Consider the following 576,716-nt stretch of genomic DNA (forward strand, 5'->3'; position numbering starts at 1 on the left):
CTACTCTGGTAAATGGCATATTGCTGACTGTTGCTACCAAGTGCAGCCCTAATATCTGTATTATGCTTTCTATTCATCACGTGTTGCAGTTGAATAAATTTTAGCGCTATAATAAACATCCCATGGAGTTAATGGACCAGCAGAGGCTGCTGAGCTCCAAGTCCCACCAGCAGCGCCAAGGGCTCAGTGGAATTGTTTGCAGGTGCAGGCACTTGGCAATGCCCAGGCTTTGTCAAATGCATGCAGCAAAGACTGAAATAAAAAGTTTGGCGGGCGCTTTGGTCCTCACAGGATTGGCTAAATGCATTTTCTCTCCACTATTTCAGAGTATAACCATGGATGAGAGTAAATACTGCCAGCTGAAGGACAGCTGGGCTGGAAGTTCTATGGAGCTAGTAGGACACGCATGGCTTTTGAGGATGGCTGCACAGGTATGGTAAGCATGGGGGAATTGTTCTTTCCTGGCACAGCCAGCACTTGTATCTGAGTTCCCAGTCCCACAGATTCAGACCTTATCCAAGTCATCTTTGAATTTGATCTTGTTCAAGGTCTTTTTCGTTTCAGTGCGTGATGCCTAATTTGAAGGTAGAATTTGGGCCTTTGGGCTAATTTTATTTAATCTTACAAGATCTCCTGAGAGATTTCTAATGGGATCTCTGTATTAACTCTCCCCACAGCAGCAATTCCAATGATTATTTAATCTTGAATATCTTTTCAGTCTTTTTCATTGAAAATCACAAGCCACTCTTTCTATCCTTTTCACCAAGCTCTCCATCCATATGCTGCTGTGGTGCTTCGTCTTGAAGCTCCTACAGTTTGACAGTGAGACTTCCTAGAGCAAGACATGTATGTCAATCCTTTCCTCATCAGATGGGATAGCACATCAGCAGAATCAATATTTATTTGCCCAGAGGCCTCAACCAAGTTTTAAACATATAAAAAGGGATCCATAACTGAAGTCCTGATAGCGGATATCAATGGAGGGGCACAACCCAAGAGGAATAAAGGCACAGAGGCTGTATGACTTAAGCAAGTATATACAGAAAGTAGCTGCCCTAGAAATAACAAGGCTCCTGAGAGCTTGATTGGTGTTGTGTGTGGATATAGGACAGGATGGCATTGCAAGCTTGTAGTTTTCAAGCCCTGCTTAGCTATTTTATTACCCAACAGCACAGAGACATATGATGGGCTTCTTGAGGCTGGCTGGAGTGCTGCTGAGTAAGAAATTCATTTGTTTCTTCTTTTTCATTTTTCTCCCCATAATAATGGGTATTACCAGCTATAGGACCTGAGCTCTTTTTAGTTCTTAGTGTTGACCCATTCTATTCCTCCGGAACGCTATATAAAATGTGGAATGTTATATTTGAAAGGTTATTAGTTAAATATCTTATTTATATGTTTTGTCATATAGTAAGACAATGAAACAAATTGAAAGGCAAAAATAATGGGGAGATTCTCAACAATATGAATTTTCTGATGTTTTTATCACATATGTAATGCCATGTGCCATTAACAGTTACTTCGTCATAGTCATCAGCACTCAGAACTAAAAGTAACTGATATATAAAATGTTACTATGCAGTCCTAACTTTTCTTTCTCATATCTTAGTTGAAATTTGGGTTAAGATCATATACAGTCATAATAATAAGGAGATGATTACATAGAACTGATTTGTTTCCTTTCATTACGTGTCTGAATTCTTTTTTAATTGATTTTGAATTTCAAATATTTCCAGAGTAATTGCTTGGCCATCTGGGCCAACTGTTTTCTCCAGAAAAGTTCAGCTATTCCAAATGCTACAAATGTATGCAACAGTAAGCAATATCTGAATTTTTCATCATGGTACTTTCTGGCTTGACAGCTGTCAGTCCATCTAGGAGGTATGTAAATGATACAATGTGCAGGTTTGTAAGGCCATAAAGAACCTTGGAGTGCTGCCGCTGGTGGTCCAGCAGCCAAGATTATTATTGACTTGGTTTTTTTCAATTAATTCCTATGGTATGTGAAAGATGATCCAAGAAAGAATTTGTTCTTAATGTGATGGAATAGGTTTTCTCCTCTTAGGTACATTTCCATAGTGTTGAAATCAGTAGGGTAGTGCAGGTGTGGGCTGCACAGACGTAAATAAAAACAATTTTGGTCCACTGTATTTTCCAGCCATGTTGACAAAATACACGAAGGTTTCTCAGCACAGCTCCGTTGCTGAAGCACTTCAAAGAAATACACTTTTCCCTGCGTGCTGCCGAGCTCTGGGCTGATATGTTGTTCCAGACTCTGCACTTTTTCCTGTTTCAACCTCTGTTGACCAGCCAGTTATGCCATAATACTGCTGACTGTGAAATAAGGACCTAATCTGAATCTCAGTGATGCTAATGAACACTTTTACATTGACTTCAAAAGGTGCTGTTGGATCAAGCAGCCAATTATTTTCCTCCAGTGTATTTAAATCTTGGTTGCCCCTCACAAAACTAGATCTTTCAGATGAGCAATGAGCAGCATGTAACTTTTGCCCCATTCCAAGGGAAATGTGGAGGCTAATACTGATGAAACAAGGTGGTTCTTTCCTTCTGCTGACTATCTGACAGTTGCAATCAATTGTCTTCTGTCATGAGTTCCTACTAGCAACTCAGCTGTCAGCACACAGGGCAGGGTCAGCAGTAAAAACTTTCATAGCTTAAAAAAAATAAAAATCCACAAGGTGTTTCTGTAAAGCACACATTTCTGGCCTACTTGAATCCAGCTGTGTGACTTTCAGGTCAGGAATTACAATACAATCTTCACTAACTTTTGATTCTCCACAAAAGGTCTTAACAAAATTGGATGAGTTTTATGTGAATGTGTTAGCAGGGTGTAGAATAACTCTTTGCTTGCCTTCTTCTCACTGAACTGGTAGGTAGCCTTTCTAGTGTGAATAGACCTTCTATTTTTTTTCCCCTCAATGAAAGACTTAAAAATATAATAAATGAATGGAAAGAGAAGCACAGTAAGTTCTGCATCTTTTCATTGATCTGTTATTTTTAGCAAATCACATCTAATCATAACACAAAATCCTTGAAAAATGTTGTGACAAAAATAATCAGAAATCAAGCCCAACTTGAAAATTAAAAGTACCAGCTCACACAGTTTGTGAAGGCTTGAATCTAGTTTATATGTTCTAGTTAGCATAGTGCAATCTATTTTGCAATGAAGTTACCATACCATTGCATCTGGTGCAGTGCTGGAGTCTTTATTAATTTTCAGTGCATCTGTTTGCTTGTTTTTTTACTTCTTATCTTCTGTGTGCCACCAGATGTGCTATGCCATTTCCTTGGATTGAAGTCAGCATTTAACACCTACTTACTTGCCACTGCAACTCTTGCAACACCTGTGCCTGCCAACGTAGAGGTATAAGAGGTGAATGTTAGGAGGGCAGTTCAACATTCAGTGTGAACACGTGTAGTGAAAATTAATTATAGCACGCACTAGATGTGGTAGAAATGAAGTACTGCCTAATCATGTATCCCGTTTCCATTCAGATAAATTAAAGTTTGTTGAGAGCCCTTGGGAAACAAGACACGCTTTAGAGTGCTACTGTTATTGCTTTTGACAGTCACAGAAGCATAATTATCTGATCGTTTATTTAAAAAAATCAAAACTTGTTATATATGAGTTCTGAGCTGGCAAACTATGGAACAGTCACCTTAGAAGTACAATTGCTCCGCTGTTTTCTGTAGTGGCACTGCCATCTTCTGGAAAAACAGAAGTTGTGCATTAAAATCTTTCACCTTGAGATGAAAGAAACTTTTCAAGAGCAAGAAGTACAAAAGCCAACAACCCCTTAAATGTAGGGAGTTAAGTGTTGCTGAAATATCTGGTTCTGATGTTAGAAATGGCTGCATTAGTGTTTTCCAAGGATTTTGCTAAGGAACAAAAACGGCTGTGACGTTCAGAGTGCTGTGTGCTATTCTCATCAAATGGTGATGATGAGAACAGCTAGGTGCTCCCATGGTCTGGAGTGTCTTTGAAAAACCCAAGTTGCTAAACACGTGATGAATTGCACACCAAGAACTGGTGCAGTATTACTAGCTTAGCAGTCCATAACCGAGACAGAGCTGTTTTTTGATTATGGGGTTTTAGCAGTAAAGAAGTTTCCACTTGGATTTTTCTTCTGAAAAGGGAGTCTGTATTGTATTTTTGCCTTCTTCCTTGGCCTATCCAGAGCAGCCCTGTGATAATTAGCATCGACTGTCCACCAGCTTACTAAAGCAGTGCTACTGGAGGACCTTCCCACTGCCAAGTACAACTCCCCTGAGTTAACTTCAGTTCTGGTACTCAGCTTTTACATTTCCCAGACTCTCCACCCTCACATGACCCACTAACAGCTTTTCCATCAGTCCTCTTGGCCCGCTGGCTGCTCTGCGTCCTCTTCAGCTGGTTTCCAGGCCCAACTTCTGAATCCAGACCTGAGACAAAGCTGTGGCTGTGTCCATGGCAGAGGGGGACATTTCTCACTGCCTAGTTTCTACTGCATCATTTTTACATTATACTCAACCAAAGCTTTTTCATAGACTTGCTAACAACTTTTATTACTTCAGACTGTCCTTCCTTTTTGAAATCATGAAGCAGCCTCAGGACTCTATTTTCTTTTTTAAAAGCACAGTATAACCAGTTCACAGGATTTTTTCCCAGCCTATAATAACTCTTCTTTAATTTTCAAGATTTCTCTTTGACAAGAAAACTTTTCCTGTGATACATACCAAGGTCAGTTTCTTTGCAGTCTCTGCAACTTGAACCACGGAACAGTATGTCTGCAAAGAGAAGATGCAACAGACTTTTTTCTTTTCCCCCAGAACACATTTGCTCCCCTCAACAGTCAATGCTTTTCTTACATGCTCAGGACAACGTTTGATATCAGCTTCCCCATAAGTCTGTCTGCTGCACACATCAGCAATGCAGAGTTCTTACCCAAGACTGATAGCAAAACCAAATTGTTTCCATTTTTCTAAGCTTTCAGATCTGCCAAGATTCCTCAGTTATGTGAGGAAGAGTAGTTTCAACAAACCTTGTAAATAGAACCAGGAATTTTTACAACAGTCCAAAAACTCATTTCTAAGGAGCTCAAATTTTTATAGCAAGCAAGTCATTATCCCCTCATTTCTTCTGTATTCAAAGCCACCGGTAGCCCCACATCATAAACACTAACTGCAAGAGTCTTCAGCTCTGGAACTATGACAGTTCATACTGCTGATCATTACAACAGCTTCCTTTTCTCTGCCCAAAATATTTCTGAACTACTGCCGTCACTAGAAATGTGTTCAGTATCTGTAACTGCACCAGAATCTCACCAAATTCAAATTGTGCATTGCAGGTACAGACTGCTTACCTATCATTTTCTTTTCACTAGAAATTCTCCCTGTTGGAGATCCTGAATGGATCATTGCTGCCTTTCCAATTAATTCCAGTCTGGGAGCTTTAAACTTAGTGAAGGCTATCAGATGATATAATTTCTTGATTCAGTGGTTTCTTACCCAAAGATAACACTTTATGATAAAACAGATGGGAAATTGCATGTTTTTTCCAAATTCTCAACATCAGCAAACTTTTTAAAGAAGCTGAAGTCTTCAGTTCTAGAGTACCAGTAGTTTCAAACAAAGCTAGAAGCTCTCCTTCATACTTCTGATGGTGTTTTGAGCCTGTGCATTCCTGATACCTGTCTTAAAGTGAAATGCTTCTGTTCATTAGTGCTAATCTCACCCCAAATTAATGATTTTTCTCAATATGTAAATCTCATGAACTGACTTAGAAGCCTCTTTACTATCACTTACACTGTGTATAGATTGTTGCTGAAACATACTGTAGATAATTATCCTTCTTGTAAACAGTGACTGGTTCCTCAGTCATATGTCTCAGTCTCAGTCATGAAGACACATCAGCCTATGAGGAACACACAGCAGGAAAGCTGAGCCTACAAAATAGTTGATTGATTTTCTTAGAAGCTTTTTCTCTTTCTTGGCTTCCAGTAATGCCTTTTCCTGGAAGCAAAGACCCTGAAAGGTGCAGTGGCTTTAAAAAGGATCTGCTTCCAGATACTGCAGTCTGAAGCTGTGTTCTCCATGTAACAGTAGTCATTGTGCTCGGTTAGCTCAGCCTGGTGACTGGATCAAGCTGTACATGAAAAGCTCACGAGACAGGTGACAAAGTACCTCTGGTGTTAGTGCCATCCCTATAACCTCACCAGAGATGGGTAACCCATATTTACTCACAGGAATTACCTTTTCTGCTATTTTGCCAGATTTGCATTTGTTGAGTTTATCAGGGGAGCTATTCCCCAGTTTTGAGCTATGTCACAAGGACACTTCAAAACCAACAAGCTCATCAAGGACTTTCCATTTTCACTCTTTCTAAAGGCAATTTAAAAAAATTTTTTTTTAGCTCTTTCAACTTAATTTTCACTTGGGTTTCTAGATCTTCAGAGATCCAGAAAGCAAAATTTTGAATCTCCCTTGGCTTCTAATACTGGCACTGCCTTTTCTGCTTTCTGAGTGAATTGATGTGCTCCAGCAACAGGGTTTTATGTTTCTTCTCAGTTGGTGGCATTCATCTGACTCAACACCAACATCTGCAGAATTCCTATCTATTTCTGGACAAGGTACCCTGGGTATCCTATCATCAAGGGGAGAAAATATGGTGTGATCTATCAGTAGACCAATGATCAGATGAATTACACCTTAAGAGTACCCACTACTAAATAAAAATGTCTCAGATATAAAAATTTATGTCATCGATATCTAGCATGGAAACTAGCACCATTAATCAACCTCTCCAGTCTTATCCTTACACAGCCCCTAGCTCTTCTATTGTTTCATTCTCTTTGATTTTCCATTCAACAGCATCAGAAAATTTTTCAATTTACATACATCCCAATGTAGAGGGAAGACAGAGGAACTCATCACATATGTGACTGCCTACAGCCACCTAAAGAGACATGCTTAGTGAGGTACGCACCATCACCTATATTGCATCTTTCTCAAGGTAAGCTTTGCATAGTAGTCAGCACTGCAGATAATTCTTAAATTAACCATATCTGAACAACGATGAAATCAATACTCAGGATGCAGAAATTTTGTTTACGAGGAAAGTGAAAGTTTTGCCTGGTAATGGATACGATTATCATTTAACTGGTTCTTAAGGTGGCAAGCATGTAGTAAAGAGGCCATGTTCTCTAGTTTCTACTGTATGTACTAAATGCATCCTCTAGATGAAAGAAAACAGTGATTATCAGAAAGTCAATTGTCATTCTGCCTCTTTAGAAAAATTTCCATTAAAGATAAAGCCAATTTTAATTAGATTAAGTATCCAATTACTGTAATTACATTTTTAAAAAATTCACATCATGAGGATGACCCTTTTAAAAAGGGTTACAAGAATAATTAGTGTATTCATATTAACCAAAATGTATTGGATAATATTTATACCCAGAAGGCAAAGTACATTACACATATTTCACCTTTGGGGAAAGCTTGCAAATGTTTTGGCATTGGTATGAATATTTATAGGCAAGAGCGTGCTTTAGCAAGATTATATGAGAAAGCATTTATATGCTCACAAATTTTTACCCAAGGGTAAAGTATACATAAAATGTAGTGCAGAGATTATGGATATGCAAAGTACAATTTAAGAAGGGAATTTATATCAGTTTGTTTAATTAATTGGAGCAGAGGACTACCTCCCTTATTTTTATTTTGTGTGTGTGTGTGTGTGACAGAATGGCCCAAAGAATTCAAACTTGAGATTTCTTTCTGCTGATTAATGTCAGCAAGAAGGATGTGGGGAAAGGGTCTTCCCTCTGCAAGGCACCGCCTGGACCACAGTTAAGTCCATCCCCTTTAACGTGTTGCTCATCACCAGGACTGACAGTTAAGGTATGAGCCATCCCACCTGTCAGCTTATGTGATCATAAATGCATCATGGAACTGGCAAACATGCAGCCAGTCTCTAGTCAACACTCCTCATTTAGGGAAAACCCTGCAATTCTCAGCATGGGGAAGGCTTTGGAGGTATGTTATTTACTCATGCAATGAAGACAAGAAACCACATGCTTGCTCCAAGTTACTCATGAAGCCCCAACACTACCACAGAAGGCACACAGAATGTGGCCCATTTTTACCACTTAGGGATAGCACTGACTTAGCAACTGCAAGAGTCTACCAGCTAGGCTCTTGAGCTGTGCACTAAAATCCCCTGGAGGCTAGCGAGCACAGCATTCCATGGAAGTCTTCCCAGTAATTAGCATGGGTCTCATGTAACCATTGATTTCTTCTTGCTATACAGTGAATCTACATGTTTGGGAATTGCCAGGGCCTCAAACTTTTCCTCAGAAAACAAAACAAAACAAAACAAAAAGACTTTCTGCTGGTGTTTGAATTTATCTAAGACTGCAGCATTTGGGCTTTATTACTAAGAAACTCTGCAATGTAACATTCATAGATATCTTCCAAAGCTAAGAGAGAGAACCAGTGATGACAAGTATTTTGGCAAGGGCTAGACATATGAGGAGGCTCTTAAATAACTTGTTTGTTGGATTAACTTGTTCCTAACTTACATTCGCTTCAAGAGTTGTTCATTATTGTAGTAATTTGTATGTGGCCAGTCAAGAATGAGCAGACAAAAAGAAGACAGGCTTAAAATGATTAATTCATCTTCTTTCGCATTAATTTTCTCTTCACTAAAGTATTAACAATCATACTTGAGCTTTCATGCCTTTCCAGTTTTTCAGAATTGTTGAGTATTGTTTATCATCCATAGTTTAGTATTCATGTATTAAGCTGCAGATTGTGGCTCCAAGTAGCATCTCTTTGTGCATACTTTAACTACACATATTAAACTGGCTCTAGCTTCTGAAAATGACCCCTTTACAACAACAAAAGTTGCAAATATTTGTGCAAACGCATGGTCGTGTTAGTGCTGATACACTCAGTATGGATATTAGCAAGAATGTGTGCAATTTCTCTATTGCTCACTGCTATTTCCTATTGGTTATGACTTTTCTTGCAAAATAAAGTAGCACAAAAAAAATTTTAGAAAAAGCAGAAAAGCAATAAACAAAGAAATATATATTCCTGATACATACTGGATAAATTGTATTTATTTTTTTTAACAGTATTTCCCCATCATAAGGAGAAACTCAGGGAGTTGGTAAGGATGGGACAGCAAAGAGATAGGTAGCTGGGAAAATATCAGGGTAAAATAGATGAGAAGAAAATGAATTTCCTTTCTAAAGTTCCTTTGCAGAAATTCAAAACAAATCACTTGGTGGAGATTGTTATCAATACCGGATGAATACCTATTATACTACTTGACAAGTATTTTGCTATGAAAGCATTGTTTCTGAATATTGTTAAGACTGCATTTATACATTTCTTTGGAAAGACAAATCAAACAATGTATTTATGAACACTAACATTTAGAAGGATGTCATTCTGTGACAACGTCCCTTTTGATGTGATGGCAAATAAAATTCAAAGCAATCCAAATCCAGAAAAGTCCACGAGGCTGACTTTTTTGAGGACTGTGTGCACAGTTGTGCATTATATTTAGGTCCGTACATATTTATGGTATTTTACCTTACCAGAAAATTACCCAAAACATCCTCTTGATTTTCTTTGTTAGGATTCTGTTTCTGTAAGATTGATTTTTTTGTTGTTCTTTTTTTCTTTTTTTTTGGTGGATGTGTGCGTGTGTGATTACATCTGACTTCCACAGTAACGTGAATCAGAAGAATTTTACCCGTGAATTCTACAAAGGACTGGACCTGTGCTTTTTGTGAAGACTAAGACCCATGACCTTAGCTTTCTCTGCAAGAGCTTTGTATTTGGCTATGGAAAAAAAATTGGATTTATGAAGTCTTCCTTTTTGTTTTCTGTTTTTAGCATAACTCGATGACTTAATACTTCACAAGGAGTCTCTATGTACAGTCCCAATATTAAATTCCTTGCTCTAGCTTTGGGCTGTTGTTGGCTTCTTGAGAGGGCCACGGGCCAACTGCCACGTTGGGCTTAGAAAGCCAGTGATTTCATGTGAAAAGTAAATTTCAGACCATCAGTTTCTCTATTCCTCCTTGATTTGAATGGCATAGTAAAAAATACTGGGAAAACAGCCAGCAACGTTTGTTTTTTTCTTCCATCGACCCTTCTAGGAACAAGATGAGAGCAGAAAGTCAATGTATTTCATCCAAACCTCATGACTGAAAGAAGGAAGCCCCCAGATATCTTTGTTTTGAATCAATTGCCCTGACAACACCTGGCACTTCTAATGGTGAAACCATTCTTTAGCAGCTGCAGTTAACACCTGAAAGGCTCAGGTTATGGTGCTGGTCTCTCAGTACTTGTTGTCATTTCTGTGCATTCCAGGAGTTAAAGTGGAATGAAAAGAGACCCACAAGAGTGCTGCAGTAGCATATGTTCACCTTGTGGTAATGGAAGTTTGTTTATGCTCAAGGACCAATACTTTGGGTAACTTTAGCATCTGATCATGCCGATGACTGCATGATTACCAAGAAAGCTTTTGTCTCAGTGAAGAGATCAAAGTTGCTGCTTGTGCTAATAATGAGAGAACAACAGTGCACTTTTACCGCAGATTTAATTATTTGTTGTTATTGGATTCACACATGTATTGGATATCACATGTTTATGATCAGGGTGAGTTTTCTTTCAATGCCCCTACCCACTGACTTTGCCACTTTAAGCACCAACAGCTGGTGGCAAGGTTAAGAAATGAGCACAGTGAGGCACTGAACTGATAGTACCAACAACTTTTATTTCCAAGAGCAGTAGGGAGTGCCAGAAGTTCTCTTGTGAAGAATGTGAGAGCTGGTGAGTGAGTGACTGCAGAGCTGTGGAAGGAGATGGTTCAGCCAGGTTAATCCAATAATGGTGAGTGGGAACCTGTCCAGGGGCTGCTGTGTCCCCAGGGCCAAGGTGTTCAATAAGAACAATTACTGGAATCATCAGTCCAGTCCCAGTTGTCCAGACAATGGATATGTCTTCTGTAGTAATTTAAGACTGTGGTATTCTGCTGCTGTAGTGGTCTGCAGTGCCAGTCAGAGCAATTCTTCTCTCAGCTCAAGCCTAATTAAAGGGAACTCTTGCGTAAAGTGAGTTAAATTCAGTAGTCACAGCCCAGACCCCACGGAAAATAGTCTAATTCAGCTACAGTAATATAGTGTAATATAAATAGAATGGAAATACAAACCCGTATAATTTAATTTGATGTGACTGGCAGTTTTTTGCTTAAACCGGTGAAAATGAACGAGTGCAAGCAACGCTCTGCATTGATGTGTTATTCCCAATGCAGCGGGAAGGCAGCTTCAGGATAGACCCATACATTTATAATGACTACATTTTGCAAGGTCATCGTAGCGCGTTGAATTAGTTTTAAACGCGCTCTGGACCATCCCTCATCTGCCCTGCGTACTGCAAGGCCGGGGATGATTCCATATGAGGACGCAGCTGGTGGGTCAGAGCCTAAAGCAGCCTTTTCTGCCGGCTTTTTTTTTCTAGCTGAAAGCACTGAAGCCCTGACGAGGGTGACAGCCCCACCCTAAGGCAGCGCGCAGCCCATCCCCGCGGCCTCGCCCCCTCAGCTTCCCGCCCGACGCACGCGCGCGCCGCTCGCGCCTGCGCAGCGCCCGGCGGCCGCCTAACGGTCCGTAACGGCTGCCCGGCGGCCGCCATGCCGCCGTCGACGTGCCGCAGGGTGGCCGCGGTCTCTTGCTTGGTGCTCTGCGTCTCCCTTCTCCTGCCGCGGACCTTCTTGTCTCGGGGAGGCGGCGGCAGGCAGGAGCCCGGCGCCGCGCCGATCGCAGCGCCCGCTCCTCCAGAGGGTAAGAGGCCGCCGCCTAGCCGCGCTGAGGCGTAGGCGTCCGCTCCGGGTCTTACCGCCGCCGGGCACGCGGCTCTGCGCTCCCCGCGGCGCTGCGCGTCGGGAGGTGAGCCGCCGCCCGCTGTGGAGGCGTGGCGCGGCCGTCCTTCCCTTCGCCCGCCGCCTCTGGGCCGCGTCCATCAGGGCTGATAATGCTGCTGAATAGGTCTCTGTGTTGAGAGCCGTTGTGTGAGTGCTGTGCTGTGGCTACCCATCAGTGGTTGCTGTGTGTTCTCGTTCTGAAGGAATTGAATATAGGCTCAGGCACACTGCAGATCTACAGGTCTGTAGTTTCATTCCGTAATCTCAAACGTGAGAAACCTAAATCATAGCTAGTTTTTTTTTTTTTTGGTAGCACATCAAATACATCATTCTTAGGTGCTGGCACCCACAAGTGCCCATGGTGCAGCACATAGGCTTGGTGAGGAGTGTTGAGTCAAAAACAACCCCAAACCTTCCCAATCAAAAACCAATAACCAACTGAAAGCAAATGCCCCAAGTTATTTTACAGTGGCAATTGCCACTGTAAATAATGTCACCTGTTCTGGCATGGCCTGCTTTAATCACTGCTGTTGTATTATGTCTGATCAGCCATAGCTAAAAGCTTGAAGTAGATAGCATAAATGCTCTCTCCATCATCAGAAGAGAGCTCAAATAGTTTCCTGCATGGTGTCAGTGGTATCCATGCCTCCCAGGTTACTGTGTCCCCGGATTAGAAGAGCACTAGGCTCATCCCTTGGTTGGCTCCAGCCCTTGACTTCGGTTGAGGATGTAATACCTCATCTCATCTCATCTGGCCAGCTTCAGACTAGAATTTATTGTCTGTATTTTCAATTTGATAGCAAGAAGGTCATTACACCTTCTCTGCAGACCAAACTTTGTTTCACCTGAAGTTGGTTTTGAGAGGAAGAATAAATCTTGATTGAGCAGTTCATATCTCTTTTCATTAACTGTTCCCTTGAGCGACCTGCTAACTGTGGCTACCTGCCAAAAGATTCAGCTTCAGAGATTTGAATAGTGTAACTTCTGAAGTTAATAAAATACTTAGTGCAGTCTTGGGGGAAAAATGCTTCCAAATAAGGCAATCTTAAAGTTACTGCCACTTGTTGGAAATGCGTGCTATCATAGGGCTTTTCATTAAAATGACTTGGAAGTAGTCTATTCATAGAGAATGTTAGGCATGGTGCTCTACAAATTGATATTCCAAGAAGAAAGCTGTTCTTTTTCCCTATAATAGTTTAACACATATTACAGTAATTAATATGTTCATTTACTGTGAACGTGCTGTGTTGTGCTGGAGTACCAGGAGAACACAAGATTGGTCAGACAACTTATTTGCCCACTTGGAATTTTGTGTAGTGCATACCAGATTTCTTTTGGATGGTCTGAGTATTATCAGCTGTTTGGTTGTTGTGGTAGGTTTACGTTAGTTGTGTTTAAGCTTTTCTGTGTTCAGCTGAGGCTTAATATTGTTGAAAGATGAAGAACTAAGAAGTTCTGACATTATACTGCTTAATAGCACCTAGCACTGTGTTAGAGCATTAGGATCCTGTAATAGCATGCGTTAGGTTGTGTAATTGACAGTGGCATCCACGTCTGCATATTCTCATTTATATACCACATATTTGGCAGCTCTTTTCACACATGGCAACTTGCATGTGCCGTTGATTTCCTATATGGTTTGTATGGGTTCTTCACAATAGAGGACATTTTACAAAGGAGATCATTATAAAAGTTCAAAATCAACAAGAAGAACCTAACGCTAGAAGCCATTAAGCTTCCTTGAGAATTATTTTGATAATCAAATGCCCAGTGTGTATGCTTTTGGCCTAACATTAATCCATTTAAGTACAGATTCACCCTTGCCAATTATTTTCTGTTCTTTTTTTTTAATGAATAAAGAATATTTACATGAACGTAAAACGTTTTACAAAGGTTAAATTTCTGCTGTAGCAATGAGAATTCTTGTGAATAAGATGCTTTGGTTTCCGTGGTATACTTTGAATAAATTCACTGCAATTGAGATGCACTGTAACAGCTTCCTCATAATGAAGGCTGAGTTAGTCTGAGAGCATTCTGGTCAGTGGGGCACGCCGGTGTGGTTTCATTAAAGCCTAAGTAGTCAAAAAATCCATGTCATCACCTAGAAGAAAAATGTTTTAATAGTGGGATTTCACAGATTATTGATATCACTTCCTAATATGTTTATTGCAATTTTCTGTGCTTTGGGAATTTAGCTATGGCAGTGTTTTCTAGCAAGAACAAATGTTAACACAATGTAATTTTGTTGTCTCACTTTCAAAGAATAACTGCAGGTGGGTACTTGCATGAGTTAAGCTAGTTAGACTGAAGATTGAGTCTGCAGATATTACTTATGGTCTTGCAGGCTATGTTTTCATAATTGGTGATGCATTTATAAGAGATCAGCTGCGCCTGTTTGAGTTTTGGACTGCATGTAAAAAGGTGGAAAGTAACAGAAGAAAAATAAATGTTTGGTGTGTTTTATTGCAGGGAAACTCGGTCGCTTTCCACCAAGGATGCATTACCAGGCAACTCCCGACAGCCGAGCTGCCCCTCCTTTCCCAAGGTCTCACCTTGCTGAAGCAGTCGCCAAGGCCAAGGCTGGAGGAAGTGGTGGAAGCGCTGGTGGAGCTGGGAGAGGTCTTGTGGGGCAAATCATCCCTATATATGGATTTGGCATCTTCTTGTACATCTTGTATATTTTATTTAAGGTAAGAAAATTGAAAATAATTGAAAAGTCAAGAATATAACACTCCAGAGAGGAGGAAAATCCCAGGGTAAAGGCAAGTTGAATTGGGTGAGCTGATCAAACATGGAGAAGAGGAAAGAAATAGGGAGCTTGCAGCTGCAGAGCCAGGTGGTATTGTTGCTGCACATACAAAGTTGGTAAGGAGTAAGTGGCAGAAAACACGAGGGAGTCAAGTGGGGTCACTTATAACTCCTTCAGAACGTTTCACTTTTCACATTTCAAAACAATAATTTCTTCCCTCGGATAAGCAAAATAACTGTAGAATCAGGCCCTTTCCTGCAACAGATAAATATTCTAAAATTAAGTTATGCTTTCTTTATGCTTCAAAATAAAATTTGTTCCAAATGTCTTTTAGGAATTTTCAGCTGAGAAGATCTCCTAGGCATCTTCCATGGTTGTCTGTTTTTGCTGCTGGGGATGTTTTTCTGTGATTAGTTCCTAGCATAATTTTAGTTTTCTGTCCTCTACTTGCTTGCCTTTGGGCCTCATATATTGCTATTGCTGTAACTCACCCAGGGGTTGGCTTTTTTCACTTATCAGCTGGCTTCCAAGGGAAAAACTACCCCTGGAGAACGGAAATGCCTTCCTGCTGCACCTGGAAATATGAAGAGGAAAATCAGTAAGTGCTTTTTATTTTTAAGTTGCGTGTGAGAAGCCATTGACTCTGTACAGTCACAGTCTCACTGAGTTCTTCAGGTTCTGGGCATGCTGTAAAGCTGTTCCACTGTGTGAGGAACAAGCCAGAAGAGTCTGTGTTAAAGTGAATTATTGCCCCATTGCTTTCTAATCTGATCTGGCTGATGAGAATATATAATAGTGGCCTTGGAGCTATTATAATATATATATATATAAAACCAATAATTAGCAAATAGATAAGAGGATGCTCATCTATAATATCCTAGTAATAACATATAGCATATTCTTAAAAGCTACCTTCGTATTTTCTTTTTTGAATTTATGAATTCTTAGCCATTAGCAGCCTCTTCCCTACTTTTTCCATTCCCTGTTTGCACTGCTTAACTTACTAGAGACTTCAATATAAAGAAGGCAGACAGGATTCTGAAATATTTCTGTGATTGTAGCTAAACATCAGTGAGTTAACAGTCAACTATTTGTAGACATTTATTAGCTATTAGTTACCCTATCAGTATTTAAATGTGTTATGTTTAGCTGGCTAAATTGTAATATGAAAGAAAAGTGAGAGTTTATAGAAAATGCTGACAGTAAGCTAATGCTCTTCACGTAACTGTAATTAACTTATACAAAATCTGGCAATGCTTAACACACTCAGTAATGCAGACCATTTTCTGTGCACTTGTACTGCGTCGTGCTTGGAGATTTAGTGCAAATTATTAACAATGGTAACTTAATTTTTTTCTCTTAATGCATGAGTGTCCAACCTTTTGGTTTGCCTGGGCTGAGTGAGAAAATTGTCCTGGAGAAGTTGCTCTGAAAGTAATGCCACCTATTTATTTCCACGGAAGATGCAGGATTTACAAAGAGTACAATAACACTGGCTGACAGAACAAATTCTCAGCTACTAAACACCATCTTTACTCTTATCTTGACTAAATTAGAGACAGTATGGATGTTCCCAGACGTGTGTGTCTGTTATTGTACTGTGGACATTTTTTTTCAGTGGTTATACCTTCTTCTAAAACACTGCTTTGTTCTCCAGACATCATGTGGTTAGCTGATGTGCATCCTGAGGAGCCTGATGGATGGATAGCTTTCCCAGCCTCTCCTCCCACACCTGTGCAGGGTCACATGCCGCCAATCCCATGGTGGTTATTCTGTTTGCCTCCATCACTCTGCTTATTGGGAGGAGCCATTGAAAGAAGGTGCTTTCTGTATGTCCCGTTATCATTGGCACTGTTGCACCAGGAAAAATCTGTTGAACTCTTTAAGCTGTGTGTTTTGGTTTCCTTACAGTCAGTTTGCTACCTGTGAGAAAGAGACAACGGTTTTAAAAGCTCTCACTCACAGATCTTGGGATTTTGTTTCTTTTACAGCTGACTATGAGCTCACCCAACTTCAGGAAAAGCTGAGAGAGACTGAAGAAGCTATGGAAAAGTTAATCAACAGAGTAGGCCCTAACTGTGACAGGTATGTTTCAAACTACAGCATTTTAAGGACCAGTTATTTTCTGACTAGGAATTGAATTTTCTTACATTGGCTATGTAAAAATAGCATTATAAATTCTACTTCAAAGTGTAGAAATTTAATTTTAAGCATGGTGCTTTTTGTTCTGCAGTCTTTTCTTTTCAAGGCCTGTATTTATATAATAATTAATTCTTTCCAACTTCACATTCCTTAAACAGAACAACAACCAATCCTTATTCGTCCCATTTTGAATAGTGCATTATTTGGAGGATAACTTGTTACTATTTGGAGGAGTTTAGACAGCTATGTCTAAACTGAAAATGTCTGCATTTAAAGTATATAAAATAACCTATATTATGTCACTGAATAATTTTCTGAGTGATTCTCAAGAGAAACATTTGTTTTATGGTGTTTTCTAGTGCTATGGCTTTTTTTAATAGAAATGCTTTGATAATCTGTGTATGGAAATTCTAACAGACATTTAAATTACATGTTTAAAGGCAGAATTGATAATAACATGTGTGATAATTTGGTTCCACTCCATAACCAGTAAATGCATGCATTTGCTTAGAAGTACAAGAGAAAAGAGTGGTAAAATCAGGGTTTAAACATACATTATGTTTATTAATGTTTTAAACTTGAGAGGAATAGTCTGAGTTAGAAGGAAATGTTGCTAACAAGTTTAAACTTCTTGTAAGACGTGTAACAAGACATCAGCTTGGTAATGCATAACTGCGGTGTCTGAAAAATGAAATACCGGGAGTATCAAAGCAGTCTGCAAGCAAAAAAGATAGCTTGTAACACCTTAACTTCTCCTGGATTGTCCGTGCTTCTATTTTAAACCATTCTGTAGAAACAATTCTGTGTTGAACTTGCCTGTTACATTCATTTGGCTGCAAATCCTCTCTTCTATGAGTAATTTTATCTGCTTTGCACCAGGGCCTCTGCTGCAGCTGCAGTGTTCTCAGCAAGGCAAGATGCTAAGATACCTGAATTAGGCTGAGTGTCAGTGGAAGTCCCTAAGCTAACAGGATGCTGTTTTCACCATCTGACTCACCTGTTTGGAGAACTTAGCAGTGTTTTATACTTGCCTTTAGGCTACCAGAATTAGGCTTGTATGCCTCTCAAACACTCAGGATAAAATATTTTTTACTGATAAAATGAGTTTAGGATCCAATGCAATATTTGTTCCATTCAATGCAATTGGCTGAGAGCCTTTATTTAGTAATGCTTCCCTTCTTTGATCACCCAAACTATTTATATACATGAATCTAAGGACCTCAGGGGAAATCAGAAATGGAATCAGGGGAATCAGAAATGGAATGCAATCATAGTGCATTTTGAATGTAGTCTCTCTTTAAATGGGAGAGGAAGGCACCTCTAGATGGAGCAAATAGCTGTTTTTTTCAAATACACCCAAGCTTTGAAGCTTTTGAGGGAAAGAGATGGTACTCTGTGAGATACAGTTTGGAGGCTATAGTGCATTTTATGTAGTGATTATTTCATTGTACCCTGCTAAATCTCCTATATACAGGCAGCCAGACATCTCATACACTGCAAGCATCCTACGGCTAAATCTTCCTGGAGACCTTAAATTAAGTAGAAGAAATGCATGGATTTTGATTTCTCCCTGTTTAAGGAAAACCTGTGTTTTAAATAAGATATCTAGAGTGGGAATGGATCTCTGAAATGCTCGTGAAGCCCTTGTGTTGCAGTAAGAAAGTAGTGCTTTCTATTGGGAATATCCAGCATATTAAGAATTCTGATATGAAATGCCACTGCTTTTTAGCTGCAGTGATCAATCCTATTATTTGTGCTGGCATATCTGCACTGTGCTAAATGGACAGATCTGTCTGTCTTTATCCAGGTGATATATATTCAAATTACATACACTTCTGTCTAGAAAAGGAGGATCAGTTTGGCAGTTCTATTACAGCTTCTGTCAAAGGCAGCTAGCTGATGAAAGCATTTATTTTCATGTGCCAGTTAATTCGCATTTTGAATTGTACATCCCCATAACCCAGGCTTTTGAGAAGATGCTGTCTCATACCTTCATTTGTTCTGTGCAGCAAACTGCCACACAACTTGATGGAACTCAGTGTAACCTCCCTGTAGGGTTGGGACTGTATCAGCCCTACAAATGGAGGGCAAAGTACCTCTTAGGGGAAGCACAGAGAAGTGGCAAAGACAAGATTCCTGACACTTCAATCTTTGTCAGCAAGGCAGTTCCTATCTGGATAGCTGCTGGTGATAGCAGTGGCTCCTGAGCTCCATTCTGTTAGCATGCAGTGGTGAGTGTAACCGTGCACAAAACAAACTAGCAACGTGATGCTGATCTTTGTCTTTACACCAGTGTGGCACTGCTTCCTTAGTGGAGTAGCTATCATGTCATCATTGTTCCTCTGTGTGTAGCACAAGGCATCCGTTAAGGTGCTGATCTATTCACGAAGGTTAATAAGAAAAACTGAGGAGTGGATGCTGCAAGCTTTTGAGAATTTTGGCACTTATTAAAAGGTTGATGTAGATATTTAGCATCTAAATCTGGGATCGTTACTCAGGTGAGATGGAGAGAGCACTGATTCACTGAGCAGCTGTTGGAGATGATCTGTCTGATGGTGTGGAGATCATCTGTCTGACCTCAGATATGTCTGCAGTTCAACATTCTGAGCACGATGAGAGCCAACTCTCTCTGAACAACTAGAGGCAGTAGATCCTATTTAAAACACAGCAGGATTCAAAAGTAAGGCAGAGTAATGCCTCTGTTTCCTGAGGGCTTGGATTGGTCGTTACAGAGAGATCAAACATCCTCTCAAGAACAACATGAAACACAACATGAAACAAAACCAGCCAGAACCATTTTCACCTGAAGTACAGCCGGTGATCTTCCTTGCTGTAACCCACTGAGTGACTTGCTAGAGCTCAGGTCACCACTCTCCAAATACTAGCTTTTTGCAATAAGATTTTCATGAGCTTATTATTATTATTATTTTTAGAGAAAATAGCATGTAACAACTACATAATCTTATCTGTTGGAATCGCTTTGTTGTAACAGTAATTGCTTCACCTGAGGAGTAGTAATCATTTTGGAATAATTCTGTTATCACTAGTGGTAATCACAAGAATCAGCCATGTAGAACCAGTGAGAGTTACAGTTTGCTTTTAATCTGATAAAAATCTGTCTTCTCCCTCTCTGATTCTAAAGGGCAAGTTAAAGTTAAATGTAACAACTTCTTAGCAGTTTTAAACCTTCCTGCTCCTCCGCTTGTGCTCAACCAGCATCACTGTTGGATTTGTTCAATATCAGTCCAACTGGCTTACTTCTCATTGAGGCCTTGCAAATCTAGAATCTTTAAGAGTCATAGGACAGCATTAGACTATTGAGACTAGTGCCTGTGTGAGACATTTTGATCAGACCCACATTTTATTTAAATATAGCTTAGATTCTGAATTGCATTTTCTTACAGTGCTTCAAACAGGGTACAGTTCTGTAATTCTCACTTAACACTTTTTTAAAAAAAGAGTTTTTGTAGTGTCTTCTGTGCCATAGAATGCTGTCTACATCTGCCTGCCTTGACCTGTTTGTTTGCAGGCTTTCTGGATAAATGGATAAACCTTTTTACTGAGTTGAAGTGCAGACTACAAGAATGGTGATCACACTGCATTTAGGTTTCCTCTGACTGTCCTACTCAGTGTGACAGTTGTGCCCAAATTCTGTAAGCAATTGGCAATAATTGTGGACTGAATTCTCTTGTCTGATGTTTTCTACCAGGGCTCAAAATGTTACAACAGACCAGGAAAAAAGGTTACTTCAGCAACTCCGTGAAATTACTAGAGTTATGAAGGAAGGCAAATTCATAGATGGCATCTCTCCTGAGAAAGAAGCTGAAGAAGCTCCTTACATGGAGGACTGGGAAGGTAAGCAAGAGCCTTTCTTACCGTTACCCTGATGAGGAAAGTTGGGCAAGGCTTACTTGTAGTCTGAATTCCTTTCAAAATCTAACTTCATCTTTTTTTTTTTTTTTTTTTTTTCAGAAAGCAATGTTCAAAGCTTTGCAAGAGGTGCTTTGTTTTCCCAACCATAACAGGAAAAAAAAAATTCTAGGGCAGCCAGCATTTCCTTTAGCATAAAGTCTACGCTGTCTGCTGCCAGAGTGGCATATGAATATTCACATATACTGCTAGGTCTTGGCTACTGTAGGGTTCATCTTTCCCTTTCTTTGCTGGGCTGAATTTCATAGAAAATTGTAGATCCCTTAGAAATCAGAATCAATTTGGAAAACTTACAGTTTTTACTTTTAATTTGTTTGCTCCAATACTGTAAAAGACGACTCCAGGAAGTCTGTTAAAGATCCTTAATTATAATGTCCTTTCTATTTCTTATTGTTTACTTGTTTCAGAAACGTATTTTCAAGACATCCTAGTTGAGCTGTTTGCTTTCAGAATTCTAAATGCATCTTTATGCAGATCTAATTCCTTGCTCCTTGGAAGCAATGTTTCCTAATATAAAGCATAAACAGCTGCCTCAAGCTCTGTTTTCTGAAGTCAGGCTCATGATGCGTGTTTGGCACACAGCCACTGACTCATATCTGTTTTCCAGCTTTATAAATAATGCTTTTTGTCAAAAAAAATCTGTAAAGCACAAGTCATGCTATGGACAGGAACAAAAGTGGGTATATTTAAAGACACCCAGTTTTCACCTATTAGCTCCCATAGCTTTCAGCAGAGCTTAAATACTGGCTTCTGGAAGTCTGGGTTGAAATCGTGGCTCCCTAAAAATCAGGGGAGTTTTGTCATCATCTTCCAAGAAGTCATGGTTTGCATGTTCTTGCTGTAACATTAAATGCTGTCATAAATACATAGCCTTAAGTAGATGCCAATTATGCTGTCAGTGCCAAGAACAGTTGTTCTAACACTTCTGCATCCATCACTGAAATTAGTGCTACTTTTATGTGCTGTTAACATTTCAAGCTGCTTGTCACTTTATTCCGAAGGTTACCCAGAAGAGACGTATCCCATCTATGATAATTCCGATTGCTTTAAGCGCAAACAAGACACAATCCTTGTAGATTATCCCGATCTGAGCCAGCCCTCTGCAGAAGAACTGGCAGAAAGAATGGAGGGCATGGAAGACAACGAGTACCTGTGCAGTGAAGCTCTGCTCTCTGATCTCACCATGGGAAGGGACAGTTATGATTCAAGGCAGAAAAAAGATGAGGTAGCTGGCATCAGTGAAGGGGAGAAGGACCTTCAACACAGCCAAAGCACTGAGGAGTGCTGTTATTGTTACGAGGAGGAGGATGATCCTGCTATAATAGCAGAAAATGCTGTATTTCATTCTGAGAGCTGCAGCGAAGCGGAAGAGGCAACCCCAGAGGACCTGTTCACAGAGTTTGAAAATGAAAATGCAGCACTGAAAAATCAAAAAGCCAGTGATTCAGATGAAACAGGCACGCTGAGAAAGCGCAACACAAAAGGACTTGAGTAATAGTGACAATATGTGGATGCCATCTAAGTGGTGACAGTAAAGGTCAGAAACCGTCAATTTGTGTTTTTTGTCCCTAAAGAACAGTAATCCTTTATTCTCCTTGTACTAACTTCATTCCCACAGTAACAGTCACACTCTCTACCTGAACTGGAAGCCATTGCCCTCTTTCATGCAGCTCTTCTCAGTTCATTGCTGCTTTGCAGAGAGCACTTTGTCATTGCTTTTAGGGACTGATACACTGAAGCAGGTCATTCCATTCACGTATTTGTGTTTTTATTTCTTTCCAATTTTGAACAAGCAGTTCTTATTTTTTTTTCTTGTTCAAGAGTAAACAAATTATCTCTTTTATCAAAAAAAAAAAAAAAAAAGATCAGTGTGTTATCAGTTATAAAAATTAATCAAATTCAGATACATTGAAGAGATTATTAGGAAGCGGGAGGAGAATCCCAGATCACCAGGATGTATCTTGAGTTTGGGGAAAGAAGAGCAACAACAACAGAAAGGCATCTTTCACTACACGATTGTATCTGGTTTGTTGTGCAGTGGGTGTCTGCCATTGAGGCATCTCTTTTGCTTTTGTTTTCGTTGATTGGTTTTCCAGGTTACAACTGCAGTCTGATGTTTACAGTGTGTATGTTATTCATAAAGAATTCCTACTGTAGGAATTAAAGAATAAATAACAAGAATAAATTAATGATGGTGGAAGAGAGAAAATGATAGAGAAAACATATTTGATACTCTTTGTTACTGGAAGTGTTTATCTTTTAAAATAATTTTGTAGACTTGATTGTAGTTATTTATTTATTTATTTATTTATTTATCTGGACTTTCAACACTCATTCTCTCTTCACTGTGGCAGTAGTTTGACCTCTGTCCCTGAGCAGGGCTTGTGTTCTCTTTGCTGGGAATCCTGGCTGCACAGCTACAGCACGCAGGATCTGATACACGGTGTTTCTGTCTAAGCCAGACTCTTTGCAGGTGAGAATACCAGATCATATTTGTTCTGCTTTAGTCACTGTCCTTGAGCTGGAGCACATCAGCTGGTATCAGTCACTCACAGGGAAGGCTGTTTTCACTGTGGGTGTTTCTGGTTCTTCTGTAGACATAGTCAAGCTAGACTAATACGGCTGGATGACTTGCTAATCACAGCCTTTATTTATTGACTTTCCAGTGTTGAGAGACAGATGAAGGCTGCAAAGGATGTAACAGTAACCCAACCTGTTGCCAGGAGAAATAAGAATACTTAGGTTTGCTGCACCTTTTAGAGATAGAGATAGATTTTACCTGTCTATATAAATAATGTGCTTATGTTGTACTTGAGATTCCAGCTGCTTATAATGGTATGTGAAATTTTAGAAGTTCAGTTTCATTTACATTCATGCAAATTTGTGTGTTTAATTGTGCGCAGTGTATGGAAAAGTGGCACTATGCATGAAGTACAAGGTAGAGTTTTTAGCTATGTACTCTGAGAAGCTAAAATGTAGTAAGTTGTTATGCATAAGGAACTCCATGCTCCAGAATGTGTTAGTTGTAAATATACTGCAGACTGCAGTGAAACACTCTTGCTGCTGCCAGCTCTACCCATTACAATATTCAGAAGTCACTGTTTGCATGTGTTGCACTGGATGGTTCATACATCTGTGGGATAAAAGTTCTCAGTGACCTTTTAGTGGTCTCTACTGAGTAGGCTGACCTGGCCTTGAGACAGCACTGAGAATGAAGGCACAAAAACGTAGATTCTATCTTTTAACTTGTGAGCACTACATTAGTAATGCCCCAAATACTGCAGTAGTAAACCCAAGAGCCAGAGCCAGGCATGTAACATGGAAACCTCTTGAAAAACAGAAAGGGAGACACACCCCTAATGCCATAAATTTGCTAACAGCATATTTTGCCATGATGTTTTCTGGAAGGAGAATAAGTGATTGATAGTAAACTAAGAACTAGATCCACATGGCTAAGGAATAGCCAGCATTTTAGGTGTCCATTGGCCTAGCAGTTCTGTTTTCTAAGCACAGCAGAAGAAGCGTAAGGTTCCTGCTATCAGACATGACCCAGCAAAGTTGAGAGTTGTTTCAGCTGGAAAGCAGAAATGCCAGAGGGAAGACTTACGCCTAAAAAGATGATTTTTGGACTCAGAGGTTGCTGTGTCAGCTTATAAATCTCAGTAAGGAATTTGTCAAGCGCTGAAGGGCTGTCTCAGCCTTTTCTCATGGAAACTGGGGGCAGAGGCAGCTCACCACAGTAGTGGGAGGCACTTGTAAATCCTAGCACTGTGATCTGAAGCAAGGTCCTCAGCTGTCCCCCAGGGGTGGCCTACCACCAGGCCATAAGCTTCTCAGCATGTCCTTTGGAACTGTTTGACTTTGTGTTGGCAGTTAAATTCTTGTATCAGCAGGAGAAATACCAAAAAATTGATGAGTGTGACAAAATGTGCTTCTAGTTTAAGAGCAAAAATTTAATCCCTAAATCAAGTTTGGATTTTGACCTTGGTCTCTTCCAACCTCCCAATAAAAAAAAAGTTCCTTCCTAACACAGAGACCAGTTGTTAGGACTGCTTGTGGTACCTGTGACACACAGCTAACAGCTTCATGTTCCTTTGCAGTGCCAGTAGGAGAAAATGATACTAATGCAGGGTGACAGAGGGGTGCCAAAGACTCTAAACAGCACTGGCTTGAGGTTTTGATCTCCTTGGCAGCATCCAGGGTACCAGGAAGTGCTCTTAGGACATAGCCTGCGATACCTCATGCAGCAGCTTAACAGCAGCCTTCAAACTAATACTCATCTTGTTCATATGACACTGCTTTACTTTCCTTCAGCTTTCCACCCTCTCTGAAACAAAAATGTGTATTTATTTGTTTTAGAAAATCACCTCAGAGGTTTGTCCAGCATTCTTAATTATAAATAGCTTGTTTTTAGTGAGGATGAGTTGTAATTTGAAGAAGAGCTTGTTATAAAATTGGGATTCTGCAAGAACCTCTATTAGACAATAAAATGAAAATCATAGGTCAGAACATCAGCAAACTCTGGACTTGGGGAAAAATGCAGAAGCTCTGGTCTCCCAATGAAAGCAGTCAGGCTTAGTAGAAGTGTTTGCTCTTCTACTTCAAATGTTTCTCAAAAAGATGGGTATAACTTTTATTAAAGTTAAATGAACAAGATGTGTTCTTTAACTTAGATATTCTGATAAAACTATTGCCAACACAGAAGTGCTAAATATTCCTGGGTATCTGTTAATGGTTACAGATAATTACAGAAATTAGATGAGATCAGAAAATAAGGCATTGAAATATGAGTGTTGGTCCCCAAAATGCAGTAAAAAGGATTACTAACTAATGTTTGTAGAGCAGGCAGACATGTAGGAAGTTTATGATCTGACTAATTGAACCAGAAATTAAGGTTTTTATGTTGGTTTCTTTTTTTCCGACTAACTGAGAATATGAAAATTACGATTAATTTTGAGGTCACATAACAATCTAGTGCAATAATCATAAAGTGTTTTTACCTGCATATCAAAATATTGTTTATAACTTACATATCACAAGCACTGGACAAGATAACCAGTTAAGAGTTACTGAGTATTCTGTGTTTCAGTCTTTTTGTACAACCACATATGCCAATGGAAATGTATGACATGTAAGTCACGCAGCCTGAGTATCCCATGTACTGGGAAGGTTATTCTAGCCAAGTGATTTTATTCAGCTTGGGAGCTTCACCAGTTTTAGGGAGGGGCAGGTTCCTAGAAAACAAACGGACAGCTGACATGAGGCTCACTTTTCTCAGTTATCTTTCCAGGATGTGTTAAGTACAGCTCAGCCCCTCCTCTCTGCTGCTAACTGCTGTTGCTTAATGCAGAGATTACTCAAATGTGCATTATTCCCAACAGAAGAAATTGTGACTCTCCCATTAATGAAAGCTGCTAAGATTCTAAAATTGTTCACTTCTAAAATGATCTGTGCCAAGGGCCACTAAAGCTGTAGTCAGGAACTTTTGACTCCAGTTTGAATTATGTGTGTCCATTGGAGAGATGGGGGATGTGTCTTTTCTCTTTTCCCATAGTCACTTGAAGCCTGGGGGGGCCATTGGGATTGTGTAATGGATTATTCCTGCCTAAGCTGTTCTTTGCTCGTCTTTAACGCTTTTCAGACTAATATTTATATAAATGAGTATGCCAAAAATGTAGTCCTTAACAGATAGTGGAACCTCTAACAGTATTGAGGTAGCAGGAACTTGAGCGTGTTACTCCAGCAGTAGGGACCTAAGACAGCAAATACCTGGGTCTCTGCTTGGCCATTGTTCACTAAGGATCTCATGGTCCTCTTCATTTTCCTGCTATGTGTCCAGATTGCAAAGCATTGAGCATGCAGTTCAACAAAAGCTGGCAGGCTGAAAAGGTTACAGAGCTGGTGAAGCTGGGACTGATACAATAGCTTTTTGAAGGTTATACATCGTGATTGAAATTCATAGCATCATTAAAGGTAAAAATTTAGGTAAAGGTAAAAATTTAAACGGCACCGTAAGGAGTTTAAATTCCTAATCTAGAAAACCTCTGTATTCTGTGTAGGTAATTTGTTAAGGCATTTCTGACCTTAGGTATGATAAGACATAGTTGTTTCCAACAAATGAAGTTTAATATTTCTATACAATGTTCTGTATTAACAAACAGTGAAACCTCTATGACATAAATAATGTAAATAATGTAAAAAAGAAAAAAAGAAATCAGTCATTGTATATAAAGGTATATATATACATGCAGTAAATAAACACATTACTCCAGAATTCCGAAGAGTTTCTTTAAAAAAAAATTTACTTCAAAAAAGCACATTTCTGCAATTTTACCTGAAACTTCACATAGGTCCAAACCAAAGGGAGATGCTTAACTATTCCAAACAAGACATCTTGTGCAAACAACTGTAACATAGTGGAGGCTTTATGAAGAAAACATGACTGGTTCTCAGTATTAAGACAATTTTTGTCCATTTTGACATTTTCCATTTTTAAAATTCCATCTAATTTGAAGGAAATCTAGACTATAATGTACTCACATTTTCTTGTATATCATTGGTTTATTTAAAGAAAGGCAAAGAGATGCATTAGAAAATGTTTACGGTCGGAATAAAAAAAGAAATCACAGAACTGCTTTCTCAGTGTACAGGTACAGAAACATCCATGTAGAAGTTACATTTTCTACAAGTCAGAAACAAAGGTGTGTTTCTCTTCACAGGCAGATACAGTCCCAACAAATGCTAAAATGTTCATTTCTGCAGCTGCTCTCGAACAGTGGATGTTTCAGCCCCTCGCTTGCTGGATGAGAACAGTGTTGGGAAGCTCAGTGTCTGCCGGGAACTTTCAGAAATGTACCATGTCAGAAGTATGGGCTTTCTGAGATACTGCTAAAGGTAAATCATAGAAGGGCTGGGTTGAAAAGGTCCTCAAAGATCATCGAGTTTCAACCCCCCCTGCTGTGTGCAGGGTGCCAACCACCAGACCAGGCTGTCCAGAGCCACATCCAGCCTGGCCTTGAATGCATCCATGTGTATCAATTGCAAAATGTCCCCCACAGGTACTTCTTCCCTTGTTACCCTAAATAGTGTAAGAAACTGTTCAAAAAGGAGACACAGGAGCCCCGGTCTTGTAATGATGTTGGTACAGATGGACTGACTGCCAAAAGGAGATGCACACAGTTGGCCACCTTAAGTGCAGACACTTGTATGAAGACCATTTAAGAGAGTTTCTTTTTTAAGCTGCTCCACATAAAGATTTCACTTGTTCAGAATGGTTTTAGAAGAGGAATCAAATGATAGTCTTTTATGGGTATCTTGCGATAATTTTCTTGAAAACAAATTAATAAATTATTTCATTGTGCAGACGGTGGAAAGGAAGATCAATTAATCCGTACCAAAGACTAATAGAATTTTAAGACTATGTAATGTGTGTGTGTGTAGAACACATAGACTAGCATTACATACCTTTGGAAAATGTTGAGTAAATCATAAATTAAACCTACTCCTAATAATGAGAATCCTGCCATGCAGAGCAGGTCTCTGTGCCTTCTTTATACTATGCATCTCATCAGGGTGACCTTATTTTCATGTCACTGAGTACAAGATTTTTTAATTTGAAATAGTTTCAATCACAAGTAGAGAATTGTACACTTTATAGATTCTAAGATTAACAAAGCTCCAGCATTTATCTTTCTCAATACATGTTTTCTAGTAATTCACTGAATAAGGTTTGCTTCTTACAGACCTTGTTTCTTAGTGAAACTCTGTATGTGATTCGGAATTCTTGTGCATTCTTCAGTATTATTCCTTAAAACATGGACAGCTATTAACAATGTTTTGTTTTTCTAAGTGTCTCAATCACAATAGTAACATCAAATAATTTTATGGCATGTTTAATAGAAAAGGGCAACTTCCTCCCTGACTGACATTTTAGATACTCCTTTTAGTGAACAAGGTATAGGCAAAATCCTTGCTTCCTGCTAAGCCCCTGTGCAGAAGTCTTTATGCCAATAATGCCTGATTTCTGAGAAGCCTATCAAGAAGAAAACGTAAGGACTCTTGAGGTGACGTGTACCTATGGCATGATGGAGGGACACAAAGGGACAACAGAAGCTAGATGGAAACTTCCAGTTACACGAGGCTTTGGATTAATCCCTAACGTGAAATAAATGGGTGAAAATGTCATCGTAATGAAATAAGTAAAGCTGCACAAGAGAAAAACAGTTGCTACGGACAGACATAATGCAACAAAAGCAATGACCACCACAGTCTACCATCAAGTACTGAAATGCATTACTCACTCTGAGGGATGCCAAGCAGGATGTTAATTCTCTGCCCAGAAATCACCCTGTTGTCACAGAACCACTGCCCTGCTTGGGTGCTGGTGCATCTCCAGACCTGTAAAGGCAGCTTGTTTTCACTTCTGGTTTGTTTCCTATTTCTGTGCTCCTTTGACTTAATGTTCCTTTGTTTGGGCTGTGGGCTGAAGATAGTGCAAGAAGTATAATGAAGAAGTGTTATCTTCTTACGTGCAACGCAAAGGCCTGGAAAGTTCTACAAAGTTAACCGAACCACAGGTCCCAATCTCTGCCTTCGGAAGGCGCTATTTCTTCAGGATCAGGAGAGCTGTATCTCTGCGGCTTCAGTCCTGCAGGTTCTTTTCTAAGCTTCCATGCACAGCTGTGCAGCAATGTCCTCTGACTGGCGACAACACACAGGGTGGGAAAGAGCACACAGGGAAAACATGCACAGTTACATGGCAGAATGACAGTAAGCATGTAACGGTGGCACTGCTTAGTGATAAACCCATCCATAACAAATATGCTGTGTGCATGTTTCTGTACATGGTGGCTGCTTGCATGAGTGCTAAAATGGGTGCTTGTCCTCCAGATCCAGGCAGATAGAAATGAAGAAGAAAAAGAGAAAGGATGATTATTTTCTTACTAAAGAACAGGCACACCTGTGATGGGCACTGTAAAAATAAACCTGATCATGCTGGTGTGCTTACATCATGCTCTTAACATCTTGCTCTGTTATACCACTAAAGCACCACTTTTACATACAGTCCCAGGCATCTACAACAATCCCAGGAAGCTTAAATTAATTATGCAGCTGTCAGTTATTCATAGAGGGCTGAAAACCACTATGGTAAAAAAGAGGACTGCTTCAGAAATGAGGCCTGTAGTGCGTAGGTACTGAGCTTTGTGACTACAGCTCAAGGAGGCAGCTATTAGAGGTGCTGCACTGTATGCTGTAACCACCACCCTGAGAATACAGAAAGGAGAATCCTTTTGCAGATATTCTCCAGTGCCTCGGCCAGAAACACACTCAGTGCCTTACATTCACCAACAACCTTGAACCGTGCAACGCGATGAATCCTCCCGCTGAGGATTATGCAACCCGAATTAAAGGCCACCCTACTTTGAAAGGAGAACATACACACAGGGATTTAACGCGCTTTAATTCACTGACATAGGTTTTACCAACTTTCTTGAGAGTCCCCATATGGAAAAACCTGTATAAACTTGAAACGAGAAAATTACAGATGGATAAATGTCAGCGATCTTAAGTGAAAATGATGAAATCCCAGTAACACATATTGCTAAGATGTTAAAAAGTATCTACAAGCTGCAAGAAGGGATTTGCAGTGATGCCAAAGAGGAATTCACCCTCACAGACACATGCTACGTAATCAAAAAAGCAGAATAACCAGTGCTGTTGTCACAGAGCCTCAGGCTGATGGGCCAAACCTGTCATAGTGTCACTGAATGCAATGGCTAACAAAATCCATTGTAGCTGCAGAGCCATGTTCCACACTCAGCTTTTGAAGACAACCCTGTTACAGTGCTTGTAACAGTAAGCATCACTGCTGTAGCCCTACTTTGAACTGTATGTCTGTTACAATACATTTGTTCATATTCAGCCTACGCAACAGCACACCAAATTTTCCTATAAATACAGTGAGAAGTGAAACAGAACCTCACTGATTTTTGCTAAGTGAAAGTAAAATCTCTATGGCCCAATTTAATTGAGTTGCTGAGCAACTTTCCTGTTCCTGACACTTACACAGCCCTCATCTTTGTTCTTAGACTCCATCCTAACGTCTAATATGCATGAAACTTGATTTTAGTGTAATTATTTCAATTGCCTGACGAGAATTTTCTGGATATTTTTTTTAAGGCTGACACTTACTGACCTAATAACAGACTGGTGCCAAGATGTATTGAAAGATAGTGCAGTAAGAAAAGCTGTCAACAGAAAGCTCCCTAAAAGCAAAGTGGTGCCACCTGAGCGGGGAGGTCTGTATGGTCAGACCTAACGCCGAGTCCCTGATGCAGTATGGAATGGGGTCAGGAGCTGACTACTTATGTGAGAGCCCAACATTCAAGACAAGCTTAAGGAAAGAAAATCCTGCAGAAATGCTATCCAAACCGTAAGCTTTAAAATTAGCTTGATTTTAATGCTAAAATCTATAAGCGGGTTTATAGCCAACATTATTAGTTTCAGTAAGTTCACTCTATAAATTACTGATACTTCTAATGGCATTGTGCCAGCTGGGATAACCTCAGTAGAAAACACAGAGTTATAGGGACAAATGTGGGGAACAGACTGCTCTGTAAGCATCCCATGAGACTATAAAGGTAGCCTGAAGTTATGAGACTTGTTTTTTATCAGCTGTGCACGATGATGGAATCAAAGTCTGCCCTAACCACTCAGGTTTGAGCAGCTGAGTCACATCTAAGGGGGGGAAAAAACATAGAGAGTAATTTTCAAATTGCTGGTATAGATGTAACCAATTTATAAAGTGAACTTTTTTTTTCCCCTCAAGAACGTAAGCATATTTTTTCTGAATTATGTCCTCTTCCTAAAGCAATTTAGCACACCAGCGTACTGCACTCATTAAACGGTTTCAGGATGCTAATTCAAGTCTTTTCATTGCCAGTATGGGTAAACATGCCCTTACTGAAAAGGAGGAATCTAAAATTTCGAGGCAGTTAAATGAAAACAACATAGAAATGCATTATCATCCAATACACAGGCATCGTTACTGGGCCATCATTCAATGCAAAACACCAACAGAGTGAGAGAGCTGTGCAAATCCTTTGCTTAGTTCCCTGGCAAGAACAGAAAGAATATTCACACAATTAACTTTGAACACTTACAGAGCAGAACCCCAGAAGGTATATTTCATATGAAGAACAGAAGCAACACAGGTTCACAAAGTAGCACATTATCTGTAGTAAGATTAGTTCAAGCCTTATATGTGTAATTCTTGTCGTCTAGTAATAAAAATAAGAGCATTTGAAATACCTGAGAGCTGTCAGCACCTAATTCTAGTAAAGGTGACTGCTGTTCTGTGCCATCCTTATTTGCCAAATAAAGATATTTTACTGGTGAGGATGTGCTTCTCTAAAAAAAGGAAAAGCTTGCAAATACAGGTGTAGGAGAGCAATGTGATAGCTGGGGGAAGCAGTTAGAATTCCACAGGATCAAATATTTAGAGGTAAAAATGGAGGTCTGACACTCAGAACTTATAGAGACCTCAGTGATGCCTGGGCTTGTTGAAAGTAAGTCCCCCTTACTTCTTTGTTTATCCAAAGGGAGCAAAAAAACAGAAAGTCTGGCACTGGTTCCCCACAATGTCATCTAAGTCCACAGTAACATTTTTCAGTCGTGCAGCTACCAGATTTTGTGAACAGCTCTTTCCACCAGATCTCTTTCACTTTCATTCCCTCGTAAGGATACGGTCTGTGGCACTATGGTAAGGCAGCAAGAATAGTGAGATCTGCCCAGTCATAGCAAAACCATTCTTACAGCCTTCTTAGCATCAGAATCTCTAACAGTGTGCTACAACATCCCTGTTTTATGGGATGAGTGCACCTTTATGTGCCACATATCCTACAAAAGGAACAGAGTGGTGTTTAGCTTCTAGAAAACGAACTGTTTTAGGGCACTGGCACATTTCAGTTCACAGAATGGCTTTAAGCCTTTTGAAAAGAAAAATAAGGCAGCACTACAAAGGGAATTTGTATAACAGTCTGCCTCCAGGCTTGTGGACAGCTCTGCTCATTGATTTGCAACCAATGATTTGGAAACTCTGGTTTACCCAATGTTTACTGAGAGAAATTGCGATTACATTTTAGGCAAGCTTTTCTATCTGCTCCTTTTTAATGTGTTAATTTACTCCACTCAAAAGCCAAAGGGCCAAATTCCCCCCTGTGATAAGGCTTTTATTGTGGGAGCATCACTGGATGTGCACCAAAGGCATTATTCATCTGTGGAGAGATCACTGAGGAATATTGTCAAAATAAACACTTTTGAGTTGCACGTCCCTGAAGAAAAGATAAAGGGATTGTGAACAGAATGAGAAGGAACAGAACATCAGAGATGAAGAAAATTAGATAAAGGGCCAGGAAGAAACTGTTTGATGTACACAGAGTGACAAGTTAGATTAAGAACTTCATTAAAGCGTGCAGTATTTGCCTATAAGCAATTCAGGCAAGGAATTTGTTTACAGCTCTCTGTCAAAATCAACAGCAGATGCAAAAAATATCAATAGCAGGAGTTTAATATTAAATTTACTGTATCCAAACACTCACTAGGACTGTGGGAAGGAAATACACAGCTCGGTACCATTCTACTCTTTGTCACACTGAGTAAACAAGATTATGTTCTGTTGCACATTAATGTGCAGCCCCTCCAGAAGCTACAGCCAATATGAGTATGCCACTAAATACTCCTGTGTTACTTTCAGATGCACATATGTCTGAAAATACATACTGATTCCAAGATATATTGCTGCTATGGAGGACAGTCTAACTGTGGGGACTGTGCAGTCTCAGGCACGACTCAGACAGAACCTGCTGTGACTTTACTAAGTTAGCAAAACAAGATCTGCAGATGTGCTGGAAAACTTGTAATATCAGCTGGCATTGCTAAGCAGCAGGGCCCTTCATCAGAAAGTGCCCACCAGAAATTAAACAGGTACTAGTCCAAATTATGAGCAACTGCTTCTGGAGCGGAGGGCAACAGTCAAGTGAAGGAAAGGAGCACTGCACTCAACAACCATGAGGAGTCAGGGGTTTGGCAAAGGCCACACAGCACAAATATTGCTGTTGGTCTCAGGTCAACACCTCTCTGTAGTGACCTAAATTTACGTGGGGCACTTCTTTCTCAGCAGCTTGTTGGCTGATGTCCCTGTGTGACTGATTCTGTTACGATGATGGGAGTTTGAGGCACCACCTTCCTCCTGGCATTACAGATTAAAAAAATTCCTGGCCTGGAAAGAATACACAGTGAGAGTGAGGTTACACAATGTGCTGGCAGCAAAGCTATCCCAAGATGCTGAACTCTGCCCTTCCCCTGCCCCTTATTCTCACTCTTGTGCACAAGCTTCCGTGCCAGTTCCCTCTGGGTCAGGGTACAAGTGAGACCACTGTTAAGATCTGGATTAAAAATAACCTCTCCTTAACCAACTCTGCTCTCAAAGCCAACACACTGTATATTTGCACCACAAGACGCTTAGTTACTTTAACAGAGTTTTGTGCACAGAGTGGCAGAAAACTATGTCAGATGTCACTTTCCCAGGCTATAAAGGCAACACGGGAGTGGTGATCCACAGAATTAAAGTCACACGTTCAACCATCCACATGCTGCAGAGTTCTTGAAACCCAGAACGGGCCTACATACCAGCACCAAGAATTCCTGTCTGTCTCTTTTTACAGTAGTTCAAGCAAAAATTCTGCTTTTCACTGGAGCTCATTTTTGAAGACTGATGGAAAGTAACCAAAGGCATAAGGGCCCCCTCTGTTAAAAGCCAAAGTGAGATCATGGATGAGGATGTGAGGCAGTGGGAAACCACAGAATATAGAGAAAAAGAAAGCATCCATGTCCAAAGTGCTCACTATCAGACATCAGCTCATGACTCATCATTTTGAATGTTCTTTGAGGGAACGGACTGCTCTTTTCTCTCAAACAAAAGGTGCCTTTCCACTTCATACCACTGCCTGGAAAAGCTTCTTGTAAAGAGATCTGAAAAAATGACAGAGCCTCCTGTTATTTAAAGATGACATTTGACAGGCTGAGTCCATCAACAACACACTGCTCAAAGCCAGCAGAGTTTTCTCATAGAAAAGAAATATTAGACAAAAATGACAGCATTACTTATTTCCATCCCTTATCTATCTGAAATTTTCTTGCCCGTATACTGGGAAGGAGACCTGAAGGCAAAACGTGAAGAAGACAGCATATTTCTTTTATTAGTTGAAATTATACAGTCCAGATGGCACAACCACTCCTTATGGCCTGCCTCTATCGTATAAAAGGAGCTGACAGCTACGAGACAAGCAGATTTGATCTCATTTTCTCCTTATGTAATCTTTGGTTGTGCAACCAAGTAAAGGCCGTAAAGAGTAAAAAGGTGGATCTGAGTACACACAGTATAAAATACAACTGCTTTTGCTCTTTACTCACATTTCAATACCTTTCTGGTGAACGACATATAGATCCTGTTACTTCACATGTCATTGGCAATTACATTATATGGAACAATGGCAAAAAGATTTTTTTTTTTTTTTAAAGGTGCTTTATGCTGTGCTTTCAGTTGCAGCTCTTGGCTTCTAAGACATTTAGGAAAGAAGAGAAGCTCATTCTTCGCTTGTGTTTTGAAATGGTATTTCTTTATATATCCCATTGAAATCAGAAAAAATGAGACAAAAACCTCAGACTATTTTAAGCTACTCGGTGTCCTTCCAACATCTGATTTGTATGCAGCGTACGCTACATTCGCCTAGAGGGCTTTAGCTCAGTAGCTGGCACGTTTACATCACAGAACAGCATACACAGTTTCAACTGGTTTCAGGTGTAATTACAGTGGGAAATAAATATGAAAAGTGGTTGTTGCTGAAAGTTCAAAAAATGCAGTCAACAAATAGTGAAATCGCAAAAGGCCAGACAAATTTAATAAAATTTTTCCATTTACCTTCCTCAGCTTTACACAGCCTCCTTCAAATAAGAAGATTCTCTGCAGAGAGCCTTTACCCAACTGTTTGTATCACTTCATACAAAATATGTTTGAATCACCACAGCAATACAAGGCTATAAATTCCCAACACGCAACATGCCAAATTCAACTTACGTTTTGATTTCTCGGCATCTAGAGCTTTCCCTTTTCTGTACTCCCCCATACATTTTCATTTGAAACAAATTAAAAAGCATATAGATGTTAAAACATAAAGACAGCTTTGATTTTAAGTGACTTGTGCAACATTATTTTGTGCTTTCTACTTCTCCTTTTCCTCCTACTGTGATTAAAATTCATCGTGCCCTTCTCTACATGTATAATAGTGATGCATCAAGTTCAGTCCAGATAGGATTTCAACCCTCAGACTTGGCCGTAAGCTACATGAGATCCTTACAAATGCAAAAAAAGTGCATTATTTTTTTTTGTGATCTTTCTTTCATGATGGATGAAGTGAAGTTCTGATTATTCGATGTAGGAATGCAACCTTGAGATTGCAGCCTCGGAATAATTCTTAAAATGTAAAAAGAAATTTGTTGAGAGCGCGCTTTCTGGATTTAGAAAAGACACACCGTTATAATGGTGCTACTGGAGCCACGGTACAGTATATCATGGCACATCTCCAGAACATAATCAAGGACATGAGATAGAACTTCTATTTACACAAACTCGATGCCGCTTCCAGAAAAAAATATGACAGAAAAAGAAAAAAAAGGAAAGCATTATTTCCTGAATGTCCTGAATTTTTAGAAGGTTCCTTTTAAATTTCTCTCCAGCAATCCAGTGGTCCTCCACAACTGCATTCTCCCTGACCTTAGTATGGACCATAAGTGACACCGGCAGGAATTGGGAATCATATGGCAAACCGATTCCTCTGAGAGGATGCTCTCCCATGCCCCTTTACTCACAAGCCAGCTTGCTGTCAAAACTTGAAAGGGCAATAGCAAAGGCTTGTAGAGCGCACATGGGGTAGTTGTAGTCCATGGTGAACACGTCCTCAGCCACGCGGCCAAACTGCATCACTATATACTCAGCTGCAAAAAGGTCACAAGAAGCGACAAAACATTAGTTTTGCTTGCAGCTCTCATTAAATAAGCATACATGCAACATCCTCCTCTGGCCCAGCTAAACAAAACACAAACTTGCTCCCATCAAACTTCACAACACTTAACTCATGAGAGTGGGTGTGGTGATATCACAGGGAGAAGCAAGGGTAGGCTGAGTGAGGAATATCTGAGTGATTAAGGATTGTGAGCCTTGATAGAAAATTACAGATTTGGGTATTTCTGCAAATACAGAAGGAAAACTGTTTCTCCATAAAATGTTCAAGTGCATTACGTGTGCTGAGTTTCACACATATCACGAATGAATTAACTCTATTCCTACTTAATTGCGGGCAAGTGGACAAGTAAGGATAAGGAGGGAAGAAAATATATGATAGTGATCTAGATGTTGTCATATCATTCTCAAAAAATACTCCATATTTTTTCTTTTTTGTACTCTTTGTCCTCTGTCTCAAGAATGAGGCAGAGGAGCAGTAAGTTGGACCCAAGCAACTAAAATAAACTCGCTCAGGTAACAGTAAGGGCAGAATCACTCTTAGGTTGGGTTTCTACACATTACAGATAAGGAATGATACTTACGATCATTATCATGAATAATTTGGAAGTTTTTCACTGAGGCCTGTGTGACTCGACCATGGAAATTTAAAACATAGGACTGGGTGTCATCGTTCCAGACGGGAGTTTTGTTATGCAGCTCAATGACACTCTCTGTGTTTTTGTTCTGCCATCTTGCAAGCAGCGTCTCGTGTTCCTGCACACACCACAGGTGAATGCTTCAGTTTAACAGCCTCACAAGATGAAAAAACATATTCACGTAAAAAAACCCCACACAACTTCATTAATCAATCCCAAAGATTTAACTGTCATTCTCAATTCTCAGCACAGCATCATAGAATGAAATAGAGATTTCTGAGTATCTTAATGAGACTGTGCACTCAAGTTCTTTCCACACTTTGGAAAAGGTTAGCTGTATCTTTTGTTATCAAAGTACACTGTTATTTGTAGTGCTGTTATGAGTCACGGAACTAGTCACACATCCCATAGTTATTCATCTGTTTAAAATACTTGTTTAGTCTCTAACTCTCTAGAAATGAAGAATAACAGCTGAAAAAAAACAAACTCTAACTGAAGGAGAATTCAAGTAGTTTTTTATGACTGACCAATGGTATGACTTACATTTCTCGGTCTGATGGAAACTCTTTCATGGTCCATATTCATTCCTGGTATGATCACACTCATCTTACGAGGTCCTTTAAAGCCCAGGACATTTGTTTCCTAAAAATATTTAGAAAAGAGTTCATCATATTCTGTATTTTTAAAGTCCACTTCTTCAACAGAAGAACAGTAGAGCAGCAGCCCATGGGCCTTAAATCAATCCATTAAAAAATATTCTGAGCTCCCACATTTACTTGGATGCCAAACATTCCAGCTTTGTCTGAGAAGCTCTGACAATAGGAAAAATAGAAGCAGACATGTTTCCAAAGACATTCTCAGCACTGGGCACCAGCAACCTTAATACAATTTAAAAAAAAAAAAAATTCCTTTGTTAAATATAAGGATATGGACTAACCAGACTGTTTGGATACTGCTAAAACTGAAAACAAAGTAGTTGTTATTTAGAAAACATAAAATGCAGTCACACATTTTGATGGGAGACCAAATTAAATACATTTATTCGAGTCAGCACAAGAATGAACAAGAAGAAGCTGCCGGTAAGTGTCTGTTGCCAGTGCTGTGGCTTTCAAATTCTTTAGATATGTTATGCTTAGAGATGAGCATGGTAAAAAAAAAAACAACAACACAATACATTAACATGAATGCAAATTTTTGAGCTACGAAAGCAGAGAAATAAAAGGAATATCATGGGCACCAACATGAAATACAAGTTCCTCCATTAAGTACGTGTGATTTGATGCATTTCTGACCAGCTTTTCACAAAAGCATCCAGTACTGTACTGTCCTCTCAAAACACCACCACACGAAATAGCGATACCTCTGAAAGATCCAGTTCATCCCTTAGTTTGTGGTATTTTTTGGGGGGGGAGGGAGATGTCAGGGGTGTCACATGTAACTTGCCCTTTCATCTTTCCCATGTGCAGGGGTCAGTGCAACATTTACTAGTTATGGAACACGTTTTTCCATCCATCAGACCTTGAAATCCCTTTGGTTATCTCAGCAAACCATCTGGAGATTCTAAACAACTCACTGAAGTTTTTAATGCACACAAAGAAAATTCCACAGAGACATTTTAATGAATACTCTTGAAGCAATCCAGGTATATTTATACATCTCCATGACTATACACATTAATTGGAAAAATTGAACCTCTTTTCTGAACCACTTACATCATGGCCCTTGGCAAAGTAAACCAATGTTTAGTTTAGCTGGAGGCATCTGCTTGGTTTTGTATAGTGACAAAACTCAAACTAAAAAGGCTGTCAGCAGATTTTATATGTAGGATGAGAGATTCAGCAGAGCAGAATACATCTTCTAAGATGCATGCTTATGCTTACTTTCCACTAGATACTGACAATATTGCTCTTCTCTGCAATGCTTTACAAGCTTACTGCTCAATAAGCTGCAGTTAGGCTATATACAATTCATTTAGATGCTGACTGGTGGAAAACATTGTTCAAGGTAAAATTAAATAATAGTGCTGAATCACTTTCCTCCCAATAAGAAGCATTATCACTCTGAAACTATATGACCATACAACAATCCACAGATTTTCACTACTTAAATGCTACAAATCAGCATTTCTGCCAAATGTTAAGAGCATCGTTTCTATTCTCACACTGTATCAATTAAAAATTACATCAAAGATTTCTTGGCAAACACGACCCTTTTGCTAAGCTCAAGGTACAATATTAAAATTCTAAAGGTGTATAACATATGAAGAAAACAGTAGGGACAAAAGAAGAGCTTCAAGAAAGAGCAGACCTTTCCAATACCTTGCATCCAAACACAATTAGTTCCTTTGTCCTTTTCCCTTACCTGCTTCTCTACTATGTCCCTGTTCCACTACACTGTGTATACATTCAAGACTACAAATAGCATTCATAGGGGAACATAGGAAATAACAATTTAGTCACTCCAAATACACCTTCAGCAACTTCACTCTCTGGACTTGATTTACACAGGTGTGCCTTGTCCTTCCTATATTCTGTAGATTCATTCCAGAGAGAGCCCAGAGCCACAAAACTCACTACATTTGAGCACAAAGAAAGTGATCACAGTTTGAGCAGAAAGATGTATTTTTCCAGTATTTGAAGGGAGTATATAAACAGGAGGGGCAAAGGCTGTTTACAAGGGTAGACAGTGATAGGACAAGGGGGAATGGTTTTAAACTCAGACAGGGGAGGTTTAGGCTAGATATTAGGAGGAAGTTTTTCACACAGATGGTGGTGATCGCTTTTTGCTGATCCAAATGGGGCAGGAAACAGGAGAAAGCTCATGCTCCAATCCAGAGTTTTTGTAACACATTGATCTTCCCTTTGGTCATCCAGTGAGCCAGAATTTGTTCTGTTCTCTCCAACATCAGAGCAAAATGATCACGCTTTCTTCCAAATAATGGCAAATGGATAGCAATAATTTCCACGTCTACTATCTACATAAATATGGCTTTCAGTGTGATGGAAACTCTCTGCCTGGCACATTCCTGGTCTTTTTCCTTTCAGCTTCTGCATGTGATTGCCTCTTGTGAGGCCTCATCTGGAGTACTGCATCAAGGCCTGGAGTCCCCCAGTACAAGAAAGACTCAGAGCTCCTGGAACAAATCCAGGGGAGGACCACAAAGATCAGAGGGCTGGAGCACCTCCACTATGAAGAAAGACTGAGGGAACTGGGCTTGTTTAGCTTAGAGAAGAGAAGGCTCCGGGGAGACCTCATTGTGGCCTTCCACTACTTGATGGGAGTGTGTAAACAGGAGGGGCAATGGCTATTTACAAGGGTAGATAGTGATAGGACAAGGGGGAATGGTTTTAAACGGAGACAGGGAGCTTTAGGTTAGATATTAGGAGGAAGTGGTGATGCACTGGAACAGGTTGCCCAAGGAGTTGTGGATGCCACATCCCTGAGGCATTCAAGGCCAGGCTGGATGTGGCTCTGGGCAGCCTGGGCTGCTGGTTGGCGACCCTGCACACAGCAGGGGGGTTGGAACTGGATGATCATCGTGGTCCTTTTCAACCCAGGCCATTCTATCATTCTATGATTCCTTCCACTCTTTCTATATGTAGTTTTATTACTGCTTTATTTAAAGTAGAGCCATACCTTGCAGTACCAGCTGAGCTCCCTGCCTGCAGAATCTGAATTGTGAGATGCTAAGGATGTAAAGGAATCTGCAGCTGAATATACTGGTACAAACAGTACGGTTACGCCTCCCTGCTTCTTGATAATTTTGCCAAGCGATTCTGCAATCAGCCATTAGGTGCTGCTCTAGGTTTATTAATATGCCAGCCTGCCATCATCAAGAAGAGTAAATATGGCTAAGAGCACTTGATAAAACTCCGTTATTGCACTAACTTTATTAAATATTACTTGAAACTTCCTAAAGTGAGCTCTGCAATCACAGAATCTCCCAAGTTGGAAGGGACCCACAAGGATCATGAAGTTCAGCTCCCGGTTCCACCCAAAATTCAAACCCTATGTGTGAGAGCGCAGTCCAAATGCTCCCTGAACTCTGGCACTTGAGGCTATGACCATTACTGTGGGCAGTCTGTCATGGGGCCTGTCCAACCTCTGGTGCAGAACTGTCCCTAATTCCCAGCTGCCCCTCCCCTGACACACTCCATGCCATTCCCTTGGGCCCTATTGTTCTCACCAGAGAGCAGAGCTCATTTCCGTCCCACGAGGAGCTGCAGCCACAATGCGGCCTCCTCTCAGCCTCCTCTGCTCTGGGCTCAACAAACTAAGGGACCTCAGCTGCTCCCTCATACATCCTACCCTCTAGATCCTTCACTATCTTTGTTGCTTTCCTTTGGACACTCTCTAATAATTCTACGTCCTTCTTCTGTTGCCACAAACTGCACAGAACTGGAGTGGTCCCAGCCAACCAGCAAACATTTTCCCAATTTTCATGAGAGGCAAGAAAGAAGACCCTGGAGTTGATCCCAGAGCCCATCATCAGTGTTGATGACATAGGTGAAGAAGGCATTAAACATCTTTGTTTTGTCTGCATCTCCATTTACATGGCAACCATCCTCATAAAGTAACCAAGCGTTGTTATTTCTGTTACCAAACAGAACAGAAATTTTTTGTTGTCATCCACACTTCTGGTGTGTTTCAACTCTAATTGTGCTTTAGCCACACAAATTTTCTATCTATAATGGTGAACAGCATCTCTCTAAGTCTTCCCACATCACCCAAACTTACTTCCAGTGGCCATGAGGAATTGTAGGGGTTGGAAGGGACCTCTAGAACACATTATTTTTCCACCTAAGCTCTAAAAGAAGATCAGTGAGAGCTCTCAACACTTTTATCCCACAATTAACAACAGATGCATCAACACTTTCTGACTGTATAAACTAAAATGCTGAATCATCAGCAGGTCAGGTGCAGTAAGTTGGTGGAAGCAGGTACAGCTTGCTCTCCTGATGGGTACCTGACTGCATGAGCTGAAAGATAGCAAACTGCATAGTGGTGCTTTCAACCTGTTATTTATTACAGCTTTTGCTGCAGGAAAAATCTCAAGGCAGGATTTAAAAGAATACTTTAGGACAAGGGTGTTTCAGGAGTGCTCTTTATAGCATTTTTTACTCTGGTTCTGCTGCAGCCAGCAACAATAATCTTATCTTAGCAAACCTATCTATTAATGAAACATCATTCAGATTTCTTTTTGTCCTCTAGCCATAGCACACCTGCAAGCCTTCTGCCTTTCTCCACGACATCAAGTGGAATGAGTCATCTTCTTATACAAATGCAGAAGTTTTATACTACTGATCTGAAAGCAGGCATATAAAAACAGCTTTAGTGTTAACCACATTCTCTCAGCAGAAGCCGTGCTTCTGTTCTTTCCAATATCTGCTCTGCACTTCCAAATACTTCTACTGGCTGCAGCGGAGTTGTTGATTTGGTAATGTTAATGGTTCGAATATCAGTGTTATTCACTCTTACAAGAAGTGCCTTAACTTTTCAATGCATAACCTTTTTTGAACTATTATTGTGTTCTCTTGTGTTTCCAGTTTGCACCAAACAATTAGTTACCTGGATCCAGTGAATGCTCTCCTACGTAAACCAGTAAAATTACCTTTATTAAAAATGCAAGTTACTCTAGTTTCTTACTGATGATTTAGTTGATGATATAAACTCACATCAAATCCTGAGCTCTAATGTTAAATCCTGCTAACTGGATTGCTCTTTGCTTTCCTTTTCCTTCCCTGCTTAAAGCTTTCAGGCTCCCCACACTGCTTCCCACATCCTAAAGCTATATCTTTCCAGAAACACATTCTGTGCATATACAGGGACATGCTGTGATGGCTAGATTTCAAACTGAAAGAGCTCCAGGCATTCCTGATTAGATCTGGACAGCAACTTTTCAGAAAAAAAGTGTTGGGTATTTTTTGTCAGTTATTGAACTGGGAAAACAGAAAACCTTTTGTAGAACTGCACTTACCAATTCTGACTGGAAGAATTCTTTGGGCCCAGAGATTTCTGGACCCAAAGAAAGAATACTCTCTCTGTATTCTGAATACTCTCAGAGAGTATTCTGAGTACTCTGGAAAGAATACTCTCATCATAACAGTCATCCAGGAATCATTCTAAAACAACAACTGTGCTTTAAGTCCTGATTGTCTGCACTGCCCTAACAAACACTATTTAGTCTCCTCTAACAGGCTGGTTTCTCGTTCAGTTGCATTTTAGATTTCATTTTGTCTTTCTATTAAAAAGGAGTTTAATGGCTTTGATTAGCCACTTATCCATCTACCTGTGTTTTGCATCACAGAGGCCTCCTCTAAACCATCATTAGAAATGATCAAGCTCTAGTGCAGTAATTCCATGTGTGCAGCTCCTCCCAGTTCTGGAGGCTCTCTCAGATGATGTCTGCAGGCTGTGAAGCATCCTACCCCTTCAAGAAGGTTATGTAAAACCTCTAACAGCTTTTGACCAAAAGTGAGAACTGGGCAACCTGGTTCTGTGCACAATGTTTTTTTAACTCTTACTTTCCACCGAATTTCCTGGTTTCTCTACTGAAGATCAGATGTTTCACTATGTGAAAGCGCAAATGTTGATTTACATAACCTTAAGTGAGAAGGAAATTCAGTGTGCTGTTTCAGAAACTGAACTGCCCTTTCTTGCATATTTTGCCTATGAGCAGTACTTACATAACAAATAGCAGCTAGCTCCTGACGCAGGACACTCGCCTCCAGGCTTGATGTTGTTTTCATTGGATTTACTCCATTGTCATAAACTGTAAACTTAGTTCCCATAAGATTTGATCTATCAAAAAAATGGAAAATCCAATCACCATTTGTCAATAACACTGCCTCAAATATCTATCCTTTACTGCATTGTGGTTCCAAAGGAAGGACAAAGAATATGAAGTACAAATAGTTAACTCTAATCCCAACTGAATGGTAACTTCTAGATTAAAGGCCATAACAAAAATGTAAAGGTAGAGCAGAGCACAGTAAAGGTCCCTAACTGAAGACTTCTCGTGGCATCTCATAAACTAGTAAATTCAAGAAGGCAATTAAGAAACATCTGAGTGAGATTGGGGTTATCTTGTCTGATTGTTTTTTTGTTTTTTTTTTTTTTACAAAATGCTTACCATCTAAAATATCATTGGCTTTCTCACCTGACTGCTACTCTGTTGGACTACAGTGATTTTCATAAGGTTATAAATAAGATTGGTTTTTATTACTCAAATGGAAATCATATCAAGGACTGCAAAATACAACTTAGAGCACACTAACACTGCATAATCCTCATTCTGTGTTTGCACTGCAGTAGCACATGAAGTTCTGAGATCCATACAGGCAAACAGCAACTAGTAGTATAGTTCCTTTCTTCAGGCACAGACAATCCAAAGACATATTGAGAGGCACCACATATGTCCCAACAACAGATGGATGTATGATGAGATGACAGACAGAAAAGAAGCAAGTGGTTCTGAGTAGAGTCCACTACGTGCAAATATCTCTAATTAGGATCTCAAGAAATGGGCAAAACCCAAGAGATTTTCAGATTATCTAAGAGACAGAACTTCCAAAGTGTTTATATCAATAGTGGGTAGACACAATCTGCTCATGCACTTCTCAAAATCTCATTAAGATAAGCTGTCTGCATCTTCAGATGCCCATAACTCTTGAGAATCTGGCCTTTGAGTGTTTAAGAGTCTCAGTCTGCTGACTTTTAATCAATTATTTATTGATATTTACTTGAGACATTTTGAAACCATGTCTTGGATACTGCTTAACTGCATTAACATTACAATCTGATTTACCCAAACCTCCAAAGAAGTTACAATGATTAAAGGCTTCCTAATTTTATATGAACTATATTGAAAAAAAATAATCTGATATGCTTCAATCTTTACCTCAGTTTTCCAATAAAACTCTCTCCACCTCGAGACAGGTCAGTTGGGTCTATGGAGATGAGGTAATTAGAGGTTTTACTCTTCTTTCGTTTCCTTCCAGCTAACAGAAACACCTGAGCAGTGCAAAAAAACCATCATATATTAGAATGCCAAAGGGGTTAGAGCACACCACATTCTGCTTTGATATAAGGAAACCGTAGGCAATTTTTCTGTCTTCTAGCAAAGTAAAAGAAGGTCTCCTGGGACTTAGCAAAACCAGATAAAAATCAGGACGGGAAAGTGACTTCTCAACCACTCAGTCCATTATTTATGGTTTAAATAATTAAATCCAATCTATTTTGTTAAATGTTTAATTCTAGGTTGCATTGTCTCTTCTGCTGGAATTGAAAATAGATGTTTTTCAGGCCACGGAATGCAGAAAGCCCCAGTTGCTCTCACAAAAAGGTGCCATGCCTGGATTACTTAAAGCCAGTGATTAAACATATGGAGAAAGGCAGCAGAACAAAGTGATACTGTTGTTCTGCTTTTGGAGGACTAGGGCAGGTCTCAGTGATAAGGCATATAAAATACAAGATTACATTTTCCTTGTAAGACTTCTTCAGATTTTTTATTATTTTTTTTAATATTCAGATGCAACTGTTATGCTATTCAAGTTATTTTATGACCTTTTTACCATGCTCCCTTTCCAAGTGGAGGTAATAGGTAGGGTACATCCCTCGATCCATTCCTTTCTTGTCTCTTGTGATTCTGCATTTGACGGTGGCACCCTGTGGAGCAGGTCTTACAGCAAATTCCTCCAGATCATCAACATCTATGAGAGGCTCATTTGTGGAAGGACTAGGGGCTGAGGCCACTTCCTAAAACAGCAAGCAAAACTCAGATAAATTGAGATACCAAGTTATAAATATGAAGGAATGACATTTGCTAACAGCTGCGCTTAAAAAAAAACACACAAAACAAAAGGGACACCCAGTTTCCTCCATTCTAGTTCCACAGAGGCCTTCAAGGCAACATCAAACTAAGGACATCTCCCTATTCAGCTGGTTGAGCTCTTGCTTAACAAAAGCCCACAAAGCAGTTCTCTGTCCTGCTGATGCTGAGCATACAGACACATCTGGCAAAGAAAAACCAGCAGCTGCACAGAGTGCTGTAACGTTAGAAAATCAAACTCTGGCTCACACTTTCCCATCTCAAAACTTTCCTCTTTTGAGAAGGTTCATACCTTCACAACAGTGTTCTTTGATGAAAAGAAGATATTGGATGGCTGAGAGACAGTTTAAGGTCACAGAAAACTCTAAAAGGGAGGAGAAGTCAGTTGAAGTACACAAAGGAGGGAGCCATCATCAACTGGTTTAACAAGAGCTGGATATTCGAACCTCTGAAGCTTTGTTTTATCTTCAGATAGCAGCAACAAGAGCAGAGTGAAAAAATGCTTAGAAAAAAAGATAATAGAAAGAAAAGAACCTTCTGAGATCCTGCAAGAGGCAGAAAGGTAAATATTTACAGTTTACCTTTCTCTTCATTCAAGTTTGCTGTTCGTTTCTCCAAGTCATTATTTTCATTACTTCTGTGAACTGAAAGCTTTCACAGTAAATTAGCTGAGAGATGCTGTAGTACATATTGAAAACAAAACAGAAAAACAGGCCTATCCTGACTGTGCTCTGAACTGATGCAGTACACAGTGACCCACATGCTCCTTCTTCAGCACTGACCCCTTACTTACCTTACTGGATTTCTTGCTTGTGGCAGAACCAGGCCGGGTGTTACTGTTTAGCTGGGAAGAGCTAGAGCTGTCTGCATCTTCCTCATCCTCTTCCTCATCAAAATTCATGCTGCTTGAAATGCCTGAGGAGAAAGCAGAGCACTATGATATACTAATACTTGATATAAAAATATCATTTCTTATGTTGTTGCACCCTTAGGCTTACAGGTGAGAGAAGGAATGTGTGTGAGGGGCTTCATTATGTGAGGCACCATATAAATGAGTGGTGAGACAGCACCTGCATGGAGAAACCAAAACATGAGGTAGGAAATAGCATGGTCTCCATTCCACAGAGAAGACTGTTAAGCAGTGATGCAAGAAAAATACAGAGTGAGAAATTAAATATAAATTTCAACCCCATCAAGTACTTCAAACACAACATGTCTGAGTAGACAACCTATCACAGCCATTTGGAAACCTTAACAATTAAAATATGAACAATTCTAACAGCACACTTCTAACAGTTCCTATGAGATCCAATAAAAAGCAAATCTTACACTGCTTTCAATGAGGAAATGTTCCTATGCATATTTATTTCATGTAAAAAACAGTACCAGCCTAGGCCAAAGGTACTGCCTTAGTGTGCTTAAAAATCTGACTTTAAAAGAATTCAAAGCCTCAGACATTTCAAAGGGGAACAAAACTTTGAACATCAAACAGGGCTGGGCAGCAAAAAGTATCCAACGATGGGACATTTGCCAGGTCTAGTTTTTCAGATGAAGCTACCTTGTACTCAAGTTTCTCATATCAGAGGCAGACTATGCAGTATTTCTCACCTGTTTTCTTCCCCTCAACCCCCCAAAAATCATGAAACAAAATAAACCTACAACCATCTGGTCCAGAATCTCTGCTATTGTTAAGCCTGACACAGAAGGATAAATTAAACTCAATGATTTCCAGGGCTAAACAGCATGGGCATAATTAACTTTTTTCTTTCTGACTTACCAGGAGCATGATCCAAGGCGACAAGACTGGACTGGGAGGTGGAAGAGGACCAGGATGTATTTGCATGGGGATCTGGGAAAGGAAAACTTCTATGAATGATTCTGCAAACTCAAGTAACTCATCAACAGCATTCTTTACAGGACTAAAGGCTTACCACATGGGGCTAAAACACTGCTGCCACAACTTTCAATTAGGAACATCATGCCCTTCTGCACAACCAAATTCACTTTCCATTTACTACGCCCACTGTCACTTTTTGGGGATTTAGAATAAAGCCTATAGCCCTGATTCATAGAGCTCAAGCTTCAGAAAGCATCATCCATGCTAAAAGGCTGTGCCACAGACACTTTTGTGAACAACATGCCCTTCATGGTAAGTTTTAGGCCTAATTCTAACACACATACACCAAAAAAAAAAACCCCTTCCAGAACACAGATTCTATACTAATATTTATTCAGTAACATTGAAAAAGAATATTCAGATATTTGGATGGTCTAAATTCTACCTAAAACCTTGTGCCAAATGTGTGTGCATTATCTATCTTAGACTATCTAAATGGTGCTTCTGAACTCCCACAGGTACACACAGAGATTTTCAGGCAACTTAGTCACTGGAGCATGAGCTTGGTCTGCAATAAGCAGAGACTCAACTACCATAAAAATATAAATACTAGAGTCTGTACCAGTAATGGTTTGCTTCACTTCCAATTTTGGAAATGAATGAGGAAAATAGACACCAAAAAGCTCTTAAATATTTTTTATGTTATTGCTCTTTCCAGTTACTTCAATGCATGCCCTTTAAAACAGCTTTTGACACAGATGCATACCTGACAATAAAACAACACCAAAGCAGTAAGAGCAAATAAAAATGAAACAGAAGCATACTGCAATTTTTATATTTCATTCAGCTGTACCATGAGTGGTCTCACAATCTATTTGTTCAGTTGCTCCAGTGTGGACATACAGCACCCAGCACGACAGCAGGAAGTTTTAGGAGAACGTGGGATGCAGGGGAGCCTGAATTCATGGGTCAACTGGTATTTTTAAAGCAGAACTCACTCATTATTAATCATGCACATTAATCACAAACATTAGTTGTTAATGATGACAACCAATGTTCTAGTCAAATATGCACCATTAGGAGAAGGAATTCATCTCTTCAGCTGGCATCCATGCAGAAAAGCCATACTTGCCTATGTCAGTATAATTTGCTTCTACATTCCTGTAGAATGTTGGTGGGGAAAATTCTCTGCCTGTTATAGAAAAGCCTGCAGTGAAGACCTATGGGAAAGAATGCTTCAAAGAGTTCCTGTGTTGTTCTTGAATCCAGAAATCAAACCTCTTCCTTCTCCAAATGTCAAAAGAGCTGTAACTTTAGGTGGAAAGAACTAAGACTGGGGGGTTGGAGATTCATCATCCTTGAGGTCCCTTCCAACCCTGGCCATTCTGTGATTCAGTGATCTGAACAAGTTGTTCATCCCAAGTCTTTACAGAAACATACAAGAAATTGATAAACATGAAGACTGAAATTTAATTATTGAGTGGTGAAGCCTAAAGAAGTCTGGCTCTGTCCAAGTGACTCATTTGCCAGCAAGGACCTATACATATTAAAACTTCTGAAATTAAAAGGACAGATATTTCCTGCAGGAACTAAATGATTCTAGCTATGGCAATTTCCAACAGATGGAGAAATCAAATAAAACATTTGGCATTTTCTTGCAAACAGCATATTCTCTTCACACTCAGCTACCCTATGCCCTCTTGTCTTGTCACTGAGCTTGACTTGCTGAGTGATCCTCAAAGAGGAGAAATGCATATGCTGAGAGAGGTTTCTCTCCACAAAGTTAAAGTCACAGAGCAGAATTGGCACAAATCAGGGTAAGCAAATCTAATGGGACTTGACCTGCCCCTTCCCATTAGGCCGGCTAGCATTCAGCTCAGTGATTTTCTCCTCTTGCTCCTGTTACATGCAAGAGGTGGACTAATGGGAAAAAGCCATTCTAAATGCTTTGCAGACCAATGGGGACACATCAAAAAGGACGTGCCACAAGCAGTGAAGCAGCAGTGGGAATCCATATAAAAAGCCCTGGCTCTACATAAATGTTTCCAGGACTACCGGGATACTATCAAGTCTCCTTTACTGGTATCAAGTGCAAAACCACATAGGCAGAGTAAACATATTTTTTGGAGATACTACTAGTTGCAGTCCTGTCTTAATACTGTCTTAATACTTTTCTTTGTGTCCCACAGATGACAGTTCTGTTGTTAATAAAAATTCTCCCCAGCATTCCCAAAAACAAAGCTCCTACACAGACTTGAAGCATACCAGTCAAACAGCCTCAGCAGTGTCTGCTCTGATCAGGAGTATGATCAGTGCTGGATAAAAAAAAAAGGTCATGCCATATATTGCTTCTACTGAGAAAACAAACAAAAGAATTGAGAGAATAACATCAAAAATAGAAATGTCCCCCAGAGTAAAAATCTGAGTGCTCTGACCTAATTTGAGAAGTCTGCTGATAATTTTTAAGTCCACAAGCTTTAGTAAGTAGTGTGTCCAACTATTACATATTCTGAGCCATAGTCGAAGTCAACACAATCATCACACAGATCAGAACTTGTTAGTCATGCCAACATTCCTTTGACTCAAATGCCCAGGAAGTGCCCCACTTGGATAAAATATGCCCGTTTCAGTTGAAGTTGCTCACATCTGCAGAGTAATGTCCCAGGAAAAATGAATCTTAGTGAGAACTGTGCTGCAGACAAGAAGCGTGCATTTAGATATGAATAGCCTATTCTAGATGAGTCAAGTTTGCACTTACATTTTGCTCTTTATACACAAGGAGTTTATTCTTAAAGCATCAGAGTACGCTTGGCTCAAGCCATCTTAGCCTCAAAAGCCATGCAATGAAGAAGAACTCCTCCTAAATAAGTGCTTTCAGAAAAAGCTCTGTGAAGATTTTAGGATTTTTTCCTTCCTACGGATAATGTTTAACAAAAGATAGTAACACTGCAGGAAGGAAAGCACAGTTGCATGAATGCGTACATACACAGTCTATCTCCTAAATCATGTGTGCCTTTAGGAAAAAAAAAAACCAACCGAGAGCATTTCAGGACAACGTGGGACAAATGTTGCAGAATGCAGTATTGTAATTTTCACCTCTCCAAGCATGAACACACATTGTGAAACCATGAACACAGTTTAACCAACAGCAAAACTAAAACTAATATTCTAGTTCAAATATTGTTATTCCATACTCTTCATCAGCTGTCACATAAGTGATTTCCGGAGTCATAAAATATCAAAATGTAACAGATGGATATGAGCATTAGCATCTGCTTGGTGCTTTAATAGCCACACTGTACTGCAGATGGGAATATCACAGTTCTGAGAGCCTGGGGAACATTTGTTCCTTGGGACAAGAGAGAACTTCATTATTTTTAGAGACAGAATAGAAGAGAGCCTGAAAGGAAGAATATCAATCTCTGCTAGGGCTGAGCATGAGAACAAGAAAAGGAATCAGCATTAATAAAGCTAGCAATGAGAATCTGAAGTGGCTTTAACTACTTACCCTTTTTCTGCATTGCTGTTTTAAGATCCTGCTTGCTTTGCTGTTGTTGGCCAGTAGCCATTTTCTCTCCATCATCTTCATCATGGCTAGACTGCCCAACAGTGAGAATCTGCACTTGACTTCCTGCTTTCTGAACATCATCTTGAAAAGCAGCTGGGCCATCAATTCCTGTCAGACAACAGCAACAGCCTTAGTTGTCATTGTGTCAGAAGTTACTGAAAAGAGAATCACTCTCTTATAAAAAGCATGCTTCTAGGAAACAAAGAGGTCATACTTAATAATACTTTCTAGACTTAAGCAAGACTAAAATAGTGCCAGAGGCAAAAGCCTTACTTCCCATATGCTGTGCTTTAGAATGTCCAAGAGGTGATCAGAATTTCACTGTTGCCCTCCTCATGCTGAAGGCAATGTACCCATTCACGGAAAACTGATCAGAAATCAAATGGAGAAGAAAGACAAATAACAAACGCAGTTCTCCTAGGGGGACACAACTGGTTTGGAAATAAACCTGAGTCCCAGATTCTGCCATATTCCCTATAAAACATGGAGACTCCCACTAAGAACCAAGAAACCTAGAAAATTCACCTGCAGGAACTAGCAGCATATACTACAGGAGCATCAGACTAACAAGCCCAAATATGCCTACCAATTCAGTAAACTGTCATACAGCTAGAAAACCAGAATGAAACTATACAGAGATAATAAATATCCCTTGCAATCTCCATCCTCGGAGACACTTGAAATCAGACTGGACACCTGGGCAACCTGCAAGGATGGAGGTCAAGACAGTACATGAGGCACCTTCCAGTCTCAGCCAGGCTGTCATTCTGGGTTCTGGCTTTATTTACCTCCTGATTGCTGTATTTTGCCTCTGAAGATATAAGAATGAAAAAATGGAGTGAGGGGAGTGTTTTTATCATAAGCTAACTTCTTTCTTCAGGACAGTAGGTTGAAACATCAGACTGCAAACATACTTCAGCTCTTAGTGAAGATTTAGTGCTGGAATATATAACTAAACTAGCTATATAAAAAAGCATTTCTGCACCAATAAAAAAGCACTATTATCATTTACAGACGTGGTAAATAACATAACCCTTTGCACTGCAGCTGTTTTACAGGCTATGTTTTAAAAGCTTTACAAAGAGCTAGCTCAGTATGAGAATATGCTGCTCCTCAGACCAAACAGAGCTGAATGAATCCTCTAAGAATGAACTGTTAGGGCCTGGGGTATTTGCAGACTGTCATCTGTAACAGAAGTCTCCACGATTACCATTACAACCTTCCTTGCCAGTAGCTGTCAACTTGTGTTACAAGGCAACTGGATGATACACTAGCATGCTTAACTGTATGTTGCCATACCTGATGTCACTGTCATCCTGGTGCAAAGCATAAGTGGAAAAAAAACTGGCCCACCCCCTCAGTAACAGCGCTGACTGTGCTACCACATAAGATGCAGTCCAACACCACAGAAGTATTTAAAAACTTTCAGGTTAGATGGAAAAAGAGAGAGACAAAACAAGAGGAGGTGTGACTGACATTTCCCACAGTCAGATTTCAAGGTCAGAAGGAATTATTGACTCTGCTGCATCATGCAGAACCTTATGGCAAATTCTGCACCAATCTGTAAGTTCCGGCCTACTTACAGTAAAACTAACAACAAATAAACAATCTGTTTGTCTAACCTAGGAAGTCTAAATGAAGCTGAAGGAAATGTTTCTATCACCTTGGCAAGATAAGAGTTTCAGGTGCTCTGTGTGACAGTGAGTGCACTGCAACCCCATGGCCACTGCTCTGCTGGTGCTGTATACTCCATGCCCAACATGCGTGACTCATTCTGAACAGGCCTAACGAGTTCCTGCTACTTGATTATTTTTACACCATCTGTTAAGCAACACACATTCTACACCATAAAGTACCTTGTCCCTTCAGAAGTCAGTCCCCAATGCATCTCTCAACCTTACCTTTGATCAGTGGAAGGAACTAAACTTTCTAGGTCCCTGCATGTTTTTCTGTCCTCCACTTTTCAAATCAATTCCAAATTCTTTGAAAGTTTTCTCTTTGAAGCCTGGAGAGCCATTAGTTTAGTTGTGGTCTCCAGTGCCATTTCCTGCATAACAACAGAGCTCCTCTCACCTTGGTTTTCATCTTTCAGGAGGTGTTGTTTCCCAGGACAGTCTGCCAAACCACAAGTGCTCCCCAAGTGCTTTGTTACTAAAATACTGCATTATTGAAAACTGAACATAAATCCTGCATCCAGCTTTACAAAAATGCATGCTGCCTAAATGAATTCTAGTTCACTGGACGAACAGATTGCTGTCTCACAAGTCTTATAATTCACAACACAAAGCTGTTTATTCAGCAAGCTTTGCCAGCCGTGATTTAAATTCTAAAAGTTTTGACTGGAAGGCATCAGTCCCAAAACAGAGAAGACCTCTTTTCAACATATTTACTGTTGACACTTCTCTTAGGGAACGGCATAAGTCTAACTTACACAGTGTGATATGGATGTTGCAGATACCCGCACTTTAATCTCATGCAGCCTCAGTCAAATCAAACAAAGAAGAGGTCAAAAACAAACATATAAAAATAACGAAAGCTACAAAAAAAGTAAATTTAACTTTCTACTTGCCACCACTCACAAAAGCACAAGGATTTTCATCAGGTCGTCGATATACTGAAAGGCAGCAAATGCAAAACAATGGCTGCAGTGAACTGAGAAAAGCACTGAACCTGAGAAAAGCAGTAACAGAGGAAACTTTAAAAAGTTTATGGCATCCAAATATGCTCATACCAACTTGGGCAACAGAAACATTTTTAGCTACCTAAGTACACTAGCAGGGACAAATTTTATGTTGAACAGTGTAATTCCCAATGCTGTAGGCATAATGTAGGCAGTGAGCAGACTAGCAGGTTTGCTGACTGAGTTATTTCAGGATAAGTACTACAGCAAAGGTATTCTAGAATAGAGAATTGCTTGGATCCACTGCAGTACTTGAAACGATTCTAATCATATTAACCATCATTTTTAAAGTGACCAAAGGCTAATTCTTACCATACCATTCACAGTGTCAAGCATTAAGCACCCACGAAATGAACAAGATGCTCATCCCTTGTGCACATCTAGACCTTATTAAGTTTTGGATACTCGAAACCTAACTTTGTGAACCCATTTCAAAAGGAACAAAACACCCTAATTATTCTTCTTCCAAGCAGATCAATATCTGCAGCAAAAGAACTGACTGACAGCAGTAGAGACAGCACTGAGGCTGCTGCTTTCTGATGCCTGCAGAACATCTATGCTCGCATCCCGTGCTGTCAGGAACATCACGTATTATTAGGCAGTAGGACAAAGGCTACCCTGGCAGGGCACGCTTTTAGAAAAGAAAAATCAATTCCAGCATTCTAAAGCATGCATCACTGGTAGAGGGTGTTATTAAGCATTACAAATGGTTCTGCTGGTGACTCCATTGGTGTCAACTGCAAACATCCAGGTCTGGAATCCCCAGTACAAGAAAGACAGGGAGCTGTTAGAAAGGGTCCAGAGGAGAGCCACAAAGATGATCAGGCGACTGGAGCACCTCTCCTACAAAGACAGGCTGAGGGAGCTGGGCTTGTTCAGCCTGGAGAAAAGAAGGCTGCGGGGTGACCTCATTGCAGCCTTTATTACCTAAAAGGAGCCTACAGACAGGAGGGAATCAACTCTTTGAAAGGGTTGATAACAGCAGGACAAGGGGAAATGGTTTTAAGTTGAGGGAGGGAAGATTTAGGTTGGATGTCAGGGGGTTCTTTACAGAGAGAGTGGTGAGGTGCTGGAACAGGCTGCCCAGAGAGGCTGTGGATGCCCCATCCCTGGAGGTGTTCACAGCCAGGTTGGATGGGGCCTGGGCAGCCTGGTCTAGTATTAAATGGGGAGGTTGGTGGCAGGGGGGTTGGAGATTGATGATCCTTGAGGTCCCTTCCAACCCTGGCCATTCTGTGATTCTGTAATTCCATTGAAGGGAAGGGAAGATCTAGCTGGGCAGAGAGAGAAAAAATGAAAATAACCTCTGTAGTATCATAATATTGTGGTGAGGGTGGGAGGAGGGGGGGAAAGCAGCAAATAAATTTGATGCCACAGATGGTTCACGGCAAACACAGGATTAACTATAATATTTGTGTCTGCGCATGCATTATTGCAGTTACATGTATATGTGCAACGTAGTTATATGCAATGGTACTAAATGCAAGCACACACATTTCTTTATATATGTCATGTGATGTCTGTGTATTTTGTTCAGTCATAGTTCAAGAGGCTGCTTCATCATCACCTGCCTAATGTCTGAAAGCACTTTCAAGCCTGCACAATTGTGATATTTGAGGTGAATCTCTCCCTTTCTTCTCATTCTTTGCCTCACTGCCTCCTTGTCCTTCCACCCACCTACTGGAAGGATGGTTCACAGAGCAATAAAAGTAATAAAAGCAAACAACTCATGTCTGCAGGTTCAAGTTTCCAGTTTAAGAAGAGTGTCAGGAAAGACAAGCTGAGTGGGCTGTGCCAAAAATAAAGTGCTTATAGCTAGATGCAGGCTTTCTACATTTTTCTTCCCAAGGGTAACGTAGAGAAAAACGGATGGACATGTCCTTGAATATCTGTTAAGAAGAAAAGGAACTCTTTATATTACCCTCTAGGCAACTACAAAGGAGGGCAGGGAGGAAAGAGGGAGACTGAAACAACCCTGTTACAGAAGCAACTCCCTTCAGTTATGACCTTCTGGAAAACTTTGACACTGTCGTGTCTCAGAGAAAACGTGGAACAACCAGAAATAAAAAGCAGGGAAAAAAAACCAACCAGCTGGCATTCACTGGCATTTCCATCCTACATCTCCAACTTGTATTCTGTTTTCAATACCTGTATTGAAAACTGTATCTCAGCACTTCAAATCTTATAGACAGAACTGATAATAAACAGAACATTTTGTTGCTCAAGAGATAATCAAGAAAGAATAACACCTTTCTTTTTTTACAGAGAGAGTGGTGAGGTGCTGGAACAGGCTGCCCAGAGAGGCTGTGGATGCCCCATCCATGGAGGTGTTCAAGGCCAGGTTGGATGGGGCCTGGGCAGCCTGGTCTGGTATTAAATGGGGAGGTTGGTGGCCCTGCATGTGGCAGGGGGGCTGGAGATTCATAATCCTTGAGGTCCCTTCCAACCCTGGCCATTCTGTGATTCTATGATTCTTTCACTTGGAGGGGGGTGTGGGTTCAAAGAGGAGGAATAAACTACATCCCATCCAACTGTGTAAGACCAGGGAAAGCTCAGAGAGGCAGCTGGTGAAAGTGACCACTGCTTACAGATGAGGACCAGAACAGACACAAGGAGAGATACTGCTATGTGACAATAGCAGACAATGCACAATGTTAGTCTTATATAAATCAGTTCAAGCTTCAAAAAGTGGCAAACTACCCAGCAATATTTCCTATTGGTACTTTTACATGGACTTGTAAGCATAGGAAAGAATGATTAACTGATTAACACACTAAGTTTTAAGAATATGCTTAAGCTGTTTGTGTATCAGACTCAAGAACAAGCCCAAGTTATGTCCTTCCTCTGCAAATGCAAATGCCATTGACACACTAGAAACTTTCCTTCATTTCTTCTTTAAACGTGCCTTAAAAGGAAAGACACCAGGTTAGACAAGCCACTGGTCAAACACAGAAGGTACATCCAAGTGGACAAGGCAAGGCTGCAACCAGCAGCAAGGCTGCTATTACAAACTGCAGAGCAACTCTTCTGCCAGCTTAAGATTGTAGCTTCAAAAGCCTACTCCAATTTCAGAGACGGAAAAATCCATTTTTATTATACCAACACAGAAGTGATCTAGCCTAAATTTCAGCTGAAGGAAGGTCTACTGCTAACATTACATCAAGTCAATATAGCAAGCACTCGAGCAGCAAGCTCTACATTCACCTTCATGAAATCTAGAAAACCATAGCTGGATTTCATCACTATTAAGTCTGTGTGTTCCTAATTTGTAACTTGGAAGGGCTGTAACAGCAGGGTTTTTCTTGCTGGAAACTCATTTGCTCCTCCTACAACCCTTTCTCTTTAATGCACAGGAAACCAAGATAAATCCACTCTACATAAAGTCTTTTATTCCTGTAAGAGTAAGTACTGTGATGAGAAATAATGCTTCGTGTCCAACAAATGGTGCTACTTTCTAAGTTGGCCAGCACTAATGTAGTTTCTTGTTACATAAAAAATGGGACAGGATACACAAATCAAAACAGACAGACAGGCATGAAAGAGAGGAAATAAACATGGAAGAAGTAAATAAAATCAAAACACGAAACAGTTATCCTGGCAGAAAAAGTGCTGTGTGTCAGAGCTTCTCATCTGCTTTCTGGCTTTCATATGTGCAGTAAGGGAAAATGTTTCCTAGAGCATGCTAACATAGTATATCTATAGAGGATTCAGTAAGAAACAAACCCTCATGGAATGACTTATAAATTTTCATATCAGATTTCACTTTGAATTATGTTCTGGCTTTGCATGTTTGTTTGTCTGTTTTTTTATATTGATAAAGGTCCTTTTTATCTTCCTGATTTGCTTCTGCATGATTTACTGCAAAAAGCTAAAAAAAAAAAAAGCACTTTACTTCACAAACCTACACTGAGAAAAAAGAAAACAAATTAAAAAAACAACAACCAACTACTTCATACCACAATGTACAACCTCAATTCTGAACAAATAATCTAGGTATTTGGGATTTAAAGATGTTCTGGTCTTGTATTTGTATCCCATGCTGGGTGCATGTTTTTCATAGGTACTTGTTACAATTGTTTTCACTTGTTTGGACTATTTTTCTGTGGTTCACTAATATTCTTATGCAACACTTCTTTGCATCACAAAGTTTAAAATCAAGTCACTGTTCAATCCATTATTTCCACTATTTTATGTATTCATTTGCTTCATTTTTTGCCTTTTTCCCAATATCAAATATTATGTCCAACAGTAAACTTGGAAACCTGGCCTTTCAGAAATACCTCTATGAAATGCAATCAATTTACTGCATTTACAGGCTTTTTCCAATAAAAACGATGTTTCTTTTTAAAAACAGACACAGTGTATTTGGGATACATCATTAAGAGAGTAGTAAAACAAATTTAGAGGAAGTTGCTAAATGCTACACTACCCATCACAGAATTACAAAATGCAGTGAACCCTGGCTCAGGAGCAACCACCAGCTCTATGTGAGCAATTAGCCACATCCTTCTCTTGCCCCGTGTCAGTGTAACCTCATTAAACCTACTACTTCCCTCATGTTTATCTTTGGACATTGTTCTGATCATAGTTTCATCTTCTTTGAGCCACTTGAAAAGGCATTACACATCTAAGATCAGAGTAGGATCATTACATTACAGCTGCAAGAGCTATTCATGTATAATTCAATGATTCTTGGTCTGAATTAGCTTATTATTCATAGGATCTAGTCCAAAGGCTTTTTTTTTTTTTTCTTCAAGCACAAAGAACTCAGCTGCACTCAGAAAAGTAATAGTATAACTAAACACTAACAGAAACCTTTAAAATGTTATCTTACCAAGTATTGTGCATTCACCCCTCAGCAACCATCCTGTTCACTTACGGGACATGTAGAAGTTACAGCATGGCACAGATCTGGACTGCTCAAACATTAACAAGTGGACAAGCTGCACATCCATCCCTCAAATATTACACAAAACTCCTTTCAAGCTGCTGAGAACAATGGCAGAGATTCTGAAGATTCTGCTAACTACACAACCATCAATAACTCAGAGAAAACTGATTAGAAAACATGCAAATTTAAACACTTACACATACATTGGTGTTACACAATGCAGATTACCCAAATTAAGCCTACTGAATCTGACCAGAACAATATTTTAAGTTCTATACATATACAGACAGCTCAAGCAGGCATTATGAGATGAAACAGAGCTTCAAGGCTATGCAGTAGGAATAATTTAAGTATTACTCCACACAGTGCTCAATTGCAGCCTCAGGAAGGTTTTCTTTTAAACTAGTAAAAGGAATTTTATTCTCCAGTAAAACCCACTTCAGAATAAAACTTGGCATCTGTATTACTATGCTGGAGTGGAATTACTTTTTATGTTAAATTCATAAATATTAGCTTTCCATTAAATAATTTTGCAAGTTTTTGCACAGAGTTAATTTTACCCTCATCTTTTATTTATTATTTTAAGCTTAAGTATTGACGAGACAAACATCATCTTTCTTTCAGATAAATAAATGAATAACTCTTTACCTCAGGGCCAGCCTCTGAAACCTGACTAACCCAGTCTCAGGGGGGCTACAGATATAGAGAAGCTGAAGATTCACACTTCAAGAATTAGGCTGCAATGTGGTTTAATGGATTTTGATAAGGTAGGCTCAGGTCCTGAAAAATCCCTGTAGATAAGCCTTTATACACTGACCTCAATAATTACCTTTGCTTGTCATTATTACCATTAAGTAGACTTATCAACAACAGACACTACACTCTACCTAGGAAATAATAGAAAGACTTCAGGAAAACATCAGATGGGAATACACTACGGCCTAGACCCAACAGTTTTATCCAAGAACTGCAAACTAGTGGAAAGGTATTCATTAATTTCATTAGTCACCAGCCATCAAATAAAACATCTTGCATATTATGATACAAAAATCTCTCTTTTGCGTATGTGTGCACACACAAAAAATCTTATATATATATTTATTATATTACCTACACTTCTGTCACTATCAATAGCTTTTTATGCTTAACCAGTATTACCCAAAATCATTGCAGACATTTTTTTCAAACACCCCACATAATTTTACCAGTTAGGACAGATTAATCCTAAAGTAACAACATGAAGAATCCCTCTGAAGATATTATCTTAGATCCGTCAAACTTAATTTTCAAAATTCTCACTGAACCTCAAATTTGTGTAGTGTTTAAGCCTCAGTGAGAGTCTTAGAATGAAGGCTGTTCCTCCAAATTACACTGCATGCAGACAGACAAAGAAAAATCATACTGGTGTGAGATGGTTGTCATTTCTTTAACACTGCAGGAAAGCATCTGTTTCATCTGTTTCATCAGGGCGTTTTACTCATCTAGAATTTGAATAAACGTTCTCCTTTGGAACAGACGTGGTTTACACATTCAGCCCTCCTTCACACACACAGGTCCAAGTCATCCGCATTTTCCAATCCAATAAAAACTGCAATAAATCACTTTCAGATAATTCTCAGAAAGCCACTGATTTTCATAGAAACGAAACAAAAATAAAGAAGAAGAAGAAAGGTATTGGTGCAGTCAATTCAACATCTGACATTCAGCAGCATGCAGCTAACCTTTGTGTTTCCCTTTTTTCTCCTTTCTGGCACTGCCAGTCTGACAGCTTGCAGATGCTGCCTTGGCTTTTTTAGTTGATTTCGGACCTTGGGCATCCACTACCACCTTTACATCTTCCTGTTCGGCCTCCTGTACTGCTTGAGAGATTCAGGGTACCCCATGAAAAAGAAAAAGAGAGAGAAACAAGAGAGAAACAAATTGAGAGAGAGAAGAGAGAATTCTGAGAAGGCACAAAGATGTAAGCAGACATAGCAGAATTTGGTATTTCAGATAATTCATGCAAAGAGGAGATTCAAATAAATGAGAAATTGCAAAGTTACAGTAAAAAATTGGAAGCGTTAAGTTAACTGGGATGTAGTTCTTAACCTTTTCCCTCTTTCCAGTAACATGCTAGCTGCTAGCTTTCAGGCCAAAAATAACATCAGAATATTAATGTGCTGCTGAGCTATTGTAGGAAGCACATTTCTTCATCCTAAAGTCTGCCAGATTGATCACAGTGGCAGCATGAAGGCAAAAGAGCTTCATTTGGACTCTGTAGTGTCTATGTTTAAAACTATCCTAAAACCATAAACAAGGAATTACTGGTTTTCTTCTCAGAGAAACACACCTTGTACAACTGTCAGGACCACAGTATGATGAGTAGGACAGCCAGGCACTTCAAGGAGAAACTATAGACAAAGCTAAAATTACAGACTCCCCCCAGTTTGTACCATACAAATTAATTTTTTGAAGTCTCAGCATATTATGCGTGGCACGAACTATGAATGTCAGCATAATTCACATTCTGCTAGATGCTTTCAAAGTAAAAAGAGGCTTTATCACTTTCTACAAGCATGACACACTTTGAGGTCAATATTTCAACCAGTGCAAAGCAACATACGCAGTAACTCCTTTTGGCCAGGCCAAGCCTTGAATTCAAGTAACACTAAGGTAGAGAGGCATAAAAACAATCATCTTTGTGAAATACATAAAGAAATCATCAAACTTCACACCCCAAGCAAAATAACCTGTAGGTGGGCACTAAAAAATGTTGGCACCAGCTGCTGGTTGCTGTTAATTGCCAAGTGCCAGCTTTATGAGGTGACTGATTTATCCCACAGGAATATGACCATGGCTCTCAGGGCCTCCCACCATTTCTTACTCCCAAAACTAAATTGTTCCTTAAAAATAAATGAACGAATAAAAAAACCTCAAAGGAATCTCACTGAAAAAACTGGCTACCTATAAATTTAGGTAAAAACATATCTGGCAAACTTCCGAAGGCCCCAGAAGGGCTAGTGATGACACGTGGACAGCCAGTTGTCCCTTTGAAAAGCAAAATTCTCCCCAAGTTTCTGGTCTCTGAGGCAACTTTTCTGTTTCACCAAATCCTCCATGCACACAAAGAGCAACACAAGGAGACACCAAGGAGATTCTCAGAGGAGTAAGATGGAGTCAGCCATGTCTGTGTGAATGCACCTTACAACCCCAGAGCTGCTCTCCTCAGTACAGCAATCCAGTATGAAGAGCATTACATTCATTGCACAAGGAGCATCTGGAGCACTCACTAAATACACACTCCCTTTTCATTACACAGAGGGAGAGTCCAAGTTTTACAGAGTATGTAGGTGAAACAGGCAGAGGTGTGAGTGATTAATAGCTCAAATAAACAGCTTGGCATTGCCCAGGTCCTCACTCCTGTCTTTTATCAAACAAATCCCAAGACTGCGGTCTCCTTGCTGAGCATCACAGAGCACTGCAGAAATGAACAAGACAGAACTGGAGAGAGAGTGCACAGCGTGTCAGGGAAAGTGGCACATACACAGCAGCATGGCATCCTATTTCCACAGGAATGGCAGCCTTGGACTAGGCAGGGAACCAAAGTGTCCCTGCTGCACGGTCTTTAAATAGGCAGGATTGGTCAGCCCAGCAATCTGTCCTGTTCTTGTAACTCAGTCAATCTATAAAAATGAGGGTATGCTCTTTCCATTGTTACAAAGATGATAATCCTCCGTTTAATTGAACTTCACTATTTTATAAATGACCAACATTCAATGACCAGTCAGTTCCCTTTTAAATATGACCACATTCATTCTTTCAGATGAAGTATCATCTACTTGGCCCAAAGCAATGATTAATAAGCAAGGGATGAAACATTCTGACATTGTACATTGAAAAGTTAAAGACTTATCCTCACTATCTGGTCAGCTGTCCTTCAATTAAACAAGAAAAAGCCCAGAGCTTTTTGAATTCGTTTGTCCCATGACTTCCAGTGAAAGATATCTGATTATAAGTACAGTGATGGGTGCTTCAAAGGCCAGAGAAGAAAATACCTCCATTACATTAATCTATAATGCAAAATTTCCAAATGACAGCCATTTTGAACTTACACCGTCACTGTTGTATATGGTAAACAGAACTTTCAAACATAAGTGATGGAGGATGAAAAACAAAACTTAAATCATAAATGTGCCAGTATTTACAGATGGGTTTGTGAAAGGAGTTTGCACAGAATCTCATAATTCTAAAGGAACTTTTAATGACCTGTAACATTTCATTTAAAGCACTAGCTCTAAACTAAATTCAAATCAAATCCCAAAATATCATCTTCATCACAAAACCCCACCACATTATCCTTAGCTATTGATTACCTAGAAAACAGCAGACTATCACTAGGGCTCATCCACTTGATAATGTCTTCTCTGGCCTCCCTGCATAATAGAAACTGCTATAACGATATGATCATGTGCTCAGTTGGATGTTAAAAAGTTAAATGATAAACAATGATACCTGTAGCACAGGACAAATAAAGACTTACATGCAGCTACAGGGATGAAGTTTCAACGAATGACACTCAAAAATGTATTCATTTCAAAACAAAAAAAAGATCAATTTAAAAATCCCACTTCTCTTAACTGTCAGGTGACTACATTCAAAAGTACAGCCCAATACCTCATATTTCCAGCTCTACATTATTAAAATCTTCATTAAAAAAATTAAGGATGATTTTTCCTTTTCAATTAGATTTGCATGCATTAGAATTTTCATTTAGACAAGACAGAAACGTGAGCAGAATGTCGTACATTGAGACATAATTCCAAAGAGCAAACGACACTGGACCATCGTGCCTCATTCTCTTTTGGACTCATAAACTGTAAGAAATTGCTTTGAGATAAATGGCAAGATATCAAGTAATATGATTTTAATTCTAATGTTATTCATCTTTTTGTTAAAGCGACTGCTCATTACTAACCCCAACACAGTATTACAAAACATGCTTTTTGGGAGACAGAAAATAGCAGAGGTTACTTTACCAATTGAAAATCAGAGCTAAGAGGGAAAGGTGACAAGCAAGTGAACTGGTAACACAGTACACGGTCTTGACATCAAAGTGGAAAAGGGCCCTGAGCTGGCTTTGCTTTCTACCGTCAGGAGTCCAACAGCCAAAAGTGTGGAAAGAAGTATTTCATGAACCAGTTCTGTGCTGGACAACACCACGGTAGGGCTACAACTCATAATCAATGGGAAGGATGCAATTTCTACATTATTGAATTATCTGTGATGCAGACAATAAGGAACTGAAAAAAAATAAATTGAAAAACATCAAGTGAATGACAATGAAAAGCATGTTTTTTCTGTCTGGCCTTCATGACTGTAAGTTCACACAGGAAATTCGATTCAAAGTGCCTTGCAATAAAAATATTTTTCTTATTCATTTGCATGCCTATTTTTCTTGAATACTTGCATACTCTCATGTTCTTAAATGAAAAAAGGGAAACTAACATAACATACCAAACCTTCTCACATAACAATGCCATGTGATAGGAGAAAAAATATTTTTGATCAGTATATTATGTGAAGAATGAAGAAAGTAAAAAACTGCACAAGCACACAAAGAAATGGACAGATTAAAAAATTTCACAGTAGTGGAGAGAACACCTCATGTAGAAAGATGGATAAATTATGTGATGCAAACCATTAGCTCAACTCTATAAAGCTATTCACTCTATTTATCACAGTATTTATTTGTTCTCTCACAGTAAAAGTGAAATCCAGAAAGATTACCACGCAAAGAAAGCTAAACTACAGTTCAGTCAAGGGTGTATCTTAACAAATTGGGGCAAATTAGTTGTTCTTTTCCTAGTGTTGCCTGAATTGTTCTTGTGTTTCACAACATAAACAGCTCACCGCTTTGCTTTGTAATATATAAATCTTAGTGAACAGTGTTATTAGTGTGAATTAGTGTTACTTATTCTGGCTTCTTTTTTTTTTTTTTTTTGTCAATTTAAGATTATGAAGTGACCTAGCACTTTCACAATCCTAAAACAGACAACAGATTCCAGAAGAAATATCCAGAAGAAAGGCAAAACCACTGTATTGTAGAACCAAATATTTTGTGTACAGAAGGCCTACAAAAAAGAACATATTGAAGAAAAAAAGTTGTTACATGCAAGGGGCTGGATTAGGGCAAAGATGCTGGCATGTAAGGTAATATTTAGTCACTTAGGACTATTTGATGTTCACATTAAAATGCTTATAATCAAAGGCACTGTTCCTGCAGCTAGCAACTTACAGACAGATTCCAGTCTCCCAAAAAATTATGCTGCCTGTAAAATCACTTGTGGTTCTGTGCAGCTTCTGCCCATAACACTGGTGCATTATCAGGATAATTTTACAAAGGTGAAAATACTTGTAATTGAAGCTCAATGTGACAGGGCTGAGAGAAAGAACAAGGGTACATGAGGACTTGTTGGTGCTTGAGGGACCCCAGTTCCTTCCTTGCCGCATCTGGGACTGCAGAGGATGCTGCTGGCAGCAGCCAGCTCTGCCTGCTGCATTCAGAGCCTGTGGGATGAGTTCCCATTTGTGAGGGCACTGCCGGTGCTGGGCTCACTTTCACAAGCAGACTCCTTGTTCCTTTGGGAGCTGCTGGCTGCTGCTGCTTCCCAACATCAAACTGCAACAAGGAAATGTATTTCAAGTAGAAAGAGAAGGGCGCTTTTCAAGAAGTTTCTCTCAGCTGCCTCGAAACCTTCTCAAAACTTCTAGTACCAAGAAACACAAAGAGACCTCTAAACGACTTGCTACCTGCTGTTCTCTGCAGCTACAGGGTTAGTTCGTCTATTTTGGGAATGTACTAGAATGCTAATGACTGATAATAAATCAAGAAGATGCTTTAAAGGATGAAGGGTAAAGAGACTGCGGCTGTAAGGGAGATTTCAGAATATATGCTTATTGGAAGTTAGGTGTTTTGCCCACATGATACTTGGAGTGCTGCCGGATCTCTCAATATTAATAGTCTTGTCCATAGGACATTCCTGGCTGCCTTCAAAAAAATAAACTAACACCTCATTTCAAGGTTAGTGAAATACAAGGATGCAACACACAGTTCTGATGAATGCTTAAATAGGGCTTTTTTTCTGTTTGTTTGTCTTTTGTTTTAAATGGTTAATTGACATTCACTTATAAGTTGACAGCTTGGTAGTCATCAAAAACCTGTCTCTCACCCTTTATGACACAACACCAAAATGTCATGTCAAACTTAGCAGTCCAAACCAGTGCCTTTTACTTCAAATCTGCTGTTCAACACGATACAGAACCATTTTTCTAGATGTGCTGGCAAATGTCAAAAATGGAAAATAAGGAAGCAACTTTGCTTTTTAGCACATGGTTAATCAAAATCTCTAAATTGGAAATTGACATGAAAATTGTTCAGAGAGTTTCTAATGGAAAACAATTTTAATTCCAAGTCTTTAAAAAAAAAGCCACAGCTGCAACAAAATATGGTAATATTAATGAAAGCATAACTGGCACGAATTCAAATCACTGCCTTCCTTACTGCTGTGAAAAGAAAAATCTCTCCCTGGTGGAAATTCACCATTTCTATAGATATAAAATTACTCTTCCCTGTAAAAATGGGCTTTCATCATTTGCATGAAATGTGATTAAACAGTGTAATTAAATTGTTGCAGTAAGCAGTGTATCTCTGCATGTTACTTGGTTTGTGTATGTATTTGCAATCCAGACTGAGAAGAGCTGCAGTCATAGCAGAATTTTGCAGTGCCATATCAGGCTAAAATGTTTGTTCAAGTTTTGAACAAGCACTTCAAAATAAGGAGTGTAGAGATACATGAAACCAAACAAGTGATGTGACTGCAAGGCATCACAGAATGGCAAGCAGCATTTAATAAAAACTTTAAACAAGCAGGTAGCAATATGCTTTCTGAAGGACACTGAACTGAAAATAAACAAGGTCACAAGAAAGAGAAAGTAATGAAGGATTAAGCTTATCCCACTGAATAAATGATTGTCATCTTCTATATACAATCTATGCTTAATTTCAACACATGTTCTTATTCAGCTATTTTTAATGATGAAGCAATGAAGAAGTTGTATTTAATGCTACAAGAAAAACAGGCTTCGTTTGTAATAAACTGGAGCCAAACATCATGGAAATTAATGGAAGGAGACTTATTGCTTGAAATGGCAGGCAGATAATTAAGGATCTAACTTACAGACGTGGCCCCAAAATAATATCAATACATTCATTTCAGTGCCAAGAAAAAGGCCACTATGCTCATTTTACATGCATAATTCCTTCTCCCTCCACACAGTCAGTTTTGTCCTGGACTTAATCTAGAAATACTGCTATTGAAGTACTTTTCCTGCTAGTATGCTTAAATTTGCTCAGGGACATGATTTAGCAGAAGTTTGTTAGAGTAGTATGGTTAGGTTGTGGTTGAACTCGATGATCCTCAAGGTCTTTTCCAACTGGAGTGATTTTATGATTCTACGATTCCTAGGGGCAAAGATTATAAAACAAGAGATTTTGTTCCCATTAAATATCTCTCTGCAACCTCTTCCAAATAATGAAAATAATTTCTGGTCCTACTTGATCCACAGATGCTGTCTGGCAAGTAGTGGGAACTGTAGCAAACTGGCTCGTACCCCAGCTCAGACTAACTGGACTAACTCCACTCATGGACTAGAATGTCAAGGATTCATTTGATCTCAGGTTGGCCTGTTCAATCAAATTCATCTCAGTTCTTGCAGATAACTCAAATAATTTTGCTGTTATTAGTATTTTATAATATATTAGTTATTAATATTAGTTATTATTAATAAGCCAGTATGACAGTAACCAAAAGGATTTAGAGAGATATACTTCAACATGGAAGTTATTTATAAGCTGCAGGATCTGAAAATTCTTACCTAATGGCAAAGGGTGCTTATGCAGAAAGAAATCAGCTTAAGCAGTAAAATATGTAATTCCATGCTATCTACCTACAAAGAGCTTCCCAGGCTTCCAGAACAAAAATGATCTTGACCTTTTTTACTCTACTCTCTGACAATTATTCTGGAATTAAATCAGTTTTTATTCCAGAACAGAGTTGCCCAGAGAACCACTGCAGCAAAGATAACTGCAACAGAATAAGCTATGGCAGTGTTTGAATTTCTCAGTGCAGAAAGCCTGACATTTCAGCAATTCTGAGATGTTATCTCTGACCTACTTTGAGCAAAGTACCACAGAGATATCTCCAAATAGGCATCCAATTATTTTTCGAAATCAACCAGTGCTTTTGTGCTGCATAGAATTAATACAAGGAAAGAAGAGTAGAGGAGGATGGTAGGTGTAAAGTGTTCTTTTTGCAGTATTTGCTGTACAGGAATTGACTTAACAAACGTGTTCATCCGAGCAATGTAGTTCATTCAGCAGACCTTCAACTCCCATCAAAGAGTCATTCTTAACTAAAAATCTGCATGCCTAGAACAGAAACAAATGAACGGAAAAGAGCAGAATAGTTCTTTAGAAACAGCCCAGCTGTCTCATGCATCCGACATTCCCACATACAAATGTATTCATTGAAGGGGAAAAAAAAAAGCACCAACCCTGAAGTTGAATACTGTAGTGAAAACCGGTCATCAGAACTAACTATGTATCGTGCAAACGCTAAGAACACTCCCAGAGAAGACCACACCAAAAAAGGATGCTTTCAGAGTTCTTGTAATATTTTCAAGAGTAATGTTCCCAACAAAAGATTTTAAAAGGCAATAAAGCACTTTACTAAGTAACTAAATTCTCCTAAGTTGGCTTTTGCTAACGGCATGGCTTATTACAAAGACAGCTGACCCCCAAAGGCTGACAAACTCTTAGGATGAATATGAGAAAGGTTATCTTTTGCTTCTCTGAAACCGTGTTAAATATTGAAAGGGTTTGAGAGAAAATCAGGAGATTTAAGGAGAAGAGATTAGTAAATATTCCAGTAAATGGTACAGTACAACATAACAGGAAGGGTCACACTTTACCTTAAGAGCACAGTTAATCTCACTTAAGTCAGAAAGTCCACTATGGTGCAAACTGTTGCAAAATTCACTTCAATTAACATAGATAAGAAATATGCTACCTTTTATAGGATTATAGTGCCTTTTTTTCTGAGCTATGAAAATTTAAACTTGATTCTACCTACAGTACAAAAGTTCAGTATATAATGGCACCTGATGAGCAAGAAGAGGAAATATGTTTTCTGTTTAAACAACATAAAAAACCTAAAAGTAAAAAAGTGACAATCATTTGTAAATCTACACTTCTCACAATATGATCTGTTACTCCAGCAAATGTCTGCTACAACCCTGTTAAAAGGTGTGACCACTAGCTGAAAATGACATTACACAAAAGACAAAAAGTAGAGCACACGCAGTGCACTTGAGAGAAATCTGAAACGACTGATAATTATGCTTTTGTTTGTCCTAAAACTAAGATTCTGTTTTGGCCTTTTTTGTTCCGGTGTAGATTCACATAGACATCTTAGGCTTTGGTTTTTCAGACATTGAACCCTAACTACTCTGCCACCTAATAGAATTCTCAATCTGAAAACAGCCACTGCACTCCCAGTACCCTTCTATTTCAGCTCACGTCCCACAAACTCATCAACACTAACAGAAGAAAGCCTTTGGCTATGGAGTTGAATTCAACATATGCAAAGCAAGAAAGACTGAAGATCACTGTTCTTTATACCTCTCGGATGTACTATCAGCCTGGAACGAGACCTATAAGAGACACAATATTAAAAATGTGTTACCCAAGTTTTCTCTAGGATATCCTGAGGGAAAGTAAGCACCTAAGCATCATCAGGGGCAACTAGCATGGGCTACCTGAATACAGAACTAAATAACGACTGGTTTCCTTAGGATTTATTGCTGATGACAAAATTCTCTGAACAGTACAGAAATGGCTTTACAATTTTTCACCTGAAGTGTCTCTGTCCCATTTGGAAATTGTCATCTTTAATAAGAAACCGCAGACCACAGTTTACAACTTTTGGATATTCTTCTCTACCTACTCACCTACTTTAATGAAACTTGCAGAAATGTAATATCTTTGAGGTTGTGATATACAAACTTAGTTGAAATTAGTTAAGAAGTTTCAAATTTATCATTAACACTGATAAGAGATCCATAGACTAGTACAGTATGAGCTTTACTTCAGAGGAAGCAAAGGCTGATGACACTTACGTATTGCCAACTGCACTGAAAGGGAAGCTTGTTACCTTCCTCTGTTCCCTATCCTTCTATGGTCCGATGGTTTTTATTCCCAAACACAAATGAAGGTTATCAATTATTCAGTAGAAAATAACACCTTTCTTCTCACAGCATGAACTTAGCATTGACAGCATCATACTACGACTTGCAGTAAACATGCATGCAATAGACCATATTCATATACCATGGTATATGGTGCTGCTGTTGCTGTTAAGATATGATTCAACCAATGGTGCTTGTTCTTCCGAATGTTTCGTTCTACGCGCTCTTGTGCGACTGTCCACATTGGACTGAACCATTAATGGCTCCTGGCGCTTTTTTTTCTGCTTCTGTTCTAGCAATGCTCGCTGAGGAAAATACAAAGAAAATCAGGTTACTGGACTCCAAACAATAGCAATCTACGATGAAAAACAATAGATCATCTTTAGATCTTCTACGTTTTCTAGTGGTGGGAATTGGCAAGTAGGATCTTGGGTTATTTTGGGTAATAGGAAATCTTTCGGGGAAAAAAAAACACCAACCCACTGCTAAAACACCTTCTGCTGAAAACAGCAAATAATTAAAATAGATCCTTCTGAGCACTCTATCAGCTGTCAGAGCTTACTTGGAAATAACCTTTGGAAAAACAACAGTGAGAGAAGCTGTGAAGCAATGGGAGGGTAAGTAAGGGCATGAGACACAGAGATGCCAATTTAAATTTCCATAAATCAAAAGCAGATCATCTGCAAATTAGAAACAAATGATAATGCTGGACGTGAGCTTAATCTAATTATACAAGACAAACTTTAACTAAACATTTGAATTTCTCAGCTACACCTGCAGAAAACCAAAGCAATACTGATGGAATGCAAGGAATTATCCTGGCAGTCTCACAGATTTCTTCTCCCAGTTGCTTTGTTGCAGTTTCCATTGATACCTCTCTGTTTGAGACATCTTCCACAGTCTCAGAGAACAGAAATGTTAATATTACTTATCCATTCCCTTACCACCTCTGTGCACATATATAATGATATCCTGCTTTTAAAAGGGAGATATGCTAGAAATTAAGAACAAGAATGGAGACTGGAGCCTTACAGCTCCTTAAGGTGTCTGTAACATTCCAAGATAACTTCAGAATGGTCAGCATAACAATAAGCAGAAAGTGTTCTCACTTGAAAATGAAATGCTAGTAGACATGCAAAAAAAAAAAAAAAAAAAAAAAAAAGAAAGAAAAAGGGAGAAGAAATGGATGTAACAACAAAAAATTAAACTTACAAGGTTTAATTATAAACACAAAGGTTTACGGAAGAGGCATCACACACAAAAAAAAGGTGAAATGGAAACCTCAAACCCCATTAAAATTTAATGGCAAAATTTCCTGAGATTTCATCAGAGAGATTTTGAATCATTTTCTTGTATGAATCATGCAGGATAACAGTAGCAAAACAGGTAATATAGAACATAATGCCACTGGTTTGTAGCCACAAGGTTAAACACAAGGAATGAAAAGGAAAAGATGTAAAAACCTTGTGGTAAATATCTGTTGGCCAACAATTTTGCAAAAACCTCTTGTCCTTTCCAGTCCACTGGGTGATAAACACATTGTAAGCAAACTTAAAACAAGTTCAGGGCAGTAGAGATGTTAATCTCATAAGAAAAATTTCCATAGAAGTTAGAATTTTACTTAAGCTGCAACCTCCACAGACTTCTCATTTGCATTCCCTAATCAGAGATGCAATTTTCTTGCATGATATATTTACCATTACCAGACATGCGTGTTGTAAATTTCACTGCTCCAAGATCTAGACTTCAGAAAGCAATAAGATACTCCTCCAAATCTTACCTGTCTGTCAAGCTTCTGCTGACGCAGGTTGCTCCCCTCATCATCCAGAACACTGTAAAGACAAGTACATAATTAGAACAGATTTATCACTCAAAATAAACACCAAACAGCAATCACTGAAGCCAACTGCCACAAAAACTACTTATGTAAAACTTCTACTGTGCTCCATGGAAGTTTGCCTGTCTCAACTCGCAAAAGCTGGCTTAAGAGTTGAAATGCAGTCTGTGTAAAACTGGAAAACTCTGGTTCACATAAACTTTAATAAAAAGTTTATATCAATCAGATCACAAAGAAATGCAAACTCTACAGTCTACAGCTTGTTTTCTTCTCCACCATCTTTTAATGGAAATGTCAACGTATACAGCAACGGGATTTGACTGAAAATTTGCATATAAATCATATACAAAGTAATGGGCATTAGCAACTCAGCAGTATTTAAAATCATCTTAGAAAAATTAACCATCCAGACTTTGCACACTGAACACCAGAATTTATTTCCGAATACCTGAAGTCACACTTATTGACATGCTGCTCAATCCTCAGAGACTGGCAAGACAAACAGTATGGTGCCACTGATGTATTTCTTTCTGCTAATTGTTAGTAGTTGGGAGATTAGCTCAGCACTTCCAATTGTTTTCATTAATTAGATGTTAAGACTAATGGTATTGCAATCAGAAAACTTATGAGGTATTTTATCAAATGACCGACTATACTTCTTTTCTAGAGAATAAAGGTCTCCACTGTAAGAACATTATGGTTAAACTTTGAATGCAGATCATTAAGTCTTTTAAATTGTAATATATCACCTACAAGGAATACTCTGTAACAGAAATAGCCTCTTACAAGCAGAATCCATTTCCTCTTACAGCACTTAAAAAAAAATAATAAAGAGATTAGCCCCATTTCTATAATCACTCTTAACTATTTAAGAGATAAAAAGGAATCCTGGACAAATGAACCTGCATTCTGACATATATAAAGCCAAATTATATTACAATGGAAATAATAAAGGGGACTTTCCATGTATTAATACATCCTCCTTAGGAGAAAAATCAATCTAGTAGTAGAGCTTAAAAAGACATAAAGATGGTCATCTTACCAGCTTCATCAAGATCTGCAATTAAGTACTACTGGTAGTATCAGCCTTTAAAGTTCATACAATTCTTATTTCTTACTAAGACTGGCATTCCAAGAACTGAAACTGTGTTGTACAAGAACCTGAGGAAGGAAATAATGCAGTCTCTTGTAGACACAATGCATTATTCATAATAAAAAAAAAACCAAATTCTTCTGCTTTATACCAAGCATTCTTAATGAGATAAATTACAGAAACAAGTTACAAGAAGGCACATATTCCTCCACGGTACACAATATCTGCTTATCCAGGGGTGTTTTAGTACAACCACAATACATATTAGCTGCACTAATACCCAGTCAGATACCTTCCAACTGACAATTGAGTAAGAGATACCAAGAAGAAACTTTTGGGCTTAATGGACTGAACAAATCCTTCTCATTTAAGATAATGCTAGAGAAAAAAACAAAACCATGTAATGATGATAGCACAGATCCTAAGAACTGCAGAGGCAGCAATGCATGTGCAGCTGTAATAGTTAGAGAGTTCAAGAGCCAATATTGCTCCACTTCAGCAGCCATTTACAGAACTAAGGAGAAAACTCTGATCTCTTCTTTCATATTCTGCTTTATAAAGCAGACTGTGCTGACACCCTCAGATTTGTTCAATGAGCTATTTATATACTTCTCAGACATTCCATAAAGCATCAGTTCAGTAGTCATCTTTACGTGCATATAATGTTTTCAGTACTATGCTGGATCAGCTTTAATTCCAAATTCTCTATCACAGACGAGGTGTATGGGCACTCAGGATGTCTGTAGCTTCCTCTGCTTTCCTATATCACATCCTGATGTACCACACTGTGTAGAACAAGGGAGAAGGGAAATCTCCTCAGACTTGCTTTAAACCTCACCTGGGTTTCCAGGTTTGCAAGACTACAACAAGCTAACCTCAGGTCCAACTAAACAAGCACAGATCTCCTTACTCTCAAGCCTTACCACAGTAAACACAGCTGTTTCAGTAACACCACAGCAAAAATCAGGCAGAGGAAGGTGTGATTTGCATTGATTCAACATTCCAGGAATGCAAAGCAACTGTATCAGACATGCTGAAGGACTGCCAAGAAAACGAATTTCCATCTAAAAGCTCTGGATACCATAACACGAAAACACCCTTCCATATAGCCCTTTTACTGTAAGACATTGGTAAGGGAATAAATATAATCAAAGCTGACAGCAAGAGCATCATGCCTTGATACCCACCTGCAAATACCTTCTGCAGCTTCCAAGTCTTTCTTTCTGTGACTTCATATTTTATCAAGGGCTGGGTCGTTTCCCACAATCCTTTTGTAAATGTGCACTTTACTACAAGCCTTGCCCTTGCTGCAGTATTTAAGCTGCAATGCTCAATACTAAAACTGAACTCCAGCTTTCTTCACAGACACCAAGGTTCAGCAGAATACAGTTCATCAATTCTCTCGCATTTCAGATGGACGGAATTGTATTAGAATGCTTTACTGCCATCACACAGCCACACCACTCTTCTAAGTCCATCACAGTGTAGACAGGGCCTTAAAAGTAATCCAATTACTACCAGTTATATTTTAACAATTACTAAATTCATAATCACTGAAAAGCTGTGATTTTGTCCTTTCTTGATGCTTATGCAAGCCTAGAGTAGCTAGAAAGAACTCTTTCTAGAAAAGGATCCAATGCAGCCTGTATATTCTTCTGATATAATTGCAAAATCTCTGGTCTGAGACTGTACTCTTTGTTGTTATTTTCTATGAGACCTTGGAACTGTTGATTAACAGCCAGTAATTCACATACCCTGAATTTCAATGGAAGAACTCTCCTCAGACTGGGTGACTTCCAAGATTTACCATAAAGGAACATTAGGCTTTGGTTAAAAAAAAAAAAAAAAAAAAAGAAACAACAACAAAAGATCTGTTTCTGGAGCAATGCCATCAAGCCCTCACTTTTGCTGCAGACTCTAAGATGCAAGTGTGTCTGCATCTGTTACTTCTTGCACTGGTAGGTTTCAGGCTCCAAGAGCTGACATACATAGTCAAAATAAGTGAGATGGACACAGACTGAAGTCCCAGAACAGTAGGAAAACCATAGCTGTAACATGGCAGGATCACTGCAGGAAATAATCTCATAGAGTGAGCATATGAGCAATCTGCTGGGTGAGCTGAAGCATCCTGAAGATCCAGTAAGCTGCATTCTCCCTTCTATTTGACCAAGTATCATGTATTCACCCATCAAATTGGCCATCGCTTTGACACTGTTTGTAAGGAAGAGCAATTTTACACTGTGTATTATATTACAAACAGTATTCCAGGTTTGCAGCAATATATTCTAATCCAAAGTCAGTTAACAAATCATAGCTTGTATATATTTCCTTGTAGATAACGATTCAGAGAAGACTCATCCATCTATATTCAAACTCAAGCAACTTACCCTTGAGAGCTTACTGGATGTTGGGCTTAAGAAGTTTGCAAGACTACAGCTATATATTATAGAGATTCAAGTTGGTAGTGTGGTCCAAGATCCATAGGACTCAAATAATAAAACAGATAGCAATATTTTCACATTTTATACATGGCATTTGATTCAAATATCCCCCATCCTGTTTTCTAAAGGGAACTATAAATGAAATATCACCTTGTCAAAGATTACTTTTTAAACCACTTTTTAAACCAAAATCTATTTTACTGAGACAGTTACAACATCAAATTCAATTTACACAAAAATAAACAGGCTTTCTAAAGCACTGCATATCATAACAAAGACAAAAATATAAGAACTTAATTTATCTTAGTATCCCAAGCTCTTCATAATCTGTTTTCCTTAAAAATCTTTTGGAAAGAAGCTCCAGAAGTTTTAAGGACAAAAGCTAAAAACCACTATGTGAAGCTCCTTGATTTGCTTATATTTTCCTTTAAGTTCACAATGCTTGATTTCAATTTAAGTAAAATAGAAGTCTTAATCCAAATACATTTAACAGTGAACGACTCAATTTCTTCCACTGAATGTGAAACTGCTCACATTTCAGTAAGCCACTGCAAGTAAAAAGAACAAACAAGAAATGTTTTTAATTAAAATGTGCAAGATGCATGTAGTCATTAATTGATTAACTTATTTTTTTAGAAAAAGTCTGACACTGCAAAGCAGATGTTTCTGCCAAAGGAAGCAATGTTTTCTTTCTTCCTGACACTGCCTTACAGAGAAGGATTTTCCAAGACAATAAAGTTTTACTAGGACAGAGGTCTGAAATCATATCTATCACATCTCTGCAGTTCAGCACTTAATTGTAATGAGAAAAGTTCCTGTATTAACAAATATTCACACGACTACTAAACTTTCATACACTGTTTAAAAGTGTCACCCATGCATTTTCTTTTACTGCTTGTTTATGACAATACATTGCTAACAGCAGCACTCCAAAACTCCATGTGGAATCAGGGACCTTTGTACAAGCAAGATATACATACATAGTCAGGGAGAACTCCTGAAACAAACAGTTGAGCTTATAAAAAGTTAAGAGTTTGGATAATGGGGTAATAGTACCCCATTTACAATACTATACTGCAGCCTTGCAGTGAAGAAACCCAATGTGTTGCTGTGTTAAGTGAAGTAGGTTATGGGATCTTATAGAATAAGGCTGACTCAGAAATACATGAATGGGTGTAACGTGCCTTTTGAACATTACATAGTCTCCGCAGACATGAGGTTAAAACATGCAAAGAGACAGCACTTGGCTTACAAGATACCATCTGTCACGTTCAGCTAATTACACTTCTCTGTAATCTCCATGCTTCCATAAAATCACAGTAGTTCAATAAAATCCAACTACTCTGGATAATGTTACTGTCAGTCCTCTAGGAGCGAGCTTTCCAGAAGCACTGAAGAAATGCTCCTGTACGTGTCCACAGCATGGCCAAGGAACCTGCAGACACAAGTCATGCTGCGGAGGGAATGGCATACAGGTTCTTCAAACCACTGACATTCCACGAGTTCTCCACCAGCAAGCCAGCAAACTATGAAACCCCAACACCTGCAAGCGCCCACATAAAATGAGATCTGTTCTCCCATGTATGCCATATGTTGAGTTCTCCAGATATCTTTTACTGCACATTAAATACTTGGAATAGAACTAGATATGTGCTACAGAACAATATTATAACAGGTATACATCCTAATCAAAGACTTATTGAATACAAAAACAACACCACCCTGAAGCTCTGCAAGGCTTCCTCTAGCTAGGAATAATAAAGGTTTTCTGACCCCAAAGTGGCTGCTCAATCATCTGATCTGGGATGGAACCTTCAGCTACTGCCACTGTGATAAAATAAGCCCCTTCTTTCTTGGGCCATATAAGCATGCAAAAGAGAAAAAGGGACAGGAGTATGGACACATGTTTTTTATTAGAATTACCAGCACTGAATCAGTCACAAAATACAAGAAGATGCAGAGTGGCAGTGTTTCAAATGATAGCAAAAGTAATGCCTGCAGGGCAGATGGCTGAAAGCAGAAATTGAATTTGTAGTTGCACAAATAATTACAGAACCAAATGCTTTATTTTCTCTTCTAATCCTGTCTAGCACACTAATTTCCTAATTAAAAATCAGTAAATGAATGAGACCTTTCTGAACTGTTGGTCCTGTTAGGGTTATCTAAATGTTCATGGTACATTAAGATCTACAGCACTTAATTCTTTTTATCCAGCAGTTCTGTTTTGGGGATTTAAAAAGAACAACAAAGAACTTTTTAGCATCCTTTTTTTTTTTTTTTTTTTTTCTTCCCAGTAAATCAATGTAGAACACACAAGAAATAACATCTGTGTCAAAGTCCTAGATCTGGGAAGGAACAACCACTGAAACAACACAAGCTGGGGACTGTCTGTCTGAATGGGGGCTGAGGGTCTTCGTAGACAGCAAGCTGGACACAACCAGAAAATTAATTATCTAAACATTTCATTCAGGAGGAAAAAAAAAAAATCATCAGTCAGATAAATACATATTGGAAGATGAGTATATTACAGGATATATATATATTATATATATATATCACCAAGCATTGGCCAAAGGCAACACAGCCCAACAGAATCTGAGCGCTGCAGAAAACAGCAAGAGATCTACAATGCTGAAGATATTGCTTTGTATTAATGGGATCTGATTTGGGATCAATCAGAAAAGTATTAAACTTCCAAGAGCAAAACTGCAGTCCCTGGGAAAAAAGCAGCTACAGCTTAGCGTTTAAAATGACTAGTCTGACAGCCTTCACTAAGGATGCTAAGAAGCCAGGAACTGATCTAACAAGAGTAAAGCCATAAATACTCCCTAAAGCACACTGTATGTTTTAAATAACACAAACTACAGGGTTGCCTCTATTGTCCTGGAAAGATCAGTTGAAATAGTATTTGTACACTCATTCTCTGCAATTCTGAAGACATGATAGGATAGCACACAGCTGTAAATTGCTGGTAATGGAAAGAATACCTAAGGGAAGAGTGGATGTCCAGGTTACTTTACAATAATACTAGTTCCTGGATTGTTTGATGAAGAAAACAATAATCCCAACCATGTTCTGCAGGGCGCAGTAAGATCTTTGTGCAGTAGCAAGTAAACATGGGTACAAATATGCAGAATGAGGTATCTGAGGCAATTCATTAATGCAGAAGCTCCCTAACATCTCCCACTGCCTACCTACGCATATAGGACAAAAAAAAGATACAGATGTATTTATCAGATTTCTAAAGGAACAGTAAAAATAAATTGTCAAGTGTAAAGGGGAAAGAGATCAGCTAGCTGCTCCTAGCTGCTCTAACAATCAAACTAAAGAAAAATGCAGCAAGAATTACAGCTCTGATATATGCTTAGTGGAGAGAAACGCCAGGCTCCTTTTTCCTTGTTACAGGTGTGTAACAGTTTCTATGGAATAGAGTTTCTAAGGAAATACATGCAATCTGAAGATAAAACAACTAGCCCCCAGACAAAATATTTTGTCACTTTTCCCCCACACACTGCTATCTTTATAGTCCAATCCAGGATTTCTCTTGCTGGAACTGTAGAAAGCAGGGTTGGTTTTTTTTTGTTTGTTTGTTGTTTGTTTGTTTGTTTCCCATTTAGGTTTGAGTTCATTCTCTGTAGTTAATCTCAGCAAAAATAGAAAAGCCTGCCAAAACTGGACCATTTTTCCAGTGGAAGAATGAGCTAATCAGATCCTGGTGCCTGAGCACATACAGATCCCAAGATCTGTAAGATATCATTGGCTGGCAAAAGTACTAAGCACCACGTGGTTTAGGTTTTATACTCAATAGTGAATCAAACTCATCATTTCTAACAGCAGTCTATGCAGATGAGGGTATTGAGTACAGCCTGAGCCACATATTTGAGCCCTGACCCTGAACCATGTTAATTCAGTCTCATGAAAGTGCTCCCATTAATTTCTCCTAGCATGAAAAGCTGCATGTGTATAAACCCTACATAGACTGGGATTTTGATTTATAATGAAGAACTACTGGAGACAGAAAACTGTTTTGCACTGTGTGCATATATACAGTGTTCTCACAAAGGAAGACTCTTTTCTGATGATCTTTCAGGTATTAATGCAATCACAGAAAAGAAAAACAACATATAGTAATAAGATTGTGAGTATTGACTATTCCCCCCCTCACTTCTAAAATATTATCACATCAATAGCATTCAGAGATAATTTCAAAAGAAGTGAAACATGTAATCTTTTCTAATTTTTATACATGAACCAGCGTGCTGGAAACCATTCAAAGATTCTCATGCATAGAAGAGGCTCATCAGTGCAGCAGATATGAATTAAACTCCTGAGTCGACCCATTTTTTTGCCCTCCACTCAGGAATTCTAATACTTGGAGAACTGGAAGGGGTTCACAAAAACACCCTGCCTGAAAGATAACCAGATAGAAAGTGGAATTAAATGTAAAACAGAAAGCTGTAGAACTACAGTACAGTCAACAAAATAAGTGTCCCTTATTAGATTTTTTGGGTCTATAAGATAATTAAGAAATTGAGTTCCACAACTTTAGCCAACAGGCACCAGATATGCCTTTCACCTTGGAAATCATGCATCAAAGAATAGTCTCAGCATTTCCATCCAGCGTATCCCTCTTTGCCATAGACTAGCTCAGGCTACCACTCTGGCCTCCAGAGATCCACTGCCCCCCTGGGCAGCCTGTTCCAGTGTCTCATCACCTTCTAAGTTAAGAATTTCCTACTCATCTAAATCTCTCCTCTTTTAATTTAAAACCATCTCCTCCCTGTCTTTTAACTGTTGTGCTAAAGAGTCACTTTTTTAATAAGCCCCCTGTAAGTTATAGAAGGCTGCAATGAGTTCTTGCCTGAGGTTTCTCTTCCCCAGACTGAACAACCCCAGCTCCCTTAGCCTGTCTTCATAGGAGAGGTGCTCCAGCCCTTTGATCATCTTTGTGGCCTCCTCTGGATCCACTCCAACAGCTCCATGTCTTTCTTGTACTGGGAGCCCCAGGCCTGGCTTCAGGAGGGAAGAGCAGAGGGGGACAATCTCCTCCTTCTCCCTGCTGGTCATCCCTCTTCTGATGCAGCCCATGATATAATTGGTCTTCCAGACTGCAAGCACACTGGTGGCCCACATCAAGTTTTTCATCCACCAGAGCCCCTAAGTCTTTCTTCACCATCCTGTACTCAGTGAGTTCTTCTCCCAGACTGCACTCACGCCTGGGATTGCCCCAACCCAAGTGCAGCACATTGGGTTTGGTACTGTTGAGCCTCATTTAGTTCATGTGGGCTCACTCTGCACAGGTCCCTCTGGATGGCATCTCTTCCTTCTATCATATCAACTGCAACAACTCAGCTTTGTGTCCTCAGCAAACTTGCTGAAAGTGCACTCAAACCTGTTATCTAGATGGCTGACAGATGTTAAAGAGCACTAGCCCCAGGATGGAACCCTGGGGGACACCACTTGTCACTGACCTTCACCTGGACAGAGAGCCACTGAGCACAACCCTCTGGCTGCAGCCATCCTGCCAATTCAATATCCACTGAATAGTCCAATCTTCAAATCAAACTCTGTCCACTTCAGAGATGCAATGTGGGACCAAGTCAAAGGTCTGAAAGAAGTCCAGGTAGGTGCTATCAGTCATTCTTCTCCTGCTGATCGATGCCATCACTCCAAAACAGAAGGCCACTGGATTAGTCAAGCATGATCTGCACTTGGTCAAGTTGTGATCTCAGATCACCTCCTTGTCTTGCACGTGTGCAACGTTGCTTCCAGAAGGATCAGTTCCACGATCTCCTGAGACATTACCTTTGATTTTCATAAATTTTAACTGCGCTCACTGAAGTGAATTCAGATACCTAATTTGGTAGACTACTTCAAAGTAATCAAACAAATTTTAAATAGATCAAATGTTTGCTAGTTGGACTAATGTTTTCTTTATTTATATCTTTATTATGATAATCAGAAGAGTACTGACTGTACTTTGTGACCATTTTTGTTAATAGAATGCTGAGGCACCTAAGAAACTGTACTGAAGAGAACAAAATTAGGAAGAAAAAGCAGTCCTGAGTTCTTCTTGTTCAACTCTACAGGATGATAATAGGTCTCAACAAGACCATTTAAGTTTCCCACTCCTATCATCAAAACTTTGTGACAAAAAATACAACCTAAAAAGTATTTGTTCATTCAGAAAATTGCAATAGTTAATGGAAATATAAACGATATGCATAAAATCTAGAAAACTACTACTGCCTTTTTAAGACAGTTTGGAAAACTACCATCATTCACTGGTATGACTCAAATATTGCATTCTTTCACAGCTGGGCAGTTAATTGATACAGCAATCTTTCAAGACAAAACGTAGCACTGCAACACAAATGACACATGCAAGAATATGTTCTACCAGCAGAAAATGAGAACTGTGGGACAGACTGTGTTAGGAAGTTAGTCTGAGTGATACTGTATGAGGCTTTCCAGGTCCCCCTAAGCAATGTATTTCAGACTCCAGAACATTATTTTCACTCTCTGATACATGCACATTGCTTAACTTCAGAGCTCTGATACTGCATGGACTGAGAACACTCGTTACTGCTGGGCATTAATATTGCTGTAGGAGTCAGGGGGCTGTACAAATGGCTAAGTGTGCTCCTATTTACAAAAGAAATGCTCCCTTGTAGTATGTAAAATTCTGATCACCAAAAACTGGCTGATAAGAAATTGTTCACTTTTATCTTTCTTTTGTAAACTATGCGTCAAATATTCCATCACTTACAAACCAAGGAGGAGGGGAAAAAAAGAGAAAATGAGCAAGATGCTTTTTTTGATCATTTCCAAGATTTGCACATGTACTCATACACAAAAAGAGTAAGCATTTCCTCAAAATAAGACATTACAAAATAATTTCATTTAAAATGGTGTTTATTTATTTAGTTGTTTGTTGTTTTTTTTTTTTAATAAATGAAGAAAGAGCTATCACACAAACTACCAGCACACTTTGTCAGTCCTTTAACACTACAGATTTTCAGAGAGATTTCACCTGCCAAAAAACATAAAGGAAACAATATCAGCATGATATCCAAGGAATCAAGCAGCATAATTGTCATTAAGGTTGTGCCATTAATCCCCATACACAGTATACTGAAAACTCACGCTCATATGATATATTTCTAGATACTGGTAGAAATTACAGTTCTCCAGAATCAGATTATAATTACATAGGACTGCAAATTGTACATTTGTCAGTTCCTAGAAACAAAGTGGAGAGCAAAATCTGCAGTTTCAATGCGTGTTTTCATGCTAAATACAGATACTGAAAGCACTGCAGTTTATTTACCAGTTTGACAAAAATTGTTCCCCTTGTCCTTTTCTTCTCTTGCCAGTGAGATGGGGGCATATTATGAAACCACAGAAAGACAGCTAAGTTTATTAGTCAGAAATAACATAGGAAAATCTACTGATATTTTTCTTAATGCAGGGAACAAAGAAATTCTCCTTTTTAAAGCCTAGTTCAGACATGCAGAAGATGGGGTGTAGCTGCGTTTGGGTTTCCTTGTTTCTTATTCCCTTTCATGTTGTTTGGGTTTTTGTTTTGTTTTTTTTTTTTTAATAAATAATAGTCCTACACTGAACTTCAACCTGTGGATTCAGAAAACAGACCTTAAGCAAATCATCAGTACTCAATTATGCCGTGAGAAGTACTGTTTCTTAAATGTTTACATCTTGCTTCAAGATAAAAGAATAATCAGAAGCAAGTTGTTTTGCAAATGGCACTTTCTACACATTTAGAATAAAGTGCAAAGTGTTTCCCAGCCCAAATATTTTAATTAAAAAGAAATTCATATAGAACCATCTCTACTTCTAATCTTAGAAACAGCGTAGCTGTAGAGAGAGATCAGGTCTACAAGCCTTGCTCTTTGAAGCAGATTTGTTTAAGCGTGACAGAAACAGGTCCTGAGGTAATTCAAGATAGGACAGGTATTGGATATTGTGTTTTCCATTTTTCAACAAAGGAAACCAGCGTAATTGCATTTGCTCTAGTGTGTCATTTAAAAAGCCTAGAGATAAACCATCTTTTTGTTTTGTGTAACTGAACAGATCGCAGCCAGAGCAGATCAGATTAACTGATTAAGAAAGATGATGTTGACAAACAGAACAGCAAAGTCTCACGGTATTTTTTTGTGGACACCAAAACGACAATAAAACATACACATCCAGGCTGTTTTAAGCTTGTCTTTAACCAGTTGAAAGCAAGCAGTGGAAGAATAAGACAAAGAGTTTTTGGTGAACAAAGATGCTCCAGTGCTATGAAATCAGCTGCAAAGCATTGCAGGCAAGGGCTTTTCACTGTCCTTTCCATATATATATTTATTAATATGTGACCAAAGTTGCCGTTTTAATTACTCCACCCGCTATAATGTTTCTTGGCAACAATTATAACAAAAGCAGTCTTCCCTGGGGACTGAAGCACTTGCAGAGCCTTGTAAGCAAACACTGCTCAGCTTGGGCAACACGTTAAATTCAGTTGTGTGCAAAATGCAGACAGAAATATGTGATTATCAGATTTGTTGCTGATTTCTTCAACAGGAAGCAAATCACGTCATGCAAGCAGAATTACATTCAAAACATTCAGTTGTTTGAGCAGCATTCAGGTTTTCTCCTGTTTCCTGTGAAAAATGGATCTTCCTCACACAGCAGGAGGGTTGAAACTAGATTATCATTGCGGTCCCTTTTAACCCAGGTCATTCTATAATTCTATGATTTGGCATAAAGGCAGAAAGCAGTGAGCAAGTGCATCTCTGGAAGATTTAGGAAGAACTCTCATTCCACAGTGGTTCTGCAATACAATTTGACCAGAGCTCTTTCACTGACAGTTCTCCATCTGTCCATCAGGATTTATCTCTCTTTCCATAGGGAAGTAAGGCATGCACTCATCATATGTATTTTTTTTTTCTCCAGCTGATTAATGAAAGAGGGGCATAGCCTACAAAAGCACTGTGTCCAACAGGTCTCATGAAAAGAATGGTGGTTAAGCAGAGCCAGAGACTTCCAATAGCCTCAACTCAACAGTATTAGTAATGAGAACTCACACAGAGGGACATTATGAACAACAGCTGGAGTAATCCTGTCTTCAGAAGTTGTGTTGATCCTTGGACTACCTGATATATGCCGAAGACTCCTTCCAACACAAACACATGATGAAAACATCCTGCATTTCATTTGTTCCTGTCTACACATGCATAATCCTCATAATCCTCACTTGGACAGAAACAAAAGCAATAAAAAAGATAATCCGCTTTAGAAGCAAGAAGGAAGGAGAAGATAAATGAAATATAATTCCTTTCCTGATCTTGCTGCTGATCTCTCATCCTGGAAAAGCCACACTTCTGCTCTGTGTGCAGGATCCCCATCCATAACACAGGTAACATGCCTCTGCTTTTGCACCATGTTCCAGAACAACACCCAAAATGCAGCCTGTGAAGGTCGACAAGGGACAGGGGGATTAGTGCAGCACCCGTCACAACGCACCCGGGTTGCTGAGGCACTGCCACACTGAGCTCATAAGCCACAGTCACACCAAAATCCACCGGGTGCAGGCCAGCAAGAGATGGCAACTGTGGGAAAAATAAGCAAGCAATGTACTCTGAGACAGGGGAAGCTCTACCTGGTGTAGCTGGAGAGGCCCTTTTAACTATATCAGATGTAATTAAACCACTTCTGGCACTGTGGGCAGATATTTCTAAATGCATTTCAGTAAGGCAGAAGGGATCATTTTAAATATCAGACCATAAATAAATAAATAACAAAAACAAAAGGCCTGATCAGTACTTTTCAGCTCCTCTCACATACATATAAAGGCCTATCTCCTAGTTTCTTGATGGAACACGACTTACCCACTGTACAAAAACGTTTAAATCAACATAGCATGTGATTACCCTTACTTGCACATTTTTCATTCATAACCAGAGTTTGTATTTTTTTGAGGATTGAAGGTTGTAAGGTGAGCTATTTCAGCTTGCAGGATCACCCATCCAACATCATTCAGCTTTGTTGTGTCAGATGCAGAGGGCTGTATCTCCTCCAGTTTTCAGCATCTTGCCCAAACCAGCACAGGATGATGCACAGTTCAGCCCAGGAGTTACGGAAAGAAAGCTGGCTGGCACAAGCAAGCCAGCAATGCGTAGGCAGCAACAGCTTCCTCTGTGTGATCCCTCAGAAGTGTTTGCCATCCTGGAGTAGCACTGTACTGCTACCAGCACATGTGCTGCTAGCTTTACCTGCAGCAAAGGTGGGAGAACACTGTGTGTACAAGCCCTACAACAACAGCGACCGGGTTGGTGATCAGTGACTGCCTGTTTGCATGGTTGAAGCCATGCACGTCTGCAAACCATGCAGCTCCCCAGGGAACATCTGCTCTCCCCTGTGTCCATGTGCTGACAGAAGGACCTCCGTTTGAACCTAAAATCTATTTCAGAAATGAGTACGGTAAGAGTTCCTGAACGCGAGAACAGACCTGAAATATTTATCTGCTTTATGATTATTAAAAGGTTATTAGAAGATTATTAAAATATAATTGTAAAAGATATGGAAGATCATAAGGAAATACCACCATTGAATTTCTGACTCAACCCATACTACGTCCAGACACTATTCCAGAGGCACATACATGGCCCTCCCCAAAAACAGTGCCAGATATTTGACAGTCCAGGCTACATACCCAATTTCCAGGTACAAAAGGGGAAGAAAAAAAAAAAAGGAAAACGGAAACAAGATGAATAAATTTCCTCATTGAGTATCACTAGAATACAGGGGTAGACATATTGTCATGTAAAAAGAAAACAAATGCTTTTCATTTAACAAAGTAATCAACTTGGAGGATGACTCATAGTAAATCAATCATTGTTCATTGTAGACCTACTTTAACGGAGTGAAAATAGAAAGAATAAGGAAACAGTATCACATCCATTTTGATGGAAAAATAGATAGGAGTCATCAAGTACAAAGTGAAAAGTAAAATCCTACACAACTTACTCTTTCTAATTACTATTTAGTGTAATATGTACTGATGTTTAGCATCATTAATCCAAGCACTTGACCATAGCAAATGCAATACCTCAGAGCTGGCTGTACACTAAAATCCTTGGGCTGAATTTTCATTCCAACGCACAGAGAATTAAGTTTGAGAGCTCCTAGCACTGTTCATTGGGTTTATTTGTGTTTCACTGTGTAATGCAGTAAAAACTTCCATGTCTCTAATGCATCTTAAGTTTTTCAGATGGGAATGAGTTATTCTAGCCAAACAGCACAAAGTCTGCAACGTGCTCTAAGCTGTTTTTTGACTTTTTGACTATGCATCTCAGTAGCCATTCTCCTCTCTTCTCTATCCACCACATTAAGCATTTTCAACAGAAGCTTCAGACTGGCAAAGAGGCTAGTGAGCAGGAAATGAAAGGAGCAGAGAATCAGAGTGACCTCAGCACTCGTGAAAATCCACTCATAAACTCTTCAGCACTTACCATGCATTACTACTCTCCATCCCTCGTAAGCCTACAACAGCCTGACGCTAAAACATAACTCTTCTATTTCAAAAGGTTTATAGTTTAGCAGAATTCAGTAGTTGCTGAACCAGAGTCCTGCAACTGAGCAGTCATTCCCAATGAATGTTTAGTTGCCTTAGTAGGTTCTTGGATTTTCGTTAATGTTTATATTAGTTCAGTGCAATTATGGCTTTCAGAGATTATAACTTATTAATTTTATTTCCAGTTTTCTAAGCAATAAAACCTTTTGTGGCAACTCCAGAATTCAGTAAGTTTTTCTCCAGAAGTCTTTGAAAGATGAATGTCAGTTCACCAAACCTATATCTTGTAAACTCCATGACCTCCAGAGTTGTGGGTAAAATTTCTGAGGCAAAAAATGAAAGGACAGGCTAAGCCTACATCAAGAAGTAACCTGAAAGTCCAGGCCCTCATCCAGACCATTAGAAATACCTTCCTAATGAAGGAAACACCTCAGGCAGGGGCTTGAACTTGCACATCCCACCCTCCAGGCAATGCAAACATCGATATCACATGTTTCCAATACAGTAATATTGGAAATCACTCTGACACTGGATGCACAGAATGGGAGAATTCTTTTTCCCTTCCAGTACTATTTAGCACAACCTCTATTTTGCAAAGCCTCACAAACAGACCTTTAAATGAACAAACAGCAAAAAGCGAAGCAAAATCAGAATCAAAACCAGAAGGAAAAAGGGAAAGAAGGGAGAAAGGAAGAACCATTCACCTCATTTTAATCTTTTCTTTTTTTTTTTTTTTTTTTAAATGATCTTCAGATCTATGAAGTATATTTAAGCCAAAGTAAGCAAGCCTATTTTTCCTATCTGTGTCAATAGTGCCAGAGTACTTCTCTATATCATTTAGTAGTCAAGATTTAAAAAGTATCTTCCAGGATGTCTCAAACAAGAAGCAATGCCATGATATTAGACTTTTTTTGCACTGATTTGATGGCTCAGTTTCTCTAAGCACAAACATGGCATTCTGTAATAAATATAGCTATTGCTGATATATCCAAGAATTAACTTCATAATTTAGAAAGCCAGAGCTAGAGTAGATAGGGAATGATAAGTTGACTAGAGCTCTTAAAGTCAAAAATTAACATTTTAACATGAAAACAGCCGATCAATTTTAAATTAACAGTCACATCTACATTGTAAACTCTGTTGTAGTAGATACTGAACTAGCTGTAAACAACCTAACACACATGCTGGAAACAGTTTACAGTAATCCATAGCTCGTCACAGATGGAACTGCCTCGTTCCTCAAAGGAGTAAATCCCTTCTGCATGTTTGACATCGTATGGCTTTCAATATCCGTGTCAGCTCACATGCAGCTTGCCCAAGTGCCTCTCTACTGCACTGCAGTATGCAGCATGGACATACCACAGAGATCAAACATGGAAGGAAAGAATTTAACCAGTTCTCCACCGACCAAAGCAACAGAGTTCTCCACGTCTAAATTTGCACAGATTTAATGATGTGCAGATGGATCCGAGCTCTACTTTAAGGACAAGCAATAAAACAAAACCAGTGTTATTCAAGGGCAAGCTCAACTACTCTCTCTTGTACTTCACTTTTAAATCTGCAGCCACAGCCAGTAAAGAGACTTAAAATTCAGGATCTTTGAATAATCGCTGTCAGCTTCTGACTCACTGGTGTGCACAGACACCTTTAATGTTATCTAACACTGCTCTACAGATGCAGTGCCCCAAAAGATGTATTATTTCTCCACATACCTAACCTAAAATTTGAGACAGGGATGTGAGAGTTCACACTATCCCTAGTTCTGGAAAAGCTTATTTAAAGGAAATTCATTCTCCTGGCTTGAGTCTTGGCATTTATACCAGCCAGAATTGGTGGGATGCTTTCCAAGGTACACTGAGAGTCTTAGTTTCTCACTTGCTACTAAACTCAACCTAAGAAGTTAGTTCAAGTCATCATCCAGACAAGTTATCTGTTACATTCTACAGTGCATGCAACACTTTCCCCAAATTTGTGGAAGAGAGAATTGTAACACCTTGAAGTACATTTTTTGTTCCTGTAGCCAATTGAAAATGCTGCTTGCTACTAGTATGAATTAGCAACGAATTACTCTAGAAGTAACTGAGATCAATTTTCCTTACGCTTCTTGACATAACACAGATACCATTAGTGGAAACACTTATCCTTCAGCTTCATTCATTTTGCTTTCAAACTGATAGTGTATCTGAAGACAAACCTGTTTTATTTCTTTCCCTAAACATGGATCAAATACTGTATTTCATTTGCAGACACAGTTTCCAACCTAGTCATCGTTTGAAGTTAATCAAGGTATTTCCTCACCTCGTAATTTCTCACCTGCAGGTAATTAGAACTGTGATTACAATTAAAATCACCACTAAAATCTTCATGCTGTGGTTTCATTAGCTATGTCAAACGAGTTATACTAATTATGAATTAAAATATTCAGTTGCATCTCAAAAGGAACCAGGAGATATCTACCAAAATCTGCAGTTCAAGATTAAATTTTGGTAAACATCTCAGAACTCAAGATAAAACTCAACTTCATGAAAGAACAACTTGGTCACTTGAATTGTCAGAGTCAGCATCCAAGATCTGCACAGTTCTTGTGCTGGTAGAAGCAGTGACCTTTGCATGCTCTATATAGCCTTCTCTGGGAGAGCTTTATCTACTTAAGTCACTATTCCCTTCTTTCTTATTTTCTCAAGATCAGAACAGACAAAAGTAGCTGATGATCATACATCTGTATGAAAAATGAAAGCAGTAATTACGCCAATGGTGACCCTAATCTTTTTGCACATACATCATGTCCTTCCCTTGCACCTGTCTTCTACATTGACAATTCTTCAGACTCAAGACTCACTTGCTGTACATCTGCATTATGTTACCGAGATACACAAGATAACAGAGCCTGGAGAGATGCCATATTCTCAGCTGAGAGCCCTCTGGACTTGCTGGCATTATCCTGCTACTTTGTCATAGAATAGGCTGCAAAAGGTGAGAGAACAATTCTTCAGCTCCCCACGGCCACCTGTTTGTGTGAGACAGACCATCATATACCACACAAATTAAAGGGAAGATATTTAGAGAGAAGATCTTCTGCAGGTACCATATAGCTGACAAGACAGAATTCTATCATCATGAATAAGCTGAAACAAGAAAAAAAGGAAACAAAAAAAGAAGTGAGCACAACAAGGTGTAGGGAAAAAATGGCAAAAAGAGGTCTGTTCATGGAGAGAAACAACAGAAAGAAGAAAATGAATTGGAAAATAAGCCATCAGTATGAGGGGATGAGCAATGAGGAGGAAGTGTGAAAAGAATCCAGCTCTCTGGAACAGCAATTTTTAGTTACTAATAAAAAGTGCCGTCTTCCAGAAAAGCTGCTGCTTACATGTCTAAATGCAAGCAGCTTTAAGGGAAGTCCAAAAAGCCTCAGGCATGAGAGTCTAAATCGTCTGACTCGGGGAGCTGCAAGAGGAGATATAACATTTCATAGCCATTTTCCGTCTGCAATCCAAATCTGGCACAGATGGCTCGCAAGTGATTGTCACTGCCAGAAATCTGCAAATGATTGTCACTACCAGAGGCCCATTGGCCTGTTATGAAATGAGTTTTACCCTCAGTCTGGATATCAATACTGTAAATGTAGCCAGAGGTCAAAATATTATAGGACAGCTGGGGAGCCACTGTCTATCACACAGTGCAAAGCTCACCCTGTGAGAGATGGAAAAGCCCCCTCAGCCTCACCCTCCAACTGAAATCCACCTTTGGCACACTGATAGGATGACTGTTTTGCTCCCAGCTCAGTCGCTGATCTCCCTTGAGCCTCGTCCCATTTCCACTTCAGCCAACTCCCTACAACTTCCACTGGTCTTTTTATTTCCCTCACTGGCAAAACCAAAGTGATACTTATCCTCTCCTCTCTTTTCCACCCAGTTGATTTCAGCTATCAGAATCAGGGTAGCAATTGCTGCTGACGACATGCTTGTACAGCTCCTTGCCTTGACACTGGGCCTAACAGGGCTTTGATCTCAACTGGAGGCTCTGTGCAGTATAATGGCTATATCCTATACAAGAGCACAGACCCCCAGCTCTGTCTTAAATGCCTTAACAGCACACAACTAGGCTACTTTTACACAGTTCAAAAACTTGAGACAAGACAGCCTAATTCAGAGCAGAGAAGACACGTGCTCTCTGTACCCTTTTCTTTAGAAAAAACAGCTCTCATAAATTATCGATGCCATTCCCCATGGGAGGCAGCTGAGAGTGAACTCACCTGCATTGCGATGCACTTGCAATCACAAACTGCACCTTGCAGAGAGGGTGAGCACCTAAACTGTGCTGCTGCCCTCACAGTACTGATGCTTTAAGATAGATATTATAGCAAATAAACACATAGCAACAAGCGTGGGGCACCCTTCATCTTCAAGCACATCCCTGTTCCAGAACTTGTTTAAACATCACGCTTTCAGAAGCCTTCTAAGCTGCTTTAATTGCCATGATTCATGAATTTACAGCACAGCTCTGCTCCAACACAATTCTCATCCAACTGTAATCCTTCACCTTGCAAATAAATAAGTAGCGACTGTTTATAGCTTCAATTTCTAAGCACAAGCTTAAAACTTCAAAGCGAATTCATAAAAGCTACAAAGAAAATGAGCATAATAAAAAAAAGTCACGAGTGAAATCATGTACATTACTACTATCATGTTGTAAACTCAAATCTCCTCAACCTATGACTACTAGTGTTTCAAAAGCAGAATACAGAAAAGAAGGAGAAGGCATACAGGGCAAAATATCCAAACCACAACCTCTGTTCCATAAATAAAATGAACCTTTCATTCACTTCAGCTTGAAAAAGCCGGCACTAACACAGAAGGAATTGGTTAACATTTTTTATTAATTCACCTAAAATGTTCTCAGCATCTTCAGGATGGAAATGCAATCTGCTCTGAGTTCCCAACATGCAGGTGGATTGCAAGAATGAAGCATTCCAAGAGGCATACACTCGGCTGCTCCCTCACATTGCACATTTCACTTCCACAAAATGGTATTCTGACCTAATTTACTAATTAAACTTTCTCAGACGTGATGCCAGCCATATACGCACTCAGATTCCCGTTTCCCAGATGAATGCATTTCGGAGATCCTGGAAGATATTTTAAATGAGCACATTCCACAAGATTTGCAAAGACCTACTTTGAACTCTGGAGTTAGCTCCCTGTAAACCAAAAAAAATGAGTCAACTCCTTTGGGAGAGAGCAAATCACGGCAGAAGTTTAAAGCAGGCCGTTTCAGAACAGGGTGGCTTCTTTGCCCTACGATTTGGGAGGCTTTTAGCAGTTACTAACCATAAGTGTACGGTCAACATTTGTGAAGAACATTACATTAGAAAAGATGTGAGTGTCGTCACACCAGTGTTTCTCTGAATATCCACTGCATCTTCTCTGCTGGCTTCTTTAACTGCACAGTGTGCAGTGAAAACAAGACGCTTTATTTCCTTCTTCAAAGCCATCGCTACAAAACCCCTGAGTGAACTTTCGGCCTCAGCCTCTGCAGAACCTTGAGTATGGTGGGAGAACAGGGGCACAGTTACAGGAAGAGTCATGAGCAGCTGTTCTTGTGGTATTTTTCCCTTTGTTACATCGGCTTCAAATTGCATCAGAAATCACCATCTAGTCATTTTTTGAAGCTTATTGACAATTCCTTACATCTTTTTAAAACACAGGCTCTGAAAAAGCCATGGGAGCAAGCGGCAATACTCTTGGGTTCGCTGCAGTTTTCCTTCTTTCCCAATCCTCTGTTGATCAGAAGGATCACGAGCATAGGTTAAACCAACAGACCTCCACTTTGGCACCCACTGTTCTCTTTTTCCTCTCCATCTCAAGGAGTGATTTACGTGTGTCACATTGCATCAGCAGTCGCACACCTTCACCAGAAAAACTGCCACTTAGTGTGGGGCTGATGGACCCACAGAACAGCTGCCTTTAGCATGAAGTGCACAGTAATTGTTTTTGAACTTAGGATTCTCTAAAACAACTAACTAAATCGCTGTCTCTTCCCGCACCCACACGGACAACGTGAAAATTCCGTTTTACAAAGAAATGAATGAAGCAAGCACGCCGTGCTGCGTTACGCAGGACACCTTTTGAAGGCGCGCACGATTCCTTTTGCGATAGTTTGAGAAGAAGATTCCAACTCTAACAACGAAGCCGCAACGTGGTCAGCCCGAAAAAAAAAAAACACTCGGGGTTTTACCACACAGATCCCAGCCCCGAGCTCGGCACCCCCGGCCCAGGACCGAGCCATACCCCCTACTCCAGCAACGACTGGAGCGCTGGGGCGATGCGGGCGGCGATAGCGCTCCTCCCGCCCGGCTCGGCTCCCGCTGACGCACGGGGCTCCCGGGCAGCGGCCGCGGCGGCTCCGGTAGCTTATGGCAACGACGGAGCCAATGGCGGCCGCCCGCCGGGCGCTGCCATGGCGATCCCGCCGCTCGCCACGGCAGCTCCGAGGGACGGAGGGGGACCGTACGGCCACGGAACGAGCGCGGAGCGGCCGGCGGCGGGGTGCTGCCCGCCCGCTTCGGGCGGCTCTCTCCCCCGGGAGCGGCCCCGAACTTGGCGGCGTGGGACCGGACCCGAGTTCGGAGGCGGGACAGGGCCCGCCCTCCCCCTCGCGGCCGTCCCGGAGCGGCCGTCCCGCGGGACCCTCCCGGCCGCGGGGGCCGCCCCTACCTGTAGGGGATCCAGTCCGCCTGGTGCCTTGAAGTCATCTCTCGCTGGCGACGCTGCCCGGAGCCGAGGAGGGATTGGCGGCCGCCGCTGCCCGAGTCGGAGCAAGCCGCGGCGCGGGCAGCATCCTCCGTCCGAGACGGGGGCGGACGGGCGCCGCTTATCCCGGCGGCGGCCGCGGAAACATCCCCCCGGGGAGGGCTCCCCGCGGCGGGCCGGGCTGCATGGGGAGGGGGCGGCCGGGGGCAGCGGGAGGCGGCTCCCGGCCCTTCCTCCCCGCCCGGAGCGCCGGCTGAGACGGGCGCCGGAGCGGGGGGGGAGGGAGGAAGGCGAGGGAAGGGGCGGAGGAAGGGCCGGCGGCGGGCAGGGAAAGGCAGGGCGGCCGCGCCGCGTCCCTGCTGCCGCTATCCGCCCGCCCCCCCGCTGCCGCCGCGCTGAGGCATCGCCCGGCCGAGGCGGGCCGCCCTCCGCGCCGGGCCCGCCCCTGCCCCGTCAGCCGCGCCGCCACTGACTCACGGCCGGCGCCCGCCACGACACTGGGCATGTGCGGGCGGCGGCGTGAGGCACGGGGGCGTGAATGGGGCGCGCGGAACCCGGCCTGAGCTCGGCATCTCTCGGCCGAGCCCTGCCGGCAGCGCCTGCCAGCCCGGCGCATCGGCCCAAAATGGCTGAGGAGCCGCGGTCCGAGCGGCTGAGCGCTGCCGCTGAGGAGGGAACCGGGTGTGCGGGCCGGGCGCCTCGCGGCTGCTCTCCTCCCCTCGCTCCGCTGCTGGCTGTGCCCTTACAGAAACAGCGCCCGAGTTTGGTGCGGCTCCCGGGGTGCCTCTGAAAGGCAAAGAGAGGAGAACCTCAGTGTGACCACGGCCCGAAAACCAAGAGGCATCAAAGGATGCTTAGCAGGCACCAGAAGTGGTATTTCGTCATTTGGTCTCCTGAGCATTTGGAAAGTTATTTTGTCTAAAAGTTAGAGACAGGAATTAAACGTTTCCCGGAGGTCTAAATGAGATCTGCCATTAAGAAAGAATTCTCGCGCATCCATGTGGTTAAGATGATTCACTACTTCTTGACCAGTGCTGAACACTGGCTTTGACAGATCTCAGCTCCCATCGGGCACAGCCTGCCAATGTAAAACAACGGCCTTCAGTGCTACCAACTGAAGTGCCCATCTCTCAGTGCTACGCTGTGTGCTTTTTAAGCGTGCCCATTGACTAGGGCTCCTGTAGAAAAGAAAGAAAAGAGGGAAGGAGAAACTCTCCTAGAAAGGAACAGTTTCCTGTTTTCAGTCTCAAAAGCTCTCAAGACTGATGATTAGATTATCCACATTCAAAAAGCTCTAAGTGCAAAATCTGATAAATGAGCTAGTGCATCTATCACATATCAAAAGCTCCCTCTGAACCTTTGAGCTGTATGAATCATAGAAGCGCTTACTGTAATTCAAATAGCCTGAATCCACATTTGTATTAACAAATACAAAATGCACAAGGTTTCTAGATGTTCAAAAATGCAGGCCCATCAGGGTGTCCTAGAGGATGGGGGTGAGCAGGAGATAGCTTCCCTCCAGTGAGAGCTGATACAGAGAAGAGATATCAGGAAAACTGTGCAAACAGAACCAGAAGGAAAGATAATTTGCTTTCTTGTCTCCTTTTGTAGTGTCATCTTATGTTCTCAGTCTTCCTCTTAATCCTCCCCCACAGTGATTCTCCCTCACCTTGCCATCTCAGGCCACTTGCTTTTTTGCTGCCTATCTATCTAGCAGCTCTGGCTCTTTCTTACCAGCAGTACTCTGCCCCTGTGGATGCAGCAGGTGAGCTGAGCAGAAAGCCCTCTGCATCTGGCAGAAACACTGCACATTTCTACCTCCGAGCAAGGTCCCAGCTCACCAGGCTCCATTGGATGTCCCTCTGCTTTGAATACACGGTGCACAGAGCGAACTGGGTGACAGTGCAAGAGTTAAACGACGGGAGAATGACTGAGGCATTCATTTTGCTGTCCCACAAGCCTCAGAACTGCCCTTGGAAGGCAGACCTGATCACTCACATTTGTGATAACTCAGCAGCTCAGCAAAGAGCTGGCCTTTGCAGGGGACTGTTTCCTTCATGCTAGAACAAAAATTAGGAAAAAATACCAGCATGCAAAAAATATTCTTTTTAAGCAGTGATGATTTCCAGATGCTATCTGTAAAGAAAACTGTACTTCTCAAAAGCCATACTTAGTTGCATACACCAACATGATGGGCAATGTAATCTCTTGGAAAAACAGTGCTTTAAATGTTGAATTCTGAATATACAAAAACATGGAAAGCAGTAATATAGATGGAAACTTCTGCCATCCACTGCAAAATGCATCTCACCATCTTCATGTATCTTGTGGTACCTCGCCAATTATTCTTATTTTGTCCCCTATGTAAATTAAGTGTCCTACTAATACCTTTTTTGATTTACTTGATGAATAATATGCCACATCTAACATTTGGAAACACCTGCATTTGCAACTGAAAGCCTTCTGGCAATCTGGGTAGAGAGCAGGACATCAAAGCAAGAGGACTCCTTTGAAATGTAGTAGGCAGAGCCTAAGCAAGGTCTAAAATAAGAAACCAATGCAAGCTCTTTCCTAAAAGTACAGGTTAATAACATAAAAAGTTCTGATTTCACTGTGAGGAGTAATTTAGGTATTATCATTTAAGCTGTGAAAAAAAAGAGGAATGGTGAATGTACACACTAATCTGAAATAAAGCACAGAGTATCTTCTGTGGGGAGATCCTTATTTATCTATATTCTCTTCTTTCAGCATGTGCAGTTGCTTCTGCAGCAGTGAGCACAGCACTGTTCAGAACTTATGTGCTGCAGACAGAGTCTGTATGTGGCACACCTCATGGCAGGCTCAGAATAAGTACTGAATTATGTTCCAGTTTCATTTGTCCTTTTAGCTGGCCTCGAGGAAGGCTGATTTCAGCAAAAGGAAAAGTGCAGCAATGAGCAGCGTGAGTTTTATTTGTGAGCCCATCCTGGTTCTATGCTGTGGTGTAACGTGTACCCAGACTCACAGACCCCAATTCATTCGTAAGATATCCATGAGACCCACTTGAACTTTGCTTTTTGGGTCTTATTAAGAAGATATCTTACCGGCTGTTGTCTCTGGATCAGGTCCATAGCATAACACAGAAAACACTTCTATTCAGAATTTTAAAGCATATGATATCACAAACAGGACAGAAACCTTCTTGGTTTTCCCTTATTGGCTTGGATGTTTCTGATTTAAGCCCCAAGTGACAAAGAATAGCTTTGTGCTTATGCTGGCATAGCTACAGAAGTGGCTGTGTGTAGATTTTTCCATTCCAATATATCTAAAATCAAGCCACAGTATTTGAAGTAAAACCAAGCCAAATAGAACTTAGCTGCATTCGTTACAAAGTTAGAGCTCCTAACAAAGTTCATGAACTTTTCTGCACAAAGCTCAGATCAGTTGTGAGTGTAAGTGTACCCAGGGTATTTTGTTTGTTTGCTTATTTTAAAATGAAACTGCACCTAACCAGGACCAGATGCAAAATACGAGGTTTTATAATAATGAGGTGAAATTCAGCAAGTTCAGTGGATTTTTTCCCAAGCAGTGAGATTTGGAATGTGTTGAAACAAATTCAGAATAGACTCCAGAGGTAAGATAAAGAGCATTTAAACTTTCACAGATCAAAAAGAAGCAAATTCTCACATAAAATAAATAGAATCAAGGAATTCAGTGGTAATTTTAGCCACAAACACTTCAGCTAAACCAAAGACATGATAAAGATAATTCTGCTCATTTTTCTGGGCTTTAGAGAAGGCTTATACTAAGTTCACACTCCTTGTGATTTCAACAGAAAGAAGTCCAATTTAAATATCCTTGTTTCCCTGATATTATTAAAATGCTTTATTTTAATATACCAATTTCAACTATTGCAAGAAAATTTTTGTGGTATATGGAGATGAAACTCTGCAAAGGAGATGAATTTTTGTATGAAGGATTTGTCAAAGCCTTTGCATGGTAGATCCTCTCTCTTTCTCTCTCCATGAAATCTCACTTTGCCTTACTGTATTTCATCTATTCTCATTCTAGTAACTACATTTCTGTTTCTTTATTGTGAGGCTGTGAAGCATAAATACCAATCAGTAACACATTGAAATAAAATGTATTCTGTGATATCAGAATAGGGTTCCCCAGCCACCCAAACAGTAAGTTTTCACTTTAGTCACTTCAGTTTGAACTTGCCTAGTTCCACTGTGATCCTATTACTTTTTTTTTTTTTTTTTTTTTTGCAACTAGTATCAAACTAACACCTACCTCTAACATATTCCTATGAAGAAAGTGAATATTGAAAATTGTAACTTCCGAGGAGTGAAGACTTCCGAGCTGTTTCCCAGCTCTAGAAATCAAACCACATCCACCACTGTCCTGGTATTTGCTACTGGTGGCCTGCTTCTAACACATGCTAACTTTTGAGTTTGGTTTGATGGCAGATCCTGTAGCAACAGTTAGAAACTCTCTCTTGCACTGCATATAGCCAATACTCTGGTTCTCTGCTGTAACTCTAGTACTACGGTGGAAAAAATCCACCTCTTGCACAGAGACAAACATGTGATTGGTATGCGTATAGTCACTGACACTTGAGCAAGAAACTAGTATTATCATAATCTGAGCTTCTGTCATGTTTGGAATTGCTGTCCCATTGAACACTCATCCAAAACCAGTGGGACCACTAGAAGTGGATTCTTCTGTGTGTCCCTTCAGCCTCCCATTTTTACTGCCCTCTAGCATTACTCCTACATGCTTATACAAACAAATGATTGCGTAGGATGAATTTTCCTGTGACAGTGCTTAAATCCAAAATTGGATAATGTCATCCAATTTCAGCTTAGTATTTTCAGACATTTATAGAGGAGACTCCTAGTGGCTGTAAGACAGCAAGCTAAATAGCATTTGTTGCCCATGAAAATTGTCTCACTTTTTTCTTTTTTTTCCTCCTAAAATCAATGAAATTTTTTAGTTCTGATGTTTTTGCTTGCTTTTTTTTTTATTATTTGTTTTTTCCTTCACAAAATATCGGTTGTGCTTTTTACTCATTTAATTGCTTTGAGCTAACTTGCAGTTTTTTGCTCACAGCCTGCAAGAGGGGAGCCTATCTGTATGGGGCTGCTGAATCACGGCCTGAACCTTTGATTGATCACCTGAGGTGAGCAATGAGTCAGTCACGGGAGCACAGGTGAAGGCAATTCACCTGTGCTGCAGGAAGGGCTGGAGCCTGGCTCCACCTCTCCTAGACACATTTAAGAGCTGACTGCCAGTAGGGAAGGATCTCTTCTGGAGATCCACTTCACTGGAGTTTCCTATGTGAGCCTAGGATAGCGTGAGTGTCCTTTTCTGCTCTAGTATAGTTACTTAAGCCAAGCTCTTGAATATACTGTATCATCTGTATATCCATTGATCGTACACTATCCTATCTCCCTTTGTTATCATGGCAAGTCTAGAGGACCCTGCAGTTCCTTTCAGTACAAAAACAGGCTCCTTCTTGCAACTGAATGGGACAACCATCCTGAAAGCCCTGTAAGCTATTAGCAAACAGTAACAGGCCTATAGCAGTATAGCAGGGGGGTTGGAACTACATGATCTTAAAGGTCCCTTCCTACCCAAACCATTCTGATTCTAGGTTTTAGCCTGCTGAAATGATAAAACCTAAAATATATATTCATATTAGTCTTTCCTTTCCTTCAAGTAGTCTTTCAGACATGATTTATATGCCTTTAAAAGCCATAATAACCCAGAAAACTGAAATGCTCCTAGTAGAACCAGAAATGCTTTGCCATAGGGGTTTGTACATCATGATAAGATCTCATAATTTTATAGTCTAGATTTTGTACTCTAGATTTCTTTAAGCATGACTACTGAAAGAAGTTGGTTTATTTAGAGAACAAAAAATGACCTACAGAGTCTGAGAGAATTAATGCTTTGTTGCAATTAAAATGAAGTCAAGCTCATTGTACAAGGAAAAAAGATTCAAATTAGTCTCTTCGGAGCTAAAGCAGCTAGGAAAATACAAAACTAACTATAGAATATTTGAGCATTTTTGTAATTAGAAAAAGTGCTAGAGTCCTTGAAGTCTTCAGATGATATGTAAGATTAAATAGTATTGAGTTATTCTTTTCATTTGCTTTCTTTAAAAAGATAAAGCCAGTGTAACTTTCCATAAGGAGCAGGAATAAGTACCTCAATAATTGCTTTGCTACTCTCTTTCTGCTGTAGTGGTTTAAGAACATTTGAGCTTGCAATGGAAATAACTTGGTCGTCATACAGAATTAATACTACTTATTAGCTTGACTTACCACATTTGCCTACACTTCAGCAAATATGGCACTAGTTATAATATAACTTCTTTACATCATCTTTGTAGTACAATAAATTGTTGCATTCAAATGAGAGATGATAACCTGAGGCAAGAGCCAAAATGTAGATCTTCTACAGCTATATAGAAAGTCTCTAGGTAAGCTAGGAATTGATCCATCCATCTTTACTGAAACATCTATCTGCAGTGCATACAAAGCATATTCTGTGTATTGTGTGCCAAGTGCTGAATCCTTCGTATTTACTAACACAAGGACAGGCTGAGAGTGCATTGCTTACTCAGTGTTTCTCTGAATTGTGATCTAATGCACCTTACCTGATGATAATTTCAAATATACGCATGCACTAAATGTAACATACAGAGCTGGATGAAAATTTGTTTGCAAGAGTTAGAAATGTTATTGATTTTTACCACACCATTTAATCACTTTACCTCAATAGATGACAGAAGCTGTGGCCAAATATCTCAACAGAAGCATTTATCGAGCCACCATGTTCAATAACTTGGTCCAACTTAAAGACATCTTTTTTTGTTGTTGTGTTTTAACATTCTTATAAAGGTTTTAGTTCACTATTTGCCAGGTTCTCAGTGCTATAGCTGTCACAGAGTCCAACAGAAACTGCCTGAGCAGCTTCCTCTGGAGGATTCTGGAGCAGTTTCTCTTTGGCAAGGAGGTAGCTCCATGCATGAATACGTGGGGAGTGCTCCCTGCCTATCCCTGGAAGTCTCCATGGGTTCATCGTGCAATTCAGAATTCCCTCCAGCAAAATGTCCCTCCAGCACTTCACATCCACCCTTGGCACCCACCTGCAGAGGCGTCCCAGGAGTTCCAGGCAGCGTTATTGACCATATGTTTGTCAGCCCCTCTGAAATGGAAACCCCAAAGGTAAAGCATGAAGTAGACAAGGTGCCACCCTCTCAGAAATAAGGGGCATCTGTATCAGGACAGACAGGGCCACACTACACTCCTCAGTCCAACACTTTTTATGCAGCAGAGAAGAGCCCAATGCTGAGTTATTAACAGTTCTGTGAGACCTGTATCAGCCACATCTGGCAGACCACATTGTCCTCATTAACTTCATCAGTGATTTGTGCAGACTTGCCTCACAAATCAAAGCTATTTTATCTGTTGTTTTTTTTTTTCTGTAAAAAAAAAAATCTGGAACAACTGTTGCTCTCAAAATAACTTTCCTGGCAGCCAGACACAAAGATAAGGTTCTAAAATTTTCCTTCTGGACATAAAATTGTAAGTATTTAAGCAGCAATTAATTACAAACATATACCTCCAAATAACAGAAAGAAAAGTAAAGAAAATAAAAAGGATGCATTAATAAGAGATTCCCATATAAAAAATAAAATTTAAAAAAAAAAAAAGTTCTTCAAAGAGAGTTTTCTTGTGTGACAAAAGGTAAAGCAACATTTTTCAAGTCACTTTGGGCTGAGAACTGAAAGAGAAATTGAATAGTGGAAGTGAGTTTGAATCTCTGTATTAAAAATTTTATAGAAATTAAATGGATGCGAAGTTATCTGAGCCTGTGCAGATTTTCATAAAGGGAGATACCTAGGTGAAATCTATCTTATTTTTGCTTCATTTTGCTTTGCAGAAATCACTATTCTTACTTGGCTTCTCAGACCATTTTCAGACATATAATTTATCCTAAATTACTGTAGGTGTGTTGTGTTGTATATGGATGTTCTTCTCTCTAATCTCTGAATTTGAGGTTTTCTTCACACCTCCTTATTAATGACAATTCTGAGCTCTTCTTCTCCATGTTCCTTGCATGGAACTTTCCTCTCCATTACTCCAACTTCGGAACCCAACAGTGTTCCAGTGTCCTTGAGAATCCACTTTGCAAAAAGCACAGCCTCTTCCTCAGGAACTGTTGAGTATTTTCCTCACTCTGACGTTTGCTATTTGTTGATCCTTGTCTACAGCATCTTGCTGTACGGTAAGAAGGTGGTAATGTAACAGCCTGTTAACTACCAGTGTAGTATTGTATTGTAGTAGCAAAGAGATGTGGTGAGACACTGACTCAAAGACGTAGAGAAACTCCCTCTTGTGCTTCTCAGCATGTTTTCCAATTAAAGTCTCAAGCAGGTCCAGTTAACAATAAGACCTGGCCTTTATATAGAAATCTCACAGTGAAACCAAGACTCACAGAAGAAAATGAAATCAAAGAGAAACAGAAAAACATAGCCAATCTAGAAAACATGTTCACTAAGGGTAACAGGTAAATTGATGTGGAAAAGGAGAGAAAAGACGGAAGGGAAAAATATATATATTGAAAATAGCAGCCAACCCAAAGTACAGGAAAGTTGGGTCTACAGGTCTAGAAAAGCAGAGTTGGAGTTGATGAACAAAATGCAGTCAGATAAACTACACAGGAAAAGTTTATATGTCAGCAGGCTGAAAAAAAAAAAAAAACAACCCACAATCCTACAACAATGAAAAGCCTCCAAAATATCACGTAGTGTAATAGGATACTGTAGTAAGTCAGTCAATTAGACATGAGTCATACGAGAAATATGCAAAGTTATGCATCACCTGAAGTGGCAGCAGGTGGTTATTGATATTTTTCTTCTGTTTGCCAACTTCTTGCCACTTGGTGACAATGAATTTTGTTCTACAAAACATGCCAGCTGTACAATAAATGAACAACACTTGAAAGGAAATACATACAGTGTATTTTTTTTTTTTTTTTTTGAATAGCAGTGTTGTCTACAAATAGTCTTGTAAAAACAAATCAGTCTCTAGAAAAAGATACTATGGTCCTAAAAAGTACTTAAAAATCCCAGCATCGCAGAGCTCTTTTCTCAGAGGTTCTGCATTTCTCTGCCATATGCCCCAGCTATGAGGTACTAGTTAAAGAGTGATTTTTTTTTTTTTCCTTTTTACTACTCACTTTGTGCATAGACTCACCAAGAGATCTGGATGTATTATTAGCCTGAGATAAGATATTATAGGACAGTCAGTCTGCGGCTCAGCAGCAAGTTTTGTTCTGGAAGGAAATAACTGGTAATAAATAGATATTTTCAGAAATCCGTTGAAATTGATCAAATCATTCATGCATGTTTATTCTACAGTCAGCCTAATATGATCAAGTTGGGCCTTCTGAGAAGAGGAAAACACAATTATACCAGCCTACTTTTATCATTTTATCTTTATATCAATAAGGGCTAACTGTCCTTAATATAATTTTTGATTATTTGTAATTAAATCTAACTCTACATGGTTAAAGAAAATTGTAGATTAATTTGAATACTTGGAAGAATCGGTTAATATTACTTCCTTCAAAACCACACCTGTAATTTAACTGTAATTCAGAAAAGAATACTGGAAAAAAAAAAAAGTTTTTTGTACCAGCATGCTGCTTAACAAACTACTGGAGAGTTTAGAGTGGCAGTAAAACAGAAGTTCCTCTGAGCATATTTCCTCCATCTGGAGATAAGTCTAGTTCTGGATAGCAGTAAAAAATTACTAGGGAGTATGAATAGTCTTGCCTTGACATGAGCATATGTTGACCAAACACAAAATGGAGACTCTGGGCTGTTTTAGCACCTACCTCTCAATGACTTATGCCAGTATATATAAGTATTTTCATTCCCCACTGACATGAAATGAATTCTAAGCAAATGCAAAAGAAGACGCACGTCTGTCCCACTTGCAATCTCAAACGAATTGATTAAATATATTTATCTTGAAAATTGTCAGGTTTCCGGCATCACAAAGTTATTTCCAGAGATGCTAGAAGTTACATCTCCTGCTCTGACATCAGCTGCATCCCTGAAGCAATTTATCACCCCTTTACTTGAAAGAAAATAATCACAAACAAAGGTAGTTCTGTGAACACCTGTAGCCCCTGAAGAACAAGAAAACTCCAGGCAACAAAGTAGAGCATCAAAAGAGGTTGCAAAGCAGGAAAACAGCACATGAGAATGAGTATCAACAGAATAAAATTCTCAGTTCAGGGCCTGATTATTCAATTTTGATCAAGTCACTTCACCCTTGGGTCTCTTTTTCCTTATGCGATGTTTACAGTGTAAGCACACAAAGCAGTCAAATTGTGGTGCAGCACAGAGCCATGATGCATTTGTTTGCTCTAGCAGTGCTATTATCTAGATGAAGAGCACTGCATTGTAAACCTGAAAACCAAATAGCTAACATGGAAAAAAACCTGACATCACTTTAACTAATCTGAATTTGCAAGCCAAATACTTTGCTGTCATAATATAAATTAAAATCTATTGGGTTTTTAAGAAGGTCAGGTCACCAAAGTGCCTCATGAGGCTTGAAGTATTAAGCATACGATTGCCGATCGCTGTGACATTTGTGCCTTAACCAGCCATCCCTTAGGGGACAGGGAATTTCTCTCACAATAACACAAAACATCTTCAGCAGAGAATTCCAAGAAAACAGTACAGAAGTTCTGAACCAAATTTTTCTACCCCAAATGAGAATCATTTAATCAAGCTACAACAGATTGTGCACTCTGAGATAGGAGAATGAAACTTACTTGATTAAATCCAAGAAAGTGCAATGGTTTTAATGATATCCCCAAAGAAAAAGCAGGTCGATACTGTTACAATAGTTTACCAGTGTTGAACTGAAGGTAAGTTAAGATTTAGACTCCTTCCATAATTCATTTCAGTAATACACTGAAAATTCCTCTAGATGAAAGATAAGTGCATGCAATCTTCCACTGCACTGCATATATATTACAGGTTATGTGCATCAAAATAATTGAGAATACAAAGATGAAGATTTAACCTCTATGAAGTTGAAAATCGTATTTTACTGCCAATATTTGCTAACTCATCTGAAAAGAATGACCTTCTCCTGTATCATTACATAAAGGCATGTGGAAGTTCTATGGCTCTCTCAGTTCCTAACATTTCTTCAGAAAAAACATTGATACTATCATCTGATGCCTGCCATGGATAACAGTTGTCCTGAATACTGGCAAAAATGGAAAGTGCAGAGGGAACAAAATCTTGTGTTGACAGAATGCATCCTACATGCCATGCCTAAGTGTATTGAAGGAAAAGACCTGCCAGTGTGTGAGGAGCTGTCTTGTCAGGATGACTGGCCATCTCTGTTCTTTTATTTACTGCCCTCTCTGTTGCAGTGTACCTGTCATTGGCAAAGGCATTGGCAAAGATATATCTGGACATACAGAAAGGCAAGGACTTACTGAACTCTTATAAATTGTATCTGTATCACTGGGTGACAATTCCATGTGGGTACCACCCAGCCTACATAACAATGTAACACAGAGGTAATGTCACACAATTTTAGTTGGTCCATCCTTATCTTGTATTTAAAACTATTTTTCTTTTGTTTTGTTTTCTAGAAAGTATTTCCATATCATACATGCACAGAGAAAGAGTGGCCTAACTTTTGCACAAGCAGAAACATTCCATTTCCAGATCATCATTAATTCATTGGTTTCAGTCTGAATAGCTTCATCTGAACGAATAATTCTTCTAATTTTGTTCTGTGATTTATTCTGGCAGACAAATTCCTACTGTAAAGAGATAGACAGATAAAGCAGCCAAAGTCTTTTCAATTTCACTTCCAAGGGAGTATAGCTGCTTCATGGTAGCAAAACATCAAATAAGAGAATAAAAGTTCAAAGCAAAATAATTGAAAACTTGGTTGGGTAAAGCTGTCTCTTTTGCTAACCAACCCTACATAAGTATTCGATGAAAAATACAGAGTCAGGCTCAGTTCCTGGGTGAAACCTGTAATTATTTTATAAAGACATATTGTAATTGGGATGATTCAGAGATAGCTGAAGAATTAGCAGCTGTATCAGTCTTCAGGGAAACAGTTCACAGAACTACATTTTTAGAGACTCCTCAAGGGCAACTGCTAGCTGCAGTCCATCTGTTCATAAAATCAAAATGAGAAAAAAAAATCATTATGATTTAAATTTAAATCGGATTTCAATCCCAAAGCATTATTTTTTTTTCCTAGGGTTGCAAGCGCAGAGGCTTTGGATTTAAGAGCTGCATGATCTACCTGAAAGAATGGCTGGCAGTTCACACTGTTATGTGTTCAGGTCTCTCCTTAAGGCCTTTACTGATTTTTTCCCCTTTACTTCCAGTTAAAATGATATCCTATATTTCAGTTTCCTTAGCCAACTTTAGCAGTCCATTGCCCCTTTTTCTCCAGATCCCCTCAGCACTGCAGTTCAGTTTGCTCCTGGCCCCGGGGAGACCAAGCAGATGCTCTCCGGCTGTGTTTTTCTGTCCCCTCCTGAAAATCAAGATCCACATTCCTAGCTCAGATTAATGAACTGTGGGAAGAGGCTGAATGCAAAGACAATGAGAGAAGTGAAATGCAGGTCCCACTAAACAGCATTTTGGAAATGAATAGATTGCTACAATGTCTCTCAGATCACAACACACTGCATGGATATTAGTGTGAAACAGAACTCAAAAGGACAAATTTATGGGTATTCACCATTATCCTATTGCAAGGGATGCAACTTGGGAATTAATGGAGTTGAACTTGCTGTCAGTGCTGTTTATGTTGCAGCATAAACATCAAATGATGTTTTCGTTCGGAAAATGCAATGCTAAAAGCTAACAAGATCTCCTCAGAACTTTTAATTGCATTACCAATGAGAGGCCACATATCTGTTTTTCTGTGAGATCAACTTTTTTTTATTAATCAGAAGAGAAAGCTCTGCATTCTGCAGGATTTATTAACATAGTCGATTGAAATTCATACTGCCAAATGTATGGAAAAATGTAGGGAAAAATATTGCCTGTAACAATAAGAACTGCAAATCAACCTCAGAATTTCCATAGGGACGAGTAGAACTTCATTCACGAGTGAGTGGTGAAGATTTATGACAGCTAAAGGCTTGGTCCACTATTTCTGTAAAGCTACATGAATCATCGTAAAACCCGACAAATGCAGTGTTAATGACAAGCTCTTAAAACTTAACCAGGGTTCCCATTAAACTTTGCTGCCTCAATCAGTGCTATATATGACCCTTCTGGAATAGACCACTCTTTCATTCTAAGTCAATCAGATTTTATATTTGCCCTTTGCTTGAAGGGATGGGATTTTGGCTGGGACAAATTTTGCGTTGGGTCTTTGCTTGTCCTGGGCAAGCTTTGAGAATACTTGAGTATTCTCAATACCTGAGTTCACTTTGAGAATATAACCTTCCTCCACTTCTGAAAAGGCGTGAAATTTGTGTGAGAGGTAGGTAATCTGATGAGCAAACAAATTCCCTCTCCCTGAGCCCAGAGGGTGAGCAAGCTGACACTAGGTGAGGATGAAGGGGAAATCCAGGATAACCATGGAAGTAACTCCCAGAACAAGCCTTCCTACCCTTCTCCCTCCAGGCAGTGAGAAAGATGTGCAGAGAGCATAGGAATGGTCTTTCACGTGATTCAGAGATAGCAGCTCTACCTGCTATACTGCCAAAGAAAGGATGGATGCCTATCAATGCAGGAAGAAACAGAGCACTTGCTTTTGCAAGAGGCTGCTGTTAATTAAGCAGCAACATCTTAGGGTGGAAAAAAAAATATTCTTACTACCTTGAAGTAGAACTGCAACACCTCCCCTCAGATATAGCACATTTCTCTCCCTCTCCCACCGCTCTCCATGAAGCCAAACAATGTGCTCTGAGAGTGGGTGACAAGACTAACCTTTGAGGCAGACTTGTAACTTCCCATGCATTCATATGTGGGGGGGAAATTAGAGAGTATTTTACCAGCACCCTGCAGCCTTCTGGGGCAGGAGCTCAGCCCATCTCTCTCCTATGCTTAGCCAGAGCCTTCTCAAGACTTTTGGTCTGCAATTGGCCCAACAGGCTATCAGACAGAAGTGGCTGCCTTTTTCAGAGATGTTTTTGAGGTATATGAGAAGACCAATTGTTTTCAGTAGAAGTATTTAGCATGCAGTGGTAAGAGCGTAAGTTACCCTGAAATAATATATATTATAGCTGTAGGTATGCAGCATTAGCACTAGTTCTAATATGGTCTTTAGTTATTTATTGATTGCTAAATAATTAACTTTTGCCACAATATACTTCTGATTAATTATTTTTTCCATAGCAGTTGTTGAAAGTGAATCAGGCCACAAATCATCAATATAGCAACTTTTTCCCTCGCTTTGCATTTTCTTCTGAGGTGAAGAAGATAAATTAACTAGCCCCTTCTCAGCTGTGCTATTCATTATTTGGATGAATAGGTGTCATTTAAATTGGCAACATTCTCCATTCTAATAGTTTATGTGAAAAAGAAAATTGAAATTAAATCATTTTTTCAAGCTTGTGAACTGCATTGGCACTGGAGCTGAAGAATGCTGACCCAACAACACTTTAATAAATGAGAATTTCTATAAAGAAAAGAAGGAAAACCATGGGAGACGGAAGAAAAAGAATATAAACGTACAGCCAAATCCTGGCCCACAAGAAAGCTCTTCCAGGAAAATGCTGGTGATAAAGAGCTGGTATACGAGCACCGTGCAAATGACATTACCTCTGATTCACACCAGTGCCAACATCTGAAGATGATTTAACATGATGCTTCCAATCCAGAGGCTAAGTCAGCTGTTCAGACGTTGTCATCAATGCTCTGTTTGGTAAAAGGCTGCTCACTGCACCAGCATTCACTGCTGGTTCCAGTAGCAGTGGTACAGACCTATGCCAGATGTAGAATGTGTCCTGCTGCATGTTGCAAGGGATTAGAGTTCGGGTGCAGTAGGCAGGCAGATCAATTAGCAATTATACTGATGCCCTTCCAAAGGAGCAAGATGCTGTCTTGCTCCTCTGGCACAAGATGATAATTTGATCAGTGACTTGGAGAAATAAAGCTTCTCCTAAGAACCATTTCCAGCAGCAGTGTCCATGTCTCATCAATTGTTGCTTATATGGCTCATCAACAAAGAACCAAAATGGTTGCAGACGGAATAGATGTTGCATTTTGATTTGGTCTCTCTTACGATTTTGTAAGAGAAATATTAATAGCACACTAATGGTAGCAATTACTATAATGAATGTAACAGCTGGTACAAGCTGCTGAGGATACGTTTCAGTTTGATACTTTTCATGTATGGTGTGAGGTGCCTCTGTGCACTTGCAATCACTATCTCACTTTTCCTGTCTGAGGATTCTATTTTCAGTAAGTCTGTGTTTGTGGAGAAAAGATGGAGAGCTGCTGTTGTAAATATGTCACCTCTCAGGAAGTTATTCACACTCTAAGAAAAAGGTAACAGTCAAAGTAGAGCTGGTTTGGTCAGTCTCTCAATCTGATCTGCTTTTCTCTGTTGCTGTAGTTCCATCACCAAAGAAAGCATCCTTCAGTTGGGTGTCAAGTAGTTTGTTCCTCCTTTTCCTAATGAGACAATGAGCAGAGCGAGTCCTGCCGTAGAAGGACAAAGCTAGAAAATTCTGCTTGCTTGGAAACATCTACAAACAAAATAGGTGTCTGGGTTGCACAGGCTGCTACCTACCCGCTCTGCCTCTGAACAGACACCATGGAAGTCAGTGAAAAGGGAAAGTAGTGCAGACAACAAAAAGGAAGTAAGACAGTAAAAAGGAAGTAAGAAAATTGTTCTGGCCCACCTCCTCTGCGCTTAAAGCCAGAATTTTAATTAGGAATTGGTTAGGCTCCTGCTCTGCAGGAACTGGGCATCTAGTGGCTGTTTGAATGCTGAGTTTCAGTCAAACACGTATAATAATACTACCCCAAGGGCTGTTAAGTTCAGAGCTTTCCCTCCAAATTCCCAGATGCTGCCAAATTTGGCATTCAGCATTCCTGTTTTAAACTGGGAATTCAAGCCTATTCAAATGCTTTGCAGCATCCATATTTTCATGCTAACACAATCTGGGTACTAAGGAGCCTGAGGCACTCCCGGGCTTCAGTAAAAACATGCAGGAGCTGAAAGCAGGAAACAAAGGGAGCACCAAAGGTGGTCAACATCTCTGGTATTCTATGATTCTATGATTCCATTCACTTCACACTCTGTGAAAACTATGATGGCTGTGTCTATCATTTGTTCATGTACTGAACGTTCAAAAGTAATATTTATTGAATCAGTGAAGTCCTTCTTGCCCTAAGAGAAGAAATTGCAGATTCTTCTTTAAATCAAACCTCAGACTGCCAATCAATCAAAATACATAGAAGTACTTGAATTTGTTTCTTCCGAAGGGTTACACATTTTAAAGTTACCTTGCATCTTTCTATGTATAAAACACTTCAGAACTCATCAAGTGCCTAGACTAGACTGCAAATATTACAAGGTTTGGGGTCATCCTCTTGGAAACACAAGTGAGAGGTTATTCTCACGGACCCATCTTTTAAATCTAAACCAACAGTACTGAGTGCCTCACACTCTTGTTCTGAAGGACTGTTCCAGCTTACACTGCCATTATGGCAAGTAATGAGTTCATATTTATAGCTCCTCATTTAGAAATCGCATAGGGCGTGAACAGAATGTAAGTTTTACATTTAAACCTTATATATTTTTTTCAGCAGGACATTATGCAGCAAGCCTCAATGTCAAAAGAGGGAAAAGAGTATAAAAGGCAGAGCGTAGAGAAAATACACCAAGGCAGCTGTTGAAGGAAAAATAATTTCCAAGAAGGCACAAATATATATATATTTTTTCTCCTGCTAGCATACAGCTTTAGCATCTTTACTGTTCTGAGATTTCTGGAATACAAATCTCAAAGTACAAGGCTCAGAGAAAAACAAAGACACGTAGCATATCCAGTAAGGTCTGCAAAAAACAAAGGGACAACCTCAAGGCAATCTGTCAGTGTAACAGCAAAACAGACACAGTTGCTGACTTCAGCGAAGAAGCAGACAGCTGCATTTCAAATGAATGAGAAGCCCTGGAGAAGCACTGCTGGCAGCTGTGTTAGGAGGGCATTAAAATAATAAAATCTTGTGGTCACAAGGGCTCATGCTGCAGATACAGGTGAGTAATAGACTTTTCCAGGACACAGATTTGAAATCTCAGAACTGATGGACAACTGCAGCGTGGCCTCACATACCTGGCAAACACATGATCAGAAAGAGATATCCTCAGATGACTTCATTTGCCACAGTATCATTTTCAGACACCTTTGTCTGGCTTGTTTAAATCCCAAACAAATCTCAACGCAAAGCAACAAAATGCTATATTTCTGCTAGAATTGATGAGTGGTGGGTGGCCCTAGAAAACTTGGTCTAAATGTCTCCATTGCTGTATTAAATTCTGTTTTGTTTTCTTTAAAGATGCAGAATAAAGACTGTGTTCTTGTTCAGATTCTGGAATATCATCCAAAATCATTAAGGGTGGTATAACACCACTACAAAATTGTGGCAAAAGCTGAACAGTGACAGTAGGTATTTTGATAAACCTTACATCTTTGGGAAAGTATAAAAAACAAATCAATACATACACAATGTATTGTAAAATGTGGAGAAAAAAAAAAACACACACACAAAAAACAAAAACAAAAAGCAAACCAAAACAGTGCCCTTGACTTACTGGAAAATTAATATGTACATCAAGATGATTCTGCATGGCCTTCTCTTGTATATTAAACGTACCAGCCATATCACACACATATACCACAGAGGCAACTGTCTCACTGCGTTGTTATGGGATTTCAATATTCATTTAATGCTGAAAAGGAGCTGGCTTGCAGACAACATATTCTTTTTGCCATTTTGTTTGTTTTACTCCACTATGTGCACACAGCAGTGATGCCATGGCCTAGTAGAAAGGCCAAACCATGCATTAGGACACCTGGATTCTTCTCGTGGCTCAGCCACCAGCTGACCTTGAGCAAGTTTTTCATCCTTATTTTGTTTATTCAGGACCAGGTTGGTCTCTACCACTATTTGTGTGGTGCCTAGCACTTATGCAACCCAGCCTTTATATAACACATTAAGACAAGCTGTAAATATGCAAGAGGAGCAATACCACACATATTACAAACAGAGAGAAATGTCCATAGAAGCTCTGGAGGCTGAATATTTCTCTCCTTCTCAAGCTGCTGCAGCAGCATAGAACCCCAAACCTCCCACGATGCTATGCCTCACATTTACTGCTAGGACAAGTTATCAACTCACATACTGTATTCTGGCCAGATTACAGTGTTCAAGCTTCAGACCAAATGGGAGAGGAGTTTGGTGGCAAAGATACAACGTGGAAGGTCATATTCAAAACTATACTATTTCCTCTTTATCCATGGCCTTACCAACGTGTTCTCCTGGTCTTTAAGAGCTAAGGACACCTCTAGACATGTATGTAGAGGTGGCACAGCATTCTACACATTAGAGAGGAAAGAATTACTATGCATAATAATGGCATAAAGAAGATCATTAATTGCAATGTTTTGTTAAAGTAGTAATTCAAGAATAGCATTAATACACTTGGTAGGAGTTTTAGCTCTTTTTAAACAACTTAATGTCATAAACTGGAGACAAAAGAACAAAAAAGCTTGGAAGAGGGAGTAGGAAAGAGGGGGAGAGAGTGAGGAAGAAAAGGGAAAAAAGTGAGAGCTGCAAATACCAGAGACTTCAGCGCTGATACTGTTTTCCCAACTAAACCATCAATATTTCAGACACTCCCCATTTACTCATATTCTATTCCAGGTTCACTCCTACCCTGAGTGATGTCTCTGCTGAAACAAAATCTCAAGGGATTGCCTGTGGGCTAAATGCAAAGGCATGCTCTTTTTAAATCTTTTATTTTATTCTGCTCCCTAAGAGCAAGAAAGCAACACACCAAATGCAATATATTTTTCATAGCAGTTCCTATGATCAGGATTATGCTACCTCACAAATCTACCACTGAGTAAATGGTAAGTGGGAGGATACATTCTGGTATCTTAATACAGCCACAGACCATATCTGTGCGACTGGGCACAGGTAGGAGTTTTCTCACATGCTTTTTAGGGCCAAAAACATTTACTGTACTGTAGCCTCCATTTAGTTATCTCATTTAATAGAAGTTGCAGTTTGAAAGTATGGATTTTGGTTACATTTGGTTGCTCTCCACATCCTACCACATCTGCTGCTTTGTGCAACACCGTCAAACTTTGCCTTCTTGAAAGATACCGTCCAGAAGAAGCAAACAAAATAGACCTCACCCAAGATAAAATCACCTGGTCTTTAAGTTTCAATGTAAGAAACTGCTGTGTTGCACATATAGTCTTCCAGTTTCACTTTTCTGTATTCCTGACAAGTATTTGTTCTTTACAGCATTGTCAGACAAACCTCACAAAAAGAGCCTTTCAGACCTTGCTATAAGGTGACCTTGCTTTTTTCCTCAAAATTTTATTCTCTTACTTGCACATAAATTTTTCCATTTATTTTTGTCAGTGAGCTCTCATATCCTCTTCCATCAGCTCCACCATTTTTGCTAGAGCCTAAAAGACAAAAACTGAGACTGAGAAATGCTTATTTAAATCACTAAAGCTCGATTCCAGATTGCCTGAAAGTGGAAAGTGGTTCTCTAATGAATTGAAAAAAGAAACGGGAGCAAAACCCCAAGCAGCACGTCTTTTTCCATTCTCTCTCCACTCTTGTGCATTATGTATTAAAGATTAGGTCCCTAATATCGCGTCGAGTATTTTTAAGCACCGTGCCTTGCTTCAGACTCTTAAGAAAAAATCTGAGCACCAGGTAATAGGCTCCTTAGTGCGAAGACAGTTTTCCTACACATTTTCGCAAAGAACCTCCTTATTTCTGCAGTCGAAATGAATGGCATTTATATGATTGAAGAAATAACGTTAATGCCTGCAGGCAGTGCTATCTGAACTACCCCCGGTGACCCTCTGGCTGCACTGACCCTCAGACAGTACTCTAACACTGACACGTAAGTATCTAGCAGTACATCTGCACAATCACTCAAGATAAAGACAACTTTGTGCTACCTACAGAACTAATGCCGGCTACTGAAGGGAATTGATTTGAAGCTATTTTCAGTGCATGTTTCTTCTGGATATACAGCTGTTCCAGCCTTTGCTGACAGCTGTGCCTTGACACACCACTCAGAGGTGTCTGGATTACATATTCTCATTGGGGTGAAGGCTGTGTCCAGTGTCACAGAGCTATTTAAGAACAGGGTGATTTGGCAAGGTTACACCAAAGGGTAGCTGAGTTTCACAACTATCCTGCAAGAGCCAAAGATCTTGAGCATATTTCACAGAGAAAGGAGCACAGCAGCTTTGCTTGCGTACCATTTCAGGAGGGATGGAGTTGAAGCCCAGCTGATACTCTGCATTTTCATCACGCCATTTACCCAATCCCCTCAAATCTCCAATGAAAAACATCCTAGTGTTGTTTCTAAATGAAGGGACTTATTGATGTCTTAGCAACTAGTCTATTTTTATAACGCACGACTGTTCATAGTCAGCCTGCAGAAGCTGAGAGGAGGGAGGCAGTAAAAACACAAGGCAGTAAAAACTCCAAAGCTCAAATGTCAAGGAGCACTTCTGCTTTCACAACACTCTTATCTGAGCTGTGCCGTGCCTTTCTGGCAGGCAGCATGGAACAGTGCAGATGTCCACAGCAGCACTCATCTTGGAAATGAAAACATAACCCAAACTCTGCCTTGCTGCACAAGAATAAATCCCACCAGAAAGCCTACTGAAATCAATAAACTCTTTCCAGGTTTACACAGAGATAACAGGGATTAAAATTTGCCCTCCCATAGCGTACACTTTCAGCAATGACCGGATGATTTGTGTCACATATAAATATCTAACTCTCTAAACTGAAGCTCTGCCATGCCAGGTGTGAAATTTTTGTATTTAAGTGCATTAGAAGCAGAATAGCTTAGTCATACAATCACAGAATCATAGAATGGCTTGGGTTGGGAGGGATCCAAAGGATCATGAATCTCCAACCCCCCTGCCACATGCAGGGTCACCAACCTCCCCATTTAATACCAGACCAGGCTGCCCAGGGCCCCATCCAACCTGGCCTTGAACACCTCCAGGGATGGGGCATCCACAGCCTCTCTGGGCAGCTGTTCCAGCACCTCACCACTCTCAGTAAAGAACTTCCCCCTGACATCCAACCTAAACCTTCCCTCCTTGAGCTTAAAACCATTCCCCCTTGCCCTATCATGTCTGTTCACCAATGAACTCAGAAAGGTGCAGAGATCTTTGTGAGACAGCAAGTACAGAACTATAAGTTCAGTCCCACAAGTACAGAACCACAACATCACTGGAGCAAAATACAGCTTTTCCTACATGTTGTGCTAATGGCTGTAATTAAGGCATTAACATAAATATTTTATTTTTGTCTTTACTTGCATTTTTAAATGGATATTGTTAAATACTATGTACAATTCTACAGCTAAACAGAAAATACTAAGTACAATATTACAGCAAAAGTGAAGGGGGTAACTTTTGTGGATTTTTTTGAATATCAATTTAATTTAAACAAGAAATCTAGCTTGCATGATATGGCTTTTCTAGAGGCACATAGATTTTCTGTCATGAATTGGCAGAATCCAATTGCACGAAGACCTTCCTCTGAATGCCACCATTTCACTTGTGTTCCAGGGACTTTAGTATTTACGCACTTAGAAAGTAACTACTGTGGCATTCTAAAAAGTTCTTGTGAATGGCAAGCTGGCAAGTGCTTGCATATCACTTGATATAAAAGTGCTTCATATTGTTCTGCTGACTGTAACAGCTATAATTACTCTTTATTCAAAATGCTCAACATTTCAAGAACTAATACAAAATCTTCTCCCAGTGCTCTAACGAGCCCATTTTCCACTGAGAACAGAACCTTAAGCAGTAGAGCATGTAAATTAACAGTATGCCATGAGATGCCCCAAATAAATATCACCCCATCATTTGGAATTAATTTGACTCAATCTGACAGCACTGAGCCCCTTTTTGTATGCAGAGCTTACAGAGCACAGGATAGCAGCGTGATAAGCTGTTGGCTGTACTTTGGCAAACAAGATTATCTATCATACCTGAGTGTTTAGTCGCACCATTAGCTGTTTCTTTGTTCAAAAGTTGCACTTGATGAAAGCCAATGGTCTAAAACCTATTCAGTATTTTTAAATTACTCAGAAGCTCACAGGGAATACATCCCTGAAACCAATGGAAATATTACTGCTTGCTTCACAGAGCCAAGAATTTCATTTCTGGTCTGTTAATTTCCTGAGCCAAACTTGTTACAAGTTTCTGCTACCTGATTAGCATTATAAAAATATTTAATTGTTTCTGCTAAAAAACAGTCCCTTCTTGTCAGTCAAGCATAGAAACACTAATTTTATGGATTAAGTAACATTTTCAGAAATAAATAAATGTATAACCACGCTTTTACATCCATTTGACATAGAATAAAAATCTCATGCAAACACAAATATGGAACAGTCTCTTCAGTGTTGGAAGAACCTATTCAGGCCACAGCCGTGAGCGTTATTGGAAATTCATTTTTGAAAAATATTCCATTACATAAATTAACAGTTAAACTTTTATGATTATATGCTAGAAAGTTTCAAAGAAACCTTGTGTTGGACGGAGCCAATCGATCATCTGAACTTAAAAGAAATGCCTTTTCCTCAACAATTCAATATATGCTGCACCCAAATTTCAAATACTGTGCACGGACCTTGTCGTTCCATTTCCAAAAAAGCATCATCATTAGGGGCTGACCTGCTGGAGAGGAGCTCTGCAGAGAAGGACCTGGGTGTTTCTGTGGACAACAGGTGGCCATGAGCCAGCAGTGGGCCCTTTTGGCCAAGAAAGACAATGATAGCTGGGAGTGTATTAAAAGGAGCATGTCCAATAGGTCAAAGGAAATTATCCTCACTCTCTACCGCATCCTGGTGAGGCCATATTTAGAATATTATGTGCAGTTTTGGGCTCTCCAGTACAAAAAAGATGGGAGTCTCCTAGAAGGAGTCCATCGGAGGGCCACAAAGACGATTAGGAGCCTGGCAGATCTCCCATATAAGGAAAGGCTGAAAAACCTGGGGCTGCTCAGCCTGGAGAAAAGAAGACTGAGGTAGGATCTAATAAATGTTTATAAATATGTAAAAGGAGATGGAAGGCAAATGGATGAGGCCAGGCTCTTCTCGGTGGTGCATATCGATAGGACAGAGAGTAATGGCCTGAAACTTGAACACAGAAAGTCCCATACTAACATGCAGAAGAACTTCTTTATGATAAGAGTGATGGAGCACTGGAGCAGATTGCCCAAAGAGGTTGTAGAGTCTCCTTCCACAGAAAAAACTCAAGTTTCATTAATTTCTCTGCTCCCCTTTTATCAGTACTAAAGTACAGAGAGGAACAGGAGCAAAAGAAGAAGTGTTTCACATAGGAGATTTAAGAGTAGCTTGCAAGTTTTTTTTCGCCTCCTCCCTAAAATCTACTACAACTATTAAAGTGAATTATTGAGTGACCTGATTACCTTTGAGAGCTAAAGTAATCTAATTAGTAAATCAAAATGATACATGCATGATAAAAATAATATGTATAGAAAGATCAATGTTACAGAAGGTTGTCATACAAAAACTCTCCCTCAAGACAAAAATTGAAATAAAAATACTTTCTCTCTTCCCAGCAATGCTTCATTTAATTTTCTCGCAGGTCAAGGTAGCCTAATTAGCTCTAAATAAGGAATACCCAGAAGAGTTTGTTCTATCATACATTTTTAAAGTCTTTAAGCATGTGATTCTCTTAACTGAAGTCAGAGTTGTTTGAAATTCAGACTATTTTGGTGTCCAGATATTGCCCTTTGGAAAGGGTGTACCAGCTCCCATAACACTCCAGCTCCCAGATCATGTTTCTCTTTAAATCTCTGTCTTGGTTTAAGGCCAATCAATAAATATGTCTGTGATGTGTTTTAATAAAAATATAATTTCTGTATTCCAATGTATGTGAATAAAAACAAGGCACCAGAATGACAGAACTATTATTTCACATTTATAAAATACATCCAGAGGCGTGATCCAAGAGCCAATAAAACGGTGGTGGTTAAATTGATATCTTCTAGCTCAGGCTCAAAGCAAATAATCATGCAAATAAGCAAATGCTGTATTTTAGTACTTGTGAAATGCTGACATGCATATATAAATCAGGAATCACTTTGCAAAGCTGTTCTCATGCTCTTTCAGTTTAAAGAGGCAAAAGACTCTTCTAGATAATCTTACAGGCTCATAAAGAGACACAAATCAGAAACAGTCATCATTGAGAACCTTCTGGGGCTTTCTTCACATACTTTCTTTTAAGCATTACTCAATAAATTCATTGTTTAAAAATTGGTTGCTAATTTTCCCAATTTAGAGTAGTGAAAAGAAACACCCCCAAAGGCATTCAAGGCCAGGATGGATGGGGCCCTGGACATCCTGATCTGGTGTGGGGCAACCAAGGTCCCCTCCAACTGAAGTCATTCCATGAACCTATGAAAACAAGTGTCTACATCCTTTGGTTATAATTCATTTGATACTGACCTGTAAATCTGGATATTCTTTGAGATAAAGTGCTGTAATTTTCTGCACAGTCACAGCTTTCAGCAGGAGGATTGTAGTTTGCCTGTTCCATTACAGGCAAGAATCAAACTCAGAAATAAAAGGTAATAATTGCCAGTTAATAAATATCACACATTTGTTTTTCTGTAATCAATATAGGAAAAAAATTAAAGCAGCAATAATCCCCAGTCTGCATTCCTATTCCCTTCCAAACATCTGGAGGTGACCTTTTTAGATGTTGCTGGAAGCTGCCTAAACAAAGTTAAAGAATGTCTTTTTTTTTCTGTTCTACAGCACAGAACCATTTCATGACATATTCTTAGATGAAGAAAATTATAGAAGCTATATAGCTTGATTTTCTCAAGTACAGCATGTATTAGAATGTCCCAGATAAGGGTTTTCTCTCCCAGTACTTCAGTGCTGGCAGACTACGCAGTTTGCAACCCAGCATACAAAACTTGTATTTCACTAACCGCTTCTAACCACACTGCACTTCAAAAAGCTTTTACTGCTCTATTTTATAGGAGGCTTCTGCATTTTCCTAATTTCTTTGAATGAATACGTTCTCACCTGATGGATTTCCATTTAAGATTGCTTTGGGATTACTTAGTAAAGGTCATGCTTTCGAAAATGCTAAGAGCTGTCACCAGATCCAAACGAAGAGTACTTACAAAAAACAACTTTAATACACTTCATAAAATAGGCACAACTCAGGAGAGATGCACAGAAACTGAATAGGAATGGATCTTTTGAATCCAGACAAGATTGAATAAAATCTGCATTTTTTGACTTTGTGTGTCTACTTCAAGTCCCTGGTAACAAAAATACATAACCAAGAGAGTCATTCATTTCCAGTATTTTCTAGTTCATGCAACATGAACATGAAAGGCAGATTAGGGCTTTTAAAACATTCCTTCAGAACTCATCTGAGAGATGCCATTAGCAGATTAAGTTGTACATTTAGCATTTGGGGCAGCCAGCAAGTTGTTTAAGCAGGAGTCAATTAAAGTTCTCAAAGGAAGACCCATCCTCTTGCCAGTGTATTCTTCCACAGACTTCAGTGCCCTTTGGCCCTGATCTCAGGTTTAAAGTTTGCTAATGGAACATTTTGAAAGACCCTTGCACATCCCATTGTGTGCATCCCACCTGCTAACATACCAGCACAATGCTCAGCACAGAACCAGCTCCTTTCCAATGATGCTACTGAAAGGCTCAAAAACATGTTCATGGACTTTGCCACTGCAGGAGCTGTGATAGTCCATCCTCATCCAGGCTAACAGAGAGAGAGAAAGAGAGAGAGCCATTGCTGCTAGGCCAGTGCCAAGAATAAAGTGGGTTAACGGCTGCAGAAGGCCACGTGGCACAGCATGCCCACTGCCCTGCTGCTTCTCTGCTTCTGCCTGAAGCTTAAAGATGAGGGGGTGGGAGCACAGCCAGCATCATGTCCTTTCACCCATGTCCTTTCCATGTACCAGCCACCTGCTTCCTTTGCTGTTTTTTTTATTTTTTTATTTATTTAATAAAAATGAGAATTTTTTACATAATTCAACACTACGCCCCCTTCAACTGTACTAGAGAGCTAACCTCCCTTCTGCTCCACCACTATTCCCCAACCATCAGCTTTCCACCTGGCAGGTACTTACTTACCTAATGTCAACTCCCACAATCAATCTTGCTGTATCTCACTCCAAGCTTTTCCCTCAGACAGTTCATTAAAAAGCCCATTCAATAACCTGACATAAAGCATTTGCTTTATCTTTAAAGATATTCTTAGGCAGCATGAAGGCCTCATCCTATTCTCCACATTAAAACTAAGTATGCTTTGATAGCAGAGGTGAGGAGAAAAATTTTGCAATGGAGAAAGGAAACAATTTTCTAATCAACTGAAAACAGACGACATATTTGAAGGATGTTATATCATTCAGGCAGCATATTCAGGTGATGGATAATGGAGTTTCTGTTGCAGAAGAGCTGTCATCACACTTCTCTTTGAAACAAATTGTACGTGATTGACAGTTTGCTAACAGTCCTGTTATCACAGAAGCAAATTCTGACTGCACTATTTTCCCATGCTGACCATAATTCAGCTACACTGATTACAATACTGGACATAAACTGTGGTGGATTTATTTAATTCTTTTAATTTATTTATTTTGCAGGAAGTCAGTTTAGGGCACAGACAAGTTTTGAATTACAAGCAGCTGACAATTGTCCTATGGCTACAACACATCCTGATAGTTCATCCTCAGTGTTAAATCTGCAGTTATGACTAGGAAGAGACCAGGCTTATGCACTGAAATGGTTTGACACCCATCATAGCATGAGCTGACCACACATTTGGACATAGCACTGCATGGTACATTCAGCACTCTCACTGACTGCCCATCTCTTCATTTCAGCTGGACCAGAATCCCATTAATAAGCCACTATGCAAACTAGTCTGAATTTTCTGGGCAATCTCGGTGTCTCCTGCTGATGGAAGAGGTTTGAGGTAAAAACTATTCTTTCAGCCAGCGAGAAATATTTCTGTCTTCTGTTTATGTTTCTCCTTCACATCTATGAGACACAGTGTGAAAATCACATCTTCTCATAGGAATGGGGCTCAGTGTCTCTTTTACCACTTTTCCGACGTGGAGGCCTGATGGCTGGCAGGAAGGAAGGCAGAGCTCTAAAGGAAAAGCGAAGCTTATGGCTTTGTGATAGCTAGGGAACCTTTCCCATTAGACATAATCAGACATAGTCCTACATATGGGCCACTGAACCAGTAGGATGCAAAAGGGAAAACAGAAGTAAGACTGTAATCTCCTAAGAATCACATGAGAGATAGTGGCTAATGTGGTTGAAAGAGGTACCCTCAGGAAAAGGAGTGAGTATCAGAACTTCCTAGCAGTCACAATACCAATAACAGAGAAAGAGAAGAAAACTTTCCCCTTTCAAAGCTTTCATGACAACAACGTGGGAATAAAATAAACTTAGATTCAGCTCTATTTTTTTCCTTATTCATAGTGCTTAGGCACTTGAGCTGTCAAAATGATATTGGTCCTGTACCACAAGGTCCTTCAGACTAAATAACTGTTGCTCATCAGAACAAATGAGTCCAGGCACAAAAATTACAAATATCATTACCCTGTAGAATATTTTATTATTACTTCCTTCAGTGCTATAGGAGTCTCACAGAGTTGTAGGGTCACAACCTTAGCAGGTTCTTTCTTTGCCCGTGGAAGGGCACTTTCATTCTTCTATTATTATAGCAGGAGATAGGACCCTCCATGTAAGACAAAAAGCTGATGGAGGTGGTGGGGGGGTGGGTGGGGGAGGGTTGACAAAAGAATATAAATAATCCTAGGGCTTCTGGAGCTACCTGACAGGTCTGCTTAGTAGCCCTTGACAATACCATTACTGCTATAGGGTGCAATGCGTGCATGTTGACTTCTCTGCTCAGTACTTGCTACTGTACCATTCACTCCTTTCCACGAGCACATACTCCAATGCCTTCTGGCCGCCACCATGCAGTGGAGGCCTGTCTTCTGTGGAATCATTATGGTTGGAAAAGACTACTAACATTATCTAGTCCAACCATCAACCCGTCCCCACCGTGCCCACTAACACATCTGCCACATCTGCCCTTTTCTTGAAAACCTCCAGAAATGGTGACTCAAATAAATAATTAGCTTGCCTAAAGTTATCAAGTTTAAAGTATTTTTGCCACCAGTGACTAAAGAAGTGCTACCTTCTTTGTTAACTGCTGGCATTTCAATTTTGTCTCTTCTCAAGGAGTGGCCAGATGAAAAATAAAAAAGGTGCTTGGATTTGGTTCCCATCTTTCACAGCCCTCTAAAACCAAAGTACATCCACTGAAGTGCCTGATAAGCTTTGTGCATGCCTTACCAATCTGAGATTTCATCTTATCTCGCTGACAGAATAGCAGAACTCTCAGAACGACAAATGCTATCTAGCTTCTGGAAGTTGGCATTCAAGGTGACTGACTGAGACACAAGGAGAATTAATTTTCTCCAGCATTGCTAAGGCCGATTTCAAACTCAGCACTGGCACACGGATACATAAGACATATGAATTTCTGATAAAGAAAATCAAGTTCTTGCCTCAAAGTCTGAGACACTTCTGAAGATGGCCATAAGAGGATGGATGGAAGACATCAATAGAAATATCTGAGTAAATGAAATAATTAACAGATAAAACAGCACATTGTCTAATCTTCACAGTAAGAGTGTGTACCATGTATTCTTTTTTATCTTTTGAGAAAGCTATTCTTAAATAGCATAATAAAGGAATTGTTCCAAATAACTCCACAAAAACCAACTTATATACAAAAAGTTCAATATTCTCCATTAAACTGGACTGGCTTTTCACTGGGCTTTGCTCTGTTTCAGATTTGCTACATTTAATGATGTGCTAATGTTCATTTTGTAACACAGATTGCTGCAATATTGTGACTTGGACTTCTGAGTTTTCCAAAAGATCAATATGGCAGCAATACGTAAACAAACATATCAAAAGCAAGCCTACCATTTACAGCCAGCTCCTCTTCACAGAGACAAATGCAGCTTCTGAAGCTACTAATCAACACGTTCTCCTCATTATAGCTGTTGTGAGTTGCTGACAGCTTAATAAACCAAAATTTCAGGTCAATCTGAATAGAAAGTAGTTCTGATAAGATAGGTACACTCTGTACTGTATTTTCACACAGCAAGAACTTTGAAGCGTATTATTAATTACTGTGCACCTGACACTTCATTATAGTCAAAGAGCATGTTTCACAACAGTTAACTGAATGGCTTTGGAAGTACTGTTTTTAAATGGCACGGTGACATTGGAAAGCACAGGTCAGTCCCCAGGGTGTTAAGTAAAACCACAGCTGGTGTTTTTCTGGAGACTTGGGGCTGAGTGTGATTTCCAGAATCAATGGCATGAAGATTATTTGTTTTGCTGTTTGCCTGAGAGCCACTTAGGTGAGTCACAGCGCCTCTTCTCTGCTAAGAATCAGCATCTGCAGAAAACAGCTGCTAGGCTGCTTCAAACAAAAAGGAGCAGCAGGAGGATTTGGGGGCGCAGTGAGGACGTGTGGCTTTAAGAGTTCCTCCTTTGACGCTGTGATCTGATAGCAGGTTTCCCTCAGGATGCAAGAAATCCAATTTGTCTTGCAGAAACACCTTCAGCACTCCCTCCCTACTTGTCTTTTCTCTAGGATAAGCTAAAATTAAAAGCCCAAGCCTGATGGTAAGAGGTGAAAAGAAGGTGGTTCTGGCACTTGTAAGTAATGTGAACTGGCATATGATTGATAACACTAATTTGATAAATTCTCTTGTGCTGAGCTGTACACTCTATGTGAGTGATATGGAGATGCCAGAGTGTTGGGAAAGAAGACAAGCGTTTGTGACAGATGGGTGGATGTTTTGCAGTGTTGAAGAAGAAATGACATCCTTCTCAAAATGTCATTTTCCTTCTTACGATGGCATCCCCAGGCGCTGTGCAGCTGCTGGCAGAACGATCTTGGTAATGAATGACACCCTGATGGAAGGGAACCACAGAATGCAAATAGATGCTGCAAAGCACACAGCCAGGTAGGTCAGGGCTGATTGGGATGATGATAACTGCTGCCAATTACAGACATTATTTGTTACTCCACTGCAGCTTCCTAATCCGGACAGTATTTACAGGCTCCCTGACACGCCAAGAGGAGGTAAGTTTCCCTCCCTGAGCTGGTATTAGACTTCTGTAATAACCCATCAAGGCAGAACTTCTTTCTGCTCCACCATGCTGATGCTTGGGGCTCTGTACAGACACTAGACCAGGTTGCCAGGCTACCATAGAAAACCATGCCGCCTTATTTCAGCCTTTTTCCAAAGGAATGACATCAATGTCTATGCCCACGAGTGAAGCCTTCCAGGTAGTAGGGGGATAACATGGCACAGCCAGTGCACACTCTCTGTGAGAGCTTGTTAGCTCTGTGGTGTTTTTCTTTCTTCCTCCTCACTAAGCTGGGTGTGTAAACCAGAACTCTGTTAATACCTTGTCAAATGCCTTCCCCGCACAGTGACGGGAGCTAGAACAGATACCAGGTGGCAGCTGGCTCAGCGACAGGCCTTGCTGCAAGAGAGCTTAACTGTTTTCTGTGTGAATTAAAGGCCATGGGCAGACGCACAGTGGCTCCTTACCTCTCACACAAGCTCTGCCTGCAAGGAACTCTCAGAGGCGCAAACACTTCAGCAAAAAGAATACAAAGCAACCAACAGGGAAAGCAATATGTATGTTGCAACATGAGCTACATCTTCCCAGAAACGTGCTAGCTCTTTCAGTTCAGAAGGATTTTCCATCTGCTCTCTACTGCCTCTGCTCAGCTGAAAAGGAAATGGACACTGGAAGCCATTCAGAAAGCAAATTCCAGCCTTTACCGAAATAAGACAATTAATCTTAGTCTTATGCAGCTCTTATCACAGCCTTCCTTGTTGCTCCTAAGTCATATTTGGCATCTTTTCCCCTCCAAGTAAAGAAGCTGAAGCAGTGGCACTACAGCAGACTAACAGGGATAACATCCAGATTATTCTGCCTTTTGTAGAGGCATAATGCAAAGCATGCTTCATAAGTAAAACAGATTTTTCAAGTAACTCTCCAACCTGCCAAAATTACCTGCATTAATTTCTATACTATGTTTTTTAACCATTCAGAAAACCATGCTGATGCAAAGAAGCCAATCACTGCATATTCCACATGGTGAACCAGAGACAGCTGTTGGTATAGCCATATACTTCAGAACATCTGCCCCCTGCTGCAGACAAGGGGCTATTCTAAAGCACAAGTGATGCAACAGGCCTTCTGAGAACACAGAACCAAGGCAATTTAGTATCCATGAAAACAGATTGAGGATCTGCTTGCCCAAGTGCTTAATGCCACGTACAGCTAAGTGCTTAAAAAATGCAATATTAAAACAAACAAACAAAAAAAAAAAACAAAACAAACAAACACACAGAAACCTAAGTTTTACCACATTTGAAAGCTGTGAAGTTCCATTCTGACCTGCTGAGAGAGAAGCCCCAGGCAACTGCCCAGCAAGTGCTGCACCAAACCCAATGGTTTGGGGTTTTATCTGTCTTTCAGAAGGACAGCCAGCTCTTGATCTCAGGCATGTAGTAGCATGCTAGCCGTTACACAATAGAAGATGATATGCTACTTCTTATGGCTAAGATAGTTCACTTTGATAGTGGCATTAAAAATGCAATAATTAACTCTAATGAAATCGACAATTACGTCTTAATGAAATAACGGGCTGTAACATAATTAAGTAGAAGTTATCTAGTGCTTTTTCCTAATGTGCACATTCAGGCCTGTACTTTCATCTACAATTTGGTAGGGTAAACAAAAATGCAAAACCGGTGGCTTGGAAAGAGTCTCAGTAGCACTGCACACTCAGCTCTCTTCCTCCCCTCATACGCTGGTTTCACAACTGATGCTCCCATGAGCTGTTTCTAACTTTTGTAAGTAAGCCATATTTCCATCTAGCTTCCGTCAGGAGGGAAACAACCCCACACTCAAAGTCTTTCCAAACGTGAAAGGAAAGCTGAGTGCTACCTGGTTTACCAGAAGTACAAGACAGGAGTCTCAGACCAAGGCACAAGCTGTGGAGGCTCAAAAACAGCTTCAGAAAAACCTCATTGCTCATTAGCAAAATTATTTGTTGTTCCCTACTGAGCCCAGACCAAATGTTTAAAGGATTGCACCAAGCTGGTCCTGAAGTTCGATGCAGAGCACAAACTTAAGCCCAATCTCTGATCAGCTCCATATGATCCCACATTTAGAAGCACAATCAGCTTCGATTGGAGGAAGGCTGGTCTGACACATGGGGAGCATGTTTTCCTTCCTTTAAAGGGTAAAGAATAGGCTAAAAAGTAGCAACTGTGAGTAATAACATATTAAGATTCTCAGGACACTTTATCTCTTTTACTGAAGAAGAGTTTCTGGTTAAGAAGATCCACTTTCCTACACAGGCCTGCTGCTGCCAGGTTTGCAGAAGAAAGATGGAAACCCATTACCTCTGAAATGCTTGAAAGTCATGGAAAAAAAGGTAAATACTCAGATTAATTTTTAATTTCAGGTTTTTATAAAAGCTCTACTGGTGATGTATTTATAATTGTAAATACTGCAGCTTAGCAATAAATCACAACATTTTCCATGTAGAGGGCCCAGTCCATGGACATTCCTCATGACTTCCTTTGAAAGCAAATAAAGCAAGTACATGGATGTAACAAAAGGGTCACATTCTTCTTTTCATTTAGTTTATTTTCTTACAAATTAAAATAGACTTCTACGGTGTCATTCCCAGAAGATGGTTGTCTTTCACTCTGGTTTCTAGGAAGGAAAAATGAGTCCCATCTGCACAGACTTGGCTGTAATCTTAGATATGCATCTTCTCAGACAGTCACACAGCTGTCATCGTATCTGGGGTGACAATCTCAAAAGACATCTCTCTCTGAAGTGGCTCCATTCTGTCTTTAGATGCTCACATCAAGTACTTTGAAATAATGAGAACTCCACACAGGATGATGGGCAATTCCCAGTGCACCATGGAACCACACCAGTCAGCAACCTTCAGCTGGAAGGTGGATATTCTCATGCCATAAAGTCACCTGCCATAAAGTATCTGCCAGGTGCCATGGCTAGCATGTGACCAACAATGCTGGAGAGGAGCAGATCCATGGTTTCTTTATTTCCCTTGTCAGGCTTGGTCACATTTTAAGAGCTTATTACCTTCCCTTCTTGGCTCATAACAGCTCCAGTTATGAGGATGGGTGTTCCATTGGTATAGTTGAAGACTGTTTTTTCTGTGCTTGTGCTGCCATATATTTTTTCTTTGAATTATCTGCCAGGAGGTTGATTCTTGGCATGGCTGAGCTTTTTCTTTAACCCAACATCAAAGTCTTGTATGTATGAATATAGATAAATATATAAACAACGCTCTTTTATTAATAGACTTGCCATAACTGGTTCACTGAGTAGAAAAATGGGTGATAAAATATTCTTGGCCACTTCTTTAACTGCTCCCTTTGCATCTGCTACGGACTGCAGAAACATAGAAATAAGTCTACTAAGTGGGATAGTGAAAAAATCTGAGGGAGCAGGGTTATTTTGTTGGTTTATTTGGTTGGTAGGTTTTCCTTTTTTTTTGGTTGGTCCTGATGTAGTAGAATTTACACATAGTCCCAATCAAAATAGAATCGTCTTGTACAGTCAAAACACACAAAATCACACATTAAGGACCATTAAGTACTTGAACCTCCTGTAGTGTTATACTTCAAGTACTAATGCAGAATTCAAATACATTCCATAGTTCTTTTTTTTTTCTTCTTTAGAAGAAGAAACGGGCACATCATGGTCAAGTTCTCTCTGTTGCAATACACTGATCTTTTTGTGTTCAATCAAAACCTTCCAAGCAGAGCTGAAGACTTTATTTTTCATTAGTTGTAGCTGAACTCTTTTCTCATTACATGTCAACATAGAGAACAGCAACCTCAAGATGGCGATGTTTCTCTCCTTTTGGAGGCTGCACTGGCAGCTGATGACTACTGAAACGTCACCCCGCATTCTGAAGGCAGCAAACTGGAATTTCTTTATCGCTGAGGAAGTTTTGCTGCAGCTTCCCAGAGAAATTTCTGCACCCTTCTCTGAAAAATTTGCTTAGCTGCCATTGTAAGTCTTTCACCTTACAATAAAACTGAGCCTCAACTAGAAAAGCACATTATTTCCAATTACTCACAGCTTTCTGAAGTGTTTTCATAACCTGAAGTCTAAGAGCTTTTTTTTTCTTCTTCAACATCATGCAAAGGTTTCTGTTTATCATACTGTAAACCATTCACAGAACAAAAACAAAAAACGTGGCAGACATACTTCACTGCAAGGAAAAGTACGTATAGCAAAACCCCCAAAATTCTGGGTTGTGCCTGCAAAATAGAAGTCCTGTTCAAATTTAAGAAAAAAAGGTATATCTAAATATTAAGAGACCATTTCAGACCACGGGACAACTACTACTAATGCCCATTTAAATTTACTTTTGAATAAACACAGCATCAGAGGTGGTTTATGTCCACACATGGACAATACGTACACTTAGCAACAGCTCATTTTCTTTTCTCCATCATGCTGTTCAAGACTTTTCTCAGATTTTGTACTTTCATCTAGCATTAGGATTTAAGTCCACCAAAACAAATATATATTACATCTCTTTAAAAGCCAGAGATGAAAGCTGGGAAGTCTTTGCATTTTACTATGCTTTAACAGCACAGTGCACACAGAAACTCCACTTACAAATAATTACTGCCCCATTACTAAATTTTCACTAGATAAAAGTGAAAGCAAATGAATCCATGAATGCTCTATAATGTAACATGATGTGTCCGCAGCTTTTGTACAGGTTTTTTCTATCACCTGTGGCCCCTTGTACCATCATGAAGGGTGGTAGACCTCAGTAACCTCACTACTGAGCAACAAATCACTTTTTTTCTGATTCTGTAGGAAAGAGACCTTCCTACTAGTCCAGTATTGCTGTAACACTGAGCCCTTCAGAAAAAATATTGGATATTTGGGAGAAAGATAAATATTAGATCTGGGAGAAGAGAGAACTGTTCCTGTGAAACCCAAAGAGGCACAGGCAAGCCAGGCTTAACGAGTTCTGCAGGGAAGAAGAGTTTGAAATTAATTTGTTAAAGCTTCCACTAAATAATATACATGTATATACACATACATACATATACATATATATCAGTTTAGGCATAAAACAGAAGTCTTCACATCTGAGCTGCAAGAGACTTGCTGATGGTATTAAAAAGCACAAGAAGATTGCACAAGAGCAGAGTGAAGTCTCAGGTCAAGAACAGTTCACTTACTTCCCCCAGTTATATGTTTTTAATCCACTCCCTTATTTCCAGTAATAGGGCAAACATGTGGTATTTGGCCTGAAGGGAAGAGATTGGACAGCTTGAGATATATGAACCGGTCATTACAGATAGCCCCTCAAAAAAGCTTTTATCTGCTGAGGAAAGGCACCAAAAGCATTATTAATGGTGAGATGGGTTTTATTATAAAGGAAATATCCATATAAAACGTTTGTTTATCAAGGCTGCTTTTCTCGGCTCTGCTGTAACGGAAGGCTCCCAGTTACCCCTGTATTGTTTCAGCATCCCTCAGGAACTGGCTAGCCTACATCTGATCCAGCACCCTGACCATACTTAAAATGCTCAACTTCCTACACACTTGCAGTAGTTTCTCATAGCTTCTTTGTTTGCTGGGGGAAGGCAGACCTGGAGCTCAATTTGCCCCGCTCATACAAACTCTTGAAAGACCACCCTATGGATGGTAAGCATATGTCAAATCCTGTTTGCTCTTTACTGCAAGGCACTTCTCTCCTCTCTTGGCCAAATGCTCTTTCCTTCTTCCATCCCCTTCACGTCAGGCCTCAGCTGACTGTCATCTCCTGGAAACCAAACAATCACTACATGAAAAAACTCAACACATTGCATCTAACCATTCTCAGTGATCCTGTCAAGGCAACTGCTGCCTTTCAAGGTGATCTTACTGGCTAATTAAGCAAGGAGAAACACCATATTGTCAGCAATATAGGGTGGTTGCAGCATCCATCACTACAGCAGGATTTAATCTAATGGGCTAAAAGCTACGCCTTGAGAGCCCAGAACAGCTTGCTTACTGGAAGAGAAAACCCATTGTTTACCATGTTCTAAAATTCCCCAAGCTATAAAGAGAAAAACAAAACAAAGCCTACCTTCTACTGCCTTGAAAATGATAATTAAGAATTACCAAGAGAGAAAAAACACCTGTTCCCCTTCCATCATGAACATGTTATGTATCGCACCTTTCAGTTTCTTTCCAGGCATTGTTCCCAAGGTTCTTCAGAGTTAAAAAGTACACAGCCAGCCTAAGTTCCATTTGCCTAAATAAACATTTCATCTGTTGTGCCCATCAGGGAGAAAGTTTCTTTTCTTCTCTCAAATAATCTTGGCTTCCTCGTGCATGTGCACTTGTATTTTGTATAAAGTAGCTTCCCTATGTGTCTGGCATTCTTTTTCCTGTTGACTGCATAATTCACAGAGAAACTTATGCAGAAAATGATTGGGAATTGTAAGATGTTACTTGTATGGTTTCTTCCCTTCTGCAGTGACTTAGACCACTAAGAAGGCCACGAGACACATGACAGAATCTAAATGGTGTGATCTCACACACTGCATCTGGTTACACATAGTGTAAAGCAAATAGACTACTCTCTAACTTCCAACTAGATCTTAATTTCAAAATATTTTTTTCTCTCACTGTTAGAAAATAAGGTCTTCTAAACATCCCTACAGATAGCACCAGTTACATTTACTGAGGACATGAAGATTGTAATTGGCCATGCTTACCCTGATCAAATCAATACCCCTAAACATGTTTGTGATAACAATCTTAACAGACCACGCACTTGTTCTAATGAAAATGTATTCAGACCAAAGGAGGAAGGAAGAATTTCAATTACCTTATTTGGCATAGGAGGATGAGAACACCAATTACTGTAAGTACACTGAACTTGCAACTCTATTTAAAGAAAAACCACCAGTGCTTACAGAACAGAAAGCAGAGAAGTTGTTAAGTACTGAAATCTAAGATGAAGACATAATTTCCAATCCTTTGAGATATGTATAATACTACAAATCCAAATAAGCTCACAACCTAGGTTGCATTTGTATCCCAAATGAAACAACCAAGATAAAAAGAATTTTAACCTCTTGAGCTAGTAGTATTGGGTTGAGCTGAAATTTTATTCTAATATCAAGAAATCAATGAATTCGGATTTTTAAGAGAATAAATTAGAAAACTTTATCAAAAAATACCCCTCCTATTTATAAGGGTTTATATCTAAGAAGATAGCTAAAGAACACTGAAATCTGTACTGGACAGCTCTTTGCTATGAAATGATTTTCAAAGATAGATAGAAAGCAAACAAACAAACAACTCAAAGAAGATACACAAAGCCGAAGGCAATTTTGAACATCTCATCCAATGGATTACATTCTTTGTTACAAGAATTTTAAGTAACATTTGAATAGTACTGTTTCAGAGGGATCTAATTCCCACCTACAATTTTGCAGCAAGAGAGTTTAACCAGTGGCAGAGGTGGTTTAACAGGCAGTGCAACAGGCTGCTGCACTGGAACAAAACCAAAACAAAACACATAACACATTACTAAGGTGATGCCAAAGAATACCTGAAAGAAAGCAGTTTTTAATGACTCTGCCTGTGTGAATGCTTGCTCCAGACCCTCCAAACCTGTTTCATTACACCTCAGGTCGGTCCTCCTGCCTGTCTTCATCCATCTTCCTCTTCTTCCTGTTCTCTTTACTTCCATTCCTACCCATTCCTCTGCACAGTCCACTGGAACTTTAATGCCAGAAAAGCTCAGGTAGGAAATACCGAATCCCATTTTCTCCTCAGTTGGCAATACATTCTCTTTTGTCTTGTTCTGCACCTATCCTCTCTGTTCAATTAGCAATAAGGACAAAGCAGCATCCACTTCATTCTTTCTACTAGGTGCAGTGAAGATGGATCTGCAGACAAATTTTTGGGCAGGTAAATGAAGACAGGACCCTGTAAGAGAGTCACCAGGTGCCACATAACGACACCACAGCTAAACAAAGGTATTCTTATGGGAGACATGTTTCTCTGGTAAACAAATAGAAAACAAACAAAAACAAAAAAGGAGTAAAACACTGAAGTACTGCCTAAATACACAATTGGAGTTTTCCAAGTCACAGACTGTAACAGATTACATTTAATTTAAATATATATTCTCTCTCCTCTTGATCTAAAGAATGACTACTTCCTAACAAATAGCCAGAATTCTCCATGGCTACTTTAGCTGTGACCAGTTTAAGGAGTATGATGAAGCACAGTCTATTCTAAGAGCATCTGATCACAGAATAGCCCTGCAAAAAATATCTATGCTTCTGCAAACAATATGAAGAGACACGCTCAGCTGCTATATATTGTCACTTATCTAGAAAACATTGAAACCAGAGCCACAATGTATTAGAAAACTAATTGCTGTTTGCTTAACCAAGATCAATAACATTTAGGCATCTTGTATCTTTCGATTCTTATTTACAAGCTCTCAAAATCACATGCTTTAGGGCCTCCCAGGTTAGGACACATGCAATTGCTGTGGTGAGTTAGGCTGATATCTTTACTTGCTACAACACTGAAGCCTATTTCAATCACATGCCTGGTGATATCAGCTGTATTTCAGAAATTGTGGTATCTGTATTGATCCCCCCGTTTGAGCACAAACAGATAAGTTTCAGTTCCTCATGCTTCAATCCACTAGAGAATGCCTAGTGCACATAAGATTTATAGCTAAGAAAACAAAACAAAAACCAGATAACTTTACTGTTGAATTTGTATTATTCTCATTACTATCAAACTCAAGTAAATGATGCCTTTATCAGACCAGATTTGTTGAATGTGACTAAAAAATAGACTAAAAATAGTAATTTCCATAGATGTCCACAACACTCTATGTAAATGAAGTAGCTCACACTGTTCCCTCTATGAAGAAAGTGAGCTATATTTCACCAATGATAGACAATAACCACTCATCCGTTGGTAGGCAAAAACACTGCACAGTCACAAACAAAACTCAGCAGTGATGCTTTACTCACGAAATTGTCCAAGTGCTTGTTTAAGCTTTCTGAGCTGATGGAAAAATGCAAATATACAGTTTGCTATTTCATATGGGTATTATTTGAACTAAACACTACAAGACACAAAGGGTTATTACCATCAGAAAAGAAGCAGGGATGGCCATTCAAGAGGCAGTCTTCTTCATAACAATGTCCATGCCTCTTTGTGTTGTTGGGACACACTAGTCTTGGGTACCTCCCCATTTTTCCATTATGGAAACATTGCATTTATTACATTTAATTGTCACGTTCCACATATTTCACTGATTTCCCATCAGACAGAAGAGCCTTCCCAGTCCCCTCTGCCTGCTCACTTGGTGAAAGGCTCTCAGCTGCCAGAAATAACACGTGAGAATCAGAGCTTTGCTCTCAGGTGGCTGAGAACTTTACCTAAATTGTACATCAAGAATCATCATATGACATCAAAACAGTAGGTCACTTCTGTGAGAATACACATACATATCTACATCACTAAATAAAAAAAACTTTAACTTTTGTTGTATCCTTTAAAATGACTCTCAGTTCCATTGTGATGTAATGAATATTCTCAACTTTTTTATTTCAAAGTCTGGTTTTGGATAACAAAATCTTAAAAAAAAAATCCTCAGATCTTTAGAATCAATAATATCACTTTGCACAAATGTAAATTGAATACAAATGTAATGTAGATGTATAATTTATATTCAAAATACAGATTTATAGTCATTCTCATATTGTGGGGAAGATATACTTAGTTCTAATTGTGTTTCTAAAAATATGAACAACAGAGTGATTACTCTTTTTTTTCCCCTCTCTTTTCCAACACAAAATGTGTTCCCAAAAAAGTGAAGTGTTAATAATGCTAATTTCATCATTCCTTCCTAAATTTGAGAGACACTTTAACATGAATTTAATTAAAATTCTCATCATACTGGCTCTCTGAAGAGATGGTTATTTCAATTCAGACTCATCACTACACTATAGCTTTTACTTTTTTCCAGCAAAAATATCTGATACATTTATACTTGTCAAGTCACTGAAAAAATTACTTCATCTTCATCTTACTTTATCTTTTATCATACTTGATCCCATGGTTGTCATCAGCACTATCAACCTTGACATGTTTGTGGTCTTGGCTTCCATTACTGTTTTTGTTTCTAAACACTCCCGTATGACACCTTTCAGAGGATGACTCAGATCCTTTCCCACCATCTGCCTCTAGGTAGCAATCCTTCAGACTTCTGCTCATCTTTCCCCTGGACTCCTCTATCAGCTATCTAGCCATAGATCTGTACCACCACCAGCCTACAGATGTTGGTCTTCTGTTATGGACTTGCCTCTGGTATATGCCCCACGAGTTGAGAAAGTCCCTCCCTTTCCTATATCTATTTGTTACATAGCACACTAAGGTTCTGTTTCAAACCCAATTAAGGTTATAATATAAATAGGATTATCCACAGATAAAACATGCATGAAAGTGGGCCACAGTACCCCTTCTGAAGTCAGCATAGCACATATCTTTTGATACATGGATGGGAAACAGCACTGACAATTTCCTTTCAATAGTATTGTTCCAAGACCCTAACATCTGCTCATGTGGTATCATCCACCAAGAAAAGGAGCCTAAGTTTCTATCAGGTGAATTTGTCTGACTTTTCAGTAGTTTAAACAGATTACAGGCAAGACAAAATTTGCTCAACACAAAAACAAGCATTGGATTTGGTTCCAGTATTCTGCATGGACATAACTGCTTTCATATTACTTTGGCCAAGTTATAAAAACTCCTTCAGACTACATCTTGGAACGTACACGTTTTTTGTAAGAGATTCAAACTCCGTAACAGAAGTAGGGAAGGAACACGAGAGGAGTAAGAAAGATGGCACATGCTAAACTATAGAAGACTTTCTTTACAACGAGAAAAACTGTCATCTAGTATCTTCTCATGTTCACGTTCTGAAGTACAGGAGCTCTGTTGTGGTATGATATGTAAAAAGCTCTTTCAGGAAAATACTGGAGTACAGCTCCTCTTGCTTCATTTTATGACTCATTGCAGCTATCCATTCATCCTGCCCTCCTCATTCAGATCAAGACTTCAAGTAGTTAGTTGTGCCTACAGAAGAAGGTGGGGAAGACAGCAACAGGGAAAGATATAATAGAAAATCTTACAAATAACATTCACCTTGCCCAGCCTTGTCCTTAATTCCAGTCCTTGTTTTAGTATACACAATGCATTTCTGCACAGCAGCAAGCTCTGCCATGCTCCTCTGGTCCCTAGGAGGGTTTGTTCATCCTCCGATAGGCCTGATTAGCCCCTCACTCTTCTCTGCCTCGGTGCAGCATGCTGCCAACTCCCTGTTCTAAATTTCTCACTTGCTGTACCCCACAGCCCAGCAGCTTTTCTTGCTATGCAAATATGGTACCTCAATAGGGTAAAAGAAAACTTAGCTTATTTTTTTCCAAAGGATCTATTTTCAAAGCACCCAGATTGTAAGCCTAAACTCAGCAGTGGAAAAACATTAAACTAAAATAAAAGCTAACAGCAAAGAAACAAGTGGTAAAACCAAATTCAAGAACCTGATGGTCCTGGATGATGCAGGGGATGTCAGCATCTGGGCTGATTTTGGAGGCAACCCCATGGGAAAGGTTGGAGAGCCTCTTGAATTTTTTCTTTTACTGGCACCATATCAACACTATAAAGCTATTGCCAGACACGGTTACAGCACTCAAATTCTGTACCAACATGGGTTTACTTTGGAGCAAACATATGCTATTGTCTCTTGTGCTTTCTTATCTTGAGGATGTCTTATTAATAAGAACCACTTATAAGTTAGGAATCCTTAGCTGACATATGTGACAGATGATTCTTCAGTATTACCGTGTAAGTACATGAAGATATACCACTGACCACAGAAATATTTCCAAATCTCATGTAGGAAATAATTCAGCATTAAAGTAGGACTGGCTGCTGACACACATGAAGACAACTCAGAAATTAGGGTTTTTATTTTATTTCTTAATGCCATGGGACTAGGCTACTGCAACTAATCATGTAGGAGTTATTCAATTTCTTGAATGTAATACGTGAGTTACTCAAATCATTAATATATTTGAAATATAGGCATCGTTTGAAAACAGCAAATAAACCTTCACCAAATAAATATTGGCGTTGAAACGTAAAAGCAAAATGAAGCAACATTACATGGCTCGGCAGCCTTCCAAAAATTAGCCTTTTTGCTTCAATCAACTTAACAGCAGGCAGGAAAATGGCCTCGCTTACTAAAGGCAGGATTTCTTGACCCGTAATTCTGCTGGCCCCATAGCTTTTGTCTTTAATTATTCCAGAGAGAGGCATTTCAACTATGTTCTGGCAGTGATTCTGCAACACTAATAACCTACTGCCCTCCTGGAGGAGGTAACCTCACCTGCAACAGCAGCGAAGACCGAAGGGAAAATTCACATTCACAAAGAGAATGAGAGGTGAAAGAGAAATGTCCCAAGAATCAGCAGGTTGTTCATTTATGGTCTCTGATAAAACAGCTGTGCTATGACAATGATGGAAGAAATAATTCTGGATGTTTTTCTCATATTCCCAGGGAGCCACATGCAAATACTCTCTGTGCTCATATATATTTGCAGTTCTTATTTTCTTTCCCCTCCCCAGAGCATGGATCTGTTGCAAAAATCTTTTAGCATGGCTGTTCCTATAGCACAGAAAGCAAAAGAATCCAATCCCACAGTTATTTCTTGCCCAGAATAGAATTAAAATGTTAAATTGTGAAAGCACAGATAAGAGCACTGTTAAAAATAATGCATCTAAGTCTAGGCTAGGAGCAGTTTGCTATAACAGGCTTGTTAATATTAGACATTTTTTGAGCTGAAGCAACAGAAGCAGAGGCAGTGAGCGAACCAGCTGCTCCTAATTGTGCCATTATCCTGAGAGCCTTATCTGATAGACACAGTGTCATGGTTTCATGATTTTTCATTATCGGTATTCCACATCATAACATCATGCAATGTACTGGGGGTTTGACTGCTGATGCTCAAGTTCCGGGTGCCTGTCCAGCGGAGAAGAGCAGCTACGTTTCCCCAGGGGGCTTTGCGGTCAGCGAGGAGATATAACTCCCGGCAAGGTCACCTGATGCTCTTCTTCTTTGCCTGCGCTGCTTCGCTTGCGCTTCTCTGCCTGCGCTGCTTCGCTTGCGCTTCTCTGCCTGCGCTTCTCGCCTGCGCTTCTCTGCCTGCGCTTCTCATCTCAGCGTTGTGGTAAGGCCGATCCACTATCAATTTCACATTCTCTCTCCTTATAAAATTCTGTTGATACCATATTTAGTAAATTACTTTGTTTTACCTCAGATTGTTGCCACTGTTTTCAATTATTTCGGGGTCCCTTATTTTCTTTTTTTTCCCGGGGGCGCGGATCCGCGGATCCCTCCGCCCTTCTAGTCACGGAACCGGGCCGAACCAGCCCGTAAACCGTTGACATTCTTGGTGGAGAATGCGGGCACCAGTTGCTTTTTAGCTTTTTGAACAAATCTCTCTCTCCGCTCTCAGACAGCTTCATTGGGAAAGTTTATCTGTTTCACCAGTACTGTCTGAAAGCGTGACCTTGAAAAGTCCAGGCGGACGGCCAATACTCTAGGATATTTGTAAACTTTGAGCCTTGCTATCTTGTTTCTGTAAAAGAAAAAAAAGAGAAAAAATGCTTTCTCTACTGAAACTGCCTTTTAAGGGGCTGCATGCCACTGTCTCTTCTTTCTTAATGCTAAAAACATACTGGGCCTTAATTAAGTTCACCACTTTGCTCTATGGAGCAATAGGTATATATAGCCAATTGAAAACATGGATGGAAATAACTATGTGGCATCTGCATATTATGTGGCATACCATTCCAGAGGGAGCTGCTAATTTTACAGGGTTGGGGATTTTTAAGCAGGTTTCCAGCCTCTCCTTTGAATTCTTTATGCGGATTTTCAATGCTCACCTGATCACGTTATTAATCTCCGTGAATGTACTGCTCACCATTTCACTTATTATTAGTATTTATTATATTTTGAGGAAGTCTGCCCCAAAACCAGTAAATACTGAGTGGCAGGGAATGTGGAGAGGCCTGGGTGAGACTTTAGAGAGATGGAAATCTTCGGTGTCATGGAACTTTACTCCAGAACACCTGAAAGACCCTGAAAATTTAAACAGATATTTGAGACAGGAATGTCGTGGCTCAGGAAGATCTGAGGAGGCCCAAATTGTTTGGGGCCTGGCTAATGCTTACCGGGCCTTATTCAATACTATCCTGGAGAGGGAGAGAGTTTGTGAAATTGAAAAGGAGAGTCTCAGGGAAACAGTGCAAAATGAGCGAGAGAGTCTCCTGGTCGAGAGAAACAGCCTCCAATATGAGAGAGATGCCCTCCGAATTGAGAGAGACTCCCTGCAATCCAAACTCAACAGTCTTCAATCTCAACAAGACACCCTCCAATCTGAGCTAGATACTCTCATAATCGAACGAGACAGGCTCCGAGCTGAACTGGAGGATGAGAGCATTGGAACTGACCAACCTGATCAACTACAGGAAGCACCACAATTGATGTCACTTGCCCCTGTAAGAGGACGGAAAATGAAACGAATCTCGACTCAGTTAGAAGAGAAGAAAGAAAAGGAGAGCAAATAATCCAGATCCTTCTGCGTGCTGGTTTCGCTATTAAGCGAAGCAAAGTGAAAGGGCCTGCCCAGGAAATTCAGTTCCTAGGTATAAAGTGGCAAGATGGCCGTCGTCACATCCCAACAGATGTGATCAACAAAATCAGTGCCATGTCTCCACCCACTAATAAGAAAGAGACACAATCGTTCCTGGGTGTAGTGGGTTTTTGGAGAATGCATGTTCCAAACTACAGCCTCATTGTAAGCCCCCTTTATCAGGTGACACGGAAGAAGAATGATTTTATGTGGGGTCCTGAGCAGCAGCAGGCTTTTGAGCAGATTAAACAAGAGATAGCCCGTGCCGTGGCCCTGGGGCCAGTACGGATGGAACAGGATGCGAAGAACATCCTCTACACTGCTGCTGGAGAGAAAGGTCCCACTTGGAGTTTGTGGCAAAGAGCCTCAGGAGAGACCCGAGGCCGACCCCTGGGATTCTGGAGTCGGGCGTACAGAGGGTCTGAAGAGTGCTACACTCCAACTGAGAAGGAGATCTTAGCCGCGTATGAGGGGGTTCGGGCTGCTTCCGAAGTAATCGGTACAGAAACACAGCTCCTTCTGGCACCTCGACTGCCAGTGCTGAACTGGATGTTCAAGGGAAAGGGTCCCTCCACCCATCATGCTACTGATGCCACTTGGAGTAAGTGGATTGCGCTGATTACGCAGCGAGCGCGGATGGGGAATCTCAACCGTCCAGGAATCCTAGAGGTGATCATGGACTGGCCTGAAGGCAAAAAGTTTGGAACACCACCAGCAGAAGAGATATCACGTGCTAAAGAGGCCCCACCATATAATGAACTACCCGAAAATGAGAAGACATATGCCCTATTCACAGATGGATCGTGTTGTATTGTGGGGAAACACCGTAGATGGAAAGCCGCTGTGTGGAGCCCCACACGACAAGTTGCAGAGGCCACTGAAGGAAAAGGAGAATCGAGCCAATTTGCAGAGGTAAAGGCTGTCCAACTGGCCTTGGATGTTGCTGAACGGGAGAGGTGGCCAATGCTTTATGTTTACACTGACTCGTGGATGGTGGCAAATGCTCTATGGGGGTGGTTACAGCAGTGGGAGCAAAACAACTGGCAAAGAAAGGGTAAACCTATTTGGGCTGCTGACCTGTGGAAAGATATTGCTGCCCGAATAAAGAATATGGTTATAAAGGTGCGTCACGTAGATGCCCATGTGCCCAAGAATAGGGCTACTGAAGAGCAGCAAAATAACCATCAGGTAGACAGAGCTGCCAGAATTGAGGTGGCCCAAATAGATCTGGACTGGCAGAACAAGGGTGAATTATTTCTAGCCCGATGGGCCCATGAGACCTCAGGCCATCAAGGGAGAGATGCGACATATAAGTGGGCTAGAGACCGAGGGGTGGATTTAACTATGGATGCTATTGCGCAAATCATTCACGACTGTGACACGTGTGCCACAATTAAACAAGCCAAGAGAATGAAACCTCTCTGGGAGGAAGGGCGATGGCAAAAGTACAAATATGGGGAGGCATGGCAGGTTGATTATATCACCTTGCCACGATCTCGTAATGGTAAGCGTTATGTGCTCACCATGGTGGAGGCAACAACTGGGTGGCTTGAAACCTATGCAGTACCCCACGCTACCGCCCGAAATACCATACTAGGTCTTGAGACACAAGTCCTGTGGCGACATGGTACCCCAGAAAGAATTGAGTCAGATAATGGGACTCATTTTAAAAATTCTCTTGTAGGTACCTGGGCTAAAGGTCATGGTATTCAGTGGATTTACCATATTCCCTACCATGCACCGGCCTCAGGTAAGATTGAACGATACAATGGGTTGTTAAAAACTATGCTGAAAGCAATGGGAGGCGGTACATTTAAGCACTGGGAGAAGCATTTGGCAGAAGCCACCTGGTTAGTCAATACCAGAGGATCTATCAATCGTGGTGGTCCAACCCAGTCCAGCTCCCTACATACCGTAGAGGGAGATAAAGTCCCTGTTGTACATGTAAAGAATATGTTGGGAAAGGCAGTTTGGGTTATTCCAGCCTCTGAGAAGGACAAACCTCTTCGTGGAACTGTTTTTGCCCAGGGACCTGGGTCCACTTGGTGGGTGATGCAGGAAAACGGGGATGTTCAATGTGTACCGCAAGGGAACTTGATGTTGAGGGAGTGCAGTCAGTAATTCCTAGTGCGTGTGTTTATATTTTGTTTGTCTATATTAAGCATGATGTAGTGATGTGGAATAAGGGGTGGAATGTCATGGTTTCATGATTTTTCATTATCGGTATTCCACATCATAACATCATGCAATGTACTGGGGGTTTGACTGCTGATGCTCAAGTTCCGGGTGCCTGTCCAGCGGAGAAGAGCAGCTACGTTTCCCCAGGGGGCTTTGCGGTCAGCGAGGAGATATAACTCCCGGCAAGGTCACCTGATGCTCTTCTTCTTTGCCTGCGCTGCTTCGCTTGCGCTTCTCTGCCTGCGCTGCTTCGCTTGCGCTTCTCTGCCTGCGCTTCTCGCCTGCGCTTCTCTGCCTGCGCTTCTCATCTCAGCGTTGTGGTAAGGCCGATCCACTATCAATTTCACATTCTCTCTCCTTATAAAATTCTGTTGATACCATATTTAGTAAATTACTTTGTTTTACCTCAGATTGTTGCCACTGTTTTCAATTATTTCGGGGTCCCTTATTTTCTTTTTTTTCCCGGGGGCGCGGATCCGCGGATCCCTCCGCCCTTCTAGTCACGGAACCGGGCCGAACCAGCCCGTAAACCGTTGACACACAGGTACAAAATAATTTTACTTTACAACACTGAGATGTGCTGAAGGATAATACCATACTAAAAATTACCACTCATATAGCTTGTTACTGAGCTTGGATCCCCAAGTGTGTAGAACCCCTGGAGATCGCCTAGTCCAACTCCCTCTGCCCAGCAGAGGCTGTTGCAGCAAGTCATCCAAGGCCATGTTCTGCTGAGTTTTGAGTATTTTCAAAGATAGAGACTCCACAACCTCTCTGGACAACCAGGAACACTGTCAGGCTGCCTTCAGATTAAAAATAAATAAATTTCAGCCAGCATACAATCCATGCAGTATTAGCTGTGGCAACCCCTGCAAAGCTCACTGTGCCAAACAGGAGCAGCTGAGGCTCAGGATGACTTCTCACTGTGTTTTAGAACTCTGAATAGGAAAACATTACACTATTTTCTCCTGGCTTTTAAACATAAAGCAAGACAATCCATGTTTTTGCTGTTTTGGGGCTTGTTTCCACCCCAACCCCTTCCCCACCCATCCCCTGTAAGAGTTCTCTGATGATGGATTGAGATGATTGAGATCCTCACATACCAACTTCCAGAAGAAATGTCAAGTGATATTTCTTTTTCCAGCTTCTTTCATCCAGCAGTGTTTCTCTTTCTGTCCACTGCTTTCAACACATCACAATCCTGCTTTCTATTCTGATGTACAGTATTCAGTCTTTTAGCTAGTGTTCAACACTGGAGATCCTTCTCAAAGTACTTTCCACCATTGCAGGCCACAAATCATGCCTGTTCCTTTGAAGAGAGCAGGATTTGATCCTCCTCTAAGAGTGGTACTTAAAGAGATCAATCTGAAAAAGCAAACGTCTTTCCCCTCAGCAAAATTACCCACACTATGATGCATTCCCCTCTTTTTTCTGTTATATTCAATGTGACTTCCACTGTTAGGGACAACATAGCCCATATACTTCTCAGTGGAAAAGCAGCTTCTGCAGAAAGTTTGCTAGTTCACAGAATCACAGAATTGTCAAGGTTGGAAAGGACCTCTCCAGAAGCCATCTGGTCCAACCTTTTGCTCAAGCAGGGAGACCCAGAGCAGGTTGCTCAGGACCACATCCAGACAGCTTTTGAAGATCTTCAAGGAAGGAGACACCACAACCTCCTCTGGTAAGCAAACACACTTCATGATTAGATACCAGCAAGAGCTCAAGGCTGACACTGAGAGTAGAACACATGGAAGGATTTCAAAATACAAACAACTGCGAAAAACAAGGAACCAGAACAGAGATGCTTTACCTGGCACTGCATAATCTTTCGCTGTCTGTAGCTTTCATGTTTCTTCTCCAACACATTTACTGGCTTTTTATGTCCGAAGAATTGACTTATTTATGTATTATTCTTTATATGCATATTCCCAGGTAGGATTCTCAACAGTTTCAATGATAATTTTCAGTGGCTTTCAGTGGCACAACGGCATTTCTTTTCTTGAAGTCTGGATTGCTGCAAGAAAACTGCTGTGTGAATACCATTCACATTTATTGGGCTCTAAGCCACTTCACTGCCTCGTGTACTTGGTTAGAACATGACTTTATGTTTACTCATACAGCTCTTTTCATCTCAAAGGGATTACATCAGCAAATGCTAGAAGCACCGTTCTCTGGGGTGTTTCTCTGTTTCCACAAAAGCCATGGAAACATGAACAGTGTAAAGTGTGAAATACAGTGAGAACAGCACAACAGTTGTGCAGCCCCAGACCAAGGGCCCACTTGGCTCAGTATCCTGTGTGCTTCAGAATCCGTGTGCTGGCACTTGGAGAAAAACATCATAATCCTTAAAAAAAAGTATCCTACTTCTTCCAGTCTTCAAGGATCCTCAGTTCAGGGCATTCCCTGAGCCAAACAACCCCCTGTACCTGTATAAAACCTCTGTTATCCACAGCTTTCCATGACAAGGAGCTACACATCTGTTGCCTGCTGTGCAAAAACCTACTTCCTTCTGCTTATTTTTGACCATGTTGTCACACCAGCTTCACTTGATGCCTCCCATTTCTTGCACCAGAAATGAATTTGAGACTTAAGAAGACACTAAAAATGGGAGGAAACAGAAAAGCTACTCATCCCTGGGGTTTTATTTTTTAACAGAAAGAGATGAAATCAGTTAATCATTTGTTTTCAATTATTTGAAAACAAGTACCTATATACAAATATTAATGTCTTAAGCCACCTACGGAAACAAATTAGAAGTGAAATCTCCCTCCACTTTCTCAAGCTGATGACTGGACAGTAAGTTGTTTTAGCAGGAGTACCAAATAAAACAAATGTAACATTACAACCTTTCCAAGTGCCAGGGTATGGGTTCAGTACCAACAAGAAGAGTGACATTTCTTGGCCCCAAAGAAGTTCTTCCTTCTTTTCCCTTACCAGAAGTTCAATGGGCTTTACAGATGGGAATGCCGTAAACACGTACATGCACTGAGCTGCATGGTTGTTTTCTAACTGGCTCCTTCAGCTGCCTCGTGACTGCATCATGAAACCAAAATCTGCTGGAAAGAGTGGCAAATGCTCCAGCTAAAAACTTTCTGGCAGTGCATTCTGTCTGTCCGGATAAATGCTGTTTATTTCAACTACAAGAATAAATGACTTTTTCTACTTTAATCTAGAGCATTATGGGAGGACTTGAAGACATAGAGTTTTAAAACACGGATATTTCAGCACAGTATTTCAATATGGCATCTCAAGACTTCCAACAGACAATTGGCACCACATTTTCTTCTCCAGCATTAGCAATTCTCAGCACAGAATGTGGTTTCAGGATATTTGTAAAGGTGGTCCAAAACAGCTCCCTCGTGCATTCCATGCCAGCAGGAAAGCAAGTTTGGACACATTCTCCCACATGCTAAATATCAGGCAAAATGTTGGTAAAATACCTGCTCTGTTGTGCTCCCACTTCTCAACTGTGAGCCACACTGATATTTTAAAATGTATCTGTAGAGACAGGAGCTTGACTTCTTCAGCTGCCCTTACAAGAAGTCTGCACACACTGTGTGAGCTTCACAGTCAGACCACAGACAAAATGGGATATTTAGACAGATGCAAAGATCCCACATATGGCAAGCCTAAAAAGGCAAGTGTTGGTAAGCTGCTGAATAAATCTTGTTTGCAGTTAAACTGAAATGTTGACATAAATAATTCTTATTTCTCATGGAGATTTACAGGAAAAATAAACAACAGCCAGGTGCTTCTGTAGTTTTTGCTGGGAAGCCTAAGGCAAATCATCATAAAATGCCCCAGGGGAGCAAACAATGCTCTTCCTTTGGCTCAATTCAAGGAGACCAAGCATTTGCTTTTCCACTTTGCCTTTTTAAAAATCTGATATTTGTCCATGTCTGCAGAGCGCACACACACACTATTGCAAAATGTCAAATAACTCTAAATTTTAAACATAAGAGATTCTGATATGCAGGCACCTCACAGCCTTCCTCTAAATTGATCTTTGTTTCACACGAGGTGATCCGAGCTCACAGATCACTGAGGTGTGAACACACCTCCATGTTACATTTCCAGGATAGGAAGAAACCATAATGGTGTGCAAGAAAGGAGCCCTCATTTATTTTGCTTTCATATCCCACAGCCCTCTTACAATACAACATGGAGCTACAGCCATGCTGGGATTTGTGCCACAGCTGGCTGCGTTTTCCTAATGAAATAGTCAACAGTGCATTTTAGAAGGACTGTCATCACATATTTTTCCTAAAGAAAAATAATGGGGTTATGATTTCATGGATCTGGTAAGCGGAATGAAAGCCTTCCTCAGCATCTCATGCATAACATATTCATAAGAGGGGCCTCAAAGAGTTTCAGTAGATGTGATCAAGAAAAGGGTGATACTTTTTGTCCCCAATATGTGATAAAAAAATAATATCAATCCTCAACACTAATTCAAATATCCAGCATATGTAAGTCTTGAAATCCAGAGCTATATGGCCAGCAGTAAATTCATACAGATATTTTATAAAAGCGTAAGGATAAATATTAACAATCATCATGTTAAGAATAAAATTTTTCTTTTATATGTCACTTGGATAAATACAGTTGACATATAATGTGAAGAGGAAAGAAAACTATGAGCTGAAACTGATTGGGAACAATTTTCATGTCAGAAATTCCAGTTCATCTAGGAACTCATTTTAAAGAAGAATTGGAAGCACTAAACTTAGGACTCCAAAGAATCTTATTTCAAGTACCAACAAGTCATTTTGACTTGCATTCTGAACTCCATATAAATCAAAACAAGTCATTTTGACAGTGTTCTGTCAAGACTATTAGCAGTAATTAATCTATTCCCAGGAAACATTTCAATTTCAGCAGGAAATGAGACCTGTCAAGGTTGTTGATGGCTCTAGCAGAAGCACTGCAAGGAAAAGCTCTCCTCCCTCAGAGGCCTCGTGTGACCATTTCTGTATGTTTATTAAAAAAGTATTTCATCTGTCTGCACTGTAGCATGCAATTTACTGCTGTGGTTAGCAGTGGATGGATTTTGTATTATATACACCAATTTGTAAAAGTCAGCATTGTAGAGAAGAAACGTAAATTCATCTTGGAGTTATGTTAATATCTGCAGCACTCATACGTTCAGAACCCAGACTTCCAAGGAAAGCTAGACAGAAGCAACAGTCTCAGCTCTATTGGAAAACAAACCCCAAAACCTTCTAATTATCTTAAATTCCCAAAGACTGGCCATTTCTAAATTGTTATGACTCTCTTTTCAGGCTTACACTATACAGCATCTGTCTGCCACCCAGATTTTCAACACAAATGTTGAGGACAGACATAGATGCAGACAGATACTTTGTGCTTATTGAGACAGATCATGGTGAAGGCTTATGATTTCCACTCAGTAGCCAGCTCAGCTTCTTAAAAAGTAACAGTTCCTTTCTTTGCAGCCCTGTGCATCAAATCGTTCTTTCCGACACACAAAACATTTTCTGTTGAATTCATCACACAATGTTTGCTTTGTGTAATACCCCTCATTACACATCTATTTTTTTGGCCCAGGAGATCCCTCGCTGACAGATAGGAATTCCTTCTAAAAGTTAAGACTTGGAGTCCCTCCTGCTCTGGCTTCAACCAGCTTCTCTGCCCTAGCACCTCCATTTTACACCATTATCCCTAGCTTCCCCAGTAGAGACTGCAGTAGTCCCCACTGCTACATTACCATAGCCATAAGTTCAAGAGATGCATCTGGAACTCTTTCATTTGGAGAGGAGAAGGCTCAGAGGGGATCTCATCACTGTTTATAACTAAAGGGCAGAAGCCAAGCCATTGGGATGGACTCTTTTTGGAGATGTACAGCACTATAAAGGGCAACGGGCACAAACTGTAACACGGGAAGTTTCATACTGAGAAACATGGTGACAGACCATTAGAGTAGCAGGCAGCCATCAGTCAGGCCTGGCTGTTCCTCAGCATTTCTCCTCTCCATCAAGTAACCAAGTACTGCCTGAACTTATAATAGGTTGCTCTGTCCAGCACAGAATTTTTCACTTTAGAGTTTGCCGTGCTGCATCACCTGTTGTTTCCCAGCTACACTGCATTTTCCCATCCTGTCCCCAGCCTGCATCTTTCCAGCACATGCCTGTAAAGATTAAGGCTTAGTAGAGCCTTCAGTGTGATGAGAGCACCCTTGGAGGCCTTGGAGTTTTAAGACATGGCCTTAACTCATCATTTTCCAGTTAGAGCTGAAGGCAGTTGCCTAGGCAACAACTCTGATTCATCAGCAGTGAATTGTCAGGGCAACCGCCTCTGGCCAAGCCTGAACAGCAACGCTGTGGAGCAGAACAGCTGCCAGGCATGGAGAGCTGCCCCCCAAAACTGCAAGTTAAAAGGTAAAATCTTCTGCTGGAAGATCTGTTTGCTAAGCCAAAGACAGATAGTTTACCTTTGTCCATCCCAGATGAAAGGAGTATCGCTATTCCACATAATGAAAGAAAAATATTTTGAAATGTTTGGCCAGGAAAGAAATTGTATCTCAGTATAATATGCATTCACGTAACATGGCCAGGTAGAGACCCTTCAATGGTTCGTACGCATTATCCTTTGCTTGCACCATGACTGCTTTTTGGGAGACATCACTGATGCAACATGGGAAGAAGCTCACTCTTCTTCATGAAGAATTTGCTCTCTGTTCAGTATTTTTTCCATCATGCTTCTTTTTGTGCAGAGCAGAATGTTTCTTGATATAGCAGGTCTTAGAAAGAAACCTCACCACCATGCTAGCAGCCTTCTCATTTTTGCTCATGAAGGCTCGGCCTCCAGGGTGGAGGGGAAGGCTTGCTATGTCATCAATCGCTGTGTCTTTCACATATCTTGTCCTCAAAAGAACAGCAATTAATCCAGTCCTCCAAAAAGCAGAATCAGCATACCATCACGGTTTGGCATGACTGCATAAATGTGACATAGTTGGACAAAAAGACTTTTTATTCCCCCTCCTACAAGAGCCTCAGGGAATTCAGCTTCCCTTCAGTAACAGCAATCTGCATAAAGCTATTTTTTGCCACAAGCACTCGGTGCTGTATGACTTAGCACTTTGGAGTAACACTTAGTCCTGCCAGTGACAGCAGCTTTGGGGCTTCCACAATGAATAGCCCCAAAAAGAGGAACATATAGGAAAGCTGCCCAGGATTGGCTTCACCAAAGCTTTGTGATCACTGGGGAGTGAAAGGATTGTCCAGTTTCTACTGTCTTGTTTGCTAACAGGGAAGTGCTGAGTGGTGTCAGTGACAGCTGTGACACACACTGAGGGTTGGGCTGGCTCTTCTAGCCCAGCAAGTTGCCAAAGACACAGACTGCATTTCTCACAGTGCAGGCTCCAGGAGACAAGATCCAATTTCCAGACGAATGCAATGTTTTGCGATGACTGTCTTCAGTCAGCAAGTACAAATAAGGTACAGTTATTCAACTAAATAGAGCTTTAAAATTGTTGTCATCAAAAGAATGAGGGAATGATGCCTCGTAATACCCATCAAGGCAGCTGAACATGATACATAATGGCAAGTAGAGGAGAAGAGAACCTGTGGAGTTTGATGCAGGGGAGCTACCTAAGCCAAATGCACTAGTAGCCCGTTTGGGATGAGAGCCCCTATTCCCACTCCCCTGTGATGACAAATGTTTTCAGGATGAGTACGAATGGTATGAATGGCATCTACACCACTGCTTGCTTTGCATGGCAGCCTATTGCCAATGCCTTATCTTGCTCGTGCTCTGCTTTGGAAGGGAAAACATGAGTTAAAAGACAGCAGCTCATCTTCCGCAGACCTTCCAGCTGATACTTCCTCATATTGAGAGTAAGGCCTTCTGTACTGACAGAGACCACATACCCTTGGAGCAGAAAAACTATCCAAAGACTAGTATTTACAAAGAAAGAGCCCTGCTATGCATAGTTCACCATTTTCTGCAAAAGAGGGCACCTGAAAACAAGTTTCCCATGTCTAACAGCATATACAGCATAAGAAGGGAGCAAACACTGTGATCAACACAATCCCAAGAGCTAAGAGATGTTTCCTTCCACCAAAGGCTGCCTTGCTTGGAGAGCTTGTGCAACCTATGGCACATACCACCAGCATCACGCTGTCGGTTAGTTGCCACTAAAAAGTCTTAGTATTTCAGTTTAAACTTAAAAAATGAGGTATGCCTGGACAATTGACTCCCCTCAGCCCCTGCATACCCCAGTGACAGCAAACGCAAACAGGCTTTTTTGAACCCTATCAACACAGACAACCACACTCTTGCACCCATTACAATGGAAATATTTCCAAGTATGGTGCTGCCTGGCTGCAACTCCATTGTTGCACAAGCAAAGCGTTCAGCACTGCCAAGCTGTGCTCACTCCACAAGGAAATGCTGCTTCAAAATATGATTAATACCTCAACAAAACAGCTCATATTGCTCTGGCCAACTGTCAGCTAATACACTAGTGAGACAGCACAGATTTGATTCAGAAGGCAAATGACAACTCCACATGACAGCTCAGCTAAACCAAGCACACAGCTGTGGATGTCTACCTTCTCTGTCCCCAGCCTTGTCCACTGCTGAGACAAAAACAATGCCTGTTTTTCCTGACTGTCCATTGCCAAAAATGAAACAACAGTAAAAACCAGTAAGAAAAAGCAAGACAATGAAGTAGTACAGAAGAGGAATACAAAGGATTAAGTAGTTAGAAGAAGACAAAGCATCTTCCTAATCTTCATGTATTTCTTAATTGCAGTTCCTGCACCAAAACCTTTTTAGACTGAAGGATGAGAATATGATTTTGGACAAAAATATTCATCCAGTGGCCCTGAAAGCTTTCTAGGATACCCAGAGGACATCAGAAGAATCTCATCAGAGGTGTGTCCTTCACAGCTACAGGACATGCAGGATGGTGGAGATAGCACAGAGAACGCTGACAGCTCACAGGGAGCGTCACAGAGGGAACTTCTTTGGAAACATCCAATTCTAGAGACTTCTTCTGATGTCTGATAAGAAATATTCTTTCCATGCCTGGGCAAGTGAGATGTCCACATCTTCACTCAAGCCCCTGCTCTCAGAACCAGAAGAGAGAATCCAAGCTCCCTCCTCTCAACAGCATTTCAAGAAGTCAGTGAAGCAGCAAGGCTCCACTGCCTGCTTAGCCATCACTGCCACTGTTTCTCCCCAGCCCTGCACAAGGCCAATTACTTCTACACAGAGCTCTGCTGCTCTCCCTTTAGGCACCACAGCCTCCCCCAGTGCCTCTCTGCTGGCAGCACATGAGGATTTCCTGAACAGGCATGCTCCCAAGTGCAATTAGCAGCAAACACCATTAATGGTCTGTAGACTGGCTTGATTTCAGCTTATAGAGGCTCTCCTGTTTTTATTTACTCTCGTACATGCTGACAAATCCTCTCCTGGGATAAGCATCTCCCAGGCTTTACTTATTTGCTGTGTTCGCCATAGCATCCCTTCTGCCTTCTTTGTAGCAAAAAGCTACAGAGCTGTAAGTGGATTTTTTTTGGCAGCTGACACCACTTCTGATGCAAAACATCGGTCAACTGGAAACCAAACTCTTACTGAATCACCTTCAGGCAATACAGCCATCATTTCCCTGCTGCTTCTTTGACACATCCTTGTATTTCTCCAAAGGAAGAGGTTGGGCAAAGAGGGCAAGATGCAGGCTGCACACGCATGACCACCAGCAGGCATCTCCCTCACCTCAAAGGAGTTCAGCTTGCTCTCAGCTCCCATCCAGCTGACTGGAGGATGAGGAACTGCATTGAGTGCTCAGGAGGGACAAGTTCCCCACACAGGTACCTGCACCCACAGTTTGAATTGTGCTGAGAGCATAGCTGCAGTGAAGAGAAAATGCGTAAAACTTAATCCCTACAGTCAACAGTGGTTAAAATACCCCTCCAAATAAACATGCAAACATATATAAACTTAGCAGAGGGTGTGACCAGAGCCCAAGGCCTCTCAGCAGCACATCACAGGCTCTTCAGTCTGTACTGCTAGATCAAGATGGAGAGCAACATCAGCAACATAAGTCCCTAAAATAGAGTAATGCTTCTCGTCTCTTCAGCAATGTTCTGTTTTATATGATGAGAGTATTTTTCTTTTTAAATCTGTGGGTTGGAGTGTGAATCCAGGACATAGCAGCTCAAAGAGTGACTAGATAACAGGAATTGGTCACTGCAGTTCAATCACTACTTCTGTTCCTTACCATCTTCCCCAGAATGGTAATGCTCTACCATGCGAGTCCCACAGGTAGGGGAGCTAACAAATGTACTGTATATGAAACCAACCACAACTGTGGCTTTTGACAATTCCAAATCACGTTGTGGAAACCTATTAGATGTGATATAATCTGATTTACATTTGAGGAAAGCCAAATAGAAAGCTATTCAATTGTATAGTCATAATATTCATTTATATTCATATGTGTTTTTAGTACTCTCCTTTTTTTGTTCATATTTCTGTCTCCTTTTCAGTAAGGCAGAAAAGCTTAAAGCTCGTCATCATTCTTTAATTCGTGAAAAATATTACAAATACAATTTGGAAGTTTCCATGAATTGGAGCCTCCAGTGCTCATAAGCACATCTGGGGCCAAGGTGGGAAGCATAAAGCTGCAGTTAAATGTCAGCCTGAATTTAAATGAATCAGAAAAGCTGTGGTGAGATGTCCCCCTGGCACCTTTGCTCTTCTCTCACCTTTTCCAGCAGAGCTGAGTGGCAAAGCACAAAGTTTTGCACAAAGTTCAAGCAAAGGTGAATCTTAACTGAGCTGAACAAGCATTTAAGAACAGCCTCACTGTCACAGTCAGTGGAATTTTAGTACTTACTTGAATATTTCATTGTACAGGGATGGATTTTTCAATTATCTCGAACTTAATAAAATCAAATAACTTACAGACCTGCATCTATCTTCTGCAGGAAGATGCTGATGGTACGCATGGACAGAAGCCAGGTAATATTAGAATATTTTTCACATGATATCTACGCAACATTAAAAGCCTGAATCTTGGGTGCTTCAGAAAGGGTTTATAAAAGGGCTCCTATAATGTTCTCTGCTACGTAATGAGTTGTATCACCGCCTCCCTCTTTGCCTATTCTTATCTAAGTCACCTACCCTTCCTTTCCAACTACCTACACAAGAATGGAAAAGAAAAGCTTAGTAAGCAAAAAATTGTTTATTTTCAACTCTGATATACATTATTTCATTTACTGTACACAGAATTCAGAATTTGTTATTTGGCTGCATCATGACCAAGATAACAGCAAAAAAGGTAAATTCAGAAGGAGTAGGTGTAGAAAATGAGCAATCATGGAATCATAGAATCATGGAATGGGCTGGGTTGAAAAGGACTGCAATGATCATCTAGTTTCAACCCCCCTGCCATATGCACGGTTGCCAACCACCAGATCAGGCTGCCCAGAGCCACACAGTCACCTGGTAAGGAAGTCAGAGACCTGCAAATGGCTCTGCTGCAACATCATATCACTACTGGAGGAACTTTAATGCTGTTCAACACATAGAAATAATAAAAGCACAAAAACAGTAGCAGCTGTTCTTTGGGACAAAGTCTGGACAAAACAACCATCTAAGAAGGTAATTGGTAAGACACAAACTAATCTGCAATATTGTTCTTGGCAAGATGCATAAAATTCACAGAAGAGGGACTCAGGCTCATATTTCCAATCACACAGACAATCCCACAGGGTAATGGGCTGTGAGCTAACTGAAAGAGGCATTTTTACTAGAAAGGCAGTTGTCAACACAGGAAACTCAGGCTGAGTCAAAGATAAATGCATGGCTTCCTCTAATGTCCCAACATACACCATTCTTACATTTGGCTTTTAATTCAGCATCTTATTGGCATTGTGTTAGCAAAACTACAGCACAATCAGCACAACAAAAAAGCATCGCTGCAGTCGATAAGAAGAACAAATGCTTATGGTTTTGCAGACATTTTAATTTAACTGCATTTTTAAAAAAACAATTAGTCCATATAAACTTTTCAGTGAACGAATGCAATGTACAGATGACACATTGGTAAGGATGCTATACTGAACAAAACAGGGTTTCGTCACCATATCTAAGTTTCAATTGTATGCAGTGGCACAATCATGTTCAGTCTGGACACTCTGAGCCCCAGTCTGCCTAGAAAGATGCTTGCTAGACCAATTTCCACTGCAGCACAGCACTGCTGGTGTTTCACTTTGCCTTACAGGGAGCCCATAGCTAATGCCCAGGGAGATGATACATACTGGGAGAATGTCTCTGCCTTCCCACCTTGCTTCTCAAGCAAGAGGCAGAGTATTTGCATTTAATGATACCATATTTAAGATGATTTATTTAATAATCCCTGTCATCAGGCTGAAGATCTGCTCTAGGAGCTCCAGAAATCATGAACAGAAAGAAATATGTTGGTGTTGCTTGCACCAGGAGACTGTGGAAGCAATGCATCTTCACAGACAGTGCAATTTAGACAGCAACAAATATAGCAGTATAATACTATGGTTGCTTATTTTTCATATGAGGAAACAAACAACGTCTGTATAATAAAATACTCTTCCAAACACAAGACAATGGGAGCAAAAGTTCTGGCTTATAGCAACTCTGGAACATCAACTTGGCTCCAATTTAAGGCTAGTTCTTGTTTTTTGGTCCACAGTTCCTTTTCTTGGTAGATATATGCTAAGCAAGACTACACTGACTTGACTCAGCTCTCCTGTTGTTTGGTTTTTGTTTTGTTTATTTATCATTGTTTTGTTTATGTTATCATTTTATGTTTGCAAATGAATGAATGAAAATAGCTCAGCAACTGACATGAACATCTTTGACTGTAGTATCCAATATCCCTTGCTTCAAGGTAATCCTCTTATAGTGATTAGCAGCAGAACAGAAGGGTTGCAAGGAGGGACTTAAACAGGCTTTGGCCTCAACTGGGGTTCATAGCCCAGACCAGCTCCTGTGCTTCCCACGTCAGTGGCCCAAATTGAATTTCAAAATCCCCATTAATTAATACATTTAAGGGGTTGCTAGGTAGAAGAGAATTAAAATAAGACATGCAAGAGAGAAAATGTAGCTTATGTGGTGTGCATTCAAGATGAAAGGAGTGAAACTTCAGGGTCGAGAGGGCAGATATGTGATTACTGGAAAAAGGTGATAGTGTGTTTATGTCCACCAAAGAACACAACTAGGAAGCAAACTACAGCCTTCTTCCAAGACCAGAGCAAAATTGAACCTTTCGGTACAAACATCTGCTGTAGCTTGGATTAAAATCCAGAGCTGTTTCAAGCATGGTGTGCCATGCAAGCAGTCAGCCTGAGTACCTTACAAGCCTTTTTTCACAGCATATGTCGGGGTCCAGATCCAGTCCCACTGCTGCTCAGCTCCATCTCAGTATTTACCTATTACTCACTCATCTCTAGCAAGACAAGACTATAAACTCTGTATTATTTAGAAGACTTCATCTTTAGAAATCTGCATTGAGCAAGCTATTTGCTCTTTTGAGGTTCATTTAGAGCTAATTAAAACCATCTAGATCCACTGACCACACATGTCATTCTTGGTAGCTAACAGTACTTTGCACATGCATAAAAACCAACTCACCTGCTCTGTAGTGAGACCGAGCAGCTGCTTAATAATCAATAGCTACTGATTTGCATACTGGTCATTCTCTTTATTTCCTCCTTTAAATTTATCTGTGCCTTCCAAAAAGTTAGTTCAGGTCTGAATGCACTGTTTCATGATACAGATAACTAAATGCTGAAAATCAGATCAAAACTGTTTGATCCCCTTATGAAATCCAAGTTTCATTAAGTTATCTTAGAGCAGCAAATTTAACTTGGGAAGGCCCATACAGCTGTTCTTCAATTATACCTCACATGGGGGAAAAAAAAAAAAAATTACTTAAAAATCAAGAGAGGAATAAAGTAGAAACAGAGCTTTACTATTAAGAACTGGAGCTTCCCTGTGCAGACTCTCAGAGAAGCAGAGCAGCCCCAGCTATCCAAGAAGCACCTTGACTTCCATCCCTGCCACAGAGGACCAACAGTGGCCATGCAAGTTCCCTATCATCTGGTGGAATTCTAGGTGACAGCTCTACCAAAACTTGCATGATCGTACATAAAAAGCCACATGAAGTACAGCAGGAGTCTCCACAGGAAATGTTTTATAGGATTTTTGGACAGAATTTTCATATGGACAAAATTTAACTTCAATAAATATGTTTTGAAGGATTGTCTGTAAACTCTGTGAAGACAGAGTGGGTCTAAGTAGGCATGCAAAACTAACAAAGGTTCTATCAATAGTTAAACATTAATATCAGTGCTATAAGTTCCCCAAAGGGCTACCAGGAACTTCTCTATCCTGCAAAACACAGCTGTTTGCATTCAGAGACAGCAGAACGCAAAGAATGGGGGAGGATGCTGCTGTTGGTACACGAAACCACCAGATTTCAAAATGAACCAGACTTCCAAATCAGAAGAGCACTTTCTCTGGACTAACCATATCTAAGTATGACTGAAAGACTCTTGCTGCACACTGTCTCTCTAGGATCCCATAACTGGTGCAGGAATTGGAACTGATAGCAAATAATTGGGTGTTTGACTATTGTGGCAGCTGGTCAGAGTAACATGACCAAAACGTAAGAGCACCAATGGACTAACTGGAGGAAAACAGATGTCACTGTTCCTCAAGCTAACCTGCCATACTGCTCCTGGATGTCTGCCATCCTGGCTGCTGCATACGGCACCGTTTGGTAACCACCTGTGGGACCTCTCCATCTTGTCAGTGGTCTCTGTTTTAATCAGTGGCTTCAGCACTGTTTTCTTGTTCTTGGGATAAAATATCTCCTGACTCATTTCTATCTCTTCTTTCAGGTGCAGGGGTTCCAAGCCCAGCCTCTGTTTATGAACTGATTTAGCCAGACTCAAAAATCCCAGTTCACTTTCTGAGACTAAGGCATGGTCTATATCTTGTTCCTCTCCTTCTAATTTAGACTGCAGAATTCTTTCCTCATCTTTAGTGCATCAGACAAAGCTGTGTGAAGATGCTCATTGGCCCTATGCCTCATTGACCCTGTAACACATTCACCAAGTCCTGTACGGACCTATTTATTTCCCCTCTCCTTGAATGTTCAAAAACCCATATTATTGAGCTACCATCAGTGTAACTCCTTACACAGCACATATCACAGCTTTTCCCTTTCCCAGCCACATTTTCCACTTCTTAGCAAAGGTTATAACAATTTCTGCTAACAAAGGTTATAATGATTTCTGTCTGGTTTTTTTCCTTGCCTTATATTTTAATTGTGGTAACAAAAAGCACATACAAGAGCATACAAAAACAACAAAAAGAAGTACAAAAAAGAACATACAAAAAAGAGTGAAGGAGAAGTAATAAAACCTACCAAATGATACCAGAACGGTGTTTCTTATGGCATTTCACATAGCATTCACACTTCATTTATGATTACCTATTGCCCTTATTACCCTGAGGAAATGCTGCAGTCATCTTTATGGCTCAAGAAAAATCATGAATGCAGGCTTTAAGTATATAATTGAAGGAAACATTAGAGGTTTTATAGAGACCTACAAACATGTTGTAAAAATATATGTACATTTTATTTCTATTTTTTCTCTTCATCTTCTGCTAGAAATCATCATTGAATTTGTTAATGAGAGCTTGCTAATGAACTCTCCAAACAGGAAGGAAACAGGCTGCCAGCCTGAAGCTGAAGCAGTTTGCTGCATTACCCTTTACTCTTCACATTTGGAGACCATACCGCTTACCCCATGACTTCACAAAGAAAGTAAAACATTCATTTTCATAGCATTCCTTTTTAAAAATAGTTTCAACTTGAAAGTTCCTGCAAGGCTGCCAAAACAGAGGGACCAAAATACATTTCTGTCTTGATACTAGTATTACAGCTAAATACATAGGGATATCTGAAAGTTCACACACTTCTTCATTGTATAGGTATATTATGCACTTATCTGTATGTTTCATCATGTAGCATAAGGATATTTTGAAGGCTTTAGAGAACTAAAAGTTTCAGAAAAAAAAAAAAACAAAAACAATTTTATACACGACCATCACATTTTTCCTCTTTAAAGTTACCAACTTAATGTTACCAACTATAAAATGGAATGTTTCCCCCCCTCAACATCTATCAATTTCCATCAGCTCTTAGAGTTTTTACTCTCCATCCTTAAAATTCTCCCACCGATCTGTTCTATTAATCACTGGCTTTGGCACACAGCCACTCAAGGCTCCAGTTCAACACTCTGCTCTTTCAATTGGAAATCCCAATTCCTAATCCTTTACATACTACACATTTATTCCCCGTGCCTTCAGCATTTTCCACTTTCCCCAGATGGTGCGTATATTTCTCTTGCATGAAACGTTTGGATAATGTTTTTTTCTTCAGCCATTTATTTGTCTTGAAAAAAGCTTAGAAGTCCTCCTTTTCTTTAGTGTCTGCTAGTTTCCCCCTCTAACATACTTAGCCTTCTCTGTTAAAGATAACCTCCTGTTTCCTCCACCCTCACCAGTGCTACTCATTTCCTTTTCATTTCTCCTTACTTAGCAAAACAGTTGTAGTGCGTACCTGAGCAAACATCCTCTAATCAGATTGTCCTTACAATTGGTTGAAATGGTTATTAATTACATCTTTCAGGCCAAAGTTCAGGAGGAAAAACTCCAGCTTCTTCTCTGCAAATAGAAGCCATCTGTATACTCCTCCATGCCACCCACAACCTGTGCCTGTTCTCCATCAGGTTGCAGGCTCCTGCATCCGCTTTGCCAACCTCCCCCACCATGTCCACTAACCCATATCCCTCAGTGCCACATCTGCATGGTTCTTAAGCACCTCCAGGAATGATGACTCCACCACCTCCCTGGGCAGCCCATTCCAGTGCATTACTACGCTTTCTGAGAATAAATTTTTCCTAGTATCCAACCCAAGAAGGATGTGTGTGAACGCAGCTGCAGATCCTTCATAGTGTTTTGACTTGTGGATGAAAATAAATTTCCCAATTTCTCCTCTGTAACTGATATTATGACACAGTATTGTGGAAAAAAAAAAAAAAGCCAACTAAAAATGCCCCAGATTTCCAGCAAACTAAATGTACAACATTGGTTGATAAATGTAAGTTAATCAGCTATGTGGACATTTTATTCTGGTTTCATTTTGGGACTTACTGGATTTCCTCCCTTCTTTCATTCTGTAGAAGTTCACTTCTTGTCCTGTCAGGTGCTTTGACCAATGGCTGCACCCATTAAGGTACCTTTGTCCAAGACAAAAACCTTTACGGACACAAGATGGCAGAGGAGAAAAGGATGGTGGTGTTCAAGACAAGGAATCATCAAGCATTCACCCACTGGCTGTCAAGTCCTGCTTCATTTGTGGGGAAGGACTGAGCTTCCTCCCTGAGCACACAAATTCTTACTGAATTTAGGTCCTGAGAAGACCTGAAGAGTCAGGGGGGCTGGAAATGGAGCTACAGTCAGGCTTTGATGTAGGAGCAGCAATACTGGAAACTGTACAGAAAGAGATATTATCTAACTTCTAAGAAATGTGTTACCTTCTCCTAAGACCAGAGAAAGTGCTATCAAGAGCAGTTCAGGGCATTGTATGGCTCCAGATTCTGGGAACAGGTCAGTGGATGAGGCTTGAGCTGGCTCTGCTGCAAATAGAGTAAGGAGCTGCTCAGCTCTTCCATAAAGTCAAATTAAGCTCACTACAGCAAGCCCAGGGAGGTAAGAGGCATACCTGCTTCATGATTTCAGAGATGATACTTCAAAGAAGAATTACACTTTCCTTAAGAAAGCCTTTTTGAATGGAAGTTTATAGGACATCTCCTATTTACTCCTTGAGGACAGCGTATCCCAGAAAAGATCAAGGTAGAGGAGTTGAAAGCCCTGAAAAATTAGATCTAAGATTGAAACCCTTCAACATCACGACCTAAACACACAGTAACAGCTTTTCAACACGAGGTAAAAAAAGGCAGAACAGAAATAGCAGCTTCAAAAGGGAACTATGAGCAATGCTCATATCTAGGATAGAGCAAAGAGAGATCAATGGAAGAAAGTCTTCAGCTGCCTTCGGGAGTTGAAACATCCCAGGAGTCTGCTTACTAAAAGGTACTTCCAATTGCTGGTGGAGAAAACCTCCATTAATCACAATGAGATGATTTGTTAATCTACTATGGATGCAGGAATAAAACAGAAAGTGAGTATGGAAATGAAACAAAATGGATAAAGGAGAAAGGCTATGAACATGTTGATCTTGGGAAGAAACATAAGCAAGAAGGGAAGAAACTGCAGCTCAAACCAAGACATAAAAAGAGGACAGGTGGAAAGGAAGTGCCCTTGATGTAAGGCTTTATGCAGCTCTTTCAATCTCCTACCTCCTTTCAGCCAAGACACAGAGACCACCAGGCCCTACATTCATGAAATGGCGTTTCGTATTCCCATGTCAGTGCCTGGGAAGGGCGATATTTCATTTGACGCTTTGCTTTGGCCACAGACATCGCTCTTCTTTGGCTTTCTCTGTTGCTACAGAAATTACAAAATAAAAAAAGAAAGAAAGAAGGGAAAAAAAGTGGGGGAGACCATAGGCTCCTTCAGAACCAAATGCTCTGGGCGGTCTGCACATTAAACAAAGGCAGATCAATTCTCAGTTAAGGTAAACCACAGGCGTTGTTTCAGACACAGACTCTGGCACTGTGAAGACAGGCCGTCTCACCTGGCATTTGGGGTCATAGTTTATTTGCACTGGGGAATAGGAGCTGCATTTTTTTTATTATTAAAACCTTTGTGTAAAAGTTCCTCTTGCAACAAATGTAGGCACCAGAAGGCACCAACTGTAAGGTAACTAAGGGTATTAGCACAATGCTGTAAACAGACATTAGTTTATACAGAAAAGATTCCATACATAGAACCTATGCTGAATGGTTGGCCCATGTCATCCTACTGAGCTTTCACTCAGGAGAAACGTATACTGAATAGAAATGAGTAGCAACTGTCCAGGAAATATTATCTCACTGAGAGCAGAGGTATAGGAACAGCATTATTTCACACCAGGAATTTGTGGGCTGCCACCAGGAGTCCCGAGCGCTTCCAACACTTTGAAACATCAACAGCTTTTGTCCAAATTGCTGCCTGGTCCCTGCTTTTGGCCGTTCGGGTTCAGAGTGATGAGAAAATCATCACAGCACAGAGATGGGAGGAACGCACAGACCTTATGTTATGCCTAACATAGGGTTGGCCTTCAGAAAGATAACAGTGAGATGTGGGGATGCCATACTCACTGATTAGGAGCATTTTTGTGCTGTACCCGTTTCTCTTGCACATTCACACTAATACAGCTTTGGGGATTGGAATAATAGTAAGTAAAAAGCAAAAATATCCAACAACTTTCCTATACTGAAAAGAGCACTTGAGGTGAAATTTTTTATCTGGTCTCTCCTAATTGTTTGTGTATATCTCTTTCACCCGATAAAATTAACTACAAGAATTTCTTCTCTGAAAGAGTGGCCAGGCATTGGAATGGACTGCTCAAGGAGGCAGTTGAGTCACCAGAGTCACCATCCCTGGATGGGTTCAAGAACTGTGGAGATGTAGTACTTAGGGACACATTTTAGTGGGCAGTTTGATGGTAGGTGGACGGCTGGAACTAGATGGTCTTTGGGATCTTTTTCAACTTAATGATTATAACTGTAACTGCAGTTCTCAGCACTAAGAGGTCATTGCTCAGATTGCCTAACCAGGACACCAGGAGGACTGGCTGTACCAACCCCACAACTGTGTGTTGTGCTTACAGGGGCCCACCTCTTACACATCAGCAAAGCACTGTTGCCAATTGCCTCAGCTTTGGGCCCAGTCATTGTTGGAGAATCTTGAAATGCTCTGCCACAAACCATCTGCTCCAGGAACAGATGTGACATATTGTGGCTTCTGTTGACAGCACTGCCATTGTAGCAGTCCCCTTTTCGGTGCCATGGGGGTCTACAGGGAGAATCTGCTTCTCATCCTCCTAACCTGAGACCAATGTGTTGTAACATCAAGAAAAACAGAAACAAGTCTAAGAAAGGAGAGTTTCCAGATGTCATTCAATCACAACCAATGCTCATCATTACCGAAGTGTGTTTCTGCCAACAGAAGGATCCCCCCCACTCTGTCCCTGTTCAGTGAGGCCAAGGAAGGGGCAGTGATGGAGCTCTGATCACAAGCAGCAGCAGTCAGGGTTCAGATAAAAAAGGGTTACTGCCTCCTCCTGTCATGGACCTGGGCATGAGCGGGGTGTGGGAGGACAGTGTCAATGTGCGAGAACAACTTTGCAGCATTTTTTCAGCAAGGGAAGGCTGTCAGAAAAAGCAACAATTCATTCCTCAGCCTCCCAACATAGGCAACTGAAAACAATATGTATTATACAGCCATCGGTTTGCGGGGCTTGGATTTATTGTGAACGTTTTCATAAACTGGAAATTACCTGCTAATAAACCATGCTGGAGGCTGAAATCCGTATGTATTTCTGCTGAGGCAATGCACAGAAAACAAGTGCAACTCTCTGGATGGATGCATGAGCCATAAACCCCCACACCAGGGAGTGTGGGCGGTACTGAATACAGGTTTAAGCCCAGAAAACACTTCCAAAGGTCATTTCTTCAGAATATTTTGGTGGCTTGCAGGAGTGATTCAGTCAGATGGTAACAATGCATCTGACTCCATTTCAGGTGTAACACACAGACACACAAAAAGAGTACCAAGTTTGCTCCCTTTCACCCAGCTCAGAGGAACTGTCAGTCACCACCGTGAATCACGTAGAATCAAACCTGATGGTGCAAGGATCGTTCCCCAGGAGAGGAGGAACATCTGGCTACACAACACAGCACGGATGTGCCACCTGCCTCAGCGCTACACCTGGCCCAGCTCTGTGTGCACAGACCACACGCAGCCTTCCCAGCAGCTCTGCTTGGCACTGCCACTGTGCAGCCACAATCCTTTCCCAAACAAGAGTTTGGATTCACAGCAAGCACCCAGGTGCCAGCTCTGAGCCGTAGCTACCGGAGGTCGCCTCTCTGCAAGTCTGAGCATCGCTCCGTTCATCCCTATGAGCACACTGAGCTGGAGATAACCCCGGTAGGGCCAAAGCAGTACCCAAACAACAACAAAAATCGGGATAGACGGTACCTGTTGTAACTCCACCTGCTGTAAGACATGGTCCTGTTGCTGCCGACTCCATCCATCTCCGGCTCGCTACGGCACGCCCAGCATCCCCGGCCTCCCGCGGGCACCAGGCAGGGCTCCGCGCTGCTGGCCGGGAGGCAGGCCGGGTGCCGCCGGCCTTGCGCAGTGGGGCCAAAATTCAGCGCCTGCTTCGCGTTGAGTTGTGCGTGCACGGAGCAAACCACTGCCGCGCAGAGGAGGGACGCAGGTAGGGACGGGGAGCTCCCGGGGACGGACCCCGGGATCGCACGATGCTCTCGGCCGCCTGCAGGCAGGAGAGCCTCAGGTAACGGACTGGAGCGGCGGTGCTAAGCGGCTTAAGAGATATTCGGCAGAGCTGCGCTTGCGAGCGGCAGCTTGCACGTCTCCTGCTCCGGCACACGCTTTTTTTTTTTTTTTTTTTATTTATTCTGGTTGCCACAGATACGGGGCCATCGCGCTGACATCAGCCATCTCCCAGCCCGCTGCCGTCCCTGGGTCTTTCCAGCAGGATCCTTCAGGCAGACAGCAATCAGCCTTTTCTCACTCACCACAGCTCCTGCAGCAAAAAACCCCCACCCCTGGAGACCCAACACAGGGCAGCGAGCAGCACTGCGTGGCCCTCTCCTGTGCTCATCCCCAACTGCCTGGTTTTTTTTTATGTGTGATTTTCTCAGAGTCAGATAAGTATTTCCATCCATTTTTACTACTCCATGCTAATATCAAGGCAAACTGATCTAGTGTCTTACCTATCACAGAATGGCCAGGGTTGGAAGGGACCTCAAGGATCATGAATCTCCAACCTCCCTGCCACATGCAGGGCTACCAACCTCCCCATTTAATACCAGACCAGGCTGCCCAGGGCCCCATCCAATCTGGCCTTGAACACCTCCAGGGACAGACCTAGTGGGCAGCAACCCTGCCCACAGCATGGGGTTGGAACTAAATGATCGTTGAGGTCCCTTCCAACACAAGCCATTCTGCGATTCTATGATTGCATGTGGTCGGGATGCCAACATATTGCATTCCACTATTAATGGTTTTGCAGCACCAGAGATAAAGGGGAGCATTCCCCGGGTGCTACAAACAGCCAAGTCCAGAGTGCTTTTCCTTCAAAGCTGCATGGAGGGCAGCAGGCTGAAAGCAATGGCCGCAGCACCACGGTGGAAGGAACCAGTTTCAAACTGAAAGACATTCATAGACATAGGATATACACTTAGTCATTCACTGTTCGGTTCACTGAGTTCGTGTTAAACCCTCTTTCTCCTTAAATTTGCCACAAGTATTTTTATTTCCAGTCTTTATTTTGGGAAGGTGGATGAGTTGAGCCTTTAACCCCTTCCTGGTAGGCTAATAGAACCAGTCTGAGAGTTTTTTCATATCAAACCTTCACTGAGTATTCTTTGGCAGCCAACAGTGAGAGGCTTCTCATTTTATCAGCCACTCTCAGACAGAGCACTGAGCAAGTACTACACTGAGCAAGAGCACTGCCTTGAGAAATTGAAATTACCACACACATTAAACAGGCAACAGAGCTGAGGCAGACAGACCGTGCCCCTGACCTTCCGTGCTGGTGTACACCATGCTGCAAAGAAGTGGAAAACTACCTGCTGAGTCACTGGATGATGCTGAACGTCTTCAACAACAAGTCAAGAAACCCAGCAGAGAACAGCTTCAGGTTGGGTGTTCTTGAAGTAAGATAAGGTGGAAGCACATATTTGGAGCACGGAAAATTTCCCAGCAAAACATTGCGTCCATGACCAATCACCTCCTAAAGGAGATGCCTCTTCCTGCAGCTGCAGATGATGCTCTTTTTGCAGCACAACCAGCAGGTGAGCTCTGAAGGACAGACAGACCACTGTGTCTTTCTAACAGGAAAGGCACTGAGACAAACCCAAAACTTGGATCCGTGTGCCCAGTGGAGGGCTGGGGCTGAGCTCCCCAACACAGGGCTCCAGGCTCTGCCACTCCACACTGCTCTGACTGCTTTCCATCCACAGACAAAGCAGTTCCTCAATAAGATTATGACTCCCTCCACCGCTAATTCGTAGTGACGCAAAGGGATTTGTGCATGCCCTCAGGGCTGCTGTCTGGATGGGACAATGCTCTGAAGGTAGACAGAGCCTAGAGCTACTCAGTCTCTCTTCTGGCACATGTTGGAATTGGGAGCCTCAGTCATTTGTATGCACCATTTCTTGCTTCTGCAGCTAGCAGTGCTTGACCTCAAGCAATACAAGATGCTGTATGTCAGCAGTGACAGCCAAGGGGACACCTCTGTACCCATCTGCTATCTTAAAATGAGTGACAGACACCTGAGAGGAAATGCTACACCATTCCTGGGGGGCTGCAAGGTACACCGTACCCTTAGTTATCCATAAGGAGGCAACACACCACTGGGATGGGCAGAGGAGGCTCCAGAAACCTCACATCTATGTCAGGGACGCCATAAGGCAGTGCCCAAGATAGTACAATATTTTCTATTGGGGAATTAAGGAAGGAGGGGTGCTGCTGTTTGGTTTTTCACATGCCAAAACAAAAGCTCATCAAATTGGGCTTAACAGTTTTATCTGAAAAATTGAGCATTTAGAGTGTTAAGAGCCTCAAACCATTGTATCCAGCATATTTCTGTATTTAATCTTTCTTTCAAAAGGCTAATAGTTCTTCTAAAGATTCCTTACTACAATCATTACAATTTTAGTTTCTTTCCAATATAATAAACAACTTCATCCCACAGTCCCAAAGCACCTTACAGAGGAGTCAGCATCATTAAATCTTACAGAAAGGAAATAGAAGCACTATGACTTTCCCAACAGCCACCAAGAAACAACAGGCAGATGTGTATATACACTGCCTGTCAGCGTCCCACAGAGGACTGCGTGCTGCTTTTACCCATTTATACAGTCCTAATTGCTACAGCAGCCCTGTACTGGCTTGTTAGCTTTTTTCATCCCCTGCTCATTCTGACAGCATCTCAATGTGGGGAATGGCATACAACAAACTTGAGGCTGTGCTGATGGACTGCTATAGAGGCCTTCAGCAATATGTGGAAAAAAAAGAAGCTTGATTCCAGTCTCCATCTGCTGGTTCTGTTTTTGTACTGCATTCTTTCCTCAGGGCTGGTATCTCAGTTATCCAAAAAATTACACCACAAAGTAACCCCTCTGCTGCAACCAACTTCCAAAAGGGATGGCCAAGTGTCTGCAGCACCACACTGCAGCAGTAAGGTTCTACCCAAGGGATGGTCCCAGCCCTCAGCACCGCCTGGCTGAGCACTGTGAGATGCTGAAAGTTCAGATGCTCCTCCAATTCCAGTAGGAATGACGGCATCGGTCCCAGCACAGAGCTTACAGCCAGAAGGTATTTCAAACCTCCACCCTGTGTTATGTGTGTCATTCCCTGTGCTGCTCCTCCAGGGCTCCTCCTGCCTTCGTGATTCAGAAGCAAACAACTGCTAATACTTCCTTTGGCTGTGTTTTCGCACGCAACCACTGACACCCTTACAGATTTCTCTATTACAGACAGCAAACAAATGAGACAGCAAGGCAGACCTGTCTGCAAAGCAGTATGGTAACAAGAACCCTCTATGGCTGCCATGGCAAAACTAGGAAATGGTGGACTGCTCTCTGCTTGCCCTCCAAAGACATTAGAAGTGATAAGATTACAACAGAGCAGCTCACTGCAGAACAAGAGATCAGCAGTGAGAGAGCCCAGCTCGCAGGACTTGGCAGTGATGGATGTCTTGCCAGAAACCAACTTACAAAACCAACCAAGTGTGGAATTAGATGTGGACAGCACTGTGCAGCTAGCTGTCATAATGGGGAATCTGATGATCTGAAGTCAGTTAAGATAAACAAGATAGGTCTATCTTCCTTTTTTTGTTACAGAAGAAGAGCAAGCAGAAAACGAGTTCAGAGAAGAGACTGGTCTAGAGAGGTGAGTACCTTCAGTGTGCAACTTGCACACTAGCAATCTGCAAGACAAAGCTGTGCCAAAACAGTCAGAACATGAGATATTCTCAATTCCCTTTCCCTTCCAGGAAATAAAATGGAATTACAGGAGATTTCAAAAGTGGTGTTAGAAAAGAAGAGAAAGTTACATAAGGAAGCAGTGCTTTTGAAAACATAGTTCTCAAAATGACTCAAAGCTTTTCAAACAAGAGGGATGAGCTTGTAAGTAGAAGCTATCAGTTCATGTTGACAACATACTACTCCATAAATGCATTACAGCACTTCATTATTTTGTAGATACAAAAAAATTATCTTGAGACAGTCTCCAAAGAGAACAGAGAGGGATGAATACCCTTTAAAATGAGACCAAAAACCAGCAGGTGAGGAACATGACATTCTGTGAAGCAATGAGAGATAGGCAGGCTGTACAAGATATTAAAGCACACGTGGACTTGGTGTGAAAACACAAAGTCTGGAAGCAGGAAGGAAAGAAGTATTCAAATTTTGTTCCACTGTCAACGGTTGGTACTGCATTCAGATTTCTCTACTCAAGAGAATGTCAGAACTGGCACCTAGACAACGTGACTGCATTTACATCCCACTAACAGCAATCCTCATTTAGATCCCTCACTTATGCACAGCCTCCCACTGCTCAGATAACTTTCTGGATGCAAACCACATGTGTGGCTGACGACAGTCAAACATTACCAGTTCTGTTTTGCTCCTGCATTCCCAACACAACCAAACTCTGGCAGACTATATAGAAATGAAGACATTGTACTTTAACATGCATTTAGTGCTTTAGATTGCAAACATCCTACCTTCTTTTCATACAAATCTCTTCAGAACTATTTATAAACGCTTCTTCTTTCCCCTAGCCATTCAGACTTCACAGCGTTCACAGAACAAAATACTCTGAAGTGGCACTGACACATGGCCCTCTTTAATCAGAGCTCTACCCTTCGTTATGTTTCCTATATTCCATTCCTATCTTGCCTGTAAGCACAGTAACTCCACACAAAGGGCCCCGTGAGGACATGGCCCCCTCACACCACACACGTGCCTATGGGTGACACCGTGTGGCTGCCAGAGGAAAGCTGCCCGTGTGTTCTCACCTTGCCTTGTTTCAGTAGTGGACTGGATGCACAGTCCCAGATAGGTCTTGAAGGCCAACTTTACCAAAGATTTTAAGGAATATAAGACATTCACATCACTGGCGTAAGTTCGTTCATTTTTATTCATCATGAGGAACGTGGATGCGTTCAGACCATTCACTCTTCAGCAGCCAGGTTCAACTGAAATTAAAACTTGCTGTAATATGGCTTAATTAATGTCTTAATTAATGAGGTGAGGAGCCAAGAGGTTTTAATACTGCCTCTGCTAGAATTTTCAGTGCCTGAACTTTGCAGTGTTAACTTCTCCCTTTCTAAAAAACTTTGTCAGAAGCATTTTTAAAGAACAAAATAATGCATGAAGTACTGTCAATACTGATTAATGAGCACCAAATACTCTACGTACCGCACTTCAGTTCACATGATCCAGTCTAAAAAGTAGCTGTGCAGATTAGAACTTGCATTCCAGCAATAAGATGCATTCAGTTCTGCACACTGCTTGCGGACCGTCTCAGGAATACCACTAATTATATTACACACATTAATCCAATCTAGCTGTGGTGTGAGACATCATTTACTCTTCGCATTCCATCCACAGAAAGCTCTCAAACTCTCCAAAATAGCTGTGGTCTCACTGTAAAAGCCCAGCACATCTACACAAAGCAAGCACAGCACACATTCGCAATGCCATCTCAGGGATTTATGCTCACCCTGTAATTTAGTCTGCTGTCTTTTCAAAATCTGCTGTTTCTCATTTAAAGCAGTTTGCCTTCCCAGCAAAAGATCACTAAGGCAGCCCTACCTTCCCACACCTGCACCTGATGTGCTGCATGCCTGCATTCAGCCTAGAGCATGGGAAAGTACAAGGCTACCAAAATCTATGCCTAAATCAAGCAAACAAATACTTAGCAAGGAAAGAAACTGCTTAGCATATTCCTGAGCTTCTCCAGACACCAAACTTCTAAATAAGTCTGGGTAACTTCAGGCAGTGCTCAGCCTGTAGTGACTGACTTCAGGAATCTTCTGTTTGAAATGAGCTCATTACAGCATCAGGACAAGACAGGGGGGGAACCCCACTCAGCAATGGCTGCAGTCCTGGGTCTTCTATTTCAGCCTCCTGCTTGACAGTCTAACCATGGAGCACTGCTACACAGCCAACAGTAACAATCAGTGTCATCAGGGAGAAGTACAGCAATTTTCCCTTTTTTTTTTTTTTGTGCAGGAAGAGGGAGGGCGTTGCCTATGTACTTTGACTGCAGGACAGTGAGAATTTTTATCAATGAAAAAAGACAAAAAAGCAGAACAACTTTGATGGGAAGATCATCCACTTCATATTCCTACACAGCTTTGCAATTTTGCTGTACTGATTAGCTTTAACCTGCAGCAGTGACTGGCTGGTTGCAGGGAGACAGTCTGTGCAGACGCCCAATGCAGCAGGCTGGAAACAGACTAAGCCAGTCATCCTCTCGTTATTTTTATTTTTCTCTTTCCTGTGCAATCAAGGTAATTTTCTAATTATCATCAGTACCGGCAGATCTACTTCACCAAACAGGCTGTACCACAGAAAGCAGCAGATTTAAGAGGAGGTAATGCAGTACCTCTCGAAATCCACCTCTTCACTTGTACATGTTAGCTAGTACATGAGTACTGATGCAGAGCATTTAAGTCAGAGAAAGTAAATCCATTAATCAAAGCCAGGATACGGAACCAAAACTATCTTACAGGGAAGTGCTCTTCCCCAGTTATGGATGACCAACCTATAAAACTTCACCAATTTTATAAAAAGGCTTTAACCCATATGCAAGTCACTCCTAGTCCTCCAGGCAAGCAACAGTCTCGGGAGCTGCAGATTCTGAAACAAGGAGAGTTATTCTGTGCTTTGAAACGAAGACCAGACCTTCTTCTCTGTGCCCTAGCAGGAACTGGTCATTCATGGATATATTTTAAGCACCCCAAACTCATTAAGCATGAACTTCAACGATTTATGGATGTGGAAACAATTTCAGAAGTGACAACTTTAAGCATTTCTTCTGCCAGGTGAAGGCTCAAAAAGCTCTCCTTTATGTTGTCAGCTGAAATGCTATCCTACAAGTGGCAATGTCAATTCACAAATAATCCAAGCTGTCCAGCTTGGAGCTGCTGTTGTTAACTCTACTGTCAGAAGGCCAACAAGGTCCCCATTGTACTTTGCAAACTCACACCGGGGAGTGAAGCAGCATTTTCCTTCATCACCTTGGAACACAACGACCAGTTGCAACTAACTGCTACCAAGTAGGAATGGCAGGTCAGAAAAGCAGGATCAACTACCACGTTGCCTCAAACTCTCGAGCAAATTTCCATTTCCTCTTCTGATTAGATTGTTGAAGTTTACTGTGTTTATAGGAGCAGGCTGCTTAGCATCAACCACCTCAAAGCAATTTTGCTTTACATACGAGGAAATACAAGGGTGTGGTGCTCTCCACTTTCTCTGTGAATTAGTATTAGAAGACTTACATATGCAGCAGCTTTATTTTAAGATCAATCTCTCATGAGTGAGCTGCCAAAAAAATGAAAAAGATGAAACTTAATAACCATACTTGCACCTCACAGCTTTAGCCTCAATGTGCAAGCTGCAATTTGTTGTCTCAACTCATTCTAATACTACACAGTTAGTGACTCCAGAGAGCTTTTCATATTAGAGACAATAACACATGGTCTTTGCTACAGGCTGTAATTTCTTACATTTGACTTGAAAAATGTAATCCATCTCCCAGATGTACTTTCACCATAACTCCTGCTTTGAATTTTTTACACATTATTCATAAGCAGACTTTTGCTGCCCAGGAACTTTACTTCAAGGGAGGAAGGAAAAGCTACTCACTCTCTCAAACTCAGAATTACACAGCCTGACTGCCTCTGAATTCCTCTGCTCTGCATGGTTCTAGTGTTGCTTCGAGGTCTAATGCTTGGCTGCAGGAAAAGTAACCAGAACTTGTTTCAACACTGCTTTCTCAGCAGACATTGCAGATTTATGGCAGAGCACCTGACAGCACAGCTGGAAGCACAGTGGAATTGTTGAGCAGACCACTGATCACACATTTTAAGTCAAAATAAATATCAGCTTTTACCACCTATCACAATTAAGATGACTTCACTTTCAAGCTTGAAGAAAGTCATGTGGATGTGCACGCTGATCTCCTAATTAGATTCCATCACCTCCTTCATTCCCCCACCCTCCAAAACGAACTAGTTTTAGAAGAGTCAGAAAGAGGCAATATGCTTACCCCCTGATAATGGTTAGATCATCTTTAATTCTAGCACCTGAAGTTATACAAGGGTTTGCTTAATAATCAAGTTTCAAAGAACTGTTGGACACATTCAGTAAGGTGACAACTGTGCAATACCACTCAGTATTTCAATATCAGGGAACATACTCTTGAATTGTTTAAACACAATCCACAGAACTGAAAATTAAACAACCATCCACGGTTTAACTAAACAATCAGTTAAAAGTCTTACAGTTTAATAGTTCACATAATGGTCAGTCTTTAGTAAAGGGTACTGAAGTTGATTAAAACAACACTAGATTTTACTCTATGGGTGCGTTGGGCAGGCACATAATTGGCCGTTCTTGGGTATAACCAGGAGAGTAAGGAGAAGTTTACCACAGTTTGGCAAATCCCACATTTTGTCAGTTAAAAGTGAACTGTGAGAATTAAATACTCATCTTTACATATACACAAGTTATGCTGTGAAAGCATATTTGCTTACAAACATATAAAAATACTTGTTAACTAGTTTGATAAGAAAATAATGTATAAAAGTATATAGCAAAAACATTTAATCATCTCTGACAATGGAAAGATCAAATTCATTTTTATATCACATGAAAAAAAAACAGCTACAATTTTAGTTTTCCTTAATCCCTTACCCAGAAATACAAAGGAAGACAATTTTCTTTTAATCCCCCCCCCAAACAATGATGTGAAATTTCATAAGAAGCTGAAATGCCTCAATCCAGAATGAGCTCAGGTATTTGGCCATATTCTAATAGTAGCAGTAATCCTCCTGTAGCTGTTCTGGATTCAGAAAATAAATACAGTAGACTGTTTTGGCCACTGAAATAAAACTGCAGCATAAATAAGAGATGAAAAATTTTGCTGACAATGAAATTCAGTGTAGGTTTCTTAAGGCTAGCTGAATACTCAAGTCTAATTTAACTGAGGGCAAAAAAGCCAATCCACCCACATTTTTTAAAAGTATTCTCTGTAATTCAATATAGGTCTTTGTAATAGCTAACGAAACATCAGAAGTAAAAATAAATTAATTCACAAGAGACAACTTATGCGTGACTTCAACACCTTGTCCTACACGGTTTTGTTTCATCTCCTTTGCGAATAAAACTCCACAAGGTGCAAGCTCTTAAAGGGAGAGAAGGAAGGAACTGTGGTATTAAAGAAGCAGCCTTAGTGTTTTGTTGTGAAGTCTGCCCCAAGATGACTGAGTCTTCAAGAACTATTCTGCCAGCTTCTTGGACTAAGGCTATTCTGGTGACCACTTTTAGGACATGCACATATAAGGCTAGACCAATACCAGAAGTGATGTAAAATGATGGGAAGAAAAAAATAATAATCTGGCAGTTGATTAGCTTGGTTCTTGGAATTCTCAGAAAATTACACAATGGCAGCCTTTTTTGTCTTTCTCTTTCCGTGTTGGCTCTGGTGAAGGAGGGCACTCTTGTTCTTGAAATTTCCTAGAAACAGATATTTCAAAGTTAATCTCACAGAACCATTTTCAGTTAAACATAGAAACTGTATTTAAATTCTGTGCTTTTACATTTGCATAGGGTATGAACTTAAATAATTTTGAGCACCAGAAGTGAGTGAGTGATAGTACTTTGGTTTTGCTCTTTACAGAAGGCCAATATTCACGTTTATGTTACTGGTTGGCTTCCTGGGTGCTCAGTAAAATCTGAAAGATTAGGGTGATAAAGTTCTCTTTCAAATACACATAATACTCACGTAGATATTTCTACCATTACACAGGAAAAGTTTAGAACACTGGCTGAAGTTCAGAATACTGGCTGAAGTTCACAGCAGGCAGAATTTTTTTCAGCCATCTCCTGCTGCATTTCAATGCATTTGCTCAAGCTATCCATTAATGAAGGGACACTAATTACTTGGACTTCAGTTATCATACCTTATAACTCTGACAAGTTCATGAAAAGCTTGGTCTACATTCAATCTGATCTTTGCTGAGGCTTCCATGTACGTTACTTTAAGTTGTCGTGCTAGCTGCTGACCTTCCTCTTGTGTCACCTGTAAGAGAAATCAATCATTAAGTTAAACCTTGTGCTGGCACAACTGTGTCAGTAGGCATTGCAAATACAGTTTATCAAACAATAATGCTTATCTGGCCACAGACCAGTTTCTACATTGTCCATATAATACAAATGGAAAACAAGTTCTTGTAATACATCTTTTCACATTCAAGTCAAGTCTTTTTATAAACAAAGACCAAACCTACAAGGAATTTCCTCCATTGCAGCTACCTCCCATTCACTTCATTTCTTCATAACAAGACCAAGTTTCCCTTCCTAAGCACACAAGAACCCCCCAAAGCAACTGCCTGAGTCAAGATTTCTGGGGTTACTACAAGAGCTTGGAATGCTGAACTCAACTCTCCCTGGCCCACATAAGTCTAGAGAAAAAATAAGACTACAACTTAAATAAAAAAAGACGTGGGTTAGCTTCTGAATCATTATAAATCTATTTATGACTCATCAAAATATTAAGACAACCGGTTATAAGTGGCTTAAATCACAGGAGGTCTAGATATACATAAGTCTCCCCACTTCAGAGATATTAATGAAACTGTCTGCCTCTCGTCTTCTTGGGAGAAGGAAAGGGAGATCAAGAGGAAATGGTGAGCGTCATAGAGAGCTGGAATAACACTTGAAATGGTGAAGCAAAAGGCAGTAAGCAAGGAGACTTCCGATACAGAAAGGAATAAGTTGGTCACAGTGCAAAACCAAAGGAGATGGCTACATGTTTTTGGATGAACAAAACAGGATAGACGACAAAGGCCATCTCGAGCAGCGCAAGACATTGAAAAAGCCTTCAACAGGAAGTTGCCCCCAGAACAGGGAGGAAAGGACAGCTTTCAGTGATAAAAGGAAGCGCAACAGATCTCACCAAGGCAGCAGCTAGTGGTAGAAGTGTCAAAGATTATATACTGCTTTCACAGAAATATGTCAAACCAGCACGCACAGGGCTGATATAATGAGAACAAAGACCCTGAAGGTTTATTTTTAGTTTGTTTCTGAAAAGACAGTCAGATGCACACTGAGATCAAGAAACTATACAGAAGCAGAAAGAGATGGAAATAGAAGAACATCATTGTGAGCACTCAGCACAGTGCAAGATGCAGAAGTGCTTTGTAACATGCAGAATGCTTTCCTACAGCTACATGCAAGGCCTGAGAGCCCTCTCTCAGCACATCTGACTCCTCTGTCACTGGCACCCCGCTTGCACTGCAGCATAACCCCAACATCATCTATTGTACCCGCACTTTTAACTGCAGGGTACAAAGAATGAATGACTGGGATTTTTCCATTCTCCATTACTACCTGAAAACCAAATGATATTCGAGATTTTTGCTCCATTTTCATCTTCTCCCCCAGCCCCAAATTGTTGAAATGTCCTTATTCTAAAGCTGCATTTTGAGAAACACTCTCAGCTATTTTCTGGCATGTCAATGACATTGCAGAATCCCCCAAAGTTTGTATGGAAACTTTCAGAAACTTTAATGTTTCTTTGTCTCATTCATCAGACAAAAATAAGCTCAAGTACCAACACAACAGTTGCAAAAGTGTTTACTTCTACTTTACTTTTCTTCATTCCTGCACAGCCTACTGTAGCCCCAGGAAGATTAAAGCAAAATTAAACTCAATAGCTATAAAATAAAGCATCCTGAAGAAAAATTGAACCTGGTCTTTAAACCAGTGTCATCACTGTTTTCTTCATTATTGTATCAAAAGCACATTAGAGATACTGAACAAATGTAGCTGTAAGAAACTAACATAATAAAGTGAAACTACACTTTCCCAAAAGTCTGCATATACAACATTACAGATGCAACATTAGAGTCCTTGTTGTTTTTGCTAGAACATCTGTAACTGCTTAATTTCAAAATAATCTTATTGTCGTTTTATCTAATTTTACCAGAATGCTGTGAAGCAGCTTGCAGTCAATGCAAGCAACCTCAACAAAATCAATTTAGATTTGTGTTTGTTTGTTTTGGGCACGCTATGGAAGCATTCGCAGTGCTCAAGCAGTAAATTAGAGGCCAGAGCATACAGGATCTGCTTTCAAAGCTGAGGAAATTGCTGGAAAAGCAAACATAGAAATTGTAGAAATCAAAAATATGACTTTACACTCTCATGTTCTCCATACTCCCTGCTTAGACATAACAACCATGATAGACTTTTCAGTAAGGAAGATAAGAGGGATTAAAGGACAGTAGCAAAATCAAAATTACATTTTTTTTTTTTTTTTTGTCAAGGAACACTCAAATTTATGTTCCCAGAACAGAATTTCTGATAGACTGGGTGTGTTGGTTCTGCATTGACAATCTTTGTGTCAATAAGCTTAATTCTGAATATGAATGGGCATCCCCTGCAATGCTTATCCTTTGTTTTAGGTATTTTACTACTTGCTTTCAGATACTGTTGGCAGAAGTTACTCAGATAAAATACTATAATGGATGTAAACAAGCAAGTCAAACATGGAAAAACTTATCCCCCAACTCCTTATGTAACAGCATTCTTACTGAATCAGTTTCCATTTCAACACGCGCATGAGTCCTGCAAACAGATCTCAGACTGCCCTCCCTCTACATTATTGTATCTGAGAATTGTTAGAAATAGACTTCTTTCTGACATTTCTACTCTTTCCTCCACCTAAAGGACTTCTACAATGCTGCCTGACTTAACACTGCCTGCATACCTTCTCCCTGTACTTGCAAAGACTAAGGGCAATGTTGGACTGGTGTCAGTACACGACAGTGATTCCTCTCCCAAGAGAGCCCCAAGAAACCCTTTGGCACACACAATCTGGTTATAAAGCAATGACACCTAATCAAAGACCAGCTTGCTGTATTCAATTACTGCATCAGATGTTTGATTTCTTGGTATTTATAGAGGTCAAAAAGCAAGCAAGCCATGGCAAAACCGGAAGGTACAATCCTTCTGTGAGATCAGAGACACCATTGCACCTGGCCACTGATAGACATCTCAGGCCAAGCCAGTCATGCATCAGCAAAAGCAAGCTATGAACTACTGTTTGCTAGTATCCAGGCTCATGCAGAGAAAGATCCAACCACAGGACTACCTGCCAGGCACCACTGGCTTTGCTGATCATCTGTCTAGGCACAGAATAAAGACAAGACAACCTCTCCTTAAAGTCTTGTTTTAAACGCATTCAGCAATATAGGAAGCCAACACCAGATCATTGTATTAGATCAGTAACAATGTAAAATCTGAAATGTGTTGAATGAAACTCAAGCATTTTCCTGTTGCAACTTGGATTTTCCTTGAAACCCTGCCATCTGGGGAATGAGCACACTTGACCCAATTTAAGCCAGCAGTTATCTTCAAAAAGTCACACACACTGCACTGACAAGCCTGCTCCCCTGTTGGCAGCACTTATTGTTATACAGGCAGCTCTGCCTTACTGCAGGAGCATCCAATGCTGTCTGTGGCGTGCAGAATTAAACCACTTAAGATAGAGTACTACATGGCACTGACTTCAAGGGAAGAGCAGAAATGTCTCTAACCCATGACTGATGAGGGAATCTGGAAATATCGGTAATTTTATTCTCACCGTATAAAAAAATTGTAAAGATTAATGCCTGCTCCTCCTCTAATAAATCAGCTTTCTTTGTCAGCCAAATGGGTGGATATTGAGGACTTCACCTCCTGTGCTACACAGGAGACAAAACAACAAGTCCTCTTAATTCAATTCAGTTATAGCTATTACTGTAGTAAACTATTGTTTCAAACTTCCTATTTCATTTATTATCTTACAAGAACACTTGAGTCAACCTACTTCTATTACAGCTGCTATCTTAAGCTATACCTTCAGCATGCCACTGAGGTTTCATCAAGATCATACTAGAGCCTGTACACTTCTGCAGAACCGTGCAGTTCACATATTTCCTGAGCAGCAGTCAGCACTCCGTCAGGATTGTTAGTTATTTGCTCCCAAATTTGTGGTATCATGATGATAGCACTCTGTCTGAACTACACAATTCACCTCCTTGCATGGGGGTGTAGTCAGACCCTTGAGACATCCTAAACATCTTCATACACATTTAACTCTCTCCAGGTGCAGAGAAATCTGTGTTAATTGCAATAAGCATCACGAGTTGACCAAAACACAAGCTAAATGACTTCCTTTAACTTAGTTTTACATTCTCAGAGCACACTTTGTTAGCTCACTACTTGCCTTCTGTCTTCAAGAAAAAGGTAGATGATGATCACAGGCAGTCTGGTTCTAAAAATTCATCTTTCTGAATCTCTGAAAGCACTGCTGGCAGAAGGCCAGTACTTCTCTGCATGCCCACAAGCTACTGCCCAGAGCAACCTCCCACACCACAGGGCTCAGGAGGGGGGGGGGAGAGCTCTGCCTTGTCTACCGCCCCTCCCTCATGCTGCCTGTGTAGCCAGCCTGCAGCAGGCTGGAGTTCTCCATACTTGGGAAGACGCAGTGGCAGGACTTGCTTTCAGCCAGGTCAGCAAGCTGAGCCAGTGCGCTGAATGGATGCCGGCAGCCTGAGCTCACGTGATGGAGCGGAGGCTCTGGCTGCTGTTTAACATCCAGCTGATAACATCTCACTGCTAACTGCTGCCAAAAGGCGAGGTCTCACTTTCTTTCCCCCACCCCAACTCCTCCCTGCTCTGCTCAGAGCCACAGTCCCACCCCTTCCCATGCTTCAAGCTCTGGCACTCGCTCCATCTCTCCATGAGCTGATTTCATTTGCACACGTATCAGAGCCCTTCCAGCTTGTCTGTTTTTCTCCCTGTCTAAAGAGATGATTCAGCTTGCAGAGTGCCTTGGGTGAGTGCTAACACCAACACAGGAAAGAGCACAAATGTCAAGTCAAGAAGGAGGGAAGCCCCTCCCTTCTGAGGAACTATTAAATCACCTCAGCATCCCCAAATCACTCCTCTGGGCTGACCTAAAGGCAGAGCCCCATGACATGACAGAGAAAGGGGCATAGAAGAGTTAAAAACACACAGCTAGCTGTTTCAGCAAACCTGCAAGTGCTACAGATTAATGAGGATTAAGTCCTGACCTAGGACAAAAGTGACAAACCTACCAATGTGCACGTAAATGATGTGCGTGGCAGTACTAGGAGTTATGCTTCCCCGCATCTAAGACCAATTAATGAAGCCATGAAAACAACAATAATAATGCTTCTGGTGATACATGCTTTTGTGTTCAGATGTAGGAAGAGATCTGCAAAGTTGGGCACTGTGGAAGCAGCTGCTTTGAATTGCTTTCTGTAAAAGAAGCTAGTCATCGAGTATGGAGCTTCTCCTCTTTTAAAGGAGAAGCTGATAAGTTATAGGCTGTCTAGTAACATTAGGAGGATAGAGGAGATCAAAATATTTCTAGGAATGATCTCCAGGATTACTATTTACATTTACAGGTATCCTCTGAAAATGTGGGTTGACAGATTATTTCCCTCTCAAAGTATTTAGAAGTTTGTCATTCAGCTGTTTTAGTTTTCAAAAGAGCTCAGTTTTACCTACACAGTTTAATGCACAGCTGTTGTTGAGTGAAGTGCCTCATGTTCCAGGACATGCAAGGCTAAATCCAGCAATTCTGATGGGGGTACGATGATAACTGAAGTGGGAACACATTCCACTTCTGTCTCAGGGACAGGGTCTACATAGCTCTGTGCATGTGTGAACATATGAATTTACTTCTGATGAGACTGCACAGAGCTTCTGTTAAAAAAGTTCTTTCATGACAGAACATCCCATTTTGGAAGGGATACACAAGGATCAGAGTCCAACTCCAACTTTTGAGACACCATCTTTCAGCATCAGTCTTAAGTTTTGTAATGACCTTCCTATACTCAGTCCTGGACAGATAGGGTGTGACAATCAAGGGAGGGTATTTAACAGGAACTTCTTCTTGAACTCCATGGCTTCAAGTGCTCTTCAAGAAAAATCTTTCAACAATTGTGTATTAAACTACTAAGATACTAACATGTTTCAAGTCAAATGTTTCCATGTTAAGAACCAAGCCATTGGTTCTTAACACAGGCAATATTTTATTTAGCAAAGAGTAATATTTATGTAAACACTCACAGACTAAAGACAGGTAAACAAATCTGAGAATCTTAGCATTTAAGCTGTTCTCTCCTTGTTAATCTTTTAAAATAGGGAAATCTCAGCAGCTTTTAGTTTACTTTCAGGTAAAAATCGATCATGTTTGCTACCAAAGCTTTAAGAGTCATCTCACTGTCTCAGGAGAAAATACAAATTCTGAAATAAGTTGAATGACAGAAGTTTGACACCTCCTCCTCCTGCTGGTTTAGTACAATTATTCCCATTTCAGTTCAAACCATCAATTTGATTTATGAAAACCAAGAGTAAATAAAGAAAATCCATCTAATCCATTTAATCAAATCTTTTAAGCTCTCTTACAACTAGAAGTGAGGCTGAAATTTACTGATTCCAAAATTTTAAGGTACTCAAATAGGAAGACACTGTATTACTATAGTTTCAGCTTCCAAAGCTTTGAGTCAGTTATGCAGAAGACAAGTGGTCAAATGGAAAGAGACGAATGGCTACTCATTCATATGAAACACAGCAGTGAGCAGTAACAGCAACAGCAGTGCTGGAATGTGCTCTGCTTGGCACAGTGCACAGTGGTGAGTAACAGATAGGAAGAATGACATACATTCATGCCTGAGCCATGACAAAGCTCTCAACCTCTGTATGTGAATAGATTTGGTCTAACATCACTCATGAGTCACATCTGCTGCATGTGGAACGCCATCCTACTTCAAAGATTCAAGTACAGTTCCTGAGTACAGTTGTTTCTTGCATTACAGTTAGCTAATATGGTATCTTTTTTTTTTTTTCCATTTGTTTCTTGTTCCCACTCTATTATCATGAGAAAAAATAGTGAAGTTTCCCTAAGAGAGCTAGCAGTAACTAGTAAGAAATTAATTACCTGTCTTTGGTGGTCCAGATCTGCTTTATTACCAACTAGAATCATAGGAAACTCATCACGATCTTTCACTCTAAGAATTTGTCGTTGAAACTTATAGATTTCTTCAAAACTGTAAAAGAAAAATAGAGCATCAGTGTACGAATTCATAGATTCTCAGGCTCTGCACAAGTTCAGGAATGGTGAATCACCTACTGGGACTTGCCCTGCCATGCCACACGAGCACAGACAGCTGCAGGCGCTCCATCAAAGAGTCCGCTGTCACAGCATGACGGGACAGAGAATCGTGCAGTACTCAAACTAAAAAAATCCTGACTCAAGCTGGCAGCAGAGAGGAATGGACTTCATTTGGGCCACAGGTGAAGCAAAACACTGTCCCACTTTATAGGGACCAGGATCCAACCAGTTGAATAGAATCAGGCAACCATAGCTCAATCTACAAACGCGGATTTTGGAGTTCAACTCTACCTAGAGTATTCAAAACGCAGTCTGGAAACACCTGTGATCAATATTTCAGCCAGTAACCTCCACAGCTACATCCAGGAATTTGGTAGGGAGATTGGGAGGGAAGGAAAAAACAGGAAGGCTAAATGAACAGAAAGCTTCTGAAGTCACCAAGTGTCTTATTTGGTAGTAATGCTTTTTAGACAGAAATATTCCAGTAATGCAATATATTAATGCAGCTAATTCTGACCTAAACATTGATTTTTGAAGAGAAAAAAATACATCATTTTCAGTTAAAGCTTCATCATTTGCACATAGAGCTTCAGCACTGATGCTGGTAAACAGTCAAGTTTTCTTTAGCTCAGAGACATCCCAACCCATATAATTAATTCCAGGTATATAATCTGAAGCTATTTACAATTACATTTTGGTAGAAAATTTACATAGGCAGATATGACAATACAGTACATCTCAGCCTACTAAAGCAATTATGAGAGGAAACGTGAAGCAGGAAGAAGGAATGCCACTAGGCATACTTGGACTGCCATTGTTAATATCCCACTTAGATATCTGTAGCAACTGGAGAAAACTGGTGAAAGTTAGCAACTAATTCACACAGAGCTCATGGTTCAGAATGTCTCATCCATACAAGACAAGACACCTCTAGCAGATGCTTCACAGACAGGCAAGGCAAGTCTTGAATGAAATGGATATCAGAACAAAAACAAGAACTGCTCCTCATCAGTCTCGTAAGGATTTTAGAGGGAAAAGTAATATGCAGTTTTAACATGACAAGACCTGCTTAAGATCAAGGCACATATTTAGCCAAAAGAGCAAGCAAGAACTTAAGATTTCCAGACAAGCCAAGGAGTTCACATGGTGATTTTAGAAGTGCACAGTCCCCTGCTACAGAAATATTTATGTTAAGACAAGTGTTCAGTATATCTTAAAACCAGACAAGTATCTCTGACAGGAGAGTAAAGTCTCTACTGACAGTATATCAAGATGAATCTGTACTTCTGCAGCTTTCATAAGGGAAGTGTGTACGTTCCATAGAATACTTATTTTAATTCTCATTATAGAGAGATTTTTTCTAATATAATCAGAAGTTATTAGGGTTCATGCTGACTCTGCAAGGAAAATAATATTGCAAAGAATTTTTCCCACTCATTTTATTACTCTTCTGTTATAACTCAAAGTAAATGTGATAGCTCCCTGCCCACTTCTCCTTTACCTCTACATATCTAGCTAGATCCATGGAAGATTATTATAGTGAAAACAGTGACTGCTTATACACAGCAGTTTCCTACTCTTACAATGATGGGAAGCTACCTGACCAAGCTCTCAGCTGCCAAAAGACTTGTATTTCATCTCAGCTCTACAGGTATGCCAGGCTCCAGTCAATTCATGGGAATAGGCAGTGAGCACCTGCCTGCAGAAGCACAGAGACACAGTCTGAGCTGGATGTCTCTTCCCAGAAACCCACAGAGCCAGCCACTGGATGTCAACAAGCACATAGCAAGGAGATATTTCTTAGGAACTGGGACGTAATAGCACGTTGCCCTTACTGCAAGTCTGTCACCTGCAAGATATACTGGGCTATAACGGAACATTTGAACAGAGTTGGCTGTGCCTCCTTATGCTCAGGTCACCTACTCAAAGTGACAGACCCTTTCAGTTCATCAATTTGCTTCAAAGGGTTTTCAGTGCAGAAGGCATTTTACACTGCAGAACATTAGAGGTTTGTTTTCCCAATGAAGGATGAGGAGCAGCAATTTAAGACTAGTCACAGATATAAAGATGGAATATTTTTTGTTGATTTAACTTGATTGACATCAGGCTTACCTTCCTCTATCAGTGACTGAGAAAACCAGGAGAAAACCCTCTCCTGTCCTCATGTACTGTTCACGCATGGCTCCAAATTCTTCTTGTCCGGCTGTATCCAGAACTGAACATGAGCAAAACATTAATTACTACATTTCAAGTTTTAATAACATAAACCAAAAGTAAAAATCCTCCGTGACAGGATACTACAAGAGCCTCTCACAAAAACAGTAGAGCAGAAATTACTTCTACACAGATTCTACTGGATTTTTTACTAAGGTTCACAACATATCCTGGGACTGATTGAACAATTCAAGACCAACCAAACTAAAAGACAGAGTCTAATGAACTTTCACTAATTTGGGTCCAGCTGATGCAGCTCTAAAACATATAGAGAGACAGGAGGGTGGTGTTGGGATGGGTGCTGTTTTGCCCTTGAAGAAATCACTGTCAAAGGGGAACTGAAACTTTTGAAACAAAATAAATAGATGGCATGTGGAAGAGATAGCACATGACAGCCAAGTGATGCAGTTTTTATTCTACTACTTACTGTCCAAGCGCGCAGCTCTTTCATCTATCACACATTGTTTGGTGTAGGAGTCTTCGATTGTAGGGTCATAATCCGTAACAAAATAGGACTGTCAGGGGGAAAAAAAAGTGTAAGAAATACATGCAGGACACTAAGATTTTGAAGCCCCATGGTTTAGTGAAGGAGAACAGATTAATATCCACATACAATAGTTTGTACTCAAAAACATAGCCTTTCTATTCCTCGTGAATTATAGAAATTACTAGCGGAGTTATCAAAATTGATGGATTAATACAGGAATTCTGGCTTCTGGCAATAATGCCTTGTATTTCCCAGCAGGAATTCCTAGAAGTCAGAAGTCTCTCAGGACTTTTTGAGCCTCCAGGAACTGCTGTGTCTCTCTGAATGTGTGACAGGGTTCAGATATTTCTGGCACCTCCTGCACATTTCCAGGATTCTGCCTCCCCAGTCCCTGAGTAATTTCTAGGAAGCACTAGGATTTTCCCAGTAATTCCTAGAATCCTTTACCGTTTTTGTAGCAATGACTCCACGCAGAACAAGTGGTTGAACACCATCAAATTCCTTCCCCTCGATACCACCACTGGTGATGCGCACTGCCCCAGCTGCTCAGACACCTGGATAAGCGTTACAGCAACTGGAGAAGCACTTTTTACACATGCTACTCACTTCTGTAAGCCAGGAAGGAAATCGGAATGCTTTAAAGCCACACATTGGTTGTCATGAGGAAGGGAAAAAAAGGTGGGGGGCTGTCCTTGCATCAATGGGGTATCACAAAAAATAAGGTATATGCCTCGCTTACTTCAACATCAGAAGTTCACAGAAACATCTTCCCCGTCACATAAATTCAAGGATACCAACAAGAAACTATTGCACTCAGCATCCGTGCCCTAAACTTAATGAAGTTTGCAGATGGCGCAGTCAGAAAATAGGAAAAAAACAACTAAAATAACTGAACTTACAGCACCAGCCCAACAACCTTCTTCAGACATATCTCCATCAGCACAGAATATGGTTAAAACTCTCCTGTGACACTGAGCTGCTGCTGCCCTACATGGGAGGGACACATCATTTGTTGTGATGCACTTTCCCAGCTGGTTATACTCTTTGCACTGCAGCCTGGCCATTTTGCACTTGGCTACAGGAAGGGTGCATACAGGTTGCTGCAGAGCTATTCATTTAGCTCTGGCACCACTCTGAAAGCTGCTGATCCCCAAACCAGAGATGTTAAACAACTCCACACATCTCCTTTGCATTTGATAAGGCATCAGTAATCTGTCCTCCACTTCTGCACCTTTCCCATTCCCTTCCTTCTTTCCAGCTTCTCTTTTTTAAATATGAGAGCCACAAAGTGCAAGCGTCAGACTAACCACACATACATGGGATGCTGTTCCACCCTCAGATGGGGAATAAATTGTCCCAGTCCAACATCAGTATCATCTCAAATTCAGATGGAGCTCTGCTCACCCATTTAGCAAGCCTCATATGGGCAAATTCTTCCCACACTGGGAAGTACACTGCTAAGTTTGCTGTCACAGCCACTCTAGGAGAGACGTGCAAAGCAGTTAGTGCCGTGGTTTACCTGCAGGCAGTGGACAAAGCTAACATGCCTGGAATAGCTCCTGGTTTTGAAGAAGTCTTCCTAAATTGCACTGGGACTAGTTGCCACAGGGAGCATTAACCACAGCTCACAGCCTTGTTCAGTCAGGACTGATTTAAGAACGTCAGACGTAGCAGATACAGTATGCATCAATCTGAGCAGAAATGGACCTTACTGCTGCCACTCAGCCAGCATTTAAAGTACTAAGAGATGACACAGCACAGCCTGAAGTACTCCAAGAGGTGGCACCCTTACCTCCGAAGGCTGCTCTGCACTAGCATATCCAAAGAGCCCAAGACTTGAGTGTTTTTGTAGAGGTAGTCATAGAGTTTGCTATAGAAATGCTTAAAGGACTAACAGCAGCACCAACACATGTAAACCACCACGAGCCTATGGGTTTTGTGCTAATGCTGAGTCCGGGCAGATTTGCTCAGCAACGCTGTGCCATGCCAGGCTTACCTACTGCATGAAAGCTGTACATATAAGCCCTCATGCTCCACAACAGTTTCTCTGCTAAACTATAAGACAGCAGAAATAGAGTGCCCTGGATGCTGGCTGGTACAAACCATGCAGGAGTACTCTCTTGTGGTACTGCAATTGGTCACCCTACAGGGACACGTTTGCCCTATCTCCCCTTCCAAAAGTGACAGTTTTTCATGATGAACTTGAGGAGCTGAGCCTCATTCAATCAGTTTTGCTCTGGTTGGCTACTGGCAGTAAATAATTAGAAGAAACTTTGTGAAGATAGTAAGCAAACATGATCTTCTGTTACACCGCTCCTTTCATCACTAATGAAATCAAGACTTCTTCCATCCACTTCCTAGAAGGGAAATGAGAAGCCAAGTCCAGCTGTTTCATCAACCATACAGTTTACCCAAAATATTACGCAAGAAATTTTCTAGATTTCCTCTTTCTAAGACTGCTGAGGCAATCCTGTTCCAAGATGACAAAACCTACTGAGGATACAAGCCTTTTTGCAAAGAGAAAAAAAAAGTAATCTCTAGAACAGCTACAGGTTGGATATTAGGAAATACGTCTCCCAGAGCTGGCAGGAGCTGGAACAGGCTGACCAGGGAGATGTCCCTGGAGGTGTTCAAGAAACATTTAGATATTGTACTGAGGGACATGGTTTAATGGGAAATATTGGTGGTAGGTGGATGATTGGACTGGATGATCTTAGAGGCCTTTTCCAACTTTAGTGATTCTACGATCCCTTGCAATGGGGCAACTCACCCCCACCTATACATAAACTTACCATCACCATCCTAAAACGTGTTTCAAACACACAGAACTGTAATGTTTGGAAGGGACCTTTGGAGATCATTGAGTCCAACCCCTCACTAAAGCATGTTCCCTACAGCAGGTCACATAGGAAAGCATTCTTCTCTGCAGAGCTCCTCTCCAGCAGGTCAGCCCCTAACCTGTACTGATACATGCAGTTATTTCCCCCTGGGTGTGGGACTTGCTCTTGTTGAACCTCACCAGGTCACTCTCTGCTCAGCTCTCCAGTCTGTCCAGATCTTGCTGAATGGCAGCACAGCATTCTGGTGTGTCAACCACTCCCTCCAGCTTTGTATTACCAGCAAACTTGCTGAGGGTAAACTTTATCCTTTCCATCCATTGGTGAAGATGCTGAACAAGACCAGACCCAGTACCAGTACTTTGGGAACATGGCTAGTTACAGGCCTCCAACTGGACTCTGTGCTGCTGCTTACAAGCCTGTGATTTCCTGACCTTCCCAGGAGTTTCTACTTGTAGCACTCTGGCACAATGACATTACCACGCTGACTGTAACTGTTCATTCCAACAGTTGTTCTCCTTTTAAAGATAAGAGTAACTCCTAACACATTGTCTCAGTCACCCAAGTTTTCTGGCAAGGAGGATGTGTGAAAATCTGCCTTCAGTTTATCTCTCCCCTCAGCTCATTATGCTGCCTTTAGTATACAAACAGGAATTCCTCCATTAGCTGGACTCACTCATTCCCAGGACTCCCTCCCTATAAATTAATAATAACAATTAGCAAAAAAAAAAAAATCATTTTTACATGTAAAGATGCAGACCCATTGTCAAGTTGCTTTTTTTTTTTTGTGGGGTTTTTTAATTAGTCCTCATTGGGCCATCAACAGCCGGCAAGCTGAAAAGCCACTGGATTCCATCCCTTGGCACCATGAGGTAAGTTGCAAAACATAGAGAGGGCAAAGCACACTGCTGTGACTAAGCTGAAGGAGCAGTACATGCCAAAATATATATTCATCCTCGCTGTGTCTATAATCTCTGTTGTATTTACTAAATATATGCTTAATGTTTCTAAAGAGCCACTAGTTGCTTATTTAAATTTTTTCCACGTTTAAATGTTTAGTTTCAATCCAGTGAAAGCAAAGAAATAGAAGGGTTTCCACCCTCCAGCTGAAGTTACAGACCATCTCTGGATTTAAATAACATCCACAATTTCAGTATTGCAAATAGCCCCCAAATCCTTCCCAGATATAACTGCTAAGTCAGGACTGAAAACAAACATGCTGGTGAATGCAATGCACCGAGCACCCAGCCTGAGCTTGGAGCACGTCCCAGCAACCTGAAGCACAGCACTACTTGGGCTCCCCAGCATCTGTCCTTCTTCTGCACTTCACCTGAAGCATCACCAACAGGTGAAGCACAGTGCAAGACCTGAGTTTAAGACCTGAACTACAGCACACTTCTACAGCCAGTCTATAGGAACATATTTTGAGGCCCTTGGCTATGCCACAGCAGCTTTTTCAAGCTCAGCATAACTAAAACAGCATTCTGCTGCTGCAGACTGGGGAGAACAAGTGGCAAAAGGTCTAGAATGATGCTGATGAAAACTAAGCTGCAGAGACTGCTATCAAAATAGTGGATTATGCTACAGAAGGGCAGGTATGTCCTTCTAACTATCCCATACTCGTACACTGCAAGTTATTTTCTTTTACTTCTAGAAACAGTAAGAGCACCTGTTCCTTTCTTCAGGAAAAATATCAACTGACATACAGCCAGTGCTTCAAAGCCATCAGGGATGCTTCCCTCCATCTACAGCACTTCCCGCTGTTGTAATGCATCCTGCCAGCACTGTTATGACTACCCAGGGAAACAGAGGCAATTTGTAACTGCAATTACTGCAATTATCAAGTGATGTGAAACACCTGATAATTTCAGCAATGAAAACTGAGCAGAAGAAGGTTAAACTGAAGTGACAGTGAGAGGGCATGAGCCACACACAAAGCAACCTTTTTGCAGGGGGACTATTGCAACCCAAGCACAGCTTTGCTTCTAGCTGCCCCCCACCTCAGTGTCTGGCAAAAAAATAAGCCTGCTTTTATCAAATAGAGAAGTTTTTTTTATCTGTTCCTGAAGAACAAGCATTGCGTGTACATAAAATAGTGATATATATGATTAAGGTCACGCCTGCTCAAATCTCAGAGAATGCAAAGTTCTCACATCAGCCATAAAGGTCTAAGAGCAGTCCCACCACACTACTCCCATCATCTGTAGTCTGTGAAGTACAAGTCTTAAATCCTGAACAAGACTTTGTGGGATACAAAACAAACATCTGGCTTAGTTAAGTATATATTAGGAAGAGGAGTGTGAGTTATGTCTATGGATCTCTAATACATTGTCAAGAAACCATGCCTTGCTTGGAAGCACCAAAGAATCAATCCCATTGCCCATCCCATTGTTTGTTTTGTATCCCACAAAGTCTTGTTCAGGATTTAAGATTTGTCATACATTCTTGTGCCTCTCCCTTCTCCGCTCCATATATAGGAAACAACTACATGAGAAAAAAAATTAAATAATTGTGTTTGGTACAGAGACATTTATTGTACATAGTCATGTAATACAGCTCTCCTCCATGGGCTTTGCAGTAGTCCCTGCCCAAAGTACCTAAAAGCAAAGCCAACTTGCTTCTCCCACAGGTGCTGGGAAGCAGAGGTTGGGGTAGGGAAGGAGGGGATGCAAGAGGAAGCATCTCCATTTTGAAGACCAGTGCACACATCTGAATCCTGTCTAAGCACTTTTCATTTCTGCATTGAAGTGGCTTGAACTTCCCCATTCACAGACACATTCACTTCTGCTCCCATTTTTGCCCTGCAGCAACTATACAGGATGGCTTGGGCTCAGCAGGAGCTGGAGAGCTTCTGACTTCTGAGCAGATAAATACAGGATTCTGGGAAGGAAAAAAAACGTGAGGATCCGTGAAGAAGTGGCATATTGTCTCAGAGAAAAGGCATCTGACACATAACCGAGGCAGCCTGACAAATTGTGTGTGCTCCTATCACACAGGCTCACGGAATAAATATGGCAAATGCTTTATTGAAAAAGATGGCATATCTTCTCGCTAACTTCCTGCCAGGCTTAAATAAACTGTCAGAAGAACTCTTGTGAAGTGTTAATGCAACCTCAGCACTTGAGTTATGGACAGAGCGGATAGTGGTTACATGCATGTAACATCAACACCAATGAAAGGGTTTTTGAACTCATGTATTTTGTCACAGAAAGGAGCAGCCTTTGGCTCAGTTAAGAACTGTATGCGAACACCTTTAAAAAAAAAAAACACTTTAAAAAATATTTTTAAAAACAGTCTTCAGATTTAAATTCAATCCAAGTCTGTGCTGTGCTTACATTTCTCCCATTGCTAGCTGACAGCTCCCCACGCTGCACAGAGCTCAGCAGTGGGAGCTATGCAGCCTGCAAGCGCTTGCTTCTGGTTTACAGCTCTCCTACCGAGCGCCAAGTGCCCTCCCAGACATGCTGTAAGATACACGGACCTTAAACTCTGGACTCTGGCTGCTTATGGCAATACAGCCCTCAGCGCTCAGGATCAGAGAAAAGTTCACATTCCCTGACTTTTAAGACTTCTCTGTACAGCCTTGAATTAATGCCCTTTAATGGCAGTAAGTGCCAGCAATGTTCTTTGAAGGAGGCAATGCAATTTCTCAAGTTTAAACATGTCTGATTAGAAAACACGCTCTATCCTGCAAGCACAGATGAATCTTGATTTCATTTTTGCTTCACAACAGATATATGCAAGAGCCATTTGCAACTCGAGAAACGTTTAAGTATTCTGTGCATCCTATCTTCTCATCTCTAAGACTTTATTAGGCTCAGACATATGCATATAAACTCCTCAGGATCATCTGAGTTTCCACCTCAAGAAGACCACATCTTTTTACACTTACAATCTGACTTTAGGAGAGGTGTATAACCAGATAATAGGACTACAGCTGTAGGTGGAAAATGTTTCTCAGTAAAGTCCCCCTGAGGGTAGAGAGTTGGAGCTTACTTGTTCTAATGATGTTATATATGATCCAGCTGTGTAACAAGAGGTTTTGATTCATAAATTTAAGTACCATAATGGGGTAAGGTTTAGAATCAATTAATACAGCTCATCAGTTCAGTAACAGACCTATTTAAAACAGTCAGCAAGAGACCTCAGGTTAGAGGCTACAAAGCTATGTTTAGGGCATTCACAATCTTATGAAGCCACTTTACAGTCCCTTGAAGGATGCACAGAAAGTGCTCAAATACAGATTGAAAACTTTGACTCCATGGCAAAGATAAATCCTGGAGGAGAGTCTGAGTGTTTACCTCAAATCAGAACTGTTACAATCTATTCAAGCAGCAAGCAAATTGCTTGTTAACTAGACTTCTTGGATTGCCTGGCCTCAGCTATGGACATCTGGACTCACAATATTACTTTAATGCACATCTTCTAGCCCAAATAAGTGAGTAAAACCTGCCAAACAGGCTGAACCAAAAGAGTGAAAGCTCCCAGCAGTTTTCACTATATGCTATTTGATCCACTAATAAAAGAAAAATGGCAAAGAATCATTAGCATGCATGTAATTAAAAGTGAAGATTATTTTCCAAGCCCGTACCACACCTCACTTGCTCTATGAGGTCACTGCAGTCAGAGATAGCAATGCATTAGGTTCCATCCCCTTTTTTTTTTTTCTCCTATTACCACAGTAAGCCCCACGGAATTCTTGAACACCAGCTTGGACTACATCCAACATGAAAACGTTCCGCTTCATTAGCAAGGCACAGAGTACTTTATTTTCCAAAATTTATTAGCTGATCATTAGAAGCTAATTATTTAGGAAGAGCTATAAAATAGTACTTAAATCTACTAAGAACTATTGTGTCAGACAAGCATGATTCTGATGGTTTTATTTGTCCAAATTGTGTATTTATTTAACTCCAACATTTTGGCCTTAGACAAGAATGTCTAGACTCATTTCATAGACTACAGACAATTACTGTAATCTAAGTTTTGAAAGTGTCATAACCAGAAGTGCCAAGAATGCTGAAGTGGCAGCTGAGTTATTTAGCTATCCATTTTCATTAGCAAGGCCAGTAATTATCAGCTTTCCTCCCAAATCCTCGTCCAGCTAAAACCTACAAAGCAGTTAACTTTGAGTCCTGAAAAATCTTAAATGCCAATGACAGAAGTGTTGTCTACCTATGAAGTCATGAAATCATAAACTTCTTGGAAGTGTGTTAATCCTTTAGGTGTGCCAATATCCAAAGCTGAATAATGTACGTTACCACTGTAGTGCATGTAGCAAAATCATTTCAGATGAAAACATCTGAGACAGCTTTCCCTTATGAAAAGGGTATCTGAATAGCTGGCAGGTGGCAAGCTGGTAGACAAAGAGTTCGTATTGAAAAGCTACTATAGCGATAATGTATTAAATGCACGCTTTTAACGAGACACTTTAAGTTTCCTTCACACCACAGCAGACACAGCTTGAAAGCAGCACCAGATGAGATCCAGTGCCTCAACACATACAAACCCCATGCTACAGCACTGCCAACATCCCCAGAACTGCTGTTCTGGCACATCCCTATCAGTTGTCATTCTGCAGTCCAAGATGAAAGCTTGCTTTTTTTTTTTGCCTCCTGAAACAGATTCTCTGAAGTTCACGGTTAAGTAAAACCTGAGATAGAAAGAAGATTTACCCTGGTCAACAAATATTATTTGGCAGGCTCCTAAAGCAAGCAGGAATGAGGAAAAAAAAGCACAGCATCTACATGCCAATCACTCCCAAGTCCAGCACTAAACTCCATAACCTTAACATCCTCTCCACAAGATGTTTTTTCAAGGGACTGACACTACAGTGCTGTTTTCTTAACCCAGATAGGAAAACAAGAAGTATTTATACCTTTAGCTTGGGATTTAGAGCCAAACAAGACTTAGGAGCATTTTCTACCTCATCCCTAAGGCAAGGTGTCAAGTTAACCTACTGTGAAAAAGAGGACTTGGCCAGGTAGAAGGGGAGCAGAAAGCCTTTAGCAGCAGCAACAGCACAGTTCTGGCTCCCAGTACACAAGTTCCCTTTGTTTGGTCTGTCAACCTGAACGCAGCACTTGAGCAATCAGGTTCTGACAGGGGGGAAAAAGACTGAAACTGACCATTGTCAGCCAAACAGAACGGAGCAATGTGATAGCCACAGCACCACTGAACATGCAACTCTGTACGAAGGAGAAATTCTACCCCTGCTCAGTAGAGAGATCTGGCATGGATTTCAGAGAGATTAACCTGAAATCACAATGAGGCACAATGCCTGTGGAAAAGCACAGGTCCATTAAACAGAGGCAGTTCCCACAGATGTCGACACTACTGCTTCGTAAAAGCAGCTCCAGCTAACACCACTATTTTTGGAAGCACTAAGTTTCCATAAAACAAATGATTGTAAATCTAATATAAGGTGTTAAAGGAACCCACAGCTTGGACTTCTGCAACTGAAAGAGAGCTTCAGCTGGACAAATGGCTTTGAAAAATAGCAAGCGCTTTCCAAGCACCCGTGCAGTACAGTGCTTTTCTTTCCAGCCTAACCAGTGCCTGCACTGAAGTAAAATCTCTTTATGCCCCTGGAAAAAGTCCCATAATGACTGTGAAGACTTATTCCACTTACTACCATCAGTAGCAGACTTCCAGATCAAAGGCAACTTCTTTACATCTGACAGTGCCATTCAGACTGCTTTTCTCATCAGTGCTAGGCTGTGGGACAGAGGGAAGGAATACAAGAGGTAATGTGGGAAATTTTATCCTCAATGCTCAGAAGGAAAAAGTAAAAATAAAAAATGATAGTTGTGAAATATGGGAAGCTGCTGTTCCATGTCTGGTGTCAGTCCCACAAGTCCAGCTGAGCACAGGCTCCTGCAATAGCTCCAGCCCCTGCATTTATCATCTTTTGATGTCACACACCTGTGCTACACTTCAGTCCATACCACAGTGACACAAGCTTGCTCAGAATCAGCAAATTCACTTTTAACCAGCAAATGTGCAGAGTGACATTTACAGTTTACATACAAGCATTTTCTGTGCTTTCCCAGGGGTGATGCTCACTGCCCACTCACCACAGGCCCCACCAAGCAGCACTGCTCACCCAGGGAAAGTACAATGTGAACAACAAGGCTTACTTATGGGTAAGTGTGAACAGACACCAATTCCAGGAACCAGAGCTATCAAGCAATTTTATAGTCGCTACTTCTGATGCGTGAGCAAGTTTTGGTGCTGCAGAATTGGTGATAGGTGCTGCTTTGCTCAGTGCAGCTTGGTAGCTGGTCTGGAGGGAAAAAGGAAGAGATCCTGAAGCTCCAGAGCACCAGAGCTTTTGGCCACAGAAACTTTAGATTTTAAAGTTAGAGTATTGAAGGGAAACAGACTCATGTCTTCAAATTTTATGTTTGAAAAGCTTTTGTCTCCTGCATTTAAGCAGGCATTATTTCCATCTAAAAAACAAGCGTATTTATGAGCAAAACATTTGCTTATACTAAAACTAACTACAGTGTCTCTTCCTCTTGGTCTCCGCACCTGCAGGGTAGTGCCACTCTCAGTGCCACCCAAACCACAATGCAGGCTCAGGGGGAGCTCACTTCTTGCTTGGTGTTAACACAGACACCGTGTGGAATGGGAACACAGATATTAAGTATTTGTGGCTCTAACAGTGTTTCGATGAATATTTTACGTGACTCTTGAGCTGGAGGGCCTATGCGGTTGTGTGTTAATACCATCTTCACTGCCTCTGGAGAGCTCATGATCTCAACAGCAAGGGCTGCTTTGCCCAACTACCTCCCAGCCAGCTGGTGCTATAACTGAGGCAGAGAAATAACCACCTCCTGCAACACACCATGAGCTGAGCATTAGCAGGCTCATTCTCATGTTCACGTCTGCTTCGCACCACGCAATGCCACAAAGTACAGCCTCGTGTGCAAATATCTATTTTCGCATTACAAAAAGCCACATCTATTATGAACCACATCAAGAAGCTGCAAGTAAACATTCAGCTGCAGTGCTGCATGCTCCGCCACCACAAGCAGTCAACAAGAGTTTTTTTTTTTTTGTTTTACAGTATGGCCATGTATGGTAGCAGCAAAGAAAGCAAATGCATGGTGACAGCAGCCCCACACTTGAACAGCATCACCAACCATCAGCAAGCCAACACATGCACTGAGTGCTCCATCCACAGGTCTCCCCTCACCACCCAGGGACTTGTTTCTCTTGGAGCCAGGAGCATGTGCTGGAGCCACACTGACCTTAGATCACTGGGAAACAAGGCTTCGTGTTTTCTCCCCCAGCATTCAGATACACAGGATGTTAAAGCAGGTCCCAAAATAGTTCTTCACACACCAGTACAGCAGCAGACAAACACCACTAAAAGGAAACAGCACTTTGTTCAGCCACTATTTCTCTGAAGGACTGGACGCTGGGGCAAAACCCATTCTCCCCACTGAAGAGCTTTTCTTAGGAAACTACAGGTGCAGAATTTCATCTTCCAAAGCACAGCACTTCAAATACCAGCCTAGCAAGAGATGCTGTGATAGTGCAGACCAAGACAGCTGCCCCCCTCTAGTTCTACCATCTAAAGCTTGTGGATACAGTTCTGCTTCAGCAGTTAGCAAATTAATTATGCAAACAAGGCTTAACATCAAAATGCATCCAACATAGTGGTGGACTCCCTGTAAACCAGAAGAACTTAAGACCACCAAGAGAACTCCAAATCCTACCATCCTCCTTTTTACATCCTTCCCCAGTGGCACTGCTTAACCTTCACTAGCAACAGGACTAAAGGAAACAGCCTCAAGTTGTGCCAGGGTGGTTCAGGTTGGATATCAGAATTATTTAATGGCTTGGGTTGGAAGAGATCCCAAGGATCAACAAGTTCCAACTCCCCTACCTCAGGCAGGGCCACCAACCTGCAGATCTTGTACTAGACCAAGTTGCCCATTCAACCTGTTTTTGAACACCTCCAGGGATGGGGCATCCAAAGCCTCACTGGGCAGCCTGTTCCAGCACCTCACCACTCTCTCAGTAAAGAGGTTCCCTCTGACATCCAATCAGGAATAATCTCTTCTTAGAGTGAGGTAGTATTGGAGTAGGCTGCCCAGGGAAGTAGTGGAGTCATCATCCCTGCATGTGTTTGATAAAAGGGTTGATGTGGTACCTAGGGACACAGGTTTGTGGGCATGAGGAGGATGGGTTGGCAGTTGGACTAGATGATCTTAGTGGTCTCTTCCAACCTTAACAATTCTATGAACCTCAGGGGGAATATCAGCATGGCAGAGATGTGAAAGTTTTCCAAGGAGGGCACTTCTAGTATTGCTTTCATAGAGGTTCTAAAGCTCACCCCCTACATAAAGGCCTTTCCTTTCTGCTGACTGCAAATTACTCTTCTGCATGCTTCATTTCAGTAACTGCCTTAGCCCAGACATAAACACGGCAAAGGCACCACTAGTTTACCTAGGACAGACCTCAGATGAATTCAAGCATCATTATGTATTTTTTTCTATTCATCCCTCTGTAACATCAAAGCTTTGTGTACTGACTTAGACACTCCTGAATCCTTTTTCCTAGTGGCTTTCCTTATTAAGAGGCAGGCAACAAATACTACAGTGTCACACATGCATGTTTGCACCAAACTGCAAGGACAACTCTTTACCAAATATCCCTTGAATAGATTTGATTATTTTTCCCAGCACAACTCTGTATATAAGCAGGCTAACTAGATTTCAAGTTCTGTAGGAAAATAAGATGCACATCACCAAAGAAAAAAGCATTTGCATTCTCACACACTATATTCATGTTGACAAGTGTATTATCCCACGTGTAAGATTGGTGGGCTTTTGGATATTTAGGCTCATAAAAAGCAGAGAAGTTTAAAAATGAAGGATTCAAATACATATTCAGATACTTCAGTTTTACAACACTACATGGTTAGTCAAAATTTGTTCTGGGGGGTTTCCAGCACGGTGGTTTCCCTTCTGTCCCCTCACACTCTCATTCTGACAAAAATTTACATAAGTTCTCAAATAAACTTGTTTTCTAAACTTATGAACAGCCCTCAGCCTGAGCAGAGTAGGCAGGGCACATGATTCACTCATTTGCATTGGAGGATACACGCCAAGTTCTTTGCATCACATTCCTTTACAGGCAGCAGTGCAGGAGAAAAGCATCGCTAAGTGGAAAACACAGGTGTGAGCCATATGAACACAGGTCACGAAAAGTTTTGGTAAACATATTAGCTAAGCCATGAAGACAATTCTTCACAACAAGAAAAGGAAGGCAGGACAAGTGTTTTTTAAAGATAAACTTGATCACACTAGTCATATTTCTTTGCTTAAGACAAATTGGTTCTGCTACCTGCTGTTCTGAATCTCTGAATTTATGTCTACTAACTTGTAATCAAACCTGAATAAAACAAAGTACCTTCTTCAGGATAGATTCTGTGAGCAGACACTGCCAAAAGGAAAATGCAGTGATTTGTTCGTAACTGAGATATTTTTCCTTTAAGAAAACGTTACTTAAACCTATATACCATAACTCAGTATCAGAGCAGATAGCAAGCTCGGGAAAGAAGATACTGGTATGAATCCAGCACAGAAAGATTTCTATAGAGGCTAGCAATGACTTACAAAGATCCTTTTTGCTCATTACCCTAAGATGACAAATTAAACTTACACTGTTGCACGTAGTCAGCTCCGTTACACAGCCTCCCAGCTTGGCAGGTCCCACTAGGTTTTCCAGGAGGGAAGCTCCTGTTTTTAAAGCATAACCTCTTTCCAGTTGCTTTTCAGCCCCCTTCAAAGCAATTCACACATTCCCCACTCCATTTCTGCATGCCACGGTCCAAGCAGAAGTTGGTGCTGTAGTGCAGAAAGCACAGCAAGAGAATTTGCTACCCTAAGCAAGGTGTAAGACCACAATTCAGGACATTCTGTAGTAAAACCATTTGAAACAAAGCAAGTTCAGTTATTTCATCTGGAGTAGGTTCATATTCACAGAAACTAAGCTAAATTACTCCAGCTCCACTCCTACCATGTGCAGAAGGGAGGCACTCGTACCACACTGCTCAGATTTGCAGCCTGCTCCAGTCCCCCAATACTGTACCAGTTCAGCAGTGCTTAGAGAAGAACCTTTACTATGCATCTTCTCAGAAAGGGCTCAGAACATCTTACTCTGAAGAAAAAGTTACCATCAAAAAAAAAAAAACAAACCACCACAGACCTCATTACAAAAATCACCTATACAAAAAACTCCAAACTCAAATAACACCACGCAGTTCTCCTCCTGGTACGTACTGCATGCACAAACAAATATGGCCTTAAATAAGTCAAAAGTGCCACTATTTCATCGTCTCCTCAAGCAAACAAGAACTCATGCAAGAGCTCTGATTAAATGCATAGAGACAGGAACACAGCAAAGGCCATCTTAAATGTGTGAGCAGTGTGCAAAGACCTTTAATTTCTTTGCTTAGAGAGGGTTTTAGAATGCAGGAGGGTTGATCAGTTGTTTTTGTTGGTTCTCTTTGGTTTTTAGAAGAAAAAAAGAAAAACCATACCCTACTGCTATTTCCGCTCCCATATTCTACCGAGTAGTGATCTTGTGGTAAAGGCATTCAGTGAAGAGAAAACAGCGTGGAATGCACAAGCAGCCAGCCCTCTGCACCCAAACCACAGGAAAGCACATTAGTTTCTCTCATTTTTATAGATTAAAAACAGGTTCTTCAACCTTCATCATACTTAGAATAATGGACTATTCAGTACTATTCAGACTTTTAGTAACCACTGATGAAGTCTCAGGTCAGTCAGTCCATCAGTATGACAAGAAAGTCTTCAGGTCACCTTATCATCTTGTTGGTTAACTCTTCCTTAGCCAATTTGGATAGAACCTTATCTCTCAGCATAACATTACTGCACAGAGCTCTGCAGCCATCAGCTAATGGCAAAACCAATGTTAAGTTACTCACACAGACAGAACAGATGCCATCAACAAAAGGCCTTCTTCCAGCATTAGAAAACATTTTGATTTGAACCCTAAGTTTTCTACACTCATTTCTGTGCATGTATAAGAAGAAACCTTCCACAATCACCAGAGCTCAGAAGCAATTAGATGGTTTGTGATGGACACAGCCTTGTTGAACAGAAGCAGGATTGCACTAGTACCATGTTGATGCCATTCTAAGAAATGGAATTACAACAAAGTCCTCTTTGGATGTGCTCTGGCCCTGACAGTCTGACTGCATCAGGTTTAGGAAATGGTTGTCAGACCCCAAAGGCCGAGGCAAGCGGTTGAAGCCGAAGCTGTTCATCTCCCACAGGCAGGCTGAGCTCATTCTCCCAGATCACCACCAGTTCCCCTCATACAGGAGATCACTGCATGAGACGCAGAGTTTCTGGTTATTCTCTTAAGAGTATTTGTAAATTGAAAACAAAAACAAGCTGGAAAACCCAAGTGCAATTTTGTCTCAGGCTACAAAAACCCTTAAACCATGAGCAAAATCCCTGCCTTTGTACAAACTCATCTGGATTTTAAGATCCTAAGTCACCACTACACTGAACTCACTCTGCACACAGTAGATTATTTGCAAATTCTGCTCCAAGCAGAATGATTTGATATTCAGTTTCCTTTCCTGGAGCACAAGTCTAAAAATTCACAGTGCCCCACAACACAAGGCAAAGCAGCTATGGAGGAGGGGAAGCCACTATTAAAAATGTGAGGAATGCAACCTACTTAGAGGAAGGCAGATAATGTCCGGACAAGGAGGCAACTGCTAAGGTTTAAGGCTCTTTCCCCATACAATCCCACCAACACAGATAGTGGGCAACATCCCCCCAGCAGAAGCAGACAACCACCACCTGTCCCTAAAGAGACAGAGATAAGATGCATTTCCACTCTTTGGAGCTTCTCATTTTAGTGCTCTTACACACCAAGGACTACTTTGGCTTCATACAGGCTCACCTTCCAACTTGAGGGCCTGGGAATCATTCATTTCAGCACACAGCCTACAGACTTTTCTGCCAGACACAAGGATGCTCCCCCACCCCCAGAATACCCAAGCTGAGAGCTCCCAGCAAGGCGAGAAGCCAGTTCACAAAGATGAGGGATATCAGGTGAAGGAAAAGCAGCGCATGGGAAATCTAAATGGCACAGCATATGTTTGTGCTTTGGAAATCTCAATCAAGGTACGCGGTCATGATAACTTTGCTCAGGGCCCTGTGGGCAGGCAGCAGAACAACATGCAAAGTGCAAAGTTCCAGGGAACTGGAACTGAAGACCAACAGCTAGAAACAATCCCAAGCAGCAACTGAAAATGCAAGACAAGTATGAAAAACAGCCTGATAATTGTTGATTGTGTAACACAAAGCAAGATCCCTCTAAACACACCACCACTGCTTATTTTGCTAATGCAGACATACTGGTGGGAGCTAGCAGAAGAAAACCTCACACGCATTTCTAACAGTATGTCCTCCTTCAGCATAGCACAGACACAAGTCCATTATCAGCACTTTTTTTTTTTTGCATGATTACAAAGAACCTTCTTACAAGGAAAGACAAACACTGAAATACTACCAGGAATGCACAATTTAGAAACACCCTGCTGCATGCAGTATGTGCTGTCATAATCCCGTTTGCTTCCCTTACACAGAGGAAGTCTAACAGCAGAAGATGTCTAACGGATCGCTTTTCCATCCAAAGACACCAGATTCTTCACACTGACTTATCTCTGGCATCCTACCATTTTCATGGTCCACTTGCCACATAAAAAGCAAAAACATTCAAGATTTGTTTGTAGGCTCACAGATTTCTATCAGCATAAGTTAGGAATTCTCTAGCCGTTCTGTGGTATGATCTGAGGAAACGTGTTTTGCCAGAGAAATTCTAAAGGAATTACAATTACCTTAAAGTTTCATCTTTTTCTAGCAAATACAACTAGAGACTCAACATGTTCGATCACTATAGTCACAGAACACTCGGACCAGCACTGGATAATTTCCTCAGAAGTTTCAGGGAAGACTATTTGGCTTGATTTGAGGAAGGTGACAAGCATTATAGTCCCAAACATGTACGCCTAAGGTTTATCTGCTGAGAAATAAAGACCTTCTGCATAAAGATCTTTTTCTCTTGAACTGCAGCACTCAGATGTGTCAAAGTGAATACCAAGTTAATGATTAATGCACACTGGTGTCAGCAGCTAATGCTTTCTCTCTTCCATGCTGAAAGGGATCCTGCTGCATACTACTCCCTTCCCACCCAGGTGGGAGAACCCTCCCGTACCCCACAGATGACAACCCCTGCCCTAATGGAGCCAGCAAGATGCTGTGGGTCTGGCTATGCTCACACCGCTGCCAGCCAGAGCTGTGTGCAGGCAGTGTAACTGATCCCCACCAGAAACATTCCCTAGTTATTTTTAACTCTGAGGGTTTCAGGAACTGCAGAGAACTTGAGGGAGTTCCTTTTCTTCTCAAGTTTTGGCTGCTGCTCCCACCACCACCATGGTAAGGCTCCATGTCCCTGCCACCTTCCCTGCTCCATACACGTCACCCAACACAGTCCTGGGGCAGTTGTGCCACACGTTAGCACATTGTAAGTTACACAAATTCTACCAGCAACCTGCCCTCATCCGGGATCTCAGGCCATAGGCAGAGCTCACAGCACCTCCCCATGTAATGAGAGAAGCGTGGTACAACCCTCCCAACACCGCCCAGCTCAGCACAGCCCCACAGCTTTTCCTGCACCTGCGGCAGATCAGAAGATGGAGCTCACCTCACTGCCAGGGTTGCACAGCGCTCAATTGGTCACTAGATAAACACATGAATATGTGACCTTCCCTCATCCAGGCAGGAGAAGCCCTTGTGCTGCACTCCACCCTAACCCTCCTGCAGGCAACCCACCTGTACCAACAATGCTTCCACCCTTATGGCAGCTCCACCTAGAAGCAGCCCTGCTCACCACGGAGCACACAGCAACTTTGGCACTGACACTGGTATGTGCCCAGCTTAAAGCATACAAGCAGCACGTCATAGTTAAGACAAGGCAAAGAAAGAGCTGAAGTAAATATCCTTTCTGCCTGCTTCCTACTTGAAGTGATTAAGTTATGAGAGCAAGTATATTATTCTCTCTTTATATTACCTGTTCCCCCCTGAGGGACTTAGAGGCTATTTTGGACGCAAGCAGCAACAGCACCAAAGCTGTGAGACAGAACAACAACAGCAAAGAACATGAGATAAAAAAAAAGAAAGTGAGAAAAAAAATTCTTCAAGATGATAGGGCATGTATCACTTTGGAAAGAAAAACACGCTCAAGGCCAGCGGGGAGGGCCCCACTCATTGCTCATACAGGAACAGCTCACCTCGAAGGCAGCTCCCCACACCTGGGGTAACAGCTTACCGCTTCTGTCCATCACTGTTTTTCAGCAAAACTCCAGCAACTGCACATGGCAAACAGCACCTATGGGTGTTATAACTAAGTTACCTGATCTGGATCCCATCCACTCTGCCCTTCCATTAAAGGTTTGTCTAGGGTGAACCCAGTCACATCCAGACATCTGGGGATGTGTTATACACAAAGTAAGAGGGGAAAGTCAAGAGACAGGGGCAATTACAAACAGGATTTCAGCTGGGGTTGGTTTTACATTCTTCTTGAAACAGATGACATTCATAATACATGCTGCATCTACCTGGATATTACATTTTCACAGTAGTTATGGCCATAAAGAGAGCACAAGACTACCAAACCAGCAGGATAAGCAGCGTGAGTGATGAGGACTGACTTAATAGCATCACACAGGTCTAGACCTGAGAACAGACTAATTCAGGAAGATCTGTACAACTCCAGCTTCCTACCAGCTAGACACTTACCAAAGTTGGTAGTTATCTTACAGCACTTCAAGGGGCTGGTAACATTATCGGTAAATGCCAACAAGTTATGTAAACATAAGGTATTCTGAAGCAGAACATCTCCACCCTTCACACACCCCAGAAGGGCCGTGCTCGCAGCAGCCACCCCCTGCAGCCTGCAGCACAGTCTGGAGCTCCAGCTGAGGCCGGGAGCCTCTCAGATGGCTGGGGCATAGGGCTCTGTGCCAGCGCTGCTATTCACCCTGCGAGCACAAAGGGCACCCAGCCTAGGAAGCTCTGCCAGCACTCCTTGTGCAAGTGGCACTGGAAGCAACCAACAGCAAAGCAGTACCAACTTACTGTGCAAGTGACTGCCACACAACAGAGTGTTTTCTGACTGCAAAGAGTTTCAAGTTATCTGAAAGGAATTTCACTTTGGGAAGGGAGAGTGCCCAGTTCCGAACACAGATTACTTATTAACAAGCTGCTTTCATCATGTCCCTTCTAAGTACATCAATGCATGGCATCCCTGCTGGCTAAGTTACAATGCATTGTACCATTGCAGAGCCCCAGTGCCTGCCTTGCAGACACCTCTGTGGTGAGGGACTGCATCACTTAGCCCCACCAAGGAGCAACACCGGGGGTATCGCACCAAGTTCTCAGCAGCTCTGGGCACGCTTTCAACACATCTTTGCCAGCAAGTTAGGCCAGCAGTTAACTACTTCAGTTGCCAGGCTGCAGATGTACAACTGAGCAATACAAACCTTTTTCTGGTGGCAGCACTCTGGAAAGCGTGGAGCCAAGGCTTCAGGTTTCACAAGAGAAACAACAGGCCCTTATTTTTCCAGGTGACTGCATCACAAGAGTTCTGTTTGGATTAGGATTTTCATTTCCCACTTACTGCAACACACACACACCACCTTTAACCTCAGTGGATGCCAACACAAAGACACTCGTTCCCTGAATCATGTTTTGCCACCTTGCATCACACCACACAGCTCACTGTAATACGACCCTGCTGTTTACCACAATGTAAGCATACAGTTATAGCATAGCCTCATATCCACAGCCTGGAATCTGCAACATTTTATTCCTTGATTTTTTTTTTTTTTTCCATGGGCTCACTCGAGGAACATATTCTGACTGACAGCAGCAGCTCATCAGAATACCCAGGAATGAGAGGGGCTTATACTCTCAAGCACAGCACATACAGGTGGCACAGGACAGTCAGACAATGGAGTCTATCCAGCTCCCAGAGTGGACACCAGCTGCATTTCAGTTGTTGCTTTTCCATCTGCTTTACTGTGCTGTTTTAGAGCCTCACCTTAAAATTGAGAACAAGGCCATTTTTTCACCCAACAACTCCATCAAATAAAAGATATACTGAGTCAACTCACCCCTAGCTGTATTTCTAGTACTGAGAACTAATGTTCCAGTGAAAACTGTAGTTTGGAGAAGAGGAGGAAAAGCATATCCAGACAGCTGCTCACCACCCATCTGTAAGCCATATATGCTTGCATTCAGAGCAACGCCTAGTATTAGCTATCTACCTCCAATTTGCTCTGCTTGTTAAGTAAAATGGCCAGCTCAGCTCCAATCAGAATTGGTTACTGACAGCTGGAAGAGCAGTAGGAAACTTACTATTATTATTGCAAATTTTCACATGCAAATACAGCATGAGGTCAGTACACACACACACACACACACACACACACACACACAAAACACAATCACTAGATTCCCACATACATTTTTACACTGCACAAATTGTCCCAGCAGCCTAAAACACATTCATGCATTACCACATTTAGCATGAAGCTGACTGACAAGCTGAGCTCAGCCACACTGAAGGAACTGCATCCAGTCAACACCACCTTAAGGTTTTCAAACCAACACATTCTCAGGAGATATTCACCCTTGGGAGCCACTGGAGGCTGCTCAGCATGCAAACACAACAAAACCTTCGGTATCACTAAGAAGAAGAAGAATATAACAAATTATTTTAACAATTCTGACCAAAGGCAGCCGCAGCTTTGCAGAGCAGATACTTGGACATAAAATATCAGTGGCATTCCTGCTGTGTGCTGCTGAAACTAGCGGCGCGGCGATCCAGCTAACCAAAAAAAGCATGAAGTAAATGGCAACTGCAGGCTAAGAAGTATGCAGAGGGTGATTAAGTACTTGCGAGGCTGCAGTCCCTTTGAGTGAGGAAACCTGAATATTACAAAGGGCTGAGTTAGAAGGGAATGTGGGGTATTTTGTGACAGACCTCTGCATGACAGCTGGAGAGAAGCTATTGCGGCAACAGCTGTGCGCCCCGCACGGCTCGTGCTCCCAAATGCCTCAGCTGCCTGCAAAAAAGGCTTCTGCCTCTTCTGAGATCTCAGCATGATGGATTATTTGTTTATTGTTTAACTAAGAGTAGGAATGCTTAGCTCCGGCGGTTAGTTTTAAAAGGCCGTGGCATGAAGTTGAACTACCAGTAACCGGGGCTTTCCTAAGGTTTATGGCTGTGGCAGGGGCCATCTACTCCACAATTACAACTTCTCCACTTCCTGTCCTAACAGCATGCAGACTGGACAGCAGAAAGTTCATATATCACATCCTGATTTAGAGGAAATGATTGTGAATTTCCAGGATGGAATCCTGTCCCACCAGCACTAATACCCAACTCTGTTTATCTCCCTGGAGGAAGGGCCAAGAGGCGCATACCAGTCACCACACACCGACAGCCCTCATCTGCAAACATGCGCCCCACAACTTCTCCAAGCATAAGAGGAACTTCTGAACAGCTCACATGCAGTGGAAGAGCTTTGGCTGTGGGACCAAAACAGTGCTGTTTCAGCCCAAATTTGAGCACAACCACCACCGATGTTCTCATTCAGGATGCTGCACCCAGGCCAGTATGCACCGGAGCCACTACGAGGCCTGGCCTCAACATGCCACCACCACAGGCATTGAGCAAGGCAAGAGGGATGCACTGGGCAGGCAGATCCCAGGGCTGGTGACAGAGAGCTGCCCCAACTCTCCGCCTACAGCCTCAGTTCCTCTTCGCTTATTTCACCGCACGAGAGGGAACCATTTCCTATTTTCAAATATAGATCCCCTTTTAGTCCTCCAAAGGAGGCAACGTACACTAGGACACATGCTTTCCCACAACAACCCTGTTTACCTGGAAGCAACCAGCCCTGAAGCACAACTGCCTGAAGCACTTCCAGTTAAGCATAGGGAAACAAACCTAAGCGGGAACTACTCAGCAACAAGAAGTGTTCCTCCTTAAGAGCTTCAGAAGTGAGATGGTGACGACCACACTTTATCACGAGCAATAGAGAAGCAAAACAGAGCTGAAATCCCTCACTGACATCAAGTCCTGTCGTGTGGCCAAAGCTCGCACTGAGCCATGTTGCAGTGAGGCAATGACGAGTCGGCCACTTAATCCTGAGAAATTCCAGCAATGAGGCATGTGACCCGCTTGTAATCAATTTTAAAACAATTTGGAGAAGTTTCTACATAGTCCTAAAAGGAAAACAACATGTTTGGCAATACAGTCACCACGCAGGAAGGACAGCGGTGGCTGCATGGCATCGGGCACACTTGACACCATCACAAGGATTAAGAGCTCAAGAAAATACCCTAGCCAAGAAACAACACATCAAGCTTCATTTCCTATTGTCCATAGCAATGCAGCAAGTACAGAAAACACACAGCACCAGTCCCTCAGGCCCCTGAGGCTCCACACAGAGGGTCTTTATTCCCCAGTTATTTCTCAGGTTGTTCCAAGGCCAAGTTTTCTGCTAAAGATCACTTTGCAGTGGCAAGATTTCACATCAAGATAAAGCAGCTGAGAGGGCAAAACAACACAGATAATGTAATACAAGCTGACAATAAGTTGTTTTGGAAAATTCACTCTGAACACATCAGCTCAGCCCCGCAGTGCTGCTCTGACACCTCTCTTTTAAAGCGAAACAGTTCTTTTTCAGCTAATAATTTGAAGAGTTCCTCACACATGAAGACGCAGATTCCTCTTTCACAGATCTCCTCTGGAAGAGGGGTACTGACAGCAGGTCTTGAGACAAAACTTTTACTTCCATACGTGTGCATCTTGAGCTTTGTTTTAAGAAAGTTTCAACGCGAGCGCCCGCAGAAGCCAATACCGCACTCCTCAGAATCCTTCCCTCCTCCAGCGCTAGGAATGACTATCCAAAAGCCATGCTACAACCAGGAACCCCACAAACTCATTCAGCAGCACTGGAGAACCGACCTCCAGCCACACACGCTGCTCTCACACCAGCCCGGATGCCCTCAGGAACACAGAGGCAACGCCATCCAAAGCGACCACACGGCGTTGTGTTAGCAGCGCTCCGAGCCAGCTGCAGCGGGCCAAGGAAGCGAGCAGCAGCAGGGATGGACGCGCTCTGCCACACGCGGTACCTGCTGCCGCACAAAGCTGCGAAGACGGCAGCCGGTCCCATTTCAGCGCTCTGTTTGCAACTGCTTCCGAGGAAGCCAAGCTCTTGAAGCGCCAGCTACCTGCGTGCCCCGAGCTCAGCCTGAAGGCGCGCCGCAGCGTTACAGCAAAAGGGCAGACCGAGGGCCCCCCCTCGCGCGGCAGGCACGCACCTTTCCTCACATCTTTCCATAAGCCGCAGACCGGCACCGAGACAGCCGCGCCGCCCGGCTCGCCCTGCCCTGCCCCGCCGCCGCCCGCAGGGACGCGCTTCGCACCCCGGCGCCGCCCCACCCGCGCGCCGCGGGTAGCGCCAGGCCGAAGGCGGCTGCCGCCCCTTCCCTCCCGCAGCGCCTTCCCGGGGGGCCCTCGAGGTCACGCCGCCGCCTCCCGCCGGCAACACGGGGCGCCTCCGGGCCTTCCTCCCCCCCGGTTCCGCGCGCCGGGCAGCGCCCAGGCCCCGGCGCCGCGGCCGGGCGGAGCGGAACCTCCTCGGCGCCGCGAGAGGGGCTGCCCCGGCGCCGCGCCTCACCTGGATGAACTGGATGGTGAGCGCCGACTTGCCCACGCCGCCGCCGCCCACCACCACCAGCCGGTACTTCTCCTGCCCCGGGCCGTCCCTGCAGCCCGCGGCCATGGGGGAGCCGGGGGGAGCCGAGCGCGGCAGCGCCGCCAGGTCCGGCGCCTCCCTGCCCGCCGCCGCCTTCCCTCCCTGCCGTCCGCCGCCCGCTCGGCGCCGAGCGGCCCCGAGCCCCGCTGCTCACGGTGCGCGCCGCCGGCACAGCGCGGGTAACGGAGTGCCCCGCAGCGCGGCAGCGCCGAGCCGAAAGGAGCAGCACCGAGCGGAGCGAAGGGAGCGCCACCCGCCCCCGCAGCCAGGGCGCCGCGGCTACAAATGGCCGCCGGGGGGCGGGGCCGCATCATCAGCTATGCTAATGAGCGTGAATATATACATGAGGGGGGCGTGGCCTCGGCCGCCGACGGGTTCCTCCCGGTCCCGTAGGGCCGCGTTCCCCCCGCGCCGCGTTCGGGCTGGCGGCTGCGCGCCCCGCCGTTCCCCGCTCCTCGGAGCCGCGTGTCCGGGAGCTGCCCTCACCTCCGCGTCACCACCACAGTGTCACGGCAGCCTCCGAGCGCTCGGCACAGCGGGGCAGCTCCGCTCTCCTCCTTCCGAAATTTGGTTTGTGTGGGGTCTGTCTGTCCGCTCTTAATAGAAATGCAGCGAGGAGCTGTTGGTGCTGCGACCGAACGGCCCGCTCAGGGCATCGCCGAGTTCCAGGAGCTCAGCAGTCTCCTGTGAGAAAAATTGCAACAGGGTATTGGGTTCCCTTGGTCTGAAGATACAGAGAAGCGAACGTTTTATTCTTCCCTTATCTTTTAAGCTTTCGGTTTCAACATACATTGTTTCAAAGAGCTGTTGGAGCCGCTGAGGCCATCCAGTCTGTGAATTGCACTTCAGAGGAAGGTTTTCCGAGTGGGCAGATACATTGAAGGCTTAAGACAAAAAACACCGGCATCCATTGCTTTAACAAAGGCTCCACTGTGAAAACCTGTTACTGTTAAATTCTTTGTGTCGGTCATTACCCGGTTTGACAAATAAAGCAGTAGGTGACAGAAGAGATGGGCAGCGGCAGGTGAGCAGTTTGTGTTACTGATAGCTGTATCCAAACAGCGCTCGGGAGAGACCCAGCAGCTCTTGCTGCAAGACCTGGGTTTGGGAAACCAGAGAATTACAGCGTGGTTTGTGTTGGAAGGAACTTTAAACCAACCCATTTCCAACCCCCGGCCATAAGAAGAGCTGCCCCCAACCAGCTTATGCTGCCCAGGGCTCCATCCAGCCCGGCACTGTGTACCTCCAAGGATGGAGCACCCACAGCTTCTCTGGGCAGCTGTGCCAGTGCCTCACCGCCCTCTTTGTGATAGAGAGAGGCAACTCAAAACATCAAGATGTGAGATGGTGAAAAAGTGGCCAAAGTTTTGGTGCAGCGATTGAGAAGTACAACTTTTAGAGCTGTTACAAGAGGCTGCACTGTTTCAGATCCAGCCTGAATATACATGCTTGAAGACAAAATCAAGAGCGGCATCCAGATGGCAAGCTTAAAAGAGAGAGCATCCCAGCACCTTATGTAATGCTGGAAAAAAAGGTTTCAGGAAGTGCTTGGGGGAAGATCCAGAACTTTGTTTTGCATTGGCAGCCTGGGAAAGATGTCAGCGTGGAGGGTTAGAAGACATCTATGCGGTAAGTAACATATTGAAGCTAAAAGCACTCTGTGAGAACACGATTGCTTAATTAGAAAGGAGCTTGATCACAGGCTTATCACAGCAACAAGTTACAAAATCTCTGGGAAGTGAGTAAGCATGGTAGATTTCTGCAGGAACACTAAGTTTTCCCGTGAATGTGGCGTTTTACACATTCCCAAAGGCAGCACTTGTTCTGACCTTGCACAAATGCACCGAGCATCACTGTACAGACGCTGTGACCTACAGGAACCCACATGTTGCAGTTCCCACTAAGAACCCCGCACTGAGTGCACGATCAGAGGAGATGGGCTTCTCACAGTTGTGAAACAAGAAGCTGGGGGAGAAAAACATAAGAAATTGCTTTTCCTTGGGATGAGAATGGAAGACCTAATCCAGAATGAAATGTGCAATCATTTTTCCAGAGTATAAAAAAAAAAAAAAACTTGTTATGATTATGATGACTTCAGAAATTCAGGTGTGCTATATCCAATAGCAATTAAAAATCCATGAAATGCCAAGGAAAAAAAACCCAACATCTTTCCATCAAACACACCTCTAAACAACTCCTCTCAGTACTCTCAGCCTGTTGGGAAGGAGCCTTCAACTTTTCTGGTCTCTTCTCAGATAAGTTGAGCAATTGCAGGTGTTGCCATTGGTGTGCAGGCAGTGGGAAGTACGCTCTGGGCTGATGGCAGTGGGCAGCTTCACTTGAGAATGGACCACTTCCTCCTGGGTCCCCTCTGGTATCATGGTACCAATGTCCATTGTCCTGGGACAGCAGGTGTGTCATCTCAGGGGCAACAAAACACAAACCACAAGCCATATCTGGATTTTCTTGACCAGAAAATGAGCTATCAGTGCATATATGTCCATCGTGTACCACCATACAATTGGAGCCTCTTCCCTGCACATGAGACAAAATCAGCTTTTTTTCATTGCCACCAAAGGGCAAAACTTCGCTGGGTTCCTTTTCCTTTGTACAAGATACATGAAACTTCTCACATCCCCCCAAATGCTTGTAAGTGCATTGGATTCCTTCTATTTATGATATCTTCACAGAACAATGAGAGGCAGGATAACAAAACGGCAGTTCTGGTGTAGGAAATGCCTGGATATTCGAAACAGCATCTGAATCTCAAGCTTGGGAGCAGCCAGATTTTCACATGCCTTTTGGTCATGCTACCCATAGTTCTCCCACATACTTCAAGGACAGAAGAGTTTCAGCTGGAAGGGACCCACCAACATCACCAAGTCCATAAAGATCCATGAGAATTATGGATCAATCACCTTCATCTCATTTTCTGGAAAAAGTCCTAAAACAAGTAATTATATTATTTGTAAATACCTGGAAGAAAAGAAGGAGGTAATTGACAACCAAGGTGTTTTTCTCTAAGGAGAAACTGTGCCAAACCAAAATATTTTTCTCCTGTGACTCAGTAGCAGGCCTTTGAGTAGGAGGAAACAGTAACCATTCTATATCTTGGTTTTAGCAAAGCTTTATATACGGCCTTACGTGATGTTCTGATGAATAGGCTGGCCATTAGCCGGCAGCATAAAGGGGAGGCAGAGCAGGTGGGAACATCAGACACAGCAATTTTCAGTGGTTCATTGGTAAAGCCAAGGGACCAAACCAAAATTCTGCATAGCCACAAAAGAACCAAAGAGAAGTTCTAGGAGGAGAAAATGTGATTCAGTATGAACTCATGCATTGCTCCAGAGGTAGACAATTTGTTTGTTAGTTCATTGCAGTTAACTATAGTAGGAAAAAATGAAGCAAAAATAGCAACAAAAATTATTTCCCCCTCCCCTGTGCTGATGATTACTTTTCCTCTCTTCTTGGTGTTGCACAACATCTGAGCCCAAACTCCCTCCTTTTACCAATACACCTTCAGAGATCCCCTCTATTGCATTTTTTTCTTTCTAGCTTACAGTGTAATTTACACCAAAAAATGCTTATGCTATCATTTTTGTATAAATTCTTAGTATGATGACCTACATTTCATTTTCTGCATGCTTCCTTCTTATGCAGAGATCAAAGAAGAGCTAATGATTGAGGCTCTCTGCTCTTTCTAAAATTCCTCTCCTTATTTTTGCACTAAGGTGCTGCGTGCTTATAGCATTTCTTACGTAAACTGCCAACTCGGCTTTTTCCTATAAATTCACTTTTCTTAAGGCTGCTCACTTGCAGCCTCGTTGCTATTTTCTTCTACCCTTTCATGACCCATTCCTGGATTAATTTTCTGATACGATTTTTCTAGAATTTATCATCACAGTCTTTCAGCCCCTTGGTTGGATGCATTCTGGTTAATGCTGAGAACTCCACATCCACATAGGAACAAAACACACTAGAAATCATTTACTGAAATGCGTGACCTTGAAATAGCACAGTTCCATAGCACAGATGGAGTTTGCCAGATGTCTGAGGCTATGAAATGATGAGATTTAAAAGATTCAGTACTTCACAGTGGTTTAAATAACTGAGATTGCAGTGCGGAGTAGAGATAGTGAAGTAAATCTAAATGGGCACATTTATACAGGGATGCATGCTTTCAGAGCCCAGACTTACTTATCCATCGTCCCTACACAGTGTGCTTACCTCCACAAGATATGTATGTCCTGAGGGCAGCTTAAATGAGGTGTAGTGTTCTTTCTTGAACCCTCACAGCTGGCCTGGTGGCAAAAATCCCCCTTGGTTCATGCTGTTCTGTGCTTGATTCTTTAGCAGATAATCACAGAATCACAGAATGGTTTAGGCTGGAGAGGACCTAAAAGCCCACCCAGTTCCAACCCCTGCCGTGGGTAGGGCTGCATCCCACCAGTTGAGGCTGCCCAGGGCCCCATCCAACCTAACCTTGAGCACCCTCAGGGATGGGGCATCCACAGCTTCTCTGGACAACCAGCATGTTGTGTTCCTCTTGGTGGCAACTGAAATAACCAAAAATCGTTTTTTAATGTGGACTGACTAGCTATCCCATTGCACCAAAAGTGCTGCTTTCAGAACACTCCCATCATCTTTGCAATCGCCAGTGCTAAAAATAGAGTAGTAAAAGGATTTTCCACCTAGTTGGTGCCTTAAAACAGCGCTGTTCTTAGCAAAGGGGTATTGTACAGTGATATCCTGTCTATACTGAGTTTCACAGTTACAGAAACATTATCCTTTCTCTGGCTGAAAACTGCTCAGGGACATGAATTTCTCCTAAGCAGACATTTTTCCAGTCCCCAGCCTTTTTTTTTTTACAAATGCTATTGCCAAAATGCAGTATTTCTTCATACTTCCAAGATCTACAATGACAGTTTCCCAAACTGTTGAAGCATTTTTTACTATTTTTGTTAACTCTGACTATTGGCCATTGTTTCTTATTAGACATAGGAGGGCATTTCTCTGCTAGTAAATAAAGGACAGGCTAGTCTGTCTGTGCTTTCAAATGTCACAGCTTGCTGAAATTGCTGCTATTGCTCAGTAAAACTGTTTTCTCAGCCTACAACAATTTGCCTCAGCGCTGTCATTTTGTCATGTAAAGGTTAGTGGCAGGTGAAGAAGAGAGAGTTCAGCAGTTCATTTTCTTTTGACATGAGGTGCCGATGGAAAAATCTTTTAAAACACCCTTTTCTCCCATTTACCATTCTTGCTGTTTTAATTCCGATCCAGTAGGCAGCTCCTCGTTGTTAACCTTCCTATCTACTGCTTTCCCCTGCAGATGTTGTCCTCAGATTCTCCCAGTGAGTCCTGCAGCTCTGTGGTCTCATCACTGCCTGTTCACATCAACACATGATGGATATTGCAGTCACCTCCCCTTGCACCCCCCTCCCATCACTGTCAGGCCAAGGAGCACCCTGAATGCAGGCTGTTCTCAGGTTCTGCTGAACACCAGCTTAAAGAGCCAGAGAGGTGTTTTTAACATAAATCAATGCAGACACTACCCACATGAAATTATCCTCTCCCAGTTTAGGTGTTAGGAAATAGGAGTGGAAGAATTGCTGGAGGTGAAAAAACAGGCTGTTTCAGCAATTTCTTCTGCAATTCCTCTTCTACTTCTCTTCCCCCTCTCCTGATCTGCATACCTCAAGGAAATGCTATACGCATCGTAGAATGCTCTATATTCAGAATATCTTAGACTTGGCTCCAGAGGCACTTGAAACACTTTCAGTTCAAAGGTGATGTTGGCAGACTTCTCCAAATCCATCACGTTTTGACCAGCGAGGCCTACTGCCAAGAAGAAGGAAAGCACTTGTTCAAATATGCAAAACTAGTTCATACTGAAATTTCAGCTGAGGAATTAACATTCAATCTTTTTTTGTATTTGCCCACTTTGTTTTTTGCCACCAATTAACAAGAGTGGTATTGGTGGACTGCAGTGGTGGCGATGCGTTGATGGCTGAACTAGATGGTCTTGGTGGTCCTTTCCAACTGTAATGATTCAGTGGTTCTGCACAAACATTGTAAGATCCCGTTGCTGTCACACGGAAGTTACAGTCTAAGTAGATAGGAGAAGAATTATGATCCCATTCACAGACAAAGCACTCATGCATGGACATGCTAAGGAATATGCCTGAGGATACGCAGAACGCCTCTATCAGTCAAGCGAGCTGTACTGGGGAATAAACAACACAAACCCTCTACTTTGTCTGCAGATGTATTTTCCTTCAAAATCAGCCCATTAATTCTTACCAGCAGCACTGTAGCTGAAGAAGTTTTTCTTTTCACTGCCATTTTTATGGACATGAGAACAAGGGCCTGAACTCAATACGAATCAATGAGATTGCTATATCTGCTGTAGGAGTGTATTCATTCAAACATGATATGATTCTAAAACAAAATTTAAAAATTAAAGCACTGTAATATGCTCATTTCTGTTTTTTAATCACTGAAAATCAGAATCTCTCCAAAAAGGGAAAGTGAACCTAGCAACTGAAGAATGGGGAAATTAAGGTAAAAACAAACAGGACAGCTTGATAACAAGTGCATGATAAACAGACATTTTACTAAAAAGGAGACTTTTCAGATATTTCCATGACGTGCTGTTGCCACTTGAAATGTGGTGCCTTCTGGTGCTGTCTCAGAATATCTGGCAGAACATGTTGTATGTAATCAGATGCTATTTTTTCAATGTATGATTTTTTTTAAACCCTGTCTTCTCTGATAAGCATAGTGCAAGACGAATGTTCTACTTGCTAAATAGTCTCCTTCAGAAAAACTGAAGAAACCCATCCCGTGGATTTTCCAGAAGCTCCAACTCCCTGTTTTAAAAGTAACAACATAGCAAAATTTTTAAGAGGCTTCGGGTTCGTTATCAAATTCTCTATTGAGGGAATATTTATTAAAAGAAATCATAATCACATAAAATAATCAAGCAACAAATGATAACACTCAATCATTTAACCTACTGTTAAATATTGATCTGTCTTGTTACTAGTTACGTGATATGAACAGCCACAATGAGGAGCTTTACATGGTGAAAATGAAGCATTCACCAATCACTGAGTTCACTATGGTGGAATTACTCTTCAGCTTGAAATGGTGCTTTCCTTTGTGACCTTGTTGAGTGGGGATGCTGCTCAACAGTATTTCAGCAAGCTCTTACCCAGCTAAATAGATTCTTGGTGCCCTGGGTAGAATGTGGTTGTGGACATTTTCCAAAAGCATTTGCGAGGTGATGGCCTGATTTTAATCTGCAATGTTTTCAAAAAGAAAGAATGAAAAGGGATCGAACACCTCCCCTATGAGGACAGGCTGAGACAGCTGGGCTGTTCCACCTGGAGAAGAGAAGGCTGTGGGAAGACCTGAGGGCAACCTTCCAGCACCTTAAGCGAGACTACAAGATGGAAAAGGACTGACTCTTTAGCAGGGCCTGTTGTGACAGGACAAGGAGAAATGGTTTCAAACTAAAAGAGGGGAGGTTTAGGTTGGGTATAAGGAAGAAGTTTTTTTCAGTAACTGTGGTAAAGCCCTGGCACAGGTTACCCAGAGAGATGATGGATGCCCTGTCCGCGGAGACACTCAAAGTCTCTGAGCACATCATCTAGTTGCAGATGTCTCTGCTCATTGCAGGGAAGATGGAGTAGATGGCCCTTAAGGGATCCTTCCAACTCAAACAATTCTATGATTCTCTGATTCTATGAAAAGGAAACCGGTGAAAAAGGAAATCAGCAGAGAGAATGCAGATCTGATACCTGCTGTGTCCTACACAGCTTCTGCAAGGAATTAAATGAGGCTGTCCATCTGGACCAGGAGAGCCAAGACTGGTTTCTTCAGTAGCCTTAAGCCCATTTTCTGGGGTATGTGAGTAGCTGGAGCAGACAGATGAGCCCAAAAGCCTGACCATGGTGCCTTCATTAATGGTGTGAACTGAACAAGTCAAGGTGGAGGAAGGAGTTCAATTAATCACAAATGGCTTTTCTATCCACCTCTGTTTCCTAAAAGAAAGATTTTAGTTTGCCTGCTTTATGCATATACTTCCCAGGGGACCTCAATCCACATCACTTCTGGGCAAGCATACTCACTCAGACTATGTCTGCCCTGGCCAGCCCTCTATGTCTTTTTTGACCTTTTGAGCATTCCGGCATGCGGCTCTGACTGCTGCCCCCACAACCCTCAGGAAACATCACAGACTGAGGACTACATGTTTTGCTGGAGAAAAACACGGCTGACAAGTGGCTGTGCCATGCAGATCGGGGGGGGAAGGGGTGGAGGATGAAGAGAGCATTTGCTTGCTGTCTGCTTCTTGGGAGATGGTGGAGGGATTGGGAGAAGGAAGATGTAACGAGGCCATGTGCGTAGCTCCCATGCATGGGGTTGAGACCTTGTAAGGGCAAGGGGTAGACAAGCTGGTTAGATCCTGCAGGGCAAAAACATACTCTTTCACCAAAAACCCCCTTCTCTGTCTACAGAGAAAGACATTCTGTTTTGTCCTCTCTCTTTGTTATCTTGTGAGAAGTTGGCCATTTATGTAGGCTGCTGGCTAAAACATATTTATTGAGCTATGATGCTTCTGAACCTCACAAAAGGCCATCTGCACTTCATTAACTGGCCTACCTGGCACTTCTTGTGAGCATAACTCTGCAGTTCCAGAGGGGCACAGAAAGACTTCTGCTAGATGACACAGTTCTTCTCTGCCAATTGCCCCTAAAAAACACTGAAAAACTATTCACTTACTTGTGCTGGAGTGAGAAGTATTGGCCCCAGGACATCACTGATGGAGGCCACGGGACAGAGGGGGATAGAAATGGGACCCAAAGGACATCTTGTGTCTCTTCTGCATGATCCAGAGCATGTCCAAATGAGTGTCCAAATGAGTAGCTGATTTATAAAGAGATTTTGGCTCCCAAGTGCTTTCATAAAGCCAGGCCTCCACATTTGCTGAAAATTCTTCTCAGTTTGTTGCAAGCAAATTTCACAATACATGTTTGACCAAACTTCTCTATAAATTCCTGCCCTCAGAAAAGTAAAGTCATTTCTCTTTCCCTATTGCAGGAAGTCATAAAACCAAGCCTATCATTCATTCATGCCCTACAGGCTCAATAGACTTTTTTTTGGTACTTGCCTTGTTACTAGAGAACATTTTTCTAGATAATTGGGCAATGCAGTATTCATGTTTTCCAAGGCAGGGGCTGAGGGACAGACATTTTTCCAGAAAGAAACAGAGCAATGTCTAATGAAGACCCTAATTTTATTTTTGTACATCGTTGCCCATTGAATGAGGTCTGCATCTGAGCAAAAGTGCATCCTCCCCACTTTTTTCTTTCACATCGGTCAGGATTTAACAACACGAGATCCTTAGTGCAAAGACCATCATTTCTCAGCATTTGGGAACGGATCGGGAGTGGTTATAGCAGTTATATCAACAAGCAGCATGAAGGTATTATTCTTCTGCTTCAATGTGTTAAAAAGGTGCTCTAGGGATAGCAAATTGTTCTAAATATTGTACACATAACATAGGTGCTGTCTATTTCTGACACTCCTTAACAGCTGGAATGAATATCTATGGCTTTCAAGAGATAACAAAACGACAGTCTACAGTGAGTACCTGCAGCCTTCCTGATGTCCAGCTGGTCTCTGAACAAACACAGCAGTTTGGGTGAGAATTACTAAATATGAACAACAATAAGAGCGATTGAAGTGCAGCATATATAGAACCAGGCATTATCTATTGCATCAGACGAAGCCAGAGCCAACACTTGTCTCTGATTTCATTCAGTGATAAAGGGCCGCGCTTTTGTTAGGGGCATGGACAAGAACTACCAACAGCAGCTCATAGCTATGCAAAGAGGTAATCTCCGGTGGAAAAAAACCCAACCGTCACCAAATAATTAATCTTGCATTCCATTGGAGATCTCTCCCACACAAATGGGGGAAGGTGTGTCATGATTCAGTTTGTTGCCAAAAAGGACAACGTGGCATTTCTTGGTTTAATTGTTTCAACAGATCGTTTATTTTTTTCTATAAGAATGAGTTTGATTTGAGCTCTCATCCTTGAAATACCACAGTCAACTTCATTAAGTGCAGTTTACCTTCAGTGAATGACTAACAAGATCCCAGTGCTTCGGGAAGTACAGCAGACAGCTGTAAGGCAGCTAAGCCAACACATTGCCAGCCATAGCTGTACTCTTCCTCTTCCTCCAGCTCACGTGAAATATAAGACAGCAATGGTCATTGGCACATGGTAGGGAAAAAAGATAGACAGTGAGACCCTAGAGAAAGACAGACTATGTGGAAAAAAAGCCCAGGGGAAATGGGGTGACCTCAGTGCTGGGGATCTTAATTAGACTTCTAGCTTTTTAATCAAGACCCTTCAGAGGCTGCTCTGGGAGTCTCCTGGGAATATCCACATGAGGCTTTGCATAAAACCCTTATGTTCTGCCACACACCTTACTCACATGTATAATTTAACAATTTTTTTTTGTTCAATAATATTTTTTCCCTTAGACATGTCAGAAGCAGCTTCCCACATTAGTAGTTGCCACTTAGCACTAATATATCAAGGACGTAGGAAGCATTTTAAAATAGGTTCATAAAGCCTTTGTAAAATCTTATTGCATTCAGCATATGCTCATCTTTTACCTGTCAGCCTGGCTTTCTCAACAGTAAAAATGAAGACAGTGAATCCCTAGCTGGACAATTACCTGCTTAAAAATACTGGGTACACACCTGCCACTGAAATGCTTTTTAGAGAAATACACAAGTGCACGTGTGATTACTAACAGGCTGTTGAGCTTTGTGTCATGTAATTGCCACATTAAGAGGATAATGTATGGTAATGCAAAATTGGTTGCAGAAACAAATCAGAGTAATGGGATAAAGTTTCCCAGATTTTTTCCTATGGAATGATAACCATGTGTTAGTATCACTTATGGCTACAGTACATTGAGATTTAGATGAACTGGGATTGAGCTCAACACTAGTTTCCTGAGCACAGCTAACACAGAAGTTGGAAATCAGTGCAAGGTAAGCAATGTACTCAGCAAATCACCCCCAGAGAGCCATTTTATCTGCCCCTTGTTAAATGAATTAATGCAACACTGATTGGAATTGGTGAGGATGTTACTGCAGATTTAATAAGAAATGTGAGCTGTAAATCGTGACAGAAAAAAAGGCTCCTGCAGCCTCTGTGAAGTGCACATGAAGAAAAAGAACATACACTTATTTCATAAATAACAGTGTTTACCTGGAAGCCATCTGTAAGTTCAACAAAGTTCATTACTTCTTCCCCACAACTGATAAACTGATAAACAGAGGCAATTCCCTTCCACCTTTACACTGAACAGCCTTCCCTTACACTGCAGCAAGGTGAGCCACAGGTCACATGCAAAAGATTTCCCAAGGCAAAATGGTGCCACTCACCTTAACATCAAAGTGGAACTTGAGTTGTTGGAGATTCCCCAGGACCTTCCTTTGAAACTGCCATAGACTCTGTTCTCTGGAAGAAATAGTCATGCTCCACTGTTGTAATGAGATATTTGATTTTATTTCCAAACATTATTTCCAAAATTATTCACTAATAATAACAGCAGTGAATATAAGTTCCCAAAGACAGGAGGTGGTCTATGATTCAGCAGCCAATATCTGTATTCATTAAACATTTCTAAAGGTCAAGCCTAGGAGAATTGAAGTGCAAGCACTGAGGTTGAATTTACGTATCCTTCTAGGGCAAAGCCACCTGAGTCCTTCTATTCCATTCAGCACCTGCCCAGAAGGGACTGTTTACAGTAGTTACTATTGATCTTGGACTTTGCCCTTCCTCAAATAACTTGTATAAACATCAACAATACAAACAATAACCCCCAGCAACAGCTGAAACAGGAATCAGTAGAATGAGAAATGCAAAGAATAAGCCCACATGTATATGATGGCACTAGACAAATACAAAAGCTTTTGGTCAGCAATATCCCTTCATACCCACTTGTAGTCCTGGCAGAGCCAGCCATGACTTAGCCATACACACATTAGAGAGAAAGAATGGGCTCACTTGCACAGTATTTGCAGTGACAGTAATTTATTCAACAAAAAGAAGCTCTTGCCCACCCTGTCACAAATTTCTAGTAAATAGCTTCTGTATTTCTCTCCCCACCTACTTCTTATTTCTGTCTTCCTGCTGCTCATTAACCTCTCCACAGTCAAGAGCTACAGCATCTGATGTATCGCTTCACTAGCACGCTTTTTTCCACTTAGACTCTCATCAAAGACATCCCTCATTAGAAAAGCTCAATCACGTCTCAGTAGGGTTATTGCTGGGTTCCCCTTCAGGCCTCTCAAGCTCCACACAGCTCTTCTTTCCTTAGCCTTATGTCACAGTGGAGCTTTTAGAGCAAGCCATCTTCCTGTTCTCATTTCCTTGGAGTCTGCTTCTTGCAAAAAATCCTTTTCTGGTCTCTTGTCTTTCTGTCTGTGTTTCCCAGCTTCAGTCACAACAATTCCATCATTGCTGCCGTTTCTGCCTTTTATTCCTTGAAGCTTTTCTAATCACCTCTTCTTGCTGAAACCGCATCCTCAGCATCATCTTCCATCCCCAGATATAGCATGCTAAAAATGAAACTTTGTTCAACTGTATTGGAGAAAGAATGACATTTAATGGAAGCTTTTATTTGGTTCTTTTTTTGGTTGTTGTTTGTAATATCGTGATTGTCTAAGATCAGAGACCATATAATAGTCTAGTACAGTCTCTACTAAAATGTATCCTTAAGCTAAGTTTCATGGAGCTGTAAAACTGGAAATAGCAATAGCAGTAAATGCTGAGCATTTCCAAGAACTGTAGCACATGCTAAGGATAAAAAATGAAGTGGAGATGACAGTAATCAAAGTTAGATTGTGTATTCATTTGCTTGCACATCAGTAAGATTTTGCATTGAGCTCTCTTGATGCTCACCATCAGGAAGTACCATTATCTTGCATATTAAGGTAAATAGCTAGTAGCTTGATGGAAACATCTTTCAGAATTTGTAGTAGCTCATTTTCCCTAAATAAAGGGAAGAAAAAAAAATACTGTGCATCAGGAAAGTTTGAGAATGTCCTAAGGTTCCTCTCTACTATTCAGGCACAATCTGTAGCCTACAGTCTTTCCTTATGCACTGTTAAACCTAGGGAGAACAATATTTCAAAGTTCAGGATGTCTCTAGGAACATGGATAAGGGCCCAGTGCGGGAGGAAGGCTCTGGAAGATGAAAATAAAAGAATTGAAATGTAAAAACATGAAGATCAAAATATTCCAATATGTAACCATTCCCATCATACATATATGGAGAATAAAGAGAAGGCACCAGAAGAAAAGAAATAGAAGAATCTACAGGAGACAAGAAAGTCTAAATCATATGTCTGTTTCAATATTGAACCTTTCACAATTTTCCCTGTTTTGTTAAATCAGATTATTAAAAGCAAGTATCATTTTTTTTCTGGAGGGAAGATGGTTAGTTTGGAAGAAATAAGAAGCATTATCAGCTCTTGCTACAAATGATTCTCATTTATGTGCCCAGTTGTTCTGTTTCTGGGATCCAAGTACATTTTTTTCTTGTCATCTGCTGTTCTTGGAAGTATTTTAAGAATATACCTTCATGGTTCCTCCCTGTGGTTCCAGTGAAGAATTTGGTGTAGTCTGAGGCTACAGATGGATTGTGAGAAATTTCACAGGAAAGGATTTGGCTCTTGAAAGTTAACTTTCAGGTTATCTGGAGAGGTCCCATTTGGCTGGAGGCTGGCAAATGTTGTTTCAGTTTTCAAGAAGAATCTGGTGATTACAGGCCTGTCAATCTCACTTCAGTGCCTGGCAAAACTATGGGGAAGATTCTTCTGGGAGTTACTGAAAATCACCACAAAACAGTGCCATCATTGGTCACAGCTAACCTGGCTTCATGAGGGGAAAGTCCTGTTTGACGATTTCAATCTCCTTTTATGATGAGTTTGTCCATCCAGTTGACTAAAAGAAGTCAGGTGGTGTAATTTTTAAAAATTTTAGAAAAGATTTTGATACTGTTTCTCATAGGATCCTTCTGGGCATAATGTCCAGCACACACCAAGGCAAAAACATAACGCAATGGGTGAAAAACTGGTTGTTGAGTTGGGCTCATCAATTACTTGGATAAAGGACTTGAAGGTATACTAAGTCAGTTTGCAGATGATGCTAAATTGGGAGGAGCTGTTGACTTGCAAAAAATCGCCAGCCACGTGTAGTTTAACAAGAACAAATGCTGGATTCTGCATCTGGGTGGGAGTAATCCTGGATGTGTGTACAGATTTGGTGATGAGAGGCTGGAGAATAGCTCCATGGAAGAGATCTGGGGGTTCTGATTGACGGCGAGATAAATCTGAGTCAGCGGTGTGGCCTTGGCAGCCAAAAGTGCCAACCATATCACAGGAATTTTTTTATTTAGGGGGAGTCAATAAGAGTTAAATAATGGAAAACAATATTAAAGATTAAGAATGAAAGTATGATAGAGTTAAATTTTTAAACAGACATGGAAATGAGCCTTGCTCTTACCTCTTCCCTAGAAGAGAAAGGTGGGAATTTGTGTTATACCCAGATGATGAATGTATGAAGACATAATAAGACCTGCACTATATAAACACTAAAGTTAATCACATTTTAAAAGTTCACTGGTATTTTCTGCTTTTCTACTGAAGAGTCTTCTATCTAAATCCTGTAGCTCATTCAGCGTGAGGTTCTGTAGATCTGCAGGCAATATATAATCTTCCCTAATTACTATTAACCGTTACTTCTTTATTGTTCATCATTTTTTTCATACTCTGGTAGATTGCTTGTCCTCATTTTAATCAGTTAACTCATCCCATGAGTCAGAATCCATATAAATGTCAAGTCAATAGTTAATTCTGTTAAGACTGAAATTGAAAACCTTACCTCATAAACCAAACTACATTTTGCAGTCTGGGCACTGAGTGGAAGTCAGGTGACATGAGGGAAAGCTCAGAGAATGGGAAGAAATTCCTGGAACATTTTGTGAGAAACTGACAATAAATTGCATGTCCCACCAAATCCCACCTTAGGTAGATCCCAGCCATCCTACTCTAGACTGTACTGTCAAAGTCTTACTGCTTCCAGTAAAGATTATTGTATTTTAGTATGGATTTAAATGATATTCTGCATCCATTATTGGCCTATTCAGTGCTAGAAGGCTTAATGAATTGCTTGAGATATCTAGAATAGAATATTAGCACTCACTTATTGGAAAGACATCGGGCAGATTATCAAATGATTCTCCTTTCTTTTTTCTTTTTTTTAATTAGTAAAAAAAAAAAGTGACATTGCTTTTAACTGAAGGAGGTTTCAGTAACCATTAAACACAGATCACAAACCACAGAGACATTAAAAGGGAACACGTAAAGCTGCCTTCAGACAAGTCAGATCTGAATCTGCAATGACTTTCTGATTTCAAGAGGACACCATTTTTGTGATCAAACATGAAAAGAAGAGTGGAGACTGAGGCCTTGTTGAGATGCTTGCTGGGAACTCATTTTCACTGCATGGTGACTTTTGTTTCTTGGTGGTTTAGACAGATGTAAGATTGAATTTACAGCTAAATTATCTTCATAATAGCAGTAATGAGACTGCACTGCTCTATATATAGTCTTCTTGGAAATATGAGATTCATTTGCCCTTTCCAAGACAGACATCAATGAACAGACTCTGAACTCCAAGCCATACTTTTTCCAGATTTGGGGTTTTTTAGGTTTATAGAATTTATTTTACTTATTTTAGACATAATTAAGAGGCGGCAGTAAAAACATGTTTTTCTGAACTGCTGAGCACACTGCTTTTTCTCTGAAAGATGTGCTTAAATAAATAATGTAGGCAGCAACTGCGGATAGGACCTGTTATGCCCCCAAGAAACAAAAGCATTTTGATTTCTCTCTACCCCCCTAGGACTGCTTTACAAGCACTAGTAAAGAAAATGCATATAAAATGCAGAGAAGCCGTGGATGCCCCATTCCTGGAGGGGCTCAAAGTCAGGTTAGAGGGGGCCTTGGGCAGCCTGAGCCATTGGGGGAAGCCTTGCCCATGGCTTGGGGATTGGAACAGGGTGGGTTCCTTCCAACCCAAACAATGCTGTGATTTTATGACAAAAGGTGAAAGGAAAGGAAAGGAAAAGGAAAGGAAAGGAAAGGAAAGGAAAGGAAAGGAAAGGAAAGGAAAGGAAAGGAAAGGAAAGGAAAAGGAAAGGAAAGGAAAGGAAAGGAAAGGAAAGGAAAGGAAAGGAAAGGAAAGGAAAGGAAAGGAAAGGAAAGGAAAGGAAAGGAAAGGAAAGGAAAGGAAAGGAAAGGAAAGGAAAGGAAAGGAAAGGAAAGGAAAGGAAAGGAAAGGAAAAGGAAAAGGAAAAGGAAAAGAAAAGAAAAGAAAAGAAAAGAAAAGAAAAGAAAAGAAAAGAAAAGAAAAGAAAAGAAAAGAAAAGAAAAGAAAAGAAAAGAAAAGAAAAGAAAAGAAAAGAAAAGAAAAGAAAAGAAAAGAAAGGAAAGGAAAGGAAAGGAAAAGAAAGGAAAAGAAAAGAAAAGAAAAGAAAAGAAAAGAAAAGAAAAGAAAAGAAAAGAAAAGAAAAGAAAAGAAAAGAAAAGAAAAGAAAAGAAAAGAAAAGAAAAGAAAAGAAAAGAAAAGAAAAGAAAAGAAAAGAAAAGAAAAGAAAAAAGAAAAGAAAGCTGACATGGGAAGCATAGTGATTTCTTACTTGACCAGATCCTGCAGCAGAACAAATGCAGTTTTTAGAAGTATTATCAAGTAGGGCTGGTCATTCACTTTCCTGGAAATTGTCACCTCTTCCTTCCTTTCCTGTGACTGCTGAGTCCTGTGGCTACTGATTTGGGTCACCAATATCTGGGTAAGGATTGCAGTTTTAGAAAATTTCTTGCTTTTAAACCAAAATCTGAAGTGTTAAGATGGATAAACATACTTTAAAAACTGTTACTAGGACTTTTCTGATACAGCTTTTTAGTTTTTGACATGGACACTGATAACTGAATTCCCAAGCAGGCTTGAGGCATGACTGGAATAACTTTGGCATGATCTCCCCTCCTGAGCAATGAGGAATGAATTTTTACTCCTTCAAACAGTAAAAAATGCTATTGACTAAAAACAAAACCAACACCTCCCTCACTTTACACATCACTAACTCAGATAAATAGGGTGGGGTTAAAGCATTCTCACAGCTAGGGAAGAGAAATGAGAAGCTGCAACAGAAAAGGCACCAAAAATTGCTATTCTGCTGCAATCATAGAATCGTTAAGGTTGAGAAAGACCTCTGAGATCATCTAGTCCAATCAATCACCTACCTCCAGTGTTGCCCACTAAACCATGCCTCTAACTACCACATCTACACATTTCTTGAACACCTCCAGGGACGGTGACTCCATCACCTCCTTGGGCAGCCCCTTCCAGTGCCCAATCACTCATTACGAGAAGAAATTCTTCTTAATATCCAACCTGGTGCGACTTGAGGCCATCAGCTCTCATCCTATCACTGTTACCTGGGAGAAGTGACTGATCCCCACCTCTCTGCAAACTCCTTTCAGGGAGTTGTAGAGAGCGAAAAGGTCTTTTCTGAGCCTCCTCTTCTCCCGAGGAAACAATCCCAGAATCCACATTGACAAACTCATCCCAGTTGCCCACAGCTCTGCTTTCAAACCCACACCCAACAAGGTTGCTGCAGTTAGCCCAAACTAACTTCTGCTAGGGAAACTACAAGCCCTCCCTACAGCAGTGCCATAGAATCATTAAGGTTGGAAAAGACCCCTGAGATCATCTAGTCCAACAGCCTACTCATCTCCACTATCATGTGCCATTGGGCTACATTTTGTGTTTGGGAGAGAATACAGACCATTCGAAATCAGAGCTGTGTTTCCAGAGTAGCAGATTAAGTATGACACAAGCCCTTTGAGATGATTTATAAGGCCTGTTCAGCAAAAAAAAAAAAAGAGAAAGAGTCCTCACCATCCTCCTCCATCCTGCTATGCATCAGATAGTCTCTGTTCTGGTAGTTCTCCTGTGTGCTGGGAAGGACAACTCTTTCCAAATAAACAAGGTATGTTCCTCGCAGTTCCTCTTTCACCAGTTTCCTCTATGTGAAACAACTAAGTTGTTGGTGTATATATATATATCTAAAAAAAATTTTTTTTCTAGATATGCACAGAAGCATCAGTATCAGCAATGCTTATTAATGCAGCAGGAAAAGAACACAATAAGCCAGCAAAAATACACATGCTGTGTTTGTCACAGCGAAGAGCAAGTGGCACAGGCTCTAAAATTCCACTGATTTTCACCTTCAATTATCTGCTGTGCTGTGACTTTTATTCTGCCTTTGCTGCATCCACTCATACATGAGCAGTCAGAAAGAAGCAATATTGATCCTGAATAAGTATCAAAAACTCTCCCCAAACACAAAAGAATGAAGAAGGACCCACTCTGCAATCCAGACCTGCAGAGAAACAGTGCAACTGCTTCCTTTTCCTCCTCCAGGCAGAACAAAAATGACTTACATCTCTAAATGAGCACCCACCATCACCTTGCTGGGTGTCCAATGGAGCTTTCAGGGGCCTGATTCAGTGCATGGAACGCAGAGCTGTGACTCACGGCACTGAGCTGAACAAGCAGCGATGGGCTGGGGCCACATTTCCCTGTGCCCAGTGCTGTGCTGCAAGCACACAGTGGGAACACAAACCAGGAGGCTGCCTGCCAGCCCAATCTTTGGGCTAAAGCTTACGTGGGCAGCGACTGGAAAGGAACTGCAAACTTGGTATGGCGCAGGTAGGTGGGGGATCTGATTCACATCACAGTCATTTGTAACACCTCGCGGGCGTGAGGCCAAATACTTTCATCTCCTCTCACAAGCCGAGCAGCCTTAGCTGGGTCAATATTTGCAGTGGAAGTTCTCCAAGCGGCAGCAGCAGGATACGATTCAGGCTAAGGTTGCTAAGCTTGCTCTGAATTTGCAGACCAATTTCAACAAGAAACTAAGGATACGCTTAAGGAATATGCTGGTTTTCTTGAGCAGTAATCTCTAGTTAAAAATAATGCACTGATAGATAACGCTAAGTTTGAAATAAGGATCCTCGCATATGCTTCAGCCCATTTTGTCTGTCGTTGAAATGACCAAAGAGTTCAAGACTCAAAAATAAATACAAGAAAAACACAGTTGTCTCCTTGTCACTGAAACAAATCCTAACTCATATATTGTCATTGACATAAAAAAGACTTCATCAGGACAAAGAGACTCAATGCTACAGCCTGCAGCAAAGATACCATTAATGAAATAAATCACATCATTCACAACCATGAGTGCTTCGATTTAAATGCAAAAAGTGGGGAGAATGGGACTGTGTGTACTTGGATGAAACAGTACAATCTGTATCAGTGCACTGCACATGTCAACACGGCTCACACAATGAATAAAGAGGAAATGCAGCACAGTCCAATGATTTTTACCAGTCTTTTGCACAACGAATTTTTTCTTATCTCCATATAAGGTCCACGTGCCATCTACTCTATCAGATTGATCCCCTCATGAATGAATAAAATTCCATAGGAAAAATAAGAATGGGAGCTCATCTATATTGCTATCTCTTAAGGTTACTAGGCAAATATTTTATAAATATTTGATGATCTGGGGCTATATAAGAGTACAGAGGTGTTTTTCAGTGTAACAATTGAGCTGGTTTCTCCAGCTAATATTAATTTTCAACAAATTTCTTTTATGTCTGAGGTGGATGTTTTGAACAGGAGAAGTTCTGAGTTGGAGAGATGCAATATTCTCTCTCCAATAGTCCTGAGTTAGCTGTGGACTGGGTCTCACCAGCATGAATTTGGCTATTTATGCATTCATGCTGTGAACACGGAATATGTCAACAAATAACGAAGTCTTGAAGATCTAAGTGAAAGCTGAGGGTACAACACACTCAGGAAAAGATGCCATCAATGGATTTCCTGATGTAGGAAGACTCCTAACATGTTTTAGATGAGGAGAGAGAATAGGAAAAACAATCAATTCTCACTGCCTTGTAACCAGAAGGGATCTTCTTTTCACCTGATGGCATTGTTCCAGTAGACATCCTCCACGAGCATGCTAAAAGCCTCCACCCCTGAGTAACAGAGCAGCAAACAGCATTGGTATGGCCACCGCTCCTGCCATCTCCAAGGCAGGATTAACATTTTACCTGTGTTGGCTCTGGATTACCTGGAAAAATCAGTAATAATAGAACTTTGTTTAAAATAAGTAAAGAGCTATGATCAAATGAATATATATGAACAAGAGATCTGCTGCAAAAGAGCCCGATTAAAAGTCTATAAGAAACAACATTTTAAATTGGTGTGATATCACAGTAGGCTGCCTAGGGATGTGGTGCAGTCAAAATCCCTGGAGGTGTTCAAGAAAAGTGTGGATGTCACACTGAGGTCCAGAGTTATGGTCCAGAGTGGATGATGGTAGGACTGGATGATCTCAGTGGCTTTTCCAACCTTAACGATTCTACAGGTCTGTGAAATAGTCGTTCTGTACATCAGTTCCCGTCTATAGCACAGAAGAGATGCACAGTTGTACAGGATATCCAAGCAGAAAACCCAGAAGCAGAGTAAGAACCAAAGAGCTTTTATGTCAACGGAAATGTAGACTTTCCTCTCCTCCTCTTTCTTCTCTTTTGCACAAACACATTATGCAGTGCCAAAAAAAAAAAAAAAAAAAAAAAAGGAGGAAAAGAAAAGAAAATGGATCAGTTGAAGCCTCCAGGAAAGATAACCTTCAAAGGAAATTTAGCGGAAAATTGAAGAAAATAGAAGCTGAGATTTCTCTTGTACCTCATGGCTACAGAAACAGATAAGTAGGAGAAAGGGCTGCGAGCAGCATTGCTCCTTTTTGTGATGAGAGAGAAAGCCCCAGATACATGCAATCAATTCCAAAGGGAGAAAGATAATGAGAAATTAGAAATGCCCATGAATAGGTTTGAAGTCTGCTGCTTCTGGACACGCAGAGCTGACATGAACATGTGATTTCAACAGAGAGAAGGAATCCAACGATCCATGTGCAACACGCTTAAAACCCACGGGAATGTTCAAGAAAACTTTAAAAAAGTGACCAAAGTTATCAAACTACCACTAAACTTTCAGAAACTTTTTCTGTGAATGAGTAGAAAATGACTTTTTCACATAGAACCCAATGAGATTGTGGCGCCCAAGCACTGCTACACTACAGACCAGCAATTCATATGCCCTTCCATCAAACTTTTGCTGTTTGCACAGGAGAGGGAGAATCTGGAAAACAAACAAAAAGAATCATAGGAAAAATCCAAGAGACACTGAACGTTGCTATTTCATTTTGTAATTATCAGCAATTGTGGGTATTTTTCTTTTAAAGCAGAATTCAGGCTGACCACCGAGCTTACAGAGGGGTTGGTGAAGAACTCCAGCATTCCTTGGGCTACACCAACCTGATTTGGCAGCAAGGAGAAAGATCCACATTTTCTTTGCAGTTTCTGGGTTTAATGAATTTCCTTGTTACTGCAGTGTGTCCCCAGTGTGGGAAAGGCCTGCCGGAGGGGAAGAAGGCATAGAACAAAGCACAGGATTGCCTTTTTCAGGGCAAGGGAGGAGCAGGAGGCAGGCACTGCTGGCAGTGCAGGCGCTGTGCAATACCCGCATCCCCCCCCCCGCCTGAGACCACAGCATCCCACCTCTGGGGACCCCCTGCTATTCGTGGAATTAACATGGATCCCAGCAGCAGGGATCTTCACAAAGGGTAACCATGGAAACATGGCACTCCTACCAAAATAATAATTTTTTTAAAAAGTGCTTTTCCACAGCATTCTACAACATCGAGGGACTTGCTGGCTGCACCTCGTTTTTTCTCTCATTTGTTTCCATTATAAACGAGAAAAATGAAGCATTTACTGCTCTAAGAGATGATATTTGTGGGTGACTTGAATCTTCCCAAGCAGTCTCTTTGCAGATGAGATGCCTGCTAGGAGGAGTGGACGCACTTCCCATTTCCCAGCATCCTTCTGCAGATGCCGGCCTGCGACCGGCATAGGCAGCAGCCTCACGGAACAAATAAATCTTTAAACAATCAGCTATAGACTAAAAGTCTGCGAGGCTCCCCAGTGACCCTGGCAGAAATAAGGCCATTACAGAGCATGCTGCAGACTGGTGGTGCAGAAAGTTGGGCCGCTGGAGACACCCGCTCATATTTGATGCATGGGTAGAGGTGAAATGGGCTCACCACCCTCAGACTCTTCAGGGATTTGCTCCTGCTGTAGTGCTTACACAGCTACGGTTTGCTGATGGCCAAAGTGTAAGGGCCGGAATAACGGATGTGCAGCAGGCAGAAGGCACTGAGGTTCAGCAGCAGTGCTAGGTAGAAAACTGCGCTCAGAGCTTGCTGTGCCTGCTCTCAGAAGCGCTGCAGAGCACCTCCATCGCTGGGTTCAGACACCGGTGCCACCAGTGAGAGGATGCTTGCTCTCAGCTCTTCTCTCTGCCCAGTGCAGCCCTCAGAGGAACTGCCACCACTTCCCTGCCTCCAGAGAGCTGTTGCTGCTCAGAACCCCAGATGCATTTGTCTTGCAAAAGAAGAACAATTGCATTTAAAATGTGACAATATCTCGAAGCCAACAGTCTGTGAAAAGGAACTCTGCCACAGGACTTCTACTTCACACGAGCATCAGCAAAGACCAGGCTCTTTTTTATTAAAAACAAAGCAAAATCATAAAACCGACAATGTGGGTACATAAGTGGATTTTCCCCTACAGCTGATGTTGAATCTAAATTAAGCTAAATTGTTTTCATAATTTGCAACCTCTGGTTTCTCCACAATTACCATGTTGTGAAACGAGCAGGAACAGTGAGTATATACCCATGGGGAAGAATTACATTTAGTGACCCTATAATGATCCAGGATGAAGAAGATGCAATAAAGGAACCGTAGTATTCGTTAACGAATAAAATCAGTAAGAAAGGAAGGAGTTAGAGATAATGAGTGGATATAAAATTCAAATGTAGAAGCTGCAGGCAGAAGTAGCCAGTGGTTTTATTCCAGCGATGGTCTCAGCTATAAAACACTTCATTAGAGACAATTGTCTTCTGAAAAAAATCCCCAAATTCTCCATTTGCACAATGTTGGACAACAATACTTGGCCTTCAAACTACTATGTAAATATATGTTATTAACCATTACAAATGAAACACATTCTGCTAAGTACTAGTATCAACCTCATTTGATTTTTGAGCTGTTGCTTCCATCTGTTTTCCCTTGCGTTGCTGAACTTCCTTTCGACCATCAAAACAAAAATAATCTATCAGCAAAGCTGCTTTCTCCTTTTTCCATCTGCTATTCATCCGGGCCTGTTGAGTGCCTACAGAGAAGTGTAAGCACTTGGAGGCCACCTCACCCCAACTCCCACCCCCAGCAGAGGTGACATCAGGGAGATCAGGGTGTTGAAGGCTGTGTCTGGCTGAGGTTTGACCACCTCCAAAGACAATGACTTCAGAGTTCCCAAGAACAACTTGTAGTGCTTAACCACTTTCCCTTATAGTAGGAATTTCCCTTCCAACACACAACCCTCCATTGTTTCACTCTTACAACCCTTGCTTCTCAGAAAATGAGACGGTATATAACATTGGGTAAAGGGAAGACAAAACTCACGTGAAGCTCATATTATCATTCAAGTCATTACTAATGGCACAGCACACCATGGTCCAAACACGCCTAAAACACGTTTATATGCATACCACTCCTGTCTCCAAAAAACTTATCTATGATTCAAAACACAATCTTAAGGTGGGAAGAGCTCATTTAGCTAAGGCATTCTGGCTGAAGTACAGTTTGAGGAGTACTGTTTGAGAAAGGCAAGCTTCCTTTGCTGACATAGCTTGCAGTAATTAAACTGTGGTTGCATATTTCCACCTGCGACTGTACCGTACCAACAAAAACTTTGAGTCGTGTTCACACTTTGACATGCAGATACAAAACCAGGGAATGAGCTTCAGCCTGCTCCAGCATCATTAAAGGATGCAACATTCCTTATGTGTGAACTCTATCCTGCCTACTTCACACTCCTACCCTTCAGGATTAAATATACACTTGCTTCTAGTGAATAATTACATCTGGCATCAAAACTTGATTGTTTTCTTAAACTATCAGATATAAAACTATCAGATAAAGCTGAGGACAGAAGGATGAGTGTTACAGTGGCCATTTCCTTCAGCATCCTTCCAACTGCACGAGGAACACATCTCCATGCTCTTATGGACTAAGCAAACATCCATCAGTGTTATGAACTGTTAGTAAAGTTAACATCAGCATTATCATCATGCCTTAAAAACTCCTTGCTGCTAATTAAAGAGCATGACCTTCATTTAGCTAAATTTAAAGCACATCCCTTTCTTACATTCAGAGCTACCAGTTAATAAATATCTCAGTGATCCATTTAATCTCTCAGCAATCTGCTGGATGAAGGATTGCTAAGACATTTTTTCTTCAAAATCCCATTAGTATCTGATAAACTCTTTCAGATGAATGGTAATTTTGAAAGATTCACCTGAGCAAAACAGCGAACCCACACTTCCAAAATGCCATTAGGGTGAGGTCAGGCAGAGAATGAGTCTGCCAGTGGAAATGAATGCATTTGTCTCCTGTCTCTCCCTGACTTAGAGCACAAAAAGTACTCCCATAAGATTACTGGAGAAAATTGATTGATTTTTAATTTTCAAGAAGTTTTCATGGATTTTAGAAGCACAGATGCTTTTAAAATCCTTTGAGAGCATTGCAGGCCTGTATGTGCATGGGAAACTACACCTCCTGGTGCATTTTCCTGGTGAAGGAGAATCCAGGACCACCCTTCTCTGCTGTGTTACCACATCATGTACAGCTGCCAACATTTGTGTAAGCAAGCATAAAGTACCTGACTCTCAAAATATACCAGACTTCTGCAGAGGCTCTTAATCCCCCTCGGATGAGGGCTGCAGTACTTCTGTACAGAAACAAGCTTTCCAGACCAAACCAATTGCAATACCTTCTGGACTTGCACTTCTAAAGCAAATCAAATGCGTTCATTTAAAATTTGACCCTGCATTAATCCTCTTTAGCAAATTCGGTACTGAAGGTTGGTTTCAAAGACGTTGGCTAAGGCCCTGGCAACAATACAGCCAACAATAAATGCTACTTACAAGTGGGGTAATTGATATTATAAAGAATGCATTAGAGGAGAAATTGTTTTCAGCAGTGAAAGTGGCTATGAGGAAAAGCAAGATGAGTTGCCTGGCATGATGGCTGCTTTCAGGGTTTGGCTGTAACTGTTGCCTTCCTCACCTTGCCTGTGCCCCTACAAGCAGCAGATCATTCTGCTTGAGATCCTCCACTTGCTCTCAGAACCACTCATCCTCATTCTTCTCTTATGGGGACCACAAGCCCAGCCCCAGTCACTAGTCTCACATCCACCAGGCTTCAGGAGAAGGAATAAATCCTGCTTTTCCCTCTAGGAATATTTGAGCTGGCCATGTCTGCAAGCTCCTATGCCACTTCAAGACCAATCTCCAGCAAACAACAACCTTCCCTGCCTGCCATATCAACGATTTGATAGACTAGTCCCACATCCAGCACAGAATAAGCTTGAATTAACACTATGTTATGGCACCACTGACATTATAGCACGACTGTGCAGGATGTCATACTTCCTTGGATCCAAGCTGCACAGCAGAGATAATCATCAGGCAGTTATTCTCAAACTTAGATCCTGTTTTCATCCATACTTAAGTTCTGCATATAAAGAACTAATACAAAGGCCCATCTCTCTGAACAGTCATTTAATTTCCGAAAGCTGAGTTTTAATGGAACTTCAAAGGGATGAGTATCTTTCGCCCTGCCATAAACACCAAAATGGCTTTTGGCCACAAGGACATAGCATGCACAGCAGTCAGACACTGCCATTGGGTAACCTAGGCAATTCAGCTGGGTTTCGAAATGGTTCCGTGGAGATTGCCAACATGAATGGCATCAATTCAATATACTTTTTAAGTGACTTATGATCTTCATATGATAATCCATAACGTTAGAGATATGCCATGTTTAAGGCTGCCATCAAAAGACATGAAAAGATAAGCCATAATACCCACACCACTTACACCACTCTGGAAAACTCATGTTTTATCATGGGATACACAATATAGCTATGTGTCAATCACTGTCATTCTCATTTTCTGTGTTTTGGACAAGATATCTCTGAAAACAAGTACTACCACAGCTTTAGATGTCCCATTTCTAAGCTCCCAAATGCAATTTCAAGTTACCTTAAAAGCTATTGTTCACCACAAAACACAAAGTTAAAAAGCCAGACATGGAATCCAAATAACTGTAATGATCTTCTAGGCTGGCAAAGTACCTATTCTCTTATGTTAGTGTGATTTGGGTGCTTCAAGAACAGAGGACCCCAAAGGATTTCTGAACAATTCAGGGATATGATTTTTGTATACTTTAAACAAAGGTAGATATGGGGTAGTACCCCTCAAAGCTAAAGGAGTCAACTTCCTCCCAGAGCTTGACATTATCTAATCAAGTCAGATCAACTAAACTGTTTAAGGGGCATTTAAAAGTTCCTTGGAAAAGACTCAGCTTTACAATTCTTCCCTTTTACAATGGCTGTGGAGACCTTCTGCCTTTTCTTGGGCATAATATATGCCAATTTGCAGATTATTCTTAAAACAGCAAGATATCGTCCTCTAGAATTCTCTAAATCAGCTCAGGTTTTACAGCAACAGCAAATGTGCAGCAATACACACAGGATACAGAAAATTATACTCTTTCTTGAGACTGAGAGTATTCAGTTGCTTATTGCCTTCTCATCATTTAGGCTGAGAAAATTACATTAACATCAGTAATGTCATTGTTTCAACTGTGCTTCAGAGCAGTACCTGTGGTTATGAGGAATTTCAGTGGAAAACACAATCTTAATTGAAGCAAAGATCTCTTGAACTGCTTATACTCAGGGGAAAGGCAAGCAATTTTTGGGAAGCCTTCCTTGCATTCTTGTGTTACTCATGCATTCACACAATTCTCAACATCTGTCACCTGTAATTAAAAATAATGCTATTATCCAATCTCTGTGTGAAAAATGTGACGTGTTGGAATGCTGGAGGGTATCTGGCTTTCCTTAACTTTACTCACAAACATTCCGTAGCATTTCAGTGCACAATGGAACAGACAAGGAGATTAAGAAGTTCCCAACTACAGAAGAAATTCAACCTTCAGGAGTTAAAGATTGTTTTGAATCGCTGGGTTTGATCAATTATAACTCCTAAGATCTTTGTAAGGTGATGTTTCTTACTTGTAGTCAGAAAGGCTGGTCCTATAGATTCTCTGTTTCCTCCCACACTTATCCAGATTTCTTTTACTACCGCTACATTTTTTCCTTCTGTGGCTTTGCGTTCATCATCACTTAAGCAAGATAATCTAAATCTAAAAGCTTTCTGATTTACACCAGAGCTCTCATCGTCATACAACTGACAGACAATCTGACCGAAGGAATGCAGAAATGTATTTTGTTGCATTATTATTCATTTTAAATATTACTAGGCAGAACAGATATTCACATCTGCCATGCACATAGCCCAGTGCAGTTGTATCCCAACATTTAATCATGCAGGAAAAAGCAATGAAAACACTTTCCTCACCCCAAAGCATGGGTGTACTTCAAGGACTGCATTGAAGGAAAAGAGCAGTGGTTGGAATCAAACACTGATAAGCCGTAGATTTGGACTGTATCCATTAGCATCAAATTTTTGAAATACTACATCTTGAGAAACAGACATCCTGCCAACTCTATATAAAGGCATGGGCCGTTACATAAAGGGTGTGTGGTACACAGTGGGAGAAGAGAACTAGTTCAGCTGACACGAGGGAAGTGAGAGCCACACATTCATGGGCCTCATTGCTGTTAGAAACATTCTTAAAGATGTTATAAAAGTTCAACGTTGTGCTCCACAAAGAGAATGCTAATGAAGTATTACAGTGATAGAATATAGCTGTAGAATCATTGAACCCTTTGAATTGGAAGGGACTCTCCGAGGCCACCTAGTCCAAATCCTTGCAGTGAACAGGGATGCCTACAGCTCCATTGGTTGGCTCAGGTAGGAGCCTTTGAAAAAGTTGTTGCCCCAGTTACAAATTGTGGTAATTTCCAGGAAAACTGGTAATGCAGATATACTTTTGTAACACAAAACATAGAAGTTAAGATTTGCAACTTCAGTATTCGTGTGCTTTAATACATATAACCTTATGCTTCCAGAAGAAGTATGTATTTGTGCAGGCTTGTATCTTCATGCCGTACAATAACACAGGAGGAATTATCTGGAGCAAGCACAACTCCTGATCTTTCAGTTAATTAGCAAACACATTCCAGAGTCTCACATGATCCAAATTTTCCATAAATAATACGCTGAACTGATTAACTGATAAATGTCTTCATCTGCTGTCAGCATCTGCATGCTGGGAGAACAGGTTTCTCTGGCATCCCATACCTCTCTCCAACTGACAGTGTTTCTACGGCAACGTTCACATTTATTAAGGCTGGATATAGGATCACTGCTGAACTTGTATGCCTGAAGTGTAAGTGAGAACAGGCGTAGGAAAAAACACCTGTTCTGACTTAGGGAGTAGGCATACAGACCCTGCAATAATTATATCCCCCGTTAAAGATGGATTAACATAGCATCACACACTTTAAAATACAAGCATGGAAGCACTGACAGGCCAAACACCTCGAGGTTTGACTAGCTCATTTTCTTGCATCCTTCCACACTGGTATCAGATCTCTATATAACACCGCACAAATGAAGTGTGCTGTTCCAAATGGCAGTATTCAGATATTTTGTAAGGGAGCAAAGAAGTTGCTTAAGATCTAACAGATCATTGCCTGGAGAATAGTTCCCATCCCAAGCCTCCTTACATTGACTAGCATCCTACAGACAGCCCTGAAAGTGTGGGATAATGCCCAGAGCAGGCACCACTGAGTGGGGCAGAAATGACACAGGTAGTGGTTGAAATGAAGCTTGGGCACTAACTTGGAGATCCAAAAAGAATTCACTACTCAATGGTACACACTTCTGCACACAAACAACTCTTCCACGTGTTTCAGCACAGCTGAAATTGGTTCACTTACACTGTGGAATTTAATAGATATTGGGAAGGATGACAGATTTAATCTGAAAAACAATTAAAAGCAGAGATGTGGATGCCCACGCAACACATCATCTTGGTTTCAGATAGTGCATGAGAGCTGCAGATGCTGCTAACATTAAATATTTAAATATTTAAAGAGAAAACCATGAAGGTCACGGGGAATCTCATTTAGAGTGAAGTTTCCCCACGTTATTAAAATATTTATGTATTCTCCTGTAATAAGTGTATGGCTTAAGGACAAGTCTGCGGCCATCTCTCTTTACTCCTGTGTCTGAAGATGAGTGGCAGTGAAGTCATTCTGAAAGATCAGAATAAGAACTCATCAATGCGTTTTGAAATTCAAATCATTTCCACGTAACAGAATGGCTGTCTAACCTTCCTAAATACACAAAGTAGATGGCATTTCTGAACCTTGGAAACAACAAACATAGCAGTATTCTTACAACTCCTGCATGGTATTACAAGGCCTTAGAAAAAGCAGAGATTTTTAGTGGAAAAATGCCAATATGGCCACGTAAATGCCAATATGGCAGGGTAAAGCACCAGAGCTGTGAGCAGACACTATTGGGACAACCTGAAACATCAAACTGGAACCACAGTGTGAATGAGACATAGGAGCAGAGAGCCCCACTAGCTCTGTTATTGCACCAGGATCAGGACAGCAACAGATCGACTGTTCTGCTTCCCTTAAATGAAATTCCAGTGAAAGAAAGAGCAAAACAGGGGCACGCAAGATACAGATACTGTGCATTTTATACCTATGTGAATAAGTGGATCATTCTGATGAAACATGCCACACTGACACAAACAAAAACGATGGGCATGGTGGAGTGGGTTAAGATGGCAAGCTATGAAATACTCTGGGAGAAATGAAAATAGAGCAGTATCAGAAATACCTCGTGAACTGCGCTGGATATTTGTGGCCTCAAACAGTAAGTTGCCTAGATCAGTATTACAAACATACAGGCAAAGGCATGGCTAGAATTCTGTGTGTGTTGTCAGTATCCCTCTCCTGATGAACTCATCGCCCTGACTTTCAGGCAGGAGACCCTCCCTAGGCCAGCTGTATGCAGCCAATCCGTCCCGTTGTGCTTCAGTAAAGCACAATCTCTAGAGACAAGCCAGCAGCGAAACAGATGCAGCACATTAGTAAGAGGAGCTGCCAACATCAGAGCGCATCGGTTATGCATCGCTAGGCAACCCAAACACACACACAGAAACCCACCCCACTGGAAGAAACCACGAGGGTGGGCCAAAGCTACAAGGCATCTTTTTTTATGACAAAACCTGCACATCTCCATAACTTCTCAGGTCCCTACTGATGATTCTCAATCAAGTGTTTCTTATCGCTTATGAGACAGCACCCTCTGCTGTAACAAATCCTACAGAACCCATACAACAGCAGTAATATAACATATTCTCCTATGGCCTGATTTCCTTTTGTTTTGTATTACCTCCCTCATGTTCTATCAGGATGAACTTTCCTCTCTGTTCTAAATAGAGATGCTCTGAACTACTGAGGAATATGGTTTACTGGGCAACATTGGTGGTAGATGGATGGTTGGACTAGATGATCGTACAGGTCTTTTCCAACCTTAATGGTTCTATAAGTCTATGAACCAAAATCAATCTCTAATTTGAGCGACTGAGCAAAATCTCAGCTCACGCACAATTGGATATATCAAAAAAGGAGATTTTCCTTCTAAAGAACGGGTAGGAAGCAAACATCTAACTCTAAAAAACGTATTCAAGGTACTGAAAAGATATGCACACCACGCTGTACAAGACCCATTGTGCAAGGGAGCCAATGAAACACATGACAGATGGAAAAGGAATCCTGATGTCTCCGCAGCTTGTGCTGAACAGGTGTTTTCTTGTTCTTGTGTGAAGTCCTGATAGCAAAATACATCCTAATCCAAGTTATAAATCTACCAAAAGGGCCAAATAATATGAGTCATGTGCAAATATGGTTTTCTGTTCTCCAAACAGGACTGCAGATTGTGAAGCAGGACTTAGATAACAGATACTGGAAATCACTGTTGATCTTCAAAAACATCCTTCCTTGGCTGTGGTCAACCCTATCTCATCACGCCAGGCTAAGAGCAGCTGTTATTGCCACGTCCGCTAGCATACTGCTCATTGTGACCTTTTGCAGAGATGAAATTGTTCACTGCAGTCCCAGGACTTTCTTCTGTCTTGGTTTGGCTTTAAATGGTTGGCAAATAAAATCTTCCTCTTTCCCTGCCCATGAAAAACAGCTTACCCATACATGCAGAACTTCCCAGGACAGCACACACAACATACTGCTGTATATTATTTCCCTCCCACTCCCCCCAAATTCTGAAGTACTAAGCAAGTAAGATCATACTCTGATTATCCCCACTATTTCCTTGTGATTCTGGCATAACTTCACAGGAGGCAACACAACCACTCTGAGTTCCCACTGCTGTGAGACACAACCTCATTAGCAAGGCAGATCTGCATATTCAGAGCTTCAGCTCTTGCTGGTACCACGTGACTCATGAGTTGGAGCTTTCATTAGAAAGCATAATATCAGAACCAAAAAGGCATTTCAAAACTCAGTCAGGTCACTCAATAAAACCATACTGTGTTACCTTGCTGACTCACTTTCTCTAACATTTACTGGAGCTCCATAGTGCCTGTTAGGGCAGATAAAGTTCTTAGAAGTCACATCACCATGGCACTCAATGGCAACTGTATCTACTACTTTTATCTGGCATACATTACTGTGGCTGTACGTTCTGTGACGAGCACATTCAGTGCTCACAGAACTGCACAAAGAAGTCCGAGCCTTCCCAAGTGACTTTCAAGTGTTTTCTTTGTTCAGGGATTAAGTCATGGCAAGTTTCTTATCTATAAAGACCTTTATCTTACTGTATATAGTAAGTGTGTGTGCCTGGAAGAAAACAGTAAAATAAGCCATAGCTTCTGGAAGTCACATATTTCAAATTCAGCCTTAAGAGGTGTACAGACTTGTCTGTATCATTAATATGCACACCATGGTATACAAACGTAAACTTCAGTACTGGCTACTGGGCACAGAATGATTTCCACAGCTTGAAAATAACCACTGGCAGCTGATTTCTATTATTTTGTGATTTTTAAGTACTAAGAATCCAGAATTGTGCAGCTGCATCAGTGCTTATATGTACAGATGAAAACGAGATGGCAAAAAGTACTGGGAAGAGCAGACAATGAATCAGTTATGTGAGCATTACTCAGTAGCATTTTTGTACTGTACAACAGCACTGAGAACGTTACGTTACTTGTGATGATAATGGTGTTTCGAAAGAATGTGAGAAACTAACCAAGTTTAAGGTTCTACCACTTGCTGGAAATAGCTAAATTTCAATGCTGTCCTTTTCTGATGCTTTAAGCTTGTCTGTGCCAAGTGATCACATTATTAAACCAGCCATCTAGAACATACAGACTTTGATTCAGTTGTCAAATGTGTATTCCCACAGGTACACCAGAGTCTTAATTGCCACAAACACGTTCACACAATTCAGGCCTACTCATTATATCAGATACCTGCAAAAAGCAAGAAGCACCTTCTTAGAGCATTAGAATATCCGTCAGAAATTAAGCACTAAGCAAATAGCAAATGACAAAATTATCATTGAGAGACCAAAGACTAGAGGCATAATTTGTTTATTGTACTGTGAGCATCAGTATATATTAGAGACAAAGAAAACATGACTTCCAGGACAAGGAAAAAAACCTGGAGATTTAAAGTTTTGCTCAGTAACAATCACGGAGAACCTGCAAGTTATTTGCTGGAATGCTTTCAGCTCAAAAGCTTGGCTTCTACAGTTACAGAACACTGAAGAATATATGATGTTCTGGATCCCAAAAGCCACATATCTAAAGTTAAATTGTGAAAGACTCAAAAAGATATTACGTAAAATTTATAAACTTGTTTTCTTCTGGGACAGATTGATCTTATCTCCAAGACTCAGAGCCATTCCCTGTAAGGAAAAGAAAGAAGATGTTTATGACACTGGTACTTCAATAAAATCACTTTATCCATACTAAAAGGAAATTCCATATACAGGATTTTAAGTAGTTAGTGGCATAGGAATCAAAATATATCTAACTGTTCACCTATTTGCATAAATTCTAGTGCACACCATCTTAAATCCAGGAAAAGGCCACACTGATATATATTACTGAAGCAGTGAAACTTCAAAGAGCTAGCAGCTAGTAAACCTGCCTTCAAAATAAGAAGAAAAATTAATTTTGAGCTTTTTGACCTTCAACCAATTGGAAGTATGTGCCCACTAGAGAAATTACATCTGTCAATCTAGTTACTGAAATTCAACTGTTGAAAGTCTCAGTGCCGACAGAAGCACTCAATACATCAAGGCTATAGAAAATAATTTCATCACAGAACCATGTTACTATTGCACAGAAACTGAAGAAGAAATGTCAAAAGAAACTGCCCAAATAAAACCACTAATCTACAGAATGATCTCAAGGTGAGACCACGCTGGCATATGTAACTGAATGCTCTCTTATGTAAAAATGTCATTGTAAGTGTATCAGAAACATTAAATCACCCCAAAATTTCCATAATGACATCACAAACTAAATGGTTTCTTCAACTGTAATAACTTCAACACAATTCTTTGTTGCATGCTGTTTAAAATACTTTTATTATTACAGTAGCTGTTTCCGTATTTGCTTCGTTACTAAACAATTCTAAATCTTGTAGTTTTTTAGTCAGAAGGTGAAAGTTCTAAAATTCAAAGACACGTAGATATATCTTTAGAAAACTGTTCTACTAAGACACTTCAGTTTTTGCTTTTTCTTTCTTGTAAAACTGAAATGTCTAATTTAGTAGGAATAAGACCATGAAAACTCAGGGAGCAGCTGACCTTTATTTAAACACAAATGAAATAACATCCTACTAGCAGTGCTAAAGGTAAAAAAATTCAGAAATCTTGTCCCAAACACCTATTTTATGGTAATGCTCTGGGAGAGAAGATGTTTTAGTGCATCTTACCCCACATTTTTCTCAAAATGTTACCTAATTTAATTAACACCCCAAAAAGTTGCAAGTTTTTAAAGAGTGCCTGTTACATTTCTTACAAACCAGAAGAAATGGTGCTCTGAATGGAAGCTGCATTACCTGGCTCTTTGCACGGATTCGTATGTGACCGGTGACAGGAGCCTCTGGTCCAAGATGAATTGGCTTTTCAATGCTGACATTTGCAAGTGCATCTTCTCCAAATATGGAACGTGCATAAAGATTGGCTGCCATAAAGCCACAATAACCAGAAAGTGCCTACAGAAACGACAAGTGAACACATGAGAAAGGCCAAAACCCCACAAACACACTCTCACTCATCTTAGGTATAGCTTTACTTTAGATGCAGTCCATGTATTAGTTATTAGCTGTAATACATACACACTGTACCTTAATAGCTACTTCATATATTTCACTTTACAGCAAGAAGAATACATTGTCAAAAGGAAAGTCAATTTTGATACAGAAGAAAGGATCTTCGAGCTACTGAAAAAACTGTATAAAAAGAGATAGTCCCATCAAAGCTACTACAAATTAAACAGACATTCTAATTTTCTACTCGCTGAAGAAGAAATAGCTCAAGTGATGAAATGACACAGAATCTGTTAACAACTAGCTTTTTACTAATTTCAGATCATTAAGAACTTTGGTTAAATATATAATTTTGTACTTTTAACAAGCATTTCTAATGACATGCCTAACAGATGCTGAACAAATTACACAGAAAGAGCATGTGAGCAAAAAACCGTGTCACAAAAGAGTCTACAGGCAAAGAGCTCACCTTCTCTGGAGTGAGGCATTTCATATTGGTTGACTTCAGTATGTGCTGCAAATATTCATTTAGATCAATGATATTTGTATTCACCGTAACCTGCACAAAGAGAAAAAGGACAATTACTTTAATTAGCATATCAGGCATTTCCAAAACCAGCCCTTCTGCAGTGCTCTATAACGAACACTGCCACCACATTTCTCTTTGAGGAGCAATACATTGAGAGAGCGAGCTGCATGCCACATTATGCACTGGCATAACACACAAACTACCTCCTGCCATCCACTCACTTGGGTAGAAGCTCCCATTTTATTATTACAGTCTTTAAAACATACGAGCTGCATATGGTACTCAGTTAAGCACCAACATCCAATGCAAACATCTAATCTTTAAAAAACCCAGGCCACTAGGCATGTTTGAAGAGGCACCTATTTCTACACAGCTATTCTACAAATAGACAAACACAGCTAGTGTTACCTGGTGTTAAACACAATATAAGGAAGAATCACTTATATTACAGAAGCATCTGAATGAGGTTTATATCACATGAGATAATGTTGATATAATGAGTTAGTGTGGAAGAGGAAAGAGAATGACAAATCATCCAACAAGAACCCCAAATGACATACAGAAAGTAAAACTAACCTTGTTTTCCCACTCAAATTCTGCCCACATCTGTCTGAACTCTGCATCCGTACAAGAGGCTGGCTGGATATAATCCATAATGTCAATGTGAATATCACTGAGAACCACGCAGTTTCTGTCGCTAGCAGCTCCAGAGACATCATACACTGCAATAAAAAAATACAAACCACATTAATGCTTAGAAAAGTGATTTTGCAATAAGTAAGAGTATCCAGATACCAACTGTCAGCTAGCAGCTCAGCCCCGTGTTGATCTCTACCCTTTTCAGGTGCTTTCCCCAAATTGCCACAGAACTCTGAGATAGGTGCGTTGGTTTTTCAGGCAATACTGCCTAAGGTCATTTTCAATTCAGAGATTGGGTTCCATAATCATGCTGACAATCACTCTGAAGGTAGTGTGCTCCACCAGGATTTTTAATTAAAATACAAACTTTCAGAAAGATCATCACAAAATATTCACATGTTACAAATCATTTCATTTCCTTTCCCAGTACAAAGTGCTTTATTTACTCATTTCTGAGCCCATTGAGCAGATAAGAAATACCCCACACAGTATCCTGCACACACGACTGCCTACTTACCGATATTACCAAATATAATTCCATTTTCTGTTGAAGCAACTTTGACATTAGCTTTTATGTTTGCAAAGTCATGTGGAGCAAGTGTCAAAGGAGATGGTTTTTCTACAAGTTTCAAGTCACCTGTTTAAATAAATTTGGGGGAGGGCATTAGAGAATGTTACCAGTACACAACAATTCCACTTTTGGAACATTTACTGTTTTGCGATTCAATTACAATGCCTACAGAGCTGCACTGCATTACTTCGTTGATTTTACATTAAAAACTTCAGTTAAAATGTACTCACCCAAAGGATACTGAAAACAAATGGAAACACTGACTTAAATGGGCTTTGGATTGAGCTTGGTAGTACTTTTAACAAGCAGAAAACTGTCACTTCTGCCTTGCATTTTAATCACTGCCAACATCATAACACCTAACACTACTATCTAGTGCCTTAAAAACAAAGTTCAATGTTCAGTATTGCATGCACTGAGCTATCTAAGAACAGGTCAAAGTACCATCTTGATTTTGAATACAACTGCTACTTTTCCTACTCCACTAGCAGGAAATTGTAAGAGACTCCCTAGTTCTACCAACAGTGCCAGTGCCCAGCAGTGCTTCTCACCCAGTGTGGCCAGCTCCAGCGTGCAGTTCTGCAGAGTATCACTGGTCTGGTTTACCACGAGCACATCCAGCACAATGTCATACTGGTTGACATGCACATAGGCTTCTGCATAAACAGGGTCTGAGAAACCCGTTAGTTGTGTAACCTGTAAAGGAAAAGAATTTAAGGTATTTTTCTCATAAGCCATTTCTAGTTGGAAATCATGGCAAACAATGCCAAAACAATAAACTACAATTGAATTCATTGCTCTTTAATATGAGCCCCCAAATCAAACAGAAAAGGCATGTAAGGAGTTTTAAATTTCACATAACTATCTTCTCAAAAAGAGAAAAAAAAATAAACAACACTTCAGCCAAATATCACAAACTTAGTCTAGAAAATATTTAAGTGACATTCTGAAAAACTGAAGTCCATAATTCTTGCATAAGCTTTCAAAAATTAACAAGCTCTGATGGCTTGCAACTAAATCACAGCGATCCTCCGTATTTACACAAATGCATTTTTAAATCCATCCTTTGCTCAGCTGTCCCTTCGCAGACATACTGCAATTCATAAAATCTTTACAGATAGAACGTTTTCTGAACTGAATTCATCTAAGATCCCAAAACATTAACTATAATGCTGCATTATACTTAAAAAGATTAGAATGAAAAATAGTGACTTCAAATTGAAAGGTGACTTTAAACATTAAAAAGAATTTACACAGACTTTGAGAATGAAAGTCTGTTTTCCTAACTGAAGTTCAAGAAGCGTTTGGACAACGCTCTCAGAGACAGGGTTTGATTCTCAGATGCTTCTCTGCAGTGCCAGAGGTTTGGCTCGATGATCTTTGTGGGTTCCTTCCAACTTGGGATCTTCTGTGGTTTTAGGAACCTCTTTGGACATTCTCTGCCAGTTGTAATAACCAGCAGCAAATAAAAGACAAATTGAAACAAGATACACTACACTTGTCAACAGGATATGGAAGAAGAGAAATGAAAGAGGTCCTTAACTTGTGACACCCCTGCTCTTCTCATAGTGAACCTTACTGGGCTCTTCAAAGCACCACACAATTTCAATTTCTTTTCTGCATGCCACCAGCTTAGCACTGAGTCTCCTTGCCACTCTTCTTTCCTCATGATAAGGGAATAATAAAGCACAATAAAATTTTTTTCCTCTTTCTTTCCCCCTAATCAACAAACATATGGGACTTTCTAATCAACCAGCATAGTCAGATTCCTTAGTTCCAGTATGCAACTCCCATAGTTGATTCTGCACATGAGCAGAAGTAAAGAGTATATAATTAAAAGACTGACTATTAGATTACCTTATTAAGTTTGGATGCGAGAGGATCAGCAGCCTCTTTCCTCTGCGTGTTTCCCATTGCTGCAAGAAGGCTGAGCTGAAACTGGTCTTCTTTTGAGCTCATTTCATTTTTAGCAGTAAGCTGCATGAAGGAAATGGGATCGTCGGGCTGGACCGTCACGTTCCTTTTCTCTGATTCTTTCTGCAGAAAAAAGCCATCATAATTAATTCCCTCACTTACCACAGAACACATACTGACTGAAGCAGACACAGTCAAATGGAGACATTTCTAGGACCTGCTTGGATGTGAACAACATAAAAAAAAATTCCAAGTGTTTATGATTACACATTCATGATATCTCACCTTCTGGGAAAGTTTCTCTTCTTCTAGCTTAGCTGACAGCATATGAGAGAGGGACTGCCTGCATTCTTTGTTGAAAATATCATTCATGAGCGGAGAACATTCTGACAAAACTTTCAGACACAGGGAAATACGATCCACATCATCATCTGTAATGGGCTTCTTGGGAAGAGAAGACTTTCCCAAATGGAGAATAGTGGCCATCAGCAGCATAGCTTCAGCAATAAAGGACTGAGAAGGAAGACAAATGAAAGGAGGTTATTGTGCTTTTAAAAAGCTTTAAAGAAATGCTTATTTCTGAGGCAAATTAATCGAATTCATAGAAATTTCTGGACTTTTTTTTTTTTGTATTTGTCAAGAGACAAAGTACCAAGAGTTAAGAGACTGTTCTGATATGGTGGCTGGAAAGCAGCAAGCCCTACTTGTGACCCAAATTATTATCATACAACCCTGTAACTGGCCCAAATTATTATCATACAACCCTGTAACTGGCCCAAATTATTATCATACAACCCTGTAACTGGCCCAAATTATTATCATACAACCTTGTAACTGGCATTTGATTCAAGACTTAATCAATTTTATATCTGCTTAAAAATCCATTGAACAAAAAGAAAAAAGCAAACCCCACTAACAAACAAAAAAAACCCAATCCACCAACCAGCTCTTCTTTGTAACTACAGTGAAAGCACAGAGATGACTTACATTTTGCTTCTTCTTTTCCTGAACTAGTGACACATATCGTAAAGCAATCTTAGTTAAAGTGGTAGCAAGGGAAGCCGCAACAAAGAAATCGCCATCAAGCAAGAATCCTCGCAGTGGAGGTCTACAAGGACAAACAGTCATCAGAAAACTAGCTCAAAAGATACTTTAAAAATAGTAAGTCACCTCAACCACTCAACTCTCCATGAGAGAGAATGTCACTTAAAAAAAAACAAAAAAAAAACAAAAAAAACAATACAAACATTTACTAGATCTAGTAAGAAATCTTAAATACCTGTCCTCTTCCTTTTTGGTGGGCCGGGAACTACTCAGAGCACTCTGGGTTGCATAAGTACCCATCTCTGTCACCAGTTTCTGGACTGGGCCCACAGTCACCTCTTCTTCAGGTTTTAGCTCACCAGCTTCTTTCTTGATTTCAGATTCTACAATTGGGATCTAAACATGAACAGGTAAATGTTCACACGGATACAGAAGCCTCCTACAGCCGTGCATAAAGCTCATGATGCTGCATACGGTGTCTCAGAGCTCCCAAGACTTAAAGCACTCTTCATTTGTTAGTGGATATAGCTACAGTAATCGTATGTTCAAGTCACCATAGTTATCTGAAACAAGCAATTTTTCACCCACCCTCTTAAGTCTGAAGCGTTCAAAAATTTATTCTCAGTACATGCCAGTTGCTACGTAAAAATAATTCAATATTGAATGCAAAGCCTAGTTTTTGTTTTTGGCTTCTTGCACATATAACATTACATTATAATGTTCAAAACTCCGTATTGCATTTTAATTGTTTTAAATCCTTTCCTTAGCACAACGCACGTAGTAAGATAAACCACAAAAAGCTAGAATAACAAAATAAACACACCTCTCCAAGTGATCTGCGAACTTCTGTCATTACACTCTGTATATCCTCCTTTGTGCTGCAATACTCTCCAAGAATCCATAAAGCTCCTCGATAAATCCTAAAATAAGAACAGGAATTAAACCATGCTTTCATGATAAATTAGCATCAAGGATAGCTATTCATGGACAAATTCAAAGGGATGTGATGGGCAGGAAGCAAGTTTGATCTAGAACATTCATCCTTTCAGCTTCAATAAACTAATGAACAAGTATATAAAATAAGATTTCTTCTCTGCTGCTGTTTTATTCATCTGTGAGAAGCTTGATATTTAAAAAATTACATTTCATTACCATCACAACCAACTCCACTGCATGTTAACAAAGACAGCTGTAATTTCCCCAACTACCTGAGACAAACTAGTAAGAGAAATGAAAAAACAGAAGGCTGAACGAATATTAAAGAAAAAAAAGAGCAGCAGTGTTTTTCAGGGTTGGACTTATTTGTCACTTAGCGACATAATGACAGAGCCAAGGAATTCGGGATATCCAGAAAGAGGTGTCTTCAAACAGAAAAATTCCCCTCATATGACTGAACCATCAGAATGCCAAGCCTTGAGTGCTTTGCAAATACTAAAGATGCTCTGCAGATTTGTATCTTAGGACTCTTTTTTTCTGACAAATGCCCAACTTTTTCCAGTTCCCTAGAAATGCAAATTCCCATTGCCACACTCCCTTACTAATTCTGTTTTAACAAATATATCGCTTTGGTGTTGGTCTTCTACAACATCATCCTCTAACGAATAGAATACAATTAACAATAGCATCATAAAAACGAATTTGAACTGATCTGGGTTCAACGTAACAAGCACCCAATCTCTCATGGACAAAGAGGCAAGATGGAAACCATTTCCCTATGGTCATCTACCTCCTGCACCTTCCGTGTGCATGGGCTGCAAGGCTTTTGGTACACACTTAATGACAACACACATTTAATGCAAATGAGCCACACAGTGCTCCAGTTCTGCTTTGATACCATATCTGAGACTCACTTGACAGATTTAATTGCATGAAAGACTTCAAGCATCTTCTCAACAATAAGAGGTCTGAGGTTATCGAATCGCTGGATCGCTTCCCGCACAAATTCCAGTACGTCAGCAGCTGCAGCTTCATTATTATCACTGAGGAACTCCATCAGCTACACAGCGTGGGGAGCATTAACACAAAGAACCAAAAAGTTACGTTTCTATCACTGTACTTCTACATTCAGATGCAGATTATTTCTTCAGCAATGAAAACTGGTCTGACTAAGTGTAAATCCACTTTAAGAAAAACCTTTAGCTTCACTTATTCTTTTACACACGTGGGCAGGAAGGATTTTGGGACAGCTGGACATAATTGAATGACAATATAATTAAACATTTCCATACCACTGGAATAACATTCGCAGCCATATCTGGAAACCGGACACTACAGGAATGCAAAGTACGAACAAGCAGCTGTCTGTATTTGTCAGTGTCTTCATGTTCTGTCACATTATTAGTCTTAATCACTTCTTTCTTCAGAACGATCACAAGCTGCAGAAAAGATCAAATAAAATTGAGAAAAATCACGTATTTTTCTGGAGAATAAAAACATGTTATGAGACACATGTAATATCTTTTACCTCCTCCACATTTCTTGAAGAAACCAGATCCAGAGCCAGCTGAAGGGTTTTTTTGCGCACTTCCAGATCTGGGGTACTCAACACTCTGAGGATGTCCATAACTAGATCCTGAAACGGTTAAAAAACAAATAAATAACTGCTTTGTTGCTTCAAATTACTCCACCCTCAGTTCTAATTTTCAGTCCCCAGTGATCTTCAAAGATCTTGTGACAAACATGCAATGATTATGAAATTCAGTGCTCATTTCATCCATTCTAACACTTCTCAGGCAAGCTACTAAGCCTTACAATCATGGCAACATTTACCATAGTTATTGCAGGCAGCGGAAACAGCAAACCTAAACATAAAAGACTATTCAGCTGTTTTCAACAGACAAATTTATAGGGAAGGAAAAGCATTCAGATAGGCTGGCAAGAAAAGAGAGCTCACGTACCTGTAACACTCGCTCATGGGAGGGATGCTCCTTTAATTCAACCAACCGATCCAACACAATCAATTTCACATTATTATCACTTTCTTTAATAATCAAATCTATGTAGCATTGGGCAGCTGCCTAAATTAAAAAGGGTAAGAAAAAATTTATACAAATAACAAAGAAGGGAAGTGAGCAAATCTTGGAGACAACTTCAGTTAAAGACAGCTTTTACTTTATTACTAAACAACAATTCAAGGAGTTGGCACGGAAATTAACTTGAGAACAGTTTAAACTTTCTGATAAACCATAAAGACAGTTCCATCAGTTTGTTACCATAATGCCACAGGAAGATGCACAGCTTACAATACACAGACTTGATTTCAAATTCAAGCAAAACCATAAATTTCCTTGCATGCTTTGAGTCAAATCTTAAGTACAGGACAGGATATAAAAAATAATTTAAAATAGTTGACAGTGTTAGCGTATCTAGATGTGGTTTTAATGACAGCTTCTCTGTACGATATCTGTACTCAAGGAAAATGACTGCACTAAAGTAAGAATGTAAGAATTAACACATCTGAGCTTTCGAAGCTACTATTACAATGTTTTTACTCTTATTCTAGGCTGGTATATTCTATTTTTGAATAGAATTTAGAATTCCTTTGTGTTCTCAAGTAATCAGCACTACAAAGATAAATAGGAATGTGAGGTCAAGCAATAATCAACGCGAATCTTCAAAGCTTTGTTTCCACTTTGAGAAAGACTAATGTTTCAGAATAAAGAAAGCAGTTCAACCTCTGCAAATCTTCAATATTGGTTGTCTTTGCTAAGAATAGTCAACAAAACTGCAGGTTGATAGGAACTACTGTAATAAATTGCACAGTATTAAAGCCTGTCCATCACCAAGTGGTATGAAGTCCTGCAGCCACAAAGCTGTAAAATATAGTCCTAGTATCTTCTGACCAATTTCAGAAGAGGTTTTGAGACAGTTTTACACATCAAGTGTCAAAAACCACATTTTGCTGAAGCCGTAAGACTTCAAAAGTACAAGGCATAATACACAGTATTACGGTGCACCAGTAGGTACTGGAATGTCTGCAAACAGCACTTCTATACCTTGATTGCAGTCGGTGCACTGGAGAGTGTAACTAGTGTTCCTGCTGCTTCATATTTCACTGCAGGACTGGATGACTGCAGCAGGTTGTAGATGCAGCGAATAAAGCGAGCCCTCTCTGATGGATTGGCATGACAGACCTACATACAAAGAAAATTAAGCAAAAGGCGACAACCTTTTCTGAGCATAAGAAGCATCATTCACAGTTTAAAAAGCTATCAAAATACTTTAACTGGAAATAGTATGCAATACTAGAAGGTCTTGACATACACAAGTGGCTATAATGCTTTTTCCAGCTGTGTTCTAACTGTTCTACTAAGGGGTCTAATAGAACCCGTATTTTTTAAATATATCACAATATATTTTCCTTTTACCTTATAAATCAGTTCAACAATAACCAACTGTAGAATATCTCCAAATGTCTGGACTTGGTCAATGCAGGTACTCAAATAATCCAATGCTCGATCCTAAATGAATAAAAGGCAAATCATTTAAGTTATTTCAGAGTTCTCAGCTACATTTTAAAGCAAAGCACATTTTAAAAATCACAGAGTCAGAGAATCACCAAGGTTGGAAAAGACCTCAAAGATCATACAGTCCAACTATCCACCCCTCACCAGTATCACCAATCAGAAGAAAACTACACAGTCAACCTTTCAACTGAAAGCTTTGAAGAATTTATGAAAAAATACTAAGTGTGAAGAGCAAATTAATAAACTCTGTCTACACATGCAAAAAATGAGACATGTCTAACAGTAATCAGGCACAAAATTCAAATGCCAGCATAGCAAATGAACAGAATTTGCCACTTCTTTCTCATAAAAGTGCAAAAGCTATAAAATGATAGGTAATGGAGATCTTTCAATCCAGCAAGGCTCACATGACAAAACTAATTACAATTTTCAGCAACAACATAGTCGTCTTCAAATGCAGCAACTGTTCTTTAAAATGAAGACAGCACTAAAGACCTATATTATTTTCAGTTAAAGAATACTCCACAAATGATGTACAGCTCTCAAACACATGTTTTTTTTTTTATGAATATCTTCACACTTCTAACAAACCACTGGCTAGTTACCTAGGACATTTTCAGATATTTACTCTAAATAAATTTGGAGGCAAGTATCCTTACCTGATCTGCGTGAATTAACATCATAAATGCATTTCTTTTGCAACTTGCATCCTTCTCATTCACCAGGAAATCATGGATCAATTCAGGAGCATCAGGTATAAGATGTTCAAAATTTCTTAAAAAAAAAAATCATATTTAAAAAACTACTGATGAGGGGGAAAACATACAGCTTAATTGCATATCCTACACAAATGTTTACAGAAATTCAAAAAGCATGAAACAGCAACGTAGAGTTTTTGGTTAGTCATTCAAAACTAGACAAGCTCAGTGAGCATAAGAACTGTCTGCTATTATGACAGCTAAAATATTTCTCCATGAATGATTTCAGTGTAATAGGAACACTTGGTTATAGTGTTTAGGTAAGAAAAAAAACAAGCAATAGCATTCAGTATGTAAGTGGAGTAGAGGAAGAATGTCTTACTTCAAATAAATGTATATGCTTACACTCCTGTAAAATTCTTCTTTGTTTATCTTAGTGGACAACGATTACTCTGCATGAAGGCTAGATAACTAAGAAAGGCATTTGTCCTTACAAATTAACCTGCAATATAACGATCTCAGTGACAGCTGCGAAAGCAAGAGCAGTACCTTCCACTTTTCCAAAGAAGTTCTTTACAGAGGAAAAAGCAAACAAAAAACCCACCCCATACCAACCTTCTCTTCCTCCCCGCTCCCAGAAATTAATAATAAATACATATATACATACATAAATACATATTTATGAATTCTCCCAAGCCACCCAGGCCACCAAACATAGCCTTCCAAATACGGCCTTGGTCTTCTGCACTTTAAACAGATTCTGGCATTTACCTATAAATGGTGTAAATTGCAAGGACTGCATTTCTGCGCACATAGCTGTGACGATGCTCCAGGCACGCACGGATGGCTGGCATCAGAGGCTCCAGCAGTTCTGCTTCTTTCAGCTTACAAAGAAAACGAAGAGTAGAGCCTCGGATAAACTCATTTGGGTGCTGAAGATCCTACAATCAACAAGAAGCATATTTGAAATGTCAGATGCTACAGTTTAACTACAAAGCTCAGGTGAATGCACTTGCTAGCCTCTTCCCAAGTTTTTTGATGGAGCAAATTCCAAAAGTCTAAAAGGACACTTCTTTATCTTTTCATTACAAGAATCTTCTTAAAACACTGAAGTCCCATGAAATTTAAAACACGCATTTCTGTGCAATCAAACTTGCAAGTCCTAAGTTTTTTTCTGCTGCACTGCATGTATTGTATGTGATTCCTAAGGCTGTGAAAGCTCAGCCTGCAGGCATTCCAGCACAGTGGCTACTAACATGACTCTACTGCATGTTAGTTATCTGCTTGCAGTCTATTCCCACAGAAACTGAAGGATTATCTTTGTGAAGGAGCATCCCAAATACACTGCAATGAAGATATGCCAAATACAGCATACTCTACTCTTACTGACCCACTGTGTGTCCAAGGACACTATCGAGGTGGTAATGAGGTCATCCCTCATTTTCGAGGCTCTCTGATTTAGTAAGATTGAGCACTAAATGTTTAATTGTAAGAGGAAACGTGAAGATTCCTTAGTAGTTGGTTTGCTGGTTACCTACAATTCAGCCAGCTATGAAGCATTAGGACAAAATGGTTTGCAAGGAAATGCAGAGCATAAGATGCTTTCATATATTTTACATAACAGAAAACAATACGCTTTCTAGAAAGTACACCGTATGTAAATATAGGCAATAAAATAAACAAGAAGCTACCTTTCTATATGCATCACAGACAAGGATCATTTCCTGCAGAAGCCTGCCATCTGGAGTGGTCTTTGGCACTATCTCCCAGAAAACAAGCAGCAGCTTTTTGATGGTATGATCTTGGAGAGGCAGCACAAAACGTATAATGGTCATCAGAAGCCCAGGTAGTTTTTCACCATTCAGAATCATAATAATCACTTTCTTCAAGACCTCTGCCTTCAACTTGACATCTCCTTTTTCTAGAATGGATAGAAAATTCAAGAAAGCGAATCATGGTAATTGTATGCTTAGGAAGGCTAACATGCCACAGTTTAGTAGGAACAGCTGTTTTCTGGTCAGAAGATACAACTTTTCCCCGAAGGAGTACAACTTAACATCTCAATAAAATCCACATCCTCACTTCTAAGAGCATAAAGAGGAAGCAAGAGGTATTTAAAGAATAAGCCTGGAGTTTAAACTTATTTTTGGGATCAATGTATTGGAATTAAATGAATTCAACAGATTGCATCACTGCTCCAGTGCTTTCAAAGAGCATTTCAAATCAGAATACTCCAATGCACTGTAATGTTACAATCATTTCATTGCTGTTTCACTGCTTTAAATCATCTTATACACCAGGATACTATGATGCACTGTGGTGTTATACTAAATACTGACAATGCCACTTCTGCAAGAAAGATCAGCTGTGCACAGAACAGTAAGTGATATGATTCTCATTAACTAAGCCTGTCAGATCTCAACATCTATTGCTTTGCACAAAGACTGAAAGTGATATAAAAGTTCTGCTCAGAATTTGGACAAAAAGTCACGTAAGATAAATATGACAAACTTCTCAAACAGCAAGCAGAAGAATTCACACGTTTCAAACATCAACGTAACAAAATAAACACTCATTTGCCTCAGTTTATGAAACGCAAACAATATTCTAGTAAAAGTGTAAGGACACTATGCAAGAATGATGATGGATGATCCTTCTCATCAGGGTCCATTACTTGCCCAGGTCATTTTTTAAGCTGATTTCAGAAGGCGGTTCTGAATCCATCGGAACATTGATTAACGTGTAGCACACGTTCTCAGCAGCAGTCATGGCTCCTGGTTACAAATGTTTTCTCAGTGGAAGATTTATTTTCACACAAGTATCAGACAACCTAAAAAAAACAAGCAAATAAAGCCATCCCAGAGTTAGCAGATTTTACTAATAACATAAAAATGACTTTCCAGCTGACTTAATGATTTGTAGAAGCTTGGATTTCTTGAGAAGCCACATTTGAAATACCTTCCCATTTTACAAAAAACAAACAAGCAAGCAAGCCAAGAGCTTGTTTTCATTTGCCAAAGAAAAAAAGCAACTCAGAAATGAAAAATCTTTCCAATACGCCAGAGTGTGGCTACAGATGATGGCAGTACACAGATATTTGGTTGCCACTGAAAGGATGCAACAGCTTTTCCCTTGCCTACACATCACTCTGATTCCTACTATATTCACTATCTTCATGGTGCTCTTGTGCCTCTCCAGGTGAACTGACCCAAAGCGCAAAGCCAGCTGAAAGCATCAGTGAAAGAAAAGGGGAAAGGAAGAGTTTTCTTCCAGTTTAACAAGCTGAATCAGCCAATGAGGAAGCTATAACAATGGGCACAAGATCTAGGAGTGGAAACTGAGGATGGCAGAACATAAAAAAGTGAGATGGAGAGGAAAGCAGGACGACACTTTTACATACCAAGAACAACCACACCTGTTGAACTCTACTCTTTAGCTGCTCCTATAGACTGATGAGGAAAGTCAGTATTCATACAGAGGAAAAAACTACCTGAGGGTTACAGACCCATCAAAGCTGCAATTCAGATTAAAAAAAAAAAATTCAATCCTCATTTTTCTGTTTGTTTCTTCCTAATGTAATTGATGCCTAAGATCAAACCAAATTTACTACTCTGTTTCTTAATGGAAAAAAGTTCCAGTTTCAGTTTGCTCAGTTAGTGCTATGATACCACACTGATGAGCACAGCAAACTGTTAGTTTCTATTACTTGTCCAAAACTGCATTTTTAAAAGCATGCAAAATAATGACTGTGCTCTCACTGCAATGAATTTTCTTGAAGTCTTACACAGAGCTTAACAAATCTTTGAAAGATGACGCTTCTTTAAAACATGGCATTATGCATCAGTCTGTTAATACACAGTGTAAAAGCACACACTTGTTTAATGTTCCATTACCATACCTCCAGGACAGCAGTCAGTGACACGCCAAGTGAAAAAGTCACTGTCTGGGGTCACCAGTTCAGATCTTGCCTCACCTCCAAAGCTGTGCTGACACAACTTCTGAGATGCAAACTCTGTAAGCCCTCCACTCTCACTTTATTTTTGAAGCAGTTGTTTGAGCAAACAACATTCAAAAAACCATTCATTTCCAGCTCGCTGAGCCTGGGAAGAAGCATTGCTCCACACAGAGCTCTGACTGACAACAGAGGAAAGAGAGCAGCTGTGGCACTGGAATGAATGAGTGAAACTGTCTGTGGATTCAAAGTCCCTTTTTTTCAGTCAAACGGGCACCTGAAGAACCTTAGGCTGAGCAGGAAGTTGTGTTGCTTTGGGCTGTGTCCTCCTTCTACATAAGGAAAGAGCAAAACGTAAGCAGTACCGGAAAAGATAGTTGAAAGAAAAATGGCAATACAACACCAGTTACTTTTTGTTATGGAATTTCTGTATTTCTACGGCTTCAATTCTTCAAGCTGATCGTTTGCAGGAAAAAAAGGGAAACAAAGAGCCGTTTTCTTGCCTTGGTAACAGCTTCTGGGCAAGAGGGTGTGAGAGACAGCAGAGCTCAACGCTGTGCAGCCAGCGTTCAGCTCCACGAGGAAGCGCAGCAGGCCTGTCCAAAAGGCAGCTCGCACACAGCCCTGACTGCAGAAACTCCTCAGACCCGCGGCACAACATCTCTCCGCAACGCGGCGACGCGGCCAGAGCTCACGCAGCGGCGAAGCGCCCCGCCGGCCGGCCGCCCCACAGCCGAGAGCCCCGGGGCACCATTTTGCCTCGCGGCACTCGGCTATTTTCAGCCCTCAGCCCGACGCCCCGCGCAGCTGCGTTCGCCGGGCCGCGGCCAGGAGGAGGCCGGCGGCGGCCCCGCTCTGCGCCCCCGCTCCCGTTCCCCGCCCCGGGTACGGCTACGAAGTTTCCCCGCGAGGTGCTGCGGCGCGGAGCTGCGCACCGTGAGGCGGCGGCACTGCTCGGAGCGGCCCGCTCGGATCGGAGGCGGTGGGTCGGGGCCCGGCCCGCTCAGCTCTGCCCGCGGCGCTCCAGCGATGGCTGACGTGGAGCCGCTCCCTCCCGGACGGCTCGGCGCTACGGCTGCTGGCATGGGACACGCCTCCTCCGTGCAGAAGAACGCGAAAGAGGCGGAGCCGCCGACAGCACTGCCGCGTGGCCGACAGGGGCGGGGCGAAGGGGCGCCACGAGGACGGCGTCACGTGAGCCGCGGGGGCGGACCTTCCGGCTCTGACGTCACCGCCCCGCCAAACGGGGGAGTTCTGTTTCTTCCACCTCCCCCTCCCGTCCCACAGCCACGGTGGGTTCCAAAAACCCATTTAATCCCATTTGTCTGTACGTGCTAAAGACAGTAGGCATCCATGAAAAACCAGTATCTTGCGCTGTTTAAGAATGCCCCTTCCTCGACAGAAAAAAATGCAGCACTGCTGACCTCCTTAAGGATAGGTGAGTCGGTTTATTTCTTTTTTAAAAGCAATCCTCCGTACGTATCAGCATAAGAGGCATACAGGTGAGGATAAAGTTACCACCCGTGGATAAACGCTCCGGTACAGCAACATGTATGGCAGCAGAAAGGAACCTGTCCATCAACTAGTGCTCCATGGGCTCTTCTGCCTTCTCTGCAGGCTCATCAGCAGGCAGAGCAGGCTTAAAGAGAGGGAAAAGATGTGTTATGGGATTATCCAGAGTAAACACGAAGGACAAAGCTGTTAATTAGAAGACTGAGGAAGTGCTTTGCCACATGCATAAGAAATATGCTGTTAAACAAAGTGCAAAACACTATGACAGATGAGGAAAAAAAAACTGACAGTGGTAGGAAGGGCCTGCCACCAATTTAGCCTAAATTGACTTAAATAAGCACATCAGGCCCAGCTAAGGGTACATGGTGTATCCAGTTTTCATGTAGTAACTTCTAGCTTTAAAAAAAAAAAATCACATTCCTAAAATTATTGTCTAATAGCAGAGTTAAGCGTCAAACATAAAAATAATACATCATTCAGTGCTGTCTTTCAATAACACCTACTTCCATTTAGCACACACCTTTCTCTGCGGTCTCTCCTCAAGGCCTTCTAGGAATGGTGCTACATCATCATCGTCATAGATCGTGAACTCCATGTCTTTGCCAACAATCCCAATGGAAACATTCTGTTAAGCAGAATTTTGACAGAAGTGAGAAGCATTTTTCCGCAAAATCACTTGTCAAACAGACAAAAGCTTCCCACTGTAACAGAGAGGGTCGCTGTGGTATTTGTGTCTGCTTAAGGAAGAAAGGCAATTTTGATAAACTCTCCCTTTCGTAGATTGTTCTCGAAAAGGAAAGGGAGGGTCATTTATTCCCTACAAAAGGCAGCACGTTTCAAACATCTTAACAGGAAAACCACCATTCAGGGGTTCTTACTTCCTTTTTTTTTTTTTCCCCTCCTTTCTTCTCTTCCCTTTTCTTTTTAATAACAAATATCTGACTTTTCAAAACTGATTTTCATCTTACTTTGCATTGTTGTTATTTTAAGAGTTCTAGAAAACAGCAAGGCAGGCTAAGAACAAAAAATTTAGATTAAACATAGATAAGGGCAAAGCCAGCCACAAAGAGAACACCAGAATATTGTAACAGAGCTGCTTAGAAGCTTCTTGCTCAACAGTTACTCACTTCATTTCCTGTCCAAGGTTTCTGCAACTTTGTGATGCTGGATACTCACTTTGTGTATTGCATTCCCTTACCACCCCAGTCAGTTAGTGACTGTGCTTACAATGCAAAGCTGATAATTCCAGTTGTACACAATGCACCTTAAACACTGATTCAAGTTTAAAATATAATGAAGCAGCTAGGGAAACAATGTCTTATCTAAATAAAGCATCACTTCCATAAAGAAAACTAAATTTCAGATAATGAAGGAAGCAGTACGTAAATCGGCAACAAATGAAATGAAGATGATACTATCTAGAAAGTTTTTGGCTTCCACATTTCAGTGCCAGTCATACTTTACATCAGCTTTCTCTCTGTCATTACTGAGAACAATGGCAGTGAAATTTCTCGTTAAGAAAACCTAGCATTTACCTTGGTGGTCAGATCCTGTTCAGCAGGAAGAGTCTCTCTCAGGGCACGCAGTCCATGTTTAACTAGCTCATTTAGATTACCTTAAGAATGAAAACAGAAAGGTACTTATGAAATACACCACTTATCCCCAGACTCATTTTCCCTTCTTCCCATTCTCAGATGACAACAAAAAAATGAACTTGTACAGCTTGACTTTCAAAAGTCTTCTCTTAGTTATTTCTGATACTGAAAACACAGTTGTTAAACAAGTACACTATCAGGAACCAGCTCTTCCCTACATTTATTGTAAAACCACCTGGTTTTGGCCCCTGTGTTGTCTTCAGTGCAGCAATAATCAAGCTATTTTCCCCCTTCACATCGTTGTTTCACAGAAATTCACTACCTAAGTATCTGCCATGACATACTGTACGTGCTCTGACACGTAAAAAATTCTTCCCATTCTTTAAATGGAGCAGAGGATTGTTACTTTTTACTTTGCTTTTCTGAGCACAGCTTTTCTTTTTATTAGATCAAATAAACACCCAGATGTTAGACATGGAGATCTGCAATACTTTCTCTACAGTTGTCCTCTTCATGTAGATTTACATTTATGCCAAACTCAGCCCTCAACATTTTCTTGTCTTACTACATGCAGAATGGAACAGTGGCAGAAAATAAGTTTTGTAATAGAAAAAGATCATTAGATAGCCAAGTTCATTACTCACAGTCAGTAAATTCAGTCATGTGCCTTTCCAAGTAAGTTCGTGCTGACTGCGAACGAGCACCAATGGACATTGCTTTACAGTCAAAATAGTTTGCTGAGGGACAAGTTTGGAAGATGTGAGGGCCCATATCCTACAGAAAGACATAAAACAAACGTATAAACTCATACCAAGCTTGCTTAGGAACACACGATATTTTCTAAAATAGTTTTGCTCATGAAACATTACATAGTTTACATGCATGCACATAAGTATCCTATATTGCTTATTACACCACCATTCTTACCCAATTCTTTCAAAGCTATTGTTAAAAAAATAAAAACAAATGCAGTGTTTGTTTTTACACTGCATTTTTCATACAAGGAATACAGCTAAAGCCAAAGTGTTCCACAAACTGCCTTGTGCTTATGCATGCTTCTGACTTCTAGGCTTGCAAATGATGTTTCACACACATTGAGTTATCTGCACAAGGAAACCTACTGTAGAACTAACCTTGCCATCAATAGTTTCAGGCAAGTTGTTCATTTCTTTCTACAGTCTTTGTGTCAAAAATGTTCAGGGCAGACATTTTGTGTGCTGCATTAGGCAAACTGTTTTTCTGAACACATAAAGTAGAGCCCATTAATTTTTTTCCACATCCATTTTTTATTAAAAAAGTGTTAAAAAATAATTTGTTCATCTCATTTTGCACCTAAAAATAATCAGTTCTTCATTTTTGCATAAGTACACCTCATAGGCATAGAGTGGATTAGCTGTTAATTTATATTTATACAAGTTATGTCTCAGTATGATAGAGAAAATGATTGTGTCATTCTGAGAATTTTGGAGAGTCTGCCTCCTCCTTTCACCTTCTCCTCTTTAATGTGTACCTGTACAGAATTGCATTTAAGCATGTTCTCTTCTGGACCAATTGCAGCTAGCACAGCTTACTTACATCATAACCTGCAATGAGCAGTCCTACACCATATGGTCTTCTGCCATAGCGCTGTGTTGGTATCTGCGTTTCTAAAGTAAGCTAAAGAAGCAATCTCAAAGGCAAGTGTTAATCAATCACACTGAAAACATTTTCCTGAGCAATGCACAGATGCTTCAAAATTATTGTGTAGTCTTTGCAAAGCCTTTTGCAGTATCAAAAACTGTGTTTGAAGAAACAGTTCTCAGGACTTATTTGAAATGCAAGTACTGGCTCTTTTTCACCAAAACATTTAGGAGCTGGCTTTCTCAGAACTGAGCGGTGCATTCAACCAAGTAATACAAACAGTTCAGTTAATGCAGCCTCGTTTAATTTCTTAGCCCTTTTAACTTTACCTAGGCACCTGATAACAGAATACAAGGCCTCCTCTGTGCTCCAAGCACACAGAACATTAATTACCACAAAAAAAAAGTAAGCAAGCGGCTGCAGTCCAACAAATGATCATATTTTGTGCAGTGCGGTCATATTTCCACCCCCATCTTCAAAAGCACAGTGCTATGTAACAAAAAAAACCAGCAGTAAGTGAAATGGTGCACAGCACTTTACTGCTTTTCTATCAGTTCAGAGTTCTAGGATGTTCTCTGAAAGAATGAACATGCAAACAATGTGAATAAAGAAAAATCACCTCTGAATTAACTTTTTCAGTTTAGCCTTACTTTTAAATTATGATATATTATTATTATTTTTTTAAGAAGGATACTGCTTCCGATTAGTGACACCAAACGAGACACTGGAAGAGGTCTATCAAACACAAATCTAGAATCCAGACACTCCTGACGCATAAAATTGCTAGAAGAAAAAGAAAGAGGAATCAAATCAGTGCATAGATGAAAGTCACACTGAGTTTTCTTCAATATTTGTCTGTTAAGGTTTAAGTGTATTCTTGTTTCAGCTCTGCTTGTTGAGAAAAACAGCCAAGGGCATTAAACAATTTCATTTCATCATGACTTCTAACAGTTATTTAGGAGGTTGACCACAGGCTTGAAAGAGTCTCAGAGCATCTCATCCATAGCAATCAAGACAAGTTAGAAGTGCACCAGGCCACAAATAGGTCACTGGGAAAAAAAACACACAGTTAAACAGTAACATATCTTTGTAACCCTATGGCAATTAAATTTTATTTTAAAAACTCTTCCTATACTGTCTCTGTGTTTTCTGTGTTTTTCTGTGTTTTCTGTGTTTTCCTGTGTAACCAGGGAATCATCCTCTTTGATCAAGCTACGTGGTCAGCAGGTGAAAGGCAAATCCATCTGAAGTTGACATGTTCAGCAGTATATGTTTTTACTAATAGAAGCAGCTGCTAGAGGGAAATAGGTAATCCACTTTTTCAGACTGCTTGGAAACCCCACCACACTGAGGAAACCAGACAGTTTGGTTTTACAAGTAACAAAACCAAAGAGCAAATTTTGGGGCCAAACAAAGGAGTTTTCTGCCAACAACTTAAAATCCTTCCAGAATTTTACAGTGAGGTCTTAGGCAAAGCACAAGAGACCAAGACCAGTCCTTAGATGAACATAAAATTTCATTTGCAATAGTCTACACGTGAACTTTCACTTATTGCAGAACTGTGTATATCAACGGCTAAGATACTCACCACAAGAGTCTTGCATCAGCTGTAAGTCCGGCAATTGAGATACCAATATGGTTGTCAACGTACAGGATTTTTTTCTGATGAGCTGCCAGCTCAGACTGTGCTCGCTACACAAAAAAGGAGAGAGCTATGTGGCAGACTGACCACTTTGCCAAGCACTGTGGAGTAATCTGCTAACATTTATTGCAAGAACTGAATACGATCACAAAACAGTCAAAACAACAACAAAAGGCAACAAAGAACAACTGTAAACTTGCAACAGAAGACAAGAAAAAAATAGTTCTGCTTCAGTAGGAAACTGTAAAATGTTCCTTTCAGGAAAAAATAAACAGATGCCCAAGTTTTGGAAAAGGAGGTGAACAGTTTTACTGCTTTATAAAAATAAAAAGAAAAGAAGAACTCCTATCTTTTAAAGTGAAAATCTTTCACTCACTTTACAGAATCACAGGGGTTGGAAGGGACCTCCAGAGATCATCGAGTCCTACCCCCCTGCCAAAGCAGGTTCCCTACACCAGGTCACACAAGTAGGTGTCCAGGTGGGTCTTGAATATCTCCAGAGAAGGAGACTCCACAACCCCCCTGGGCAGCCTGTTCCAGTGCTCCGTCACCCTCATCGTAAAGAAGTTCTTGTGCACATTTGTGCAGAACTTCCTATGCTGCAGCTTATGTCCATTTCCCCTTGTCCTGTCTCCACACACTGCAGAAAAGAGTCTGGCCTCTCCACTCTGCCCCCCACACCTTAGATAGTCCTTCACCATTTTGTGAAAATCTGCTTAGCATGGGTACTGAAACTGTTTATAGTTTTTTACAGACACTAATGGAAAGGGAAAGTGATACTACATTTATTTTATATACAGATAAAAGTTCAGACTGTACTAAACTAATTTGCCAAACCAAAACTTTTCCACTAATATTGATGTTTGCAGAACAGAGTTTTAACCTTACCTTTAGAGCAACCAGAACAGCATGTGTTTTTGACTTCAGCCCCACAGTGGCTGAGCCTTGCTTCACAGCTTCCATGGCATATTCTATTTGATGAATTCGCCCCTACAGAATAAAATCAAAGATAATCATTCTGAAATCAACCACCTGCAACATTTTCCAACAGTTTTTCATTTACAGACTTCTGATTTCCCCCACCCTGACAGGCACACTGACTGCCTAACAACAACAGACTTTCTCTATTATCATTTGCAAACCATAGACTCATAGAATGGCCTGGGTTGAAAAGGACCACAATGATACAAGTTTCAATCCCCCTGCTATGTGAGGGTCGCCAACCACAAGACCAGGCTGCATAGAGCCACATCCAGCCTGGCCCTGAATGCCTCCAGGGATGGGTCATCCACAGCCTCCTTGGGCAACCTGTTCCAGTGCATCACCATCCTCTGAGTGAAAAATGTCCTCCTAACATCTAACCCTGTCTCAGTTTAAAACCATTCCCCCTTATCCTATCACTATCCACCCTCATAAATAGCCATTCCCCTTCCTGTTCGTATGCTCCCTTCAAGTACTGGAAGGCCGCAATCTGGTCTCCCCAGAGCCTTCTCCTCTCCAAGCTAAACAAGGCCAGTTCCCTCAACCTTTTCTCATAGGAGAGATGACTTCCTCATAAAAGTCATCTCAGTGGGAATGACTTCAGCAACTCACTGAAGTTATTTCTATCACTGCTCAGAGGAACTTCCATCTGAAGTTGGATGTGTAACTTTTAATCGAGTTTCCTAAAGAAATGAATCTTAAGCAATTGTTGCGTCTCATCATCCATCCCCCAATAACTTCTGAACATGTTATTAGTCAACTGCAGTAAAGTCTGAAAGAGGAGTAGAGGTCTTAAAGACAAGCAAGCCCATACAAGTTCTGAAAATCAAGCCAGCAGCGTTGCAGAAAAATAAGACAACATACTTTTAGTGCTACAGCTGAGGGTAAAGTAGCTGATTTTCTGCTCTCCAGCAACTTATTTCAAATAATCAGCATGTTCACTGCTACCATTTTTCTTTACCTAGAGGAACACAAAGTCTGCTGGATGCCTACCATGCCCTACACACAGCTATTTCCTGCCTGAGAGTAGCAAGGAATCACGTATTTATCAACTGCCAAGAACAAGCTGTGGGGCTGCAAAGGCATAAGTCCTTTCAAGTCTTTAACTTTCCATCTCATTTTATTTAAAACAATATTTGAAAACGTCCTCCTAGAGTAACCATCACTCCTGCATAGATGCCCAGAGCTTTTATAGAATCACATCAGTGCCACTGTGACCCAATCACCTGTAGGAATGCGTGCAGTAGAGATTGCAGCAAATCTGTCTTTGGTGAGTCATCGGTGCTATTCAGACTTTCAAGACAATTTATGAAAAATAAATACAAATCAGCATTGCTGATGACTTCATGATAGCTACTAGAAGTCGCAAAAAAAAAACCCACCCAACACTGAAGCTTATAACTGTGTGTGACCAGAATGAAAATGAATACTAAATATAAATTCTTCTCTATAGCCACGGAGGAATTGTAAAAGCTCTGCAATTCTTAAGGCAGGGAAATAACCCACAGGATATGTTTACTGCAGATCCAAAGCTCAAAGGCACCAGATCAGCACGGGCAGCCCAGGGGGAGCACCATCCCTAGAGGTTTATGAGAAACACGAGGGATGTGATCAGTGGGCACGCTGGCGGTGCTGGGCCGATATCTGGACTTGATGATCTAAGAGGTAACGACTGTGTGATTTCCCAGCCTGTGTCCCACGTAAGAGACGTCTGTGCCCGTGGAGAAACGCGCAGCATCAGCCAGCGAGGTAAGGGCAGGCGGGCCGGGCTCACCTGGGGGCTCCACACCGTCACGTCGTTATCGTACTGGTTGCGGAACTGGAAGAGACGGAACAACAGCCGTCAGCGCGGCCGCACTAAAGGAAAGCACTAAAGGAAAAGACGGGCCCCGGCCTCCCCTCGCAAACTCCCACCCGTGGGGCCGCGGCTGCTGGGCCCGGTGGGGCTGCCGGAGCTCCCGCCAGGCCCGGCCCCGCCAAGTGCTTACTCACGGCCCCGCTCTTTCCCTTTTTCTCCTCATCCCTTCTAACCCTCCTTCCTCCCCTCCCCGCCTCCCGCCCGGCGCTGCGGGGTCGCGGCGCTGCTCTCCCGCCGTGCCGCTCACCATGCTTCCTGCCGGCGGCGACGCGGGCTGAGGGGCAGCGAGGGGGCCGCGCTCCGGCAGCGCTCGCTCCGGCCTGGAATGGTCAGACAGCGGCAGCCGCAGGCCGAGACATCGAGCGCGCGCCCTGTGATCGGCGCATGCGCGGTCGGGCCGGGCTTCCGCGCGCCGTTCTTTCCTCTCTCCGCTAGTGGTTCTGCTGAGTAAATGCAGTTACTCCAAACTACTCAACAGTAGAAAGCTGAAGTACTTAACGTAAATGAAGTGGTCACCAGAGCTCTTATTTTGGATAATTAGGAACATTTGCGTGTAGTTCTTACCTGCAAAGCAAACTGCCTACAAAAATCTCTGCACGAGCGCATGACTCAAGCACAAGGACAGAAGAGAATCAGATCGTACTGCTTTATTTTTAAACAAGTGTGCAGCTGCTGGAATCACAGTCATTCAAATGGGAGCCCGTTCCACGTCTGGTCTGATTGCATTTCTCTTACCACTGGACAACATCCTCTTGTACACCTTGTGTCACTGGAGAGGACTGCGCTGTTGCCTGGAAAAAAAACATCCAAACCAATTTCATTTATCCGACTTCTTATTTTTCAGTTTTGTGATTAATAAAAATTCACTTGAGCTGAAATAACTTCCTTTCTTCAGCTGTGCTTGATGTGCACTGCAACAGGATATATAAACGCTTTATTAAGTGAGCTTGAAGCTGAGCAGCTTTCCAGTTTCAGAGCACTCAGTAAATATTGCCGTGGTCCCCGCTACGAGGCCATTCTGTAATAACTTCCTACAGCAATAAGAGACTCCCTACAAGTCTGTTTACTCCACTACAGACAGAGAACAATAGACAGATATTTCCTCTAGTTGGCAAAAGCGCATTAGGTTTCATGGAACGCTGAACTATGCCAAGACTGTTGTTCTGCGTATATATATACTGATAAGTAGAGGAAGTGTTGTTAGGAGCCTCATTTATGGCTATAAAGAGGGGGGAAGATTTCTTTAAAACTTGATACAAGAAAATTAGATGAAATATACACATATGAAGAACTTCCAGAAGTTAAAATGAATTGTTACATAAGCACGTTAAATGACAAGTCATCTTTTTTCTTTCTACAATCAAAACCAAACTGACTCGAGGTCTAGCTATTAAAAATTTCTTCCAAACCAAAACTGATTAAAGTGATTTCAAACCAAACTGATTAAAGTGATCATAGAATGGCCTGGGTTGAAAAGGACCACAATGATCATTGAGTTTCAACCCCCTGCTATGTGCAGGGTCGCCAGCCACTAAACCAGGCTGCCCAGAGCCACATCCAGCCTGGCCTTGAATGCCTCCAGGGATGGGGCATCCACAGCCTCCTTGGGCAACCTGCTACAGTGCGTCACCATCCTCTGAGTGAAAAACTTCCTCCTAATATCTAACCTAAATCTCCCATCTTATTTTAAAACCATTTTCCCTTGTCTTATACCCTTGTAATGCAGCAGTGCAAAGGGTTGCACAGAAGCTTCTCCCTCACCTTTAAAGATAAGCTAGGAAAAGCAGCGAGGCAAGCACTGGATGGAGTTTCATCTGCTCTCCAAGTGCTTCAGTATAATTGCTACCATACTCCCAAGGCAGCAGCACAGTGGGCATTAGAGACAGGAATAATCTCTACAAACAAGGAAAACCTTACAATGGAAGGAAGTCATTCACTTCCTTCTGAATACTCCTGTATGCTGCCTCTTAGGCTCAGTCTGAGCCCTTTGCAGGTAGGAGGCAATGTCAACCATTTTGCAGTTTATTTCTATTCAGATCTTAGTGCATTGGTCTTTAAAAGTACCTAAAAATGACGTATTTGATGTAAAATACAACAGTTAAATACAAAATGACAGAAAGGAGACAAAGAAAAAAAAAATCACATAACTTTTTCTCAGTTAAAAAAAAATCAAACCAGAATTTTACATATTTTCACACCTTTTTTTTTTTCTCCAAATATGGCAAATAATTTCTGAAATGAATGAAGCTAGTGGTTTTTCAGTCATCTAAAGTTATTAAGAAAATATGAATAGGAAGGCCTTACATTATGGTATCTGAAATTTAAGCAACGCATAAGTGCTTGTAGACCTCCGCACCTGGGAAAACATCACTCTTGTTTTAATGGTGTACAGTGGCCTTCATGAAGTGATCTGACAGTTTTAGACACTCCATTGGAGATGTAAAAATCTACATGGCAAACAACTAGATTGACACAGGCAGAGCTGATTGACACAGCAGAAGAATTGAATGGCCACAAAGGCCAAACAGCTGTTTTCTCTAACCTGTGTTATGAAACCCATTGATGAGTGAACACGGGACAACTTCACACTAATTTTGTGAAAACTGCCACAGTTGTTCACATCACATATATTAGTTTTATAATAAAAGCTTCAGGAAATGGCATCCAACAATTTATTTGATAAAAGTTGTAAAAGCAGTTATTATATACTTGTATAGTTCTCCAGAATAACTTAAGTTTGTAGAAAAAAAAAAAGATCAAAAAGTACAATTTTAACTTCAGAGAAAAAAAAGTGAATGACAAACGGCAATCAACATATCACAAGAAGAAACTATATAATATCAAATACTACAGGAATGCAAAATAAAACTAAACCTATATTCACATTTAAAATACTCTACTTATAAAACATTCACTTTAGCAAAAAATGGCATTTTCCTCACTGTTAGTTTCATGATTAACAGCCTGATAATCTGGATCACTTCAGAGAAATACACAATTGACTGTTCTATGAAAATGTATGTTAGATTCTCAGTAATGGCCAAACCAAACGTATGGAATTATTAGGAAAGAACAAAATATAAAGCATTATTATGCCATTGTATAAATCCACACTGCTTCTGCAGCCATTCAGACTTGAATAATGGGTGAAGTTCTTGCTTTCCATCTTAAAATTATCTGACATACTGGAGAAGGTACTGGAGAATGGGAATAGCTTCATGTAAGGAATGGCCATTAAGAACAGGAGTCTTCAGTTTAAATAACAGATAAACAAGGCAAGGTGATGAACACTTCTCAAATCACAGCTGGCATTTGGTCACAGATTCAAAGAGAAACTGGGCAAATTCATAGACAGAAAAGACTTTTCAAGCCACCTTACAAAACTGCAGATAAGTGCTTGAACTAAGAGCAGCAGCGATAAAACAGGTATCTTAAAATATGCATGTAAAGTCTCAAGAGAAATTGGTGATACTATTTTGTTCTGTTATGTTTCCAGCATAGTTATAAACAGCATCTGACACCTGAGCTATGGCAAGCTTGCTCTGAAGAGATTAACGTACAGGAACTAAAAGGGAAGGGCATTATGCCTTCCTTTCTGCTGACTCATTAGAGAAAACGACATTCCACCAAGCCCACTTTTGGAATACCACTCATTAAACTACATGAAACCATTGTGTTCTTGTGTGCTATAATCTGACAGTTTTATGGATTTTTTTTTTTTGGTAAAAGATTGGTTCCATTGTGGTGAGTGGTATTACTCTCAGTGACCACATATTCCATGCTACTTAGGCACAGCAGACTGCAAAAGAAGAAATAAAACTGTTGTGCTAGCATAACAGAGAACTAAAGCAGCATCTCCATCCCCCTGGAAAGGCAGGACAGCTTCTGTGAAGATGCCCCCTGTCAGATGGGTAAGTTACTACTCGCAATCAGCAGTGCTGTTGAGCAAGCTGGAATTGGTGTACCTTTATAATGTTCAAATATGTTAATTTCTTTAGCCTTCATTGAATGACTTATGTACTATAGTTTTCTCTAGTAAGTAGGTTTAAGAATAGAAGTGTTATCAATTAATTTCAGTCTTTCTCAAATAAAAAAATCCATTATTTAAGCATTGGGAATTTGACTACTGGGAGTTTATTACCCGTATTCTCTAGCCTTGGAAAAAGTTCAGGCTCCCTCTGGGTTTGGAAGATATAAAGGCTGAGTAAGATGTTAAAAATAATGACAGTCACATTCAGGGAACCTGATGATGTGGTTATTGTCCAGACAGTCCTAAAAAAGTTCATGGAAATTGAGAGAGAGGTAATGAAAAATATTTTCAATATTTTCCATCCCGTAGAATTATTCTCACTCTTTGGAATGTCATCTGTCCTGCTCGAATTAGACCAGACTGTATCCAGGTACCACCCAGGCACACTTACCAGTGAACTTAACTTTTTGAATATCCATGCAAACCCAAAAAACATCAGAACTATCTTAAAAAAGAACCAATAGAAAGAAGCGGTCAGTATTAGTCTCAAGAGACTTGAAAGGTTACAAGCCAGGCAAAGTTGTATGCTGCTCCTAGGATAGCATAGCCAAGAACATGTGACAAAAAGTGAGCTGAATTAGGCTATGAAATAACACTGATGCTATATAGTGATAGTGTTGTCTTGCATATCAATACAAGCTACAAAATCAGTATTAGAAACACTGCCTTGCAGTTTTGCCATTGCAAATTTAAATCATAAGGCAATCAGCAAACAACAAAAATACCCCACCCACATTTCCTAAGATTATCAATAAAATCAAAGTTCTGTGACTTTCTGTGATATCTCTTGAAATGAAACTAATAGCAAAACACTGAGACAGAAAAAAAATGTGGTTTGCTATTTTTGTATCCTAAGGTGCAAATTCCTTTGAAGATTAATAACTTAGGTCAAAGTGAGAAAGGGAAGGATATATTCTTCTGACAAAGAATACAAGGTTCTCTATGGAATAAAAATTGGGAGAACAAACTACAGAAGACAGGCATTGGAAAGTAGTCTTTTTCACTCCTATGAAATGAAAAAAACACAAATAAAAGTAAAACAATAACAACAAAATCTTATCCACTGTAGTCTACAAATACTGGAGGGCAGAAATAGCTATCGCATTTGTTCCAGAAGACCCTTCGGGTTACACGCCCTATTTAGTTAACTCCCTTTAAACTAGTAATCTCAAGTCACCATGGTTGACCATCACATTAAATGCCCCTTATGTTTCTCAAGGCATCATATTTAAAATAAAGCTGGAATTAATAATCCATATTCAGACTGACACATAAAGCCAACAGTCCAGTTTCATATATATATTTTATAAAAAAAATCTACAAAAGTGAAAACTGGTCATTATCATAACACATTCAGGATTTTGATTATTTTTGCACATTTTGATTATTTTTGATGTTTTAGGGGTTATATATACACATATATTTTTTTGAGAACTATTTTACTTGATGTAAACAGTCTATATTTGGAGGTAATGCAGCTAAAAAATTACTCCTTTATTAGTGGCCATTTTATAATGTAAGCATTTTTATTAGGTATACTAGTGCTGGGATTTTTCAAAATCTCTACCTGTGAGAGAATTGAGCTTAATTGTCAGCAAAGGTTGGAAATCACAGACCCAGAGAGAAAGCCTTTGCAATCTGTGAGACCATTAATGGATCCTATTTCCTTACAGCAGACAATGCTGTCATATTAAATTAATGGCGAGACAAAGTATTATGTTCTTAGTTTTGTATTTATATTCCATAAATATTTAACAATGAGTACTTATACGTGGCTCACACAATAAAAGGTTGGCAGAATGGCTTTGCCCTATTCAGTATTGCCCAATTTCCTTCTTGAAAATGGAATTCACATGCATGTCTGCCAGAGTCCATTAAACTAAGACTTTTGGTTTGCTTTGTTTTAAAGAGAAGACCCTAGGAATTATTTTGCATTCCTAGCATGACATTAAGAATGTGTGACACTTCTATTTACAGGCATTTTTAAGTGCTATGTGAGTACTGAACTTATAGTTCTGTTAAATTACGACTTAGGCAATAATTCTGGTCTTTCTGCAGCACATTTTTCAAAAAGTGACCCAACCTATTCACAGCACGGATTCAGTTTTTGGTTAGGAAAGACTACAATACAGGATTACTACACAAGAAAAAATTAATGTTTGATTATGCTGTAGTCTGACAGCCTTGCTGTCATCAGCCTTTTCCCCCAACCCCCCCCAAGCATTTGCCAAGTTCCTAATATTGCTACATGGATTTTAACAGCTTTGCTGTCACTCATATCCCAGTATGTTTGCACAGTACAAATTTTTATTTGGCACTGCCATCTTTATTGCATATATTCCAAAACTAAAAACAGTGGAAGCAGATACCAAGGCCTGTCCTGACAAATGTAAGAAAGCTTCTGGTAGTGTAAAGTCCATTGTCTGCAATTGGTCTGACACATGACTGAGCTCAGACAATGCATCATACATACATACATCCTTAAATTGTGAACAAATCCCATTGATGCCAGGCTTTTTCTAAATCTCAAGTATTGGGTGCAGCCCTTGATTTCTAAGCCCAGTTTATGGGATTCAGTGAAAGGCCTAAAGGGCTCTAAATTAACTCCAGACAGGCTTGTTATAACCCTGCCTCAAACCAGTGAGATATCTAAAAATCTCTGCAATAGTTATTAGCATATTGCTACATGGTCAACACATCTGCACAGCTGTTTCTTGCTTTATGAAGTATCAATAATCAAATAAATGTATGACTATATATGTCTTGTTCATGACAGATCCCCTAGCACCAAAACATTTGAGATGTGTTTATCACATCATTACAGCACCACAATTATTCAGACAAATACATGACTGGGTACTTGGAATAGAGAAAATAATTAGGAAAAATATAATAAAGAAAAGAATCAGAAGACCTTTGCATTTGTACAGACAAACAGAATACTAACTTTATGAACACCTGCATTTCTATAAAAGTTTGAATAATATAACACTGCACAACTGAAGCATAGAAGCAAAAATGACAGCAGTGCTTCATTATTTAGGAGTGACTTTCTCCCCCAGAACAGACTTCTGAGCATTGGTATCAAACTGACCAAGTCTCTCTGGTTACCAGCCTGGGATGAACACAGTACATACAGCCACCAAATCCAGTGAATGAGAATTTTATAGAATGTTTCTCAGATCAGGAATTGTCATTTTTAAGTTGCACTGCAGCACACGCATATCTACATTTTACAGTCTTTTCTTTGAAAAGTTGTTAACTTTTAATACATCTGTCTAGTTTTGTGTAAATTCTTCTTTCATACTTACATTTCAATGCATATCTCTTTTCAAGATCTTAGTAGCATAGATGGTGTGGGACTTCTGATAAACATTCAACAAGCACATGAAAGCTTAAGTACCATTTCTGAGCACTCAAAAAGCATTCAGAAACAGAGGAAACAACCATAACATTCAGACCGTACTTGAAAACTATTTCATGAAGGATACAAAAATATCAACAAGCACTTCAATATACAATTACTACAGTATCAACAAAAACAAAGAATCCGTGCAGTGCTGAAACAGCTGTCAAATAGATTAAGCTGCCAGAAGAACCCAGTTCCATCCAGGAAACATCAGAATTCCAGACAATGAGGCCAAGGAAAGGGAAATTGACTTTTCTGTGTATCACTTGGCAAATGAAGTCTATCTGAACAAGTAAATTTGCCTCTTTTTGTTCTATTAATCAGAGTATTTCTCTAAGAGATAAATAAACTGTCTTTGGGCATTAAAGATACAATTTCAATAATGAGCTTGAATAGAAAATTCAATGGAGAAGTTGAAATCTTGATGTCAAGTCAGCCTTACATTAATACTTAAGAGATCATGATGTAAAAGCAACGGCTTGAAGCACTGTACAGAAAGACTTTGGCAAGAATGTGGATTCTGAAATACACCTTGGTTGAACCAGCCAGCTTTAGCTATTAAAATGATCATAATTATCCTCCAAACAATTCTCAAGATTGGAAAACACAAGTATGGGTAAAACATCTCTTTTAATAGCTGATGAAAAAACAGGTCTGGACATTCTGGAATGAAAAGTGTGGTATGTTGTATTCCCAACCAAAGGCAAAGTCAATATGGTTAATTATGTTCTTGAAGAAAAGACTCTAGAGCACAGTCTTGAAGTTCCTGGACGTGATACGGATTTTTCAAAATACTGAATCTATTACCCAGCTCATTCAAGCACACAAGCAGGCTGCTAGCAGAAACATCTAATAGATGATGCTTTACTGCTCAGGAGGACAGCATAGCTCCCTTAATCTCAAGGCACCCAAAGGACAACTTCTAGCCAAGAAATCAAGCATCTGTTAGGACGACCTTAAAGCATATTAGAAAAGCATTCCAGTAATGATATTGCTCGCACTCAGTCACAAGTCTGCAGTCTACAACCAGAAGAAGAATAGCTGGTCTTGCTAATTCAGCTTGTTACAGGCAAGATATTCCAGTTCATACCCTTTGCAGAGTGCGATGCCTCTTTGGAATAGGTGCTAAACAATCATTCTTTATAGTAGTTTTATTCTCTCTGGAAATGCAGAAGCCAAGAAAATTGCCTAAGAAATAAAGAGTAGGTGAAAGCACAGACAGCTGTCCCTGCTGCTGTGTCAATTGAGGCTTGCAGGATTGTTCTAGATAACCTATCACTCTCAATAATTGGAGCGTCAAGCTTCTGGCAATAATCTTTAGGCAGTAATCTGATAAAGGTCAACAGATGGTCAAAGATCTTATGAAAATAGTTTGGAAAGAACACAAGGTAGTTCCAAATGTGGAACTAAAGTGAAGCTGAAGGCTTTAATGAAGCATAAGTAACTCAGGAGTCTTCAGAAAAGTAGCCCTGCATGGTACTTCAGCAGTAAAGATTTAGAACACACAGAGAACTCTTCCTTAAGGATGAGATAATATGACTATATTAGAGGTCTGCTTGGTAAACAGGTAGCACAATGCTGCAGGTCTGACAAGCTTCTCCAATTGCCCCAGTAGTCACATAGATGTCTGGTCCTAAAATCTTAATTAGGAATTGGAGAGAGAAAAGGAAAAAGACATTAGGTTTTCTCATCTGAAAAAAATAGGCTTGCCACTCATGGAACATATTGTTTGCATCTCATGTCTAAACAATTCAGATGTGTATTTGTGAACTATGTCCAAGGATTAGGTAGTTCTAGTACACAGAATGTACCTAATTCTACACTGATACTACTTATGTTAAGTTTGTGCAAGTCACTTTGTCATTTAAGACTAACTTTCTAAGTAAATGCTAAAGCACAGCCTAAATTCAAAAATGCCTTGTAAAGACACCTCAAATAAATGATGTCCACTTATAAAATAAATTTAATTAGGCAAACTAGTGTGGCAACTGGAATCTTATTACCTTATGTAGAACAAATAAATGATTATATACTCATTTTGTTTGTGTCCCATGCTAATATATTTCCATAGCTTCTATATAAATGCTTCTAGCTAGACCTCTAAGAAGCACGATCTTGCTTAAAGCAGCACTTCTGCCTATCCTCTATGGATCTCTTCTACTTTGAGCAGTATGATGAATCAAGCCTCACCTTAAAATAACAAAGACACTCAGATCTTAAGTTGCATGCCAAATTAATATATTTTACACCAATTTGAAGTTGTTGCATTCAGAAATACGTTAGTCACACCATTGGATCCGGTGAAGATCTACTTATATAGAAGGTCTGGCTGGGGAGGTAACTGAATAAACTATGCCAAATTTTAAAAACATAAATCCAGTCTTTAATGCTACCTGACATTTGAGCTTGACTGTTAAACATGAAAATCCTCTTATAAAAGCAGTCACCATAGGAATCATTATGGAATGGCATAAATGATACTGCAATAAGAAATCAGTTAATGATATAAACCTAAGTGTTTGGTATATTAAGCATCAATTAGAGCTAACTTGTTACTACTAATTGAACATTAGTGCAAAGCTATCATAACGCAAACTTCTGGGTTTCATCGATCAACTCTGGTAAAACTACTGCTGCGTCCAATTCACTCTTTCAATGTCTTTTCCTCTCAGGTTGTTAATTCAAACAAAAAACCTCCAGGCAACAAAAGAACCATTCTAAATGTGATGCCTTTGTGTTTGCAGGGCAATTATTATTCTTTCACTGCATGAAAGATCAAACAGGTGCATATGACTGATTACTTCTACATCATTACTTTGTACCCAAGTATGCCAGATACATTTTAGCTATAAATAAGCATATAAAATTTAATCAACTGGAAGTTAATACACATGCATTACCAATTCATTACAGATTCAAAATTCGTAACATTTCCATAGCATACCTTCATTTTTTCTTACCTAGTAAATTCAAATGTGTTTTTACAAATAGGAGAGCGCCTATTTTTTATAACATAAAAAGTCTTTTGTTGTTTGGGTAAAACACCATGAAGATTTGCAGTGTTTTCTTATGGCTTCTATTTACTCTTTTAAAGAGTTTCACCTGAGAAAGATGAGTATCTTGGAAACATTTAAATATATTTTCACATCCAGCTGTTCTTCCTCCTCCAAACGTAACATCACTCTTAAAGGCAATAAGCACTACTTTGGAGCAATAATATTGTTGAATTTAATCAAGAGATTTATCTGCTAATGTTGTGAAACCATTGCCTGCTTTACCTACATACATTCACCCTTGCAAACTAAACACAATTTGATGATGTTCGGAAATAATCATGATGCACCATTATACCACACACATGGGAAAAAAGCAGCAGACCCAAAGTTACAGAAGTATTTCAAGTCTTCATCTTGAGTTTCTGATGTGGTCAATTTGGACTCTGAGTTTTGTCAAGCCCAAAGTAATGGGCACTGTGTTCAATAAAATATCAGTGCTGAAAAGGGAGTGGGAGCTGCAGTTAAGATACTAAGAACAGGCTGAAAAATGAATGTAACTGTACACAGAACTGAGTATGAATGTCAAAACAGTCCTATTGGATTAAACAGGGAACAAAGGTAACTTTTAGCTAAATATGGAGGCTTAAAAGTACATAGGCAAGATTACTGAGACGGGTTGTCTCAAACAAGAGCACTGGACACTGTCATCACTTCCTGGACAATATGTAAGTTGCAAGTTATATTTAATAAACAACTTGATCTTAACAAATAATCAAGATAAAACTGACCTAAGAAATGCTCGTGGCATGCTTACCTTTTCAGGAACAGGCAGAAATAACAAATTTATCACTTTAAAACTAGACAATTTACTCGTTTGCTACTTACGCATCTCAACTCCGTCTGTAGCTAGAAAGACAAAATGCCTCCACACTGATGAGTAATTATCTTAATTGCATAATCTTCCTTTTTTATTTTTCTTTTGATCTCGTATTCAATCTCCAGAAGAGATAGTTATGCAGTCACTATTACAGAATTCTGTCACCTTTCTCTTTGTTTTGTAGAAAAATAACTTTTATTTACATATTTTGTTCTGCAGATTCATTTACATAGACTGTCTTACTAGACTATCATTATTTTGAATACTAAAACCAAATTAATCTCAAAATATTTTATAAGTTTAATGAAATATAAATTTATGATAAATTTTGAATGCTTAATATTCTGGTCAATATCACTTTTTGCATTCAAGAAGTAGGATCTAGTACATCTTATTACTTGTTTTCTGTCAAGGCACAATTTTACAGACACCATTCTTCAAGGCAAAGGTTACATTTTTATTTATTTACAAACAAAAAACAAATAGTGACTGTTAATAACATTTTAGTCTCAGTCCAAACTCTTAGAATATATCTACTGTAAGGCAGTTAAGTATGATGAACTTCTGAGTACATTAATGCCTATGAAGGCTTCATACACTTAACTAAATGGCAGAACACCACCTAACAGCTGAGATGCTACTCAAACACGTGTTGAAACACAGGCCAGACCCTCAAGAGGTGTAAGTTAACACAATCCCTTTACTGGTTTGTATTATGCCTGCCGACAATATAATGTAATTACAGCAATTTAACAGAATTCAAATGAATGTTAATTAACAAGGACCTGTCTCAATGATTTAGGGTCAATGAAGTGGGTGTCCAAAAGACATGGAAATGAGACACACTGATTAATTCAGCTCCCTAACCTCCTCTCCAATAAATGATCATATTTGGACCAATTTTGATCTTTTTGAGAATGTATTTATGCATCTGATGCTCATGTGTTAAGACAGACATCTCTGAAAAACCAAACCAGCTGCCTAGTCAGGTTTAATCTTTAGCAGTACTAATGAGCAGAGTCCATGAAATGCCTACATTTCAATTCCAGACTGAAATTTCAATTAGCAAATTAGGGAATTAATTGCCAAAGAAATATCAGCATGTATTCTTAAGTTTGATGTCATTTCAGTGGATGTGCAGATTTTATGATAAAATACGATTTGGTGTAAGTTATGCTTTTTATAGAGATGTTACATAGGAAGAAAGTAATCAATTATCAATCTTTAACTTGATTATACTATGGCATGGCAAATTGTGCTTAAATAATTAATTTTGAGGAAGTGAAACCTGGCAGAAGTTTCATAATTGAAAAAAATCCTGCATTCTTATTATAAAAAAATTGAACTAACTTACTATTCTCCAAATAATCTCATGTGAAAGAGCAGTATAGTATAAATTTATGCAGTTCTCTGGTGTCCTTAAGGCAGAATATTTGTTGAATTTGATAGCTAAATAACTTTATTTTTATTAGGAAATGGCCCCTTTGGGGAGAAAAAAATCAATTTGTATATTATATATTGCATAGAAACAATGTCCTAGAATGTTACAGAATCTCATTAAGTTTTCTCATAAAGCTAATATGAAATGTTGGGCTTCTAATATTATTTGGAGTAATACACAGATTGTATACATCGTGACAGCAATAACTGCAACATTAAAGGATTCTACTTGTAAATCACTTAAAGTCACCCACTGACAATTTCACCTTTAAAAAGTAGGAGTTTGGATATTATCAAAATACATTTCAGCTGTAAAGATACTTATCATTGCATGTTTATCTGGAGATGAACATGTTGGTCCATTTGAGAAGCGTCTAAATTTCTTCAGTCAGGAGACTGCTTAAATTAAAAATCTAAACTAGTATGAACATCTGAATATGGTAACAGAAGGCAGCATGCTTCAGAGAATCAGAAAAATTGGCACCAGAAAAAAAAAAACAACTTGAGAGTCTAGATGAAGCTTTGTGTTGTCCTAGCTTTTATTAAGACTCTGAGTACTGATGGGATATTTCTTCTATTCACTGACTGCTCCTCAGGTTTGCCACTACTGAGCTACAGCTTGGGAACTTGGCCTTGATGTTCTCTCTGATACTTTCCATCTTCAGAAATAGGAAATCTCATCTAACAATGCCATATCACACCAGCTCCATATTTCTAGTGCTATACCCATGCTTGTTAAACTGACTACTGCTATATCTACAAGAGACATCTTACAAGGAAGTTTTTTTTCCCCACAACTTGTTAATTTTCCTTGCCACGTGTATCTTTTTAAGAAATTAAACAGTTGCCATTTGTAGTAACTTGGTCTTTGCAGTCATCCAAAGATCATAATGTTGTGACTTACCTTTGAAACTGACTGCTTTGCTTCATGTGGAATGCAATTGGATCTCTTCTCACCCTTGGACTTGACAAATATGACTCCTCCCTGCAAGAACAGTCATGTCGTGCATAGTAAATATACTTCCAGGTGACTTTTTCCCTGTATTTTTTTTTCCTTCAATTAGTAGCTAAATCTGAGTATCCTTCAATCATTTGTTTCCACTATATTGGCTGCCTATGATCTACTGCAGACCTCTCTAGTCCTTTGGTATTCAAGACTACGAGCAGCTTACAGTTGGTATCATATCCTGCTTTTAAAAGATAGTGCATTACAGAGAGGTAAGTTTGGGATCATCCAGGCAGCACAGTTGCATCTCTAAGCCTTCAAGTCACAAGCACTCCGCAAGCTGAAGCACACATGTTTACAGTTTACCAAACAGAGCATTTTCAGTGCTTGGCTCAGTGCAAACTTAGAATAGTAATAGATAACACTGGTGTTTCTCCAAGCATTCATTTAAGTTTGGTTAAGCCTTTAGACTTCCCTAAGAGAACAGCAATTGCATGGTCACGCATGTGTCTTCTAAAGGTATAATACTTATTTCCTATATTTTGCTGAATTATTATGGTGGTAATAATATCATTTCCTTATTTAAGCACCTAACTTAAACAAAAAAAAAAAAAAAAAAACAGTAATAAAACTGAGCTATCCCCAATTACTGCTTGTACCAACTTAGCTGTCTTTATATTGCGTTACAATTTCTTAACAAAACTGTAATATTCAAAGAAATAAATAGTGTAACATTTCCACAAAGGCTTCCAAGACTACACTTACAGAACAGCAGGAATTCATCCAAATGTTTTCGTTGCTCACAATTTAAAAAACGTTTCATAAATGTCCAATTCACCTCTTCTGAGTACTGTAACAGACAGCTGCTTACCCACAGATACAAATAAAAAAAGAACAGTGTATGGAACTTACAAACTCAAAGCTCCAAAGCAAGAGAGATCCTCTTTTCTCACCTTCTTTTCACCCACAGACTACACTACACCAGTAGCCAGGCAGTAGAAAGTTGTTCCTCGAAGAAGACATCAACTTCATCATCAACTGTACACAAAAATTAATAAGCAAATGATCCCAGATTACAGCTAGAAATGTAGGATATTCAAATCACACAGCTGGTTTAAGTTTTTGTTCTTTCCAGTTTCAAAGCACATTTCATTTAAAGACCTTAATACACCTAAGTCTAGGCAAAAAAAATGAGCAATACAAACAGAAGAGAATTATTGCAATTCAGAAGCATTCCAGAGGATGTAACAAGGTCTAGAGATGGTTCTGGACATGTGTTAAAGGAACAAGCTGCAATGTTCTAATGACACAGAAAGTACTACAATAAGAGCAAGGTAACAAAGTCTTTGGAAATAAGAACAAGCCCAAATGTAACAGCCACAGAAATGAAAGAAAAGCGCTGTTTACTTTTAGAAAGCCCCAGATAGGCAGAAACCTGCAGCAAGAGATACCCTCACCTCCACTACCAACCATTGAATGAGGGCTGGGAAGGCATGGACCCTGGCTCTACCCCTTCCAGTCATGCAGGTGCACTGCATATACCTAAGCTCTCTCGGGCTGGCTCTGCCTTCCCACCAGGTGCTCCATCACTGCTTCAGGCCATCATTCAGCATTTCTTCTACACACATGAAAAAATATGCCAAAATTACAGTCTTAGTAAAGACAATTATGGTTATAGTCCCTGCTCTTTCTAGTTGTGATGTTTTGGAATAGAGAGCAGAAAAAAATAACTTCATATTTTGAAATATTATAGACTAGTTCTCGTTTATTTGCAAACTGCAAATAAATGAATTTGTTTGTATATACATGCTCTAGAATCGATATTCACTGTTGCAAAGATGCCAGCATTATATCACATAATGCCTTAAGAATAAACCAGCATCACTGAAGTGCTTATTTTCTTTAATCAGTGCAGCTAGAAAATGACAAAAAACAAACAAACAAACAAACAAAAAAACTATGAAATTACTGCCTTCACTACAAGTTAAATTAAATACTTTCTATCTTTCACTTTAATGTTGTCTGTATTTAAGAATGTTGACCTACAAACGAAAAGGTACTTCTTCACTCCTGTAGCAGAAATGTTAAGCAATGGCCTGAAGCAGTGATAGAGTACCTGGTGAGAAGGCAGGGCCTGCCCAGGGGAGCTCAGCTGCATGCAGTGCACATGAGTGACTGGAAGGGATAGAGCCAGGATCCACCCATTCCCAGCCCTCATTTAAGTGTTGGCAGTAAAGGTGAGAGTATTTATTTTTAGACATCCCTACCTACCTGAGGACTTTGAAAGGTAAGCAGCTCTTTTCCTTCATTTCTGCATCTGTGGCTGCTGCATTTAGGCTTGTTCTCATTTGCTGTAGCTAAAAACTCTGTCACCCTACCATTACCATCCCATTATAGCATGACAGCTATTAAAATTATTCTGTCACAAGAGGTTTAGTTAATGCTCTTAATGATAGATGCTATCTTATTCAAATCAAGTTTTCCTTACATTGAAATCCTTCACAATTAGCTTGTAAACTATTGAGGAATCTTTTCATAGTTACATCCTTTTACAAGAGTATGCTAGGAAGATTATCGTTAGGCAACAGAGAAGCTGTTAAAGAAACTACTGGCATAAAATGAGTTGTGAATATGTTTCTTCAGGGTGTTTTTGCACAGACACACCACTGAATTAAAAGCTAATTATTGTGTGATAAGTGATCTAAAAACAAACAAACAATAAGGTGATGAAGTGAATTGCTGATACAAAGTTATTGAGAGTAGAAAAAATAAACTCAGCTGAGCAAATCTGCATACAACCTCACAACCCCAAGGTCACGTGCAGGTTGTGTTTACTGTAAATAACCATGAAACATGCATGGAAAAGAATTCCATCCTTAACTGTATAACTATCTGGTGGATTTAAATGTTAACATTAAAGGACATCCTGTGATCTACGAAGTTAATGTTATGAAAACAGTGTTCAATGTTTCTTCAGTGTTCAGCAGAACAACATTCAACAATACTCAGTTTGTTGGCTTGCTTTCTTCTCTAACCAAAACAAACAAACAAAGGCAAAGAGGAGATAGGAACTATAAGGGAAGAATTAGTCTGGGATGTGGAAGCCAATTTTTTTGGCCCAGTGTAAATCCATCTGCAATAGTTCTGATTCAGAAAATGCTAATGTCACAGTGAGCTGTGTTCAGGGTGGTAAGGGATCATATGGTGTCACATCTGGTACTCTTCTTTAGGCACCTTCTGCTGTTACAGCTGTATATGTGTGCATATGACATTCCTAAGAAGATCACAATGTCTGGTTACCTCTGGAATACATTTATAGCTGAATTCAATGGACTAGAAAAATGAAGGAGCTGTGGTAATGTCTCACCAAGGAAAACATCTACATCCATGTGCCCACCTGGCTGTGGGTGAAATGATGTCAATAACACGAGAATAAAAGCAAAGGCAGGGCTATCATCCCAAAAGGAAATCCACCTTCTCTTTCGGAATGCTGTTCTCTCTGTCATTCTCTGCACTGGAGGAGACCGAGGCAAAGAGCAGAAACTTCCTCTAATCCGACCTTGCTCTTCACGCGTTAAAAATAACGGTTCGTAGAACAACGCCACGCTTTGCAGCACGCACAAGCAACTTTCCCTCAGTCTCTAAAAGCAAACAAACAAAGACGAGAAGGGAAAACCCACACGCTCGGAGCCGAGCTCCCGTTTCCTCAGGGGCTCGGCCATTCGCCCCGTCCCGCGCGGCTGTCTCACAGCCCCGACGCCGCCGAGCCGCTCCGCACAGCCGGCAGCCGTTACCGCCCGCCCGCTCCGTCACCTCGTGGCGGACAGACGCCGCTGCACGCGCTCGGGGCGGGCGCGCGCGCGACTTCTCCCCCTCACCCAACCCCCCCTCCCACACACACACACACACACACTTCAACCCCGCCTCCCCTCCCTCCCCGCTTCCCGCGCGGCCGTTACCGCGTGGCACCTCGCGCGCGGCAGCTCGCGCGCAGCCGCTCGCGGGGCGCGTGCCGCCTCAGAGGCTTCCGCGCGCGCCGTGTGCAGCGCGTGGGGGGAGGCGGGTTGGGGCCGTACCCCGCCGACGGACCGCTCCTCCGGTGAGCGCTGGGAGGCGACAGCGAGCTCCTCCCGCCGGATCCGTTCGGGGGAGAGCGAGCCGAGCGGCCAGACTTTTACCTTTTCTCTCTTTTCCCGTCGCTCCCCACCATGCTCCGGACGCCGCCGCCCGCGGAGCAGAAGCCGCGGCTCGGTCCGGCGCCCCTCTCCTGAGGCGATGCGGGAGGCGCCGGCGGGACGGAGCTAGAGAGACCCCCGACCGCCATGCGGGAAGAGAGAGAAGCGGCCGCCTCCGTCTCCCGCCGCGGCCCCGGCAAGCCGCCGCCGCACCGCCCGCAGCCGGACGGCGCGGGGCCGCCACCGCCGCCCTCCCCGGCGCCGCCCGAGAGCCTCCGGAACGGCTACGTGCGGGGCTGCGCGACCCCGCCGCGCCGGGACCCCCCGGAGAGCGTCCCGACCCCGCCGCTCTGCCCCGGCGCCGCCGCCGCCTCCTCCTCTCGCCGGGCGCTGCTCAGCCTGGGCGCCCTGGTCGCCGTCGCCCTCTCGCTTCTGGCCTTCCCCGGCCGGGGCAGCACCGGCCCGCAGGACGGCGGCGGTTGGCGGAGCCCCCGGGCGCTGCACGCCTTGCTGAGCCTCTCCCGCTGCCTCAGCCCGCTCTTCAGCATCGCCTGCGCCTTCTTCTTCCTCACCTGCCGCCTGGCCCGCGGGGAGCGCGGCGCGACGCGCTGGTGGCTGCTGGCGCTGCCTGTCTGCTGTTACTCGGGGGACCTGGTGGCGCTGCGGTGGCTGCCGCCCGCGCAGGGGCGCGGTGAGGAGCCCCTCGCCCCCGGCGAGCCGCGGCTAGCGGCGGGCAGGCTGCTGGCCGCGCTTGGCTCGGTGGCGGCGCTCATCCTGCTGCGGAGCTCCGCGGGGCTCCGCCGCAGCCTGCTCGTCCTGCTCTTCTCCGGCGCGGTGTGGCTGGTGTCTCTGACCGGTCTCCAGCCGCTGCCCCCGGCCCTCCGGCCGCTGCTGGCGGGCTCGGTGGGGGTGGCGGGCTGCCTGCTGGCTCTTCGCGGCGCCGAGCGCGGCATCTTCCCGGCTCGGGGCCGGGCGGTGCCCCGGCAGCACCAGCCGCAGCCCCGGCTGCCCGGCGCGGAGGACAAAGTGCCTGCGGTCAGACCCCGGCGGAGGTCGAGCTGCGTGTCCCTGGGGGAAGCTTCGGGCAGCTACTACGGCAGCAGCAAGATGTTCAGGAGACCCTCGTTGCCTTGCATCTCCAGAGAGCAGGTAGGTGGCTCCGGAACTCCGGCGGGGAGAAAGTTTGAGAGCGGCGAGCGGCGAGCGCCGCTCGCTCTCCCGGCTCCTGTAGGTGTGTGTGCGGAGTGTCTGTTGTCACACCGCTCTTACACACAGAGGGAAACGCTCGCTCCTCAGAGTCTGTTGACTCCTCAATTCGGCTCTGCAGGATCGGTGCAATCCTTGCGGGATGCACGGAAGCTAAATCGTTCCGATGCGTGCGACAGGACGGAAGGCTCGCTCGCTTTTCATACGGATTAAATGCTAAAATCTAACCCTTCTTGCTATCGGCCACCTTGTTTCTTTCCCAAAGCCCACCTCCTCTGCTCCTGGCAAATGTCACGAGACAAAGCCTTGCTGGCTGCTCTCTCCTCCGCTTCTTCTCGCTCTCTATCGACAGAAAGACTGCCAAGTGCTAAAGGAGAACTCGGGTTTGGAGGGATATTATTTACCAGTTTGGGACAGTGTTTGAGTGGCAGGCTCCTCCTGCCTCGCAGATTACCGTCTCTGTTTCTCTGGTCTCCTCTTCAACCATCTCTCCCTCACTCCAAATAAATTACCATTAGGTTTGAGCTGATTGAACTCAAGAAACTTCTTTTTACCTCAGAGAGAGCTGTTCAGTAGAGTCTGGAAAGATGCCCGAAACATTCAGTTTTCTTGAATGGAACTCTGTTGGTTTCTGCCTCCTGGAAAACTTGTCAATGAGTCCTGTTTTTTTTTTTTTTTTTTTTTTTTTTTTTCCCAGAGCAACCCCCATGTGGGGCAGTTGGTTTATATTTGGTAGGTGGCACATGAGCTGGGTGTAAGCGGCCCAGCTCTACTGGAGCAGACAGTTGACCCCGTGCTGGAGGAGCGTGGGGGCATTGGGAATGAATGACAAGTGCCCAGCTTCTGTGAAGGGATTGTTGCCGCAAAACCCCCCATCTGTTAGTGCAATGGCTGAAATTCATGAATGCCAAATGAAATGTTCTAACTTTGCTTTGTCGTGCGTTCCATAATGCGCTTCTTGTGATGTGAAATAGGTCGGAGGAAATACGAGGCAAATCTGAAACAGTGCAGTGGTTTGCGAGCATTTCTTTCTCTCTATTGCATTTACGCAATAGAATAATACAGCAGTAATTGTTCTGTGCATGAAAGGTTCAAATGCCAGTCTGCTGGAACAAGCGTCAGAAGGTTGAAATTATCAAGTGCAGACAATGAGACAAACGTTAAAATATTGTAACAGCAGTTAAGATATGTGGGGAATATTGTACAATAGTTTACTTTCTCTGCTCCCTTCCCTTCTAGATAGGAAATGCTCTCTGCTTGTGTCGTGTTTGTCTACAATATAAGAAACACAGAAAATGCAGTAACAGCTTTCATTAACTTTTCTAGATGATAAAAGATATTTGTTTTTATTCAACTGATTAAGTGCTTCCTTTGATATTCAGTTCACTTCCCATAAAATATGTATATATTTCAAGTTAAGACATTTAGTATTCTTTAAGTAACATCATAAACGTCAACCTAACTAAATGCCTGGAATTTATTGGCAGTACTTAAATCATACATGTTCATAGTAAAACGCAACTGCTTGGTAGACTTCCAGAATTTGATATCTTCATTATCACTAGAAGTGAACAGTAACAACAAAGAGATCTGAAGTTCTTTATTTTCCTCATAAAGTCTATTACACCTTACAGTAAATATTTGTGCTTTATTAGCCATGATTTAAATTGCATTCAGAGATACATGTTCCAGGCGGTGTTTTATGAGGGATTTTTATGAGGACGATGCAGGTGAAATACTCTGTTCTCATGTTTGATTTGGAGAGATATCAGACATTGCAGAGCTGATAAAGTGTCAGCTGCTGGGGCTGGGGGTGACACGAGGAAGGAAGCCTATGGTCTGTGAGTGTATTTGACCAAACACTGTGAGGTCTTTATGTTGTTTCCTTGAAACGGGAGGAATATATGCACTTAATGCTCTTCAGAGGAGCATTAATTATGTGAACTTTCTTGAAAGATTGACTGCATGTTTTGTAGATGTTTAGACAATATTGCAAGGCTTCTTTTTCAATATTAATATTGTAAGATAGTGAATTTAATAAGGACTGCTATGAAGGTCAGTGGAGTATGAGGAATGTGCTGCTGGAAGTTTGCTGTGTCAGGAGTACTTATAATGACAATATTAGCTTAGCTGTCATTCAGTTTGGTGCATTTTATACAATTACTTATGCACATTGCACCCCTACAAGCAGGTATATGTAAGAACAAAAAAAGGCAGATGTAGATTTTAGTTACTTGCTGGGGGGAAAAAAGGGATTGCTGGTATTAACATTAAGTTTTCAGTTACTTGTTGAATTGAAATTATGCCCAACTCTGTTAAGTACCATGAGAAAAGAAGTAGAGTGTGCTGACTTTCCCCCCTCCTCCCCCCCCCCAAGAATAAGCTTAAACCAACAATTCTAGGGGATCTTTCTGTGTGGAGAGTAGAGGGAGAGGGGGCAATTCCAGATGTGCACAGCCAATAGTGTTCACACAGTAGAGTGTGGAGTCAAGTGGAGCTGTCACTGTTTTCTGAGGGTAGAGGTAGGAAGAGGCCCTGTGAGCATGATCCTACAAGTGCTTTCTGATTTGAGGAATGTGTTTCTCAAATTTGGATTTCTGTTTTTTTTGTTTGTCAGCAGGTAGCAACAGTCGATAATTATCGTTGTTCTTACCTGTTCCATGAACATCCGTGCTTTGCTGTCAAAATCTAATTCCTGCCATGTGTGCTTTTTTTCTGCTGTATGTGTGGCTAGTGATGTAGTTTGGTGGGTGGAGGAAAAGAGTCTTGAATAGGTTTTATCCTTGAAATTTCATGCTAGTATACTTAAAATGCCATTTTCAAATGTACAGATAGTAATATGTGTAGAACAGAAGGAAGTAAATTAAGGCTAAAAAGCATGCAAGCACGATGTCTTTTTGAGCTCTACTATATTAACAGGGAAAATTAATGGAAATTCATGTGATTTTAGCAGTAAACAGGCTTTTTTGTTTCCTTTTTTCAGTATTCATCCTGGGCCAATTGATGACTCGTTTAGCAGTACAACTGCAGTATTGATTGCAATTACAAATGCTGTGCAGACAATGTTTTGACTAAATGTTTTAATTACATGCTAATGTTAGCTGTACATACTGCTATCAAAGGGGTTGCCTGCATTGGCTGGTGAATACTTACTACAACATTTCTTAATGTACTTTTTTGTTTGTTGTTGCTTCTTGAAAGCTGGATCACTACTGGGACTCTAAAGGGTGTTGGTCAGATCTTATAATCTTTGTCTTGAAAAATACTGTAGTGTAAAACATTCTTTTTACATCCTTGTGAATGTGTATATGAGAGCGTGTAACTACATGTAGGACATGTGATTCTAAAATGTCTATTTGTCTTTACTAAAAGAATAGGCCTTTCAAATTATGTGCGTGGGACACATGTCCAAAACAACCTGGAAATAGAGCTAGGTTTTTTGTTCATTTTGCTTTTTAAAATTTCCTAGCTATCTGACTAGGTTCAAATAAGTAGTAAAGCTGAGGTGTTAATGGATAAAAACTTCCATGCTGTGCTCTGTCAGTTAAAGGCAGAGTTGTCTCATGTTTAGGCTGGTAGATTGACCACCACGTCTTGCCAACTTCCATTTGTAGCTATCTTATGCCTTTTATCTTGTACCCTCTGAGCATCAAGTCTTATCTTGTACCCTAGGAAGATCAAGACTTGATTTAGAGAGTCTAAAATGTAGATTTAACTTTAAATTAATGCAGTTTAATTAGACACATAAAAACTGTCTGTTTCCTGTTTTTAAAACAAATTGTATTTTTCCTTAACTGCTGAGGCAATTAGTTTCCTAGGGCAGAAGATATCTGTTAATAGGTATGTTACATTGCCTTAAAGTTTTCAAGTTCTGATACAGTTTCTAGGTTTGCAGCCTAGAAAGATGAAATGTATCTCTTCTTCTATGCATCTGAGATGATGAGCTCTTTACAATGTTCATCTTTTCACCACTTTTTCCGTAGTGGTGGTTGTGGTGACTCTTACCACAAGTGTACCTGCAGGCAAAGCTTTGTTTCTGTTGTTCTCTGTACCTCTTGGGTTTTTATTGGTCATCTCTTTGGGTAGGGGGTGGAAATCAAGGTAGAAATGAGTCTCTGTTTAGCTATGAATGCAATCAACTTCGATAGAATGCAGCTGAGTGTTGGAAATGCACAATTACAGTGAGTGCTCCATGAAGGGACAGTCATGGAAGACAATTTTTGCAACTATTACTTTGGATGAGTAAGATTGTTTCTGTCTGGCTCTTTCTGGCCTTGGCAAAATGTTTTGTGCCAGGCAAAATGAGAAGGCTTCGTAAGAGTTGCATCCTTTTTTTTTTTTTTTTTAATTCTTTTTTTTTTTTCCTTCTCCATTCTGAAGTTTCTTAGAGTATCTTCAAGTTTCTAGAAGTATCACACCAGAAAGAAAGGATCATTTGAGCAGTCTGCCTGTAGAGACCTATATCGGAGCTTAAGATGCTGTCCCTATGGCAGTGATCACCAGAACAGTAATGCGGCTCACAGAGACTAACAAAGAATGCTGGGAGTGTGGTTAAGAAGACCGATGGCTGTTAAGAGCTCTGTTAGCTAACTGTAGGGTAAGCTGGTTTTTAGATATCCAGAATTGGATGGCAGTTTGCTTTGGACAGAAATAGCACGCTAAAAGCAGGGAAATGTGTTTGTAACTTGTCAGTGTAGCAAATTAGCTTGACTGTTTCTGCAGGTGTGATTTCCTGAGGACAAGATATAAAGAGAAACGAATGAAAGTGAAGACATCTGCTGAGGAAACACTGGAGAAATCTGGGGGAAGTATTGCAGGTGGTGTGTTACAGGAGTGACCAGAATGCCAGTGGGAAAGAAGTTTGTAAGAACTGAGTTATCAACTGTGTGAAAGGGAACCAACAGGATACATTGATAAAACATTGGTTTTCAGCTTTGACAAGAAAGCTATTTTAAACTTATGCAAGAAAATGATAGAGATGTGGAATAATAAGTTCTCAGAAGAATCTCTAGAATGGCAAAAAAAAAAAAAAAAAGAAAAGAAAAAAAAGAAAAAAAAAGGATGGTTTCCATCCTCATGAACAGTGCATTCTGTGAGGTTAAATATGAAAGGAGTGAGAATAACAAGGTGTCAGGTATATTTAACAGAGGAAAAGACAATTCCTGTTGAGTTGCATGCTATTTGTGCATGTATGTGCCTGGCAGTACCATCCTAATGAAGGAATGTGACCAATCAAACTGATTGAATGCTATGGCCTTAGAAGTTTCAAAGATATGAAATTCCACTGAGCTTTGTGAAAAAAGATGAGTGGGAAGACCCGATGGAATATGCTGTGACATACTGCAAGTCCATAGTGGGAGCTGTTCTCCATAGTAGAATCTCACCTGTTTTGCTAGAATAAAACTGTGGGGAGAGAGCTGAAATGACTTGTTAAGGTGAGAGCTGGGGGAAAACAATTCTTAGCAAGATGAAAAGACAACAGAATATCTTTTAATGGGGAATAAGAGTAACGGGACTTTTTGGCAACTCAGTAGAGAGAATGGAAGTCTGGAGGGTAATTGAGGTCTTGGACTGGATAAGAAGGACTTCTCAATAAATGAGTGAATGATAGTGGACAATTAAATGCATTGATCACTTTAGGACACATTGGAAGTTAAGGAATACTTGAGTCTTCCAAACAGACAGGAATCACGAATAGCAATAAATTAGAAGTGATAGGATATTGTGATCCATCAACTTATTTGGCAAGGGAAAGCATGATAAAAGCAGATTGGAGAGATCCTACTTAAGCAAGAGTGAGTTAAATGAGTGGTGTTTGGGTGAGGGAGAGAAAAAAGTGTCCTAAGAACTAGGTACTCCACGAAAAGAATGACTGCTGATATAAAATTGTAGCTTATGGATCAGGCTAATATTTGAAAAACAATCAGTTGTTTTGTGAAAGCATATACATAAGTTGATCCAAAAGTAATGCCTCCTGCTTATTTCCATGGAAACTACAACAGCTAAGAAGAGCACAATAACACTGAATGATAGAGCAAATTCTCTACAAAACATCAGTTTTTTAACATAGTCATCACCATTAGCTATGCTTTTTCCCCAATGATGAACAAGAGCCTGCATGCCGTGCTCATAAAAATCTGTACCAGTGGAAGTGACCCATTGTCATCACTGCTGAAATGCATCACTCACCACCTCACTGTGCTCACATCCATTGTTTGGTCTCCATAAACATTCAGCAAATCTCAGTGGGTGCAGATTGTTTCTGCACGAAGGAATTTGCTGGTAAACCACTGCTTCATCTGTGCTTCCATGTCAGATGCCATTTTGCCAGACTGCCCTTCTGCTGCCATCTGTCACGCAGCAACAACATGTAACAGAACGTAGGTGGGAAGGTTCAGCCTCTACTGCCATACCACCAACATCTGCCTCTGACAACGTGGGCCAACATAATAAAATAGGAGGCATTACTTTCAGAGAAACCCTCATAATTCAAATCGAGGCAGCTGCCGTCTAGAAATTAGCGTTGGTATGTCTGGTTTTCTTTTAATTAACTGTCCCTGCTTTTTGCAGCTTATGTGTCTAGCCTCCTCCTTTGAGCAAATTCACAGGTGGAGGAACAGAAGAAGACACAGCCGAGAAATGATTTTTGTACATGCCTTCATTTATTTGGTAGTACAGCATTTATGAAATGCAGTGCTGCTATGTAGAACATTTTTTGTGTGCCAGTGCTAATCTCATTTTATACAAAAAGTGTGGAAAAAGCTGACAGATTTCCAATTAAATGGCCTTGAATATTAATCTTGTCAGGTTTAGTTACCCAGTTCTGATCTACCAGCCTTAACTAAATAATTAAGTTAAAGGGATATTTGCAGCAAATGTTTATTTGTTGTTCACTTGATAAACAAAAGGTTGTTTCATTGATTGTTAAAATATTTTTTTCCTTACGTACCTTCCTTTAAGATATTCTAGATACCATAGAAAATATACCATGTGAAGCTGCTTTGGATTTGTTTTTGAGAGATTGTCCCTCTTTTATGAAGGAGCAGCATGAATTAGCGAAATAGGTATATCCATGTTGGTAATGCTAACTGGAAAATATGCAGGTGGTTTAATTTGGGACGAGTACTTTCAGTGTGCCCAGACCACACAGCACTGCTCCCACCCCAGCAGAGTTGTACTGCAATCCTGTGTGACACATCTATTGTCATCACAGCTTTGTCTACAGAAGTGTGTAACACCAGGTCCTCTGGAAGTGAATGGATGTCACTTTGTGGAGAGGGTTTTTATCAGTTTTATTGAAATAACAGCTTAACAGTGAAACCTCGCATAGGCATCGTGGCGTTAGAGCCTCTCTTTTAACCTTCATTATTGATCATATTTTGTTTTCAATTAAACTCTTTTAACATGATGGCAGGCAAAATAAAGGCCTTAAAAAGGCATTTTACACTAGACTCACTGTCTGTATCTTTAGCATGATTTTTCTTCCAGTGTGGCCTAAAATTAAAGGCTTATATATGTATTTGGGAACTCTGGGGCTTTTTATTTTTCTTAGTTTAATATTATAAATTAAATTACAAATTATGTTCATTCTTATAAAAACCTTTTTCAAAATCCTGGTGGGTGAAACCTGTTTACCACATCAGGAATATAGCTATTTTGTGTCTGGTGGATTCTTTTAAAGGAATTCTAAATTTCTGAGTACTCTAGTACTGAGTACTCTAATTTCTGACTAGCAGTACTTTGGAAGAACTTATATCCTTTCTTGTGAATTGCTACTATGGATAAGGTTTTTTAATATTTGGTGATAAACACTGACCTCACTTCACACAGGAGATAATCTGTGTGGTGCCCACAGAGCCTTACAGAAGTGGGCAGCCTCTTAGCTGGGTTTGTAGCTCAGAGGGGACATGAACCAACTTCTTGTGAGCTTTCTCTGGGGCAGATACTAATCTCTGTATTTATAGGACGTCATTAATATTTAATAAAATTCAATGTCATACGTCTAGTTTAAAAATGCTAACTTTATAAGAAAAAAATATATTTGAGAAATCTTAAATAACTGTCTTGTGTATTGGCCATGGTAGCCTCTATTTCATTTGGTTTGCCATCTAAACACTGCGGTCTACTCACAGTATTTTTGATATTTATTCTTGTAGTTCTGTAACCCTACGTATTACCAGTCCAAAAGAATTATTCTCATTGCATAGACTGAACTTCAATTTCAGTTCATTTAGGCTGCTTTTTCTTAGATACAAGCAGTTCAGGTCCCACGTGTGTGAGCAGGAAATTTGTGTTAGAACCTGAAGGTGTGATTAGCACACTGAAAAAAGTTAAAGTCCTGCTGTGCCTGTGAAATACTGTCTGCTCTGCGTTGCCCTGCATGAATTGGCTTGGACTGAAGGAAGTAAAGGCACACCAGCACACCTTTGCCCTTAATTAGCTGGTACGTGTGAGAAGCAGTCTTTACTTTCCAGGGAAAGACAAGTGTTGATGTGGGTTACGTTGCTCCCATTGAGACTGTCCATACAGTAATGCCATGAAACAGAGATGTAGCCACTGTGAGTTGTTTGTAGCCTGGGGCAAACACACACACCTTAACGATTTGAGGGTCTTTGTTCATTCGAACATATCAATGTGGGATAGAGCAGTGTATTTCATATCCTAACTAGTAAACGCAAGCAACTTTGTTATCCGCTCCCTACATGCTCTCTTTCTGTCCTTTTATCAGCTAGCTCCATAGCATCCATTTGGGAACTACTGAGGTGTGCTTTGCAAGGAAATTTCAAATGAAAAAATAGAATTGCAATGAATTCCAATTGTTTGAACACATAGATGTTTGTCTAGACATCTTCTAGTTGTTGGGTGTTTTTGTAATAATAAAAAAGCTGAGTTACTTGGGATCTTTCCAATGATTAAAGAAATGCAGTGTGTATGTCTGTATGAAGTTAAAATGAGTGATTACCACGATGTGATAATAGATAACCGTGTGATGCTATGGCAAAACACAGTTGAAGATATGTTGAAGACAGTGAACTCATTTTATGTAGTATAGAAAAGTATTCATTAGATTTTATCTACAAGTTTCTTTTTTATTCATCATAGAAGAATGTTTCCATGCAATGATAATACCAAAAATCTATTTTTTCTTTCTATTTGGAGCTTCTGGTTGGACAAATTTGGTAAAGAAAGAAGATTTTGGAACAGCTGTTCTGTTAACCACCAGTATTTTTGTTGGTTTTAATTTCATTTATTATAACTGGCAGCACTTTTGTTAGATGACAAAGAACTTTTTAAAAAGCTTGAAAATAAGAGGTTTGTGTGTTATTTTATGAAACGTGTGTAAATTTTGAAAATAAGAAGGCAGGCAGTGGCTATTGCTTTTGAGTGTAGCCTGGGTTTTCAGACCCTTTGAGATGAAGGCTTTTGTATCAAAGACATCTGTAGAATGGTCCGAAGGAGAAGATAGTACTTCTGTCTCTGCAAAGGATAAAAATTATTCTTGTGGAGAATAAAAGTCAAAGCTAAGATACTCAGGTTTGAAAGCTGTTTTGTTAAAACCATGTAAAACTCTGTTTACATATTAAATTTATTTATGAATTGTGCCTGTTATTAAGCTCATTAAGGATAAAAATTCAAGACAAATTCATTTGGAATCTCATGTATTATCTGGAAATATGAAATTGGTATCCAGTTTTAATTAGTGCTCACAAAAGTGTTGCAGCTTTGGAAAAGATTCAAGCTGTGTTTCATATAATAAAGTGATGCAATTCAGAACTAACTACGAGTCAGTAAAACTTTAATAATTCACCTGTAACACTTCCCCACTGAGTAATAAAGGATATCATATAAATGATAAATAAAAATATATAATTAATAATATTTAATGTAATACAGAAAGTTAGCTTTATGTCATTTTCTTGTATGAGACTAACTGCTGTTAAAATTGCATTTCTAAAGGTTTGTCTTCTATCCTTGCCTTAACATTTACTTTGTTAGGAAGCTCCCTAGAGTCAGTGGAGCATTTTTTCTTTCAAGTGGAAGAGAACATGTGTTTTACATCATTTAAGGAATAGTGTGTGTGTGTGTGTGTGTGTGTGTAGTCTTTACTTGCTTAAAATTCACAGGCTTTAATATAATTTATAACTTTGACTCTCCAGTAGTAGGTGTTAACAACCTCAAATGAATGCATTCTTAAAATTCACATTTCTTCCACCTGTCTGATACTGGTCAGGCATGGTGTGCCTTTAGATGCTACCTCTGTATTTTAAATTCATTTTGCTTGAAAATACAAGAAAAGAATTTCCTAGAAAAAAATGATCAATCGGAAATGGCTTATTTGCTTGACTCTTTCTCAAAATACCATTTTTCTTTCTCTTTCCCTGTCTGTAACTGTTTTTAATTTTAACAATCATTTTAACACCTCTTCTTACCAGTGTGTTCTTTGTTCACTTTCTACGTATTACAAGACCAGTAACATAATTTTATCCAAAATTACAGATACTGTTCAACAAAGACAAAAGTAATGCTGACTTGAAAATATTTTTATTTTTTTGGAAACCTTTCAACCAAATTTTTTTTTTTTAAATCGTGTAGAACATTTGGTAATGCAATTTATTAAACAGAAGGATTAAATATTTCTTTGCACTTACAACAGTATTTCCAGAATCCCTTATGTGAATACTATGTTAAGTCCATAACTGAAAAATGATGCATATTTGGCCTGCGTTTAAAAAGGCATGTGTGTTTATTTCTGATGTACTTGTACAGACTGCACGCTTCGTGTTAATATCTTGCAATATCATAAAGATATTGTTGTTTTTTGTTGTTTTTGTTGTTGTTGTTCCTCTATTTCTGCAAACTAGATGTAAAGTATTCACCTGCTTCATTTTCTATAAACATAATTGCAAATTTGCCAAGTCTGAACTGTTAACACTCAGGTTTTTGTAGATGTGAGCTTATTCTTTTACTCTCAAAGAGAGACTGTACATTTTCAGCAGTTTCAAAGCTGAAAATAATCCTCCATTTACTTTGTAGATAGAGGGGACAAAGGTTCCATAAGTTTCTTTTGGAGAACAGTAAGCATTTAGGCATCTTGCTAATGTTTTGCCTAAATCTATTCTAAGCGAGCGAGGAAAGCGAAGTAGGAATAGCTTTGGCTCTAGTGCTGTAGCTGTAGCAGGAATAGCTGGCTGATTAGTGACAGTAGGGAATGAACTGTGCCTCAACAAATGATTACTGAACAACCCTTTGTTTCTGCTCCATTCAGAAACAAGGGGAAAGAATTAGAGGGTTTGTATCCTTCAAAGTATCTTCCTGCAGTGTTCTGCCCGATCTTTCCGATACTGACGTTTGTATCTGAATTTGAGCTGTTTCAATCCAATTATCACTTGGGTTGTAGCAGGATTAGTAAGAGAAAAGGAGTATTTCTTTCTTGATGTGTAGAGCTCTATTTGCCATGTATAGAAAGAACTCTGGCAACTAAATTAAACCAGACCTTTGCAGAATTTTTTTTTTAAAAGGAAATTCTGAACTTTATTTCTACTTTCTGAGTAATACTTTGGCTCAGCAAATCTTCTAGACTCCCAGCTGTGTCTCAGGTCTGCCTTTTAATTCCCATCAGCTCTGCTTCACTCTTTGAGATGCTCTGCAGTGATACCCCTGCAGATTTCAGGAAAAGGGGTAAGCCAAGAAAAGCCAGAGTCAATAGCTGTGACTTCCCTATGTTTGCCTCTTCTCAAGTGTCATTTGGGAGGTTATTCAGCTTGGTGGACAGAGCTATATTTTTTTCTTGTGTCCCAGGCAAAGCATAGCAGGAGACAGAGCTGGGGTGTATCTCACAGTGGTACATTCTGTAGCTGGGAGACTGCTGTAAAGCACGTAACAGTTCTGACTGTAGCAGAAGTGTGTTTGATCTTTGGTATTTGGATAAACTCCCAAATGTATCACAAGGCTCGCGGAGGCCAACCTTCCCTGCAGGATGGCCTTGTTATATATCAATTAAATAAAGGAAACAACTAAGTTGTTTGGTGCCTATTTAGGTATGAGTAAATTTTTACGCCCTCTGAGAGAACTTTCTGTGAATGTTTCTTTGCTATCTAATTCATATAGCTAAAAATTCCCTTTCTCAAAGTTAACCTGAGCAACCATTAGTTAATTTTGTACAATCTTCCTGAACCTTGAATCCCATAACATGCATGAAAACCATCATGCAGCCACCACAAAAACTATACCATAAAGGACCAAGGAAAGGAAATTGCTATCAACATTTCTCAGTCTAGAGATGAGATTTTTTTCATTTGCCCCTGGTCCATCTTTGAATAGAGCTGAAATCTTTTGGATCCCAGGGTAATGTTATTCTTGTTGGTACCTGCTGGCCTGCATCCTTCTTTAGCTATTTTTCCACTCAGTTGAAGAAAACTCTCTCTTGGTGAAAAAAAATATTTATTTCCCTATAGTCATAAATTTATTCTGCCTTCCTTGGTGCTGTTCCATTGGTGCTGGAACAACAGAGTGAAAAGGAGTGCAGGAGTATAGGAAGCATCTAAAAAGAGATGCAGTGGAAGACTATATTAATAGAGTAGAAAATGCTGCTGTCTAAAACATCTCCATTTAAAGAAACACATCACTGAGAGGCTAGAAAGTAGTTAATTGCTAACTGAGCATGAGCGCTGATTATATCATGTAAATATGGTAGTCTTTTTGTTTCTTGTTTTCTAGATAAGTATAGTTGCCAGTGCATAGCAATATACTGGGTGGTTTTTTTTGTTTTTTTTTTTTTTGAGTTTTGTATTAGTGTACATTTGCCTGTACACCTGGAGTTTGTTTTTTTTTTTTTTTTTACCCCAATGCTTTTGTTTTCTTTCATAGTAAGACTAAGTTGTGACACTAGATTTGAGCAAGAAGGCCTCCCAAGAAACCAGAAAAGCCATGATGCATTTGGAAGATTTAGGCTATATCCTTTCATTGGAAAACCAGGACTAGAGTTCTTTTTAGAGCAGTGAGCTGTTCTAACATGATATAAACCAACCTGGCTTTGCTGGGGGAGTGAGGAGGAAGAGGTGAGCAAAATAATCACTAGCATTGTCTTCTTCCTGCACCTTCAGCTTTTTGATATCTTTCTGACCACTGCAGAGAACTAGATGCTCTGATAGGTTATTTTGTTGGCTGTCATCTCCAGAATGCTTTGGGGGGGTTTCACACTTAACACTGCACTGGATAGATCAGTTGGTGAAGGTGAGACCTTTTTTTTGTCAGCAATTTCATGTGCATTTTGCTTTTGTGAAGCACTGCCCAGGGTTTTTTTTACAAAAACAATGACCTTTATCTTTCCTTTTTTTGCTTCCTTTGTGCCCTGTGATTATTCCACAATGCTGAAAAAATAGTTAAGTTTTGCACCAGATAAACACTGATGTTAGCACTGATGTTAGAGTTCTATGCTGGAAACAGTTTGTTGCATGTTTATTCCTGTCATGAAATAGTCAAATTCACACTTAAAAGGGATTCCTGAAATTGTCCACACTGTTTTGTGCAATACATTGTCAGTCCAGTGCACATGCTCTTTGATTATCATTTAATCCTAAAATTATCATTATTAATTTGCTCTAGAACCCACAGTTCCTCTGGAAGAAATGATCAGTAAAGGAATTGTAAAATTATTATCAGAGGAACAGATAATTGGATGTTTTACGTAAAATCTGCAGGTGTTTGAGCTTTTTACGTTTGAATGAGCAGAGGCTCTTAGCAGTGTTCCTGCATTTATGTTTTAAATGCAAATTAGAAGAGAAATTATGAACTTTTATTTAAGGTTGTTTTCTTTTTCATGTCTTTTTTTTTTTTTTTCTCAATTCAAAAGAGAACACAGCTTAGGCAGGCTGTGCAGAAGTGTGAGAAAGTTAAGAATGCGTTTATAAAACATTTCTATACGAGTTGATTTCCAGATACGATAGGTTAACCATAAAGCTGTTAACCAAGGGTTAAGCTCAGTATGTTTCTCTGGCTGCCGAGTGAAACAGGATGCAGTGACTACATTGTCAGACTGCTGGTGTGAGTGCAAACAGATGAGGAAATGCTGGATCAGGCACTTCAGCAACTTGGGCTGTTACCGAGGAAACCGTTTGCGTCATACTTGCCAGCAATTAGCTTACAGTTCTTTTATTTTTGATAGTGTTGCAAGCTGAACTTGACTGTTACAAAGGAAAAGGCTGCCTTCATCTCCAACTGTTAGGTTGTGGCTGGGCTGTGGCTGGCGCTTGTGAGAATTTGTGAGTGTAACTTGGGATAAACTGCAGTTATTTCAACTCTCCAGCCCGCTGCTGCAAATAAGATTGAGTTGCCCTTGGTTCTGACAATGTGCAATCACATTTTTTCTTTTCTGAGCAACTGATCATTCCTAGTTAATGAAATTAAGCGCTGCACAGGTTTCACCAATGCTTCAGGTTTCCCCACCTTGTCTAGCAGTTGCGTGTACAGAAATGTTACATATCCATTTTGAAAACTGTTGTTTTCGTATTACTCGAGGCTTAACCTCTGAAGGGAAAGATTCTCTTCCTAATTATATATATTTTTCCTGTATTGATGAAACTTCAGCAACTTTCAGTGTTACCTAATTACTGATTTAAACCAGTGAGTGTTGCAAACAGTGTGTGTTTTGTCTCAGAAAATCATCATTCCTTCTGCATTTTGCTTAAACTGTGAACGAAGTCACAGTGGCTTATGTGGTTTAATATTGATGTATGTTTTTAATATGGGAATTGCCCTATGGCTGCCTATGGGAAGTTAGTTTTTAGAGGAAAATCAGGCAGTGAGAAGCAGGTTAAGCCAAGAATATTTGTTGCTGTCTTTACCTTTCTGTTTTTGTTATGTGAATAAACAAACTGCTGTTAATAGTATGTAGTTGCAGGCTAAACCTGTTCAGATGTCTAGCACACAGTACACATGTTCCTGTGTTTGTATTAAGCTTAATAAGTTATTATCTTTTTCATCTTTGAGCACTAGGATTTTCAATTTACTTTGGAAGAAGCTGTCCAATTTTTTTTTTTTTAAAGAAAGGTGGTTTTTTTTTTTTCTTTTTTTTTTTTTTCCCATAATAGTGACAGACAATCACCTGGAGCTGTATCTGAAGTCTATAGGCAAAGCTGCTTTAAAAACAAACAAGTAGGAGAACTTAAATGAGAGGCATGGAAAGATTGCTGTGGGTACCTCTGGTTCTGCACAGTTGTGGTAGATTAGATTAACTTGTCCACGAAAGTCTAGCAGCCTGTGTTTTGGGGGGCATTTTTTGCACTGTATACAAATGTTGTCTCTACTTAGCTGGCCGTTTGGATTGCATTGCACGCTGCTATTGGTCTACCTGCACTGAGATCTTTCTATGGGATTACCTTTGTTGTAGTGTTATAAAAATATTTGGGGCGGGTGGAGTTGGCTGAAGCACTGAGATGCTGTTCCAAAGGAAGAATGAATGCTTTTGCTATTAGTTTGAAATGGTTTCACTGACTTGTCCAGCCTCACTAACATATGTTGTTGTGTGTGGCCGTTGCTTTATTTGGTGTGCATTCACCGTATCTCCACCTCAAGTTAGAAAGTTTTACCATTCAGGGCAGTGAGTACTGGGGTTTAAATCTGTAGTTAACAAATGGCTGATAGAGGTGTTAATAAAACGGGACCCGGATATCTGAAGTTCATGTGAATTTTGTTGTTAATTTTATTTATTGAAGTTATATATGGAAGTATTTATGGAAGTTACGGCGCTGACAGATCACAGTTGGATTCTGTGAGTGTATGTCTAGGAACTTTGCCATTTGTTTAGGCAAATGCCTGCAAGTTATGCAATGCATCAAACATATGGAATATTTTGTTTTATCCTCATTTAGTCGTTTTGCCCTCTAAGCCTTGTTATCATCTTCAGTGAAGGATGTGGAAGTTATATGACCACATTCTTATTTTTAATGTTGTTTGATTGTCTCAATTTAATCATCGTTCTGGCACTTGTTATTTTCAAAGTGCTTTGTAAGCTAACAATAGTCAGTTATTTTCTTTCCCAAATTTCATATTGTGAGCCTGACTTATATACACATTTCAAAAGATTAGTTGGTAATAACAGATGTAATGGCAGTAGGAGTACCTGGTAGTATCTGTGTGTAATCTTGCAGGCAGTATGGGAAGGGACTGTGTTTTTCAGCAAAGTCTGTGAAGTTCCACGTGATTTCTGGAGAAGTTTTTGTTGTACATAGATTATAGATATGTCTGCTGTAGTCTCCTAAGTGCATAAGTCAGCTCATCTCACACTGTACCTTCTATAACTTTCAGAACGTCATTTAGGAGAATGCTATGAAAGAGAAAATGGTCTCTTCCATCTTCCTGTGATTGTGATTCTTACTGAGGTTAGCAAATCTGTAAATTGTTCTTTGGAACTCTTACACTGTGCAGTATTATATAGAAAATTGCACTGAAAACAGCAAGGAAGTGACCGATAGTCCATTGTTTCTTTGCATGGCTGAAATAGCCAGCACTAAGATCACCTACTGCAGAAACTTTTGTGTGTCAGGAATATTTTCATGTTTTTGAGCAATGCAAGGAGTATTTTTCATCTGTGCTTTCTTTCCTGATATTGTGGTTACAAGCTTAAATGATCGTTAGAATCATCTGTGATGATTTTAAAATTGTTTTTCCCACTGTCACATTTGAATAATATTCTTCCAGACCTTTTTATTTTAAAGCCATCTGTGCTAGTTACCCTGTTTTGTTTCAATTTAGTCATTAAAAGCAATACAAGTCGTGATGTAAATTTACTTCTGTTCACCAGCCCCTTTCTCCTAATTTTAAAATCTCTGTTTACTCTAAGTAGAAAGCTTCTCTACAGCTCCACCCCGAGGAAACCCCAAGTTTAGGCTGTAGTAAAAACTGTCAGTGGACTACTTTGTTTATTTTGGAGTTTTTGAGAACAAAAACTATGGGGAGTTACTGAAAGACATGACTTAGCCACCTCTAAAAACTTCCAGGTGTGTCACACATTTTCCTTGTGTGATTTTCATGTTCATATATTGTCTGTGTCCAAATAAATGATTATTTCGCATTTTTATCAGTGTTAATTTTTATCTCTATCTGTTTGGTGTGCATGTAGAATCTGAGTCCTTTATTCAATACAACTTAACAGTTTACTTATATCCTGTGGAATGGAGAGCTCTTTTCTCATTGCCTTAAGTATCAGTTGCGGGTGATCTTTCTGGGTCATCATATTGCACTATAATTTTCTCCAGGGATGCTAATTTTATTTAAATAAATTGATTTAAAATGTCTTCTGTGTACGGCAGCTGTTTAGAGGAGATGTTTACTAAGATGCATTCTGGAGGCAGGGACTCCAAGGATATTTAAGATCAAATTATATTAATAACTCTTCCATACCTCCCTGTAATTTTGGGATGCTGAACCCTTTAGAATATGTCTCTGATATCTTCTGTGTATGGTTTCCCACCCTGCCACATTCCCAGCCTTCCTCATCATTCCTTCACCCTTTGATTTTAAAGCTAGGGTTGTTTTTTTCTTTAGGTTTACTTTTTTTCCTTTTGGCTCTTTTTTTTATGATAACACCACCAGCAGAATTAACTTAAATTTACAGTGCAGCTTTTCTTGGCTGGGAGGTATGGTACAATTGCAGTACAAATTGTAATTAAAATTTTAAGTTCTGGGGTCAGAGCGTACTTGGTGATAATTCTCTTGATGCAGAGATCTATGTTCAATCTAGATTGATCCTTATGTAGTCATTACCAATTTTAAAAAGTACTTTTTTGACCTTTAAACATATCTTTTCTAATCTGACCCTCTCTGCTTTAGTATTTCAGTTCCCTGAGTGCTTTGTGACACTTGCAGTGATGGAAGTGGTCCTTCCCAGTACCATCTGCTCATTCCTGCCCTGACTCTGTCCCTCTTTGTGCTGACACAAGTGTTCATGAGACTGCACAATGAACTAAATTGGGGAACTAATCCATGTTAAAACTAATCAGTTCTTTTTTGTAGTTCCTTGCCACGTGTCTGCATGAATGCTTTTGCTGCATAAGGGAGGGAGTGACACAGGGATGGGAATAAGCAGCTGGGGGAGGACAGAACTGCTACTTTATTGTGGCAGTGCTGACTTGTGCTGGTCTAAGAGAAATAATGGCAGTGCAGTGTAAAGAATGGATGTGTTAGAGCTTCCCACCAAATCATATGGAATAGCATTCCCTCAGCCCCCCAAAACCCCTGTTCTCTGTTTCTTGGGTGTACTGCATGTTCTGCATTTATCTTCTTGAAATAAAAGGAGCAAAAGTCAGTGTACACATTTAGCCTTGTGCACTAAGTGGAGCAGAGGGTTCCTTTGAAAATCAGTTTAAGATTTTGTGGTAATAGATGGTATCATACTACACTCACGCGTAAGAACGGAATGAGCTGATAAAGGACACAGGTGGAATCAAATGCTTTCTTATACCTGGCTATTTAGCTCTCCTTTAGATTAGTGCTTTAATGCTATCATGCTAATGTGAAACTCTTTCACTATTTCAGAATGAAGTAAATTGAAAACATAAAACTGGCACGGTACTCGGTCATCTTCTGAGTCTTATATTCAGCAGTTCATCATGCTCCCATCTGCAGTACTAAATATTAACTTGGTAATGCGAAAAAAAAAAACCAAAACTTTTATCTCAGAAAGTGGAAGTCCTGAGTAAGTTAGTACAGCTTTCTCACTTTGATATTGCTAGATGTTTTGATGATCTTTCTGCCTGTTTTTCGAGTAGTTGAAATTCTAGAAAAAGTTAGTTATACAGTAAGAAAGCTTCAACTCAGTTCTCTACAGTAACTCTCCTGTGAGACAGGACTGAACTTCATGGGACAAATAATTCTCATGATTTCATTCCTGCAGCTTCAGAGTTCTGTTAGGTTTGTAATCTTCTGTAATATGGAATTGTGCAATCTAATAACATGTCACTTAGTCTTTTCATAACAACTATGAATCTGTGCTATGTTCACCTTAAAGAGATGGTTGCCTGTTTGTTCTTTCTACCATCCCAGTAAAATCTCTAATGTAAAAGGCATTAGCTACTGTTAACGTTCTTTGGCTGGAGGGGATGGGAATGGAGAAATGCAAATAAGTGCACTGCGCTTCTGACTTCAGCTTTTGAATAATTCATCTGTTAAGGAGTATATGCAAATGATTCCATCTGGAGTCCTCTGTTCAGGCCAGGGGTTCCTAGCACAGGAAAGGTACAGAGCTGTGTTGGATTGTGTCCAAAGGAGGGCCACCAACCTGATCAGGGGGCTGGAGCACCTCTCTTACGAAGAAAGATTGAGGTAGTTGGGCTTGTTCAGCCTGAAAGAGAGAAGGCTCTGGGGAGACCTTACTGTGGACTTCCAGTACTTGAGGGGACCATATAGACAGGAAGAGGACCGACTTTTTACATAGCTTTGTAGTGATAGGATAAGAGGTAATGGATATTAGGAGGAGATTCCTTATTCAGAAGGCGCTGGCACAACTGCCCAAAGAAGCTGTGGATGCCCCATCCTTGGTGGTGGTCAAGACTAGGTTGGTTGGAGACCTGGGCAGCCTGAGCTGGTGGGAGGCAGCTCTGTCTGTGGCAGGTGGATTGGAACTGGATTTTTTTTTTTGAGATCCCTTCCAACCGAAACCATTCTATGATCTGCTTCTATTGTGAACTTCTTGAGATCTTTTTTCTACCTTATGCTCAAGGTTTATTCTCAAAGAGAGAACCTTGTGAAAGCACTTGCAGTTCTGCCACTTTGAGATGTTATATTTGTACATCTTTATGAAGTCTGAAATATTATATCTTGTACCGTGCAACTAACAATCGTTTCTAACTCAAGGACCGATTCTGATCACCTAATTAAGGTATGGTGGTTTTCTTGTTTGCTTGTTTTTTTAATAATGCTGGGGAAGATAAAGTAGAAATTTGCACTTAAGTTGATATTTAAAAAAAAAAAAAAAGTTGATTATATCAATGATTGTCAAAGATTAAATTCAAGTATAGGAAAAGTGAGAGGAAAAAACATGAAAGGAACAATAAACTGGAGAGAAAATGTTAATTGCATAAAGAAGAAATATGATTATAGGTAGAAAAAGCATAAAACTTGCAACTGCTGTTTTGTTTAATTAAGTTTTGGTTTGGTTTAAGTTGAAATAACAAGCTGAAGCTTGATCACCTTGATAAGTCTTGGTAGTTTATCCTCTATGCTGCTTATTCCTATCCAGAAGGTGGAGTTAGAATACTTTTTAAAATACTACGTAACACTAAGGATTTAGCAGTACTTGGGGTTTGATCTATTTTGTTGGTGTCTGTGCAAGACTATCTGTTCTACACAATGCTCTGTGAAGTATGAAGAGCGTGCAAGGTCTTCTGTCACTGCTCTGTGAGATTTTGAAATAAATGTGCCCAGATGGCAGAAATATACTGGACAATAAAAAGACATTTTAACTGAGTAAATTGTTAGAAATGTATTGCAAGAAATAGGTGAGAGCAATGATTCATTGACCAAGAGTTAGGCAACTGCTTTTGAAGAGCACAGAAGTGTCCTTCATCAGTCATCCGTTACGATGACTACAAAAGGAGGTAATGACACTACACCATCTTAAGAATTACAGTGGCTGCAGTTTGTGATATCTGTATTTAATGCTGCTTGCAGTACAACCGAGGCAATTTGCAGCATACTCTGAAACCTTCTGAGGAAATTGGGTGAGTGTGGGTGGATATTTTGTGTTGAATTCCATTCTGCCATTAATCTTTTTGACTAATTGAACATTTGGAAAAGTAGCCTATAATGCTTAAGTATTTTGCCAGTGCTCCTTTTGAAGTCGATCAACTGTCAAAAACAGAACATTTTATGAAAATTACCCTCTGTTTTTTGTAAGTGGTCAGTGCTGATAGGGATCCAAAACAAGGTCAGAATAGGCAACTCCAATCTTATCTCCCTTCCTTATCTTCCGTACTACATGGAGTCTCCAGTCAAAAATTTCTCTTCCTTGAATGTTAAAAGCTTTGTTCTACATGAAAATGTATTGTGTGTTGATTGAATCAGTTAATTAATTAGCTAAGTTTCAGCCCTGTGTCATTTGAGGAAAATTCTTTCATCTTTTGGTCAGAAACATGCATTGGACAAGTGATTTCACAGTGCTCTTAAGTGTTATGCTGTATTGGTACTTAATATAGCTCAATTAAAAATAACGTTATATATAGAGGGTTATAGATATAATTTTAATAGATTTATATTTATTAGACTTTAAATAAAATGAAGCTTGATTCCTAGTTTCAAAACTTACATAAAGTTTACAATAAGCTTCTTTTGCTTAAACAGTTATAATCCTTCTTAATTACCATTTTTACACACTGAGCAACTTACTTTTCCAGTTTTCAAAGTAGCAGCTCATTTTCCATTTCCTGAGGCAATTAATTAAAACTGTTTGTGTGATAGCGAGAGTTAACATTGTTTAAGCATAATAGTCTGAGTCAGTCTTATGGTGTTTGTAATAACAAGTTTCCACATCACTTTTTTAAAGCACTGATATAATTTTCTTTTTTTTTTTTTTTTCATTGAAGCGTTAATGAATTTAACCATTCCATTCTGTAAATTAGTCATCATTTCTTTTCTACATAGCTTTTTCTGGTCTTAGCCAATTCATTTTTGTAGACTCCAGGTTGATTTCCCTCTAAATAACAGCTCTTCTATTTGTTAAAGCTTTAATCCTAAACTTGAAAATACAGTCCTTCCAAGAAGAGAAAGCATCTTTAGCGATGTAAATTATTTCCAAAGTTCATTTTCCAGAAATAATTTCCTGTCTCCTGTTTCACCTTCCTCTGAAATTCAAATAAATGATGCTATCCCATACTGTCAAACTTCTGTATTTGGAAAGAAATGTTTACTCCCTTCCCACAGATGTTGTCCTTTGTTTTAAGTTGGAGATACTTCTGTAAGTTAATTTACAGTTAATAAAACCCTGTATTAACATACAACCTTAATATTTTGTAAATCTTAATAGGTATGACTGCAAGAATTTTATCACCACTAAAATGTATGCTAAGAAGTGTATGTGCACATACATGTGTGTGTGTGCAGTCCCTGTCATAGGTGGTGTCACCTCAGTACCTTTTGTCATGCTCGTACATCCCTGGTACCTTTGTATCAGTTGGCCTAGTTCAGTTAAATTTGGCAGAGAAGAATCATCTTGAATAATATAGTTCCTATATGCTTCATGACAATCAGTAGCCAGCAAGTACTCTTGGTAGCCAACTAATACCTTAATTACAAGAAATACTGAAGCTAGAGTAAGTACTCTAAATAAGGGAAAACAAGGCATTTAAGTCTTGCAACTCCAAGGTGCCAGGTCATCTAGTCATAACGGAAAAGTTCTTAGGAGCTCATCACAGAGCTACTTACTCTTTTTTCTGGAAAAAGCATGCTTACTGCTGAGTTGTTCTATTCAGGTTCTGGGAAGATGATCTTCTATGTACTGCAAGATGACAGTGTGTTTTTTGTCACGTTATAGGATTTTTACTATTCTTCAGTCTTTAACTGTTGCCTGAAACAAGCTGTCTAGTCATGACAACTTCACAATAAATAAAATACTGTCTCATTTATTGGCCAGTTTATTTATGCCCTGAGCCTTTCTCATAGTCAACTACAACTGTTTGTAACAGTTAGATTGCAGGATGGGAATGACAATGGCTGTTCTTTGAAGGAAGTGCTTGAACAGCTTTTCTTCAGCATGAGGTATGCTTTACTGCCACTGCTGGAATGTGAAAGCAAGCTGTTTCCCTGTTTTTTTGTCATTTAGAAGCTGTTGAGTACACCACAACTTGTAGAGCCCTGAATAGTGAAACAGAGAGCAGATGTGTTTCACATTATTAGCAGATAAGATTAAATGTATGTTTAGATTCTGAATGTTGCCTATTTCAGCAGGGAAGTGATTTCTAGGAAGAGGAGGATGAAGAAGGGAAAAGAATATTCTAATTTAAATCTTGACTGTTGCCTAAAATCAACAACAAAATTGACTTTCTAGTAAATCTTACCTCTTTACTGGGTATGAAGTTGGCATTGTGAGAACATAATTCTAACTTTAGGGTTCTGCAAGGTGTGCTTAGTGCATTGGCTGCATTTTCAGTAAGAATCTAGACCCTTGCTTCTGGGTCTTTGCTTCCTATTGCAAGTCACGTTTAAAATATTATTTGAATATCTTCTGAGTGTTTATGTATGAGAAGCTTACAAGAAGTGAGTCTTAGAGAACAGAGTCTCCTGCTGGTGCTGTGTGTTGAAGCTCTGCTAAACTGTCTTGTTGTCCCTTGAAGTATGGAACAGTTGGAACAGCTGGCTGCTCCCTTGATTGTTTCCAGACACAGCAACAGAAAAATGATGCTTTGTTCCCCAAGGATGTTTTAAAGCTGGCAACTCAGTTCTCAGCTGTCATGGTGGGAGATGTGATGGAAAGTGAATTCAGAATCCTGGAAAAGTAGACTGTAGCTTCCAAAAAGCAAGCTGAAGCAATTTCTGAACTATCACAGAATAAATGAAGAAGGCTTATGTGAATTTAGTAGAGCTGATTTTTCTTCAGACTTCTTTGCTTGAATTTCAGATAAACTGCTTTTGGGCCAGTGATCTTTGAGGATTCCTTTCAACTGTCTTCTACTTAGATCTTTGGCTGGTGTCAGAACACTTCAGTTTGGAATCAAATAGCTACTGTTGGACCACGTTACTTCTGGACATTGTCCAGGGGCAGCACTGCTTAGGGATGAGTTGAAATTGAAGGTACAGCTTTGCCCCGTTTGTTTTTTTCTCAAAACAGAAAAAAACCTGAGATGAATGAAACCACAAGTTATTTTCTTCAGATCAAATTGATGATACTTACTGCCTTACTTTTCGTTTAGAAAATTTGGGCATAAATTGTGTAAGACTCTCTGCATGCCTTGAAATTAAATAACTCAAAAATGAGGGTTATCCCCATTTGCAGTACTTTATGTAGTTTTTCCACTTTGTCTATGGATGGCGGATTTCTGTTGGTGGAAAATAAGTGGAAAGTGTCCCTAATTTTGATTACTTTCATTCAAGTTGTGTCTGTCCTAGTAGTCCTTTCCAATTGCATAGTAGTTCTTATGTTAGCTTGAAGGAAGAGGGCGATTGCGTTCTCCTTCTGTGTGGTTTTCCAACTGGAGGTGTGTATGACAAAAACTGATAAATGTATACACAAGATTAGGCCCAGCTCTAATGAGAGCTCCTTAAATTCCATAGACTAAATCGGGAGAATATCTGCTAGATGTGTAGCACAGACATTTAGCACTTCAAGACTATTTTTTAAGCTTGTACAAACCACACTTTTCTTCAGTAGATTTCAACAAGTGTAACAAAAACACAAACACATACTTCATGTATGTATCTTGTTATCAGTTTTCAAGATGGTGTGTGACAAAGCACACTGCCACAGTATACATTTTGTAAAATAGAATTCCTTTTAAAATAGTTGCTTTAAAATAGTTGCTTTAAAAAAGGCTCTGTTTTGTGGAAATTAAAAATAAATTGGTGGGGACAGAGATTAAAGACAACAGTGAGCACCTTGCACTCAGAATCAAGTGTTTTACAATTTGGACACTTAACAATTTAGTAATGGCTCTTAACCATTCAGCAGTAGTTTCAAACTATAATTTACTGTTACAGAATTGAAACTGTCAGGCTGTTCAAAATTGTTCATTGCAACTTGCAATGGACTGATAAACGAAACTGCATATACAGTTTTCACACACATTGTTTCTAAGTTAAAATTCTATAACTGTAAAATTAAGTTCGGGAAGCTTTCCCAGTCCACTTTTTCAGCTCTACAGTTTTATGGTTTTATTCTTGAAAGTTTTGAAAATAGTTTTCCTATGAAGTTATTTAAAGTACAGCACTTCTAAATTCCTTAAATGTTAGGCTTTGTAAACATTTCTAAAATAATGGTAGGATGATTATTTCTATTGCTGCAGGTTGTTTTGTGAGATTTTCTGTTTTTTTTTTTTTTTTTTTTTGTTTTTTTGGTTTTTTTTTTTTTGCGGTGGGAACAACAGGTCTTTGTCCCTGTAAACAGTTACCCAATGAAGTCGTTACTGGATTTGAATTTTTGTTTACAGATTAAACAGAAGTGAAAGAAGCTGAAAGCTTGCATTCCAAAACTGGTGACTTCTGGGGAAGGGGGGAATTATACCATTTAAAATATGAAAAAATAAATCTACTACTCTTAGTGGAATTATAATCTCTGCAAAGTATTTATGCAGATCAACATTCTTTGAAAATACAATGAAGCTGTTAGAAGTTTTTACACGTTTTCAAATGGTTTGTAAACCTTTTCCTGAAACTATGGTGAGTCCTGCATACTGTCATTCTCTTTTCAATTGTAAACATAGTTTCAGTACTACCACTTTTGCACCAAACGCTGTTCCTAAGCGACTGCTGACGTCAGTTGGTGCTGCACAAGAAGGTTTGTGTGTTTATCTGCTGTGGGCAGACTCTTAGAAAATACGAAAGTATGTAACTAGATTAAGTCAAAGAGGTCACTGCTTTAAATAAGAATACATACTGTTTGCAGTGTCATACTTCATTTTTTCCGTATTTTATTTTGATTAGCAATTTTATCTTCTTTTACATATGCCATGGTATCTAGTTTGCAGGAGACGATTGGGAGGAGTATATGTTCCCTTTGCACTTGCTTTAAAGAGGTGGCCTTTTAAATTTTTTTTTCTATAGTATAGCTAGAATAATTTAAAAGGAGCATAAAGCTTTTGCATATTTGATTGCAAGGCTAGAAGTAGTGTTAGAAGTGAAAGCAGGCATACGGTTTCCAGTTCTAGTGAAACATATTTACTTAGTGATTTTTGGCTAGAGCATATACATTTGGAATGATACTCTTGGAGTGCTTTGCTGCCTGCTTTTGTATTAAACAAAATCTGAGTGTAACTGGTTTAGTAACGTTTATGAATTTTAATTTATTCTTGGTTATACTTGCATTGCACCCACGCTAAATAAAAATTACCTGTAGGAAAAAGTCCTTGTCATTATATGAAAGTAAAGGACATAGCAGTGAGACTGCAGTTACAACGGTACAAAGAAGAGCTTATAGGAAGTAGTATTAGAAGATGATTTGTTATGGCAGTAAGAAAAAATGGCAAGGCTTTTTTTTTTTTATTTCAGAATTTTTTTCTTCAGTTGGAAGATTTGAAGCAGTGATTTTCAGAACTAGGTAGAAGTTGAGAACAGTTGCTCCAAATTACCTTAAATTAGATGCCAAATTAACCTGAATTAGACAGAAATTTAAGAAAATGCCTATGAAACACTGGAGAACGTTGGCAAGCATAAAAGTGAAAAACTAAGTAAAGTTCAGACTGAATGTAGCTGTTATTGTGGCTTCACTGGTCTCAAAGTCCATTTCAATGTTTTAACATTTCCTGCACTGGTATAATGTGTTAGCCAATATGACTTTAACAATCCGAGGATGGAGGCTGCATAGCCTCTTCAGGCACTTTGCTTCACCATGTCCCATTGCTTGTCTGTCCTGACAGTGAGAAACTTTATCCTTATGTCTAGTCTAACCTATCTTGGTTCAGTGTTGGTTCTTGTCCTCCCACTATGCACAACTGGATACCATCATTTTCTAGGTGAACATGCCCTTATTCCTCAACTTGTTCTAGCAGGGAAGGGCTCCAGTCCTCTGGTCATCTCAGTGGATCTCTGCTGAAATTGCTTCATTGCAGTGACAACAGTATTTGAGAGCCCAAAAGTGGATCCAGCCTTCTAGGTATGGTCTTACAATAGCTAAGAAGATGGGAGTAATCTCTTCACCTAATGGCTGTGCTCCTGTTAATACAGTACAGGATACTGTTGGCTGCCTTTGCTGCTAGGGTGTGCTGCTGGGTTAAGTTTAATCCCTAGCTCCCCTACTTTTATCTTCCCAGGTGCAGATCTTCATGCCTGTTCCCACTGAATTCCATGACTGCTGTTGACTCATTCCTCCAGCCTGCCTAAGTCCCTCTGGATGGCAGCCTTCCCCTTCTACATATAGGCCAATTCTCCCAGTCTGGTATCATCTGTAAGCATATTTTGTAAACCATTATTAAAAATAAGAATATAGTTTTTCTTTCACATTGAAGAAAAAATAGGTTAACAGCTGCCAAGTGCTATTACTCGTTTACCTGTAGAGATGCTTTTTCTAGTTCTTCACTGAATGTTCATCCTTCTTAGCCGTATTTCCTTATTTAAAAATCTTTTTTCCAGCTTTGAATAGCAAAGAATGAATTTGATGTTTAATTCAGTAAACTGTTCCTAAACAAATACTGAAATTGAGTTTTCCTACTATGAAAGTGTAAAAATCACTCAGATCAAGAGTCTGTTTAGCTTGATATTCTGTGTTTTTTGTCTGAGATGAAATTTAAAATGTTCTTACTAATTAAGTTGTATTGTTTACTTGAAGATTTATACTAAGCTGGTTTTTAGGACTGAAACATGGGTTAGCAGTTTTTCAGTCATCCCATGTGTTTGTCTATTATTGCAGTGTCTCCAGGAGCAAGCACAGCAACAGAAAATCAATATGAACAGTAATCATAAGTAGCTGCTTATCATCTTCCCACCTATTACAAGAGCTAATGTGCAATTAAGTACATTAAAGATCATGGAGAAGAAAAAAAAAGCCATAATCAGAAGCTGATAGGAGATATGAAATATGAAATGTGATACTCTTTTTCTTCCATAAAACTACTTCCTATGCTTCCATCTGTTCTCAGTTCAGGGAACTTGCTGGTTTTAGCTTGTTAGTGACAAGTCCCTACCTTGCAACTTATGAGAACTTCCAGTTTTGCCCGGACTCCCCTGTTTTGGACATGACTCATTCTAGCCCTTTCTAATGGCTTTTGATTCTTGTGCTATGAATAAGTGGTCTTTTTGTTCAACTTGCTACCAACCAGTTGATTGTTGCAAACACCAGCTGATCATGTTTTCAGCATAGCAATAAGCTCGCCATATAGCAATGAAAACAACTAGTTGGGTTAGGAGATTTTAATGTTACTTAGAGACCAATTTATAACAAAGTTTATGACCTTTGTATACTTTGTGAGTGAATGTATGCTTCCTGGCAATAACTGCCTGCTAGAAATTTTTGCTGCAGGATGTGCCACTGGAAGTTCTGCCCAGTGATGTCAGATGGACTTACGCAGTGACCTGGAGATGAATGAATAGCAGAAAAATATGGTCACTGAGAAATTACACCATTCTATTACGTTGATTTCCTTATGCAGGAAGGAAATTTGTTGGGTCTGTGTTGTGTGAGATCAGCTGGAATTAGTATAACAGTCTTTGCATGATTATGGAGAAATGGCTGCATCTTGAATGTAAGTTTTGGGCTTTTTGCAAATATTTGTTCTGCAGGTTCTGCTTTTGTTCAGAGAGCAAACTTGGTGCTTTTTTGTAAATGACTAGATTTTGCCAAAAATTATCCATTCATTGTCACTGACTTCAAAAGGCAGTCACAGCAGAGATCCCAAAATATAGCTTTATAAACAGAAAAAGTCACTCTTTCCTTGTTAGATCATATGTTAAGAGTAGAAACAAACAAGCAAATAATAAAACAAAACAAAAACAGTAAAGAAACTCCTTGTTTATGATATAATCTTACAAAAATCCTATTTCAATTTTTAAAAGCATTTACTCTGAAATACCATTAAAAATATATAAAATGTCTATAAGTTTTTAAAATAAACATTTTTGACGTGCTAGGCACTTTAAAGTTATTGTAATCCCTCCTTGAATTAAGTGAATAAAATATTGAAATGATTTTTACTGTAAGAATATCTGTGGTTTTAACTATAATTAACTTAAATTGAGACAAATCAAAAGGCCTTTATTATTTTTCCTAATTGCAGTATGAGCTATTGTAACCATTCTGCTCTCAGGTTTCTTAGTTACCATCCTGTATGTTCTGTTAGTTTGTGAAACTATAACTGGGCTCAAATCTAAAAACTTCTCTCTGGAAATTTATAGTAGTCAAAGTAGGACACGTTTCTCTATAGACTTGCAAAGAATCAGCTTAGATATTTTTAATAACAAAAAATAGTGTGTTGTATTATTATTTTTAATGCTCCACAGTTAATTTTCAAAAAGTGATATTTTCAGTGCAGTGCATATTCTGAATTTTCTTAGCTAGGCATTTTTTATTGGTTTTCAATACATCTTAAACTGGCAACTGCAGTTCTAAAACTGTGAAACACGGTGTAGAGTCAACAGAACCATTTTGCTTAACTATGTGTGAATAATAAGTTTTAATAATAAAACGGAATCAACTGTGTGTTGAGATGTGTTAAGCTAATATGAGATATACTGGAAATAGAATATTCCTTCACTGATGATTAACTGACAGTGGACTTCTGTTGTTCTTCCCATTAAATTTCTTCTGTAAATTTCTTCTTCCCACTTTTTCTTTTGATTTTTGCTTTTATTCTAGGCATACAGTTAAAAAAGAATAAAGCCTGTTTCTTCAGTAAAGTCCAGAAAAGCCAGAATTCTTCAGCAGATATAGCTTAATTTTGTTTAACGTGTTACAACAATTGATAGGACAGTTGGCTGATGAGATGCATTTACAAAGCTATAAGTGAGGTATACTTGGATGCAAGTGGTGAAGATGCTTTTTGTCTGTAGACCAGAGTTGATAATTCTGTGAGGTAGTATTCACATGTGGTGTCAAAAAAGTAGAGATCTGTAGATAAACTGGGCACGACATCTGAAAGAATTAGTTTTACCTCAAATATAGTAGTTCTTAAGTCTTCTGTGGATATAATTTGAACACATTAGTTTGTTTTCTGATTTGTTCAGTTGCTCTTTATTGGAGGCAACCACTTTGACATGTGGTACCTAGATTGGATCCACAGCATATTTTGCACAGGAATCCTAGCCATTCTTTCTCTTTAGGTAGCATTGTCTCATTGCCTTATTTTAGAGACTTGCCTTTTTTTTTTTTTTTTTTTTTTTTGACAAAACCTAACTTCTTGGTAGCATCTGGAGTTCTCACTCTGCCAGAAGTTAGGTTTGAAATGAAAATTATCACAACATGGGAAATAAAATTGGCAACTACTGCTTTTGGTATAAAGTAAGGTGGGGACACAGGATATTTATTCTTCTATGGAAAGAATTTATTGACCTCTCAAGGTTCAGTTCAAATTGAGTTATCCTGGAAGACTACGTAAATTTTGTGTAGGCATACAGAACCACAGAATGGCCAGGTTTGGAAGGGACCTTAAGGATCACGAATCTCCAACCCCCCTGCCACATGCAGGGCCACCAAACTCCCCAGTTAATACTAGACCAGGCTGCCCAGGGCCCCATCCAATCTGGTCTTGAACACTTCCAGGGATGGGGGCATGCACAACCTCTCTGGCAGCCTGTTCCAGCACCTCACCACTCTTTCTATAAAGAACTTTCCCCTGACATCTAATCTAAATCTTCCCTCCCTCAACTTAAAACCATTTCCCCTTGTCCTGCAGTTATCAACCCTTTCAAAGAGTTGATTCCCCTCCTGTTTGTAGGCTCCCTTTAGGTACTAAAGGCTGCAATGAGGTCACCCCGCAGCCTTCTTTTCTCCAGGCTGAACAAGCCCAGCTCCCTCAGCCTGTCTTCGTAGGGGAGGTGCTCCAATCCCCTGATCATCTCTGTGGCCTTCCTCTGGACCCTCTCCAACAGCTCCCTGTCTTTCTTGTACTGGAGGCTCCAGACCTGGACACAGTACTCCAGATGGGGCCTCACAAGAGCAGAGCAGAGGGGGACAATCACTTCCCTGTCCCTGCTGGCCACCCCTCTTTTGATGGAGCCCAGGATACCATTTGTCTTCCGAGCCACAAGGGCACACAGCTGGCTCATGTTAAGCTTTTCATCTATCAAGACCCCCAGGTCCTTCTCCGCAGGGCTGCTCTCAAGGACCCTCCTTCCAGTCTGTATGGATGCCTGGGATTCCTCCGACCCAAGTGCAAAACTCTGCACTTTGCCGTGTTGAACTTCATCAGGTTCACCCGAGCCCACCTTTCCAGCCTGTCGAGGTCCCTCTGAATGGCATCCCTTCCTTCCACCTGTCAACCACACCAGTCAGCTTGGTGTTGTCAGCAAACTTGCTAAGGGTGCACTCGATTCCATCATCGATGTCATTGATAAAGATGTTAAAGAGCACCGGTCCCAAGACAGACCCCTGGGGACGCCGCTCGTTACTGGCCTCCACCTGGACATAGAGCCTACCTAGTTCAGGCACTGCTGAGGGCATGTTTGCAGTAGCACATAATTCTTCTCAGGCTATGAATTATGGGAAAGGAGTTGAGTAAATATTTAAGTATTGAGTCGATGTTGAACTCCAGCCATTGTGGCTACTGAGCTAGTACTACCCAAGCTACCTAGCTGGTAGTTCGCTAGGAGTTTTCTAACATAATTCTTGCTAGTTTGTATGAATGAATTGGAGGCATCTCAGTACCTTTAGCTACTATTCATGGCTCTTCTGTCATAGTCAAAATAGGCCATATGACTTTACATGTTCTGTCATTTTTTTCCTTGGGTTTTAAACTTGGAAAAATACACATAAAGATCTACCTGACTGAATTTATCTAGCACTTCAAACAATCTGTTATCTTACTGAGTTAATAAAAGCTTATCAGTGTCTATTAAATCTACATTTCAAAAGTGGTGGAAGTGGACAAAATATTTAGTATTCTGAAATATGCATTTTATATTGCCTTTAATATGCTCAGCATATAGCACAGGAATCATAAGAACTGTATTTTAGTAGCATTAAATTCTGCTATGTTATACATCTGAACTTACAGTGATGTTTTAAGAAGTATTTTAGTTAAATTTTATGAATTTGGGAGGATAATATTCGCATACTTAAACAATATCTTGCAGTACTGACTGCAGCTTTATGACCTTTCATGTCAGTGACCCATCTCTTTAATATTGTTTGTTTATTTCTCGTCCCCTCACCAGCCTGAGAACTTTTGTTGATTTTAGATGCTTTTCTTTAACACTGCTAAGGTAATTTGTGATAGAATTAATATTTAAATGTATTTTGCTTAAAAGCATGAATCGTCCTTTAAATAGCCATGTTCTATACAGGAGAATCATCAGGAATTTTTATCTCTTAAACTGGGGAAAGAAGTGGTATAATACGGTTCTTGGCCTTCAGTAGATTGCATCAGCAAAGTATGTAGTAGAAAAGTGTAAAATGCACCTATGATTAACATTAATTAATAAATTATTTTACTCTGTAAACACAGTCTAATTCTCAGTTTCTGAATCCTATCTTTTTTTGTTTGTTTGTTTTCCATAGACAGATTAGAGGTAGATTTGAGCCCACTTCTATTTGGTACCATTGCTACTATTTGAGCTAAAGAAATAATTCTGATATTCCTCTGTAAAGCTGTTTCTGAAGAAAAATCTGATCCTTTTTTTATTCATTTATTACTGCAACTTTGTCAATTCAGAAGTTTTCTTGTTTGCTTTTTTATTTGTTTGTTTGTTTGTTTCATGAGTGAAGAGCCATGCAGTACCTGGTATAAGAAAGGTGCTGGATCACATCACAGACTGAGCTTTCAGTGCTTAATCAAGTCAGCATCTGACAGGGCCTTGCTAGGTGTCCCTCTCTTCTGTTGGATTAAGATACTGCAGCAACTTTTGAGATTGATTTTAAACCTTCAATAACTTCAATAACTATTAAAAGTGTGAAAGCGGTAGTTTGATGGATTGGGGCACTACAAGTCCTTCGTAAATAAGGTAATTGCAATATCAGCTGTTGTTAGGAATTCATAGTGGAACAGTGAAAACTCAAGATCCACTGCAATTGTGCTTAGATTGCAATTGCGTCAGTCAGAAGGACTGTTAAACTTTTTAGTTTAACAATTGAAAGTAAATAAAGTAAAATCCCTGCAGGCAGCCTAGAAAATCTTCGAAGATATCATACTGGAAACTGAAGACAAATGCATGTCATTTATCATTAAAGTGATGAAGACGAAAAGAAACATACCATGATAAAACAAGATTGTAAAAGAGGCTGATAGGAAAAACAAACATTCTTCAGAAAAGTTGAGCTTGTGTCTAGATGAGACATTAAATGTAATAGTTCAAGACAGGTAAAAAAGAACTTGGAGGGCAAATTGTAGAAAATACAAAAGTCAGTGATAATATTTCTTCGTTAGAAGCTTGAAGTCTCCAAGAGTATCTGTTGAACTGGTAGGCTCTCAGAAATAGAGGGAGAGTCTTTATAAGATGAGGCAGTAGCTGAAAAACAAAGGGTTTTTCGTATGTTCACTGTTGGAGAACCTGCAGAAAATTCCTGTGCTGGAAGTTTATTGGCAATTTCTCAGAGGAAATTAATAAAAACAACAAAATGTCAGGACCAGATAGTGCATGCCCAAGGTACTCAAGACGCTTGAGAATGAGCTAACACAATTGCTGATGGTAATGTGCATTTTTTTACTTAACTTTTTACTTAGAACTGGTAAGGGCTTGCAAGTGGAAGATGGCTGAAGTCAGGCTAAATGACGGCTTTTGCTCTACCCTCATTCATAAAATGTCATCTCTCCATGAAAAGCAATTGGGTTTGATGGGTATGGCTTGGTCTTGCTAATTCTTTGTAGTCATTGTCTTTGTCTTTCGTGTGTCTGGAAATTTCTTCCAGGCGGACTTGCTCCTAAGTTGTCTCAGAGTTTGAACATCATCCAATAGCCTGTGGTTCCTTGAGAACTACAGATGAGATGGAGGATTTCACAGGCATGTGAATCCTATACTGAATTTTGAGAAGTGTATTCCATTTGCTTGATTCACCATCACGTCACCAGAAAGTAATGTGACAGCTGATTAAACGATTGTTATTCTGCACTGGAACAAGTTCTGTCATTCAATAATTGTTATTATAGTTTAAATACATCAACATGTGGCAGTAGTGCTGTGATCCTAAAACACTAACCACAGTATTTTTAATGTCTAGAACGATGTGAGTGTTGCTTGTATATTATACACCTCCATTACAAATACAGAAATATATTATACCATACATTACATATATTTCAATTTGAATATCAGAATGTTATGCATGTGAAAGCACTGGAATGCTTTCAAGAAAGCTGCATTTATGCTTTGCAGTTCCACTAGGAAAGTTACAGTACTAATGACTATGAAGTGACTATAAGTGTACAGGCTGCCCAGAGAAGTGATGGAGTCGCTGTCCCTGGAGGTGTTCAAGAAGCACTTAGATGTTGTGATGAAGGACATGGTTTAGTGGGCAATATTGGTGATAGGTAGATGGTTGGACTGGATGATCTTGGAGGTCTTTTCTAACCTTGGTGGATCTATGATTCTATGACTATGATGAAGCCTTTCTTTTTCCAGCATTTATCTTTTCTCCATGTGCAGGCTGTGGATGTATTTGGACAAATTAATCAGAGAATTATCTACTAATCAGTAGATAATGTGAAACATAGAATAAATTATATAGTTAATAAGACTTTAAGGGCAATATTTTATCTCAAGGTTGAAAGTATGATAAGAAGGGATCATTTTGTTGTTGTAATACCTGAATGACAAAGCATCTTTGTTTGATACAGTGCTGTTACTCTGATTACTGGTCCATTCCAATCGCCTTCCTCGCTTGGTCTCTCTTTAAAATATTTATCATGCAGCTCTAACCTCTTTGGGAGGTGAAGTGTTTTCTTATTGTTGTAAAAAAAATTAATTCTTATTCCATTCACGGTTTGAAAGTTTTACATTGAAGAATGTATGAGATTGCACTAAATACGTGGAGTAGAAATACAGAATCATTTCCTTACAGTGCTCTAAGATAACCTCTTATAGTCATTTAGACATGTGGGTATGCTGCTACGCCATGGCTAGCTTATGATACATCAGCTATTCTGTAGTAATTGCTGATGGATTTCCTTTTATTCTCTGTATAATAACTCATTTCCAGTGTTTTTCTCTGGGGAGTGATAACTTGAAATATTTTGTTTTTTAAAAACAGTGGCTTCACATAGAGCAGCTGACAAGCAACAGCTTGCACCACATTGATTTACTAATGGAAGGCTCTGAGAGGGCCTAATGCTAACAGAAACATCTCACTTTGCTAGGATATATTGAGCTCTATGTGAAACTGCAGCAATTCTCGTATCTTGAGTCATGATTATCAGCTGATTTCAGCCTGTTGAGAAAACAGATAATTGACATTTCCTAGAGTTAAGAAGCATCTATACTGAGAGTTTAGAATTTATCAGATTTTCGAAAGATGATAATTGTAGCTCTTGGATTACTTTATTCACTGCATATAGAAGGTTTCACTGTAGCATTTTAAAGGAAGTACAAAGAAATTTGGGCTGCTACTTGCACAGAAGATAGAATAATGTTAAATTACATAATTTTATTACAAAAATAATATTAGGAATCTCAGCACTTATTGTTGGTTTGTGTATGGGTTTAGTTAGCATAATTCTGTTTTCTTGATTCTACTCGATTGTTTTAGAGGCTGACTGAACAGTTTTAAACTGACAATGAAAATCTCTTGAGCTGTAGTCCAACTAATTTCTTATTGGAGACTTGTCTCCACAGCTCTGGCAGGCAAATTCTGTCCAGTGTCATGCAAGTTATTCTAAATTGAGTTGGAGAACAAGTCTCCCAGACTTTCATTGTCTATACTGTTACATAAAACTGCTGTCCAGTACAACAGATTTTGCCTTCATATTATCTGGTATGCTGATTTCTCAGCAGTTTAACTTCTTTTTATTTCCCACCAGCGTTTGCATGTTAATAGTATAAAAAAAGTCACATTTGCATCTTTTACCACCAGATTGATGGTGCAGTAATGAACCAGTTATGAGGGCAACTCATGAATATAAATAGTCCCATTTAACAAGTATTTTGCCAAGGTCAGTGGGAGAGAGGAGGGAGGTCAGAAGCAGCTCCTTAGTCACAATCACCTCTGGAGCTGAAACAAGCTCCTTCTTTGTCTGTAGAAATTTGGCAGCACTTTAGGGTTGCCAGAGTTTAGATGCTAAAATCTGGGACAATGGCAGGGAACTAAACTGTACGTACAAAGATTAACTGTGCATGGGAACTACAGTTTATCTGCATAATAACCACTTTTCCAGATGCCTGTAGCCTTGATTTCTGGGTGTTTGAAAAAAAAAAAAAAAAAAACCAACAAAAAATACACCACAGAAATGCTGGAAAAGCTGTATTCTATATGCTGTACATAAAACAGCAGATTTGACTATTAGATCACATCGTCTTGACTACACAGGATATCTGGCAATCCTCTGGGGCTTGGCCTGTATTTTCCCCTAATCACAGAAGAAATATTAGTGCATCAGCAGAAGCATTTTTGGATACAGTGATCGTTGTTCAGGATGGCCGTACTGGCACTCGTTTTTGACCTCTTAACTTGTTTCTGCCTGGCACTGGCTTTCAGTGTTGTTCAAGTGCAGAATGGTGTCTTCTCAAAATAAAAATATTTTTATTTTATCTTATCTGTCAATCTGTCCACTTAAGCAGCCTCTTTCATCATAATATAACAAAATAAACCTCAGAAATTGCATTTGAGTGGGGGAAAAAGTTCCAAAAAGGATATTGCTTGCATGGTTCTTTCCCGTTTAATATTGGAGTTTAAGTGAACTGTCTTGGGAATTTAAGATTTTCAGGAAAAAGATGGCACATACTATTATAAAATTAATTACGTATATAAAATAGTAACCCAGGGACAAAATGTTCATATTATTACCACAAGGAATTCAAAAGCCAAGGAAACATAGTGACAGGTGCTTTCTAGAAGTATCTTCCAGCTAAAGTAGTTGTCTTCTTTTGTATACAGCAGTTATTTTTCCTCCATATCAGTCGTGACAAACTGATGGAATACATGAACCTTCTCTATAGTTATTGACCAGTGTTGTAGTTTCACTGAACAAATACTTTCTATTGGACAGTCATTATGCTTCTTCAGTCTAGAATAATGCTGTAAATGCAAATCACTGAATATAAGCCTCTGGAATGAGACCATAGGCTCTTAGCAGTCAGCTGATGATACGCCAAGGACTGTGTCCTTGTTTCCCCAGGAACATCCCTGGAGGTTCAAAACACTGTTCGAATATGATTCTTTAAGTCAAAGCCTTTTAAGTTACAGTTTATTTCAAATCTCTGTTACCATACAGATTTAGAAATCTTGAAAAGGTACTTTTAAATTACCCTTTGAGAAACTGCATTCATCTTTTTCTGACTGTTTTTTTTCAATGTATTTGCAACCCAATTAAAAACACTCATAAAATCAATTCAACTGATTTGTATAGAAGTGTGATAGAGAGGCTTAAAGTGTGCCACTGTGAAATGAAGTGTATTTCTGTTGTAATGCTTTTGTCCTTCCTCAGTTCTGCTTTGTAGGTAGAAAGGTTCAGGAGAGTCTTCGTGCTATTTTTATCTACCTGTACATCTGTCCCCTCTTGCCTGCTACCTTTTGAACCTGTTGCATCACTTTATAACAAACAAACAAAACAACCAAAACCAACAACAAAAGCACAGCATTTGATACAGGATTACTTATTTTACTTATGATCCAGTCTCCTAAAGGTTTGTGATTGTAGGTATGAAAGATTTAATTGTAGGCTTCTGTGTGAGCTCTGCTACTTGATAGAGATAACCTGTGGGAGAGATCTCACTATTTTAAGTGCGTGACAATTCCTTTCAAGTTAAGATGTTTGTTTTGTTGTTGTTATTGTTGTTTTAATTTTCTTTTACTGTTGCCTTCTGCCCTTTTTTTTTTTTCTCAATATTTTATTAAATGAGGTTTTAGGACATTTATGGTTTTTGTTTTTAGCTTTCTGATTTTAACAGCCAAATCCTTTCCAAAAGCTTTGCTAAAATTAGTTGGAGCGAGTAGAGTTCCTTTCTGTAAATCTTTAACTGCATGTCCAGAAACAACTAATCAAGCAGGAGTTTCCCTTCTGCCTTGTTATAATGAGGTTTCCAAAGATGAATACTTCTTCATAGTTCTGTCTCACTTCAGCTGCTGCTCCTTCTCTATTCTAAGGTTGACCTGTTGAGTCATATAGCTTGTCTAAATAGGTGTATGACAGCTAGGTACCTCTTCAAAATTGTTCACGTTTTTTAAATTCAAAATTTATCAAGGTAATTTTGTTCTTATGATTACTAATGTAGCACTATGAAATGTGCCAGTTTATTAGGCTATAATAAACTTTTTTTATTCACTATAAGTGACAACAAATTAGAATTTTGGTGGAGAGGGAGAAAGGAATAGAGATGACCGAGTTAGGAATCTCCTTAGTTTTATCAGCTTTGAAGCCTAAGTTCAACTGTCAATTTAATGCCTCTTATTTATTTCCATGGAAACTACAATGGATACAAAGTGCACAGTAACACTATTTGTAGGAGCAAATCCTCAGGTACAGAACTTTTCCAGCAGTCACCGCTATTAGCCAATTTCCATGTATGAGCTGATCAAGAAGCTGTTCGTTTTGAGTTGTGACAGCTGCGCGTGGCCATCCGGCACAGGACTTGCCTCTCATGCTATGTTGCCGCTGCTGAAACACATCAGCCGCCATCTCATTATGCTCACATCTTCTGTTTGGTCCCCAGAAATGTTCAGCAAGCATCAATCAGTGTTGGTGTGTGACTTGTTTTTTTTTTTTTTTTCTGCAAGGAGGAATTCAATGACACATCTTTACTTCATTTCATTTCCATATCAGACACATCTTGTCAGGCTGCTGCTCTGCTGCCATCTGTTCCACAGCAACAACATGTAACAGGATAGTGGTAGGAAGGCTCAACCTGTACTGCCCTACCACCGACATCCACCTCTGATGTAGGTAGGCCAGTATAATAAAATAGGAGGCATTACTTTCAGATCAGCCCTTGTACTTGAGGCAGTTGTGCTGGGTTAGGGATTTTAACAGTCTTCCACTGTAGTGAAAGTTGCCAGGTGGTGATACTGCAGAATCATTTTGGCAAACGACTTCTCTTGCTATTTTATAAGTCAAGACAAAGTTCACCTCTTGGAGGCTTACTCACAGGTTTAGTAACTATTCTGATTTGATTTTTTTCTGGATTACTGTTCAGTAGCTTTAGAAAGCTGCAGATGGTCTCTTAAAATCCAGTTCATATTAATGTCAGAATACAAAATGTTGGCTAGTACTTTGTGTGTACTGATGTTTTAAGTTCTAGCATAACTTACCTTCCATAAAGATAGCTACAGATGCAGACCTTAGTTTTCATGTATTTTGACAATTAATGAAAAAGTTGCTGTGAACAGGAGTATTGGAAACAATCAGTTTGATATGATACAGCTGTCAGAACTTACTCAGATGTGCTCAACTTCAATCTTGCTACCTACCTTAAAACTAACCATAACTGCTTTTCATTTCCTCATAGCTGATTTCCTTAGTATTTTTTTATTTTTATTTCCTTATTATATATATATTTTTTTAAGAATAAAATATATGAAACCTAGATAGTAATACTTGAAAAAAGACAGTAGAAATAATGTTGGTTTAATTTTCTTAAATAAGTAGGGCAAGATAATGCCACTAGTGTAAATATTTAGCTTCTTTTTCTTGAATCAACTACGCCATACATTTTGAATGAAAGGTAGCATTGCATGACTCTTGGGACTTGATTATGTAAGCTATCTTCCTACAATTCAAATAATTGGTTTAATATTTTTAATACATCTTTTTAGCTTTTAGTTGAAAGTTGATTTCCCACTTGATCTTGTGCAAAAGCTGCTAGAAAGGAAAAATCAGATGGTGAAGCAGCATCCATACTCTGCAGCTGAGTGCTGAGAGTTCCTTTAGGCTCTCCTACTCTCTCAGCCCTGTTCTGAGCCCCAAGATTCAAAAATGCTTGCATAATTGGGTACTGTTTTGTGACTTATTAATTGCTCTCTTGGGTATATAGTTGCATGTGAGCCAGCTTGGCTACTTTCCCAGCTTGCATCACTGGCAGCTGTTTTGCTTGAGGCAGATGGCTTGTAAGAGAAGCACCCATAAATTAGGGCATTGCTGCTTTTCTCAAACCATTCTATGAGGGAGAACCTAATAAGATGATGTTTCATAGTGATTTCTTATATAGTTTACCAGACTTCATGTCTAAACAGTATGTTTTACAGTTTAATTACTTTTTAATAATTTTAGAGAAATATTGATACTCCATTGGAGTCAACATGAAAATGCTAAGCTGAGAGTCTCTGATGATGTTTTCTAAAGATGATTCTGAAAAAAGAAATGAATTAATGTTAGGAAGAGGGAAATCTTTATACTCCAAGCAAGATCATTTCTAAGGGCAGTAGCTAGAGAAGAAATGAAATAATCTGCATTAGGAAAACTATATCCTATACAAATACATGTAAAACTGTTGAGTAGAGTACTGACATTTTTCTTGTACTTCACATGTGTTCATACATCCCATGTATACTAATAGCTGTACTTCTACAGAACTGTTCATAAAGAGTTGTATATGACTTTTGAGTATTCCTTCCAGTCAAGCCTTAAAATGCGTCTCCATGCATATGTTCATTCTGTAATTGTACACATCACTGCTCTGGAGGCTGGAAAACATGTTGCATGAATGTCCTCCATGAACATGCATGTAAAGCTTGTCTTTCCATATATCTCCACATCAGCATAAATAGAAAATTTTATCCTATGTTCTTAAATTACATAGTAATTTTAATCCAAAATCTTTTGGTTTGTTTGTTAGTTTCTTTGTTTTCTACCTATGAATGGGGACTGCTGTTAAGTCTCTGTGCTTTGTTGCCTTCTTCCCTTAGCTTGATGAAGTACTTGGAACCACCTCTGCTCACAAACTGGCCATGTAACCAAACTCTGTCATGTTGTTGTTTATAAATCACTTTTTAATCACAGAATTGCTTGGGTTGCTAGTGACCTTAAAGATCATCTAATTCCAATCCCCTGCCATGGACAGGACTGCCAAGCACTAGATTGGGCTGCCCAGATCCACATCCAACCTGGCCTCGAACACTTCAAGGGATGGGGCATCCACAGCTTCTCTGGGCAGCTGTGCCAGTGCCTCATTGCCCTCTGAGTAACAAATTTCTTCTTAATATCTAATCTAAATCTCCTTTGTTTAGTATAAAACCATCCTCCTTTGTCCTGTTACTATCAGACCATGTAAAAAGTCAGTCTCCCTTCTGTTTATAAGCTCCCTTCCAGGTACTGAAAGGCTGCAATAAGATCTCTCTGGAGCCTTCTCTTCTGTAGGCTGAAAAAGCCCAGATCCCTCAGCCTTTTCTCATAGGACAGGTGTTCCACCTCTCTGGTCATCTTTGTGGTCTCTGAACTCACTCCAACAGCTCCACGTTGTTCCTGTACTGGGGGCTCCAGACCTGGATGCTGGGTCCTCACAAGGGCAGAGCAGAGGGGGGTGATCACCTTGCACTCCCTGCTGGCCATCCTGCTTTCAATGCAGCTCAGGATGCTGTTCGCCTTCTGGGTGGTTGCAAGTACACACTGTTGGCTCATATGAGCCGGCTTTTTGTACATCAGAATGCCCAAGTTTTTCTCTGCAGGGCTGCTCCCAATGAATTCTTCTGGTCTGTTTACATATTTTAGTTGTTTAAACATGTAAGTGGTTTAGATTTTGTGGTCATGACAAGTGTTTGATTGTTTTTTATATTTTTAATTTTCTCTAGGTGCCAGCTTTTCTCATTTCATTTCTCAGAGTAGTGATGGTCTTTCTGTTCTTCTAAACTTGTTACATAAGTTCTCTTTGTATGTGTAAAAAAAAAATTGGAGATACATATATATTCTATTGGAGGTGAGAAGGAAGTTGGAATCTGGAAATAGGTATGAATTATCTCTGGCTTTCAGTGTTCAAATCATTTATGTATATATTTATATATATTTCAAATTGCAGTAATTTGAGGAGGCTGGCTTTCTATGTATTTGCATAATGTGTAGAGGTGGGGTGATTTACAGCCCTCAAGTTAGGCTGTGTATGACAAAATGTAGAGGGTATATTTCAAACATTCATTTGCACATACTCTCTTTCAACTGGAATTAGCTTCTGTGAAAAGACTCAGCCTAAAAAATAGGCTTTAAATTAAACGTGTCAGCTGGGTCAGAAGTTACTACAATCTATGTCATACGTAAGAAAGGAATAAAAACAGTCCCTTTGGGCCTAATATTTCAAAGCTTCAAGTGTCTCCCCTCTTTATCTTATGCTCTTGAAGCTTGGCTACTTTTGCTTCTTCAGTGTTAAAAGATACTTTTCATCATTTGGTGGGATAATGGAAACATGGGCAACTGCGATTGTAGAGGTCAAAGCAGGAGTATTCCTCATTTTTATGTTTAGCTGGAGTCAGTAACAGGTCTTTAAGGAGTGTCATTTCTGATATGTGCACACCTGTCTTCACTAAACAGGAAAGTGCCACTGTGCAGTGTAGACTTAGAAAGGTTCAAAACATAACTCTGAAGGAAAGAGGGCTTTGAAATAGAGACAAGCTTTTTTTTTTTTTTTCCCTTGTAAAACGTGACAGCAGGAAAGAAGGAAGCTGGCAGCAAAGGCTATTATCACTTTTCAGTGTCTTTTTTTAGTCTCTCTCCCTCAAAATTTGAGAGATTTATGGTCCATTTATTTGTTTTTCCTACCATCCACTTCCTACTGACTGATCTCTAGGTCAGAATCTCTCGTAATACTTACGGCAATTAGCCTATGCCTTGCTGATCTAATTGCCCTTATAGGCCAGCTGACTGTCCTTGTCAGAGACAAGCACAACAAAGTTAGACAGTGTGAACAGACAGATTGGGAAGCAAGAGAGAAGAGAAAAAATAAATAGTTATGAAAAGATAGATAAGATCAGTATTATCAGTATTGTCTTATCTTGTTTTCTTAACTATTTACTTTTTCTTCTTTCCGTATATTTGAGACATGGATCTGTAAACGTATTTTTGTAACTCAGAGTTTATGGCCTACTCTAATCTCATGCTTTTGGTCTGTAAAATATCTTTATGTTCAATAATCTTTATTTTCAATAGAATCCATTATATATAAGGGTATGTGTCAGCAATTTCCAATTCCACTGGAAGTTCTTCCTATAAGGTTTATTTCCTTTTGTCTTACATACAGTTTATTTGCTGTTATCAAATTGGAGTGAAGAGAGAATTGCTTTGTATCTAATCAACACTACTTTTTATGCCAGATGACATTGATCATTTTGGTTATCGTTACTTCAAAACATTGCAGCTTAACTGTGAGTATTGAAGTAGTTTAACCTTAAATTATGCTATTTGCAGTGGACAAAAGTAAATTCATAGAATAGAATCATTAAGGTTGAAAAGGCAAGTAAGATAATCTAGTCCAACCCACAGCACATGCCCGTGACTGCTCTAAGACCATGTCACCTACTGTGACTGTTATGTAGTGACAGTGGCTTTTCTGTATCGTTTTTGATGTTTCTTTTCAAATATTTGAGCACAGTGCTGATGCAAATTACTTCAAGATCTCTTTCCTGGCTGATATTTTTGATATTTCCTGTCAATAAGTGCCTAGTTTTCTGTATAAGTATCTTTGAGGAAGTATCTTTTTGGTACATTTTTTCTTCTGTATGAAATTCCTGCAGTTATTCTTTATTTGATATGTTTTAACAAATCGCTAACCCAGAAGAGAGCTATCCCTTTCTTTCCATGTAAATGTCATTTCTACTACAGCATTAATGGGAAAGCTTATCATAGTTTTTTTTTGGAAATCAAAGTAGATTGGCTGATTCATTCATAATCATTGTGCACTATTTCAAGGTACAGTAGGTTTCTTGGATATGATATCCATTGTAAGAAAGCTCTATTGATTTTTTGGTAGTGTTTACATATTTAAAAGACTCATCTCTGAATTCATTTTGTGGTTAATTGTTTTTCTTCCAATTTTTGTCCATTTCCTCTGACAGTTTCCCCACATTTTTCTGCATCTCTTTCAAAGTAATGCGAGATACGTGTGATCTGACATACTTCACTGTGCAGATTTTACTCATTTGAACGTTACTACAATTAAATCTTATCTTTCATTCATTGGACCAAGTATGAATAAATATTTGATTATTTATTTTGGCTAGTCTTCCTCCTAGTATAATACATATGTATTTCACAAGAATATTTGATTAACATATGCATTTTGAATGATATAAGTTACTGGATACATTTAAAATATTCAGAGAGTAAGTTCTAATAGCCACGTTTCAGTTTAAAAATTTTAAATTAGTGCCATGGAAAATATTTGCTATTATTAATTTCAGAATTGTGTATTTAATTACTGTAACAACAACAAAAATCTTTTTCATAAAGCTTAAGTTGGATTGCTTCCAGGTTTTAAAAGAAATGAATAACTATACAACTGTTTGTCTTTTTCATAAAGATCATGAGGGTGTTTTTATTTATTTAATGGAATGACCATTTACAATGCTCTGATATGTATACTTCTGTAAAAGCTTTTCTTTACACCTCATTAAGACAGTATTTTTCTAGTCAGATAGTGCTGGGAGCCTTGACATCCCTAGTTTTTCTGTGGTTAGTGTTAGTTTAAAATTTGACATTCCTGCTTTAAGGAAAAAACCTCAAAACATGAAATTCTATGAGAGGTGAATGCTAATCGAGAGGTGCATTTGTTGAAAAGGGGATAGAGGTGGTCACAGATCAGTGTAGGTTCTTGTTGTTGGCTTCATGTTACTAAGAGCTACTTTGAAAAATTTAGTCCGAATGAGACTTCATAGCAAATACTCAAAAGGCTGTAGAAGAAGAGAAATGGAAGAATTAGTGGTGTTCCCCAGGGAAATGTTACTTAGCATGTACTTGTAATGTTTGATGGATTTATTGGGTATGCTGTGCTGCAAGTGTATTATGAATAATACTTGTCCCAAACGGCAAATGTTGTTCTTACTGTCAAATTTGTACTTCGTAGGTTTTTATGTGATTTTTTACAGTTTCTGATGATTTTCTTAAGTGTTTGCAGCTTAAAAGAATGTCCTAATACTTCTTTGTTTGTGTAGAATAGGCTGGATAACTCTTTTTATTGTACAATCACTGGAAGATACTTGACCTATCTTGACTTCCTTCTTTCTTACTATTTTCTCCATCTGAGTCACGCTATCAAAATGAAAAATATGTTTTTTGTTAACTGGGTATTTTTAACATCAACTCATCTCGATACATTTCAAGTCTTTTTTTTTTCTTTTTTTTTTTTTTTCGGGAAGGGGGCAGACTTATCAATTTCACTCATAAAAATCACCATGGGTTTACCACGAGGCAAGGTGGAATTAGGCACATCGCTCTCCCATTGCACTGGCATTTCTTTATTAGTGTTGCACTTGCAAAATGAGTGTGGCACAAACAGTTATCTGTGCAGGGCTCAACGTTTGAGGATGTAGTGGATCTCACAATGTAGTTTTGTTTGAGTTAGTCTTTTTCTAATGCTTTAAAATAATGATGTCTTCCTCCATCCTATTAGGCGGAGAGGTTAACTCAAGTACTACTTAGCATGAATTCAGTACAGAGAAATAAAATGGCACTGTCTATGAAATGTTGCAATTTGCATTCCCTCATTTTTCTTTGTATCTGTCAGCAATCTGTATTACCTTGTTCAGAATTTCCATATTTTTTCCAAGAAATCTAATATTTCCTGGCACTGCAACCAGAAACTTGTCCATTGAAGTATTTTTTAAATGCTAATTTAACATTTACTGACCCAGCTACTCTTGTAATCAAGCTGATAATTACAGTCTCTCATCTGTTTTAAAACTATTACTTTTAATTCTTTAGCTTGAGCAACAGAGAATTCTGTTAATTCAGTTCCCATATATAACTTCCAACCTCAGCACTACACCAATGTGTGTGTGGATATATATATATAATTTTATGATGTAGTATCTTCTCTGGCTTCTTGACTGTTTTCTTCTGACTTATTAAGTCATCATCTTCCTTGATTGGATGAGTTATTGAAAGGTAACATCACTGATTTGTGTAAAGCTTGTAATTGGTGGCAATTCTGTTTAAAATAAAAAGTATCTTAAGATATATGCATAGATATACATAATAGCACTTAATTGTTGAATATATACACACAACACTGTAGATAGGTCTATACACACAACATCATATGTATGTGTACACACACATAAATGTGCTGTTCAGTCAATTGAAAGTTTGAGGTCTTTTTTTTTTTTTCCCTTTGCTTTTTATGCAGAGGATGCTGTGTCTCTGTAGTAGCTTGGGAGTTTTGAAAATGCAGCTTCATGAAGTTAGCTGGACAAGAACTATCATATTTTGCAAAAACAGGTCTTTCAGTGAGTTGTCTGCCTGAATGCAGTGCTGATTGTTTGCTTCCTTACTATAGGAATCTGGGGGCATTAAATGGAGCAGGTTGACAGATAAGAAATGAAAGTGAACTTTGTATAATCTATAATTAGACACAGGAACAGGTTGCCCTGAGAAGTTGTGTATAAGAACTGTACAGCTTAATTTTACGCTGCTTGTTTTAGAGGAGGAATTGGGGGGGAATAGAGAAATGTAAGTATTTTTATGAGAGTTTCAAATATAAAGTTTAGATAAAACATCTTTGTGAAAAATTCAGTAACTGCTTAAGAAATACCACCAGCATCCTCAAGTAGTGGCCATATGAAATAATTTCTTGCTGTTTCCTGCCAAGAAACAGATCAGAGTTCCATTCATATATCCCTTGGGTAATAGGTGGAAAAAACACATGATCAGAAAAAAAAGAGAAGGTAACAGAGGAAATCAGTTCATCTCTAGTAAATGTTTTTAGTTACTGTGTTAAGAATATGTCAGCATACAGTAAAATGCTTCAACGTTAGATTTGTGCACATTCATCTATTGCAGAAAGATGAAATTTAAAGTTGCTGTCTTGATCTGTTCCAGCACATATAGCAGTGTGTCAATGCACCAGTAAAGGCCTTAGATTTTACCGTGCATCATTTTAACATAATAGGCAGACATGAAAAGGACATTTGGGGAACAGTTTCTAGATTTTGCTTTTCACAAAATAAAGACAACTTTAATAATGGCTTTAGGTTTTGCATGACAGTGAGAGGGGCACAGAATGCCAGAACACCGGAGCAACTACTGGATCAGAGCTGTAATCCACCTAGCACTATTTCTTCTCTTTGATGGTGATTAGAACCACATGCTCCAAAGGAAAATGCTTGTAACTGGCAATTAAAGGATCTGCACATAGCAGGCTTTTTTTTTCCTTTGCCCTCCCTCCTCCTGTTGCCATAAATTACTGGTTGGCCTTTACTCTGACGTGCAAGTCTGACAAAACCTAGAAGGAACAGGAAATGACATAAGTGTGGTTTTAGCCAGTTTTTTTTTCTTTAGCTACATAAAGAGGGGAAAAAAACCCCTACACACGCACAAAAAAACACTTTCTCTTAATAGGCAAAACACCTTTTAAAGCTTTTTGAAATGTTTGAAAATATTGAAAGGAAGATCTGAGCAAATATAAGGGAGTAAAAAAAAAAGAGAAGTATAAACTTTCTATAGCAGGCAAAGTGAAGGCTGACCTGATGATACTCCTGGTTAGAAAAGCAGAAGTACCATCTTGTTTAAAAATAAAAAGAAAACAAAAGGAGAAAAAAAACCCAAATCAGCCAATCAAAAAAGTGTTTTTTCACACACCTGCAGGCATTATCATTAACAGTTTGAATAAGCTTGCTGAAGACTTACTTGAAACTTTAGCATTGCAAAGGAGCATTCTGTATCTGGTATCTTGGAGAGCAGTAAAAGCATTTTAGTAGGCAGAATCTGTATGTTCCCATGTTGTTCTTATCTGCCCAGGCAAGTCCATTACACGTAGTACTTGATGTATCAAATGGGAGTTTAATAGATTAATTAAGTAGGATCAAGACTCTTTGCAATGAAAGTATATATTAGGTTCCTTACAAAATTGAAAATAATTCTTTGAAAGACTTCATCTTAGTTTAGGATGGAGGCATGACCTTGTCCCATCAGTACACATATCCAGACCTCACAACTAGGAAACATTCAGTTTCTCTTCAAAGACTGAGGCTATCTCCATACTTCACAGTCTATTAGACATTTTACAGCCTTGGATAAATAAATTATATAAAGACAAGAATTGATAAGTGTTAGGATTGCAAAAATATCCTACTTATACCCTGTCCCTTCTCGTGGGAAGGTTAGTGGGTATGAAATATCATCATACCTTAAGTATGATATATATTTTGCTTTTGAATGAAGTGATTTTTTACAGAGTTGATTTCTGAATCAAGTTGCTATGGTGTTGGTTTCATTGTTTATTTAATTCTATGCTTGGTTGCTATGGAAATACTTATGGAGCTGATGCCTGGTGGTGTCAACCAGATGCTACTAGCAACTCGGAATCTTGTATTTGATCAATGAAAGACTTGGTCAGAAGTCATTTTTCTACTCACTTTGTCTCTGCTAACATATTCAGAGCGTGGAATGTAAATGAGTGGTATCAAATTGGACAAGTTTTCTTTTCCTAATGAGCATTAGAAGGCATGCCAAGACATCACTGGAACTGCAACTTCCTGGGTAACTAGTTTAGGCAATCAAACAGCAATGTTACAAATCTTAACGCTATGGATGGACTTGTGTGAATTGTACAGTTCAGCAATTCGATGATTCTAAGTTGAGAAAAGTAAAGAAAAGTAAAACTCGCAGGCATTTATTGTGCTTAAAGTTTTGGAAGTCTAAAATATTCCTTATCCAGTATGATTTTAGCCAAATGGAACTGTGGCTCTCATGCAAGGAAGATCCAAAGAAAGTCCACGTTTTACATCCTCAACTCTTCTGAAATGCATGTCTGGTCATGTGCTGCAAATACTGGCTGCACCCTGGTGGGAAAAATAACTTCCTATATAGAAAAATCATTTAATAAGCAATCCACAAACTGCCATTTTTTACTGATTACTTTCTCCTAGTTTTCATCTGCTTCTAGTTTATTTAGACTGCAGTCCTTTAGAGTGATATTTTTTCCTTACTTTTTCTTTGGAAAATTAACATTTCTTGTTCCTGTGGCTGTGTATGCTGTAAATTGTATTAGGAAAGACCTTTACTGCTGTTACTTCGTGTACATTTTTTAACAGATGTGACTGGTGTTGCTAACAACTTGTGCTTTGCCAAAGTGCTATACTTAAGTTTTGATAATTCTTAGGCTGCTATTCAACAGTCAGGGCTTTTTCTGTTCTGCTCACTTATTTCCCATCCCTCCTCCTCTCTCTCTAGCCCTAACTGTCCCCATAAACTGATGGATTACAAATATTGTTAGAAAATTCTTGGGTTCAAATTGTATGGCATTCCTCAGGAGTATAAACAAAGGGTAATACCTGGTGCACAGTGAATATTTTGCTGCGTGTTTCCAGTAAGTGATATATACTTAAGGTTTCCTTAGATGCAATTAAACATCTGTAGATCTGAATGTAGCAATTAATTCTTCTAAGTAGTTACTCTGTTGTTGAGAACTAACAGTTATTTTTTAGCCTTTTAATTTCCAGTGATAAAAATTCCCTCTTTGGGACTCATAGCTTGAGTGACATGTTTCAGTTTGAGCTAAACCCATCATCTCAGCTGATGGTGCCCAAATCCAAAACGGCCTCTTGTACATAAACCATTTTTGTATGCTGCTTCATCTCATTTTAACTGTATTCAAACTTATTATACAGATGACATAGATTTCAATTATTATATTTAAGCATAATTCAGACCCCAATTGCTTAATGAACATGTAGTACTGTAGTACATTTGTACCTTTTTTCATTGTTATTTGTTTGTAATTGTTTCATTGTAGTAGTAACTTTCCTTCAAAACCCCACTCAGTCTGACAAGCAGTCATATGAAAACAAGACAGTGTGATCATTACTCTTTGGATGAACTGGGATTCTCTAGGAGTAGTCAGGCTGAGATGAGAACTCATCCTCTAGGCTGACTGGTAATCTGGTGTACGAGCTCATGGGGAAAGCCATAATTTTATCACCTCACCCAAAGTTCATCGGCATTATGAGAGCCCACAACAATCTTATTAGCTTCCAGTGGTGTGACTTCTGTAGTGTTGGCATTGCAAATTAATGCTCAGAGGCTCAAGTATGTGATCAGAACTTCCATAACTCAAGTTCCTCTTCAGGTGGTTCTTGTTAGAGGCAATACAAAAGAATGTTACATGCAAGTGGGTTACAAAATCTTAGTATTTCAGAGTATGAATCTTTCTGCAACAGGTCCGGTGGTTGCAAAATCAAAAATTGCTGAGGCTCTGCCTGAGGTGTATTTGAAGATCTGTTCACATTAAGTTAAAATAAACCATTTCCCTTTTACTTTCATTCTGCTCAAAGATTAGTGCAATTCTTTGTAATTTTTGTTGACAATCCACAGTAATTAATTAAAATTTTGACTACCAAATTCCCCAAAATAATAATTCCGGAGATACTGCCTTCTTACTATTTCAAAATGCAGCTGCAGCGCGAGGCCTTAAGCTAACTGAACTGAGTGTGCTACAGAGTGAGACAGTAAGTGTAGCCGATAAGTAGTTTCTGACTAGAATGGGAAAGAGTAGGCTCTTTCTTAAGCAGAGAAGTGTTTGTGAAGCAGCAAGATTTGTCAGCTGTGATAATCTTTAAAGCTGCCCCCCTCCCCCTTTGTCCCTAAAACCTCTTCAGTTCTGCAGAGGACAAACACTACTAGTTTCTGTTCCTTTCTTTCTCTCAAGTTTTTGGAGGGGGAGGCTTTCTGGATGTGAGTGCCACCTTGTGGCCTATTTTCAGCATCTAAGATAAGGTGATAATTCCCTTTCATTATTAACTTGCAAGGATTTGGGTAGAACAGAATTCTACCATGTTATATTTACCATGGAAGAGTATTAACTGTGTGGGCAACTGCAGTTTTTCACTGTGCTTAGTAGAAGAGATTGTGCCTACAGTTTTAATCAGGTTATTTTAATTACTTCAGAATGTGCCAGATGGAAGTTTTGCAGTTAACATGCATGATGGTAGCCTGGTAGCTGTGGTAAAACAATACACCTGTCTTCTCTCATGAGATTAGGCTTTTAATTAATGATGATGTATAGTGAACAAAAACAAATAATAATAACTTGTTGGTAACACACAGATGAACCTGTGTTCTGTTACTTCAAAGCTATTTTAGGTCCTTTGCTGAGAAAATTGAAATCGGTGGCAAAGCTTGAATCTTCTGGCTTAAATGAAAATAGAAAATTTTCGATCGTGAATCCGAGCTGTGAAGCTTTTCATTTAAGTGAAATTGTGTATGAAATGCTGCCATCCCATCTAAAATATCAAACCATGGTTTGCACTGGAAGTAAGTTTTGTGTGAACAGCATGCATTGTTGTTCCTTGTGTGCACTGGGTGGGTATAGGACGGACGTTTTAGTGGTAGCAATGAATAGTTTTTGCTTCTCAGATTTTGAGGTTGTTTCTCTACTACGATGGTGCTAAAGCAGAAAGGAAATCTTTGAACTTTTACTCCTATAGATCTGTTCTCCAGAGCTTAACAGGACAGCTGGTATATGAGTGTGTGTACTTATTTGTGTACACACACAGAAGAAAGCTGTTGTGTTAGTAAAAACATCTGCAGTTAAAGGTTTGGTACCTTTACCAGAACAGACGTGTTTTGGTGCTAAAAAGATGCATGAGTACGGCTAGACAGCGTTTGTCACTACTGCACTGCTCATCACTGACAGGCTAAGAGTCATCTTGTATGTTTAGGTTTTAGAAAGGGTTTGATTAATGAGGCTGTGGTAGCTAGACTAATTTTAAAAACCTCAAACCATTAAGCTCTTCATTTGTGGGTCAATCTTACTTCATGTAATATGGCTGTTCAGTTAGCCATCTTCAGTTATCATAGCATGTGGATGTTGTTATAACTTTAAACGTGGTGCTAAATAGCGTCCGTGTGAAGATAACAAAAAAGAGGAGACTGTAGGTGTTGCCCTTGCCTGGGTACTGCTGCTGTGCAGCCTGCATTTCTTCATTGACACTTTCTACACCTTCTGCTGGGCAAGTGCCAGCGTGGAACATTGTGTTTGCCACAGGAAAGAACTGTTAGTCTTGGAGGAACAAATTCAAACATAGCTCTCGCCTAGAAAAATAAGCAGAAAAATTTCCAGGACTGCAAAATATGAACTAGGAGGCAAGGGCATTGGTACCTTATTTGAGCTCTGTAACTTTACGTGGAAGAAAGGGAAAAAAAGAGTTGTCTTTGTTTTTGTTTGTGAGTGCCAGTTTTGTTGTGCACATGAATTAATTTATCAGAGAATAATTAGAACCTTGCTCTACTGTGGTAATTTGGTAGCTGTTAGAAGTCAGAAAGACTGAACACTTTTGGAACATAGCAGACATCTGAATTTCATTCCTTGTATGTTGTTTTTATTTTTTGCTCACTGAAAATTTAAGTGAGCGCTGTTGACGTACTTGAAGCTGATAGTATCTTCAGATTGTGTTGCTGACGTTCTTTTGTGGTTTTGGTGAGTTTCATGAAGCTATTTGGCTGGTAGATTCATAATCATATTCAAGCAGAAAGTAACAAAACACTCCTCCTGCAAGCGAATGCTTTTTAAAATACAGATATTGTTTTTAACCTGAGGTATTGAGGAGACTTTTTTTTTTTTTTTTTAAATGAATGATGATAGTACAGTGCTTTCTACACAGAGCTCACAAAAATGTTTCAGTTTGAATGGCTCTGGGAAGAAAGGGAAGTTCTAAGCTGTATTCTCTATCAGATTTTTAAGAGAATGAAATATTAATACAGCTGGTATAGACTGCCATGAGCTGTGAAATCCATGCAGTTTTATTAGATAAAACCAAATAGAAAAATAATGATTTTATTTACCTTTCCTAAAGTAAGCAAATCAATCAATTAAATGAATTTAACTTTTAGGCATTGTTATCACAGATGCTGTATTTCATTACATTTACAGGTTAGGGAAATAATCACCAAACCCTATGGTTTTAGGTTGCCTGTTGTAATTTAATGTGACTAGTGATGCTGGATGCATATGACAGACATTTCTTTTCACAGAGCTACTACCAAAGTTCTGAATGGTAGGCAAATGATTGATGCAATGTATTTGATTTCTACCAAAAGATTAGCAATTGTTATTTTGAAAATAGGACTCAGAAAACACGTATGAATCAGTTTAGATAAAGCTAATGTCATTCAGAATGGTCATTTGATCAGTTTGCATATAAGTTTGGAAAGTATATGCAGGGCAATGCATGTACTGCCAAGACATGTCTGTTGCTCTAATATCGGTGTGTATCAGTATATTTTTTTTATTTATTTGAATATCTTACTATTGGAGACAAAACATCTACAATGAGCCAGTACTAAGTCTCAGTAATGCGATATGGTTCTGGGAGAGTATGTGGACAAGGTGGCACAGATGGCTTGATTTCTCAGCTGTAGGGTGTTTTTTGCTGCTATCTCTCATTTCACAGTAGTGTGGTAGTCAGCGTTACTTCTGAGAGGCTAATAGCAGTGATATTAGCACATACACTGGTGTCGTTAGCTGTGTTACACAACTTCTCCTGTTCATGGACTTGGTCATACATATATGTGTCCCAGATAGCCAATCTCCCTTTTACTTCTCTTTTTAGGAATTATAAAGTCAAGGGGCTTTTCCTAGATGGTCCACCTTTCAACCTGTATCTCTACCACAATACCTCAGCTTCCTTACCTTCAGGATTCTGTCTGACTCTTCTTTAACAGAAATGAACAAAATATTCCCAAATGATGAATCGTCTACAGTATTTTGTAATTTTCATCTACAACAGAAATAACTTATGATCAGAGTATGATTCATAAGATTGTAGACTCTCACAGTTGACTCTAATTGGTCAGTTGAGTCCAAATTTTATTGGGCAGGAAGATAGAGAAACTGGAGAGGCAGTTTTGTTGCTAGATTATGATAAATATTTTATGTGTGTGTGTGTGTGTGTGTGTGTGTGTGTGTATATGAAATATATATATAAAATATATATATATAGTTTATTTAGGAAAGCTTGTCTAAATATGCATCCCATTGCAGAATTCCTAGTTACCATCTATCAACTGTTGCAAATTCCTTGCTCATGTGTGTTAACAAACTGCATAATGATTCTAGAACTGAAATAATAAAAGAGTATAAATAAAAACAGTAGGATCGGTCCCACAGTGCTTTACCCGACCATAATTCTGTGCATGCAAAACTACTTGAAATCTTTCAGTGGCTTCTTTTTTAATATTTTCTTGACAAATTGTTATGTGATTTTTTTTTTTTCCCCCTCCCCATAGATCTTTACTGGATGTTAATGCAGTAATAAATTTTAGTTTAAAGAAAACCTTTTCCTTTTTTCCTAGCTTTTTGTTCACAAGCTGTTTTAAATATTCTACAAATGATATGAATTTGTATATAACCCAATACAAAATATATCCAGTAACTTGTGTTTTTCAGTTTTGAGTTAATTGCAGCAATTTATTTTATTAGACACAAGATTTAGCTGTAAATTTACTTTGACATTGAGATTTGCCTACTGTATTATTTTTTTTTTTTTACTCTGTGCTCTACTGTTCACGTAGGAAGTTCCATTATGATATTTGCCAAGCCTCGTACAGCCCATATCCTGAAGGATGGGGATGTATTTATTTCATAGTTTGAGGAAGAAAAAATTGTATAGTTTTTCGTTTCCTGAGTTTAGTAGCTGGATACTTGTTCTTGTGATAACTGTACTTATAAAATATATTGGATTTTAGAATAGATTGACTTTTACAAGTCTAGATGAATAGACTTAGATGCTTTATTTTAGATCTTAATGTTTTATCAAAAACCTAGAAATATTGAAGTAAATCCATATAGTTTTCTCCACCGTCAAAAGATCCCTGTTGTATAGGAATTTATTCAGACATTTCTTAAGGATTTTAGTTGTTGTAGCATTAACAGAGAAAATAGTCTCAGTTTTATTTGGAAAAAAAGAAAAAGTATTGTACCACATAATCAATATTTATTCTATTTTTGTTTTTAAGCAGTAACATATCAACTGTTACTCTCCTTTTTTACAGATGATTCTTTGGGATTGGGATTTGAAGCAGTGGTACAAGCCCTACTACCAGGTCAGTGTGTTATGAATCTAATTGTTCTCTGATGAAATTTGACTGAGTACAGAAGTTTTAGTTACCTAAGTTGTTCTAATACTCTAGTTTATTCTATCTACGTAGCAGTGATTTGATATGTAGCAGTCAGAGGAAGTCGACAGGGCTCTGCTTCCTGTGGTATACATGAGAGCAGTATCAAACCCAGTTAAGATGGATGCAGTTTTGCTTGCTTATTGATTGATTGATTGTCCTTTAAATGTTCATTAGCATAAGATTAAGGAGTGATTCCCCACAGATGTTAGAACTCAGACCTACCAGGATCTGACCTCTTTTCCTGAATGTTTGTTTCTCTCTTTCTTGTGTTAATGCTGGCTTCTAATTAGCTATTCCTGATCCTGTTCAGGGAGCTGTGCCAAATAAAAGCAAATGACACTAGTGATGTTTTTGAGACATTTTTTAGGATTTGTTTCAATATAAATAGAAATAACACTGATAGAGATGCTGTGGAAATTTTACCTCTGCAAGAATCGTTCAACAGTTTGGTCACCAAAGTTTCTGTTGCCATTTTTGGAGGATGTAGAGTATCAATTTTGCTTCTAAGACAAATTAATAAAAAATTGAAGTAAGAAGAACTGGGATAGGATCTTTATTTTTAAAAGAGAAAAAATAACTGGTAGCTAGTGTTGAATTTTGAGAATTTTTCTTATATGCGTGAGAAATACTACTAAAAATTGCTTGGTTAGTATGCCTACGTATATTTTTTCTTTGAAACAAAAATGTTTTGCAGTATATATTTTACAGTAGATAGGATACTTAAATTTATAACAAGGTTAAATGTTTTGACATGTTAATAGTTTGCAACAATTCCATCTATTTTAGAATGCTGGCAGTGGAACTGGAGTTGATCTTTCAGTACTAAATGAGGCTCGGAGCATGCTAACAGACCTCCTGACTGACCCATCCCTTCCACCGCAAGTGATTTCTTCCCTTCGAAGCATTAATAGTTTGATTGGTGCTTTCTCAGGCACATGCAGGCCAAAGGCTAACCCATTCACACCATTTCCTGGTTTCTTCCCCTGTCCTGAAGTAGACGATCCTGCTGAAAAAGGAGATCGAAAGCCACTCAAGGTCAAATTACTTTTTCATTGTCACTGTGTGTGTGTCGCCATTCAAATATACATATATATATATATATCTAGGAAAAATAATCCCTGCACTGTGTTACTTCCATTTCCAGACAGTTGGCAGGTTGTCCCAAACTGGCCAGATTGCTGGCTTAGCATCCTGGGGTCGGATAAACTGGATCACAAGCCAGATTCAGTGCACGTGCTTGAGCCTTCTTTCAGTATTATGCTGACATATGTGCTTTTTTCAGGGAGTAGACTTGTCTGCTCTACTGTCAGGGATTTTCAGCTGTGCTCCCCGTGTTGCAAGAGAGTCTTCTGGCACAGAAGTCCTTTTTCTAAGCCTGACAGTGCATAGTGCTCAATGTTGTGTTGTTACCAAAGTTTGGGCGCAGAAAACTTGCTGCCTTCTCTAGGCTAAATGCCCAACCTAGAGGAATTTTTGAGTCTTGCTTTACAGCTTTAGCTATTTTTCTGTTTTCTTGAAGATTATCTTAAGGCATCAGTCCATTTTTGTTAGACAATTTACAGATGCTGCATACCCTTGCTGCCTACCTAACTGCTTCCAGCATGTAGCTTTTCCAGCACATATTTGACTGACTTCAGCTCTGCCTTTGATTTTGTTTGCTTAACTTCTGCATAGCAAATCACTCTGCAAGAGTAGCTTACTTAACACCTTCACTACCTGCCCACCTGAATATTTTGTTGCTCTAGTGCAGCATTGCTGTAACTGGTTTGTCCAATTTGACAGACTATGTTCCTCTGGTTCTTAGTCTAGTAGGGCTGGTTAAGGGTACTGCAGGTTTCTGTGGAGATGGTGGTCTTGTTCTGCTTGTACAGTTTCACCTTTCTGGCTGTGACTATTGCTTTTTGCTGCAAAGCAAACAGGGTCGAAGTACATCTTATATCAAGGACTCAGAGCAGTCTGACGTTTTGGAGTCAGAAACTAATTTTTTGTGTTAGCACTTTTCCATTATGTGAAGTATATGGTAGTGAGTGAGGTAAGATCTTTGACCTCTCGATGAAACTTAAAATTGTGAAGTCATAATTTCTGCTAGCCTTTTGAAGTTAGTATCTGAGGGTCACTTGTCCTTATACATGATCCTGCAGACCTTACTCAATACTGCAAATGTTCCTCTTAAATTCTTTGTTCAAAGCATTTTTTTCTTGGCATCTTTTTTTTTTTTTTTGTTATCGTTGTTGTTGTTGTTTTTTAGCAAGGTTTGATTCCATTTATCTCAGTTATGTGGAACAGTACCTTCCTCCCCAGGTTGAATAGACATATCAAAGGTCGAGTTCACCAAGTAGATTATAGACTGAAAGGAGTCAAATTTCTTAAATTTAGTTAGAATACAATGTACAGGTTTTATGTACAATAAATGAGGATAAGCCAGATCTAAACTAGCTTTGCAGTTTAGGTTCAATGATCCTATCATTTCTATTACTTGGGTTCTCTTAGTTACTATTTAAATGTTGCTATACATTTCTGAGTGTAGTTCAGTAAGGCAGAGCTAGTAAGTCCTGAGTTATTTCCATATAGGACCATTTGAGAATCACAAAAGTGATTCTCTGCTTTTGGGCTACAGCATGTCTAAAATAACACAACTTCAAGGCTGGGAGTGGAGAGGTGTTTGGGAAGCCTCCTTGGTACTATGAGACTAGTGGGGAAACAGAGGGAGCCTTGATGTACTAGAGCTTGTCCCTGTGTCAACTTTTCTTTATTTTTCACAACATATGTCAATATTTTTTTATCTGAGTTACTGAAATCTGGGCTTATTCTGGGTGCTTGAAAGCTGATTATGTAGCTGTGTGATTGAATCAAGTAGAAAAAATCATCCTTAGCTACAGCAATTGGCTGTCTCTACAGGATCTCAATTTCTGGAAGCAGTTGAGGAGTAATTGTTGAACCATGTGAATTTCAAACAAACAAAAGGAGAAAAATAAAACAACAAGACCACCACCACCACCAACAAAACATAACTATTTGTAACAAGCTAAATAATTTTTAAATACATCTTTTTGATTTTCTTGATCAGTAAGAATGAAGATGAAATACTGTGCTTCTTATTTTACCATAAACAACAGTAGTAACATATCCTATCTACAGTAAGAAAAAAATAAAGTTTTACTATCTAATTTCAATTACATCAATTTCAACCATAATGAAATTATTCAACAGGGATTAATTAGCAGGAATAGCCTGCCAACACCACAGCTGAGACGATCTTCAGGAGTTTCTGGTATTCCACCTGTAGAGTCACCATCTTCTAAATGGGAACGGAGTAACAGTAAGAGATCTCATCAGGACTATAATGTGTCAAGGTAAGCACTTAATAGGATTTTAAAGGTGGAATAATAAACATTGCCACCTAACAGGATTTTAAGGGTAGAATAATAAATGTTGCCTTTTAAAAATGTTCATATCTGTAATGGTGTAAGTATCTAATGTAGAATCTTGTACTTAAATTATGTCTTCAAATTCTGACAGCTTAATAACATGCAATACTTTTATAACTTTGGCCGCAAGTAGAAATTAAGTAATTTTGAGGCTGAATGGTTTGCACCATCGTAGTGACTGGGACTGAATATTAGTTTTAGTAGGAACCAAAAAATTAGTCAAAATAAATTACTTTGTTTTGCAACTGTATAAGCTGTGAGTTATTACTGACTTCCTCTTTCTCCTTTTAGTTGAAATTTGAAAGTGATACGTATTTTAAACGTATTGAAAATTTGTTCCCTAATTAAAAGGATTATGTGACATTCTTGTGTTTGGTAGCCACTGTTGCATGCGTGTATTGCAGCATTTGTTATTCATACACTTATCAAGCAGACATTAAGGCATACTAAGAAAGCTTTCTCATCTTTATAATGCAAAAAACAAACAAACAAACAAAAAACAACAAAAACCAAACTTTTGTTTCTAAAATCAACATTATATTTTGAATTAGAAATAAAGTTAATATTCTGTTTTCTTTTTGCTTAACTTTTCTTATGATTTTCTGGTCTTGAGAAAAGTGCAATAGATGTTTGAAATTGTTATGCAACTCATTAAAATAATTTAAAATAATTTTTAAAATGATTTTATCATGTAGTTGCACCTGTTAAGAATTGTTTTTGCGTAGATGGTAAGGAAAGTAAATAGGTGACTTCTTAAAAGAAAATGTGAGATAGTGATATTTGCTAATTACTAATAGTAAGTGGAAGATTATATGCACATGCCCAATAGTTTATTTATCAAGATAATATTTTATTTTAAAGTGAACCATTTAAACAATTTGGCAATTGTCAGTTGCTTTTTCTCCTTCAAATAACATACCTTCTTCAATTTTTTTTATCAACTATATAGTTTAATTCTGATTAGTTTACAAAATGTGATTGCAGATACTTATGTTGTTATGAATAGCTTTTCATAGGTATGGCTGTCCAGATGAATTTGACATCAGTGAAAGTTTAACTAGTCATTATACCATTTATACAGCTCATCCATAGACAACAGTTCTATTGGTTTTCTCAAATCAGGCTGAAAGCATATCACAAATTCTAGTTACTTGATTATGATGGTAGGTTAAAGATTTTGTGTTTATGCTGACTTGGTTATCAGCATTTGAAAGGATCACATTCACTGCAAGTAGCCAAGAGAGGCAGTCCTGCATTCCTCCTGACTCTTTGTCCCATTGACTCTGGTTCTTGAGCCAATTCTTTAAGTTGTCAGAAAAATAATTCAGCAAAAGAAAAGGCAACATTTTTTTCTGTCTTACAGCAAGATTCATCCCAAAGAAGAGCCAAGTTACCAGTAGAAGAGAAACAGGCTAATAGTAAAAAGGGAGAATGAAGTAGGAAATTTTGCTAGAAGGAAAGCATATGAAAAATCAGAATATTTTTTAACATACAGTGACTGCTTTCAACTGAATTTTAGCTGAGTTCACAAAGATAATACATTATACAATGATGCTATAACATATTGTTCTAAAAACTGATTAAATGTTGAAAAATTTTCTTCATCTATCAAGGCAGTCCTGAAAAACAACTCTTAAGACCTGTTCTCTTGATTTGATTTGTTATTTAAACTAATTTGAGGTGAACTGACCTTGCTTGTTAGTATTCCTACACTAAGTACTGATGTAAAAATTTTGTATGCTTTAAAAGGATACATGTCATGAAAGCTGAACAGTTTGCAAATGGCAAAATAAATTCACTGTTAAAATTGAATCAACTTGGACAACTTCTAAAGTTTTCCTAATAAGTCAGCATTAAATTTCTTTATTCTCTAAGTCATTTTTTTATATCTATCTATCAAAAAAAAAACCAACAAAAACAGGAGATTGGGTAAATAATTGTTTGAATTTTCTTTGAAATCCTTAAAATAGGACTAAAGATGTTTGAATAAATATAAAACAAAATAATTATATCACATAAATTATTTTCACTGGAGATTACATGCGTACAGTTGCTTTTAATTGCACATCGCATTTTTGTTTACTGGAGGAAATGTTTAATTGGAATTTAGGAGTGTAATTCCAGGCCTACAACAGCAGATGGCGTAACTTATCAATCAGGCTAACAATACAACTATTGGAGTTGACAGTTAAAAGCAGCATTATTTTTAATATATTTAATTATTTCATTTATTATATAAAGCTGATTTAAGAAGCAGGCTGTAGCTGCATAAAATTGCTGCATAAGATTGCATTTGCAATGTAAACAGTATTTTAAAAGCTTTTAGACTTATTACAATGTAGCTGGCTTTATTAAAGCGCACAATGTTGCATCTGATATTATCACTAATGAATAAATTCACAATCATTGTGTAATTTTTAGCAGTGGGATTTTGAGGAGTTATACAAAATGTAATAATTCAGCAAATTCCAATTACTTTCTGTAGTATTCCTTAAAAAACAAGTGGTCATGAAAGTATTCATGTTCAGTGCCCTGCAGAGAATTCTAGTTGATAAACAAATACAATTGCTCAGATGGATATTGGACCCTTTCTAGACAATGTTCAAAAAAAGTAAATACAATTTTAGGAAATAAATAATGTGGCAAGTTGTCTGAATGCACTCGCTGTGCCATTTTGGTACTACATAATATTTTCTGTTGCTTTTGCACAGTACGTATAAGTTTTTCACTATTCTGTGTGGTACATTGTCTATGTGATCTTGAACTTGGTTTCTTTCTAGTACTTTCTTTTTTTGAATGGTAGTGGAACCATATCAGAACAGTCTAGACATCTTGCAAGCATTTTACTTGATAATTGCGGAATACATGGTTGGAAAGAAGGAAAATTCTTGTAGTTGGACTTCTGGTTTTGATTTCCTTGTTTCTTTGTAATTCAGCCAGGGATCTCACTCAAATGGGTCTTTTGGTGCAAACGTGTTGACGATACCAAAACAGAGATCATCATCTTTGACACTGGCTCACCATATAGGTCCCAGACGAGCAGGTAAGATTGACATCCTGCCATCAGGCTGTATAAATTGCACAAGGTAGTAAGTACATCATGCATTGCAATTTTTCTTGAAGTTACTTTTCATGCAAATGTAACACTAACATTACATCAACATGTTCTTTATCTTCTAAAAATATACTTAATATATATTTTTCAACTCCTTCTAAGAATACTCAAAAAGGTAACATCAACTTTGTATAAAGTTCAAATATTTGTCTAACACTATGAATTTGCAAAATGTTATATTTGACCTGGTTGGTAATTGTTAAAAATTGCAAAGTTCACATACCTTAATAAGGAACCCCTTTTTTTTTTTTTTTCTTTTACTACAGCTTTTTGTAATAAAACAATGTTATTTAGACACTGTGGACTTAAAAATTGTCCTTTAGAGCACCAAAACTTAATTTCTACTCTTCAGGCTTGTAAGTCGATTCAGGGTGGCCTGTAATACTGTTTGAGATGTATAATCTACACATCCCTTATTTCAGGGCGGTTGGTGTCTACTGCATATACTTTTAGTAATTTGTTAACGTGCAGTACATAATCACAATAATTATGATCGAATTTTTGTTTTGTAATTTGCAGGAGAATAAGTAATTCAGCTATGGGACACTCACAGCACACTTAGATTATTTTGCTCTTTGAGCCTTTGGCAAAGGGCAATTTTTTCTCTTTGATAAAAGTTTGTTTACAATGGCTATAATTCACTTTGTGCACTCATAGATAACCCTTCTTTTGTAAATCTTTGCAAAGGGGAGAAGTGGTATGCTGGCTTAACACAAAATTTTGTTTTAAATTCACATCAGGTATATGGTAATCAAAGTATGATTTGACTGGCTTTCTTTCCTGGATTTCCTGAAGTAAGCTCTAGCTTAGTTTTTTCCACAAGAATGGGGAATTTCATGTATGTAAGCAAGATTGATTTCGTTGTTGTTTTGTTTTGAATTTTGAATTACCCATGAACAAACTTTAGGGTTGTGTTTTATTTTTGTTCTGTTTCATTTCTGTTTGTTCAAAGTGCATTATTAGGCAGATTTGAATGGATTGTCACAGAATTAATGAAAAGGCTCATCACTATTAATAATGGCCAACATCTGCCCACTTTAATCACTAGCTTCAAAGATGATTACTACTTTTTTTCATGCTATGTTTTTAAAAGCATCTCGAGCCTTTTTTTCCTTAATCACAAAACAATGAGGAAAAAGATTTTCCTCAGGCCAATTACCAATAATGAATTTTTTTTTTTCTCATTTGTTTTGGAAAATTAAAATATAAATTCTGAATCAGAAAAGAAAATGGGAAGATTCAGCAATTGCTTAACAAAGTTATAAACAAAACAAAACCCTTCAAAGCCAGATGTTGTACCGCCTTGTGTAGACTACTGCTTCAGATGTGTGACCTAGAGTGTGCAGAATATTAGTAACTCTCAAAACTTGGAATAAATCTTGCTGATCTATGTATATTTACTTCCACGTTCTTTGCAATTTATAAAACTTCTTGTTCAATTCCAGTCCTTCTAAACAGAAGTGTTTTTACTGTAATCTGATCCCAATGTTATGTTTGTTTTGGAAGGTGCTTCTCCTGGCCTGAGTCCAGTGGGTTCACCTACTCATGGATCTGTCTCCAGTGGCAGCTGGTCACCTGTAGAATTTCCTGATACTGCTGATTTTCTTACAAAACCAAGCATTAATATCAATAAGCCTCCGACACACACATTTAGTTCTTCAGATTATCAGCAGCAAGTTAAAACACCCGTGGGTTATGTGTGTAGCAGGTACTGTAAACTGTACATTTTCACTAACTCAGTGTGCTGAAAATACTGATCATATTAAAAAAAAAAAGAAAAAAAAAAAGAAAAATAACAATCTCTATTATTTATTAATATGGAAAAAAAGGCATATTGTAATAATTTGTAACTGTGTTGCCCAGGGAACTGCTGCATGTGTGCAATTGAACTGAAGTGGTAGGAAAAGCAGCAGTTACTGTAGAGTAACAGTATTTAAGATTTTAGAGAATTATTTCCTGCTTGGGATCTTAATTCTGTATGCCTAAACACTTTCTAAGCAATTAGCCTTACTTTGTTAATTTGTGTAGGTGAGTTCAGAGGAGGTGATAGCTAATTATTTTCAAAGCACAAGTTAAATTTGTATGTCTAAATAGAGAAAGTACTCATGGTCATGTGGTGGAGGATCCTTGAAAAGCATACCTTTTAAAGGAAAGTAATTTGCAGATATTTTTCAATAGAATACAGCAATAGCAAAGGAAGAAAAATACTGAATGTTTTAAATATATTTCTTGTATTCTGTAAGCTGTGGACGTCAGATACTCAAGCCTATTCCATCACTGGAGGAAGAATTTGTGGAATATAAAGACAAAAAGTCAGGTGGGATTTTGAAAATACATAAATACTTGTGTTTTGTTTTGTTTTGTTTTTCCAAAGCCAATTAAATTAATATTTTTCTATTTCTAGATAAAATTGTACTATAATTTTAAAGTAATGTCTCTCCATACATTTTATTTCACTTGATATGGTTGATGTAAGCTAAAATATTGACTATAAGAATAATAGACTCCCAGTTGTATCTTCATAGACCTGTACTCACTATTTCAAAATGTGTCTACCATCTCAGCTAAACTTAACAGTGAAACCATTTGTGCAAGTAAAAAGTCATGCTACCTTTTCTGTATCTTCAAATATATTTTGTAATAGATTTCCTCCTTTACAACTTCTTGTTTTTAAATTCTTAAATAATTGGTTAGAAGAAGCAAGCTCTTTCTTCTGTGAAGAGATCTGTATAAATTAAAGTCTTATTAGACATTAGTATTTACAAATAAATTATTGATATAGTAATTATCTAATTATTTTCTTTAAGGTGAAGTTGAAAGCGCTAGTCTCTCAATAGAGTCTTTCCACCATACAGAGGAGACAAAAGATGAAAAGAAGGAAATAATTACTCAAATACAAAATAATTCTCTTGTAAGTATGCAATTGCAAAAGAACTTGAAGTAACTTATGTCAGTAGATTGTTTCTTTATCAGTTGAAACATGCTGTAAAGAGGTTTTTGTACTGCTAATAACTGTCATGTCTGAAGGGAAATGGTGCATCACCATTTTTTTTTTTTTAAAATCTAAGTTTACAATTAATAATATTTTTCTATGTTACATAGATTTCACTAGCAAATGACAAGATAGTGAACTGCATGAATTTTTGTTCATTAAAATTAATTTGTGTAGAGTTAATGTAGATAGTACATTTAAATACTAATTGACTAGTGTTTTTTCCTGGAAGTTTATGAAGTAGTTTCAGTGAAACTATCAACGTTCACACAACGTAATATAGTGGAAGTGCAAGAAGACAAAGTGTTTCTTAAGCTTTACTGATATTTTGAGTCTTCACAATGCTTTTTTAAATTTAGTTCAGCTAAGGAATTCTCAAAGCTCAGTATATGTTTTGGTACCCTATGCATTTTGCTTTGTTTTATTAACTCAGTTTGCTTTAAAGATTATGATGATGATAAAATAATTATCACCATCTCAGGAAGCTTCCCCCAAATATGAAAAGTCCAGTGTTATTTGTACTGCTGATTTATTATTTTCTCATAGCTACAGATATGGCACCATTCAATAAATTCAATAGTGATTTATGATTCTCATGGGGTTTTTTGGTCGATATTATTGGCAAATTAGTTTTCATTATTATTTTAGAGGTGATTAAGTCTCTTACTCTTATGCAGGTGGTGCAGAGTCCTAAATTAGAAACGATGATAACAGAACATGATTCACTGATGGAGAAAATGAACAATTGGAATTTCCAAATTTTTGACCTTGTGCAAGAAATGGGAGACCAGTCTGGAAGGATCCTTAGCCGGGTTTGTTGTCTTCTGTTATATGAGGGATAGGGAGGGTCCTCGAAGCTGTTATGCCTCTATATTAATTTAAGCCATGAAGAAATTTTGCATTCAATGTATATTTGAAAACTGAGTTGTGAATAAGAAATTTCATTTTTTGTGTACTCCATCTCATTGTAAACCATAAAAAGTGCTTTGTTTATAGAGAAATTGCTCCAAAATGGCTGAATTTTGTTTTCAGTGTAAAATACATTCGATTTATGGTTACTGAATAGGTTTGTTGTAATGTGCCATTTCCTATAAAAATTCTCCTGCTTTCAGAATTGCTACCTTGTTTGTCAACCATTTCTTTTTTCTTTATTTCAGTAAAATATTTCTGCCAGAGCTTTCCCCGGGGGGGAAGAGAAGTGATCTTTTAGGCAGTCTTTTGCCCCTTAATCCTACAAACAATGGGATTTTTTTTTCCATACTGCTTTCTGAATGTAGTATCCCTTTTATCTCTTTCTGAATTACTGTTAAGCTCTTCGGTGCAATTTAATGTTGTGCTGAAGCCAATCCAATGGCAAGTGCAAAAGAATGGACCTGTTTGCTCTTCCCCAGACTTTCTCATTCATCAGTATCACCTGTAAACTTCTGTCTCTTTCTTTATTTAGGAATTGTGGGATTATAGTATGAGCTGGATTTCGTTCTGATCCAAAGATTAAATACTCTTTACTTGCTGGTATCTTAATTTTCTAAGTATTCTATCCTGAATTAGAATGCATGTTGCTCTTGGTTCAAAGTAGAGTTATGAACAAGCACCTGGAAGGAAACAGGATAGAAGTAGTCAGGTGCAGGTGGAAAAATAGACCAGCACCTATGCTGAAGTCAGGAAACAACAATGGGGATAATTGAATTTTTGTCATTAGACGCAATCTTTTCTTTTCCAATCCACAAGTATTCTGGCTATTACTTTAAGTCTTCAAGTAGTTGGGTTTTTTTTCTTGTGTTTTTTACTTGATCAAAATTGATAGGACTTTTATCACCTCAGTTATTGATTGCTGTTAACGTGCAGTTTAGAATGCCACGATCCATTTTTGAGTGGTATTTTTGCAGTTGTATACCAATGTTCTTTGATCCATACTAGCTGGCATTTCATTTGTGTGCAACCCATAGGATATCTCAAACCTGTAAGTAATTCAATGTGCAGGTTTCTATTTAACCAGAATTTATGTATCAGTTCTTCCTGGTTTTTTGTGTATATGTTTTATTTCTTCTCCTCCCCAGTCCTTTTGTCAGTTATACTATAAGCATATGATATGTATTTTGGTTAAAATCCAAATAAAAGCTGCATTTTTATCATTATTAGTTGCAAGATTCACAGATTGGGTATGTATGAAAAAGAAATGTTTAGGACAGCTGAAAGGAGGGACGCCCCTCATTTTGCTCTCATGTTGCTTTGAGAATCTCCCACATTTTAGAGCTTGTTCATTCTCAAGTGGCTGGGTAGGAGCTGGCAAAAAATGAAAAGGAGTGTCTTTGAAAAGCTTTCTCAATATTTGCAGTCTTAAAATGCTTTTATGTCTAGTAGTTGCCAAATTCTACGTGTACACTTCAATATTTTTGTACTGTATATGTGTGTGTGGATGTTCTGAGGACATTTTGTTAGCTTTTGATAGGTTTGTTAAAAAATACCTGAGATTTGAATAGAAGAGAAAGGATTTGTTTTCCATTGTCTCAAAAATAAATACGAAATGTGATGTGGCTTCTTTTATTTCTTTTTATATTAATGGATCTGCTACTATATTTTAGATAATCTAAATTTTTGAGTGATAAGTAGGAATATAGATTTCTTCTGTTTAAGTCATGAGATAAAACATGAGTTCTTTGATGTATTATGAAAAGTTTGGTAGATATTATTCAAACAATCAGTTGTGCGTATAATCAGTAGCAAAATGCAGGTTTTTTATCATATGTATTTAAGAGAATGCTAAAAATGCTTTTTTAAATTTCTGAATTGAAAATGATTAAACATCTAACTGATGTTGTGACATTAGCTTTCTGGCAAACTTTAATGAAATATCAGTAGTTTTCAGCCCTATCAGCAAGCAAAATTTGTTAAGGTGGGAATATTTTTAGAACTTTTTTTTTTTTTTTTTTAGAAAAAGCAAAATATGCTCAGCTACTGTGATGTTTTCCAGGCTAAAATTCATTTTAATATATGTTTAGGTAACTTACACCTTGTTTGAAGACACTGGTTTGTTTGAGATTTTCAAAATCCCAATAAAAGAATTCATGAATTACTTCTGTGCACTGGAAAATGGCTACCGAGATATTCCCTGTGAGTAATATCCAATTGTATATGTTTTTTTCTTTTATATTTACGTATTTCCTTGAGGTATATTAATATTCAGTATGGAGGTATACAGTGTATTTTTATATGATATATCTGTCGGAATGTAGCAAAAAAACCCCAACCTCCCAAAAAACAGCAAACAAAAGCCCTCCAAAACTAGATTTGTTAATGTGTAGCTGAATATAGTCTTAAAGATTTTAATGAGTAGTTCAATCAAAAATACTGAAGTCATTGGGAGAACCTCAGCTAATTTAACAGAAAATTGGATTAGGGTTGTAATTGAAGAACGAGAAAGAGCTTTCACTGTAATCATTCATCAATATGTTTAGGGCTGCCAACTTTAAAATAAATAAGTAAAATCATGTCACAGATGTTTTTACTGGCCCAGATGCCTGTAAGTGTCAAATTGGTATGAATGTCTAGTGGCCATTGTAGTGGCTATTGCTGACTGACAGGTAACTTAATCCATTCCAGACTTTCAGGTAGGATGAAGTGTGCTTAGGGCTTGTTTGATTTTTATCTCACTTTTTTCTTAAAAACATTCAATGATAGTGTCTACTACAAGTTAAAATGCAATCTTTTCCTTAATGTTCGACTTTTCCTTTGTACTAAATTTGGTCCATTGTCCACTCATATTTAGTGAACTTTCTTCTGTTTTGAAGGTCTGTCAAGTCCCTTTTTGTATACAGAGTTCTAATTTTCCTTAGTAAATCCTTGTTCTCTGTGCTTACCATTTATTTCTTCACTGGAGAAGACCAGAGATCCAAAAGTGACAGAATAAATACAATCAGATTTTCATATAGTTCATCTTTTAATAGTATGTTTCATTTTGTAGTCAGTTAGTGATCCTCATTAGATCCTTTCTGCAGCATACAACAAACAGTATTAGATTCTAATTTTAACAAAAACAATTAGATGATATATCAAAAACAGTTATAATTAATTATTTAGATATTAGATAGAAAAGTTCAGTTCTGTCTTGGATTCTTACTAATTTGATTGATTAATCCTTTTACTTAATTTTCTATACTGCTTTTTCCCTGGGTCTTTCTGCAAAAATAGAACACTTTAAAACAGTTAATTACGTGTTTAATAAAATATAGTAGAGGTGCTGTTTTTATATGAATAAAATTATTGTCATGTACCATGTCAACAAGTCTGCTCAGTTGAGTTAGTTCTGCTTTTTCTGTATGTGATTTCTTTTTCTGGTCTTGTTTCTTCAAGTTTTAATGTAAGTTAAACATAGATAATTGTTTTGGTATTTTCATGTCTAACTGCATTTTAAACTTAACTTTCTTCTTTTATAAGATGTACAGACATTATGACTTATGCAAAGTTTAAATAATGCTAAGTGTTAGCTGATTTTTTGTGTGTGGTTGTGAAAACTATTTACAGTGACTTTACAACTCAGATTGAGAAAAAGAAAGAATGAGAAAATGGCATTGAATAAAGAGTCATGAAAACTGAAAGGCAAAGATAAAGTATTATGTCTCAGCAAAAATTGAAAAACATTACGAATAATTTTGTGTTGGTTCTTTTCTTTTTCTTCTATGGAAGGAAAAAAAGTGTTTTTTAATTTGGATCTGTTTTAAAACAATTTAAATGCAAAAACTTCAGTAAAGAGTGTAAATAACTCACGTATCTAATTTATTTGTTTTTTAATTTTCAGATCACAATCGTATACATGCCACAGATGTTCTTCATGCAGTATGGTATCTGACCACAAGACCCATTCCTGGATTTCAGCAAATTCATAATGAGCATGTACTGGCAACTGATGTGGGTACGTATCCACATAGTTTACTTCTATTCTTTTGCTGTGAAAATGTTTTAATGAAATCACAGTACATTGAACAAAACCACTAATTATCCTTATCACTCAAATATTTTTTATATTTTATATGAGGCAGTAGTGATATGACAATACTAGTGCATACTATTCAGAAGTAAAATGCAATTGATTTTAAAACAGTTATTAGAAGAATTGGCTTGTTAGACAACAAAATAGTTTCACTCGAGTTTTCTAAATGAATGTCAGCCCTTTTTTAGCATTTGAAATACATAAGATTAGTTTTAGAAATTGTCTTTTTTTTTCCTGATTATGATAGATAACAGCTCTTCCCAAAATCTCTCTAACTTGTATGAATGATAGTTATCTTGTAATGGGCAAACTTGTCTGAGTAAAAGTATTTTGATATCTCTGTTTGGTGCTAACTAAATAATTGGTTTGAATGCAGAAGCTCTAGGACTTTCCAGTTTTGGGACACTTTAAAAACTTCAGGATGTCCTGCAAAAACATGTTGCTTTGTGTAGTGTCTTGAAATAGTGAGAGCTTTCCATGAATTTGTAAGATTTCAGCTACCCTGTTGGACAACACGTATGGTCACGATGAACTTACTTCTTACTGGCCTTTCCAATTGTGCTTCAAAATTGCTGGTTTATGTAAAAACAGTAATATGATTTTTTCTTAGATGAAGCTGGTGGTGGTGTTCCTGATCAAGTCAGCTATATTTCTTCAAAAAGCTGTTCTGTTACTGATGACAGTTACGGGTGCCTGGCATCAAACATTCCTGCCTTGGAACTGATGGCTTTATATGTGGCAGCTGCCATGCACGATTATGATCATCCTGGTCGTACAAATGCTTTTTTAGTAGCTACAAATGCACCACAGGTAAGAAATTTTTTAATCAGAAAACTATTTCTATTTGCAAGGAGAATAGTAAAAATTATTTTCTTCTTTATTCCTATATTGCCTGTGTAGGAATCATTTGTCCAATTTAAGACTTTGAGAAATGAATTTGAACTTACTTGTGTAACTGTTACTCCTGATAAGTTCTCATGTATTTTGTGTATATTGATTGTACATATATGAAAAACATTCTCAATTTAAAAAACTATAAATAACTTAAATCTATGCAGATAATTTCAAACAGAGCTGGCTCTAAGACTGTTTGAGCAGCTAAATTAATGGATATATTTCATTCTGCAAGTCTTATGAAAAGTCCTATCTCTACCATAGTGATTTTTACAATTACCTTAAAAACATGAATTGTTCTTGTAGTTCACTGAATTGTGTTGCCTAAAATCTGTACTTAGTGTTTATCTGTTATGGGAAACAGTCATTACTTTTAAGGGTGGATGAATAAACTAAGAGAAAATTAGCAAGATATGCTTGCTTTCATCTCCTGTAATCAGCTTTATTAGAAAAGGGAGTAGAAAGAAAGGAAATTCTCTTCAGGTCTAAAAGCAAAAGATGAATAAGGTGACATAGAGCAAAGCCAAAAGAAATGAGTAAATAACTGGGGATGGGAGAAGGAAAATCACTGAATAAGAGATATCTAAACTGCGTAGGGGAGAAGTGATTGAGGAAGAAAAATACTAATTACTGATCATGGTGATTTGCATCTCTGAAGTTTAGACAAGAAACATATAATAACAACAAAAATAGTAAATCAGAATCCAATACAATTTATGAGTTTTTTGGTTTTGTTTTTGTTGGTATATGCCCCAAACATATTACTAGAAGTTCAATCTCTATTCTAAGAGGTGTGTATGCCTAGAAGCATGAGTGGAGATTTAAAAGAGAGAAATTGAAGAAAGAAAAGCTTTTACTACTTGGCTTTTTTTCCTCTCTGTCATTTTTTCCCCTATAATCCTCAAAACTAGAAAGTAAAACATCATTGGGTAGTTTAATTAAGGAAAGAAAAAAAAAAAAAAAGAAAAACATCTTGTTAGTAACTAATGCTTAAGCTTCGGAATATTAAGTTCTAAATCTTAAATTTGTTATTTGTGACTCTCTTCTTTTGTAGGCTGTTCTTTACAATGACAGATCAGTCTTAGAAAATCACCACGCTGCTTCTGCCTGGAATCTTTTCTTATCACGACCAGAATACAACTTTTTATCAAATCTTGATCACGTAGAGTTTAAGCGTTTTCGTTTCTTAGTGATTGAAGCAATCCTTGCCACAGATCTCAAGAAGCATTTTGATTTCCTTGCAGAATTTAATTCCAAGGTTAGTTATATTTTACTGCCTGCGCTGGGCTGGTCGCAGTATGCTGATGTTTGTGTTGCTATTGAATATTTGTTGATATTAAACAATTGTATTTAAAGTTTTATTGAGTTGTTTAAAAAAATGCAAATATGCTATTTTCTTCATAGAGAACAAGTTTATCTTGGTTTGTAGATTGCCTGGTAGGCCTTGCAGACCTGTATTAGAGCCGAGTCTTATTTCAGAGACAGAAAATGACTTTTTTGACTGTGTTTAGATTAAAAAAGAAAAAAGTTTATAGAAAAAATAATTCAAGTGTCTTGGTGCAGAGCCTAAAAATATGATACCCATATATAGTTTTAACTTAATTTTTCAAAATGTATATGCTCAACCCAGGCCAATGATATCGACAGTCATGGTATAGAATGGAGCAATGAAAATGATCGCCTGCTTGTCTGTCAAATATGCATCAAACTGGCAGATATCAATGGCCCAGCAAAAGTTAGAGAGCTGCATCTGAAATGGACAGAAGGCATTGTTAATGAATTTTATGAACAGGTAGGTGTTGGAAGTATACATATTTTTAATTAGAGGCAGATGATCAATTGTTTATGCTACTAAATGTATAACTAATACGAACACTATTCCTTGTCAGGAAAGAGTCAGTTAAAGTATTTCCATCTTCTTTTTCTGAATACTGTCAAGTTATTTTTATATGAAGCATACTAATATAATCTTTCACTTCCTATTAGTTCTGTTAGATGCTTGAAGATGAGCTCCCTACAAATGTCATCAATTTTTGAGATATTGAGAGCAAAAGTGAAGGGAGGATTATGAGATATGCAAGTCTTAAAATATCTTCGTGATTGTTCTTACTACATTTTCATTAGTTTAGATTAAATTACTGTTGCCTTTGGTAAAAAGATGCAATCAGCTTTGTTTACTTATCTCCTCAAAATTAATCTCTAAAATCAAAATTTAGAGTTAATATTTTGAGAAGTTCTGTTTTTTTGTAATCTCTCTTTCAGGGTGATGAAGAGGCAAGTCTTGGATTACCTATAAGTCCTTTCATGGATCGTTCTTCTCCACAGCTTGCAAAACTGCAAGAATCTTTCATCACTCACATAGTTGGTCCTCTTTGTAATTCCTATAATGCAGCAGGGCTGCTTCCAGGGCGGTGGGTAGATGAAGAGGAGGATGCAGAAAGTAATGAAGATGATGGAGCTCAGCTGGAGAGTGATGATGAAGAAATAGAAGATGATCTCATTTTAAGTAAGATTTTATACTTGAGTTGGTACCAGGTTTTCTTTTAGTAGATTTAGGCATAACAACGGTGGTTGAAATCACGCTGTTCAAATATTGTAGCTATTGTGATTATCCTTATTATCCATCTTGCTATTCAAATATTGTGAGTAAGCATTTGTAGTTTTTGCTCAAATTCACATTTTCTTTTCAACATGGCGTTATTTTGTGTGTGTGTGTGTGTGTGTGTAAAATGAGATCTCTTTGAATCTCAAAAAACTAAAATATAATGCTTTAAATTTTACAGAAACTCAAAGAAAAAAAGGTAGAAGAATATTTTGTCAGCTAATACACCATCTCAGTGAAAATCACAAAATATGGAAGAAAGCGATTGAAGAAGAAGAAAAAGCTGAAGGAGCTGAACTGCTAACAGAGATCTCATCTTTACCTCAAGCAGATGAAATTCAGGTTATTGAGGAAGCTGATGAAGAAGATGAGCGGCAACTAGGAGAAGAAAAGACATGCTGAGTAAACTCCAGTTGTGTTCAGTACGATGATAGGAAGTTCAATTTTTTTTTTCACTGTGCAGACTTCAGCCTGATGCATTTCACTTAAAATTGAAAGGCCTTAATACTGTGAGAGGATTCTTTCTGCTCCAGTGGAATCCCACTCCTATGCACTTTTACCAGACAGAATACAAAACTTTATTCTAAAATTAAGTATTGTATATCCAGATGCAAAGTTCTTTATGCCTTAGTTGGTATAAAATATCCTGATACAATGCTGCCTTGCTGAATATGGAACTCTTATTTTCCTCAAGGTACCTACGATTTTTAGATGCATTCAGTGACTTCAGTTACCAAAGTGGCAAGAACTTTTTGCTAACAAGGATATGTTTGATGAATTCTAATATTGTCTTGAGTTGTGTATTTCATGTTGTTTTTGAACATGAATAAGAAAAATTCTGTGCCTATATGAAAACCATATTCCTGTTGCAGTACAAGCCTGTTGTGGGGTGTCTACTTTAGTGCAATCGCGTGCTTAATGTAGTCATCTCAGAGCAACTGTTCAAGGACTGTGACAGAAATGCTGAATTTTGATACTTGTGGTTTAAGAAAAGAAAAAAAAATCAGGTGCATCTATTTATGATGCTTTTTATTCTTGTGCATAATCTGATGGTTTGGGTTTTTTTTGCAGAAAATATTCAGGTTTGCAGTGGGTATTCGTTGAATATGAGGCCATTATCATCTGTAGCCTTGCTGTTTTGTGGTAAAACATTAAAAATCTGTTCAGCTACTTAAATTATTAAGGGATTTTATTCTTCTAGTTATAATGCTATATTTCCTGCCCTTACTCAGGTTCCTGTTTGAAAAAACAAGTCAACAACACAATAGATTTTATCTTGCACCGATTTCTGGTATTAAATTGTAAAGAAATAAGATCTTATTTCATTTATTCTTTGTATGTAAAACTTTAGGAGAATTAAAGATTTTTTTTACAAAAGATAGAAACTACTGTTTCAAAGTGGCTAGTGTATGTTAATGTGCCTTACATCTTTTCTTCCATTACAGACATAGCTTATATTGCATCCAAGTTTGATCTGCATCCAGAAATATACATATGGAAAGTAGAATGTGAAAGCTTTGTGTAAAGCCTCATAGTAAGATATAGTATATATTTTACTGTATACAGTAGATTTTAGATCATTTAATTCTAAAATAAGAAACTTAATCCACGATCCACACAAATATGTATTTTAGGAACGCTGCAATTGTCAGTGCTAGTGGCAAAAATAAAAATGCATAAATTAAACTGCAAGTAAATAATCACCTTATGCAAGCCACAAAGAAAGTTAGTTTTAAAGTGCACTTTTTAATACTGAGCATTTATATGCTATGCAGATGAATGGCATTAAAAAAAATGCGCATGTTGCTAATGTATGTTAGCATATTTTTGTTTACATTTAAATTAGTTAGCTTGAAAAAGATGTAACATTTCTAAGACAATCTTGTCTAAATTATTTTGTGCTGTTTCGCACAATCTAATATCTATTCTTCATTTGGCCATAGAAAGGATTTTTATTCACCCCCACTAATCAGCTGTTTGTGGATTCACTTTCAAAGACTACTGAGGTGTGCTTTTTGTTTTACCTTATCAGTGCCAAATTCCCCTTTGCTGCCATTATTACTATCAGTTTTTTTATCTTAATTTTTCTTATTTTATATTCTTATTTTTTATTCGTTTTATTCATTTTATTTATTTATTTATTTATTTTATTCACTTAGTTATGAATGTGTTCAAAAGCATCTTAGAATGTCTGTTGTTTGTGCATACATAATACGTGGCTTACTGTTTTCCTAGGAGCTAATATCATCAAAGGTTGTTTCAGGGCATGTTTGCAGAAGTGGAGGTAACTTCAACTGAAGTGCTCTAATCTTTCAAAAATATTGATGGAGAGTTACTTGAATGTTGTTTGAGCTGTTGTCAGCAACACATATCCTTATAAAGCAGGTCACGCTCATTCTGGTGACAGACTACTGGGAAGTTACAACTAATTTTGATCTCTAATCACACTTCTATTCCACATTTACCAGGGTGTTCTAAGGAGCGCAGAGAAGCACACAGAACAACTTTAAAATATTTGGTAAAGCAACACTCACTTCTTGTTTGGTCAAGAAGTAGGCTAAATTAGCTTACACTGATTGCTACAGTAGATATCCCTATTTCTGATATTTTCAGTTTTAAGTAAAGCCTTCACAGCACCTTTCCTGTCAAAATAGCCTACCATTTCCTCATTCTCTTCTTATACAACATAGGCTGGATTACTTGCTCCCATGCATACAGTACAAATAGAACTACACTATGAAGTTTCCTGTAAGGAGCCAAATTCCCTCTATATCTCTGGAGACCTCTGGATGTCACGGTGGTACTAAACAGCCTAGAACAACTACTTGCTTACTCTTCCTTTGGGTTATTCCTTCACAGCAAAGTCAGATGGTGAGTTGAAGACTCAAAATGGAAGGACTGGTGTGACATTACTTCAGGTGAGTTCAAGTTTACAGTATTTGAGTAAGATCTTACTTGCTAGATAGTTAAAACCATTTTTTACTCTGTATGTCTTTCATTCAAGTTGCTAATAAGAGGATTCTGCTAGAGGAGAGAAATTCTTCACTCTGCTTTCAAACCACCCTTTTCAAGTAAATGGAGTGCATTCTCATGGGCATTGAGATTGGCTGTCAAACACAACCAGTGGCAGGTGTATCACCACAAGGAATTCTAATTCAGGAGCTCACTTCTACCTATAGTGCATTCTCTTGGGCACTTGTAGTTGAGGTCTTGCTTCTGATTCTTCCAGAATATACAAAGAATTTGAAGTAATACAGCCTGAAACTAATAAGGCAGAACTTTCCCTTTTACCTGGAACCTTTTCAGAAGATATGAGAGGTGCAGATTTGAAATGTCTTATGCTAGTAATTTTGAGACCAAGAATTCCAGCCTGATACTAGACTAACAGTAGGATAGAATCATCACAGGTAATGCATGCTAGGAAATAAAAAGTAGGCATGGCATAAATTATTTTATATACATGCAAAAGATATTCAGAATTGTGTTTCTGAACAATTACCTTTTTCACTCGTGAGTAAATGCAAATGAGGTGATCAATTCTTTCATTTTTGCAATGAAGAATTTTCCTTCTGATATCTCCAGAATTAAGCCTTCAACTTGCTATAATAATCATACTGTGACTTCTCAGAGATGATGATAGCAAAAGAACACATCTGTTAACTGGTCTTAACTGATCTATCTGATCTTAGTATAATGGCATCACAAGCAATTAGTATTCAGTCTTCTGCTTAATGATAAAGAATAATGACTAATATTCCTGAAGTAACAAGATGGAAAGCTAATGAACTAAGCCACTATAGAATAAACATTTCAGTGCAATTAAGTTGGCAGTGATGCTTCTGGCATAGTGTGCATACTCCAACATCCAGCAGATATACAACTCCTAACTCAAGACATATGTGTACATATACACATTAGTCTTAACAATTAAGACAGATTGTTCATTTTAATTGTCCATTTTTAGTCTTCTTTGAGATACTTCTGGCTCAGACTGAAATAATACTTCTGGTTAGTCTCACTTCTGTTATCTTTAATATTCTAAAACAACAGTAAAAAGCAATTGCTTGTTTTGCTAATAATAGCATTAAGCTAAAGAAAATTGTTTCAGTAAAGTAAGGCTGCTTTTCTTTGGCACAACGATGGAAATGTTTGTCCAGAAACTGCCAGACTTAAAATGCTATGTTGTGATTCATTCAGGGTACTGAATAATGGATGTTTAATGCGCCTGAGGGATTGATACACAGTTCTACGTGATACAGCAGACACCCTTTAAAAAGTGCACACAATCAAACGTTTTTGACTGCAAGGCTTCTTCTGGAATCTGTACACTGTGAGTCATCTTTTAGTTTCTGCACTGCAAGAAATCACAGATGTTAGCAACTGGTGTCTATGGTAGGTTCTAATGAACAGGCTGTATTACCTGGCAGAATATTAATATCTGCAAAACCAAGGAAACTAAAAGGCCTGTGCAGAGCAGAAACTTTCTATCATGTGGTTTGTCTGTGAGTTTTCAGAAAAATAGAAACAAATGCTTTAGCAATAAACCAATGGAGTCTTTAAATAATGATGAGGTAGCATAGTGTTTCAGATGATTCTTATTGTTCACCTTGTGATTTGTCCATGTTCTAAATATTTTGCCAAAAAACAGGTGATGATTCACTTCTGACTCATTGCTACAGATCAGCAAACCCTTTACACCTTGGATGAGATCAAAGTTTTTCCATTTTACTTGTGTATAAAACAAAGACTAATGCTTGGCTTAAAGCTATTATACAAAAAGTTCAAAGACTTGATCTTGCTTATTGGAAGTGCCACGTAGGCATGAAATCTTTCTCTTATGCATGGTCATTCAAATGGACTTTCTTGTTGATTAATCTCTGTGGTACTGCTAATTTATCTGATGCATATTTTAACTAAGCTTTCTCTCAGTCGTAGAAGTGAATGAAGAAGCGATTGAGAAAGAATTTGTAATCATTCTGTTCTATTCAGTGTAAGTAAACAGTCACCAATATACTGTTTCTAATTTCAGATGCCACACTTCAGGAAAAGTATCTGTCCATTAGATAGAGTATTGAATTCCTATACAAATTAGCAAAATAATCAGAATAATCTTTTCAGTGTTCATAATGTTTAAGACAATAATTGTTTGAGGATTGAGAAAGTTGTGACTCACTGAAAGAGATTATCTTTAGAGTAGGAAGGAAGTTTTATGAAGTCTGACAAACAGTTCTGAGAAAATGTATTGCTGGGTGAGGTGAGTGAACTGCATAACTTACTAACCTCCTTTCTGGATCTATATTTTAAGTATTAGCATTAGAGATGAGATTTCATTTTCATCATGAGAATTCATGTATCATTTTATGTATCTGTAAGAAAATGTACACAATGATAGAAAATAATCTTAAAGCTTTTCATTTACTGAGCATTTAAGTAGTAATGCATCTCACATTAGAAACAGTTTTTTTATTTGCTGAGTGAGAAATTTAGAATCCCTTGGAGGGGAAGGAGGGGATCTCCAATAAATGTTTGAAGCACAGCTGGAGTTAAGATTCTGTGTACTTGTTGTATGAATAAATGGAAAGACAGTAGCCAAATGTTTAAAATAAATAATCCAATCTTTGGTTGCTAAAACTTATTACATTTTAGATATTTATTATGCTAGATGGTTCTGTAGAGCTTAAGAAAGTGCACAGTGAGGGCACTGTAACATTTTTGAAGATAATGCAATTTATATACTTACAAAGAAAATTAACTTTAGCAAGAGGGGATTTTTAGATAAAGCTTAACTTTAGCACTGAAGTTTTTTTGCAGTCAACAAGGAATTGTTCTTACTCTTTTCAAATACACTGTGACCTTTTCTAGCATGAAAAATTCTGCAGGCTGTATCTATCATTCGTGATGCAGTAAATGCCGTGTTGAGATCTGTTGCATTTCCCTCTATTGTGACAATTCTGACTGTAGGTTACTTGAGAGAGAAACAGTATGGCTTTATGTAATGTAAAATACAATGGGACTTGATCTGAAGATGCCTTCAAGGAACTTTGAAGACTAGTTTTTCTGGTCCCATGAAGAACAATTAAATGAACTTCCTAACCTATATAGGCACAAGAAAGCTCATAGGTATCTAGCTTCTTTCCTGGGAAAATGAGACCTATTCAGTAATGCTATGGTGCTTGCTCACTACCAGCACTATTATTTTAACTGAGTTTATTGTGCAAGCTAAAGACAACAAAAGTGCATTTGGGCTGCTTAATCTTGGGAGCATTTAGAGAGAAATTAAATTAACTAAATTCTTTAAGGTGTTTTATCCACAGCCATTGTTCTATCTAATTTGCATTCCTTGCTTGTATGAAATTCCATCTGTGTTGCCCATCCTGTGAGGGGTCTGAACAATGATTGACATAATGTATTCCCTCACTTTAGTGGGAGCATAAGCTTATTTGGTGTGGACCCTCTTGTTTATATACTAGCAGTGGGATTAATTTGATTAAGCATCCTAACAAATTAATTGTAATGCAAAAACTCTTGTATATACAATATAAATGCATGGCATTTAAGTATATATACTTTCTTTTTGTGCTTTTGATAAGTCAGTTTATACAAATTAAAAATATTTCCTTTAAGGATTTTTGTACTAGCCTAGACAAGCAAGTCAGGAGGTGAAAAGAGCAAAGGAAAAAGTGTATTCTGTTTTCTGTTACATTACTATAGGCTGTTATAAATAACATGTAAAGTTTTGGGCAAGCAGCCATCTGCTGCAGTAATAGTAAGCTATTGGATTAGATTGCACATTCCTGATTTGCTCCATTATTTTAATGGATTTAATCTATTTGGAATGTTACTTATTCAGGAGAGTGTAGCAAACATAATGTCCCTTGAATTCTGGCAGACTTCCTAAGAAATGACCACTCTGAGTATGGGTTCTGCCTAATTCTAATCACATTGACATCAAGATAGTTGACAGTCTTCAGAAATATCTAAGGGGATAATCTAGAAATGGAAGAATCTGCTGATCCTCAAATTGTACAAAGGACAGAATAAGGCAAAATGTTTCCAGAGCGGAAGTTTAATTTGATCTTGATTAGACAAAGGCTTTATGTAATACCAGATACCAAAATAAGACCCAATACTAAAACCTCAGGTATTCAGCTGCTAGGAAAATCCATGTCTGTACCTTCACAGACCAATTTATACTGAGAATTTACCCTCTCAAGCCTGTATTTAATAGTCCATTGCACTTGACTCTATTCTCTTGTTTTCATTTTCCATCTGCTTTACCCAAAGATAACTTCTGATCTGGCACTCAAACAATTATGATTATTTTTCTATTTATCCTTAGTCCTTATGTTTTCCAATTTAGTGCATTTTTGCAAAATTTACGTAATATTATTCTCTCCCCTTTTCCTAGATGACTTGATTATCTTACTGTTGTTTTTCTGAATGTGTTACTTTTCCAAGTGAACATGCTGTCTTAATAGGAAGCATAATCTCCCTCATTTACTCACTAGTATTTGTGCTAGTACAAACCTTTAGGCTAAAAATATGCACATTTATGGCATATTTTCACTCTGCAGACAACCACAGATCGAATTGTGTAGTACTACTGCACACCAAATCAAGACAAAGCTTGCTTGCTATGTCAGCTCAAGCCACTTGAAGTCTTGAATAGCTAGCAGAGATTTGGAATTGAGAGAGAAAAGTACATTTTTAAAAAGTGATTGAGATTGCTGTGGGAGAATACTATGACCTTATATCACAGTGCATGTTACATGTCACACTGAAGGCAATGCAAATTAGAAGCAGAGCATGGGAGAAATACCTCTTAGCTGATTTTAAAATTCCTTAATGATCCTGGTAACCATTCCCACTATCAGTTATATACCTGATTCCTCATCTACAGCAGTTTCAAAATATTCACATGGTTCCTAGTTTAAAGAGATTTCAGCTTGGCTGATATTATTGTTCTTTTCTACTAACTGAAGAGACCAGCTTTTTGTTCTCTGTATGGACGGCTGTAGATTGTAAGCAAGCCATTTAAATTATATTTTGTAAACGAAGTGAATGAATTGCCTTGAATGTGTGATTAGCTTGTATGTTCTTCAGTATATTTCTGTGATGTACATTCTGGAAACAGGCTTGAGTGTCCAACTTAGCAAAACTAACAGCGCCAGTGTACAACCAAGTCTGAAACAATAAATTATGTTGACAGGAAAGCATATTAGCTTGGACATAGTTCTGCCCTGATATGATCATATAATGCATGCTCAGTTCATAAATCAGTAGAAGTAGATTGCAGCAAGCCAGAATACATGGCATATAAACATATTCTTAGTTACTCTTATAGCTCTACAGAAACACAACCAAATTTTAAATGCTCCCGTAGTTATAGACAACATATCAGGACACAGTATTCAAGGAATGCTTGTGCCAGCAACAAATACACATGTATATTCATTCAATATTCTGTCACATAAGATCTTTTGGCTGCAGAGTTAAAGCTCATGTTTAACAATACACCATGAATCCCAACTATTTTTAAGAATTACAGCTTTTCAGAAAGGATTTCCTTCTTCCTTTTCCTGTATTCTGTGTCACTGGCTCATAGAGATATGAATTTATACCTTCTACTGATATTGGATCTGACTGATAAAAACATGCACCTGTAAGGTAGAGAGATTGTAATGTGTACATATGAAATATGAATGTAAATCAACTGAATTTTTTTCATGATTACAGATTTAAAAAACAAACATCACCAGGAAATTCTAAACATAAATCCAGTTACTGGTGTTCATGACAAATCAATCTTAATAAGACAGAGAAATATCAGATAACTGGAAAAAACATTATGTCCATATTTCAAATGGTTAAATTGGGTCTTTGGATAATTCTAAAGCAGATTTCTGAGGAAAAATAATGAAGAAGCTGGTAAGAAATGAAATATATATAAAAGTGATCTAGGCATACATTTATAGAAAAGGTAGTTTGTCAGAGGTATTTGTTCGAATGAGATTGTAAACTGGCAGATAACAGTAAAAGTTTAAACTGATATTTTAAGGCTTTCTATGAGGTATTTTGATTTGGAAATCAGAATAACATATAATTAATACAGTTCTCATTAAATGGAGTTAAGACTAACCAAGAGTCATTTCTGAAAATAAGAGAAAAGGGAATTATCACTGGCCAGTTGTATTTTGAGAGTAATACCGTGAGTACTAGTCCTTGATATTTTTAATCATTTTCCTGCTTCAATTAAGATCAATTTGAAACATGTTTTAACTAAACAATGTTGTGGAGTTCTTGTTACTCAGATGGCAAACCTACATAGTAACAAAACTCTGGCAAAGAGTACAAGTGGGGATATGGGAAGACTTATCATTAGTCTAGAAATGTAGCTCTGAAAATTCTTCTTCTGTTCTGTTTCTTCTTACTGAAAAGACCTAAATTTGGTAGATTTGACAGTTTTTGCACAAACATTTCACAAACACCCAGCAGCTACTTATGCTGACAAAGAAAAAAGAAAAAAAAGAAAAGAAAGTCTCAGTGGACAGTGCTGAGAAGCTCAGCAGCTTTCTCTTCTGTACTCACTCACTCTGTATGCAAAAATCTTAGGAACAGATTATTTGCAGCTTTCATGGTGTGTCAAATATACAGGAATAAGGTTTATAACCATCCTCTCCTTTTGAAATATCAAACCTCTACAGAAAGGTAGTTTAGCAAGAAGAGTTGCTACTCTTCCCTCTTCAGAGCACCAGGAATATGCTTTTGAGATGTTCTCTGTTGGACATGTGGGTGTCATCTCATCCTTAAACATGGTAAGTAATTTAATTTGGATCTGTTGCATCTTAAGTCCATAGTAGTCTATGTAAATGAACTGATATTAGCTGTATTTGACACTTTTCAGTTGTTATTTCAAAAGAAGGGAAGTATTTCTGCTCAGTATGAACTGAAAACCTCAGGTGAGAAGAAAAATGTCTAATTTCTGCCTTTGAACTTTCCTGCAGCTCCAAGTCAAAGCAAAAGGTGTGAAAACAGCAAGACTCAATATTAAGCCTTGTTTGTAAATAGCTGTTCCCTCAGCACGTGTGTTTTTCTGAACCCTATTTTGAAGTCCAACTACTACCCACACAGAGTTGTGCACTCACTGTATTTGGAGCACTGGGTTCTCCTGTAGGGCCTTGCGTCCATAAGTCACATTCTACCAATAACCATAAAGCAATAGCTGTCAAGCAGGATCAAAAATGGGGTTACTAGAAGTCAAATAGCTTTTATGCCTAGAACCTGTGCTTAAAATCCAGTTAAGATTTGTTTCTCCCTACCCTACTCTTTCCTTCCCTCCAACAAGGTCTCTTCTCCTGCCAGACTCATAAGCAGACTCTTAGTATAGCTGCACTTGACTTTTGTAACACAAACATTTTTTTTTTAGACTACTGAGGCAGAGCTTAATTGTTATGTAATGCTTTGTGTTGGGAGGAAATGGAGGATGTGTCTGGAAATGCAATTAACAAGCAAAGTGCATTTCTGTAATTGTCAGGAGCATGGGAATAATGGAACACGTTGCGTATGTTACTGAACAAAAAGCAAGCCATAAAATACATCAAAAATGAATCATGCAGTTATCTGACTTACTAGAAAATGAAGACCATATAGGAACACTGGGAATGATGAAGGAAGGATTGAAATGCTTTAATTATAGACTTATTTGTCGAGGTCGCAAATTATAATTTCTCAGTTACAGAAATTTAAACATACCTTTAAAATCATTTTAGCTGTGTGAATTTAATAGAGAATTATATATTTCAGCTTTGCTGGAATAAGGTATACAGGATTTCTACAGATAAATTTGTATATAAAAGTATAAAAATTTAAGCCATATTCTCTATGTCATAAAAATACTCTCTCAAAGTAAAATAGCTTGCTAAGAAATTAAAAGCTGAATCAGAAGTTAGATTCAAAACAAATTTATGGAGTGGAAATGTCACCTTTAAACGCAGGATTTGTTTTATATTCTTGGTTGAGAGTGTTTTTTTGTCTGCTTTGTGAAAACTAAGTAAAAAGAAACCATGAACTAGTGCACAAATAACCATAGTTTAAGTCATTAACATTTTTGTTCTTCCAACTTGAATACATTTAGAAATAGAAGGCAAGTGACCATTTTACTCCGCCTGACAGTCTAGACACCTCTCTTCATCGTCTTTCTGCACAAATGAGGTATGGCTGTGGTTGTAATGTCATGCCTAATCTTGGTTTGAGATCTGGAATCACACCATGAGGAAAACACAGGTGAAATCGTTGTAGTAACGAAGTGAAAAACAAAAACAGTTCCATTCGAGCTAGCTGTTCTCCAAGACAATGTCTTCTTCCTGGATTAGAAAAAAAGTTTTTGAAAAGACTTGTAAAATTATTTACATTACATTTGCACTTTTGTGAATAAGAAATTGCGGCTTCGTAAGACGGATTACAAATTTTAGAAGTTTTAAAATCAAACAAGTACAGAGAAGCAAAACAAGCAATAAAGATAGAATTCATCACATCTAACTTAGGCCATTTAGAAGTTGTGCATCTAGTCCAAGAAAAGTGTCTTAGGACTCCCTGAATATTTTCTTGGGGCATAATGTAGTGCCATATGCTGACCTCCCTTGGAAAAATACCTGCAATTTCTGGTGCTGACCAAAGTGCTGAAATTTGAAAACTAGCTCTACATATCACCTGTTTGTGACAAGTTCAGCAGCAAATGACTATGCACGTTAATTCTGAAACAAATAGCTCTTAGGTGCCACGATGATCTGATATGTATAAATTTTGCAGATAAGGAGATACTACACAGGTTATTTTTTTGTTAGTTTGTATAATTTGTATAATAGTTGTTGGTTTGTATAAGTTGTAGAATAGTTTATTTTTATATAGCATTATCCTAAAATGTGCTATGCCCAGAAAAGAACATATCTTTAAAATAGCTGTTTCATCAGAACCACGGATTTAAATCATGCTGTTCATTTCTGATTTATTGTCATCACTTTTATGTTGTATGTTCCTAGATTTATGGGAAGGAACAGTGGAAGGAATCGTTTTTACCTAATGAAAAAGGAATAAATGCATCTTTCTTGACAAACTGTCCACTGCTGTCCAAAAATCTCTCAGGAAAAAACACTTCTGGGTTGTTCCAGTATTTTTCATCAAAATGTACAGAGTAGAGGTTTGTAATAACTGTAGTGCCTTCAGGAATAGAGTAACCACGTACAACAGTATCTTTGGAGGTTGCGTGAAAAATACCTAGTGGAACTATGTTACAGAATCTTAGAACTTCGTGGAGAACAGCCTCAGTATATGGCATTTTACATTTCTCTTCCAAAGTAGGCATTTTGTTTGGGCCGATGACTAAATCGATCTCTTTTTGAACATGTCCTGTTAGGAAAAGGAATAAGTGAAAAATCCTTTATATTTTATAGCTTGAAAATATACTTATAAAAGAATATTGAAACATGACATATACCAAAAATATAGTAGCTTATATGTTTTTAAGGTTAGACCTTTGTCTTCCTCTTGCTAGCAGGAATTCTTGTAAGCATACAAAACAGTAATCTTTGTTTCAAGATTAACTATTAACAGTAAAATCATTCTTTAATATATTCTTTTGTTCTCAAGTTTACTTCTGTTTCATCAAAGTGAAGGGAAAAGCATGAGACTGCAAAAATAATGTACTTTAAATACCTGAATGGACACAGATAACACTGATATTACCTACTTACAATGGTGCTTGTCTAATTCTGCTGAGTCTTTGAAATTGACACAGTGTAAAATCATTCACTCTTAAACTGAAAATAATTCTCACTGTAATGTATCAGATAAAAAGAATCGCAGTAGCAAGATTCTGAATGTAACTGAAAAGAAAAAAATCAATCAATCCTCATTTTTTTAGCTATTTTTAAAATTAAGTTCCTAGGAATAAGATCAGTCTTTAAAAAAATCTCAAAGGCATTTGGACCTCCTCTTTTTTTTTTTTTTCCTCATAAGCTTTCTTTGTTGAAACAGTCCCTAATTGATAAAAACAAATTTGCATTTTTACGTTTCACGTACAAATAATGAAAATCTGAATAGCAATAGAAAAATTCTACCAAGAATCACCAGGTTCTTCAATCTGATGTGACGGTATTTTGTATCGATATAAAGAGATGGGAAACAGCTTAGTGAAAGCACATTCTGTAATGTAGTGATTTATTGGCGTGTATTGTAAAAAAAAAAAAAAAAAAAAAAAAAAAAAAGTAACCGCAATTTTTATTTTTATCTAGATGATATTGAATTCTGATTCAAGAATGTATTGTACTGTACAGTATCCAAGATCAGAAGATTATTTTAGGTGAGTGGATTTCTAAAAACTGGCCAGTGTATAGGAGAAGAGATAATGTTTTTCTTGATCTCTATTGAATAACAATATCTTGGTCAGATCTCAGGGAGTGAGGATGTTTTTAGTCTTAGAATAGCTCTTTTCAACACAAATATGTATTCTAAAACTTAAGTACCTATAGTCATATTCTATCATTTTTAATTTTTTTTTGTAGACTTTCTAATTGCACTACATCAAGCATGATGATGAATTAACAGAACACAGAAACAGAAAAGCAGTATTTAATTTTTTTAGAACTATCTGTTTTAAATTATCTGAAATATGCTGACTGCTTAAAAATAGCAACCTCACTTTTATGCTTCCACAAAAGAAGTATTCATTTTGTACTCAGTGAAGCCTAGGTATTTCTCCTTAGTTAAACATCCATTACCACAAAAATAAAACATAACCTTTCATATATAAAGATATCTGATTTCTAGATAGAACTGAAGAGCCTTACACACGTGGGTAGTGTTCTTATCCCTAACCTAAAAGAATGTTCAGATTGATGTTAGAGCAATATTACTTGGTCAAAGTAGCTTTACAAGTTTGAGTCATCCAGACTGCTTTTTCTCCAAACCATGAAAGTTTCTATTTGAAGTAAGTGCTGCTAAGATTTTAATAGGATAAATAAATTGGTAGGCAGTGAAAGAAGATGACTAGTTACCTCTGAAATCCAAATTTCTGCATAGTGTCTGGGCTGATATTCAAACATCTAGTGCTCCCTTACTTCCCGATAGCTGTAATCTTATCTTTTTGTTTTTAAATGTTTTTTATCTTTCTTCCAGAAATATAAATAACTTTAATCTATTTTGAATTGAGGTGCTTAAGGAAAATCTAAATTGCAAGTAAGATACCCAAAATATTTTTGCTGCTGTTTTTACATTTTGTTATTATTTCTTACTTAATTGCATGTATTTATTTTAATATATAGATTTAGTGTATCTACCAACCAATATTAAGCAACGCAATGCAAAATTTAAATATATTAGAAATATTTTATGAAAAAAATCAAACTCCATAATAAGTTGTAAAACAATTTAATAACATCCTAAAATGTTATTATCATACTTCATTTTATAATTTGCAATGGGAAGGGGTATCAGTCAGTTTCTCAAAACGTCAAAGTTCTTACCTTGAATGTTTGGATAAAGAGCCATAAATAACACTGCCCATCTTAAAACATTTGTTGTGGTTTCCGTCCCAGCTATGATGAGTTCTCCAACAGAGAAAATTAAGTTTTCTCTTGAATATGTAGATTCTGGATCACTTTTGTTGCAATCCATCTCATCTAAATATGCATCTATAAAATGTCGAGGTGACTGAGGTTTCCTATTTTCAGAGACTCGTTCTATAAGCTTATGAAGAAAGTCATAGACTTCTGCTGCATTTTTAAACAGCTGCTGGTGTTTCCCAAATGGCAAGATACCGATCCAAGGAAAAGCATTATATAAAAATACAGAGGCGCTAGCAGCTAATTCAATATTTTCACTGAAAATCTCAATCATGTGCTGAAATTCAGTATCTTCATATGTAAAACGTTCTCCAAAAATAATCAAATTAGTAATGTTTGAAACGGCATTTGTTATCAAGTGCTTAAGATCAAATGGTCTGCCTTTGTAGGTATCAATGGCATCAAGGAAAAACACAGATTCTTCTGAAATTTTGTGTTCAAAGGACCTTTGACCATATCCAAAAGTTCGAAAGGTATTTACAGCTAATTTGCGATGTTCTGTCCATCCTCTGCCATATTTACTGTTCAGTAAGCCTGAAAAAAATGTTTTGATACAGCATTTTATGCAATGCTTTTTTTTTTTCCTCAACAAGACAATAAAATTATTTAACCATTCAGTCCACTCTAAAAGTATATTACTATCAGTCGAATAAGCAATTAGAAGATTGCCTAAACAACCCCTCTGCCTCGAAGCTGAATTAGATATACCTGTGCTACTACAAGCAAGCAGACTTTATACCCTTATGTAAAAGCATGTCGGATTTATCTGGAAACATTTTGCACTTATGGAAAATTGGAACTAAGAACAATTGCTATGAGTTACTTCCACTATAACATCAGCAGGTACACCAAGAGTATTTTGATATCAAAATGCAAGCCTCCTAAGTCATAAGACATATACTAACGTGTGGTAATGCCCACATTTTCCTTTTTCACTGAAGTTTTAACTTAGTTTTTACTAAAAGTAGTATATCCTATAAACAAAAGCTGAGGTGAAGTCTGTCTATAACTAATTTTAAAAAAAGATCTTTTAAGATTAGATTCAAAGAATTCAAATACTGAGTAATCTCTCAGTATTTGTCTCCCTCAGATTTATAAAGGTCGTACTACTTCTCAGCATCACTGGGAGATAAAGTGCCATAAGGAGGTGGGGCTGCCAGTCTAGGTTAAAAATAGTTATGTTAATAAGCACTCTAAAAGAAAACCCTGAATGTAGGAAAGAACAAGGTGCAATTTTTAATGATGTGGTTGAAATCTGTATAATACAAGGTCAAAGAGCTGGTGCCAAACGGATATTACAAAGCCAGGCATAAAAGGCAGAAAACAAAGAAATAGAATGGAAACACCAGAAGAAATACTGACATTTAACCTCAGAAATTAAATTTGAGGTGCAGCTCTTAAACTCATCAAAATTTCTGAAGTTCCTCATACACCTGTATCTGAATGTTCAAGGCCAATTTAATATAGATCTTCTCCCTAATAAGGCCACAGAAATCATATTTGCCAACTCAAACAGACCAAATCTGCAAGGAAGACAAGATGAGTTGCAAGAAAATAGAATCACAGAATCACAGAATGGCATGGGTTGAAAAGGACCACAATGACCATCTAGTTCCAACCCCTCTGCTATGTGCAGAGTCACCAACCACCAGACCAGGCTGCCCAGGGCCACATCCAGCCTGGCCTTGAATGCCTCCAGGGATGGGGCATCCACAGCCTCCTTGGGCAACCTGCTCCAGTGCCTCACCACCCTGTGTGTGAAAAATATGTTTCTCAGAGTTCATGCTAAACAACTGGAAGAGTTATAATAGATAAGTATAGCTATTTCAGAAGACTATTGCACTGCTCATAGCTAAAAGCTAAGAAATTCTTCAAAGCTAATTTGATTCCCAGAAGCAAAGAAAATAGCTTTCCAACTAACATTAATTGACTGAGGAGGGGAGAGAACGGAGATAAAATAAATAAATAAATAAATTACATGTATCTTGCTGTGGAATTTAGCTCAGGAATGACAGTCTTTTCTAGACATCTTTAAAGAAGCATTGAGTATTTCATGAAAAGAGATAAGATAGAGAAAACAACTGGAGCAAATGTTTCATGCGATCACACAGCCTAATAAAATCTTATGGACAAAAACGCATTTCTGTTTGAAGACACTAGCACTTACCTCCCATGTTTGTCAGCTTCTTAAACAAAGGAAGAGATGGCCTGTCTGCAAAAATTTCGCTTTGGTGGACAAGGCATTCTTTCACTGCATCATAGCCATTCAGCACAATAGCAGATATACCTCCCAAATCAAGACTGAAAATCTTTAATGGAAAAAAAAAGAGATTATAAAATGCTGTTACAACCAAATCTTACAAAGAAATAATGAAAACAAGTAAATATAACTAATGAAAAAGTGACACAACACTAAACTTCAATGCAAAATATGGATTTCATAAATATAGCAATAAACTTCAATGGGCATACAAGAAACAGGAGTGTTCTCAAGTACTGACACAATTGTGGCATCATAGAATTTGTTGTGAGCTAAATTAATCTCTGTCAAATGATACAGTAAGTTAGCCTATACTACTACATTCTGCTTTGCAGTGCACCTAATGGGACCAAACCCCCAAAGTAAGGATTGGAAACACTTCCATATAGTCATTAAAAAAAAAAAAAAAAAAAGTGAACCTGGAAAAAAAGTTTTTTCTCCAAATGCAAGTGGATGAAAGGTACATTATTTATAGAAGAACTAAAGTACTTGTATTATATACAAAGAAAGGAGGGAAGTTTCACTGCTATCTGTCGCTTCTTTCTTCTGCAGTAAAAAAGAATCCAGTAGTTCAATCTGGTTAAGGGCATTGTGATCGAAGCTACGAGTTCTTCTGACCAAAATTTCCATCACTTAGTGATGGCAGACATAGAAGTGGTGTCAGTGCTGGAAGACAGCCAAGCTCCACCTCATCCTTCCTCTCTGAAACTGGGCACCAGCTTACTTTGCACAGACTCCCAAAGACCCATCAGATGACAGATGTGATGAGAGCCATGATGACGGGCAACAAATGATAGCATAGCCCAGCTAGTCCCACCTCCTGTTTCCAGAAGTGCTCAGCACTCCATGCTTTGGAGAAAGATGCAATACACCCTGCAGAAGGCACATACAGGATAAACACAATGAAAATCTTCTCCTAAGCTTAATAAAATAAAATAAAAATGAGGCTAAATTCTCAAGACTGAAATTCTGTATTCCTTTTCACATTTTTGTTAGCGTATTAAATCTGGTATTTTTCACTTATACAAATCTTTATTTTTTCTTCATTGTAGCATTGCTGACCATCGCAGTATGAAGAAGTAATGGGCAGTAGTTTAGTTACTCATTCTATGAAGTCTATTTCCTTTTAGCAAGGGTAAATTTTTCACTGTTGCAATTGCTCTTTTTTACACGATGGGAAGAAAGTACCGCTGTACCTCTTGGAAGCATTTATTTTTGTGTACTTCAATCATAGCCTACTTATCAATCTTTGTATGTTGTGAAATACTTTTAAAAGATCATTTCCTTGATCTCTTCTAGAGCTCCCAATATCCTGGTCCGCCTCCTGATCTATCTCAAATTCTGCAGAATTGTTGGTGACAGCAGGTGAAGAGAACTGCAGTCAGCATTCAGGCAAGTATAAAGCTTAATTTTTGGTTGATACGTTTGCCTTCCTATTTTCATTCAGTTCATCCCAATATTTTCCTTGAAAGACCTTTACTGCCAAAATAACAGGAAAGAGATGAAGAGATAACCCTACCCTTTCACTTCTGCCACTGAACATGCTTTTCATTCACACACTTTGTTTCTCATTCATAAGACTATGACTGTTAAGTTTCTTCTGTAGCTTTCATAATTAAAAGCTTTACAAAAGCTTTTGAAAGACTTATGTGCCATCATCAGTATTCTTTCATTTGCTTGTTCAGGGTGTTATTTAAACACCTCTTAACCCCTTAAGCAACTCTTAACAGTTTGAGGAACGTGATTTTCTAGCCCAGCCAGTGTTTGTTGGACTCAAAGCTCTCTCCTTCCACCGATTGAGAATCCCTCTAAGAAAAAGCCCGCAGGCATTCCGGGGGACGGAAGGGGGGCGGGCAGAGGCGCACAGCTACACGTGTTGCGTCTCCTCTGCCTGCCTTTCCGAGCCAGCACTGGTAGCTTGGGCTTCACTTTTCTGAAGCGTGTAAGAATAGACTGCTTCCATGAAACGGAGTAATGAAAAGAAACAGTTGAGAAGCAAGAAAACATGAAAAGGAAACAAACAAACAAACAAACAAATATCACAACATTCCTGTATATGTATATAAATGGACTGTCAGTAAGTACTCCAGTATCACTCTGAAGGCACTTCTATGCAGTTCTTCCCGTGACAATGCTGCACTATGCCATGCCTGCCCTTCGGTTTCCTGCGCGCTCTGCCTCAGGCGAAGCCCCGCGAATGCAGGGCAGCCGGATGCTCGGCCGCACCGCTGTCCCGAAGCGGAGCCCCGGCACGCACGGGAGCGGAGCCGCTCTCTGCCCGGGGCCGGGCCGCCCGCCGCACGCGTCTCGCCCGACGCTCAGCGCCGGATCTGCGGGGCCCCCGGCGCCGTCCCGCCCGATAGCGGCCGGGCCGTCCCGCCGCTCTGCCCGCCGCCTGCCCCGGCTCGGCGTCGGCACCGGCTCCCGCCCGGTACCTGCCCGTGGATCTGGCTCTGCCGCCGCATGTAGACGTGCGGCTGCTCCGCGCCCAGGGAGTGGATGTTGCCGATGAGGGGCAGCCCCGCGGGGCCGGGCGGGAAGCCGGGCGGCCGCCGCTGCTTTAACAGCTGCCGAACCACCAGCGCCAACAGTAGCAGCAGCGGCGGCAGCGCCAGCAGCAGCCAGGGCCCGCCTCCCGCCGCCGCCGCCGCCGCCGCCGCCGGCTCCGCGTCCCCCGCCGCCGGCCCCATCGCGCCGCTTCCTCCCGGCGTCCGGCGCCCGGCCCTGGCCCGCCGCCCCGCGTTGGGCGCTGGCAGAGCCGCCTCGCGTCGATCGACCCACGGGAGCGCCGCCCCTCGCGTCAGCGGGCCGGCCCGGCTGCGGGGCGGGACGGGGCTGCGCTGGTGAGGCGCTGAGAACTTGGGGCGCTCGAATGAAAATACCTTCGTACGTAGACCTGGAAAAATAGGAAAAGCAGAAATACGCGCTTTGGGGGTGTCTTTCCCGGAGCCTCCTCGGGTCTGGGAGACTGCAGACGGACAACCCCGTCGGGTTTCCTTCGCTTCTCGCCCTCCCTTCTGGCCACGATAAAGGGAATGTGCCCGTCCGACGGGGCTCCGCTAGTGGGCGGTGGGCACCGTCGGCAGAAGCCTGATGTCTGCTGGAGGACATCTCTGCGTAACTCGTTTTTGCCGCTGTTAGCGAGCAGGGCGGCACCTCGGCAAAGGGCTGCAGATGCTGGACAAACGCAGATTGCTTCCTGCCCAGCTAAGAATGCAATCCCACAATGAAGCATAACATCCTGTTGAAACAGTTCATAAAAAACTTCAGTCTGTTTCCGCTCGTGTTGTTGTACTTTTCTATCACTGCTACCGTACAAGTAGATCTTAACATACCAGAAGTACTGATGCCCTGCTAAAATTACAGTGCTGCGTCCAACTCAGTCTTTCTTTCTGCTATTTTAGCTCAGTACCTCCAGTAGTTCTGTAAGAAGATTAAGATCTGCACTGATACAGAGTTTGTACTGATGAACTTCATAAATAACCTAACTGATCAAAGTTCTCGGTCATCTAACTATCTAATGCTTAATCCCCAGTATGTTCCTGTGTTGGGATGTTCTGCTTCTGATGTGGAGGTACTAACTTGAGAGCACGTGGCCCAGAGGCTGAGGATGGCTCCTGATACTGCTCAGAAGGCATATGAAGACGAAATCAAGCACGACAAAGGCATCACTTTGAGAGCACAGAGAGGAGGTACTGTGATACTGTGTCTGGGTTGGGGGAAGGAGGGGCACTGGGAAATGATAAGGTGTGGCCTTTTGCCTGGCATTTTGGCTGCAAGTTATCTCACAGAACCATAGAATAACCCGAGTTGAAAGAGACCCATTAGAGTCATCAACTCCATGTCCTGGCTGTACACAGGACCACACAAAAATCAGACCCTATGTCTGCGAGTGCTGTCTTAACGCTCCTTGAACTCCAGCAGCTTGGTGTGATCACCGCTGCCCTGGGCAGCCTGTTCCATGCCCACTGTCCTCTGGTGCAGAACCTGTCCCCCACTCCCAGCTGCCCCTCCCCAGCACAGCTCCATGTCATTCCCTCAGGCCCTGTTGCTGTCACACAGAGCAGAGCTCAGCGCTGCCCTTCCGCTCCCTGTGAGGAGCTGCAGCCACCAGCTGAGGTCTCCCCTCAGCTTCTCTGCTCTGGGCTGAGCAAACCAAGAGACCCCAGCAACTCCTCATACATCCTCCCCTGTAAATCCTTCACCATCTTTCTGGTCACCTTTCAACACTGTCTAATAGTTTTATATTCTTATTGTACTGTGGCACCCAAACCAGTACACAGTACTTAAGGTGAGGTTGCACCAGCACAGTGTAAAGCAGTGCAATCCCTTCCCTCACATTTTGTTTCATTATGAAATTTCCTGTCATCTTGACTGAATTACTTTGGCCATGCCTGCAAAAAAAAACATCAACGTGTCAGTGCCCTAAGATTTCTCACCAGTGGGCAACAGATTCAGGACCCCAGTTTGGCTCAAGCCAGAGGCAGAATGAGGGGAAGTGATTAAAAAAAGGTCTGCAGTTTGCTTGAGCAGCTGTGCTGAAACATGCGAACTCAAATGGATGGATTCAAACTTACTTAAGTAAAAAAGAGGAGGTTTAAAAGCAGCATATTTAGGTGAATGGAGGTACACAGATGAGCTGATCAAAATACACCTGTCCCAGATAAGATGACACTTGAATAGTTGAGTATCTGAGGAAACATAGCCTAGCTGCAATTGCTTTGATTTTCACTTTTAAGGGTGTAATACATCAAATTCACTCAGAGGATCATGATTTCCAGTGCATCTGTCTAAGAAAAGAAAGCAAAAGTGATTGACTTCTTGGCAGCAAGCGTTCTGGGGAGGAAAAACAGAAAACAAACATAGCATAGGAAGACCCAAGAAAAAAAAGGAGGTACAGAAAAGTCCAACAGTCATTTTCAAGTGGGGGAGAGAACAATCAAAACTGATCTTATGATAGTATTTGGGCCCTGGTGACGGAGAAAAGAAGATAGTGCTATTCGCCTTAACAGAGGATGAGAAATGAAGAATATGATTGCAGAGCTGTTATATCTGATTTGGTCAAGCCAAAAGGTGATGAATCTACCAAGGTTAAAAATCCAACAGTCTCTAAAGAATGATTAAGTGGAGGAAAAGTATGACTGAAAGGTATGGATAAGTATGACTGAAAGTTGTCAGAAGTGATAAATGAAGCTTTGCAGACAGATGACATCACGTAAGAATCGAGATGCAGGAATTCAAGAGCCCAATGGGCTATCCAAGGATGGATTCCTTGCCAGTTCCTCACTGATCTTTTTATATTTCTTTCATTCTTTTGAGAGTGTGGGGGTAGCTTGTGCTGAATTGCTACTTTGGGAAGGTTTTACTCATCTTAATCACAGATGATCAAATGAGCAAACTCATAGGATGAGTAAAGGTTTTGTGATTTCAATTATAAAAAATGATGGCTGAGTAAGGAAACCCATTAAAGTGTGTATCTTTATTAAATTCTAAAACATTCTGGTCATCACAATTCACAATTACTTTGCACCATAAATCCTGTAAGGAAAAGTTGGATGCAATCAAGTAACAGCAAAAATTACATTCTTGCCTTCTCCAAAAAAGCAGAAGGCAGTTCTTTGAAAGGAAGTGACTGTGCATGTGCATAGTTTTGACTTCAGAAGGAATTTGAAGAAATCTACTCATCGATGGGATTGTTCTTTCAGTAACAATATTAAGAATCCAATGACAACTCTGCTACATTCTTGGGAGGAAGATGAAGTCGCTTCCAAGCTCCATCAAGTATCTCACCAACTTGAATTCAGCTGCAGTTCAAAGCAGGCTTCTTTCTTTGTCAAGCGCAAGTGGCTTTTGTGAAGAGTCAAAGTTAAACAGCCAGCCAGAAACTATTACACCTGGTCCTCCCCACACAGATGGCACTGCTTGGCAACAACAGGGACCTGTCACTGTAGCAGCCCACTGCACGGGGTCAACAGAATGGTCCTGGAATGGGCTGATCAAACTGTTAAATTACACTGTGGCTTAATCAGGGTTAGGGTTCCCTACTATTGAGACAAAGAATGAAATACTGACATGAGCTCTCCCAGGCTTCTAGTATCTTGTGAAGAACAAATACAGGGTTAATGTTAGGATTTACCAGGCAGTTTCTCACTAGATTTTTGCTGACATGCTCTGATGACATATAAGATAGCACTTGTGCAAGCGATCGAAACAAGGTTTTATAACTATGCTATTGCCTAACAAGGTCTGTTTTCAGTTCTGAGGCTGCTTTCCAGATAAGGAGTTTGTTCAACTCCTATCTCAGCTGGAGAATGTGTAAAACTGAAGTGGAAATAGGTGCTGTATTTCAGAGTGAGATTCTCCCATGCAGTTTGTCCCCTTTGTGTTAGCCTGGCCATGCTGTCAGTCTGCCCCTGGCTGAATTTGGTGAGCTGAAAGCTCCCCTTCAGGGATTTCCCTTGTCAGAGCACTGGAGGTGCAGCCTGGGACAGAACTGGGTCTGGCTGGAGTGCGGTCGAGTTTTGCCAGTTCTTAAGGGTGGAAATGTTGCCAAGTGGCACAAACTGGGCCTGCAGCCTCTGTGAGCCTGCCCACAGGCTGAGCTGTGGTTCTGCAGGATGGAAGATGACGGAGCCATAGCCAGCTTCCTTATGATCTGCCCCTTCTCCCCTGCCATAGAACCCTCAGTGCCGCACAGCGTGACCCACTTTGTTATAAAAGATGATTCTGCACCAGGTTTTTGAATATGTACGGGGAAAGTACTTCAAAGCCAAAGCTCATTAGGAACGTTTCAGTGAGATTAAAACAATCTAGCATCGATCTTCTGTTTAAAATGTCTTCCATATTTCAGTCTGGAAGCTTTTCTAAGGCATTTTGGAAGATCTGAATTTGCTTCCAGACTGATTCATAGATTTCCCAGTAATTAGCTCAATAACAGTTCCTTTCTTGAGAAACGAGTCATTGAAGCACCCTCAATGCTGATGCTATTAAAAAGGGAACCCTCTAGCGTTGTTCTGGTTCTCACTGAAATGCTGCATTTTTCTAAAGAGAGGCACTCTTTTTTTTTTTTTTTGCCAAATTTAAATGGAACTACAGGATGGATGGGTAAAATATAATTTGTGCGGGTAAATCTGACATGAGCTTAGTCTAAATATGAATATTGCCTTCTGAAGGCTGTGGTTGGGAAAAGGATCAGATGATTTAGGGAGGTAAGATCTGCAAAAACCAATGCTAGTACAAGTTTGGACTTTTGTTGGTAAGTTGGTAAAAGTTGGTAAAGTGTTATGTTTCTGAGTTTAAGTAAGTCTCTAGCTGTTAAAATTACAGAATCTCAGAAACTGGAGATGAAAGAGATGAAGAAAGCTTGTTTAGCTGATCATATTCCTTTCCTAGAATGAATATTAGCTACATGATGTCATTCCCGACAGATGTTAGACTACCATGCCATACAGTGGCATAGAAACTGTTAGTATAGTGCAATAGAAATTGTTCTTATATGGCATTAACTTCAACTGTAGGAAGCTCTTTCTAATATACAGCATCTCTACTGTTGTCTTTTAAGTTCATATATTTTTGCTTTTTTGAGCATTATTACATTATTACTTCTGTGTAGCAAGTATTTATGTTTTTATCTTTCTCCATGATCTTTCCTTCTGTTAACTGTTTCTCCAATCTTCATGTTTGGTTTGGTTTGTCTTTTTTTTTTTTTGCTTTGTTTTGTTTTTCTCCTAAGTCACTTTACAGGCTCCAATAATAATGTTGGATTTTTTCTGGACTCCCTCCAAGTTGCCCAGGTCTTTCTGAGGTATGTCATGCTACCCTGAAGAGAGTACAGTGAGGTCTAGGTCTTATCAGCAGCAAGTAGAGTGCAAGGATTAGCTCTAGGGCCTTAAACACGACATTCCTGTTAACAGACAGCTTTCTTTTACTACAGCATCATGTGGCTAACTCAGGTCCAGATCAATTTTCTGTGGGACAGACTGGGATCACACATTACAAAAATGTTTTCATGGATGCTCAGCAGCGTTCACTGTCCCCTGTATGCGTTGTCATCTTCTTCAGTGGAAGTGTTTTCCAGCCATTTGTGGAGACAGGAGGCTGAATTAGGCATCCACTTGGAACACGGACAGGTAGAGACACAGAGACAGAAAGGCTGTGTAGCTTTTATAACCCATTTTAACATGAAACATCCTGCTCTGCAAATCAGGTGACGTTTAAGAACCTCACTGCAATGTCTGTGGCTTGTTGGCATGATGCCAATATTTATAGTAGAAAAACAAATGGTTGTGCTTCGAGATGTATAGTTAAATAACATACAGTAGGATATTGGAAGAAATTCAATCAAATGTAGAGAAAGAAAGTCAATTGAAAATAGAGCAGCCTTTTCTGATTCCCTACAAACTAATTAAAAGAGGAAATTCTTCTTTTATTTGGAGCTGCGGGTTGTATTAGATAATCTAGTTTCTTATTAAAAAAATCAAGTCATTCTGTAGCTCTTCAGTTCATCTCCTTTGAACCTGTACAAACTGATTGTTTCACCTGACTTCAGGCACTGAAGGAAGCAGAACCAGATCCTTGTTTCTGTAAGCCTCGTGTTTCCTTAGTGCAGTGCTCACAGGTACCCCACTGCACTAGTTTTCCCACAAATACTTAACCTCTGGTTTTGGATTTATCTAGCAGCAGGAAACGTTTATCCCATAACAACCCATCACTTTTTGACAGCTTCTAAAACTAGACAATCCCATCTTTGGAGTTCTTTCATAGCTGTTTCTTCTCCATCTTATGTATAAGAGAAGAAAGGAAGAAAATCTATCTGATGAGACCAGCTGATGTATAATTGTGGGGAAAAAAACAGAAGGAGCTGGGAGTCCCTCCATTAGTGCTGGCAAGGAGCAGCCAAAGCACTTGCCAACACCCAAATACTATTTCATCTTTACGCTCACAAAAGTTTATCTATTAGCACTAATACCTGTTGCTTTAAATTTATGTTTCTTCCTGTGAAAGCCTAAAGTAGAAATGCTGGCATCTGAAATCTGTAATCAGTACATCCTGCAGGCTCCAGCCCGGGGCTGAGTTACATTGGCAAGAGAAGTACTCAGAGTGACTGGAGTTGGCTGTAAGATGGAATACAGCTTGCTATCCCCCGGAAGAACTGAGATACACTGTTCCTACATGGTCGTCTGGACTTTTTAAGGTTAAAAGATAAATATTCCTTGCCGAGTAAATAAATCCCCAAAGAAAATGAGTGTGATTAATTGTTAACAGAGAGAGGGGAAAGGAATGGTGGAAGGCTGGGGCTGTGAGTTCAGTCGGTGGAGCTCCCACACCATACATCTGTTGATGGAGCTGCACAAGTCGTGCTGAAACAGCAAAAGTGATGCCGACCTGTTCCTTTGGGTGCTACCTCACGTTGGTAAATGCAACCTCGGAAAGACTACGTGAGAAATCATCACAGAAGTGTCGGAAATATATTTAAAATTAAATACTTCAGTTCCTTCTCTCGGGAGACCGAAGGTTCCCTTGGCACGCAGCCGTGCATCACAAAGCTAACTTTCCATGTGCGCCTGCGGGAGCAGCAGGAGGGCTGTGGGACGAACCCAGCCGGGAGGGAGCCGTAACGAGGAGCCGTAACGGGGAGCCCCTGGCCGGGCTCAGTTCGTCTTAAACGGTTTTGCGGTCATCGTTCTGCAGAACGAGACCGGAAAAGCGGTGGCAGAGCCCGGCTGTAGCGCGGTGCCCCGCTGCGGGAAGGGAGGAGTATGGGGAAGAAGCCGCCATCGACTGATCAGCGCGCCGCGTCCATGCTCCTCTTCCAACTTCCAAGCCAGCGAAGAAATACCTGTTCTCGTTTCTCCCTACCTTCGTTCGCCCGCAGGTGAAACGCACTGCTTCTGCCATCGGGAACCGTCTGTAAAACAAGCAAACAAGAAAAAAATAATACAAGAGGATGTGGCAGCAGTGCCCGGGTCAAGTCTGCCGCCCTCACCGAGCACGGAACGAGAGCACCAGCCGTCCCGCACCCCGCCCGCGGCTCAGCTCCGTGCGGCCGCCGAGTCCCTCTCGCAGTCTGGGGGCCGATAGCGGCAGCGCAGCGCGGGGCGCGTCCCCGTACCGCGGGCGGGGCTCGGCAGCGCCGCAGGGAGGGGGCCCGGAGCCAGCGGGGCCGGGGGCTGCCGCTTCCCCACTCGCCTCCCACCCGCCCCACGGGCGGCTGCGGAGCGGGGGGTGTGGGTTCCTCTCCTCCCCGCTCCTGCCCGGGCCGGAGGCGGCTTTCCGCTTCTCTCCGGTCCTCGAGACCTCTCGGCAAACACTCCTCCGCCCGTGCAAACATCCTGGCGGCAGGTGCAGACGGTCCTCCGCGGTGATGCGAGGAGCCGCGGCAGCTGCCGGTAATCCGCAACAGCCCGCGGGTCCCGAGCCCCCCCTCGCCCCTGTTCCGAGCGCCGGAAGGCGCTGCACCTGCCCGTGCCGGCGATAGCGGCGGCAGAGATGACGGCGATGATTTCCTCGAGGGCTGCGGGATCCCACCGTGGTGGGAGGAGGCTGGGGAGGCGGCGAGGGATGCTGCTCTCGGCCGCTCGGGGCCCCTCGCTCCGGCCGGCAGGGACCCGTCAGGCTCCGCTCGGCACTGCGCGTACGCCCCGGCTTCGCGGCCGCAGCCCCTCCCGTCCGAACGCAGCCGTCGGGGCGCCGTGAGAGCGGCAGAGGCCGCCCGGAGCGAGCCCCGCGGGGGGGAGTTGGGGAGCGTGCGGCCGGGCGTCGTAAGCAGCAGTTCCCCCTCTTCCCCCCGCCCCGCCGCCGCCGGCTTTTTTGTGAATGGGACGGAGGGTCCGAGCGGGGCATGACGTCACCGCCGAGTCGGACGGCCGGGGAGGCGATTGGCTGGCGGGGCCCCGCGGGCGCCCACGCAGGCTGCCGCGGCGGCAGGTATAAAGGGCAGCCGGCGGGCAGCGCGCGGCACCGCGGCTCGGCGGCAGCACCACGGCCTCCGTTCCGCGCGGCACCGCTGCTCTGACTCGCACCACCGGTAAGACCCGCGTGCTGCGGCGCTCCCGGCTCTCTCGGGTCCTTACGCTTACGCTGTCGTGCGGGGCTGTAACGCGTTAGTTCTCCGCGTGGGTGGGTGGGTGGGGTGTGTGTGTGTGTGTGTGTGTGTGTGTGTGGTGTATAGAAGGAAAGCGAGCAGAGCAGGTAGGTGGGAGCCGGGCCTCGCTCTCTCCCTCGCTCTCCCCATCCCTGTGACATTTGCAGGCTGAAAGGTGTGGGGCAGCCGCCGTGCGGGGCACTGCCGGTGGCCTTGGGGCATCTGAAGGCTGAGCTGGGCCGGGAACGGGCGGCTGAGAGACCTAGAGCTGATGGGGCAGTTACCCGTGTGCCCGTCTGAGCTTGGAGAGCTGATGCTGTGAGGAACAGAGCTGTAACTCAAAGCAATTCCATTATGATTTCTTTTACAGGGTTTGCTTTTGTGACAGGTTCTTTTTCTTTTTTTTCGCTTAACTTCTCCTCCCTCTAGTTTCTGAGTAGGAATACTTATAGAAATTAAGTTGTTTAGTTCTTAAAGCATGATCTGAGCTGGGACATAAGCATGCTAACTGCCTAGAAGCAAGCAGCTTCAGGTACAGTGCCAGCAGTGGCACTTCATTCTTGACAGCATTAAACTGTAAGCCTTTTTTTCCTTCTCTCTCCTTATTAATTTTTTTTCTCATGACTCTTCTTGTGCAGCTGCCCCTTTGCATTGCACACCCTGCATGACATTGTGTAGCAGACAGGGGGATGTGTTTTCAGCCAGTTTGGGGGGAAAGGCTGCATTAGGCTGAATGCAGCTGGACAGAACTGCGATTCAGAAAGGCTGTGTTTATATTCCCCGTAATAGTATTCAGTTATCTTAAAAATCCAAGAAAACCAAAGCAAAATGGAGTGATTAAAAATAATTTTAGAGGAAAGAAAACAGTAAAACAGAACTGTGAGCACTTGTGTGACTTGTGGCTAGGAAAGGACCTCCTCAATAGGTCTTACAGGATTGAGATGATTGGAAAACAGCCATTGCTTGATATGCCTCTTTGTTGTAGAGAGGAAATCATGGTTATGCTGAAGATTTCATCTTTCCTTGCTGTTTATGCCTTGGTTGTGTGCCAGATGGACAGCTTCCAGGCAGCTCCAGTCAGGTAAGAAGCTGGTCATATTGCTGAGTGCTTTGTCTGAATGGTTTGGAAACGCTTAACTTTTATTTTTTAAGAGCTCTAGGAGAGAAAAAGACTACAGAAAGCTGGCTTCTTCTAGGGCTATCTATGATACTGACATTTTTCTAACTACGTATATAAAACACCTAATGCTGTGCATGTGTGTGACTTACATTTTCACACCCGTGAGAGACGCTGCCGATGACTTACAGCAGTGCAGGACACGCTCCTCTCTCCTTTACGTGGCTCTCCGCATTCATCCTGCTTTCTTGTCTCTGCGTAGACCTGGCTTGGAGTCCATAACAGATCGAGTGACGCTCAGTGATTACGAAGCTCGGAGATTATTAAATGCACTGGTGAAAGAATTCATACAGATGACAGCAGAGGAGCTGGAGCAAGCCTCTGAGGGGAACAGGTAAGGACAACAATTGTGGGGGTAGGAAAAGGTCAAGTTGGATGTCAAACATTTCACAAAGAGCCACCTGAGCAGACCCTCTCTCTTTTGTTTTTGTTTTCTTGGGGTTATGGCTAACTGATCACCTAATTTGTAAAGGAGGATAATGTAGAGACATCCTAACGTTTGTGTCAGGAGAATGGCTTCCACTTAGGTAACCTGCTTCTATCTCTTACAACTGAAAGTGGAGGGCGATTTCAGCTTGAATGAGGGGGTTATGGGGGAAAAAATTACAGCAAAAGGTACGTTTTCCTAGTGGGAATGTTAGGGATCATTCAATCACTCTTGGATTCTCTGTCGTGAAAGTGCATGCTGTTGTAAGGCATGGAAAGCCCCTGGCAGAGGGGAGGTGCCCTCCCAGTGCACGCAGCGCCATCTCCCCCCTGGAGCAAAGGCATGCAAGAACGTTTGCATTATCCTAATAGGATTTGTATTGCAAAGCATGGTGATGATGTATGACAGACTGGAAAGCATGCTGAATACATGGAGAGTGAAACTTGCTGTCTCCTAACTGCAAGCATCTTAAAGGCTAATGAACTTGCTTTTTCAACAAAATGAATTCATTAAAAGCAGTGGTTTTCTTTAAGTGCATTTGTCTGAACCTTCCTTGCATGGAATGTGATGTGGAGGGATTCTTTTTATATTATTGTATTTGTATTATTTATTGTATTATTTTGATTTTCCTAACAGTAGATATTTGCCTACGGAAGAAATGCATGACCATGCATGTTTGAGATTATCCTTCTTTTGGGCATGTTTTTTTGTTTCCCCCTGCAGCCTGGATAGACCTATTTCCAAACGCTGTGCCAGTCTGAGTACTTGTGTGCTGGGCAAACTGTCTCAAGAATTGCACAAATTGCAAACTTACCCTCGTACTGACGTCGGGGCTGGAACTCCTGGCAAGAAAAGAAATGTGCTGAATGACCTGGAACATGAACGCTATGCAAACTATGGGGAAACCCTAGGAAACAACTAGGCGTGCTTATTTCTGCCCTTCCTCCCTCCCCACCCTTCTCCCCCTCCCCATTTTTTTTTTTTTTTTTGAAACCTGATGCATGTGGATCTAACTTTGATTGCTAACTCTGCTATGTTCTTTTGATTCTGTTTTTGACAGAGAATGTTTGAGGTGGACTTAATGTTAGCATGACAGAACATAACACATACATCAAGCTAGGGGAAAAATAAATAAAAATAGACAGCGCTGCCTTGATTTCAAATGATTTTCTTAGATATTGATTTAAAAAAAAAAACAACAAATCTAGACAAGGCTCTTCATTTCTGGCTACTAAATGTACTAAAAGTAGACTTTTTTTTTTTTTCTGTGCCTGCCCATGCACTTGTTCAATAAACCTATTTTTCTATAAGGATTAGATCTGTTTGGTTTACTTGTTTTAGAATGTGAGACTTCTAGGTAAGGCTAGAGAGGTTTTGCACATTGTAGTCGTGTTCAAGAGAGGCAATGCAAGAAATTCTAGAGAAGTTTAATAAGCTAAGAAAATGCAAAGGTGTCTTAGAAGTTATATATGTACATGAGAATTATGCAATATATGGACTGATGTAACCAAGCATGCATGCAAACCTGTTAGTAAATAGCCTGAGATGCAAAGGAATCAAAGGCTCATATAGAGCTGTACAAACTAGAACTGTAATCCTGTCTAGAACTGTGTACTGAACACTTACAGGTAAGAATTTTATATTTTCTCCTCCTTTTTTTTTCCCTTATCACTTAATGATAAGTCTTCACACTAGTGTAGTTAAAACCTGAGTATGTTTTAAGTAAAGAGGCTAAATTTTTTTTTTCTTATTGCTAAATGTTTAGGTAGCTTTGCCTGTATTTTAAAAGAAACACTTTCTTTAGCTGTTTCTCACAGTATGTTCCATACCTTTATTTTCAGTTCTTCTGTTGCAACACCATATTTATCCTGTAAGCAGAAGCCTGTTCTGAATCATGGCAACAGTGTTATAAACAGTATTATTTGTTACCATTAATGAACTGTCCTGCAATGCTTTTCTGAGCAAAATTGTTCTTCCTTCAGATGCTTGTCCTTGCTTTAGTAGAAAACTTTCAAGCAAGGTCTGTGTGAACATGTGTGCCATGAAATATTGTCTAGCAAAAAAAATTACTAGCCATGGGCTTACCTGAAGGTACTCTGATGTCAGTGTAGTATTTGCATAGCAGTGAGCTGTACTGACCTGGGGCCTAATGGCAGGAAAGATGTTCCCATTGGATCTGCAGAAGCAGTATGCTTATGGGTGGTTCAGCTCCGAAAGCACGTGAGTGGCTGCTGGGCCACTCACAATTCTTTGGGGAAAGGGGGGATTGGTTAAATATCCCAGATCTGCACCACAGTAGCATCTTTGTGCTAGCCATGGTGCCTTGGAGACAAGAAACAGCTCAGATGTCCCTGAAAGACTGGTTTGGTCCAATTGGTCTTCACTTCAATTGCCCAAGAAGGGCTTGTCTACCTTTCACAAACTGAGCCTGATACTTAAAAGAAGGAGCTTGTTGGTGGAGCAAATGAAATGCCTGCTACACAGCAAGCCTGCCCTTGCTTCTACGGAAAAAGCTTTCTAAGGTATAACATCCCTTACTGCCATCTTGTTGCAAGCAGGGTGGATACCTTGGAAACTGACTTGGAAACTAACTTTCTTCTCCTTTCAAAAAGCAGTGTAACAGCACAGAAAAGAGCGTGCAACACAGCTACCTGTGTGACCCATCGTCTGGCAGACTTCCTGAGCAGGTCAGGAGGAGTGGGCAAGAACAACTTTGTCCCAACCAACGTGGGCTCCAAGGCTTTTGGCAGGCGAAGAAGAAACGTTCAAATATAAATAGCTGAATGGTGACATGCATATGGTAAATATATTGCAATAAACAGTCTACAGTGTAGATAACCTGAGTTTGCAGAACTTTAGTGTTGCTGGATGAGTAACAGGCAGGTAGAAAAAGTACTCCTGGTAAACAGGGTAAGCAAGGGTACAAAAAGCTGTTACAAATGTTATTGAAGTTTGTGGAGAAGAGCTTTCAGAGATGTTCTCCTTAGGTAACTACTTAAATAACTAACTTCACAGTGCATTATCTAAATGCAACTGTACGGTTGGAACTGCTTATTTTCTCAGTTTGCTGGCAATGTTTAATTATCAACATATGGATAACTCTCAGTTTGTTTCTTTCAGGTTGATGTGAAACTGCAGACTCAGCTTTAATTTCCAATGAATGGAACTCTTCTCCACAAATCAAGACAGCCAAAAAGAAGATTAATTTTGCATCCTAATATTGAAAGCATTTTGTTTAAGACAAAAATGAGAACACTTCTGTTATGTATAGTACAAGGGACTCTAGTTATTCAAGTTAAATTATTGTATATTCTTTTTATATGCAAGTCTATTTCAAATAAAATGTGACAGCATCTATTATTTATCTTCTAGCATATATGTGATCCATGCTATTTATCCTGGCACTGCTGCCAAAACTCGGGGAGTTGTACTGAACTGCTGCCTAGCAAGGCCTGTGTGTATAACATGGTGTGCTGTGCCTTGGTGTTAAACACTTAACTATCCTGATTGTACAGTATGTTTAAAAAAAGAAACAAACAAACAGAAAACAACCTCTTAACTATTGTATCATTTGTGAATTTACGCAAAATTAAAAAAAAAAAAGTATTTTTAGATACACTTGGAATGAGAAACTGATTTATTTATTTATTTCATTTTTGAATGCACTTACAGAAACTTTTGGCAGTAGCCCAGCATCACTGCAAATTAGATGGCCTAGTAGTCTCTTATTTGCTATAGATGTAGGCTTTGAGGCAAGCGGTCCAAACTGGGAGAAGAGCAGCCTTAGAGTATGCATTCAGAAACCAGTAAGTGGGGAGGGTACTGCTTACTGAGACTTGTATTAAAAACAAAAAGGAGACACATTTCTGCCTAATAAAAAAGTCCAGAGGCAACATTTATCATGTGTGAGTTAAGACGGAATGTTTTCCTACGGGCTGTAGTTGAACTGAAACAGCCTAAGTTGCCTTGTGGCTTTAAGGTTGAAAAGGTAAATTAGAAATGAATTTTAAAAGGTGCTCCGGAAATATCCATTTCTTTTAAGCAAGGCTGATGCTAAGTCTACTTAGGGATCAGGGACAAATAATTAGAGTAAGTGGAGAAGAGGGTAGCTGGAAGCAATCCATGGCTCTTTAAGTGGTGCTGCCAGCTCCCTCCACAAAGCTGCTGCTTTTTCAGTTTAGTAGCTGAGTCAGATGTTTGTTTAGATTTGTTTCATGCTCTACAGCTGGACTCCAAACTCACTGTGTAAAGTAGATATTTAAGCCCCTCGTGATATCTCTGTCTGTCTTTGCTGCAGGTGTAATAGGAAAAAAGAGGAGCGAGGTTGACCAGATGTAGATAAAGCCAGTAAAACTGCCCAGTGTTGATGCTTCTGTAGCTCATTCATGGCCATGGTTTTATTCCTTGAGGGACATTTTAACTATAGTAAGTCAGTGTACAAAGCAGATCTTGTAGGTATAACTTGTGGAAGATATAAGCCAGTTTAGAAGGGAAAGTTCTAGTGCTTGAGTGGGTAAGGAAGGAGTGTGGAGTGAGTGGCCTCTCCTTAGGTCAGCTTAGAAATCTGTTACTCTGAGACAGTTTAGTACTTTTTTATTTTTTCTTGTGTACTTCCGAAGTAGCTTAGATTTACTACATCTGTATTTACTTGAACTGCATGACCCTGCTTGGGTCATGTGTGGAAGACCCAATTTTGCACTCAGGAAGCATTTTTTCTCTAGATTTCAGATATTTTTCTCATTTTTTTTTTCTTTGTACAAAACATGGATAATGTGCTGAGGTCACCTGATCACAACAATGCTCCTTTCCATGTCACTGTAGAGCCTTGGAACAAAGGTTGCAGGTGGTTTTTGTTCCCTACTATAGCACCAAGCTTAATCTGCTTCAAAATAAAATGCCTAAGCCTAGTTACTGGGATGAATGCATGTAAGTCAGTGATGCATATTCAGTAAGAAGCCAGGTAAAGCTCATGGCTCCTTCTGGCCTTAAAACATGACACTCAAGCAGTTTATTGCTTCAGTTTACAGCTGAGAGACATCTGAGGCTCCTGCATGTGTAGTTTTCAACCTTTTTAAAAAATCAGATCTTTTTTCATTTAAAAACTCACTATTTTCTTTCCTGTCAGCCAAAGGGATTTCCTCAGACTAACGTTCTACATCAAGTCACAAACCTAACATAGGCAAGACATTCTAGTAGAGGTTTTGGTTCTTATGTCGTTCTGGTTGGAGAAACGTTGGATCAAACTTTTGTTGTGCTTTTTTTTTCCTTCTTTTTCTTTTTCTTTTTCTTTTTCTTTTTTTTTTTTTTCTGAATAAATAGTTCCACATCTCAAGATCTATTCCTGTTGTACCTTCAGTTGTCTCATTAATTTCTCCATCTGCACATCAGTGCAATACTCTTAACAAATAAATGCAGAATCATACAACTGTTAAGGTTGGAAAGACCATTAAGATCATTCAGTCCAACCATTTAACCCATGCCTTTGACCACGTCACTCAGTACATTGGAATTGCAGAGCCATTAGGAATTTCTCAATTTGATTGACTCTATGAAAACCTGGAAGAAATTGCTTCAATTTTTTATAAATGTTGTTCTTGGAAATATTACCCACAATTGTCAATTCTCAAAGATACCCCAAACAAACCAAAAAAGAAAACCATCAACCAAACCAAACAGGAGCAATACCCACCCACTGTGCCCCGAACCACACAACAAACACTCCACAAACACTTACCACAAGAGAAAATCTATTTTGGAATTAGAGTTTAGTAAAGGAAAGTATGTTTTCTATTGTACTTACTTTCCCATTTTAATTGTGTTGCTGAAAGCTGGTGGCAAATATAATGTTGGTGAAGTATGTGGGAGTGATATCAAACCCAAGTTATTCAGTATTCAGTCAGCCAAGACAATATGAGTTAGCCATGCACAAGTCTTTGTATTGGTTATGAGGCAGTATCATCACAGTTATAGACTAGTTCTGATGTTCTTAGATATTTGTCAGTATGCACTTTTCTTGACAAACGTTTCTTTTTTATTCTGTGTGCAAGCAGAGTCTTTGGGATGGGGCTTTGCAAGTAAAGGCAAAGAAGGAAGAAATTTATCAGAAAGAACAATCTGAGGGTAATTTCTTGAAAACTGTCTTCCCATCACTGTAGATTTTTTGGGGGGGTTATTTTGCAGAATTTGTAGGTTTTTTTTTTTTTTTTTTTTTTTTTTTTTTAAGAGTACAAATACAGACACAAGCATGATATGAGTCTAAGGCAGATTATGAGTTCCACCTGGTCTTCTCCCTGAGCTGATGGGAAGTAGAAAGGCACCATCTTGTGGCCAGCAAATAAGCACAGTGAGGACCTGCAGAAGACCTCTGGTCTGAAATACACACATGCTCCTGCTTTTGTCTTGCTGGTGAATGCAGCTTCCAGTGGGATGTGGGCCAGGTAAGCAGAGGTGGCCTTGGGCTGGTGCCATGGAGCATCCCACATGCTCACCTCCCAGAGCCCTGTGGGAGAGGGGACAGCAGGAGGGTGTTGTAGTCTGCCAGGGTATCACAGGTCCCCAGGGCCTTTTTCCAGGGCCGTGGCACCAAACAGGGTGTGAGGGAGGTGTGGATGAGCTGCTGCAGGGTCCAGCTGAGATGTATGTGAGGTCCAAGTGATAACAGAAGCTCTAACATCAACATATCTCCTGATGGACCTTTTCAGCTGCCAAAGTGGATGCAGGAGCAATAGCTGTTCAGCCATGTGCTCTTTGCCAAGTGGCAGATGTCCTCCTGTTCCTAGATCCAGCTGAGATTTTGGGTCGTGATCATACACCAGGACATAGCTGCATGCACTAATAGAGCATCATTTTGAAAGAGCCCAAGTGAATTTACTGTGGTTCTTTCCAGATATTTAGATCTCTTTTTCCTCCTCTTAGAGGAATTCATCTTCCTGAAAGCTTTCATCGTCTGCAGTGTGAGAAGGGAGACAAGCTAATGCTATTCCTTCCGACACCAAACACTGCCAAAAGCAACTGTTAGTAAGCAGTAGTAAATTTTGGTATCTACTATCTAATCCAGGACTGTCATGTATAATTAGCAGATAGAATGTCTCTTAAAGGTGAGTACTTTAACTGTGCTGAAGAATTTGGGCCTTGCATTTTTCTGTATTGAGCAATGTCAGAGCTATCTCAGAACACCTGAGCACTTCAACCATTTCAAGCTTGTTTTCACATATGTTGAGCACTGGCAATTTTGGTCCAAGCTGGTTGTGCTCTCTACTTGTGACAATGAGTTGAACCCTTCCAATCTGCTAGGAGTCTACATAAATTTTCTTCCTCTTTACTGTTCTAATAGACACCACATCCTTCCTCTAGTCTGCACAGAATTGACCTTTTCTTTAGATGTTCCTTTTCAAATTCTCCTCCTTTGCAGATTTTTTTTTTTTCCCCCCAGAAAGTGTTAATAATAGTTTCTAAATTCTGCCAAACTTTGCAGTACATCTTCTAGGAGCTTTCAATCCATCCTTACAGCAATAAAATTGACTGCAACAATTCTCTTTTCTTTCTTTTCTTGGCTTTATCACAATTCCTGTTTTGCACCAATTATGTCTTTGGCTGGGGCTGAGCTGTGATCCCAGCTAACTCGTTAGCATCACCTCCAGAAGGGCAAATGTTGCCTTTAAACATAAATGTGTACTTTTGGGCAAGCTTTTTTTCCTCGTATTATATCTGAGAAAATACTCTTAGATCCCACTCAGTACTTCGTTACAAAGATATTGGCTGTCCACCAAAGAAGATTACACTTGCAGTAGTCTGGCTTTTCTATTTACTTCTGCTGTGTCACAGTTCTTTTCAATGGCTTTTCCTAATCGTATCTTGTCACATTAGCATATAAAGCAATTTGGCATTGCATTCATCTATTCAGTCTTCTCCAGGAAACTAAATGGCAGGGAGTGTGGTTGTCTGGAGGTGATGATCTTATAGTGGAGTCATGGGTACAACATTCTTGAGTAACTGCCAGCAAGGTTGTCTTGGGTGACCGCTCCCAGGATTACAGTCTGAGTGCTTGAGAAGCCAGGTGTCTCCTCCTCCTTCTCCCTTCCATGGACCTTGTCTGTCTTCATCTCTATAGGCCCCACTGACCTCTATTCACAATTATCTGCCCTCAGTATAGCTTTGCTGAGCTCGTACATCATGATAGAAAGCAGTCTTTTTGTTACTGTTTTTTTTAAAAACCCAATCATTTACTTAATTTTTGTTTGCTGTCTTTCGGGCCGCTTCTGCTCCATAAAAGAATGTTCATCTTATGGCTATTTATACACTCTGTAGCATCTTCATAGCTTTGCAAACAATTTGAAAGTCCAAATCAACAATAAGGACAGCATTAATTTGCCCATTATTTTGCTGACATGCTTGAAAGGCTGTCATAGGTCTCCACTGTTATGGAGGGAGCCAATTATTCTAATTAGCATGTCCCTAAATAGTTACATAGATAGTTCGTAATTCCATTTTTAGCTCATGATATAATTGTGTTTTTGAATTGAACAAACATCATAGTTAAAATTATTAGTGGGTAGGACTGGCCTGCTTTTACAAATGAATCCCAAGCAAGCACATCACAGTGCTGATGTAATGACTTTTCTGGGTAAACACTGGTTTTTAATCTATGGAAAAGTCCCAGTGACTTTTTAGCACTTTGTCAGTCCTCCAAGACACTTCTGTGTAAGTTTCTAAGCAAGGTTTGTACTCTTAGTTAGCACAGTTCCTTTCCTCCAAGGCTGGAAAATTCTTCTTTATCATTCTATATATATACTAAGTTTTAAATCAGTTATAAAACACGTATTGATTTATGTTCCTAATATAATGCAAGCAGAGAATCCAGTGGAAAACAGAAACAGATCTCAATGCTGGAATTGCAGAATTTAAAATGAAAACCACCCAGTTATGGAACTGACTTCTGAGAGATGATGGAATACCACCTTACAATAACAGCACTGATACCTGCAGTATGGGTAACTAAAGCCCCTCATACTGCACCCTGTCTCTTGGTAGCACGAGTAGCCAGAGAGGCCCACCCACAGAAGGAGCAGCCCAAGCAGCCACAGGTGTACCAAGACCTTTCTCTCACCAGTATCCCTCCTCTTTTAAAATTTTGCTATCTATTTGAGTGTTTCTTGTGATGTTTGCCAAAAATATGTTTTACGTGTGCCACTGTAATGATATAGCAGGTGGGATCTGAAGTAGAGCTCTTCTAAACTGTGCATAGAAAACCCCTTTCTCCTGCAGGCGGCAGGAGCTCTATCTGTGGACATCAGCCCTATCATTTCTTTTACGGACACATTTGCTCCTCCCAAGTTTTAATCTTCTCTAATCAGAAATCCAACCTCACATTTTGTAAACTCGGTGTTTTTTGCTGCATACCATTTGATGATCTTATTTAACATTGTAATTAAGTCACATCTTACACATCTCGAAGTTCAGTTCTTTCTCCAGATAGGAATACCCGTTTCCTTCAATTCAGGTGACATTTCTCAACTGAGAACATTATTCACAGAGGATCCTGAACTGATGTGAATAGTCTCTGCACCTATAAGTCCTGTATACACTGCCAGGGAAGTATAAAGCACCTATAATGTAAATGAGAATTCACACTAACATTTTCATGCTTTTGTTTCAGTCTCAGGTAAAAAAAAGACAGGAAAAGGCTTTCCATTTTCTGTTTTAGTAAGATTTTATTAACTGTGTAGTAATTCAAACTAGAAATGTGCTGAAGGGAGAGGTTTGTAAATGCATCTTCCAGATGCTAGAGGGCGTAGAAGACACAGAAAGTCTCTGGAGTAGCTGTTGAAAGAGGTACGAGTGAGACATTTAGAGCAACTTTCTGTTTTTGTAAAAGGATGTTTGCTAATGTTCACACTGATTCTGCTCTCTTTATGAAGAGAACTGACCAAAAAGCGGAGATTTCTGGATTTTTATTAGTTTTGCAGATAATTAATAAAAAATCGATTATTTATGGGGCTATTGGTCTAAGTGAGGATATTAAGATATGCTCCCAATTTTTATTCCAGAGCAGTTTAGTAATGAGGGTATGTTCCAAAAGAGGTCCTGTCATTAACCATCAAAACAGAGAGCTACTACTAACATTTTATGAAAAAGGTGAAAGATAAATTCCTAGGCATCATGGTATTTTCAAAGAGGAGAAGAACTATAAGCTTCAGATTTGTCAGTCTGGTTTGGTCAAAATATTCAGTAACTTTCATTCATCTCCAGCAGAATTTCTGTGCTAGTGAAAATCCTGCTGTGTTTCATGTTGCAGTCTACAAAGCTACTAGTAGGAAACCTGCGTGAGGGGGATTTTGGTAGATGCTGTACAGTACAGACTAAGATTTTCTCTGTTAGCATTTTGACAGTAAAGTTCACAGGGCTTTCTCTAAATGTGTCAGAGGAACAGGGCCGCCACAGTTGTTCCTTATAATAGCAGAGTGTTTTGTTATCAATTCCAAGTAATACAGCAAGAGACCTCAGCTTTCCCAGGCCTGTAAAGGAGGAAAGATGTACATATTGATAAGTTTATGTTGGGTTTCTCAAGTCATTTGATTCCCCTCAAAACAAATGTACTGTCAGTTTGTAGGACTCCAATATTAAAGAGAAAGATCCCCCTCAGCCACTGTGGACTCCTTCTTTTTCCCCAGATTTTATTCTTGAGGCCAGACACAGATGCTGAATGACAGAAAGATATTCTAGTAAACAAAACAGGACAGGTGGAGTAATGAAACTCTGCTGAATTATTCATTGGGTCCTGAATGATGCAGAGAGAATTATTGCAGTGAACAAACACCCCTGAAGAGAGGAGCAGCATAAGGAACAGCCCTGCAGTACAACTGACCTGTTTTCCCAGGTAGGTATCTGCAGAATGAATACCTTGTATAAATGAACTGGAACATCCATGCTTGATATCTGTCCATTACGTGTCTGGAAATGATTAACAGAATTCCAATTCCAATTCCACAGACATCAAACTAAAAGTACATTCAAGTGCTTTGCTAAAAAGCAATGGACATCTATGCATATTTATAGGGAAGCACAGCTTCAGGATTGTTGGCGCAAACCTGATGATATCTTCTAATAAATGTCACAGGTAAAGAAAGGAACAAAGAATACATAAACACTGAGCTGATTCCAAGAACCAGTGCATACCAATGTGTAATTTTGACCTCTGAAGCATTTTCCCAGCTTGCCTTTAGAAGTTGAGAAACTGTACAACTTCATCACAATGGTAGGTATCTTGAGGTACAGTACTCCAACTGCTGTTAAGGTTTTTAATAACAATCAGTTGTGTACTGATGTACAAGGCAGGGAAGTTAAAGGAGGGTGCCCAGCACTAGCAGAGCAGCTGGGGTAGACAAGGTCATGGTGGTTAGACCAGCCATATCAGTAAAACTAAAGTCACTTTGGAAGCAGTGGTGGGAGAGCCATGCTCTCATTTCAGGTTTGTTCCGGGCCTGGATGTGGTGGTGATGAGTGCTATAAGATTAAAGAGCAAAACAGTGAGAGAGAGCACAGGGTTTGAGAAAAACGCAGTACAGTGAGGGGCAAGGAGTCATAAAAGGATGTTCCTTGAGTGCCACTTGTACTGGGCTTTCAATATGGAAGACAATAGAAGTATGTAAGTCAGGCTAGCATTTAAACTGTGCAATAACAGGATAGGGAAAAGCTTGAGTGTTCCAGCTTCCCTGCACATGACTTTGTATCTTAAGTGATGGGGTTGTTGTTGTTTTTTTTGTACATTGTATTAATATTAAATACAAGTATATAGTAACATCCAGATTAATTTAACCTGGCTGAAATCCCATTTTAGATGCCTGGCTTCCTTCTGATGGTGGTTACTGCTGAGAGCTGTCATAATACATGAAATTCCCTGAGAACAAAGTACAGATGTCACTACCATAAAATGCCACAGAAAGTTAGGTTTATTAACCTTTCATGCTTTTTTAAAATATTACTTAAAATATTTTTATGTTTTTCCATATTTTTAAATGGAAAGAAAAACTTAGTAGGAAGCCTTGTGAGCCTATATGAAAATTTAACAAAACAATCTGATACTTTGGCATAAGAAGCTAAAAGGCTATTTGCTTTGCAACTGAATACTAAGCATATGGCCATCAGAGAAAGTGACTCTTTGCTTTAAGGCATTTTTCTTCCTGGTAGTCATTTCCAGAAAGACTGATAGATGGTTAGTCCTAAAAATGCAGGCTTTAATTTGGTACACTAGTATTAACTTCATGTGGTAGGAGGCTGCTGTCTGCATTTTCTGCAGCAGATGTGCACACCACCTCTGATGTCTCCTTTTGATGAGACTATTGCTAGGCAGGGCTATGGGAAATTCCTAGTGTTGTTTCCTTGAAATTTATGTGTTTGTGGATTGCACTGCCACAGACCTCCTCCTTGGCTGCAGATATCTGCAGTACCTGGGTTTGGCACTTTATTCTCTGAGCTTGACTTCTAAGAGATCATTTCTAGAGAGCTTCACTGAGGGCAGTAATGGAAAACCACTTATTCTTAACAGCTATGTACTCATGACTTCTTCTGCACAACAGGCTTGCTATTTTTGACTTGATTTTCTGTCTCATCTATGTCTATATGGCTGAAATAGGATGATTAGTTACTGCTTCTCTGAACTTTTGACACTTGCTGGCTGTTTTCTGTGCGTTATTCCCTGTCCAGCAGATGTTTCTGCACATGAGCAGCCCAGCCATTCAGATTATTTTATTTGGATGACAAAGCCTTAATTTTGTCTTCTGGTGGAAGGCTTTTGAGCGTGGAGACAGCCTGTTTTTTTTTTTTTGTTTTGTTTTGTGGAAGGACTCCAGTGGTTTCAGCATTCTTGCATGATTGGATGCATGACATTCAAGTGCCGCATTATCACTGGCCTCACTAGAGGCTGTGTGATTCCTTCAGGGTTTATTGAGCCTGCCTTGGGTGCACTGTGTTCTCAAAAGGCCATGACTTGAGTTCGTGGAAGTCCCATGTGAGCAGCTTTTGAGGTTACTGACATTCTTGAGCTTGGGCTTGAAAAACGCTGCCTGGAGTTTTAAGCTCAAATTCAGATCTCTTCTTCCCTTTGAGAAATATATGGAGAGTATTACATTCTGCTCAAGTTTGGTTGGTGGTATTTCCAAAAAAAAAAAAAAAAAAAAAAAAGCTGACTATGTTGGTAAAACCCTCTTTAAACTCTTTGAACTCTTTGTTTTGGGCCACAGCTCTTGTATGAGTGGGAAGAACATGTAAAAACCTGGCCCTGTCCTCAGTGCTGTTGGTAGGTCAGGGTGTCTTGAGAGAAGTGAAAAGCTGGGTTTCCCCTCACAGCAGTGACTTTCTCCACTGCTTGTACAAGAAATGTGACATTATAAGTTGCTGGAATAAGTACATACAGAAGGTAGAACAGGAAAAAGGAATTTTTCTTTCTGTTTACTTGTTAGGAGATGAGCAAACCAATGCTTCAGTCATGTAGGGACTTTCCTGTGTGCTTTACCTCAGGCACTGTCAATAGCTCCATTGCTGTATGGGCACAAGCAAAGCTAGGCAGGGAGAGAGAACACATGTAAATGAGAATATATCAAGCATAAAATGGGAAGAAATAATCCAGAATGGACTCAGATCCAAACTTTAAATTAAAAGGAGGAAGATTATTCTACTTCTTCCTCCTTTCAAGTTTTTGGGAGGCCAGTTCTGGCTATGTATTGGATGAGGCAAGAAATGTGCCCTGATGTAAACAGAATTTATGCTTTTTATTTTGAACTTAAGGATGAAATCAGAGAGAGAGGAAAAAAGAGAAATTGAAGCACAGCAGAAAACAATTTTTTTTGCTGTGTGAATGCAGTTGCAGGATGCAACCACATCTGGTAGACAGGAAAAATAATGTGATGGTACCATTAGCAGTGCTAAGGAGTGCTGGTGCAGATGCCAGTGCATGCTGACCAGTCTGAGTGCTTACAATGAGCACAATTAATACTGTATTCTAAGGAAGGTAGTGGAATTTGCAATGCATCCAAAAAACAACTAGACCATTTTTCAGGTCCTGATTATTTCCTAATGAACTGCTTGACCTCAAGGCCTCTAGCAGGCATGAAATTCTGCTTTTGCAAAGCCTCTTAGAATAGTTCCATTCAAATTCAGACATAATTACACCTCTCCTCACAATATCACATTTCAAATATCCTCCCAGTAATCAGAATTACTGCAGTGTGTGAGGAGTGAAGAGCTCCTTTATCCATACAGCAGAAAGCATTTGAGCTGTTATGAGCTAAAGAAGGTTTATAATGGGACAGACTAATAGAAAAGGCTTTGAGGCATCATCACAGTCACAGAAAGGCATGAGCAAAATTCAGTCTGTCAGAGAGCTACAATGCTGTGCCTTTACCAGAAAAAGCTCAGATGGAAATTGAGCAAGAAATAGCAAGAATCCCCTGCCTCTCTCTCGTAAAATTACAGCTGCAGTGAAGTTGTATGTATTAGTTGGTTCCCATGGTTTTAATTTTCTAACTTGTTCTGTTTTTTCCTATTCAAGGCTGATTTCTGTTTGGCAGTTTTACACTTAAGAGAATACCCACCAGAAGAATTGCAAATGTGTAGCAGACAGAATGACTCTCACAGTCACAGATAGGATGGGGACTACGATCTATTTAGATGCAGTTTGAACTGGTCAGGTAGCAGAAGTGTCCATGGAAATCTCTCTGGTACTGGCTGTGACTGTTAATAGCTCTTCCCTATTGGCAGCAGCCCCTCAGTTTTGTGTCTCCCCTTGATGAGGAGGAGAAATATTGATCTCATAAAGGATTTCTTTCAGTTGGAATTTTGTGCCAGTACATAGATCATTACCAGCAGCATGTTTCTTTACACGGGCAGTATGTAACACAGCAGCAAGCTGTAGGAAGTTTCATTCTGCAATACTGTGTTATGCTGCAACATTCAGAGCTCTGCCTTCCAGAATGGAATATGAAAATTTATCAGCCGTACATTTATAACCTGTTATAGGGATGTTCACTTCACAGCTGGGAGTAAGACTTATTCAACAGCTATGTAAATAGGAAAGATTACAAAATTGTGGTATTTCATGGATACTGAGTTCCTATAGGTTTTATCAGAATCACATCTAGTGGAGTGAGACTGCTAAATCTAGAGGAAAAATGAGCTTTGTTAGTTCTGCTGCTCACACAATTTGCACTTTGCAGGTTCTCTTCAATGGGAGTGGCATTCATGGCACAGAGGTGAGTCTTCTTGGGAACTGGCCACTTTTTCCAAATAAAAACAGCTTGTAGTGGTGATTTGATTGTGGAACAGAAAGTGAGTGCACAGAAAGAAACTGAGCTAGAAGCAGATCCTGAGGTCACAGCCAAGTGGCACATTGCTGCGTTGCATTCACCTTCGTGCATGCCAGCCCAGTTGAGGGAAGGGTGACTTATGTGCCTGTTGTCATTGACGCAAAGAAAGATACCCACACAATGAGTAAACAGTCTTGAAAATGGAGGAAGGAACTGCTGAAATAGCCTGCAAAGTCTGAGGTCTGTAACCATACACAGAAACAAAATGAGCTGGCTTGACTGAAACCCTGTAATTTCCTAGATTACTAGTTCACAAAGATACAGTTTAGTACAAAGGGAGGGCTGCTAACTGTAAAAAGTAAAACATCATGCAATGGATATTGATTTGTCTAATTATACATAGAATTTATTTAAAGCAGAGACCAGTCTGCTTCAAAGTTTAGAATAAAAAAGGTAATGGGCGTGTGTCTGTCTGCCTGCATTTACTGTTGGAAGCACTGAATTCCCGCATGTGGGATCATTTAGTACATTTTAAAATGAATAAGAAGAAATGCACTTCCAAATACTAAATCTTCTTATCTTTGATAAAGTGCAGGTGATCTCAGGTCATGTGTGTGGTGGTATCAAGGTATCATTTGACATAATGAGTAGTTTTTTATATCACCAGTATCATTAGTAGTTCTAAGGAGAATAATGGGAATGGGCTGAACAGCAAGGACTTTGGCTGATGGTTACTCTGTGGAAAGGGCTCTAAAGGGTGAAGTGGCTGGGCTGGAGCTGCTGTGCCATGGAAGCTGATCATGGGCATTTTTCCCATCTCAATTGGTCTCTGCAAGTCACGGGGTTTGGAGAAATTTGGTTTCTTACAAACTCACTAATGGGAAACAGTGAATGACACACTCCTGGTGCAGTTTTTCCTCAGCTTTCATTAACCTCTGTATAGATATTATTTTAATTAAAATAATCTTGACAGCACCTATGAAAAAGCTGTGAGGGCTGCAATGGCAATTAAACGTGTTGTCAGAAATGACAAGTAGCCCGGTATCACTGGAAGGAAATTAATGCTCTGACCAATAATGGAATAGTAATCTTAATCCAGAGCTTTTTGCCTCTCAAGAACTCCTTGAAATGGATGGATTTTGGAGATCAGGCAATTTTAGAACAAGACAGTAAAGCAATAGGTACCATAAAGCATCTCTGTTTCAAAAGACAATGTCATACTGGTGTAATGTTGGCTCATAGCATGCCAGGATGAAATGTGGTGCTAATTGGACATTAATAATGCTGTATGTGCAAAGCCCTGACTTTTACTAAACTTAAATATCAGAAAAATGGGAAGTTATATTCAATATTAGGTTTTGGAAGTGGAGTTTAGCAATGATCTGCACCAGTGCCTATTGCCTATTTTGGATTGTCTGGAGCGGGGAAAAGGCATGGAAATTCACTTGAGTGGAATTAGCTTGGCCCACTGTCAGCAACCATGAGAACTAAAGGGTGGGATCAGAGAATCGTAGAATCACAGAATGGCTTATGTTGGAGGGGACCTCAAACCCATCCAGTTCCAACCCCTTGGTTAACACCAAGTAGATCAGGCTGCCCAGAGACCCATCCACCCTGGCCTTGAGTGCATCCAGCCATGGGGCATTCACAGCTTCTCCGGGCTGCTGTGCCAGTGCTTCTGAGTAAAGAATCTAACAGATTCTTTACTGATAAAGAATCAGATAAAGATAAAGAACAGATAAAGATGCCTAACAGATAAACTTAATCTCCCATCTTTTAGTTGAATGCTATTCCCCCTTGTCCTATCACTATAAGACTGTAAAAAGCCAGTCCCCTTCCTGCTTCTAAGCTTCCTCCAAGCTTGGAGGGAAAGCTGCAACGAGGTCTCCCTGGAGCCTTCTCTTCTCCAAACTAAACAATCCGGATTCCCTCAGCCTTTCCTCATACGAGAGATGCTCCAGCCCTCTGATCTTCTTCATGGCCCTTCTATTCCTGGCTAGGGAAACCTGCATCTTAACACGCTCAGGGCTTCAAAAGGACAGTCCTGTCCAGCCTTTCCTCGCCCTGCTGAAGCTTTAATTGCCCGTCATCTCTGCTGGCAGTACACCGCAGGATTACAGTGTTCCCCCACCTACACAGAGTTTCTTTCTCTCTCTATTTAATCCCTAAAATTAAAACGTATCACTTCATTCAGTCACAGCTACTCTTGCAAGAGCTGTGATTTGAAGGAGATAATAAGTAGCAAGATGTTCAAGAAACAGCTTGTTTCTCACTTGTTTCTCCATAATGCCCAGCAGTGTAAAAAGCCTGGATCCTGTTATGCCAGAGACTGTTACAGAACGTAGTGTGAAAGATTTTCTGTCCCAAGGCCATTCACACTGTAAAGAAACTTGAAACATCAGAGCCAAAAAGCAACGTGTAAGTAAGGAGAACAGGGGAACAGGGGGACAGGGAGTACTTCTTTTCTTCTCTGTTAGAAAGGCACTGTTCCTCAAAACTCTCAGATTTACTGTTACAGTTAACTAATATCTTCCACTGCACCCGAAAGAAGGTTTTGAGCTGAAGAATGGTGGCTAGCAGGGCCAACTTATTTTATGGGCTGACTCAGAAAGAGCTTTCTACATCCAGAAAGTAGCGTAGGAGATAGACTGGCAGTCAGCAGTGGCTGGAAGAGCCCTAAGACCAACCAGAGGGACAGTGTTGACCTGGTAAGCAGGAACAGGAGACAGGGACTTAGAGCTATGAGGACTAAAATGAGGTGTCAGTATGTAATGCAATAGGACAGCAAGTGAAAGACATTGAAGAGACAGTGATGGGGGCAGAATAAAAAGCAAAGGCAAAAGGAGCAGTGGATGAGGAAGCTGAGTGCAGAGAGGAGAAGCAGCAGGGACAAAAGTTCTGGGCTATCAAATAGATGCAGCTGCTTCTCTTTGTGAGAAAGATCTCATGTGGGAGCTGAAGGGGTCAGTAAAGTTGTGTGCTGTGTTTCTGTGTCGACTTACAGTCTGAATGTACACAGGAAACAGCCATACTTTCTTATTGGTATCATAAGAGAAAAAATTAAATGTGAGAGAAGGGAAACATATCATTTCCAAGGTCCTTCCATACTTTAGAGAATCAGAGGTTTGTAGGTTTTGTTTTGTTAGCAATGGACAAGATGCAAAGTACTTCTAAGGAAACACCTGTGTTGAATAAAGAGAGTAACACGTCAGGCATAGCACGGGTGGTAAAACAAATGTTTAGCTTCCTATGTAAAATCATTAACTTGTTAGAACTCAAATTGTTTCATTAGAAAAAGGCAAGCCACAAATCTGTTGTTATTTCACTGCTCCTGACAACAATCCTAATGAAAACAAAGTTTTTCACAACTTTCTTCCAGTAAAACACATCTGGATTTTTAACCTCACTGGAAGTTTTTATTGTGCTTCTGTATCAGACTGTAGTGTAATGCAATTGTTATTTATCTCCAAATTTTTCCAGTTCCTCTTTCATGGACAGTTTTCTGCTTAACAGAGTCTTTAATTAAATTCCTCTTCCAGCTTACCACTACAAAAATTGAAATCCTCACCACAGATCTGTAGAAATGTTTCCACTTGCACTGGGAGACAGAAATAGAAGAATTCCATGTCTTTTTGGACAGATGCCTAGCTGAAACTATGCAGGATTTGACTGACAAGAGGATGTAGTCTTTGCTGAGAGCACTTTCTTTAAGGTCCCTTTTAGTCTTCGGGAACACTTAAGTAGATGAATGAAGAGAGCATTTATGTGAGTTTCCCTTCATTCTTGTTAACTTTGCCTGTTGGTTTTTTTTCTTTTCTTTTCTTTCTTTTTCTTTCTTTTTTTTTTCTTTTCTTTTTTTTGGTAACTTTTGTCTCCTGCAACAAAATCTTTTCAGCTCTTTGGGCTTACTGAATATGTAATCACAAACTGGTAAGTAGTAATTTCAGGAGTTTTGTATTGAAATGGCACTCTGTTCTTTTGTGTACAGCTGTGGTAGAGGAATAAAACCCCTTTGTGTGGCTGAGTATAAGAATTATTTAAATGCACAGTATTTGCCAGGGTTATAACTGTAAAGTATGGTCTTTCGGTGGTGAATAAATGCGTTTAACACACAGCTCAGCCTGTGAATGCAGCGGAGAGACTTTACATGAGTAAGTTCTGAATTATTTTGCATCCGAGCGAGCTCTCCCCACTGTGCTGCACAGCACATTATCCGCTTCCTGGGGAGTGTGGACGGGAGCTTACAAAGCACAGAAGGTAATTGGCTGCTGAAAAAGCAGAAAAAGCATATTTGTTGGTATATACAGAAGGAAAATGAGAACAATACTAATTATTGTCAGGTGACAGTATTTGTTCGTAGCCTCCAAGCTGTCTGTGAGATTATATCTGTACTGACACTCTGCACAGGCAACGAGTGTGTTAATACAGCGTTTGGGCAGCTGAGAAACTTTTTTTTCTGACAGTGCACTTTGAAACTAGAATTTTTGTGTGTTTTGAATGTAAAAAGGGAGGTGAGTGTGTAAACAGTAGCATACTTTTTCAGAATGTTTCTTTCGGCTGTTTGAAGCTTGTGTTTCTGTGTATCTCTATTTTATTTGTAAGCCTATCTTCACCATATGTAAGCTGTCCTGTCTCTGAAGTTCGGTGGGAAGTGAACATAACTCAACCGTAGGCACTTATTTCTGTATTTCTGAAATTTGCTTATACTGATGCAAATATTTCCTCTTGGAAAGGAAAATCTGTTACTGGGATAGATGCTTTTTCTCTGTTGTACATGTGGCAGTTTCTACAGACTGAGTGAAAAAAGCTGTAACTTTATATCTGTGCTTTTTGTTTAAAGTGGTTGACATCCAGATGAGGCGTGGAAGCGTGCTAGGGCTGTGAAGGCAGTTGTACCAGGCTCCTCCTAAAATAGGTCCATATTTATAAAAATATTTTTGTGCTGCTTTTTCTTTCCTCTGGCTCTTTAACTAAATGAATTACGTGGTTTAGAGTCAAATCTGACACATGCTTGAGTAAGATAAAAATTTCTTTTATTTTTCATAATATAAGTACAGTGGGTACCAATGGCCATATGTGGGGTAATATATTCTGAAGATGCATCGTATGGTTAAATTGTAAGATGAGTCCCACTGGAAATGTTTGACACAGCAGTACAATATTCACAGGAAACATCCTTGCAGTTTCATGTTGCAATATTCCAGTCCTTTGTGACTTTGCTTTTAAGTTCTTTTCTGAAATTCTACCAAAAAACCTATGCAAGTGTTGGAGTTGAAATTGTGCTGTACATGTAGGGAGCGACAAAAAATGGCATGTTTTATGGATTTGGAAGGTCAGTGTGATCGTATCTAGGGAGAATATTTAAAGGATGAAGAACATTATAAATTTTGAATGCTTTAATGTTCTCACTAGTTTTTTTTCTCTTCTTTGGCAAAGGTGAATTTTCTTTTTTTTTCCTTTTATACACTCTTGTAGTCTTTGAGGTCACTTTAAGTCTCTGTTCATGTCATACAAGGTAAAATGCATAATAAAACCCTGAAGGAAATGGGGTTAAGACATGCAGTGTCTAATGAAGAATATTAGTATTTATTAGCAATCAACTTTTGGGCTGTAATTTTTTTCCCCAAAAGCTAGTGAGAGCTCTTTGCTCTCACATGTTTAATTTTTTGTGTGCCAAATATATAACATGTCATTTCTGACTGAAAGTATGGTGATGAAAGAGAAAATACAATGGGCTTGAACAAAATTGCTGGGGAGACCCTTACAGGATGGTACTGCCACAGAAAACTTACTTCTGGGTCTGCATGCAAGTCTTCATACTGACCTAATGAACTCAGGAGAAAACACATATTTTTCTTGAGCTCAGAAAGCAAATGTAGTCTAGAAAGTCAAGGTTTACTATAAGTGTAATCAGCTAGAGTAGTGTGAGCGGCTGTGTGCCAACTCTCTTTTGCCTCCTGTGTACCTGGCCTAATTAATTCCATTCTTCATTCTTCAGTCATCTCCACATGTGGCAATTTGGTCTTAATTGGCTATAGAATGGGTGGCACCGGTCCATTTGGAAATGCCTTGTGCTGTAGAGCAGCTTGCAGTCCTGCATAGGGGTCTCTGACAGCGTAGTGAGTGGCAGTGCTATCTAAAAGGAAATGTGTCCAGTGAGTATCTCTTCTCCCTTTGTGATTTCTGAAAGGTTCTCTTTGAATTACACATACGTCATCAGATAAAAGCTAGATTGCTTTGGGACAGGAGCACCTGACTGAATGAACTTCTGTTAGGCATTAAGGAAAACATACGGTGGAATAACCTCAGCTGAGCTTAGATGCCGTTGTCCTTATCCCTTAAGAAAGATTTCTTCTGCAGCTCTCTCTTCTTCCTTCACCTCCAAGTAGTGATTAATCATAACTTTGGTTAATTGGACTTCTAAACTGAAGCTGCAAGTCAAGCGGTTCAGCTGTTTCCCTGCTGTTTTACTTTGTATTTTCTGGATGCTTAGTCTAGATCTGGCAAGGCTGGTGGGGTGGGAGAGCAGGATGTAGATGGGCTGCTGAAAGGTGCCACTCTGCAGATGACAGAGTCCAGAAAAACCAAAACCATAACAACAACAAAAAGCACCAGGAAGGCCTGGGCTTCTGCATGTTAAGCTCTGCAGGAAGGAAAAGCACCTTGTGCTGTGTACCTGGCATAGAGAGGGAAACCTGCAGGTTTAAAGTAAGCTAATACTTGAAAAATGCATTGAAAACCATTTTGTAGGCTTGTGACCTTTAAAAGAGATTAGAGCCAGAGCCAGTTATTCATTCATTTATACTCTGCCTGTTTACTTGAATAGGTGCTCTGTATTAAGTAAGAATAGCATGCAATTATCTTCTCTCCAGGATTTCATAAAAATTTGTTCAGAGGCAAGTCGTGTGTTTGATTACACCTACCTATTCCTTGGAGTACTACCTGGAGTTGCGCTGAAGCTCAGGATATTATCCAGAGTGTTACAATTCAAACTGAAGTAGAAAATATGAGAAGATCTGGGACTCTGCAAAACTTCATGGCTAAGCCAAACTTCTCAGATCTCATCTTTACGATGCGCATATTTCTGAGTGTACCTTTGACACCCACATATTCCTGTATTGGTCTTATTAGCATAACGAAGTGGCGTTGCCAAGCCAAAAAGTGATAGTTTGGCAAAGCATCTCAGAACTGTTGGAAGTGGTTTGAAGAGCATGCATTCATCTCTCTTCGGTTAGTCATGTGTAGGGACAGTTAAAACTTTTTGAGAGTGCAAGGCTGTGTTTTTCTTGTTGTTTACTTTAAAAAGTAAAGGATCATCCCTTGTTAACTCTCCTCCCCATGTATGTAAAAAGTGATGCATGATGCTTCAATATGAATATTACATGAGTCGCCTTTGACGCTGTGTAAGTCAGGCAGAGACATGGCACAAAACCATGCACCCACAGTGTCCTTCCTGCAGGTGAGAGATGATGGCCAGAAGGGAGCCAGGTCTAAATCAAACTGAAATTCAGAAAGTGGCCAGAAATATTTTCACATTTTGCAGATGCTCTATTTCCAATCAGCAAGGGCCATGTAAGTAACAACTTTCTGTTGGCTGATTTCTGTCCTTAAGGGAAAGCTGCTTGCTTCCTCTCTTCATTTAATTCCTTTGCTTCTTTGACCTTCACCTATGTGACTTGCTCGCTGAAATCCTCTTGGGAGGATCAGTGTCAGCTCTAATAAGCCAGCTGTCACTTTACACCAAACAGAAAGTAAATGTTTCATTTGTTAAATGGGCCGGTGGAAAACACTGCCTTTTTCTACTGTCTTTGGTTTCCTTCTGGGGGAAAAGGTTTTACTTTTATGTGACTGGAAATGCATAAAATGGATTTGATGCTGCAGATTTAAGTGCCTTGAATGAAGACTGTTATGTAAGGCTTTTTTTAATTTATCATACTAGAATATGATGGGAGCTACAGCATAGGGCCTGATGGCAAGGAATTTTCTTGCATTCCCAGTAAGGGATAGCCTATATAAGAACTACTATGGGAATTCCTTTTCTTTAGGAAGCTGTATAGGAAAGCATAGGAAAAGTAAGATCATCGCTTAGAGTTTTATTTGCTGACACAGGGTGCAGCACTGCCTCTTGTTAGGAGCGTTGCAATCAACTCAACTGCAAGCAGGACAGCTTTTCTTTGCCATAGCTTGTGTTGGGTTTATTCATTGCTCCCCTTACGCTGCTCCTTGTGCTGATGAGCACAACCTGTGCTCTCTACCAGCTCACACATGTGGATTAGTTCTTCACTAATAAGCTTGGAAAGCATTTAAGAGTGAGTGTTCACATAAAAACTGCTATTTGGGGGGGTTGATTTCAGCAGCTTTTGGAGCACTGCTTTTTTGAACAGTGTTCGAAAGGAGTGAAATCAATACGCAGCACTGACCAACTGCCTTCTGTGGAGAGCAGTCTTAAAGAGGAACATAAAACACTGGCTTTTCTTTATGAACCTGAAGGATGCGTAAGTACTATTGCTTCTGTTGTTTTGACTCTATTTCTTTTAGATTAAACCAAATTAATATTAAGTTAGAACTGAAAAGTGTCTGTGAGCCCTGTGTGCTCCAGCACCATCTGGCTCTGACATCACACCCACCTCACTTGTACAGTAAGGCCTCTTGGCGATGCTCATGGGGGTACTGGGCTCAAGTCTCAGGGCAGCTGAGGCATTTCTAGTTCAATGTGCTTTGAAGGATTCTCTGCAGTAGTATCTCATTCTTTCCTCATGCACAATCCCCTCTACTATACTGGAGGAATCTTTTCCAGCAAAGGCCAAGGGACAGCAGGCTGCTTACTGTCATTTACATGTGGCAGCTTCAGCTTTATGCTGAGGATCAACCTTCTCACGGGTTGCAGAGGTAGGAGGAGCAGTTCATATACAAAACAAACAAACAAAAACAAACCACAAGAAACCTACCTCCCAAGCAAATATCATTTCTGGCAATAGCTGAACTTCAATCCAGGCAAGTACTCTGCAACTGCTAAGCCATGCAGCTTTGAATAGGTGACATTCTCAACTACAGCTCAGGTCTGTGTCTTGTCAGGTAAGCAGGCCTGTAGTTCACTTTAGTGGACAGTACTGTGGAGTACTTTGTCCATTTAACACAGTGTCCATGTAGAAAACACTGCTATGGACATGAGCCACAGCTTCATGTAACAGAAGAAAAATGAATGGTTAAATTGTTAGGAGATCTAGAATAGAATTTGTTTAAATAAATGTGTATATTTAAGTGAAAGGCTCTATTAAATATATATATTAAAGAAAAAAACCACAGATAATCAACATGTAAAATATTTAAACAATAAGCATCTTTTAGCTTAGTTAACTTAGGGAAACTTAGGACCTTCTCTTATGGTAAGACAATATAACGGTGAAGTTAAATAATTGATACATTTGCAAATAAGTAATGTACAATGTAAAAGATGTTTCAAAGTCTATCTTTGATAAAGTTTATGTTGTTGTCCACAGGTGTGAGCATGGCAACCAGTTAAGAAATTCCTATTGGTACAAGGCATCTGTTTGAGGTTTTGAATACAGTTTATTTTGTGTGTTCCAAGGATGCAGAAACCAGACAACTGACCACTTCTTGTTTAAACCAATTATTTTTTGCACACTATTTTGCAGGAATTTGTCCTAGGTAAAAGGATTTTGTTTTATATTCTTCCTCTATAAAATATACAATCTCTCCCCACCTTTTATTTTTTTTAAATAAAATCCTCTTGGTGCTTTTTGATCTAGATATGGGTTTAGGGCCTTATTTTGGACGTTATTAAAATGACTGGAGAGCAGATGTAAAAAGTCAGCATCCTTTGCCACCTTACTCTTATCATTCATACTAGGGCTTTGTATGATCAGCTATGATACCTTTCCTGGCTGGAGAAGTGCTTTGCTCTGCTTTAGTGTTGAGGAGTAACATGTTTATGAACTTTGACTGTGTTTCCTTCTCTTTCTGTGTTCCTTGGGAGTAAAATGCCATTAAGCACCCAGAGCAGTCTCTAAATATGGTACTGACTGAACTGCTGCAGTGGTATCACCTGCATGAAGAGGTAGGATTGCTGAGGGATAATTTACTGCAAAATGAAAAAGAAAACTTGTCTGAACAGTCGACTTCAGACCATGGGTCAAAAAAAGTAAGTCACTGCTTACTTAGCCCAAAGTATAATTTTGAAATTACTCATGTCTCTGAAACAAAAAGAAATTTCAAACACATTCTGCTTAACTTTCAAAGTTTACCTCAGTAGATGGTTGTGATTGTATTATAATTCTTTATAGTAAAGAATTATTTGTGCTGGTGCATTCCTTTCTATACTTTGGAAGATGGGGAATTGCCATGTGAGTGGAAATTGTGTTTCCAATATTTGCTGGAGTTTATACAGCCAGTAATGGTTAAAGCCTGCACTGTTTTCTGTTAAAAAGCAGATCCTGTAAATTCCTTGATAAGCACTTTGGAGATGGTACTCTTCTACTGAGTATATGCATTCTTTCGCTCCCACTAAATTCCCAGGTCTGCTTTCTCTTTTTTACCCTGCCCTGTCACAAGAATCTCCCTCCCTACCAATCTAAAATGTTGTGCATCTTTTCACTGAGATCTTTAGAATAAATGCTTGCAGGGAAAATGATTGCATATTTAATCTGAAGAGCCATTTCACGCTGGATCTCTTTACTTCTAGCAAAAGTAAGGATTTTTACAGTTATCTTTATAATCATATAATAGAATCATAGCATCAATTAGATTGGAAGAGATCTTCAAATCCAATCCTCAACCTGAACTACTGAGTCCCATCAGTGAACTTAATGTCATGTCCACCAGGTATGCAGACTCGAACGCTTCCCTGGGCAGTCTGTTCCAGTGCTTGATCACTCTGTTCATGAAGTAATTCTTGATAGCCCATTTAAACTGTTACTGGCACAAATTGAGACTGTTAATAATAATCTGTGGTACCCAATTCATCTTGCAGAAACGATGACAGTGAAACAGGCCTGTGTACTAAAAATAGGTAAAAAATGAAGTAATAGTAAATTGTAGTGCTGGTAAGTGTGTTGATGGTATCGAGGGGTTGTCATTGTTACCCCCCAAAAATTGTTTTAGTTGGAGTGTCGTGGTGATGGTTTTATACTGATCTGCAAGCAAAGAGGATATATGCTATGAATTGCCTGGACAATTAAGTAGCTCTTTGCAAATGTATTAGTTATCCTGCTGAAGTGAGCAGGGTTCAAAGAAATAGAACAGAAAGAAGCATACTGGTTGTTGAATTGGCTACATGAATTACAGCAGAATTCCTTGTCCAAAATAATGCCAAAGTTGAAAGGATAGTCCCTCTGTGTGAAGGATTTTGGGCTTTTTTATGTTACAACTGGACAGAAGAGAGGAACTTTGTAGAACATAGTTTGTCTTTCAGTAATTTTTTTAAAAAGTAAACAAACAAGCCTTGTTTTAGAGATGGAAAATACTACTGTGATTTCAGACTCATAAATCCAGTTATAAAAATGATCCTAATCATAAACTTTATAAGGTATATATTATTTTGTCTTTTTTCTTATTGTTGCTTTTATGGGAATAGCAGACAACCACCTGAAGTGCTCAAGTGCATTGCCAGATCTCATGGACAAGTGCTCTGCTGTTCTGTCATTGATTGTAAAAATGTGCTGAGAAATGACCTCGTAACAGGACATGATCTGGATAATATTGTTCAACTTAAGAATATTCTTTTTCCTCTTAGCTTCTTGAGGGTTTCCATGGATAAACACACCGCCTTGACCAAGTACTTATCAAATGTGCATTTTCTTAGGCTAAAGTTATTTCACAAACACCTGGGAATTATTTCTGCAGAGAAGTTGGTCTGCCTAAAAGAGGGATATGGTAACAGTTTCTGATTATTCAAATTCTATACCTTTCATTCTCCTCATAGCTTTTGCCTTTCTGCTCTTGGTTGGCAGATCTTGCACCTGCTAGTGATATGAAATAATTTCAGTTTAGCTCTCAAATCTTGCAGGTTTTTTTTTTTGTTTGTTTGTTTGTTTCTTTCTTTCTTTGGATGCTTAGAGATAAAATTATTCATCTCAGGCTAGTTGTTTGTTTCTATTTTCAACAGAATTTCATTTATGGTTGTCAAAAGCTGAACACAAAAACTACGTCACAAAATAGTAGTAAATAAATATACTACAAACAAAGCAAAAACACTATTTAGCATTGTAAATCTGTGTACTGTTTGCCAAAGGCAGACTGTGCTTTAATGGGCTTTGAAAATAGAAACATTAATCAGATCTATTTCTATGGAAAATAAATGAGGCAATGCTTATCGCATGAATAAATTGTTCACTTAAAGTATCTTTTCTGTACCATGATTATTTCAAGTACCACTTATGTAATCTCCTAATGAAAGGCCTTTGTAACAGCCTGCACACCAGGTATGGAATGCCTCAAAATTCCCATTTCCTTTCAAAATCAAATGCAGTACCTCAGAATGGAGAGAAAAAGGAGGGGAACAGAAAGGAGCTAGAATTCATTTCTTTGAATAATAGGAACAGTGAACTAGCCAGGAGAGAGAAGCCTTTTATAAGGGTAATATGTAAAGAGTTTATCACATTGCCTCAAGTTTTCTTTCTTGAAAGTATATTAAGTAATTTAGAAGATTTTTTTTTTTTTTCCAATTTAAAATACTTTCTCTTGTTCTCTCTCCCTTCTAGCAGGCCTGACACCTCCAAACTGAATTTGTAGGAATAGGTACAGGGCAATAGTCTTGATGAAATTGAGATATACATGCTAAGGAGGGAATAAAGCAGCTCTAAGGGTGGAACTGACACACTGTATTGCTGTGGAACTATTCTTGTGCCTTTCAGACTTTATTAACTCACATGTTTTATTAGTTATTAAATGTACTAAATATAAGCAAGTGTAACTCAAGATTTTGGAGATATAACATAGAGAAACTTTGTGCCAGATCATTAAGAACTGGTTAATTAATCACTGTGGATTTGGTTTCACAAACAAAATGCCCATCAGTGCAGATGAGATCATATCTTCAATGCCAGATAATGTCTGTAACTTGTCCAGATCAGATGCAATCGCGGTGCCTCCTTCCCTCTGACCTGGCTGCAGGAATGCTGGTTTTGCGAAGAAAATTTCAGGCTGATGCCTGATCTTCTTTCCTCAGGAAGTGCCACCTGTCCGGAGAGCATGTAGAACTCAGATTAGAGTCTATGCAGAGGGGAGATAAATATTTTGGCTCAATCAATCTGATTCATCAAGGCTAAGCTTTTCTACAATTTCCAGACAATAACAAAACAGTAGTAATCTGTTAGTAAGATTATTTCTTAAAATTTTGTTTGCCGTGGAGTTTACTTGCCTCAGACTGGGTATAGGAGTTCTGTCTTGTGGTTATTTAACTGGGCCCAGGTCTGGGGCCCCTAACTCAGAAGAGATCTAGAGAAGGGACATGAAGATGACCAGAGGGCTGGAGCACCTCTCCTGTGAAGACAGGCTGAGGGAGCTGGGCTTGTTCAGCCTAGGGAGACCACACTGTGGCCTTCCAGTACTTAAAGGGAGGTTATGAACAGGGAGGTAATCAACTTTTTACACAGGCAGATAATGACTGGGAAATAGGAATGGTTTTAAACTTAAGAAGGGAAGATTTTGATTAGATGTTGGGGGAAGTTTTTCACAGTGGAGATGGTGAGACACTGGCACAGGCTGCTTGGAGAAGCTGAGGATGCCCCATCCCCTGGGGTGTTCAAGGCCAGGTTGGATGGGGCCATGGGCAGCCTGAGCTGATGTTTGATCTAGCAGTTGGCAACCCTGCCTGCAGCAGAGGGTTGGAACTAGGTGATCTTTGAGATCCCTTCCAATCCAAGCCATTCTGTGATTCTATGAACTAGCATTTAGATAGTTGGCAGTCACTGCAAACTAGCATTTACGAAGTTTAACATCACTGTTTCTCAGGGCTCGCTGTTATCTGAGATACCACTCAGAAAGAGGAAATACCTGTGGTGTATCACATACTGTGGTGTGAGGAACAACATCTGAATTTGCTAAGCCAAATAATCATAAGTGACTAAGGGCAGAATTTCTTTCATTGCACACTTCATATCATCTGTTAATTTTTAAATGTCTCACACATGTGGGAATGTAAATGTCAGGTGAATTGCAGAAAAAATAAGCCATGGAATATCTAGGTTCTCGTTAGTCATAGGCACACATGAAGACGGTCCAGATGTCAAAAAGTGTGAATATGTTATTTTAATAGGCCACAGTCTCAAACACTGAAGTTTGGCAGATGAGAGCACTTCCCATAGGAAGCAGCAGATTGCCAGTGCCAGACTAGGAGAAGCTGTGCTCTGTTGATACTTGTTTGTTCTAGTTCACCCTTCAGCCTTCTGGAATTTGTGGAGTTTAAACTCAAATATATGGTGCCTAAAAGCAAAGCAAAAGTAAATCCCTGCTTTACCTTTACCCCTTTTTGTCAGAGACTTGCTATTTATTCTCCCAGGCAATATGCAATCTGCATATGACACATTGCAAGTGGGAAGACAGAAATTTCGTCATTGCCTGATCTCCGATATGCTCAGTTCTTGATGGCTTCAGTGTTGTGGAAACTGAGAGATATTTACAGATGGACTTGGATGTGTAAGATCTGCGGCAAATATAGATGCAGTTTTAACATGACATTACGCAAGAGGTTTATAAATTCTTCTACCTTGTGCCAGTGAATAACTAGGGGTGCTGAAAAGCTGTGTCAATCTCTGTTGCCAGAAGCTATAGAGGAAAACTATGGCACAGCCTCTTAAGTCTTGCTGTTCTCTTCTTTTGCAGAGCTAATCTGTCAAGCTCGTTTCTTTAGCAAGAGATGACCTTTGCATAAGGATGTTGATTAATAGGTTGTTATGCAAACATAGTTCTGCAAATCTTTGATAGTTTGATGCACTTGAGTGGCCAAAGACTTCTGCTTTTTTTCTTGTTTTATCATGAGAGAACCTTTCATGGCTTTGGGGCAGCTAATAAAAACTTTCTCCATTCTCTGTAAAGGATGGAATCAGTTGTGCTAATTGTTAAATAAAGTAGTATTGATTTGGGGAAAGAAGTGTCTAAGGAAATCAAACTCCGAAGCCCTACTGTGAACATTGTTTGACAGCCAGTCTAATGTAGAGAGTCTCATCTCATCCTTGAAGTTTTTTGCAGTTCAGGATGTCTGTCTTGGGTTCAGTATGCTTGCCTGTGTCTGCAATGTTTTCTTGATCTATTCACATTTTTCCTGGTCTGTTCTGTGGCTTTGCTAGCTGTTGCATCTCTCTGGGTGACAGAAAGGCTGTAAGCCCTTCTTGCAGCAGCACCACTGCTGAGGACTTCCTTTCCCAAGGACCACACACAGGGTTTTACATTGTTTTGATGTCATAAATCAAATAAAGCAGCCAACCCTGCTGAACTTGTAAGAGCTGACAAGAGAATTTGTCTCGGTGGCTATGTTAGCAGTGTGCTATTACTGCGTGCCTGTCTAATATTAATGAGAGTAAAACAGGGCTTCGTTTAAAACTTGTATTTTATAATAATGCATTGCTCCTTTGGAAGATGGGGAAAATTTGAATGAGTTCCTGTGCTAATTCAATTATACAGTTAATCATGTTTATATGAAAAATAGTTCAGTTTTAAGCAGTTTCTTCATATGTTGATGAAAAGATCAGTGAGTGACCTACTAATAGACAGATTATTGACAGAATAATGTAAAGGTTGAATAGTAGGAATTTGTTACTTCTAAGTGAAGGAATATTTAGTTGTGTAGAAATGTCTGTGTTTTCTTTAATTCTCATGGATGCCTAAAGCCTTTGTTAGAACTATTGGAAATCTTTCATAGACTGTCAACTTCAAGGGGATAGGAGTTCCCTCTCCTAGTGTATCAGTTAAACAGTAAGCCAGCTTGTCTTGGAAGGAGATTGCAGTATCACATACCTACGAGGTGTTACTAATTTAGTTACTACCTCTTAGCACAAGTATGCAGTGTGCATGAAACAAGTAAAAGCACCCTCTGTCTCCTGTTCTCTTTGTGAAGTTTGCTGAGCAAGGCGGAGTACTACCTGTATTCAACCAAAGAACTAGCTTTGTCCATTCTCATACCACTTTCCCAAAACAATTAAGTGCTATTCTGGAGTAATGAAAGTCAAAAGTAATGGAGAAGGCTGTGAGGCTGTTCAAAGGTTGAGTAGTTGACAAAACTTAAATGTGTCAGCTCTTTGTAATTTTCTTCAGTTAGTGCTGATCAAAATTTATATTTGTATGCTTTGGTGTTTGTTTACAGCATGGAAATAAAAGGTAACATCAAAAGGAAACTGAAGATATTGCTATAAATGCTGCTAGGCCTTGCTGAATGTACCTGTAAGCTATTTAGCTCTAGTGCAGAAGAGTAAAGTCTAGAGACCAAATTGCTGCTAGAAACTGTAGGCAATAAGAAAATTAGAGCAAATGTAAGGTATGGCTTTCTTATATTGCAGTATCAAAATAATATCTCTGGTCCTATGAACCTTTGGTGATGGAAAACAAGTGCTTATGCTGGCTGGAATTCAGTAGGTCACTTGATTAAATATGGCTCATGTTGTATTTATTCTGGAGAGCCCTTATCACACCTTTGGGATAAGAGTGTGGGATGAAGTTCTCTTTGAGCAGTGTTATGCTGGTTGCTACAGTGTGCTACCCTTTGTTCAAAGGATCTGTGCTTTCTAGTGACATGAAAGATGTTTCTTTTTGGGTGGATAAATGAATCATAGAATATCCTCAGCTGGAAGTGACCCACAAAGATCACTGAGACTCGCTCTGAATGAGATTAATATATGCCAGTTTAGGACTTCATGTGATCATCTGTACATATCTGTGCTGTTCTGTACGCGTTCAGGAAGCTTGAAGCTCACAGAGAGTAAAGTCTGCAGCATTTAGATGTTGTAACAGTCTCTGCAGCAAGTCCACTTTGCTTACGAAGTGCTAGAGTTATTGTATGTATGATAGGGAAACAGTCTAAGCACAATTCTATGTGGCACGTGAGCAACAATGTTGGATTACCTCATATATTAATAGACTCACTATGTTTTGTGATTTAATTGCATATCCAGATTAGTGAAAGGAATCCTCAAAAGTTCTGTGCACGAGAGCTTTGAAATGATAAATGAAAGAGAGATTCCTGCTTTATACACAGAGCTTTTACTACATCGATTTTTTTTCTCCTGCAAGGTGATGAGGGATAGGTGTGATAGTTTTGATTCTAGAACCAGAAGTTTCTGATGGTGAACTTCAGTAAGCCAGTGTCACAGGTATACTGTGCATGCAGGCAAGGCATATGCCAAACTGTGTTCGTTTCAATTACATAAATGGCTGGGGACAGTCTTAGATACTCCACCCTCCCACCCCCCATTTTTTTTTTTTCCTTATAACGTTGCTTTCTGCTTATAGTAGGAGTTATTTTTGATGTTTGGTATACCCACGTTTGTGCAAATAATTCCCAGTATTTCTGGGGATCAGAAGGCTGAATATTGAGAAGGCAGATGCTTGTCAGCCCCTGTGCTTTGTCACCCTGTTGTGCTGACACCTGCATTGTATGTTAGAATATTATCCCTGACAGCCCTATCCATTTTACTGCTCCTCCCTACCAAAGGGGACAGACTAGAAAAAGGCACAGGTGTATTTGTGAAGAGGCTTTAATTTGCTATCTCCTTTTTTCTTTTTTTCCTAAGTGGCTAATTAGTTTTCATTTGAGATTGTTTTGTAATATTACTGTCCAGTGCTCAGCTTCTCATTAACAAGATCATCACCACTTTCATTCTGTTTTAATGGTGTGGATCTATTGTTCTAGTTCTCAGGCCATTGTTTGCCTGAAACTATGTATTTTGGGTATTACTTCCTAACTCAATACACATCTAAAGACTTGGTCATTACGTGCTATGATACTAGTATGGAAGCAGGGTAAGTCTGTACAGCACGTTGATGTCTCATGTTTTATCATTAGAAACGGATTGCCGGCTGCATTCTGCATATTTAATTTGTCTAAAAAATTGCTTTGGCCAAATTTTCACATCTTAGAGTTATTCAATTTACTCTAAATGGTCTTTATCTGAGAGTTATGTTCATGCAGTGAAGGATAAAATGGACAGTTTTTCATTTCTGTGGAGTTTATTGACTAAATAAGCAAGACAAAGGCAATTGAAAGGGAAGAATAGCCCTTTGCTATTTAATATTTTTCCTTTTGTAGAAGATAAAGGATTTAGCCTAGCAAAACAGATGTTCTTCCTCAAACAATGAGCATGCTCAAGTCTCAATGAAATAAACTGGCCTAAAGCATGTTCTCTATAAATTCCAGACTGGGCATGCATTTTGCTGAGTCAAGAAGGATGTAAGTGACTCACTGGGTTGTGTGGGAACCAGGACCAGAATCCCATTGGTGCACTAACCAGACAACCACATCAGCCCAGAGAAACGCCTCAGTTTCAAATGAGCCACCAGGAGCAGCCGCTGCCTAATGGCATTTCAGGTAGGCATGCTGCACAGCTATTCCTATGTGGTCTTACAAGGGGGACGTGTTCTTTTCTTTACGGTCTTCCTAAAAACTTCTATACTAGGTTTCTCTGTAGTTTCATCAAGAGCTATATCAAAAACACAGTAACTACTTTTTGCTCCACGCATTTTAATGAAAAAACAGCAGCTGTGCCAAGTCTGGTGTGCAGTGGCCTATGCTCTGAGCCACAGGGTGGATGGTGAGGTTATGAGCAAGCAGTGAAGATCAATGCAACTAATTTCAGTGAAGTGTGACAAGCAGCGCCGAGGTTGCTGACCCTAAAGTAGCAAAGCAGGTGTCAAGTTTTAAATGTTTTCATTATTTTGCCTATCCTTAAGTACTTTGCTGGGCTGGGATCCTGGCAGAACTGAAGCCCTGGGTGTTTTTGCACATTAAGTAGCTTTGGATTTACAGCTTTTCATTAAGTTATCTAACACAGGTGTGTTATTTGTTTTGTTTGCTTTTACTTCTTGTGCTTGTATATTAGTTCTCACATTTCAGATTCTGCTATTAGATCATTCTAGATATGTAAACGTGTCTGAAGGGCAGGGAAAGAACCAAAACTAACCATATAGAAACCCCATAAAACCCAGAATATACCTTCCAGAGCTTTGTATTCCTTTTTATGAACAGCCTACATCTTACTGAATAAGTCAGAATAGAGAAGGAATCATTTATATTCTGGTCTGCAAGAGAGATGAGCCTGAGGGCTGCTGTATTTGCACTTTAGGCTTTATCTGTGGTTTCATGCTATCTAGCAATAACTGATATTCTTGCATTTCCTTAAAAAAAAAAAAAAAAAAAAAGAATAAAAAATTGTGCAGGTAAACACTTGAAGCTAAGAGCAAACCACCATAAATGATGTATCAGTTATACTAGAAACCAAGCACTGTAGAGCTTCATTCTGCTTACATTTCATTATTGCGTTACACACTCCTCTATCTTTGGTGATGATACCTTTCCTTCTTGTCAAGTTTCTTAATGCTGTTTTTATGTGTTATTGAAGAAGAAATTGGAGGGCTGGAAGCAGTGAATTTTTTTTTAAAGATGATGTTAGCATAAACTGGTTGAATTAAGCACAAAGGAATGTTCAGAATAGAATAGTCCTTCTGGCTGATAAGAAGAAAGCTGAATCAAAACAAGGCAGACAGTGGGAGCCGAACTGTGCTTGTACTGTTGTAGCTGTTCTTCTGGAAAAAGATTTTTACAAGTTCATTGAGAGTCTGAGAATGCAGCTGTACTTCCATGGAGAAGTAAACTTTAGGCAGGGGAGCTTTGTTCCAGCTTTAGAAACTCTGTCTTCCCCAGCTAATGGGTTTGTCTGAGTTAGATGGGCTTCAGCTTCCAGTACCAACAACTGAGCCAAGGAAGAAACCAGAGAAGGTATGATTGTAGAAAAAATTATAGTTATACTTTAAATAAATAAGCAACTAAATGCTGATCTTTTGGAAATGATCACCAGATGGACCTGACTATTTGAAGATTTTCAAAGGGGATGAATTGGCCACTTCTCTTCTGGAAACTCTTTTTGGTAAAAAAAACTAGAGCTCAGCTTCATTACTTGCTCCAGCAGAGGTAAAGGGAATTGAGTCTGCTTTCAACATTATGCTAACTGCTGATTAAGACTTTGGGCCCCACTGGAAGACAGAGATTAACCCAAACTATTAGGCAGGACAATGTTAACAAAAAAATACAGTTAGTAGAGCTTTATGCATTGTGAAATTCAAAATGGTTTCCTTGAATTATTTGAAGTCAGGTACTGAATGAACAATTACAGACACTTAGACAGCCAGTGTGAAGGCTGCACAGCAGCTGCTCTTTGCCTTTGGTGTTGGGAGGAGCCACGAGGGAGAGACAAGCTGGAAGGAAGCATGTTGCCAAAGATGCAGCATTATTCTTGTTCTCCAGATCACTGTCTCCACACATACTTTAAGAAAAGTGGAAGGAAGCTGTAACAGATGTGGCTATGTGCTGCCAGCATTAGGGACCAGGTAGACTACGAGCTTAAAATTGTCTGCAAGAGCATAGTTGAGCATTATGGCCAATCTGTGAATATAAGGGTAATGCATTTTCACTTCAGGGCAGAAATGAGGCCTTGTTAGTAGACTGTGAGGATCATCATCTTTTAAAAATTTTTGTTTAGTAACTTTCCATTTCCTTCAACAACAACAACAAATACACCAGAAACAACCCCCCTTTCATTTGCCATGAAATTGAGCCTATTTCAATTAACCATATGTGAATGAATAATAGCAAAGTGGCACAAAACTAAATTATCACCTCACTTGTCCTATGACGTTACATACCAGCAGTGTGTGCACGGAACTTACACCTAATGCCTTTCCTCAGAATTATAAAGATGAGGGAAAAATGAGATGTCATTTTTAAAATGTATTTTTAAACAAGATGTAACAGCATTCACCCCCTTCTTGATGAACCTATTAATTCAACTGTGTTCAATGTCTCTTGGAGCAATTTGATCTTAGGTCTGCTGCAAGCTAGGGTGTTTACCTTTCTTTTCCTTCTCTCTGCAATGGGCAGAAATGCACTCAGAAGTCCTTTGCTTTGAGAAAGTTGCTCGTAGAATTAGTATCTGCCTATCTCTGGTTACTTTTAAATTCTGTAGGTGTAAACATGCTTATAATTGCTGCAAGGTGAACTTCTGACCCAAAATATCTGTCGCTGGCTGAAAATGAGCACTGCCTTCCTCTGTAGTGATAAGAATATCTATTTCATTTTCTTCAGATTATTTTAGCTATGGCAGTAATTAATTGGATATTTTACTAAAAATGATTCATAGGTTGAATGCTTTGAGTGATCCAGGTTCTTTGTCATATGCAACTTACAGTAACTAATTCCTAAAAGCTATAGATAGAGTGGCAACACTTTAGGGAGAACAACTGAATATGCTTCTGATTTTGCAACATCCCTCCAAATTCTTTTGCTCTTTAAATTACTCTCCATACCCCCTAGCTAATTGTGAGAACAAAGTGACTTTTATTTATTGTTTTTCCTGGCTGATTGTTTCTGTAGTATTAAAAAGTGAATCCTGAATAGAACTTCAGAAATGAAGACTCTGGCCTGTGCTCTGATCCTATAGAAATCAACTTGCTAATTACTGGCCCTATGCTGCGAGATAAGACATGAGTATATAGGCAGAAAGAAGCATAGTATTTGCAACATGTGTTGAATTTTCTGTGTGTGGAAGTGGTGTTCAGGGAGGCTGTTTTCCACAGAGATGGCCCATTGTATCACATATTCCAAATTTCTATTAGGTCAATGCCTACTTCAGGACAGAGCAAGAGAAGATCAGAAGTGCGTATTGGTAAACCTGGGTTACTGCATGCTAGTCTTAGATTGTAACTCTCTATGGCAAGGTGTATTTTCAGGTGGTGTAAGCCAGCTCTGCTCCATGATTGCTATCTTTTGCTGGGATCCATACTGTCCTCTGTTAAAACGGAAGCTGTTATTTGCTTTAAGTTATGTTCCTAATGGATTTATATTAAAATATGACATAGTCAGAGATGTACTTTTCTGTTATCCTGGAAATGTTATTTGACCCAGAAAATCAGTGCATGTTAAATTTAGCATTTCTGATGGTTTTTGCTTTGTTTTCTTTATTTTAAAGTCTGATCCTTGAATCTGATCTGATTCTTTGAAATGGTCCTTAAATATCTGTTTCACAAGGTCTACCTTTGTTTGGAGAAAGAACTTACATGAAAACTTGTTTGCTTGGAATGGAAAGACCTGCTGATCTTTAGCTGTGTTAAGACTGCAGCTGGAGTCCCAATGGAAAATTTAACAGGTATAAATACATATATCAGAATTTTTTTGAGTTATCAGAGAGCAACCGTTAGAAAATGTAAAAATACTGTTGGGAGCAATTTTCCAAGGCTGGCTGGACTGTCTGTTTTCCCAGGCGCTGCAGCTGACAAAGCCAACCTATTCAGAAAGGCAAGCACAGGAGGAATTTAAACTAGGTCAACTTGTTCTCAAAGATCAGGATCTGAGTAACTTGAAAATGTTTATATATTTATATATATATATATATATATATATGTTTTTCCCCCACATAAAGAAACTATACTGCCAAGCTTATGGGTTTTAGACATGTCTATCCTAAATGCAATGGCGTTTGAATGCATTGATTGTGCCAATAGCGGACTGATCTTTGGCTTTTTCATTTGTTTCAAATTTTGTTTGTTACAGGCCAGGTGAGATGCGTCAGGATGGATGGCTGTATTCTGTAGGTAGTATTTATTATGTGTCAAAAAAATCACTGTTACTGCGCAATGGAGCAAGCAGCTGTAATGGTTGATGTCAGGCCACGCAGCACATCAGTGGCAGACTGAAACATTTGTGCCTGTTCCTTAGACTTCTCTTTTTCAATTTAATGTATTGATCTGCATACTATTAGGGCAGGCAAAGGCCCTTCTCCTGGGACACTGTAGCCTCAGTACCAGGGATAATTGTTACTGATTGCATGAAGTCCCACCAGGAAATATTTGAATGGTGGAGAATCTATATATTGAGAGAAGACAGACAGAAAGCAAGCTTGGAAAGATATCCCACTGCTTTTTGCATATTCAATTTCCTGTGTCTTAAGAAACATGCTTACCTTTTTGATTTATTTTGGTCTGATATCTATCCCCTGTGGTTTCTCCTCCCTCTCTCCCCACTCATACAAATACTCTGCCAAATCCAGAATAATGTGAAAAAAGAAAATATACTAGCTGTGTCTATACTGAGGAAGTGGTTTCCTTAGAAATGGTAACCATATGAAAGACATAACTGCTGATACCAAAACTACAGTTGAATATAAACGGATGTGGGCTCTGGAAAGAAGGAAATGGAATCTGTTTGCTAGCTAAAAGGAAAATCTTGTTGCTGCCTAGGATTTTTGCCAAAGCACAACTGAAGTAAGGTTACTTTTGGTGTGTTGTGCAGCTGCTTTTTTTCCTCTTGATTTCTGCGTAAGGTGCTCTTAGAAACCTGAGTATGAGCGAAGAAGTTTGATTTGATTTCATATTTTTGAAGATTCACTACAAGGAGAGATGGTTGTATGCTCTACAAACATAAGAGCATGGCTTTGCTGCATGGAACTGTTAAGACACTGCTTTATGGCAAGTGAGGGGCACAGGTTTACCATCCTTTCAGGTAGCACAGCAGCCGTGGCTTGGTTAAAACACCATGTTAATTAGTCTTGCACCTCAGTTAAGTGTTTCAGAATGGTATCTGTAGGGTTATGCTGTCTGATGTTTGGAAGATAGGTTGGTCACTGACAGTTTGGATCTTCTACATGTATTTCTTTGTATGACATTCCTCCACTGGTAGAAGGCTTTTGGAATAAACACCCTTATGTTTTAGTTGGTTTTGAACAAAAATGGAATTTCCCTTTAAAAGTTCTGCTATTCTTCTAACTTGTGAGGTATAAACATTGGTGTCTTATTTATTCTGCCGGGATTCCCACTTTGATGCAAATTACAAAATGGTTTAATAGATTTCTTTTAAAGATAAATTTCTTTTAAAACAGTAAGAAAGAATGAATATCCAGCAGTCACAGAAATGCACTGAAGGTTGCCAGCTAATAGGGATGACATAGGAAGCAGAACTGATTAGAACTACAGAAAATGGGGTATTTGCTTATAGGAAATTGAGCCCTTATGCAAGATTTTGTAACTTCTCCTAATATGCTTGATTTTAAACACTTCTGGAAAAATCATTAAATGAAGAGAAACTTAGAGATTTAAAAAAAAAAAAAAACAACTAACAAATTATCATGTTGATTTTCAAGAGAAAAATGGATTTTCCTTGTTTAAGGATGGGTAATGTACTGCGTAGTACTGTCTGAAATGTGCTCTTATGATTGCTGAAGCACTGCTGTGTGCCAGGGACTTACTGTCTCCAACAGACTGATACCTAAATCTGGAAGTTTATGGTTCAGGGAGACTTATGTGTCTCACTTTTTTTTAATACATAAATAAAATCATGGTTGTTTTCAATACAATTACCTCCCCAGAGCAGATTTTTCTTTCATATCTGCTTTCTTGCATCCTTTTGTTTGACCATTCTTGCTTCTCTTCCCATTCCTCGCTCCTAAGCATGACAGAGGTGAATATTCGTAGGACTTTTGAGGAGAAGGTGATCTCTGGCTGCTGAGGAAGAAAGAATTTTTTTTTTTTTTTTTTTTTATATAATTTAAGAATAAGAAAAAGCTAGCTTTCTGCTTTCATAGATGTATTAAGCAGCTCCTGACATTATGGGAGACCTGGAAAACCTCAGGGAGTTCTACTTCATGCTTGGTGCTATTAAAAATGCTGTGTGTATACTTTAGATAAACATGTATGAATTATGAAATGAGGGAGAGGGACCATTATGGGATGGCATATCCAATGCCTTATGGAAACGTTGCCTGTTCCTTTGTTTAGCTAAATATTACTCTAGCTAGAAAACAATGTCAAGGGGGTTGAGAAAAAACCTCTCAAACAAAGCTTGATGTTGTGGGAGCAGGTTTAGGCTCACTAAGCATCATGTCATTTTCTAGCTGATGTGTGTGCCTGACCCTTAATGTCTGTTAATTGTAATATGAATGAGAATGCAGGGCACCTGCATAAGGTGGAGAGAAACTGCACTGTGTTTTGCTATAATTGTACTCTGTTCTGCCTCTTAGCAAGGGGCGTCCAAGTGTTTTGGAAATGCTGCTTTTGAATCAACTCTATTTGGAGCTGTTAATGTGTTAGTTTTGGTGAAACTTCTGTGTGATTGAGACAGCAGGGAATGGCAGAAAATGAGATGGGATCACAGGAGCTGCAAGTCCCCATGCCTCAATATTTCTCTCTGTGCCATCTGAAAGGCTGATGTCAAGTTACTCATCCTAGGCTAAGTTGTTCCTTCTGCAAGTTACACTTAGATTTTCTTGGCAACCTCACCAGCTCCACTCTTGGGTTACACTCCCTCCAACTGCATGGGACCTCTGCACCCCATGACAGCCTGCTTCTGAGGAAGGACTTGTCTGCAAAGAACCAGGGGAAAAACTGATTCCTCCAGCCCTCTCCACCTCATTTCTTCTAGCTGTGGTCACTCAAAACAGCCTATGCTGAACAACTGTTCAGAAATATGCATGCTATTTTGTACACTCAATATTTCATTTTTAATCCTGCTCAGCATAGCTGTGATGGGTAGCAGCTTTATTGGCAATGTACCTTGAATGTCTCAGTTGCTCTGGCCTTGCTATTAGGCTGTCCAGAGGATTTCAGAATTATAGAAATGTTTTAAAAGTTTAATTCACTAAAACAGACAACTTCACCTACTAATAAAATGTGGATCCAAGTTCACATTATTTCTGTTTATTTTTTGATAATCTGTTTTTGTTTTTTTGTTGTTTTTTTTTCTTTCTGGGTGATTTCAAGGGCTATTCTATCTTTTTACTACTCTGAATTTCTTCGTAGATGAAGAATTTGGCTTGCAATCTGGCTTAACTCAGTGACTTTCAGACAGGTAATTTTTCAGCCAAAAGTAATTGTGGAACTTTTCAGAGGATCATCACATACTTAAAGAATGCAAGCCTGGGCCACTTGTGCAGAGGAGGAATGTCAGCGGATATAACTCTGTTTAGTCTAAGAGCAGGAGGGGGAGCAGGAACACGTGTAGGTAAAGCAGAGTTGTCCGCTGAAGGACAAGAGTACAACCTTCTAAGGCCTAGAATTTTTACTAAGCTAACTTGTATTAAAACATCCCCTAAAAAGTCCTTCAAATAGAGAGGAATTCTGAGTTTCTGTGACTAATAGAATAGGTGTGCTTGGTATGAATTGACATAGAATCTGTTGTTTAAAGCCACTAAAGATTATAACTAATAGTTGATTAAAATATATTTTGCTCGGAAGGAGTTGGGACTTAAAACGTGATAAATACTTCATAAGAAGGGGAAAGTAGCTAGCAAAATAACTATCAAATTGCAGACAATAGTCTCTGGGACCATTGAAAAGCAGACCTTCCTCAGGAATACAAGAGCTGTGTGTAGGAGGTCTTCTGAAAAATCTGGCCAGTGCTTTTGCATAGGTGGCACCAAACATCAGCTAAATTCCCAGTAGTCCAGTGGCAGTAAACAGACTCTGTGCCTAAGCCCCTTGCCCATGCCAGGCTGGGACACTTTTCTCGTGGAGAAGCATGTAAATACATATGAAGAGCAGGAGGCATTACATTGTGCCAGCAGTTTTAGAGGCGATGAAGCAAAGGAAAGCTAAGTAGTCAATTCTGTAGCCATTCAAATGTGTACTTTGAATCTAAAAAGCTGGCTACAGTTGTATTTTCTATAGTGTGATGCTCACAGTCCCTGGGGCAAGCTTCACTTGCTGGCACAGGCAAGTGTAACTTCCATTAAAATTAGTAGGATCTGTGTCTGCTGAATTTGGCCCTCTGCCTAAGGAAAATTAAATGCATTGGCAAGTTAGCCAATGTTCTTCTATTTGGGGTGCCTGGTACTTGTTCTGCAGTGGTCCAGATTCACATGAGACAAACTCCAAAAGTCAGTGAGCAAGGAGGGCTCAGGCACGATGCTTGTTCACCTCCCCCCGCTCTTTTAAATGCTAGCAACAAGGGAGCTATGCAAAGATAATCATTGGCAGCATTGAGGTACAGGAGCCTTACTTATACCTTGGACTTTATGCTCATACCCACAATGAGGAGAATTCCTCCTTTAACAGTCATGTCCTTTATTTGATTAATTTTCTGAATCACTTTCCTTATTTTGTGAGGGCAGCTGAGCTGTCCTTTCCCTGCAATCCATGGAAGAAAAAAATTATACCTCTGCCCAGATGTCTTGGGAGATTCAGTCCTCTCTCTGAAAATAAGGTGGACACTTAATAATATAAATCCCATTACAATTAATTGAGAGTCAGAACTGTAGATTCCCCAGATCTTTTTTTCTTTTTTAAAATAAATTTGGTTTCCTAGGTGCCAGGTGGCATGTGTTTAGAGAAAGAAAAATCTCATTGTGTGCAACTTGAAATCGTGCTTACAAAGAAAGCAGTTCTACAAGATGCTGCCTAATGGCACTCCTTGTGTGGTGTGATGACTGACTTCTGAAGTGGGCAGAACTGTATTATCTGGAGTTGCAAAATCAGTGTCTCTTAGAATGTTTACAATAACATCATGACGGTGATGAGTATTGCAGAGTGCGTTTTCTTGCTGTGGATTAAACAATTGATTCTGAAAGATTAAAATGCCCCACCTGCCTTCTTGCACACTTCTGTTTTGCCATGTCAAACAATATAAAATGAATGCTGCACTTCCCTCTATCTAATTGAATAATTTACTGTAAATAGCTGTCATTTACTTTAGAGCAGTAGGGGATCATTAGCCAAATGGATGTGAGTAAGTCATGCCTTTAATGCGTTAGAGGGGCCTAAAATGGAATCATCTAAATGGGACCATCAATACAGCATGCTGAATTAAGTCAGAGGCACTTAAAGCTTTAAGTCCTCTTTCTTGTAAATTACATGCTCCCTCGGCAGAAAGGTAATCAAGAACTTGCATAAAATATGGCATCTTTGTTTCAAAGCTTTATTTTTAGTGAAGAAAATAGTACAATTCAGATGACATGATTGGTAGGTATAACTGTGTTTTGGATTTCCCTCATTTTAATTACATTCCTTCCTCACTGATTGAAGACTTCTTGCTTGCAAATAGCTACTTGTGCTGACTAATATTGTCTCTATTCTGTAAATAAGATGAACAAGTAATAAAACTGCTTCTCTTGACTTTTATGAGTATATGACCTGATAATTATTTGCAGAAATTTGTGTTTTGTACATGCAATTTTAGCAAGGTCTTAACCCCTAAATATACCATATGTTTTGGATTTATTTCACCACTGAAATTACTGACAGGGCTATTGGGTATTTCAATGTGTTTGCATTTCTTATTGGTTTCTCCTGGCCTAAAGCTTATCTCTAGTTCTCCTGCTCTGTTCTGTGACATCCTGGAAGAGGTTGATCTTCATCTAGAATCAGAACATCTAATTTCAATCTTATTTGAAGAGGAGGAAGCAATGTAGGTAGCAACTGTCCTGAGGTACAAGATGATGATGATTTTTTTTTTTTTTTTTTTTTTTTTTTAAATTAGGGGTAACTTTAACTTTTGTTACTAAGGAGTGTGTTCCTTTATGCAGTTTGATGACATGGCTTCTAATGTCATCCATTCTGTGCTTACTGCTTTCTGAGTTGAGGTGAGTGCATGGGAACAAGTGGCACTTCCCTTCTGAGATCTAACTTTTCTCTCTCTTATTGTCATCTTATATGTCACCACCAAAGTTGGTGACAAACCTTATTGTAGAAAGCAGGATGACTTCCTTATTTCCATTCCTTAGCTGTAACCACTGTCCTCTACTTCCTGTAAATGATTTTTTTTTTCTTTTTTACTGAAATGGTTTATTTAAAGGTATATTCGTCTTATGCTTTGAAACTTTTCGGATTCTGCTTATGAACTGCTTTCACTTATATTGGATGAGTCATGAGTCAAAAGCTCCATCCTGTAGATCCACTATGAGTAATGCTCAGTATTTTCTTGGATTCCCTTTTAGAAGACTATAAAATTAAAAGAAGCATCTGTTTTGATATCTTAATGGACAATTAGGTGGCTGGGTCTCAGAATTGATTTACATTTAACACTGCAGTAATTTAAATTTTTTCCTCCAGTTCACTGATGTCCCTTTTCTTGCTTATATGTACATGTTGCTGGTCATAGCTGTTGATCTTAAGAAATAATTTTCAGTATTTGGGACTGCTATGTGGGCACCGATTGAACTTCTGGGGAGGGTTTTTCACTGAGGTATGTGATGACAGAAGCTATCAAAACTGGTCCATCCACACAAGTTTCAAATTGATATGTGGCACTGAAGTCATGGTAGTGAATGTAGAGAGAACGTAGTTTCAAAAAATCTTCTGTCATATAGGCATTGACTGAAACAGGTCACACACTGTTCCTCTGAAGCTTCTGTCTTGAGTCTTGCCCAAATAACTTGTATTTAAATGTAAACTGATATGTTCATTATCTACTGCTGGTGGGGACTGAATTGCCTCCTAGACTATTCAGACAGCAGATCCTCCCTCTTCTTGGATGCCATGACATTAGCACATGAGGAAATGCCTATTGGCAATACTCAGTAAGTTACTTCACAAGCCTGGCCCTCAGATATGTACTGGCATAATGTAAAAGTAATTTGGTACAGGCAGTTTTGAGGTCCAGATGATGTAAATGTGGATTTGTTGATAGATTCTTTAAGCTTTATGAACTCTAGAAAAAAAATAACAGGCATATCTGTGGATGGAATATATGCTCTATCCTCATAAAGGGTTATGAACATATCAATTTTATTGATGAGACTGATTATTGGCATTGGTAGTAGTAGGAGATGATGGGTTTTCGGAAGTGAGTAGAGATGTCTGGGGGGGACCTATCATGAAAAATGGAGACATAAAACTTATGAAGTCTCTATAGGAGGTGAACAGGGTGGCGTTGATGAAATGACCTCTCTGGGGAGATTTTAGAGTTTGCTTTGCAATGCTTGTCCTCTTCTTGTAAATGGGAGATAGTCTGCTCCCATATATTGCATGTAACAATAGAAATGAGACTTCAGACTGAAGTTTTAGATCAATGGATTAGTCTCAGCTAAGTTTTGGTGTGTTTCCACTGAAATGGTCAACACCAGACTTCTGGAAATGGATATTCAAGAAGAATTCATGCTTAAAAGTATTATTGCCTTTTAACTCCCCTCCATGGAGGGTTAGTAGTGTACAGACTCCCAGTGGAAGGGAATGACTAGGCTGTTTTGAAGATGACACTATTGTGCGCCTTTTTGACTTTCAGTGAAGTATTAGCAAGGAAATTCTGTGGCATAGCCATAAGTAATAGCAAGGCTCAAGCCAAATTTGTGGATAAAAGTTCAAGGTTATGGTGATGTTTTTCTATGCAAAGGAAAAATAGTCTGAGATTTGAACACTTTCAAGCTTAATAATTAGGAATTTCTTGAATTTGGCCACTTACAGCAAAAGCTTGACTCTAAAACCTTTACTTCCAGCTAATTCTGGTGTATGTTTCTCTATTGTTCCATCACAAACTATTAAAAACTCATGATAATAAGAAGACATTTATCAAAATATTAGCTATCTTTTGCAATGAGACTCTTACATCTTGAAAGAAAAAAAAATAAATTATTTTTTAATATCGCTTTTTAGAAAATGGTGAAAACTTATAATACGGACATCCTGGAACAGTTGATGAAGCATCTTGTCTTGTACTCAAAATCTGCTTGCCAGTTCCTCTGCGTAATATACTAGCGATCATCAACTGAGCAGCGCTGTCAATTTCTGTAGTTCTGCTGATATGTAAATTGCTGGAGTCTAGCAACTTGCTATGTATTTGGGAATTACAAATGAGAGAGAAGATATAGGCCATAATTTGTATGCCTTCCAAATTAAAGCAGTGCTTTTACACAATCACTTTTAAAATCAAAACGTGCAAAACTCTACTAACCTACGTACTCTTCCTTGGACGTTCAGTTTAGAAGGTCAGGTTTTAGAACAGGAGGAGAAAAGAAAAGGAAAACAAAACAAAAAAAAAACACAAGACAACACCATCTGAACATTTTTCCCCTGGAACTCAACTGTGTTTGAGTTTGACAGAGACTGAGTGGAGCACGTTGGTTTGAAGTAGGTTTTGCACTCTTCTCTCCAAGCTTTTCCCAAAACAAGGCTTGATCTCTTGCATAAGTCTAATGTGTACAGGCTGGCAAGTTCCCCTGAGCCTTTAGATCAGCTAAGGGCTTCCTGATGTGGTCTGACCGCCTTATACCTGTCCCAGAGATGCTGAATATGGGAGTGATCCTACAGAACAATTCATTATACTTGTAGTACTTCTGGGGATTCCCCATCTGCATTGTTATTGTAAGTTTTTGGCCCCTTCACATCACTCTTTGTGAAGGATGTAGGGAGAAAATATCTAACTGGATACTCTTGATAGTGGTTCAGAAATATAAATGCAGCAGTTTCTAATTTAGTAAAAGAAAAAAAGAAAAATCCCACTGCTGCTTTGTTGCTCGGCTTCTGTGTAGAATTATAATGGATATGCTACCTACTTCTGCTGACATACTGTCTGGGAGAGGTAATTGCAGTTATTGGAGGAAAAAAAGACAAAAAATATTCAAATCTTGCTGTGTGCTAAAATATTGTGGCTTTTGTATACAGGCACAAGCTTACTGTTTCTTTTTTCAGCTTGTAGGAAGTTTGTGTTGCCCTAGTGGATTTGTCTCCTAGAGAAGAGAATCTTTAAGGCAATTAGCATGAAACCTGGTACAGGTTAACACCCTTGCCGCAAAGTTGGCTTCCCTGTTTCTATGTTCTGTTAAAATAACTCTGATTGTTTTTCTTCTGTGTTAACTTTTCCATAGATCTCTAATGTCCTTTTGTTTCTCTTACCCAATGTGTAGAAGAAAAGGATGGTAAATTTTAGTGATAGAAGTAAGAAATTTGGTGATAATTAAAATAGAGATTGCTCGATAACTAAAGAGAGGTGATATTAGATTTCTGCATTTAACTTTTAGGTAAATGTGCATTTATTGACTAAAGTTGGTCTTAAGATTTTCAGAGTTGTGTCAACAAAAGCAATTGGATATCAACTCTGCAAAATGGACAAACTTAATGGCTGCTGGCAAATATTGTGAAAATACCACCACTGTTTACCATGTAATACCTCGTAATACTTCCAATAAAGACTCTGGAAGTGTGGGCTGTGACCTGAATTAATAATATTGTTTTGCTCATCTCTGTTTAAAATGTCAGGTATATATATATATATATATATATATATATATATATATATATATATATATTTTTTTTTCTGTAGGAGAATATCAATATAAGTAAAAAATGTCTTTCAGACTTCCTGTCTGACTAACTGAAACAGAAATTAAGAGAGATGAATTCCTTTTGTTACAAAAAAATGAATTGTAGACAGAGATGTGCAGGTGTAATTGTCCTCTTTCCTTGCAGCAGGCAAGTTACTTTTACATGTCCTTATTCTTCTCCCTTTATTGAAGCTGTTAAATACTAGGTTATCATATTCTCCTGGTACAAAACTCCAAGATTGGATTGCGTAATATCTGGCTTCAATTAAGTCACTTAATTTCTGTACATTTCCTACCTGAAGAGAGAGATGGCTTTTTTTTCTCTCTTCTCATTTTGAGTTTAACTGGCACTCTTTTAGTGTTTGTAGGAGGAATAGACTCCTACCTAAAAGCCCATGCTTACAAATAACAGTAAAACTGCTGTACTCTGTAAACTTTTCATCTGTAAAGCAAAGCCAACACGCAGAAGTGGAACTTTGCTTGAGTGAGGTGAGGCCGTGGAGTAAGTAGAGTCATTGTCCAAATCTGACACATTCAATGGGAGAATCAAAGCAACTTGATGAAAAAAAACATCAGTTTAAAGGAAAAAAAAAAAAAAAAAAGGTTTATGTACTAGAGTTTCAATTTTAAAGCAACATAACAGAGGTGTAAGAAGGGAGGGGTGGATAAATGCCCTTCCCACTTAAAGCAACATCTAAAAACTTCCTTGCCTGAGGATCTATTGAAAAATCATGGAGCAGATGTACAAAGAAATCTTTCATTGTGGTTTTCTTTAGATGTTAGTTCTTTTGCAGCTCACGTGTTGTCTTGTGCCGCATACCCGTGCCACAATTTTGCCTGAGGTTTAGTTCTACATTCCCTGTTGCTGTCAGCTGTCCTACAGGGTGCTGAGCCCAGCTGCAGGCCACTTGCTCAGAGTCGTGTACAGATCCCCCTTTGAAATCTGTTTGCAGTCTGCTGCTCCTATGGCATGTTGTTCTTCTCTTGCCACTGATTAGGCTGTGCATATATCCCTTTTGATTGCAATCTGTGCACTATGCAGTGGTGTTCTGACATAACAGCCCTTTTATTTCTGCTTTTTCCATGAGAATAGACTAGGGAGGAGACAAGGTCCCATCTCCAGGAGAATGGGAGAGATGAGATGAGTAGGTCTTTATGCTGGAATGTTTGCATGTGACTACTGTCAAGGGTAAAAGCAGGGAATTCCCCTTGTTCCTACTGACAATACAAATCCCTCTGGCCTGTAACTCAGGTGTTGGGGAAAAGGGCAGGAACTCCCTGGCCAGTGACCTGTGGCGATGGTGCAGAGTCCGGGCCATGTGCATCCACCAGCCATGGAACTTACAGCTGGTGATTCTACAGCTTATGTCTAGTCATGGAGGAGGAAAAAAAAGAAAAATAAAAAAGGTTATCCTTCGTCTGATGACAGTTGGACACCTGAGGGGAAAACCCTAGTGGCTGGGGGTCAGGGGGGCAGGTGTTGCTATGGTGATCCAGTGGGGAGACAAACTGGGCCACCAAACTGAGCATCTATTTTCAGAAAAATCTTGGAAGCCAAGAGACTGTTGCCAAGCAGGGATGTCTCTACTGTGAGTGGTTGGATTGAGGTTTGCTTTGATGCAGGTGATATCAAGCTGGTTTTTTCCTTGGTTAAAACAGGAAAGGAAACTCACGGTCTGCCAAAAAGCAAGGGAAATGTGAATGCAGTGGATCTGTACCTCTCAGCATTTTATGGCAGAGGATCTGTACCTCTCAGCATTTTATGGCAGTAAGCAGCATTAATGCTGCCTTTAGAACCGATAAACATTTTTATGTGGTGATTATTCTGCATTCCATAAAAGATAAAATATAGCTCTGGAGTGCACCAACTTGCCACCTATTATTCAGTTTCTGAACCTCAAAAGCAGATTCTTTTCCAGCCAAACTGTCTCTAAAATGCAAATTGCTAGGAATGTGACCGCTAATCAGTTTCCTCCCATAATACTGCCATGTATATAAATTGGTGTGCCACTTACAGAATGGGAGATTTTAAAGACTTTCACTGAGAAGATTTAAAAAAAAAAAAAAAAAAAAAAGCCAACTAAACGATCAGCTCAGTGGCTTTTTGCCCAAAATAACTTTTGATGGGGAGGGGCAGGTGGGAAGGCAATTGAGAATCAGTTACGCCCTTCTCTATCTTCTTATTTTAAATATTTAATAATGCAGTTTACAGTGATGTAAACTCTGTCTTTCTTGAGATTTTGTATCTAAATGGGAAAATTTGTGATAGATGTGTTTTAAGAAAAAAATATGCTTTAGTGAAAGAGCTAAAAGTATTGGAGATCTCTCCCATTCCTGATCTCTGGTTATATGAATACATGGTCACGGATAGTGCTGAATTATCTGGGTAACATGGGATTCTGCTTCCCCTTCCACTGCAATCAGATCTTCTGGTTGTATTGCAGGTATCCCACTTAGTGAATTTCTACACAATTCACTTGCTAAAATATAGATATTGAATGAACAATATCTCTTGCTTTTAAAGCAGATTTTTGCATTGTGGTGATCACAAAAACTCTTGTATGTGCAAGGAGAACATTCTGCAGGTTCTAAAACCAGGATGTGAATGAAGGAATTTCAAACATTATGTGAAAACAAACGAGTCTAATCCTAGGAGACAAGCTTTTTTTTTTTTTTTTTTTTTTTTTTTTCTTCTTCATCCTTTGATTCTTGACAGTTGGCAGTGTTGCACTTTGGCTAACTTATGATCTCTAAAATGAGGTAACCTTTCTGTAGTTTTCAGGATTATCTTCAACATGGGTAGATTCTGTCCACCTCTCTGTTGTTTTGAGGTTCTAAGGTATATCTGTGTACAGTCAGGCTAAGATGAGAAATACAAAAAAAGAAAACCCGCACAGATTTCAGTTTGAGTTATTATTTATATACATATGCATAGTGGATCCTGTCAAGGATGAACATAATTGTTTGAAATGAGATCTTCTCTGTAAAACAATAGGAAGATGGGAAACATAAAACATTAATTAGCTACTCAACACTGCTTCACATTTGATTATTGGTTCTGCAAGAACAGTTAATGTGAATGAATGCTGCAGGTAACACTTGCTAACCCTCCCTCTTACTCTTTTGGTTTGAACTTTGCTCTCTGGAAGCGTGGTACATACAATTGTATATGTAGTCCCATGCTAATAGAACCCAATTTAATGCACAGTTAAAAGGACTCTTCATTACTTCTTGCTATTGGTTTTATGGCTTCTTAGATTTGTGACACCCAGTTTAATATTGAGTTGACTTTTACTATTATAATTCATGCCAGTAAAAATCTGTTAAAATGCAAAATTACCGCAGGATCCTGAGGCTTCAGATGGCCAATATGAAAAGCTTCAGATGGACCAGGCATGTTGCTGAAGGGCACGGTGTATGTGTTTACTTTCCAGCTGATCACATAAATATTGTCAAAATTATGCTCTTAATTTGATTTGTGACATTCCATTAACAGTTGCTCCATGTACCAGAATAATAATAATAACTAATGATTCCCAGACTCCCAGAATTGTAAAATAAGGACAGGCTCTGTTTGGCAGAACAGATACCATGCTCTTAATATGGACAGGAACCGTTAATATTAATCAGATGAAGTATAGTCTAAAATGACTTCTGGCTAATGATTTGTTCTCAGCTGACTGTGCTACTTGCAGGTAACACACTGTTCTAATTCTGATGATTACTAATAATTGCATGCTAAATACATGGTTTTCTGTCTCTCAGAAAGAGAAATGATGTTCTTCATTGACCTTACTTTAAGATGTTACTGTTGAAATTGTGATGTTAGGGTGTTAGATGTGGGATGGCAAAAGTTCGTGGATTTGCCTTTTGATTTAAGCTTTTACAAGGATGGACATGAGAGCAGTGAATGAGTTCAAAATGTGAATTTAATTGTGTGACAGCCATAACTTAATTATTCAGAGCATCATTCTGTGATGAAGAGCTTCCTTAAGGCCACCAGTAGTAGGAGTTAATAAGTCACACTTATTTCACCTTGAATATGTGCTGTTACTGTGATGTTTTTAGACAAATTTATTTAAGAGAAACAGATCTAAGATCCTCCCTGTTCTTAATTAATTCCATAAGTTAAACTGGGAGATATGACAAGATTGATTCTGTTTTCCCAGAAGAAATAACGTTTTTCTTGGGGCGCTAAAAGCTGTCTTGTGCTTCAGAAGCTGCTCTCATACTAAAACAACCTTGAGGAAGAAGAGGCTCCCAGAAGGGAGTTCCTGTAATGCAGAAGGAATCCGCTCTTCTGGAACCAGCAGCTCGATGCACTGCTGTACTAGGAAGGCCTGGTTTCTGTTGGGTTGAGTCTCCTCCTTTAACGTATAGATAGGCTAGACAGTGAGCTTTAAGTTGTAGCACCAAGGTATGATGCACGTGTATGAGCAAGTTACCTCTTGTTAGTTTTTTTTTTTTGTTTGTTTGTTTTTTTGCCACGAATTTAGTTTTCTACTCTCACCGCTCTTTCTGTGAGCGGTCATTATATGCTGTTGCAGGATGAGGTTTTGTTTTCTGAAAGAAGCTTTTTTTTTTTTTTCTGGTAGTTTTCTGAAAGAAACTTTTGGCTGTCTTCAGTGGGAATAAAATGTGGCTTGTGGTCGTCTTATCTACATCTAATTAAACATAAGGAGATAACATTTTAAAAACTAATTCAGTGTTGACAGGATAAAGAGAAAGATGAAGGACATGAAGAGAGTCTGCCTTGAATACACAATGCTATCTACCAGGAGAATTAAACATGATCATAACTTATTTATGATGATGATGCAAGCGTATATAGAGACATTTATGTAAAATCCTATGGAAGTTATTAAAAGTTGGCCTTATTTAAGTCCAGGAATAAGTTTTTTTTATTATTATTATTTCAGCACAAGGGTGCTACTCAAACTTGTACCAAAATGACCAGTATTGCAAATCAGAAGCAGTGTTATTTTTGGTACGCTTGCCTAGGCAGCATGTCTGGCCAGCTGCAGGCCTGATCCAGCATTCAGTGAAAGCTGACGAAAAAAGATATAGCTTCTGCTAGTGCTTCCCGTGAGTATATACAGAGTAGATACATTTATTCTTATGCGTGCATAAGTTATACATATATGCAATGTGCGTAGCATTTATGTGCACTCTAGCTTGGGCTGAAAGTCTTGAGCTGAATTCTAATCATAATTTTGAGACAGATTAAGATATGGGTGAGGTATTTTGTTGTTTCTGGAACACGAATGACTTCTAAGTAGGAGTTGGTTATGTTTTTAAATTCTCTTAGCCATAATACATATACGTGTTTTGTAGACAGACAACATTTAAAAGCAAGAAAAAGCTGCATTTTTGTCATGTTTCTAATTTACAGAGAACAAAGAGATGCAGTAATCTAATTTATCTGTGTACAGTGTCATGTTTGTAAGTAATAGAATACATCAGATGCTCTAATGTGTATCTGTGGGTATACTACTAGTGGGCTCAGCTAACGGTGAAATAGCTTCAGCTTGTTGAGGAGCTGTTCATTTTGTAGAAGATGGTGAGTCCTGCGCTTGATGCTGAACAGGAGATGATCAGACTCCATCAAGACTATTTCTGCAAACTGAGAGAATACTTCCTGGTTCTTTACATGGTAGGAAAATTCATCCCAGAGATTAAGATTCTATACAGATATGTTTATCTTTGATTGTTCTGTCCCCAGGTGGAGATAGCGCCCGTCAGCTATTTGCAGTAAAACTGATTCTATGGTTATTTGCATTTGATATTGTTAAGTCTATTTGACAAAGACTTAAAAATAAAATAAAATAAAAATCTACTAATAGAGGGAAAAAAAAAAACTTTCTTCCAATTGCTAGAGCTGTTTGTACATCACATGAAAAATGATTTAAAAGAAAAAGGCAAGTACCAACAAACAAGCCTGCTTTTCTGATTGTGGAGTGTCATGGGAGCAGGAAAATGCGTACTAATATTTTCATGCTTGAATATGTAATAATTCAGATACAGTTCATCAAATATTGCACACTTGTAATTTAAAAAAAAAATTGAGTTTTTCATTATTGAAATTGCCCTTTAAAAAAGACAAAGCACATTTTTCTCATGTGCACCTAATTAAAAGAGTGTACTGAAATATGTGCTAGAATTGTTTTTGTACTTCTGGGGAGATTTGAGGTGGTAGGGCAGAGACAACATTACTCAAGTAATTTGGAGCTAGTAGTCAGCTGAGCATGTAGCACGTAGAACACGTTATTTTGGTTCTAATAACCCTATGTATTAGGGACACGCATTAGCAATAAGATCAAGTGGATAGGAAGGATGCTGAGGACTTATCTCAGCATCCATTAAGAGCAATTTGGAGTGGCAAAATTCTTGAATACTGACTGACTCAGCTTGCAGGAAGTAGACAACACAAAATGGCAGAATTTCACAAGTGGTTGCATCAAAAAAACATTCTCCCTTGGTTGGTGACAGATACATCATTAACTTCCCACTTCAAGTATTTTCTCTGAGTGAGATCTATTTATCTCAGGCTTTTCTTCACATCTAAGAAAGCGTTGTTTTCTCCACTCTTCCTGCCTCCTCCAAATTCTTTTATCTCCTCATTCTTCTTGAGTCATGGATTAATCTCTTCCTTAAAATATTTTACATTAGCTGTTCCTTCATCCATGTGGATGAGTGGGAATTGCTACATTATTTCTGTAGACTAAAGCATCTGGTTTCTGTTCAAAATATTCATTGATTTATAATGGATAATGCCCTAATGTAAGATGGGTGTGTGTGTTTTTTTTTTTTTCTTTTCTCTTAGAAGAAGATTATGGGAGGGAGATGGTTTCCACTTCCTTGGTACTTTCTTACTTTTTCCTGTACAATGATATTTGGAGGGTTCTTCTCAGGCAAAACATTGAGAAAGATGTTATACAGCAAAATGATATACAGCATTTTGAGCTAATAGAAAAACAAAATTACTTAATGTAGAAGGATCTTTTTTAGCAGTTGGACTTGATGAAGGTGTTTTCCAACCTGAGCAATTCTGTGATTCTATGATCTAATACTTGTATTACTTAGACAATGATAATTTTTCTGTAAATGTAATATTATAAGATTTCAAAATCATGTGACAGCGCACTTGCTTTAACTTTCAAGCTCTCTTTCTCATGATAGCCTGAAGAATTAATCTTGCACTGAGAAGAAATTTGTTTAGTTAATGCAACATGGCTTAAAAACAAGGCTGAATAATAGCTGTACTGACTCAGCAAAGTGTTCAGCCCAGGTGCCTCTGACCTGCATAGTAGTCTAAGAGGTTTGTTAATGTACAGAACCCTGTATTTTTTATGCAGTGAAATCATTGAATGGCTTGGGTTAGAAAGATCGTCTAGTTTCAATGCTCTGCTGCAGGCAGGATTGCCACCCACTAGATCAGGCACTAGATCGGGTAGCCCAGTGCCTACTGTGCTTACTGGCTCTGGTTATCTGATGGAGTTGTGTGGTATCCTGAGAAAAAAGTCTTTTGAATTTTTTCTAATGAGTTAACTCCACAAATTAGTAGAGAATACCATGCTGTGTTGGACTGAAGAGGCCTGAGTTTTCTGAGGTTTACTAAATGACTTTTTTCTTTCTAGATTGTGACCTATGGAGAAGAAAACATAAGGGGATAAATATGGCTTTTAAGGGTGAGGACCACTTAGATTCCCTTCCTTTACCTGTTCAGCGGTAAGTGGTACTCTTTTCATGCAGACTTAAGTGATTAAATGTTGCCAAAGCTACTTTATTATTTAGGATCCAAAGCTTGAATAAAAAAGTCATTTTTAAACACCTTTCTTGAATTTGTTTACATTCTCACTGGTAAATCATCACAGTAAATGCGCAGTTATTGTTTTAAATAAGTGAGCTTGCTTGTGGTACAGCCACGATAGTTTACTGGATTGGTTCTGTGTCATGATGGAAATCTCTAGCACTCCCTCTAATCTGAAAACTATTGGAAGTTATAAATATAAATTTACTGAGCCTCATTCAATTCCTCTACTTGTAACTGTGGTACTAATATTAAAGTTTCAGTAGAATCTTACCTATCACCTCGGGTGACTGGAAGTACTGGTGGCTCTATTAATCAATTGGATTTTAGAATCTGTCTTCAGGTTGGCAGCTAGTATCTGTAGCATAGTTTCACATCTGTGATAATGGAGGCTTCATGGAAAGGGAAAAATGGATAATGAATACAATCATTCTATGTTTTCATTGAGCTACAGTCTTGATATGTAGCATAATTGATTTTGTGGGCTGCTGAATACAGGGGTAAAATCAGAAGCAGGAAGGATTGAAATTTCATTATTTTTCTTAGTTGTCGTCAGGCCAAATTTTCTTTCCTGCAGTCAACTGGCTGCTGATGCGCATTCTCTGAATATGGGGCCTTTCTTCTCAATGAATTTGGTATTTCTCTGTTTTTCGCTATCCGAATATTCTAGCAGATATTTTGATAACACCATTGGGCTTTCAGTTGCAGAAAGACAATTTGGGTACACTGTCTTCTGGAAGAAATGTTAGGTGGAGGAAAACAGTTTGGGAATCCCAGATATGAAGTAAATGAGGACCATATATTGGATTCTATGTATTGGAAACCAGTGAATCCTAGAAATCCTGGGTAACCAGGTGTGAAATGGACTGGAATAAACAGTCATGAGGTATACTGTCATTCATTAGTTTTAATTTTTATTATGTGGGATGAAGCTGTGGAATATTGCATCAGTGGTACACAGCAGTGCCATCAGATTAATGACTTGTGCTTGGAAATGCTCTGATCAGAGGAGGTGCTAGATATCTGCGTTAATTTCTTAGCGATAACTGATTGCTTCTGGAAATTGAATTGTAATTTAGTAGTAGACCAACTGCTGTGCAAAAACTTCCATTGCAAAATGGATCAGAGAAGCTTCTTGCAGAAAACTAGATGCAAGTGGGACCAAAAGCAGTAAGACCTGTGGATGGCAAGGGCTGATCCAAGTTGATGGTGGCAAACTTTTCTTGCAAGTAAATGAGGATATTAGCTGCAGACTGCCCATATTAGTGATTGGAAATGTGGAGAAGTAACAGTGCACACGGTGCTCACATGTAACAGCACAGGACTGAAAACTTCTGAAAGTTCTGAATCTGTAGGCTAGAAACTGCTGAAAAGGGAACCTGCCTGCAAATCAGTTCTGCTGTGTGCAGGGAGGCAGGAGGACTCCACTACACTATGTTTAAGAAAATATGCACCTTGCATTGACTCTTCACTGTATCTTATTGCAAGTTACGTGGGAAAAGTCTCGTACAGCAGCAAGTGTTATTCTCTGGGGAAGTGCATGGCCCAGCAGGACAACTGTATGTAGTGAGATCGTAAAATAAGTAAATATGTAATAGAATGTATACGTATATAGAAGTAAATATGTAATATTTGTCCCCAGGTGTTTCAGTATAGCTTCTGAAAATTGACTCTTTAAAAATGTCTTTCTATTGGAATTGCTTTTCTCATGTTTCTAGTGAGTTTTCCAGATGGGAAAGCTAATGTAAAAGAAATGGTCTTTCTCTTAGGTCCCTGTCCTCCATTTCTTTGTAATAAAAGTTCATCAGCCTTTTTGTTTGCTTTGAATTAAAACAATGTACTCATTTTTTTCATGGTAGTCATGGTTTCTTGCGCTTTTCATATTGCGTAGTAAACAAAAATTAGCAGTTAGAGTACTGAATCTGAAGTCATTCAGCTAAACAAAGGTGCTCATAATAAAGAGCAAAATAGGATGCTGGTTTTGTTTTCCTGGATTATATGTTCAGCTCATTCTTGTAACTGAGAGAATTCCAGTACAATTAGTACTTAAACTACAAAAACAACAAAACCCATAAATGCACAACTTTTTAAACATAGAAGGATTCTCCATGGAAATTAGGAATGTAAAAGTGAAACAACGGTAAAGTTATCTTGCTGAAAAATGTTGAAATTTGCACTATAAAACTGGGAGGCACTCTTGAAAATGAAGTGATAGCGGTGGCAGAACGAGTCTGTCCTCCTGAGCCTTAGAAATGTAATACTGCTAAACTGTTCAATACATACTCTGAACATCCTTACAGTTTTAAAAATGAAAGATAATCCTCTGGGTTATAACTTCAGCTTGCATAGGAGTAAAGGCAATGTTAAATATTTAAAAGCTTGTTTTTTTTTTTTTAAAGTGAATGCTCTGAGGACCAAAAAGATGAGCCCTACTAGGTGATAAATTTAGAAATTTTTTTAATACTATTATTTTTTCTTAAAGAGTTTTATGCCATTGATATAGATGAGAGTATTTTTTCCTTAATCACTGTGCTTCAGATGAAGAAGGTGAGGCAGAGAAATCAGACAAGTCTTTGAACTCTAGGTACATGTAGTTAAGATCTCTGAAAATCACTTCCTTGTCTTGATCCACCTGAAATCAGAATGGTTTGCCATAAAGGACTTCTGTGGCAGAGCCAAAATTAGAATCCAGGTTTCCTGTCTCCCAGTTCTTAACCAAAAGTCAGTTCTTCCTCCTTTTGTTACGTTCTTCCTTTTTCTGTTCTCTAAGGACCTGAGACCTATGAAAGAACAATATGAATGAGGTCACTCCATGCATATTTATAGCCTTGCTCTGCTCTTTAAACTGTGCCATGTATCTGCAGGTGTTCTGATAACTTCTCTAAAGTATCTGCTTAGGTGTCCTGTTACATAAATTAAGACTTTCATGCCCTCAACTATTAAGCAATTGTTAAAGTGGCAATCGATTCTGGAGAGATCTGGATTTCTTTCAGTATGCATTCTGGTTGTTGTTGTGTTTTTGTTTTTTACCCTAAGTACTTTTTCCTTTAACTTCTTTAATTTCTCACAATGTTATTTTCTGTTTCTGCATGGTAGGTAATGTTGGCTGGAGATCTGCTCACTGCATGTGCATGCTTACTCTCTGATGAAAGGAAATAAGCCATATTCACTATATCTAGTCTGTACACTATATCAGATATTGTGAAAACTACTGAATGAGTGAGGTTCTTGCAAGGACTTAACCTTTATTTTCTCACCAGATCTTATGGACTGAAATATTTTATGAGGGTGGGCAGTGATAGGACAAGGGGGAACGGTTTTAAACTAAGACAAGGGAGGTTTAGGTTAGATATTAGGAGGAAGTTTTTCACACAGAGGCTGGTGAGGCACTGGAAGAGGTTGCCCAAGGAGGTTGTGGATGCCCCATCCCTGGAGGCATTCAAGGCCAGGCTGGATGTGGCTCTGAGCAGCCTGGTCTGGTGGTTGGCGACGCTGCACATAGCAGGGGGTTGGAACTATAGATAATCATCACTGTGATCCTTTTCAACTCACCCCTTTCTATGACTCTATGAATATCATCTTGTTATAGGCTGCAGGATTAATTAAAATTAAGAAAAAATAGATTAATTGTTCACAGGTTTTCAGTAACAAAGTGGAAAAGAAACTTCTGAGGCTATCTTCAAAATTCTAGGATCAAAGCAGGTCTAGGATTCTAGAATCATCCATGAAGTGGTGGGAACCATGTCTTTCACAACAATAAGTACTCTGCTGCTTGCCCAATAAGCAAAGAAGTGTTGATAAAAATGATGCTAAAAAATTGTGGGAACTGGAAGAAAAAAAGTTGGACTGATTTGCTAATTTAACAGAATATTTGTCAAAATTTAAAAATTGAAACTTGTAGCAAGCAAAATTTTTTTTTTTCCTCTGGAAACTGCAGTGATTCTACTTGTTTTTTCTCTTCAATCAAGATAACAAACATGCAGGCTTTCATGAAATATAGAGGCATATTAAGATGAAAAATATGGAAATTTATAATGGATTTTTTTTTTTTAATGGAAGGTACAACTTCAGATGGGAAAAAAAAAAAAAAAAGGCACTTGGCAAAAATTTTCTAGTAAGGAAGATAGTGTAATTATCTTTGTAAAGCAAGATGCATTTTTACCTGCACAGGGACTGAATTATTTTAAGGTCTATGTGTTGGATTTTATTTCTCGAACTTCATGTTATCTCTATAAACTGAAAAGAGTTGTTCTGACAACACTGCATTTGAAGTGCAAGACAATGATGAATCTTTCAGCACGTGTTTAATATTGCATTCATATGTTGTGTTTTTAATAAATACAACCTCAAACATGACTTTGAGGAAAAGATTATATCAGCTTGTCAGACTTCTACCCTAAGTGTCTAGAATTACCCCAGTACGGTATGATTTAGTTCTTGGAGATGAAGGCAGGGAAAGAGTTCTAAATAGTCATATAAACAAATAATAATAATAATAATAATAGAACAGTTGGGCAAAGTTACACAGGTGTATTCCTTCTTATTCAGTTACCTAAGGACCTCTTGCCACTTGTATTCTCTATGCAATGAGGATCTGTTTATCTTGTGATCTGTTGATGTGACTTTAAGCTCAAGATATCTTTTCTAGTGAATTTGGGGCAGCAACTAGTTTTGTTGCATGCTAGTTTATTGAAATATTTCCTGTTTCATCTATCTTCTTTCTTAAATATGAAACGCCTAAGCGAGTGAGTCCTAGAGATGGGATTTCTGTGAATTAACCTGTGTAAAACTATTCCCTTTTTATCTCATTCTAGACTATTTTTCTAACACTACCAATTCTTATTAGCTGTTACAAGACTCCTTTCTACTTACTCTGTATCTGCATGTCATCTATGCTTTGTAGCCATTTCTATTATTAGTGCTGATCCTCATTAGATTTGTCTCTCCATTTTTAATAGTATGTTGGCACTTCAAGAATCAACAACCCACTTGTGAGCACAATCTTGAAGTTGTGCATGCTTCAGTTCATTACAAAATCATTACAAAATCTTGCTTAAATACAAATGCTTTAAATGCTTTGTCTAATCAGTGATTTACATGTCCTTGTGCTACTTAGACATCTTCTGTAAGTGCTGAGTTCTTTTTATTTGATGGCTTCCTGTAGTATCTGCTGCTAATAATAAAGGGTTTGTTCTGTATTTCTGGATTTCCCACCTACATCATGCAAAGTGAACTTCCTGCCTGAAAAACACTCCTAGCAAAGTGAAAAACAACATCTGTATTTCCTATCTGTATTTTACAGGCTACTTATTGTTGTAGATCTTGTCCTACAATAATTTAATAATTTAAATCCTACATTCTCTACAATCAGTTTTTATTGGGATGACATCAGGAACTTGCATGTCAAGGCTCTCTACAACATTCAGACAAACACCTAAGAAACTCTATAGAACAAATGCACGTTATCTGTGATACAGATTGAGAGATGAATATTCTTTATTGTTGTGCTTCTGAATTTCTGCTATATGAATTTTGAAAAACCATTCAAGAATATAATGCTTTCTATGGAGTTGAAAACAGTTTTGGAAAACTTTTTTTTGTAGTAGTAGTAGTAGTAGTAGTAAGCTCCAAGAACAGCATGCTAGAGAAGAGAGAAGAGTGCTCTGCCAGTAAAGCTATAAATAATAAATTTATCTGTAGCATAGTTCATGGCATTAATGATACCTCACATAATAACCTTGTGTTCTTTTCATTTCACTTGGTTACCCTATAGCAATTCAGTAAAGAATCATAGCTTAAGGAAGTTAAGGAAGGGAGGTCTATCTTATCGTAACGTAAGTATTTGTTGTTTTAGTGATTTATATTCCACCTGTAATAAAACTTAGAGTAAATTTGTTTGCTTTGTTGGTACAATTTGTTTGATGGTAGAAACTAAATCACAGCTACTTTTGTGTATCTGTATGCTATTTCAAGGGAGGATTTTCAAATGTTGCTAGTTGACTGGATCCAAAGGATGATGTTAGCAAAGTAGTGCCTATTGATTTGCCATCATTTTGTAGCACTCAGGAGGAATATGAACTCAACAGGTTTTTTCTTTGAATACATGGGTAAAATATCTTTGTTCCTATATTCAGGATGTTAAAGTGTAGGTCAGCAGTTTAGCTCAGAGGCAATAAAAATAATTGCGTTCCACTTGTACTTTATGTATTTTGGGGGTGTGCAAGTCTGCCAGAATTCAAGATTTTTCCTAAGCTTTTCATTCTGATAGTTTTATTGCTATAGCTTTACATTAATTGTATATTATGCTGCAGAAACATGTTATATTACTTCCCAGAGATACGCTGCATAATATTTTATGTTGAACTCTAGAAGTCACAAAAGAATTCTGGCTTTTAACCTAAAGTAAGTTTGAGTTTGTCCATTATAGTAATTGAGAAGTTGGAGTGACTCTAAAGTGTGAACAAATAGACAAATCTAAACAATCTATTCAACTTGCCTCACTAGACCTTTCTTCATTAAATGTTGGTATTTCATATTTCTGGATTGGTGTTAGTTAGGAACAGGTTTTTATTAAATGATGAAGCGTCATCTTTCATCTTTAATCACTAAGAATTCACCCTGAATCTTGTCAGGGTCAGGGACACATTTCAGAGTATGTGATGCATAGTACGCAGAGATCAAACTGCTAGTATAGACTTTATCATATAAGAAGCTTAATTATTTTCAGAAAGCATATTTTGAAATGTGGAATTCTGTAGAAAATACTTTTTTTTTTTTTTTAATATTAAGAAAAAAGGCCCTATCTGCCTGATGGATATCTGAAGATAAACAAACAAAAAAAGCAAGACAAAAATGAAGACATTAAAACGTTTAGTTTTGGGACATTCTTAAAGTATATAGGCATCTTACTTGTTTGACATATCTTGCTTATTTGCTGAAAAGGCTTGGGAAGAGCCTTCCTCATTAAATATGATAGACAAATTAAATAGCTCCTTTGAGATGTTGTTAAGCAATAATGTTATGTTATACTATATTTACAGCCATGAATTTACTCCATGAGGAGCCCCACTCTTGGCTTTGTGTTGTCTTTGAGCTTTCTGGCACCAAAAAAATGCTAAGCCTGAACTGCATCTGAACCTAGTATATTAGCAGTGGGGAAGGAACCTCTCCCAGCAATTGTATGGCTAAGGAAGAGAAAGAAACACTGGTCTGCAGGTTCCAGACCAGTGTGATAACTTGATGCCTTGTGACATGCAAGATGAGGAAGAGCAGAGGAACTGAGAGAGCCGTGTATGTCCCAAAGCACGCAGTCCTGCAGCTCACATCAGCCTGGTGCAGTCACTGAGCAGTGCTATGTGCCTGACAGCAGTACTGTGCTTGAGGGCTAAGGCTGATCTCAAGTTTGTTTTCCTGAGTGTAGGCAGGAGTGAGCCAGATGTGGTAATGCTGGCACTGGCCAGGTCATTCTGAAGCTGTCCCTGGAGGGTGCTTGTCCCTGTCCTGCTTCACAGGAGCACAGGAATGCTTCACACCCTGCTTGCAAACTACGCCAAGGGATTCTCCTGACTATAGTTCTTGGTGTGTATCTTTAAAAATTGTGCTTTGTGTTTGTTAGTCAACAAGTCTCATCACATTTGGAAGAGCTTCCCAATTATAAAAGTCTTCAGGGAAGCAAAGCTACGTAGCATTAACTATAAACAGTACAGTTTAAAAGGAAAATGGCCCCTGTGGTATCTACTCTTTGATTACTTCCCAGGTTATTCTAACACTGACAGATTACAGTAAAGATTGTGTGTTTGTTTTCCCATTTACAGAACGGTATTGGAAGTCAGCTATTTTGCAAAACATTTGTAAGGCTTGGACTTTCTAGGCAATTTTATGCATATAATGTAATCTGAAGTTACTATTTTGTTGGCAAGAAGAAAGATCCATGCTCTTGCATGTCAAGCCATATTGGTTTTGTTATCGTATATGATTTAACTGGAATTTTTCTTGTTAGTGCTGGATGGCATTTAAGGATGCAATACTGGACACTGACCTCAGTGTATCTGAGACATCTTTCTCCTTTAAAATGCGAGCTTTGAAGCATTCTAAAGGCAGTCACTGAGCTTACCAAATGGGAGAAAAATGACTGAAAAAGAATGCAGTAGTCTTCTTTATAGGAATACAAGTTTTCATGCAACTCCAAACAGATCAAAATAATGAAGACTTCCTAACGCTCAAAAAACTCGCTGATTTTGCTATTGTTTTATTTTAAGAAAGTATTGCCTCTGGAAGGGCAGTAAGGTTTGTTGGAACTTTAGTTTTGGATTGAGCATTATACGTCACTCTTCTTGGTTATACCTCTGATTAATTCCTTGACCTAAAGCAAGCAGTTCACCTTCCTGCACCTTTTATTCCTCCATCTCAGCTGGTGAAATGCAGTGGAAGTCCTTATTAACAGATCCCTGCCAGCTGCTGTTTTAATGATCCTTATGAAGAGCTCTGTATTGTATGACCTCATGCACCTTCTTGTGCTTGATACTTGTCTGCATCATCCTATTGCAGGTTTGATAATGTTGGATGTTGGATGCAGCTGCTTCTACTAAACATTAATACATTTCTATTCACAAAAACTGGCTTATTCTTTCTCTGTGCCATATCTTGCTGTCATTTTTATGGAGTTTTTGCCTGGCATGTAAGTTCACTCAACTCTCTTTTCATCAGTGGCTATAAAAGAGGACGATGATTAATCACCTGTTCCATGACATTTCTGAGGTGTTTTCTTCCAGTCTGATTTTTTAATAACTCCATTAAGGATATTTTAATGATCTTGCTATGACAAGCTGAGACTTGACTTCTGGGCATTTGCTGGAAATGCTCATACCATATTGTGCTAAATACAATATTTGTTGCTTCAGTTCATGTTTCCTGGGAATTTCTTCCTCACTTAATTGCCTAGTCTCTCTCAATCTAGTTCACTGCTGCCTAGGGATGGTGGGAGGATCTTGTAATCACTTGTTCTCTAACCTGTAACGAGCAAATTTAAGAAGGGTAGCAGAAAAATGCTACAACTTTGTAAATGGTTTCTTGCCTTTTTCCCTTTCTGACAAATAGTGTAGTGATCTTAAGAAATACGCTAGCCTGACCCCATTTCTAGTCTCATTAAATTTGCTACTGCCTGTGAATGGCTTGATTTCTGAGTTGGCATTAACCCTGAGGGACTTGGAGTGATGGAGTGAGATGCATACAAGAGTTTAATATTGAGCTGAAAGGTGATTGTTAGCAGTACTGGTTGATTCTTTTTGCCCTTTACAGTATTTCAATAGGTGTGATGAAGTGTGTATATATATGTTATTTTATTTAAAGCAATAAGCCTAAAGGACTATAGGTATGCAATTTTTTCTTTGCTTTTTTTAAAGAAAAATCTTTTTATTAAGTTGCTTGTGTAGAGACTATGCTTCAGGTATATGATTTCTATATCATTCTTTTTTGGATACTTTATTGTAGAAGCTATTCCAGGAGTGCATTCATGTCAGGGAAATATATTCTGCCCAATTAAAGGTGATGGAAATATTTTTTCTACTATCATGAATGAAAGTGGGATTTGAGCTCAGAATAAAGACTAAGTAGGGGTAAAACAATGGAAAGCTGAGAACATAAAATATAAAAGGAAAGAAGAGGAAAACCAGAAATGGGATCAGGGTAGACTGAAGTTATTCAGTGGATCGTGAGATGGTTGAAAGCACCATTTTGGGAAGTGCTGTAGAGCAAAAGTACCCTTGTTCAGTAACAACTGTAATCTCAAATTATTGTGAATGTTATCAGCTTTGCATTTTGAAATGAACTTTGTAGATGAAATCTGAAATGCATGTGAGGGAAATAAGTGAATTTGTTTCTGTAGCAGTGATTTTTTTTTTTTTTTTTTTTTTTTTTGATCTTCCATATTCAGGCAGAAGTTCACTTGTCTTATCTGTAGGTTAAGAAATAAACAGATTAAAAGGTAGTGGATATTATGTAGTTATGAGTGCATGGTTTCTAGCTAGTCAGGAAGCAAATGTTTCCAGTAGAAAATTATCATCCCTTCTTCCATTTATTAAAAAAATATTCAGAACACAAATTATATAGCTAAGTGGGAAGACTAACTGGTAACTTTTAACTGTCTGTTTTGTCCCAGCCCTGCTGGCAGAAGTTACTGCTTGAGTGACTTGTTTGCTAATTCACCTTAGATCTCACATTTGAATAAATCTTAGAATTGAGGAATAATTCACTTGAAAATATAATTCCATCTCCTGCTTGCAGCAGGCTCCTTCCTTTGTTTTTTTTCTTTTTTCTTTTTCCTTATACTAGGAAAATCTCTATCAGATCTCTATCTATCTCTCATGTATTTGTAGATTATTTTTTCCCAACTTTGGTAAATCTTATTTTTGATGTAGCACAAGTTATCCAATTCATCTGAGGGATAAATGTGGAAAGAAAAAAGAAAAGATTGGGGAAGCAGTAAATTCAGCTAATGATTGATTACCTGTTCAGATGGCTTTTTCTATATTTCAAGACCTAAAGTATAGCAACTGTTTTCTACACTGGCTTATGCACTGGGCTTGGATTCTGGGCCAGTAACTTCAGTGAGAGATGTTTAGATTAGAGATTTGTTTTTAGCTATAGATGAAAAATGAAACTTCCTTTTTTAAAAAAAAAAACTTTTTAAAAAAGCCACTTTTAAAACGAATTCACTTAAAACCAATTAGCAAGGATAACATTTTCAGTGAAATGTGAAGGTTGTTGTGCTGACCTCTCTTCTAGGCTTAGAGGATGAGACTGTGACAGAGTGAATAGTATCTAATCTGCAATAACCGGGAGTTCTCCACTCACAAATGTTGGGTTCACAATCCTGAGCATTTCACTGAAGTTTTCAGGCTTCCACATTTCTAATGTCAATGCTGGTATGCTACTGTTCTTTATTATTTCATTTTAGTCCAGTGTACCTATCAGGATGGAAAAATATGTCTAGGCAATACCTTTTCACGTCCTTTTTTCTAATGTTCCCTTAATAGAAACTTCCAACACTAATAGTTGAGGCCAATTTCACCTCCTATACCCCCTCTATCATTTAAAAATAAATTTGTCTTAAGTCCTCCAGAAATTCCTGTGGCACAGTCCTGATGTGGAAGAAGGGATTGTGCTTATGTTGTGAGTGGATAGAGAATCTGATGCTGTATTGCTTTTGGCTAAATTACCAGGAATACCCTGGCCAAAAGTCAGTACACAGCTGCCAGGGAAAACAAGAATTTCCCCCTCCCCCAAAGCATGGTGATCTGTTCAAGGCTGCAGTTGCACTGAATGTTCTCTGTGGCTCAGCTGATTGGTGAGTGGCTGACCTCAGTCATTCTGAAAAAGTACCTTATGGGCAAGTATGGGCAAGATAGTCTGAGTGAGCTGCTGTGCAGCATCCCTGCTGTAAAAAGGGGATGGTGGTGGTGATGGTGATGAGAAAAGATTATACTTCATCATGTGCATTGGATTGAACTTTGCTTCAATGTAGGTCAGGCTGTTCCAACAGCATGACCCTTAGCAAATGCCCAAATTAAACATTTTTTTTAATGTCAGTGTACATACCTCATCAGTTAATCCTGCAACCCAAAAATTTGAATTTGGATCCTTAATTTAAGTAAGTGCAGCTCTCTAGTTTGGGTGGCACGGATCAGTCCTTGCCAGTGCATACAACAGGCCTTTAAGCCAGTGCATACAACAGCCAAACAGCAGCCTTGAGAGACTGTGAAGAGCAGGGTAACATCTGAGAGGAGATGTGACAGAAGACCACGTGTGGAGGAAACTTGCAAGAGCACAGCATCACCAGTACTCTGTGTGTGCTACAAGGACCTATGGTAGCAGGGGTAAAAACTAAGGCTGGCTGACAGCTGCTTTAGGGTGTCAGCCTTTACTTGTGCCAGGTAGGATGCATCAGGTCCTGTGCTTCTCTGAGGTGAGGAATGGGAATGTAAAGCTTTGTTTCTTTCATTGTAATGGTAGATGTGTTCAAGATGTTTCTCCTATTAACTTTGTGAACTTTCCAGCAGCTGAAATATTGCTCTGCTTACAGATGAAATTGGAATGTGTGTGTGCATGAAGAGCAAACAAAAAAGTCTTTAGAAAGTTTTTTTTTTTTTTTTTTTTCAGTTGAGATTTAGGAGAGCATTTAGCTCTCTGTGCTTCTTAATTCAACACTGTGTAGGTGTATGTATGAATTTTATGCATAGTGCTGTAGCACAGGAAACTTGATTTCAGCTTATTCTTCTAGCAAATCCTTGCAGGTTCTTGTTTCCATAAAGTTGAACCTGCGTGTAGAAGAAATAAAAAGGATCCTTATGTTCCAATACTTTTTTGCTACTCTGTTTACCTTCTTTTATCTTTTGTGGGCATTTGAGCGATTAATTCCCCTTTAGGGTTATGACTTTTTATAGATGCCTATCTCTCCTGCTGTCCCCCTGTTTCCAGGCAAGGTTTTACCTTGCAACTATTTTCATTTTGTGCACCTGATGCTTTTGCCACAAACACCTGAGCTGAGAATTTTCTGAGAATTTCTTACTGAGGTTACACAGCAAAACCAGAACTGTGAGGGGAGGTTGCTCATCTGATTGTATTAGCTTGGTATAAACCTGCTGTCATGAGACGTCTTCTACTGTGTTTCAGCCAGACTCACCTCACTGTATGTTTGTAAATGAACCCTTGCCCATGCTACTGTATAAGAAAGGTGCTAAGGATGACTTCATGTGGTTACCAGTTTCATGCTTCAAAGAAATGCATTTGAAAACATGTCACTTGGGCATTAGATAATTCAGGAAAGATTTAAGTGATAGATTGGAACAGGCATAATATTCCACAAACATAATGCAGGAATCATACATGCTTTCTTTCTACAGGTATAGTAAGATTAGCTTTTTTGGTACCTAAATATAGTTTTCAGTCATTCTTGTGCTGGAGTATAGCAGCACTGCTGCTCAAATTAGATCCTTAAGTCATTTGTAACCAGAAGGGAGCTTAGTTATGTTTTATGTCTCAAAGCGTTAACAGTGAAAACAGCCTATTATCATCAGAGGTCTGTGTACATCCCTGCAGCTTGTTAGGACAAGTTTTCCTACTGCAATAAATTTGGTACAGATTAGCTAATTTACTGTGGTTACATAAGACAGCGAGGATTTCAGCCATTCTTTTATGTCAGAAATAGTATAACTTTTTGCTAATAGGCGGCAAAGTGCTGCTGATATTTGTCGTCATGCTGTTCTGAGGACTTTTTTTTTTCTGGGAGCCTGTGAAGCTGGGGGGACCAAGAATGCTGTCACTCTTGGGCACCTGTACAAGCAGTAGGAAGGGGCTTTGTGTGTTTAAAGAGTATTTTAGCTGCTAATGGAGTAAGCCAGAGATTATAATTTCTTTTTTTTTTTTTTTTTGGACCCTTATCTTTGTGGATAAATTGAAGTGAAACAAGGTGCTGTAAGACTTAATCAAATCTCCGTTTCTTTTTCAGAAAGCTCAAATTTTGTGTTGAATTAAAAAGAGTTTTGAGTGTGGTTGGGTGAGAATTGAGTATTTAAGATTTCAAATGTATTTGTTTTACTTCTGTTTATTTCACAGAAGTAGCAGAAGCTATCCTTTCTCCTAGATATATATATTTTTTAATTGGAAAATATAAGCTACTGACACGGAAACTTCATGCTAACTTCATGATAAATACCTTAGCATCTCTCTGGATAAATGTGTGTGTGTGTGTGTGTGTGTGTGTATATAAACACACATAAATAGACAAATGATTGTTGCAGAGTATTGCATGAGGCTTTTTTTAAAACAGCAAAAAGCTAAAAGATAGGGTGATGCAGTTAAAATATATTCAAGGATCCATTTCCTTGTTCACCTTGGGAGATATTTGATGTGTTATTAACTCTACCTGATGTACCTGGTGAGCCCTTCATTAGCATGGGTTGTATGTGTCCATGCTTATGAGTGCAAGTTCAGTTTGGTATGTGAAAAATGATCTAACTAAACAAAACTTCAATAACCCTAAAACAACAAAAACCAAATGGAAAACACATACAAAATTACTAGAAACCCCAAAGAAGCCCCTCAAACCCCAACCAAATTAAGAAAACAAACCCAGGAAAAAACAAACACCTCCAAAAGCAAAACTTGAACCCAGCCAACCAACAAACAAGACCTTCAGAAAATGATCAGAGATGATGATCCAGCCACATTTAGTAGATCAGGAGTGAGACAAAAATGGTATTCCCTGAATACAGGAAGATGATGATGTTCTACTGGACAATCTATGACACTTGTATCAGCACTGTTCTTCAAAGACCTGTTCTGTTGCATTTTTTGGGTTGAGTAGTGCAGCCTGGATTATTTCAAGTCTTCAAAACTTGTGAGATCTTGTCAGATATCAAGGAGGGTCTAGGTGATGGGAAAAAGTTGGGAGGGAAGAGAGAAAAGCCAAGACACAAGCCAGCTATGTTTGTTGTCAGTACATATCTGGCAAAATACAGGTAGAAGATATTTAATGCTGTTTTTGGTGATTCAATTATAGAGTAAAATTTCAGTATGTAATGATTTTTTTTTTCTTTTTCTTTTAATCCTCCTGCAATAGGAATAGTATACAATTTAAAGTAAATCTTGGTGAACAATTACTGTTTTGCATGGGTTTTCTATGACACTGTTACTTATTCTTGGGGTTTTTTATTGACTTTTAGTGTGTTCATTGACTCTTGGTTTCTGTTGTCCAGTAGAACTAGATTTCTTTACTTATTCTACATAGTAGTGAGAAGGAGGGAAGTCATGTCTTCTTCTTGGTTGTTTAGTTTTTTTTAATGTCTGATTTATTGGTAACAGAACACAGGTATCTGTCTTTGCATTTAAAGAATGTGTCTGTTTAAATCATTCATTCCTGGAATATTTCTAAGTAAAATATCATCTTTTCCAAAATGAGAATTGTGTAATTTCTTCTCTGCTTGTAATTAGAGGATAGAGGTTCAATCTTTTTTGTTTTTTTCAATGGATAATTTTTCATTCTATGAATAATTTTTCATTATAGCCCAGTTTAGTAATGAGTTTAGAGGAGTGGAACTTATTTGGGTAGGGGATGCTGGAGAGAGGAAAAATCTCTCATAAAGTTGTACCCCAAGTGCACAGTTCTGATCAGATTGTTCCAAATTTAGGATCTGGATTTGAGGGCTTTGAGTCCTTCCAGGAACAGGAATCAGAGTGAAAGCTGGAACCTGAATTCCACATTCTTTTCCTTGCACTTAGTGATGCGCCAAGTTATCTCAGCAATTCCAGTCTGATTTGTCTCAACAGTAGTTACAGAAAGCATACCCAACTTGACAACTGATAGGCTTTGAGAAACCATTTAGCAGATGCTGTGAAAATTTTATGGAGTGTCAAAAATCATTTAATGAATCAATTTAGATTTATTCTTGCACTCTGGAAAAACAGTAATACAAAGATATCTCCTTCCTCTGAAAACCCTGCTCTTAAAATAGGAATGGCAAAGGGAAAGTGAAAGAATATTGAGTGAATAAGACTTTAATTTTTGGCGTGGATCAGTCATGAAGTTCTGTTAACGCAGTAATTTATGTGAAGAAAATTTTAGCTAAGACTGACATCTGTAACGAACATCATAGTATGGTATATTTCCTTGCTTGCAGTTCTGGTATGTTTTCACATTAAATTTTCTTGCTCTACTATGAGGAAATGTAAGATATATTATAAAACATATATGAAGAAATGCATTATAAAGCATTAAAGCAGATAATAACTTGGTTAAACTTACCCTTCACTTGTTTTTAATACAAAATAGTGTACTCGCATAAAATATCAATTTATATTTGATGTGAGGGGATAATTCATTGAACCAGGGATATATTACTGCAAAACACTAACATCAAACCCATGTTCACATTTGCTACACTTTTTCCTCTTGTTAGCTTTTTCCTATGTTCCTTTTGTTGCCAATTAGAGTTTATTAATGCTAAATAAATAATTAAGGAGGGATAATTGACTTATTTTTGCACAGTAATACTGTAATGATGCTTTTTTCTAGAAAATATCATTGTTCTGTCTTAATGCACTGCAGAACATAGACCATGTATACCCACATGAATCATGGGTACATCATTTGTGCCAGAGATTCACTGTCAGTGACCCAAAGTCCGCCGTCACTAGATGAAGAATAAATGGATCAGTTGCTTCATCCTACTCACTTAGAGAAGGGGAGAAGACACTTTTTCAACCTTCCTTTTGTCAATATTTGTAACACTTTCTCCCACCTTGTAAAAGCTACCCAGCTCTATTCTCTATGCTACGTAATTTCTTTCATCTGCTCCCTTCTGAAGAAGGAGATCGACATCAGTGCAATGGTGCTCTTATTCAGCATACTTTGCTCTCTCCCTTCCTCCCCTTCAGCATCTGAGATTAGCAGAGCTGCTGTGAACAGCAGCAAGGTGAAAAGTCCTCACTAATGAATTACTTCCAAGGAATAAACAGTCTCTGGGACTCTTACCCTTCTCATCCGTACTTTTACCAGGAAACCAGTCTGTGGCTTCTTCCTCACCTCATTCAGCATTTTGAAGAACCCTCTGGAACTCTTGTCTTTTTCATGTGTTGGAATCCAGTTGCTTTGGATTTTAGAATTTAATTAGACTGTTCCAGCTCAGGCATTCTTCTCTTTGGCTATTGTCCTTCATTCAGAAGTCCCTTCCTGGTGGTAAAAATAAATAAATAAATAAATAACGACTTGTTTCCTTTTGCCTTTTGCAACTTAGCCTTCAGAATTCCTCTCAGGATTGCTTTGAAAATCTTAGGTTTTGCCTGCTTCTCTCATGTGTTGTGGTAGCACCTGTACTCTGTAGCCAACATCAGAATGCTAGGCACAACTTTCAAGTGCCAAAGCAAGGAAATGCCTTATCCTCTATAAGCTACGCGGAGGAGAGCCAGTCTGGCAGAAGGCAAATTGGCAGAAGGTGACAGAAATGGCTGGGGTATTAGTAGAAAAGCAAAGAGTGGAGTCCAAATTTTGCAATTTCTATTCAAGCAGTTTATCCACTAGATCACTTTGTTCTTCTGAGTAAATTTATTGTGGCTGGAGGGTGACACAAGCTTTAAGTAAATCAAAAAATACAAATCTGGGCTTATACAGAAAATGGAGTGCAGATATCTCATTCTTTTGCTTGGCTCAGTGGTCTCTCTCTGGCAACTGGGCAGCACATGTAAGCAGAAAGAGGATGGTAGTAGAGGAAGGGCAGAGTAGAGTAGGCAAGGGGGAAATAAGTCAGAATTTGAAACACATTTGAAAAACAGAAGTGAAACAGGATGTTTTATCTTTATGCCAGAGCCTAAAACAATCTATTTTTTGGGAAGGAGGCAATGTGTACAGAAGGAAAGTATGCCATGCAAACTCCTGAGCTTACACATGTGCAGTTAATTGGTTTTCTTGTGGCCTAGTCTTGAGCAGTTGGCTGGGACCTTGTGGGAAGGCTAACGAGAAGGTTTAGGTTTGCTAAATAACTTTTTAAGAGGAGATTTGACAGTCTAGGACTCCTGTATATACTGTCTATACTGTTATGTGTTTTCCAATGAGACTTTTGAGAAAAGCCATTTAACATATATGAATTGTATGAATTCAATAAACACAGATTAAAAGAGAAGAAGGTAAGGAATGCCTGCTTCATACAAACAACTAGTAAGGAGTAGATACTAAAAATGTGTAAAAAGTACCCTGACTATATGAAGACAATCATCGTCAATAATTTGACATATCAACAATTATATGTCAGAGGCATAGAAAGTAAAGAAGTGTATCTGGGAAAAGGAAAACACAATTCAATCCAAAAGCAGGAGAAGAACTATGTAGATGTTGAAGTAGCTAGCAAAATTTTGTATCGACTCTAAGAGGAAAGCAGATGAAAATTGTGCTTATATCTAGGGAACAAGGAAGGGTAGGACAAGAAGCAAATGGAAGGGAAAAGAGGAGAAATTTAGGAAAGAAGCTCTAAGAGAGTAGCTAAAAATTTGAGATTAAAAAGGAAATGGAAATGTGAACCTGCTGAAAATGGAATACACTGAATAACATTTATTCTGTTATGAGGTAACCTTGTTTTCCTATTTTCCTTCATAGAAAAGGTAAATCAGTAGAGACTGCACAAGGTAATTTACTGGTAAATACAGAAAGACATAACTATCAGGCAAAGAGTCAAATGGGAAAGGGCAATCACAAGGGTTGTTTTTGAAAGAAGATAATTCATAGTAGACTTCAGCAATTTCTCTACATACTTGTTTTTATTAAAATGTTTCATTTCATGAGTGGCACAGCTTGCTGTGACTTAAATTTTGGAGCACTACTAGCAAGATAATCTTGAGGCAATAAGTAATAGGAAAGAAAAGAGTAGTTGAAATCTCAAGGCTTTGTGTTAGGGACTCAGCAAGAAGATCTGCAACAATCTGAAACTCATTCAATGGAAAGGGAAAAGTGGCCTGTGTAGACTAGTTCATGGGATGCTTGCAATGGTGTGTAACGGAAAGATCAGCCCAAGGCTGTGAGAAGAATATATTTCTAGTGGAGATGTGGGTGTACTAATGCCACTGTGCAAGTCAGTTTGAGACTTGATTCGATATCAAACATGATATCAAGTATCTAAGAAACAGATTTTGCAGCAGCCACCAGAATATTTGGTGCAAGGGGAGTAAAGAGGAGAAGAGCTGTAAAGGCAGCTCGAAGAGTTTTGCTTGTTAATTTTTTATAAATCAGAAGCTGAGAAGGGTGTGTTCTCTTTCTAAAAATCTGTTTAAAAAATAAGTTCTTATGTGACATGGAACTTGAAACCAAATGGGAATGAAATAACTATTAAGAAATTTAGATGAGAAATAGGATGTTACCGACAGAGCACTGAGGCTCTAGTCTAGCTGCTTAAAAGAGCACTTATGAACCCACTATTTTGAGTTCATTTTTAAGCTATTTTTGAACATATGATCTTATGCTATCAGATGAGTGCATTTGGTAACTTAAGGTTTAATTTTCAGTTCTCTGTTTCCACAGAAGCACATAAATGTGCTTAAATGTTGGATTCCTTTGGTAAGAAAATATTTTCTTTGAATGAGAAGGTTTAATTAAGGTATTTCTAGCAACTTATTCCATTATTTGTGACGCTGTTGCTAGTTTTCATCTTTTTAAATTGTCTCTTGAAGCTTAATATTCTAATGCAATTCTATGATAGCCTGCTGTTGGCTTTTTTTAGCTAGAGTTGCTGTGAAAAGATGTGACTGTGTGTCCCCAAGTTTCTGTACTGTCCTGAATGATACTGATCTCATAACTCCCTGTAAAATGATTGTTGCGTTCTTCATTAAGTAAAACAGGCTTTATTTAATCAGTAGGGTTAGGACCTTATGTGAGTAAATAGCAGGAGGTGAAAAGCTAATGGTGCTGCTCATAATGCATGTCATAATTCCTTTGAAAAAGGCACAGAAATCTCTACTGTTTGTTATTAAGCGACAAATTAAGGCACATTTGGAAAAAAATATATGTTCAACGAGGGGCTGGCTCTACTTTCCTGAACTCTCATGTTAGTCTCCAAATTAGTCCTTTCTTGCAATTGTTTCTGAGCATTTTCATGATCTGTGACCCTAGATTATTTCCTGTGTTGTTTCTCTTCTTCATATTTCTATTCCCTATCCCTGCTAGGTGTTTACAAGGATTCCTTTTAGATCATGTTATTCTTCAAAAGTAGTGAGGAACACTGCCCTCTGTCATTACAAGATTAGCTTGAGCATCATGGAACAATGAACAGGGATGAACAACCTGAGGACACTTTCTCCTGCTGTTGGCCTTGTTGACGTTTCTCCCATCACACGTTTCAGGAACCTCTGAGCTATTTATGGGAGCTAGAACTCTGGTGTTTGGGCAATAAGTAGCAATTTAAATGTATGGTGGCAACAATGTCCCTTTGAGATTATCAGCATGCTGCAGGACTTAATGTCTGAAACAAGATGTACAAATGTTCTGAGTAGAGCCGTCTTGTGATATTCCATCAGGGTATGCTGTTCTGTGTTTATTGGGCTACATACAATCTGACTCAGGTAGGACTCAGGAACTTCATACAAAGCGAAGACCTCTCAGCTCTAGTATCACATTTATTCTGAAAAAAAATATAACACATGTTTTTTTCAAGGCACAGAATGTAGTATGTACAAGAACGAAAGTGGCAGAATCTTGTCAGTACTGCTTTTGTCTCTGCAGTAAGAGAATAGCTCCTTATTTCAGAACCTTACCTCAAGATGAAAATGATGACTACTTCATCCAGCTCATCGAAAACAATTTTCTTGTGAATGAAGGGAATCCATTTAAGGCAGGACAAATAATCGAGTAGCATGTTGAACAAAAGACACAAATCTTGGTCAGCTGATATTTTTAATAATTTATTGCTGTGAGATAGCCAGAATTATATGTATTATGTAAATATTAAAAATCGAGACAGGCTTATCCAGGAGTGACATTGCAAATACAACAGAAATCATTGCAAATATCAATGTTATTGCAAATGGAAAATCATCAGTTATCTGTTTAGATGGTGATCACTGTGACAACACTGGCATACTGTTGTTCAGCTTTGCCTGCAAGCAAGCCAAGCAGAGCTTTACACTATTGTTAATTTACTGCTGGCAGAGTTTATTTAGCATTTCTTTCCAAATTCTGCTAGGAAATGCTTTTCTCTTTTATGGCTGTCTTAAGTCACTGAGTTCACAGAATCTAATGTGCTTGTGGAGGTAGCTGTTGTCTTTACAACGTAATGTACCAGGCACAAAGTGAGAATCCACAAAACTAGGCTGAACTAGTTCTTTTGTCTTCTGCCTATCTCTTCAGATGACAGAGGCTGGAAAGGACCTGGCCCTACTTAAGAAAATTAATATCTGTGAAGCTTACCTAAATTTTACATAAGCTAATTGCCAAACTGAATTGGTCTGTGATTCTATATTATGTCTTATGTTCTACAATATGCCAGTAATTCTAGGACAGTATAATATTTTCAGACATTTTTAGGGGGACAACTTACAGTGAGGATTTCTCAGAAAAGCATAAAGATCTGAGAAGAACACTGGTGTAGCACTTAATGCTAAATGATTTATGTGGCCTTTTAATTAGGTGCAATGAAGTTATAGTTAATTTACATACTGTATCTTATCTATTAAAAGTGTTTACTGTTGTTTAGTCTTTAGTTTTTACTTTCCTTATAATTCAGGCTTTAATGTAACCTGTTACCTTTTTTTTTTTTTTTTGAAGATATGGAAATACTTTTCTTTCCATTAACGTTTTGTAAAGTCTTAATTCATAGAAATGGCTTGGGTTGGAATGGACCCCATCCTTTCCATCATCAAGTTCCAACCTCTCTGCCACATGTAGGGCCACCAATCTTCAGATCTGGTACTAGAACAGGTTGGCCAAGGCCCCATCCAACCTGGTCTTCAACACCTCGTGGGACCTTCCACAGCCTCTCTGGGCAGCCTGTTAAATACTAAACTCTTCTTTTCTCTGTGAGTTTGGGTTACTGATATACTAGAAAAGAAAGTCAAATCGAGGAGAAGAGTGAACACTGTGCAAGTCATTGGACTAATCCTTTAGCTTGCCACATCAATTAAAATGCTAAATATTCATAGACCCTGATTACTCTGAGTGATCTTCAAAGTAAGCGTGTACACTTAAAAATCAACTACCCTACAGGTACTTTTTATCACTTAAGCTACCTCCCTAGTTATGTTAAATTTTTGCTAAAAGTAGTGCAAGTATATCACAGATCCACAAGGCTCTTACAAGCAATTAATAGTGTTAAATGACTTGAGTATAAATAAGAACCTTTTCTAAGGCTCTTCACTAAATCCTTCCACTGATAGTTGAGTTCTGCTGTCTATTATATTAATGTAGAAACTGGCCCTGGGAATATTGGGTACCTATGAATAATTTTGAATAGATGTATTAGAAAAAAATTAGAGATGAGTTATGTTCAGAGAGGGGGCTAAATCCATTCGAGAAGTTGTTTGTTGCCAATTAATTACCTGCTGCTAATTAGAATAATAAATTTGAGCATAGTTGTAAGTCTTGGCAACAACTTTCACTGTAGGCTTATCTGGAAGCCTCACTAAATGTTATCATTAGAATCTGTGATAAATCTGTCATAATAGGTGAAAATGAATAAAAAGACTAAGAAGCCTCAAAAAACCCATAATTCTACGCAGCAGAAGTCTTTACACTTTATAAATGTGATGGCCCCTGGGAATATTCATGTGAATTGATTAGCTCAGTCTTTCACATGCTGTTATAAAACACAAAACTTCTGTACTTATTGAAATTCAGTATAAAAGATGGAGGCATAATTCTTTTTTATGATAACACTTGCAATTTAAAAAGGTATGTATTTCTGCCAGTAAAACTGTAGTAGAGAGGTCCAAGCTGGAAGCTGTAAATATGATCTAGTTGTTATTTCTTCACTTTTGTACTTCTGTATTCATATCGCACCAACGTGAGAGAGGGAGGATTGCTATCTAAAGGGTTGCTTGATCTGTCCTAAGGATCACCTGATTCATTAGCCTACTACTTATTAAAAAAAGAAGAAAAGTGCTGGTATCTCTGAAAACAATGTACATATTAGAAATGTAAGATGATAATGTTTTTCCATGAGTCCTTCTCCATGATGAAATTGGCCATCAAAGCGTTACGTAGTGTGGAAATGCCCATATGGAACAAGGTCTTAGCATCTGTTGAAGAAACATACTCCCAACATGCTGTTGCTGTAAGTTTGTTTCAGCCAGATGATTATGTCAGAATACAGTCTTTAAGCAGACATTTGGCAGTGCACTAGAATTCAGTGTATTTGAATTGCTAGTGACTGAAATTCAACTGAATGATCTTGAAAACTTCAGCTGTTTTACAACCTCAATTAAAATAGGATGACATTAAAGAAATGCTTTCTTTTGAATTTTTATTTTGTACTGACTTCTATTTTTACCTGAAATGCTGCTTTTTTGGTGTGCAGTCTTCATAAATTGCTGTCTTGTCAGTATGCCAAGGCATACTAAATTAAACTAGTGGAGAGTTAACTTTATACATGAAGGTCTCTGCCAGTTAACTACCTAATGGTTCTTAATGAAACAGATCTGGGCAAAATCGCACCATTAAGATCCCTTATTCTTGAACCAATAATGCTCAGTGTATTTGTTAAGTGCCTGAAAAATAGTTATAACAGCAGGATAACACTTCCAGATGATGTGAAATTGATCAGCTTAATTCAAAATAACTGCAACCACGCAATCACTGAAGTACCTGTCAGTACTGAGTCTTACATCATAGGGCAACTAACTCTAAACTATGTTATCGCTCATTTTGAATTTTCATTTTGAAATAAAAATAGTTAGGCTTTCTGGAAGATAAACATAAAATAGTTCTCTTCAAAGCACGTAAGTAAACAAAAGTAATTTGGGGAATTCTTGGAAAATGGAGATGTACAGAAAATATAATCCAAATACAAAATTACCTGATGCACTTGAATTTTGGCTATTGTGTGCTGTTGCTGCATCTCGTCTTGGAAGGCCATAGGGTAACTTTTTAAGAAAAGTGGGGAAGCGTAATCAAATGATCAGAGGTGAGAGATCACTTTTGCATGCTGACAGATTGGATAAACACAGTTTTGATGTCTTAAAAATGAGCTAAATCAAAGGAAATCAGTCACAGTGAATAAGCTAGTGAATTGTACAAAGGCGGCTACTGTGGAGCTCTCTCTTCAAAATCTCTTGCTGTACAAGAACTGCAGAGCTTGTGTTAATATCTCAAGGTAGCAAGTTTAAAATAAGCAATAAGAAATAGTTGTTCATACAAACCATAATCAAAGTGTAAGCTATTGTCGCTAGATGTTGTAAAGGCCAAAAGTTTAACTGAGTTCAAAAAGGGATTAATGGCTACTTTTGTTTCATGAATTGTGAAAACATCCTGCACAGATGTGTATTTTGGCTTAGGAAGTTCATAAGCCACTAATTGCCAGAAGATGGGAAGGAGGGGTTGCTCGGCTCCTACAATGCCTCTCAGAATTGTTTCTTATGCATCTGCTAATGGCCGTGTTGGGAGCAGGATAATGGGCTAGACAAGTTTTTAGTCTGTCCCATTATGGATGTTTTTATTTTGTAGGTGTGGTAATTTATTTTTTTTTCAGTAATGGGTGACAAGATGGAAATTTTCAACTTGTTTTGAGACATCATTAAATACTGTCTGGAATATGATTTTTAAAAGTTAATTAGGAATGATTCTACTTGGCTTTCCTTATTTTAATATGCAAAAGATAATCTGCAAATTCATGCCTTGAATGTTCAGAAGATTTTGTCTAAATACCTGGAGAAGTGAATGAAAGTGAACAGTTCATTTTTCACTTGACTGATCATGAGATTAGTTTAAAGCATGATGTAGCAGAAAAGTTGACATAGTGAACAAAGGGAATTTTCAGTAGTCCTTTGGTCTGAGAGAAGGCAAATGGTATTTTTGCCAGTGGAGTTAAAGGACGTTAAATTTCAGATGACAAAAATTTCTACATTACACAACTGTACTTTGGTCAATTACTTTTAGTAGGAACTGAGACAAATGAGAATTTCTTTAAAGTATTTTGTGTACGATTTCATAATCTTTTTTTTTCTTTTTGGAGTGAAGGTTTCTATTTGAGAATAGAGAAAATGAGTTATTTCTTGTTTTATCCAACTAACCTTATATTTGAGTTTTTCTCCATGTGAATGTATAATATAAGAGTTTATTTGTACTTACTAAACAGAGATTTAATCAATTATCATAGTGCACTTTGGAAATGAAAAATACATTACTCTGTCAAATGAGTTTATCTTTTACTGCACGCAAACTGTGCATGTCATTATAAATCATGATCTCAAACTTTTGGAGTTGTTATTTTTGTCTATTAGGAAACCTTGCTTCACATCCAAAAAAGCAATAAGGAGACTACACATAGTGAGAAGAAAGTGAGTCACAATCAATCATAAAATACAATTACATAGTCCTCAATGCTGAGTAAAATAAAGACCTTAAATAGCAGCAGCTTGTGAAGTTTAAAATTAAAAGAAGTTTCACTGTATTTGGTGAAAGGGAAAATGGATCAATGAAACTGATCCCTTGTATTTGTCTGCTGTTGATTTATGTAAAACTATACTTGAGGTGAGCCTCCTGAATACGTTTATAATCAAAATTTAGTAATTTGTGCAGCATTACCTCAGGGGTCTGGAAGGGAATTCAACTGGTGCTGAGCTCAAGAATTGAAAGGTCCTTCCCCATCATTGTCTAATGAGTTTGCTCTAACAGGCAGGCTTTCGTGTAACAGCTCAGGACGTTGGACTGGATGGTCTTAGAGGTCTTTTCCAACCTTCTGATTCTATGTGTTAACAGCTGTGCCTCTGTCAGAGGGTGCAGGGGCTCAAAAGGCAGGCTCATTGCCCTTGTGCCCTTACTGGTCAAGGAGTTTCTTACAGCCTCACTTGTTTACAGTTTGATTGCTGTAGTGCAAAAATGTGCTCTGGAAGTCAGATGTGCAAATTTTACAGACAACAGTGAGAAACATGAGAGAAGGCAAAGTTCTCATCAGAAAGAAGAATCCAACTGAGGTTTATGGGGATTATGATGTGGGAGAAATTGATACTGCTGATAATACCGTTAGTTGTCTTGGTTTGGCTGTCCCAGAGTGGATGTAAGAGCTTTGGAGAGATATTGCAAGGTAAAACTTGTCCTGTGCAGACGCTGGCAGATGAAGTGTATAAAAAAATTTTTGAAGTATAGGTCTATAAACAGCAAGCAAATACATAACTTTGTTAATTCATCGTATCAAATGTTACATTTGGGAAGGACTGCAGGACTGTTTTCTCCCAAAACTGCAGCCTAAAATTCTGTTTAGTCATCCCCAGTCTCTACTGATTTTTCTCTGATTTTTGTAGTATGCTTTTTGTAGCAGCTTTGTAGAGTGAAAGTAATCAGAAACCCAAAACTTGTTTACTGGAATAGAAAGGAAAGCATGGTTCTCATTGACTACTACAAGCAAATTGTTTGCTCAGTCCGTTACTTTTTGGCAATGAATTGCAACTTGGTAGTTAGATATAACAGTGTTTTATTACTGATGGTTATCCCAAGATCTCTTTGTCTCATCTTGTTCTTCCTTCTTTCCCTGCCTCTTAGCATGCATTTAATTCAGGTGGACTCTGTCCAGCGGTGGATGGAAGATTTGAAGTTGATGACAGACTGTGAATGCATGTGTATTCTCCAGTCCAAACCGATCAGCACTGAGAAAGATGAACAAAGTGAACTCATCCTTTCCTCACAGTATAGCACAAGTGATAATTTACAGCTGCTATTAAAAAGAGCTTGGATAATAAGCACAGAGTTGACCAGGATTGCTCAGAAGTTGGAAAAGAATAGATGGCAAAGAGTCCACAGCATGACAGTAAGAGTCAATTGCCATGTACGTTCCATGGTAAATGAATACAATGCATTTACCAGGAGTTTGTCGGAAGAAATGAATCAGGTAGGAATGCTTCATTTGATGTCTTTTCTCTTTTGTTTTTGGTAATAAGTGCAAATTTATATAATCTCATTTTATTTTTTTTCTTTATATAATTTCCTTTTAGTTGTAAAAAACATTTTGGACTCAACATAGATCCTACTTTATCATAGGCCTGATTGTCAAAGCCGGTCATGTTGACAAATAAAAAATTTTGTTTTTGGTGATCACTGCACTGAAATATTTAAATGCCCCATCTGTGAGTTTATTTGCATTTAAGATCTAGATGCTATGTTTTTATTAACCTTATTTTTATCTCTACTTGTTTTATTTAGAAGATTAGAGAGAAAAAAAAACCACAAAGAAATAGTGCTTATATGACATAATAGTTCTGGAGGTTTTCTACCTGATTAACATGAGCAAACATGTATTTTAAAAAGCAAACACACATGGATACTAAAAATCACTTTTTCTTTCTATCTGTCCAGATGGAAAACCTTTTAATAGACAAGTGTTCAGAATTTACAGCATTTACAGAAAGGTAATTTTAAATTTTTGGGTTGAAATATTTGTTTTGCTGTTTTATTATGTTGTAGAGTTTGTGATGAGAAGTGCAAATCCACTACCATTCTCAAATGTTTGAACTAGGCCCCTGCAGCTCTGAAAGGCTTTCTGAATGTTAGCCCCAGTGGATGAAGTGAATTGCTTTTATCTAAACTGCATCTTAATGAAAGATGGGATCTGCTGTTGCACAAAGAGCCTGGCATAGATATGGAAGATGATTTTTCATAGCTTTTAGGTGTCAAGGGAGAAAGTCTGATTCTAATGGTATAGGTGACAAAACTTCTACAGAGTTTTCTGGAGCCAAGATTTCAGCTTCTGTGGAAAACTTTCATATTGTTTCTTTATAGACTGTCATAGTTGGCATTCCTCTGAGTATCCATATATTAAAAAACTAAGCCCAAATAAATATGTACTCTTTTAATTTCATATGTAGGTTTAATTAGCTCCATGCACTCTAGAATGCTGAGAATATAAAATAAGAAATTCTATATAATCCTTTTCATGATATTTACCCTACCTTATGTACATTATCCTGTTTCCTCCATTGCAGTTCAATTGGTCTTTCTCTACTTCAAATGCCATATCAGTCATTCTCAGGAGATCATGAGGGAAAAAGACGACATGTAATGATCAGGAAGGAATATCCCTTGAGCACTACTGGTGTTTGCCTAATTTGCACTACTTAAACTTTCCTTTTTTATTCTACTATGGGACACATTGATTTAATAAGATCCTGTAGTGATCCTCTTTCTCTTTTTCTGTTTGACAAAAAGTTGTTAAATGAAAGACAGGTAGTTCTGAAAAGGGAACCTAACATGTAGGTGGAAACACTGATCAACAAAACCATATCTTCCATTGCAGCATCTTGATGAGGTGGAATAATTTTTGACAAATTAAAATAATGCATTTCTGTGCAGCAGTATGAGTTATTTCATTTGAATAATTCATCTGTAGAATGTTTTACACCTTTATCTTGTTTCACCAGTCACACCAAGTATCACTGGTTACGAGATGGTTACATCAACTCTGTAAAACTGCTCTGTATAATCATTCTTCACAGAGGGCTTTATTTTTCTTTTGAGTATGTTGCTTAAATGATCTTTATTCATTTGGACACATTCAGATTGTTCCCTTGTTCCTGCTTTTATTAAACTATGACAAAGAAAATAAATGAAAATTATTGAGAACACTTTTTAGTATGCCCCTCTGTGTTTCACAAGCAGAGCTGCAGCTGAAATGCAGGCATCCTCGAGTGTCTGTAACTATAAGCATAAGGGGAAAATAGAGTTCTGCTGATATAAACACAACATCTGCAGCAAATAGGCCTGTAGTGTATGAAGTAGATTGTGATCCCCAAAGTATTCATTAATGTCTACTGTTGTCCTTTGGTGTTATGCTTACTATGCTTACTATGTTCAGACAAAGCTTTGATACTCTGGTGTAGAGCTCACCTGTGGCAATCATGTTGATAAACAACTGGAGTCTATTGCATCTTGTTTTCCTTCATTGCTGCTTCCCTGTCTCTTTTGTTTTAGGTGCATACAAGTAGAGGATGAACAGATTCTGAAGTCTATGAAATCTTCTATTAATGAAACACTCACTACTGTTGCTCAGTATTTTGGCCAGTTGATAGAGCTGGTTTTAACACATGAGGCGCAGGTTAGTCTACAGTATAAAAATAAAAGTAATAATAATAAACATCTTCACCAATGTTAAGTCTTGAAGGAGAATGTTAATTAAGAGAAGGATGATAATTATATCTCTTTTCAGCAAATTGGTGATCAGTAATTCAAATATCTTGCAAAGAGATCTAAATGTGTTTTTTCACCTGATTTGTTTCCTAAGCAAAATGATCTTGTAGATTACAGTGTTAATTACTGTTCCTGATACTTATCTTTTCAGTACAAGGAGGTCAATCTCTGGATAATATCATCTTAGCAAGACCTTTGTACATATTTTTTCTCCCTGTACAGGCACTGCTTTTCTTTAGAAGCCTCAAAGTTTCTCCTGCTCTCAACAGTTCCTATTGAAAGCTAAAACTTCTAGAAGATATACATATAATATATACATTATTGCAGCACACATTTTAACTAGAGCTTAATCTTAGACTCTGGGAAGCCATGATTAAAATAGCAACGTTTGTACAGGCTGTGTGTGACTATCAGTATTCTTTTTGGACCAAAACAGCAAATAACACTTTGTGTGGGGTTATCATAACCATCACTGGTTTTAGAAAACTTCCCTCCTCCATAGTGTGAGGACTGATGAGAGCAAAACTTCTGTGTGCGTGCATGCGTATGTGTGTGCACAGAGCATTCTAGAAATACTGCTGTAGCACTACAGGCATGACATGTAATTTCCAGTGGTGATTAAAAGTTGATAAAACACAGAGTAATCTGAGATTATAGATGCATTATACTTTGTCCATTAAACCATCCTTGAGGTAATAACTTGAAAGCCTAAGCAATCTATCTTATGCTAGTATCTTTCTTGAGACCTCATTAACTATCCCTTTGCACCCTTTAATCTTGCTCAAAAAACCCCAACAAATGTAATTATGCTCAATTAATTTGTCTATATTTCAGAAGTGATGTTATATTGAATTTTTTATCCCATCAGGAGAATGAGAGGCTTGATGAAGAAGTAATTGTTAAACAGTATTTACTACTGTGCTAAAACAAAATACTGAATGGTATTGGTTAAATTCTTTTGTACCTTGACGTTTTAAATTAGCAAAAGTTGAATCATCTTCTGTAGTTGCTAGAAAGTGTCCAAAATATATTTTCAGAATTATAGTCAAGGTAACAACCTACTTACTAACACACTTTGGTTAGAATTTACAAGAATAACATGAAAGGTGGTGTATGAACTTTAGTGCATAAATAACTTCATATTGCAAATTCAGTGAGTAGGCAGTCATTCTTTTGATGCTTATTCTCTTGAATTTGAAGAGAAGTCCTATATTGCTGATAGTTCTGCCTCTGGACACTTTGATATTTGCTGACACATTAAATCCTAGTCCCTGTATATTTTAAGAAAGCAGGATTAATTACTCTGCAATATCCCATAAGCATTTGCATTGCTGATCTCTTGGAGGAGAGGCTGCTAATAAAAAACATGAAAATAATATTTCTCAGAATCATCCAGCAAGGTTGTGCACCCAGTTCTGCCTTACAACCACATTGTGGGTAGTTTGCTCTGGAGCAGAGGATCTGAAGGAGAGGCCATGATGGTTGGTTACTAAAGAGCTTTCTTTTCAAATCAGCGTATCAGGAATTATTGATGAAAAGGATTAATATTAAAGTGTGAACTGATTATTTAAGGGAGACACTAAGAGTGGGAGAAAGCAACCTTTTAAAGGGAAGATAACTGAATTTTGCGTCAGTAACAGTGTAAAATACAATAAGGGATATTTCTTTCAAAGCTGTATTAAATACATAAACACTTGCCTTTGTCCTTCTAATAAATACAATTAGTTCTTTCCCTTGTGATTGTATGAACTTTCAAAGAATAACATTAAGCTTTGTATTTTCTAACAGTTATGTTTACCTGTGCAACCGCAATGGCACACATGAAGATGCAAGATAATTACTTACAAACATAAAAATATTTAACCTATTTCATGTATTTGAGAAACAAATACATGAAATATATTTCTCCTATTAATTCCAGTTATTAGTCAGTATCACCTTTCAGTTTTATGCCTAAACTGACAATAATGATGATCCTAGAGATAGAAAGTTATATTAGAAAGGGTATAGCAATATTACATATGAATAATGCAGAATATTAACACAACCCTGGGATACAGTTTCTGCATGGAGACAGTTTCCTTCTTAAGTTTATAGTTCAATTCTAGGTCAAATACGATAATAGTTTACTAAATAATTTGAGCTCTTTTTTTAACATGTTTTCAAACACATTCCTCTTTTTCTATTCATGCTTATTTTTACATGTTGCTATTCTTAGTTATGTCTATTCAGATGTGACATTGAATGTGTTATAATACTACTGTTTTGACTCTTGCCCTTGTTTTTATTTTTGCTTGGGCTGGGTGAGAAGGAAAATTATCACACAGAGTAAATGGGCTTGACTTCCCACTTTATTTCATCTTAAATACAATAGTCACATTTATCACTGGAAGTAACTGGTTTTTATTTACCTTATGTCACACAGAACCTGCTGAGACAAATAGAATCGTCGGATAGCGTGTACATCACTGAGTCAGCAATTAACAGCTTATTCAGCCTCACCCAGGAAGGTACTCATCTGTGCCGTATCATAGCTAAGGTAAGTGGATAAATACATGGATTAATTCAAAGTAAAATTAGCAATCTGAGTAGGTTATTTTACTATTCACCCTAGTGGTGTTGAGTTTTGAAAAAATAGAGTAGTACAATGTAAAATCCTACATTTCAGGAGACGTAATGTAGGTTGAAGAAGACCAGAAACTTATTCTAAGGAACTTTTTCCTTTTGTTGCTTTCAAAATAAATTTAAGGTGTGAAAGAGAAAAGGTAGCAGACAAGAAGACTCATGTCAGTTGATGTTTCTTCATGATGTAGCTATTCCACAGCATTCAGTTGGATATTCTCTTGTTTCAATGTGTGTCCATTTTTTAAATTTCCTCCTGCCTATAGCTAGTGTTACTGCTATATATTTTGTCTTGATAACGTCCTCTCAACTGGAAGGCTGCTGTTATTTTGTTCTGCCTATGTTCCTCCTATCCTCTCCCCAAATTCCTGCTTTATAATGAGCTCTTACAACTCAAATAGCATAATTTAGTTAATTACCCCAAATGAAGTGAAACGGAAGGAAATTCTCAATAGTTTCAATTGTCCAATTAATGTTGACGATTCTTTACATTGCAGGCAAGCAATTCAGACAAAAGTTGTATGGGGAAGCAGAGGAATGGAAACCTGTAGATGTGTTTTCTGTCTTGCTGATACAGCTTTCTTAAGCCTTTCAGATGTAATTACTACACTTTGCTACACTTGAGGTCAAATCTTGCTCTGGACTGAAATTTTCAGATGTCAATTTGAGTTCAAATAAAACGTGCATCCCAAAATTAATTTAATCTGTTGAAACTAAACTTAAAAACATAAATATTAGAGGAATACATACTGAAAAGGTAGTACCCAAGGAGAAGTAACTTCTTAAAAGCAGCCCAATGCTTTTACGTGGAAAACCTTTCTATTAACATTTCAGCACTTTATCTCGATTATGGATTTGTAAATACCAAAATACATGACTTATAGTGCTAAGGACAGGGCAGAAAGAAAGCCAACTGCCCTGACTTCTAGCTCAGCTTTATGTTTAAGCTCTAAACAGCATCACTAGTAAAAGAGTATCTGTCATAGGTAGTTTTTTGGTATTTCTCTCCAAAGGTTGTTCTTCATTAAAGTTCAAGACCTCTACAGGCAACTGCAGTAGAATAAGCTCCAGCTGGCTTCTGGGTATTGATTCTTCTGCAGTTGTCTGTATCATCAGGTATACTGCTGCTCCTTTCAGCATCTTGGGCATCTTTTTAGTGTCTCACCAGACGGTACTTTCTAAGTATCAGCCATGTAAGTAGAGAAACTTTGCAATTGATTATGTATATAACTACTGAGTACACAGAGAAACAGAAAAACTCTTTAGCTATTTGTACAGAGGATGACAGAGATATTATCAAAGATGTAATTTTAGAAATACTTTGCATCCATTATTTACCTTTTGCAGAAGAATATCATCGCAGTGTAGGATACTTCATGCAGTGTGTTCTCATTTACTGATGAACTGATGAATTTGCTGATAACATTGGATTTAAACCCATTGCTCTGCTGAGATTCACAATTCTATCAATCCCTGCAAAGTCTATACCTTTGATACTTGGATCTTGAAAAAGTGAGAAAGGCATTTTGTGAGATCAAGCATAGAATAATCTCATCTTCAGTGTACGTAGAGGGAAATATCTTTTCCCAAATTTCTCAAGCTTCTGTTTGTAGAGTGAACATGCCAACCTCTTGTCCTGCTCAGAGATGAAGTTAAATAGCACTATCTAATTAGTTTTATTTCTATCTATATCTATAGATGTTTGCATCGTAAAAGGTACCACTGAGGGCTCTGAATGAAGCATACTCAAATGTGTAGTGATTCTGGCAACAGCATGAGTGGTTTAATTTTTTCTGAATTGGTATTTGAGCTCCACTCAGTGGTATCCAAAACAATTTTAAAATGTTTAATATTGAGGAAGTGCAGGACTAACAAATTGAGGAAAATTGTCTTGTACTTTTTGTCATTGTGAGAATTCCACAGACAGTTCCATTTAGCAGAAGTGAAGTCTGACCTTCAATAAAATCACTAAATTAATTTATTACTAATATTACATGGATGTGTCACAGGATGCAATAAATGATTTCCAAGTGAGGAAATGCATTCTCTTATGCAAAGAACCCTATGTGGTGTTTGGTTGCCAAACTACAGTGGTGATTGTATCACTCGTCATGCACCCCTGTTTCCTCTATGCACTGAAATGTAATTGTTCAGACTCATCTTCATCTTCTGTGTTGCATCAGTTACCTGCATCACTGAGCATGGGGGCAGAGGAAACGTGATGGACTAGAATTTTGTATTCGATCACTTGAATAGGTTGCTATGACAGGGAAAGTGCAAGGTGATTAAAAAAAAAATAATAATACAATAATCTGGCACTGCACCAGCTCATTACAAGAGCAAGAATGGATTCAGTTTTTGCAAAGATCTCAAAACTTCTCATGGACACAGAAGTTCCTTTGAGAGTGCTCTTATTGTTGAAAAAAACTAAACAGAAGTAGAATAATTCAGAGAAATATGTGAAATGCATTTAGTGTTTTTTGTGTTAAGCTATCAATTATAGCTCTATGATACATCAAAATTTTGAGTATAAAATCAAAAATGACATAAAGTTTGGAAAGCTGCCTGAAATTGATCTATTGTTTTCATTTTGGTAAGGTTTTCAATCACCACACTCTCTTCCTTATTTTCCCCTGCTAATACTGTTATCAAAATCAAAAAGTCTTTGAAAGGCAAAAATCCTCTTCTACAAAGCCACCTACAATTTTATTCCATTTGGAAATTGTTTTGAGTGTTGAGGTTAAAGTTAAAATGAGTTCAATACTTTTTTTTCCTTTTAGAAATGTAACTGTAATGTTCTGAGAAGGTCATGTCATGTTGCTGTTTCACCAATGGCTGCTCAATGCTCTCCACATGAAGTGATGACTTAAGACAGCTAACATAAATGAGTAGCAGTAAGCACAGGATAAGAAATGGAGAAACCTTAAAATTAAATAACAGTGATCATAACAATCCTTGAATTTTGAGCTAACAGAGAAATAAACGCTGTGCTGTGGATTTTGAACTAGTTGCCATGTTTATCTACTGTCAATGCTGAAGGTGCAAGAAAGGAAACTACACCAGTGGGCTTAAAAGCAAAAAGAGAAAGTGAGGACAGGAAGAGTCAGGTGCAGAATCTGTTGCAAAAGCTTGTTTTAGTCAGATTTTTGTCAGTGGATTGTTTTCTTACCTTTGGATCTGAATGTTGCTAAAATCCTCTTTATCTGTCATATCTCATGACATGTACTTAGGCATAAAATAGCATGACTTAATTATATCATTGTCTGTGACTGCATCCATTCCAGGAGCGTATTCACAATCTTTTTCATAATATAGTCTATTAGATTTTGATCTTCAAATCTTTCTTATTAAAACCCACAAATTAGTATCTTTGTTGTTAAACCTTTACCATCATGTTCCAAGATCACAAGGAGTTTTTAAAAAATGAAAATTAAATGCTTTGAGTGAATTTGAACACCTGTCAAAAACTCTAGCATTGCTAAAGTAGACTGTCTCTAAATTGATTCAAGTTTGTGACAATCAGAAGAATCCATAGCAATCCGTTCCAGAATTAAAATAAATACATAGTGCAACATCAAGTAACACAGAAAATGTTTTAAAAGAAATCCATTTCACTGATGAATTAGAATGTAATACTAACTATTCTAGATTGAATGCTATAATAATAATAATCTCCTAAAACGAGAGAGGCAGAACACAAGACAACGAAAGCAAATATACCATACCTGCTTATCATACCTTTCTCTGGAGAAACTGAGCCTGAATGAATCTGTAGAGATGTGCAGCAGCTCACTTGCACTCACAAAAGCTTCTAGTACATCATGGCCTTATCTTCTTTGTACGTCAGTTCCATGTCTAGCAAGTATTTACTGCAGAGATTTCTTCAGAGATCATCTTTCAAGCTAATTATAAGTGTTGTCTTCCATCACAAGGAAAGGACTTGATGGAATTTGCTGCTCTTCAAATTATTTGAGGCCGAACCTGCAAAACACTGCTCATTAGGGGTACATGCCTTCTATCCCTGCTCTTCACTGGACTCCTTGTGCAGTGTGGCTTTTTATCCTCATTACATCCTTCATCGTATACTTGTGATTGTATTTCAGGTGATTTTTTTATCTAGTGTTAGCCTTTCATCTCAGGGAATTCTCTAGGAAATTGAATTCCTGCTAATCCAGTATAGGAGAAAAGCAGATCATCAAGCAGTAAAGCAGGTTGCCCTATCACTGAACAGAGTATGTGAAGCCTGTCCCAAATGAAACTTGAATTACAGCAAGAGCAATGCTTCTTGTGGTGTTCTTTTGGTTCCAGTTATTGACCAAAAGTCTACAGAGGATAAATAGAAAGACGAAAGCGTGGTTAGATATATCAGGAGCTTTAGCAAAGGTGTACAGCTGGCTGATTTCCAAAGCAAGAGAAATTTTATGCTGCTAGGATTCTTTGAATGGTAAATAAGTATAAAGTACAAGAATAAATGTGAGCAAATTATACTTAGCCCTGTGAGATGGAGTAGCTTTGTTATCATGTCATCATCAGAGAGACAGATTCAGAAAAAGGTGAACTACTTCTGGAGAATTCTGAGATACCAGAAAAGCTTTGGGTGCCTGAGTGCTTTTGACAAGCCATAGAATCAGGCTCACTATTTTCTACTGACTCTATATTTCACTTACAGCTTTCTAGATTCATTACTTATGGTCAACATTTTATAACTTGGTAATAGTATATGGTGCACATAATAAACAATTTGGATCTTCTCCCAACAAACATAGTGATAAATCACTTTCTGTCCCTCAGAGACAAGAGCAAGGCACCCATTTGTCAGAGAGAAAGCTTGAAGTCAACGTGCAGTTGTCATTATTGTCATTCACAAAGTTCTGCTTATTATAATCAAATTAGAGAACCAGATTTCTCTGATCCCACAGAACTGTGAGTACTTTCATACTGACAATAGGACCGAAAAAGTCCCAGTTACCTCAGATCTGGGAACAGCACTGTACTCACTCATTTCTATGCTTATTAATAGATACTTCAATTACTTACAAGGGGGAAATACCAATATCCTTTTATGGATGGAAGAATCACTGTAAGAACTTTTCTTGTTAGTGTTCTGCCTTTTATTTTAAAGGCTGTGAAATGTCTTTGTGCAGTAAGCTGAATATAGCCACCGTAGATATAAAATAACTCAAAGATATACGTGCACTTCTTACAATTCCACAAATAAATTTTACTCTTAAGAAACCTTATTAAGCCTTCTCTTTTCACAGATTTCATTGAAAAGGCACAAATATCTTTAAAAAAGATAGTATAAAAAATTTGAATCCTGAAATTATATTGAAATGTTCATTTTTGTCTAATTCTAATTTAATTTTAAGACAATATCTATTTTTTGCCAGGCTGAATGGACACATTATCTTACTCTATTATTCTCTGCTAAATTCCAGCAGAACTAGCACAAAAATGTGGAAGAATTCTGAATTGTACTTTGGACGTTTTTTGTTAGAATAACCTGTTGAGTTTTCAAATACTATAACTGGCTGAAGAGAAAAAGATAAGTAAATCTGAAAGATATTTTTTTATAGAGGCTACTTAAGTAGACTTAGTCTGAACAATCCATATTAAACTTGCTCCATGATTCCAATTAATTTTCACTCAACCTATAGTATCAATACTTTAGACCATGGCTTTTCGTTTGTGAATAATGTTTAAAATTCTTTCTTCATTGTGTGGCTACTTTTACCTGGAAAAAAATAAATAAAATAAAAGCTTCTGTAGTTTGCTTGGCAAGCATAACATTTAGAAACAACACAATCCAACAAAAACCTGAACTGCATATATTGTTTGTATCTGTATCTTTCCATTTATTATGTAACTTTTGCTAATATTTATGTTTATGCACTATGTTGGAAATGATGAAGGGCAGCTACTATAGGGATTTATATATACTCAACTATTTTTTGTTATGTGCCATATCTGAAGAAAAATGCATAGGAATGCAAATTGTACGTGCTAGAGGAGGAATATATGGATTGTATCATTGTAGAACTTGTCACCTTTGACATTTTCAATAGCTCTTCAACCTGTGACCTTCTCTTTCATATTTTATTAATGTAAAATTATGGTATGGATATCAGAAACATAGAGGAATGTGAAATATTTGCTAACAAATCTGTTTTTAATTAATAGCATGTAGTTGAACTATCAATTAAATATCACTCCAGCCGCAGCCTATTGATAATTCTTTGTCATTTTCATGTGGATGTCAAGTTTAATTTAATTTGTTCTTTTTGGTAAAAGTCGATTGCTTAAGCACACCTCCTACTGAGGCTATATTACTTTTTCATCACTTTCTGTATAAGCATTAATCAACTTGAGTTCTCTGTGCAAGTTTAACAGCTTTGTTGTTGTTTTGATGATAGCTAATTTGGATATATTAATTAAGGACTCTGCCTTTCCCTCTGTCCCAATCTCAATCATGTTGTAGAGATATGTTTAGGGCTATTTTTCCAATTTCTACTTTTCATCTGCAGGAAGGAGGTGTCGTTGCTCTCTTTAAGATCTGTCGCCAGGATTATTTCAGGTGCCTTTATCCCCAGACACTGAGAACATTGGCATCCATTTGTTGTGTAGAGGAAGGGATGCACCAGCTGGAAAAGGTAGGCATTTCAGTGCTTTTTATTGACTGCATCATAAAAAGAGAAATCCCATGTTTGCTCTTTTCTAGAAACCGATAACTTTATGGCATTTGATACTGTGTTCTGTTGAATGCTTCCTTTTTCAGTGCTGAACACATCTTCAATCTTTACAAAATTAGTCGTAACAAAAAACATCCTATTAGTTATTTACATAAGTAAGCTTCCTAAGTGGGGATAATTTTTGTAAAGCAGCCAAATACGTTAGTGACTACGTCAAAAAAAAAAAAAAAAAAAAAGAAAAAACCCAAAAAATAAATGATAATTTCTGGACTCTTTAAAGTGCATATTTAGAAAATCTAATACTTCAAATAACCTTTAGAACCTAGAAAGCTTTATACCTCTTTAAATCTTTTTCCTGACACTCAGGTAGGGCATCTACTTGAGGTGGCTTGTGAGAGTTGTAATTTGAGAGAAAGAAGTGCAGATATAGCAGCCAACCGGTAAAAAGTGTCTGCTAATCAGCAACAAGTTTTCTAAAAGCCAATTTTAACTAAGATAGAAAACATAAAAACAGTATGCAGTATCAACTGTTTGGGCTTCATTCCTTTTTCACCCTTGCTATGTACTGCTGTTTTGGAAAATGAACACTTCTAGTCACTAAATCATGATCTCATCCTTTTGTATTTCATAAAACAGTCATCTTCCAGAGCTGAATAATGGCCTCTTCAAGTTAATGATAAATGATTTCACTGCCGCTTTACATTGACGTATCTTGTAATTTACTGCCACAGAATTCAAGCAAACTATGACAGAATATCTGCTGCAAAAATGAAGTCTCTGAGCTTACAGTAAATGAAGATGACTTACCTTTTTTTTGACATCTAGTTCAGATTGACACCAAAATCAGTCTAAAAGGATTTCTCATTATGTCGATAAGAATAGCAGAATTTATAAAGTTAGAGATGGAAAGGACTGATTAAACTCACCTGGTCCAGTAACATTTAACAAATTTTTAATAGAACTCCTTAACGTTGATTTCAGTAACTCATTTTCATCTGACCCTTCAACTCCCAAAATCACAACTTGGTGAAAATGAAGAGCTAGACTTTATTTCTACTTTTCTGAACAAGAGAAGGTTTATAACTGACTGAACTGTTTAGGTAATCACTTTGTCAACTTTTTTTGCCTAAAATTGTGTTACTGAGGATCTATGCGTTATGTGAGTCTAGTACATTTTTGGATTTCTCAGGAGGAGAATAGGGTATTTCATCAAAAGAAACAAAGATCTTTTCTCTGAAAGAGATTAATGTCTCTCTGAGTACTTCTGGATGTTGAACTTGAAAGGTCAGTACAATGCTATGTCATATATAAATATATTTCAGCTGGTGATAGCCCAGCTTTGTGATTGTAGAGATGAAGGAAGGGTAATAAGTGAGAAAGTTTTACCACCATGTATTCATTTACGTCTATTTGAAAGTAAAACAATGTTGATTGCCTGGGAATCAATGGAAGGTGCACTAGATTAGTGCGTATTTTGATATGAACACCACACTCATTTTTAATATTGCTGTCTTTGAGTAAGGATGATTTTTTTTCCTTTTAAAATTTGAAATACTCTTGAAAAGAAATAAAGGAGGGTTAAAAATAATAACATTCCTGAAATTACCATTGAACTTCTATCTGGCAGAAAGAGCTATTTCTATTACCCAGCTAAGCACCAGGGTGGTTGTGAAGCATTTAATTTGCTCTGACGTAAATATCATTATGATTAACTGCTACAGAAATCATCTGCTATTTTGCCTATTTTAAGCAGGTATATTTTCCCCAACTTTTAAAGAATAATTATTTTGCTTTCCAGTCATGCATCTTTAAGTATGTATATCTGCACTCTGTTCTCTTAAAGCACACTTGAGAAAGTTGTTATTACTTTTACATAATCTTGATGAACGTGCCTGTCTTTAATTACAGTTACCACGACCACATTGTTGTTGCAATGATTAGCTTTACTCTTTCAGGTGAATCTAGTTGGCTATACTTAAAATAATAAAAAATCAGTTGCTTAGAGTGTCAATTTATTATAATCATTTAATTTACAAGTGCTTTCCTGATTTTTAAAAATATGCTGTTACTTTGTGGTACATAAATGTTCTGGGTTCCAGGAACTCAACAGTATCAAATTAAGCTTTTAATGTAGAAAGAGAGTGAAGAAGTCACCTCATTTTAGCTGACTTTTGCATGTAAATAAATCGAGTTTTGTGTAACCTGTGCTTCACAAGTGGGTAGTTAGTGCTTCAAGTTGCTTATGGATTTCCACTTGTTCAGTACACTTTAGCTTCATAATCCACTGTGACACCAGTGGACTCATTCAGAGGAGTGGAGAGGTCCTGGAAAAGCGTTCACAATTTCCACCCCTTCTGTTACTCCTGTAGCTGCCTATCCCTGTACTCAAGAGAGCTTTGTCATTCGTCTTGTGGCCCTTGAGCATGCAAACTTGTTAGGAGAAAGCCCTAAAAGTATGATTATTTTTATTCTAGGCATTCTGGAATTTAAGCAAAGAGGTAGCACATAGTACAGATAATAGATGCTACAGGCAGATGAACTACAGATAATATATACTATAGATAATCCTACATTAATAAATAATACAGAAAACTTCTAAAAACAGAATATCAGAGAGGAATTTGAGTGAGGTGAGTAAAAGCAGAAACTGAAGAACAGTTTTACTTTTATACACGGAGATCTTTTTGCATATACAGCATCAGGGATGTTTCAGACAAAAATAGAATTATTTAGTGGGAGATCTGACAAATGTCTCTAATGTGAAGTAGCCTTGTGTGCAAAAAGGTTTCTATTTGAATACAAGCCTACATCTCAGCACATCATTTGCCCACAACAGTTCTTCAACCCTTTTACTTTCCAAGAGTGCATTAAATTTCTGTTTTGCAGTGCTTTCTCAGTAAGTCTTCTGTGTGTACGACATGCAGCCTTATTAAAGCCTGATGTCTGTGGTAGTTTCTCTGCTTCACATCTGTCCGCACAGTGCTTCTAGTGAACTGGTGTTAGAAGGCATAGCTTTCCAATTTTTGCCCTGTGATGGAGCTCAGTTATATGAATTTTACTAACTTTCCTGCTGCAATAAAAGAACCGCAGAGTCACTTCAGAAATAAATATCAGACAGAGCAATGTACTGCCATTTTTATTCACGTGGAACATTATTTTGTTAAAAACATGCAACTCAGCTGAGACTTAGATCAAGGCCTGACTGCCGCCAAGGAAATGATTTGTGCAAACATTAAGCAGCTGCCTAAATATCAACATTGTGCAGTATGTATTTACTTGCAGAAACTAGTTCAATAACTAGTAACAATTGTTACATTAATAAAACCTTTTTTAATAAATGACATGGCAGAAAGAATGCCTAAATATAGATTATAAATTCTTTTGAATCCTTTATTCCAAGCATATTGAATCAAATGACTTATCTGCAGAAAAAGAATCTAAAGAAAGAGGAAGTTTAAAAATTTTTTGGCTGGGAAACTAAGCATTTCTTGAAGATTTCTTAAAGAGAAATTGTCTAAAATCTATTGTTTGATGTGAGTTGCTTTTTAAGAACCATGATCTTACAGTAAATAATTTCCATCTGTCCATCATGAAAAACAAGGTTTTTCTCGGTGAGCTCTTATTGGGAGTTAAGTGAAATGTTTATTACAGAACTTGCAGATAAAACTTGTTCATAACTTTTGATTGAATGTGGGCTGATGCGATGAGTTTGAAATGGAGTTACTCTGGTTTTGACAGAAGTTAATATCTGAAACTGAAAACTCAGGGTGGTTAGAGCTGAACAAAGGAGTACGTATTAATTCTCAGCTGCTAGAATCACTGAGGTTTGTGTAGCTACAGGCTGAGAGGGAAGCAAGAGTCAAGGAGAGCATCTGGATTATGAGTGCATAAATAACTTGGGTAGGACAGTACAATAACAGCTTAAAAATTAGCATTGTGTTATTATTATTATTTTTTTTCTGATTAATGTATATATATATATAAACCTCCGATGATCTCTTTTGGTGTTTTCATAGCTTGTTAGCTTCTGGACAAGGAATTTGATGGTCCAATAAGATGATAGAGATTACATAGATACTGTATTTTCAAATAAGCTGAATTCAGGAGCTTAAAAGATCAAGGTGTCTTTTATTATTTTAGAGAAAAAATCAAGAAAATAAAAATTTAAAAATGCATTTTTAATCCACATCAAGTCTTACTTCACATTATCTTATCTCCTCTAAGAGACAGGTCAAGGCAGGGCATGAAAAGAAAAATTAAGGACTCCTAGAAATAGTTTGAAGAGGAGAGGTTGAGGGGCCCTTCTCTTGTTTCTCTCCCACAAAAACTTAACACAGAAGTTATACTCCTTTCCCAGTTTTTCAGGGCTCGCATTGACAAGTGCAATCTCAGCACTTCTATGAAGAGAAGATCATTCTTGTTTGTTCTCCAGGGTGGAGATTTTTTTTACAGGAAAAATGTTGGTCTTTCTGGATGGGAAGAGACTTTCTGCATGCTTTAAACCACAACACTGGCTTCCATGCTAAAAACATGTGAGATGATTTAGATGAAAAGAGTACAGGTGATGCATTCCTCTTTCATCTCTTTGGCTGAAAAGTCACCTCTTCTGTTTTGAAGGATGCATTTTTTTTGTGTCCAACAACATTGTTTTCGCTCACCTTCCTTGGCCAATTGTAGACTGGCTTTGGAGTTGTGCTTGTTAAATAGCAAATGAAAGCCAGGAATGGGTAAAGAGTTCTCTTCTGATTCCTTATGGAGGAGCATAACCTTTTAAAGCCTAATACAAGCAACTTCTGATACATGGTGCAGAGCATGGTGACACTTCATGTTAGCGATAAAGCTGGGAACTGTGTCTTACTGTTTTTGTTGAGTAATTGTGTAGGTTGTAGGAGAATCAGGAGCTACATTGAGAAAGAAGTATGTCAGCCTTAAGGAACGGAGTGGGGAACAACATTTTCAAAAGCTGCTTTTCACATAGACATGCCTGGTTATCAAAAAGGCTATTTCAATATCTGAGTTCGTGGCACAATTAGATAATGTGAAGTTCTAGGCTTGCAGCTCCTTAATTTACTGGACACTTCTCAATAAAGCTGTTTAATTAATTGGCAGTGAAAAATGTGCTGGGTTTGGCAAATTACATTTCTGTCAAAGCCCCTGCAAGATTCATTAAATCATATCTGGGAGTACAGGAACTGCCCTTTCTCACTGCTGGTTTCGTACAGATTAGGTGGTGTTTGCAAGAGTAGCAAGTCTTAGGTCTTTACAGAATCTGACCATTCCTGAAAAAACTGACAGCAGCCTCTTGCACTTCTAGGGCAAAGCATTCTGGAAGTCATGGAAAGGACAAGTTAGTGTATATTGAAAAACAGTGTGAAAATATGATGATCAAAAATACTCACAGATTTCACTGCAGTATCATTTTATTCTGTTAAAAACCTGCCAGACATGTAACAAATTGAAATTTGTTTACTTTATGGTAATACCCATTTTGTCAGGAAGAGAGAAAATCAGAAAAGCAAGGTGCCTTTTTTCTTCTGACAGACTAATTCAAGAGACGTGGAATTGAATCAAGACAGACATGTTAGCACAGGATTATGGGCAATGGCAGATCTCTCTAGGAAAAAAAAAAAATACAGAAAATGCTTTGGCTGAGGTCACTGCCATTATTCCAATTCTGTTAAAGTGGCAAATTAAATTATAGTAGTTGTATTGTTGTAGCCTTGATGGTCTAAGGAAATCTGTATCTGTTGTTATAATAGAAGATATTACCTCTTCTTACAAACCTTGCCTCACCTTAATCATGTTATAGGTTTCAGAAGAGGGAGAAAAGAGCCAGCAAGCATACCATGGGAGATGAACATTTGGATAGTACTGCTAAAGTCAGACAGTGTGAGACTTAGCTACGGAGCTGGTGAATAGATGTTGTTTAGAGGATAGATTCTGTTCATTGGTAGATCCTCATTTGGATATCAATTGTGGTGCAACCATTTACATGTATACTTAGCCTTCTGTATGTAATTTCACTGTAAGGAAGAAGACCACTATCTGTTTAAAATATCAAGAGCTACGCATCTGCTAGTGTGTTCAGACTTCAATAAATCTTGCAGAATAAATATTCTTCTGTCACGCTAAGGAGCATAGTAAGACTTTGAGTCAGTTCAAAGAGGTGCAAGAGCTTTTTGAGACACCTCTGCCTTTTCAACAGAGATGCACTGGCAGGCTGTGGATTTATATGTAAAGCCATTTATAAATTAAAAAAAATAAACTGGCAGGATGTCTTCTAACCCAACCCAACAATGAATATTTTAAGGAGTGCTTCTTTTTTTTTTTTTTTTTTTTTTTTTTGCTTTCGTATGAGTCCTTACCCACAAAATTATTTGTTCTTACCTTCTTACCTTTCCTCCTAGTGGAATATTTCTTAAGCACAGATGTATGATAACGTGTCCACATGCAAAAATTTCATTGTAGTCAAGCAGCCCTGTTAGATTCTGAGTTTATTCTTTTGTAAGAGCTGGTCAGGAGAAGACATTGTAGTGATATTCAAGTACTAACAGTGACAGTTTCAGAACAAATGTGATGTGCTGTCTTATCTTGTCCCCGTTCCAGAGCAGCGCTCATGCAGAGTGTGAGCTGATAAAATCAGATGTACTCCAGCTTTTGGAGGAACAATCTCTCTTCTCATCTATACCTCAGTTCATCTGTTTATACTCCTGTAATATTTTAGCTCTGGTATGGAAGAGTAAGTCTTCAGATTTTTTTTTACTTTGTGTTTTAAAAAGATACATTTCATTGAAATAGATTCTGAAAATTGAAAAGAAAAATTCCCAGACTATGCCAATTTACTCAGGTGTACTCTTCAACGAGCAAGATCAAATTGGAATAGTGCCTGTAGATTGCCATTCCCAACAAATTCGTTTTGAAGATTTGAGCTGGTGCCAGGTTCCCACTCTGCACTTGTTTGGCTCCCATATAATTTACGCATCATTTTTGCAGTCAGTTATGTTAGTATTTTATACTCTCTATTGATTTTATATTTCGCTAAGTATTTTATTTAAAGCTCTCCAAATAGCTCCGGATTTATGTTTCAAAAGTCACAGTGTTAAGAGAATTTTATAAATGAAAAATAATTTGGAAATTACCAGATGATGGTTTTTCTGTAAGGATTTAAAATAATCCTTAACCAGTGACAAGACGAGAGCAGCAAATGATCCATGAATGACGTCTGAAGAAACAGAAGCCAACACATCTAATGACAGGTGGATTTTCCCTACCTAATAATAATAATAATAATCTATCAAGCAAATTTAATTTTAAGATGAAAGAAGCAGCTTACTCAGCTCCTAAACTGAAGGGAGAAATTAATGAGAATCAATTGAAGCATTTTAAAAAAGTGGAAGGAGAGAGCTATTTTGGACCTCAAATATTCCTTCCATCCCTGACAGAGGCAGAAAAGAAACCAGGAAGATGCAGCCTTACAGAGTGACCTGTCAGAGGAGCAGCTTTCACAATCTTTTCCCACTCAGCAGGAAATCGTTGCATTGTGTATCTGCATTTGCGATGACAATGCATGTGTAAACACATACTGAATGTGCTTAGGTCGTACGCGTTAAATAGTTTAAATGGAGCCACAATAAAGTTTGAGGGAGGAGAGAGAGGGGTGTAAATACTTGTTTAAGAAGACAGACACACTAGCCTTCCTCTCACAGAATCTCTCCTGAAATTATATATAATACGAGTCAAACTGACCAATCCTGCTGCAGGCTTCATGACTCAGCATTGTTCATGATTTTTGTGACTCATTAGAAAAGTCTAGAGAGAGCTTACTGCTCAGAGCTTCTGTATTATTGTTTGGCTGATTTTTGAGCTTGCCTAAAACTTCAGCGATTTCAGAAGATTCTACACTGAAGAAAAATGTGCTGATGTGGATTTGGTTACAGAACAGGGATTTGAGTGTCTCTGGAACCTGCAAATTCATTACTTTTTCTGCCTTCTAAGGCGTCTTCCACACTTATTTTCCTGCCTGAACTCAACAATGACTCTTGAAGTTTTCTAGTGCTCTGTGTTGTTTCTTGGTTATCTATTCTTGCTTGCATAATTATGACTTTCAAATTTTTTCTCACAATTCTTGAAGCATGGAACATTCGCCAATGCATATTACTAAAAAAGCAAAAAGGGTAGAAAATAATTTCCTCATTCTTCAAAACTACAGTTTCACTGAATTATGCAGAATTTCTCACATTTCTCTATATGCTACAGAAATCTTGAATGACTAACCCCCCACCCTCAACAAAATAAACTAAGTCTCCTGGTTCCAGCTGACTTACATTTCTTTTGTGTGGACCATGCCAGTGGGAATATACAGAGCTATCTGTTACCATCTGCTGGAGTTTTTAACGCATTTGTAGATGAGCTGGTTATCATACATGAGGATAACGTGATGGAGGCTGCCAGACAGTGTCTGATTTATGTTGATCTTATGTCGATCTGATAATAAATACTGATCATCTATTGGGATGAGTCAGGGAGTGAAAACAGTGCAGAAAGTTGTTGAACAGATTCTGAGTTCGCTTCTCAGCATCGCTACTTCCTTGACTTGTTCCTTAGTAGTAGGTGAAGCTATAAAACATAGCTTATGCTCAGCTTAGAAGTTTTTTGTTTTTTTTTGTTTTTTTTTTTCTCTTTGCAAAATCACCTTTGTAAGTTTTGTACTTCCATGAGCCTTTCCACACTTCCTTGGGCTCCAACTGGAGTTAAGAATCCTGGAGCCCTCCTGTGGTGTTGTGTAAACTAGAGCTGGATCCTTTGCAAATCATGCCCCAGTAGCACTCCCAAAATGGAAACTTTGGATCCTTATATTTAGAGGAAAACTTGGAAATTCACCTTTTCTGAAAGCTCATTTTATACGTACACTTTTGCTTGAGTTTTTTTTTTTTCCCCTTGTTTTTACGCAGTAATTCCCAAAATTATTTTCAAAATAGGTGGTTAAAAATCTCTGCTCTCTCTTTCTTTTTTTTTCCCTCTTCTATTTCTATTACTGCAACCAAATGAGAAAGTGCTTTACAGAATAGAAAAATAGTACATATAGGAAGCTTTTATGATAACAACTTCAACCAGTTATGGCCGGAAGATTTTCTCAGCTTAAATAATGAGTACTTAGCATTTTACTTTTCTCACTAAAATGGTATTATATAAATGCAAACTGATCTCATGTTACTCTGTCAGTATCACTGTATTCTGACTCTGTCCTGTTAACTCTTACTGCAAGCTAAGATTTTTCCCAGATGTAGTTTGATTCCCTCCAGTATTCTTTTACAACTCAGTCTAAACTAATTGGCTAATTAGCTGAAACTCAGCAACCATTCTTAGTGACATACATTTGAAGGAAGGGCTGGAAGTATTGAATTACTTAGGTAAAGTATCCTGCATGTGCTCCCAGCAAAAACAAAATAAGTTAATTGTATAACTTGTTTCTTACCTCATATTTCTAATGAGCTAAGAGCTACCACGTGGCTTAGCTGAAGCTCACCCATGATACCTATGAGTCTTCTCATATCTATTAGAACAGTGAAGGTTAAATAATAATTAATGGCAGGTAATGTAGATGCCTGTTTGTTGTGTCAGTGTAATTTTTTTTTTTTTTTTTTAAACTTAGGCTTGTTTGCAGGAAACCACTTACATCTGGCATTCTGCCTGATTTATACTAAAACTTTCATGTTTCATAAAGCATCTTCAAAAACATTTAATGAGCAGTTGGAAAAACAATCTCATCTTTTTAAGATAATAATCATGTTTTTGAAAAGCTAAGCATCTAACAGCATCTTTCATATATCGACTGATTCTTACCTCTCATCTGTTGTTTAAGTCCCAGGCAGAAGCTCTTTCACTGACTGTTCCTTCCCTTTCTAGTACTGTTTAGAGCTTTTCAGACGACTGTAGAATTTGTTCATTTGCTGCTGTTGGTAATAAATGAGCAAGCTTTTTAGGACATACTGTTGTGCTAAATTACTCTTGATTTTCAGAGATACATTGCTGCACGTTGTATAGTAGCAGGTTTCCTTCTCCAACCAACGTTCTGGTAAGTAGTGGTAGTCCAGAGTTTCATCAGGGCTGATGTAAACCTGAGCTGGTGTCTTGAAGTAAGTGTTTAGTGGTCCTTAATTTCAAAGTAATCTGGAGTGCTGAAGATTGTCTCTTCTGCCCTTTTGTGTTTAGCTGGTTCAATTTAACTCTATCAGCTTTTAGACTTGGACCTGACAATGATCTTAAGGACGAAAGAATCTCTGTCAGACCAGCAGGTGGAAGTAGGAACAATCATAGAATGTCTTGGGCTGGAGGGGACCTAAAGGTCATAGAAACGTAGAATCCTCAGCTCTAAACTGGAAGGGACATTTAAAGGTCATCTAGTCCAACTCTCCTGCAAATAAATAGGGACATTCACAGCTAAATCAGATTGCCCAGGGCTTGATCCAGTCTTGAGGTATGGGGAATCAACTTCATCTCTAGGCAACTTGTTCCAGTGCCTCACCACTCTTGCTGTAAAGACTTCTTCCTTATATCCAAACTAAATCTACTCTCTTTGAACTTGAAGCCATTTCCCCTTGTTCTGTCACCACAGACCCTTCTAAAGAGTCTGTCCCATTCTTTCATGTAACTCCCCTGTAAATATTGAAAGGCTGCTATCAGGTCACCTCAGAGCCTTCTCCAGGCTCAGCTCTTTCATCCTGTGCTGAAAGATCATATAGGGTCAATCCCCCTGCCATAAACAGGGTCGCCAAACATCAGATCAGACTGCCCAGGATCCCATCCAACCTGGCCTTGAATGCCTCTATGAATGGGACATTCACTGTTTCATTGGGCAACAACTTCCGGTGCCTCATCACCCTCTGACTAAAAAATTTCTTCCTAATGTCTAATCCTATCACTATCAGACAATGTAAAAAGGTGATCCTCTTCCTGCTTGTAAGCTCTCTTCAATAACTGGAAGGCCACAATGAGGTCTCTCCAGAGACTTCTCCAAGCTAAACAAGACCAGCTCCCTCAGCCTCTCTTCACAGAAGGCATGAAGCCCTCCTCTGGTCCTGCAGAGGATGCAGCCACACAGGGACAGTGTAGAGGGGGGCAGTCACCTCCCTCTCCCTGCTGACCACTCCTCTTTTAATACAACCCAGGATAATGTTGGCCTTCTGGGCTGCAGGTGCACACTTGCCAGATCATGTCCCAATTTTCGTCCATCATGGCCCCCAAGACCACCTTCTTAGAGCTGCACTCAAGGAATTCTTCTCTCAGTCAGTACTTATACCTAGAATTGCCTCGATTCAAGTGCAACACCTTACACTTGGCCTTGTTAAACCTCTTCAGATTCTTGTGTGTCCACTTTTGGAGGCTTTTCAGGTCTCTCTGGATGGCGTCCTTCTATCGTGCACCACTCAGCTTAATGTCACCAGCTGAGGGTTCTCTCAGTACCACTATGTTGCTGACGAAGATGCTTAAGGGCACTGGTCCCAAGAAGGACCCCTGGGAGATATGGTTCATGACCAGCCTCCACCTAAACATAAAGTCATTGACCACAACTCTCTGGTTGTGACCATTTAACCAATTATTTATCTACTAATTGATCTAGACTTCAAATCCACATCTTTCCAATTTAGAGAGAAAGATGCGGGGTGGGACCATGAAAAAGTCCTTGTACAGCCCACATAGATGACATCAGTTGCCTTTCTTTTGTCCACAGATGCTATCACTGAGAAGGCAGAAGTCTCACCATTTTTGAGGGTTCATCTTATTACTTTGTTCTAGAGAAGATGCCCCATAAAATTTGCTGTGACCTTGCTGAAGAAGAAAGTAATTACGCCACAGCCAAGCTGCCCTAAAACAAGATAGCAACTACTAACAAGCAGAGAAGGGCAGCTTGTTGACTTCAGGGGCTGTAAACAGTGATATTTTTGTAAAGCAGAATCTGTTTTACTAGTCCCTACACTATTGTTGTTTGTTAGTAAGACACAAGTCATAACTGCTGCCTCTGTTCCTCAGAACTCTAAATCTTCTCCTACCAACCTCTGAGCAGTGAGTGGCAGCCTCATTCTGAATGAAGGTGATGTAGAATTGGATGCTTGTGGACCTGAAGCTTGTGTCCTGTGCCATTGGAGACACTGTCACATGAAGAGGTGTAGTTAGAGCAATGCAGGACTTGCATATGATGGATCCTTTTGGTGATATCATCACCTGGTCATTCAGTTATCTATAAATCTTCATCTGTACTGAATAATGCTACAGTCTGCCACGTTTTCCTAGGATAAAATTAACTTAGTGTCCTCTTATTTCTTACTGGAGTCCCTCATGGCCCAAATTAATGAAAATCACAATAATCAGAGAAAGAAAATAGGTAAAACAGGAGACAGCAATACTGAGGTTCAAGTCTCTGATAGCCTGACTACTGCTCTGAAGGCTGAATAAAACCCCTTCGGAATGTATTTTAGGTAGCTTTGTATTAGCAGTTTTTCTAGACCCTGGAAGGCAGAAAAGAATACATACATTCTAGATCCCTGGAATTAGGACTGTAATGTTCTTCTACTGCTTTGAAGAGGCCATTTCAGATAAGCTGTTAGTGGAAAGACGGGGATTTTCCAGCTTTGTTATAACACGAATTGACTTATAAAGCTGATCTTCCTATCTGTGACGTTTTCTTTACGTCCACACATGTGTGCAATAGCCACGTAGAAATTGTTTTATCTCACTGCTATTTTTAATGTGATTTGATAAGTAGGCATAATGGGAACAGCTATGACAGAGTGATAGTTATTCCTATAGAGTTTGCCATATCTGATGAAGCACAGCCTGCGCACTGACAAGAGAGCGCTAGCAAGGCTAGGATTTGCAGCTCCTTCTTACCTCGTGTGAGAGTTTTGAACTGAGTTTAACTGTCTAAATTAACTACTGTTTCTCTGTGACCTAAACTAGATGCTTGTGAGTTTCTCAGTGATGCAGGAATGGCCAGGATTCAGGGCACTGGGTTTGTCCATTACTTCCAGAACTGCATGACAGAGGTTTACTCTGCTAGGAAAAGGAAACAACAAAATCTGAGAGCTGGGATGCTGCCAAGCAGACAACCTAAAGGTGATTACGGTGATACGTAATATTAAACTTTTCAGTATTTTTGATTCCAGCTTACCTGAAAGAAATTTGATATTTAAAAAGTGATAGGTATCCACCAACCATCAAATGGAAATTATATCCATTCCATAAAATTGGTACTTAACTGTCATTAATTTTAAAGGTAGACCAATACTGTATTTTCAGCACTACCATCATCTCTTCATGTGCGTTCACAATTGGAGAACACTCACTCAACATGTGTTGTTAAGGTCACTTATAGATTTTGGTAAAGATTTACTCTAGTGATAGTGATGCATGAAAGCACTCCAGAAGGCAATAAGTAGCCATCAGCTAACTTTCAGAGACTAAACAAACAGTTCAACGTAGGGCACTAAGCTTATTATCAGTAAGCATGGAGGAGCAGTTCTGGTCACAGCACTGGGAGGCTTTTTTAAAGTACAAATAAGGAAAGAATCTGAGCCACTATACATTTGAGCATTGTACCTGCAGAGTTCTTGAGTAATGAAATCCTACCTGAATTTATTTCTAAAAGGCTTATTCTGTGGAATTTTTGGGACATAAAATGAGAGATAACTGAATGTATCTTGAAAACTTCTTTCAAGAAATGTGACTCACGCAACATAATTCACACATTGTGTTATACAACAGTGGCACCCAGTGGAAGCTGGAATTATGGCAACGTTTCTGTTGCTGGGTTCCTGGTAAGGGTTGCACAGATCTATCTTGAGTTTAAAGCTGTGGACACTGATTTGGAAAGGTAGGTCTATGCAGACCAAAGCTATCTGCAACCCGAGCGTTCTACTAATTTAAGCACTCTTATCTATAAACAGGACTTCTCATTTTAATTATTTAGACTATCAGAACATTTATATATCAACTCACAGCAAACTCTAATAGCTTCACTGAGTGCAAAAGTAACGTTGTTAACAGACCCTTGACTCCCAAAAATGAAGTGTTAATGTGCTCAAAATATTGCAGGTAAAATCACTTTTAAATTTAAATCAATTTAATTTAGATTTTTTGATCCCATTAAGTTACCAGAACTTACTACTGACTAGTTACTATTCAGTGTAAGATATACTCTCCTAATTTCTGGAAAAATGACTGCTTATTTTAATAATAATAGGTAGCACTGTTACAATGGTATTTATCCAAGAATTACATAGAGTTAGATAAGTAGATTTTATCCATATTTTATAGCGTAGGATGCAGGAGCAAAACTAAATTGCTTAGGAATAAGTTGCCTCAAATGTATGAAATGAACTTCATGGCAGATCCATAATGTTGCACCACCCTCTAGATGGAGGAGAGAGTTATGTAAGCTCTGTGCCTTTACTGTGCTGGCTTTGCCTTCTCGATTGTACTGCAAAAGATGCCACTGTGACTCAGAGTAGGAAATCTGTGAGCTATTTCCCTTCAGTTCATCTTTCCTCACAACAGGGAAGCCTCGAGCACCTTTAAATATGAAATGATGCGCTTCCATGTCATTTTTAGCACAGTTTTACTACTTCTTTGCTAGAGAGCTTTCTCGTTTGTACAAAGCAGTTAAAAGACTTTTCAAAAATGTTGTGGAGAGAAGACACAGCATTCAGAGCCTAGGCCACTGGAAAGAGTATTAGGACAGAGAAGTTCAATTAAACAGATGAAGACTATTATTCTGAAAAAGGGCAGGTAATTGGAACACCCTTATATAATTACAATATATTTTTTCTCAGAAAAAGAAAAAAAGAAACAAAGTATGGCAGTTGCTAAAAGTGGTAATGGAAAAGGTGGAGATGACACTCCTCTCTTCTTCCCATTTCTCTCTTAGTTTTCAAAGTAAACTGTGGGCGCTGACTTCTAATCTTAAATATAAGCCAGTCAGGGTAAGCTTATCCTAACAGAAGGTATTTCAATGAACCAGAAGAGAGAAAAACATGGATAGATAAGAAAGGATGCAACAATCAAATACCTTTTCAGTAAAGTGGATTAACTTTTAAAATTGAATTAAGAAAGATCAGTTGTACAAGCTCATTGAAAGATGTCTGATTAGACTGGATTTTTAAGCCGATTGGTTTATGGTCAGCTGTTCTGTATAGAAATGTGATTGCACTTAGCCTTAAAAAACCTCCCTGCTTGGCACAGGTACTGTCTTGTGTTTGCCGTATCCGTTCACCTGGGTTTGTAATGACTTTTGTATTTTAATGTTGGTTAATGGTGCTCTTCAGTAAGACAACCAAGGATCTAAGCCATAAATGTCAATCTACCCACTAAACTGTGGCATACCTTGTACATACCTCCTGAACTTTTGGGATTTAATAGATCTTGCTTTCAGTTAACAAAACTTCATGTTGTTGTGACAAACTTATGCTCATAGTTTTTCAGAAAGAAATCTTAGGTGAGGAGAGAAATCATTTAATTAAATTCTTCAATCATCGGTGTTGTTGCTGTCTTTGCTATTGACAATACAGAAATTATTTTGTAGTGGAACTGTATGGTAACTAATGCTATTGGTATTTGTCTTAGGTTGTAGGAAAAAGAACAGCTGGGTACCAAGAATCTGTGATGCTAAGTTTTGTATGCACAATGCATGCACGGAGTCCTTAGCAAAAAACTGACAATTTCATAAATATTTAGAAAATAAAGCTCCAATTATTTTGTGTAATAACTGTTGGCTATGTTATTAAACAAATTCATAGCAGACATTGTGAATAGAATATCTCCAGGTGTCTATACAGTCTGAGATTACTTGGAAATATTAAGACGTAGTAAAATTTTGGACTACGTGACATGAGGAACAATTTTTAGTTCAATTAAGTCTTGTTCCTCTGGAAAGAGTTTTATCATTGACTTCATTAGAGAACAATCAGACTTCTGGCTGTCAAAGGATTAACGTGCTTGAAATACAAGGCAATACTATTCAGTATGGAACTAAGCCTGTAGCATAATATAGTGAGATCGACAGTGGTTCTTAGTACACCAGGGATTTGGACTAAGCCAAAATTTTTGAATGATTTTTAGTCATCCTTTCTTCTGAAGTGAGTTATAAGTAAAGGTCAATAGAGAATATATAAGAAATAGTGGCCTGAAATTTTTGTTTGAAGGCTACCAATATGAGGATAAACAATAACAAGATGTGCAAGATTTATTTTTGGGGGCTATTTCTAAAAAGTATTTGCACTGACAGATATATTTTTTCCCCACCAAGATCCTTGTTGACTTTCCATGTGGTACATCGTTTATATGGAATCTTGCTTTATGTTGCTGTCTGTCTTCATCAGACACAGTCAAAGACTGTACACCCAAAGTATGCTAAATTCCCTCAAGTAAAAACAGTGAAATTGATATAACACAATTTTTTTGTGCTGGTGTTCCTGTAGCAGTCTCTATTACTTGCAATGCTAGCTCAGCCATGTTGTGATGCTTTCCCAGGAGTGAGAAAGATGTGGGGAGAGTTTTGCAGCATACCTTCAGTTTTTAGCAGAATTTGAACTATTTATAGAAGTTAGGTATACTTTGATCATACGTTATGCTCTCTGGACACAGTATTAATTAGCCCCAGTGTCAGAATGACTTGCTCATACGCCCTGTCCTCCAGTTGTCACCTGTTTCTGGTTTCTCCTCTAGATGCCTCAAAATGTTGTCTGCACTGCAGCAGTTCTTCTTGTGCTACTTGCAGACTGCCAGATGGCAGGATGAAGCCTGTTCACATGCAGTTTTTAGCTCAGATTTGGACTTTACAGATATGAAGGATTAGGTTAGTTTGGAATGTGGAATCAGTTTTTACTGCGTATGTGAAGTAAAGCTTGAGTGCTATTAGGGGTCCTAATATTTACTACTTGCTGAATTATAGGTTCCTTTTGTCACAACACCTCTTGTGAGTATTATCCTAACACTGAGCATATTGGCTCACAGCTTAGGGATTATTAAAATCAATCAGTCAAATAAACAAAAAGGCCCCAAGAAGACACTGACTAGGTGGCAGAATCAAGGCAGTGTTTTGGGTTTTCTTCAACAACATACATCTTGCTTCTTAGATGAAATCTAAGTTGACTTTTTTATCTTTTTCTTTTTGCCTTAACAAAACATTTCCATCCAAAATAACTTAAGAATGTCCTGGCCTATTGAACCTGGACTCTGCACACTTCGTAATTCAATTTCAAGCTCTGTCGTGGTTTTCTAATAGAATAGAAGAGTTCAGTTGGAAGAAACCCAGAAGGAACACAAAGTCTAACTACCTGATCACTTAAGGCCAACTAAAAAGTTCAAGCATATTAAGCACATTATCCAAATGCCTCCTCAGTGCTCCTGATGTATCTCATTTGGAAGCCTGTCACAGAGTTTGACTACCCTGAGGCAAAGAACTTCCTTGTATCCAGTCTGAGTCTTCCCTGGCACAACTATATGCCATACCCACCCTTCCTGTTCTTGGAGGGGACAGGCACTTCCCTCTTTGCACAGGGAAGGATGTGAGAATGGGCTATTAAAATAAGCCTGACTTGCAAATATGATTTTGAATGCAGATTGGGACTATCCCAATGTCTAAATGTTCCACTATAGTTATCTTTGCTTGCTCAAAAAATAATCTCCATTGGAAATCTAACAAAATTTGTGTTTTTCTTCCTTCTTCAGTGCAGCACTCAGACACAAGCTTAGCTTTAATTATGTTTGCTTTCCTTGATAATATGCTCCTTTGTGTTGAGACCTGATAGGAGAGAAATCGACATTCTGGTGGTAAAAAGATTCAATTTTGTCAGTCCCCCAGTATTGCCCCTGTTTCTTCTATTACAGAATCAATACAGCAGCTATATTTGACTGTGCTGGGAGATGCTAATGGAGAGAAAAATGCTGAGATCATCTCATCTGATGGTTCATTGTAGACCTCTGACTGCTAATAAAGATTCCATGCAAACAGCTGATCCTAAACCCGAATTTCTTATACTTAAAGCAATTCTGAAATTACTTTATTGACACTGCTGCCATAGAAGTAAATCAGTATTTGCAGGAGACCCAAGAAGACTTTTCTGTCCAGAGAGAAATCTCAGGATGAAATAGTTTGAGTCTGCTGCAGCCAGGAAAGTTCCATCAATTTTCACCAGATGAAAACTGCTACTTTTCTAGATTCTTTTTTAAAAATTCTTTTTCAAATAAATATAGCAATTTCCTCTGTTGTTATTACAACACGAATGGACTCTTATTGAGTTGCTCACTAGAAGTTTTATAGCTAAAGTGCTGAGAGTGTTTTCATTATAAATGGCTATCATAAAGCTCTATAACTTGCCTGTAAAATTTCTCTGCCAATGAAAATCTTGCACATACAAGGTCAGTTCTGGAGCTAATTTATTTAAATTAATCTATTAAGAAATTTGAACAGCCATCGTGAAGTAATGAACGTTGCAAACAATTTTATTAACGCTTGATACCTCTTAAAAACAGTAAATAGTTTTAGAGATGGCAATGTGAATAAAGCACAGTCCTTTATGGAAGTTACATGTATTTAGATGCTTTTGATTTTTAACAGGCTGCTGTATATATTTAGTACATTCTGTTTGGTAAGTGTCTTATAGCTACGGTGTACTTAATCAGTGTACATGCGATTCAAAAACTGTAGAGACCTTGTATCCTGTGGAGATTGGATATTTCTTAGGCTAAATTTAGAGTATCCTTGAAGTGAGAGAGACTTGGAGGGAAAATTGTTTGCATAAGGATCTCTGTTTCTGAATGAATTTGCAGAATCTCATATTTAAATAAGCAGTAAAGAAAGAAGCACCTTGTGCTATCGTAGTTGCCCATTTACTCTCTGCCCAGTCTAATACAGGTCTCTGCTCTCTGCCATGGCTTTTCATTGTCACCCCTGAGCACAGGATAGGTTTATGTTTCTTTCTAACTTCTTGGTACTATATTCTACTGACCTGTTTGAGAATGTTAGTCTGATGGAAGAAGTATTCGAAGTTACAGCAATAATTATTTTATTAATGTCTAAGCATATCATGTTAAGATTTAAAGTTTGGGCTTAGACATGTCTAGATTTCTAGCAGAAATACTGTCAGAAACTTTTTGCTGAGAGAAGAAAGACACAGTGGAGAGTTAGATTAGCTGATAATGACAGATTCTCTGGCTGTGACCTCCGTGCTGCATTTTTTGGATAGCAGCACTTCCTCATTATTGTAATAGATGAAGAGGGTCCTCTAAAAAACATGGCTTGCATGTGGTTTGCTTTTTTGCTCATGAAGAGGTGCACTAACAAACACTTCTTAAAAATGAAATTCACAGTGTCACCAAAAATAAACAATGCAATGTAATCAAATGTGTTGAAAGAGCATTCTTGTTTTTAAATGCCAGACACCAGGTGTTTGAGAATGTCCTCATGCCATGCAGTGTCTGTGACATTATTTATTTAAAACTAGATGGTCCGAGCATGTTTTTTTCAGTGAGTGTATCTCATTTTCTGGAGTGCCTTGCTATGCAAAACCCCGGAGCCCCTGTTAGGTTATAGGAATAGGATGTTTTTTGTTTTTGTGTTTTTTTTGTTTTTCCTACTCAGACTGTGATCCCCCAGGGTAAATAAAAATGAGGGCTATGTTAACACTACTTACATACGATTCTTCCCTAATTCAGACTTCAGGTCCCAGAATCTTGTTCAGCATTATTATATAACTCATGACAGTTCCTCTCATCTTCTTGCTGAGTTCTTTTTGTGTCTGTGTTGCTTCATTTTAATGAAATTCAGACCCCAAAGTATAATACATAAAGCCTTATCCATTATTTAAAAGAAGCAAACTTATGCTTTCTGGAATTTATGAAGCAGATATCAAGAAATTCCTACAAATAGGAATAGATTCTTGCAACTTTAAAACAAGCCAGCATATCCAACCCACCAAAATACAGGGCAAGAAAATGATGAGATCCTTGGCTTCTGTCATATGTCATGGAACTTACAGAATTTCATCTCTATCTTATGTAAACAGAAATAGTTCTCCCCTATTCTTGTATACTCCTGAGATTTCAGATAAGTCATTATTGTGATTCTTTCAGCTATGACAGAAAGGAAGAAATAATTTAACAAATGCTGAGTACTAAGACTATTACAAACCCCTCTTTTTTTCATGTCACTATAGTAATTTATGCTCGGTAGTTTCTCCTCTACTTTATCAGGACACACTAATTCAACACGTATAAACATCAACATTGAGTAGAAGGATCTGTACTGCAGATGACATCTACATATTGAGAGTGAATTCCTTCTCAGTCTCTTCTCCTGTGCTTTGTAGCCACTCAGCAGCTATCTTACAGAACTGAAGGCATAGGAGGAAGTAGATTGGGAAAGTCGGATGTATCTTTGGGTGGCAGGTAGTAGTTTGAAACAATGTAAACTGTGATTTATGGCACTGGGCAGATATGAACTGCTAGGTTAATAGTAGTGTAGTTTCTTTTTTAAAAAGATACAGAAATAATATTTTAAAAGTATCATTTAGGCCCTAACCATGTGTATTGATCTTCAGACTTGAGGGACTTCAAAGCCATTTGTTCCCTCATTCTTAAAATGGAGACAAAGATGTCTGGAGGTTGTCTTACTGATTTTGTCCATCCTTTCTACACAAAAGATTTGTTTTCTTTTAGCTCCCGCTTCTTATGCGCAGCAAGATTAGATCATCTCTATCTGCCATAGTACACTCACTGTGAAGTGATTGCTTTTCCTGGGCTTAAAGGAGATAAAAATGTGTATAAAGTTTATCATATTCACTCTTACACAGCCCAGAAGAAGGAACTCATTTAATCTTTGTGACTGATTTCTTCCTACAACATGGCTGCATGGTTGCTGCTTATGCATTGCTATTTTAATGCAAACTTCAGGCTGAAATGCTTGACTCTTGTTTTTTCTTAAATACATCTAATAATACTCCCTGTATAGATCAGATCATCTTCACATTGACCCCTGATCGCTAAGCACCAGGAAAAGCAAATACCTTTCCAACAATATGATCACATTCTGAAGGATGGAAATTTAATAATATTAGTTGAAGTAGCCATGAACCAAAGCACCCACTCAAATGCATAACTAAGATAACTGCCAGCAGTTTTAATGCTTCTGAGTTGGTAACCATTCAGCCTTTACTCAGCTCTGTACTATTCTGTTGAGTATGAAAGAAGGGCTTATATTTGTAAGGTCCCATGGCCCCTGTACAACAATCATTACAAAAATCCTTTGTGTTTTGTTCATTGGTCAATGCTGTTGCCTTGGAATTTCTGCAGTAGCCTTGATTACTTGAAATCACATTTCTGGACATTTTAATGGCATCGCTCTACTGATATATCATCACACTTTCAAAATAGATGAATATATCTTCATCTGGTATAAATCAGCATATTTCTCAGTAGAGCTAAGGCATTTTTTATCTGTAGAGCACTTTGCAGAGCATCTGATCACAGGTTCAAGTTTGCCTCATTGTGGAAAGCAGAGAGTTAAGACTCGTCTTGAGTGTAATATTTCAAACTGAAAAGTCAATAATGCAATTCATTGCAAGTTCTGTATTGATATTTTTATGAATTGCCAGCATTTAACTCACAACAGTTCAACCATGTTTACGGATGTCTAGCTTTACTTAATATTCTCAGGTATGCTTAAGAAGGAAGAGGGCTGCCCTGGAATTCATTCCTGTTGCAGAGAAAATAAATGATTTCCTTTCAGAAGACTTTATCTATGCAGTAAAGTGGTCAAGTATTTATTTTTGTCACTTGGATGAAGTTTATGTAACAGAGCAATGCTTATAAGGATGTAAGTTCCTGGCATTTTTCCATTTATCAATTTTGAAACATTAGTGATCAAGCATTTACTGAACACCATTCCTCAAATGCAGGGTCTCCACAGCATCTTATTGCATTCATGGAATTCATTTGTTTGCGTTATCTGGCTAACTGGTCCTTTTGTATTGCCAGGGTGATGAACAGATTTGACATTTAGCTGATTACTCCACCAAAATTAAAAGGAAAACAGGGCAGTCATCCAAAGTTCCTTTCAGTGTGAAAGCTAATTATAAAAATGCTTTGAGCAGCAATTTCTTTTTGGATGTTAAAGTGCTTTTATTAGATTGTTCCCCTGTCATTTTAAAATTTATTGCTAGACACTTATAAATGGGGTTGCCTGCTGGGGCAGAACTATTTTATTTTAACTTCTGTAGTTATGGTGGGAGCCAAAAGGGTACAGAATGTATTTTAGGCAGAATTTGTAAGTTTTTTTTTATAATATTTTGAATTGAAAAGAGGAAAATTAACCAATGCTGGCTTTTATGGATTTAAGAAGTAAATTCTTTATTTATTATTAAGAAAATAATAAATCCACTTATGTTTACAATTAAGCAACTTCCCATTTTCAAACACAATTACTTAGTAAATAAAAAAAATCAGATATGTAATTTAAAAGTTGAGTAGAGACCTTGTCTTCTTGGTGGCTTGTGTTCTGTAGTGTATATATAAGCAATCAGTGCTGCTGGAAAAATCTAACCCTGTGCTTGTACCTCTTTCAGAAGCCAGTACTTGTTCTCAAATATCATGAAACTACTCCAAAATCATTTTGCTGAAGTCATTGAAAAAAAGTTGGCCAAGTGAATTTCAACCAGTAAATTTGGGGCTAAGTAGTACTTTATCCTGTTATCAAATCTTATAAGTAGCTTCTTCTGAAATATTTTTTTTTTATTGCCTTGGAATATCTTTAAATTTTCATACTGACTGTTGTTATTAGTATCCTTCAGGCCCCAGACAAGGTGTGACCTGGGGAAGTTTCAAGGTGACAAAATTGGGTGTTTCTGCATATGATATTGTCTAGCACACACTGGCTACTGAATCATCTTGTGAGGACATATATTAATTCTTGACACTGAGATCTATTAATATACTGTGAAGCCAAGAGAATGATGTGAATCTGCTGTTTCAAACTGTAGAATTCTGCCATAACTAGGAGGAAATATTTTGCTATAGGTAGATTAATGTTGAAAGCTTGTCAAGGAAAAGTTTAATGTCGAAAATTTATTCTTCCTCTTCTTGCCAGTGCTTCAGGTTCTCTACTGAAACCCATTTGTAATCTACAAAAAAAAAAAAAAAAAAAAAAAGATTTTTTTTTATTTATCTGTTTTAGAGTTCCAATGATATAGTCAATTGCCTATTAAAAAGTGTATCCCAATGAGATCTTCCAGAGGGTGAATTTTGCTCCCATCAACCTGAGATCTTTTCTTGTAAAATATATTAATTGATATTAATTGTGCTTAAAAAATAATTCATGCTCATTGCAGGATACAACATTATGTATTAATATAACAAAAACGTGAGTTGGAAATTTGCTAAATACACTTTGTGGAGAAAATAGGGCTTAAGATGTATGTTTTGAGGAAGCCTTGAATAGACAGAGAATGTAGTCAGAACATGCGTAAGACGCTTTACGAGTTTTTTGTTTTGTTTGACTGTTAAAGTGTATTTCAGAGGTAAGCCTTGATAATTTCTCTTGGTATCTATGAAGTCCAAGCAGCTTATAAGGCAACTGACTCCATGCTCTTTCAGAACTTCAAATAAGTAAAAAGATCAGTTTTTAAAACAGATACTCAATGAAGTTTGTAAACTGTCCCTATAGTTCATCCATATAAAGATTTTCGTTGGTGAATTTGACATTACGAGCATCTTTTGGGATGGACTTGATGATCTCAAGAGGTCTCTTCCAGCCCCTATAATTCTGTGATTCTCTGATTCATGCTCTATTTGTTCCCTTCACACATTTACCTACCTACTTGATAGTATGATGTATGATTCAGGAACATGTTAAAGTAAGGTAGAAGCAAAATCCTGTTACTTTGAAAGTTCTTAGATTATGTCCTTGTACACAGAGGACCTTCCTTTGCTGGCTTCGAATGTTAACAAGTAATACACCTGTGCAGTTTAAGCATCTTGTTGGCTCCACTCTGGTCCACCCTTTCATTGTGTCAATGAATCTCCCGTAATCCAGAGCAACGTGTGCATATGTGATGTATTCAGCTAAACTGCATAAAAAATGAGTTTAGAACACATCAGACATTCTAAAAGCATAAATCTATGTAACTTTCAACCATGTTTCTGTTCCTCTTCTGAATAAACAAAGAATAAATGGATCTAGCTCTAATAGAAAACCCACGCATACTCATCTGTCATGGTTTATGGATCTGTCTGTAGTGGTACTTTCTGAACCTGCAACATGTTCAGAAAGTATTTGGCAAAAAAATCTGCCCATGAAGGTCTTATTGCACACTTGAGCTCAACTCTCTCAATGGGATACATTCAAAAGATTTTAAACAAGTCTGAGCAGAGCAGCAGTTAACATATGCTTATCAGGGCTTATTTTCGGAGGAGTGCTTTATTGAGACTTCTGTCAGAGAATAATTTCTTTTTTCTTTTGACAAAAATAATTTCAGCAGAATGAGGGAAAATAACTTTAAACTGGAAGAGGGAAGATTTAGACTAGATATTAGGAAGAAATTCTTTACTGTGAGGGTGGTGAGACATCGGAATGGGCTGCCCAGGAAAGCTGAGAAGCCCCCTCCCTGGATTCATTCAAGGCCAGGCTGGATGGGACTTTGATCAACTTGGTCAAAGGGAGGTGTCCATGCCTATAGCAGAGGGCTGGAACTAGATGGTCTTAAGGGTCTCTTCCAACCCAAACCATTCTGTGATTAAAGGAGAAGTAAACAAAAGTCTTTTTGTTGGACAGCAAGTTTTTGTGTTGAATTTAGTTTATTTTCTGAATTGAAACTTCTTATGTCATAAATACTACCAAATTTAAGTCATTCAAAATAAACTGAGTAGTTAATCCACAGCCCAGAAAGGAAGACTGTAAAACCCCTCTGTGTTTGCAAAAATGTTTATTGGAGTATTTCCAATCTATACCTTTTGTTTTTCCATAGGTTGATGGAATACTGTGCCTGGCTGACATTCTTACTGATAGCACCCATTCAGAAGCCACTCATGCAGAAGCAGCGGCAGTAATTGCACAGATCACATCTCCACATCTCACATTCACTCAACATCTCAGCAGCTTTCTGGAAAATATGGAAGAAATTGTAACAGCGCTTATTAGTAAGTTCTTCTGAATCTTTCCAGTTAAAATGACAGCTTGAAGCTAGGATCTTTCATTAACCGCATTCTGTAAAGAATGTTTGCTATTCTCTGCTTTCCAGATAAAGGAACTCAGCCATTTTTTAATTCTGAATCTGGGCATTCTGCACCTACTAATAGTTTTAACTCCTGTCCATTTTTGAGTAAAATTTAAGCGCATTTATCAAAGTAATATCCATGTGGCTACACTACCATTAGAACCTCCAAATGAACTGAGCCAAGGATCCTCCTGTCTCATATTTGTCTCTAAAAGGGACTTTCTAATCGTTCCTTTACGGCTGTTGTGTTTTCTAAATTTGCTGTAAGTAGACTGCTAGAGGCATCTGAACAGACTTTAGATGTATTTAGCAGTTATTGCAATGCACCACAAAGGACAACCTTAATAATCCATCTAGAACGGATTAGCAGGAGGAGAACTTCCCTGATTGTTAGTGCTCCAGTTTCACTTCAATTTTAGTAATATAAACTCTGCTCAGGAAATGTGAGCATTAAAAATAAACCATGTGTAACTTTGGGAGAGCTCTTTCAATAATCACACACCAGTGTCCTTTCAATATTTAATAGCTCAGTAATCGAATTACTGTAATATGTTTAATTTTTAAAACAGGCTGGAGTGTTATTGCCAGGTGATTCAGATCTTACTTAGAATATATGTGTGCAAGGAATTAAAAGATAACCATGAATTCAGCACTTCTTATCGAAAATGGAAAATATGCAGGATGACTACAAAGTAATAGGCTTAGAGATGGGCAAAATGTATGCAGTTTGTTCTAAAGAGCAGGATATATGGGTGAAATATTCTCTTATGGATCAATTACTGTCAGCCTTCTGCCTGTAGTATTTCATTTCATTTATATCAAAGGTGTTGAACAACATTCAGTAGAATATTCTTTGTAGAATGATATACTAGGTAGGTACTCTCATTACTTAGATGAATGTTTAGGAAACAATTGCTTTTAGTGTTCAGAAGCACAAATGAAGATGCCAAATGTTATTAATGTTTATAAAGCACCCTAAAAATGTGATGTAGTATATAATTTCCAATTTAAGATTATTTTTTTGTTCTGTTTTGTTTCTGCTTTTGTCTTGAGAGTTACAAACTTGGCCATGGATTACTAATGGAAACTACAGACGGTTAAATACTGCTTTGAAACAAATCTGTTTTTGCAGTGAGAGGATGATTTTTATTCAATTTATTCTCTGCATTCCTAGAACTGTGCCAAGAAGCCTCATCTGGTGAAGTTTTCCTGCTGGCTTCAGCAGCTCTTGCCAATATTACTTTCTTTGATACCATGGCTTGTGAAATGTTGCTTCAGCTAAATGCTATGAAGATTCTTTTAGCAGCATGTTCAGACAAACACATAGTGGATACTCCATATTCCCGAGATCAGGTGAGTGGCTTCTCAGCAAGATACTGTGAGCACATTTATGCAAAAATCAGCTGGTTTCAGCTCCTTGTCTGTCTTGATGTAGGCAAACCTAATTTGATTTCCTGTCTTCACTTTTGTTCATCCTAATATTTGGCTTTTTCTTTATCTGTTTGTGTCCATTCTCATGCATTCTAAAGTCTGAATGTGGTTTTATGGGGAAAAGTAGCCACTTCCCATATTTGTAAGATACGGGGATTTATTTTTTTCCACTGTGAAGCTGGTTAAGCACTGACACAGTGAACTAGAGAGGTTGTGGAATCTCTCTCTTTGAAGGTATTCAATACTTGGCTGGACAAAGCTCTGACACCATTAAAATATATAGAGACATCAAGGCCTATATAAACTACTTTAAGTTCAAAGATGAATTAGCTCCAAGAGCCGAATAAGGACCTGATCCTCAGCCCATTGATGTTGGTGGGCTTTGGATCAAGTCCTAACTACTGTCCTTACTGTCCTGCTGTTTTGGTGCAAACAAGACCTCAGTTGTGGTGTGGTTCTAGACATGGCTTTATACTGTTAATTCATACATACAATTCTTCTTGACTTTCTGTCTTTGTTCCTCCTATGTCACAATTTGAATTCCTTATTTCATTATGCCTTCACCTTTGTTCTGAGTGAGATGGCAATTTGCTCTGTGGTGAGCCCTTTCTTGAAATTAGGAAGGCAGACATCCAAAGAAATATTTATGACCTTATTAGGTAACAGATGAGTTAGAGGCCTTCTAAAGCTTTGTTGGTTGCAAGACATCTTATTATCTATCTAGATTAAGAGAAAACTTTGGAATGGCTAATGATTTCATCTCCAGGAATACCTTCCTTTCCTTCCTGGAATAAAAATTTAGATCAAAAAGTTGTGATGGCATCTGTACTGTGACACAGTAAGTTTCTAAGCTGACTCCTACTTATTTCTACAGCAGTGGGCCTGTGAAATGCTGCCTATGGATTGCTCCATTACTGAGCACTGGCTGCTCAGGTGGAACTTGAGTGCTGCTCTACTTGACTTTAAGAGTTGTTGGCATTACTGGTCAAGCAGATCTGATAAGGCAACAGCCTTTGGAGAATTCTTCCTTCCAAGTCCTGAACAAACATGTGTTTGAGTGGATTGTTCACCTTTCAAAAGCACAGTTGTTTTAGTGCTCTATTAAAGGGCAGATTCTGCCAATTATCTTAGTTTTAAGGAATACCTTGCATTTTAATTTTCTCTGGCTAGTTGTTGCAGTGGGGCTAAGAGAGACTCAGCTAGGGAGAAAAATAACAGTACATTTGTTTTCAAAGGGTATTCTAAATTGCTGTTTTGACTTTTGATAGGGATACTTTAATTCTGTTTATGTACATAATATAATAACTATCTTTTTCATATATATTTTCTCATCTGGTGTACATTCACCTAAGGACATAAAGTTAATTAGGCTTGGAAATTCTTTATTCAAGAATTTATTTTTCAATGTGCTACTAGCATGGACTACACTTTTATGGGCAAATGTCCATTTTGAATGATCAGATCATCCAGTCTGCAGTAGAATTAAACTATACTAACTGTCAAAGCAGTGAAAGAACAAAGAAAGAATATTCATAGAAAATACAGCAAAATACAATCTAATAATGATAAAATGTGATAAAGGAGCACATCAAACTTAGAGCCCCATTTCTCACATAGAACTTAAAGTAAAACATCGTATGCAAGTAGGGAAAAGCGAGTCTTGCTTTCATCTGTGCCATTTTCTATCATCAGAAAGTCACAGGATGGCTTTCCATACAGCCAGCTGATGGAACAACAGGACAGCTAGCACTGATTAGTTGACAGCCTCCACAGTAGCATGGATAGCACTTCCCTCAGGAGCTGAATGTCTTATGCATTCTTTGTTGCCTGCAGAAAGTAGTTTTCTGCTTGTGCTCCTCTAGTAATGTTTTGTCTTTTGATTTCTGAGAAGCTGTTTTATGCAAATGATAAACTTCCTGCCTTCATTGTCTGAAAACTGACTTCCTCTTTCACTTTCCAGATAGCGTTATCTTAGATGAGGTTAGAAACAAAAAATTGCATTGCTGGACTTAATGACAACATAATAATTGACCATGTAACAGCAGCAGGCATTGTTTCTGTAACCAGAAGTATTACAGTGGAATTGCTTAACTTTATAACAGAATACTTTGCATAAGAAATATCAGATGAAGCCTTAATTTCTAGTTTTCTGTCAAAATGGATACAAGCGTGTCCTCTGTTATTTTTCTTAATGTGGATACTTTTTTTTTTTTTTCCCCTGCATAGCAGGTTTGCATTTTAAAGGCACATCTTTCAGACAGGTTCCTACTTACGTTCATGTAACATGTATGTGTTTAATGTGTGTGTGTAATAGAAATGTCAGATGTCTTAATGGAGAGAAAGCACTGTCAGAAGAATGGTTCTAACAAAAATCCTTGTCATTTAGGGCCCCTTTCATTTTAACCATCATCTTAGACTCTACATAGAAAAATATGAAATGTGTGTTTGTGCAAGGCATATTTATGTATAATAAATTTTTTTCTCTCTGCATTCCCACTTGTCTCCTCAGTGTTGCTAGTATTCTCACCTCACCTGTGAAGCTGTGGAGGTAAAGTCTAACATCTTCTGATCTTCTGTTATTCAAGCAGACAAAGAATTAATGTGTAGTGAACACATTGATTTTAAAGTGCTTACTTCTAGGTCTAAAGTCAGTGAGTTATTTTTTGAAAAAGTTTGAGGTGGAGAAATGCTTTAAACTAGAAGGTGAAAATTGATATAGTTACTGCTTTGTTTTTGCTCTCCTTTTCTTCCCTCTCCTAAATTCTTTCCATTTTCCTTGGCATTTGGGAGATGCTGCAGGCTCTGAAGCTGAGATCTTCTCTCTCAGTTAAGGTTGAAATCTCCTAACATTTTTTCCCTTGCATGGATGATTGCAGGGTCAAAAAGTGAGCAGAGACATATTATTTGAAGATCAAGAAGTTTAGATGTTTAAATGTTGCCTAGCTCTCAGTGAAAGACTTTGGAAACATTATTTTTAAAGAGAAGAATACTGACAGGACCTTTAGACTTCTTATGAAAATCCCTGCCAGGTTGCAGTACTACCTCTCAACCTGTCTTTCTTGAATACTAAGGAACTTATAACTCCTTGTCAATTGCTTTCTGTTTTTGCTTGTCATCATGAGGACTGTTAGACTCCTGACTCCATTTTGTTAAATGGCTGTCCAGATTTTCCCTTATGTTTGGAAGTCAGTATGGTCTGAGGAGAACTTGGGGCTCAGAATGGAATTTGGGCAGTGAAGTCTGTGTAAGATGCCCCTTTTCCCTGCACCTGACTGAAGTAGGAGATAAAATCATTGCTGGTGAGGAAGGCAGTTAGTGGAGTCTTTCTTGCTTAGGCTTTCTAAGTTCTAGGAGCAAAAGAATAAGCAGGAGAGGAATATCCCTTCTACTGCTGAACCATCAGCTATTCTTTCATAGGGAATAAATGTGTGTGATATCCTGGGACTTTGTGGCCTATGGCATGTTACACAAGCAGCCAGGGACAGAGCAAAGGTTGGTGGTCAGACTACTGCGTCTGGCTGCAAACTGTGTTTGGTAAACTGTACACCAAAATTGTGCAATCTATTCTAATGTTTACTGCATCATGCTGAGAAAACATGTTTTCAGCTAATACAGTTAGAAATGTAGGTGATACGTTACATAATTAAGTTAGTAAACAATATATTTAAGAAATTAAGCAAGAAACAAGACAACCACTAGGATGCAGAAATGAAAACAAGGCCCAAAGTCACATGTCCTTATATGAACTTTAATGAACTTTAACTATGCCATTATATCACAGATATCTCAATTAATTTCCTGTGCAAATCTGCAATTGTTTTCCCGGTGTCCCTTTTTTTTAAAAAAAAAAACAACAAAAATTATCTTTTAAACACAAAATCTTTTTGAGACAAAATGTCTGTTTATTTATAATTCTGCCCTGCACATTCAGATTAGATGCAGTAAAATGCAACATGCAGCAATATGCAAAATGAGAGGCACAGTTGAAAGAGTGAAATCCTCATGTCAGCTGAAGAACTCTTTGCTGTTCTTTGCTAGTGGCTAGGGTTTTATTCCTGGGATCAATTCCCAATATTGTTCCTGCTCTGATTTTGAAGTAGTAATTTAACTTCTCAGCATTTCTGTTTAATCATCTGTAAAGTTGGGCAGACAGCACGCTTACTCAGTGTAAAGCCTCTCTGGAGGAAACATGTTGTGTCAGCACAATTCATTGCAGTTTTTATTCTCAACCCTTGCCTGCCAGGTTCACAGTACAATCAGGCTGGTGCAGGAGTAGAGCTATTTCCGTCAGAATCTAAACAGGAGACTGTAATAATCATAAAGCTGCAAGTCTGAGATGGTTGTGTATGTGTTTTGCTACTTTTGTCTTCTTGGCTTCCATACAAAATGTGACAGCAGACCTCTAAGGGTCTCTTTCCACTCATTTTTTTTTCCAAAATCACAAAATCACTTGGTTATCACTACCAAGCAGAAGGCTGCAATTTCAGTCTCAGTTCTAAGCAGGTGAGCTCATATCAGCATTTCTACATACTATGATTCCTTTTCTTCTGTTTGCTTCTCAAGTAGCTAACTGATACTTTCTAGGGTAAGTACCAGAAATGACTTCCCGACCACTGTGCTTGAATTAGTGGCAGCTGAACTAGATCCTGTGCTCTTTCTCACTTCTAAAGTGGGAGTGACTAACTTTTCTCTCACAGACTCAAACCATGATTCCCAGTAGACAAAATAAAATTGTTTCCTACAATTGTGCAGTAGCTTAGGCCAAATTGTGCTCTGCTATAGGGAGACCAGGTGTCTTGCATTGACTGAATCAGTTCCACAATCTAAGAAACTTTCTAATAACACAAATAGTGTCTTAGGGATGATCTTTTTTCCCCAGGTTTTCATCTGAAACAAAGGAAACTGTGGTTCAGGAGCAAGAAAAGAGGCAGGGTCAATCTCCACCACTAGCTCAGAGCTACATTGCCTGGTTTATGGAACATTCCTATTAACTGTGTGAGCCATGAAAGATGCATTTCCCATATGCTTCTTCAAAACAAAAAATGTGAGAATTCTGCCCACTCCTTGGTTACTTTAGTTAGCACTATGAAATAAAATAGATAAAAAGGTAGTAAAGACATTCTTCCTACCACAGAGGAAGATTCATTTAGCCTTTGATACTCTGCCTTAGCATTCCAAGACTGCGGTTCCGACTCAGTCTCAGAGTAGATGTAGAGTTCACAGGAGATCCTGTCTAACTGCTATTATTTTTCAGTGGGAATATTTGTCTCTTCCAATGAGATGGCAGAAAGATGCTATTTGCGTAGGTATATTTTTTTTCTCTATTTTCAGGAAGAAAACTGAATTCCCAATCTCAGAAATGGGTAGTCGATCCACTGGGAGTTAAGTTTTTCACTTCAAGTGATATCATGTGCCAGAGAAAATTACTAGAGATTCCTTAACAAGGTTTTTCCTCCCAGTAATATCCTGAAAGATCCTTCTACCTCAATGTGATGTGATGCCTGTACCTGAACCCTGCTGTGTATACCCTTTTGCTATCTCCCTATGGGCTGATCTCAAATTGTGAAGTTTAAATGTTTTTAATTTACATTCAGACATAAAGACTCTCTTCCTTCTGATTAGTTATCAGGTGTCCCTTTCTTCCTAAAGATGGTATCTGGAACTTTGTAGGCAAATCTGATTTATCCTTATATCATTAATTTGAATTAATTACCAAATACAATATGTAGCAAAAAAATTAATTTTACTTAGTGATGAATCAGCCTTAAAGGAGTAATTATCTAAGAAGATTAGCAATTCTATATTGATCTATTTTGCCACTCTATTAAATTACTCAGTAATTCTTATTTTGAGCTTGTGACTTTCTATTTATGTTGGGACTATCAATAAAAGCTTGCCGGACAATGTACCTTTACTATCAACAAAAGCATATTAGCATCATACTTTTCACCTGTATAGATCTCTCCCCACAAATGAGGTAAGTGACCCTCAAATGTGGAAGATATTTGCCCTTTAACAAGCTGAAATGTGTGCTTTCATCTTTCAAATCCTGCTGCATTTTTCTTCCTGAGTAGCTGGTTTCACACTAATGAGAAACACTTTAAGATCATCTTATATCTCCCATTAAGGGTGAGTTATCTCAAGCAGTAAAGAAGCCTTCTGTTTTCTATGTGTTCTTTAGGTTTAAACCTCTTTGTCACTTAAAGCATTTGAGTTTTACACTCACAGCATATGCATCTATGTTTATAAAAAACATTTTCAGCTCGTTTTCATTTTTGTTACAAATGGCCAGTACTTTTATTCACCAGTTAATGAACATTAGTCACCATTACCTGTTTAGAAAGAGAAGCGTTATGATGTTACGTGGTTTTAGTAAGAAACTCTCCAGGTTGACTGATGCTCCAGAATTTTTGGACAAAACCATTTTACAGATTCTTAACCCTAGTTTCTCAAATTTCTATTACTCTTGACAACTGTAATTCCTAAAGTTCACTGTGAAGTAGACCACAGAAACAAAAAGAAAGGTTCATCATATCAGGATATGTGAAAGGCTGGGTGGGCGGAAGGAAACTGTGTGGAACTAAAAATGTTTTGATTGATTTTTGATTTAGTTTATTAGAGTAAACAACAGGATAAACGCTGCCAATTATAATAATAAGTTACATTGTCACTAGAGAGGGATGTATCTGTGTTTACTATTCATTCCATTCATAGAAGTATACAGATATTTAGTCAGATTTTTAATTAATTTCCAGAGCAACAGTAAAAACAATAATATGATGCTGTACTGACTTCTGAAAAGTTTGAAATGTCTCTGTTATTTTTAAGTGTATTTATTAAATAGAGAACATTTCCATGGATCTAAACTGTAGCCCCCTTGCTCCAGAATTTTTGATATAGCTTTTAAGCTCAGAAAACAAACTCTTTAGTCTCATTTTACCTTGTAATAAGTCATATTAGTGGGACTATCTGCATGTTAATATTTTGATAAATTGCCACCTTTTCATGGGGTGCTAAAATAGAAGCACATCTGACAGTTCTCTTGCTGGCATTTTGTGTTTTACTGTTTCACTACCTGGCATGTGTAGGTGGGCAGTGCATAGCACATATTAGCAGTTGGATGGTGAATGCAGAGATAAACCCCAGAGGCCTATTACACTGGTTACTGTTAGTGCAATTCATGCAACACTGACTGGAATTATTCAGCTTTCATCTGGATGCACACAAATGTCTTAGACAGTTTTATATTTGTATATCGTGTCCATTTCTGCATTATGTTCATTACTTCAGCATTTGAGAATTATAATTCTTCAGTGTTCTCATGAGTTACCCCTGGTATTGCAAATTCTTTTGGACAAATAATTTTTCAAAATAGATATAAGCTAACTGAGAAACTAGCAATAAAGAGTCTCAGAAATAATTGTGCTGAAATGCTTGAATTTTATAGAACTAAAGAGCTTAGGCAGCTTATATTTCCTAAAAGATTGAGAGATAACTCTCTAAACCCCAAACTGGTGAATAAGCCAAGTTCTTGACTGGTCAGAGAAGGAATGAAAAAGAGTTATGAAACCAAGACCAAAAAAACCCACAAAACAGTACTTATTCTGCTCTAACCACTTTTGCGATTGGGATCTACATCTAGGAATTCTGACAACATGTAAAGTTACATTTTTACTTTTCAGCTGGTCCAAAACTTTTATAAATGTTTTCTTTACCTTGAAATATAGCACATTATTCTGTTCTGAGAGAGAGACAATGAATCAGAGACGCATGGTTTCACAGTATGACAAGCATGGCTTTAGACTAATGACCGAACATGGAAAGATCTGAATTGTATGGACAGTCAGCTTAGCTTCTCTGAGTAGGACCCAAAAAATATGTCTGTCATTCCATATAAGACTACTAAATAGTTCATTGACAAGCAAAGTTTTTAAAAAGTATGTCCTTGTCTTCCTGTACTTCATGTTGCCCTGTTGACAGCTCATCTAACAGAGTTTATAGATATGGATTTTTATTTCTTTTGTACCTATTGCTATTTTGTACAAGGCTGCAGCCACCAGAGTTATATAAGTACTCCTGTCAGAGTTGAGCACCTGAAAGTGTTGGTTGGTCTGTATAAATGGGCCCACAGTGGACTTGGCTTGGGTTAGTCTATTGGAGAGATCTGCTGGAGTAGAGATAGAAGAGATGGAAGGGACAGGATCTAGCTCCAGAACAGATCTGCTTAGTACACATAGAGACACTGAGACAGTGAACTGCTGCTGGATGGGATTAGTGTTTGCAGCATTTGGTTTTTATGGCAGTACGTTAAGAATCTTGCCTCAGATTTGGCAATAGATTCTGAGAACAGATATTACGTCAAGAATTCTCCATATAATGAAGCAATTGTATGAGTGTTTTTGGTTTGTTGTTGTTGTTTTATCCCCTGGAAAATAAAGTCTGATAATCTTTGCTTGATAGCATGTGTGTAAACTCCACACTTCAATAAATTGCAAAGGTTGGTGGAATTTGCAGGCCCCAGCGTAGGCTTTCCAGATGCTTCTGGAAAAGTTCTTATTGGTTTGCAGTCAAGTGTAAATCCTAAGGAAATCTTGCTACATTAATACCAGTGCTCATAAGAGTGCTCTTCTTCAAAGCAATTTGAGTCTACATACAAGTCTGTTTTCCTCTAGAGACTTTTTCCCTAGAATTATACACTCTTGAACTTTGGTCTGTATTACAGAGAAAAATTTTATGTTGGTTGCATGTATAGTGAATTCTAAAAGAGGCAAATATAGCAGAAATACAAAAATTTTAAGTCAACTTCTTATTCAACTTGCCTGTTATGTGTTCAGGTATGCTATTTCACACTTAATTGTTAACATGATGCTTCTGGGAAAGAAAATCTATCCATATGAGCGGGTTAATTTATAGTTTAACTGCCTTTAGAATTCGAAAAGACAACTTAGGTAGAACCTGATATTTACTGATGGGAAGATTTAAACATTTTTGCACAAGGTTATGTATGAAACCTTTCGGCACTAAATACACTGCAAAATAAAGGGGCTATGTATTCAATACAAAGGAGTCTGAAGTACAGATGTAAGCACCATGCAAATAATTTTTTATGTGAAAAGATATACACAAAATATTTTTACATATGAAAATACTTATTAGACAAAATAACTTGAAGCAGTGGAATAATTGGCACATATTCAAATTATGGTTAATTGAATTCTTCATCTGTGGCTCAGAGAGCCACATGGGGTACAGACTCTGCATAGAGGAAGTAATTTTCATTAACAGGATATAATTTAGAATGAGAAAACATATACACTCTCCCTGAAACACTGTTAATAATTAATATGGAATAAATACATAGACGTACCGAGTTACCATATTTCTACCTGTCACTCTAGAGTTTGAGCAACTCATTTACATCCTAAGTAAGTATATTTATTCAGAGAGATGACACTGTAACACTACCTTTGAAAGTGGAAGACCTTTATGTCACAGCACCGAAAATGACTCATCCTTTTTACTGAGATGGAAAAGTAAGATCAGAATCATGATTTGATCTACTTACATCTTTGAAAGAAGTTTGCCTGTCTCTGAACAAACACTGTACAGGTACAAAGCTGATAAACAGTTCTCAAACTGATCATTACTTTTGAGGCTAACCAGTATTTCTCAGCTACAATAGAGACAAAAGGAATCTTTTAAGAAAATATACTACCTCAATTTTGTATTCTAATTATATATAATATTTATTATTTTGTCTCTTACATATTTTGTTAATGTTGAGATATATTTGTGTATACGAAGCAAGTTATATTGAAATATAAAATCCTATTTTGCCTGATATGAATGAAAGAAAGTATATGATATCAGTGAAGGGAATGGATGAATGAAAGCCAAAAAGTCTATTTGACTCAAGCTCTGTCAATGGCTCAGTGCATAATTTTTAAGCCATCTGTGTTGCACTTAATCCTGAAAATGATTGATGTTATTTTGGATAAAAAATTCTGTAAATCAGGATCTCACCTGGGTTTCTCTTAGTACAAAACTTGATTTTAGTCTTAGCTCAGGAAAAGTGTAAACATGCTTAAGACCAGCTCCATTTGGGACAGAGCTCTAACATGCACGTAATCTATGGCTTCAATAAAACTGAAAAGTGTTCCTTAGATAATCTTTTGAATCATGTTGAAGATTCCTCAACATTTCAGCTGAACCCTGAAGCAGAAGGGTAGTGAGAGCCTTGAAAGTACATGATGTGGTAGACCTTAACCTGCTCTGTGAGCTCTGCCTGAGAAGGAATGTGATAGCAGACATCTGAGGGAGGGCAGTTACTAGATGACTCTTTGTAGGTCCTCCAGGCATTTTGGTTGGTTTTTATAAATGCTTCTTTCTCTTCCTTCTAATATGAGCAAACAATTGTTCTGCTGCATAAATTTTCATGACATGCTTTTATGCATGAGTATAGTAGTGCAAGGAAAAGGTGCTTTATTTTTCTTGTCTGGATTTCAATCATCAGCCATATGGTAAAGAACCTTGAGAGATGAGAAGTGGGAACAGACTGTTAATCTACAAGAATGCTTTTTAATTCTACTCATTTTGTCATATTTCTGCCATACTTATTTTATACACTACAGTCCTATTTAGTCTTTCTGAATTGTAAGGCTGTACTTAGTATTTACTTTTCTTTTTAACAACAGGTGGTAACAATATTGGCAAACATGTCTGTCTTGGACCAATGTGCTTCAGAAATCGTTCAAGGAAATGGTATGTATTTTAACTGAATTATATTCTGCATGTGTTTGTGGAGAATATTTGAAAGGAAAGGAATATTTGCTAGTTAAAGAAGAAAGGCTTCACAACTAATACTTCAGTTTGCATCCCCTTTCTGCTGGATATTGCATATTGCTGCAAGGTGCAAAGTGAGTTCTTTGGATGGTTCCATGCAATGGAAATAAATTACCACTGGTTTAGAAAACTTTGCGTGTAAGGCAGCAGATTGTTTGTGTGTGCGTTAACTTATTTGTAGACAGAATGCAAGGCATTGTTTCAACAACTGTTATTCTTGTAGTCACGTTGTGTAAGGTGGCAATTCTTACACTTTGAAATATATTGTTTCACTTATATTATTGCTATTATATATTATTGTTTCAAATATATTGAACCACTTATTGTTTTTGTTTGACTTTGCTCACGAGTATTCAGAGGTAAAAATTTTGAAGCACTGTTTATATTACTGTGCAGCGCTTGCCAGTTTTTTCCACACTACTTTAAATATCACATTGTGAGAAAATCATGATACGGAAAAAAATCAAGTCCGCCAGAAGAAAACTTATAGGTTAGGTTAATAATTGTGTGAATGAGAATACAGGAAGACCTAACTCCCTTATAATACGTCTCTCAGCAACTTCATGGCTAAGGTAAACTGTAAGCTTTTTTTTTTTTTTCCTGTACTCTCTAGTGAGAGATATTCAATAACTGCGAAGTTTCACGTATGTTGCCTTTTCTGTCCTAGAAATATCCCTTCCACATTTTTTTTTTAATTATGTTTGATAGGAATGGCTTGGTTTTCGATCCATTTGAATCTCAAACATGGATGGAGGTGGGAGAAAGTATGTAGAAATAGATCTTGAGATAGAATTTGTCTGCTCCAAAGTACGTAGCTCTCTCTGAAAATAAAGCCTTTTATTTCCTTCCATGGAAAGGAAACAGGTACAAAGACCAGAATAACACTATTTGATAGTGCAAATTTAGCTATTCATTTTCACCAGTGATGAACAAGAACCCGCATGCCATGCTCATAATAATCTCCACTAGAGGAGATAACCCACTGTTTCACAGCTGCTATGATGGAGCTGTCGCTAGGAAAATGTTGCCCATGCGGTCTATCTTTCATTGGCCTGTACAGATGGAAGTCAGAAGGTGCCAACCAAATCTGAACCAGATTGGTGAATGTGGTAGGAAATTCCAGCCAAGATTGGCAATGTGCTCCAGGGTCTTCAAGTAGGTATGCGGCCTGGATGTTATCATGGTGCAGGAGAAAGTTTGTCTTCTTCTCTATCCTGACTGGAAATTCAGGGCTTTGGCTTAATCAGTATAATAGAGGTCAAAGTTGATAATTTGTCTGGCTTCCAGGAAATCCAGAAGGATCATCAAAAGGACAGTGCTGAGGACTGTGTCTTGAACTTCTTCTTTGATAGGGAATTCACGTGTTGCCATTGTATAGTCTGCTGTTTTGACTCTGGCTTGTAGGGCTGATATCATGTCTCTTCACCACTAATGCTGTATTCCAGGAAACTCTCACCACTGGTCTCATATTGATTCAATACATCCTGACAAATTTGCATATAGTGTTCTTTCTGTTTTTCTGCAAGCATTTGTGGGACTCACCTGGTGCAAACTTTGTGACAAACCAATATTGCCACCATCATTTCCAATGCATTGAAGCCAACACTCAACTTCATACACAGTTCCCTGGTTGTACACCAGAAACTGTTTTGTTCTTGGGAAAGGTGTTTGATCATGTTTCCACAAGTGCATAAAGATCACAAAAATACAGTCAAGCATTGAAGTGCTCTGTAGCACAGGGACATTGCTTTGAAAGAACTCCAGCAAGTTATTGCATACTCATTATAAACTGTACTAGATCTGTGTGTGTTCACACCACTGGTGAACTGTGACTAGAAGTAATAAAAAATAAACACACAATACCAAATAGCCCCTTCTCTTTCCTAAAAGAATACAGAAGTGTTTTCTCTAATCCTCTCTCAGTAAAACATGTAATTAATGAAAGTGTGTATATGATAAAATTTGTATACATTCCTTAGTGGAAATTCATACAGAAGCATTCGCCCCTGCCTTTTCAGAAGGGTTGGCACTCAGCTTGTGTATAAAAGCTTCTAGTATTTGCCTAATACTATGATAATTAGATGCTGGTCGGAAGCCAGACTTACACATGCACTGCTGAGAAGGACCTTAAGATCTTATAGAGTCTGGATGGATTTTCTTCCCAACTTTGACTTATTTTGTATGTCAATTGATCATTATCTCGTTGTGTGATTCTGGTGCTAATTCTCCTAATTATTTATGCAAATATTCTAATGGTTAAAATCCTCTGATGCTACCTAAAGTAATCTGAATTTCCTAATGGCATATGGAGTCTAATAGCACATAATTGTCCTTACAGTTAAAATAACTTAGAAACTATAAATCAGCACAGTCTCTGGTTTTCTCCTGCTACAATATGAGTATCTACTCCTACAGGTAAAAAAAAGTTGATAAAACCATTTTACATTGTTTCTTCTGAAATGAAGAGTCATCACACAGTAAACTTCAAGACATAAGACTTCGTAATTTCCCTCATTAAGGGAATGCAGATTACTGTAAACAGTTTGAGATGGAAGCTTTTAAAAGCTTGCTTAAAATTACGTAAACATGGAAAAAAACAACCACCACCACTTTTACTTTCTTTTAATTAAAAGGAAAACCTGAAATATATTCCTACTGTTTTTGAGGTTAGTGACAATCTTTAGGCTAGTTTAAATGCAATTAAGGAATATTCATCTACTTTTCACAATTTTATTTGAGTCAGTATGTATTTGGGCTGTTTCCAAGCAGACTGAATGAAAGAGGAAAGAGTTAGTGCATTTTCTAGTTAAGAAATTTCTGTAGTTCCCTGGTGAAAACAAGCATTCACAGATCAGATGGGCCAAAATACCAATGGCAAAATTGCAGCTCACAGTTATGTATTCTTCCTGCCCTAATCCAGTAGTGATTACATTTACCTGATGTTCTATTTCCCTTTACTCTTATAAGGTGATATTTCTTGTTGGAGAGAAGTTAACAATGGCTCTTACATCCTTGTAGGTGTTCAACTTTTAATGGAAATGCTCTTTGAGAGGTCATCTTCAGGAAATTCAGCAGAAGTTGCCGCTTGTGAGCGAGTTCAACAGAAATCTGCAGTTACACTGGCACGACTCAGCCGGGATCCTGAAGTGGCAGATGCAGCTGTAAAACTCAGCTGTAAGGATGTGTCACTGGCTTAATGGAAAACTGAAAAAGAGGGAGGAACTGTCAGCCAAGGAGAAGCTCTTTTCAGTTCTTTAGCTTCACTTGGTACAATTTGTGGAATGGGTTTCCCTATAAAATCTCTTCAGAAGGTGAGGAGGTTATACTAAATGAACCTCTGGCTCAATTCCCAGAGGAACCTGAGGTACAGCTTCCTCTCAACGCATAGCTGTGACCGACTGTGACAACCAACTCAGGACTACATCCCACTCTTCTTTATTTAAAGCCTAGTGCAGGATCCAACAATGGGGATAAAACTCAGATTCGTGCAAGCTCAGATGTGATGAATCTGATGGGAAGCCACATATTCTTTTGGATGTAGGTTTTTAAAGACGTGGGAGAATTGATGGGGAAGAAAGGGAATCATGATTTTCGTTCTGAAAGAGCAACAAAGGGTAAAAACAATGCATTTCTTGTTTTTGATTTATGACAATCAATCATGAACTGCTAACTCCATGGAGAGTCCCTTAAGTATTTGCACATTTTACATTAGTAAACATATCTGGTAAGGGAGATAAATATTAAAGTATATAAGGGATAAGTTTATTATCTCAGAAGTAATTTATGTTTCTAAAATATTTCTCCCAATACTTTTCTGTGCTTTCAGGTATTCCTCGCCTAATTAAACTTTGCAGATCACCAACTGAAAGAAATAACAGCGATTCTGTTTTAGTAGCATGCCTGGTAGGTACCTTTTTACCGTCTTCTTGTGCTTATCCTGAAATATGAATAAAATGCAGCTCTTTCAATTTCAAAATGCATAAGCATTGCAAAAACTTTTTAAATTCTTGCCAGGAGATTAAGTATAATACTTTACAGTGTCAGTAGTTTTTCCTCTAATTGAAGATTTAGACACATGTATACGTGACTTCATATTACTGAGAAATTTACTAGAACAGTTTGTAATTTAAAGTTTCAGTCTTTCTTAAACTTCATTCTCTGATAATGCTGTCTTTGCTGAAATAAGTCCTGTGATCACAGAGGCAGTAGCCCTTTATCTAGGTGCATGAGTACACGCATGTAAATGTGTGAAAATATTTAAGTAAAATAGCCAAAGTGTCTCTGTGATCCATTTTTTTCTTCTTAAGACTCTCACACAATATAGAGCTCAGCCAAGGAGTGACCAGCAGAAGATTAACACTAAGGAGAAAAATCCTTGCTGCTTGCTGGCCCCACTTGGTTATTGTAGCTTTGGTTAACATACCTAGGTTGCACATGAGAAATTTTGTTCATTTAGGCAGAACTTATTCAGAATGAAGAAGGTTTGAATTTGAGCACAAGAAATTCTGTGGTTATTCCACATATGAGCTGAGAAGAGTGGTTAATCTTGCATGGGTTGAGCAGAGGCCATAGAATGACAGCAGCAAAATAGACGATGACTTTCCTGCTGCTCTGTCTCACTGAAGTTCACAGAATCACAAAATTGCAGGGGTTGGAAGGGACCTCAAGATGTTCAAGTCCAAACCCCTGCTAAAGCAGATACCCTACATTCACAAAAGTTGTGCTGCACATTCCCTGAATTCATATCTATTGCTTGAGTTGTTACCTGCTTGTCTCAGCACTTCTGCTTCTCTTAGTGTTTTAGCAACTGCCGGATGACACTTTCTGTAAATACGGCAAAACATTGTGCTTGGGACAGATACACTGCCTTAGGTTAGTAGGTATTGTCACTGCAATCTAAGGGCTTTCACTGTTTTGTATTTTTAGTATGGTTCTTTACCTCCTCCTGTGCATTTTGAAGCAGCTGATTAACTTTTGTGGTAATGTAGCACTGATAAACACTGTGAGGATAGCTGATTACAACTAGCTTAAAGACAATTTTTGTTCTTGAAGAAAGCCAGCCTCTGTTCATTTGCTTCCATAGTGTTAGATTGCTAAAAGGTATGCAATTATATATTCTTATCTGCTGAGAAATATTAATTTCTTAGAAAAGGAGAGGTTATAGACAACAGTATGATCAAAGCAATTTGTTATGTAGTCTCATAATCTGAAAAATTAGCAGTTTTGTTTGTTCCCAAGTGGTTTGACGTGTTTGGTTTCTTTCTATTACCCTTTTATCTAAAAGATCTTTTTCCAGACTTTGCTTAAAACTTCGGTGGGAGAAGTTTACAGTCAAAATGCTCTCGCTGTCATTCTTTCCTTTAGTATCCCACTGTCCCTGCAGCTCATGTCCAGGAGTAATCTGCCCACAAAGAATTGTCATTTAGTGGCTGATTCTGAAGGCGGATTCATCTGATAGCAGAGGATAGCAGTGAAAGATTAGCTTGATAAAAGAGTCCAAAACAGAGTTGATCTGTTTTGAGTCTTGGCTGCTACTTAGAGATTGTTATAATGGATTGCTGCAATGAAGACTTTCTCAAAGCTTAAATGCATTAATGTTTTTGTTTTGTTTTGTTTATTTTTTTAGGCAGCCTTAAGAAGACTAGCAGTTATGAGTCCTGATCGACTTGAAGATTCAGATTTTCAGCAGCTAGTAAAGCCCAGGCTTGTGGATTCCTTCCTACTATGCACAAATATGGAAGAGAGCTTTGTATAAATGTGAGCCAAAAGCAAGCTATTATTTGAAAAACAATCAAGATAATACTTACATAATGAGATGGTACATACTCAGTTTTACTTAGATGTAGTCCTATTGTTATTTATTACTTATTTATTTTAAAACCATGATCATGTGGCTTGTGGACAAAAGAAATAGAATAAGCAAACTTATTTCTGTGGTTTGTAAAGGTAAATTTTAAAAAAAGCAAAACAACAACACAAAAACTTCCTATACTAAGGCATATTAGGATATTTTGTCATTGCAGCCTGACAATTATTGTCATGTTTAGTAGAACTGAAAGAAGGTATAGAAGCCAAGGATTTGGTGCTCTTATTTTATATGCTTGTAATGATGTCCTATTGCTGATATTTTTCTGTAGTTGGGACATTTTTCAGTTTCTTTAGCAAATGCATTAGTCTATTGCATTTGTTGCATCAAAAGAGAAATGATCCTTAAGGCTGTAAATGTATTCTTTAAAATGAATGGGATGTTACCATCTAAGTCCAGTTCCTTATTGTTCTATCTTTTAATAGAGTTCTAAAGATATGTAAATGAGTTTTTTTCAGAAATTTTTCAAATATTAGCTTGGCATTATGTTAGAGGGCATTTCTAAGCTGTATGAAGATGTGCTTCATCAGAAGATATGTAAATATAGACAACTTTTATTTGCATATAAAGAAATTAAAAGACTTATGAAAAGTCTTCATGAAATCAAACCTATAATCTATGTGATATTTAGGATCATTACACATTAATAATCTTCCCACCTTTCCAAGCTTTCCAAGAAGTGGAAGTGAGTATATACAGCCATGTTTTTAATACTCAGTTTTTACTACTTCTACAAAAAATTTTGCTTGTGTACATTAAATAATTAGAACAGGTAATTGCAACTTGAATTTCCATTTTCTTTTTTTTTTTTTTAAGCTAGTCCTGTATTTATAAAGCTGTGAAAAAAGGACTTCCAAGAACTCCTGGAGTTGATACAAGGTAGTTTTACCAGTAGCTTACAGGAAAAAGAATAGAGTTGATTTTAAAAATAGATTTATCTTTTTCTTTTCATCAAGAAGCTATATGCATTTACAATCAAGAAGCTATATTGCATTTACTGGCAATATCCTGAGTGTTTTTCACCCCAGCATCGCGCAAAACATTCTGTAAGTTATGAAAGTATATGTAATTTTTTCTTGATGATTTGCATCCATTGCTCTGGATCATTTTGTGATTGAAAACTTTACAGTGCTAGGACATATGCCAAATAAATAAGTACACTTCTTTATTGTGCTTACTTCATAGATATCTTAAGCAACTTAATTCATTAAAGTTTATTTAGTATTATGTGTATTATGTGGTTTTTAGATGACAGGCACCAGGAAATTGCTAAGCCGTGTTTGCCTTCCACATTTTCTTTGTCTGAAGAATCTCCCTTGCTTCAGGCAGTGACAAATGGTGACCACTTTTTCTTATATTCTAGAATATATGTTCTAAGACGTCTTTGCCTTAATGCTTTTTCAAAGGAAGTTTTAAAAACATTAAAAGACACACAAGAATGTCTTAAGCAACTGTTCAAAGATAAACAGTGGATCAGATGTTTCACAGATGTGATTTTCTAGTAAGAGAAGAGATGAATTCTACTTTGTGTGCATACTTTGAGGCAGCTCCTTAAGTGTATGACATTAAGACATATTGTACTGCACAGCTTTCAAGTTATTATGCAAGTGACTGACAATATTTTCTTCACATAGCAGAAATGTGTGCATGCTTTAAACAGCAGAATCAATATTCTTCATGTAAAACAATGAACTCAAAACTCATAGTAGGACCTTATGTTCATTTCTTATGTTGATAACCTCTAACAGAATACAATCTGTCAAAACCTGTCGCTTAACGCTGTACTGAGCATCATTCTGTTAACTGCAGCTAACATCAGAAACTATTCATTTGTCCCATAATAGATGATGTTAAAATCTCATGAAAAAGAAAACAAATAATTGTGGGGCATGTACATTCAGAAAAGGGCAGAGATGATCTCATGATTATGGCAATGGAGTTGTACAGTAAAACTGGGAGCTCCAAATCCAATTTACACTGAAATTACTCAGGAAAGTAGCAGTAGACTATAGATGGTTAGTGCAAATGTAACAGTCTCTCTTGTGGAAAGTATGATCAGAATCATAAAACCAGGGAAATTTCAGTGCTTCCAAGGCAAAAGGATTGATTCCTAGGCCTTCAGCAGTGCAGCTCAACTGTAAGTTAGTAGCATGCTTGTGTGTATATATATATAGACACAGCTATGTGTGTATGTATACATTTATCCCTTAATCTCCTTTTTTTATATTGAGGTTGTTATGAAAGTATTTTATATATGTGTTTATGTACATAAAAATAATTTGAGAGCACAATCAAATGTAGCAGAAAAAATATAACTTGGCTGCAATTGGAATTCAGAACAGTGCTTTTCAGTATTTTTTTTTCTTTCAGTAATGTCAGTCTTTGAAAACAGAAAAACAAAATGAATATATTAGACATGGGCATGGCATCAGTTCTCATGCCAATCCATCCTGCAGCCTGAGGCAAGGATGTAAAAGCTCTGTAACAACCTGATTATTGTTCTTGTGAGACCTGACTTCTGCTGATGATAATAGTGAATATAATAGCACTGTTCTTGATTGTGTCTTACCTACGCAGGAAATGTTCATTCAATTGAAAGTTCAATTAGAAATTAATGAAAAGAAATAATCATGGATAGTTTATAGCAATCTGTTCTGTAAAACTCTTTACAAGATATATTGCTGTAATCAAAAAGACGTTATATTTTCAGTATAGTGTCAAGTAATTTACTGTCCACATATGTAAAGTAAATTAATGTAGCTATTAAGAATATACCATTATGACCCATTTCAACATTTTCAAGACATTTCAAACTGGTCTCAAACAAATATTCAGTGAGCAGGCCAGTAGGAACAAAGAAGTTGACTTTGCTCTCAGGTACAACAATGTGAATCCAGATTAATTGACTTTACTACAAATACTCTGTCTGTAAGTAAGTAGCCATAATTCTGAGCCCACATTGTCTGTTTATTTGTATTCATATTGTAAATGTGGCTGTTTACAGAAAGAAAATACACTTGAATCTCATATTTGTAGTTGAAAAATATCCATTGAAAGAACCAGTTCAGAACCGCTGTGCACTTTATTTTTATATACGCTAGAGTTTATGGAAAAATAGTCATCCTGCTTCCTTTCTTCTTCATTCATTAAGAATTTAAAAGTCATTAAAAATATGAAATATGAAATATTCTTTTCTTTGGCTGAGTTTTGGATCACAAGTGTTTGCTTTGACGGTTTTCAGTTTTTTAATTTTTAAAGTGAATATTTTAAGGCAAAATAAAAATGCTTAATGTCAATGTAGTATGAAACAAAATATTTCATGTCAAGAATTTCACTTAAGTATGCTGTTTGGTTTATGAAAATTAGGGCTCTCTGTATATATTTAGTTAGCAGAGTAAGGTAGAAAGCATCAGTAATAACTATACATATCCATATATGTGGACTCATTACTCTATAGAGAATGCATGCAAGTTAGATATTAGCTTAGTCATTCTGGAAACTGAATGTTATAATTGCTGGAATTGTTTTAATTTCTTCTAAATTGTTCTGAAAATTTTAGTTTTTGTATGCTTCTAGAAATGTTGGACAAGTATGCGGTGGACTGAGGAATTCTTAGTAAATGATTTATGTTCCAATGGCTTTGGACAGTGTGTTCAATTTCTGGCTTTAGCTTGAACTGTTTAAAGATATATGCAGCCCAGACATTTTATTTGTAGAATATTTTTTTTCTTGGATTTTTTTTGTGTGTGTTTAATACATGAATCATTTATGTGGTATGTTACTTGTCTGACCTTTTCTTTTTAAAATAATATTTGTATCTACAAGAGGCAAGATAATATCTTGGTAAATTGGTTGACTTATCTATTTTCTAGGGTTGCCTATTAGTATTTGAAAAAGGATTTGGTCTGCAGAGGGTCTCATTGCCAAATTAGAAGATTGATTATCTATCTTGAACAACTTGTTCTAAATATCTATCTTCAGTATCATGCTTCTATGCAATGAACTGCCAAAATCACAGAATTGCAGGGGTTGGAAGGGACCTCAAGAGATTGAGTCCACCCCCTCTCCCTCCCCCCGCCCCTACTAAAGCAGGTACCCTCCAATAGGTCAGACAGGAATGTGTCCAGATGGCTCTTGAATATCTCCATAGAATGAAACTCCACAGCCTCTCTGGGCAACCGGTTCCAGTGCTCTGTCACCCTTATAATAAGTTCTTCTGCACACTAGTACAGAATTTCCTATGTTCAACTTTTAAGCCGTTTCTCCTTGTGCTGTTTCTACACACCACTGAGAAGAGCCTGGTCTCATCCATTTGCCTTCCACCTCCCTTTAGATATTTATAAACATTTATCTGATCCCCTCTCAGTCATCTTTTCCCCAGACTGAACAACCCCAGGTCTCTCAGCCTTTTCTCAAAAGGGAGCCGCTCCAGGCCCTAACCATCTTTGCAGCCCTCTGCCAGACTCCTTCTAGGAGATCCTTGTCTTTTTGAACTAGGGAGCCCAGAACAGGACCCAGTAGTCTACATGTGGCCTCACCAGGGCTGAGTAGAGGGGGAGGATAACCTTCCTCAACCTGCTGGCCACACTCTTTAATTGCCTTTCTTGGCCACAAGGGCACGCTGTTGGCTTATGGCCAACCTGTTGTGCACCAGGACCCCTAGGTCCTCCTCTGCAGCACTCCTCTCCAGTAGGTAAAATAACATTAGCTTCTTTCATCTCAGAAATCTATTCTGATTTTTCCATTCAATCTTATGTTAAATTTAATATATTGAAAGTTACACTCTACTCACTAAATGACTCACTACTATTCTTATTTTTAAAGGTAGGTAGAGAGATGGCATTGAGCATTGAAAGATAGGTCTAGAGTAAATTTTCTCATCTGAGTTGGAAGTGCTTATCTGGTAGTGAGGTGGTTGAATAGTTTTAGAGAAAATATGGATAATAGTATCCTTTGAAGTACTAGTACATTTACAAGAAGACTTTGTAACTAAGAGTTTGTGAATTGATCAGTCTCGTGCCAAATCATTACTCAATTATAGTAATAAGGGAAAACTGGTAGCATAAGTACAAACAGAGCACTGTCTAGTCAAAGATCTTTTTTTTCCAACATCCAATGAGTAATTTTTCATTTTAATAATTAAAATGAGCTAAAAGCCAAAGGGAACCAATAGGAAAGCAGAGTAAAATGAAATGTGAATTAGTTAATACTGCTAATTTCTGTTAGAGATAAATAAAAATGAATCAAAAAAACTTAAATGCCATGAAGATATCTAACGCAGCATCTTTTCTGTTGCTGTTGCGATCATTCAGTTGATAAATGTCTAACTGAAATGCATACTATTTCTACCATTTTCTTCAAGCTTTCTGGATATTACTGGTCTTTCAATTAGCTTGTCTCCACCTTTGAATTTTACCTTTTTTCCAATTCTCTTCCCCATCCATCTGGGGGAAAAAAACAGTGTGGTGTCAGCTGCCTTCTGGGTTAAATTAAAACAGCCATTTTTCTCTTTGAGAATGAATGCCCAAGACAGAGAGTATACATAATGCCATTGAACTGCTTTTAATAGTGGCTATGGAAAAATCCTGATAATGTGTTTGGAGCAGATGTCTAAACATCTTGCATATAGGTATTAATTTAGGTCATGAGAGATGAATTCCAGACGCAGACAAGAGGCAAAAGACACTTTTTCAGCAGGGATTTCACATTCTGTTTATGTATCAAATACAATCCCTATCAAAACAGAAAAATTCGCAGCATTATAATCTCTCTTTGAAATTAGCCATTATTTTCTTGTTTGTTATGTGCCAAATGACTCCTGTTTGCCAGCGTTGTAAAACATAGGACTACCTGGACAAACTCATCAAGCTCATGTTATTATAGCTGATTAGATATTACTTATTACTTATCACCCCTATCCAGCATGGCCTTGAACACCTCCAGGGATGGGATATCCACTACTTCTGTGGGCAGCCTGCACCAGGGCCTTGCCACTCTCTGAGTAAGGAGTTTCTATCTAACATCTAACCAAAATCTCCTCTCTTCTAGTTTAAAGGCATTCCTCCATATCTTGTCGCTATTAGACCATGTGAAAGTCAGTCTCCCTCCTATTTTTAAGCTCCCCTCAAGTACTGGAAGGCTGCAATGAGATCTCTCTGCAGCCTTCTACAAGCTAAGCAAGCCCAGCTCTCTCAACCTTTCTTCATAGGAGATGTGCTCCAGCTCTCTGATTGTCTTTGTGGCACTCTTCTGGACCCCCTTCTACTGCTCCACATCTTCCTTGTGCTGGGTCCTCCAGGCCTGGAAACAGTATTTCAGATGGGGACACACAAAGGAAGAATGGATGGGAAAAAACACCTCCCTCTCCCTGCTGGCCACCCTTCCGTTCGTGCTGCTCAGGATACAGTTGACCTTCTGAGCTGCAAGAGGACACTGCTGGCTCATGTCTTGCTTTTTGTCCACCAGGACCTGAAATCAAGGAGTTCTTCTCCCCATCGGTATTCATATCTGAGATTGTGTTGATCTGACTGCAACAGCTTGTACTTGACCTTGTCAAACCTCATTAGGTTAATGTGGTCCCACTTCTCAATTCCCTCTGGATGGTGTTTCTTCCTTCTATTGTATCCGTTGCATCACTTAGTTTGGTGTCATTAGCAAACTTTCTGAGAATATGCTCAATCCCACTGTTTATGTCATTGACAAAGATACTGAATAGTGCCAGTCCCAAGACAGACCCCTGGGGGACACCACACATGACCAGCCTCCACCTAGTCATAGAACCATTCACAAACCTCTGGCTATGACTATCCAAACAATTATTTATCCACTAATTGGTCCAACTTTAAAATCCATCTCTCTCCAATTTAGAGATAAGGATGTGATACGGGACCATCTCAAAAGCCTTGCACAAATCCAGATAGATGATATCAGTTGCCTTTCCTTTTGTCCATCAATGCTCTCATTCTATCACAGAGGGCCACGAGTCTCCAACATAAGTTATCCTGGGTAATATGTGAAATACCAGAGTTAATAAAAATCTGCACACATCAGGAAAGCTACTGCTTAGCAGGATAAAAAAAATCAAAGCAAACAAACAAAAAAAACCCCACCTCAAATCCAGTATCCCTTATTTCCCAAAAGGTAATAAACTGACCTGTGAGTAGAACAAAATTTTACATTTCCAGCTTTGTTTTATAGTGATCTTGTATTGCTATTGTTCTTTCTCCATCTGGAAAATTGCCTGCTTTCCCTTTATTAGTATGACAGATGTAATGATAATTACTGTTACAGTAATAAATATTTTTCCTTGAACTCAGAATGTTTATCTCTAAAGACAATATTAAATAATAAAAGATGAGAAAACTGAAAAATGGAAGCTAAATTAACAAGACTTAAAAAGGTTTCTCCTTAGAAATGCATTCCTGCAGAAAAATATATTAAAACAAGAGTTTGATTAAACAGCTTCTTAATGAGGGAGAAAACTGAAAAATTGTGTGAAGATGTTCCTCTTCAAAGTTATAAAAAATTTGTTACGGTGATAGACAAATCTGATATTACTAGCTCTTAAAGGTCAAGAGAACTTCAGAAATGGTGTATTCAGGAGTTTTGCACTTAACTGTTTGAGATGAGGAGGTGAGAATTTTATAAATTAGCAACACAAGAGTAATATATGTACATCTTAAAAGCAGAATCCATTAAGGTGTGATTTCACAGATGCCATCATTTTACTGTAGCCACAATGACAGAAGCTATTGGATGTACTTTTGCTGGACTGAATTAAATCTCTTTACTGCTTTTTTTCGTGGTTATTGTCAAACGGAAAAACAGTGTGGACAGAGCAAAGAGCATTTAGATAGCTACAAAGGACTTTGTCAAAATCTATGCTTTGTGTTTCTGAACTTGACTAGAAAGCTATCAGTCTTGGAGCGCAGAACAACAGTAAGGAAGGAGCCTTCATGACACACAGAGTCTGGGACCTAACCAGCATCATGGGTAACATGCTGATTAGTGAGGATTTTTTCTAAGTGTCTCAGGCCATCTTATTGGAAGCCATGCTGATATGTTATAAGCAATCCTTTCTTAAATATCAAGAACATATTTTCTATCAACAATGCAGATGGTAATATGTATATATCTTCTGCTTCACAGTTGTGCTTCTTTGTGATTGATTTTCTCTGTGCCTTGCCACCTGATGTCAAATATGAATTAACGCTTGCCTTTAGAGTGAATCAGGACTGCAAGATATGGATGGACCAATAGAAGGAAAAACAATTGAAAGATCAAATCCATCATCTGTGAACCCCAAGACTGTTTTACAATGTGTTTGCTGATACTTTCTCATTGCTCTGTTACACCATCATCAAGTCTAACTCTTCACCTAGCACTGTGGCTAAAAGGTTATATTTTCTTATTTGCGCAGTTATCACCGTCTAACAAATATTTCTTCTTAAATACTCAAATCTTAATTATTTTTCCTTTTTGAAAATATTCTTCTTAGTTACCTGAACACTGGGCACTACACTCAGTTGAAATTTCTGGATTCTGCTGCCAAAATTCAAATGATTACATGAATTGCTTCTATTCTTTTATATCTTTCTTTCCTATGTAGTCTAAAAACTATGAATGTGGTGTGTTCTTTTCCATCTTTTTGTAGCTTCCCTAGCACCTCTCAGTTCTTTTGAGGTCACCTAATGATAATACGTATAAAATTAATATTAATAAATAGAACAGCTCCGTCAAATATACCAATATATTCTTTGTGACTCTATGATATTCTTCATGTGTAGATGTCTCTGTAGATTGTTATGCAGTTACTAATCTGACATGGCTTAACTGAGATGGTTGCCTCTTGTCAGCTCAGCTTCACTCATCCTAAAAAAAAAAACAAAAAAAAACCATATATGAGATCTTTCCTGAAATCTACTTGCCATTTTCAGGAGTGCATTTTAGCCTTCCATTCTACTGGTTTATCTGAAATTGTGTAAATTAGAAATTTAAGGTTTTCTGTGTAGTGTCTTTCTAATTGGATTAGTTCTCTTTTACTTCATTACACTTTCTAGAGCAGTTAAAATCATGGCTTTTTTTGTTGTACACTGAACCTCCCCTCTGCCTTTTGTTAATTTAGAACTTTGTTCTTTCAGTTGTAAGTGATTTGTTTTGAATGATCCGTGAGACATTAAATACACTATATATCAATGATACATTAGCAATAGTTTATCCTTCTAAACATGAAAATAGAACATGTACACTGCAGTCGTGATGAGTGGAAGAAAGATACTAATGTACTGTGAATTTCTTAATAATGGAGAGGAGAACAAGACAGTTACGTTACCAGGCAGGGAAAATGTTCCTGGTGAATGAAAAATAAGTCCCTTTACTGGGATCTTGGGGATGGGGCAGCAACAGAATATTGACATACCTGAAATACTGCCTGTGGAATTGCCTAATCAATAATATCTCTAATTTTATTTGAAGAATGGCAACTATTAATTAATTTTGCTCTAACCAGAGGAAAAACAAACAAACAAAAAAACCCCCAAACAATTGTTATTTTATTTTTGATTTAGAGGTTGTAAGATGATTAGGGGAAGATAATAATTGAAATGTCCTCTGAAAATTAAATAATTGAACCAAATATTTTTCAAGTAGAGTATCTTTCACTAAAGAAGTAGAGATATATATTCCTAATTTTTTTTCTTAATTGGGCTATGTTTTTAATGAAAGGAAGTTATAACAGTATAAATACTTTTCACCATAGATAGAAGATCCAGTTTTGTTTTAGCAGTATATCGTAATTAAAAATCTTTCTATTAAAATAAATGTACACGGACCCAGACTCTTATTTCAAAAAGCTAATAAAAGAGAAAAATATATATTTAGTTTGGAGAAAAGCCAGGATACAAATCAGTAAAAAATTCTTTAACCATTGCTTTGTTTTCTAGGGTCTTGCTGCATATGAAAAAATACACCAGGTCATTCTCTAGTGAGTGTCAGTGAACAAAGTAAATTTCATTAAGATTCTGAGATTACTTTTTCTAATGTATAGACATTTTTAATATATGTCTATATTTATTTCCAATATATGTCTATTTCAGCTGTAAAGAGTAGAATAAAATATGGCTGATGGTGAAAGGAAATTTTAGGAATATGAAGTATTTCTGATCAGTTATAAACTGTCCCAAAGTCCTGATACAACCCTGGCTGTCCAATGGTTCTCAGCAGTTCTAGATACTCTATTTGTCTTTGCATAATATTTTACCAAACAAGTTTTGTGTTTTGTTTTCTTTCAGAACGTTTCACAGAATTTTTGAGTTCCTTTTTACCTTGTGTCCAGGCACTCCAGTGTCAATGGACAAAAGAAAATCCAGTTTCATTCAGGGGATACTTTTGCAGTCACAGGCAAGTGAAGGGACCTTCCAGGATTTTATTTGCAGCGGTTCTGAAATCCTTTCCTACAAAGTGAATGTCTGTTTCATGTGGAAGGCTAATAGATAGAAAACACCTGAACTATAACAGGTGTAAAGATCTCACTGATAGTGCCTTCTCCAGTTGAAGATTCAACGGAGTTGTCTTCACTTGGAGAATGCTCCCATGGCACCTAATGAGTTTGGGCATCTATTGCCTTCATTCAGTATCCTGTGGACTTGCTTACTTTTTCCAAAAATTTTGGCAAAAAACCTTCTCTTCATTCGTATCAGGACAGCTGAGAGCTGCAGCACTGTGGATAATTCTGATTTTATCTGCATACCTCTTTTTTTCTGCTTTATTTGTTACTCTTGCCTGTTGAAGAGCAACTATTTGTTTGCTTATGATAAGCTCCTTGAAATCTAGGAAAAGGTAACTAAACTCAGTACCTACCTAATATTTTTCAGATAGTGTTATTTTAACAACACTAGCATTTTTTTTTTCTGGCTTCTTTAATGTTAATAATAAACCAGTTTTTGTTAAGGACAATTGTATGTTGTTCTCCTGCAGTCAGAATCTTTTAGTTAAGTTAATAAACTTATTTTAACAGTTCAAGTAAAACATCTTTTTAAATTTTAACCTAATTTAAAACAAAGAGCAATTTTAAAAGCTTAAATTTTAAAAGCTTGATTTTATAAAGTAGAAATAATTCAAAAGAATCTTGTGAAAAAAGATCAATCCTCACATAGCAAAAATGTATTTTTTATTGAGAAGTACAATGTTGCTATTGTTCATTTTCTTGTTAGTTCTGGTTGCTATTCTACAAATCCCACGGACAATATAGCAATCTAGAGGCCTCTTTACAGCTGGCTGGGAGAGGATTTGAAACAATAATGTTTAAAATATCCTTTAACAGTGCTTGACAGTTCTTAACCCATTCAAGTGACATGGTCATATCAGCAAGGACACTTTTAAAAGTGACACATTCAAATCCTATTGCCCCATTTAAAGCATTTTGGAACCAGTTTTCCTTATATTTGCAACATTATTAGTCAGTTTGACTACATAACTCTGGGTGAAATCTGAGTAAGATATTTACATATCACAAATGAACCCTCCTAAAATTTTGAAAACACTGTTGAACTAACAGAAATATGTGATAATTATGTAGTGTTAATTATCCAAATTCTGAAGCGATGAATGTATTCAGAAAGCTAACTTCTCCTGGGGCCACCTGATCATAAGAAAAGAATGACACAAAATATTGTATGAGAGTTGTTAAGGAATAATTTTGTCTTCCAATATTTTCTTAACAATAAATGTAATATTTGTTTCTATATAAAAGGAATATTCTGAAGTTATCCAGAAAATGAGGTTTACACTACAGAATTCCGTAGTGGGATAAGTTTTTCCTAAGGTGGTTTTACATATCCTTCTATATATACATATATATACATATTTAGATTTAAATATATGTTCTGTGGATTTGAGCAGAATAAGTGATTTTTTGTTTTATTCCATGATGCAGATAAATAAAAAGTGATGAAAAGTTATCCATTTTATAGAAAAAAATGAAAGATGCTACAGCTGTCAGAAGCAAGGAATGAAGGTCAGTATAAGCAAACTGATATCCACTGATTTCATGTGACCTTCACTAGAGATGCAAATTTTTGCTAGTTTAATCTGATATTCATTAAATAATATATGTTCTCATGAAGGCTTAGTGTGCAAGTGGGAAGGAAAAAGTACAAGGCTTAGTGTGCAAGTGGAAAGGAAAAAGTACAAAGTATCTCAATCTGAATGTACAGAATGTGCACAAGCCCTCTTCTGTAAGGTGGGAGCTTTAGGAGTCATGGGCCTTGTTCCCAATGACAATGAAGAAAAATGTAACCATGAGAACCATGGAAACTTAATCAGGTAGCATTTTCATGAAATGGGAGGATAACAAGTGAAAGTTGAAAAGAACTGAACAAATTTTGAGGAAGGAGACACTACTGGGTCTTATTTAAACTTGATAAATTAAAGGAAAATAATGTTGCATGGATTGTATATAAGGACTATGTCTAGACAACTCATCATGATCATAATATAATCATAATTAATACATTGTTGAAAACGTTGCAATTTATCAAGTATCTAACAACACAGGAAAAATTAATGCAACACTAGATGTTTTTGTATTAGTGACTATGCCACTTTCTTTGCAACTGATAACAAATTTGCATATGGTTTATTTTACAGTAGTGGCATGAGTTCTATATCCTCATTAATTCATTGAAACAGATTAGGAAAATATTTATTTATTTATTTATTTATTTTTGGTCAAAACACATAGATGTAACTCAAAGCAAAACGAGTCTCACAGCTTTCTCATCTCATGATAGAGTACAAACTCAGTTTTTAAAGCCTCTTATAAATGTACAGAAGGACTGGCTGGGGGAGAAGTGGTGACATCTACTGGAATTTGAAAACAGTTCATCATGTTTCCAAGGCTGCTATAAAGACATATTTGGTTTAGGTTGAGAGTTGGATGAATAATGCAGAAACAACTTCTACTGATATTTGAGCAAATTTAGAATCAAACCTTCAGCAATCCTTGGGTTGCTTCTGGTGTCATTTCCTGCATGTGCTCATTGAGTTATTACACTTTAATTGTATGACTGTTGGCAGAAAACAAATGTTAAGCTCACACTGGAATACTATGAAAAGTGAATTTCAAATGTGCTTCCTCGGAGTCTATGTATCACAGAGCTGATTCTTTGAGTTTTCATTAGACTGGAGGATGAAAACAATATCAAGTGATTTATGGGACCAATTGCAGTAGAACAGTGAGTTCTTGGAATAGCAATTCCTTACTTAACAAGAAATTAAAAAATTCAATGAGTTATTTTGAAAGAGGAAGGAATATGTGAAGAAAATTGCATCCTGTTCACCATATTTCATGGAAAGAAGGAAGGAAGCTCATCCATCATTAAATATATTCATTAAAAATTATTCACTCCGTTTCATTTAAAACATGTTCTAACTTTAATCTCTTGATTTCTTGGGGCTAGATCATGATATGTACTGCATATCCAATAAGAGAGTGAAAGCTTTTCTTGCATTTTGATATAGGTTTCTTGGACTTGGGTCTGGGCATACAGGAGCAGTAGAGTTAAACATCTGCTGCTACTCTCTCCCCTCACAGAGAATCTGCAGAGGGGAGGAAAGGGTGTATGGGAATGCAGAAGGTGAAGCAATTCCTGTAAGCACAAAAAATGCTGTCTGACTTGCTGATATGGGCTGTGCAGAGTCAAACATCTAAAATTTTTACTACTATGAACCAGTAACAAATTCCCTTTGGGACAGTGAAGAATGAAGGCAATAAATTGGCCCCTGAGATATGCCTTCAAATATGTTTTCCAACATTATGTGTGTCCTGTGGCAATTTACCTCTCTCCTCCCTTTCAGTCTATGCCTAATGGTACTATTTAAACCTTAAAATCCAAAGACTTCATGACTCCCCAAAGTTTACGACCTTACTGTATGATGTGATTGCACCATACAATTAAAAATCTTAGAAAGTGAGGGTTAGGAAGCTTCCTGTTTGCCTTAATCTAAAAGACAAATTCCCAGTGTCCAAAGTAATTTTGCTGGCTTGCTGATTCTCTTTTACCTGACAAAAAACATGATTTGCTTTTTCAGTCTTTCCATACAGTGTACTCACTTTGGTGGTTTTTGTTTGTTTGTTTGTTTATTTTGTATGTTTGTTTGGTTTTCTTGTTTGTTTGTTTTGCCCTTTGTATTATTTTTGACAAGAATTATCTAATGTGTGGGAAACTTTTGGTACAGCTTCCCATGAAGCTCTCCTTAAGGATTTTCTACTGTCAGAATTTATTGCTATGCTATAACAAAAGGAAACCACCTGCTGTCATTCATCAATCTGCCACGAGTCATGTCTGAGTCTGAGCATAGCAGATGTGCGTTGACATTTCTACCTGTGAACATACAACCTTTTGCAATATCTGTTTCCTGAAGCCTTCAGCTGAGTCCTGTGAGGAAAGTAGATGGTCAACCACAGTGGCTGTTCTAGTAATGAGAGCTGTTGTATTTCATCATTGTGCCGCAGTCAAGATACTGGCAACAGGACTGGAAGAGTGGTAGTAACTTAACTGCTAAACTGGAACTGTTTGGCTGTCACATTACAGTGGAAGACTCAGACCTGACAGTTTTCTGACTTTCTAATAAGTTTTAATCTGTCAAACTAATTTTGTTAGTTCATCCTGACTTTCCCACATTGTGTCTGATTTGCTAGACTGATGGGTTGCTATCAATCAACCAATCTTATTTAGATGCTCACAAGCTTCTCAAGATTTATAATGACACAAATAATGCATTTTTAGTTTAACAGAGGTTTCTCGAGTCTCTGCTCATATCCACGTCCACTTCTAATAATTTTCATTGCTAAAGCTGCTCTTACTGCAAACCTTTGAATACTCATGATGTACAGTCTTTTACATTTTCAGCCAGTACTTGTCACTAATTACTCTTTGCAGAATCAGGTTGGGATGCTCAATCTAATAAGGAATTATACCTGTATAAGTAAGAAATGTAAGAAAATATCTGTACTAGGAAGCTGGGACATCATATGGTGAAAGTTCATATAATTTAATGCTATGCTGGCTTACACAAACTATAAATCTGTCTGGAGATATTATGGCTACAGTACTGTATGCTAAACTAACAAAACAATAAATGATTTGGGGTGCTAGTATTAAAATCTCCCCCAGACAATAGCCCAAAATATCCAATTAATGGTTAAGGTAAATCTGTCTGAAATGTATTCCTTGTCATTTGTGGCAAGGCTTGCTTTCAATCAGAGATTACAGAGAACATTTAAATTAGCAGTGAGAATTAGCCTCAGTAACAATCTTGTTATTTATTATATTTGCATTTTCATAAGCTTGTTAGTATCACTGTCTGGTTAGATTTGGTGTCTCCTTTTCTATTCTTTCTGTATAAAAGCCCAGCTACAGAACATTTCTGAAAGCAACAATTGTGATTTTATAATGAACCACAAGAGGGGGAAGAATGAACATAAATGAAAGACCTCGATTTTAATGAAGAATTGTTATGTTCAGGACAATGCAGTGTTAATACTGAATTAAGAATGTTGTCCAGGTGTTGTCTGTGGAATGAAGAATTTGAATTAATGGTGAAATGCGGTTCCTAATATTCATCTTCTCAGGTCTGTGAGTTAATTAGTGAGCTTCACTTAAAGCTGTGGGCAAACCACACTTCCAAAGTCGAAAATACCATGCTGAGCATATTCATCTCTTTCTTTATTGCCTTGATCAAACAGAAACAAATGCTAACAGAATGAAAAAAATAGTGATCTCTGTGACCTAAATAATCGAATTTAAAACTTTCTGCTCTTCCTCTTTTTTTTTTTTTTTTCCAATTATTTAAAGGAGTTTTCTACCTCAAATAATCAGATAAGATTTTGGCCTCTGTATGAAAACTAAATCACCTCACTGTTGTGACTGTGGACTGACCCAGAGCTGCTGAAATCCCAAGACTGCTTGCAGACAGCTTAAGAAAAATTTCATTGTTCCCCACAACTCATATACAGAAGAAGCTATAATGATGACAATGATGGGGATGCCTAGAAATGGCTTTGGGAAACAGAGCACAGCCCTCTACAGCTGCATCAGCTCCTGGGAGAGCACACACACGCCAAGCAACTTTGGCAAGCTATCAGCTTTCTAACCCAAGGACTCTGTGGGCTTGATGGTAGTTCCTATAGCCAGCTGGAGGACAAGGATGGAAAACATTTCAAGAAGCCACCCACTCTACTCTACCCTTTCTCTTATTTCAAAGCGGACACGAAGGGTGGGCTACTTTTCCCATTGTTATTCTTCAGTATCTCATGTTCTGTGTTCCTCCTGGCCTAGGTCATCAGTCCCCTGGGAGAGGGAAAGGAGAGAAAACGAGTCTTTTTTTCTCTCGGATAAGAAGCAAAGCAACAATTAGAACAGTAATATGAGGATAGTATTGCAGCAGGTGTTTGCAGCATGGCAAAAAAATAGTAGTGTAGGCAGAAAACCTCGTTTCCCTCCGCAAGTAGTTGCAAGTAGCCCAGTAGACTATAACTCTAAGAGAATATCATATAATGTTATTAAGCAAAATTATAATGTCCTTAATTTCATGCTAAGGAGCTGAATGATGCTGAGGGAGGCTTGCAGAAAGAAATTAGTAAGATAGTTAGACTAGAAGAAGGCAGAATGTTGATTACCAGCAGTGAGGTTTCCGGATTTGACTAATGGCACAGTTATTGTATGCATAAGCCCTAATGGTGTTTAAGTGGTTGCTAGAATGAGTGCAATTAATGTAATTTATTTGTCAGCATCCAAATACTATTATACTCTGAATAAGATGGGAGGTCCCTTGCCTAGCATATAGCCCTAGGGTTTTTTTCTACATCTCTTCTCACAAGTAATCCTTAATCTTCCAACAACCAAAATTAGTAACTAATTTTTTTTTTTAATGTATTCTCCTCATTTTTAAGGGTTGTCATCTACATCAGCTCTATTGGTTAAAACTGTTTGTTTTTTTCTTGGTTTGTGTCATGGATTATGGAGGGCTACTTTCTAGTCTAGTTTGCTATTCGAAGGCAGTAAGTCAGCTTGAAGCTATAATATAGGTCCTGAGTGAGTATACATTTTTAGTGAGAGACCATGTCAGTTTGACTGGAAATCTTGAACTGCCATTGAATTAACAATAAATTGATTGCTTTCTTGAAGTGGTCTAGTGCTTAATGATCATCTATTTGATGATTTGAAAAAGAAAAGGAAAAAGAGTGCACTTCTAATGTGATTTTCTTTTAACTGAAAGCTGAAGTTAATCTTCAGCTATGGGATCTTGTCATGCCACTTTTTTCTTCATGGAGACTTTTCCTTTCTCTATGTGAGTATGACTGAAATGTGATAAGACTTTTAAACTACACAGATACAATGAGAAATATGAGAAATTTTATGACTGTTGCTCTTAATTTCACATTTTTATAACTCTGTGAACATGTCAACTTTTATTCTTATTTTATTTTTAGGTCTAGAGACTCCACAAATACAAATGTGGACAAAAACATTTTAGTGCTCTTGCTGGATATTTCCCTGCTTACAAAGAGAATAATGGCCTTAGAATCTTGTTCAGAGCTACTCCTTTACATATTGTAGCTCCTTCAAATTTATATAGGTAAATCACACCTTTGATTCTGGAAGGTTTGGTTAGACATCATCCAGAAATCTCACCCCCCTGAAATCAGTTGAACACAGAACTTACTTTTTTTGAAATTTGGATTACTTATTGGTGTTTAAGTCAGCTTAGTTTATCAGGTGTTCCAGACTGCTGTGTAAACCAACTGTTTAAACTGCATTACTTAGCACCCCACTACTTGCACCAATGTGCAAGCACTACCAGCTCTGGCATTGCATTCCTAGATAAATCAGAGGGAAGGCAGATTTGTTGTTTTTGAACAAATGAAAATTGGCAAATATGTTAGGGTTAATAACAAAACTTAATCAATGTGCATTTTTACCTTAAATGTTAACAGACTTTCTAAGTTCCTGCTGCTCACTGCTTTAAGAACCAACATTGTAGGACTCTGCTGAGATATATTTGACTTTCAGTGTGGATTCAGATCAATTACCTTATTGTGAAGCCAACAACAAGAAAACTGTGGCTGGTCTACATATCAAAGTTCAACACAATTAGCATCTGTCAAAGCTATCAGATTAATGTTCATTAATCATTTTGTTTAAGCTGGAGAGCCATTACAAATCAAAGCACAAAAACATGGAACTGATGTTTACAGTACTGAGCTTTGGTGAGGGATTATAGGTTCTCTAATGTTTGTTATTTACATGCTAAATCATTTTTTGCTGACTTTTAAATTTAAAAAAAAAATCTCATAAAAGAGAAACAAATGTAGTTCCATTGTAAAAAGTAGAGTTGTACAAGAGGTATGACTGCTATTTGTTCACTCCATCTTAACATGTCTTTAAGGCGCTGTCATGTTTAGCATATTTTAAAAGATCACATAGTATTTCTCTTAAGACACGTAACTAAAAATGGGAGGTATTCCTATTTTTTTGGTTAGCAAGATGTAAGGAGCCTAGTTAATAAGGAAACTCCATGTAATAGAACAAATAGACAGTTAAAAGTAGAAGTCTTGTGGAACAATGAAAGAAAAAGATGAATGAGTTCTACTGTGCATTATTTCTTGTATGTGCAATCTATACAGTGACAAACACAAGCTGCTTGACTTTTATTTCAAATAATCACAACTAGAAAGCCACAAATGGACTTTTCATTTTTCCCTTGCAAGTGCAATAAAACCTAAGGTAAACCTTCCTGCCAAATTGCATTTATTGGAACTTCACTTTCCCGTTCACTGGTTTTACTCCAATTAATTAAAAGCAGTGCTCCTGCCCTTAGCTCTGGTTTCCAGGCTATTCACAGAGGGGCTCATGCCCCATCCAAAGTCCTGAGTGAGACCAAATCAGAAGTTCTTCATGGATTCATACCCTAGGGCTCCTGCACCTGGAGATTTGAGGTATGGTTTTTTGGTAAAGTTTTCTTCTTTGTAAGATGGAAACCCTACAGTGCTGAAGAAAACAGACCTTATGGAATTTAATACAGAGCTACAGGGATGAAGACAAGATTACTCTGTGCTGATTCATTTGCTTATTTGTTTCAAATAGGAAAAATTATTTTGATGCCTCTATGTGAGGACAAGGTGAGATGAATGTTTAAAATTCTTTTTTTTTCTTAATATTGTTATTTTCACAAATATTCCTGACCGAAAAAGGTCCTTAAGCATTCTGCACTCTCCTTGCTTTCCAATTAAGTTTTCTGGGCTTTCTAATGTGGCCCTCTGAGTGTTGGAAAGTAACAGAAACAAGAATGCATTTAATACCTGGCCTGGTGTCTTGGCAACAAAGCTTAGCACTCCAGAGTGGGGAGTAGCAGGTTCAGGACCAACCCCAGGAGTCTTACTACTTGGACTGGCAGAGAGCTAGTGTAATGCACAGACAGTGAGCTCATTCTGCAGGTGGAGTGTTCAGCTGCATTGATCTTATGGCAAACCCAGCCTGCTAAGGTTTTGGAGAAACATTGGCTCTGATCTGAAAGGAAATTGTGCTGCCTTTCCCTGTCTTTCCACTAGTTTAGTTTGCAAGCTCTAATAATATTAAAACATACTTTAAACAAGAAGGCTGACAAAGCCAGAGAGACACAAAATAATTTCCTAGAAGTACTAAATACAATAAGTAAAACTCTATAATCTCTCATTAGGTAATTGTATTTTCATGGGGTCGGCCAGCCTCCCTGGCTAGGTTGAGGTCAATTCTAAAATATGTGTATTATATACATTAAGCATCTGTTAATGAAGCATAAATTTCATCAGCAATCTGGGTGCCAAAATCAACTCACTTGGGTACATGGTTTGCATCTAGAGTGGTGTCTTATGGGTCTGCTCCTTAGCTTGAACAGCAAGGTTGCATAGATGCAATGAATGGCAGATAATAAGGAAAAAATGCAATACCAGGAGTATTTTCAAGAAGCATAAATTCTCTACATTTTCAGTAGAGGAAATTCAGAGTTCAGAGAACTTTAAGATGACAGTAAGTAAAAACTAAGAAAAGATCATGTTACCTGATTCAAGAATATTTGGTCACTGCTAATAATTATTTCCCTATAAGAAGATATGAAACAGTAGTAGATAAGTATGAATCACATCATCTATTTTTGAGCAGTCTTTGTTGGTTAGAGGGAACTGAGTGGAGCTTCAGTTTAAAAATTCACCATTTCTTTGCTCAGATCCATCACAGGGGCCCTGGAAGAGCAGCATGAAGACACTACTCTGTTAGCAGTTAAGAAATGAGGCCTTGTGTTTCTTACTTCTCCTGTTAGGCCAAGGTGTTAAATGTAGGATTTTTTCCCAACAATGACAGATCTAGAAAGGAAAGCAAGTTCAAAAACCCTAATGGCAAACCTTACGAAGTCATGGTATAACAACCATCTTTTTCTGCAAGAACCACAGGCACAGATGCTATTTTGCTTTGGAAGTGAAATGAGGTTATTTTCCTTCTCAACGTGTAGGCTGGAATACTGCTTTGTTTTATTTAAGCACCACAGGGTCTATGGACAGCAATGATTTTGGTCATTTTTAATAGCCCATTAAAGTGGCAGAAGTGTTTAAGAGTAGTAGCCAATGTAAAAAAAGTATACTTAAAAAAAAATTCTTCAGAGTTCAGAAACGGTCCCCTTTCAATCCTTAAGTTTCCATAGCTGAGCACAGGACTGCTGTGTGCTTTGGCAGTGAAAAATAATATAACATTTTTGACAGAGCAAACTTCACCAGTAGCATATGTTGGAGCAATACTATAGGCTCCAAGTTGTATTAAGCCAACTATAAGTTTGACAGCAGAAATATCTCTGTCTCCTTGAACAAATAGTCTGAGGGATATATGTAGATCCGTATGAGCTGTTCTCTTAGTTTCAACTCATGTGAAGTAAAGCTGAGATTTTAGTAAGCAACAGCATAAGTAAATTGTTATGAAAAAGAATTCATCATGCTATGAATTGTCTCATAAGACATTGAATCCCAATAAGAAATGGTGATCAACAAGTGTACAGGGAAAAAGAGGATCTCCTAACTAACTCTTCAACCCTCTTCCATTGCCACGTGAGGAGAGGATGGGTAAGTAAAGGCAAGTTAGTTCTTACTTCTTCATATCCAAACTTCAGGTGACAAGGAACTGAGTAAGGAATATGGAGAAAAGGATGATATATCTTACTATGTTTGTATGAATAAGAGATACAGCCTCCTGTCTAATGTATATCACCATCTGATCCTAAATATTTGTATATGTATTTTAAACCTCAGTTTTGCATTACCTAGTAAATAAACCATACAGTTGAAAGAAAAAAAAAAAATTAAGGAGTAAACATTACTTGTTAGCAAGTGGCAAATTTTATGTACCCTTTCCACACAAAAAAATATGTATTTTCTTCCTTGCAGATACAGTTATGTCCTTCTGTTTTCTTAAATTGTAAATAGGGAAACTGAGTTGAAGGGACACATTCAATCATCCTATTAATTGAAATAATAAGATATATCTTAAGGTTGACTTTTGAAATGTTGAGCAGGTATGCAGTTACAGAACTCCACACAGATTTTGTTTCTCATTAGAGAAATACATCTTCTTCTTGCTCTTTCAGAAAATAATATCATATGATAAGCTCATTCCTTGTTGAAGTCCACTTTTCCCATTTACAGGAATAGCTAAATATCCATTTCCTTTAGACTTTCTTCAACCGTACCATTTGCTGTCAATAATCATGCCCTTTTATTCACACAAATTGGTGGCTCAAATGATTAGGAAGGTTCTACAATGACTGGTGTCACATAGTAAGTAAAATGTACAGAAAGATACTAAAGACAGCACAGCATACTTTTGATGTCTTATATGCTTAATGCAGTGTGAAGTATCCAGTGGCTAGTTACTCTGTTGTGCTCTTGTATGTAATATTTTTAATTCTGTAAGTACTGAGTTTTTCTGTACTTTTGTGAGTGAGAGTTTCTGCAGCACAACCAAGAGGGCTGACTGCAGAACAAAATGATAGCAGATAACAGTGAACAAATTTTTGGAAAAGCATAATTAGTGACTGAATAGGTTATATAGTTTGGATATAAAATTGGACATTTTTTAGATGGAAAGATATATATAAATAAGTATGTTAAAGCGTGATCCTTATCATTCATATAAATAGTTCTTCATGAGAAGAAATGAGAAATGCTATGTCTTTTCTATGTGTCCATAGCTTGCTGTTAAACCTAGTGAGACCCACAGAAATCTTTCCATTGATTTCAGTGGGTTTTAAGACAGAGCTGTAATTACCCCTTGGAATGACGTTACAAGGTACCTACCTTCAGAGGCTGATTGTTTGAATTCTCCTTCAAGTAATAGTTTTATAGTCTAGATTAAGAGACTTTTTACACATACCAGTTGAAAAGAAGCAGTTCCTGATTGCTTCTGCAAAAGAAAGCAGTGACTAAGACAGCTTAGGTTTTTAATACTGTTAGCTTGCTGGTTAGAAAGGACTGAATCTCTTTTGAAAATCTCTATACTGTTGAAATCAGTGCAAACATTATGAATTTCTTGGAGAAAAAATCAGTGACATATTTCTCTCTTTATCCTTCTAGCCTGAAGAATGTAATGCTGCTGAATATGCTGGCTTTTGTAAGAGATGTAAAACAGATTCTGTGATCATTTGTGGTCATTAAGAATCATTTTTTTTTCTTTTTCTTTCTTTTTTCTTTTTCTTTCTTTTTTCTTTTTCTTTTTTTTTTTTTTTTTATTTCATGAATAGAGGTGTTAGTGAAGGTGTTCTGGCCTAGTTCCAGCCCTGGTAATTTGATTTTTTTTTTCTTTTCTTTTCTTTTTTTTTTTTTTCTGCCTACACACATTCTTTCAGTAGTTTCATTTGGCTATATATGTTGGGCTCAATTCAATGTTGCCCCATGATGCCCCTTGCATCAATTGGACTGGTGCAAATGGATACAAAGACAACTGTACACCCATTTTTTCCTGCTTATATAGCCCTTTGTTTCAAGAGCAACTTTAATGCTTAAGACAGCTGCATCAGATGTGTTTCAGTGGTGTTTTGCCACCCCTCCATCAGTGGATGGCATTGGGGCATTTGCATATGGGAGTACTCAGAAGGGACCCAAAAAGGGAATGGACTAAATATTAGAGATAGAGTAGAAACTGGAGGCTGAAGCATTCTTCTAACAATGACTTTCAGCCCCGCAGTGACACACAGGAACATAGTCAAGTCAGCTTGCGGTAGGAGGTTTAACCCCACTGTGTGCTGCACAGTTGAATTTGTAGTGATGGATGGCATCAATACTAGTTAAGGATAACTCTTTCTGTGTGTGTAACCTGGTATGCTTCCAAAATTTGTCAGCAAGAGAAGACAAGACTGCTGAAGGAGAAAGGAAGAAACAGATGAGGCTGGGGCAAGGATCTGAATCAAAATGATACATCTTTTGCTTTGACAGATACAAGGATACACTGGAAAACAAGGTTGCTGTCTTTCTGTTGCTGTGTCAAAACGAGACAACATAGGACAAAGAAAGGTCAGATACAGTGCAAAACTCTCATCTTTCATCTAGATTTTGAATTGTTTCCAACATGATATCTGATACCAGTTTTAGTTCATCTACCTTTTGTTATACAGGGGTTCTTCAGCAAGACATGAGATACCCTAGGATGCCTGAACAGCCTGAGGGTGGCTGAGGCTTGATAAACTACAAGAAATCTGGTTTCATGGTCTCTCACAGAGATCAGCTGGAGCTAACGTTGGGCCAAGGAACTAGTCAGATTTCCTCACAGACATTTCTTGTCTTAATGTAACTCCAGGCTGTAGTTTTAAATCCAGGGATAAACCCTTAACTCTACAACAGAATCATAGAATCATAGAACAGCTTGGGTTGAAAGGAATCTTAAAGATCATATAAGTCCAACCCCCCTGCCTGGGCAGGGTTTCCAGCCACTAGATCAGGCTGCCTGGTATCCCATCCAATCTAGCCTTGAACACCTCCAGAGAGGGGTCATCCACAACCTCTTTGGGCAACCTGTTCCAGCGCCCTCTAAGTAAAAAAAAATTCTGCCATACATCTAACCTCAATCTCCCCTCTTTAATCTAAAGCCATTCTTTCTTGCCCTATCACTATAAGATCATGTAAAAAGTCAGTCCTCTTGCTTGTAAGTTCCCTTCAAGTACTGCAGTGAGGTTTTCCCACAGTATTTTCTTGTCCAAACTAAACAAACACAACTGCCTCAACCTTTCTTCATAGGGGAGGTGCTCCAGCCCTCTGATCATCTCTGTGGCACTCCTCTGGACCCGCTCCAACAGCTCCACATCTTTCCTGTACCAAGGGCCCCAGGCTTTGACACAGTGCTTCAGATGGGGCCTAAGAAAAGCAGAGGGGAACATTCACCTCCCTCTCCCTGCTGCCACCCCTCTTTTGATGCAGCCCATGATACTATTGGTTTTCCATGCTGCAAGGGCACACTGCTGGATCATGTCCAGATTTTTGCCCATCAGGACACACAAGTTTTTCTCGTCTGGGCTGCACTCAATGAGTTCTTCTCCAAGTCAGTACTCATATCTTGGATTGCCTCAACCAAAGTGCAACACCTTGCACTTGGCCTTGTTAAACCTCTTTAGATTCTTATGTGTCCACTCTTTGAGCCTTTCAGATCCTTCTGGATGGCATCCTTCTATTCTGTCAACTGCACCACTCAGCTTGGTGTCATCAGAAAACTTGCCAAAGGTACATTCAATCCCACTGTCTACATCATTGATAAAGGTGTTGAAGAGCACTGGCCCTAAGACAGACTGCTAGGTGATATCACTTGTGACCAGCCTCCACCTGGACATCGAGCTGCTGACAGCAACTCTCTGGCTACAACCATCCAACCAATTCTTTATCCACGTTCAAATTCATCTCTTTCCAATTTAGAGATGAGGATGTTGTGCAGCACCGTGTCAAAGACCTTGCACAAGTCCACAACATCAGTTGCCTTTCCTTTGTCCACCAGTGTTGTCACTCTATCATAGAAGGCCACCAGATTCGTCAGGTATGATCTGTCTTAGATCAACTCATCTCACATGTGCCTTAAGATCTCTTGTGGGAGGATCTGGCACAGACGTGAGCCTCACAAGCTTGTAGTTCCCTGGGTCTTCCTTTCTTCTTTTCTTATATGGAACTGATGTTTCCCTTTTTCCAGTCACTGGAAAAAGTGACTTCACCTGATTTTTCAGATATGATGGAGAGTGGCTGGGCAAGCATATAAGCAAGTTCCTTCAGACCCTGGGATGAGGTAAAATAAGTCCTTTCCCTGGTGGAATGGTAATCAGGAATCACAATGTGTTTAACCAGTCTTGACCTTCCCAGAGTCCTTCTTGGAGTTGTTTGTTGTTTTTATTTTGTTTTGTTGTTGTTATTTCAAAAAGGCTCCCAAACTAAAACAAGGAAAACTCTTATTTCACCTCAGGGGAGAGACAGTTCTCCTGTCCCTGGGCTGTGGCCATCAGAAGAAATGGAGATCACAGGTATGCATTACAGAGAAGACATGCACACAAGTTAGATAGAAGAACTATATTTAAAAAAAAAAAAAAAAAAAAAAAAAAGCATGTATAGTACTAATACGTGTTACTCTTTTCAGAAGTATTAGTGTGTTTGCTCTTGAAAATTTCACCATAGGCTATCAAGGGTTAAAGAAGCTGTTTCAAATCAGCTTCTATTGGACTATTTTGTTTGGCCAATATCTGACATGGGTTGTACTGAGCACATTTTGCCACCTGGCCAATTTTTTTTCCTGCCAAGCTATTCATTCAGGCTTGCGGTGTGAAAAATAGATGTTTAATAGTCAATGAAGTACTATAGTGTGTAATAGTTTATAAATTTCCATGACTTATTATACTCAGCCTAAGTGACTGTTTATTAAGTGTATTTAAAGCCCCCCATCTCATTAACTTACAGTACTGATGATCCCCTCCTCCTGCCACTGCTGCTTCTAATGGAAAATATTCACCCGTGCCTTTTGCCTAGGGCACGTGAAACAACTCAGTGGAAAAGAGACTGCCTGGATGAGAACAGGACATAACCCTTGGCTAGGTACAATATGTTTATCATTTTCGGAGGTAAAGTGAATCTGAAATATGAGATATATGTGTTATGGACCAAAAATCTACAAATGTACTTTGTATAAATTACAGCTGCCAATATTCTAACCCTTTCTGCTTTAGATTTACAATGAATGACATGGTCAGTTTTATCAATAAAATATGTCTCATGTAAAAAAAAAAAAAATATATATATATATATATATACATACATATTAAACCAGCAACTTAATTATGAAATACCACCTTTATTTTCTTAATGAAATTCCATAGTACTTCAGGGAAATATTACATACTAAGGTTAAATAAATTCTTTGTTAACAAAAAACAGGCCTAGTCTTAACTTTAGGGAATCTACTGTTAACTGTGCAAGGAGAAGGTCAGCTTCTGTAGCTGGGAAAGGCTGCTGAGTATAAAGAACATATTTTGTTCTCCTGTATTAACCTCTACAATGAAAAAGGTCATTTGTTACTCTTGCTAAGTTGTGTGAAATTCATCAAAAGGATCCCACTGACATCAATGAGATGAGCAGCCTTTTGCCATATATAAAGTTTTACTATGCAACTAAAACTCCAGATTAATTTCTGAGGTAATCCTATCTAAGATACTGGGATCATAATACAGTAAAGTTTAGTCCTCTAACATTTGGCTTACTGCCTCACATTCTTTACATCCATTTCCTGAAGGCCTCTTGGAAGCTGAAGTTAAGCATAAGATAATGGCACTGTGAAAACAGAAGAAATGATAAGTACTATGATAATGTGAAGATGTGGATCTAATAAAGGTAAAAGGATAATGTGCACAAAATCCCCACTGTTAAGGAACATCTGTAGATGCAGCATTTCTGAACTGAGATCTTAAGTTGGCACAGATGTCATGGAGCAGCCCATTCCACAGATGCCACACATAGAAATAACCACAGACATCGTCACTTCAACCTGCACTGTGATAAGCAGAGCAAGAACAGGGGCACCTGTGCTGCACAGAACAAACCTGCCCTTCCCATTTGGCCTGCTCCCAGGTGTTTCCCCACAGCAGATAGAAATACACACACCCTGGTGTTGAGGGGGTTAATGTGACATTGCAAAAGGAGCTTTGCTGTTTGCTGTTTTGTTTGGCCAATAGCTGACACAAGCACATTTTGCCACCTGGCTAATTTTGTGCTGCCAAGTTATTCATTCAGGCCAGTGGTGTGAAAAAGGAGACATTTAATAGTCAACAGAGCACTATATAGAGTAATAGTTTATGATTTTCCATGACTACTTAGATGCTGTTCAAATTATTCTTGATGGAGCAAATTATTCTTTTTAAACATCATCCCATTCATTTATTTACTAATGATTCTATCCCCTCCCTCTCATGCACCATTTTTTTAATGGGAACGATCAGCCGTTTCCCTGTTAGAGGGGACTGAGCCAAACGAAAGCTAAGAGCACACGATAGCTGAGATCACAACTTTGAAAGACTTTCCATCCAGGGCATTGAGGTAAAGTAGAATTCCTTTCTGAACATTTTAGGGAAGGCCGCACAGAGGTTAAGTTGGGCTGTATAAAAACACTGACAGAGCCGACAAAATTTAACACTCCTTCGTCTAAATTATTTTCCAACAAGTTAGGCTCCCTTGTTATTTTGTTTTGTTTATTTTTAAGTTGGACAAGCCCCCTCCCCCAGACCATCTCAGGGGTATGCTGGGCTGCTGTTGGAGGCGTTCCCCTCAGCTTTCCTGCCAGAAAGGGCTGCAAGACCATTGCTTCTTGCAGCAAACATACTGGCGCTGTGCATAAACTGGATTTCCAGACATCTGCTTACCTTTGCTAGACCAAATGGAGGAAGGCCTATCAAGACATCTTACTCTATAGATGCTAGTTTATTGAGCGAGGACATCAGAAGTTGCCAAAACAAAATTATACTCATTTTATAAGTTTATCTCATGTCACGTAGTTCAGAAAAACACTGGTGTTAATATTCATTGTATGGCTTGACTGGTTTGATGCTGTGAAGCAACACCAGTATGGCGAGATGTTTGTTATGTAGGTCTTCGTGTTGTTTCAAAGTCTTTATTATTATGACAGCAAAGTCTTGTTCATTAAAGTTTCACAATCCATTTTCATTAGGATGAAACTGATTCTGTAAATGAACAGTTGCTCTGAAAAATCAAACCCTTGCAGCTATCACAGGGGAGGTACAAAGTCTGTATTAATTATCAGGAATATGGTGTCGATCGAAGATGTTAATTGCCCTGATGGTTAGTTATTTGGGGAATTGCCATGCATTTCATGCAGGGATAATAAAAATGAATTTTTAAACAAAGAGATCTTAAAATAATATATAATCTGTAGAGAATACCAACATCAAAGGCTTATCTCAAAGCTTTGAATTTTATCTTTGTGGTCCAAAATGTTAAAGATGAACTGAGCAATATTTCAGCTGGTTCAAGTTTGTGAGAGGAAAACAAAACAAGAGTTAATTAACTGTTATTACAAACCTTTTCAACTTTAATTTGACTTTCAAATATTAGCATTTATCTATGAACTATGCTTCTGGGTTTGACAAATTAGCTTTCACAGAACAAGTTTAATTAGGCTTCATTGTGCTTTTATGTCACTTTTCACAGTTCCAGACAATGAATGGATTAACTTACTAAAAGTCATATATTTAAAAGAATTTGTTGAATGCTAAGAAGGTTGACAAAGTTGCAAAGCTTTACCAGCCTAATGTGGAAAAGATGCATCCTGTTTAGCATGACAACATGCATTCTTTGCAGAGAACAGCTGGTGCTGACACGCACATCCCTGCCTGGCTGCTGTCAACACCCACAGGCTATTTCACCCCCATACCACCCTGAGAAAGTGTTGAATGTATGTTTACTACCAAAGTCTAGTACCTGTGAAAGGCAGGAAAGAGAGAGCTACAGGTGTACACCACATGAGTAGGTGTGCTGGTTCTGTATCTGTAATGAAATTATCTCCATGTGAACTTGTGTTTCTGTTTTATTTTTAGATTTTTTTGTAATTATTTTTTATTTTTTTTTTACCAGTGGCATTAGGGATGCTCCATATTTATGCCTGAGAGATCAAAAAGGAAAGAAAAGTAAGCATGAGACTATGAAGCAATACAGCAAGCTGATTTGACTCAACATAATCCCAGGTGAGAGTGGTGAATGTTGTACGAAGGTATAAATAGATCCTGAAATTTGAGAAACATGTTGTTGTTCTCCCTTACAATGATATGTCTCTTTAGAACTCACTAAATATGGATCTGGCACTATAGAAGATCCAGCTTAATTTTCACAGAATCATAGAATGACAGAAACACTAAGGTTGGAAAAGACCTACAAGATCATCCGTCCAACCATCCACCCATCACCAGTAGTTCTCACTAAACCATGTCCCTCAACACAAAATCCAAATATTCCTTGAGCACCTCCAGGGTTAGTGACTCCACCACCTCCCTGGGCAGCCCATTCCAGTGCCTGACCACTCTTCCAGAGTGGTAGTATTTCCTAACATCCAGCCCAAATCTCCCCTAGTGCAGTTTGAAGCCATTCCCTCTAGCCCTATCAGTCCTATTTTTGGATGGGTACTAGACATTTTCTGATTGTCTCCAATTTATTTCCTTAAAAGTAGCAACACGTGCTTCTCTGCCTTATTGGGCATACTGAAGAGTTGACCTCTTCTGTCCAGACAAGACATACCACAGTCAGGAAATCTTGAAGAGACCTGAGAAGTGATTTTGTGGAAATTATGCTTGATAACAAAAAATCATGTCAGTTTGTGAATAGATAAAAAGAGAAACATAGTATTTTTTGTAGGGAGAAAAGCAATGTACCTGACCAATGAACACAATTCTGGCTGCATGTAAAGAAGCAGAAATAAATCCTTCTGAAAAGCTAAGTTATTGAAGCAGTGGTAGGCTTGTGCATCTTTAACCATTTTGAATCCCAAATCTTGGTATCGAGTGTAATTTAGGCTAACATCAAGACTGTGCTAACTCATGGCTGGCTTGCTGCCTGCAGGGTTGTTCCAGCAGCTGATACTGCACCAGGATCATCCAGACAGGCCATTTATTATCCGAACATATCCTGTATTCCATTGGCAAGAAAAACCTATGCCGTATATGTTGATTTAGTGGCTCACTGCCAGTTAAGGATTTTCTCTGTGCAGAAGGATTGCCTGGGGGCCTGCTGGCTTCCTGGCTAGTAGCTGAGGATGTGTCTTTTTACCTTTGGAGTGAGAATGCTGTTGGAGACTGTGGGTTAGCTGGAGAAGTACGCTGTGTGAGAAAGCAATAAAAAAGATTAGAAGAAAGACTAAGTAGGGAAGGAGAGTGCTGGAGAACCAAAGGGAACAAGGAAAACATTTTTAAGCAGCACTGAGTAAACAAAAATAGAGATATTACTGGGGAGAGAAAAAGAAAATGTACCCCAGAAATACAATGTATGGCGAAGATAGCAAACTGAAAACAGAAAGAGCAAACATCTGAGAAGAGCATCAGGCTTCCACTTAAACACCACAATTTCTGGTTCCCACTAGTTAGCTCAGATCAAGTGTCTCCTAAAGGTACCTTTGCTCCAGTGACCATTTTGTAAATAGTCCTTTAAATCTGTGAGAGTAGGTGCAGCTTTAGCTCTATCAATGCACTGCCAATTTTACCTTTTTCTCCCTTTTAGCTGGCACAAGATACTCTATTTTTCTGTAGGCCCATTATTTGGAATTTTCCTGTAATTTTTGCACATTTTTTTTACAAATATATATACAATAGAAGTCTAGATGAAAACAACTGAGAAAGGAATTGGAGGGAATACACAGTATGCTTTCATAAACTCCCGTTCCTCTAATCAGGATTTGTGAGTACTCAAGAAGAGTAAACACCTTTAACACTATCTTACATTTTCCTAAAGTTCTACTCAAAGAATACATAAAACATAAGAGGTTACTTGTATGGGAACTGTCTAGAAAATGGAAAAACAATTTATAGAAATCTTCAAAGTATTTGACCTAGTTTTCCGTTTTATGAAGTTTAAAAAAGCAGTGTTTGCAAAACCCACTATTTTAGAAATCAAAGTTTTTTTCTGCCTTTCGTATTTCTCCTTGTTGGTACTGAATCGGTTTAAATCCATGATATCTACATGTGCTTACTTCCAACTTTCCTTCTTTTTCTATTGTCTTCTGCTTTATCTAAATTGGAATTAAAAAAAAAAAAAGTAGTCTCTGCTTTCCTAAGTTCAAGAAATTAAAATGATTTCAGTTCCAGAATACAAATGTACATGAAACTAAAAGTCTTTGTTTACTAAAGAGCATTTCCCAGCAGCTTTGACATGTCAGACTCTTACGTGTATTTTTTTGGTCTGAAAACACCTTTTAGTACTCTGCTCAGTACTTATCCTGATTGATTCCAAAGAGAGATTTCTGAATAAGAATAGTGCAAAATATAATGTAAGAACTTCAAAATTTGGTGTGCTTTCTTTACAGTCCTCAGTGTTGGAAAGATTTATACACTTGCTTTAAATGTGTGCACTGTAAATAGGTCCTTAAAAATCAGTGGGACAAATCCGTAGTTGATATCAACTGCTATTCCTCAACAAATTTCAATGAAGTGATAACATTTATGGTAGCTGAAGACCTATTCCTCTGGGATTAATGCAATTTTAAAGTTGCATACTTAAAAGCTTTTTCCGGACTTGCACCAAGTCTATTTCCTCTTTGTTCCCAGAACGTTCAAACAGCCCTTTATAGTATTTCATTTCACTGCAGTGATGACAGGAGTTTCATTTTAGTGATGGAAGAAAATCCTATACTTCTGTGGAAGATAAAATGTTACAAACAAAAGACAAATGGTAAAGCAGACCTACATACTATGTTTTACTTATATATACATATACACACTTTCAATATATGGTTTGCTTCCTATACTGGTATGGAATTATCTCAATTACACCTTTGTTCTGTGAAGAGGTTTTACTCCCTTCTGCCATTTTTGCTGCCATATCCAGTACTGTACATGGATTCTGGGAAAATGTCACCGTATTTGTTTTGTTGTGTTTTATTTTTCTTTCCCATTGAGAGATGAAATCAAGTAAGATTTTTCTTCTTTGTTGTCACATCTGACAAAGGGCTTACAGGGCAATTTATACTCTCAATTTCTGCCTCTGCAGGCTCTTCTCTTTTTTCAAGTGTTAGACTGATTTTAGAGTATGCTGATTAGAAACTGCTGCGTGAGACTTCCCTGTATTTTCTCTTTGCATCTCCTTGTATGTTTATGCAGCACTACTGGAGCTTTGCTGTTTTTTGGGCCATGTTCTTCGTGGCTTATCTTTTAACTTTTTCTACCATTTGTCCTCTGCATTCAGTGGATAAATCGAAATTAATATTTAGATTGATTTCATAGACTAATAAGCAGACCGGGAAATATTTTGGGAAAGAAACTAAAAATTGTGAAGCTGTTTTTCTAACGGAGTTCTTTCAATAGATAGGACAAACATAAGAGTTAGTGTCAGAGAGCTGTTGAGGTTTTTGACAAAAAACAACAACAACAAAAAACAACCCAGACATCTGCATTAATAAATATACAAAAATCTGAACTTAAATTATTCCTCAGTGGAAATTCTGACAGATGAACTTGGGGGCAACAAGCTTCAGCTGTGTGATACAGTTGGAAAAGGATCATCAATCTTAGCCAAATCGTTTTGACATGGCAATACTTCCTTAAGCAGAACACAAGTGTAAGGCTCAGGTTGTCTTTTATTGCTGATTCAGGGAGTATAATTATTTTCACACTTTTCTGAAAAACTGCAAAATGATCATGGGTAATTAGAAACAGTAGCCTTACTTGTAGACTCAGCAATATATAAACTCTATAGCCACCTTCTTATCCAAAGCATGGTTCTCAAACCACAGAAGATGTGGCCCAAGGCCAGGACCCCTAACCCACCCTTACTTAAGGGAGGAATTATGGTCTTTTACTGAAGGAAGAATGTCTGCCTCTTGCTTCTGAGGTAGCAGCAACTGTGAGTGTACTTAATTCTTGGGGGACCCTTCTCATGAGTTGGTTTTCTGGAAATTGCTCCCACCAGCTTCAAACGCTAAGTCATGTCCAGTAACCTTCAGCCAGAAACTGATTTGATGTATGAAAATGAGAATGATAAAAATGAGGTAAGGTAAAGTTCCTCAGACTTTAGGGGAAGGATGACAAATTATTCCCTCCTCTCATGTGAAAATGTAAAAGATGAAAATATGTATTCTTTGGAGGTATTAATCCTCAAGAAAAGTGTCATTGCAAGAACATCTCAATGCAGCAGCTCTGCAGAAACAATCTGTCACTAGCAAACCATGCACTTTGCCCACCAGTAACCCATTGTTACTGCTGATTTTGCAGGTAAATTGTCACCTATTCATGGAGTTGTTCCACGCAATCTCTAAATTATTGCAGGCCATCTATTTGAAAAACGTTAGCGGAGGAAACATAATGTGCTTTCATGGTAATGTAAAATGCATTAGAAATGAACTGTATGATGCTTACCTCTCAAATTACAGAAAAGACAATGATGACCATATGTGCAAATGCAAATGATATATAAAAATATCATAGATGAATCCCTGAGCTGGAACACTTGTTGTTCATTTCTATAAATATTAACATATCAGGATTTATTTTGACATACCACTAAGATAAGTGCTAGAACTGACAATAATAATGTATAATTTATGTCCTTCCTATTACCTTAACATCACTATGCTTACATTATTGCATAAATTAATTTAATGTTTCTGACATGCAGCAGATGATTCAAGCATTTGTTCTTTTGTCTTCTACTAGTTTCTGTTGCTGTTTTCCAAATTACAGAATATTATTATACTCTAATGTTTATTTTATGGTACATACAATTCATAAAGTCACTTTAAAGTCCTGAGAGCTTTTATTTAGCACTCAGATAAACATGTGTTGTTACATGATACGGAAGGATCATTAAAGCTTTTGTATATTAAATAACTTTATGCTTGTGATGCAAATTGACAATAGCTGAGAAATGCAAAGCTAAGGATAAGTCAAATCTGCAGCCTGTAGTATCTTAGGATACTTAGGGCACTTAGGGAATGGTATGGCTGGTACCAGGGGAAAGTGAGAATCCCTCCCAAATGGATATAAAAAGCTCCCAGCTTTAGCAGAAAAACTGTTGGGTTTTGTTACTTGGAGCCACAGTCCTGTTTATTACTCAGTCCATATTATAAGCAGTAGTGTCATAGTGTGCATTTTCATGTGGTCACCAAATGCAAAGTAATTATGTGCTTGCTCCATCCCCCCAATTACAGTGTGGTTTTGTATTGCACTTGAGGTAAGAATTCAATTTCATTTTTTTTTTAATACAAAAATCCCTCTTAAAAGGCAGAATAACCTCTCTGGACATTAAATTAGGAACAAGTTCCAAAGAATTGACAGCTAAATCCCTTAATTTCCGTGCATTTAGCAGAAATGAAAAACAGTTCCGTTAAAAAAACAACACAGCAGCATCTGTATCATTTCCTTTGGAAATTTTTCAACAATGGATAATTGGAGGCACTTTCAACATTCAGTAATTGTTCATTAATAGTGACCACGCATCTCCTCTGGTATTGGAGAATATAAGAGTGCAAGAAAGTCAAGTTGTTCACAACTCCTCAGCCCAGGCCAGTACCCTGCAGAGCTCCTGTTGGAGAGGTCCCAGGTCTGAGGCACTGAGTGAACAAGGAACTTCAGCAAGTGCCACCCGAGTCCCAGGGCTACTGGAAACACAGCACCACCTTTGGCTATAACAGCTCTGGATTGTGGAGGGCAGAACACACATTGCAAGAGTTTCAGTACCAGCATTAACCATCAGTTCTTTGGGTCACAGGCTTATTATGTTTGTTTATTGCTTTTGTTTGAGTATTAAATAAATGGAGCTAAGGTTAAGACAATGTATCAGTTCAAAAGAGTCACATATGTGAATATTGCAATAAACCCAAAGAAAATATTACTGATCCTGGAAAGATCTAGTAAAGACTTGGACACTTGACATTTCATTGCAGCAACCAGGTACCGGTTGTAGGTAGCGGATCTTTGGAGCAGCATCTATAGCCTTGAATTATGAGTATACCTACTGGTCTTTTATGGATAATGATTGAGAAAAGTTAGTCAAGAAAATCTTCAAAACAGTTGTCATTTGTGCAGAGCTACAAAGCACCAAAAGAATACCAGTGAACAGGATACATTTGCTGTGCTGAGGGACTACTGATAAAGCAACCCCTGATGTAAATTTGCAGAGTCCCTCAGCTGCTGCTGAATATGGATCCTCTTTTGAGGTGCTGGCTGTGCCACTGCTGATGGTGGCTGACACTGAGTGGCCTATTGCAATTTAGTTGCAACCCACGCATTTCAAACCAACCTGAAAAATGGGCATTTTCATAGGATGCTGAGAGTTACAGTTTCACGCTACCTTGGTATTGGAAGTTGAACTTAATTAAAACAAAATTTTACATTCCATGTTTTAACACTGAGTTGCTGTTTTTCCCATGGTGAAGAGGCAACTGTATTCTATAGCATCCAACTGCCAAAGCTGCCCTCTGCCTAGAGGGGAATTACTTCTTAAAGGTGCAGTGGGAGCAGCAATCCCATCTGATAACTGGTACAGCAGCAGAAACTACTTCTCACAGAGATAGACCCCAGTTTGAAAGATAACTGCAGACAGGAGGCAATAATACTTGCAAAAAAGTAAACCAACAAAACTAGTAAGAAAGTGTAGAGGTTAGAAAAGCAACTTCAGCAGTGTATCAGAAGTAGCACACAGAAGAAGTCCTTCAGAATTAGCAGCTGGGCAGCAACCATGACTAGGTGGGGGAGCTGCAGCTGATGCTAATTATTAGTAATGGTGTCAGCTGCAAAACAGAGTAGAGACTGGAAGCCTGGTGGGGAGTAAGTTTTACACCTGAAACAGCTGGAAGAGAGAGGTAAAGGGACAGTTTAAGTTTTTATGCTTACAGTAAGCTATCAGAACAAAAAAGAAAGGCAAGAGGTGTGAGGGAAGATATTGAAACTAGGCTTCTGTAAAAAGGAGAAAGGGTAAGATGGTTGAAGGCGGTTGTGAAAAGAATAAAGCTGAAAGAAATGAAGCTTTGCTATGATGGAGGTCATATATATGCTTCCTTTTCAACTGATGGAATTACTGGCTGTGGCAGTAAAAGCTGTTGTGTGATAGCTAAGGGAGTATATTAAGAAGAGCCTTACTTCCAACTGCAGGACAGTGGAAACAATATTGGAGGGACAAGGTAACTTTTTCTGATTTGTTGATTTTTAGTTGTTTATGGCTGTACTCTCAGAGAACATCCTCCCCTCCCCAGCTTTCAATTGGCAAACCACTGTTGGGCTGAAACTAACACCATGCCTGCACTTGAAAGTCAGTGACAGTAGAGCTCTGAAAGTCTGTAACACCACTGAAATGTCCCTGGTCTGGATACAGCTGTACTGGCAAAACTAATTCCCAAGAGAGAAATTAGCTATGCTGGCAAAAGCTTCATTTTGCCACAGTAAAACCACATCTATGCTAGGGCAGCTTGCCAGCACAGCTGTGTTGGTTGCAAATCCCATGTCCTCGCACCCCTGACTTTCTGCTAGCAAAAGTTTAGTATTAAATTTTCCTCAGAAAGTAAATAATAGGGAGATTCACTTGTATTTATTCAAAGCCACTTGTTTTAATATAGAAAGTAAGACGAAATCAACATAATGTTATAGTTTATTCAGTGTCTAAATAGAGCTTTTCTTACTTGTGCTTCTTAGACATTGATTTTTATTTTGTGTTAAGCACTTTAATACCAAGTTATCAAAAATGCAATCTAGTAACCTGAGACACATTACAACTTCAATACAGTGCTGCCTCATTCTGTGCTAAACCACAGTTCTTTGATAAAAACCATGATAAAGAGCTGCATTGTACAAAACACAGTACAGCCAGCTGCAAATATTCCAGGGCTATCCAGTAGTAAATAGCATGAAATATAGAATGTGTGGAGGCTAATGCTCTCATTCATTCCTGGATGCATTTTTTTTTTTTTAAACTAGAAATTAGTTAAAGAAAAGCATATAAAATCTGCCTACCATCAGCCGAAGGCATCAAGAAAGCTGAGCGATTTCATCATTCATCTGCCAAACAAGAACACAGTGCAAATATAGATGTGCTTTCAGAGCTCCTGAACTAGATTTGAGAGTTAACTAAAGCTCTAGATTCTTTCTAGAGTTGGACTTTTCTTTGTTGGGTCAAGTAATATTGATTTTACTTCCTTGAATGAGAACGATTCATGCTCTTACTGTCATGGAGGTGTTGATTTAAAAACAAAAACAACAACAACAACAAAAAAACAAAATTTCAAAAGATGTGTATATATAAAGGAAATGAAGATGTCAGCTATTTGCAAGAGGCCTGTGTAGTGAATGAGGGTGGTGTATGGCATGTCTCTACCCAGCTTGTTTGTTGATGAATTTGATGTACGTTCCCTTTGCGTGGAAATATGGCTCATATGAGAAGCTTTGGAGGAAAACAGACTAGCAAGTATGATTACATCAAGAAACTAGGCTTAATAGTCCATTTGCACATCTATAAGGGAAGAGCACTTCTGGTGATCCTCTCTTAAGGGAGTGTTTCATAAGTAGAACTTCCTATTCTAAAATGTTACCTGTGTCTAACGTGACAGTCATATGAAAACTGTCCTTTTCTAGGCAAAACTTGAAGTGGTGCCAGAGGCTTGCTGGCTTTGAGGCACATTGGAAGTTATTCATAACTCTGTGTGGGTACCTACTAGTGCTGGAATGTGCAAAGTGATTCCTTGAAACCCACACAGAATCTTCAGAAGACTGTCATATTTGATGTAGGTTTTTCATGCTATAGAGTCTATGCATGAGAAATCACAGCATGCATAAATAGTGCCAAGGCTTGAAATTCCAGGCTTTTCTCAAGGAGGCTGTTCTCAGTTTTTAAAATTATTTTTGGTCATGCTGCAGCCAGGTTATGAGAGTATGAGGTATGACACTCATTGCGTTCTTGGCATTGTGAAGATTACACTTGTTGCTGCTTTTCTAAGTGAATGCATGTGATGGTTAGTTGTGGCAGTAGCATCAAAGCATTAGAATGTGTTCTGCGAAGGTACAACTTGTCATAAGGAAGGTTTAGACTCAGATAGGTTTAACTAGCTTTCGTCTTCTTTTCCTGGAGACGTTAACATAAGCTAGGCCTGAATAAGTCTGTGCTGAAAAACAGCATCTCCACTGAAGATCTGTGAAAGGTATTGGTACTGTGACTGCTGCAAGGAATTTTGATGATGATCAGTTTTCTTTAACAGTGAGTAGCTAAGGAGTAGAAGACAAAACTAGGGCTTGATCTCTTAATGATTATTATTTTTATCATGTATACAAGTTTTTGAGGCAAAAAAGTGAGTAACTATATGTATAATCAGTGGATAGACATATAGTATATCCAGGAGCTTGGCTGATGTAATTATTATATTGAGTAGGAAAAGAAAGACACTCACTCTTTTCTGGGCTTGTGAAATAGACTCCAGTGGAGCAGAGTCTAGGAGGGTCTAGGAGAGGTGCAGCCAGGTTCCACCCCTTCCTGCAGCACAGGTGAATTGCCTTCACCTGTGCTCCTGTGGCTGACTTATTGCTTGCCTCAGATGATCAATCAGAGGTTCAGGCCGTGATTCAGCAGCCCCATACACTATAAAAATAAATAAATACAAAAGTAATAGGGTGAAAGGGATCACAAAAATTTGTGTTGGACTTGATGATCCTTGTGGGATCCCTTCCAACTGCAGATGAAGTTCCTAGTTCTCTAGGTGAGAACCTTTGCATCAGAGAGCTGCTATACAGTGTGAAGTATCGTCACACCTGAGTTCAAGAAAGAACTTCCCATATTGGCTGGTGACAGGTCAGTATCAGATACTGAAAAAGGACGGATGAAGGTCTCTGTATGTAGAAATCTTAGCAGAGAAAAGCTGACAAAGAGTGTGGTGTCAAATGAGCCAGTGTTATTACTGTAGAGCCTTGGGCTACTTGTAAGTGAAATATATATATTTTTAATTGAAGTCCTTGTGCTTTTCTCAAATAAAATTTAGGAAGTGACATTTATTCTGAAAAGGTTAAATTACTGATTCTGTTCTAAATCCAGAAGTTCCCTTTTTTTTTTTTTTTAATATATGTTCTAATGTCCTGATGATGTCTGTAACATGATACTTTTCACAAGCCTCAGGTCAGCCCATCTCTAAATATTTCTTTCTATAGCGATAAAATAATCTCTTAATGAAAGCCTGAGTTTGCAGTGGACCTTGTCATAGAGTACTTCCGGCCCTTGATAACATTAAATAAATTAAGAATTTTATCTGCCCTTCTCACTGCAGAGATGCAACCCACATGTTTGTTGTGCTTACTGTCAGTAAAAGGAGAGGTCAAACACTGCTTTCTTCCTGTACTGTTTTGTGTCACTGCACAGTATATGTGCCAAAGAGTTTGGGATCTTGCATTCCTTCAGAAAGGAACTTCCCTGCTCTGAGACAGAGTAAGGCCTGTCTCCCATTTTTGCTTTTTCTCTTGCTTGTGGAAAGTCCATTGAACCAGCCTGAGTAAGGAAGAAAATAAATAGGGTTTTGACAGTATTTTCACATCACGCAGAAGATGAGGCTTAAAGGATAAATAATTTCCTTTCTGCAAGTGGGTTGGTGTGTGGCTGTAGGCACGATGGAACAATTTGAGCTGGCATTGATGAAAGGTCAAATGCATGGTTATCCCTTTACTTACCTTGGTGCAGACATGCTCTCTTGTGTAGTCTCTTTTTATTACCATTATCTAGCATACAGCAATAGCTGATGTATGGAAGGGTTCAACTACCTTCCCCCCCTTATCTAGTGGGCCCCTATCTGCAGCCCTTTACCCCTTCAGCTTGAGTGCCAGTGGAGTTGTCTTGCTCTAATGGCTTGGAAAAGCTAGGACAAGTGGAATGTGCTCAGTGGATCAATTCTGAGCTGCTGAATGAATGCTTTCAGAAGATAAAGACCAGTTTTCTTTGTTTGCTACCCTTCCTTTTAAAATTATTATTATTTTTTTCCTTTGTCTATGCTGTGTCTTCCAACCTTTTCAGCTTGGAAGGCAAAGATGTCATTTCCAAACCTTCAAGGTCCTGAAATCAATAAATGGGGAAGATTCTCTGCTTTGATTATGATCAGCACAGAAGGACAGTAGCTACCTCATCACATTGTAGGGACAGAGAGTATACATGGATTTTTGTTTTGTGTTAGCTCTACTACAGAGTTGGTCTGTTGGTGAGTATGCGAGATATGAGAATGTTTGCCATTGTTGAATGGCAAAACCAGTCATTAGCTGCAGTTGGTGAATGATATTTTGGGTCTTCAAATCAGATGACCTGAGTCTGAGGTCTGTTCTGACATCAGAGGGAGAGAAGTTTGAGGACAATGGCTAGGTCTCAGTTCTTAACTCTCTGTTTTCTTTCTTTCTTTGGCTATCCTGCATGGAATAGTCCTAGTTTTTGGTACATATACTGCCCATCTCCCCCTAAGGAGGGATGTTTGGGAAACGCCATATGTAGGCAGTAAGACCTGTGGTTAGCGAAGACAGCTGGAGTGTTTTTGGCTATCTGCTCAACATATTTCTGATGATCCAAGGCAGCAGTCAGTGGCGTGCACTCTATCTCTCCTAGCAGAGAAGCACCTGACCTGCAGGGCAAAGGTCTTCCTGTTGGTCTTTATAAGCACAAGGCACCCTACTGCTGTGATTTCTCCAGAGCTCTGGTGTAGGGTGCATCAGACTGCAATCCAGAGGGGTGCTTGTTTCTTTGCATGATCGATGTGTGTGATTAGAGGTGGGTATCAATCTAGAAACCCTCCAGGACTTAGTAGGAATGAGTAACTCCTGGAAAGAGTATTCACTCATGTGGGAATAATCCTGAAGGGAGAATTGTAGAAAATGAGCTGGATCCCCAGTGAGATGGTGTATGATAGAGAGCAAGGTAGGCAATGCAGAGAGTGAGGAGAAAAGTAGTGCATGAGAAGTGATAAATGTGAAAAAAGAGCAAACAAAAAAGCAACTGGGCTGTGAAATTGTGGGAAAGAAAAGCAGAGTTATTTTCAAAATGCAAACTTCACATTTGATTAATCAGGTGGAGCTGCCAGATGAATTCATTTGTCAGAAGTAACCAGCTCACCAGTTGAACTGCAACTCATCCCTTGTCTCAGTTGGTGTGAGTTACAGCCCTTTACAAGGTAGACATGTATTGCAAGTAGTAACCTGTAAAACAAGAACTTCCTTAAATAGGATGCAGGCAAATGATTTGGCTCTACAAGAGTATTCTCTTTAATGAAAGTTTTGTACTAGACTTTCTGAAAAAGATAGAGAGAGGCCTTGAAGCAATTGCATAATTTTAAATATTAAGGGTGTAAATTTGATAAAGCCTCAAACCATGCAGAAGGCTTAATTTTCCACATTTACAAATGGATTGTGCATTGGCTTAAAAAGTTCAACTTTGTTTCTGATTTCCTAAAACTGAGTTTACTTTCTAGCAAGTCTTTGATTTCCTACCATTTAGCTTTCTGCATTATAAGCAGGAAATGCAGTAAAGAGATAAAATGAAGCATCCTGCTTTTCACGTGCTTCTTTGAAACTTTGACCATGCACGAACATCTTTGTTTCTTTGCAATGATTTTTCAGTGGTTACTTAGAGATAAAAATGTGTGATTGATCACTGGTAATTTTAATTGAGGGTATTTCTCAAAGTGAAAGATGGTGCAAGGCTGATACTTATGGCAGAAACTTGTTCACAAACCCCCGCCTTGTCCCAGAGTTGCTACTTAGCTGTAAGAATTGCTGGTATGTAGCGTGCTGGAGGAAATCAATTGTGTATATAATGCAGTGTGCTTTCTTTGATAATTGCCAGAATTGGAGATAAGTCCTGCTTCTGCAACTCCAATAGTCCTACTTCTTTTGCAGGAAATGTCCTGCAAAACCACTCTGAAAACTGACTTTGCTATAAACAGAACTAATAGCCCCACAGTATCTTCTGTCAGTCAGTGTCATTGTTCTTGTTGACACAAAAGTGGTGTTTGTTTTTGCTTACGTTATGTTGAGCTTTTAATAATTCAGTTACTAGTAACAATTGTGAGTTTTATATGTATGCACATTCAGTGGAGTGCTTGTGTAAATTACTTGGATAACTTTACAAAATGGAATGAATATTTTTTTCTCAAGTAGGTCATTATTAACAGGAATTTACCAGTAATTGTTAAGGAAATTGTTCAATTGGTTTTGTATTGTTAATTTAATAGTTACTGCTAAGAAACAAAGACAGTGTGAGAACAGGAGGGAAAGAATAGATCAGGGAGAAACTGAACAGAAGTGCACTACGTAGACAAAGGGGAGGTGCAAGTTGAAGAACACTGAACATTCAAGAACAAATGGTATGAAGTGGCCTTGAGTAGTTCTAGGTTGAAACTTTAACTATCAGAGCAGTGAGACTGGAACTGCCTTCCATGAGCTCTGTAGACCAAAGTTATGCCCAAAATAGAGACTCATCAGCTTAAGCCAGACCCGATGTGAAATGTGCAACTATGAGGCCAGAAGCTCATAGTCCAGATAGTGCTCTCAAATTCTGTTTCTGCAGGAGTTTTGTGTGTACAGTTATGCTGTATGCAGCTTGGAAATCTAAAGTGACCATTAGATTAACTGCTATTAAACTCTAACACTGTGTATGCATAGTAGACAGTTAAGCCAGGCTATACCCTGCACAAAACCAACAAGAAAAAAATATACCAACCCACCCCCCAAAAACCAACCCCAAACATCCCTTGGCATATTTATTTTCAAAAATATACTATAAATAATAAATGCCACAGTAATCACTGAGGCTAGAGCTCACCTTGCATTCAGAAAGTGGAAATTTCCTTTATTAAGTACCTCTGTTTTTTTTTCTTATCAGCAGTTATTATTTTATATGCAGTCACATTATAACACTAGACAGTAAAAGTAGTAGTTAAGCAGATGTGATTTATTTTATAAAACCTTTTCATGTGAGACCCCATCCTCACCTCTACTGAAAACAGGCGGAGTGATACAGGCAGAATTTGCATTAAGGTTATTACAGTTCAGCCTAGAAAGTTGCTAGCACTCCATTTTTAGTCTTTGTGTAGATCCACACATAAAAATTATATATATTTTTTAATAACAGAAGAGTTTGCTCACAAGCTTATTGATTCATGAATCTGTGTGTTCCGACCAGTATATTATGCACTGTAAATCAAGAAACTCATGAAAAATAAAAAGTAATGTTATCATATTAGAGAAGTTTGCTCTCTTTGGCGATACATGTATAATGCCAGTTCCAATAATCGACTGGACTTTTCCCTGTACTTTCAGAAGCCTGCAGGCTAAATGGAAGTGAATGCCGTGGGCATTATGGTCTTGATTATGTGGTGTATCCATTTTCATATCCTGGATGTCTGACCATAGCCTCTGGGCATCTGTACCAGAGGAGCAAGTCTACTAACTCATGCATTTGTTACTTGTACATATAGCTGTGCTTTATAATGGTTTGAAGCCCTTCTGCTGTTAAATTGCTCTAAGAACTATTTTGAGTAAGTTGCCCTGAATGGCTAATTTTGTTCTGGCTATTGGGTTTCACAGGTACGATTCCTCATTAAATCCCAGCTATTCTTTCATAAGATTGCCTTGCTTTCTGAGTTCTATTTTCACCCTTTTTTTTCATGCCTGTTCTAATAATCAGAGTCCCCATGGGCGTTAGGAAGCTTCCAGTAGCTTAAGTCACTTGGAACAATATTTCTGTGTTAAGTTTGTGTGAAGAGCGTGTGGGCTGTCATGCAGTAAAAAACAAAAGAGTAAGAGAGGAGAAAGAGGTACGCAATTTGTATTTTACTGTATCAGTTTTATGCAAAATGATGTCTTGATTTTCATTCTGAAGTCAATGTTTTTATTGCTGGAGGGAGAATAAGAAAGAAGGTGAAACAAAATGTTTTTCCAGTTCAATGCACTAGTTCCAGTTTCTGGATTTTAGACATATCAATTTACTCACACAAAAATACATTCATCCAAGTGCAAGAAGAGATGTTTTTCCCTGGCTTTTCTGGAGCTAGTAATTGATGTTGCTAGTAGGAGCTAACCAGACAGGTCTCAAACTCAGAATTAGCAAGCTGAGCTGCCATTGTGAGATGGCTTGCTTTTCTATCCTCAAAATAGTTATTTCTTGTCTTCTGCATCTTGTCTCTGGAATAGTTCTGGTTCTTTACAATAATTTTTTTCCCTTATGTAGCCCAGCTATTTACAACCTCTCCAATACATGTATTGCAAGCTCTTCTTTTGAATCATGACTGACTGAAGTTTTCCTTGAAGGTCCTGTTTTTAAAAGTCAGTGCCTTGATTCTGTGCAAAAGCATCTTCAAACGACACTCTCTCTCTCTTTCTCTCTCTCTTTAAGAGCCCATTCCAATGCTTGACCACCCTCTGCCTTTAAAAATTCTTCCTGAGAGAAGAGAGTTAGGACTGTTTGACCTGCCTGGCTTTCTTTATCTGGTTTGGTGTGCTGCTATTCTGTGCAGAAGCAGGATACGTGACCTCCTTTTGCACAAACTGAAGGTGCAGCTCTCTTTCCTTCTAGCTGTTTGTTCAGAAGAGTAACTTTCTCTGCTTTTGCAATGGTGGTGTTGTGTTGTGCATGCATCCACAAGAGACTTAATTCCTTTTAAAAAGACTGTCAGCCTGAAATCTTGGCTCCTGACAGTCCTGTTGGCTATCATGACATTCACCTAGTCAGTTCAAGCAGAGAACCTGAATACTTCAAAAAATGGGGCATGAGGTGTGCTTCTCTAGCTCTGGGGAAAATGATTGGCTGGTGATTTTCTAACGTATCTTCCTGGTTTCCTGTAAAATGTGAGGATTTGAGGTTCAGATGAAATACGAAAGACTGAGAATAAGCTAATAAAACTAAGTTGTAATGATAAGAGATGTAAAAGCTCTACAAGAATCCCATGACAATACTTAAGATCTTCTACATGTGTATGGGAGAAGTTACGTTGGAGACAACATATACAACTAAAAGACAGCCTTTGTATTGGAGTTCCTGGTTTCTTAAAACAGGAAAAAAATCTGTGCATATCCCACTCTCTCTCCTACTTTTTTCCTACAAATTGTGTAGCTCAAGGTTGCCCAAGAAGCATGATAAAGGAGAAAACAGAGCTTGAAGCTTTAGTGTCGGAGTCAGCATCCTAAGCAAGGACCAGCTTTTAAGAGGCACATGTCCTGAATGCTCTGATATTAATAATGATTAACATAATGGCTTGTAGCCTTATTTCAATATTACAGCATAAAGCTCACTCTTCTTGTGTTTAAAAAAAAAAAAAAAAAAAAAAAAAGACCTGGATTTCTATCAGCTGTAGTAGAACACTGTTGCAGTGAAGGGCTGTGAAGAGGGGGGAGGGAGTATGAGTCTAAAAATAAGAAATATGTACAGTACATAATTCTAACAATGTTATCTGAAAGACAGTAAAAATAGACTCAATTAGATATTGTCAGAGCTTTTTTCTCCATGCAGCTGCCTAACTAAATATGACAATTTTTCAACAATATAAAAGTTCCAACACAATGCATCATACATTGTACTGAATTCATTAACACTTTGCTACCTTAAACATCATTGTAAAGAGGGAAAATAATGTAAGGGAAGCTTGTCATTTTTTGTTGTTGCTCCTTTTGTTTCTGTGACATGTTTGGAATTGCATGCCTGCGAGAGTTTTGTGATCTAAATTTAATGATCCTAAAAGGGATTTAGTAAGATATTGTTCTTTTCTCCTGCAGACATCCTTAGGCTGAGTGCTACATGAAAAATGTGACTCAATTATACAGAAAAAAACATAATTTATCTTTAAAAATATAGAGCTTTTTCATACAGTATTCCCACAAGGATATAGCGTTAAGTGTAGAGCTTTACTGGCTCTGCTTTGCAACGGTGTAATTCCTATAGAATGAGAATTTGCATATCTGGTACAGAATATTGATGTGCATATATGTACCTCCCCCAGTTTTCATGAGTAAAGATATGATAGTTGATATGTTTGGCTTTTATTTGGCATGGAATCTATAGTTCTCTGCTTACATGCAACAATGTCAATCTGTAGAATTAATACAGTGTACAAGGACGCTTTGCTGGCTTCTGTTCAACTTGGTGTTCATTAAAACATCAAGATTCACTCCTGTCCCTCAAAAAACAAAAAAACCCATACAACCCCCCCCCCCCCCCCAAAAAAAAAAAAACCCAAACCAAACAAACAACAAACCAGCAACCCCAACCCAAATGGCCCTGCTTTGTACTTACTCTGGCCTTAAGAACAATTTGGGCACCTCGATTGGCCTTGAGGAAGGTCTAAAGAAGTATTTGATGCATTTTTTTTTGAAAGAGATAAGGCTGAGGGTTCGGAAAGTGATGGTTATTGGAGAGTGAAATTATAAATCTTTTATTTCCTCTTCTGTCTCAATTTAGGACAAGATGTACTTAGGGCAAATTATCTGGGAGTACTGCATTCATATTTTGGGATCACCTAACCAGGTCTCTTCTGCTATGCCCTTTTACCTCTAGCCTTTGGAATCAGGAATGATCTATCCTGTGTGCACAAAAGCTGAGTGTGGTGCTGCTGTGATTAGTTAAAAATGATATGCTAGGGGGCAGTAATTAGTTTGGGTGAGGTTAGACTATAGTGCTCTTTGTTCCTAACAAGGAATTCACAGCTGTACAGATTTGCTTTTCCTGTGTTGCTGTCTTCTGTGCTCCCATTAGATGTCATTCACTGCTTCCCAGGACTCTGCAGATCCAGCTGGGAAGTGATAGAAATGTAAGAGATTAGCTTGACATGGAATTTGTTTTAGTGTGTGTGTGTATGTATATATACACACAGGATTGTGTATGTAGAATGTATTATCTCTGTTCTTTCAGTATGAAAGAACAATGCAATGTTTATTAGGGAAACATTTAACAACAGATAAAATCATTGTTGCACTTACCTATATGTGGTATACAAAAACATCTAAAAATCTAGCCAACTGAAAAATCCCAAATAACCTCATGGAAGTTTTGCAATATTTTTAATTGAATTTTTCAGCTCACATGGGTTTTTCCAGTTGTGTCTGTGGTCTGACAGGTACCAGTGCAGATTGTTTTGTTTTTCTACATCAGATTTTGTAAGTTTCATAGAATCATTGAGCTTGGAATAGACTTCTAATATCTTCTAGTCCAATGATCTAGTTTCCAACAGCATTTCTGGAGTGGATTTCTGTATCATTGCTCTGGGACCGTAGCAAACCAATAAAACCTGCTTACATCTACTGAGTATCTTGTCTGGTATGGCAGTCTGTCTTTGGTAGTACTACTGGTAATTTGGTAATACTGAGGTGCACAGTATTAGGCTTTGTGACAGCAATCTTCAGAGCTTAAACTAGCAACTGGAAGTACCTGCTGCTAATTTATGTAAATTACATGTAGCTGCTTCTAGTTCGGGAATATGCTGTTTATTAATCCTTTATTTAAGGTTACAAAGCCTCATATCAAAAAGGTCAGCAGAAATAATTATATAAATAATCAGAGTTTTTTTTCCAATGGGAACAAGAGGGATTGCATTGTTCTAAATCCTGCTAAGGTTACATAAGGCTCTCTCTTCTGCTTTTCATTGCATTGCATTGGGCTTTTAAACAGCTGAAGGATTTCTGTTCCAAGGAGGTTTGGCTTTGGGTGGTGAATAAGTCCCTCATCTTCGTTACAAAAATGTCCTTTTTTTAGTGCACTTCAAGATCCTTTCAGATGAAAGATGCTAATAAATGTAAGATAATGGGTACATGCAAGATTGTCGTCATTAATAAATATTGATGGAAAAAAAAAAGAAAGCCCTCTGTGAACGATGTAAAATAACACCAATGAGTATTTAATCTGCTTTTTTAATTGAATTTTCAGCTTAAAGAGGGGAACTTTTCTTCTTGTTTGAAAATTGAAATAGAAAAATGAATATTGAAATGTATTGGCTTGGGATTTTCAATGCAGTTTAAATAACTAATTAAGAAAAAGTTGCAGGGAGGAAAAACATTAAAATATGCAATAATTTATTTTTAATAAGTGTAAAACAGATTATTTTAATTACCACATTTTTAAAAATACAGGGTAAATAAAATGCCTTAAATTGTCATTCATGGAGATTTGGAATTGAAGTGTAGAGATTAAAGCTTTTTATCAGTAGACGCAGACAAAAGACTTAATGAATAACGAACACAGAACACAGAAATTAGCTGAAATGACAGAACCCCCTGTGCTACATATTTAATTCTTCTTTTTCCATGCTCATTGGTTTTTCTCATTACTTTGGTGTTGCTTCTTAGAATAAGCTGTTAGTCAGGTGAGGTTTTGTGGTGTCTTCTACATCAGAATTTCCTTTTTATGAAGCTTTAAAAGTGCTTTTAAATACCCCTTGTGGCATTTAGAATAACAGCTACCTGGTTCACCCCTTCTGCAACACACCAGCTTGAAGGTAAATTCTGGTTCATACAATTTTTTTTACACTTGATTTCCAGTCAGCCAGGTTTCCACTGTAATCTTTGTAAGCAGTGTTGCCAAAATCACCTAACGCCAGTCTAGCTTTGGCAAAGGCTGTGCATCCTGGCTGGAGTTAAATTTTTATATTGCTACATAAATTTTGGATCCAAATGCTCCCAATTTAATCCCACAACTTTTCCAGAAGGTTTTGAGGAACCATCCTGCTGTCAGTCAGTCTATGAACTCAGTTCTCTGAACCACAGTGCTTCTTGGAGAGCTGTACAGTGAGTGAATATTTCTCCCCTTTGGTGTAACAAATGCAATGCAGAAATAGAGCAAAATTGAGCAATACTTGCTGTGTAATTTTGAATGAAGGGGATAGGTTTCCTTTTCTGTATAAGCACGTGCATTTTGATGCATAACTCAAAAACAAGAGTGCGTGTCATTTAGATATTCACTTCATGTTTATCCAAAAACAGAATCTGGCCCCAAAGTGCTGTATTTGCCCTAGTTGTTATAAGACCGTATGCTCACTGCATTAATGAATAATTGTCCTTTAGAGACCTGTGCTTTAGTTCAGTTTGCTAGGACTGCTGAGCCAACAAGCACAGAAAGAGCTGTATTTTGGCATGATCCCAAAAAGTTAGAGGTCGTGAGCCAGAAACCCCAGGAAAGCCTTTCGGCTTTCCCGTCAGCCCAGTGTGCTGGAGTTCAGAGCTGGTGATCTCACCTGGAACTGCAGAGCAAGAGGACACAGAGCTGGCAGAGTGGGAGCAGCTGTTTCCAGAGGAAGATGTTTAAAAGGGCTCCAAGTCTTCCAACCAGCAGGCAAGTTGTCCCACTACCAAGCAGGAAAATAAGTCATCATTTGCCTCTAGCTTTTGTGAGAAATATTTGTTCTCCGCTTAGCTTGTTCTCTCTGATGCGTCCAATTTTCCTGATTCTCTAAGGGGGAAGTGTTACAATGAGAAACCTCTGTCTGTGATACAGAATAGTTCTGTTGGTCTCCCTCTCGTTTTAGTACTTCAGATCTCATTTGACGTGGGGAAAAAGATCTGTGGGGTTACTTGCAGTTTTGCTATTTCATAAGGAAACATTAAGGATGGGAGAATTTGGCCCAGAGGTAGCTGGAAGCATTCAGGCTCTGCCAGGATTTAATTCCTTGTGAACTCTGAACTGGAATGGATACAACATACATGCTACTGTTTCTCCATAATTTAGCATCCCCTTTTCCTGGCTTTTATTTTTATTTTTTATTTTTTCCATTGGTTTCTTTTAAACCCTGCTGAATGTTTTACCCTTTATAACTTGGATCTCTGCAAGGGGGAGAGTCGCTGTTTTTTACAAGCCTCTTAAGATTCCAGCTAAAAGGTACTGGAGATTTGCCTTCGCTTGTGTTAGTAATGTTGCTGTTTCTGGATCCAAGGGCCTCCAGTTCAAATCCCCTGCAGTAGAGTTAGATTCCTCACAAAGTAAAAAGGCACTTCTCAGATTAAAGAAGCTGACTGAATGCTGCTGTGTAGACCACTAATGTGCTACAAGGGTACTCAGTTCTTCAGCACAGATTGCTGTGTGCTGCTAGGGGATTTCTCAGGCACTGTTACTTAGAAAATACATGGTACTACACCAGCTCTGGGACTTGTAGATTTGCATTCACTCTGCAACTTCATTAACAATTTTAACTGGGACGTATTTAGACAACTCAAGCTGTTTCTATATGGTTGATTTTTGTGTGTTGTCCTCAGAAAACAGCTTATCCTTGTGAGAACAACACAAATTCTACTATTTATTGTTGCAAACTTTGCTGTTAATTTTCTTCTAACGCCATAGAATTTCTGACAAATAATTCCTTCAGAGCTAAAATCCACCATCACATGAAGAGATTTTCTCTCTTCCATTCTCTCAGTGAATTCTGTGAACCTCTGTCATTAGCATGGCTATTGCCTAGAGAATAAAGTAAGGGGAGGAAGGACATCTTAGTGGGTAAGACACAAGATGCTTCAGACTTATCACCTGATCCAGGGAAAATTAATAAATCCCTGTGTACCTTCATCCTATTTATAAAGTGCATGCAGTGATATCTCCTCACCTCTGGAGTGTTTTGCATGCCTTAATTTGTTGAAGGATTTTGAATCTCTCCTATGGAAGCTTTTACAGAAATGAAAGTACTACTCTCATGACTGCAGGTGTCCTGTGTTGTAAAATCTGATGCAGAATCCCACTCCTTATATGGAGCTGTTCTCCTGAATCTGTGATTTTTGTTTTTGGTGTTGAACTACTGGAAAAAAAAACTTGTGTAAATATTTCCTTTCCTAACCCTCAGACATCCAGGGCAATCTCTCTGAAAATTGGCTGTTGATTCTGAAACCTGAAGTTTGCTGGATTTGTCATAAGTAACAGTTAATAATTATCACGGGAAATGTGTCATATGCATTTATGTTTTCATTCATCTTTTTTCTTTCCTAAGAATATCCAATATTATACACAATTGATTCTTAGATCCCAGAAGTCCGTGGAAATAATGAAAGTATACACAGAAGCAAGTAAACTTGTTGTGTTATGCCATTCGCTGTATTTTGTGTAGCTGGCTCTGAAAGTAATGCCTTCTGTTTATTTTCATGGAAAATACAACAGATAAAAGGAACTCAATACATTTGTATGAAACATCATCAGTTTGAGTCAGAAAGCACCAAATCTGGTCTATATGGTGGGTGCTGTAGGGCAGTCCAGCCAGGATTGACAGTGTGCTCCTCCATCGTCTTCAAACTGGTGTGGAGCCTCGTGTTATTGTGTTGCAAAGCAGAGGTTGTCATCTTCTGTCCTAACTCTGCAAGTTTGAGCCTTCAGCTAAGTCAGTGCCATGGTGTAGTGGTCAGAGTTGTTGGTTTGTTCAATTTTCAGGAAATCTAGAAGGTCCACTGCTTTCCCACTCTAAAAAAAAAAAAAAAAAAAAAAAAAAATGGTGCGCATCACTTTACCCACGGTGGTCTATGTCTTGCACATTTTCTTCAATGTGGAATTCACAAATTGCTACAGATCCATTCTTGATACCAGCTTGTAAGAATGACACCACATCACCAGTAATGATACAATGCAGGAAAGTGTCACCTGCAATCTTGTATTTGTTCAATAGGACATACTTGCATACAGTGTTCTACCTGTTCCTACGTGAGCCTTCATGGGACCCTCCTGACAAAGTTTGTGATGTTCTAATGTTGCAACCTTTATTCAGAATGCATTTAGGCTGATGTACAGTTCCCTGACCATAATCTGCCATTTTGTGCAGGCAAACTGATTGAGATGCTTTTCATTTCGTGATGTGACAGCTGTGCATGGCCACCTGCAACATGGCTTGTCTTTCATGTCACTGTTGCCACTGCAGAAACACACCACTCACCACATTATTGTGCTAACATCCACTGTTTGGACTCCATAAAAGTTCAATAAGTGTTATAAATGTCAATGTATGCAATTTTTTTCCTCATGGAGGAATTAAATTCTACGCCTTTGCTTCAAATGCCCTTCCATGTCAGATGCCATTTTGTCAGACTACCACTCTGTTGACATCTGTTGTACAGCAACAAAATGCAGTAGCCTATAGTAAGCAATCTGTGAAATAAAAAATATGCCTCATCATTCCATCCTTTAAATTGCTTTTGTGCGCACTTGAGGAATGACAACAGAAAAAGAGACCAATCCAAATTCTGTTTCCTTTCTAGTGCTGTGTTCAGTGAATAGCAAGAAATGATTATGGCACTTGATAAAGATGATCAGCCTTCACAAGGAAAGCAACAAAGAAGAGACAGTGTGCCAAAGTGTAAGACAGCTTAGAGTTGAATAGTGATGAAAAATAGGTTGCAATACCAACTTGCTTTTCATCAGCTTTTCAGAGAAAAAGAAACAAAGTTGTTTCCAAGGATTCTTCAATAAGTACTTCAGGCTTTCCAACAACATTGACTGTGCATTTTGTGGTTATTCAGCATGCTTTAATTTTAATTTGTAGTCAGGCTGAGATTGGAGAGAGCTCTGATAGAAAACGGCTCTTTTAGAACAAGACTGTCACAGCTTCATCTCCAGTCTTTGCTTCTTTGTTGAGAGTGGCCAACTTTCCTGTCCCTGCAGATCACAATTTCTTTTATTCTGATTGAGGAACAGAGGAACTGGAATTTGAGGAGTGTATGTGTTTATTTTAATTATCCACAGTGTGTGTCATGGACCAAATAAGGTTTGAATAACATTTGCAGTAGCTAAGAAATCAGTAAAGGCTTTTCTTCCCCCTCCTGCTTCGAATTCAGTTACTTGTCTTTCTCTACTTTTGAAAGTGAACTGACTTTGTCCTCTACTCTGTAGTTATGCACTGCAACTGAAGTTCTGCTCACAAAAAGCTTAACAATGCTTCTCAACTGGTTGGAAGCTTTTTGTAAGAAATATGGCAATTTAATGCCATTCTGTAAAATGAATAAATATAGTATTC

At 39.0% G+C, this 576,716-nt stretch overlaps 10 protein-coding genes and 3 long non-coding RNA genes across 27 annotated transcripts; 7 read left to right on the forward strand and 6 right to left on the reverse strand.

Moving 5' to 3' along the window:
* Window positions 1-6,881: 6,881 nt before the first annotated feature.
* LOC146544230 (uncharacterized) lies at window positions 6,882-10,135 on the forward strand. Its single transcript, XR_014883848.1, has 2 exons — window positions 6,882-7,012; window positions 9,743-10,135. It is a non-coding gene; the product is annotated as an uncharacterized LOC146544230 (long non-coding RNA).
* Window positions 10,136-11,630: 1,495 nt separating this feature from the next.
* On the forward strand, window positions 11,631-27,036 carry RIC3 (RIC3 acetylcholine receptor chaperone). Its single transcript, XM_085224190.1, has 6 exons — window positions 11,631-11,861; window positions 14,411-14,631; window positions 15,210-15,288; window positions 16,682-16,775; window positions 20,542-20,687; window positions 21,764-27,036. The coding sequence occupies exons 1-6, from the start codon at window positions 11,711-11,713 to the stop codon at window positions 22,255-22,257; spliced, it is 1,185 nt and encodes a 394-aa protein (XP_085080316.1). The 5' UTR covers window positions 11,631-11,710; the 3' UTR covers window positions 22,258-27,036.
* Window positions 26,867-163,308, reverse strand: TUB (TUB bipartite transcription factor). 5 transcript variants are annotated; one of them, XM_085224189.1, is made up of 14 exons: window positions 162,901-163,308; window positions 72,348-72,399; window positions 70,710-70,872; window positions 61,006-61,140; window positions 51,654-51,821; window positions 48,086-48,157; window positions 47,102-47,223; window positions 46,044-46,235; window positions 45,379-45,491; window positions 44,165-44,279; window positions 38,022-38,120; window positions 37,425-37,596; window positions 36,690-36,815; window positions 26,867-34,793 (listed from the first exon to the last, which is right to left on the reverse strand). In XM_085224189.1, the coding sequence occupies exons 1-14, from the start codon at window positions 162,954-162,956 to the stop codon at window positions 34,681-34,683; spliced, it is 1,698 nt and encodes a 565-aa protein (XP_085080315.1). In that variant the 5' UTR covers window positions 162,957-163,308; the 3' UTR covers window positions 26,867-34,680. The 5 variants fall into 5 exon arrangements, with proteins under 5 accessions (XP_085080315.1, XP_085080312.1, XP_019470873.2 ...); XM_085224186.1 differs by lacking the exon at window positions 26,867-34,793 and having other exon boundaries at window positions 35,696-36,815; window positions 61,006-61,143; window positions 162,901-163,080; XM_019615328.3 differs by lacking the exon at window positions 26,867-34,793 and having other exon boundaries at window positions 35,696-36,815; window positions 162,901-163,078.
* Window positions 163,309-171,244: 7,936 nt separating this feature from the next.
* Window positions 171,245-218,386, reverse strand: RRAS2 (RAS related 2). 3 transcript variants are annotated; one of them, XM_085224192.1, is made up of 6 exons: window positions 218,279-218,386; window positions 183,020-183,107; window positions 182,491-182,593; window positions 180,205-180,313; window positions 173,153-173,271; window positions 171,245-172,706 (listed from the first exon to the last, which is right to left on the reverse strand). In XM_085224192.1, exons 1-6 carry the CDS (start codon window positions 218,369-218,371, stop codon window positions 172,619-172,621), a joined length of 600 nt encoding a protein of 199 aa, XP_085080318.1. In that variant the 5' UTR covers window positions 218,372-218,386; the 3' UTR covers window positions 171,245-172,618. The 3 variants fall into 3 exon arrangements, with proteins under 3 accessions (XP_085080318.1, XP_085080317.1, XP_010709222.1); XM_085224191.1 differs by lacking the exon at window positions 218,279-218,386 and adding an exon at window positions 206,732-207,104; XM_010710920.2 differs by lacking the exon at window positions 218,279-218,386 and adding an exon at window positions 192,548-192,568.
* Window positions 207,143-220,862, forward strand: LOC146544231 (uncharacterized). Its single transcript, XR_014883386.1, has 2 exons — window positions 207,143-208,438; window positions 216,407-220,862. It is a non-coding gene; the product is annotated as an uncharacterized LOC146544231 (long non-coding RNA).
* LOC146544232 (uncharacterized) lies at window positions 213,402-216,429 on the reverse strand. The gene is made up of 2 exons (XR_014883385.1): window positions 215,474-216,429; window positions 213,402-213,678 (listed from the first exon to the last, which is right to left on the reverse strand). It is a non-coding gene; the product is annotated as an uncharacterized LOC146544232 (long non-coding RNA).
* An 18,879-nt stretch (window positions 220,863-239,741) lies between the features above and the next one.
* Window positions 239,742-256,334, reverse strand: COPB1 (coat protein complex I subunit beta 1). The gene is made up of 22 exons (XM_085224195.1): window positions 256,196-256,334; window positions 253,987-254,138; window positions 253,000-253,229; window positions 252,080-252,249; window positions 251,270-251,384; window positions 250,512-250,604; window positions 250,140-250,277; window positions 249,042-249,161; window positions 248,609-248,716; window positions 248,373-248,519; window positions 247,995-248,140; window positions 246,968-247,064; window positions 246,380-246,540; window positions 246,088-246,208; window positions 245,386-245,613; window positions 245,044-245,223; window positions 243,738-243,882; window positions 243,133-243,252; window positions 242,553-242,698; window positions 241,917-242,006; window positions 241,238-241,393; window positions 239,742-240,074 (listed from the first exon to the last, which is right to left on the reverse strand). Exons 2-22 carry the CDS (start codon window positions 254,075-254,077, stop codon window positions 240,015-240,017), a joined length of 2,862 nt encoding a protein of 953 aa, XP_085080321.1. The 5' UTR covers window positions 254,078-254,138; window positions 256,196-256,334; the 3' UTR covers window positions 239,742-240,014.
* Window positions 254,652-261,975, forward strand: LOC146544233 (uncharacterized). Its single transcript, XM_085223832.1, has 3 exons — window positions 254,652-254,669; window positions 255,717-256,698; window positions 261,178-261,975. Exons 1-2 carry the CDS (start codon window positions 254,652-254,654, stop codon window positions 256,596-256,598), a joined length of 900 nt encoding a protein of 299 aa, XP_085079958.1. The 3' UTR covers window positions 256,599-256,698; window positions 261,178-261,975.
* Window positions 256,689-264,848, reverse strand: PSMA1 (proteasome 20S subunit alpha 1). Its single transcript, XM_085224202.1, has 10 exons — window positions 264,716-264,848; window positions 264,385-264,429; window positions 262,518-262,619; window positions 261,576-261,679; window positions 260,682-260,770; window positions 259,943-260,013; window positions 259,012-259,141; window positions 258,308-258,387; window positions 257,293-257,397; window positions 256,689-256,899 (listed from the first exon to the last, which is right to left on the reverse strand). Exons 1-10 carry the CDS (start codon window positions 264,716-264,718, stop codon window positions 256,843-256,845), a joined length of 786 nt encoding a protein of 261 aa, XP_085080328.1. The 5' UTR covers window positions 264,719-264,848; the 3' UTR covers window positions 256,689-256,842.
* Window positions 264,849-282,292: 17,444 nt separating this feature from the next.
* On the forward strand, window positions 282,293-358,191 carry PDE3B (phosphodiesterase 3B). Of its 2 annotated transcripts, XM_085224193.1 has the most exons (16): window positions 282,293-283,490; window positions 338,663-338,713; window positions 339,575-339,823; window positions 341,999-342,141; window positions 345,153-345,259; window positions 346,838-347,039; window positions 347,575-347,648; window positions 348,139-348,242; window positions 349,001-349,135; window positions 351,323-351,434; window positions 353,119-353,232; window positions 353,921-354,120; window positions 355,259-355,462; window positions 355,835-355,996; window positions 356,467-356,710; window positions 356,988-358,191. In XM_085224193.1, the coding sequence occupies exons 1-16, from the start codon at window positions 282,489-282,491 to the stop codon at window positions 357,206-357,208; spliced, it is 3,324 nt and encodes a 1,107-aa protein (XP_085080319.1). In that variant the 5' UTR covers window positions 282,293-282,488; the 3' UTR covers window positions 357,209-358,191. The 2 variants fall into 2 exon arrangements, with proteins under 2 accessions (XP_085080319.1, XP_085080320.1); XM_085224194.1 differs by lacking the exon at window positions 339,575-339,823 and having other exon boundaries at window positions 282,294-283,490.
* Window positions 358,192-367,465: 9,274 nt separating this feature from the next.
* On the reverse strand, window positions 367,466-376,505 carry CYP2R1 (cytochrome P450 family 2 subfamily R member 1). 2 transcript variants are annotated; one of them, XM_085224196.1, is made up of 5 exons: window positions 376,124-376,505; window positions 373,592-373,733; window positions 371,326-371,958; window positions 368,882-369,211; window positions 367,466-368,169 (listed from the first exon to the last, which is right to left on the reverse strand). In XM_085224196.1, the coding sequence occupies exons 2-5, from the start codon at window positions 373,596-373,598 to the stop codon at window positions 367,994-367,996; spliced, it is 1,146 nt and encodes a 381-aa protein (XP_085080322.1). In that variant the 5' UTR covers window positions 373,599-373,733; window positions 376,124-376,505; the 3' UTR covers window positions 367,466-367,993. The 2 variants fall into 2 exon arrangements, with proteins under 2 accessions (XP_085080322.1, XP_085080323.1); XM_085224197.1 differs by having other exon boundaries at window positions 376,120-376,496.
* On the forward strand, window positions 376,482-389,922 carry CALCB (calcitonin related polypeptide beta). 4 transcript variants are annotated; one of them, XM_085224198.1, is made up of 5 exons: window positions 376,482-376,570; window positions 377,220-377,376; window positions 385,753-385,848; window positions 386,147-386,278; window positions 387,095-387,687. In XM_085224198.1, the coding sequence occupies exons 3-5, from the start codon at window positions 385,763-385,765 to the stop codon at window positions 387,291-387,293; spliced, it is 417 nt and encodes a 138-aa protein (XP_085080324.1). In that variant the 5' UTR covers window positions 376,482-376,570; window positions 377,220-377,376; window positions 385,753-385,762; the 3' UTR covers window positions 387,294-387,687. The 4 variants fall into 4 exon arrangements, with proteins under 4 accessions (XP_085080324.1, XP_085080325.1, XP_085080327.1 ...); XM_085224199.1 differs by lacking the exons at window positions 376,482-376,570; window positions 377,220-377,376; window positions 387,095-387,687 and adding exons at window positions 384,622-384,710; window positions 388,984-389,171; window positions 389,492-389,922; XM_085224201.1 differs by lacking the exons at window positions 376,482-376,570; window positions 377,220-377,376; window positions 387,095-387,687 and adding exons at window positions 384,622-384,710; window positions 388,987-389,171; window positions 389,492-389,922.
* Window positions 389,923-405,256: 15,334 nt separating this feature from the next.
* On the forward strand, window positions 405,257-534,976 carry INSC (INSC spindle orientation adaptor protein). 4 transcript variants are annotated; one of them, XM_085224205.1, is made up of 14 exons: window positions 405,257-405,435; window positions 441,767-441,857; window positions 468,164-468,509; window positions 468,974-469,026; window positions 470,585-470,708; window positions 473,226-473,339; window positions 479,947-480,072; window positions 505,125-505,296; window positions 506,548-506,726; window positions 517,499-517,565; window positions 520,665-520,820; window positions 521,473-521,549; window positions 523,273-523,403; window positions 529,721-534,976. In XM_085224205.1, the coding sequence occupies exons 2-13, from the start codon at window positions 441,805-441,807 to the stop codon at window positions 523,399-523,401; spliced, it is 1,596 nt and encodes a 531-aa protein (XP_085080331.1). In that variant the 5' UTR covers window positions 405,257-405,435; window positions 441,767-441,804; the 3' UTR covers window positions 523,402-523,403; window positions 529,721-534,976. The 4 variants fall into 4 exon arrangements, with proteins under 4 accessions (XP_085080331.1, XP_085080329.1, XP_085080330.1 ...); XM_085224203.1 differs by lacking the exon at window positions 529,721-534,976 and having other exon boundaries at window positions 405,259-405,435; window positions 523,273-527,288; XM_085224204.1 differs by lacking the exons at window positions 405,257-405,435; window positions 529,721-534,976 and adding an exon at window positions 405,808-405,927 and having other exon boundaries at window positions 523,273-527,288.
* Window positions 534,977-576,716: the final 41,740 nt, after the last annotated feature.

The sequence above is a fragment of the Meleagris gallopavo genome, chromosome 5, assembly GCF_905368555.1.
Source record: "Meleagris gallopavo chromosome 5, MGAL_WU_HG_1.1, whole genome shotgun sequence".
Taxonomy (NCBI): Eukaryota; Metazoa; Chordata; class Aves; order Galliformes; family Phasianidae; genus Meleagris; species Meleagris gallopavo.

Excerpts from the sequence above, each read along its gene's own strand:
- RIC3 (XM_085224190.1), top strand. The coding sequence starts at position 11,711 with ATGCCGCCGTCGACGTGCCGCAGGGTGGCCGCGGTCTCTTGCTTGGTG. Across the intron at positions 14,632-15,209 it reads TCTTGTATATTTTATTTAAG|CTGGCTTCCAAGGGAAAAAC; the intron begins GTAAGAAAATTG and ends TTCACTTATCAG. Across the intron at positions 15,289-16,681 it reads AAATATGAAGAGGAAAATCA|CTGACTATGAGCTCACCCAA; the intron begins GTAAGTGCTTTT and ends TTTCTTTTACAG.
- TUB (XM_085224189.1), bottom strand. The coding sequence starts at position 162,956 with ATGGATGGAGTCGGCAGCAACAGGACCATGTCTTACAGCAGGTGGAGT. Across the intron at positions 51,822-61,005 it reads GAAAAAAGGGAAACACAAAG|GAATTGATGGCCCAGCTGCT; the intron begins GTTAGCTGCATG and ends GTTGTCTGACAG. Across the intron at positions 38,121-44,164 it reads AGCTAGCTGCTATTTGTTAT|GAAACAAATGTCCTGGGCTT; the intron begins GTAAGTACTGCT and ends AAATATTTTTAG.
- RRAS2 (XM_085224191.1), bottom strand. The coding sequence starts at position 206,836 with ATGGCCGCGGGCTGCAGGGACGGCCCGGGGCAGGAGAAGTACCGGCTG. Across the intron at positions 182,594-183,019 it reads AAGAGCTGCGCGCTTGGACA|TTCTGGATACAGCCGGACAA; the intron begins GTAAGTAGTAGA and ends GCTCATGTTCAG. Across the intron at positions 173,272-180,204 it reads ATCTGGACCACCAAAGACAG|GTGACACAAGAGGAAGGTCA; the intron begins GTAATTAATTTC and ends TTTCTCTTACAG.
- COPB1 (XM_085224195.1), bottom strand. The coding sequence starts at position 254,077 with ATGACTGCTGCTGAGAACGTGTGCTACACGTTAATCAATGTTCCGATG. Across the intron at positions 241,394-241,916 it reads AATGCCTCACTCCAGAGAAG|GCACTTTCTGGTTATTGTGG; the intron begins GTGAGCTCTTTG and ends TCGTTTCTGTAG. Across the intron at positions 240,075-241,237 it reads GAATCCGTGCAAAGAGCCAG|GGAATGGCTCTGAGTCTTGG; the intron begins GTAATGCAGCTT and ends TTTTCCTTACAG.
- PSMA1 (XM_085224202.1), bottom strand. Across the intron at positions 262,620-264,384 it reads TGACGGTGTGGAGCCCCCAG|GGGCGAATTCATCAAATAGA; the intron begins GTGAGCCCGGCC and ends TTTATTCTGTAG. Across the intron at positions 260,771-261,575 it reads GCTGATGCAAGACTCTTGTG|CAATTTTATGCGTCAGGAGT; the intron begins GTGAGTATCTTA and ends TTTTTCTTCTAG.
- PDE3B (XM_085224193.1), top strand. The coding sequence starts at position 282,489 with ATGCGGGAAGAGAGAGAAGCGGCCGCCTCCGTCTCCCGCCGCGGCCCC. Across the intron at positions 338,714-339,574 it reads GGTACAAGCCCTACTACCAG|AATGCTGGCAGTGGAACTGG; the intron begins GTCAGTGTGTTA and ends CATCTATTTTAG. Across the intron at positions 355,463-355,834 it reads TTGCAGAATTTAATTCCAAG|GCCAATGATATCGACAGTCA; the intron begins GTTAGTTATATT and ends TGCTCAACCCAG.
- CYP2R1 (XM_085224197.1), bottom strand. The coding sequence starts at position 376,374 with ATGGGGCCGGCGGCGGGGGACGCGGAGCCGGCGGCGGCGGCGGCGGCG. Across the intron at positions 369,212-371,325 it reads TCTTTATCCAAACATTCAAG|GACATGTTCAAAAAGAGATC; the intron begins GTAAGAACTTTG and ends TTTTCCTAACAG. Across the intron at positions 368,170-368,881 it reads ATTTATTCCTTTTTCATTAG|GAAGAAGACATTGTCTTGGA; the intron begins GTAAAAACGATT and ends TTTCTAATCCAG.
- CALCB (XM_085224198.1), top strand. The coding sequence starts at position 385,763 with ATGGTTATGCTGAAGATTTCATCTTTCCTTGCTGTTTATGCCTTGGTT. Across the intron at positions 385,849-386,146 it reads TTCCAGGCAGCTCCAGTCAG|ACCTGGCTTGGAGTCCATAA; the intron begins GTAAGAAGCTGG and ends GTCTCTGCGTAG. Across the intron at positions 386,279-387,094 it reads CAAGCCTCTGAGGGGAACAG|CCTGGATAGACCTATTTCCA; the intron begins GTAAGGACAACA and ends TTCCCCCTGCAG.
- INSC (XM_085224205.1), top strand. The coding sequence starts at position 441,805 with ATGGCTTTTAAGGGTGAGGACCACTTAGATTCCCTTCCTTTACCTGTT. Across the intron at positions 469,027-470,584 it reads TTTACAGCATTTACAGAAAG|GTGCATACAAGTAGAGGATG; the intron begins GTAATTTTAAAT and ends CTTTTGTTTTAG. Across the intron at positions 480,073-505,124 it reads GGATGCACCAGCTGGAAAAG|GTTGATGGAATACTGTGCCT; the intron begins GTAGGCATTTCA and ends GTTTTTCCATAG.